The sequence below is a fragment of the Prinia subflava genome, chromosome 1 (genome assembly GCF_021018805.1).
Source record: "Prinia subflava isolate CZ2003 ecotype Zambia chromosome 1, Cam_Psub_1.2, whole genome shotgun sequence".
Classification (NCBI taxonomy): domain Eukaryota; kingdom Metazoa; phylum Chordata; class Aves; order Passeriformes; family Cisticolidae; genus Prinia; species Prinia subflava.
In genome coordinates this window covers 48,139,147-48,715,862 of record NC_086247.1, presented here as the reverse complement: position 1 = coordinate 48,715,862, position 576,716 = coordinate 48,139,147, and the positions used below count along the sequence as shown (strand labels likewise).

The 576,716-nt window shown below is 40.4% G+C and overlaps 9 protein-coding genes and 1 long non-coding RNA gene across 13 annotated transcripts; 5 read left to right on the top strand and 5 right to left on the bottom strand.

Annotated features, from left to right (window-relative positions):
• Positions 1-117,032: 117,032 nt before the first annotated feature.
• ADCYAP1 (adenylate cyclase activating polypeptide 1) lies at positions 117,033-125,394 on the bottom strand. Of its 2 annotated transcripts, none has more exons than XM_063395822.1 (5): positions 125,210-125,394; positions 123,767-123,874; positions 121,720-121,854; positions 121,133-121,228; positions 117,033-120,212 (listed from the first exon to the last, which is right to left on the bottom strand). In XM_063395822.1, exons 2-5 carry the CDS (start codon positions 123,865-123,867, stop codon positions 120,026-120,028), a joined length of 519 nt encoding a protein of 172 aa, XP_063251892.1. In that variant the 5' UTR covers positions 123,868-123,874; positions 125,210-125,394; the 3' UTR covers positions 117,033-120,025. The 2 variants fall into 2 exon arrangements, with proteins under 2 accessions (XP_063251892.1, XP_063251882.1); XM_063395812.1 differs by lacking the exon at positions 125,210-125,394 and adding an exon at positions 124,230-125,148.
• A 43,120-nt stretch (positions 125,395-168,514) lies between these two features.
• YES1 (YES proto-oncogene 1, Src family tyrosine kinase) lies at positions 168,515-218,472 on the top strand. Its single transcript, XM_063395798.1, has 12 exons — positions 168,515-168,647; positions 201,129-201,401; positions 205,541-205,640; positions 206,307-206,405; positions 209,394-209,497; positions 209,684-209,833; positions 210,057-210,212; positions 210,488-210,667; positions 212,896-212,972; positions 213,303-213,456; positions 213,995-214,126; positions 214,900-218,472. Exons 2-12 carry the CDS (start codon positions 201,137-201,139, stop codon positions 215,106-215,108), a joined length of 1,626 nt encoding a protein of 541 aa, XP_063251868.1. The 5' UTR covers positions 168,515-168,647; positions 201,129-201,136; the 3' UTR covers positions 215,109-218,472.
• An 8,627-nt stretch (positions 218,473-227,099) lies between these two features.
• On the top strand, positions 227,100-237,005 carry ENOSF1 (enolase superfamily member 1). The gene is made up of 8 exons (XM_063399361.1): positions 227,100-227,148; positions 227,377-227,413; positions 227,861-227,945; positions 229,255-229,307; positions 230,615-230,801; positions 235,483-235,602; positions 235,811-235,890; positions 236,987-237,005. Exons 1-8 carry the CDS (start codon positions 227,100-227,102, stop codon positions 237,003-237,005), a joined length of 630 nt encoding a protein of 209 aa, XP_063255431.1.
• Positions 237,006-238,342: 1,337 nt separating this feature from the next.
• Positions 238,343-246,913, bottom strand: TYMS (thymidylate synthetase). Its single transcript, XM_063419735.1, has 7 exons — positions 246,727-246,913; positions 246,327-246,400; positions 244,938-245,112; positions 242,735-242,836; positions 241,383-241,558; positions 239,982-240,053; positions 238,343-239,118 (listed from the first exon to the last, which is right to left on the bottom strand). Exons 1-7 carry the CDS (start codon positions 246,896-246,898, stop codon positions 238,981-238,983), a joined length of 909 nt encoding a protein of 302 aa, XP_063275805.1. The 5' UTR covers positions 246,899-246,913; the 3' UTR covers positions 238,343-238,980.
• A 4,134-nt stretch (positions 246,914-251,047) lies between these two features.
• Positions 251,048-263,125, bottom strand: CLUL1 (clusterin like 1). The gene is made up of 7 exons (XM_063419725.1): positions 263,023-263,125; positions 261,566-261,714; positions 259,737-259,904; positions 257,263-257,707; positions 255,900-256,037; positions 252,316-252,530; positions 251,048-251,215 (listed from the first exon to the last, which is right to left on the bottom strand). The coding sequence occupies exons 1-7, from the start codon at positions 263,123-263,125 to the stop codon at positions 251,048-251,050; spliced, it is 1,386 nt and encodes a 461-aa protein (XP_063275795.1).
• Positions 263,126-307,547: 44,422 nt separating this feature from the next.
• COLEC12 (collectin subfamily member 12) lies at positions 307,548-399,497 on the top strand. Its single transcript, XM_063395784.1, has 10 exons — positions 307,548-307,900; positions 319,290-319,340; positions 382,808-382,930; positions 389,018-389,116; positions 391,592-392,638; positions 394,046-394,534; positions 394,654-394,790; positions 395,385-395,494; positions 397,180-397,325; positions 398,505-399,497. Exons 1-10 carry the CDS (start codon positions 307,894-307,896, stop codon positions 398,522-398,524), a joined length of 2,229 nt encoding a protein of 742 aa, XP_063251854.1. The 5' UTR covers positions 307,548-307,893; the 3' UTR covers positions 398,525-399,497.
• Positions 399,498-418,331: 18,834 nt separating this feature from the next.
• Positions 418,332-437,530, top strand: THOC1 (THO complex subunit 1). 2 transcript variants are annotated; one of them, XM_063395752.1, is made up of 22 exons: positions 418,332-418,425; positions 419,492-419,565; positions 419,673-419,733; positions 420,637-420,703; positions 421,741-421,859; positions 422,643-422,691; positions 423,200-423,295; positions 423,563-423,645; positions 424,134-424,207; positions 424,804-424,912; positions 425,985-426,116; positions 426,495-426,595; positions 427,877-427,943; positions 428,106-428,156; positions 428,798-428,868; positions 429,724-429,747; positions 430,162-430,257; positions 430,533-430,598; positions 432,531-432,614; positions 432,879-433,026; positions 434,520-434,598; positions 436,527-437,530. In XM_063395752.1, exons 1-22 carry the CDS (start codon positions 418,378-418,380, stop codon positions 436,820-436,822), a joined length of 1,995 nt encoding a protein of 664 aa, XP_063251822.1. In that variant the 5' UTR covers positions 418,332-418,377; the 3' UTR covers positions 436,823-437,530. The 2 variants fall into 2 exon arrangements, with proteins under 2 accessions (XP_063251822.1, XP_063251830.1); XM_063395760.1 differs by lacking the exon at positions 429,724-429,747 and having other exon boundaries at positions 436,527-437,527.
• Positions 437,531-438,678: 1,148 nt separating this feature from the next.
• Positions 438,679-457,783, bottom strand: USP14 (ubiquitin specific peptidase 14). The gene is made up of 16 exons (XM_063395771.1): positions 457,625-457,783; positions 455,047-455,192; positions 454,497-454,529; positions 452,963-453,067; positions 451,224-451,327; positions 449,142-449,200; positions 447,183-447,313; positions 446,811-446,891; positions 446,007-446,086; positions 444,379-444,493; positions 442,987-443,052; positions 442,594-442,686; positions 441,501-441,629; positions 440,382-440,442; positions 439,627-439,734; positions 438,679-439,495 (listed from the first exon to the last, which is right to left on the bottom strand). Exons 1-16 carry the CDS (start codon positions 457,638-457,640, stop codon positions 439,344-439,346), a joined length of 1,479 nt encoding a protein of 492 aa, XP_063251841.1. The 5' UTR covers positions 457,641-457,783; the 3' UTR covers positions 438,679-439,343.
• Positions 457,784-457,855: 72 nt separating this feature from the next.
• On the top strand, positions 457,856-459,979 carry LOC134562339 (uncharacterized). Its single transcript, XR_010083141.1, has 2 exons — positions 457,856-459,748; positions 459,834-459,979. It is a non-coding gene; the product is annotated as an uncharacterized LOC134562339 (long non-coding RNA).
• A 2,733-nt stretch (positions 459,980-462,712) lies between these two features.
• Positions 462,713-546,935, bottom strand: ROCK1 (Rho associated coiled-coil containing protein kinase 1). Of its 2 annotated transcripts, none has more exons than XM_063395739.1 (33): positions 546,796-546,935; positions 516,274-516,355; positions 512,520-512,620; positions 511,574-511,711; positions 510,617-510,792; positions 507,695-507,779; positions 505,853-505,997; positions 505,427-505,565; positions 504,912-505,003; positions 504,571-504,730; positions 502,102-502,168; positions 498,622-498,710; positions 497,008-497,056; positions 496,299-496,434; positions 495,827-495,918; positions 495,456-495,702; positions 493,700-493,806; positions 492,463-492,613; positions 491,445-491,605; positions 490,400-490,584; positions 489,615-489,684; positions 488,100-488,194; positions 485,337-485,502; positions 483,752-483,845; positions 483,310-483,398; positions 482,805-482,993; positions 482,514-482,679; positions 476,104-476,174; positions 472,348-472,436; positions 471,146-471,224; positions 470,768-471,029; positions 469,804-470,011; positions 462,713-464,187 (listed from the first exon to the last, which is right to left on the bottom strand). In XM_063395739.1, the coding sequence occupies exons 1-33, from the start codon at positions 546,886-546,888 to the stop codon at positions 464,184-464,186; spliced, it is 4,077 nt and encodes a 1,358-aa protein (XP_063251809.1). In that variant the 5' UTR covers positions 546,889-546,935; the 3' UTR covers positions 462,713-464,183. The 2 variants fall into 2 exon arrangements, with proteins under 2 accessions (XP_063251809.1, XP_063251800.1); XM_063395730.1 differs by lacking the exon at positions 462,713-464,187 and adding an exon at positions 464,208-465,023.
• Between the last annotated feature and the right edge of the window lie 29,781 nt (positions 546,936-576,716).

Genomic DNA, 576,716 nt, shown 5'->3' with positions numbered 1-576,716 from the left:
AGAAAAGACTCAGTTTGTAACCATGCAGATAATTTTACCTGTGTAACACAAAAAAGTTATCAGTAAAGCAAGGAAGATTTGCCTTCTGAAAGAACGAGAAAATTACCTCCATACAAGAAAAAGTGCATGAGTATTGAGCAAATTATTGTCCCAGCTTTATACTGCAAATTACAGTTAAGAAAATAGGGAGGAGAAGGATCTGAACATCACTTTCATAGTCTGATGTCTTTCCAAATGCCTCTGGAATTGTACTTTTAAAGCACAAAAATAAATTTAAATCTTGTGTTGTATTCTTGTTTATTTGGCCAAATAAAACAAAGAAGGATGGAAAATTCAACTAACCACTGTAAAAAAACTTATCATCTCTAAGAGCTTTGAAATCTCATTTTGACAAGACAGTTATTCTGTGCAAACAAACAGCATATTGTGAAAAGAGGGAAAGCAAGGAAATGCAAAAGCTGTGTAATACCATTTCCCTTTGGTACTGGATATTTCTTGCTGTCAGCTTAGATTTCATCATGTTTTTCTAAATCTACTGTTTACAGTGAGAAACTATGTTGGCCATATTAAGACAAAAGTGCTGTGCACATTGATGTGTGTCCAGTTACTACAAGAATGTTTCACCCATTGAAACAAATACCTTTCTTTTTTGAATTTAGGAAAAGTAGCTGTTTCTCATGAGTATTGAGACAATTTTTAATTCTGATAACATTACATTCTGACTCCATAAATGTGTCTTAATTATAATGCAAAAAAACCAAATATTTGAATTATGAAACATTACTTATGCTACAGAAACTATACTATGAGAGTGTGTGTGGCTGGGTGTGCTGTTTTAGCTGATAATATATTTCTTGCTGATGTTGGCATTGAAGTACTCAATACAATTCATGTGGTGTTTTCTAAGACACGTACTGAAGAAGAAGCATGTCCTAGTGACTGCCATGGCAGCCTTGGTAGACCAGGTATGGTGTAAAAAGGACAGTCAGTGTTCCACATTACTTTGGAAGGCCATGCTTATTCTTCCAAACTAAAGAAAGTTACAATTTTCATGTCAGGCAAAGGCTGCCCTGGTGCCTAGAATCACATCATCCACTTTCCAAACCACACCACTCCACAAAAGCATTTCTGAACTATGACGGTTTGCAGCATACTGATTGCTTTAACATGGAAGTAACATAGATTTAAGTCTTGGCCACATCTGGGAAGTTTTTTTACTAAAGATTACTAAAACTATAAGGATCAAAATTGGAAAGACATATGGTATGGAAAAAAAAAAAGTTAAACCCCCCCAAAAAAACCCAAACCAAAACAAACAAACAAGCAAAAAACCCTCAAATGCTTCTATATTGGCTAAAACTTTTATTTTGAGCCCTCAGGATCACAGATTATATTAATTCCCAGGAAAGGATCCTCTTTAAACTGTCGTCAGCAGCTATTAGTCACGCTGTTTTTAAATGCCTCTGTTAATACAGATTTATGAGCCTCCCTCAGCAAATCTACTCCTAGACTTCACTGTACTTTCTGCCACACAGTACTTCCACATGTCCAAAAATTTTGGAGGCCTCAGACCTCTCACATTACTCCTGTCTGGGTTCTCTGCCACTTGTCCAGGCCTTGACTGACATGCATTCTCCTATAGAGTCTAAGTTAAAGCATTGTGAAAAGTTAAAGCATTTGAACTACATAAGATGAATTTTTCTGCCCATCAGTATAACACCTCTTATATTGTCCTAGAAGTTTTCCAACACTATATGGCATTGCAGGGAGCCACAAAGTCTTTTGGAAGCAAATTTCACAAACCTCTGTCAAAAATAAGCAAGGCAGCAGACACTACCCAAGTTAGGGGAAGAGAGTTGGATTACACATAAAACCTTGCACCTCCTTTTTCCCTAACCACATTCCAGATGTTGAAGATCTGCTGTTAATTACACCCCTGCCATTTAGAGTGCTTCTATTCTCCCCTCATTTCCCGCATAGTTAATATGAGTGCCCCTATTCCATTGCTTACACCACAGATGAAAATACTGCATACATCCACGACCAACCCCTGGTGAACCTCACAAAATCAGTTCTTTCAATTTGATCATAAGCTGCTGGTAACTACTGTGACTATATTTTTCCCAGCCAGTCACACCTTTACTTTGTATTACATACCTCCAGGCTGTGTTGGAGACTTCCACCTGAGGCAATATTAAAAGTTTTATTAAAGACACATTATTTAGAAGTGTCTCGCTTTTCTCTGTTCCGTGATGTTACAGGAGATAATCAGACCTACTTTGATGTGATTTATTCTATTCAAGGGACACTTGCTGGTCTTAAGAGGTGGGTTCAGAAGTTAAGTTGATTGTCCATTGATTTTCTGAGTCCTCATCCCCTCTTACTTCTCTGCTTCTTTGCTCTTTAAAAACCATGACTACAGGTGTCCTTCCATGCCTCCCAGAACCTCACCCACCCCCCATGCCATCTTGAAGCAATAGGGACAGCCTCAGTTGCCTCGTTAAGTATTCCAGGGTGAGTTTCATCAGGCCCTGCCAATTCATAAGCATCTCTAACCTGTTTTTTCTGATGCTAGTTAGAGCACTTACCCATCTGTCACCAAAGCTCATTGTGTTAGCCATCTGGCCACATTTATCCTGGTTAGTGAAACTGAAGCAAAAAGGCACTTAAACACTCCAGTTTTCCCAATATCCAATCATAGTTTTGTCTTTTCAGTGGGATTTGTTCAGCACTTCCTTTTTCTATCAGTGAGATTTTAAAATGCTTTTGGTCATCTTTATTTCTCATGTTCTTGTTGACTCTAGAAAGCCCTGGTATTTTCTGTTTTTTTCTGTATATAGGAAATATACATATTTGTGTGTGTATATATACATATACCTATACATATCTCTATATCATATATATGTCATTTATATAAGTATATAATTTTAAATATATATATAATGTAGTAATTCTTTGTGTGTAAGCAAAATAACCCAATCCTTCTGTATTAAATAATCATGTAAATGAAATCAAGAAAATAAAATAATTTTGGAAAGATATATGACCCCAAAACAATGTTTTTAGTAAAACAAGTTAAATAAATGGTGCGGGTTAAAATAAAATATTTTTGGGGGTAATTTGTTTGCTTTGCCAAAAAATAAACAAATAAACAAACAGAGAAGTACCAAGATTTCCCATGTTTTTTTACAATGAAGATAGACCATGAAACTGAGTTACAAGCTGTTTATCTACCTCCAGTGCTACAACTAATGCAACATTCACAGAACACAGAGGTTATTACTACAGGGAAAAAAAGTACATCTACAAAAAGAAGAAAACTGTATGCCAGTTTGTAAAAACTTCTCTTATGCAACCATGTCAGTTGCTGCTTACTTAGATATAAAGCAAAGAATCTTTTCTCTGCATTTGGGTTTTTTTCATTAACATTTGTAATTTTTAGCCTAGAGATCTTATTCAATGCCACAATATGAACAGATAAGCCTAATAAATGTCACTGAAGTAAGATTTTGCAACACTGTAGTTTTGACCATATACAGCTTGTCATAAAACAGCATGAGAAAGAAGTGTAATGCTTCCAAAAACAATAAATGAGACTTTACAGATAGTAATTAAGGATCAGTAATTAGTCAGCATTTGAAAGGACAGCAGGTTTATATACATAGACAGGAAGAACACAGGAAGAAGACCTTGTGCCCCCACTGTGAAAAGATAGGTGGACTAAAGGAAGAATCAGAGGATTAGGAAGATTCCTAAAGTTTGCTTAGTTTGTAAATTTATTTGATCTCAAAGCTTATCTTAGCACAATATTAAGTATTTGATGAAAAAGATTGTGTTTGCCTTTGCATCACAAGACTCCTGAAATCTTTGAATCATGAATGAACACCTCTGAAACATCTGGGGAGTTTTGCCCATGAGCTACTTTCTTGATACCAGTCATCCCCTGAACTGACATCAATCAACCTTTAAAACTATAGGTTCAAAATCCGTATTCCTTATTTTTTTTAAGTTTGTAATTCAAATGCCCTTTTGATGTGGGAACATACTCAAAGCAATGTGCTCATCAATGAAAACATACTTAGCAACAAACATGGAACAGCTTCTCTAATATTAATGAGGCTTGATTCAGAGGAAGTTCAGAGGCAAATTCATGCCTTCCTTCCAGGCTAATCATATTTTCCTTTCCATTGAATAACAGTGTACTTCCCTCACAGCTTTACAAGAATTATCCTTTGGGTCCTGCTGCATCTCCATCAGTGTGTCCCACCAAAAGTGTAGCAGGGAAGACCCACATTTACTTCTCCAAGGGTCTGGAGCCTGATCATAACACCATGTCCTTCCAAAGCCTTGGGGTTTGGCTGCCTTGGGTCAAGGCCAGTCCTCTCCTGGGGTCTCTACTTAGACTCAATTGCAGCCAGACCAGGTTCTGGCTGATCTGGACCACTGACTTGGCTATGTTACTCTTTCATTGCTAGGGACCCACTCATGGACCTCTTAAGTGGCCCTGGTCACCACATTTGGACCTGCTCTGCCCTTCTAGTCTGGGCAGTGTGTGATGGCTCGATTTCTCAGGGTGGTCGTGGCTCTGACTCCTTACTGTGATCCTTGGCTCCCAGGCTGCCTTTCCTCATGGAGCATCCTGCTTCCTGACATCAAGCAAAAGGAAATCATGAAAGCATTGTGTGAACTTTTTATGGTGAAACTTGATGATAATTAAAAAAAGGTCAGAAATTAAGCTGAATTTCTGGGACACTGGGAAAATAGGCAGACTTCTAGGGCAACAGAGCATGAGAAATATGCACACACCCCATGGAGTAGAGTTTCTTCTCTGTTAGCCTTAGCTAAAGAACTGCTGACAAATCCTCATACTCAGCAATTTTAGCTTTATCTTCTTGGGGAAAAGGCCTAAAAAACATTGGTGCACCTCCCTCTACGTAGAGATCATAGTTGGGAAGCTGGAGCGTGGCCACACATTTCCACTGGCCACACTTAATGGAATCTAAGTACAATGCAAATGTTGCTGAACAGTACAGCTGCAGAAAGAATGGTCACCCTGATCTTCAAGCTGCTTTCATCGGTTGACCTCCTTGCCTCTACAAGGATCTTCAACTATTTCTTTTTTTTTTTCTTATGTATCTATATATATGGGCTTATATCTTTTTGTTTCTCTGCAAAAGGAAACAAAACACATCCTTTCCACAACTACTTTCAGCTGTTTCTGAGACAGATCTGGTGAAGGATGATGGAATGGCATTGCATAACCTTCCCTGTCCTTTGGCTCCTTTCTCTCTTATTTATTCAGTGCCCTCTCTGCACACATACAAAGGAGAGATAAAACCAGGCCAAATCTCTTTTCACCATCTCCTGGGTTATGGAGCTACAAGGCGTTTTTCTCCCTTCCATAGACACACTGAGGCCAGAGAAAAGGAAAAGTCCCACAAAGGCTGTGATTTATTTTGCCTCTCACTTGTTTTCTGTCTCTCTAGGCACCATTTCTTACAAGAAGGCCCAAGACTTTCCAGGGTTGACTTGTTTTTCTCTGAAGTAACCTTCTGAAGTTTACGAAATAGCAATTCAACTCACTCCAGTCACTTCACTTCACTTCACAGGGAGAGATCACCAGCAAATTACTTAAGCTGAGAAAAAAATGAGGAAAGGAAATTATAGATTTACCCAATGTAAGATTAAATTTGTGGCAGTACAGCATAAAGGATGTACATCTCCCAGGCAAGGATATTTGCGCCTCCTTACAGATTTGTCTCTAAAACATGAGAGGACACAACAGATGTATGTTCCATTGAATAAGGAATACACATATTTAACTCATATCTCTTTGTGTGGTGCAGCAGGGAGAAGTCTCCTTTTCTCACTGGTAATTAGAAGGTGCAGCAGATGGTGAGGCTTACTGTACTTGGTAAGGTCCATTGAAGGAACTCAGGCTGCCAAGTGATTCTTCATTAAAACAGTCCTCTTAAGGTATACCAAGTAGCTTTTCCTAGGATGTATGAAACATCCTTTTGTACAGTAATATATTGCTAAAATAACAAATTTCATTCCTACTGAATGGTTTTCTTTCTGGCATCACGAACATTATTCTAATTATACCACCCAGAGGCACCAAATTATGGATACAGGGCCAGACACCATCTCTGTCACTACCCGAAAGATCGTGTAAGTCAAACAAAAGAAGGAGACATTATAATCATTGCTCATGTCAAAAAAGAGAAGGCAAAGAGGTCATATTTTGTTAACATGGCAACACAGAGCCATAGACAATCTGGGTCATAAATTCAGATCTCAGACTGCTTGAGACAAATACATAAAAATTTCTCAAGCAATAGCAACTTAGCCTTTTCAGCTTCAGCTCAAGCCATTGCACTTTGAAAAAATTACTTCTCAAATATGGTCATACCCTTCCCTGAGAAGGTTTTCCTTGTTTTCATTTTTTAATGTCACATGTTCTGGGAGATTATGAAGAGGTACACACAGAGATGTGAAATGAATGGTACTTACTTCCTGCCATGTTCATTTCTTGGGATAAATAAGCATTCATGTCACAGGGTGAAAAGTAATAATTTCCCTCTCTATGTGACTCACCCAATTTACTAGGGCCTGGCCATAAATGAAGAATTTTCAGTAATCCCTATGTAGCTGTCATATAAGTTCATAGTGTTTCTCAGGGGTGATGAACACTAGAAATCAACATTAATCTTTCTCTTTAATCTAGCCACCAGAGCACTCTGCTAATAGCTTTTCTCCCCATAATGGAAAAGGAAAAGCAATTCTACCCTCCCTTAAAGGGTATATGAAATACACCAAGCATAGCTACCACTCAGTGGGTTCAAGTCAGTAGTCCTTCATTTTGAACTAAACTTTACTTCAAAACACAAATTCCTACCTTGTCTTTGCTTCATCTTCCCCCCAGGTCATACATGCTCCTAGATAGCTATTGTATAGTGCTACTAACAAAGAGTAGGAAAAATCATTTCATAAGCCCAGAACCAGGTGTATTGGCACTTCTGGGCACTTTGCCAGGCTCAGCACCAAACCCTGGGGCACAAGAGTGGGCCCTTGTTTTTGCCACCTTCCCAGAAACAGAGCCAGTGCAGATGCATTTCTCAGGTGGCCTGTGTCAACTGAGTCCACACAGAATTACAGAACTGACATTTGTGGTGAGAGCGTTTCCTGCAAGGTGTCTGAACATGAACTTAACAGCCCACAGAAAGATGTGTGTGATTACTTGCAGGAGAACTACTGTAGACACATGTGCAAAATAAATAATGAACAGAATAATGCCCTTGGTACAATAACGCCAAATGTGTCATAGATTAACATGCCAAATACGTGATGACTATTTCAACTACATTGATACAGGACCCTACAGACATATAGGTGTGTCAAATGGTCACAAAGCACAAATAAAATGCAACAAAATTGAACAACCTATGGTAAGAAAGGATTTCTAAGCTGATTAATGTGAAGTCCTAGGTTCTGGGCAGTTATTGTTTGGTGAGGATCATGCCACTGTTAGATTGTTTTGCTGCCTGAATAAGGCTCATACATGAGAACTCTGAAACTGGGCTGGACTCTGCTGGAGGCCAAGAATACTTGACTACATGTTAATGCTTAAAGTAAAAGCCAAAATCTATTGAATGATTTTTCAAACTAAAGAAGTTGGAAAGTTTGTGATCTAAAATGTCTGAAAATGTAAATGCAGAATATACATCTAAATCACACGTATAGTAGCTTAAAACAATACTACACTGTCTGCTATCAATTTACTCTCTGGCATAATTCAGAAAGTATTCCTTGCAAAAGGAATTTCCTACTGGTTGGATTCAATTTTCAAAGATTCTGCTGATTTTAAGGCTCCTGTCTCTCCAAAACGACTGCCAAACATAGAGAGTAGGTGAATCTACACAGCACGCCAGAACCATGAAGGAACCCTAGCAAGCTCCTCGCTCACAAAAGCATCTTTGCAAAGGAGACCAACACACCAAAGAAGCAGATCCTGGTTCATAAAGAACTTGCACCCAAAGTTAAAGGAAAAAAAAAAGAGGTAAAATATGTGTTCTTTTTGGTTTGCCTCTCTGTACAAAGAAGGGATTAGTCATCTGCTTTGTGGGGATATTCCTACACAGTAACATGCTTCCATAAAAAGATTGCTACTTACTTTGCCAAAGTCAAGGTAGACTACAGGCTGTGTTGGAAGTTAAGATTTTGCAGACAGTGCCTGTGTCTGCTCTGAGCAGGACGCCCCAAGCCAGGAACTTTATGCTCAGTTCTTCAAGGTGCTTTATGTGACCTTAGGCAAACATCCAGCATCTCAGCCAGAGCAAGTGGGATATGCTGGGAGATCAGCATATCATTGGGGCACTAAAAACACAAGCAAAACCACAATGTCACATGAAAACAAGCCTGTGTACTTCCAGACAAGAGATAATGGGTGCATTTCCTCCCCTGGATTTTATGTTCATTGCTTTGCATTGAGTCTACACAGTGGGAAAAGATCTCTTAAAGACAGAGACATAGAGCAGGACATTTTTGTTTTCAATATTCTTGAGTTTGTACACTGAACAGTAAAGTTATAATGTAATGCTGGTGTAAAATGGTGGGGTCAAACATTGAGTGGCAACCAGGAAATCAGAATACTACAGATGCTCATTTTTGAACCTTTTGTGAATTTCTTCCCCATGGTTTTGAGCACACTATAACATTCAATGCATTGGGATTTAGAAATGAAGGGAGGATCTTAGGAAGGCTGAAGATTTTTAAATATGCCAAAGCAAAAATTTTGAAGGCAATTGCCACTCAAGTTGCAACCTCCTTAACATAAGACTATAAAAGTGGCTGTGCTTGGTAAGACCATAGGTTCATTTAGCCCACTGTGCTTTTTCCCACAAGTGCCATATAAGAGTACTTGTGGAGGGACCTAAGAACAAACTAAGTATTTCAAATTTTTCCCATCCAACCAATTTTTGCTCAGAAGGCTGCTGAGCTAGCTGGGGTTTCTGCAGTTGCAGCAATTCTCTATAGATTTCCATTTCACAAACATCTCAAATCTCCCTTGGGGCACCTGGGAGCCTCAAGTACCCTCACTAGCAACACAATTCTCCTGCCTTCCATGGGAGAAGCAAACTTGTGATATTTGTCTTCATTATGGCTCCAAGGGCCAGATCACAGCCTCTTGTTCCCAGTCTGGAAGAGATAATGAACAGCAGGTTCTTCTCTGCCCACTCTACACACTTCCATGTTCCACAGACCTTTGCCACAAGTGAGACACGGATTTATACTGAATGACTATAATAACATTCTCAATTTTAGTCACTGCTCCTTTCCTCATATTTGAGAAAATCTGAATTGCTTTTAGACCAATACCAATCGCTGAGTTCATGTTTGCACGGAAATATGAGTCATAACCTCAAGATTTCACTCCTGGGTGACGATGGGAGCTCAGAGCTCATCTTTTCATATTCAAACTTAGATTTGTTTTTCCCATATGCGTGACTTCATGTTTATCAATTTTCAGTTTCAGCAGCCTCATTTAATAAAAGTTCTGCTTTGTATGAGCTATCCATCGTCTTCCAGAATATTCTTGTTTACTACTGTAATTGTTTCTTTGTATTTAAAAGAAACATAATTTGTTTTTCAATAATAATTGTGCTAGCAGTTTCCACAATACATTATTAATTCAATTACAGAATAAGAAGCAACACTTTGAATTTCTAATTAAATATTTCATTTGCTGAGAAACAAAAACAACCTTAGAGCCAAGTTTCAACAGTTACAAAAATTCCTAATGTTGTCTTCACAATGAAAGATAACAAAATGCCATATACATTATGGTACTGCTTTTTAGTTTAGAAATTTTCTGAGATTCTCTTTAGGCCCAACTTCCTGGGAGAGGAACAAGATGTCAACCATACTCAGTTATCTGATACAGATCTAATTGACGTGTAATAAGCAGCTAATAAATGATAAATATGTAAAGGCATTAAATAACAATAATACTTACCTTATTGCGTTTTAGACTAAAGTTGAAAGTGAAAGTTTTCTTTTTGACTTGTTTCCACTCTAAAGATAAAAGAAAATTTCAACACAATAATATTTGTATTTAGAAGTTTACCAAATACAGTTATCTATAGGAAAATGAGACCGTTATTTTCTCTCCTTTGGTCATTTAATAATAAATATTTTCTTGGACCATACAAACTTAAAGGAAGTGAGAAAATAAGATAGAGAGTATTTAGACATAAAACAGAGTGGGTGAAATTTCAACTACCACCACAATAAGTATTGAGTTGTAGTTTTTTGAAAACTATATTTGTTAATTATCAATTAGAACTTCTAGTGCTAATACTCACATATATTCTAAATGTATTTAAACCAGATTTCACTATTCCAAGGCCTGATAGTCCTACCATCTCTGTATGTCATCTTCCAACACAACAATATAAAGTTAACCAGATATTTCTCCATTTATTTTAGCTGATCTACAATTCCACTTAAGACTGAAAAGCCTGGAAATTTAAATCTGCAGAAGCTGAGAAAGCTACTTTTTATTAAATACAAGTAAAACTGCAATTGTAAGAAATCTCTCTGTGTGGAGAGAACTCATGTCCTAGAAGTAGACTGCATCTGGCATTCCTGGTCAGAGAACCTCTCTCTGAAACTCCTTTTGACAAGGAAACCTTAGAAATGTATCTACATCTGTAATTGAGTCACAAGCATCCAGCTGCTGTATGGAAGGTGATGATAAATTCTGAAAGCCATCTTTGCAACCCTGTTTGTAAATGGGGAAGTAGAATAATAGCAGTACTATAAACAAGTATCTAACAAAAGAAAGAAAAAGGCATTTGGCTTCAAGAATCAGAGAAATCTATCTCCGCTCGATTAACCTGTTAGAATAAGCAGAAGGGGAGGTGTGGTTGTATATAAAACATAGATTATTATCTTTTTCTGAAGAGTTTGATGAAGGTGCTTTATTTAACACAGGTCTAACACATAGCTGAATTTCTGGGTAGTTTTGGAGGTAATTGATATCAAGCATTGTATCCTGGAATTTATACATACTTTCTATATGAAAGTTGTTTTAACAGGAAGCAAGATAATTTTCAAGAGATATTTATTTTGTTGAATATTAAACTGCAGAGTGGACTTCACTACTGTTAGCCTTCAAAAGAGATGTGAAGATCAGTCCTACTGAGTTGCTGTTGTTATCTCTAGAGTGGAAAAAGTGTTTATTTCTGGGGAAAAACCTGCTATGTGCTTTCTATAGGAAACAACTTTGGAATTCTTACTGAAGGAATCATACTCAGCCCTGAATAACATCTCTTTATCTGTGGTCAGGAAAACTAGAAATAAGAAGTTACAATAAAATTCTTAGGAGAAAACCCAGGAATAGCCTTTCATGCCTGTGTAACCAGATATGGGGCATCACACATCAATCCCTGTGCTTCTATAAGAGGGTGCTGCAGTGCTGAAGACAACCATTAAATAGAACTGGGAATGCTCTAAGAAATACTATGAGAGTCTGTCTACACAAGAAATTCTGGTAGATAGGATCTCATTCAGCCCACACTTTACTATGAAAACCATATTAACATGGACTCCAGCAGCAAAAAAGTGTCAATTCCTTAGCCAAAGAGCTGGAAAAGCATGGTCATAAGCATGTGCTTCTTTCTTTCTGAGCAGTGGCAAGAGGGACAGCCCCCTGCCAACACATATGTTGCATACAACATAACCATTCTTCCTGAAGCAGGACCCATTATTTCTAACACATTTGAATGGGGCACCAGAGGGACCTTGCTCTCTGCTGCCTCTGCATGCAAAAGTCTGCACCATGATCACCCAGACATGTCTGCAACACAGAGAGGACAAAGCAGAGGTGAGCCCTCCTCATGTGAAAGAGTGAGAGCATCTGCTTCCCAGACTTGCAGACAGCTCATACATGGATATGTCTTTGTTCTCAGGTGAAGCAAGTTAGTTCAGATTAGTGACTGACAAAAGGTTTTTATTCCTTTCTACATTTGCCATAGACACCTGACTGCCAATTGATCATGGAGCAAAGAGAACAGGATGGTAGGATGAGCTATTTTGTGATTGTAGTTTGTGAATTTGATTGTCAAACTCTGATAAAGCCATTTCATCCATGAAAAGAAAGAGAATTGGATCCACAAAGTCATACTGACAGAAACAGGCTCATAATCAAAAACTTCCTGCAAAGTCAAACACCTTGTTTGGCTTTATACGTGGCTTCATACTGTTCCCCAAAGTCAGTAAATAGATGCCAACAGACATTTAACTAAGATTTAGCGAGGGTAGATGATCAAAGTAGAGAGAGGGGAAATAGCAATTTGGGAAAATGCTCTCAAAGACCCTGTCAGGGCACTGCATGGGTCAAGGGCTCCCCAGGAGCCATGGGGATTTCCTTGGATCCATCCAGCGGCAGATCCTGGCAGCCAAAGCCCATCCCACTACCTCAGGCAGAAGCAGGGCAGACAGAGGGCACTGGGGCAGCCCCACTGCTGGGTATCCCCAGGATCAGTGGCAGGCTGGGTGCAAGCCTGCAGGTGGCCCTGGCTCAGGAGGCACAAGGCAGAGCAGGTCAGGGTTGTGAGGCCTTGGAAACCAGACCTGCTGAGACATCACTTGGGACAGGGGCTGACAGCCCCAGGGTCTGACATGGGCTCCTGAGCTGTGGGCAGAGTGGGGGGGCCCAGGGTGAAGAACTCAAACAGGCAGGGCTGACAGAGTTTCAGGAACACAGCAAACACAACATGCAAAGTCCTGGACAAGTGCCTGTCCTGGGTGCCCAGCTGGCCAGGCCAGAGACTCTTGAAGGATGGGGTGGCACCTGAATCTGGGGAGCCCCTTAGTTTCAGCCCCACATTTCAGCAGTGCCAATCTCACTGTCAATTATGTCCTGTGTCTTCAGTTCTTGTGGCAACTGCTTACACTCAGCTTGTCTATTTTGGGCTGGGTTCATTCTTTGCAATACACACTTCCTCAGCTCTGCCCTGATTCAGCCTATCCTTTTCCAAATGTCAATCATCCCTCTTCCAGCTCTGTAAGAGACATAAAGCCTGTTTCACCACATAAGGAAACATCTTCTGAAACTTCCAGCTTTATCCTGTTCCTGCTGCATACTGTCCTCCAGTATTACCTGTGTTTTTCATTATTGCTAGCTGAGTCATATGGAAGCATCCTAGATCACCTCCAGATGTTCTGCTTACTTTTAAGTAACAAAATGTTACATTTTCCCAGGGAGAGTTTATTTCTTCTCAGCTGAAGTCATTCCCTCTTTTGTTAGGCTCTAACTTTACATGCAAACTAGTTCATGGGGTTTTGTGCTTTTTAATGCACCATTTGGCCACCAGTGACAATCCTCAATTACCCACCTTGAACCAAAAGGGCTTCAGATAGTAACAACTCGCCCATTAAAAGTAATTTCTTACAATGAAGCTTTTCATTGTATCTTGTCCTACCAAAAGATGTTTAGGAATGTTTTCCTCTCTAGTTTATTAAAAAGGTAGATGCACAGAAAACCTTGCCTACGTAGGGCCAGATTCTGGAGTAGACAAGCATGGGGAGTCCACGGCTGGTCTCTGTAGCTGATGTGTGCAGAGGACTTCATCTTCTGGCCTGCTGGGACCCACCCTGCCAAAATCCACATGACAGGTGGAGCAGTAAAGCAGTGCTTCAGCAAAACAACAGCAGCGAGGCCGTGGCCTGTGTCAGGATCACTCATTTTTGCTTCAGCTCAGGAAAAGGGACATGTCTGCTGATCCTTAAACAAGAGGTACAAGCCTGGGAGTCTTCACCATCTATCTGGCCTACTTTCTTAAAAGAATTTCAGGGTCATTACACACAGTTCCTCTTTCAGCACAGTAAATCCCACACAGAACAGCAGATGACATTTTAAATACTCCAGAGCTGTAGCAGGCAAACTTTATGTGCATTATGAAATTTTACTTCCTTTCCTGAAGAACATTTTCCTGATGATGTGTTTGCAGTGCAGATATGGCTTTCTTTTACCAGGACAGTTGAGCCTGTATTTCCCAGTTATACACTACAACAAATGAAAGTCCCAACAGACCTCCCTTCTCCCCAGGTGCACTTTATAAATGATCTGTCACAGAGAATGGGTTGCAGTCCCTTGTCAGACATGGTCAGATGTTCCTTTATCTCTTTTCAAGACATGTTTCAAGAGCTGAGGAAAGCGTAATGAGGTTTGAGTCACATTAATAACCATGTGCTGTTCTTCAGCACACTATGCACAAAGTTCCATAAATAGGATGGGACTGGAAACTCTGGTCTCTTTACTGGCCTCCCACTATGGGAACAAAAACAAAGCTTTAAAAGGCTTGAAAAAGGTTTTTATTGCTTCCTTTAGAACATCGTTCTAAATTAAGAGCCTTTTAATTCAATTTTAATGCTGGAAAAACAAGGTCTGCCCTGGTCACATCTGCTCATTAAAGTAAATAAGAAAGTGTTCTGGGGGAAAGATGCAGGATGAGTGTCCTTCCTATGCCTTCAGTTCTTCTACTCATCCATTGCACACCTGCCAAAGTTGAGAGAGGCTCATGCAAGCAAGTACCAGCAGCAGTTCTTTCACTGTGCTCACTCACCACATACCTGCAGCACTGCCCCTGCAGGGACGTTGCAAATAATCAGGCTGTGAAAGACTCTAGCAGAGCACACACTTGAGCAAAGAGGGATCCTGCAATGTTCATTTCTGTAGCTTGGGAAACACCCCTCCCCATGGAAATGCAGTGCATGGATTCCTAGGCAGTGCTCAGCTGAGCCAGTGTTCCCATACTCACTGTAGCTAGCTTGCCCCCAAACATGGATGTCCTGCAAAGAAATTCAGACACCTCTGCCCCTGGGGTCTATTATTTTAAAAGTTAAATACCACTTCTTTTCTTCTGTCTGTTCTGTCTGTTCACTCTTCTTCATTTGCCTGCATAAAGAAAATATTTATTAGCAGTCGTTAAAGTTATCTGATTAAATCTGTCTTGGAAGGGCAGGAAAATCTCAGTAAGACAGCAAAAAATCTAGGGTTCAATGTCCATGTTCCTTACTCTGAATAAAGTCTTGGAAAAGACTTTTCAAATTACTTTTTTAAAACCTTTGCACCTAAAGTGTTGCAAATGCAAACTAAGCAGCATGCTAGAGAAGCTAGAGAAGCCAGAGACGGGTTTCGTGAATTTTCCCAGGGTTCACATGCATTTTGGATAAGATTTCTTTTTTCTGAAGTGCTGCACGTCCAATTGCATTTGTGTAGAGAAAAACCCCAGGAATAGGAACAAGGGTACTGAGTCAGCCAGACTCCTTTACCCTTTATCCTCCTGTCATAAGGATAGGCAATGTTTTCATCTTACTGACAGGAGGAAAGCAAGACTGCTGAATGATCATAACCACAACAGTGGTTTCTGCCTATCCCTTGCCCCCAGTTCATTGCCACACAAACTATGATTTTAGCCCTTTGCTCACGTAGTTACATACTCAGCTTTCCTCCCCTCACTTGTTGTGCTGTCGTGTGTATACGTCAGACTGATTCCTCACAAACCCACTGTGCTGTTCAACCAGGCAAGGAAGAGAAAATGCCAGAACTCTCTGGGGAGGTCTCGAGGATGGTGGAAAAAAGGTCTCAGGCATAGCAGAGGATCAGCAAAGAGCACAGGATCAGCATGGAATTCCTGCTGTCAGCCTGCAATCAGGTATTTTGTCTCAGCACTCATCATACATAAGGTCTCCTAAACCTAAGGCATCGCACTGAAAAGACAGGACAATCTGTGATTCTAAATATAACATAGCTGTGTCTTTTCTTTGATGTTGAAATAATATGTATTTATTGTCATCCTCATTTTATTTGCTTTATTCTCCACACTGGTGCTTGTGCAAAATCAATATTGAACTAAAAAGAATCAAAATTTTGAAAATTCCTTTGAAAATGAAAACATTATAAATGTTTAGAGGTATCTAATAAAAGCTCACTACAGCTAAAATGATTGACAAAAAGCTCTTCTGAGTTAAAGAAAATGAAGAGTCAATACATATTTCAATTACAAGTTTTTCAGTTCACATCTGATTTCGTATTTAAAGTGAAACATATGATTGTATATTGGTTTTATTCAAAATTTCTGGGGGGAAATAATTAGTAAAAATAATCAAAATTAATATCAATTTACTTTTTCTTTTTTTTTTCCAAGTATGATGCACCAAATGCATTAAAAACTGTTCTGTGGGTATGTATTTTTGGTTCAGAACAATGCGCTTTGCTATTTCTCTTACAGTAAATTCCTCTATGCCAAGTCATCAAACTATGTTTTGATGTATAAGAAAATGTATTAGTATGGAAGATTTACTTCAGGGATATATGAGAATAATAACTTCCACTTTAAAAAGATACAAAGCTCTCTTATATATCAGAGTAAACTGTAAAATAAAGTGTAATTCTGATATTAAGAGTACTAGGAATTTCTACTTAAATACACACTAGGTAAGAGAACATAGTGGTCTTACTTGATACTCAGAAAAGCCATGCACACCTGCTCTAATAACAGAAGTTGAAAAGAAATTGTAAACATTCACTTATGTAGCTATTTACTGGTTTTCAGCAGGAATACACAGACTTGAATGCCATCTTCTTTTTAAATTCTGCCATTAAAAAAAATGGAATAGGTGAAAGAGGATCAGTTCTAAATATGAGGGAAGCAATAGACGTAGAGTTGTGCACAAAGAGAGCAGACTTTGAGAGTAGAAGAAGAAGGAAATAGAATAGAAACATTTTCACACAAGTATTCGCCAATTCTGCCTTCCCAAGATGCTTGGAAGTCAAATTGCACCCTCAAAATGCCCATTTAGGATCTTGCTTATCCAATTTCTGTTTGATGTTTCTTCATTTAACTTCTTTAAATCAAAGCTATGGTTTCAGAAGTCTGACTCTTATAATGTCAATTAGCCCTTTTCGCATCTCCAAAAATGCAAGATTTTGCTGGAAGACCAACATTGCCCTTTGATAGTGATTCATTACAATATGCTGCAAAGTTCTACTGCAAGAATGTGCTACTAAAATGTGACCTTCTTCCTGTTAAAAAATGCCAAGACTTAAGTAATATGCTTGTTCACTTTTAAACTAATCAAATCCAAGCACGTTTTCCTAATTCTGGTATCATCTTATGAGAGAGAGAGAGTTCACATGGCCAAGAATTTTACCACAACTGTGCTCTGTGGCACATTGCAATACAGCCTCATTATTAGAGGACCAGGAGTAGAAACTTCCATGCCAAAATCTGATATAAAAAACCAAAATTTAGAATAAAATATCTGAAATCTTCTGTAAAGCAAATTCAACTTTTCCCTACAAGATAACAGATGACCCACCCCCCCACATATTTTTTCATATGACATTTTTCTAAGTTTTTTTTTCTTAAATATCATCAAATAGCACCAGCTCATGGCTATTCTCTGAAAGCTTTAAGCCTGAAAATCCTTTTTTCTGAAGTGATTTACCTGTACACTGTGCAGTTTCTTTGATATATGCCATCGGACATGAAATCTGAATCAGGAGTAGTCCAAGCAGTAACCTAGTTCCTGCAAATATGGCTTTTCCAAACCAGTGAGATAGCAGTCCAAATGCACAGTGAAAAAAAAATTAAAAATTAAATACAAAGTTGTTTGTTTGTTGAAAAAAGAAGTCATACTATGCAAAGTATAGCCTTCTAAATAGTTCCTCAGTTATGTAGAATCCTGAGAAAATACTTAACTTTACCAAAACATGGTTCTTTAGAGCTCTTAAATGACAAAATTCCAAACTGATCTTTCCACCTTGCTTTCTATAACCTATAGCTTCCCTTCAACTCCAGCAGCATTATTTTAAGAGCCAGGCTGTCTTCAGCAAGCCAAGTCCTAAACCAAAATGCAAAGTTAGCAGAAACACACTCCACTGCCATATCCATAGAATTAAGTCGAAATTTGCATTAACTAGGTCTTTATTTCTTTCATGTAGGAATATCAAAATACAGCTCACTGAAATTTTCTCAAGTTTACTTTCAAGTAAGATTTGAAAATTACCCCAACTGTGCACTGCCCTTCCAGGGATTCCATTCCTGATGCCTTCAGAACGTCTTACAGAAACAGATAACTCTTTTTCAAACTACTTCATGCACATTTCAACATATTCCACAGTACAATACCATTTCATCTTTCTACCAACAGAAAAGTATCATTTTTCACTTTTTTGTTCCTCTGGCATCTTCTTGAACAAACCAGCTCAGCGAGTGGTGCCTATGTGTTACTGCTCTGAGCACCAAAACAAGAGGGTTTGGGTAGAGAAGAGAAGGGTTCTTACCGCCAACTTTTTTATTTGGTTTTGCCTCCTGCTGAGTTTACACAGCACAGTGCTGGTTACATATGCATAAAAACACCATGCTGGAGAGCAAGAGCAATTAATTAACAGGTCTTTTGAAATAATGGAGAGTATTTGTAGCCTGCAGCAGAGGCCAATGTCAGGCAGAAGATTTTGATGTAGTTTTTGTACTTTTCAGTTCCCTGCCACATTTCCTCCTTGAGCCGAAAAATTCGCTGCAAAATCTTGGCACATTTTCTCTTTACCTAACATTTCTCAGGAGCAGGACAGGACTCCATCCATATTTTGACCATCAACACTTCTTTCCTCTGAGCACTTCCTCTAATTCAGAGGAAAAACAGTATACATTGCTGGCTATAACCCAAAATCTAATTAGTTCAACACATTCATTCATTATTTCACTCAGTTTTCTGTGGGATTGCATTTTATGGAAATGGTATGCTCTAGTTCACCCCTGGAAAATGTATAGTTTATCCCAAGTCTGTACACAGTATTGTGCATCTGTAACTCTATTGGCTGGAGAATGTTACCGTGCCCACCTTGAACCTCTGTGTTAAGAGTGCAAACGCAGAAGGCTCGCCCTCTTTGCCCCTCTTTCCCCTGGAGGTCTCCGGAGGCCCCCTTCTCCCTCTCCCCTTCCCCCTCTCCTCTTGCCTTCCCCCTCTTCTCAATGAATAAACCCTCATCCCATCAGCACCTCAGCAGCCGTCTGGAGTCTCTTTGCCTGCCAGCACGTGAACACCCACGACCCTAGAGCTCGGGGGGCTTCCGGGGAACCCTCCCCGGGACCCCCCCCAAAATTTAAACTACAACAGTTTTCTTTACATTTGCATTCACTAAGGAGTGTTCAAGTGATCCTGCACATATATAAAAGAGTATATCGTTGCAATGATGCTTGGCCAAGGCTGGGTGTGATGGCTCTAACAAACATCTTCACACTTCTGCTAAAATTAAAAGGTAGTGGACATAAGTAAGGTGTGAAAAATTAGTTCAGCTTCTGACATTTAAAATGTCAGTGTGCATGCTTTGCAAGAAAGACATTTGACTGCCCATTTAGGGAGAACTTTTTAGAGGTAATTATTCCACACATTCTGCCACATTATTCCTCCCTTAGGACTCTTCAAAACACAAGTGTTGTTCTTGATGCCAGCCCTAGGGGTTCAGGAGCTGTTCTCTCTACAAAAATGAGCTGTGGTTGGTATGCTGGTGTCTGTGAGTGGAAGGCCCATTAGTTTAGGGGAAAATTTCAGGATGCTGTTGTCATCAGCAAATGGAAAAACAGGATACTTTTTTGTTTGGGTGGTTTTTCAGCCTCTATCAAAGATAAGTGGAACTAATGCAAAATGATAAACTAATATTTACATTGAGAGAGCACAGTTAAGTGAATAATTTGCTTCAACTCCTTTGTAGTTCCTCAAAAAAGTGAATAGAAATGGCAAAGGCAGATTCTCTTCAGCAGCAGAAAAAAGAGCAAAAAAAAAAAGAGAAGCTTGAAAGCCCCAGAAGTTGGAGAAGAGAGATTGGATGGAGAGACAGAGAGAAGTCAGGCAGTGCCAAGATCTGCTCAGCAATGAGGAATATGGATGGAGGAGGGTGTTCAGCACAGGCTGCTGGCTGAGTTGGGCAGGGGGAAGACCTGAAGAAAAGGCAAACTGGAGCAATTACTACTCAGACAAATTACAATCCTGGGAAAGCCAATAGCAAAGGGCTACACCTAAATCCAGCTGGCGAAAAGATGGAGCAATATGCTAGTCACAGAAAACAGCACAGATGACAGACAGCAGGGAGAGGAAGAGGTGAAAACAGGAAAAACTACTGTTTTGCTGTGCAAGCAGAAGGAAGAGAGATACTGAAAACCTGTAGATTTGGATCATAATGAAGATCTGGAAATAAGTCAGCAGTGGGTTAAATCTGCCAGACACGTAACAGAAGCATTCTCCAAAGGACACTTGCACACCTTTGATGACTTGTGAGTAGTCAGGCTTGTTCCACCCTCAGCTCATAAGATGGATATTTTGAACTTGCAGTGTGAATAACTGACTAAGCATTTCCAGATTTGGTCATTAAAGCAGATCATGCTTCTTAGCTTTCTTGAATGCTATTACATTAAGTGGATTACTAGGGAAATAAATATGGAAGCCATAAGTACCTCTAAAATGTGGAGATGAGCTTGTGAAAAGTTTGCAATCTGCCTAATTCAAACTTGGAGTGTGATGCCATTGACACCACACATTCTAGGCAGTTCAAAAATAATACTGAAACAAAGGCAACATCAATATTATCCTCATCAATGCAAATCCTCAAAGGGACTAAGTTTTCCTGTACACTAATCCAGATGTTACTCAGTTTCTGGTTAAGCCAGCTGAGGTTTCATACAGGTTTGTGATAGCCTGTCTTTGTGTTGCCAGGGGAGCTTTTGATTACCATATGGTTGGCAAGTGTGTAGCAAACATTCATTAAACAAATACACTTTGTATTTAGTTAGCACACCTGCTGTCAACATGCAGGATACAGGTATGGCCTTTTCATTAGATTTTCTGGGACATATGTACCTCAACAACAGAAAAATCTTTGATCATTTTAGCTAGAAGAACAATGAGCAGTTTGTTACAGGAAATGTACATTCATGAACTCTACAGACAATCATCAGCAACTTCTCCAAGAAAGCACTAACAGCCCAAACCCTAGCTGAGCACCGACCCTGTAAGTGAAGACAGTAGCTCCACTGCTCAGCAGCAACAGTAGTTCTGAAACAACTAATACAAACAAATTTCTGTCTACTTCTGATTCCTGAAGCAACAAACTCTCCAGAAAAAAAAACCTCTATGTGTGCTATTGACAGACAAACACTAGCAAAGTTTGTCTGAAACAAATAAGGAAGAATGGGGAAAAAATGCCATTGTTTTCCTGATACCTTCCTTGTTTTTATGTGTCATTTCCCGAGGAAGAAGTGTATGCTATTTCAAACTTATTCTGTGTACTAGACAGACAGCAGGGAAATAAAATTGCAATAAGCAAACTCACTAAGAAAGTCATAATTGAAGCTTTTCAAAAGGATGAATAAAACAAAATTATAGCATTTTCTCTAACTGGAAACTGATGGAAGCTTATGAAACACAAGTTAAATTGGGGAAAGTCCTTGAGACTTGCTGCAAGCTTCATTTTCCCATTCCTTGTGCTACCATGGAAAGTGCTAAAGCTTTTTTCATCACAATGAGTACACGGAAGAACAAAGGATTTGGGGTCAATAACCAGATAGTTTGTTGTATTTTTGGGATTTGAGAGCATCTTTATTTCTAAAAAGGGTTTGTTCCATTGTTTAGTGTGCCCTGGAATACTGGTGGGAGAGCATTATTTTGTAAATTTCCATATGTTATTTAGTCTGCCCTTTTCAGGAATTCATTTGCTGCTTACATTCATTTATGTTTCAATCACTCATTCATGTACTATGGAGTGTTATCATTCTCTCCCCACCCTCAAAGGATTGCCTCGTATAGCTAATGCAATCAATACCTCAGTCTGAGGGGATAAACTCTATCTCAGACTTCCTATTGTTTTTTTGTTGATTAGATTTTATCTCAAACTACAGACATATCAAGCAATATTTTGTCTTCTGCTTGACAGGTCTATTGCTGGAATTTTTTCTTCTTCTTCATTATTTGGACTGGAACCACTATTTGTTTTCATTTCCCAATTAGCGTTCAGCTGACCCACAGTCATGTTATAGATGTGACAAGAGTTATATTTATTTTTTCCTCATCCAGACTGTAACTAATTTAAAGTGGTAATATTTCTGTCAGTCAAAGACACCATTGATAATATTTTAGTAATAAATATTCATCATTAACTTAGTGCATAAGCTGACTTCAGATGTAATTAAATTGGCTTAACTTTTCACATATGAATCAACCTATTTATACAGAATACTCATAGTCAGTTTTTAAGTGTCTAAAAGAGAGACAATCAGCAGAAGTGGAGCCTCACTAAAATTCTTCTGTATTAAAAATGGGGAACACTGCAACTAGTCACATAACTTTAAAAAAACCTATTTATTTTATTTTGAATCACATATTTTCTAAGAAAAAAGTCACTACGCTAAGTTATTGCTGGAGAATAAGGCTGCTCTTCTGAAGCACCTTAGGGGCAATGAGATGTAATTTCTTGCTCATAAGCACACACAGTCATTTGTATGCAGTATATCTGAGTTTTTCCTAACTTGGTGAAGAGAAAAAAATTGCAATAAGTCTAATTTTATTTCAGTATTGCTCAGTTCATTTTGACATGTTTGTGCCTTTTCTTGTCTCCTGTCTACAAGAGCAGTGTGCTGCAACTCTGCAATGAATTTAGGAGAACCTTCAGCCATTCAAGACAGAGGTATCACCCTATTCCAGATACTTTCTAAAGGCTATCAGGCTTAAATAGTCTAGGGGTTCACAGTAAGAGATGCTTTGACTCCAGATTTTTAGGACAGATTCTTTATTCTAAAATCCTGGAAAGAATAAACGTGCAGTTGAGGGAGTTCTTATTTGTCTGTGTTTGAAAAACACATGCAAACACATATTGTCATACACTGAGGAAAACAAGTCTTATTTGTTTGACTAAATAGATTTTCACAGGTTTTTTTTCAGATTTATTGTCAATAGTTCATCTTTATCACTCTCAATAATCAGACCTATCATGCAACTACAATAAATTCTCCTGGTCTTTACAATGAAATTATATATATATCCAAAACCATGAATAGATTTGCACCTCAAGAGGGGAGGAAAGATTGGAAAGGAAACATGTGACTTCTGAAAAATCAACATATTCCAATGACATTTCAGTTTTTACAGCAAAATATCTGTTTTCCATTGCAATTATTAGAAGTGATACCATAATAAATAAAGGAATCATTTTCTTTCAGGTCAAATAAGTCTGTCTAAAGGCAGACTTTCAAAATTACCTACCTGCATTTGCATTCATATTTTAATTGCAGAACCAAACAATTTATGGTTTCTGCCCACTATATATTTCACCTGCCCTAAGAATGAGTGACAAAAGATGAAGAGCTTTATCACTGTGCATCCAGATATATCTTGCCTGTATAACCTGAGATTTGCCTCCCTACTTAAATGAACCACTTTTATGTGTTTTTATGATCCAAAGGATTTTGAGAAAACATGGATGAAAGATTTATAGAAGAACTGGCTTAGCACAGAAATTCAGCCAAAAGTCAGGGCGGGTTACCTCTCCACTCACGCAAGGAGTATCACAGTGCAGCACAGGAGAGCACTGCCCGTGGATTTTGGCTAGTTTTCCTCCTTTGACATCTCATTCCTGGCCTGCATAACCTGCAGTTGAGGACTTTTCTGACTCCAGCATAGTTCTTCTCCAGGTGCAAGAAGTATGGTGCTGCCAGCTTTGATACATAGAGACCACTAAGAAAGAGGCCAGAGAAGAGTGGGAGTCTATTTTAAATCAATGCAATTTGAACTAGTGACAATAGATATCTAGGGTTAAGCATCTGGGCTACTTAGCTTGGTAGCCAAAATTCCAAAATCCATGTGGTCTGCAGCTTTAATACCCGTTCAGTCAGAATAGCAGAACATGAACCCATCTGAATACAGACTGTTGGAAATGCAGAACATATTTGGACCTTCAATATTAGGCCGGAATATACTATTTAAGGGGAAAAAAAATGCATCATTTGCTGTCAAAATTAAGGGACAAGCATGCAGCTGGAAATAAAAAGCAACATTACCTGGAGACCTAGGCTAAGCTTGTTTTGGTTTAAATTGCAGTAATAAAAATGTTGTAGGTGAGGGAGATAAAATTATTGTCCACACTTTGGAACAAAATCTGTTCAATCAAAGATTGGGGCATCTGTTCTTTTACTGCTATTTCCATGTTTGAACAATGCTGTCCCTTTGTAAATCAGCCAAAGCAGAAAAAAAATAGTAACATATTTTATTCTTTCTTTGTCAGAACCTGTTAGTTTTATGACTGTGTCAAATCCTGCCATTTAGTATCTGGGGTTTTAATATATATTTAGTACATGAGTTTGATGCTTTTGTGTGAAACTGTTTTCATTTTGTGCTGTCTAGTATAATATCTGGAGTCATGCTTCAGTTGTTGTTGTGAATAAAGATTTACTGAGGAATGCTCAAATAAGAAAAGGCTGTCATGTTGCAGTGTCAAATCTAATGTGTGAAACAATCTTCTCCCTGTAAAAATACAGATTTATGTAAATATAATATCTTTAATTACAGCAATTAAATTGAAAGCTATTTCAGGACAGCTGCTATCCAGAGAGCAGCTCTCTCATTTCATGAGAAAGATCATAATTTTATTTTAAAATAATCTTTTTCTTTTTAAATTTTTGTCTCAAATACACATGAATACGCACAGTCTGAGTCATATTCAGACAGATTAGTTTTTGCCTAATTTTCTCTGTCTTATTAACAAAGAAAACCAGATGTTCCTGATTATAAGTTTGAACAACTTTAGCCAAACCATGAAGAAACATAAAGATAGAGCTGACCAGCGTAAAAGTTGTCTAAAGAATGCCCAAAGGTGTGGTAAGTAGTTTTGGGTTTAGTTCAGTAGAAGTCTATCAGTTAACTCCTTTGGGGTCTAGAATAAATTTATAGGAACAATTCATTTACACCATAAACCAGCGTACCTGTTGCAGAAATTACCATTATTCTTTAGTGACTTACATAAGAAAGTATACTGATGTGTAGCAGTTTGAACATTCTCATGACATAAAAGTTGTGTGAGCTTTTTCTTTTTGAGATGACTTGTTAACAAAATTTAAATAGTTGGGCCGTATGTGCTGAACTGTAGGAATACTTGATTGCAGAGCTGGTCAAGACCTTCCATTTCAGAGCACAGACATCTGAAGTGTGTTGATCCACACGAGAATGCAACTGCACTAAACGTTGGTTGATGTTTCTTAGGAATTCATTTCTTTTCTGAAAAACATGAGAAATCTTTGCCTGGGGAATATATCTAGCAAGGGAAATACGCCAGAATAAAGACCTATCCACTGTAACCTACACTTTATCATCCACCAGCCTTGTCAGCCAATTTATTGGCTCTTGTTTATAGACGACAGTTTTCCCTCATAGAAGATTGTTTTTCCTCAGATGAGGAAGACAGCTCTTCAAGTGTTTGGCTCATCCTTGTGTCATATTTTCAGGATTTTTGTTTCCTTAAATGGTACATTTTAGCCTCCAGGTTGCACCCATTTTCATGTGTTCAATAAACTAAAACAATCTAAGTTAGAACTCTTGGATTACACCGTTTTGAGACCACAATGTTGTTACTGTGTCTCACCCTGGGAAATAATAGGACTTTTGTACATTTAGTGCAGCAAAAGGCAACTGTGTTCACAAGAGAGCTACACTTAAAATGCCACTGAAGGCTTTCAAGCTGCCGTTACTGCTCTGCTGGGTCTGAACCTTTGGAATCAAAACATATTTAGCAATGTCCAAATCTCATCGTGCAAAATACAAAAATGGAAAAACAGTATGTGCTGCACTCAGCCATGGTATGACTGCAAAAATCTCAGAAGACAGTAGATAGAAAAGAAATAAAAGAAAAAAATAAGAGGCAAAAATAACACCCTAAATAGGTTTTACTGGCCATTAAACTTGAGGTGAGCTGTTTAGACACACAGATTCTTGTGGGAGAGTGATATGCAGCTTCTCCACAGCCTGTGGCTAGAGCTGCTAATAGATACCCAGCACACCTCTAAATCTAAAAAGCTTTGCAGTAATCCCATGGGGATCCTTTACCTCTTGCCTCAGAAATTTTCTCCATCTCATGGTGCATTTTCTTTTGCTATATCTGTTTTAAAATCAAGCAACATTGTTTGTGTTTAAATGGATTGATACTCTGGGTAGCATATGTGAAATAAAGCACTGAGAACCTGGAATTATTTTAGCAACTTTATACAAGATAGCTGACCAAAAAAATAATCATAATAAATCAATAGATTAAGATGTACAATAAATTTAGCCTTCTGTCTCAATAGGGATAGAGTGATTCTAGTAGAACTAGTTAAGTGGCTCCACAGGGCTCATGGCAGATTATCTTGAAGACATCAGAGAGTAAAAGAGTAGGTTTAACAAGCACTACTGGAAAAATATTGACTACCTGCTAAGGCTCATTCCCTCTTGCTTATGCCTTGTTTGCTGGGTACAGTTTTCTTCTTGTGCAATAGAGTCAACAATCTTCATACAAACCAAATGAAGAAAAACTGGAATATCAACAGGCCTCCCAGATGAAAAGCAGCAGAAGGTGGATTTATATGTTCTGCTTCTGGGCTGGGCACTGACTTACTTTCTTACAGACCTACCCACCACCAAAACAACGCTGTGTATGAGTGACTGGTACCATTCTGTGCCTTCCTGTCCGTTGTCATTACCATCACTTTCTTTCTTCATTCTTCTTCCTACATGTGGCATAACACTTAAAATACAGAACATTTACGACTCCTTAGGACAGTTTCTGACTATTGACTTCCTTGCCTGACTCATTACTGCATCTTTCTATGCTGTGATCAACTTGATCTAAATCCACTGACTTTTGACAGGGAGAACATCTGACAACACATTTTTATATCTGGATTTTCAAGCTGATATTGAGAGAAATCTTAAAAACAGATAGAAGTGACGATTAAATATTTCAGACTAGAAGGAATAAAATATGTCATTCAGATGTAAATTTTCTCCCTTTTCTATGCCCTTGACTATATTTGTTGATTTCCTCTAATATATGTATAAAGAAATAAGTATAAAAATTTGGGATACCTAATTTTAATGAGTAGCAACAGTAAACATTAAAGCCCAAATGCCTTATTTGTCAGTCAGCTCTTTTTTCATTGTAGTTGGATGGAATTTTGTAACACCTGCAGTTTCATTTGCATTCTCATATCCTTTTTTACATAAAGAGAAAGGAATGAGATTTGCCATCAAGTGTCTCACACTGGGACTGTTATACATTTAATATTTATGGCACTTTTATCTGCCTTATAAAAATATCTAAAAAAGTCTTTCCAAACAAATGCAGAAGGTACTTTGTAAGGAAATAAAAAAAGTAGTGCTAAAAGGTCTGTCTGGGACAGGTGGTATAAATCAGAATAGTTTCACTAACTCCTACGTTGCTTCTGAGCCAGGAAGGAGGTTTTTACTGGTTTGAGTAAAAGAGTCAAATACTTTTAAAGCAGCAAACTTGAGCAGCAAGTTGAACAATTTCAGGTTTAAATGAGTTTGGGTACTCCTTCTCCACCTACTACATGTGGCCTGAGGGAAGGGGATGAAAAGCCATAAGACAGAGTACAGCAAATAAAACCAATAAAAGAAGCAGTATCTGTAGAATCGTATTACTCACATCTTTGGAGATCTGTAAAGCCCATGAACCACCGCAGCAGCTGGAAAGCAGCATTAAGCTGAGGCAGAGAAAGATGCCCTCTATGAAGAGAAGCCAAATAAGTTTTGATCGACAAGTTTATATGAAAAAAAATTAGTTTTACTGCCATGGGTGCCGTGAAATTGTCCAGTCTTTGTGTTTTTCAGCTTTTATGAGAGAGCTAGCCTATAAAATGTGTCATATGAAATCTTCATAAAAAACATCTTGACGTTTTATTAAAAGCTCCAGATCTGGCTTCAAAAGGAAATGTAGCATCCCCATTCACAAAAATTTCCTCCTGGTAGCACTTATTTTATATATACTCTTTGCCCTCTTACCACTTTTTTATCAACTCTCCACTTTTCCTGCAGAAAAATACAGTCCATATGCTCAACATTTTATCCACAAACATCTTGAGTGGGAATAAAAATCTCTGTCAATGTTTTTAATCAACACTTGACCACATGCATTCCTGCTTGGTCTTTAGCAGTCATGTTTGAAACACCTTACTAGGAAAACCCTTGACAGATTCAAGGGAGACAGGGAGGATAAGAGTTAAAAGTAATTTTATACATCTGAATGAAGGGTATATTGCAATGGTCAAGTGTCTGTTTTCTCCTTCTTTCCTTTCTCTTATTCTTCTCCCATTTTTGGGGCAAAATTATTTCAAAACTGACCGATATTTTTCCTTTCACCATCATAGCTCTGTTCCCATGGCATTAAGGAAGATTGATGTCAGCCAAAAAGAAAAAACCCCACTCATTAAGAGGTGAAAGGAGACCTGCATGGTGCCAGGCTGTACCGCATCTGCCTAGCACAAGGTTGCTGTACAATGCTCTGTAGCATCTGGCACTGGCCACTCTGAAAAAGGATGGTGGATTAGATGGATCATGGATGTAATTCACTTTGACAAGATCTATGTTCCTGCGACTCAAGGAACATAATCCAATTATTCAAAGGAGTGGGCACACCACATAGAAAAACACAGACTCTTGTGTTAAGTTTTCATTTGAGGCAATATAAATGCAATATGTGTTGTATTTAAAGACTGTGCTGATGAGACATGTTAGTTCAAATCTTATTTAAACATTTGTTTTAAGCATGAATTTGTGTGTGTTTCTGCTAGGATTTTTGCTAAAATGGTAGAACGGCTGAAATGTTACACCTGCCCCCCAGACATACATTGTAATGTTTGATGGGCCACAATTTTAATGACAAAGTTCTATTAAAGAGGAAAAAATGGAAGTAAAAATTAAATTTCTACATTACCCTGATATTTTTAAAGAAGTCTAGCCCTCTACACACCTAACTCTAAAGTACAGAAGAGAATCCTTTTTGTTACGTTAGATGTAGAAAAAATCCCTTTGTTTCACGTCCATTCAGTTTTTCCTTTATATATATATATATATATATATATATATATATATATATATATGTTTGTTTGGCAGCTTCATTTTTATTTTTGTGGGGTTTTCTTTTATGCATATATTTATTTAGATTGCAGTATGACCTTAGTTAATGAAGAAAAATCTTTGACCATTGAGTGGATTCTTTGTGATCTAGCAAAACATGCAGCCCAATTACAGCTTTTCATGCTGGAAACAGAGAGGAGAGTGTGTGGATTCCTGCCTGACTGCAAACTGCAGCCTCAAAGAAAGCAGTGAGAATCTCTGTTATCCTCAAACCTCAAGAAATATCCAACTAAATTATCAGATACCTGTGAAGTGGATAAACAAGTTGTTGGGAGGAGGTGGTGCGTAGTCAGGAAAAGGAATAAGGAAGGATAACAAACAATATGAGTGCATCCACTACTTTCCCTTAGAAAATGAAGTTAATAGTGAAGCTGTAACCACCATGGGTCATTAGATCATCAGCTAGTTTAATCCTTGCAATTTTTTTAAGCACTTTAACTCAGCTGTGAATTGGCCCTTGACTTTAGCATCACTGGCTTTTTTTCTCATGCTCTGTGAATGATTTGTGATTTTAGAGGCATAGAGTGGCAGACATAATTATGCCTGCATACAGCCCAAATTAATTTGTATATCTCTTTTCCACACATTAAAAAGCTCTCTACACAGCAGTCTGCTCGTTCTTCTGTGCTTTCCCATACACTGCTGCTCCGGTATTGCTTTCTCCATGTTCTTTGAAACAAAGGAACTCATCCTGTACATTGTCAAATCCCACCTTAAACCTCAGCCTTGTCAGAAAGTTGGTAAGCTGCTAGTCAAGAAATAACACTCGTAACAAAGGCTGATTTGAGACTTTCTAAGCATTTCAGCAGCAAAATATGCATGATTAAATACTGTGCTATTAAAAAGGATTTGACAACTAGGAATGGTGCATTTCTCACTTCTGAGGTGCCCATTTTGTGGTTATCACAAAGTAATCACAAAGAATTATATAACAGCACACTGAGAGAAAAAGATTTACTGTTATTAAAAAGGATCTATCATAAATTCCCCTCTGCACAGGGAAAAAATTTAACTTAGAGAGAAAACAACAACTTGTTTCTGAATATCCCACATGAGCCATTTACCTAGCCAGGTATACAGAGTTTATTACTGGCAGTCTCTGGGTCACAACTCTTGATTGCAGTCCCAGCAGTAATATCTAGCAATAGGCTGTTATTCAAATTTTTCTAATGAATAACTGAGAAGGAATCAAAACTCAATCTCATGAACTGCATTTCCTCCTGAAACATTCTGAACTCGTTTTAAGGCATCCTTACATTGCAAAGCATAATCTAAGATGCCTACCTAGCTAGCAGACAGACCTAACACTGTAAGGTTGTAGTGGGGTATTTCCTTCACATTTTAGACTGTTACTGCTTTCAACAGACACTGGTGTAAATCACTCAAAAATATCCCTGGCACTGACTGTTCACTGCCCTTGTTTTTAGGAGTAACACACAATTGGTACTGAAGTAACAGAAAGAGCTGAGCTGTATCTGATCCAGGCATCTTTTGCTACAGAAAATCACCTAACAAAACCAGTAATTCTACCTGCAAAGGCACTACCACAGTAATAACATCAACACTATTACAATTCCTGTTGCCCCTTCTGCTTGATGTCATTCTTATGTGCAGAACAGCAAACTGGAATATAAGAATATGATCCCTGAGTGTCAGAAAAGAAATTTGGAGTCTTCTATTAAATTCTAACCCAATCTCCCTCAAAACCCCTGGTACTTAGTGACTTTTCGAAGATACTGTTTATGCAAACTTTGCATTGATTTGCATCTCAAATTCATTCTCATTGATAAGGTTGCATGGATACCCATTGGTCAAAAAAGATTGTTAGCTTTGCAGTAAAGGTGTGAAAACTTGATTCATAGGAAACAAATCAAATGTAATGCAGTTAACTGATTCCTTTTTTCTCCCAGTCTCCTTTTGCAATTATCAGTTTTATCTGAACAAGTTGACTTTGTTCATACCTGCTGGATGCTCATCTTCTAGGAAAGCCTTGGCTTAGGAAGTAATAACCCTATTTCATCCTACATACTTCAGCCTCTATTCCTTTGCTTTTACACCTGTGTATATAATAGTAGAATTTATCTTCTTTCAGCCCTCAATCTCATGTTGATCTGTCCCTCACTACAGAAGTCAATTTTTCTTGACAGACACCTTCCATCATTTTGTATTGTCACCAGTAATTCTCTAGATATGATATATAACATAGGAGACACATGAAAAACTGAAAATGTATTATAAATTCTTTAGACTTCATGTAATCTATTCCTTTTTGCTAGCAATAAATTATTTTGATTACATTATAACATTGATAACTTAAATTTCATCATGATCAGTAAAATATGCTGGTGTAATGGGAGACATGCTAGACAGAAAAGAAGTCCCCTGCACATCTGCTGTGCTCATATCCACAGGTTTCCATTAAAAATGTTTGTGGGAACCCTTCTCATCAGGTTCATGCAGGGAAGCACAGATAGAAATACATGCCAGCTCACAGGTACACAGAAACAATAGCATTTGTTTAATATATTGCCACCTTAGATAATAGATAGATTATTAAAGGCACTTTAATATAAAAACTTATATAGAAACAGTTTTCCTGGTTTAGCATTCTGGAAAAGTCTCTAAGGGAACCCAGTCAGGAATAATCTTTGTTTTTTTGTTTTAAAAACCTCATTCAGTTTTCAAATCTAACTGCTAGAGGTATTCAAGGAGACTAGCCCATTATATTTCAAAATTATTATATTGTCATTATCCATTATCTTGTAATTGCTGCTTTGTTATTCAGATAATATTTATTATTCCTGCTGAAGAGCACTGAACCTTCAAGACAAAGCTAATGTTATGTTTACAGTCTGAGTGCAGAAACAACGAAACATTTCCTAATGTAGTTTCCCCTTCTCTTTCAGCATGATAAATAATTACACTGTGATAAATAATTACATCATGATAAAAAGGCTCTTCAGACAACAGTGTTTTTTACTTTTTTGTTGGAAAAGTTGTTCTCAATGCATTACATGAACACAACCTCAACAACTCAGAGTTTGATTCCTCACCCAGATTTCTACAAGCTCTACAGGCAATAACTTTTGCAAGAGGCAAGCTCTGCTACTCACTGCTGTATCTCAGGTGTACAAAAAAAACAGACTGGTAAGAAGTTCATTCAATGGGGAACTCATCATCAAGGGGGCAAAGGAAGTCAATATGGACACACGTGTTGCCCTTCTGAATGTGAGCTGTCCCTGATCCTGCACAATGCATGGCCCTCGTAACAAATCCCCCTGCTCATAGTTCTTATTCAGTTAATAACCACTCACACTTACAGAGCTCTAGAATGAACACCCATGGAGGCAGAAAGCAAAATGACTGGGAAAGAGAATTAAAACCCTAATTGTTAGAGATTGGCACTATCTGGCACTAATAAATGAGGCTGTCACTTGGATAAGAAGGCAAAACTACAAAGCAATTTTCCTGGGTATAATTCATAATTACAATGAATGAAAATGTAAACCAGTGAGACAATTCCCAGTAACTGCAGGGTGGATCATCATGGGTTTACGGATTCTATGGGTTACTCTTTTGATTTCCTGTGCCTTCTCCCTTCCCCCTTCCCTTTCTAAAGAGCTGAGATAACGGGGTTGTAAGAGAAAAGGAAAGCAATAGAATAAGTTAAAACAGTGTGACTAAATGAACTTGGCAGCAGTCCAGAAAAGCTGATATCAGAGTGGGGAGACAGGAGGCTCTGATGGCTGCAGGCTCTGGCAGCTAAGGTGGGTCATTTATCAGCAGAACAAGACAGTTTTAATGGATGGCACATGGAGAATTGACTGCCAAAACTTTGTGGGTGGGACAGGGAAATGCTTGTGGCACTAATGCTCTGTTGTGTCCTCTGTTGGGCTCAGCACCAGCAGCAGAGGGCTGGGGGCAGTCGCCAGCCAGGCGTGACTTTCCCTGAGGCTGCGGTCGGACACACTCATGTAATTGTCAGCAGATGAACGTGAAGAGCGGGACGCTCACAGAGTTTCCTCTTTGGTGCAGTTCCATTATTAAAGCTGGCAGTAAACATCCCTCTGGAGTCCAGACTAGTCCACCATGAAGATCTTGAGAGACCTGCTGGTCAGGCAAGCCCAGGCTGGGTTTTCGAAATTCAGCCAAGCCTCAGTAACAATCCCCACAAGGAAAAGGTGTGTCTGCCACAGAAACTTTTCGGCTCTCACAAGCACAGACTTACTTAAGCACATGTAATTTTGCAGTTTTGGGACTTGAAATAACTTTATGTATTGTCTTTTGTGCTTAGCAAAATGTATCAGCTGAATACATTCAAGTTTTAGTGAAGATATCATGCTGTATTAACTTTTTTCCTGTTTGGAAGATAAATATGGTTGTAGAAATGGCTGACATTTTGCTGACATTTTTATAGTAATATCTACCGAAAAAACTGTGTTGAGCAACTATTATTCCACAGTGACCTAACTTTTGAGTCAGTAACAATTTGTATTGATAGGAGGCACACTTTTCCTCCCTGTTTACAATATCTATAAACCTACTAGCACATCTCTGCCATACCAAATCTCAAATATATTTAGTTTTATAGGCTAGCTGCAGCCTTCTGAAGACAGGGAGCTAGCTCATTTATTGTCTTTTTCTCTCAACTATGGAAGAAGGATCATTTTACTCCTTAAACTGTTCTCCTAAAAGCTTATTTGCAGCAACAATCAGTTGTTTCTATGCTATATAATTTCCATAGCAACAGTGCTTTCCATGAGAAACCAAGTCCTAATTGACTGAACCATGCATGGTAATCTACAAACGTTAAAGAAAGAAAGTAATCTGTTGTGAGCAATTTTCTGAACCAATAAATGACTTCCACAACTCCTTTTAATATTTTGGGGAAGGGCATTGTCACATTGGAAATTTCCCTGTTTTTTACAGGAAACACAACCAATGAGACAGAATGGTTTTTCACACAGTGTAATTTACAAAATATTTCATTTTCAAAATGACTCCTTAGACAATGTATGTACTAATATAATCAACTTTTAAAAAACAACAGTTTGTGGAAACTAGGATTATTTCTTGCTAATTACTAGCTTGGAAAGAAAGCAATATTAATATTAATTTCTCAGAGCAAAACTTCAGTAAGTCTGAAGGGATTCATGAAATTTACATTATGTCTATATTAATTCAAGATGAAAAAAAGGACTTTTTACATCCCTAGGCTTCTTCTAATATTCTTATTGGGCATCCTGGCTTTCAACTCCCAAAGCATAGAGGAAAGATAATACGTGAGCAGGATCACCACAGTGCATGCTTTGTCCAGCTAGGAAATTAATTAACTAATTTCATAGTAAATCTATTCATTTCTGGGAATATCAGAAATAAAACATTCATTTCCACTTTCTCAGTAACTTCTATGGCTATTTTTCTTGCCTGAGAGTTCAGAGACTGCTTTTGCTCTTTATAAATGAGTAGGCTGGGCATTAGGGACTAAGGATGCAGCAGGAAGAATGTTGTTAATGGAGCCAGCTCAAAATACAGTGCAACTGAATCTGTAATGCTGTGATTATAGCTAAAATATGAAGTTGTCACTGTTTCCATCACTGAAATCACCAAACTTATAATTTATTTCCACCACTGCTGTTCAATCTGATGTTTTCGTGCCTTGCTTTGGGTTCCCAATGCATGATCTCTGCCCTGTGCTGAGATTTTTATGCTTCACAGCAGTCTCTTCTTTTCCATTTCTTTGTTTTTCCCTTATCCTTGATACCAGCCACTAACTTGCTTTCAGCTGCAATCTCAGAGGAAAGGGACCAGCTGCTCCTTTCTCCATCAATCCTCTGAGCTCCTCAAACCAGTGCCAGCAGATATAGGAAGAGACATGATGATCTCCTTCAGATGTCATGGGTTGCTCCTCTGGCCCCTGCGGGCCTGGGAGGAACAGACTGTTCCTGTATTACAAGAGGTGCACAGAGGAGGATAGGGGACTTCTCATCCCAACACATATCCCCACAGGGCAAAGGACAGCTCCCCTAAGCAAAGGTGACTCAGAAGGCATAATACATAGAAAATATTGTAGTTCATGCCATACAGCACCTGCAAAGGAATTATATTAATTCACTCTTCAGATTAGAGAGTCACATTCAAATTCATGGTGATATACTAGCAAAAGAAGCTTTTGCTTTTGATGACCTCCAGTGGAATCAAACATCTAAGAATAATTTGGTAGAGGGCAGAAGGGCCCCTTTTCCAAGCAGTCTGAAAGGTTTGTGCAGTGTGCTTCCCACATACTGAGACTGGGATATAGAGACTTAAGGTTTTGCACCCGAGAACCTTTCACACGGTCTCTCACAGTATTCGAATGAAAAAGCTCCTCACTGCCTAAATGAAAAGTAAATAGAACAAAATTTAAAGGAGCATTGGCTTTGATAGTTAAGATTTTAAAACTAATTTTAAGCCTCATGGGCTCCTCTCTTTTATTCACATTGAAAAAGCTGAATTATTTTGATTGATGTGCCTCCTGTTAAAATCCTTACCTCTAGGGCAGGGTTTATTCCTTAAACAAACTTTTGTGGGGGAAAAAAACCCCAAACATATATATACCAAATACCCATGAAAACTATATCCTAAAATACACAGATATCCTCTAAGGCAACCATTCACATCAGCTCCATTTTATTTACTTTTTTCTAAACTACTGCCACAACACATTTATTTTATGAACAGGGATGTTTGAGTAGTGTACATCCAGCCAATGCCTAGGTCAACAGCAAACTGTTTTCTCCAGACTCTGACATTTGGATTTCAAAATACCAAGACATTCAAAATTCAGTATTAATCTTCACAAACATCTGTCAGGTAACCCTTTATCCTGGTGACATATCTATCAGCCCTGTGGTAAGACTACCAGAGCACTCTATTCTCTCCTTATGTTTTTAGAAATCACTTTGATGTTTCAGTGCATCTGCAAAAGGCAATCTGGCTTTACCAAAAGTGCCTCCTTCCCTTGCTCTACCTCTAGCTCTCTGTGCTGCGAGGCTCCTGGTAGCTCCTTTTTCATGCTTGTGCACCTGCTTGTGTTTGAATGGGGTTCTTGACCACAAAGGTGTGAAAAAGAGTGCAGAGACTGTCATTTAGAGTGAGATAGTTGATCTCTGACAATCTTTTTCAGGGACAAGGTGAGGCCGGGTTCAGGCACAGAGCAAAGAGTGTGCAGGCTGCCAGGGAAGATAAGGACAAGGGGTGCAATATTTGTGGGGAGGACAGAACTACTGCCTGCCCAGCCTTTGTAGTTCACTGAGAAAACAGCAGGAGAGGCACAGGAACATCACTATGCCAAGACCCTCCTGAGCAGCTCTTCGATGGAGGGCTCTGCTGCAGTCAGCTCATAGAAGTTTTCAGCACAAGGAATAGCTAAATATTAGAAAATGATTAGGCAAAGAGAGGAGAAGAATGAAACAACACAGAGACAAAGCAGCTAAAATAATATTTGCTACATAATGTGAAAGAGTGCTTCTTTATTGATCTTCACAGAGAGAGAAGCCTGAGGAATAAAGACAGGAAAGACATCAAAGTACCTTCAACATTGTTTTTTTAACAAAATCTTCTCTTCCTCTTACCTACTGTACATTAAATGAGTTCCCTAAAGACCCAAGTAAAAAAGAATAAGGGATAACTTGTGGACAGCAAGTGGGCAGAACTATTATTGATATTTCATAAGGGCAAATGGAGACTCAAGAGTAAAGATCTTTTGTTTGTTGGTTTTCAGGGAAAGAAAAAACCAAACAGTCGGAGCCAGAAAAAGCTTTATATTATTTTGTTCTGCTTTGAGCAATGCCACCTCACTGGCTCTGTGAACTTCTAGGGGTTTCATCTCAGGAAAAGTGCAATCACTGTTTCTCCCATGCATGCATGTCTACATGTACATCCAGGGTACCCACAGGTGCCACCAGAGTGCTGTAACTGAACACACATAAAACCCTAAGGGTTTGCAACCTAAGTAGAGAAGATAAAGGATTAAGAGGATGAGATCTCCCTTGGCAAATTCACACAGCTGAAAGTAAAAGGAAGCTAGAAGCCCAGTAGGAAGAAGTATCTTGTATGCTTGACCTCTTTTTACTCTCCTGTAATTCACTGAGCTTTAAGGACAGGATGAAGAACACATGGACCTTTGGTTTGATCTACTACAGCCATTCCCTTCTAGTGTTTTAATTCCACTTTTTGTCTGTTTCTGAGACTGTGGCTGGCTCTTTACTGTTAAGTGGTAAAAACTACCAAATTAAAAATGCTGAAGCAGCCTGTCCTGTCTTAATGCTTTAGTTCAGGCACCTGCATTTGGAAATTTTGACCTCAATTGTTCATATTGGTAGACTGTTGGTTAGGATTCAGGTTCCCAGTACATAAAAGGCAGTATGGTTTATTGGCCAGCTGACACATCAGAAGCAGCATCCTATATGCACCTTGTAACACACTTCTTGCTGCTTTCCAGAGTCCAGCAGACCCTTCAGCTCAATACCAAAATCAGCATTAATATGTGATCTGAGGGTTGGTAGTAGCTGAGTTCTTAGAAGTAGCTGGAGAGTCAGGTTTTCTGAAATCAGTGTGGGTTGTCTGAGACAAGAGGAAACAGTCTCTGGCTGTGTCAGAGGAGTTTCAGATTGGACATAAGGAAGAATTTCTTCAGTGAAGGAGTTGTCAAAGATTGCAATGGTTATGGAGTCACCATCTCTAGGAGTACTCAAGAAACAACTGGACATGGTTCTTTGTGCTGTGGTCTAGGTCATATGGTGGTGTTTGGCTAAAAGTTGGACTCAGTGATCTTGGAGAGCTTTTCCAACCTTAATGATTTATGATTCTGAAGGCAGTTCTCCTACATACAAGTAACTGTTTCTTCACTTTGCAATGCATCTTTTTCCCCTCATTGTTGTGTGACTTAGTTGTTGTCTCACCCTTTAGTTTCTGCCAAAATTTCTTATCACAAGTTACAGATTTCAAATAACAAGTGACCTGAGAAGTGATAGTGAGATGTCAGCCTTCACTGTTCTTGTCCTCTGCTGCCTTTGATGCTGAGGAATGTTTTATCAAAGATAACAGTGGAGCACTTTGGTGCACTGCAGATGTAACTTCTGTCCTGAACAGGTCCCACCATTTTTTCCTCTGGTCCACCATTTTGTGGCTGGACTAACACATAATGCTTTTCATCTCAAACAATACTGTTTCAGAATAATAATAATACTGCCTTCACACTAACAGAAACCCCTCTGTTAAGCCAAAGAGAATATAGGTAACTGTGGGGTTTGGTGTGAGATTTTAATTTTTTTTTTCCAAAGATTTCTCATTGCTATTTTTTAATTTGTTTTCCAATGGAACTTTCTGGGGACAAACTTAGATGCAAGACAAGGTCTGGTGGATGAAGTACTAGAGGCAAGGCAGTGCAACTATCTACTCAATGCAAGATGAGCACAATATTAGGACAATAATGTTAAATAGTTTGTGTGAGTCAAATAACCTTTCCTCATTTGCAAGAAACAGCTTTGTTTCTGTGATTCAGTTGATTGCTCAGTAAAGGCTGTGAAGCTCATTTGCTGTGTTTTTTACACCAGAAATTAATAAATGTGGTCAGAGTGTTCTGAATCTACTTGGTGACCCACTGGTAAGCAATTTCAGCTACATGCCTACTATTTGAACGAAGGCTTGCGTGACTGAAGCCTTTCAGCAACATGGTAAGGAATGATACATAAAACCACTCAAGAGTGCCTATCAAGCCTTCAAACACCTTGTTCCACAGATAGTTGTGTGTCCCTCAGCACCTCCATCTTCTCAAAAAAACCCTGTATAGCAAGACACTGCTGAAGGATAGAGCTGACTTCTGCTGAGAGGTGGAGAGAGGCTTGTTGTTTTGGTTTGGTTTGTTTCATATATGAAACATGACTGCAAACAGGGAGAAAATGCACATATTAAACTCAGTATATGAATCCAATATGACTTATCTGAACAATACAACAAAAATTAGAAGGAAGAAAGTTTTTTAAACAAGATGCTGTCCTGTCTTCACTGTCTCCTCAGAACAGAGAAAATGACAAAACTTTTGGAAGCATGTCTTTTTTAGCCAGTTTTACCCAGAGATTTAACCAGCCTCCATGTTTATTTTCTAAGAGCCCTGGCTTCCTGAGTATTCAATCTATGGTGTCATTGCCCTCTGGCATATATGTTCAGGTGTTATTCACAAGGAAAGAAAGGAACATGGGAGATACAGACAGGTGCCCATACAGGTCTTTCCCCTGCAAAAAACCTGGGGTTCAATAGTCTTGATTCTCTCCCCTTGTTAGATGCAGCTATTTTTAGAGGACTGTGATGAAGAGAAGGGATTTGACCATGTCTGAGGAGGTTTGACAAGCTGTAATTGCTTTCTAATCTCTTAACAATACATGCTTGAAATTATGCATAGGCTTAAGTGATTGTCTGAACTTGGGCTACAGTGGAAAATCAAGCAAATGGTTTGGAAGGATGTCTTCACAAATGAAGATATTTAATATGTAAGGTTAGAATAATCAGGCAGTGATAGATGCCTCAAGTTCTAGTGCACATTTATCTCTATTTCTTACTGTTTCCCATTTATTTATCTTTTTTTAAAATCATAGTTTCAGGGTTCTTTTCCCCTAGACAGCTTCTCCTGTAAGTGATACCAGAAAACCCTACCACAAAATGCATATGCTACAATGATACAAATCTTTTGTTTTCCTTTCTCTGGGTTACCAGAAGGTCTTTTATTTTCAGAAATGCTGTAGGCTCTTTCAGATGACGATAATGTAAATTGATATATACCTTGAAAGGATAAATAAGGGTACTGACACAAAGCAGCTGATTGACAGGAACTGTTTAAGCGCTGTCATATGGCTGGCATGTCACCTAGTGATCAAATTCTTCTCCTGCCAGTAAAAATTACATTGATGCCTCCTGTGGACCTTAGCCTCTCTATAGCACCACAGCTCCATTCACAGAATTTACTGTGAATACCATGCATTCAAAGAGATTGGACAAAGAAATCTTCTGTACTAGTTTGACTCCTGCTCCATATTTGTGGCAGCTCTGCCTGCAGAATGATGCACACCTCTACTGGTCCATGGATACGTTCAGCAATTTATATGGAAAAATACAAAGTGTGAGGTCAGTTGGGGATGCCATAGCAGTACATGGGTCCTTCCAAATCTTTTATTGGCACAGGATACCCAGAAGATACCCTTGTAGGGACAATTTTTATAATTTAAAATCATGACTAAATACATAATCATGACATTATGCAATTAAGACATTAGTCTGCTAAAGGTATTTAGAGAAACTTCTGCACACTATCATCGTAGCTCAATCTGGAAGTTCAAGGAAGAAACAACTGCAATTTCATCTCTGTTAAAACAGCTTTCTAGAGCTCAAATTATTACAAATGCAATTAGGATGCTTTTGAATTAATTGAATTGTAAGACCATAGAATGGTCTGGATTGGAAGGGACCTTAAAGATCATCTACTTCTGATTCCCCTGCCATGGGCAGGGACATTTTCCACCACATCAGGTTGCTCAAAGCCCCACCCAATTTGGTCCTGAACACTACCAGAGATGGGGCATCCATGATCACTCTGGTCAACCTGTTCCACTGCCTCACCATCCTCATATTAAAGAATTTCTTCCTAAAATCTAAACCTACCCTCTTTCAGTTTAAAGTTATTACGCTTTGTGTATTTTTGCTTGGACCAAAACTGTGCCTTTTTCTGAAGAGTACTAAGTAGATGTTTTGCCTGAAATAATCCACACTCAAATCACTGCTATAAAAGGCTGATTTTAAACTGGCCTCCTGATGGTGACAAATATTTAACTACCAAGTGCATACACCCTCCGTCCAGATCATCACTTCCTTCATTTAATATTGCCACATTCTGTACTATAGGATGCTCTGTGAGTTGAACAAGCTGGGGCCATGAATGGAAGTTGTGCAAAGCTGCAGGCCAGTGCAGAAGAAAGGTGCCACCAACAAGAAGCAAGGAGCATTCCTGCTCCAAGGAATGCACACACCAACATGGACTTTGGCATGCCAGACCTGGGGAATTGTACCCTCCCTTCCTCTTCGTGCTCACATTATTTGTCAGAGGTGTCAGAGCCCAACAGTCACTGTGGGAAGGAGGGAAATACAGCAGCTAGACAAGAGAGAGAGAGGCATTTGTGCATGGCATGAGGCAGAGGAGGGCTGGTAGAGCTTGAAGACAGATCAGGTGTTCCCATTCCTAAACCAGTGGCATTGAGGCAAGAGAGGTGGAAAGCCAGTGCCACACAAGACAAACAGGCAGGGCTGTGGAAGGCAGCATTCTGAAGGTATTGGTGGAAGGAGGGAAGGCATGGATGTGGTGGCTCTACTTTGCATATGGGAAAAAGAAGGCAGCATTGATCAGCACACACAGTGCCATCAGCTTTGATGACACCAAAGGAAAAAACAGTACAGGAGAGAAAGGCACAAAGAATTTTAGCAATGGAAAGTAAGGCATCAGCATGTACGGCACAGACCGGAGGCAGATTAGCAGACAGCAGACTGCAGAACTGACATTTTATTACTGTCTATTTCTGCTCACTGTGGAAATACAATACAGTAATCAGCTAATTCTTAACCTTGTCTGCTTATTAACTTTCCATCTAATTACATGATACGAAACTTGAAATTAACAGAACATTTATGTATTACATATTTGTTTATTCAAGGTTCCCTACAGCAAGCTGCAAAGGAATTATTCAAAAATTTGAAGTGAAACATTGATTAAGAAATCCTTGGGAAATAAAGTCATTACTCAAGGGAACAAAACCTACTTCAAGGAAGCTCTGAAGATCTGGCAGTCATCAGATTTGTTAAAAATCTGACTTAAATTCAATAAAGTTTTCATGAAATGAACGCACCTGTTCTGGAGTAGCTGAATGCTCACAGGAAACCTTGAAAAACATACAGCTTAGAAGGAGTTTTGCCAAATGGCCTATATTTTATCTTTCTTCCATTTTGACACATTGATATAAAAAGCAATATCTTTGCTTCTCAGAAGTTCATCTGTCTCTGCTCACGATGATTAACCAGTTGAAGTCATACGCCTTGGGATGGCCGTCATTTCACTAGAACTACATTTGATGCTGCAAACAACGGGGAATTAATCACAGATGCTGATAGACTCTCAAGAAGCCAAGTGTTTTCATGGAGAGGCTCCCCTGTGATGAAACCATGACAATAAAAGATCCAAACCTACTGGCACACAGAACAATAATGACATAAACAAGAGAATTTTATGACGTTTTCCTGGAGGCATCCATTTTCTATCCTGTACGTCTTACATGATTCAAAAATAGACTACTCTGTTTCGAAAAGAATACAAAAGAAAACAGAAGAAAATGTGTTGCTAGGAAAAATCCACTTATAAAATCCTACTTTTGATAAAGTGCTTCAATGTATCAAATACATGAAAAATAAATAATAGAAGAAAATCAATAGCAAAATATTATTTTTCAGATAAAATAATTTGAACAAAATTTGCATAATTTGAACAAAACCAGAAAAAATGTGATCTGTTCTTTCAAAATGTGTTAAGAACACTTGCCCTGTTCTTAACAAAAGGTAGAGAATGAGATTAAAACCCTTGGACACCTGACTCTTAGGAAGACAACCTTTGGTGGTCAGCATCTTGGCATCCCTCCCCATCCCAGCTATTTGAGGATGATTTCCCTTCTTACCATGTAGGCCACCAGCCCATTGCCAATTCCTGTCCATTTTATCTGAGTCTTCCCCCACTTCAGAAATCAAGTGCAAAGCTAGTGTAGCCCACCAAACCAGCCAGCCTGCAAACACAGCCTGGTCCTCACTGCACACAAGTATCTTCTGCTTTCCTGGCAAAACAGCTGAGCAGTCTTCAAAAGAAAGGATTTCCTCCACTTTAGCCATGAGTATATGACTTTCTCCACATCCTCTTCCCCTGTCCAAGCTAATACTGCAGGTTTTCTCAGCACAGCCAGCCTGATACCAGGGCTCTTTCTTACTGCTGGGGTGATTTGTAACCCTGTGGTATCAGGAATCCTGCCCCCTCAAAATGCCACTCCTAATTACCTCTCTTCTCATCTAGTTCTACTTGAAGAAAAATTTTCTTCTGAAACACATTCCTCACAGGATAAAGGTCACACAGATCAGTCCAAAGCCACATGATCAGCAAAAAAGTGAGAAGTTTTTGCACAGCATCAGGGTTACAGTCCTTCTCAGAAACAATAATAACTACTTTACAGAGAAATAGATGTTCTCCTTCCCTAGTTGAGGTAGTAGATAATTTCTATTGAAGGCAAAGCAGTAAATGTGCTTTGAAATTCTGAGAAATACTTTCACAGCAATTTTCACAAATTGATCTCCTTTTTTAAAGCACTGCAGAGTGTTGACATCATTGCTGTTGAGCAGAAAGAGTTAAGTGTAGCAGCACTACAGAGGCCTCATTGTATGCTGACAATGATGTTTTGACTTCAGTGCTCTCTTCAGACTGTAGACAAATGCTGAGTTGTCTGCCTGTCTGCTCTCTGCTGAAAGTTCTTCTGAGGTTTGCAAATACAAAGGGTCTAAACCCACTCCAAGCAAAATCACCATTGACTTCCACAGGCAGAAGAGAAGCCTTAATAAAAAAGATCATATTGGAAGATATGAAAAGAAAGAGAAGACCCTCTTTATGAAATATCACTCATATTCTTGAAAGCTCTACAGTTATTTCATAATCCCAATATGTTTAACAACAGGAGTAAGATCTATCTTATCTTACAAAACAGCTCCTGTCTTCAATTTTTGAAGTGCAGAGCTAAGTACCAAGTGGTATCTCTGATGATAAATGACGAACCAAATCTGAATTTTGACCAGCAGGATGCACTTATTTTACAACTAGAGGCTTCTTTTGAACACACTGGTTCATCTGAACAGGTAGACATCATCCATCAGGAGCTAAACTTAGACCAGTAATTTCGTGTATGGCATGAAACAGAGATTGTTTCACCACTGGGGATGCGTGGGACTATTAGCACACTGATTGAATTATCCCAAATTTGTAGTCTTTATTAAATAGTTCCTAAATTCAGTCTGATACAGAAGAGTTCCCTTCCTTCAATGAGTATGCTGCAAAGTACTCCTGCCATATGCCCTGCTGACCCAGATGAAGTCAGGGATTTCCACACTCCCAATTCAGTGCAGCTCCTAGGTAGCATATAAGAGTCAGCTCTCTTGACTTGGAGACACTCCTGTGATGTGGAAATCCCTGTCCATCCAGGGATTTCCACATCCTTCAGTGCTGGGCCTCTTCATCCCTTTATGTGGTAAGCCTCAGAGGCCTCAAATTTGGCACATTACCCAGCAAGGACAGTGCTTTTGACATCATTTTAAGGTTCTGTACATGAAAGAACAAAATCTGTTCCTCATGTAAATGTGATAATAAGCAGCTTTTAAGAAGTATATCCAGGATGACTGGTAAAAGATGGAAATGAGCTTCTATAACCCCTCACCTGTTGTAACTGGCTTTACTTTACTATTGCTCTTTCTTTCTATAGTAGAAAAATCTCACTCTGAATTTTAGTTATCCCGCTATAGCCACTAGCAACAGGAGCATATTTGGTCTGGCAATTCATTTCTGAAGCTGCTGTGGGATAGCCATAGCCGGGATTTGTAAAGCTACTGTTTTGCCTGACCATGCTATAACAGAAATCAATTGTTTTTCTGACAGAAGAGGCCTCAGAGGAAAAATAATGCAAGATCTCAAGTGCATCCTAGTTAGTTTTTCTGCCTCTGTATCTTTAAGAGATGGCTGCAAAAGTGTAAATTCAGTTTAAACAAGGAGGAGGCCCACTACAGTCATCCACAGGTGGTTATGTTTTTATCCTATCCACCCCACAGGAACAGGGACACCACTGAATAATTCTTTAACCTGTCCTGACAGTATGGGAGGCAACTCAAAGGACTGAAATTGCACTGTGCCATCAAAGGACTGAAATTGCACTGTGCCAATAGATTGTGAGCCCAAGGAAGGTTTGTAATGAATTTTTTAACCCATTTTTGCTACATCAGAGTCCCCTTTGGGTTCTGGCAGTTGGATCTTGCAAGAAAATAGAAATGACAAGTTGTGAAAGATATTAGGAGGGAGCAGGGGCAACAAGGGGAAGTGAGGTAGAGCTTCCTATGTAGGGAGAGAAAGGGGACATGAGGATCATCTGAGCTGAATTAAATCACACCAGCAGATGTACTCATACCTGCTGCCAGCTCCACAGAGAAGATACAGACATAAAAGATAAACCCAAATTACCTTTTATCAGGTTATGTTGCAAAGTTGAGAGGTAGCATTAGGATGATTGGAGGCTTCTGAGAGCACCACAACCCAGTGATAAAGTAGAACATTGCAAATGCAGCAAGCAGAATCGTTCTCTCATCTGAATCTAATGAATTCACTAATCATGTTGCTGTAATTTTCTTTCAAGATCTTGGTAGAATAAGTGGGTACCTCGGGAGCCAGTACTGCTTGAGGAATCCAGATCTTCTGCTGTTTGTTTATTGGTGTGCGTGGGAAAGTGGGTTCCCTGGATGTATTTATATGCTGGCTTTAAATACTTATATTTACTTGGGGACTCTAAATACTGTTATAAGTGGTAAATTGTCATTAGGTCATCTTCCTGATGCATCCCAGATTAAAGCTAATGCCCTTCAGGTGGGCGCTATTAAATTAGCCTATCACCACCTGACAGGTATCCTCTAATCAAAACTGTATTGTCTTCTCTGTTTAGATCAACTTTAGTTCCTTCTGGGTAGAAAGATAGTCCCACGAGTAGTCCAAATGTTTTCAGATGTGTGGGGTTGTGCAGGCCAGAAACAAGCAGGAAATTACTTGTTCCCCTTAATTATAACTACAATTTGTATTTGAGTAGGACTTTTATTAGGTGGTAAAACTTTGCACTTTTTTTTGCATACACAAAATTTAAATTGCCAATTTAATGCTGCAACAGAGCAAGTGGTGTCAATTTTCTAGGCCTTTTGGGCGTTAAAATCCTTCTTTAGGGAAGCCAACAATTCTCATCATAAAATGGCTAAATTTCCTCCAACGCCCAAATAAGTGGCTGCTCAAGAAGGCCAGGGTGATTTAGGACTGGTTAAACTGGAACTCAGAGTCACAGATATTGCACTTACAGTTTACCACAATGAAAACTGAATTGGTTAGGAAAAAAACAGCTGGGTATAGGTTAATTTTTAATTTCTTTTGAATGGGTTCTGATATCTCTTTGTATTAGAAGAGACTGAAATGATGAAGTGCATTTTCTTTGCAAGCCATTTTGTGTGTGATGGGGCCCAAGAGTTTGTACAGAATAAAGGAGTGTCTGTATTTCCATTTCTGTTTGTGGGCAACAATAGTTTCTTGCCTCTGTATCTTAGACATATTACTGTCAAAGAGCAATTGCATTTTATTATATGAGGTATTGTCTTATCTGTAGTAAGCAGACAAATATTCTGACTTATTTTTCATAAGCATTGTCTAACCTAGGCAAGTCACATAGAAGTATTGTAGTATAAGACACTCTTCAGACAAAAGAAACAAGAATTTTGACAATTAGTAAGTTGACAGATGTCAATTTTAAACAAGATTATCACACTTTATGTATCACAAGAGACTGAAATTATTACAAAGAGACCATTCAGAACAGAGATGAGTTCTCTAAAGAAAAAGGAGTTAGAAGCAGCTGAAATGGAAATGGAGGATCCATGCAGGCAATCTAACCAGTCTTCCAACCTTTGAAACAGACCTGACATATCACTCCAGTACAACATTAGTAAAACCACCTAATACATCTTCTTTGGTCAAAGCCTTTCCTCCCCAAAAATACATGAAAATAAAAGAAATTTTGTAATTCCTTGAGCTGACACTAAGCTTTTCACAGCACCCATGGAAAATCTCCAACTGTATTGGAAAATTGGTGTTTTATTTTTTATACCTACTTGCACACACATATCCCTGCAACTGTTGACGGTCCAAGTGTGTGCACGTGCATGCGTAAAGCAGAAAATGAAATGATGCGCAAAGCAGAAAATGATGAAAACCTTTGACCTGTCAAATGTGTGAAGGATGTCCAGCCATCTTCCATACAAAGTGCTGATTTTCTAGACATTATTCCTGACAATTTATTTTAACTCAGAGAAAATCTTTTATTTAATGGAAACTGGAGGTTATTTTCATATAGTTTATTAGGGTCTATTCCATTACTAAGTTTTGCTTGATGCAGCCCCTCAAACTTTGCCATGTTCCATTTTTGGTAACCGTTACAACTACTTCTCTTGTTTTGTTGGAGTGATTAATAATAAAGTAACAGGGTTTATAAAACACCTGAAAATGATCTTCAGAAAACCTGAAAATAATGCCATTCCCAAACATGTAAGCAGGTAAGGAAAGCAATTAATAATGGAAGTAGTGAATGTTCAAAAGAGCCCTTTCAAGTCAAGTGAAAATGGAACATATTGCAGGAGTACTGCAAAAGATCATCCCATTTTTCCTATCCCTAGATGACACAGTCCTGAGATAAAAACACAGAAGCTTGGATTAAGGTAGCCCTCTTAAGGCCTGCAGTAGGATTTTATGTTGGGATTTCTGAAGTGAGATCTGTGGCACACAGTTACTACACAGCAGAGATTCTGCAAACTGAGCCAAGCTTCTTCCAAGCAGCATCCCAGTACTGTCCAGATTGCTGGCCTTCTCCTCCTCTGAATTTTTAGACTCTAGCACAGAGAAAAGACAAGCTGTTGATGGTATATTTGGAAATCTCTTTGACTGAAAGCAAAGACTTTTCCCCGTTCTTATTCTCCATTCAGATGGTTGGTAACAGGGAAATAGCTGTCTCATTTCTTCAGGGTCCCTCAGAAACTGGTCCAGCATGAAACAAAAGTGAATGGCCCCATTATGCTAAGGGATCATAATTTTAAAAATACCAGGGATGCTTTTCTTATCCAGTAATTGCAAATTCAATTTTAGTACACTGAATGTCAACAGGCTTCGAGGAGCAAGCACATTGCAAGCTGGAGTTTGCCAAGTTCAAGACAATCACAAATGCTCTTTATTTCTCTGGTCACTCAATAATATTAGACTTCATTAAAGTGGAAGGGTTGCACTGCAGAAACTGAGCCCCAGAGATAGCATCCACTTACAAATATACAGAAAAACTAAACCTGCAAACTACCATGGCAGAGTTCAAAAAGCCACTAAATACAGAAAACTTGGTACTCTCATTTATTACAGCCTTTCTATTGTGCTGTTTACAGACGTCAAACACAGAGAAAAAGAGTAAAATTAATAATCAAAAGAAGGTTTGTAAAATCAGAATTTGTAATAACATTTTGTTTATAGTTTCTAATCCATAAATCATAGAATTACTTGGGTTGAAGAGACATTAAAGGCCATCTAGTTCCAAGCACCCTGCCACAGGCAGGTGCACCTTCCACTAGCCCAGGTTGCTCAAAGCCTCATCCAACTTGTCCTTGAATACCTCCAGGGATGGGACATCCACAACTTCTCTGGGAAACCTGTTCCAGGGCCTCACCACCCTCATAGTAAAGATCTTCCTCCTAAAATCTTGCCCAAAGCTACCCACTGTCAGTTTAAAGAATTCTCCTCTGTCCTGTCCCTATGTGCCCTTGTAAAAAGGGCCCCTCCAACTCTCATAGGCCCCCTTTAGGACTACAAGGTGCTCCAAAGTCTTCCCAGAGCCTTCTCTTCTCCAGGCTGAACAACTCTAGTTCTCTCCATCTGTCTTCACAGGAGAGGTGCTGCTGCCCTCTGATCATCTTCATGGCCCTGCTTTAGACTCAACACAGCAGGTTCTTCTTGTGCTGGGAGCCCCAGAGCTGAAGGCCTGTATTTAAATGTTAAAAGAATAATATTAATTTTAATTTCATTTTGCAGAGGACTGAACCTTTTCACCTTAGCATCTCACAGGGAAACTCCACCCCATAGTAGTAGAAATGCTGCTATGAAATACCACTGGTATCAAGCACACCAACACCCTCTGGTAGAACTAAAATGGAAACAAACATGTAAAGAAAGCTCATAGCCCTGTGCTGCACCTGAGGTATCCTGTCACCCTGACAGCTCACAAAGAGCTGTGCCTGCCCCACCAGAGACATAAATACATCCACTGATCTCATATTTCTAAGCATGCATATTCATTTATGTCTGAAGCCCCCAGTAATGTGCAACCCATTTCCCCTTTTTCCCATCTTTAATTCTGAACGTGGAACAGTATTTCATACCTTTTTCTTTAAATGAAAAACTTGCCATTATTTTATAAAGAAATTTGGGGTCCACTGATTTTAGTGAAAGCAAAACAATGCACCTGGAATGGAGAAAACATCTAGACTAAAGATGATTAACTATTCATATTTGTCTCTGCCTTTTGAATAGACATTCTCTCTCCCAAGAGATCAGGGATCAAGCTCTACTTAGATATTTCATCCTTGCCTTTGGCATTAAAACCCTACCCCCTTCAAGCACTGTCTTAGTAATGTTCTTTCTATTCTAAGGAATAAAAATAACAATGAAATGAATGATTAGACATGTTATATATGGCATTCAGTGATGGGAAAGAATGAAATGGTAAAAAAGCTGCATTATATTTATACTGCTTCCTTATGCTTACTTTTTTGTTCCAAGAATAAGATGCTTTCTCTTTTACATTCTGATTGTGCTTTGTGGCAATCATTATTCAGGGAATGAAGCATTTTAATGACTTTAAAATTAATTTAGTAGTCTCAGCCTAGCTCCCAGTGAACACGTGTCCACATAAAAAAAAAAAAAAAGCCCACTAATTGGCAGTCTCATTGGCATTCACAGCACAGAAGCCAGGAACTCCATAGACTTTAAAGCCAGAAGTGACCATTGTGATCATCTAGTCTGACAGGTCATGGGACTTCCCTGAATTAATTACTGCTTCGAATCTCAATAGCTGTGATATACCTCAAGCCTGTTTTTTATTAAAACGTCCAATGTCAATTTTCAGGTTTCAAGTAATGGAAAATCCACTGCAATTCTCATTTAGGTTATTCTACAGGTTGATTTTCCTCCCTGTTACAAAGAAAAAAAGATAATTTTAAAGAAATCACACAGCAAATCTCAATTTTCCTTTGAATCTTTGTACTATAAGCTTTAAAGTTTGTGAGCATCTTACACCTTAGCTTGCTAAAGTGAAGTGTCCTACTTGCAAATTATTAGGGTGATATGAACATCAGAACTGGAGGATGCTTTAACACTGTTGTTTAATTGTTGGATCATTAGTCCAGGAAATTGGAAATCTATATTCAGAACATTCCTAAATCACAGGAACAGGGAACCCACAGTACCCATTTCCCACAGTGTTCCAATTTCTAGGCTAACCAATTGCTGGAAACTGAGACTGGACTCTGGAATACTGAGTAGTCGTCTTCTTGAAGATGGGTCGTTTTGTTGGTCAAGAAAACAGTGTTTCTGAGAGCAAAGAGAAGACACTGGGAAGTTTTGTATTTAGCCTGAAGTGAGAGGCCCTTAGTTAAGAGAGAGTATGTTATACTACAGCATATAGCATAAACATTATATAATACTAAACTTAATATTTGAATAGTGCAAGAACACGAAGAAGAAATTAAAACTCTGCACAGTCCTTTTTGTCCCCATCCTCTTTGCTTGCAGAGTGCCATGATATTTTTTGTTTATGATTCAGTCTATCTTCTTTATAATTTCACTCCTGTATTTCCTGTGCCATACCTATTTACTCACTGCTATTCACTGGATTTTACCTTACATATCAAGTAGTCCAAGTTATTGTATCACCAATTTTTTTGTTGTTGTTGAATTGCTAATGTTAGGTTGCTAATTCTTCAAAGTTAGAATATGACCAGCTAACTACTGGCACTATGATATTGGAAAGCAGCTCCATCTTTTCAAGGGACATAATTAGACACAGCTAGCACTGCATATGCCAGCAATAGAATAACTGGTTTTCCAACAGATTGAGTTAATAGGGATTCACCCTAATTAAAAGCTTGAAGTTTTAATGAAAATATACAGCCTTTCTTGGGAAAGATCTCCGCTTTGATTCACATTCAAGTCACAGTGGCAGCACAGTTCTTAAGAGACCACCAGCAGAAGTGAGGTTGTTGAACACTCCAGGAGCCCTCAAGAGGACCAAGGTATGAAGCTTATAATAAGAAGGCATAGTAGTGGGTCAAGGTCTCCCAGTGAACAAATGGTGCATTTGTGCACTAATTAAAGCACTGCTGTTTCTTTCTTTCTTCAGTTGTTAGAGTTTATGTGTACCTGCAATATGTTAGGGTAGAAACCCTGACCTCTAGTGCTGTTTAGAGAAGTTCAGTCTAAGTAGACTAAACGACATTTTATTCTATTTGCTCAACTGAAATTTAGGAGATTTTTTATTGTTTGGGAGCTTTTTATGCATAAGATCCTCTTCCCTACAAGTTTGAAGAGAAGAAAAAGAACATTGAACAGCTGGTTGCTAACACACACACTGCCTTGGTGTTAAGAAACTCTTTTTAATAGGTGCTGTAATTCCTTAATAGCCTGGAATAAAGTTATAACCTTTGGTTGCAGTTATGATTACTGACAACTAAAATATACAGCTCTGGCAGAGTAAGTCCCTCTCCAGAAAATAAAGCCTCTGCCTCTGATGCTACCCAACACTCCACTTAATTACGTTATCCTTCATTTAGATGGTGATTCTATTGCAACATCTAACAAGGAGAAGATATTGCACAGTAATGATGAGTGGCTAGGACAGCTCCTTGATCAGGGCATTTATTGAATTACACATACTGAGGGTGAGCTGGAGAGTGAAAACTGATGCTTCACTAGGTGATGAAATTCTGCTCTCTAGTCTTTTAATACAGCCTGCATCCAAGTAAAGATTAAAAGAAGAAATAAGGAGCATAATAGATTACATGCACTGTGACATTTCTACCCTGATATTTTTATTCATAACAATATTATCTCTCTTATTATCCTCACGACACCTTAGGATCACTTAGTTGGCCTGGCTACAGATCTACCAGTTGTCCCAATTAGGTGAAATCCCCAGTACAACAGATATTAAGTGGAGCTATTAAAATCTCCTGCTAAGCCATTACAAACTGAACACAAACCATACCAGAGCATGTGTAAATGCTAACCTTTTAAAGCCAAGTCCATTCCTCTCTCCAGCAGGAGAGCTGTAATCCAGGATTTCACAGGGAATATGGCCCTCTGGCAGTGCCTCTGCCGGGCAGGGCAGGGAGCTGGTTTGCTCTCCTGGCAGTAGAGCTGGGCTGAGGAGCTGGCAGCACCTGCTTTGGAGCAAGCACAGCAGGGCCATGCCCCATGGCTGCCCCGGGCTCCAGGGACAGCAGGGACAGCAGGGACAGCAGCCTGGCACCATCCCATGCATGGCATATGGACTGCCCACAAAGGGGCACCCCTGGGCCCAGCTGACTCAGCGTAGAGTGAGGATGGTCTTTGGGGTCCCACAGCAATTTCAGAAGGCCTTTAGGACTCCCTATTTTAATTAGAATATTAAGCCTGAATGGTCACTGAAGCCAAGGGATAATCCTGGATCAAAGCCAGGAAAGACAAGCTGGATCAACCCCAATACAGGCAATCAACACGATCAGCATTGTAATTATTTTAGAATAACATGGCTTAGCAAATAGAGGTGGATTTGAGTCAGGGACTCACATGTTCAGCCTCAGTAGCTATGTTAAGACCTTTCCTGCAGAACAGACCATGCTGTCCCACCTCTGGGTCTTTTTTCCCTCACCAGCCAAGACAGAATTTCCATGCCCTGATGTGCTTTACTGTCAGATAAATCCTCAAACATCCTGATCTCTGCTTGAAAAAGATCTCTGCAGAAAAGACCTCTCAAAAATTTTGGGGAGGAAGAAAGGAAAGGAAGAAGGAAAGAACATTAAATTTGATGATAAAATGGGAGAAAGTAATAAACAAACTCATGAGAGAGTAGTTGTACCTTCCTACCAAAACACTTCTCAATATTTGGTTTTGGTAGCAGTGACTTCGTTTTTAAACATTTGAAGGAAAATCTTTGCAAAATTTGAAGGAAAATCTGTGCAAAATCTTTAGAATAATGCAAGCAAGGATCAGCTGTTCTACAGGTTAAGGGCATTTGCCTTACTCTTGATTCAAGAAGGGAAGAAAAAATTTCTATTCATTTGGTACCTTTGTTCAGTTACACATTCACACACACACACAAAGGATCATCACCTCCAAAAGCTTTTAAATAAACTGCACAGCCTTCTGGAAGCCCCAGCTGATTACACAGGGAAAGACACATTGCAGGGTTTCTCTCAACATTCTTAGGACAAGCATTCAGATGTGACCACTGAATTTCACTCAGCACTTTACCTATGTAGTCCAAGGGCCAGTTAATTGACCAAATGAAGAAGTAAAGTCTAACCCCATAATTGTGCAGAAGAGGAGAATGTATGGAAGTCTAACTACAATTGCCAATATCTTACTTTGAGAGACATAAGGCAACCTAGCCCAGTTGCACGGTGACTACCAGAAAAATCGTGTTTCTGCTTTAAGCTCAGTTCCTGCTTCATCATTGTCCCTATCCCCATGTAGTCATTTACACCTGTGCAAAGCGAATGGAAAGCATTACCAAGTGAGAATGAGAACAATTTATCATTCCTTTCTACACCCACTGCAAAGAGGGAGAAGCAGGCACTGAAGTCATCAGGTTCAAAAGAGATTGAAAATTCAAACAAATGCTTTTGTACATTTTTTTTTACATAGGAAATTGTAGTATAATACCACATTATCATTTTGAATTTACCTTCAACCAGGAAATACATAATTATGCTACCCTTAGCAGCTATTGCATGACTACATTTTGCACATTGTGAATCCTATGAACTCCATTAGAGTTCAGTGAAGTAATACATAAACAAAATGAGCTTAAGTAGCAAGAAAATTTACATTTAAATGGCTTAAGTACCCTTTGTTTGAATTTACATATTTATGCACACAGATATATACACTATATGTATACATTCTTCATTAAAGTTAGCACAAAATATTAATTGCAAAGGAATAGCATTCAAATTACAGTTTCAGAGACATTAAAGTATTAGAGCAGTAAGATCAGAAAACACTGGCTTGCACATAAATTGTCACATATTCCATATTAATTCAACTGTTGCAGCAAGTTTTATTTTCAAAATCTTTCTGTGACCACCAGGCTAGCCTAAAGCTTAATTATCCCTGAATACAGTGATACAGAGCCTTGGTTTTTAAATTATTGTATAAATAATAAAAATAATCAGAACTTGGAAATCACATACTTTATGAAAACAAATTCGCATTTACATGAAGAGGTAATAACACTTCAAATACGGATGTTTCACATCAAGTATTTGAGTCTCTGTTTAAAATCATAAAGAAATGGGAATTTACAAGCTGCTAAGTACATTCACGTTGGATCTACAGACTGTTTCACAAATGCTCAGCTACATCAGGTCCAGGATAACTGGAAAAGAAGCATTATAATAATGGCATAATGCAGCTATTTACTTCAGGTATTAAATGCGCTTAGATTTATTTGCAGTTTTAATTAAGTTTTCACTTTCTGTGGAGCACTTTATACACATCAGAGAATGTATAATGGCAGACCTTGATTTTTTTTTTCTGAAGACACACCATTATTTGAGAACCAAAAAGAATGGCAATAATACAGCAGGATTTAAATCTGCCTTCCAGCTTTTTTTAAAAACAAAAGGAAAAACAGTAACCTTCTGCAAAACACTTTTTATGGATGACAGCCAATTTTTACTAATTAATTCAAATGGCCATCTCTGAGGCAGAAACATGTTTGGTAAAATTTAATGTAAAAGATCAGCTCCACACCTTTAATAAAATAAAATGTTTACTAGCATAAAATTTTCTGCACTTGTACATTATTCTGTTACGCGGATTTTTCAAATTTTGTTGTCTTGTTCTGTCAGATATTATGCATGAGTAATAAAAAGTTTGAGTTTCAAACAAGGAATAAATGTACTAAGAAAATAAGACCACCAAGCAGCTCTTAAACTATGCAAATTTATCCTGGAGTTTTTCCACTTACATGTCTTTAAAGAGTGTTCAGACTGAGCCAGTACTGACACAAAAAGATCTTTCTTTCATATTTATGTTACAGAAATTATTCAGCTACAAAAAATAATTTTCAGAAATGAAGTTTATTTCATATTAAGTCTAGCCCACTTACTGATTTGATCAACAGTGCCAGGAAATATCTTACTGAGAAAAAAAGCCAGTATCCACTCTGTCCCAAACAAAACAAGAGTTTTGTTTGACTCTTCCTAATTTTACTTTCAGAGTAAGATCTGCCTGTCTCCTCAAACTTCTACTAGAGACAGAGCATGATAGATGGTACTAGGGAAATAAAATTAGCCAGCTAGCCAGATTTGCCCCCCAAGACAAGGCAGCAGAGGGGAAGGTGGCAGCCTGGCATCCTAAAATTGTTGGAACGACTAAGAGATGTGCACACATTGAGCATTTCTGTCTCAGAGGGTGGTAAGGTCTGCTAGAAGGAAGAGGGGTGGATAGCTGGAGAAGAAGCCCAGGCTTAAGTCAATTTTTTGCAAAGTTGAACCTCTAAGTCCTAGGGCTGGCTGGCACCATGCAGCCACATGTCCAAGGAAAGGCTAACAGGATTAAACATATAGAGCTTTCTCCAAGACAGCTACACATTGCAATAAGTGAGAGTGGGAATTAATTATCTGGAGCATCAGTATGAACAACAGTCACGGAGCAGAATTGAAGGGATCTACCAGGAGGCAGAGCATAATGAATTTATTGGAAACTCCAGGTTTCATCAGACATTACAGTAGAAATTAAGAAGGACTCATGAAACTAAACTTTAACTAGCACTTTCACATAATTTTCAGTCTTTACAAATTAACATTTTATCATTACAATTTCAGTTAGGACTGAACAATTACGGATGTTCAACTACATTTAAAACACACACAGGAGGAAACAACCACGTAACAATCATCAGACTCTCAGTACCTTCTTAATGTGGAATCCCAAAAGTTAATGCTCTTCCAGACAATTATCAAAACTGCAGAATTCTTTCATGCAAATTCAGAACAACTTGTAATCAACCTATTCTTAAACTATGTCAAAAGTGCCTAAATTAGACACTTTGTGGATTATCATAAATACAAATCTGAAATATAACTAGTAAGGAAAACATTTCCAGTATGATTACCAGGCCTAAGACACCACAAAAGCCTGCCAAACAAATCAAAGTGACATGATTCTTCATACACAATGTGAAAAATAAGATTTTTCTTAGCCTTGGCTATTTGGGTTAGATTATATAACAATTTTCTTAGTAAAAATGCAGTACTAGATAAAACCAGAGCTTAGCAGAAAACAAAACCAAGAAAGTTCATAAAGAGAAGCTTACAAACTCTTTATACACATATGAGAGAACATATGAACATGTTTTAAAATTTTTAACTTAAAAACTAGCATGGTCTATCTGGATTCTTCTTCATCCATCTAAACTGCACTATTTGTCTATCAGATATATAAAGAATCCATGTACACACTCACAATTTGATCTCACAATTCTTCTACAAAGTAAGGAAGGATAATCCAATTTTACAGATCTCTGAGTTGCAGAGAAATGGTGCAAAATACTGAAGGTTGCAAAGGCTATATGTGGGGAAGTTAGAATGTCAACCAAAATACAGTTTTAGCAATCTCAGAACTCACAGAGGAGGGAAACAAAATTCCTTTTAATTTAATAATTTAACAATGCTCCAAGCACTTCAATTTTGTTAGTATATAACTATCTGTCTTCTGCTTTTGAAATTGCAAGGTGCTTCTGAATTGCACTTTTTATCTTCAAGGGCAGAGTTCAGAAACAATTTTGTTTTAAAAGCAAACCTGAGTGTACACTTTTTACTCAATATATGAATATTTGCTTTTTCAATTACAATTTCAGCAGTTGAGGCATTAAGAAATACACCAGCCATTATGATGAAGTCAGAATTTCAGAGATAATGGTGGCACTGCATCTCATACTTTTTCTTTATTTTATGTCTTAAAAATGTTTTCACACTTAGTTCTGAGCTATTTAAAGACCTACTTTCAATGACTGGTTTTGATACTATTCTTTATAGTGCAACCCTGCTTCATTTAAGAGTGTTATGCATGCCACCAGGAAATCCACAGGACTACACCTTAATTAGAGATAAAAACAATAATTTTTTTTTTCCTCCTGAAGCCTATAAAATGGAAAACTCTGGATCTTAGTAACCAGTTGCACAGAGGAAATAATTTCTTTGGATCTGTGCCAATCACTAATAGGTGCTATTCCATGAGAAGTTAACATATTTGAACTACTTTTCCTGGGTGAAGTTTAACACTTGGTAAACAAAAGGACATGTAGTCCTCTGAGTTTTACTGGAGAATCACCAGCCCAGCACCACTGCAGGCCACAGCAGGAGAAGCTTAGCTTCAAGAGTCTTCAAAAAGGGCCTGCAGAAACAGCCTCACCTCACACCAGGTGAAGATCTGAACCTCTCAAATACCTCTTTTGTTAGAAGGAACAAGAAGTTTTTTCCTGAAGCTGGGGAGTCCAAATAGCTGCAGGAGCAGGTATGCCTGTATATAAACGGTTGTGCGTGACCCTTTCATGGTCACTCCATCTCTTGCAACTACTTATCCTGTCCATCCATGGCATTTTGTCGAGATATAATGCTTAGATCTTAGAAATTGCACCTGTTTTTTTGTATTACAAGAAGAATTGCCATGGGATTTCAAACCCCTACGCATGCTACCTGTGCAAGCAACCTTTCACCTTAAACAACGACAGGCTTCTGTGCTTTAAGCGTAATTTGATGTGTGCAAGGGAACAGGTTTAGATCTCTTACCTTATTTCTAAACACTAGTTCATGCCCTGGGCAGATTTCAGTACATGTTGCAAGTTTCTTGTTCCACTGAGAAACAAAATACTGATTAGCTTTTCCTCCATACAGAACATATATCTGTCAGATACAACTCTTCAGTTGTGGATTATAAGGCTTATGTTTCCTCAACAAAAAAAAATTTTCTCTGATAAGGAGTATTCTCATGAAATCTCATTCTTTGGATATAAATGATATGTGGTCCTCTGCTGTGCATGTGCATAGAGTGGAGTGAGCTGGTCAGTGCATAAAGAAGACCACAGAGAGAACAGGAGAGACTGAAAAAAGAGAGGCATAAATGCAAACATGCTGTGGGGACATGAGTAATAGTTTTCCAAGATTTTTACCCCATTACATTTTTTTTTCTCTAAGATTTTGATCAATTCTTAAGAACATACAAGCAAAGTGTAACAAGAACCATTGAAATGGCTGATTGATATGAGCTGTTTCTAAAGTCTTTCAAAGTGAATCAGGAGCCTCATGGAACTGAAGAACAACTAAGTGTCAGAGGTTTGCCAATTTCTTTCCAGCTATGTCATATTACTTGTTTTAATAAACATATTCTTTCTTCTTACACTCTCTAACATATGGACAATATGGAAGACAACATAAAGTTTAAAAATATTGGAATATTGAGCAATCTTTCTCTTCAAAGTACCCTAATCACATGTAAAAATGAATAAGCATTCTCTCTTTTGCTTCTATGTGCAAATTATATGAAGACTTTTTTATTTGCAAAAATAATGGAACTTCAAACCAGAGAAATCCATGCTGGTTTTACAATTACTTCAGGTGAAAAATTCATTCATGTTACTGTGTGCTCCCAATCACCTGAATATTCCTGCTTAGAAATCAGAGACATTACAGAGTGGATTCCCAGGTTGTCACTGAACTGATAAAGACTGTGAGCAGAGAGCTGACTGGTGTTACAACTCTGTAGCAGTGGCACAGAGTAAACGAGCTCTCCAGACATGCAAATACATTCATTGGTATCAAACAGAGATTTATAAGTGGACAAAACTTCATAGAACCTTATTCTGGAGTCTGGCAAAAGGAATCATTTAACAGAGAATGTTTCTCTATCAAGGACATAGAAGGATGTGGTTTAAAATTAGTAATGTGTCTTCAGATGTTCCCCTTTTTAAGTAGAAGCAACAATGAATAAATTGCTATGCATATTTTCCACTATATTCCCCTTAATGACATTTTCATTACACTGTTTACTTTTTATTTTTATGCTGGTCACCACTGAACTGGCATAACAGCTTTTTGGGAAAACTGAAACTGTGTTTTCAATGAAAATTGAATAAATTGTTCAATTTCCTCTTCCTCATCATCTAGCATCTGCTCTGTAGCCAGCAATACCATGCCCATTCCCTCCAGCAGCTGGAGAGCCTCTCAGGATGCTGGAGTAGGGGCTGAAAAGGGAATGACACCTTACAAAGAGCTGGCAAACATTTATTTCTGATTTAAACTACATTTCTCATACACAGGGCATGTGTAGTACTGTCACAGTCTGGCAAAGAGAAAGGAAATAGTTCCCCTGGCTGAAATGGTTCAGCTTGCTACTCCAGAGAGTAGAGAGAAGGGGGAGCACTGAATAATGCTTGTCTTTAAAACCCACTAATATGCTTCCCACTAAAAGCTCAGGAAAGAGAGAGCCACATCCCTTCCTAATCCACCCAGGGCTCTATGTAATGTCTTGCAGGCATCACTCTTAGGAATTTTGCACAATTTTGACACGGTCAAAAATTATTCAAATTTCCTTTTAAAAGTAATCCGCACCACTATGATTATACAAGAGATTCTTTTTTTCATAGTTATAAATTATTGCCAGTGTCCCTATTACCGCCATTAGTACTACACTATATTGTACTTCCACTGAAAGTAGCAATGTATAATTATTGCTCTCTGTATTAATTTGATGAGATTCTTCTGTCTCAGACTCTTCAGATCTGGCTCCAGAGAAGAATTTTCTGACAATGAGGAAATGGCACATATTGTTGGTGTTTGCTAGCAAAACCAGTGAGGAGACCTAAGCAGGAATCTACCCAGACTGAACCCCACAGCTGCCTCTGAAACAGAGCAGGTTCTACAATACTGAGTCTGCATCCTGGATAAGCTGACAAGGTGATGATGCTTGTTACATCATAGTTAGTCATCTACAACACAACTGCTGTTACGTCTGCTTTGGACTGGGCCAAGCAGGGGACTGGACCTGGGAGTCTTGACCTGGGTGGATTTCGTGCAGACCCAGTTTCAGTGCATGGCATCTGCTAAACAGTGTAGAGGAAAACAAAAACCAGAAGTTTGCTTGTTCTCCAGCTCCTAGTTATGCTCCTTCAAAACACATTTTTTGCTTTTCTTTTGAAAAAGGGCCGGGCAACAAGAGAGAAATACAATAGTCAAAAGGGCAGGATTTAAGGAAATAATGTATGTTTAATTCTGAGAGTCATGCATAATGTTTATACTCGTTGATTTCCACACATCTTAGAAGGTATGAAATAAAATACCATGCATTTCCCCGCATAAAGAAGGCAAATTCAAATAGTCTTGTGATTTTTGCCATTAAATAAATGTTTGGAAAAACCAAAAGTTTTCCTCTGATTTTTTTCATCTTTCTTTGTTTGTTTTCCTCAATGAATGAACAAAAAGGAATGGATGACAAACTTGCAGGTCCCTGTTTTGCTGAGTTCTCTTTTGCATATTGCATAACATCTCCATGTAGATCCAGAAATAGTTTGATTAGAGGTTACAGTTTTCATTAATTTATAGTTTTAAAGGCCCATGGATCAGGTCCTGAGATAAAGATGTGATGTCCTCTTCCTACTACAGAATAAAAATGTTCCTTCATCTTATTCTCCTTTTATCTTTGTCTCCTCTTCCCTATACCTTTCAAAGTTCATAACCCTACAGAGGTCCTAACTACTTTTTTGTAGGTTTTTTGTGCCAATCTTGTAGTTTTCTTGTTCTGCAGCTAGTGGGAACAGGTTGTAGGCACAGGAAAGTCTGGACGACCACCCATTAGGATTCAGGCAACTTTGCTCTGCTCTTAAAAGGGTCGATTTCAGAAACATATTAAAGAAGAGTTCTTACATAAAAGTACATTTGCCAGACACATAAAATGGGTCAAATGGCTTCTTCTTCTTCTTCTTTCTTCTTCTATGAAGACGACATTCCCTCATTCAACTTACATTTTGTGTTTAAATGAAACATTGGAAATTTCCACTATTTGGTTATCTTTACTGATAAATGGGCACACAGAGTGCTGTACTGCTGAACTCATCCTTTTTTCATGGCATAAATTAAAAGTAACACTTTGCTTTAAAAAAACCTTGAAGATAAGATTTGGTCAGCTCTCTATTATTTAGGACAAACAGATTGTACACGAAGCCACTCAATGCAGTTTTTACCTTCCTCTCACACCCTTCAGCTCTGTTCCTGACATCACACAGAGTAAAGGAAGCTGTTTATAGCCCAAACTGCTGTTACAAAAGGCAGACACGGAGTATCTGGGATGCAATCTGCACGTGGGGGTGGAAGAGCTCCAAGCTGAATTTCAGCAGAGGAACTACGGCAGCAGCTGATCAGATACTTCCTGTGTGCTGCTTAGCAAGACACCCAGTAGTAGCAAGGCACACAACTGCACACGTGCAAGCAAGTCACCAGACACCTGCAATTAAACCCAAAGAGGGAGAAAGACCTGAGAGCCAAAACTCTATCCACAACTGCAGTCTCACTGTATTGCTGCATCCACAAAACAGATATGTGCAAGTTGGAGGGATCCATGTATGCCCCAGAGACACAAATAGATGCATTTAGACACCTCATGTAGACTGCTTTTAAAGTAATTATTTGCTCTGTAGAGACTTCTGTGTTTTTACTAATAGGAAAATGAGTGGCTGTACTATAAATGGGTTGTATAAAGACCATATTGTTCTAGATTCTTAAAAAAACGTGGACACCTCAATTGCAACCTTTCTTAAAAGGTAAGTAGACTTTGATGTGAAGGTTTAATCATGAACAGACTATAAACTACTCTGGGATCTACCCTGATGTAGTTGTTCAAAGTGTCAGAGCACTAACTAAACAATATTCATTAAATCCCAACTACAAGCAACGTCTGGAGAAAACTCGAGGGAAAACTAATGTCTATCACATGATGTATGAGCTGTATTGGCTCACTGCCCTGTAGAGTTTAATAATTTTCATCTATAAGGGCACTTATATGTATTTCTGCCCAGTGACTCTATAAATAGCATAAGAAAGCCTATCGGTTTTTTTAGTTTTCAAGCATGTACAGAAGAACGATTTAGATTTTTTATGAAGAGGGAGGAGGTGATTTTGGCTTCCTTATGTCATGCTTACTTATGTCAGCCAGAACACGTTATTGTTTTTCTTTCATTGATACTCATTAAAATTATTCCAATTCACAGATGTGTGCAGATAAAGTAGTTACGGATTTTGCTACAGGCTACATTTCTAGAAAACTTCTTGGGATGTTGGCACTGCCCAGAAAGTAGAAAACAAAAGATGAAGTCCCTGACTGGAGCCTCCTTTTTTCATTGCCCCTATATGTTGTCCCACCCTATTCACTGAAAGTAGTCATATTCCTTCAGATTTTAAAAGGGAAAGGTTGGTAAAGACACCCAGTTTAACATGTTTTCTTGGAAACACTTTTTTTGAGTGAAGTAATGAAATTAATTAATTAAAGAATTGGCTTTATTAATAGATGTTTCATAATTTCTGATCACATCCTTTTATCAGTATCTGTACTGACATTACTCTGTTCTCCATGGATTATGAGATGTAAGTGGGTACTTTTCAAAGGAAATTGTTCTCTAAAGGAAAATTCTGGAATATCAAAGAACACATATCTCTGACCAGGTAGACCTGCAAGATCCAGAGAAATCATGCTTATGTCCATAAAATGGACATATGGACTCATATGCACTGCCACAAGTCTGAAAAAAGGCATCTTGTGATGGAGGTGTAGGTCTCAAACAGAAAAACATTTTGTGAAAATGGATTGCCTGTGGAAAAAATTCCTGTTCATAGTTTTCAGCATTTAGAAATTGTCAGAATATTGGACAATGTTATGGAAATTCTGGTCTGAAGAAACTTTGTGAGATATTTTAATTCCATCACAACAACAAAGGGGGTGTCTTTTGAAAAGGCCAAGATTCAAAGGAAATATTTCAAAATTCTAAACTACTGAAAAGATTGTTTGTTTGTTTTTTTGTGGCAAGAATAGTTAATTTTGGTATTTGTTTTGAGTTTTTGCAGACTTCAGGTTTTGTCTCGTTAGATCTCCAGCTCTCATGACTGAAATGAATGAAATTGAAACCATGCTCTAAGTACAGAAAAGCTCCCTGGCATGTGTCAGGTTAGACCAGATATCTACAATTTTTCACCTAAAAATAGAAAGCAGAGCACTGAAATATTCATTATGGTGTAGGCATATGTCCAAAAAGCAAGGAGCTGCATTGAATAAAAATACTGTCAGTAGAAGTGTGCACTTTAAGCCACTGGCACACGATGCTGTTCCAGTTAAACACCGCACTTAAACACTGTGACTGCACAAGCCAATTAATTATCAATCACCTTGAGACCTCAGCAGCAACTTTCCATCATTGAATGAGGTGGAGAGTGGATTTATTGGTGGTCCTGTTCACCAAACATTGCCTCCAAGGTGATAATGTCTTCAGAATTTCTATCACCATGCAGAAAGGGATTTCAGAGTTAGACCCTCATTCGGAAACAGGAAGGCAGATAGTGGAACACAAGCTTGAAATAAATGCAGGTGAAAGAGAAACACTCAAACAGAGTTTCAGCTGTTTTTAGCAGGTCTATTTATACCTCACCATATCCTTTGAAAACATAAAATTCTAGTCCTAATTTATTAATGGAATGTGCCAGCACCAAGTTATTTTTAAATTTAGAATATAAATGGCCTTCATGAACTAGAGCAAGCAGGCAGCATCTGACATGAGTCTCAAAGCTAGTGTGAAATTTACTTTTAAATTGCTGCTGTCTTTCCAAAAATTATGCACCGTGAGCATGTGTCTTCACTCGTGTTAGCTTTTTCTTTAATTAGAAAGCAGAACCGCAGGAAGTGGCACATAGAAAGGATCTTGCCCTTTCTTGGATGTAAATAACCCTCTCAGCTTATTTCAGCTGTTTCTTCCCAGTTAAATTCAAATTGTCAGAGGACTGTGATCCTGAAAATAAAATCGGAAATTTCAAGCTATTTGTAAACATAAGAGGCAAAGGTTACTTTTATTTTATTTTATTTCCCAACCTTTTTCTTCTTTTGTGGCAAACAGAAAGTGGGGACTGAAGATAACTGAAACAAATAAATTAGAGAGGGTTTTAAACTCCTGAGGACTCTTATTCCCAATATTAAGTGCAACAAAAAAGGGTATTCTTCTGTAGAACTGTTCCTCAAAAGAACCTTGCAACTCAGTCTTCAGCCAGCTCAAATTATCTGCCCTTTCAGTTACACACTGTTGACTTTTTCCAACGTCTGTCCTCATCACAACTTTATAAGCCCATTAGAGGATGCATTTGAGTGTTTTAGGGAATGACTAGAGACAGCAAATGATTTCCTATAAATAATTTATTCAATGACTTCAAAATTCTCAGCATTCCTGTAAGGACTGCCTGTCACAGAGCAATGCTGGTAAGAAGCAGTAGCTTTCTTCCCCAGTTCCACCACCTCACACAAGGCCCCTTCTACAATTAACAGAAAAGCTGCTGAAATTTATCCTAGATTTTGTCCCACTGCCATCTGAGTTACAGGGAATTTTTCTAATAATTTTAGCAGAAACTGAATGAGTCCCAGGACCTTCCTGATCATCTTCACCTTCTGAGAACAAAATCTAAAACTGAATTGCTTTGCAAGGGAATGTCCTTGAGCATGAGTCAACTTTGGGAAAAATATGTGACAGCCAAGAGTCTGATCTCACAAGCTCCTCGAGAAAGGAATGATATTATAAAGAATAAAGTTTTACAAGACTAGAGCATTGAAGGGTTTGTAAAGGTTCAGTAAATCCTTTTCATATTGAGCTTTGCTCTGTGTTCATATTTCCAGAATCTAGTACACATAAAAGTGGTTTTAGAGTTGTTTTAGAATAGGTGAAAAGATTTATATCTATTTTCGTTAGTCTTGGGTTAAGAGAAGGCTGAACTTTAAATACTTGTTCATGTGAAAAATCAAAGGTGCTCCAAGAGGACAAGAGCAAATGGTCTCAAGTTGTACCATAGAACATCTAAATTAGATATTAGGAAAGATTTTTACAGTCGCCACTTTACATTTATAAATCATGGGAATGGATTTCCATCCCTGGAAGTGCTCAAAAGGAGTGTGGATATGGCAGCTGAGGACATGGTTTAATGGTGGATATGGTGGTGGTATTAGATGTAAGGTTGCACTTGATGGTCTTAAGGGTCTTTTCCAATCTTAACAATTCTATGGTTCTAAGAGAAGTTTTTGACTAGGGAAGAAGTTTGATACACGTTGATGATTTGATAAAAAAAACATGCATTTGAAACATTAATGCATATGGGCATATTTACTGCGAAGGTTCTTCATATATCAAACACATTGTGCTCCCATTCTGTAACCTCCAAAACAAAACATTCCTACTCTAATAGAACTCTTGTGCCTGTCAGTCAAGCTTCTGCAGAGTCCTTGAGTTGTTTTTGAGGTAAAAATTTCAAATAAGTCTTTCTCTTTACCTTTGTCACTGAAATTTAAAAGTAAGTTGAATTATTATTAAGTAAGATTAAATGTAGTAGCTGCATGTGAATACAGTGGCAATTCATCTATCAATTTTAGCATTTAGAATGTTTAAATTATCTCACCTCAGAGCCTGATAAACAATCAATGGACTTTATTTAATAGCTTCATCTCCAGTGCTAATTGTATCCATTTAAATTAAATTAATCTGATTGTTATTCCATGTATTTATTTGATGATATGAGACCTCTGAATAGATATTATTGATTTGGGACAACCAGATATTATCCATCACAGCTGTGAAGACAGGAATTAAATTTAAATAGTGGGCTATTATTTCCTGAATGTCTTTGTGGACAAATAGGGTAGCGGAAGCGGGATAATTAGGAACTTGCACTAATTTGTCTTGTTGATTTATAGGTATAAGATTCCTGAAAAGTAAATGAGGTCTACAAAGTAATCAAGAGAAGCTGGCAATAGGTAAAACCTTGTGACTCTTTTAGCAGGATGGACAAACAATTCATGTGCTACCAGTTCTTAAAAGGTATTTAGACAGCTAAAATAACTACTTTGCCTCCTGATGAGATTTACAGCAATGCCTAAAATTATTTTAGACTGTTAGATAGAAGCAGAGTAAGACACAAAAAAAAAAAAAAAAAAAGCTCTTTCATTGCCCCAAATTATAACTACCACACCAAAAAGAACCATACCCCAAAAAAATAAAATAAAATAAAAATCAATCCAAGATGTGTGACAAAGATAGCTCTCGTGCAATGTTCCTAAAGTAGTGGAGGTATAGAAACAACTACAGTTTTACAGAACATCTGAAGTTACGAGTAAGCTGAACAAAATCAATGAACCCATAAACCACTTTAGGCTGGATTCTAACTAACAGTTCTCATTTTTTGGATGTTCCCACGGTAGTTGACATATGAATGCAACCTTGTTTTGACCCCAGATGGCTAGAGAAAAATGGGGTAGCTGTAAGATTTAGACCTTACCCCTCCAAGGAGGATGCCTGTTGCAATCATGAATTGTGGTTCATGACAAATATATCCCTACACAGGCATTCACGCATTTCTCAAAGTGTCCTGTGTGCTTCTGAGTAGAGAAGCCACTTACATAGATGCAAAGGTACTTTCTATGCAGTAAAACAGTGTTTCAATGACTGTGTGATGGACCCTGGGAGATGAGTCTGAAACCCAACAAAGACATGTATAAGGAGTTGCTGGGATCTGTCCCACAATGCCAAGACAACAGAGTTCTCAGTGCAACTAGAGGTGAAATTCATATCAAGCACAGAAATATAATTTTGAAACAGAACAGTGATCTCTGGGAGCAACTTGGGTAGGTAACAGCTGATGGAAGTTTTGAGAAGATAAATTCCAGAGTGAGATCCTTTGTCATGGGTTAGCACTGGCCAGATGTTAATGCATGAATATATGTTTTTTCCCTAACAACTACTGTGGGATGTGATCAGGAACAGAGCAGAGCAGGCTTAAATCTTGAAAACAAAAAAAAACCCAAAACTTTATTACATTACATAAGAACAGAGACAGAAATAAAAACTTCTCAGAACATCTCTTCCCTCAGTTTCCACCTCCCCACACATTACTCTCCATAGACCAAACCTTTGGGTTTTAGATTAAACAATCACCACTCAAAAAAACCCAATCTTCAATTCAGCAAGGGAGAGAGGAGTCTCTCTCGCACAGACTGCTCCTCAGAAAACACGGGTCCACCCCTTATGTGTTTCCATGTCACCCATGGCACCGCCCGGAGAAGTCTGCCAGGGGACACTTCCTTTTTCCTATATCCAGCGCTCTCACCGCTGTCCATAGTCTAAAGCTGCATACAGGGCTCTTTTAAGGATACTTGCATGCCGAGCTCTCCCCTTTTCACCCAGGGGCCGGGGTTCCAGGAGCAGGTCTGCCCTGAGGGCAGAGGGCGCCACCTCACCCTCCCCCTCTCTTCTCTGCTCGCTCCACTCTTCAAGTGCCAGTCACTGTAGCAAAAGCAGGGGCAGCTGTATCCACCCAAAATGCAGTTTATGTTCAAAAGAGACTTAAGTTCAGTCCATGGCTAACATTATGCAAGAAAAGTCCAGCTCAGAAAGCTACTCCTCTCATTCTTTGCCCATCGGGTTCTTTCCAATCGTGCTTTATCATCTCGGTCCCAGGCCGCTTCCCTCTCTCCTCCGAAACTACCAGTCATGAGAATCAATGTCTAAGAAAAGTTTCTTTCTGCGAAGCAAGGGTTAACAGCTTCTATCTCCCAGCAGGGTGCAGGCTCAGGCACTCCCAGGCTCCGCAACCCCCACGTGGCTGAGCACCTTCTCCCGGAGTTTGGGGGGGGAGGGTGAGCACACACGGAAGGCACTTCCACAGTTTTCCACCCCTCCATCCTGGACGGGGCAGCTCAGTTCCAGTCCTGTCCACTCTCTTCTCCCCCCGGGCCCCAGCTTACTTTAGTTCCACCCCGTGGTTGTCCTGAGCCCGGCCACGTGGCTTCTCCCTCCCCCACTCAGCCCAGAGCTGAGCAGGAGAGAGGAGATGTTTCCACTGCTGAAACCCGAACCCAAAGAGGCCGAACCCCCCTGGAGTCCTGCTTTTAACCCTTTGTGTCCTCAGAGGCGTGTCCAAACCTCCGAGTGACCAATTCAGGTGCCAGCAGAAAACCTGATCACTGATTGGCCTGCCCACATCCCCCTGGAAAAATTGACCTCCCCCCGCAACCACGACATCCTTTCATGCATTTGCCATCATACAGATCATCAAGGCTTTGTTTATATCTCCATAAACCCACCTTCAAGGCCAGGCTCGTGGACCCTGGAGATAGCGAGCCTACAACCACAGGTCAGGCATAACTATGGTTTTGCATGGCTGTGCAAGCCTGGATATACAGTCTGACAATGAAGAAGGTTAATCTAGGCTGGCTGTTCATGGTTAGTGTGCAATCTGCCTATAAAGAGAGCACGTGGTGGAAAAGCAGGAGGAAGGCAGAACATGCCGTGTGCTTGCGGCATAGACACACACTACTGTGCGTCCACAGATGTGGACACACACTACATCTTTTAGAGCTTCATGAAAATCAAACCATTGCAAAGCTGTGACAAATGAAAAATCAGCTAAAACCTTCATTGTCAGTGCAAACTTTCTATATTTACAGTAATTAATCTCATGTGAACTATCTTTGGTTTTAATTGCAGTTAGACTGTCAACTAAAACACAAATATCTTATGAGATTCACTCGAGGTTTTAAAATTGAATTGATAAGGAATTTGACATTTGACATTAATCTACAGCTTTTCTCATAAAAATGAAGATAGTCTTAGTGTTAAAAACAATACCTATTAATTAGGATCATTTTACTAGAAACCAGATGCTAAAGATGTAAGTCTTCATATCATCAACCAAAAAGCAGAGCTACTGCTACACCACTGCAACACTAAATTAGTCCAAGAATGAAAAGATATAATTTCATTATTGTCTTTAGTTTAAATATAGCATATTTCCATTCTCAGATACCTTTCCAACTTATTCTAAAAAAGAAAAAAGAGGTTTCTAATCTGGCTTTCCTAACTGCAAATATTTTGATTTTTAGCAATAAAAAGTGCCTGGCTAAGATCAGTGAATGTTTATACAGAATCTGAAGGAGTACAAACAGAAGGCACAGTCCAGTTACTCTTTTGAAGGCAAAATTTTGTTCTTTATTTTGCAACTTGAGGCACAGGAAGACCTTCTGCAGAATAAAATAACAAAGTAACTATTATACAGTGGCTACTCACTGCATAAAACTTGCTCTGTTCAATGCCCAGTTCTGCTTCCCCTTGATGCTGATGTCATATTTTGGCATCAAATTACAAGAATCAAGATCAGCTTGATCTTGAGAGCATGCAAGGATGTCAGGAAAAATGCTACACACCATTTGAGTAGGAGAGAATGGGAACAGAGGATGGAAAGGAGCTGAAGCTTTATAGTTAGGGGTATTTACTACAAATCAAGCAGTAAAAATTATTTTCTGCTCTGTCATATGAGTAGATGCAGTTCTTAACCAGTGGAGCCAATATCATTCCACTAAGACAGGGAGCAGGGAGCATGAACTCCAACAGTGATATTTAGAGCAGAAAGACAAACTCCATGCTGGTATATTGCACAGTAAGGGGTTACAGGGGACCTTTGGATGAGGAGTGCTGAAATGAACCTATGGAGTTCAACCCAGGTGTTACTCTCTGAATGATGGACTAAGTAGAAAGTGAGATTCCCGGGGCAGGAAGGGCAATAAATGAAATAATTTTGGGATGTAGGAACAGGAAAAGAAAACAGCTCAGGTGCTCCAGAGGCAGAGATCTGCAGTCACTTACGGAACAGAAGATTCTCCTGCTGAAAACCAGAGACAGAAGAGCAACACAGAAAGCATGTACACATGAGAAGTGCATGTGCTAATAGCATTGACTGTCTATATGTGACTTCATTACAGCCTCTGAACTACTCCTGCAGGGCCCGGAGGAGAACAATCCATCCCAGAGCTCCTCAGTGCACAGCTGGTACTGAACTGGCAGAACTCACACCAAAGTTTCCACACAGAAGCCTGAGCACCAATTGGAACCAGCACGCATGTGTAATTATTCCAGCCAAAATTTGCATTTGGTATGGAAATTAAATACTAACCACTCTTCTCCTGGGCTGAGAGCTCTGCCAACCATCAGCCTAGTGAGGACTTTTATAGCAAAAATGTATTCATTTCTGTGAGCTGAAGTTTCACCATGTGTAGAATGAGTCACTCTTTACTAGTGCAGTAATACAGATCTGCGTTCTAATCACAGATTCCCATCTGTACCATCTATTTGGGAATTTATGTTAAAATATTAAGCCATTCCAGCCACAATTTGAGTTTTGTCCTGTCCTACCACTTTTTACCCTTGTTCCCTTCCTTCCTTTTTTTCCAACAAATTTTTTCCCCCCTTTTTGTCACCCACTCACACAACCTCTGCATTTTTCCTATATTCTAGTAGTATTTCAGCAGCAAACACAAGACTGAGTCTATGAGTTGTTGGGAAACCCAGACATATCTGCTTCCTTTAGCATTTAGTGTTGCCTATCCTAAATTTACTTTTCAGTAGCAAATGAAACCTAGCATATAATTTCATTGCTTCTGGACACTCAGAATAGGTCTGAATTAAGGAGAATCAACCAAGAATTTCCAAGAAAAATCAGAAAATAATCCCCATAAATCAGAAAACAATGTCCTGTTGTTTCTCTAGTGCAAACTTGGTTTGCAGATTTGAATTCTGAAACTTGGTTAGTTAGGGTCTAATAGGGACATTAATTTTATTCAAATTTTAATTTAAAAAATTACTATATAATCACATGGGTAACATTTTAAGCTAAACTAACCTCATGCTTACTCACTAATGATTTTTTGTAAAAGTGAAAACAGCATTATGGCAATCAAACACAAATGTTAGTATGCACTTTAGACTATAAATAAAATGTCATTTAGCCAAAAGTGCCATTTAGCCACTTATCTATGTAGTGCTGAGTTAGATCAGACTAATCCAGAAAAAAATAAGAGTTCTAGCAATACCAGTATTCATGGGTTTAAAGGTGTTTTTATAATTTTTAGAGTTTGAATGAGAACAAATGCAGCAGATGGATAAACAAACTCAAATGGATGGTGCTCTACAAACTATGAACCTCAGCCAGAGATAATGTCAAAATTTAGCTGACATTAAATATCTCATTCTACCAATACCACTGTCACTTGCTTCATGACCGGACAAGCTACCTACCTCTGTGACAAGGCAAAATAATTAAAGAGAAGCTATGAAGAAGACAGTGATGCAATTAAATCACTCCATTAGTGAGCAGTCAACATTCTAAGTAGTTAGATCATGCAAGGAAAGAAGCAGTCATTCAGTTTTACAGCAAAACACATAAATATTACCTTTGTTGTTGTTGTTGAGGCCATTTATTTCCACAGACTCACCAACAGCCCCACACACCAGTTTGAACATGGCATACATCACTAGCTGATAAAGCAGTGGGTTAACATACTTCTTATTCATCTCTATGAATAAGGGGGCTAAGAAAGGCTTAGGAAAGAAAAAAATTGATTATTCCCTTGCATAATTACTTGGTGTTTCATTATTACACAAAAATTATGTCAATTTTTGACAACAAAAATTGTACAATGGGAAAGCTCCCTAGCAATGGGGAAAGACAGCAGCCCCTCCTGCAAGGGTTCAATCCCACAGTGCCAAAACAAGGCAAGCAGAGGAGATCAAGTGGCAGTCTCTGGTTTAGCCCCTGGCTGTCATCAAGCACGTCCTCTGTGACAAGAGCATGTCCAAGGGAAAGCAAGAAAGCCAAGTCAATAAGGCCAAGCACAGCATTATCACAATTAAGTTTATGCAAAGGCTTCCTAGGCCAGTGGAGATCATGGGTCCTTAATTCAGACTGTGGCTCTTCATTCTGTCTTTCTGCTGATGGAGAAAAAGTGCACTCATCCATGAGGCACCATAGTCTGGGCATCTGTGCAGTCTTGGAGCTTATTAGGGAATAGACTGGTTTAGCTTTACATCCCACACCTGTGTTGATATAGTGACTAAATGATTTGTGATTCATTCTTGCTTTGTGCCGTTTGACCAAAGGATTAAAAAAGTTGCCAATATTTGGGCTTTCAAATATTGGCAACTTCCAAAATTGGAAAGAATATTTTTAAGTGATAAAATATGAACGAGGCAAAATGAAAAATGAAACATCAAAAGGTAAATGAGGAATTCTGATAGCTCACTTCCTTAAAAATAGAAAGGAAAATTAATAAAAATTTACCTTATAACCAAGATGGCCATCAGTTCTGTGAAACCACAGCAGTTGCAAAATGCATTCCCGTTTCTGTGCACGTCGTTGAACCAGTCAGAGCTCTTACTTACAGTGAGTTGAAAGATGCTACATTTGAGAATACAGCTGTTATTGTTTTCAAATTTATAGACATACCTAGAGGTAATTGTAAACTATTTGAATGACTGCCATAAGCTACCCTGAAATGACTGACAGCCTTTCACAGCAGTAACTCAGAAGGAAGTTATAATCCCAATACAAGCAGATGAACAATTATGGGAATACCAGGGATGTCTGGAACTGCTTTTTGTTTGAAATTTTTCTAGCAGATTTCATCTGAAATGTAGCCCTGGAATGGACCTCCTGAATTACTGAATGCAATTTCCTATTATCACTACTAGCAGAGTCAGAAACACCATGAATTTGGCAAGAGCTCAGTGATGGTAAACTGCCAGTCTCCCTGGCTTGGCATTCAGAGGGAAAAGCATAAGCAGGTAGCCAGTGGTGGCTGAATTTACTGAAAATTGCTACTGAAATGCAACAGTTTCTTGGACTGGCAGCGAACAGGATTTTGCAGGGTTCAGCACCAGGATAAGGGTGAGGGAGCCCTTCCATCAGGGGAGGGCTGAGAGTGGCTGGGTGCCCTAGGGCTTGGGAGTTAGAAGGTAAGAAGAACCTAAAGAGCTTCAGAACAGAGGCTTAAGGGATAAGAAATACCTATGCATAAATTATTCGTGCTCCTCCTTAAAACAAATGAATCAATGAAAAGAGCTCCTTGCAAAGCCTCAGCTGTGTAGCTTCCAAACCTTGAGGGCAGTTTCTGTCAATAGTCTGCTCCCCTGAGCCAGCATCACAAACTTCAACACTGCATTTTAGTCTCACATAGCTCGGAGCAAGACTAGGTTCAGCTGACTCTTGAATGAAAGACACGGTGTATTCTTTGGGTAAAAACCCAGTTGAACAACTTAGAGGACGGTAACCCATCCACACAAATTTAAATCAATATCTAAAAGTCTATAGCAAGAGGGAGCTCCTTCTGAAGTGCTGGACCTTAGGACTTGTCTCAGAGCTGTGGGGCAATGAAAACTCTCACACCCTCAAGAGGAGCTCCCCAAAAACAGTTGTGTTCCTTGACGTTCTTCCACTGCCAGGAAATCGGAAGGAGGGACTGTCATGTGTGTGGTCCTGAGAAGTCCAACTGGTGAGCCCATCAAAACTGAATAAACACTGCATTTTCCAGGCAGCAATATACTTGAAAAACTTCTGAACATGCTGGTAATGCTTTGTCTAACACCTCTTGGTAAGGCAAGTTTCCTTTCTGAGGATGTACATGACCATTTTATCACTCTTCCCCTCAGGGCATAAAGAGACTATCCTATAAGAAACATCCCTTGATGCCATCGCTCAGTACAGGCTGGATCCACATCCTGGGCTTGCTGCTCAGAGCCACGCTGGTGCTGTGAGAAAAGAGGCAGTTACTGAAACTGGATGAATGAGCATCTAGAATGAGTTTCTCTGTTGAGCACAGCGCACCTGGAGCAAACTAAGTAATCGCTGGGAGCAGAGCTGAATGCCAGCAGGCATCCAGGCAAGAGGCTGAGTCTCACTCTTGTATCCTGTCTACAATAAAAATAAAAAAAAAATGTTATTACACATTAGAAAACTCTTCAAAATGAAGAAAATGTGATCTTCTTTTGACACTGTCTGTCACTTCCCCCTCTGAACTGTCAGAGGAATTAAAATCTGATCTCCATGGTAGGACAAAGACCATCCCAAGGTAACTGGCAGATTTTATTTGATTAAAGGTAGAGTCTTCTCAGTTGTATTTTAATTAGCATTTCATTTTCTTCCAATGGAAAAAGAGGAAGTCTTATGTGTCCTGGAATGCAGAAAGTGTTTATAACCCCTTGAGATCTTCATTGATTAGTCTGTTTTCCTCGACTGGTGCCATAACCCTCTGTTTTCATATGGAAATATGCAGAAACATAAACATAAATGGACGTATTCCTTATGGACTCAGAAGGAAAAGAATAACAACAAAAATTATAGACCAAGCATTTAAGGACATTATTTTTTCTGCAGTATTGCTGCGCAAAGCAGTCTTGAAATCACAGCATAATCAGTGAAATATCATTTAGCATAATTTGTTCTGTGACTTCACTAAACATATTTGCTAAAAATTACGGATAAGTAATGCAAAAAGTCACATTTTGTAAATAATGTATTGATCTGCTGATGGACAACAATCATGTAATACATCATTAGATAATGTGTCAGCCAACCACATAATTGGTAGACTAATGAATATGATAGTTCATATATAATTTACTCAAAGAAATACACTTTATTTCCCAGATTTAAATAAATGATTCATCTAGATGTATTTGTTAGCTAATACAAATATCTTCTTAAGGTCCAAGTGAAAAAGATCTTCCCACTGCATTTGAAGACAGGCTCTTTAGAGAGTTTACAGCATATGTGCCAATGCCTTTTTACTGGAAAAATGATTGCAGATTACAAATGTACCTACACGCTTATATATTTCCATAAAATTCAAGTGTAAACCATCAGCTTGGGTTTTTTTCCCATCAAAAAGTCTCTGAAGAGTCAGCTCCATAACAAACTCCAATGTCTGCAGATAAGTGTCCTAATTTGAGTTCTTACAAATCTTTAGTTGAGCTCATTAGTATATTTGCACACAATTTCTCTATAAAATATTATCTCCACCTTTTGGCAAATGCATCCAATGCAAATGGAGACCAGAGCAGAATATATGGTTGTGTAAAACCAAACAGATCAATTGAGCAAGGTGGACACTAGAATTGAGTTTGCCAAGGAATATCAAGGACAACAAAAAGGGCTTTTAAAAGTACATCAGCAGCAAAAGGAAGATTAGAAAAAAAAGTGGGGCTGGTGCTGAATCAGAAGAGTGGCCTGGCAATGGAAGACACAAAGAAGGCAGAATTATTAAATGTCTTCTTTGCCTCAGTCTTTGCTGCTGAGGATGGTCTTCAGGATCTGGAGACCTCAGAAGTAAGAGAGGAAAGCTGGAGAAAGCAAGACTTCCTCTTGGTTGTAGAGAGCTGTACCAGAGACCAGCTAAGCAGACTTAACACCAATAAATCCACGAGCCCTGATGGAATGCACCCTTGGGTGCTGATGGAGCCAGCAGATGTTGTTGCTCTGCGACTCTCCATCATCTTTGAAAAATCACAGAGAACAGAGCTCCATGACTTGAGAAAAGCCAGTGTTACTCCCATCCTCAAAAATGGCAAAGGACACAGGAAACTACCAGCCAGTCAGCCTCACCTCCAGTCCCAGAACAGATCATTCTGGAGGTCATCACCAAGCATGTAAAAGGAAAGAAGGTTATTGGGAGTAGTCATCATGAATTCACCAAGGGGAAACCATGTTTGACCGATCTGGGAATTGGTCATACCATCTGTGATGGTGTACTAGGATGGGTAAATGAAGGAAGGGCAGTAGATGTTGTCTGCCTTGATTTCAGCAAGGGTTTTGACACTGTCTCCCATAATATCCTCCTAGGTAAGCTCAGGAAATGTGGGTTAGATGAATGAACGGTGAGGTAGATCAAGAACTGTCTGAATAGCAGAGCTCAGAGGGTTCTGATCAGTTGAGCACAATTCAGTTGGAGGTCTGTAGTCAGTGCATTCCCTGGGATCAATATTGGATCCAGCCTTATCCATCTTGTTTATCAATTACCTGGACAAAGAAATCAAACGCACACTCAGCAAGGCTGCTGATGATACAAATGTGGGAGCAGTGGCTGATACACCTGAAGGCTCTGCTGCCATGCAGTGGGACCTTGGTAGGCTGGAGAGTCGGGTGGAAAGAAACCTAATAAGGTTCAACAAGGGCAAGTGCTGGGTCCTGCACTTGGGGAAGAACAACCTCAAGTGTGAGCGTGGGCTGGAGGCCAAACCACTGGAGAGCAGAGCTATGGAGAAGGACCTGGGAGTCTTGGTGGATCACAAATTGACCCTAAACCAGCAGTGCCTTTGTGGCCAGAAGTGCCAATGGAATCCTGACACCCATTGTGGCAGTGAGCAAATTAAGTTTATTAAGTTTATTGTAATAGTTAGTTTTATATACCCTGTTCAGCCTCGTGGGCATTCCTTTGTCTCCCTCAGTTGTGTTAATGCATGCACCTGCTGCTGTTATGTAACGGACCGTTATTTGTCCATCATCTTTCCCGCTGTTGTGAAACTTATCCCAGTTATCCCTAGTTGGTCCAAATTGATTTTCCCGCCTGTGTAACTGGCCCAAAGACACTTTCCATTGGTTGCTGTACTTCACCACTCCCTTTCTCCTATCTGGATAAATACTGGGTCGCTGAGTTCTCCCGCTGGAATTGGGAGTCAGTGAACAGGTGCAATAAACCCTGTCACCACCTCAATGGTCTCCTTCCTCCCTGCCTCTGTCTGCGTCACTTTATCCATTGCTGCTGAGAAGATTCTCTTGGAAACCAAGAACCCCTACAGGAATCAGCCCAGCCCGCTCTGCTCGCTGGCTGATCTTCTGTCACTGTACGCCGTGTCTGGGCTGGCCGAGGTGCAGAGACACAGAGGTCTCGAGCAGCACAGTGACAGCGCATCAGGAAGAGTGTGGCCCAGCAGGTCAGGAGAATGGATCCTCCCCCTCTACTCTCCCTTCATGAGGTCACATCTGAAATGCTGTGTCCAATTCTGATCTCCACAGCTCAAGAAAGACAAGGACCTGTTGGAGAGGGTCCTACAGAGACCACAAAGATGATCAGGATTTTGGAACCTTTTTCTTATGAGGAGAGTTTGCAGGAGCTGGGACTGTTTAGTCCGGAAAAGAGAAGACTAAGAGGGGATGCCATTAATGCATATAAATCTCTCAAAGGCAGGTGCCAAGAGGATGGTGCTGAACTCTTTTCAGTGGTGCCCAGTGACAGGACAAGGAGTAATGGCCATAAAAAAAACCACAAGAAATTTCTTGTCAACATGAGGGAGAACTTCTGAACTGAGGGTGGCAGAGCAGTGGAACAGATGCCCAGAGAGGTCGTGAAGTGTCCCTCTCTGAAGATGCCCAAAATCCACCTGAACATATTTCTGTGTCATCTGCTTTAGGTGATCCTGCCTTGGCAGGAGGGTTGGACTGGATCATCTCCAGAGGTTCCTTCCAAACCTAAGAATTCTGTGGTACTGTGACACTGCAGTGACAGCTGGAAGATCTGACAGGACATGGGAAAGTGCAAGGTCTTCTCAAGCCAAGGCCTCTTGAATTGTCTGGAAGAAGTGTCTGCTTTGGTTAACTTCAGGTTTGCAGGTGTAAATGGTAGGACCAGGTCCAGATTCCATGTACTTTTATTACTTTCTCTTGCAGCTGCTCTTTTGCTTCTCCAGAGCTTTCTCAGGAAACCCCAGACATTTAAATGCAGGAGACTCTTTCTGTACTGTGGAGCCATGGGCTGCTTGAGAACCCCTCCTGAGCTTAGTGCAGAGGTACATGGTGCCTTCTGCTTCCTTTGCCTAAAGATGAGCTTGCTGTGAAGTACACAAATCTCATCAACCCCTCCTTGCCAAACCTCCAAACCTTGAAAACAGTGGAGATAATTTGTGGACCATAACTTTATATGCTAAGAAGCTTCAGCACATAACAAAGAACTTGTTATATATATTTCCTACAAAAACAAAATAAAAAACACCCAAGAGTTCCTGAAAGTATGATATTTTACTTGCAAACAGTGCTGATAAAATATTATCGCAATATATTGTGCTATCTTTTTAAAACTGGTTGAGCTCAAATGGGCTCAGACCTGTTCCTGCTGGAGGAGGTATGAAGCTAGAAAGGTGAATTAATCCCTGAAACTACTTATACGTATAATACAAAATCCATCCACATGATAGTTTCACACAAAATGTTATAGTAAGGAGAACTGGGGATTCATAGTCAGAGTTCTGGAAATCAGCATTATCTTTAACTTTAAAACAACATATTTAAAATTAAATCTGCTCTGTTCAATCTAATTTCTTATTTCCTTCATACATGAGTGGATGCTCAGGGAAATAGTAAAAGTCACTTGACAACAGGTGTATTCCTTTGGAAAAATCTACTGCTGCCTCACATCACAAAGGAGAAAATGTTTAAAACTTTAATTAAATTATTTATTCTCCTTCTCTGAATTCCTAAACCATTTTCAGTAACACTGTAAGACTTCAATCTGAAGCTATTATCTACCACGGAAAATTTTGTGTGAGTTGATATAACATGTGGCAAGGTTATTAGTAAATGAAATAAACTATAAATAGATTCACAGAAAAGCAGATTTTTTTTAAAAAACACCACCTTTAGAAGTGAAATTTCACTCTTTTTGCTACACTTTGTCTAAGGAAAAACATGTGCTACAACCCCAAAGCAGTGGTCATCGCAAATTGATTCACTTTTTAACTAGAACAAGACACTGGGTACCCATTAACTCCTTTTATTTTAATTTAGCAGTAAAAGCTTTCATTATAGCCATTAGACAAGAGAGAAACCTTTGGCATTAACGTAAGAGAGAAAGTGTATATATAGAAATAAAATAAAAATTTAATTTACAGCATGGGGTCTGACAAATATATATTAACACAACCTAAAAACTTAGTTCTAAATAATTTAATTGGATTAATACAAATGAGAAATATATCAAAAAAAAATAAAAATCCAGAGGGAATTCATTTTAGAGCTCTGCAGATGGAGGCAAACCCATGTTTAAATATACATTTTTCCAGTTATGGCTTGAGGAAATAAACTAATGTTGATTTCACAGCTCTTTGTATATATTTGTAGCTATTAAAATGTCTCACAATTTCTTGTCGACAAAAAGGGCAGATAAATGTAAATGTTTGCAGGCACAATAACCTGTTCTTTTCCTCAGTCTGTGAATACCTTTTTCCTTGTATTTCTCAAATCTTAGCTTTAAAAAAAGGGTAGTTTGGAACAAACCTGGCCATCCCCAGTTCCAGTTAGAAGAATCATGACTTTGTTACACTAGGTAATATTGGGGTGGGAGGAGGGAGGGGGACGGAAAGACAATTAAGCACCCAATCCACATTGGAATGGAAAAAAATTGCCTCTGAAGCCTAGGCCAGACCAATTTGGGGTTTGTTGTCTTAATGTGATTCTTCTCCTGGATGCTGTCTATAGCTTTAGCAGGAACAAGGCTTGGATAACAGGGCTTGGTAACAGTGTTGAGTGCTACATCTGATTTGCTTTTTGCATGGTTTCTGCCTGGCCTGGGAGATAGAGGAGAGACACGCCAAGAAACAAAAGTGTCTGTGTCTACATCACTCTTACATATCCAGCCCAAACACCATCCTGTGGGAAGTGGGGTACCAAGGCTCCCCAGAGGCTTCACACCATCCATGAGCCTGCAAGACTGTCCAAAGCCTGGGGATGCCAGTGCTTGCCCAGACTCCAGCACATACCCAAACACCAACATGTACCCAAACACCAGATGATGGAGTCAAATTCTGGTTCCATCTTTCTTACAGAAATGTGAGTTTTAGCCAACCAGAAGTCAGCCTCAGTATGGCTCTGAATTCTTGTTCCTGTGTCCACACAGTGCTATGTAGCATGTAAGGCTCCTGACCTATATGATCCAGGCTCCTCAGACAATATTTTTATTCTGCTCATAAAAATAGCACCCATAAAGACATAGTGAGCTCTGCTCATCTTACCAGTGTAAGCTTTGCCCATCAAACAGGACACACTTATGTTGTGATTCTGATATGGCAGAATCTGCTACGAAATTCATCCTTCCATCACATCCCTCCTTGAATTTCAGCTTACAATGTCAATATGTAGACAACACGTATTCTAGCTCTGCAGAGACTCCATTTTTAAAAGCATCAAATCCAATTCCCGTAGCAAGAAGTCTATTTGCATCCAAGTGGGATTTGAAGGCCATTTTCCAAGCAACTGGGGATTTGTGGTGATCCTGCTGTGAAGTTCTCAGTTTTGCTGTAGTCAACAAAGTCACCAGGACTCTGTGAAGCACAGAGGCCCACCTGCACACAACAGCTTGTGAGACTGGGGCCTGGGCACAAACAATAGCAGTTCTTTTGGCAAGCTTGAAAGACCTTCTTGTTGGCAGATTGAGGAAGCCCACGCTTCTCCTACTGCACTGCCATTGATCAGTACCAGAGAAGAGCATTAAACAAACAGGCACCATCATTATTTTTTCCAAATTGAGGTCTCAGGTCTGTGATAAGCACATCTCTTAACACAACATTACATAAACATTATGCAACCACACTTCAAAACTGCTGTGTAGAGAAATTTGAATGATAATGAGTGCTTTTGGGAAATGTTGCTCCATCTTGTCCCTGTCTAGGCAGGAAAGACTGATCATGGTCATGGTGCTACATGCTGCATCAGTTAATTCGTCTTTTTATCTGCTTTTGGCTCATACCTCACCTACAACTTTGTGAAAAATGACAGAGTGTGAACATCTTGCCATTAATGGGCCATGTGACAGACCCCGAGCACAGCAGGCCAGGGAGAAGCATCTGAGTCTTGCAAACTCTCCTCACTGCTAGCTTTGCTGATGGATGACAGAGCTCCATGGTGCTGACAAAGATGCTGAGATGCTGCTGACCTCACTTCCAAGAATGCTACATGGCTTGCAGCTTACAGCAGTGCATCCAGGACACAAGAGACAAGAACTAAGCATGTTTTTAGCAGGAGATGGGTTGATTTTTAAATACGGAATATGGTTCAGAAATGGTGAAATCTCCACAGAGAAATGTTGTTTTGGAAATATTTATGATCGACAGGAACAGCATATCTTTTTAAAATGTAAATCCATAGAATAGTAGACAAACCCTTCTTTTTCCCCACATACTACTTGTCTTCTGCTAGAAACTGTCTAATTAACCTTTTACAATGCCTAAACTGGCCAGTTCATAACAAATATTTGGAAAGAGGATGCTTTTGTAAAGGGAGCTTTGCCAGGGCAACAAAACACTTCTTACGACATTCCTTGCTATCTTCTGTTTTATTTTTTAACATTTTGTTTTCCTCCACACTTAACGAGCACACAACTTTTTCCAGGTTTTAAAAAGGGAATAAAAATTAAGATAGCATGTGCTTTCCTTTTCAGACTGCATTGTTTCTGGAAGCAAATAAATACAGTCTTCTTGCCTGCAAGGAAGAATATCAGAAAAGTAGGACACACAAAATAAAAGCATCTCTGAGTCATACCTACATACACAGCAAATCCAGAAGTTCCTTATGACAGCTTAGAGAAGTTGTTCATGTACAGCCCGTGGTACATTTGCATCAGCATTTTGGTTCAAGCTAAGAATTGCTCAAAGATCACTGCTCTCCACACAGTGACGCAGCAACAGAGCACATGAACCAGATTCCTCTGAGGTGAAGTCCCATCCCCAGAGACACTCTCCAGAACATCTAAAGTAACTCAGCCACAAATGAGCTTTCAATCCACAGGACCAGGCTAAAACCAGCCAAAAGGAAAACCCCTGAAAAGCCATCATGCTGGCATCATGTAGACAAGGGGCTCTCAGCACCATCTCTTACCACAGCTCCACTCCCAGCACTCCTTGCTGAATTAAACATAACCAATGAGTGCTGACAGGGCCAGGAGAAAGATTTGGGATGTGGGAAGCCACGGTCAGATCAGGCAAAACCTGCTTCCATTCTGCCCAGCTGTGAGATATGGTGATGGCCAATTAGGATTTATGGCTGTTCCAGCCAGGGAACTGAGACAAGGTTAAATCCTAAATCTCAAGACTGAGTAGCAGAGTTTGGAACCATATTAAACAAGCCGTGCCTTTGACATTAGCTCATTAACATTTAGGGACAGCCAATGAGACCCCCAAAAGCTAAATGTACAAATTATGCATTTTTGTAGTAAGAGAGATCCTGAGTCAGTACTGCAGCTGGCTCTCTGACCTGAAAAGCAGACAGAGAGAGGAGTTCTTCAGCTTGGGAAGAAGCCAGGAGAGCTGCAGGAGAAAGATCTGTAGACACAGAGATACTGAGAACACAGATATGTGGACTTACTGCCTCATGCAGATATTGATGCAGTACTGAAGAAGGAATGACTGTCTGGCCCAACAAAAATGAGCTCAGTAAAGAGCAGTGTCTCGCCTCTGCTCAAGTCCAGGGAAGACAAATTCCCACAGACATGCTGGATGCTCCATGGTGCTCACATGAAGAGTGTCCACTCAGGGACTGACTGCAAGGTTTCACCAGCCACAACACCAACCAGCTCCTCCACTGAAGAATGGGTGCAGGGTCCCTCTGCAGCTGAGTATCTGGAGCCAAGGGCAAGAAGGTTTTCATCATTATAACTCACATACCTTGGAGATGCATTTGACCTACTTAGATATTGTTGATGATTGTCTTCACAGTGACCTCATTGCTGCAGTAAATAAAAGGTGGGGTTCTATACCCCATAGAAGAGGTTTAGTCCTAGAAAAGCTTGAAAACATGTGTGTCCCAAACTGGAACAAAGATTTTCATTTTTTAGTGTTCCTCCTCTTTTTATTTCTGGGTGTATTTAAATAGCAAGTACTTCTCTGAATGATAGTCAGACACAAAGAAGATCTGTACATTCAGCTTTGCCAGAAAGTAATGATTCGAACTTTAAAATGAAAGGGGTGAAATCAAAATAAAGGAAGGTTAAATCAAATAAATTCTGGATCCTACATGTCCAAATGTGGTTGGTTAGTCTAGCCAGTAGCTAAATGCATGCTCAGTCACTCACTCCTTCTCCCTCCTTAGCAGAACATCAGGGAAAAAATAAGCTTTAAAAGCTTATGGGTCAAGAAAAAGATGAGCAGATAATTTAATATCATGGGCAAAACAGTCTCATCTTCGAGAGAATTAATATCTTTGGTTGCCAATTAAACAGACAATTATTAAAAAATGGCCCCAACATGCCACTATTTTGGTTGAGGGGCTCAGTTGTGCCCTGTGGTAAATTGATTGGAGCCATCTGAAACTGTGTATGACATGGGGCAGCCCAGCCTTTCATCCCACAGGTCACTGCTCCAAAGGCCACCCCTCCAGCCCCACTGCCAGCACCTACAACAAGCACACCACGTAAAATATTGCAGAACATGAAGACCCCCTTCCAACTGGTTGTAAACCGCATGCGGATAACCATGCAGGAGTTGCCAAAAGGGAACAGTTAGTGCCACAGCTTTCATTCCAGAATATGCAATTGCATATATCATTTCTTAATAACCTCCAACAACTGTAGGAACTCTACACAAATTATTATAGACACCTCTTTTATCTATATTCAAGAGTAGATCCTTTAAATGTGATGTTTCCAGATAAAGCTCTATTTTCCTCAAAGACGTAGTGTTGATTTTGCAGATTTCTTGCATATTAAATCTAAGTATCTTTATATTTTCCACCTGGATGCCAGAGCATTTCCATATTTCATAACACAAGATTTAGAAGTTTCATCAAAGCAAATTCACCAGCTCAGTGGTTGTGAGACTTCTGCTGTACACAAAGTGTTAGGATCAAAATACTTCTGAAAAAGCCAGGAGAATCCACAAGATATTTTCATTCAGTTCAGGCAGGAAAGAACCTAGTTTATGAATAAATATTCTTCAAATAACTCACAGCAAGAGATGCAAATCTAGAAAAAAATAAAGGAAATCAGAGACTTAAAAAAGAAACTTATTCTGCCTCAGAGAAAGAAAAGACCACTGAGGTCTGACTGAAGCAAAATCAAACTTCACATTAAGCAAATTGTTCCATTGATTTATCCCAAAGTCTTGACTTTTCCTGGTAAAAGAGCATGACAATAACCCAGTCTCATACATCTGTTAGACTGAGCCTTTCATGTAATGCATCAGAAGGTGTTTTTCAGCACATCCCATTCTGACAACATTAATCAGCAAAGCCCCTATCAAGCCAGAAAATTTACAGAACAGATTTGCAGGATTATTATTAGACCAGAGGCCCTGACACAGCAAGAGCCTACCTACGGGAACTAAGTGTATAACAAGCTATATAAGGTGTCTTACAGGGAGGCTGTGATTTTTTTCCAGTACAAATGAAACAAAGAAAGGATTTCTGAAGCATGGAAGGGTCAATCTCAGCTAAAATTGGAGTATTTCAAGCCAGAACTGGAGGCCCTCAAAATGCTATTTCACTATCATGGATTGTCAAGAAAGTGTGACTTGATGTCAGTGAACTGACATATCCTTATATTTGCTACTTTTAGGTAAATTGATATAACAATTTGGACTACCACAGGAAACTCTAGTCTTGTTAAGAGCAAGGCATCAGTTCTTGCCTGGTCAAATATTTCAATTTACCCAAAATGAAGTCAGTTCCTGCATATTGATTGCTCCTCGTAGCTGCAAATTATCACTGATTATTTTGAAGGCAGAAGTGTTGATAGCTTCCTGCTATTACTGACCTAACTGAAATTAGTTCTATAGTATAATTTTCTATTTATAGCAACTGTGACTGGAGTGCTTTAGTGTTTCAAATCTTACAAAATAATAAATCCCAATGTCAAAGATTCTTTTGGTCAGCGGTCTTTTATTGAGGCAAATAGACTTATTCAAAAGTAATTTCTGGAGGACTGATATTCCCTCAAAATATACATATAATTTGTCAGTGATCCTGATACAAAATGCTTAAGAATTCAGTGCTCCTCCACATATGAGTCTTAAGTACCTTCATATGGCATGGTGTGGTGAGAAGGAGGAGAAAGAGAAGGAGGATTTTGAAAAGATTCAGTGACAGTAGCTGGGGATCTATACTGAAGTACAAGCTCCCTGTCCTTGCTTGTCCAGAAAGGCTCAGTCCATGCAGTAACAGATCCAGGGTTCCTGGTCAAACTCACTACAACCATTTCCTTTTCTCAGCCACAAGATACAGGTCCCCTGTTGACCTGCTCCTCAGAGAAGCCAAATGCAGGAGATCAGACAAGCCAAGAACTGGTCTGGCACAAATCCTAACCAGTAGGGATTTTCCTAATAAGCAACTGGAGCATCTCAATGGGGTAAAGAGGGGGGAAATTGCACAGTCACAGCTTGTATTCAATTGACTGAATGAGTACAAGCTCACAGAGCTGTCAATCTGCTCTTTTTCACAAATCACTTTTTTCTGTCCTATGAATTCACATGTCCTTGCTAGACCAAATTGTAGTGTCTCTTCTTGAGTGAAATGGGACTGAATTCACAGTAAAGTCAACCAGAAACAGATTTTGTCACCCTTTTTGTTTGCTTTCAAATCTTGAGAAACAGAAATAGAGTCAAGAACAAATAGCTGAAAATCCAAACTCCCTCTGTGGGGACCTTCCCTCAGCAGCACCATTAAGTTTTAAGTCATATCACATCGGTAGCCTTTGGGACTCTGCTGAGCTTCAGCTGTAATCATAAACGGAGTTAACTGATTTGGATGGGTAGTGCTCAGTACTGTCAGTACAGCAGTGTTGCTGGAGGTTTATACCTCCTGGAGGTCTGGACCATTACTTGTTTGTCAGTGAGGGAGGTCTGGCTATAAAACAGGAACCGTTGACTGCAAAAAGATTATTGATAATAAGTACTCAGAGCAATGCTCATGGCCTAAAGCAGGAAAAACAGTAAGGTGAAGCAGAAAACATCCATCTGACCAGAATAAGCATTCAGCAAGACAAACTATTATCTATATCAATTTATTCTTGATACTGTTTTAAACTAAAATAACTCTTCAAAGTGCAAGGACCAGAAATACACATTAGAATTTTCTCTTTCAGGGAAACGTTTTTTTCCTCTGTTAGGTTTTTTACCTTCAAGAGGATGAATAAGTTGTGCCTGTGCCTGTTACATCCCTTAAAGGTTTAAGTAACACATCTTTTCTACCTGGAAAAAAAAGACAGTATTCTAATGCAGCACTTGCTTCTTTAGCCTAAATCTGTAGAAAATAAATACTCATCATAAGATACTTCCAAGGAAAAGCAATGAAAGATGTCCAATCTTGCCACAAAATTTGGAGCCAAAATCACTGGGAACCCTCCAGAAATTCCCACCTCTAACAGGACAGTTGAAAGAGCACAGTATGACACAGGAAAAAATGCTTTGATCAGTGCAGAATTAATTTTAATTAATGGAAAGTTCTTTTTTCCATTCAGTATTGGTTTTTCATGGCCTGGTTTTTGGTAGCAGGGGGGCCACAGAGGTGGCTTCTGTGAGAAGCTGCTGGAAGCTTCCACCATGTCCAGCAGAGCCAGTCCCTGATGGCTCTGGAGATGGACAAACTGCTGGCCAAAACTGGGCCAATGAGAGAGGCTGGTAATGCCTCTGTGATAACAGATGTAAGAAGAAAATCAAAGCAACATCACAGAGTTTTCTTCTTCTTGTCAGAGAGAAGGAGGTGAGAACATGTGAGGGAAACAACATGGAGACACCAAGGTCAGTGGAGAAGGAGCAGGAGGTGCTCCAGATGCCAGAGCTGAGGTTCCTCTGCAGGCCATGGTGAGACCATGGTGAGGCTGTGCCCCTGCAGTCCGTGGGGATCCATGGGGGATGCAGAGATCCACCCACAGCCTGTGGGGATCCATGGGGGATGCAGAGATCCACCCACAGCCCGTGGGGATCCATGGGGGATGCAGAGATCCACCCACAGCCCGTGGGGATCCAGGGGGATACAGAGATCCCCCCACAGCCCATGGGGATCCAGGGGGATGCAGAGATCCCCCCACAGCCCATGGGGATCCAGGGGGATGCAGAGATCCCCCCACAGCCCATAGGGAGGTGCCCGTGCCGGAGCAGTGGGTGCCTGGAGGAGGCTGTGATCCTGTGGGATCCTGTGGAGAGAGGGGCCCTGCTCCCAGGCTGGAGCAGCCTGTCCCTGCAGGACTGCACTCCGTGGAAGAGTGTCCCAGGTCACAGCAGTTTTGGGAGGGCTGTGTGCCCGTGGGAGGGCTCACGTTGCAGCAGGTGCGGTTTGGCTGCTGCTGGTGAGAGTGGACCCACCCCAGAGAAGTTCACGGAGATCTGTCTGCCCTCAGAGGGTCCCCACGGCCTCACAGGGGAAGGACTCTTCTTCTGGAGCAGCAGAAGAAAATCTCGGTGATGAACAGACCCAAAAAACACAGCCCTGTCCCCTGAGCTGTGGGTGGGAAGGAGGGAGAGGCTGGGGGAGTGAACGTGTTTTAAGGGCTTATTTTACATCTCATTATCCTCCTCTGGATTTATAATTAATAAATTCAATTTGCGACTTCAGGTTGAGCCCTGGAAGTGATTTCTCCCAGTCCTTATCTCATGAACCCTTTGTTATTTTTTTTCCTCCCCTCTACCCAGCTGTGGCAGGGGAAGGTGAGCGAGCGACTCTCGTGGATGCCTGGCATTGGGCCAGTGTCAAACCACAACACTCTTACAGTCAGAACGCAAATATAAAATCATACCACCAGCAACTTTCATTTGTGCACTTTCTGTGGCTGAGTTTGAGCATGTTTGTCTTCTAACCAAAGTGAGAACTACAGCTGAGATAACCCCCAAGACATTTAAACTAATTAAGGTCTGCACTCCTGTTAGACAGCAGCATGACGTGAATTTCTACATTCTCCAGGTAACTCAAAAAATCCCATTAGATTCTCTTGACTATACCACAGCAGTGCTGGAGCCTTGGAAGAAGACATCTCTTGATGGTCACCCATCATTTAGCACAGAGACTGGACATATGCTTCCATTGTCTGTGCCTGGCCCAGCTGCTCCTTCTTCAGGGCTGATCTTCTGCAGCAAAGGGGGAAAATGCCTGTAGTGAGACCAGATTTCTGAAGCTGGGTAGCATCTACATTACACAGACAGTAGATTGCCTTGGAGACCTTCACAGGAATTCTTGTCACAGACAAGGCAGGAATCTTGTCACTTGCTCTCAGACTGCTTCACTGTGCACCTGGCATTTCAAAACAAGTCCAGTGCTCAGGTTCAGCAGACTGGATCCCACACACTGTTTCTTTCATTTGGTTATTTTCTTTTCCTTTTATTTTGGGCAGTGTTGCAGAGAACCCTCTTTGGAGACCAAGTTTCCGAAGTTAGGCATGATTTCAATCATGCGATTCCCAGGGCTCAATAAAATAAAACAAACAGATGTTTCAAGTTTTGAAAGGAGTGTAACAGCATAAATAAGAGAGTGATAATAGTGACAAAATCTAGCTTAATCTAAATATTAGTAGTCAACTTTTTATACTACACATTATCAAATCATTTTTCTCAAAGTCTAGTTGAATATCTAATTCTCAAATTTACCTGATTTACTTGTTAGATCTGATATCTTTAGGGCACATCTTTATTTATGCTTTTACTCAAAACTGACTCTTTACCTTGCACAGCACACATGCCAGTTTAGGTCATAAGGTTGAAGAGTAAGATCCTTCCTTTTACTTTTCCTCCATTCGATGCCCAACAAAATTATCAGTTATTTGTAGGTATTTCTTAAGAGCCAGTATTTAGGTAAAGAAGACTCAGGGCTTGAAGATAGCAGCTAACCTAAACATTCATTTTGGCATTTATTCTAATTGTATTGTTGACCTTGGAGGCCATACATTTGGGTGTTTAGGCACCTCTAACACCTCCAAGGCTTGTGTGAAGGAAGCCCTTGGAGCCCACCAGTGACCAAGGGCTCTGTCTTTGTCAGTCCAACCAGGTACAAGACATAATACTAGTGAAAAGTACTTGGCATAGGTTTATTATTACACAAATACCATCAAATTTGGAAAAGAGAATAATATATACTTGGGAAAGCCTTCATTTGCATATGTATTTGAATGCTCAGTGGAGCTTGCAAAGTCTCCATTTTGAGTGATGGACCCTTGGAACAGCAGTAATGAAAACACTTCTGTATTTCCTGTGTGTACTTTAATTTCATTTATGAAAATGAAGGCTTGATTGTGTATCTTCCTCTGCCATTTGGTAGTTTGCCATCAAAACTCTAAGTGACATGACACACAATAGGTTTATGCACCATGAAGCAGACACAGTAGGGGTCTGGAGTATTTGTGTTTTATTTCCAGTTAAACAATACACAGGAGGCTGTCACACTAACAAGGTATATAATGATTGACTTGCTCAGCCACTCTGAGAGCTTTGCTCTGACACAACTGAAATCTCAATAAACAGGAAATTTATATTTGCACAGCTGTTTATTTTGAAATGCTGTGCTCTAGCCTCTTCATTTTCTGAACAGTACATACGGTTCATTCCTATTTAATTTTAAAAAAATCATTTGTTGAAATTGTCATAGTTGTTCAAATTAAAGCTTTTAAAAGTGAGATTTTGCTTTGTTCTTTTCACACTTCTTTTTATCATGTCATTTGCCCTTTGATATTCACAGTTTGCAGACAAGCCTTAGCAATGGAACCCTGAACTCTGTAATGTTGCAACTGTCTTTTATTGGAGGCATCACAATATAAAAACATGAATATGGTCATCCCGCTGTCAAAAATCCACAGAATAATTTATCAATCACATTATTTTATGCCACAGTAAACCTCAGGCTCACAACCCCAAAATGGTATCTATGGTCCTCTATCTGACACAAGAACCATGAGAGGAGAAAGTCTCTGCAATGGTCAACCCTGGAGCTTCGTTGTATGAGTTTCAGGTGCTGCAATGCCGCCTGCAGCCCTCTCCAGACTGCTCTAGAACAGACTGAGGGATGTGCAAGCTCAGGCTCTCCCACTCTTTTGTGCTTTGTGCTGCATAAACAATCAGTAAAAATTAGAAATAAGCAATTATACATTTAAAGTAAAGCAACAATTTCATCTTTTAGCTGCGAGAAAGGTTTGATCCAGCTAAATAATTTTTATACTTAAATTCTGAGGTATAAAGTCTTCTTTTGCAAGTATTGTTTTTCATGCAATACAATTTTAATTCCTTAGACAGTAGGGGTAGGCTTCTTGCTACTGGATCATGCCACAGTTTGGCCAAGTTTGGAAGGCACCAAATGTTTGTTCTGTATTGAGGGCTTTGATGAATCTTAAAGTTGATGTCCTGGGCTAGAAATGATGAAGGATATCCATTGTCAAAGCTACCATGATCTTCTTGGAAAAGGCATCTTACACAACTTCAGCCCATAGAACAGGACCCAGTGTCCACACCACAAAAGATTTAACTCCATCTGTACATGCAGTCTTTGCAATTTCAGTAAATATAGTGGGCTTTAAAACTTGAAAATTCTGTCATATTACTGTGCCGACACATTTTAGCCGAACAAGACTGTGAAAAATGACTACTCAACTAAGCATTTGGCAAGTGAGGAGGCACACGGCAAAATCCTCAGCCAAGATAAATCTTTGATTTATATCAGCTGAAGCTCTGGTAGACCAGTCTCCAAATAAAGCTGCCACACTAGATAAAGTGTGAGATATTTGCCACTCTTGCATCATGAAATGAGGCCCAGCATTCAGCTTCTCATCTAAAATTCTTTGAATCCAAACAGGCTCCTGGACAAAGAGTTCAGATTTGCTTGTCCCTCAGCAGTGATCTTTGTCTTGTATCTTTGAATTGACATTAGAATACACGGGTAATAAATCATTTCTGTCATGTGAGATGCACAACATTCATTGAAATTCACTGGCAGCAATTGAAAGAATTTACCTGCAACAGGCAACTGGACTAGGCCTTTTGGGTGAGCTCTCCTGAGTATAAACATGTAGGTCTGTATCACCCAACACACAGCAGGAAAAGATAGACCACTGTCTGGTTCTATACCAATAAAAACTGGAGAGAGGGAGGCATGAATAAAATTGGAAAAGGTAAAACTGGATACATAAACTTTCCTTTTTTGAATCTGCCAGAGCTTTAGCCCATTGATCTTTGTGCTAGTAGTGGATGTTTCTATTAAAAGGGGGACACTCAGCACAGAATATAAAACTCCTCTAACAGCAGGTCATTTTACCTTGGATGGCACTGACCACGCCTGTAAGCTGTTTTTTGTTTACTTAACTATTTGTCTTAGCATAACTTTGTTTACATTTTACATTGATACAAAATGTAAGGGTTTTTTTAAAGGTAGTGCTTGATATCTTCTCTATATCAGCCACATAACACATCCAGTTCTTCAGACAGGCTGCAGATAAACAAGGTGTTTTTCCTTAAACACAGTTCGCCACACATGAGCAATATACAGGCAACCTGTGACAGTTGTGCACTAGCAGCAGAAATCCCCTCATATTTTGTTGGGAGGACAACCTTATCTTCACTAACTTTTTTGCTCTTGTTTTGTTTTAACGTATCTCTGTCTTTCAAGGTGGCCAGTGGAGGGAGTTGGCAGCACATTCCCCCTTTCTGTGATCAAGCTGCCCTTTCGATGCTCCCAGTCCATAACAGATTTTGTAATATTCAGCACCATTCTGCACGGGCAGCTTTGCTGCCTGAGGGACAAAATTGGGTTTGTCTTGCAGTAAAGCATGCATTAGTGATCCACAATTCACCCCAAAGGCCATAGTCAAACTAGCAGCAGCAGATTCAGGAGCTGACATGATTAAATCACTCCCAAAGACAAAAGATACCAGAAACAAGCTTCTTGCTTGCTGAAGGAGCAACAAGAAGTAAGTAGCTGTAGATTGGAATGGTCCTGAGGTCTCTGTGTCTGTATCAGTACTGGTAAATAAAACTGTGACCGAGTTTGCCTACACTTGCGCCCTTTGCCTACACTTCATTTCCCTCAAACAAGACAGCCTCAGAGAGGTGCATCTTCCTCCCGTGCTCTTGCCCATCTCTCCCTTGGCACCTGCAACTGCCCTGCTCTCAGCTCTGCAGCCCTCCTGAGCCTGTGCCTGTGGTCCCCACACCTCCTTGTGGGGCTGGGAGGGAGTGGGGACCCCTCTTACCTCTTAGAGAGTGAGAGCAGTGGGATGCTCAGCACACAGCCCTTACATTTCTAGGGGCATCACAAGGAGAATGGCTTGATAATGCAAAGCCTCAAGGTATGGAAAACACAGCTGTGCTGTATTTTATAGGTGTGCTGAAAGATTTAGCCCACTGAGAGAGACCCTTAAAGATTCTCCTTTACTTTTCCTGTTATCTACACAAAAAGCAAAAAAAGAGCTATTTTCTTTAGTTTATCACCTGAGTATCAGGGGACAAAAAATAGCCTGGAATCCTGTACTCAGGTTTGTCAGATGAATGAAGTATTTGCTCTCACCAAAACTCAGGAGTACTCATCCTCACCTCCCTGTAAGCCCCCATCTTAAAACTAGAAAAAACACCTTCCAGATTTCTTCCCACAGATGTGGGGGAGGAAGGAGCTTTTCTTTTTTTCTTTTTTTTCCTGTATTTGCATTACCAAAGCTAACGTCAAGGAAAATCATTTTATGTGTTTGCAATTTCTTTGGACAGATATATGAAGTCTGACTTGCCTGACTTGCCTTTGAGATCTGAACAAATTGTTCCCTATGTCACTTTCCATTATGAATATCTTGGGATGTTTGTTTGGTTTCTCCCTGGCATGAAAATTTAAAAAAATACACTATTAAAAATAATATAAAGGAAAAGCATACTTGTCCAAGCTGTCCTTTAATCAACACCACACAAAAATTGCTTCCCTAAGTAATTTAAATAGCAGTGCTGCAATTCTTATGCACCTTTAGATACTGAATTTAATCAAATAAAATCTAGTTAGCATGGAAAACTACCTCCAAAATAGTCTTTAATGACTGGGGACTTACCAGAATATCTTTGGGAATGCACAAATGCAACAAAGCACATTATTTCAAGAAACACAGTCTTAGGAGAGCCACCCAAACTCAGAGCCTGTTCAAATACTAAGATAACAGTCTTGTCATCTTCAGGGAAAATCAGCCTTCAGGTCCTGCTCTGAGTAACACCCCTGTTTCAGTAGGGTGCAGGCACACATGCTCAGATCCCACTGAAGTCAATAGCACTCAAATGATGCTGGCCTGTGGGTATGTGACTCAGTGCTTTCCTGAACAGGTGTGAGTTTCATTTGTGTTTAAAAGCATTGCCTGAGAGAGGGTTTAAATGAACACTGTCAGCTCAGTCAGCAGCCACTGAGAACCAAACTGCAGCATCAGTTTGTGAGAATTCCCTGTTCATGTATACTCCTCATAAATGTTAAGGTGTAAAGAAGTGGTGTTTAACTCTGCTGATATAAAGCCTTCACCTTTATGTTATACTCTGGGAAAGTATAAAATATATCCTCCATCCAAGGCCTCAATTGATTCCCCTTTAAAATTTCTCAGTTCTATAGTTATTAGTTTTCCTTGTTACTTTTATATTTGTGCCCTGTTGAATTCCAAATGTCTGAATCAATACCTTTTTATCTTTCAACCACAGCAGACATGTAATGGAGCAAACGTCCTGCAACTAAAACTTGTCTCTGCATGTCAAGGTAACTGCTCGAATCTTGCATTACTGGTCCAGTGGCTAAAATGTTTCTAGCTATCAAACTAATTCAGACATCTTTGAACTGTCCCTATTCAGTACTTAAGTATTATTATGCTACTTTACAAATGGGAAGTGAAGGCCAAGGATCCCATTCAATGCACTGGATGTCTCAGTGATTTACCCCAGCCTTCAAAGAAAAACAGTACAGAGCAGGGACTTAGGGTCCTATTTCTGGCATGAGTCTAACCTCTTCACATCAGCTGCTCAGGGAAGTGGGCAGTATATTTATATTTAGTCCACACTAATCTAAATTTGCCTCACAGTCTCTGAACACTGGGACTCTACATATAGTTTAAGTGTCTGTCACAAAGGTTATCTGAAACCTCTTTCACTTTTTCATAGATAAAATTCTCCTAGCAGATGCGGCTTTGACATAAAGCAGGCAAGAATTTCAGATATGCTTTCCCAAGTGTTAGTAAAAGATGCTTGAAACTTTGCTACCAGAAGCAAGACAGGCTTGCAATAGCTTCAGAGTTGCAAATCAGGAGCAATGTCATTACCCCTGATGTCATTGTTCTCATTCCTAGCAGTGGGGTGACAGAGGTACAAAATCAATGTGAGTCCAGACACAGACCCATCCTTTTTTCTAGTAACCCTCAAAAATGGAACGCAATGCAGTTGCAGATGAACTCTCCTGTGATGCAGTACATAAAAAAGTATAAAGTAAACAAGCTTTATGGGTTGGAAGAATTACAAGAAGGCTGAGGTTCTCAAATGATAATATTCTGTCCAGATTGAGACTTGTCCAGAGCTCCAGAGAATGATGAGCTCCTCTCTTATGAGTAAAAACACCTATATCAAAATTCACGGAAGATCCCAAAGTCAAATCCCAATGTCTATGTCACAATATAACTTCTTGCTCTGTTCTCTCCTTAAGCCTGAGAAATGTATCTATTTTTGTGAACGTGTACGGACAGATTTGTGTTTGGATATAATGCCCAATTCTGCTCACTCTAGTCAGCATACACCAAGTAATAATTGCATCAGAACAGTTAGAACAGCCTTGCCCTTTGTTTAGAAATGCTTTTGCTTGTGTACTTAGACAGTTGGCCCCTTTGCTTCAAGTCACTTCCTGAGGGTCTTTTTTATACCATGAGACTCTTGATCAATGCAGTGATGGTATTGGCCATGCTAAAGCACTTAGCAGGGAGCATCATGCAAAAGTTCCTTTCTTCCAACCTATTCAGACAGAAGAAAAACTAAATATAAACTGAACTTTTTAAGGCTCCATTGAATGTTTGTTCAAGTGTAAGGAGGAAACAGGTCAATTCACCTATTCCTCAAGCACTCCTTGGAGTTCATTGAAATTGAGAAAAAAAAAAAAAAAAAGAAAAAAAGAAATCTGATAGATATAACCATCACATAGAAAGGACAAAAATGTCCTTATAAGAATAAGACTGTAATACTTCACATAGGAAATCACAGACTCCCTGCTTTTATAAGCTTGTTTCCTAGAGATGCCTAGCCATAGGAAATAAATAGAAAAAAATGGCATTAATCTGTTGTTATATTTTATCCACTGTGTTGGTTTGTTCAAATTTATTGTGTTGATGCATTGTTGTAAGTTCTGTATCACCCTATCTCTCCTAAGTTAATGGTTTGTCCCAAAAGCTATGCCCTCCCTTCAGCTGTCAGTTCAGCCTGACCCTGCCCACCTTTCCTGAATATTCCGTGCCAATCTTCCCTTGGACCAAACCCCTTGCCAAGTACTCCACCTACCTGAATGTCAATCCTTGTTTGTCCCTGCCTTTAGTTCTAGAAAGTTCTACATTGCAGAGGCCTCCCCTTATGTCCTCTCATAGGTTTTTGTTTTATAAGCCACGCCTTATGATCCTCCCACTCTCTTTCTGTATTGGTTGAGCCCTGTTTCCCACCCCTTGGACCTTCCCAATTTATAAGGAAGTTACAGACTGTATCCTGGGTTTCTCTGTTCCTGTCCCTCCAAGCAAGCTCTGTGGGTTATACAAACAAAGGAACCTCCCCGTTCTTGTCTCCAGCCTGCCCTTGCTAAAATTCCTAGTGCCGTAGAGCAGTAGCTCCAAGCCACGGCTCCCATCGTCCGCTTGGGAGTGCCTGGGTCGGGATGGCAGAGCTATCCCGTCGACTCCGGCACAGCGTCAACCCACACGCCTATTTACTGTAATATTTTCTTACTGCGGGAGCTGTAAAACGAAGAAGTTTATGGCTTGTATGAAGCTCCATAAGAATGGTGATTCATCTCTAGAACAAATATTTGGACATTAAAAAAAAGAAAAAGGACGATTCAAGAAATTATGCCTGCATCAATATAGATCCTTTTGTGAAGAGTACTGTCACTCTCCATCAGTGACTGACTCAGCTCACCTCTTTACTCTGAGCAATCAAGAGACCACTGGCTCCTTTTCCAAATTTTCCTCACACGTGTAATATATAATGTTGTCACTTCAATTAGTTAAATTTTTCTTAGTCTATAGTCTGGTACTGAGACCTACAGACATGGACTAGCCCTGTCTGTGCTTTTAAACTCTCCTAGTCTCCAAGAGGCCAAACTGCCTTTGGGGAGTTAGTAGCTCCTGAATCACTCTGACTTGGCTGCGAGCTCTTATTTTCTGTGGGTCACAAGGGTGCAATTTGTGGGCTGTTGCAAAAGTAACAGTATGGACAACCAGGTGCCTGTGCCCTGGGGCCTTTCCTGTCACCACTTAATTTCCTGGCGCAGATGTAGCCGTTTGCTCAGCCTAGCATTGCCCGAGTTCATCATATTTCCATACCTCTGAAAATTAGTTTTCCATCATCTAACTCTGTACTGTATAGTGGCTCAGCCTCTTTTGTTTCTGCTGACATTCCCTACGTTTAAAAGTTACTGAGGATTTTTTGAATAAGAAAAACACTGAAAAAGAGACATCCCAGCTCACAGATCTGACACTATGCTTCTGGTTTACACAGCTTTCTGCCCATGAAGAAGAGGCTAGCAGTGCTTTACATGGGATTTATTTCTCAGTTGCAGTAATACTGCATTATCAAACAATTCCTCCATAAATAAGGATCACACCCGTAAGAAGTTGTAACAACTGTTGTGAGAAAACTGGAAGAGTAAACATCAAAATAAGACACATTATTTAAACCTCCAATAAAGCTGAAAAGCAGTTTTGGAAAGAAATGGCTAGGTTATGAGAAAGCATTAGATGACTAAGGGTATCCTTTCCAATGGAAGTGAAATCTCATGCTTTTAATGGAGGAAAAAACTTCTTTTAATTAGAAAATGACAATGACACTCATCATAAATAAAGTGCCTGGCTTAGCAAGTGATTTGCTGCTTCCGCATCATCAGATCAATAAAAATTCAAAACAAAAATGTGCTTCAGGCTCTGCAGGATCACAGCAAAAATTTCTAGAAAATTTCTGAGAAATCGTAACTCCTAACTAGGTAAATTTGAGATGGTTGCATATAGATAGGTATAGATAGAGATATAAAGATATAGAGATAGATTATATGGATGTAGAGAGATATACATATACATATACAAATACATATGCATATACATATACACATACACATACACATACATGTAGATAGATATAAATATCGATATGGATGGTATAGATGTGTGTGTATCTGAGGTGCTATATATTTATTCTGCTATATCTTCTACATGCAGCTCTACAATAAAAATTTGTACATATATATATATATACACACACCTGGTTCAGTGTTGATCATCATTATTGCTCTGGCATTCATAAGAACTCAATTCAGAGTTTTCTTCAGTACACATTTTTCTATTAATTCACAGCACCTATTGGTTTAGGAAGCATTTCATAATTTCTTACTCATTGACTCACTATTTAAGTTAATACATTGGTTTTCAAGCTTACTATTTTTAAGTTCTAAAAAACTTCTAGAATGTATTATGAATGTATTATAGGCTCTGAACTAAGGAGATGGCATTCCAGGAAAAATATTAAAGGGGCCCACAGAAACTAACTCTAATGTATTGTGACTGGACTATTTGAATTTTGAAAGAAAACACAAAAAAATTAGTAACATTGAGCCTAACATTAAAAAGCAAGCCTTAGTGATCAAGCATTATAGTGGGAACAGCACTATCAGAAGTTACAACTTTATTACAAAACCCCATGCCAGTTACAAGTGTTCCAAATTAAAAACTTTTCCATTCTTTCTAACAATTTTGATCTCACATCTCTCTATTTCCAGCTGTCATAGAATCATAGAATATTTTCCTTCACCTATGCTCTGTATCTTGGAATATAGTGTTAATAGCACACCTAATTCCTTTTGCCATAAATCAGCTTTGCATTTCCATTCGATTTTCAGGCCAGCTTTGAAAATTTATCTCTCTGTCTTGACAAATGACCATCAATCATCTGTCTCCTCACTTTACCTTGTTCCTATGTCCAGATCACAAGCACAGATACCCCCTTCTGCTCTTTGGTGTCTCCTGCTCCATCTTTCTCTCTCCTCTCTTATCATATACTCATTAAGTCCTCCAGACATTGTGTCTCCCTGCTCACACTTATTTTTTCTCAGCTTCCCACAGCAATGTTTGTCCCCCTCCTGTTTTCCTCTCTTCCTCTTCTCCCCATCCTGTGCAACACTCTCCACTCTGAATTCCTTCCCTTCTCTCTTTTTCCTTCAGTTCTTCAGTTCTGCTACGTCACTACTAAAAAATCCTGTTTCTATACTTGAATGCCATGTTTTCTGAGCTGACGTCTTACTACCACCCTTGACTAGTCCTTCAGTCATCTTTTCCTTTTCCTTTTCCTTTTCCTTTTCCTTTTCCTTTTCCTTTTCCTTTTCCTTTTCCTTTTCCTTTTCCTTTTCCTTTTCCTTTTCCTTTTCCTTTTCCTTTTCCTTTTCCTTTTCCTTTTCCTTTTCCTTTTCCTTTTCCTTTTCCCAACCATACATTTCTCCTTGTCAAGAGAATTGTCAGGTTTTTCAAATCTCCTTCCCTTCTGCAGAACATGCAGAACAGAGAGATTCCACAATACTCATTCTGAGCAGACAAGCATCTTATCTGCTTCTTTCAAGCTTCTCTTTTAATCTCACTGGCATTCTTCCACTCCCTCTTTAGTATCTCTATTTCTCAATTTCCTCAAGATGCTCCACCTCACAATATAAATGTACTTTTAAAAATAAACCATCTCTGACTCCACTCTCTACCAACCATCCCGCCCACCTTTTTTGTCTGCAAATATATTCTGGAGCTCTTCCAATTAAGCTCAGTCATAAGCCTTCTCTCTCTCTCTCTTTTTTTTTTTTTTTTTTCTTTTTTTTTTTTTTTTTTTCCCCTAACTTCTTCCCTTTGCCCTCCAGTGAAGAACACACATTTTCACCAAAGTTCCTCACAAATCATTCCTCCAAAACCCAGAACTGACACCGCTTGTCACGCTCTCCAATCTGCCTGCAAGGCTCTCCTTCTTGTAAAGCTGCTCTCCATGGACTTTGACTCATCTATGTCTTGATTCTCCTCTTTTCCCCCTAACCACGCTCCAATATACATTTCAGAGGATTTTTCTCATTCTTCCCTCCAGTTTTCCACAGAAGCCTTCTACACCTGGGCTCTGTCTCTGTTTCTTTTCATGTTGTCTCCAGATAATTCATTTACAGATAATTATGCAAATAATCAAATTCCAGATAATCTCATCTGCAAAATAAATAAATAATGTACCTGCTCCATGTTTCAGCCAGCTGCTTAAGAGTGGCACAGTCAGAGTAGGGGTCTTCATCTTTCCTTCTGTAATGTTCTGCTTTTCCTGCTACTATGGAAATATCACTACCTTGCCTCAGGTCCATGGCCTTGGCACAGCCTTTAGCTGAATTCCCAATTGATTCTTACTCCATCTTTTTACTTTACAGTTATATGTTATACACTTTTATTCCCATTCATAACATAAAACACTCCTCCTGGCTCTCACCGTCTCCCGTCTCAGCTAACATCATCTTCTACAATTTTTCAAATATAACATTGCTACCTATTTCCATTCATAACATTACAGTGAAGAAAAGTTTCCTAGCCTTTTGCTCCGAGCATGTGATTTCACTTTTCACAATCTTCCCCCTCTTCATTCACACCAAACATCAGCTTCTTGTCTCCATTCTTCACAGCTTGTCTCCACAGTATTTATCATCTTTCATATACTAAAAGTGACAGTAACATTTAACACACATTCCCACAGCACACTTGGCAGGAACAGGCATTCAGGGCCAAAAGCAGAGGAGAGGTGAATTCACATCCTTTGCATGAAGCCAGCGGGATGTGCCCAAGTGCCAACAGAGCCACTTATTCTGTTTTTTCTGGTAAGGAAGGGAATTTGCTCGTCTGTAACCTGGGGAGCAAAAGAAAGTTTAATTCACGCAGGATAAAGCAGGAAGAGGCTACCCTTCTGAATTAGCCCTGCAGAAGGCAGTAGTGAATGGTGAAGACTGAGTTCAGGAGCAGAGGCAAAGGGCCCCTAGGCTGACTTTGGCAACCTTGTTCTGTGCCCAGTCATAAAATATGCATCAGAAGAATCCCTAAAAAGCTAAAGATGGATATGACTGCAGCTCAAAGATGTGTTTGTAGCAGAGAGCTCAAATGCAGGGCTGAGTCTATGGCAGACTACGCCAAACAAAATCCAAATATTTGAACCCATCACCTCTGTACAGCTAGCAGGCAATTTTTATCCAGAGTCAGAGCTGAGTCAATGCCTACAACAGGAAAATTTTTCCAAAAAATATTCTCCAAAGCAGTTAGTGTGTGAGCCTCCTAGTCTTTCTTTCGAACTGTCCTCTTAAAAGTATTCACAACAGGCAGCCACCATGCATGAGGCAGCTGAAAAAGGCTCTTTACATCCCAAACCATTAGAGCCAAACTGTGCTGTGCACACAGCCTATCCATTGATTCATCCTCCTTTCTCAGATCAGTGCTGTTCACCTGCATGGGCTTCAGTCTCTGCTGCACATCTGGGGAAACTTCAGGGTCCAGTTTCGAGAGCACCTTTACCTCATCTGAACATGAACCTTTTATACCAACAAATGACAGCATTTGAGACATAAGCTACTTAATCTGTGGATGCATGCAGATACAAAAAATTATGAGAGTTAAATAGTATCATTTGACCTTGAACATTTTCTAGCATCAATTCTGAATTGGTTTACCATTCATTTGCCCATTAGTAGCAAATTGTCCAGACATTGGCTTAAAAAGCCTTATACTCAGAAACAGGCATTTTGTCCAAATAGGGACTGAGTACACCTCGAAGGTTTGCCCTGCTTCAACTGTGATGGAAATGGTTTCCATTAAATTCATTTCTTTCTACTGTGTATAATTTTTCCATATGAGAGAATGGATAAAAACTAAGATTGCCCTTATGGCATCCAAAATGCCATGCTTTTCAAGCCACTCTGCTCCTGTAAGCCCTATGTCCAATCAGACAGTCAGATCGAGATGCTTAAAAATTCATCCTTGTCGAAAAGAAGTGAATAAATATCACTGACTTTGCCTTCACAGAAAGCTTAGGCCCCTTTCTAGCTTCAAAAGGTGCTCCCTGTTGGGGTGCAGCCTGTGGCTCTGGCCAGCTGTGCCCATGAACAAAGCCAGGCTCCAGGCACCACGGCTCCCATGGAATGGGTGAGACCAGACCCTGCCTCCCCGTTTGTGCCGCATGATAAGTGAGGCCACCTGCACTTCACGCCAGCTGAATCCCCCTTCTGCAACAATATCACACACAATCCTGCCTTCTGCAGTCTTGCTGGTTGGAAACACTGCGGTTTTCATTCTCTCTTCTACTTTACAGGATGACCAGGAGGATTTATCAGCAGTTTACTACAGAGAGGAAAAAGGGCGGGAGCAGTGGACTGTCAACGTTAGACAAGAGCACATCCCCCCACCAGCATAGTGCCTTCAGAAATAAAAAAGATCCTCCCTGCAAAGATCCCTACAGCAATTTAGTCTGCAGGAATATGCCTCCCTCAGGACTCTTCTTATGGCTGCCAGAGTTATGAGGGCCACATGCTGCTGCATGATTTGTACAGTGTGTTTAATTAGCACATACATGTTTGTGTTCTTTCTTTTGAAATAATCCAAAACTACATGCATTGTGCAAACTCCCTGCATTAAAATGATGTAATAAATCATGTCTTCTTTCAGGCAGCAATTTGTGAGAGTAACATGTTGCAGAAGTAAAGGTCAAGAACAAGAAAGAGAGAAAAATAAATAGGAAACTAAAATAAACAGATACTAAAGAAGGGAAATAGTTAATGGAAGTCTTTACAGGGCACAAAAGATTAAAGGAAGATTTCAAGGCATTTACAGGGCTAATATTTCTGGAATGTAAAATAGTATTTGTATTACACAGTTGAATACCATGCCAGGAATCAATACACTCTGAAATGTAGTGGAATTTAAGAAGGTCATTGTTTTGTATAATCATGGTCCTTTCGGTGGTGTCCCAATTGGGATTCGTAGGGTGATAGTTTCTTATGGAAGACTGACAACTTTTCTTCTTAATGAACAAGCAGATTTCATCAGGGCAATGGCAAGATAATGTGAAAGGAATATTTCCAGGTCCCAGGTTCATTAAAGCCTGAATCCTGAACCAAAGAGTTTTGCATAGCTTTCCTCACGTGAGGAGATTGTGCTCAGATGGATCAACAGAGATGTTCCCAGTAGCCATCCACACAGTAAATGCAGAGATGCTGCAGCATCAGGTCCTTAGTTGGCCCTCCCTTCTCAGCTTGATAGAGCCTGAATTTATTTCCTTAAGGGCATGGGTCAAGGTTTGCTGATAATGCCAGCATCTCTCTGAGGAGTTCTAGCAGACAGCCAAGTTATCACTGAGGGTCTGATTGTGGTTTTATAAATCCTTTATATTGGAACTTGCTTTACATCTTTTGTCTGCAGCTGCATACGTGACCACAGAGACCTTTTAAAATTAAGAACACCTTATTAATGAGAGTGTGAGCTCCTCATTTGTTTTTCCTGTTCGTGCAGTTCCTATCAAAGTGGGGGGTTTGACTGTGGCTTAGATCCTAGTTGCTATGGCAATACAAGTAATAAATAAACAGTAAAAATAATTCATTGGAATAAAATATTCGAATTTTGTAAGCATGATCCCCAGAATTATAATAACTGTACTTACTTACAATTTAGCATTTCTGAACAACGTTTCTGAGCAACTAGGGTGCCCCTAAACATTTGTTAACCATCATGCCTTGTACATGCCAGAAAACTGATGAAGTGGTTCTACCATATAATGCTGCAGCACTTTGGCAGTGCTGGTCATGACTTTGCATGTTGCCAGAGATGTGCCTGGGGGCAGATGTGTGTGTGTGGACACGTGAGTGCACATGCCAGAGCCAGGCATGTCCAAACCCGTGAGTTTGCACATATGAAAAACACCAGTAACTTCATGGGCTTCTCTTTCTCTACAATACCATGACATGGCCACTCTCATTCAGATGAGAATATTTTACACTTCTCCAGCTGTGCAAAAAAAGCCACTAAATACTGTAATTCACATTTATACTCCCATTAGAAAGTATTTTTATTTATTATATAACAGTAATTAAGCTCATGTGTCCAAGATGCAACATGAAGCTGTAGATCGAGACATAGCTGAAAGAACTGCAGAACTGATGATTCCTGAATAATCTCCAAATTATAAGATTCTTCAATGTCTTTTTTTTGTTTGTTTTTTGAATGTATAATAACATGGATTTCCATTGGAGATGGATATCAGTTTTAAAATCAAAGCCGTGCAGAAAAATAGCTGCTTTTCCTCCTGTTTTGCAGGGGAAACTAGCAAATACTGGTAGAATCTGAAGCCTGCAGATTTGGATTTTTATTGAAACAAAATTATATTTAATCCTATAAGAATGATACATTATGTTCAAAAAGGGATAAATAGCTATATTCATATGCATGTGTATTGATTACACACAAACTCCTGCTAGGTGTATTTAGAAAATAAGGGAGTATAAACCTTCATTATTGCAGTGACAGACATATCTTGTAATATGCAGTAGCTCCACTGGTCATTGAAATGTTCAAGTACATTTTTGCCTGTTGACACATTTCTAAAATAGATGAAAAATTAAATGTTAAAAATAGAACATGTAAACTTTGCTGGCTTGCAAATAGAGAAGAAAGTTAAATCTACAATGCTCAGAGATAGTCTAAAGACCTGATGACATTGTGCAGATATAAAAGAAGCTCATGTTTCTAAAGACAAAACTTGAAAAATTAAGTTAATTCATTGCATCTTCCTTGCAACATATGGCACTACATAGGACTAAGGACCAGCAGTAACATAGACATATGGGAATTGCAGTGGCTTGCTACTGCCATTTTTTTTTAAAAAAGTGACTTATTTTGAAATAGTTATTAGTTACAGAAAACATTTTTGAAGAATTAAAGTTACAGCAGTAACAATTTATTTTCTCATAACAGGCCTCAGCAGGGAAGCATGGGAAATTTAAAAAAAAAAATCCTACCTTTTCCCAAATCCTCTGGTTACAGAAAACACTCCTCCAATTCATATCTTCTTAACAGCAGCACAGCAGAGAGTAATATGGCTTTATATCACAACGAACATTCTTTGAAAGGAGACATTACTTGTGAGAAAAGTTAAATTGCAGTTCTACCACACTGAAAATGACATTCTGCACTTTTGAAGGTGGCAGGCTATGAAAGATCACTCTGACTTTGCCATGGGAAAAAAAGTGGCCAAAGATGCAACGGGGGAGAGCAATAGGATATGACCCCTGCTTCTCCAGCTCACAGCTTAGTCACTGGCTTCTGTATGATTCTGTACCCTGTGGGGGTGACATCCCTCACAAGCACACCTAACAGCCAACACCCTGAACAGTAAGTAGGGGAAGTAACATCTGGTTTATGGATCCTGCCAAACAGCCCAACATTTGTTCATGTCGGGACATGAGGCAACCAAGTGGAAATGTCTGCCCACAGAAAACGTCTGCACATTGAAAATGTCTGCCCACAGAAAACTGATGTGTGTTGCCAGGACAAGGAGATACACCAGCAAACTTCAAACATCTGTACAGCTGGGTGGGAGGTACATCAACACAGTGCTCTCTCAGGCACCAGGCCATCTCTTCCTCCTGATGTCTCCGGCCCTCAATGTCAAACCCTAGAGTATGTCTACCAACAAAGAAAGTAAATTTATCATGACAAGCACAATGATCCAGGAGCATCCAGTCCGTGCTTTACTGCGGATCAAAGAGACAAGCTGCTTGTTAGCAGCAGTAATCTGATGCACACTTTTAGTGCCAACCTTTGCCCAAAATAGTCTTTCTGTGTATTGAAAATCCAAAGTCAAGGAGGGAAAATACAGTCAAGGAAGGCATACAGTGTGGTAAAAGAGAAGTCGAATACATCTTTTCCATACTTTTATCCTCCTAAAGCTGCAAAAACATTCAGTGCTGCTGGTTAGGGAGTCAAATTTTGAGTGGATAAGTAGCAGCAAACTTAATGTTCAAACCTGTGTCATTTAAACATTTAAACCTAAAAAAATAAGATTTGAAATAGGATCTACACAGTCTATTCAGAGTTAGAATAATCAATATAAGTGGGTTCCTGCATCAGCCTTACGTAGAGAATAACCCAAATTGTCAGGCTAAGCTGGGTTACTCTTAATCTTTCTGGTTGAGCAGAGTACGGCTTACCAAAGGGCCACCCACCACCCTCTACGCCTTTGACAAAGGCATTGGGGCCACCCCTGCAGAACTGATCCACCAAGAACATTTCCAGGTTTCCCTGTTGAGACTTTATTAAAGAGAATAGCGTTTGTGTTCAATATCATTCTACATCAATGTCCACATTAAATCACTGTCTGCAAGTGTTCATCTGCTGCATTTGCAAGTGGCTACCAGCCCCCTCCAGGCAGCAGCACGAGAGGGAAGCCTCACTGAGCTCCACTCCTCCTTCTACTGACCATGAACGTTAAGCTGTGCAAAAAAAGAGAGTTTGTGAAAAAAAATTGTTGAAGCTTTACCGCAACTGGAAAGATTTCTGTCGCAGACTCTTCCATGTGCAGAGTGAGGAAAGCAAAGGGTCTGGCTGCTCCAAGTCTGATGGAAGCATACAAGGAACTGTGGGCACTGTGGAAAGGTATGTGATTTGGAGCTCACAGTCATTACCACAATTACTTCTAGCAGAACTGGAACTCATAACTCTTCTCGCTACTAAAACTCTTGAGAAAATACTCCTTAAAAAACAATCTGATGACTTTCTGCTGGCTTGGAAACATAACAAAACCCCAGCACCCAACCGAACCTTGATGTATATGTTGCTTTTGAATCATCTGATATTAATTGCACTTTCTTTTCCACTGAGATGAAACACTCACTACAGAATGACAACCACCATCTGATCAGCTTGGCTTTTCGCATGTGATTGGCATAAGTGACTCAACAAAGTGATGGATCTATCAACACAGGACAATTTACTATGTGTGCAACCCTGTCAGATTGGACACCAGTGCTGAAGCTCAGCTCCTTGCCAATAGAAGCTATTACCTGAAGTTTTCCCTGTTCGTTTTGTCTTTGTTGCTGGCACCAAGGAGCTTTGCTGGTTGAGTTGAGTCCTCTTTCCTGTAGGTATCTTCTTATTCTGCAGCACTGTTCCCCTTCTGAGCTACATACAGATCTCCTGCTGAATTCATGGAGTCGCACTTGCCTCTGCTCATGACTGGGAGAGGCTCTTTGCTGTACAGCCTGCCCTGGTGGCAGCAGAGGTGATATGTTGTGGAAGCGTCGCCAACATGGAATTATTTGTTGTCATGGGGGTAAAGAACAGAGTCTGCTATTTTTGTCTTTATAAACCCATCTGGACGTCTTCAGCTCACCAGATTTTTTTTCTGATTAAAGCAACCAGATTCTAACAAAGTCCTGCTGGCTTATGTCTTTCACTGTGATGCAGAGTATCTGAATTCCAAGTGGTCAGAGAAAGGCAGCAGCATTTCCTACCCCTTTTGTATTCCCATAGCAATGAGCCTGGGCTGATTTCTCTGCATGCAGAAAGTCATTGAAAGCCAGAGGGAATCTGTACTTGAAAGGGTTTCAGCCATGAAATGTAGCAAACTCCAGCAGTATGTCTTTGTGAGATTCAAAGGAATGTGTCATTGTTTGGGTATTGTGAATCTTGACAGGTGTGTTAGGGGTATTTCTTTTTGCCTGCATGGCTACACTATAGTCTCTGTACAATTGGGTGTGTATATGTATGAAAAAGATAAAATTTCAAAAGAAAAGCAATTCCAATTTTTGACCAAGCTGGTGAAAGTCTCAGATTGGGCAAAAAAAATATGTGATTTCTTCAATGTTTCATTGTAATCACTATGAGTTGTTGGCAAGATATAGAAATACCCGAATCTGGTGCTCAAATGTGTGGCTTTGTATTACAAAAGTATACTGAAGCACTTGGTGGTGGTGGGTTTACTTGTGGTTTAGTGGCAAAACTTCACTCTTAGATTTCAACCTCGAGCTTTGGAGCTATATGAAAAGCATAACAAAGCTACCATACAGTGCTTTCTCATGGTGTTCATTCTAAAGGCATTGTTAGAGAAACAGAAGTCAGAAAGCTCCTGAGACACAAAAAGCTGTACTGCGTATAAACACAAAGTTTATAAATAGCTTGAAAGTCATAGCAAGAAATTTTAAAAATCTCTAAATTGTAAACAAGGTAGGAAGAATGGACAGAAAATAATAATTGAGATAAGATTTTAATGGGCCGTGATTTTTTCCATCATCTCCAACAGCTGGCATGCATCCTGTCTTGGAATATACAAGTAATGATATTTTAACTATATACTCAGAGATGTCTTCAGAGGGTGGTTATGCATGTAACAATCTAATTTATCAAAACACAAGAATGTATAATGCCTAATTAAAATGGGATTGCTAACACTGCTAAAATAAAGGGTTTTTTTTAAATTACTTTAAAAGGTAGTCACTAAATCAATGGATTTCCACCTGGCCTGTTAAACAGTCATATATAGGCAGCTTATGGGTAACAAATACTTAATTTACTGATGACCAGATGCTCAGTTTGGCAAAGATGGCCCTTCTGCATGCCCAGATTCAGAGACATTTCTTAAACTGTTGGTGACCATCAGAAACAGACTGCTGGGCTAGCCTTTGGCCTGGTCCATATGTGTCTTGGGTTGAAAAAATGTAACCAAAAATGTGTATTCTATTTTCATCTGTTGAAACCAGTTGGGAGATATTGTTCTTTATCTCTTCTAACTCTAGGGGGAGAAGAGAGTCGGTGCCTTCTGTTAATGGGGCAACTGATAACACCAGATATGGCACTGCCTTCTTATCTCTTCCTCCACCCATCCTCCTCCGAGGGACATCCCCTGTGAATGGGCCATTGAAGGCCTCTCACATGACTGATAACATCACCTCATTCCAGTGTGAGATGCTCCACCCAGTGGGAGGAGCCAAAGCCTTTTCACCAGGATGAAACCAGCAATCCCAAACACCAAGGGAGCCTGTTTCCACTGGATTCCCAGAGGATGACTGGACCCTTTCTTGAGGATCATCTCTACTCCAAGGAAGCCACATCTGTCAGTCAAATAGGGAGGACTTATTTCGGGCTGCTTCCAACACCCTGACTAGCAGGATGTAAGGTTTGCGTTTGGACTCTGTCAGTGGTCCTTTGTACTGTTGAATTTATCTTATTTTATTTTTACCTTTTTTTGTTGTTTCTTCTTTCTCTATTAAATTGTATTTCTGACTTGGAGTCTCACTGGTTTTGCTTTCAAACCAGTACAATATGGGAGCTCTTATGATCTTGCTAGTAGAGCAGAGCAGGAAAGCAGTCAGTTCCTATTTCTCACAATTCAAAGGTGGAGGAGCAAAGTTCTTGTTTGGTGCCCTCTCAAGGCCTCTGCACACAGATGCAGCAGAGCCTTTGGACACCCCCCGCTCCTGCCTCATACTCCCAGCTTGTGCCTGCCTGTCCCCAGGCACAGACATGGTATTCACTGCCATTTAAAAACTACTTTTCCACCTGTCATCTACGTAGAGCAGAGGAATCTAACAAACTCCTACTGGCTTTTGTCTTCACTGTGTGTGCATCCTAATTCCAGGCAGAAGCATTTCACTGAGGAGTCAGAGGACGCATTATCCCTCTTTTATCAGTACACAACCCCAGTCATAATGTATGCCCACAGGAAGAAACGTTTCCCATGCAGAGAATGACTCAGACTAGGTCAAAGCAGAGATATGAGGAGTATGGAGAAAAGTGAACAGTAACTGCAGCTTATAAAAGGTAGCATTTATCTTAACAGAGTAACAGCTGCTCACTGTAAAGTTACAAGGGAGTATTGTGATTTTCTAACTCTGAAGCCCACCCTTTAGGAACCACTGATCTGGAATATGAAAAGACTGCACATGCTGAAAAAGTCTTTTTTAATGGGACAGGCTTAGATTGTGATGAAGCTCACTCAGGTTGAGTGTGCAGGCACTTTCCTTCTTGTTCTGACATTAATGTTAATGACATTAACACTATCATTGTTAGTAAAATAAAGCTGAATACTATGCAAATGCAACTGTTATCCTGTTGTGTACTAATAATTGATAATTAATAGATTTCAATAGATTCAATAGATGCAATGTTTATTCTTTTTTTCTGAGTGACCAGCTCTACTGGGAAGTAACAACAGTATGGGGTTGCCCTGCTAGGACTCTTATCACGAAGTGAGGTGCAATAACTATCAGGCATGAAATTGATTCTTTGTTTATAAGATTAAGCAATGACTAAGCATTAAAAAATGCATAAACAGTGGTGTAATAAGGCTGTCATTGAAGTATAAAGAATAAAATGAAACTGGTAAAAAACATAACTACATTTTATTATAGCAAGTGAAACACAATCAGAAAACTGCTTCCTTTCAGTCTAATTGTTCCACCTGCCTGCATACAGCATGCTACACAAAGTCCTGGGCTTAATCTTACCTCTTGGCTGTGTCATGGCTCTTTCCTAATGCAAAACACAGCAACGCACCAAATCAACTAGAGACACTAGAAATTATTAAGCATGCATAATCTTAAAGAGTCAGGCCAGCTTTCCTTAGTTTTTGTGTATTTGTTGGCCCAGGGAAAAAAAAAATAGATAAAATCTAGAGAAATTGTACAAAAGTAGATTAACCATTTGATTTGTATCAAAGATGAGTTGTGCTTTGTAGTATCTATCAGTTGGGCTGTGCTGGAGACAATGACAAAAGACTGGCGGGGAACCCATGAAGCTCTAACCCATGTGGCACAAGCAGTGTGCCTCCTGGGTCTGACACAGAGGAAAAAGACTCATAACCTAGGAGCAGCCTGGCTGCAGCTCATTTATGGAGACAATGCTCTGGTCTTCCCTTGTTCTGGCCGTGAGTCTGGTTTCAGAGGTGTCTCTCAGAGGACAAATGAACTGAATTTCTCAGGCTATCGTGTGCCATAACCTGTATGATACCCTTGGGCTGGCAGGAAACTCATTAGCCCACAGAAAGCCTTGGGAGGAAAGAGGGTTGAAGAAAGTGACTGTGTGTAGTTTCATATCGGGCAGATATGCGCAGAGGTTGTGCTGAGTACGCTGGGTTGGACTGACTTTGCTCAGCTCCATCTGTCTTGTTTTTCCTTGGGACTGGGGAACGCTGCTCAGGTATCACCTGAACAGACCTCACGTTTTTCATTTATGCTTTTTAATCTCAGCACTTCTGAAAGAGAAATGCCTCAAGGTACTATTTGCAAGGTCATCAGCTAACCGGACTTTAAAAACTTGGATAGCTCATTAAACAAGCTCTCTGATTTACTATAAAAGACTAGAGAATCAAGGATGCATTAAAAAATCAAGTAAGAAAAGAACAGAAATTGAGAAGGAAGTTTCCCTTTTTTAAGCACTGAGAACAAGAAAAGCAGAGATGTAAAGGGACAAACTTAGAGCCAGAAGATCCAAACTTCCCCTTGATTCTAAACTTAGCTCAGCCACTGGCCCACCGTGCAGATGACTCAGTGCACTTCCTTGAACTTAAATCATTCCTCTTACAAAACTTGTTAAAGAAAGACGTCAGTGTAAATTAGATGTTGTGTCTAAGTTTAGCTATGGCCAATACATAAATATCTGAACTTTGATGTGTTCTCATTCTTGTCTGCTTAAGAAAGATGTGTATATACATGCACATATTCATATATATACATAGCAAGGGAGAGAAAGACTTCTTTGTGCTATTTTTACAGTTTCATTTACATATATTGTTATTTTGCTGGTGACATAAGAGCTCACAGCTGATTAGAAGTTTAACCATTTTCAGAACAGCCTGATTGCCACAACGCCCAAGCACTCTTCACTCTCTCAAACTGTCAGGAAAGTTTCAATCCCATCCAAGAAGTGGGAGCTCAGAGTACACATTCGGCATATAACATACATGATGGCTGATTTCTTGTGACACTAATCTTCACTCCTGGGGGAAAGGCAGTCATTTATTCATAACTCTACCGTTCAAAAGTAACCATTCTTTTCACCATGGAGATAAATGTCAAAACAGAGACCATCCATAGGCTGAGTCTAATCTAATCTGTCCAAAATGAATATATATTTAGATCTGTTGTCAAATCCTGAATAGCAAACCCTTTAGCCTGGGTAACTATTTCCTCATTCTGCACTCTCCATCTATAAATATGCATATCAGAATGCATATATGCTATCAGAGAAGCATATTAATCCTGCTAACATGGACAGGATATGATGCTGACCAATCTTTCTGATACAAGCAAAGAGTCAAAAAACAAAGCACAAGACTTCCAGAAATGTGTAACAGAGAGGGAAAAAATATATTCCTTTTTTTGTTAAAATATCTCTATCATTCAACACGTGCATGAAATCAGCAGGGCCTCCACTCCCAAGTGGCTGGTCCAACAAATGAGAAAAGGTCCTACCTTGATGTCTGCGGAAGATGGCAATGGAAATTTCCTTTCTCATAAAACTGTTAATTCTCATTTTCCCTTTCCTTTCTCCAGTTCACATTTTTATTTTGGGGATGTCAGCTGGGAGGTGTTTACTTATGCTCCATCCTTTCCCATCAAATTGTACCTACGGAGTTCCTCATAACCTCTTGAAAATGGTTGTCACAATTTTCAAGAATGAGAAGGATGACCCCAGAAACTACAGGCCTGTCAGTCTCTCTTTGGTGCCCAGCAAAATAATGGAAAATGTTATTCTGGAAGCACAGCTTCGTGAGGGGAAAGTCCTGCTTGTCAAATCTGATTTCCCACTATGACAGGGAAACCCACCAAGATGATCTAGGAAAGCCAGTAGACGTAATCTTTTTGGACCTCAGCAAAGATTTTTATATTGTCTGACACAGAATTCTTCTGGATAAAATGTCCAGCACACAGTTGGATAACCATGTTACGTGATGGCTGAGTAACTGGCTCACAGGTTGGGCACAAAGGGTTAGTGACTGGGGGGATATCAGACTGGCAACCTGCCACGAGTGGAGTTCTGCAGGGCTCCATCCTTGCCTCTGTGCTCCTCAACATCTTCATAAATGACTTGGAAGCAGGACTAGAAGGAATACTAAGTAAGTTTGCCAACACCACTATACTGGGAAGAATTATTGACTCCACTGAAGGCAGGGAGGCCCTGCAGAGAGACATCAACAAATTAGAGACTTGGGCAGTCACCAAATGTGTGAAGATGAACAAGGAAAAGTACCAGATTCTGCACCTGGGATGGGCAACCCTGGTTGTGTTGTATAGATGGTGAATAAGAGGCTGGAAAGAAGCACCATGGGAAGGGACCTGGGAGTCCTGGTTGATGGCAAGCTGAATCAGAGTCAGCAGTGCCCTGGAAGCCAGGAGGGCCAACCTTGTCCTGGGGGGCATCAGGCACAGCACGGCCAGCTGGGCAAGGGAGGGGATTGTCCTGCTCTGCTCTGAGCTGGGGCAGCCTCACCTCGGGTGCTGGGGGCAGTTTCAGGCACTACAAGATAAAAATAACATTATTTTTAGAGAGTGTCCAAAGGAGGGTCACAGGGATGGTGAAGGATTTGGAGAAAAAACCATACAGGGAGTAGTTTAGGTCACTTTGCTTGTCTAGCCTGGAGAGGAGGAGACTGAAGGGAGACCTCATTGTAGTCTTCAACATCCTTTCAAGTGGAAGTGGAGGGGCAGGTATTGATCTCCTCCCTCTGGTGACCAGTTTCAGGACACAAGGAAATGTCATGAAGAAGAGTCAGGAGAGATTTAGGTTGGATATCAAGAAAAGGTTCTTTACCTAGAGTGGTCAGGCACTGGAACAGGTTCCCCAGGAAAGTGGTCACAGCACCAACCCTGAGAGAGTTCAAGAAGTGTATGGAAAATGCTCTCAGGCACATGGTGTGATTTTTGAGGCATCCTGCACAAGGCCAGCAGCTGGACTCAATGGTCCTGATGGGTCCCTTCCAACACAGTTTACTCTATGATTCTCTGACTCTGACATTCTGTGATATCCTGGAACTGAGACACTGGATGACACCATAGAAGAACCAGAAGAGATTGTCATTTTTGTGTCCTATTCCTCTATTTCATACTACCATGAATCTCCATGAAGTTCTTTTGGAAGCAGAATGTCTGAAACTCATCTCAGAGCCTAAAGAGAAAGAAGTCTTCTCACTGTGGTCTTCACAAAGGAATTATGCTGTTTCAGAGAACCATACCTTTATCTCTTGCAGATATTTCATTATTCAAGTTGTACAACACTATTGCATAAATGGTAAATGTAGTTTACACTGCTTGTAAATGGTCCTGTTTCTGGTGCTTAAATATCCTTGTTCAAAACTAAATTCCATTTTTACATTTGGATTAATCTTATCAGCAGCCAATTAACTTACTATTTCAAAAGATGAATTAGGTTTTACACTTATTCTACCTCAGCAGTTCAACCACATTACCCTTAATGCTTCATGAACTACTTTTCTTGTCTGTGTATTCCAGGTGAGTAACTGAGCCATGGCCGTATCAAAAAGCACTTTCAGATGTCCCACATAGGTTTAGAGTGACTGGGACCTCAGCTATGCCAGTATGGGATTGCCTCTAGGAACCCAAGTGCAAAAGGAGATCTGGCCAGCAACCTGCTATGAGTCACTCTGACTTGCTCTGTCACAGGATTTGCACTTACAACTGGGTCAAATCTGGAATAGTGAGACAGATCTGCACTGCAGCAGGATTGAGCCCATGTATCACAATGCACAAATACACAGGCAGCATTGCTAGAAAGGGTCTACTATCTAAAAATGGCAGAAATGAATGCCAGGTGACAGCTGAGGTGGCGCAAAAATGGTCTTTGTGCGGGAAAAAAAAATGAATGTTTTTCAAAGTAATAGCTCAGTAAGGAAATATAACTGGGTGGTGGGAAATGTTTTAACACAACGTAAAATAATAGTACAAAATAGGAATCAAGAACCATGGTGTCACTTCCAGGCCATGGCTTCTGTGAGTGTGAAGTAATCATCTGGAAAAGAAGCTAGCTGTGGGAGAGGATTATGGACAGGTTGTGATCTCACAGCATGAGAAAATGGCCAAGAGAGCAAATGCAACTCTGTTAGCGATGAGCAGCACCTGCAGAAGGAGGAGTTAAAGCAGAAGTTGCTACTTTTTGTCACATCCTCAAGGTGGTCATTGCTAGCTATTGTAACCATTTCTCAATAGTCTCAACACTTTAGCAAGGATGTTAATAAATACAAATGGTTCAGAGGTAGCACCACCTGAGGAAAATCTCCCTCATGCTGAGCACTTAAAGATCAACCTCACTACCTCAAAGAAAGGGCACAGAGGAGAGCAAATCACTGCCTAAGACTACCTATGTGGAGAGGGAAATCTACAGGCATTAGAGATTCTTCAGCAGGCTACAAATCTCTTGGACTCAAAAATGAGACAAAGAACAGAGTGCTAAACTGCCACATTTGGAACAGCTTATCCAGTAAATTTGCCATCCCTGCTAGCCTTGCAATCAATAACTGCTATCATACAGAATAGCTCGTTCAGAAATGAAATGCTGAATGAAAGAGTCCAAGAAATCCTATGCCCTGTATTATCTAAACAGAGTAGATGATCATAGGAGTCCACTAGGGTCTTAAAAAATCCATGAGTGTAGTTCAGATGGCATGTAGTTCTAGAGGCAAAGTATGAGGTCCTTACATTTTTCAGGATAAGTTTTCCCTGAAGGTTTTTCCTAAAGACTAAATTATTTATCCTATAACTGTAAAGGTAAGGTAAAGGTAAGCTGTAAAGGTATGAATTAGCAAGCCCCCAAAAGATCAAATTTCCTCCTGTTTTCCTATTTTCCCTAATTTTAGGTGAAAATTTGTAGAGACAATAGAAAAACTTTGTGTTTTGAGGAAGACTGAAACATTCTGAAGGTGCGTGGGGAGGAGGTCGGCACCCTTACAAACAAATCTTGTGAAAGACAGATACCAGCTGTGTCTGGGTTTACAACAGGGCTCTATCGAAATTGGCTTTTCTGGTTTTGATGACCTGTGTAGCTCTATGTGACAGATGTGGTGTTGTACCACATTTCCAAGGGATGGAATCTACAGCAGCCTCCTTTACTACCTTACTGTGTTTTAGCACTTTGACTGAATGTCAGGAGGTTTTTCCAATGTGAGGTTCCAAAACCATGTCTTGCCTAGTCATTCTTGTTTCCTCAGCCAGTTTTATCCACTTCTGCTCCTAGCTGTATAGCAGCATACAGAACTCCAGTAATCCCCACAAAACTCATACTGTAAGATTCAGTATTGCACATTTTCCAAGAGTATCATTTAGGATGGCACTTTAAATCACTGGGAACTGAGCTGAACTTTTCAATGAAATTGTATTTGATTTGATAAAGAGGAATTTCAGTAGAGTGAGGCTAGGACTATCTCTATGGGATTTACAGAGAATTTCCATCTTTTGCACATCTTCAACACATACCAGGACTTGAAGACCTTACTTTTCAGGTGGACCAATCCTAAGTTTCATCCTCTAGTTATGAATACAAAGAAGGTATTCAGCACTGTTGTCTTAATCACATTTTCAGTTTTGATGGGCAGGAAATGTAGTGTAGTTATACGTGTGAGCCCTGAATAAGCTTAAGAACAGGTATTTGCTGCATTCTGGTTTTGGGAAACAGTGGCTGGATTTTGTTATGCTGTAAGTCTGGGAAATCACTCACATCTTCCCATCCCCTCAACAGGTATGTTTTGGGGGCCATGGGGGGTTGGTACTTCTCTGACTTGGTCTGCATTTAATCAACACTTTTATCTAACTTTGCAGTAACTCCTAACCTGTACCACTGACATCATCAGCTAAGTTCCCTCAGTGTTTTCCAGTTTGTCAGTAAAATGCTGTTGTTGAAACCACTTTAGAAGGTGAATTCATGGCAAAGAGGATATGACCAGCCTGTCTTAAATCCTGGACTTGGAGTTTTGAAAAATAAATTGCTAGGAAATTGTCATTTGAATTCTTGTGCTTTGTTTTTAATTGTACGATCTTAGAAAGAAATAGAGGTTAGTTTAAACTAAATTGCTGTCACTTTTCAACATACTTGAGTGACGTCCCCGAGCTACAATTAAAATAATTAACATAAGCAGCTTTTGCTATGCTAAAGTGAAGATTTAAGTTCTGACCTCCACTTTGTGCCAACAAAGTACCCTGTGCTTTTTCACTGTAGCCACGTACTACCCTGAAAAAACTCAAGGAACACTTTGTCGTGTTGCAGTGTAATTTTTTTTAGGACAGCTAGTACATCTTTAATCCGAAGAAAGATGCTGCCGTTGCCCAAGCCGGGTGACACTTGGAAGCACATTATCGCATACAGAATGTTCATTAAAAGCGGATTAGGAAAAGATCTCATCAAACATACCAATTCCGCTTGAAATAAACGGCTTCTAAGCACAGGAATTGTTAGAGAAATGGACCATAGGCGCCGACTAGTCTGATTTGCATATTTTAGACAGTGTTTTGAGCTGGTGTTTGTGGGACTAGGCTCTTTACTCGGGCAGTTCTGTTTAGTTTACTCGAACAGAGTAGAGGTGATAAAATGTGGAAACTTACTGAAAAGATAGCCCGGGCATGAAACAGAATAATTCTGCTTAATAATGAACTGTTTTTAAAAAATTAAATGAAATGCAGCTTTCATTGGTAGGTTCTAGATTTCTCTCCCGCAAACATTAGACGAAATTGCATTGTTTACAAAAATTTATTAATACAAACTTTACACACTTTGTATAACAGTTATCAAAGTCCTAGTTATAGATATCATGTGTGTAATAATACTTTGTTTAAGTTCTTTTTATATTCATTTGCACACAAAATAAGTTCTCCAAGACTAACATCTACCTACTATGACTGTATCTCAAATCTGCTCAAATTTTGGTAAGGCTGTTGGCGTTTCTGAAAAAAAAAAAAAAAAGAAAGAAAGAAAAATCGTACAGAGGATAATAACCTAGGTGATCACTTCATAATGCTTGCGACTAGCCACTGAACTCTAACTGATAAGGTCATAAACAAAACGTCAAGAGAGCCCTATGTCATTATACCACAGCCGACACGAACACAGCGCACTCTGCCCATGGCCAAAGAACAGAAGGACGACTAAAACGCAAGCCGATGTGTTGCAGCATCGTAGGGCCACTAAATAGCCATCCGTGAACTCGTGGCGATTTACAAGGTGAAGAGAAGGCACGAAAGCTGCACACTGCGCCCCGCGTCCCTGCGGCCCGGGCGCGCTCCCGGCGGGGCGGCCGGGGCAGCGCGGGGACGCGCACGGGCAGCGCCCGCCCGCCCCGACGGGCCCGGCCTGGCCCGGCCCGGCCCGCTCCTCCTGGCCCGGGAAGGAAGGTTTTTACCCGCCAGGGTTTGTAGGGGGGTTGGGGGGTTGCTTTCCGACGTCTTGAATGCGGGGCTCGTTTTGTGTCTTTGGAAAGACTCCTGTAAGGTTTGTGTGGTGAGCTGGAAGGAAGCGGGTACCTACGTGTCCTCCTCCGCTCCCGGCCCGGGCGGGGACCGGACCAGCCCCCGGGCAGACGCTAAGATAGGAGTCCGTACATAGAGAGATGAGGTGAAAATGGTTTATCTCGTTAGAAACCGGACCACAGGTGAACACTACACATTCTTTTATGACAAAAGTTTGTTTTATGAAATAAATTTTACTAAGCAATAAGCCAGAATGTAGAAAAATACATTTTACCTCCAAACTCAATAAACAAGGAACAAAAACTTTCGTAGTAGTGCATAATTCTTTAGTGGTAGCTACAACAGGGGTTCCTAAACTTGTACAATAAGTGCTTGCATAAAACAGAACAAAGGAGTGAGAGAGCGTTCACAATCTTTTTTTTTTTTTTTTCTTTTTTTTTCTTTTTTCCAAAAAGAACATAACCCAAAAAGGTGTCTCAGGTGGGTTAAACAGAGCTCGGAAAAGTTCGAAGAGAGGATGAGAGGCGGGAGGTCCTACAAGAAAAAGCAATCAAAGAAAAGAGCAACTCCGACCGAAAAAATGCAAAGGCGAGAACCCTGCTCATTATTACACATGATGAGAAGCATGGACAGCACTGGAGAGTAACACATTGTACTTTGCATCCAGGTCCAGTACCGAGCTGCCCGGGGCAGTTGGGTAGCGGATCGGAGGTGGGATCGCCTCGTCTTACCTCGACCCTACGGCGCCGGCTCCGGTAGCGGCTCCGGCCCCGGGGCGCGCCGGGGGCCGCCCCCGCTCACATCTCCACTCTTTCCAAACGGGTCCTGTCTCTGCTTTGGCTTTGTTCTGCAACTCTGCCCAGACAGCCAGAAGAGCAGTGCACGGGGCTTAGTACGTACTACCCTTGCTGCTGGTTCGGGATTTGGGGGTTGGGGTTTTGAGTTTAGCTATTTTTGGTTTTATTTTGAATTTTTTTTGTTGTTATTATTATTTTAGTTTTGGTTTTTCAACTATTTCTCCCTCCAATAGGCAACAGAGATGCACAATTTGGATCGAGCTGTTGTTTTCACAAGATAATTATCCTCTAAGCTCATTTTTTGAGGATACACTAATAGAGATACAACTGGAATCAAAGAAAGCAGGAGAGAAAAAAAAATAATCGAAATCTAGAAGAAAGGGGACGCTGCCCCTTCAGAGAGGCTAGTGGCAAAGGAGCCTGCCTTGAGACTCACCAGGGGAAGAATCTGCTTCACCAATTCTCCCAAATCAATTTCCACATAATCCCCCTGGGAGCAGGTCATCCTTGTCTATGTACAGTAGCAAATGGTGAAAATTAATGTCTTCGACCCTGTCGCGGATAAAAATACTATCCTTTTAATTTCTGTTACAAAAATAGGAGTAATATTCAAAACAATGATTGTCTCTTTTTTTCTATTTATTTTATATAAAAACATAAACAGCTCAGGCGAATTCTTGTTCTTGTGCAGGCTTTTCATGTAGAATTGTTCTTTACTATTCTTAGTATTTATATATATATATTTATATATTATATATAACTTAATGATTGGTCCACAAAGTAGATCTGTGCGTTTCTCTAGTGCTTTTTGTACAAAAGAAAAACAATATTATTATCAAAATATTCATTTAATGGCTTTACTTCATACATAAATACATGTTTAGATAACACAGGAGCGGTGATTGTTCAGTCAGTTTGGAAATGACTTTTGTTTTTGTTTAGATTTTGTTGTTGTTGTTGTTGGGTTTATCTCTCTCTCTTTCTCTCTCTCTCTCTCTCTCTCTCTCTTAGGACTTTGTATACACAGGAGTGGCTGGTTACTCACATCGCTACAAATACGCTACTCGGCGTCCTTTGTTTTTAACTCTTTGTTTATACCTTTTCCCCAGGACGGCTGCTAAGTATTTCTTGACAGCCATTTGTTTCCGGTAGCGGCTGTAGCTGTCCGTGAAGATGCCGTCTATGTGCCGCTTGGTCAGCGGTTCCGCATCGTCCCCCAGGCCGCCGCTGGCACCGCTGCAAGCACCGAGAAGCACAGCTGCATCAGGCGGGGCCGCTCCGCCCCCTCCGCGCCCCTCCGCGCCCCTCCGCGCCCTCCGCGCCCTCCGCGCCGCCGCCGCCCCCGGCGCAACACGTTGCGCGGGAGATGCGCGGGGAGACAAAGGCCGGCATCCGCTCCCGGCGCTGTGCGCGCAAGCGGCGGCGGCGGGAGAGACAATATCTCCTCGCCATGAATTATTCATTGCGGCCGCGAGAGCTGCTCTCCCTGGGGCTTCATTAACGTGTTACCTTCTGCCGAGGGGCAGCGGGTGGCACCGGGCTCGCCCCTGCCCCGCCGGCGGCGGGGAGCCCCGGGGAGCCCCGCCCGGCGGCTGGGGGAGCGCAGGGCTGCAACCGAGCCTCCGCCGCTGCAGCTGAGCCCTCGATCATCGCTCTCCGTAAGCTGCTCCCCCCAGCAAACCTAGGGCTGTCCAACTTGCTAATTTTAAATCGCTTGGTTATAAAAATTTATAGAGACATGTAGGGATATAGATATAGATATAGATATAGATATAGATATAGATATAGATATAGATATAGATATAGATATAGATATAGATATAGATATAGATATAGATATAGATGTAGATATAGATACATGGATAGATGCACATGCATGTGTGTATGTATATCTATATATATATCTATGCCAGAGAGCAGTAACCCAAACAAACCTCTGCGAACAGCCGCGCTGACAACCACGCTCACGCTGCGCCGGGAGCGGCCAGGGGAGGACGATGCCCGGGGAGCCGGACTCCACCAGACTCATCACGGGCGCAACACACCCCCGACCCCGGCCGGGGCAGCTTTGTTCCCCCCCAGCCGCGGCCCTTCCCGCGTCTCCGCTCCAGCACCAACAACGCCCACCGCGGAAAAGAACGAGCAGAGAGTCTTACCCGACCCGCTTGGCCATCAGGGAGTGCAGATATTTCCTGGCAGATAGCTGGCCCAGGAGTTTCCTGTAGGCTTTGTTGAAGATCCCATCGGCGTGCCTGGGCAGAGGGAAGAGCCCGCGGGTGAGCGGCGAGGCCCGCGAGCCGGCTGCGGCGGGCTGCGGGAGCCCGGGCGGTAGCGGTGACCATTCCTCTCCGCCGGAGAGCGGAGGGCGGCATCTCCCCGCGTCCCCCGGGACCCCCCGTCCCCACCCAGATCCCTCCCCGCCGCGCTCTCTCGGTTCCGCGCCGGCTGGGCATTTCTGCTTCGGTTGCGGGAGCATCGCTGCCCTCCTCGGCGCGGGCGGCTCCCCCGCTCCCTCCCCCGCGCTGCTGGAGGTAAGGAGGCTTCTCCATTTCTTCTGAGCTTTACACTGGGCACCGGGACCTGGGCAGTATTGTCGTTTGTTTGGGTTCGGAATTTTTATTTTGATGTTTTTGCTGTTTGCTTGTTAGGTATCGTTACTATTTTTTTCCCCAATCGGTTGTGGCAGACTCGTTTTACTCCCTACTCCAAATTCACGCCTAACACCCCCGCGAGTTGCAGTCACCTCTTTTCCGGTGGGTAATACAAGGTGTACATCTCGCCGATCATGGAGGACGGATTCGCTATACCGAGGGGCTCGTGGTCGTAGGCGAAGTCCTGCAGTGTGTTCCCGTCCTCGTCGTAGACTTCATCCTCCAGCCTGGCAACGAGAGCAGCAAGGAGAAGGAGTCAGCCGGGCTCCGCGGGGCGCTCCGCTCCACTCCGCGCTGCCGGCTTCCGGCTGCCTCGGTGGCCACCCCTCGGCGGAGCCGACCCGGGAGCCCCGGGAGCCCCGTCCGACTGCCCCATCCCCTCCCTGCACCCGCCCGCTCCCCATCCCCGCCCTCTCCTCTGCGGGGCAGGACCGCGGAGGAGGGAACACACTCGCCGTCAGACGTGCTCCAAGAACCCCCCAAACGTGCCCCCCTCCCCCCGCCCTCCGCGGCCCACGCCCCGGCCCGAGAAGCATCCCCTCTCCGCCACAGCCCCGGCTGGTGCCTCCCAAGCGGGGCGCACGCCCAGGCGCGCAGGCTGCCGCGCACACGCGGTTCGTGTGCCGGGGGCTGGGCTGCAGCCGAGCAGCCTCCGCGACGCAGACGGGGCGGTGAAGGGCAGCCCCGCCGCGGGGCCGGGACCGCGCCCCGCTCCTCCCAGCAGCGCCCGCCGGGACGGGGGGGCTTCGCCTGTTGTTTTTCGTTGAACGGTGCCTCTGCCCTTTGGGATCTCGCCAGTTTTGTGTGTGTCCCAGCCCCCCCAGCCCCCGCTCTCTGCCTCCCTCTCTGCAGTACGATGTAGGTCATTGCACGTTACAGGCAGCTATTTTTGTCTGTGAGCTTTAGCGGAGGTATTAATAATAGATGCCGCTAAAGTGTTTCACTCCTGCTAATTCAGGCGCTTGAATGAAGAAAGCCGGCTTGCTGCCGGCTAATGGCCCCTCAGGCCACCGAGCCCGCTGCCCCCTAGCCGCACTGCCCACGAAGATGAAGGGAGCTGCTCCGAGCCAGCGCCGACGGGCTCCCGGTGACTGCAAGGACACCTCGGAGCCCCGAAAAGGACACCCACCTCGGACAACCTTGCGCTCCCGGTATCACGCCCCCCACCTTCATCTCCGCTCACCGCACGGCAGTGACCCCCGCAGGGCACCCCGGAACAGAGCCAGGCGCCGGTGGAGCAGGACGACAGCACCGAGCCCCAAAACTCCCCCCAAGCCAAGCAGCACCGGTCGCCCGACCAGGCGACAACCAGGGTGAGAACAGGCTGCCATCGGCAGTCCCCGGGCTAGGTGCCCTGAGCCCCCAGCCGCAGACCAGCGTAGGAAACTCCCTCGTGCTGGTGCCTCTGGGTGTTCTCCACTCCTGCCCCAAACACAGAGGGATTCAAACGCCCACGGCTCCCAGCTGGAAAGGGACAGCACAGGCATCAGCCCTGCGCTGGAGCCCAGCAAGACAACTCCGAACACAGGAAACCAAACAACCTTGTGCCAGCCCCTTTCCCTCTTGAGAAGGGCTGTCATACACAGACAGGTAAACAGGGGAAGAGATTGAATCCCCACCAGCTCCAATGCCGCTACACGAACCATGACAGCTCCCACATGCTTGCAGACAACGGCGCACCCATCCCCACGCCCCGCTCCCCGTGAGCCGGACGGGCGATGCTCAGCGCTCGCTCTGGGCGACCTGCGGGCAAGCGGAGGCTGCCCAGAGCCCCGCAGGACAGAGGGCAGACGGGAGAGGAGCTTTTGGGCCCCATAGACATGCAGCGGGACCTCGGCCCGCTCCCGCCGACACGCAGAAGAGCAGATCCCCCACTCCCGGGGACTCCACCGGGGGTCACAGTACCGAGGTCCCGAGGAGCGGACCTGGGCGATGCCAGCGTTGCAGCCGGAGGGGGTCCTATGCTGCGGTGGAGGGGGTGGGCACACAGCCCAAGTGGAGAGGATTTCTTTGGTGACTCTACTCCACAATCCCCTCTCATTTTCCTCCCCGGTAAGATTCCACTGCCCTTAGCTAAGCTGGGGCTGAGGGGGGTCTGAAGTGGTCCCGACGGAGCTCCCGGACAGCTGGCGGACCTACCTGAGCGCCGGGTACTGAAGTCCGGCCGCAGGTGAGCAATAGACGCTGCAGTGCATTATTATGCCATAGACCAGGAGTGCTAGGATCGCTTTGCTACACATTGCCACTCTGTGCGGGAGGGAAAGGAAACGGCTGTCAAAAAAAAAAAAAAAAAAAAAAAAAAAAAAAAAAAAAAGAGACACCACCGAAAACAGACAAAAAAAATTCACTAAAAAAATCCCAAGGAAACTACCCCATGGCTCACCAACCCCCTGGCCTCGCCTGCCGGAAAATGAGGCAGCGCGGCCCCGGGGGACAAGCGCCCTGGGCAGCTGAGTGCCCGCGCTAAGCGGCACGGAGAGGAGCAGAGCGGTGCCTGGCGCAGAGAGCTGCGGCCGCCGCCCGCCCCGTCGGTGCCCGTCCGCCCGCCCGCCCGCCCCGGGAGCGCTGCGGGAAGGCCCAGCGAGCCACCTCGTGTCCTTACCATTAAACTCTAGACACCCGGCACTGAGAGCGTTTGGCTGCGAAACTTAAAAGGCAGGTCTTGGGGGAGAAAAAAATAAAGACCCAAAATGGGGAGGGAGAGAAATCGAGCTCTCTCCCAAGCTGAGTCCAAAAGGAGTTAAAACCCTCGTGACATTGCCTCTCCGATGGGTGAAGGACCGGCGGGATGCAGAAGATGCAGAAGCGGCAGTAGTTAGTTGTTTGCTGGTTTTAGAGCAATCCACTCCAAAAAGAAAAAGAGAGACAGGAGGGGGGAAAAAAGATAAAGGAAAAAAGTTTGCAGGTAGCAGCACAGATCTGGAGTGGAGTCTACAAGGGAATGGAGAAAGAGGGATGGAGTGAGATGTCGCCGGAGAACCGAGCGCTGGGGAAGAGCGAAGAGAGCGAGTGAGTCCGGGAGGGAGCGGAGGCGGGAGCCGCGGGCTGGCTGCGTGCGATGTTGTCTTCCCCAGAACTCTCCCCTCACTGAGCGCCTTCAGCCTTCTCTTCTTCTCCTGCTCGGTGGCTCCAAACTTGACCAGCCTTCCACAGCCTTCCGTCTGATACGCAATTAGCAAGAAAATCTTTGCAAACACTCCGCTTCAGCAAGAGCCCTCTTCGTAAACATTGCCTGCTTGTTACCTTAGAGGACGGGCAATATTGTTTGTTGCCCCCGTAGTGGTGTCCGGATTTTTATTCATGAATCAAATGCCTTTTTTTTTTTTTTTCTCAGTCACGTAATAATCGGGTATCAGAAAAGACGTCACCACCCCAATTCCTCAAGGAACACAGTTCTGTGTCGTCCTCAAAGATGAGCTTATCAGGAGTCATAAAGCTTCTCATAAACACCAACTCACACTTCCCCCCACCCCCCCCAAAAAAAAAAAAAAAAAGAAAAAGAAAACCTAACAATCAAACAGACACGCAGGAAAAATCCCATCGCACAAACCTAAAACAATGTTCGCCACAGCAAAGTTTTACCTGACGTGGGAAGGGAAGCGGAGGAGAGCAGTTAGGGGTGGGGTGGGGGTCCCCGGGCTTGTTGGGCTCCCCCACGGCTTTGCTTCCGCGGGGCCAGCTCACCCCACACGCAGCCGGGGCCGCCGCTGGGCGCAGGCCCCCGCGGAGCCGCCCGGCTCTGAGCGCGCAGGCGGAGCAGCCCCGGCGCGGAACCCCCCCCACTTCCGCGGAGATTTAACAATATAAGTGCCCTTTTTTTTTTTTTTTTCCCAAGCCCCCCTTTTATTTTTTTCTTTTCTCTTTTTTCTTTTCTTTTCTTTTCTTTTCTTTTTTTTTTTTTTTAAGGACTGTTAATATTGTTCCCATTACACAAGGCTCCCCCCCCGGGGAAACCAGCAGCAGCGCCGTGACCGCTTTGCGTGTATTGAAGCCGCGGGGCGTAGGGGCCAAGCCCCACGGCCACGCCGCAAGGATGGTCCCACGCTCGGCCGGCTCTGCCCGGGGAGGAGGGGGCGGCTTTTCCCCCCACTCCCCTAGCCCGACCCTCTCGTCTCTCCGCCTTGTGCAGAGACAGATGTGTGGCTCGCAGCACTTGGCAGAGAGGGAGGGAAGAGCATCACTTCCATGAGGGAAAAAAAAAAAAAAAAAAAAAAAAAAAAAAAAAAAAAAAAAAAAAGTTGATTTGCTGGAGGGACCGGGAAGGAAATCCCTTCTCTGGGGACTTCCCCGCCGCCGGAATAATTTTCCCCCGAAGTGATGCGCCGGGCGCGGGCCACCGGCGGGCTCCCAGCCGCTGCAATTGCTGCTCGTCTCCGCACTCCCCTCCCTCCGCGACCGAAAATGTGCCCTTCATTTCCGAGAATTACCCAAAGAAATCCAGGCTGCAGGAGCCATTACTAGACATTTTAATTATTTGGATCATAAGCAGAGCGTTCAGGAAGCAGCAATAATATAGTTCTCCTGTTTCCTATTTGAATGGGTTTGGTGTAACGTGCTTGGATGAGTTATTTGAGCCCAAATCGATTTCTCAAAAACAACAACAACAAAAAACACACCATACAATTACATTCCTATTACGGTCATTTAAGGTTTCAATATTTTCCGGAGATAAAGGAAATTTGACATGAATGAATGATTCCCGTAGAAACAGCCAACGGCGTGATCCCGGGCGGGGATGCAGCACTAGGGACGGAGCGGGACGCTGTCCCCTTTGTCATCGGTGCCGGGCATTTCGGGCCGGGAAGGACCGCCGACAGGAGAGGGAGCGGGGCAGGGCAGGGCGCCGGGCAGGGCTGCCGGGGAAGCGGTCACCCCGCCGCTCCCGCTGGGGAAAGGGTCACCCACTGCTCCTGGTGGGAAAAGGGTCACCCACCGTTCCTGGTAGGAAAAGGGCCACCCTATGGCTCCCTCTGAAGCAGGGTCACCCCTCTGTTCCCCCTGGAGCAGGGTCACCCCTCTGTTCCCCCTGGAGCAGGGTCACCCCGCTGTTCCCTCTGGAGCAGGGTCACCCCGCTGTTCCCCTGGAGCAGGGTCACCCCTCTGTTCCCCCTGGGTCAGGGTCACCCCACTGTTCCCTCTGGAGCAGGGTCACCCCGCTGTTCCCCTGGAGCAGGGTAACCCCGCTGTTCCCCTGGAGCAGGGGCACGCCTCTCTTCCCCTGGAGCAGGGTCACCCCTCTGTTCCCTCTGGAGCAGGGGCACCCCTCTGTTCCTCTGGAGCAGGGGCACCCCTCTGTTCCCGCTGAAGCAGGGTCACCCCTCTGCTCCCCCTGGAGCAGGGTCACTCCGCGGTTCCCTCTCCAGCCGGGCCCTCCGCCCGCCGGGGCTTCCCCGCCGCTCCCCGCGGTCCGTGAGCGGCGGGCGCCACCGCGCGGGCAGCCGCGCACCGCGGCCGCCGTCGGGCGGGCCGGGGCTGCCCCGTGCCCCGGCCGGGCCGGGCTGCGGAGGAACCCCCGCGGTCCCGCCGGGCTCCCGGGCCCGACTGTGAGAGAGGCCCGCGGGAAAGGGCTGCCCGCTGCTCCCCTTCACCGCGCCGTGGGCCGGCGGGGTTTGCGGTGGGTTTTTTTGGATTCCTTTGTCATGACTCGGCCGTAGCAGGTGTAAAACACGGGCTTTTCTAGAAACCCGTGTGGCAAGGATTCTGTGAATCGTGTCAGTATGAAAGCTTGGACGCACAATCCGCCTAAAGAACAGGAAAAAAACATTTCTTCTCTCCGAAGAGACGAGACACACAGGTAATACACTTTAAAGCTGTGGCTGTTTTCACTTTAGAAAAGCTACTTGCAGCTGCTTTCGATAGATTTTGTCTCCTCCATCCCCACTCCCCCAAATCCTTACAGCAAGTATGAGAATAACAGGCATCAGCAGCACAGAGATACCCACAAAACAAACGTGAAGCTACAGACCCCACACAGAGACCCCATGCCACCCTGGTGGTACTGTGCATGCAGCAGCAACGTCAGGATGGTTTGCAAAAATATGCGTCTTCTAAGCTCTCATTTATGGTGAGTAACTCACACACGGTTTGTGCCAATAAAAGTTTCATAGCATCTCACCCTACGTCACAGGTTTGTGTGTGCAAAGTGAGTATGATTATGACATGACTGTGGTTTAGGCTGAGGAAGTAAAGGTCTTAATCTGGTCTCTGTGTACAAGTAAGTTTCTCAATAACTGTCATTTCTAGGCTGGGAGGGATTTAAGGTATATAATACTTGCCTCTAGGGCAAATTCCTAAGGCAGCATCTGAGTAAAAGCAGGGGTTTTTTTATTGGCAGAATTTCTTTCATCTTTCCTCTACCAGCTTAAATTAGACCTTTTAATTTATCTGACTATTCTATTTTAAATATCTATTTTATTAACTAGAGCATTATAATTCTGTAGAAGTTTCTAGGGGAGCTTACATCCTGTGAGCCTTTTCAAGCCTGACTGCAGCTGATTGCTGTAAACCTTGCTGCTATAGTTCTAATTCAAATGAACATATTTCATCATGTACCATTGATGGGTACCTTTTTAACTCCTCAGAACCCCCCTTTTTATATTCATGAATATTTAATAAAATATACTGTAAGTAATTTATCAAACTGTCAGGAAACTCTATGGGTCCATAAAGCCAGATATCTTACACATACTGGCTGGATGTCCAGCCACTATATTCATATTTCCCCAATATGTCCCGATTCAGCTGCACTGCATATTTTAAAAAGAACCTGGAAGAATTGATGTACCTGAAATATATGATTTTATTGTGAAAAGACACATGTATTTCTGCCAATATAGAGAAGGATAAGTTCTCCTTTCTCAAAAGCAAGCAATCCTGCCAAACCAGCTGTCTCTCTTTCTCACACACATTAAGGGTTTATCATCTATCTTGTAACCATCTCTGCCAGGCGTCCTTTCTTACTAGGGTGGCTTGGGGAACCCATTACCAACCAATATCCCAATGAATACTTGTCTGCATCAGTTTCACAAACAAAACACCAGCCTTCACCTTTTCTTGGCTTTTGTGACTCCTCCTCCTCCCCAAGGGCCAGCTCCTCGGAAGGATGAACTTGTCAGAGGGGAGATAACCCATCCCTGAAATCATGCAGCTGTAGCTGTGGTCATCTGAAAAAGGCTAATTAGGGATAGCCTGGCAGCAGAACAGGAGGTATTATAGCTCAAGCATGGCTTGGCAGACATTTCAGCACTTCCAGCTGAGACGTGGAACCTGCAGCAGAGGTGGGAAAGCCCCACTCTCCTCCTGTAGGCTAGATATCAATCCACTCAGGGACAGAAATGTCTGAAGTGTTTCATTCATAGAGTTGCTTTTATTCTATTATATCATTCCCTCTCATGCTTTCTTCAGGTAAAAGCAGCAAAATGCTTAGGCACACTGTAGGAAGCACAAACATCTCTGTGCTTTCTGGGCAGAGTGTACATGCTACAAAAAAAAAAAAAAAAAAAAAAAGAAAAAAAAAAAAAAACCACAATATTGGGACTACAAATCTCTCACAAGATGATAGAGGCAAATCCTCACCTGGTGATCAGAACCCTTGCCAGCCTCTTTGCATGAGACCACCAAGCATTAGCAAAGTCTCTGTGAGAATCTTCCAGATAATTCCCTGCTACGTTTATAACCTTACTTTCAAGCAAGCAGTCAAAAAGAGAAGGGGCTTATTTGTTTGTTTGTTTGTTCTTTCCTTCTCTGAAGTGAGGAGGCAGAACAGTACTTGCCAGGGCAGCAGTGTAGTAGCAGCAGCAGTCCAGTCACTCTGCTCTTGCTGCTGCGTACAACTCACAGTGAGAGACAAGGCCAGTGGGTTGCCTGTGTCTTGCATGATCGCCCACACAGAAGCTCAGTGCTCGATCTTACCCCGTGAGTGTCCTCCTCCCCCTGTTCAGTAAATGAAGGCAGATGACTACGACAATACAGAGGCAAAGGAAGAGTCATTCCCATCCAAACATAAAGGCAGGAAAATCACTTTCTAGATAAACGAATGACCAAACAGTGGACTCAGTTTCACAAGGAGGTATCACCATGCTATGCCTGTGACAGAAAATTTCCTTAGATGACCAATAGATTTATTTATAATCTCTCATGTTTCACCCAAATAAATTCGTGTTCTGCAAGAGAAGAAAATAATTGTCCTTGATGCTTTCTGACAGTGGTTCTTTGATCAATCACATATACTTGAAAACTAGAAAAATAAATTACGAAAGGCAAAAAACAAAAACAAATAAAGGACATCTTTTAAGACTTAATATTCCAAAGGCCTATTCTACACTAAAGCTAGCAACCTATAAAATGCTACTAAAGACCTCACTAGTCCACAGGGCAGAATAAAAGGCTTTAGCACTGGCACCGGATCTATCCCCACTCTCATTTCCATTTGGTCCAGTGTTCAGGGGGAGGGTAAACCTTTAAGCAGATTGAATATAGAAAGTTTCACAAGTAGTGCCAAGACACAATAATTTATACTGGACAAATAACAGCCACAATGTTTTTGTGTTCCAGGTTCCTTTCAATGCAGCTGTAGCCCAAGGTGAATTACAAGTTCTGGTTTTGTACCCAAATGTGACAGAATTTTGGGTACACCTTTAGAAACAGTGGGACTGCCATGTGCCTGTGTCCAGAAACAAAAATCCATCTGTAGTTCTGAGGTATTGCTAATGGCATAGCTAAAGTTATTCATAGTTTACATTTACCAGAAATAGTTGGAACAAATTAATAATGAATTAGAACATTTCTTATCATCGCAGGGAGTGAGAGGGAATAAATAGAACCATCCATATTTCCTTTTTACAAAACAGTGTGCAGCCTATTACCAAACACTAATTTAGTGTTGCTTGTGCTGCAAAACTGTTGAAGGGTCTCTGGCTCCTGACCGTGCAGCTTAATTCAGTCTGACGGGAGCAAGGCTGCACAGAAGCAGTCCAGGGCGGGCAGGTGAGGACCATCCCAACAGGGATGAATCCCAGCCTGCCAGGGCCGGGCGCCGCTCGATAATTCCAATTAAACACGCTAAAGATGACAGAGACGGGTCACACAGAGCCCAGTAAATATCAATCAGATCCACATATTTTGATGAGAGAATAACAAAGTCTTTCTCATTAAGGAAAAAAGACATTTGGTTGGGTGTGGGAGCCTGTCTTTGGTGGCTTGTGCAGCCTGCAGTGCAGCCTCTGCCTTGTGGGGCTGCAGGCCAGTCTGGCCACAGCCAAAATTGCCCTGAGCATGGGAGCCCTTCACGTGGCTTAGCTCCCTGTTTTGTGCATAGTGAGCAACAAGGAGAGCTCCCACATCCCTTAGCAGCACAGGAGGGCCTGTGCTCCACCAGATGCACAGCTCCAGAAATGTGGAGTGGGGTGTGGGGTGAGACTGGGCAGCTCGGGTTTCTCTCAGTGGCCTCTGTGCCACGAGTTGGCTGGACAGCAGATACTGGGGCCACCAGCCAGACATAGGGGCCAGGAAACAGCACATAATCTTTGTCTGCTGTCATAACTTAAATAAAGTACTCAAGTCTACTTAGCCTAGAGGAAAATGTGTGGTTCTTAGTTTTTATATTTAAAGATAGCACAAAGAATTTCTTGTGCATGGCCTTATGGTCCGATCCATCTCTATCTTCTAATAAAATGCATTTCTGTAACAGCCAAGGCAATTAATCACTTAAACAGAATTGGATTACAATCTCCATTACTAGAAAATCTTTAAAGTCAGTCTTGCTATCTTTCTAAAAGATCTCAAGCTATCGAGCCATTCTTTGTCCTGCTTGATGCAAAGGTCAGACTGGATGTTCCTAATGGCCTCTTCTAATGTCAAAAATTGGTCTCTGACCCTTGTAATGCCACTCACTGATTTCAGACAGAGCTACACTGGATTTATTGACCCCTCTCATTAGGAACGAAGATTGTCTGCAGAGACTCCTATGTGATTTCATAACTCCAGGTACATGTCTATTGAGCTCATTATGTAAATGCTGATGTCTTTAGTTGGTTTTGAATTTCATAGGAGTTTGCAGAGCACAGCACAAACCAGAAATTGCTAAGACATTGCAAGACTAAACTCTCTCTTTTGATCCCCAAATCTGCGTTCAGTCTCCAGAGGTGACTGCATATGTTGATAGTAACAACATAATGATAAACTATGATACTCTGTAGGTATGTTTTAAATCCTGAAACTTAAATATGGCATTTTTCTCTGTAGTGAAAATCCATTTCCTGGGGATTTCTTGCTTCCAAGTGCAAGTATATTATTGACCTTTATATGTGTCTTCAGAAAAAAAAAAAAAACCACAAGTTATTTGCATATAATTTGGGGTGTTTCTTTGACATATTTTACTCTATATCAAATGCAATTTTTCTCTAAATCTCAGTAACACTTGAGATTGCTCTAAAATCTATGTTGATTTTAACTATCTGTAAAGAATGTTTTACCATTGCATAAATAACTTAGTTTCCCTGATGAAATATCTGAGTGTCACATGAATTTCCTCTGAAACACAATAAACAACAAGTTTGAGCAAGGAAATGCAAAATGACATCATCTAATGCTAACATCTAAAGGTGTTTTGGCTTTTGAGTTTGGTTCTGGTTTGATTTTTTTAGTAAGGGCTCCACAAGGAGATACCTTTCTGGGATAAAAAAAATTACCACAGTCAGAAGAAAGTCATTGTCAAGAACATTATTTATTCGAACATCCTTTCTATGGAAAGTAAATAACTGGTTTTAATACAGCTCCTGACCCTTATCTCCTCAGATCAGTTCTACCAGTTCTGTTCTGAGACAGGGATTGCTTCTGATGTACTGTTCATTTCCATGAACGACATGTCTGTCGTTCTTTCTTCTCATTCCTAATGTAGAATATTTTTGTATAATTATCACAGAGATACAAGGTAAACCTTGTTTACTACAAGATAAATACTGGAATAGGAGGAAAAGTTATGTTTATGTAAGGGGAAAACACTTGTTCAGTACTAAGAACATTATACTGAAACCGCCATGTCACACATTTAGAAAATAATATCTTTTATTTCAGATGAAAGATGAGCTGCATGTGGTCTGGGTATGTGCCCATACTTAATGTGTGTTCTTCATACTTATATGCTAAAATTATGCAATAAGTTTCATCTGAATGCACTACCACTAATCTCACAATATTCTTATAAATCATATAATTCTTGTAAGAATTATAAATCATAATTTTTTTAAGTCCTAAGCATATTACATGTTTTATCCAGTTAAGTATGAAATACAGCACTCAGTGAGTTTCTTGGGAGCACATGGCTAAAAAACATGAATAGTTCTAGAACAAATACCTGACTCCATTGATGTCAAAGGCAAAGATCTAATTAGTGGGGTCAGACGACACTTTTGGTAATTTGACTCCCAATTTTTGCCAGTGTTGGAGGTTTGCCACTCAGGAATAATACCTCTTTTGCCTCCAAAAACTCAGTGCCACTAATCTACAAAGTAACTATCTCATGGATTTGAGGGAGATCAGTATTTAGCACCTATGAAGAGTGATTTTAGTTGAAGAAATTCCTGTCCCAGCCCCACAGACTTGTAGTCACTAGGTGGTGGTCTCCACCAGTGCATGTGGAAATCAGCAACACTTAGATGGCAAAGAAAATGTCTCCAAGAAAAAGAAAATGTACAGTAAATGACATGAAACACTAGAGAATTCATGTACTTGTTGCAAGTTTGAAGATGATTAATAACCTTGAACTAAAGTAAAAAGATTTAAAACAACATTACTCATCCTCTGAGAACAAGGTAGTCAAAGGAGACTTTGCAACTGAGTAAAAGCTGTCCTTCAAAAGAAATCTTTCCCCATCTTCCAGTGCTGATTAGTGAATAATAGTGCTAGTCATTACACTCAATAGAGTTGGTGTTCTTCCTTGATTTTAGTGGGGGAAGAAGAGGCAGTAAGGAGAGCTGAATCACAAGTTTTCCTCATATTTTTTCTTAATGAGAATGGTGCACACAGCTGTTCTGGAAACCAGCGACAGGTAAAGTCAGCACAATCACTGAAGTGCATTAGAAAGATGGCAAAAGCATTGACTCACAAATAGAAAGTATAAACTTGGTATTAGGATGTGAAGAAAAGTGTAATGCCCAATGATTCCTCTTGTTTTCAACATCTGCATTTAGCTTAAGTAGCTAAACCTATAGTAAATCCTGTTTTAGGATCGCTCCTCACCATTTGTGTATATTCCACAGGATAGGAGACAAGCCACCCTTGAATACATGATCCATGGTTATAAAATTCAGGGATGTTAACTGGGAAAAGTGTTGCAAAACATTACATCCTGGAGGTATTTCATTTCCTGCAACAAAAGGGAAGCTGCACTTGAAGAAGGAAACATTTTCTCTGCTCCCATTTGGTAATAAAAAACTGAAAGGCCACAGAGATATTAAAATCCATTTTTTTAAAAGTAGTAAGAAATGGAGAACAGGTGAGGGGGCAGTGGGGTTCTCAATTCAAATGGTTTTTTGGAAGAAGCAAGGTGGACTGAAGTCAGGTACAGCTTTTTCATTCCCCAGAAGTCTGTGAGCAGAGCACTTCCAGTTGCTTTAGGTCACAGTTGCTGCCTTACTTCTGCTAGCAGTGCATACTTGCAACTCTCAGTGAATTATTACATGTCACTAATATCCTTACATGGCTTGGAGTCCTATTTATAAAAGCAGCAAGTTTTAAATATATGAACACAACGAATAGGAGCTCTGAATGTTTGCCTTCCTTGGGACTGGACTTTTAATGGCACCTGCATAATACTGGCTGTAGGAACTGTTTATTTCACAGTATCTGAAACCTTTAGATTATCTTCCAGGTAAAATGTTAAAGCAGGGTAAAAGGGAAAATTTTAAGGATGACATGTTCACACTATTTTCCCAATGGGACCAGCAGAAGCTGTACTTCTGATAGAAACTTCTTAAACATTTTTTATACAAAGCATCGAAGTAATTTATAAGGAAAACTCTGTCTGTGAATGGAGCCGTATTGCAGAGAAATCAGTGAAGTTCACACAGAGATATTGCAAAGAAAATCTCTAGTGCACCTTTTAATAACTCAGCACCAAGTTCTCTCTCTTTCTATCCATCCTCATCACTCAGTTTTGCCTTGGCAAAAGCTACAGCACTATGAGATACATCCATCCATCCATCCTGTCATGTCCTGTCCTGTCCTGTCCACCCCCAGAAAGCCGTAAGCATCACAGATGCATCCTATACAACAAAGATATCACAAATATAGCAATGAGAGGTTCATCTGTAAGAGAAATCCCAATTTTATTCCCACCACAGCATCACCGAGGTGCCAGTGCAGAAGATTGTGGCAGACTCCTTTGCAGGTGATTTTTTCATTTTCCTGGCTGTTAGATCTGTTACAGATGTGGCTGAGGGCAGCAGGACTAGAAGAGTGGAATTGGGACTATCTGCTGTTTGTTTATCTCTCACGGCCCAGTTGCATAAGACCTGTTGTAGCCACATGAGTGCTGTGGTCATGGGGGACACTTGTCCCCGCAGACACTTGGGGGTCTGGCCATCCTAGCCAAGGGCTTGACCTTTCACACTTCACAGAGGCATCTTCCGATGCCACGGACCACATAAGACAAAAAGCGATGGCTGTCCTGGGGGGATCTGAGAGACAACAGGAAGGGAAGATTTGCGCAGGAGTAGGAACAGGTTTTCATTTAGCCAGACTGAGAAACAGCGGCCTCAAGGACGCAGCAACCCCGGCTTGTGCACACTGTACCGCTCCGAGGCTGTCCCGGGAGCAGCTCTGCGGGCGGGGGCAGCGCGAATGCCCCGAGCCGCCTTGTGCTGCCGCTGCCGCCGCTCCTGCCGCCCGCAACAAAAGCACTTTCGCCTCCCGCAAGCTGTGGGGACGTCAGTGTCTGGCTTTGGGCGGGTGTGAGCCCTCTGCCCGAGTGTCTCCTGCGGGCGCATTAAGGAGCCTGAGTCATCCCGAGGTGCGCTGGGAAGCAGCAGCAGTCTCCGAGGCGGGCAGGGCAGCGTGAGTGCCGATCCCAGCGGCCGTGCCCGCCAGCCCGGAGGAAAATCGCTCCCGGCTCGGGTACGCGATGTTCTAAGTGCGCTCTGTCACTGGCCGTGGTGAGAAAAATGTTTTCTTGTTCTCTCCCGGTGCATTACGAAAACCCACTAAAAGGTGCTTTTCGCACCACAAAACCTTTTAAAAGGATTCTGTCAACACAAAAGCAACATTGACAGCAGTTGCCTTTAAAAGTACTTGAGTCTTCAAACTCTGACATATGCTTTTTTTCTTTTTTTTTTTCTTTTTTTTTTTCTTTTTTTTTTTTTTCCCAGACCTTGGTCTACTACAGGGCTTCAGAGAAATGTTTTCTGCAATCGCATTAGAGTAAGAAAATGCATTGTGAGATTAATGCACATAACTGTTATTAAAACAATTTGTAAATGTATTCTCCACAAAATGGATATTAAAACGCACAGATCTTTGCCTCAGTAACAAAATACAATTGTTGTAGGGGAAACTCATCGGACATATTGAGAGGACTACAAGACCAGTTTGCATGTCGTGCACATGGCCCAGGTCATGTCACCAAGTGGTCACAGTTTTCTGCTGTATTTTTTTCTCTTCTCCTTTCATGTGCATCACCATCCTGGCACCCCTTCATTCATCTGTAGCACCATCCTGGCACTGGATGACAGGATGCACAAATCTGGTTTTTGCTAGCAGATATTTTCCTCTGCCTCTGATGATATTGAGACAAATCACCACACAGAAAGCAACATGCCCATCTCCCATACTTCAAATACACTGCTGCCATTGCTGTCTCTGGGAAAACATATGGATGGACCACCACTTTCACCCCTTCCTTTCTCAGCAATTAGAGAAGCAATTTTTGATCAAATAGGACTTCTGTCTCCTGCAACTTCTTCTTTGGCTTTCATTCTGATCATCTCATTACTATAAAACTTGTGTAAATGCTTCCTATAGAGAAATTTCAGCACAGAAATTTGCAAGTGAAATCAGTCAGTTTATAAATTATGAGTCTTCTGTATTTTTGGAAACACATACAGTTCTGGCCATTGCAGCATGCAGTTAAGGAAGAAAAAACTAGAAAGTTTTAGTGTTGGTATGATTGAGAAGGAATTGTGTGCTGCAGTCACCTTTTGTGCTGAGAGAAACAAGTGTTACAGTAAGGAAGCATTCACTGTTTTGGAATAATACCAAACAGCAGCCTATTTTTTATTTTAAAGGGTTTTTATTTGTTCATTCAATAGGAAGCATCAAAGATGCTAACAGCTAAAAAATAATCACTCTGCACAGAAATATCCAGCTTCCAGAAAAAATCATGCAAGTGATAAAACCACTGGTCATCTGTTGCTTTGGAAAAATTTTCAATTTCTAAGAAGATGGCAATCTACAGCTTACATCAATGCCTTGGCCAGCAGAGATTAGCCAGCCTCATTGGACAGCTAGTAAAAATGAAATTTCAGCTATTCAGAACCAATTCATCCCCTGAAGACTGTGGAGCTCAGGTTGCCTGCCAACCCTGACATCTGCTAGTAAGAGTTACCTTGCAGTGCTATGCAGTAACAGATCCTAAAAGAGCTTCAATATTTTGACCTTTTATCAGGAACTAAGAGGCAGTCACTGGAGAATATCCTTCAGGAAGGATAATTTATTATTATAAAAATGTAAAATCCATAATACAAAATTCAACTGTGGTGATTTCTTGTTTGGTTTTTCCCCCCCCTTTTTTTTTTTAGGATGAAAACAACATATCCAAAGAATAAACAAAAACAACCTCACTTATGTCAATACTGAAGACCCATACAAAGACTAATGTACTAAGCTTTGAAGACTGCAAAAGATCCATATGGAACATTCTGCATCTATGGAACATTAATTCTGGTTCCTGTAGAAAGGTCTAAAAGATGCAGGTGACTAATCTGGCCTCTTCAATGACTAGAAAAAGAAAAAAAAAAAGGGAAAATAACCACCTTCCAGGCCTCACTTCATGCAGTGACCTGGAAAAGAAACCCTACTGGCACCAGCAATCAAGCTTTCCTGTATTATCTTCCCAGGGGGTTGATTACACTGTCCTAAATATTGGGTGAGTGCCCGGGGCCCAGAATTCTTTACACTGAAGTTATTCTTCAGGAATCCAAACACAATTAGAAAAGCAGGAACATACAGTGGTAGTCAGTATCAGTGTACTGTAATGTACACATTACAGTAACAACAGTTCAGAATTACCAGTCAGGAGGGGTAGCAAAACAGAGATATAGCATGCCAGCTGCTGACTTTATGATTTTAAAGACACCTTTCACAACAGGAGCAAAAACATAGTTCAGAAAACTGGAAAGCATGGCAGTATCACATCTGGTTTTCCAAAAGTGACAATTTTTGTAGTTAAATGAAAAAAAAATCAAAGAATCATAGCCTCGTAGAATTTGGAAAAGACCACTAAGGTCATTGAATCTAGCTCTGAACGCAGCCCTGTCAATTGCACCAATAAACCACATCCCCAAGTGCAATATCCATACCCCTTTTGAACACTTCAAGGATGGTGTTTCCACCACTTCCCTGAGCAGCTTTTTCCAATGCCTAATTGTGTTTTCAGTGAATATTTTTTTTCCTAGTATCTTTTCTAAGCCTCCCTTAGAACAACTTGAGGCCATTTCCTCTCACCCTGGCACTTCGCAGGACCTGGCACTTTGCCTTGTTGAATCTCTCACAATTGGCTTCAGGTACCATTCCCCAGAACCCATTCTCTTCTAATCTACTTTTAAGAAAAAGCTCTAGTTTTATCTGGCACACATGATTTAATCAAAGGATGCTTGAAAAGTAAACTTCTGAAGCCAGCAAAAGCCTATAAACATTCTAAGTGATGTGGTTGTTTTACTCACATTTCTAACTTACATTAAACCAAACAATGAACAGAAAATGCTTTTGCATTACCTTATTACACTGATAGTGAGCTCCTCCATGTTCCCTTCATATTTTTGTTCCTACTATGGTCAAATCACAATGTGCTGGTTAGTACAGGCAGTGCACTGTGTCAGGCACTGTAGGAACTTGTTGGAAATGGTTTTTACCCAGAGGCTTCACAATTGAAAAAGAGAGGACAGGCATGAATCAGAAACTGTGAGCACAAGAGAGACTGCTTCCCTATGATTATACAGGAAAAGGGGTCTCAAAGTGGGAAATAAACTCCACATCTGCTCTTCTCTTTCAGCACATTACTTAGAAGTACACAACTAGGTTTTTTCCTCTTTCTTTTCTTTCACGGTTTGGGCATTAATAAACCTTGTTCTCACTGGCAAATTCCAGGTAAAGATCACAGGGAATGTGTTCTGTTAAATGCAAGTCTCTGGCTAAATTTGTGCCTGTTACCTAATCCTCAATATTACTGTGCTGATAACTTCTTCTCTTGTGGTGTTCACACTTGAAAGATAGGTCAAATTATATAGACAATTTTTTGTCTTCAATGTGATAAGCAAGTATGCCTGCTGCTTGGACTCCTGCAGAGAATTCACATCCAGCGCTATAATTTCCAGTTCCTTAGCCCAAGTACTGTTGATGTTTCATTTCATAGCAGGGAGAAGAGCATGAAGTGGGGTTTTTTTGTTCTGTTTTGTTTTTGTTGTTTGGTTGGTTTGGGGTTTGGTTTTTTTTTTCTCTCAGAGGCTATAAGGAGGAAAAAAATTATGAAATGTAAGGAAAAAAGCATAAAATTCACATGACAGTTGCATACCCCCTTATTGCATCACCCATACACTGCAGTGGAGATCAGCTGGTACTAAGAATGGCATATCCTTAGTCTTATTTGTTTTAAATGCTTTATATGCTAATTGCACACACTTGTTTATAATAAGGTCAGGAAAAAATACCCTTCTGTAACAAATTAATCTCAATCACATAATTTTAGTTAGAAATTGTTCTCTAGAAACTTTGCTCAAAGTGTTTTAAAGATGGAACTTACACCTTTTATTGGATAAATGTTATTATAGGATAAACCTGAAGTGGACATTTCTTCTGTTGAACTAGAATCTGAATAGAGAAGCTTTTTAGAAGCAGAGGTTTTACTTCTACTGAATGTTTCAGCCCTGAGGTGATAAAATCACCCTGAATGCCACATGGAGAGAATACCATTCAGTAAGCAGTGATCTAGCTGAAAAGATCAAGAAAGTAATTTGTGGCCTTTTACATCTTTAATGCAGCACAGAGTTTAGTCATTTTGGACAGAGACAGATTAGATGTGTCTGGGTGAGTAACCTGAGGGCAATTCATTAATTAGGGAGAACATGCAGCTGCATAAGGGCAAAATTAGGAAGGAAACACATTTACAGATGCATGAATGGCAGTATGAAAAATTCCTTCTCAGTTTTCTTGTTTAAACTGTCATAAAAACTTGATTTTATTCTGAAAATTCATCACTTCTTTTTGGAGATTGTAGAGGTGCCTGGGTACGTTCAGGTGGATGAAGTCCATACAACTGAAATCCTGTTTCAAATTGCCTTGATCCAGCTCCTCAGGGTTCGTTTCAGACCTGCAGTGTCTGGTGTTTTGACAAAGTCAAATACTATGTTTAACTGACACATGAAACTGGATTTGGGAGCTGAGTGGCTGAATGGTGATAAGCAAAATAAAAGATCAGACCCAGCAGTGAAAGAGAGGACATGAAATGAAACAAATTTTTGAAACTGTAAATGTCTGGTGCAGTCTTTCAAATTGCAAATTTCTGATGAATAAGAATGCATACCAAAATCCCTTTTAACCAATACTGCCAAAATAATGAACATCATTTTACTTGTTAGCATTTTCCTATTCTCCTGGGAAAATTATTATTTAGAGACTACAGGTTAAGGTAGTTTGAAATCAGATGTCCTTGAACATGAAGAAGAGAGGAAGAATTGATAGTACTTTCTCATTTAAAAGAACATTTTCCTCTATACATTGTACTTAAAAGATCAGACATATCACTTTCATTTGCATTTAATTTCATTACTGATAGAAGATACTGAGGGAGGAGAAAAACAGCTAAGCAAGCAGAATTGCAGAATTCTCTTAGCACAAGAAATGAGCATTCAACATTTTCTTCCACACACTCTATAAAGGAAGAGGTCCCAGTTCTCACATTTAGACCACCTGAAATCTGCTTTGATGTTCTAAAGTAATAAAAATAAAATATTTTAATATGCTGAATTTTCTATTCATATTTTATTACTTGAAATTTTAGCCGAAGTGTATGAATTAAAAAGAATAAAGTCCTCAGACATCAAGTGCAACAATTAAAGTAGGCAAAGAAAGGAATATAGCTTTGGATTACTATTCCCTAAAGTAACCATGAGTACCTCTAGTTGAGATACTTCTTCAATGCCCCACCAGCTAAATTCAATTCCCATTCCTCCTCAACCAAAAATGCTTGCAAGGAGATGGACGATGAAATTTAGAAATTTACAAAATAGTGGGATTGGTGAGAAAGGAGTCACAGCTGAAGGCTGGGTGTTGTGAAGGTCAGGCTCAGATGTGTTGACAGGGTGGGAGTTGATGCAATAGACTGCATCAACTGCATCTGCCCTGTCTGGTGAAAGGTTAGTGCTACTAACTCCTGTATCAGAAATGAGTCAGATATTATACAGGCTTAGACTGTCAGAGATTTAGGTGATTTCCATGCATGGCAACTGATTTTTTTAATGGAACCCAGGACTTATTTTGACTACGTTTAATAACATTGCCAGTCAACTTTCTTTCAGGACTATACATTGTATTTTAGGAGCCTGATGTCAAAGAAAAGGTGCATGTGAATAGACTCTCAGAAACACCCATCTCTCACTTGGGCATCAGAAGAGGTTTCAGATGTTCACACACTTGGAAGTGGGTTCTGGGTTCATTTGAATATCTGGACTAAAAGTACTGCAAAGGTGAGTGTTTAAGGGCTTGACAATCATTGTCCCTTTGCAGGTGGGTGCTGAGTTCTCTTTGATAATCTGTCTCCTAGTAATTAGTTGAAAATTAATATGTTCAAAATGGTATACCAGGAAAGATAAAAAATAACACATTGCTAGATAAATAATTTGACATGGCCATGCACTAAAAGCATCTATAACTCTCTTAAGCTTCTGAATTTTCAGGGGTTAGCATTCCTATTTTTTTTACTGTTTTATCTTGATTGCATCATAAAAGCCTGAAAGACATCACAGCAGTGTCAGTTATCAAATATATACATAATATTATATATATTTATATATATAAAAATATTATATAAAATATATAAGGAGTCACATAAATAAATAAATAAAATGAAAATTATAATATGAAATATATTATATAAAATATATTATATATCTAAAATATATATAAGGAGTCACAAAACAGAAATACTTAAGACTAAATGAGACACTATTAACAAATGTCTTCTGTCTGTGTCTGATGAGAAAGGGCACAAGAGAATGAATTATGTAAGTTGTGCACATACTTACAGGAAAACAGGTGCTTACAAACTTTAAACCAGAAAATTGTGTATAACATCCTTCAGCTACCATAGTTACTTTGGTGCAGTTTGGATGGACTTCAAGTTACTAGTTTTGAATGTGTCAGAGTGATAAATAAAATCCCTGGCAGAATGTAAAACTGTGATAGTTTAAAAGAGGAATTCTTTGAGGAAAAATGTGAGAGGCAGAACAGATGTTCCACATTCCAGATAAGATGTCTTCAGCAAACCCATGTATCCACTGTAGTTTAATTGAAGAGTTGTCCATCCTACATTTTCACAAGGTGAAGGAGACACTTGTTTACTGATGGAAGGGAGTTAACAGTTACTTCTTCTTTTTCAATAAATATTTCATTAGGTAACTACAAAGAGAGACAAATAAAACCTCCAAACACCAGCTAATAGGTCCAAAGCTTAATGGTTCTTTGCAAGGCAAAGGACACATGACAGTTCTTTCCCACATTTTCGTAAAATGATTAAGCACCACCATTCCGAGAAAAAAAGAAAAATTATTCTGGTAAATTACTTCTGTGACATCAGGAAAAAATAGACTTCTTTGCAGACATATAATAGTCTCTAATGGCAAGACATTTATTTACAAGTAAATATAAACAGTGAGTTTGGGGTTTAGTCCATTCATACTTCATTTCAAAAAAAAAAGCCAGAGAGGAGAGAAAAAAAAATGTCATTGTCAGATGATAGCATATCATGTCTAACCTTCATCCGAGACTTCAGAAATTTAAGAACTGGGTTTTGAGAGAGGCTCTGCTTTCACCCAGGTGGCTGCATGTCTGTAGTCACAAGTGGATTTCTTCACCCTGCATTTTATTTGGGAATGAAGGACTGTGACACACCCACAGCAGTGAGCAGAAGGAGCTGTGGCTCTGCTTTTGGCAGTTCTGATCCATGTTTTTAAACTTTTTTTTGTTTCACATCAGAGGAGAAAATTCATTTGTTTGGTTTTATTTATTCAGTATCATTTAGCTAATATTGAACCAAATAACCTTTGAGTTGACCAAACCTCATTTTGGCCAAAGAAACAGATGCAGTTCTGAGTTTGGTTTGAAGATATGCAGGAACATAAACTTGTCTCATCATCACAGCTTGTCCCAAAGATCCTGGCAAAACCTTGAAGGAAGTCTGACACAACCTAAAACTTATCCAGGCAATAGAGAGAAACATGATGGAATTCACTCCTTACTACCTGAAGAACTCCTCATTTGACATCAGTTTCAGCAGTTCTTAATGCAGGGACATGGAGAGGTGACAACATCAGAGTAGCACACAGAAAACTTAGAGAAGAAGGCAAGTGTGAACTCTTCAGGTGTGCACAGAACTTATGCTGCCCATCCCTCTCAGCTGCTGCTGGGGCACTTTGCATGCTGCTGGAACATGGCCTATTTCCGACAAAACGTGCTTGTAAAGATATTTTATCAGCATAATATTTTCAACTTTACATATCTTGTGACACTTGGAAAGAACTTTTGAACAAGTTACCCTCATGTTTTTCATAGCTGGATTGATTCATTGGTAACTCTGCCCTGAGAAGGACAGGGTCTCTCTCTCTATGGAAATCAACTCTGCCTTGCAAAACACAGATAAAAAACAATGCACTAGTCATGGCACTCATGCCAAAGGATTGTATCAAACTGGTTAGTCACAAAAGACTTATCAGCACCTCATATCTCCCAGATTTGTGCCTTAAGTGCAACTGGTTGAGAAGGATGGCAAGGAGGACAATCTTGAAAATTCAGGTAGTGTCATATTCCTGAGGCACTGCCAGCCCTGCCTGTCTCTCTCCACCCCTCCAGGGTTCCCCCTACCCTGCCCACAGCCCAGAACTTTATGTCAGCTTGCCATGGCCATCAGCCCTCCGCCCCAAAATCACAGCAGGGCCATCTCCAGCTCCCAACTGCGCTGCTTCAACCCACAGGTCCACATCTTGGCCTGTCCCCAGCCCATGGAGGTGCCCAGTGCTCCTGGATGTGGTGTGGGATGAGCCCCAGCTGCCAGAACCTGCCCTGACAGACCCAGCAGAGAGCTCTCACAGTCCCCAGGGAGCCCCCAGGGAGCCCCTGGCCCTGGCAGTGCCCTGATGGGATGGGAGATAAATTTTACAGCTCCAGTCAGATGAGCTGGATTTTCCAATAGTTTTCCCTGAAGGAAGCTGCAATACAACTGTAGATATATGCTTTTGAGGCGTCCCTGTGCTGCTGCTTCAACAGTGTGCCCCAGCAGCAGCACATCTGCTGCAGCTGGAGCCCCTCCAAGCCCAGTCCTGCCTCTTGCACCCTTTCAGATCCTCTGGAACAAGATAATTTTGAGTTTTTCCTGGATTTTTTTGCAAGTCTTCTTGAGCAGTCTGTTTGATTAAAACACATAGGGATCTTGAGGCTGCATCAGGATTGAGAAGCAGCAGTGCAGTTCAGGGAGTTTCTCTGGTCCCCAGAGGTGCTTCTGAAGTGTGTCCTAGGTGGAAAACCCTTCATGGTGCTGGTGGCACCAGGGCAGTGTCAGTGTGCTCCTGTGAGGTGACTGCAGAGCCTTATTTCAGGCTTTATTGAAAAGGATGGAACACCTCTCCTATGAGGAAAGTCTGAGAGAATTAGAATTGTTCCACTTGGAGAAGAGAAGGCTCTGGAGAGACCTTATTGTGACCTTTCAATAGGAACTACAAGAGAGCTGGGGAGGGACTATTTACAAGGCCATGTAGTAATAGGACAAGGAAGAATGGCTTTAAACTGAAAAGGGGTATGTTTGGATTTAGATATTAGAAAGAAATTCTTTACTGTGAGGGTGGTGAGGCACAGGAACAAGTTGCCCAGAGAAAATGGGGATGCCCCACCCCTGGAAGTGTTCAAGGCCAGGTTGGATGGGGCTTAGAGCAACCTGGGATAGTAGAAGACAATCCTGGGCATGGCAGGGGTTTGGAATTAGATGATTTTTAAAGTCCCTTTCAAACCAAACCATTCTATGATTTGCAAGAGGATTGTGGGGCAAGCTGTGAGCTGCTGTTCAGTGAAATAGGAATGCTGTTGACCAGCTGGAAGAAGATCAAAAAGAAATAATTTTGTTTTTCAGCGAAGATTAACTATGTTAGATATGTGGTGGATTTTCTCATTGTAAAGACAATGAGTCTCAGAACCAAGGGGTAGAGAAATTCGGAGTAACCTCCTTCGTTCAAGGCATTCATGAATTATTTGACAAACATCTTTGTCAGTGGCCTAGATACACTTGATGCTTTTCAGCAGAAAATTGGATTAGAATATTTATTGAAATCCTTTCCACAGTAGATTTCTATGATTCCTATTTTCCTATTTCTACTACTGCTAAGAGCAAGGTATTTTTGCACTATAGAGTTAAGAACAGTATCTTATCCATATTTCTAACATAACATCTAACCACGTGTCTTTTTCAGCATGAGACTCTGGTAGTCCAAAAACTAGGGGAAAAAAAAAAAAAAAAAAGGAACAAAACCATGTTTTGCTCCTGCCTCGTCTAAAAAAAGATTGTTTTCAATACCTTTGCATTAAAACCAAATTGTGGAAAGCAGGAGGTTTTGTCAGTGGTTACCTGCAGGAAAATAAAAACAAAATAAAATCCAGAATGAGAATTTGACTTATTTTTCCATTTAAAAAGAAAGCTAAAAGGAAGAAGGAATCATCTCTTCTAAAAGTACTAATCCCAGAAGCATTTTAATAGCTGAAAAATATCTTCTTCACATTCTCTATGCAAATAATCTTTATCCACTTTTAGATAATGACACTGGGGTAGAGACGAATAGATTTCCTTTGGGAACACTTTTATGTCATGTGGCATTCAGTTCCTGAAAACAGCAATTGATCTGTGGGGGTCAAATATACTTAAGATATGATTAATATTACCAGAAATTAGTCCCTCAACAGTCTCTTTTTCAGACACAATACCAATAATCAGCTGGCTTCTTTTCCGTGCACACGTAACACATACCATATTGCTGTTACTTTGCAGAGTTTTGTATTTAGCATTTATCCCGTTTTTGGACTCACTCTTTTGTTGGTATTATTAGACATAAGCCCATAAAACAAATTTTCACCAGCATCAGTACAATCTACATGGCCCAAGGCCTACAGTTTTAGCAATATTTTTGCTATATTAGCAATGGGTCTCTTGTGAGAAAACTGCTGTGCAGAAATTTTACTGTGCTCATGTGGCAGCTGTTCACCATGTGTTTGAAAGAAACTATCAGGTGTGTTTCTAATTAAAGTGTCTAAGGAATCATCAACAGAAAATGACAGCTGACTAAATCTGGGCTTTCCACTACTCTAAGCCAAAGTTTTGGTGAGAGGAATTTTTTTGCAGAAACAATAGCAGACATTAATAGCAGATTGCTGAGACGTAAGTTTGATACCCTGCTCTCATTTTCTAGGAGCGCTCTGGCATTTCCTCATACAGACACAGGAGGAAATACACAGGACCTTATAGATGCTATAACTTTCTGTGTGGTTTTGGTTTTTTCTTTTATGAAAACTTTTCTGCTTAGAACACTTGTGTGAAAAAGCATACAGCTCCACATTTGAGGTGTCTTTTTTCAATGTCTCTGGGACTGCAGGACCTAAGAGTTGTGGTGAGCAGAGCTGGAGATGTAAAAACATAAAAATTGTTGTATTGTCCCAGACCAGTGGTCCATCAAAACTGCTTGCCTACCTCCAACAGCATCTGCTAACAGATGCTCAGGAAAGAGGACAAGAACAGCACATGCCTACATTGACACTTTCCCCCCAAGCACTTACAGCTTCTGGCTGTGCGTGGCTTAAGAAATTATTGAGATATTAAGTGCATTAACATCATCCTGATGTTCTGTCCTTGTTTGACTTTTCCCTATGAATGTGTCTAATTGTATTTTCAACAGTTTTATACCTTTGACTTGCATCAGCTACGTGAAACAAGTTTCACAGCTAATTAGGAGTTGTGCTAAATCAAGTGTCTATTCTGGGCTGGACTTAAAGGTTTGTGTCTCCACCTGTCCCCACCGCCCTGCTGAAATCCTGCTTCAAAAGTGACTAGAATTCCAAAGTTCAACACTTAATAAAAGAGACCTGCCCATTCCTTCCCTTTGCTGTGACACTCTGATATACTGGGCAATTTGAAATTGCACTCTGTGGATGACAGCTATGTGCTTCATCTACATATTAATGACTCGTCCCTCAAACATAACCAGAGGCCACAGTGAAGTTTGGAGACTGGGTACTGCAAAAGCTGGGTACTGCTAAAGGGTACCTGCAGGAACCTGAAGACAAACATGCTCAGAACTTATTGCCAAGCAGGTTTAACCTAAACTGCAGCTTTGCAAGTGAGGCAGATGTGAAATACCAGAGCATGGTGTGTCCAAGCATTCCACACTGATCGTAGCTACACTCACCTTATCAGGCAAGAGGAAGAGATAAGCTAATTTTCTGATCAGACTTAGCATTCTCAGACAATACTGTGTCAGCAATGCCTGTTTATAAGCAAAATTAATTCAATATTGTAGATTATAATGTTAGTTCTGGATTAGCCAGCTATGCAAATGGCAAAGAACTGCATCTCAGTGTTCACATTAGAGCTATATATGGTGCTGCTCTATGCTGACAAGTCTGGCACCCTGGAGCACATGCAGGCATCTCTGAGACACAGGAATTCCCCACCTGCAATTTAAAAAGAGTCCTTGGAAAGCCCAGAGTTGATGTGAATCCACCGACTGTTGTGCAGGTAACAATGAGGGTTGAATAACATTTTTCAGATGTATTAGACCATCCATTTCAATGTCAGTGCCGGCTAGAAAGAAAATCATGGCCAAGAGGCACATGGAATGAAACTAGTGAAAAGCCCTCAGGCCATATATCATCCTCTCCAGGAGACCCTAGCACAAGGAACATTTCAAAGACACAGATTTTGGTTTGTACAGGTCTTTTTCTTATGCCAACCATACCCAGATATTTCAGCACCCTAGAAAGGAATAGGCAGCAGAGATTTAAAATTACTAAAGAGCCCAGAACAGGTTAGGATCCGAGTGGCTGGGGAGCAGCCTTCCTGAAGGTTCTGGTGCACCACAGAAGTTGAACATGAGTCAGCAGAGCACGGCTGCAGCAACAAAGTCAAACTGGATCCTGGGCTGCAGCCACAGGGGCATTACTGGCACTGATGGACATGGGATAATTCCAGTCAGGGTTGGTCAGGTTGCATCTGAACTGCTGTGTCCAATTCTGGTTACTACACTTCAAGAAAGACAGAATTGGACTGGAGATGGTTCAAATGAAGGCTGCAAAGAAGATCAAAGGGCTGGAGGACCTGCCCTGTGAGGGAAGGCTGAAGGAGTTAGATCTTTCATCCACGGAGAAGACTTATGGAAATTTCATCACAGTATTCCAGTACTTAGAGGACAGATACAAAGAAGACTGAAGCTTCTTCTTCACAAGGAGACACACGGAAAAGACAAGAGGCAATGGATACAAGTTCTCATAGGAGACATTTCATCTTGATATCAGAAAGAACTTTTTTACAGGGAGAATAATGTTTTACAGTGGAACAACCTTACCAGGAAAATGGTCCCCATCACAGAAGGTTTTCAATTTGAGACTAGTCAGGTTGCTAGACAACCTCATTGAGGCTCCCTTTCCCAAGAAAACTTGGGTCAGATTAACTTTTGAAGTCCCTTCCAATCTGGGCTGTTCCATGCTTCTGTGATTCTATGATTTAAATGAGGGCAGGTGTACACTGCACAAAGGGCCACTGCAAGCTCCAAGGAGATTAGAAGGACCAGACTGTGTTAGTGCCATTTCCCCAGTCTTGCTCCAAGAAGACACCTTGCCCAAGATACACTGGCCCCCACATTTGTAGCTGGGATTTGATTGCAGAAGTGCTGCTGTATTTTGAGACAGTGTGTGCAGAGCTGTTACAGCTGGGCCAATCATTAACTGTACAAAATTTTCAAGGCAGGGAACAAAATTTACTTCTGAAAGACAAGTGAAATAGTTAATTGAACTTGTTGGAAAAACAGTGTCAGAACAGAGAATTCACTTTCCTTATCACTGACACATTCGCAAAATAGCATAATTTTCTCAGTAATTTCATTCAACCAAGGGAGAAGGGAGAGGAGTTGTCAAAATTTTGCAAAATGTTCTTTTGCCACTTGTAGAAACATTCTGAAGTGTTTTTTTCTATTTCTTTTATTTTTCTTCCCCAAAAGAACTGTTCATTTAATTTTATATATTATTATAACATATTAAATTCCCACATCTCAAAATGAAGTATCCAGGTCAACCTGACACTAATCCTTTATGAAATACCATTTTGCATAGAACTTGTGCAGTTACTGGTGCCATAGCTAACGAGGATGAGTGGGCAGTCTTTTGCCAAATAGAATTTCCATCTTCTGCAAGCCTCTGCTAATAAACTGTGACTCCATGGGGTCTGGAAGACCATGTTCTTTTTCATTGCACACTTGCAAGAATCATTTCCTCACCGTGGATAACAGCAGCTTGGGGACAAATGATTGCTATGCGGCCTCAATTCCAGATTGCTTGGCCTGACACAACTTCTACTGAATGATTTCTGAGTTAGTTTCCAGGAGTTACCTTTTGCTGCTAGTGTTGTCCCCAGCTCACATAGCATGGGTACTCATTACTTCTCTGCTCTCTCACAAGGTTTTTAATAGCACAATACGGTATGGTGGTAAGTTTAGAACTGTACCCATCTTTTTATTACTGGTAGGTATCAGGTCTTCCATCATCGTTTCACAATCCACTTATTTTTCTCCTTCATCTGCTCTAGCTTGTCTCGTAGCTGATGCTCTCTTTGAGGCATGTACTGTCATTTTCCAAATGTATGGGCATGGCACCAACCACAGTGAAAGTCCAGGCCAGCCGAGAAATGCTGTTACATAATTGCCCAATCACTGTAATTATCATCGATGACAGATGCCTGTTACTAATCATAAAAACATCTAGCCTTCTCTTTCTGCTTCCCTGTTGTATTCTTATTTTCCTTCTTGCTTTTCTTTGAACCTTTTCTAATCCACTTTTTTTTTTTTCTTTTTTTTATTTCCCTGAACAGACACCTTCAAATAACAGGCTCCCTCAGTGGAACTCTCCCTCTGCATTAATCTGGTAAGAATACTGACAGCATCCTAATTCCACAGACTGTCATGCGCGAGGTTTAGGTGGCTGGCTGAATGATGTCCATTTCCACAGTGTCACAGAAACATGACTGTGCTGAAGTTAAATACAAATGTGCTCTCGTTTGTTGTGCTTTTCCTCATTTCCCGTGCTCTCTGGCAAACTGCATCAGCGTTCCTTCCTGGGGAGAGGTGGCTGCAAGCAAGGAGACGCAGTGCTAGCAAGGCCTCAGCTAAGAAACCTCTGCAGCAGATTCCAGAGGTCACTCGCATACAAGGCTTGACCATGTCCCACATGTCACCTCCACAGCCTCAAATCTTCTTCGTTCTGTCCCTGCTCAGCCAGGCTGCCCTCGTTCAAAAGGCTCCTGCAGACAGATGGATGGCTCCTACTTCCCTTCTTCCCCGCCAGTGAAAGGAAAACTAAACACTTGGGAGACAGCAGGAGTCTATCCCTCCTCAGCCCTCGCAGAGTTCACTCCGCATGCTCTGTGATTTTGCTTCATGACCACAAGATGTCTCCTGTAATCCATGGAAATAGCAAAAGGCTGGCAGACAGGCTAAGGAGGCGGACACGAAACAAAAAGGGAGCAACCTCCAGGAAAGGCCTGAGAGTTTCCCCAGGCATGTCTCATCTCCCACCCAAGAGAAGAGCATCCCGGAGAAAAATGATCCGCTTTGAAAACGGAAGGAAAATCTGATTTAACTTCTCCTTGAGCCTACAGACTAACTGGATCAACCTGAAAACATTCACGGTTTGTAAGCACCCTATGCACAAGGGGAGACCAAAAGACTGACGAAGTGCTGAGAGATGGATGTGACATACAACGTGCACAGAAACAAGAGCTGCCTTGAACCGCACCGTTTCCAGGTTAGAAGCTAGAAAAACCAATATGAATTTATTTGGGCAAACAGAGCAGGTCTCAGGCTTTACTTTTCACAGATTTATTTTTCAGGCTTGTCCAATGTTGGTTACTGCCTCAGTCCACAGCCTGCAGTCATTGGCTCCCTTCATTTCCAGGCAGGCTTGCAGCAGGTAGCAGGTTTTCGTAAATGCATTTCTTCATCCATACTTGTTAGAAATGAGATGCTTGACATGGCCAATATATCAAGCAGCAATTCAATTTAATAATTAATTAATTAGCGTGGTAAAGTGTGAGCAAAGACAGCACGCTGGGTACAGTGGTAGGGGTTTTCCCTTCCGACTGCACACCAATTGCTGGACTTGCTGGGATTTTATTTGCTATATTCATATATATTCATAAGCTTTTCTCAGCAGTTTCCATTTCTAGTTTTAATGTCACAATTCAATACTTAACAGTCATAAATCCATAGTTGGTCCTGTATAATTCTATAGGCCATTGTGATATATTTCGATATTTCAATATTCCAGGATGTACATCCAGGATATGTATTCCAGGTGGTGGGGTCCAGCTTCCAGATGTGGGGTCCAGCTTCTATTTTCTAGGTCTATCAGTCTTTGATAGTGATGTTCAGTTTTCCTTTTTCAGGAACCATAAATCAGTGAGCTGAAGTCTTATCTTCTGTATCCAGGATGTGTTTTTTTACCAGTCTGCGAGAAAGCCTTTTTACATTCTAAAACTACAGTTTAAAATTCTTTAATACAAAACAAGCTTCTAAATTTATAATTCAAAGACACTTATTACAGAATTACTTGAGATTTATAATAGGAAATTGCAAGCAAAGTTTGTTCAAAAACCTTCTTCCATGCTTTCCTCAGTTGTTTATTAGAACTCATCTTTATAACTGTTCCATGGCCGTGTTCTACAATTACAATTACACAGATTCTTTTTATTTCCCTGACATGAAACACAACTTTGTATTTCACATACTCTAATGTCTCACTAAAGAGCAGACTTGCCCTTGCACTGCTCTGCTTCTAGTTTTGGTTCTCCTTTCAGGAATATAATTGCCTGTAACATGTAATGTAACTGGATTTTCCACTTGGAAGTTAGAGCTAGTCAGGATGCTTGACAATATATATTTCAAAAACTTTCCATTAAAAAGGGGAAAAAAACAGTCCTGTATTTAGAAATCCAGCTCACTGTTAAAAAGACCCCAGAAAACCCAAACCACCCAACATTTTCCCTATCAATAGGTTTTCAGCTTGAAGTTTGGGGAATTTTTAAAAGAAACTAGAAACAAATCTTTAGGAATCTCCTGACAAATATCTTTGCCCTCATCAATTATCATTTGCTGGAAGAAACTCGTACTGAAATGAGTGCTTATAATTGAAAGTATCTGTCATATTAAATGATACACTCTTGTAAATATGTCATTTAATTTATAATTTCTAATTGCAACTTGTAAGGCACAAAGGCATGCAAAACAAAATTAAGTAATATTAATTGCTTTATTCAGACTGACAGGAGAATTCCCATGACTTAAGCAAACCACAGAAATGGATTTGGAAACCCTGCTCTGGGGATTACCAGCAGTTTAGAAGACCAATAGACCTGCACAGGCTTCTGAATCAGATTTCCAACCTGAAATCAGTGTCAGGGTAGTTGTCATGGTACTTCCTCAAGCGTCAAGCTTTGCAGGAAAGGAGCATTAAGGAATAAACAGATGTTATAGGAATGGTGGCCTGCAGTCTAGCTCCCCAAAGCTGTGCTTAAAAACAGAGCCACTACAGACAGGCAGGAGGCTAACTTGTTACCCCTCCTTCTAGGCCTTGGAACCCAGTATTAGAGCACCCAGCCCAGCAACTGGCTTTTTTTTTTTACTCCACATTTACAGATGCCAAAGGCCTCCTCTCTTTCATGCACTTGTCTGCTCTGTAGCTCTTATAGAAGAAACACATGTGATACATGTAATGATTTATTCAAAGCCAAAAGTGTCTGTTGAGAAGGGTGTAATGAGAAGGGTGCAATGAGAAGGGTGTAATTTAACCTCAGTGCTTTTTCCATGTTCATTTTATAAAGGGGTATTCTCTTCCCAACAGCATTTTCTGTCATGAGCAGCTCCACTGGTCAGTGGAGGATTTACCTCTTGATGAATATAACCAAAAAGACAAGTAGAAAATCCTCCTGGCTTTTGAAAAAGGTTTTATAAGAGGTCTCAATGATACCAGAGGCTGTTCTGAGGCATAATGCATAAACTGACTTGTGGTTTTCATGTGAAATTGAATAAATACCTCCAAAGTATATTATTAAATATTCTAGTATGAAAGGTCTCCCTGCACTCTGAGCACTTTTGTAAATTTCTATTCTTGAAATATTGATTCAACAATTTTGAAGAACCGCTATAGTTTTCTATAAATACCAAACCAAACTATCACAAAATTTGTTGTATGAGTGCATAAGCTACTGCATTCCTCTGTGCAATGTGCATTATGCAATTTATTATTGATTTATGTTGCTCCTTATCCATCATGAATAATCTGAGATGAGCTCAGTTGAGTAGAGCATGGTGCTAATAAATATCAAGGGCGCATATTTGATCCCCATATGGGCCGTTCACTTGGTCTAGGGGATCCTTGTGGGTCCCTTCCAACTCAGAATATTCTGTGATTGTTAAAAAGAGATGTAACTAAAAATATTTTTTAAAATGGGCAAATTATTTACTTTCAAATTAACTGTAGAAAAGGTATAAATAAATTGGAATTACTTCTGTCTGAGTTCTAGCATGGTAACTTAATGAAAATTAAAGTTCTCCTTTGGACTTCATGAGAATTTAAGTGATAGCCACTGTCTTTGGTAAAATTGGTAACTAGGCCTTGAGCTGAAGTGTTCTGTTTTTCTGAAATCTTCTCACAGAAATCTTCTCTATCCCTCAGTTTTCTTAGAGCCTATACATTTAACCACATGTGTGTGTGTGTGTGTGTGTGTGTATGTATTTATGCATTTCCTGTATGGGACACTGAGAGCACCAGTTAATGTTTGATTTGTACATACACTTTTTATGTAGGTGTGTTTGTTTTCCTGCTGGTCTTAGCCAGCATACCTGACACTTGAGTAGAACCTTTGAACTCTCAAGTGTCATTTATTGGTGCAGTCAAACGATGTTTACTCAGCACTAGCTCTAACTTTAAACTTATCAAAATTGGCTTTGTCCAACATAATCTATCCTATTCTTACCTAAAAATACAATAGCTGAACTTACATTAGGAGGCCCTTGCCTCCTTTGCCAGGGTCAATATAGCCAGAAGCAAGCACTAACCAAAACAATCCTGAACTAGCCTAATACTTCACCCCATCTTAGCATCTACACTTACCAGGTTTATCCAGAAACTAAACCTCATCATAATCCCACCGGTCTTAAAAGTTCCTGCATTTTCCTGAATTCTTCAGATTCTTGTGAACCAAACTCTAACATTAACCGAGCCACAGAGTTGACATATATCCTACCATATATCCTATCCACCAGCCCAAACACTGAGCTAATTTCCCCTACTGGGGTCAGGCAGCCTGACTCAACGCATCTCTTCAATCCAGCTGTCATTTGACTCTTCAGCCCTCTTAAACCCTGGATTAGGGTCAAACTCTAACCCTAGTTTTAATAAGAACTCAGAGTTTAATCTGCAGTTGTGACTAGCATCTTTATCCCTTGCTACCTCTCTGGATCAGCCCTTCCTATCTGAACCTGTAGCTGCAACTCCAGCCTTCACTGAAAAGACCCACATCCTGTCCTGCCGGGTTACCCTGACCTGTCCCCTACCAGCCCTAGTCCCCATTCTGACTTTAATGTTCTCATGGGAATACACAATAAACACAGATTTCTTCAAGCTTTCTTTTGCAAAATACAAATCTTTACCCCAATCTCAACACTAGGCTCAGAACTGAACCTTCTCAGTTCCTCCCTGCCACCTCCAGCCACGTCCCATTTGTGTGACAGCAAGGAATGAAGAAATTCAACAATATCCTGCAGCATCCATGTGAAGAAATGCTGAGCTTACTGTAGGAAAGAAGAGTGTTTAGGTGTAAGGAGTCAGTGATTTGGGGCCCATGATGCACGGCACGATTACTGTTAGAGCTGAGATTCACCAGCAATGCTGAGACTAATGAAGAACATACATTTCTAGCCCCTGCAAAGTGCATGGTGTTAGGTAAGAGCTTCTGCTGTCAGGAATGAGTGATGCCTGCAAGATTTGGTAGGCTGCATCTAGCAGAGAATGTTTAATATTCAAGTTAGTGTTTCAGAAGGAATGAGCTGAGGGGGATTTTGCTGATTGTTGAGATTTGCAAAGCCTAATTCTAGGAGCACCCAATTATCTTAACTGGATGTGGTGGTTGAACACCAGCTGGCAACTAAGTGCCACACAGCTGCTCATTCACTTCCCCCTAGTGGGCTGGGGGAGAGAACTGGAAGAATAAAAGTGAGCAAACTCATAAGTTGAGGAAAAAAGACAGTTTCATAGGTAAAGCAAAAGTCTTGCACACAAGCAAAGCAAGTCATTCACCATTCCCCACGGATAGGGAGGTGTCCAGCCAGCTCCAACAAAGCCAGGCTCTATCACACTTGACAGTGGCTTGGGAACACAAACTCCATCACTCTGAATGTTCATCATCAATGTCCATCACCCTTCTTCTTCCTTCTTCTTCCCCCAGCTCTACATGCTGAGCATGATGCCATATGACATACAATATTCCTCTGGGTATGTGGGGTAACCTGTACCAGCTGTGTCCCCTTCCAGCTCCTTGTGTACTCCCAGCCTGCTCACTGGTGGGATGTGAGGAGCAGAAAATGTCTTGACTCTGATTTAAGCACTGCTCAGCAACAGCTAAGATACCTCTGTGTTACCAACACTGTTTCCAGTACAACTGAAGTGTGGGATAAGGGGCCAATGCCAGGGATGTGGGGTTGTATCTGTTACAGATGCTCAGGATTATAAAGTGGAGGATCAATACTAGGAGCTGGAAATGGCTTTATATTATTCACTAGACACGTAGGAACTGTTTTCGGTAGTACTTCATAATGTAGGTCGTAGATCCTTGGTTTTCAGCAGTGGGTCTCTTTTTAAATGAGGCTGAATATACTCCTTTCCCCAAGGGAAACTGGGAAATCAGCTGAAGTCATGTAGAGACATGAGGCATGGCTACAGCAGTGAACTCTGGGTACGTGAGCTTGAAAGAAACTTGGATGACAGAGCACTAGGTGATGTGCCAGGATTTCAGCAGGGAGGCAACCTCCGTGGCAGGCACCCAGGGAAACAGGCAGGCTGGTTCAAGAGCACGGCACTGCAGTGTGGGATCATAGCTGAAGTGCTCAGAGTGAGATAATTAACTTGAAAGGGGGATACAGCTGCATAAACTTCACATCCATACTTGCTCCAGAGAAGGAGCAAGTTCCTGTGGTTGAAGTGTGCTGAGAGGATTCTTTGTGAGTTTGGCAGTACAAAGTGTGCACACAGAGGTCCAAAAAGCAGCTTTTTCACATGTGAGGATGCTTGTTAATTCTTCTTCTCACGTGCCTGTGTGTACTTCCATGGCCTGTGGAAAGATGCAACAAAATTATAATGCCAACAATCATGAGGGTACTTGGCCAGTGTCTTTCCCTTTGTGATAGCCCACGGAGACACAGGCTAAGGCTGTGTGAGCTACTCCCTCTGGAGACCAGCGACCACAGCTGCTCCTCCTGGGTCAGCTGGCACAGTGTCAGGCTTACCACTGCCAGAAATACACAACCAGACACCCAACAGAGAGAGGAAAACGAGGCTTTACCCTCCTCTGGGGTAAGGTACGGTGTTACTGACTGCAGAAACATGTACCATCCCAGGATGGCAAAGGGTCCTTTAAAACACAGCAGGAGTGCAGTGGAGAAACAAATGCAGAAATACAAACTTTAGACACTGTGGAACTTCAAAAAGTGCGGAAGTTCTGTCGCAGGTAAGACAGTGTTAGCATCAGACCAGGACTTCTGAAACTCAGCTTCAGACCATCATCTTGAATTGGGTTACCCCGCCCAGAGGTGCCTATTTCACTGCTCATTGAGACATGCTGGCAGTGCAAGAACATGTTCAGACATAAAAATGCAAATCAACTCACCTCATTAAATTATACATAGGGGATATAGCCATACATGCTACATGACAGTTGCTTTCTTTCTTTTTTTGTGTGTGTTTTTTTTGAGTTTGTTGTTGCTGTTTGGTTTTTTGGTGGGTTTTTTGTTTGTTTTGGTTTTTGGTTTTTTGGGGTTTTTTTTAACTAGCCATTTGCAGAGAGCAAGACAAATTCTTTCATCTTTCTAACTGACCCCAAAGCAGACTATGGTTAAGTTCTTTGCTCTGAGAAAGAGTAGCTGCACTGTGGCCCATAAAAACCAGTGCTGCTTACATCAGACTCTAATGCATTTGAATACCCTGTGTATTAGAAACTACATTTAAAAAAATCAGTATCATTTCCTTAAAAATTACTCATGGAAAGTGATAACTTCAGAAATACCTTGTAACTTTTGGGGTGTTTTTACTCTTTTGTCAGTGAGTGTCTCTGCTTATGAAGCATACTATGAAGGATATTTTTTTAAACCATTTTTCCTCCATTTTATCTTAGTCAGAAAGTCCTTGTGTCCACACTAACAGCGAAAAACAAAACAAAAGGTTTGAGGATGTTTTTATTTCCTTTAAACATTTTTCTTTTTTATAACTAAGGTAAATACTGTATGATACTCTGTGCAAGCCATATAATGCAGAGTAGGAGGTGGGTATGCCAATCTACTTGCTTCAGCAGTTAAAGGAGTTCTGGTTTTCCCTGCCCCTACTCCTCATAGACCAGAGTACAAATGCATTCATGAGTGTAAAGGCATTTCTTTTATCCAAAGCGTTCGCAGGAGCTGCATGAAAAAAATGACATGTTCTTTGTGCAACCTAACCTACTCCCTTCACAAGAGTACTTGCCTTCAAAAACATGCACTATTTCCATTAGCACATACAGAGGGATTGACATCTGTATTTATGGATTTGTACAAATAGAGAAAGAATATAAACTATTTTTCAGGTCCGTGCTGGATACTTATATTTAATTATTGTCCTTAGACTTACTTTTAAATGTACAATTTCTATGCATGTAGGCATACCAACTGTTTCTCTTGAAAAATTTGTTATGACAGAAATTCCCACAAAAGCCACGGGCGGGAAGGTCTCCCAGGGTGCCTTTGAAGGTCTTCCCCACAGAAGTTTGTCTTCAAAGGTTCTCCGAGTTCAGACATTCCAAAGTTGCAGCTTATTCTTTTGAAGATCTCCAGGAAGCTTTGTTGCTGTGTGGCCTTAGGACACTTCTGCTATTTGTTTTCTTTTGACTGGTCCAGAAAAAAATCAACCAGGTGGTACCAGGAGACCAAAGCAATCTACTTAGCAGCTTCCACAAGAGGGTGCAGTTGCATTTTGCTAAATCCAGAGCCAACCACAGTTAATAAACGGATTGCAGCAACAGCTGCCAGGCTGCCTACAGGAATGACTAATGAAACAATTATAAAAAAGAAAACATCAAATGTGGCGAAAGATGAGAAAATTTATATTGAAACACACTGAGTGTATTAATAAACAGCATTGTCAGGTGATGTTGAATAAAAAACCCTAGCCTTTCAAAAGTCTGTAGGATCCATTTGTAATTTGTTTTCTTTGAGCCAATGAAGAGCCACAAGCATTCCAAGGAGAAGCCCCCAGCCATGAAATCCACTCTTCCATTTTAATTTGACTTCCCAGACATTCCCAGAAACATCATGAAGCAAATAGAGCATTTACTGATCTTACCAGGATAAATCTGCAATGATCCTGGGCCCTTCAATAGCTCACCCCAAATTCACTGCAGTGTGGTGAAGCTCAGAGTTGTCAGTGGCCATGTTGCATGTTGGATTAGCAAAGGTTGTTTATTTTATATACTTTTTTTTTATTATGAATGCCCCTAACAGACCTGCTGTAAGAACCAGCATCTCATTGTGAAAACTGCACACACAAAGAATACAAAAAATTACACACTCCTGCCAGAACCAGGTGAAAGTTCACATAACTTCACTGACCAAATGATCCATGTGCCAACAGGCATTGATGCCAGCAATCATCTTCAAATGCCCATTAGGCGTCATTTGTTGCTGTGCTCTCCTTGCTTGTTGGTCCCTTAAGCCTGTTCTGCCCAAAGCTCTGCAATCCCCATCTCCAAGAGCCTTCTATCCCTATGGGACACTTCAGCCTGGCACAAGAGATGGGGTCCAAGTGTGGGTGAAATTTGAGAAGTGGGGATATATATTGAGAGTGCGTGACACTGGGTGGTCTCTTGGTCACTTCTGCTCTTAAACTTGGTGAATCACCTGTTTATACTCAGAAAAGCATGTGATTAACTTGGGTAACAGGGAATAACAGGCTCTGTCTCCTACCCACTCTTGACAAGATGAAGCTTGCCCTGATGTAGAAGAAGTCAGCACACAGTTTGCCACATTTAAAGCACAGGTTCCCTTGACAAATAAGCATTGAGATAGCCATCAGTTCTAGCAAGTCAGCGACTCATGGCAACTTTTACAAGGACATAAAATGTCCTGGCAGGTTATCCCAACTACCTGTATCCTAAAAATTTAGTAAGAGTATGGCAACCCTTATCTTTCCTGAAAATACTTTGCTGTCATTAAAAAGAGGTTTGTGCCCATTTTTTAAAAACAAATGTAAGAGTATGTCTCTAAATATTACATAATGATGAATTTAGCTACATGTTTTTAAAGCTAAAATTATGTGTTTAAATATACAAATTTTTGCTTGGTGGACTGAGATTTTTTTTTTTTTAGTAGAAGTGTTCCATTTTTTAAAAGTGCTCAGTCCTAGCAAAACAGTTGTGGAATCTCAGATGTGATTTTTCATGTCAAAGGCCCAAGCCTTCCACCAGAGCTCTTTCAGATTTTTACAGTTCTCAAGCGACTCTCTGAAACATCATATTTCAAATGTGTTGAAACACACCAAGTTTTGCTACATGGATTTCATCAAGTCATGTTTGTTGTCTAGGAAATACACTTACCTTCAAAAAAAAATTCTTATTACTAGGTTGGAGCACTCATAAGATTCTCCTGAGAGGACATTTTCAAATGCACTTGGTTTTGGCTTGACTACCACCCTCTATTGCTGCTCCAGAATTTTCTGTTCACAGTTTTTAACAGAAAAAAGGTTTCTGTAATACTTTTTCCACAGGAAAAAGTTGGTTGTGTCAAAACAATGTAATGTCACTTTGGGAAAGTAAAAAAATAATTCCAAATATTTTGAACTGTCCAAGCAAATCTGAATGTTTGGCTCCAAGATGGTTTATCATTACTCATCATGAGTTTGTCATGGTTTAGGTCTGTCATTTCCCCCCCATCATCCGGGGTTCCTGAATGGATTGCATTTTCCATCAAGAACAATAATGTCCCTTCTAGCTGTCATGATGATGCATCAAAGATGTCCCAGCCCATACTTTAAACCCAAAATACTTTGGAACTTTCTGTGTTTTGTTTTTCTTCCCAATTAGAAAACAAAAGCAAAAATGTGGGCCAATTTTGTGAACAGTTTGATATTCAATAGGCTCCATTTGAAGGAAAGAGGACTAGGAAATTCTTGTGCTTTGGAAAATCTTGCTTTAACCAAAAGTGAAAGGAAAAATAAGCAGAAGGAAGAAGCATGTGAGCCATACAAATATAATCCTTAATGTCAGATATTTTGCTTGGTATTTTTCTTCTTTCATTTAGCTACACTTTTCTGCACATTATTAACTATTGTACATTATGAGAATTATAAATGTATGTTTTTATCCCATCATTTACAACTTGTTCCATGAGAAATGAAATACCAACACACAGTGGTATCTGGCTTCAACAAACTGTTTAATGAAATGTATGAAACAAAACTAAATAGTGGAATATGACATTACTTTGAAAAAAAGGCAAATATTTTAACATTCCCTCCAAAGTTTTACAGTTATCTGAAACAACAGGATCCATTACTTGCATATTAAAAGAAGTGTGGGGGGGAAAGGACTATTTGCCAGCTGCCTTTCTTAGAATAACTCAAAATTTGTGTAAATGTATGTTGGTAAAACTTCTCCATTCTAAATAAACTTGTTATTTTTATAGCTTGCCGTTCTGGATTCATGGCATATACTTAGTTATTCTGAACCTTTATAGCCATCTTTTCTTTTTTCTTTTGAAGAATATGAACAAAAGTTCTGGGCAGCTGTGATATACCATCACCAGCTTCAGCAGTCATGAAAGCAGGCTCAGGTTTGGTTCTGTTCTGCTCCTTTTTTTCCTCCTGAAAGCTAGATGCCCAAGAAGCACAGTGATAAAACATCAGGACAAATCAGGAGTCTGCAGAACAAAGAGAAGAGTAACTCAAAAGTAGTTTTCCTTCTTTATTAATTCCTGTACATTTTTTTCTTTTTGAGCTAGGGGTGCAGAAGGTTAGAGCTGCTAATATTTTTCCACAATAGTTATTGCATGGTGGGAGGTCTGTTTCAGCTCTGTGTTCCCACCAAATTGCAAAGAAATGCTGGCTTGGCCTTTGAAGCCTTGGAACAGAGCATCTCCAACCTCCTCAGCTTGTGAGAAGAAATGCAGATAGAGTTTTTAGAGAACTCACCTTAGATCTACCAAGCCTCTGCACGAGAAGTGAGACTGTGCAGAGGCTTACTTGCCTTCGGGTCAGGTATGGATGTACTATTAACACCTACTGCAAAATGCAATATCCCTGACATCTGCATGGGAAACTTCAGGCATTTCAAATGGCTGTGTCCACTTTGGAAGCAGAGGTGCTGATCTACAACTTGGCTGGCAAAGTTCCTTCCTTCTAACATGAGAAAGCAGCAGATTTTCACTTTACAAATGTCAGAGCAGTGAGGCAGGCAATTGCCAAGAACAATCTTTGCCTAGAAAAAGTGGAAGCTGGGTGATTATAGGCAACTGAAAACTCTCACACTCAATAATAGCAATTAACAACAAGGAAACTGTACAAGCTCTGCTTTTAATAAACCCAGGCTTCTTCCATCTCTTCATGTCATTTTCAGATATCAAGAATTAAGCTTTTTACAATTGCTGCCCCTTGAGTAGTTGTTATCTCAGCTGGCTCCATGACTCCATCATTCAACCCCAACACAAATTCTCAGGGAAGAATGGAAAAGACTGTGCCTGCTTCACAGGAACAAAGCACAGTGATAAGCAAACGAAAGGGTTTTTACCTGGAGTGAGGTGGGACCTGAAAAACTCAATGCAGAACCATGTAATAGTTAAACATCAGGAAAACAGAGCCACCTAGTCTTCCCTATTCCCCACCACCACTGCTCTCTCCTCATCTATTAATACAATCACATTGGATTTTCCTAAATTCTGACATTTCAGAAAATTCAGACTGTTCTGGCTGTAGGTGGGCTAAGAACTCACTGCTGTCCCTGTGTTGCTACCTTTTTTCCTCACGCCAGTGAGCACAACAATGTGTATCATTGTATCATATCATTCCCTTGCAAAACTGCATCAACATGTCCTTGGTTTATAGAAAACTATTAGGAGACGTAAACTAAGATCATGTTGGCAAAGCTGAAGAACTATAGGAAAAAACTACAGTTGTAATCACACCAGCAGACCTAAAGGGACTGTAACCTTCAGCTGAAGGAATGGTGAAGAGAAAACTAAAGTCATGAGGAAAATAACAGAAATAGAGGGCATGCTGAGAAAACAAGACCACATATCTGACAGATGTCCTGTTTTCTCAGATCTCTAAATGGTACACAGCAGTTATGTCCACCTCTAATGAACAGTCCCATCCTGATCCAAGCTCCATTCTAAGGAATTGTTGACATCACAAATTGAGGGGACGATTTTACTTCTGGAACTATTCCTAAAGTAATAAATTTCATCACATTCATCTCTAAATTAGGAGGAAGGCTTTACGATCCTCAGGGTTGTGACCAACAATTATCCTCAAAACATTAGGACAGAAAAAACAACCTGTCACAGAAAATCGAAAAGATCTGTTAAGCATCAAAGTATAATACAGGGCAATAACATAGCCTGAGGAATTTATTCATCTTTAGGCAAAGTGGTAGCTGAGAGGAAAAGACCATACAGAGTCCCAAGTAAGGTTTAAACACTAATGATAGGAGAATAAGATTTCTTCTTTTTTTAAATTCTATTTCACTTGTCTTTGTTCTATGAAGTCATGCATAAAAGCACCACAACAGCATCTGTGTCCAACAGTAAAAATTCAGGATGCCCTGGAAAAGAGGACCTTTTGATACAGAATCCCCTTCCAGTGCTCCATAAATGCCATATTAACTTGGATTTTGCAGCTACTAACATTATTAAGCATTACTCCCACACCAATGTCTTAGGTAGTCAGTACAAGAAAAATAAAATAAATATAACCATTATGTACATGTGCAAGTCTCCCAAAGTCAGCAGAAATTGCTTCTTTATACTGGCTATCAAATGAGGTCAGAAGTCTCTTAAAGGCCATGAATGACTCTGGCAGTGATGTCAAAACCAACCCCAGTTCAGGTCAGCTTTACTGCACAAACTTCTTTTCCTCCTACTCATTGTCCCTTTCCACTCTCCCTAAGAGTACACGACCTGCTTTGTGAGGAGGAAGGCATACATTCCAAACCTCTCAGAAGAGAACAGTGGCACAAGTAAATGTATCTTTTTCCTTTCCAAACGTGTATGATTTCACAGGTTTCATATTTTTCAAATATGAAATTTAAATGAAAAATTAAAAAAAAAGAATGTGTGCAAGTCTCCCATTTAAATCATGCAAGAACCAGACACAGGATGTGAAGTTGCTGCCAAAGCAGGGTTGAGTGTTAAGTGTTCATCATATATAGCACTGCCCTTGAAACAAAAGCAGTTGTTATTTTAAGTAACCATAAGCAATACTCATGTGCAATTCAAAGGAGATCGGATATAAAGAGATAAAGATTAGAGTACAGCAATACGGCTTTCATTATACAATGTAATCCAGCGTGTCTGATGTAACTGGATGTGACACAAATGTAAATAGCAACAGGTTTGGGAATACGGGCTTTTCAAAGTCTAACACACTTTTAAGCATAACTTTTAGTAAGTTCAAAAACGATCTTTGAAACAATGTTTTTCAAAGAGAACCCTCCACATACTTGCTAGAAGTATAATATGCATAAATAATTAGCCATGTTATGCAAGATCAAACAGAAGTGCTATTTGAAAAAGAACAGAATATTTAAGCACAGAAATAGATGCGGGCACCAAACACAAAGATCTTGGCCTTTTAGAGATGCAGATGCATTTTAAGGCAAAATGGGACATCTAAAAATTTTTAAGTTTAACATGAGGCTTAAATAGGATACTTGCTTCAGAAAAGGAAATAATTACAAATCTACCACACAGTGACTTAGCACTTCATTTCCTTACTGAACTACTATACTGGTATGTAATTTGCATTATATCCAAGGAAGACGTTTCACTTTCAAACATCAATGATTTTATTAATAGCTTCTGGAATATTAAATACAAATTAACATGACAAAAACTACCCACTTATTCGACTAATGCTTAGAATATTCAGATTCAAAAGAAATGTATTGGGGATTAAAAAGAAATACCTATGGTTTGCTAAACACCATGTTCTTAAAATATTGATCCAAGAGCTTCCAAGTAAGCAAGTGAATAATTCCAAGAAGATTAACTGCTTTTTTGTAATATGATCATACAGTACAATGAGCAATGGGAACTTTGCACATGCATTTTAGGAGGTGCTGCTATAAAATACCATTGTTTTCCACACTTTCAGAGAGCAATAGCTAGGATGAGGCCTTGACTACCTCAGTTATTTCTCAAAAGGAAGGAATTAATTTAGGTCCAGAAATATTTTTTATTTCTTTTAAAAGAAGAAAAAAATGTCCATGAACTACTATAATGTTTTTCTATTTATTCTGAATTCTTAGAAAGCAATCCCACCAAGTCTTTTCAAGAATGTCTCAATGTTTTTAGGTTACCACCATAAGTCCCATAGATCAACTTTTGGCATGTACTGTTAAAGCTCTTCAGAGAATAAATCTTTCCATCTCCTTCAGTATCTCAGGATGCAAGTCCCATATGCTCCAATTACAAACTACTAAACCCATAAGAGTGTTTGAAATATCTCAGTCTGCCTTTCTCCATCTCTACTCCTCTTTTCCTCCTTCTTTCTTTCTGCTCTTATACCTGTATTCCCCTATATCACCCTAAAAATACTTTATTTGGCATAACATGTACCTGAGCCTATCACACATTCTTGGGGATTTTGTCAAATTATTAAAACACATTAAGGATTGCATAAGCATAAATGATTACTTACTTTAGAAAGTAATTCAAATATACCAGAATTTTCAAAGATAGTAGTACATGGAGAATGCCTTCCCAAATTTAGGCTATTTGCACAAATATTCAAGATTAAGTTAATGCCAACTAACCATGCAACACAGATGAGGAGCTATGAATGCTGAGCCTGTCTGAAGGGCTATTTGGGAAACTGTGTCCAGCAAATGGCAGCAATGAAGCCCTGCATCAGTAGCTTCTTACACTATATTCCAGTCATGCTACAGCATTCGAGGGTTGCTCCTCCCTCCTACTTCCTGAGCCAAGGTCAAAAATATTAATTTAAAGCAAAATTATAAAAGAGAGAGGGGAAATTCCTGGAAGCAGGCACTGGCCTTGCCTAACTAGCAGCTGATTCACTCAGTCTCCTGAGTGAACACCCAGCGCTGTCGGTGCCCCTGCACTGCAGCACACTTGAGAGCCCACCCAGGAACGGCCGCGGTAAGGGAGCTTTACCCAGGTATCGTGTGGCAGACAGCTTGGAGGTGCCTGGCTGGCAGGGAAAAGGTGGCATGACACCCCGAGTCCCATCCTGTGCAGGATTAACCAGGCTGAATCACCGACAGTTAATTTGTTTTAAGTCACCTGTTCAACATTGCTTTATAAAAGGCACAGTCTTAAGAACACTCAAACTATCAGTGACAAGTGTATGACAATTTAAGACGCAGCCAATTTTTCCACTGCAATGAAAGCATGTCTAGCCTCCAAGACTCCCGACTCAAACCCCCATCTATTCTTTCACACCCATATGGTGTGAGTCTGAGCTTGCTCTCAGCTATGGGACTGTTCAGCTCGTCTTCTCCCCAACTGCTCTGCTATTTTAATCACACTGGGCTTGAAATTAAGCGTGACAGTCTCTCCACTACCGACCGAGTCAATCACTGGTGCAGCCCGAGTACTGTCTGTGGCAGCCAATAGCACACATACACGTAAGACAGCAAGAAGAGGACACAGCTAATAGCTCAGCCTTTCAGAAACCCACCAAATCATTCCTTACATTGGTCTTTAGGAGAGAAAGCAACAGGAGAGGTGTGATGAACTGAGAAGCCAAACAAACATTTCAGTACCACACAGGCATTGCCAGGTGCCGTGAGAAAGGACTACTGTATAATCCCATCCATCACCACCGAACCCGAAACCCAGAAGTCAAATTACATCAACAGCTGGCAAGAGCCACTATGTCTCTAACTATGAAGCTTTAGCCCAATGCTGAAAAATTTCTTAAATGAGTCAATTTGAAACATAATGAAGATGATAACACAACTAGGTCTCGTGCTTTTCAGATATGCACGTTTTACCTTTGTGCTGTAAAACTGACCAGTCAGCAACACTTGCCTGTCTATACAAAACCCCACAAATGATACTGGCATTCAAACCTTGTTCTCAGTCAAGACTACCATAAGCCCATTGGAGTTGTGATGCCATGGCAGACCTAGAGCTTCAACCAGTCTGCAAACTGTTAAGTAATTCATTGCCCAGGTAAATTTGTAAAACACAGCATTGCTTTTGAAATTAAAAAGCAATTCTGCATAATGCGAGTTAGGTTTCTGACTGAACAGGAAATGACAAACTCCACCACTCTAAGCGGGTTACATGAGAAAAATTTATGGTATTGAGTCTCCAAATCTAAAACACTTTTGGGTTTTTGTATTTTGTTAACAGTTTAAGTGTATCTATGGTCTTCTAAAAGCAAATACATGTATTCGCTTTATCTTAAATTCAAAAATACAAATATCTTTCCTCTGCAGCATTTCCTGCAAAATAAACTGGTCATCCTGACTCGATTATTTTTCCTAAGAATAAACTATATTAGGCTATCATTAGTGATCAATACAATTCCTGTTTTATTATCAGACTTTAAAGAAAATAAAGAAGGCAGATATGTAAATTTGACTACTAGAGAGCTGGAAACAATAAAACATAATGCTGAATGAGAACCACCGTTTTGCCCATGTAAGCTTCATTAACTTTGGCTCTCTAGGTTCATTTTTTTTCTGTTCTTTCGCTCCTTCCTGCAGTCTGCAGTTCTGAAGGCTAGATGCATTTGAACCACCTTTTTCCAAGAAGCCCACCTTGACACAAATCCGATTTGTTTATTTCTCAAAACACGAAACATTGACTTATGGAACCGCGATTAGTGGGAAACCCGCAACGTAGCCTTCCCCGAAGTTAGGGGTCCGTAATTTTCAGGCTCGCTCTCTGCTCGCTGTTTGGCGACAGGTCTGTTCCGTGCCGTCGCCCCGGGCACTCCCGAGCGGCGGGCGCTGCTCCCCGCCGGCCGCCGCAGCGCCCGCACTGCCGCAGGGCCATCTTGCTTCTGTCTGACCCACAGGAAATTAAATGTACCGAGCCTAAGCCGTGGCCCACCTGAAGATGCCTAGGCGAGGAGTTTTAAAAGTTATTTTTGTTCGCTTTTCACGCTCCACGCCGAAGGGCTCCGCTGCCGGAATCTTTCACGTTCAGCTTCTCTGGCAAGAGAGGCTCACACCAGCCCGGCACGGCGGGAAGAGCCGCTCCGCCGGATCTACCCCGAGCAGGGTCGCCGCGACCCAAGGCCGGGAGTAGGCGGCCGCCGCGGGCGAGCGGCGGGCAGGGCGAGCCCCGGCTCCGTCCCCGCCGCCCCCGCGCCGCCCGCACGCCTCCACCATGTTGTTTCGGTGCGCAGCGGCGCGGAGGAGGGACCGCCGCCGCCAGCCCGGCTCCGCGGGGGCCGCCCGGCTCCTCCCCGCGGCCTCCGGTTCGGGCGCGGAGGCGCTGTCCCGGCCGGGAGGCGCGGCGATCCCGGCCCGGAGCGCATGGAGGGAAACACGGTGCGGAGGAGGGGCCGCGGTGCCCACCGGAGATCCCGGCCATAGGGGCGGGGAGTCTCCTCCTCCTCCTCCTCCTCCCGCAGCGAGGCTCCAGCTCCCCGCACGCACCGGAGCGCTCGGCTCCCTCCTCCTCGTCCCTCCTCCCTTCCCCTCCTCCCCGCTTCCCTCCCCGGGTCGCCGCGGCTCCGGGAGGAGCGGGGGGGCCCCCGCTTCCTTCCCTCCCCCCCTCCTTCTCCCACCCGCCACGCCGAGGAGAGGCAGGTGAGGCCCCGGCCGCGTCCCCGCTCCGCCGCCCCACGGGAGCGGCGGCCGCGATGGCGGCGGCGATGGAGGCGCTAGGCCCCGGCCGCCCGCCCCCGGCCTCGCCCCGCCGCCGCGCCCCGGGGGCGGGGGGCGTCCCGCACCCCCGGCCCCTTCTCCTCTGCAGAAACTTTCTCGGCAACTTTCTCCCGGGCCCGAGCCCCTGCCCGCGGGGCCGAGGGGTCGGGCGGGCGGCAGCCGGGCTGGGCGGGCTGCGCGGGGCGGGCTGCGGGCGGTAAGTTTGTGGGGGAGGGCCCTGACCCCCGCTTGGCCCGGTTCCCCCGGCCCCTGCCCGCCGGGCTGCGCGGGGCGGCCGCTCGTCCCCCGGAGGAGGCGGCGTTCGCCGCCCGGGCTGGTGCTCGGCGTGAGCCGCTCCCGGCTCCGCTCCCGGCGCGGGGCCGGAGGATGTAAAGGGGCAAAAATCAGGAGTCGCCTGTAGGTTGGTCTGCGTGGTGTTATCTTCTATTAATTTTTCTTCCCCTCGCCCTGCTGTTCTGGTTTATATCCCATTACAGAGCCTGGGACACGACCGCTTTACTTTTCTGAGTCATTAATTTAAATGTTCAATCATCACACTTCGTCAAGGTTCCATGTCTTCCTTACAGTTAAAAAAAAAAAAATGTGCTGGGCACACACAAGCCCCTGTTCCTGTGGAGTCTACACATAACTTTCTGCTCTGTGTGGACTCGCAGGCTTGATGTGCTTAAAGTTATGCGTTCAGGCCAAGGGCTAGCATGATTCCTTCTCCAATATTCAGTGTTACAAATATGTGAAGTTTATGATATGGTTATTATAGTATATTACTATATGGTGTTCTAGGTGTCTTGTGTGCTTTTGGTTATGGCACTGGGAAAACTAGGACAGAAATGTTTCTGAAGCTCATGTTGTTAAGGTGGGTTCAGGTATACCTGCTGGATTTAACCCTAGGCGGAGACTGGTCATTAATTAAAAATTAGATGTTTGGGTTTACGTAAAGTGGCAGAATGTTCCAAAACCAGTTTTGAAACTTGGAGTGTGTTGATAAAGAAAATGTATTGGTTTTACTTAATAATTCATAGACAGCTGAATGATATTTCAGGTAAATTTTGCAAGTGAAATGGATCTTTAGTCAGGGGAGCCAGATATGAAAGTTTACTTCAGAGTCTTTTTCTTTCCTGTTTGGAAACTAAGCCCTTGAAGAGGGACAAAATTGCCTTATCAGAAGTACCTTTGCAGTACCTCTGTTGGTAGGTAGTACAGTTCAGTCATAACTGTGTTTTTGTAGGGTTCACAGAAGTTAAGAGCATTTCCTTTCCAAACAACAAAACCTTGCATTTCCCTCATATTTCTGATGTATATCTGTAAATTTAGTTATAGGAGGTTCCCACTGAGCATAAGCATAGAGTGGAGACTGTGTGTTTTGCACAGCCAGGGTGTTGTGGTTAATTTTGGGACAAGGTAACGTCTGTGATGGCAACAGAGACAGCATGGGCACTGTGCTTCTGCTGAATTTCAAAGAAAAAGATCAAAGATCCAGTGGTACCAGGTGTGACAGTAGTTAGTAGCAGCAATTGTTAGTAATTAATTATTCCACGTGCTTTGTTAGCTTTCTTTCTTTAACAGGTGCAGCTCAAATAGAACTATAATCTCTGTGTGCCTTCAGTCCCTGTGATAGCTCTTCTGGCTCTTAGAACATTTCGAATAAATTTGGTAGCAGAGGTCCTCCAGGTGAGCAGTTTCTACAAAATTTCTGGAGGTGAGGAAGCGAGGTAGAATGGAGCTTTTAGCCTGCACACCAGAGAGTTCATGGCAGCGCTTACCTCAGGCTGGAAATTCATGAAGGAAATTTGGCCTCCCTGGTTTTGCTGCTTGAAGAGCTGCTCATCCAGTTTTCAATAGTTATTTAATACCTGGACCCCAGTAACATTCTATCTGGAATGAGACTGCTGAGCCCAAGGTAGCTTTAATCTGTGTTTTGTATTATAAAGAGAGATTTTCAAGGAAATATTTGTTACTCAACAACAGTTCTCTGGCTGTAAAACAAATGAGTGGAATGGAAAGTATACTTAAGATGCAGCACTATTTTGAAATAGCTGGAAAAATACTCAATACATTTTTGGTGTGCTGCATACTGTGTAATGGAATTATTAAAAAACTTCACAATTTAGGAGTTTCTATCAATATTCATTCAACGGAGCAAAGAACTATTCTTCTGCACCAAATAAATGCTCTTTATTTTGAGCTTTGCAAACTTCTGCAGCTCCTGAAGAATGAAATCGTCACTCTGTTCGGTCTGATAAATCATGGGTGTCATGTGACAGTGATGTGAAAGTCCTCGGTATGGCACATGTCAGATTATGTGGTCAAAGTTTACTTTATGAACAAACTGGCTGCATAGTTTTGCTTTTCCATATGCGCTACCTGTGGACAAAAGCTATATATTTTCAATAGTTCCTTGTGTTCGAAACATTAGTTAAAAGAAATGTATTCTTTCATCCATGTTCTCTACTTGCAGCCAACTGTTTTGCTGTCTAGTTTGACCACAGTTTAAGTAAGATACCTTGATGTTAATATAAAAATTGGTGTCAGTACTAACACAAAAACGACTTTAGGAGCGTGTTCTTATTCTGCTGTGTCACATCAAGCAGCCGTTTTCAGGTAGGACACCTTCTGTGCATATGTACACAGCCTGTGGTTTCTGTGAAGTCCTGAAAGGTTTCAGGCTTCTAGTACTGAAATTCATGTGCCTGTTGATGGAACAGTTTGATCCATAAGAGAGATCTGCAGTTTCTCCAACTGCTGTAACAAAATGGGTTAGTTTTTGTCTTGGCGGAACCACCTCCAAATACAAGTAGATAACTCCGTTTCAGGATTTATTTTATTTCATTTCTGTTCTCCTTGAGAGTGCCAGTAGGAGGCTGTTTTATAGTCATGGATTTTATAATGTGGCAACCACTATTTTTTATAATTTTTTAAAATACAAACTGCTTTACAATTGCCATATGGGAACTACTTTCAATCACTACAGTCCCTGCCTGCATGGATTCACACCAATGATTAGAGCTGTAGGGCTCCAGTTTGTATCACCAATTGCCAGGTTTTGAAGGTAAACCTGGACAACTTCCCACATGTATGCTGGGTTTAGTAGGGGAAAAGTAATATTGGAAAAATGCTGTCAACTAATTATAGGACAAGTTTAATTTCAGGTTATAAGAGGTCATTCTTGCTGCCTTTTGCACTGCCGGGGGTTTATTCTTGATGGTGCCAGGGCATCAAAACAGAAACTGGCACCAAAGTAAGTTACTGAAATGAGTGGGACTGCACCCTTAGGTAAAGTTAACATGCATGGCTGATTGTAGGAGAGATCAAGATGATAGTAACTTTAATGCTAGAAATTGAGTAAGCAAACACTCTTATTTATGCATGAGTTTTGTTCCCTTTAGATTTAAACACATATTCTTTGAAAATGTAAAGGGCAGCTGGAAATAGGATAGGAAGCGCTCTCTGTTGTCGTTTTGGATAGGCACTGCGTAGAGCACTGGGTTTCCTGCTGTGTCCCGTAAATCAGTGGACCAAAGCCATGCACAGCTGAAATCAAGCCCTTGAGCTGGACTTGTAGCTCGCCCTGGCTTGTATCCGAGCCCCACGGCTCAGTGGGATACTGCTGTAGAGATCATCACTCACTGCATTTAAGGCTGTGTTGACTGTTGTGGCCAAGACTGGGGTTTTGTTTCGATTTTTCTTGAGTGTAGCATTAGGTAATGTTATAGAGGATGGGTTGGGGAATGTTGAGGAAATAAAACCTCAGACTGGAATAATTTCTGGTTTAGCCTTTTGAACATTGTTAGTTGACGAGTAGGGAATTGGATAACTTTTTTTGCTAACCTGGCTGTATTGTATTTTTGGAAGGCAAGGGATTTTATGGTAGTGTGACATGAGACTTTAATAAGTATCAGTATTGACTGCACCTATATCTTAAATGTTTATGCAAATTTTGAATTCTGATGGTGCTACTGAACATCAAATAATTTGTCTTTCGACTTGTCACTTCAGGGAGATGAAAAACTTCTATGGCTTAAGATGTTTCTGTGGATTTCTTCACACTACAAGTCTAGAGAAGTCTGGGAAAAATAAATGTTCTTTAGAAGCGATGAACCCTTTTAGTTGAAATTTTAGGATTATCTAGACCAGGCTTACAAGAGTGAATAACTTTATTTCATTCCATTGGCAGTGAAGTTGAGTAAACACACCCACATAAGTAAATGTTTGTAAATCAGGGCTTTTAACTTTGTTTTGGAGAAACTTTCAGGAGAATTTTGTGGCATGAATTACACATTTAAACTCAGTCTTTGTATTGGAGGAGTTTGATTTAGTTGGGTTAAGTTCCTCTGCACATGCCCGAAGCACTCTAGTGTTGCAAAACTGAGGCAGTAGTAGTGTTTTATTCATGATGTGACTTATGGAGTATAAATGCAGTCAGGCCTTGGGTATGCTTCCCAGGACTGACTGCTCTGTAGAAAAGAAGGGTCACAGTGGAGGATGGTGTTCATGTTCCAAATGTTTGCCCATAGTTCAGGCAAACATTTTGATGGTGCATGCAAACTTAAGAAATAAAATAAAGTATCTGGGCTAAAGGTTTTGAAGTTTTCAACCCTATCTAATGGCCCCACAATTGTAAGAAAAGACAGTGCTTGTGCGACGTATTTAAAGAGTAATTAGAGGGTGCTATGGATCTCTTGTGTATTGCAATTGTATAGCATTATAACTATTACGGCAGTCAGCCAGGAAAGGGAGACTTAAAACAAATTAATAGTGAAGAATCCAGTTTTAATAAGTTACTTTAAGTATGGTTAGATAACAACATTAATATTTATGCTTAAAGTGTGACAAGGAAAAAACAGATCTCAGTTGTTGCTTTTCAAGAACATTTTATTGGAAACTAAAATCATGGCTGACACTGGTAACCACAGAAGAGTAGAAGAAAAACCCTCCAAAGTCTTTCTTTACATGCTCTTCCTGTTTCTGGTTGATTTTTACCAGCTCAGCCTGTTCAACATAAGTACTTTATTTTGCCGGTAATGGTACCCCAAAGTCCCGAAGCTGCACCAAGGACAGCATGGCCACAGACTTTCCTAATTCTTGGGCTGCCTTCCTGAGCATCCAGTATTGCCCAGCATGTCAGATGGTGGGGGCTCATGGTGAACCTCTCGTCTGACTCAGAGATGTTTGGGCTTGATGGACTTCTGGTCTAGTTCATAAAAACTGGCGTCTCATATGCTTAACATATGCCTCACAGATGAACAACGCTTTTAAGGTTTTGGTCTAAGTATGCGCCACTGAAAAAGGAATATAGAATTAATATCTAAAATATTCTTGTTTTTGAAGCGCACGTTTATCTGAAACTAGCGTTTGTTTGCCAAACTTAGGAAAGAAAACATTATCAAAGCTGAATTTGAGGGAAGAAATTTAAAAATAAATACAAAAGTTCTGTATTTCATTGTAAAGTGTTTCAAACAAATCACCAAGATTAGTCATACATCTTTTTAGTGCTCTTGTATCTGCTTTCTTTGCCTTGATTTTGATCTGTTTTTCTGGAGGTCTGCAGTTTGAGATGAAGACCTTACATTACTCATTCCCAAACCAAGGTCTTCAGAAGAATATTAACTGAAAAAATATGTAGTGGTTCAGTTAGAAGTTGATCAGACTTATTCTGTGAGAAACACAGAGTTAAGTGTGACATTTAGGTCTGAAATTTGTGTAAAACAGGGGGGCTCCAAACATCTTAAAAATTACAGACCCACACCAAACCTAGTAGCAAAGTTTGTGTTTTAAAAATCTGTAAAGACATGGTATTTATATTCATGTGGAGACTAAGCAAGGGTGAGATAAAATGGGAGGAAAACTTATGATGATAAAAGCAAGTGGTTTGTGTCCTTCTTCCTTTCTTGAGCTGAAAACAGAACATGCCAGGAGAACATTTTGCAACTTCTAGAGTTTTGGTGATACCTAGGATTTAATGTTTGTGACAAGCTCTGATTGCAGTAGTTCAGTTGAAATACTCCCCATTTCCTTAGAAATGTGAACTTGTAGTGATGATCTGATGAAACTGTGAACGTACTTGGTAATGCATCTTATGAGCTCATAGGTTATCTCTCCTAATAGAAAATCCTGCAATACTTCAGTGACAGGTGAATATGAAAATATGGATTTTTGTCTTCTTTTCCTAATGCAAATTTATGCAAGGCTTAAATAAGTTCTGTAAGGGAAAGACCATTCTCTGCTCTGTGATTGGTAGCCCAGGTGAGTTGTGTATCATTCTTAAAAGAAGACTGTCCCTTACTGAATGGGGACAAAAGACTTGCCGCTTTCTTGATTGTTTGGGGGTTTTTATCCTAAATCTTGATGGAGCTCTCTTTGATGCACATGTTCTTTAACTGAAGCCTACTGAAACAGCAGTTGTTATAAATCTGACCAGAAGTCTTATCTAGGCAAATACCTGTTGTCTTGATTTTTTTTTTCAATCCACTCCATTCAGGATAAATTCTTAATGTCTCCAGTAAAAGTTCTTGAAAGTTTAGTTAGAGGCTAATTTTCAGTGTGGGTTCTTTGAGCAACAGATGGCACTTCTCATTCTGCCTGTTCTAAATAAAAAGTATTCAGGTTTTTTCCAGCAGCAATGTCTTAAAATTTAAGTGTGCTCTCTGGCTTCTGAGACACATGATATTTGGGATTTTTACCAAAGTATGTTCTTTGGTTTTGGGGTTTTTTTGAGATTTCCCTGCCATATATTTTAGAATAGAAGTTGCATTATAGAATGACAAAGCCCTTAAAGCAAAGAGAGGATGAGTTTGTTTAGCCGATACTGGTGTTAAATATTTGTTTAATGGACGATTAAAGGCTATAATAGCATTGGCCACATCAGCTCATCCATACCTAACTGAAAAACATTCGCTGGGGAGAGAAAAAGAGTAGATTGGTCTCACCGTAAACAGCCACAGAGAAATCTGTTTTTATAGTAAAGTTTAATATTCTATTCAGGAACACTTAGAGCACAGAGCAAAATGCTATTCCTTTTGAAAACAATTACTGGTGAAGAAAAGAGAAGGGAAAACAAGGATAATTCCTGCCGATGTTACTGCTAGTCAGTTGGGGAAATTTTCTTGAGTAACATCTGTTTTCTCAAGCCTGAGAAGTAGATATTGTATTAACATTCTGTAGTTGGTGGGGAAAAAAAGGGTTATGTGTTTTTGTTTGGTTTTAAGGGTTTGCTTTGTTGTTGTTGTTTTTTGTGGTTTTAAGTGAAAGAGCAAAATACAAGTACAAAATTTTCAGCTTCAGAACACACAAAATTTAAATACGAATTGTATATGGCTTTAGAGGCTAGGATGCAATAGTAATATGAGTATCTTTTTTTTAACTTTCAAGTACAATACTGTATTTTAAGTACAGCTACACACTTAAAACACAATTCATAAATCACAGTGATTGAGTCTATATAAAGTGATAAGCTTTCAAAATATCTTGCTGAATAATTGCACATTATATAATTTGCTAAAAATATCAATCTTTTTCATTTTAAGAATTATTTCTTAGCTTGTACACTGTAGAAACCGTAAAACTGATTGATTCAGGCTATCATGATGTACGTAAAATGAGACAAGTGTTAGTTTATAGATGAAAAATTATTTCCCTGGAAACGTTTGACTTGTTCATGCATAGTAGGTGTATTTAAATATTCTGGAATTAATTTGCATTGCTTATTAAATCTGGTGCTCTTTGATTACCTACCCTTCCCTTTTGCTTAGGTCTGACATATGATCAGAATACTATTTAAATCTGGTGCATACATGGTGAAATCCTAGCCAAATTAATGCATGACTTACATTAACAAGCATGACACCTTTATTTTATAGTTATCTTAAATTACTATTTTACTTCAGATTTACACTTGGGCTTCTTTGTTCTTTTCCCAAAGAAAGAGGTTGAGCCTTACTAGTTGGTAAAATATATTCACTCTACATATTAGGTTTACACTAATCCTGTTAGCTTTTTGCCAGGGGCATGGATTTTCTATGTGTATATTTAATGTAATAATAAAGTGTCTTAATAATTCTCTTAAGCTATATACATAATTTTTTAAGCAATGAAAGTGCAATTTCTGTGCAAGACATTATTTCTTCCTAGTTTGTGTTCAGTGGCATTTGAATGGAAATTCTGATTGAAATTCATATAAATGATCAGTGTTACATTTTAAAGTACGAGTTAATATGTTGCTTCCTAGATAAGAATATAGAGGGCAATAATTCTAGTGCACACCACATTTTGCTTTAAATCTAAAAGATTTGTTTATAAAAGGGAATATTAGCATTCGTTTGAGAATAAGTTTTAGTCACCACAACCTCTAAGGGATTAGAATGGATAGATCCCATACTTCCAAGATTTTGTTTTCTTTGAAAATAGAAACAAAAAATCTCTCCTCTGTCATTTAATGTTGTCTTTCCTAAAAGTTTCTAAAATTCTAATGAACCGGTATCTAAATAACATTGAGGGGTGGAATATTCTTTACTCTTGCAACAGCTTATGTTACTTTAGATATTTGGGTATTCAAATTCTGATTTCAGGTGGTTATGAATTAGCTCTGCCAGTTTGGTGATTTAAATTTGTTTGAAGTTTTGGTGGCTAACAGCATAGTTTGAATATTTTTTAAAATTCAGTATAGGTTATCCTAAAAGTAAATCTGTGTCTTTGTAGAAATTTCAGTTTAAAAAATTTCCTTCTCCACTTTAATATTTAAAGAAATGTCATCAGAAGGGTAACTTACTATTATAACTATATATGACATGTGGTCAGTCAGCATATGACTTATTTTGGCTTCATAGGTCTGTTGTACTCTATTTTTGCTGTCATACATATAGTTAGAAGTAAGCATTGTTTACTGCTTTATGTGCAGTACACTGTAGCCAGGTAACCTCGTAATTCTTGTGATGGAATCAAATCATATTTAGGCCGAGTAACCTGCAAAAATTTCAGATCTTGTCAATTTATCACGGCTTAAGAAGTTCATGAGGAAACCTTGATTGCTCTGATAGGAAATCGAGAAGTTTGCAAGTGCTACTGCTGCAGGATTTCTACAGCTTGGAAACCACGTCATTAAACTGTTGCTTCTCTTAAAATATTTCCTAGATTTGATGGATTTTTACTTTTCCCTCAAGTTCCCCTGAAACTGAAAGCTAAAGCAGATGCAGATAGTACAGTTTTACAGTCAGAATATCTGAATGGGATCATTCTGTTTAAAAACATTGCCATGTAAAATAACTTCTCACATGCTTTAAACTGAAATGGAAAATAGACTTTTTTTCGTTTTCAAAAGTGTTTTTCAGGGTAGTTTGTTTGTCTGGGGCATTTCTTGCCTAATTAGGAACTAGAAAATCTGAACCTGCTTTTATTCACAGATATTTTAGCGCTGCTATTCTAAGATGTGATCCTTTTTCACACTGAAGTCAAGTGCAGAATTCCCCTTGACTTCAGGGAGAGCTGGATTAGCCTACCACAAAAGGACTAAATCGTCCTCTGGGATAAGTGGAGGCAATTCTATTGAAGTAGACTTCATTAGAGTATAAAATGAAGACAAAAAAATGTTGCCTGCCTTAACAGGCAGTGAAATTGGATCTGCTAGCTCAAACAGCTAGGTTAATTTAGCAGTTGAATCAAAGATTTTTGCCCTTTTTCAATTAGATTGCAGTTATATTAATTCACTGCATTGAGCAGTGAATAACGTGTCACTTAACCTTGACTACAAATATTTTACAGAAACTAGAAACTCTTTTTGAACCTCATTATGGTGTATAAGAATTACCACTAGAAAACAAACACTTGGTAAATGTTAAGCAAACTTTTGAGGAGTTCATCCTTAAATAGACGAAAGAAATTTGTTTAAATTGCTGTTTAAATCTAGGCTTTATATGACAAGTTGTATGAGGTTTGGGGAGCCTTGCTTGTATTTTTAGCCTCAGCTGGCATCCTGAGTGGCTTTGTGTAGTCTTGCTGAGGTGAGAAGTGGGTAATTCATTCAGACTGAAAATTGAACTGGATGTTATCCTCTGTGTTTGCTGGTGGTATCTGGAGTAATTCATTGAGTTCCTCAGTAGACAGTAGAGCCTTTGGCATCTTCCACTAATGCTTTACACAACGGTATCTATTTTGTGTACACAAAGGATGACAAAATAATATTTGACAAATGAACTCAAATGTAGTGATTACTTATGTAATACTCTGCTATACTTCTTGTAAAATGTATCATTTGCAGTCTTGCATATCAAGTTTTTCTTCCAGTGCTTCCGGTATCTTTTGGAATCATGAATTAATTCAGCTGTCTGTGTGATTATTATCACCTAAGCACTTTCTGTATGGGTTTCTTGTCCTTCCTCTTTGAAATTTCACAAGGGGAAGGGGGATGGAAGTATTGTAATCTTCTTAGAATAATTTGAGAACGAGCCCTTAAATGCTGCCCCACATTTCTTTATTAACGTTTCAGAGGTGAAATAAAATCCGCTCCCTAGGAAGCTTCACAGAGCTCTTAGCTGTTTAGCATGCATAGCTCTGGAAAAAACCCTCCACAAATAACTTGCTGCAATATTTAGCTAGTGTTAAGGGGTTAAGTAGTAAACTGAAATTCTCTGAAACACTTGAGATGCTAAATTTACAAAACAAGACACGAGAACTGCTTTAAGATTAGTCATAGTTAGGAAGCTTATTGAAGCACCGGCATCTTCCTGGATACATCCTGTACTTTTGTGTCTCTGCCTGCTTCATCTATTCACCGTCCTAACTGCTTTTTGGTTTTTACAAACTCTTGCTGCAACTTCTTTGTGACTAAGGCACGCTGTCAATCAGTCCAGTCCTCCCCATGCCAGCCAACTGCCCCCTTAATGCAGCAATTCACTTGATGAATAGTGCCCATACTTTAAGGAGACAATTGTCTACCAGAGAGAGTGCCAAGTTGATTTAACTTTGTACGGGTGTGAAAGAGTTTTTAAATGGGTGCTGTCAGCTAGCATTGGCCCAGAGCATCAGCTGCTTTAAAATTGTTATAATCTGATTGGGATTACGTCAAAATTTGTTCAAAATATTTTAGTCAGTCGCTGGGCTGCAGAGAGCATTAGTACCCAAGAAGTGGTTGTCAGACAATTATCCGTGGTCTGTCGGAACTGTAGCGGACGTGTCCTGGCTGCATGTACAACACGGCTTTTAAAATGGACTCCTTTTTGCAGTACATCACTAAATTGGTGGGAGAATACAGGATTGATGTGGTAATCTGCTCTTCCAGTTCCATTTAATGCCACAGCGTGTGTTTGAAACACTTAGTTGGATGTATAACACAATGTAAAACCACAACTGTAGCCTGTCATTACTGAAGTGGCTGCAGAGCTGAGCTACCGTTTAGCCAAGCCAGCTACTTGGATTATCCATTACCTGGAATTGTTTAAAAGTGGACAGAATTTAGGAAAATTGCATCACTTCTTGGCTGACCAAGATTTTTTGATGCATTTTTAGTTTTAGCGGAGGTTGAAAGGATGCTTACCTTCTAGGTACACCATCACTTGAGTGCAGAGGGTTTAGTGCTGTGCTTTCTTCCATTCTTGATAGTGTAAGAATGGGCCTTTCCTAAGCAAAATTTAGGCCCTGATATTCCTTCACCACACTTCTGAAGGGAAGAGAGAGGGTGAAAAAAATTAAGAAAAAAACATGCAGAGAAGATGCTCCCTGAAATTTCTCATGTTTCTTTTTCAGGGAGGCCAGGAAATCTGAGAAAATAAGTTATTTCTGTCAAGAGCCTGACAAAATATGGTTATTATCCTAAATGTGTAGAAAGGAAGCTGTTAACAAAACACTCAGTTTAAAGGAGAGAAAATTTCTTACAGGCACGGTAGTAAGTAGTGAGTATATTTGGGGGCAGGGAGGAGGGTGTTTTCTTTGTTTCTCTGAGGTCATTAGGCCATTACAGCTGCAACAACATTGCTACTAGCTTACATACATTTTGGAGAAAAAAAGAAGCATTGTTATTTCAGTGCCCGGCTGGAATAAGTAGTTTGTTAAACAGTGTTGTGAGATTGTTAGTTGTTTCAGGGACATCTCCATTGGTCGATGTGCAACTATTAGTAAGTGAATTGTAGACATCAAAAGAAAAAAATCAAAACAAAAGCTTAGATTGGAGAAGATTAAGAAAAAGATTAAGAATAACTTTCAAATATGAAAGACAAGATGTTGATTTGGATCTGTCAGCATAGTATGGCGAAGAAATCATGTTTAACCACCTTGCGTGATGAGATTGAGGCTGGGTAGATGAGAGGAGCAGCAAGCATTGTTTATCTTGACTTCAGTGAGGCTTTCGGCATGGTCTCCCATAGCATCCTTATAAACAAACAGATGAAGTGCATGCCAGGTGGGTGAACAGTGAAAACGACTGGAAACTGTCTGACCTGGTGGGCTCAGAGGGTTGGCATCAGTGGCACGTCGTCACAAGTGGCTCAAAAGCTGGTGGCCAGTCACTAGCAGTGCACCCTGGGACTCAATGCCAGGGACAGTCCTGTTTAACACCTTTGTTACTGACCTGGGGGCCACACAAGCTTGCAGGAGGAGCTGCTATCCAGAGGGACATTGTCACAGGAATTGTCTGATGGGAATCTCCAGCAATTCAGTAAAGGGAAATTCAGTGATCCTGGGGAGGAATAACTCTAGGCTGCAGTATATTGTAGGTAGGGTCCAATCAGCTGAAAAGAAAGTGCAGAAAAGGACCTGGGGGGTCCTAGTGGGAAAGATGTATGTGAGTCATAAATGTGCACTTGCAACAAAGGTGGCCAGAAGTGTTCTGGATGCATTAGGAAAAGTTACCAGCAGATCAAAGTGGTGATCCTGTCCCCCTGCTCACCACTGGTAAGGCCGTGCTTCGAGTGCTGTGTGCTTCTGGGCTCCCCAGTACAACACAGGCATGGACATACTGGCGTGAGTCCAACAAAGGGCCACTAAGATGACTAAGGGTCTGAAGAATTTCTCTTATGAGGAGAAGCTGAGAAAGCTAGGATTGCTCAGCCTGGAGAAAAGAATGCTTGGGGGCACCCTATGTATGCAAATGACCTAATGAGGTGGAATAAATAGGATAGAGTCAGGCTGCTCTCGATAGCATGAAGTAATGGGCACAAGTTGTAATACAGGACATTCCATTTAAACATCAGAAAAAAGAGAGGTTTTTTTATGTTAAGGGTGATAGATCGCTGGAACAGGTGGTCCAAAAAATGTTGTGGATTCTCCATCCTTGGCAATAACTCAAAAACCAGCTGGACACAGCCCTGAGCAACTTGCTGTCATTGACATGCTTTGAGCAGGGGGGTTGGGGTAGGCATCCTCCAGATGTCCCTTCCAGATTCAGCTGTTCTGTGATTTTCATTAAATTATTTACGAAGGACAAACCAATAATGGCAGTTGAAAAGAAACAAAATACAGGTGTTGAAAGGCAGAATATTTTTGTTTTTATTCACGGACAAGTTTGTTTGTTTTATTCCTCCCAGCTTTCTTATGACAGCTTGGGAAGAGGGGAGGGAACTCTGAACTGCATTGTTCTCTTGAGTGTCTTAGCTCTCTGCTATTAATATCAAGGCTGTGTATGGCTTTATTGTCAGCTGTGTCCTCTCATTCCTGCAGAAGCAGCAGTGAGGATACTGTTAACTTTCCTGCTGCCCAGAAGACTGAGCAGCACCAGAGGCTTTGAGACAAGGAAAAGTTTTCATCTCATATTTGGAAAGATGTTTTTTCAACATCTGTAATTAGGGTAATTTTTTTTTTCTTCTTAATGCTGTAAAAACTTAGGATGTGAACACTATACTTACTCCAATGGTGTTTTTACCAATCTTGATAGTGTTGGTTTTTATTTTCTCCATTCGTTTGATTTAAACACACTGAATTGATGAATCCATGCTGCTCTTCTGTTGGTATTAGTACTACAAGCTTCTGTTAGACTGATGCAAAATACGGAGGTGAAAAAAGGAGCTGAAACAGTTGCATATGGATTTAAACACACTGTTATGTGTAACTGTAACATCCTACCAGTAGATATACGGTCACAATGAACCTAGCATTTAAGCTTGCACCACAGAAAAGCACTTGATCAGTTTGTAAGACTGATTTTCAATGTTTTGTCTTTTCATATGTGAGTTAAAAGAGATGAAAGTTGTCACTAGAAGAGAAATTACGTGAATTTCAACCTGAAACTTAGATGACACTTGAAAACTTTGTGTTGTAAACTTCAGCTTCACGTTGGTGAGCCTTAAAATACTTGTCTACGTTGTTTTAGTGGTTATCTCAAGTTGCCTGTTTGTTGGTTGTAATTTCCACAAAAGTTCTCAATTCCGGAAAGATGTTAAAAATTTTACTTCTCTTTGAATGCTGTCTCATTTGCAAATGAATAACTATGTCTTTACAAGCTCATTTGTGTTTTCTGGTAATTAGGACAGCTATTACATAGTTGAATGGCTACTGCTATGCAGGAGCATATATTTATGGAACTATTATTTACAAACTGGAAAGATAAGAGAGACTTTGTGATGCAAATAAATGTTTGTAGTATTACTGTTACATACATTTTTATCATGTACTGATCTTCCTAAAGATAATGCTTAAACCTGTGGAAATAATGAAAACCACTTTCGAGATGCCTGCTTTGCACTTTAGAAGTACAGCTTTCCAAACATCAAGCAAGCAAAGATCATTGTACTGGAGACAGTAAGCAACAAATACAACACCTAGCCAAGATATAAATTAGTGTGCGTGTGATCTATAGTGCCCTAATCTGTATGTGACACTATTTTTAAAAAAAGCCTTCAGGACAGATCTGGGGAACTACAGATTACTAAGCCTGACATCTGTTCCAAGTAAATCAGTCAAAATAATAATAATGAAAATAACACGGGTAAACATGATGTATTGAAGAAGAGTTAGAAGCCTGCTGTGAGGGGTTGTCATGTTTTGCAAACTCACTGGAGGCTTTTTGAAGGCATGTACATGGATAAGCAAGATCTGACGGAAGCAGTTTCCTTGGATGTCCAGCAAGCATTTGACAAGGACCATCACCAAAGAATTTTGAAGAAACCAAGGACAGCTGGAAAGGATTTTATGTGGTTCAATTAATGACTAAAATATAAGAGGAAGAGTTGGAGTAAATAGAGAGGGGCTCCAGGTAACAATTCTCCAGGGTTATGTGAACAGAACATGTTCAAGTTAATAAGGTGTGTAGAAGAAAAGTGAGCTCACAGACTGATGGGTGGCAGATGCAAAGGCAGACCCTAGCATTACACAGGAACCTGACATTGCTCAGCAACCAGACAACATTAAAATGGCAGCTGGAATTTCCAATAGATTGCTTCATCTGTTGTATTTGGAGGTGTGGAAGAACAAGCTTGCCTTCTCATCTAAAAAGATTATTTCAAAGCTGACTATTGCCACTAGAAATGGTTAGGAAAGAAACAGAGAATAATGGTTATGACTTCTAAGAAATTTATTCATCTTACGTAGTTTTGCCCTGTTTACACCTATCCCTGTCATTGCTGTAAAAAGAACATAGTTGAAGTTTTAAGAAAGAAAAAATCTGAAATATGGAACAATTTCTGTAAGAGGAGCAGCGTGAATTTGTTAAGGTAGAAAAGGTGAGCAAAAACTGGTGTGACAGCATCCTGTTAAGTGTTCAGCAACCAATGGGACAAAAATAGGGAGTGTTTATTCACTGTCTTTTTTTAGTGCATGCACACTAAGAGGTATCTAATGAAAATAGCAGCTGATGAATTGAAAACAGACAAAAGGGGGTGGTTCCCAGCAGAATGTGTAATTAAGCTATAGAATTTCTTGCCTCAGGAATTTAAGGAGTCTAAACATTACATCAGTGTAGAGGGAAACTGCTGTTTCATGGAAGAATCATCAAATACCTACCTATTCTTATTCAGGAAATCCTGCTTCTGCAAACTGTTGGGGGATCAAGGGATATTCTTGGGAAACATTGCTGTGTATTGATTGTATTGTTGCATGCTCCACTTTTGGCTGCTGTTAGTGAGAGGATATTTGAATGGATATGGACCTCTGGATCTTGCTTAGTAAAGCCATTATTTTGTTTCAAAGCCTGCCCCTTTTATATTTTTATTTCTCTGTTACTAGTTTTCCAGAATCCTTTCTCCAACAGTGGCATTCAAACTTTGGACCATATTGGGGTGCTAAGATATTTGAGGGGGGTTTTTGGGCCACTGGTTCCATACTCTTTATGAAACCTTGTGTGTGCCACCAAAATATAAAATCTGATCATGTTCAGATCAGGGGTAGGACTGCAGGTACGTGTCAGTCAATGGCTTAATTTCATAAGATGTTATCCTCTTACTGGTGCATAGAACATTTTGGTCATGTACTGGATGTTCTGAGGAAGAGGTGGTTTTGAGTGTGTATAGGTCGAACAAATGCATGGCCTGGGCTGACTATAAGCAGATGATTTCTCGTCTCCCTTCTGACTCCTTTGCAGTGATTTTTGTATTGCACTTCCTCTTCCAGACATGCTTATTGATAAAAATACACTTCTCCGTGTCTCTAATGACTTTTGAAATAACCAAGAGATCTCACTGCTTGTAAATTAAGAAGTAATGCTGTGTTGGATGGAAATATTCCATTTGAGAAGCTTCACACTATTCGGAACAAGAGACTGCTATTAAGTATAGCTGCCCTGTTCCTTTTGTGAAGGTGGTAGCTCTGCAAATAACAGATTTTAACTATTTGGTTCAATCATAATAGATTATTTTGATATAGTAGTATACTTTACTCTGTAACTGATTATTAAGTCCTTAGTTCCTGCTTTTTGTAGAAACATTTTTGAAGTTTAGGCTGAGGTTGAGGAATTAGTAGACTTCATAAAATACTTTCATCCAGTTACACATCATTTTCTGAAGATATGGACTTCCTGATAGCTTTCCTTATATAGTTGCCTTATTTTAAAATAATTATTTCATATTCAACAGATATCAAGATTTTTACAAAGATGTCAGGACAATGTGTAATTTTATTTGAAAGGTGTGTTTATTTTTCCAACAAACATCTATTTGTTGTGCAGGGGGGAAATAGTGGGTGCTAATACTTACATAGAACTTAAGCTAATTCCAGTTGCTAATTTGTGGCAGTGCTGCTTCTCACCCTGTTGAAGGGCAACTTTTCTAGCCTAATTTTTTTTTGAGTCAGTGGAAGGAGATGATCATTAGGCATGCCATGCCACTTAAACTTGTGCATTATCTGTCAGGAGACAGGTTGGTTAATGCCAGCCTTGGCTGCCTATACATGAGCTGGTTCTGTAGGCTCCCGTTATAGTCAGTGAAGAGAAATAAGCACTTTCGCTGCATGATTCATCTCACCCCCAGATGGATGTCTAAATTTGGTAGATGAATTCCACCTGAAGTCCATTACCAAATATAAATGTCATTAGTTTAAACTAGGGAATTATTTTTAAAGGACACTAGCTTGACTGGCACAGCAATTGAGTAGAATTATTTTGTGTTTCAGAGGTTTAAAATCAGTACTCTGTAGCCTGTTTCATATTTTGTGTTGTTTGGAGCTGCTCTGCCTTTACAGCAGGTTTGAAAGTTACAAGTCAGATATATTCACATTGCCTAATTTCTGAGTATCTAACTCTGCCAAGCTATCTGACTCTTCCTGACAACTGGTTTGATTGCTAGAGTAAGGGTTATGTGCCCTGCTCTTCTCATTATGCTAGTCCTTATTGTCAGAAACATCTCTTTCTGCTCGGAACTTTCTTCTAAATGTTAGGAATTGAAAAAAAAAAAAATCAGTGTCCTTAAAATCATTGCTCCTCTACAGCAGCCTATGTCTCTACAGTGGTTATACACAAAATCTGTGTGAGGTGATCCAGCCTTTAAATTTCAGGTACAAAAGGGAGGCAGTGCAAATACCATTTTTGTTTCTGTTTGTCCGGAACAGACACTTGGAATGACTGGTATCCTTTTAAAGTACTTTTCATGCTGTGCCATGCTCACACACACACAGCCCCCTCCCCCCGCCCCTTTTCATTTTTCCTGTTTATGCATCTTGATTCCTGACACAGATAAACTCATTTTCTTTTTCTTTCCTTTCCAAAACTCTGCTTCTTATGTCATGATTTGTGGCAACTTTTTCCTCATGATTACACTGATCAAGTCCTGCCACTAGATTCTATCGTACTGCTTGAATCAAAAATTATTCCAATCCCATTGCTATTGTGCCACTTTTATTTTTGTATACCATTTATTATACTTATGTCCAGTCATATGTCGAGGATGGTAGAGTTCTGTCATATCTGTTGGCTTTGGGGGTTTTTTGCTTGAAATGAGCATTTTTTGGTTCCTACATCAGCCTGAGCATTCTAAAAAAGTAGTCTAGGATTAAAAAATAAATCACAAGAACATCTTGTGGTTACGTATACAATAGAAAACTGTATTCTTTGAACATTTTACCCACCAGATACAACCATGGTGGGGAGAGTAGTTCTTCACTAGGAACTATGGGGAAATCAGTAGCTGGAAGCTTGGACCCAAAAGCTTATTGGGGTTCCTAACTGGGAGAACTGGATGTTGTACAGATACTGTATGGACTCCTTATGTGTACTGACAAGGATGTAAAGCAATTCTCAACTCTGTAAACAAAAACAGCAAAAGTCAGAAGTAATAGCTATGTCAAGCTATGGAAAGAGATGAAGGCAGGTAGAACACATCACCAGCTCTTAGCACTAGCAGAGAATTTATCAAGTAGAAATTACCAGGCACTTTTAGATAAAAATATCTTCCCTCGAAGAGGGGACATAAAAAAACCCATTAGTCTCTACCAGTTGGGAGTGGCTGGGTAATTCTCCCCATTCCTAGCCTGGCAGTTTAATGCTGGGTGTTGTATAAGCAGAAAATGCAAACCTGTCAGTTTGTGTGATAAGGAGCAATTGCTGAGCTCTCCATTTCATGTTGAATAGGACTTTGCTTCGGGACAATATCCCTTCTTCCTGTTGACTTACAGCCAGTGCTTGGTAGAATCTGCTTCCCTGTAGACAGTTCTAAAGGGGTCACTCCCTTCTGTGTATTTCTCCTTTCTTCTTACTATGTATTTGGGGTTTAGTGTTGTATTGTGCAGATCTTACTGTAGGCCAGTCACCAGTGAAATGTGCCACTCCTTTGGTGGCTGCAGGTACAGGTATTTACCTCTAATTCAGCTCAGGGTTATCCTGAGCTTAGTGCTCCTCTTTGTGAATAGCAGTAGATTCTGGTGAGCAGTCCACAGATTGCACTAAACAGCTGAACCTGTTTTTCAGCAGATTCATTTTGTGTTTAGTCCAAAAGACAGTGTTTAAAAATATGCAAAATTGATTCTTAAAGCTAACCTGTGGAATGATAGTATTGCATTGCTTCCTGCTGGAAAGATGACATTTAGAAGTATTAAGTTTATAAAGCTAGTAAGGACTTAAGGAATTTTGGAAGTTTAGGAGCTTAGCAAAGAAATCTCATTTCTGCTGGAGAGGGATGACATGTAACTTTCTCTCACATCTTCCTATTTCAACTTACAAGAAGAGAGAAATAAAAGTTTTTATATATCTGTAAACCATCAGTATAAGAAGAACCAAAACACTGAAATGAGTAAGAAAACTATGTAAAAGGACTTAAAATACATCTCCCCCACCTTCCAGGAGAGACACAGAACAATGACAAGACTTTTTACTTCTTGTTTTATAGTGACATGATAAATGACATTATTTTAAATGCTTGTATTTTTTATTTTGTTTTCAATAAATATTTGGGTTTATTGAAATTTTCAGAGACTGTCAAATGTGCAGCAAGGTGCTTTTACTTTAAGCTGTTTTAATCATGCTGCTTATTTTTGAAGATCAACTGTTCTGTCATTGAAATATCTCTATCAGGCAACATTAGTTGTCTTTGAATAGTGTAAATTTGTTGTTTCCTTGTTACTCATGACTGAAATCTTTCTGACCTTGGACCAAAATTTTAAAAACTCATGCAGGTTTCTGAGGAGTAAGTTGTTTGCTGTGCATGCTTCCACTAAATCCCTAACATCTTCCCCCCACCCTTCAATTTAACATTTAATTGAAATGGAAATTGTCCTTCCTTCTGGCAGGACTTGTGGAGTCAAAAGAATATCGTTAAAAGCCCTGCTTACTGGTTAGGAACAAGAAAATTTGTTACTAAACAGCAGTTACTTAGCCTGAAGAGGATTCTTGAACGTACATTGTGCACCCCTGAAAACAAGGTACCTGAGTGATTGAGAACACAAAATGGCCAAGGCTTTTACTTACCATTTAAAAGAGCATTGCCTGAACTGGTCAATAAAAAGTGAAGGGTATCTTTGTGCTGTGGTGTACCTTTTTGGAAATTAGTGATATTTACTTACACTAAATGTGTCAAAACTATTTCCTGTTGCTCTTTGATTATTAGTGCTTTGTTTCTCTTTTAAGGAAAACTTTCAAACCTCTAGTTGTTCCAGAATCTCTTATTACTATCTATTACTGTTTTATTCGGTATCCTGTACCACGGCTGAAGCTTACTAAAGTTATCTGTAGTGTTCACTTTGCTCATGTTCAGGAGTAGTGACTGGTGATGTGTGTTACATGTTGTTGGCCAGTTCACACTTGGAACATGCTAAATTAGAGGGAAGGGCCATTGACTAATATGGAAAACCTTTTAATAAGAGAAACAGAAAACTGATGTAATTTCTAAAATATCATTAGAAGACTTCAGCATTGTCTTTGAGCTGTATGGTGATAAACTTCCCCATCACAGGAAATACTAAGATGGCTTCCCTCTGTTTCACTCCGTCAAATAAGAACAACCTCAGGAAAAGTTGGTCATTGACATCTTTTGCAGAAATGCTTTTATGGACTGCATTTAAAGCCCTTTCAGTGATTTTACGTGGTAGAGTGAAAATCAGCAGAAGGTGAGTCAAAATGAAAGCAAACAGAGAATGTGAAACAAGCATCATTGCAGACTTGGTACACTTGGTACAAGATTCTCTAATTGCTAGTCTGGAGCTGGAAAGGGTTGAATGTTTTAATCCCTTAAACAAATGAAACAATATGAATGTAAGGGAAGGTAGTATCCTAGCTTTGGAAAGCAATGAATGAATTTTTTTTTTTTAGTAGCAAGTTAATGAAATCACTAGTGAAATGCCCACATTTGGAACAAAACTCTTCTGCTGGAGACAGAGGATACACCTACTTTGCAGGAACCAGCCCTTGTTTAGTGGCCATAACCTACAAATAAGCCAGTCCTGCTTACAAAGACAGTAAGAATGTGAGTGCTTTCCTGTGGTGATGTGCTTGCTGAGGTGCAGTAGCAATGTCTTTGTCCTGCAGAAGCAGATGAACTCAGAAGGTAGAATTGCTGCATGGCTGAGATCCATGCCCATTGCAAAACAAGTGCCAGATGCTTGCAGGGCAGATGATGAGCAAGACAATGGAGTATTGGAGATAATCATAAAAAAGGCTAGGTAGGGTAATGGTGAGACTCCTACTGTGTCCTAGTGTCTCTACTTTCAGATGAGTGATAGACTTTTGAATTTTTTTTTTCCAAATTTGTCTCACAGCTCCAGGGTTAGAGTTATCTGAATTATGATAACTGAGACTCATGCCTGTTTAATACAGAAAAATTATTATAGTACATTTAGCAAGAAGGACATGCACCATGCTTTCAGGATGTGGAAATTTCTGTTCAAGAAAAAGACCTAAGAATCATAAGGCTGCTGTCAAAATAAAGATCTCAACTGGTCCCAGGGAACCATGATTTTCCACAAGGTGAAGTGCAAGGTCCTGCTCCTGGATCGGGGAAATCCCCAGCAGCAGTACAAACTCCAGGCAGAATTAATTGAGAGCATCCTTGCAAAGAAGCATGTAGATACTGTGAATGAAAAATTGGGCGTGAGATGACCGTATCCTGGGCAGCATCAGAACAAGTGTGGCCAGTAGGTCAGGGGAGGTGCTTCTGCCCCTCTGCTCTACTCTGGTGAGACCCCATGTGGAGTGTTGCATCCAGCTCTGGGGCCTCAAAAAAAGAACAGTGTAGAAGTGTTGGACCACATCCAGAGGAGGCCACAAAGATACCAGAGGGCTGGGGCAACTCTCCTGTGAGGACAGGCTAAGAGAGTTTGGATTGTTCAGTCTGGAGAGGAAGTGGCTCCAGGAAGAGTTATTGTAGACTTTCAGTATGTAAATGGAGTGTGTTAGAAGCAGGGAGAGAGACTTTAACCAGAGCCTCTAGTGACACATCAAGGGGTAGCAGTTTTAAACTGAAAGACTTTAGCTTGGTATCAGATACAAATAAGAGGTATTTCAGGATGAGGGCAGTGAGACACTGTAACAAATTACTCAGAGTTGTTGTGGATGCCCCAGTCAGGTTCGCATGGAGCCCTGCACAACCTGAAAGATATCCCTGCTCAGGGTCGTGTGGGCTGGAGCTAGATGATCTTTGAAGATCTTTCCCAATCCAAACCATTCTGTCATTATATGAAATGACAGAAGGATTATATGATATGGCATGAAAGATGGATTAAGGAATGTCCCCTACCTTGAATACCATGTCTTTTCCTAGTGATCACTGGTATTGGGAGTTTTTGAAAAACCTGAGGGATCTTGGAGAAAATGAGGTGATTGAGTGACTGAAGAGCCACTTGATAGACTGGAGTCTAGTGGGACTGCATGAGTCTTATCAGAGGGAAGGTTTAAGCAAGCTGTGATCTTTCTCACACAGGAAACAGGAAGAGGGTGGTGGTAGGGCTCCAAGGCAAAGGTGTTTTCTGGATGTTTGCATTAAATTCAGATGGGATGTGAGGCATGTACTTTTAGTGGTTACTGTGTTCAAAATTTACGACTTGTCCACACTGTGGGTGAGCCTTCTGTAACAGTCATTTCAAATGAGTTTGAGCATGTGTGTACTTTCAAGACTGTAAAAGAAAAGATTTAGGGCAGCCCTATGGCCTCTATTGTGCAAGATGCCTGACAAGCTAATTAAGATAATTTCTCCTGGTCTTCTTGCCTATGAACACTATTATATCTATCAGTAGAGAAACAATAGAACAGCACTAATGATAGCTATTAGGATAATAATTCTTGTTTAGTTAAATTATCATCCAGCTCTTTCCTTTTCATAAGGGTGTTATTTAGCAAGTGTCATCTTGTTTGTTTGTTTGTTTCATTTTGAATTCCTTTACAGTTTAATTGTACTTTTCACTTTTTTATGTATAAAGGAAAAACACAAGCTATTGATTAATGAAGAACAGTGTACATGTGTTTGCAATTGTTTATACATACTTTCACTTGTTTTAGTCCAAAGGTTGATATTTTCCCCCTGTCTTCTTGAAATCCTGTTGTTCAGCAAAGAGCTAATTGTTGAAAGAGGTCTGAGTATATGGTCCTTGAATAAAGGACCTGCAACATTTTGCCAGTAATTGGACTTAAACACTTTAATTACTGATTTTTCTAACATGGTAATCATGCCAAGTGTATTGGGATAAAACAGCACTGAGAATAAAGGAGAATTTGCTTTCAGCTTAGATTGATGTTTGGCGAAGAATAGATGGGAAATTCATGTCTACAAAGCAGGAATGGCAAATGTAAAGTACACTGTATCAAACACAGTAAATAAACAATGTCTTAAGTTCCATGAGATTTCTTATCAGTGACTGTGCTGTAATTTGAGTGGATATAACATTACAGGGTCTTTCCTTGATTTATCTCTTGAAGTTGCTGCAACTGTTCCTTTCCTTTCTATTTCTAAGTTGACTAATGAAGTTGCAAGGGGATTCTTGCTGATACTGAATTCCTGTGTCATCTTAAAGTATGCCCAGCTGACAAGATGAAAATGATTCATAAGAATTTCAATATCTCTGAGTTTCTGGGAGCTTGCAAATGTTGTAGTCCATTTTTCATATGTAGTTCATAGTTGAACATTGAAAGAAATTGCTTCTTAAATTCTTTTCAGAACAAAAGTGCAATTTGTTCTTCTGCCATGTAAGTTTTATGTTGCTTTTTCTGTAAGGCGCAAAGGATGCAAAGATGTCCCTTGAGAAAGTGTTTTGCATGCTTTATGCTGTGAGACCCAGAAAGAAATGTTAGTTTACTTTAGTAAACAAAATTTAGAAGTGGCTTTTAAAATAACTTTTCGATACTTTTTTTTAATATACTTAAATAGATGTCTGAAAACTGGTTGTATGAAAATGGTCTATGATACCAGGCATAGGTTTGTTGTTTTCCAAATAAAATTCAATGAAAACAAAATATTTCTATTTATAAATTGATTCCTATATCCTGTCTAAAATATCCTGGATATCTTTGACAGGGTATGACATGCCTTAGAATTTGAAGCAATCTTTTAGTGAGGCTTCTTAAACATACCAAACTTTTAGCTTATAAGATACTTGTAATTATTTGTAAGTTAATAAAATAGCCATTACACAATTAGAAAAAAAAAGGCAGAATTTTCTTTTTTTGCATTTATTTATTGACTATGTTAAATGTTTATTAACTATACTTAAATGTTTAAGACAATAGAGCGGCAGTAATACTATCTAGACAATATATTGGTTGTTTTGTCTGTGGTATCATCTGTTGTCAGAGGAAAAGTCTTTGTGTGTGGTAAGGGCTTGAAATTCTGTGGCTAGACAGTGTAACTCTAAATTTTAAAAATGGTCTCATGTATATGTATTCTATATTTTATCACATAAAACTGCTTTTGCAATTGTTATTGTAGTTAATCTCTCCCTTGAGATCTTGACTGCTAGAATAAAGAAAATTAATCCACCACTGTTAAGTATTTTGCATTGTCTGCCTTTTTACCCTTTCTGAAAGTGAAAAATGTGTTGACTTCACTCAAAATCCAGTACACATCCTTAAAACAAACTTTCTTTATGTAGAAGCTCTATTTGGCAATTGATGGGGTTTAAAAAATTAATTTTAACTATTTGAGTTTGCCATACTTGCTCTGCTTTGGAAGTTAGAAACACTCCCTCTGGATGTCAGTCAGGTACTCCCAGCTAGGCTCTGTGCCTGCTGCAGGTGGGTTTGGAGTGTTAGGTATTTTTTTGTTTGCTTGTGTTTTTTTCCCAGTAAAGAACTTCTTTCTTTTATGTTTTCCATTGTCTTGCACACAAGGTAGGCAGCTTCCAGCTGAAGTGGAGATTGCTCCTGTGAGCAGCTGGAAGACAAGGAGGCTGATGGTGGGAATGTGCTTTTTCAGATGCTTGAGCCGTTTAGATGAGGCAGCCTTGTGCCGGTGTATCAGACTAAAAGGCCACTCAAGTTGCATTTGCAAGATCTTAGGCCTGGCCTTGGCTGTGATACTCATCCCCTATGGGTTTTCCTAATCCTTGTCCAGAGTGGAATGTTTCTCATGTTTAGGTCAATGTCATTGTAGTCATAACTAATTCTATTTTCTTGGATAAGTTTATTCTGACTTAAACCAGTAAACATAAAACAATTGAAGTGAAGACATACTAGAATGGAAATCCTGTGCCAATGTTGCATCAACATAAGTACATTAGTTTAAATTCATAAACTGGGACATACCTGTTGGAGATTTCTTCGGGTAGCTGAGTCCTTAGTCTTTGAGTGGAATTTCTGAGCTACAGGTTGGTGGAGGTCAGAGCAGTCTGCACTCATCCTGCTTGTCTCATGTTCCAAGGCAACTCCTGCTAATGGCTCTTTATAAAAAGAGCCTCATTTTTTGTCACAGTCCAGATCCATGGTTAAGGTAGAAGTCCTGGTTAGAGGTGAAGGCCACTATTGAAGACAGAATAATAAACTAGATCTTCTTTAACTAAAAGCATGTTCAAAATTACTGTAGGCTTGCTTTCTTCTACCCCTAGTCTGTCATTCTTTGCCATTTCCTAGTCTGATTGGAAGAGCCACCTTTTCTTGCATATAACATCTGGTCAAAGAAAACCTACTCCCCTAGATAGTGAAACTCTCAACTATAAATACGCACAAATTTATGAGCATGTATGTTTTGCAGAGCCAGCCTCATAGCATCCATGACATGGTCATTGTCTCCAGTATGCTCTTGGAGCCTTTGCCTGTCTCTAAAGTGAAAGACACTTTAGAGGTACAAAAATCTGTACCTCTACAGATTTAGCTGTCCAGGTATAGAGTGAGTGGGAGGATATCCTACATGTTTGGCCCAGATAAACGGAGGAGTGTAACTGAGATGAAAAACAGTGTTCACATCTCTCCTAACTTTGCCTCGCTGATAACCCCTAATTCTACTTTTGTTTTTAGAACTTTTTGTTGCCGTAGTCAATTTTTCTTTCAACTTTGCAACCTAGCATCCAATAGGACCTTGCAGTTGGATTGCTAGGGCCTGTTGTGTGGTGGTATGAGGGTTGTACCACCTGCTGGGGCAGTTCCATCTCCTACCTGTTAGTTCCAACAAGGACAATAGGTGTTTCTTCGGTAGTGGAGCCTTTGTCTGGGACAATCTAAATTGGAGAACTGTAAATCCTTACACTCCTGCATAGGTACAATGTTCAAAGTCTGATGCATCTGGGCAAATTTCCCATGTGTAAGTCATTCAAACCTCAGTGGAAACAAACTTCCATTCAATTTTTTCCATTCCAAAAAAAAAGTCAGGAAATCAGGGAAGGACATGAAGGATTGAAGGCCTTGTTATTTTAGCAATTTCTGCTTATTCTTGTTTTTCAGGTAGCATTTTGGAATCTGGTATTCCTTCAGAGTACAGTTGTTGTGGTCTTGTAAGCCAGTTAACTGGTTTCTCCAGTAGAAGGATCAGTATCAATCATTAATTTAAAACAAATTCAAAATTCTGAATCCTTTTACAAAATTCTGAGATTTGTAAAAAACACCATCCACAATAGAAATATGTAATATTTCCAATATCTTTTAACTTTAAAATGCGAAGTGTCCACCTAAAAAACATTTTTATACTCACTGTTTTTTCTCTATACAAAATCCTGTTTGTTACAATGCGTTTGCTAGCTGTACCTTTATTAGAAAACAATCTGGGGTTTGTTCTGCTGCTGTGAAATCAAAATCATTACCACAGCGACATATTTAATATGTTTGTATAGTCATGATCAAAGAAGGACTAGGTCTGTACAACCATTAGGATTCAAAAGTTCAGGTTGCCTTGGTAATAAAGAGAATGGTTTAAAATATCTATTTTAGTGTATGGGCAAGCTGAGGTCTAATAGTAGGGGTTTATAGTTATTTTTTGGTGTAGAACTACACAAAGATGTGTGCTAAACCTTGAGAGTCAAGTAACATAAATGCTTGCTTCAGTGGGGATTTTTTGAAAGCTTCTTCCTTTACCTTCATGTTTTACTCCTTATTATATTGTTAATTGCAAGGTCATGTCAGTGGCACTTTAAATGCATAGTAATGCAGACTCTCTAAGGCCTCATTACACTAATGTTGCAGCTAATTATAAAACTGAATACAGTGGAACATCTTTCTTTGAAATGTCATGGGTTGTTCATGGTAAAATAAGCAAACCCTGCAATTTATGACAGCTCTTAAAAGATAAATTATATCCCATGATAAAAACCACATGATTTTAAAAAATTGCCTGTACTCTGCAAAGAACACAGGGCAGTTTTTTAGTTTACTGTCCTTTATAAACAAGGTAGGTTGTTTTGTAGACAAGAAAGCCCACTCTTGTTTTCGTATCAAAGCGGTGACCTGTTAAAGATGGACTGAATTAGCAGGATGATATAGTATTGGCTGAAAACTTGTTAGCCTTTTTGCTAGGGGTTTTCATGTTTTTTCAGTCTGTGTCACATCTAATAAATGATTTTTCAATACCACCAGCTGAAACCAGCTGTTTGGCACATGCTCTGTGCTGCTTGCCCAGTGTACAAAAAGCCAGTATAGGCTCTGTGTCTCCGGTGACGTGTGGAATCAGCTCTACACTTGTTTGAGCAAACAGACAGCTGCCAGCTAATGGATCCATTAGCAAACTTCCCACAGAATATCCTGTCTTTATCACCGCATGAAATTTTAAAAACTTTAAATCATTACTTTCGATGAAAGTTAAGAAGACCTTTTTGGAAGACCTTTTTGGAAGTCATTTGTTTCACAGAAGTGAAGGCATGTCTTTTCTTGACAGAAACAATTTATTTTTTTATGCTAATACTGAGAAATGAAGCTGCAGTAGCAGTGGAAATCTTCATCTTTTTATTAGCTACTAATAAAATTAACCTCAAATTAAATTATTTTTCTGTCTTAGGAGTTACTTTTTAGTTGGAGGATTTTTTGTATGTTTTAGGTGGGAAAAGATTTGCAGTCTTGCTTTATCCTTCTGGAAGGAGACTTTATGTGCTTGTTCTTCTAACTTGACTTACTCTTCGTAGTGAAAAATCACTTCTGTGCTCTTTTTTAGCTGTATGAACAATTTCAGAAATCAAAAGTAATGAAATCAAAATGTTGCAAACTGCCCTTCCCTTAGTGATTTTCCTTTGAAATCACCTCTTTCACTGAAAACTTTATCTAATCTTCCTTCATGCCAGTGGACTTTCCTTGAAGCAGTCCTGACAATCCTGTGTCCCAAGGAAAGAAGGAGTAACTTCTGTAACTACCAGCTGGAAGGAGCAAAGACACATTGGATAAATCAGTGGTTTCCTTGTGACACCCACCTTTCTGGGCTGGATGGACAAGGCTGCAGACACCCTGAGGGAATTTGTCAGTATGCTAAGATACAATGGCTTTAGAAACAAAAAACTTGTTTTTCTTGGTAGCTCATCCTTAAAGGAAAGCAGAAAAAAGCCAACACAAAGACTTTACTCGCCACACTTTTAAATTGTTGAATAAAACTTTCCTCGTGATCTGGCACTCTGTTATAAAAAGGGAGTTGGGAAGATAAGAGAGCAGCCCTGACTTTCTTGGAGCTCTCATCTTATCGGAGTGTTTATTAAGTGTCTTCTTCATTGTCTGAGATGTTTGTAGAGTATTGAATGACAATTAATTATTACCCTTTATATGACTTCTCCAAAAAGTGCAAATCCAGTGAGATGCTAAAATCTCTTTTGATTTCTGCTTCCTGGAGTACTCTCATTCTTCTGTTGATTTCTGTGAGCATGCTATTAAGCTTCAACTGTCCTTAGCAGTGATCCTTTTAGCTTCTGTTTCTACTTGAAAACATTTTAACATAGGTTTGTTTTCAACTAGAAGGCAGAAGAAGACAGCTGGGCTTCTAGGCCATGCCTTTCTGAACATGGTTTCCTGACAGACCTCCAGCAAGCTGACTGCCACCCCCTCCCACCCAAAGCACGTGGGCACAGTGCTCAGAATCAATAGGTGAACGTTTGTTTCAAAGAAAGAACAAGATGCTGAAGTTACTCAAGTAGATTGCCTCAGACACCGATCTGGTGTGAAATAATGATCTAACTAGTGGGAAGTCTGTGGCTTGTGAATAAGGTACCTTGGGCCAGCATTTCTTTAAATAGATGGACTTCTGCAGTGCAAACAGGAATTTCCATCTGAATCTATTTCTAAGGAGTTCGGTGTGTCAAAAAGAGAGCTGTTAGCTTTTTATGACAAAAATGCATTCCTTAATATGTTCTTGCTGGCCAGGCAAGGGTTGATATAAATAGTTGTGGTTATTTCAGTTACATACATTTTTGATAACAAATGCAGTACCAGAATAATCAAATCCAACATTGCACACCAGCTGCTTAGGGATTTTTTGTTCTTTATCCAGTAATTTATTAAAAGACTAAACAGTACTAAGTTGTTGAGGGGTCCCCCCCCGCAGGATAGGCAGTCAGGGTTTTTTTTACTACTCGATCTTGGTTTATGTCATCTTCCCTCCCGTCATGGCTCTAATTCCTCCTCACAAATGCAGTTCACACCTGTAGTTTTTGCTTTCAAAAGCTAAGGAGTTTGCTTGCTCAACTTTGTTTTGTGGGTATGCAATTATAAAAGTAGTTTACGTTTTTGTCTGCTTATTTCTGAATGTCCTTTTCTTTGAAGTGCTGATTGAATCTCTGCTGTTAATCTCTTTAACCCCTGAAAGAAGATTACCTTAACAGTGAAGTGCCTAGGGAGGGGAGAAGCAAAGGAGAGGCTGATTCTATTTTTCTAGAATGAATTCAGATCTTCAGTAAGGGCTTTCCTTTGTGTCACTCAAGCATACCAAAGTACGGGTGATAGTAGTTACCAGCCATTTGATCAAATCAGCAATTCCTTGGGCAGAATCCAGCAGTTTTGGTAAATTGTTTACTATCTATTTTTTTATTACTTTTATTTATTTATTTATTTAATCTTGAGGTCTTATCAGCCTGCTAGAAGTCAGGCAAATGCCAGGAGGAAGGAAAAATATTTGTGATGGACATTTGGACAGATGTCTGTGTACTTCCCTTTTAATCTACTTGATTAACATCAGTAGTGTGCTGGACTTTTGAATTGTGTGCTCAACTTCTAGCCAAAGGCAAGGAATCAGTGCTACTAGAAAAGACATTTTTGTAAAGGTGATTGGGTATTTATTCAATGCTAACAGAAAACATGTATTCAAATTTTGTAAAAATAGTCAAGTAGGCCTCAGAGGAAGACAAGAATGCACAATAGGCAGCCACATGGCCAAAAGAAAGTATTTTGGATTAGTGTCTATTTGCAGTGGCAGAGAAATTAAAAGGATGTGATTCTGGGTGTTTGACTTCTATTGTGACTTAATAGCTGACTCTTCTACTGTAGACAGTAAGGTGGTTTTTTGTGAAGTATTTAGGCACATTGCATTCCTATGCACATATTTCAGCCTTGTTCTGTTAACATTTGTTCATAGTTAATAAGTTAGCAATAGTAGTGTGAGAAGTAAAAATAATTGAAAAGGTGTGCTTTGTGATGATTCACTATTCTGTGAAAAACCTTAAATGTGATTTGTAAAAGGCCAGTTATTTGACTTTGCTGTTGCTGCTTGTTTCTGCATCAGTGATTGTATTACACTGCAGTCTTAGGAGATGAAATGACAGGGTGAATATACTTAATCTTTTTGAGCATTAAATTTTATAGGGTGTTTCGCTGTATGTGGACCTTGTTCTTACCAGGAATTCTAATTTGTGGTTCTTGACAAAATTACAGTATCTTTATTATTGTAACAGTTAGTCATACAGAGGGTATTATTTTCTCTCAGGGTGACTATATTAAGGCAGTATTTGTTTAGTAAAATTTACTTTGTTCTGTATTTCTATGTTTGATAGTTAACAAGGTAAGAAGGAATTGAGAAGGAAAAAAAGAATTAGACACACATTGGGAAATACTGTGTTTCCCTAATTGTTAGTTAGAGCCCATGAAATTGTTGTTGTACTTATCAAAATGTGTGGGTTTCATGCTTTCAGACTCCTGCTGTATATTTTTTTAATTGATTCATTAAAGAATGTGGAGCAGTTGATTTCCTGTGTCTGTAGAGGTTTTACTTTTGAGGTTAGAGTAGATTTTTAAACCCCCTCCTGCGAATAACGCAGGAATTTTAATGCCAGACTAGTGCTGCATCTAATAGACACTGCTGTTTTCTTCCTGATTTGTTGCCCAGCTGGGGTAAGCCAGGAAAAGCCTGCTGCCAGTTGTCACCACCTGATAAATGGCAGGTGGTGACTTCTTAAGGCTCAGTCGGTGTTAATTGCTGGCGACAGGTCTCCTCTCTGATTCCTTCAGCAGCAGGTAATAGGTGCCCCATGGTAAACAGCTCTGGCACTGCCTGCCTGTAGTGGGAGCTGGTGGCAGTCCTGGGCCATCAGGGATAGAAATTGTCACCTGTCCAGGCACAGTTCAATTTCTAATTCCCTTAGGATATTGTAGTTACTCCTGGGTTTTTTTGCAGTGTTGGTTACTCTAGAGCTTAACCCTATCCTGTGGCGGTGAATATCTGAGGTTTGTTTGTGAGGTGTATTTGGGGGGCTGGCAATGGATGGAAACTTCTTTGTCTTTAAAGATGTCACCAGTTGGGCAAGACTTCATTGCACAGATGCTTAAAAGAGAAAGCAGGAATGCCCCAGTCGTTTTCTTTGTATAATTGCTTTGGATTTGCTTCATGTAAATTAGTATTTGTCACATCTGTTCTCCCTCCACCCTGCAGAAGACTGCAGTGTCTTTTCTTCATCTGATGCCTGATTTCCCCTTTTTTTCTTTGTTACCATTTACAGCCCATCAAGTAACCAGAATGAAGAATAATCTAAATGTGCTGTTATTGTGTTAAGTTGTAAGGGAAAATAATTAAGGTTTCCCTGGTCTTGTAATTGTTTAGATTTTATTCCAGAGCACTTTTTAATCAGAGTTTACTCTCTGCATGCAGTTTAACAGTAATAAATTAGCATTTGGGTTAACTTTTTGGGAATGTTCTGTGTTATCTGTCAAAAGACACAACATGAAGTTGGACTCTTTCTTTTTACCTCTCATTCTCACAGAAGCAGCCATGGGGTGCATTAAAAGCAAAGAAGGTAAAGGCCCAGCCATGAAATACAGAACTGAAAATGCTCCAGAACCTGTTATTTCCCATGTTAGTCATTATGGATCAGATTCCAGCCAAGCAACGCAGTCGCCGTCAATAAAGGGATCAGCAGTTAATTTTAATAGTCATTCCATGACTCCTTTCGGAGGGCCTTCAGGAATGACACCCTTTGGAGGAGCATCATCTTCATTTTCAGCTGTGCCAAGTACATATCCTAGTACTTTAACAGGTGAGTGTTACATAAAATAATGGTATTATTAGTTATTATTGTAGCTGCTTGACAGTCATAGTCAAAAAAATACTATGACACCTTGCCACAGAGAAATAAATTACAATTTTAAAATAAATTGCTTTTTAGAGATTCCTGATTTTCAGTATCTTTACTGCTCAAATGAATAATTCAGCCTGTATTCACTAGTGATTGGGGCATGAAATTTGGGTGTTTAGGCTCTTATTTTTGTGGAGACAATTAGGGTCACAGCAGAGAGAAATTTAAGACTTACTAAAGACAATAATGGGAATAGTTGATAAAATTACATTAGAAGTTTTAAGCAGTTGAAAGGATGCATATGGGATAATGGCTTTAACATTGGAGAGATGTACAAAATTAAAAACTTCAGATTCAGGAAATTGATATTTTAAACTGGTTTCAAGTCTGATTACTTTCAAGTTATATCAATACAACATTGAGTCAATTTATAAAGCTGAACAAGATTTGCATTATATTCTGTGTACTTTACTGTGGGAACAATATGTGTGAAATGAAAGAGCAGAATTCCCGTTGTTGATGGTCATACTAAAACCAAAATGGAAAGTGTAAAAATAGAATTTGCAACACACAGAGATCTTTTGGCTGAGGTATAGAAGATACAGCATTTTTAAGCAATGTGCATATTTGATGTTATAAACTCACTTTTATATCAAAATGTTACAACTCACAAAAATGCTGGTTTTTTCCACATAGCTAATTTCATCGTTATTGTGGATATTTTTGAGAGGAAGCTGTGATTTATTCTTTTTTTTTTGAGAGACACTAAAAAGACCAATTTATTCTAGAAGCTCTGTACAGACACTTCGCAGAACAGAGTAAATAATTTCTTATTAGTCTATTTCTAGTTTTCCCACAAACCTCAAATGTTGGTACAATCACAGTGCTTCAGCATTTACATTATTCCAGTGGCATTTAAAGTCTTTTAGACACAAGAAATTTGAGATCCATGAAAACATATTCTGACCTTGGCATTAAGCAATTCAGGAAACCAAATAGGATTTGTCAAGTAATGATCACCTCGTAGTCCTTTTCTTGGGAATACATTACAAATCAAATAATAAAATGAACATCTAGTCTGTATCATTTATGAGTCAGCTCTGAGTCCCCATTTTGGATGAACATATGCAGAAATTAAGTAAGGACAGCATTTATTTATTTTCATTAGCTCTGCTGAGGAAAGTTTATTGTATTTCGTCTTCCCCAAGAACCTTGGCATATTTCTTCTTACAAGATCTGGTTCTTTGGTCATGCAGGAATCTCCAGCAGCGCATGCAGGCGCTCCTGGGCATAACCAGACATCAGGGATGTAGCCCCACACCAGGTACCACAAATCCTTTGCTGCAGAGACCAGAAGGGATGTTCTCTTGCCTGTTCCTGCTGATTATTAAGCATGTTATGTCTTGAACCAGAGTCAAAAAGAGAGATTTCTCGTGAAAAGAGAGTCTGATATCTCATCAGTGTGAAATCAGTTATCAGCAGGGAGGCTGATTTGTGTGAATGCTCTCATTGTTTTGCAGTTTAAAATGATACTGCATATGAAATTATTTCTCCTCATTCTGTAAAACTAAGCCATCCACAAAAAAACCCACGCATTTAAATAAATACATACATTTATAAATAAAATTACACTAACAGTTATTTGATACATTCAGAACTGCTTTTCAGATCAATCAAAATTGGGTGTTTTTGTGAGTGAGTGAGATGACAGTTTTCATCTGCTGTAAGCTTTTTGTATTTGTGACCAGTAAAACCCTGGATCACATTCTGTCACCCTTTGCTTCACAAGAGAGGAGAATAGATGGGCTTGTCAAACAGGATGTAAGTGTCAGTAGTACTTATCCAGTTGATCAGTGATCTGTGACAAGAGGATGATATGGTTGTCATCATGGTCTGTAGTGAGGCTGAAAAGAGTTGAGCCATCTTTTATTCCTCTAGAGCAGAAAAGGAGAAGAAATCTGAGTTAGTCACACTGCACCTGCATTACACACTGTCTTCAGATACTTTGAATTCATAGAATATTGCTGAAAATCAAAACAGAAAAAAGGACTGCTGTTCTTGACTTCCATGAAGCTGTGCTAGTGCTCTGCAGTCCCCATGCTGAAGAAGAAGGTAAAAATCTTCTCTCCAAAACCAGTTATAGATGAGAGGATAGAATTCTGACCTAATAAAAGGAAAAGGTTTAAGGGAAGTCTTGTGGTTGCAGATAGCTTGAGCAGCTAAACTGAATCACCTCGCAGAGGTTCACAAAGAATACAGCTGCAACAAACATGAAATATCATTTGACAGTATCTGTGTTTAAATCAGTGTGTGCTGATGCTGTTCTCTTCAAGTATTTTATTCTTTGCTGTGAAAAAATAATGCTTGTGACTGAGAATAAAAAGAGGTTTTGTGTTAGCTGAAGTTTTTCAAGTTTCTTTATTCGCATTAAAAACTTTTGTGATACCGTGACTTGAGAGTATTGATTGTTTTAATCTGCTGAGGAACTCTCTGTGGATGGTTTCTTTCCATAATACTTGCTTTCTGTTTGTGTCAATATGGTTGTATCCTCACTATTTTCTTGCTCCACATATCATTTTGTGTCATCAAAATAATGTAGTAATAAGAAAAAAATGGTAGAACTGTTTTGATTTTTAACTTAATTTAGGAGCTGCTAACTTCTAAGGAACATTTTCATTCATTTTCAGTTCATAAATCAGACTTTAAAAAAACCCCTCAATTACTCTAACCTCCTGTGGGGATTTTGTTCTGTTTTTCCTAGCGGAACTGTAAATTCATTTCCAGCTGAGGCCTGCTGAGAGACTGTAACCACAGGAAGACTCCAAATCAAATTAAAATATTTAGGTGATTAGGAGCTCTTATGTGAGAAAGTGTACATTGCAAAAGAATATTTTCTGTAGATTGTCCCCATTGCATTATGTATTCATCCTTTCTGATCACTGTCATGCAAATTGTAAGATCTAAAATTAGATGCAATGTGTTTCTCTTGGTGTACTTTCATGTAAATCCTGGTATGTATAAGTGCATGTTAGAGATGTAGTATACATTTAAAAATATGTTATTGCTTGGATGATCATTGGGGTTCTTAAATGTTCATTAGACTAGCATTTCTAGAGCTTAAAAAGTCTTTCTGAATAGTCTATTTGCAATTTTCTGTTTTAACTTTCTCATAGTTATGGTACATGGTTCTTTATTTTTGCTAGTAACTTGTAGAACCCAAACAGCCTGTTCTCTTTTCCCTCTTCTTCCTCTTCTCAGTTTTATAGATTAGTTGTTTGAAGTATAGAAAAAGGTTTCCTGCTGGTAAATGTAGAAGCCTTCCTACCATCCACCTCTCTCACATCTGTCCTACTTGGGGGACATGTTCAACAGCGTGCCCCATACCAGAAGTGGGATGGGCAAGCAGATTCCATAGGGTTGGTTGAGTGCAGCTGTTCCTCATGTGACCTGTCTTGGTCTTTGTTCTCTGGAGTAATGCACTGATGGATCATCCTCAGCGAGGGTCTGCTTCACAGGTGGGGAGACTTGGTGGAATCAAAGAAATCATCAGTGCTAAAGCAGAGCAATGTCTTTGTCCTCAAGAGAATGCTTTTATTTCTGGTTCAGTTCCTTGGGTAGGTCTTGATGTGTAACCTCAAAAAGTTTGGAATGCATCAGTTATTTATAGCTAAGTGCAACAGGAACTTTTACTTCTGTGAGAATTAGCGGCTGATGGGTCACCATTGTGGTGGTGTAGATCCTTCCAGAATTGCATTTCTTAACAAGAAGCAAGCTTAACAAAGAAGCGATGGGTTTGGAGTTTTTTTACTGATGATGCGTCATGCAGGTTTCTGTATATAGGTGCTGTAATTATTAATGTAGTTCCAGTGATGTGCCTAGTGGCCTTTTGTGGTGTGGAAGCATATTTTCAGAATGTCTGTTTATAGGCATTGCTCTCTCCTAAGAAATTAGCAGGTTATTGATCTGTCTTCCAAAAAGAGATCCAACCCGGAGTATTTAGTTGCTTCGAAATCAAAACTGATCGTTTCATGGACAAGACTTAAATCAAATGTTGCAACATTACTGCTATGTCATACGGGATATTTTTTCTTTTTCCTAAGGTGGTGTTACTGTATTTGTGGCCTTATATGATTATGAAGCTAGAACTACAGATGACCTTTCATTTAAGAAAGGTGAACGGTTCCAGATAATAAATAACACGTAAGTGTTCTCATTCACAGACCTCACTGGGTTGTTTGGAATAATTAGGTCCTTAATTCTTTTGGAAATCTGTGTATCCTATTTCAGTAAAGGGTAGATTTTTTTTTTAAATACATTCAATATTCAACAAGCTTGTATTAAAATATATAATACTGCTAAGGCAGTAACTTTTCAGGTTGAGATCAGGGTTTGGGTGCAGATGTAGAACTGTAGCAGCTGTGGTAGCCCCAAGCCTCTTCTTGGTTGCATGACTTCCTCTCTCTCCCTGCCCCAGCAAGGGACAGCTACCCCCTCTGGGGCAGCAAAAGTGGGGACAGGTGCTGCTCCATCCCAGACTGCACCTGGAGTTACTCTCTGATCTGGAGAGGCAGATGAAGACTAAACAACTCAGAAGTTTATTTACACATCTCTGCCATAAAGCATTTTGGTTTTATATTAAAAAAAAAAAAAACCAAATCTTTAAAATATGACATTCCACTGAGGCATTTGTGTTGCTCACAGCACAATGAGATGTATGTAGATACAGCACAAACTGTTTTAGATGCCCTTATAATTAAAATAACATGTTACCTAAATTTCCCAGCCTTTCACATGTGAGTACGTTACAAGTGCTACAGAATTGTGTGTTGTTTATATGTGGAAGAGGTAATTGATGTTTCATTGCAGGGAAGGAGACTGGTGGGAAGCAAGATCTATTGCTACAGGGAAGACAGGCTACATCCCAAGCAATTATGTAGCTCCTGCAGACTCCATTCAAGCAGAAGAGTAAGACACTGTATCTTGACAATGTTACACACTTTGTACTCTGTGGTGATACTGGTTTTTAAATTCATTTAAGAGTAAAGTAGAATACTGTTAATGAAGGGATAGCAATGCTACTTGGATTATGACAAAGGTATTAGTAAGCATGAGGTAGACATGCATGCAGATGTTTTATGACTGCTTGCTACATGCAGGGCTAAAGGAGAAAGGATGGGAGAATTCAATAATGATAGAAATTGGAGGACACACCTTGTGTATGATATAAAGCAAAAATGGATGGGTTTCAGCTGAAGAGTGCACACACCTTCAACTCTAGGTTTTTATCCTTATTTTTGCTTGCTAAACCCTGAGTCAAGATCAACTACTTGGTATGACCTAACTTAATATTCTAAAAAAGCATTTGTGTGCACAGTTATTGCTAATCTATTAATCTGTAATAACTTTTTGGTGACAAAATTGCTTGGTATGCTAAGGACTGCTACGAATTTGGAAAATTATTCTGCTTTGTGTGCCAGTACTCCCTATGTTTATTTACTAACATCCTGGAGTGCTTAGACAATCACATACAATGACTGTGGAACGCGTAGGTTGGAGGGTTGGAGTAGAGTTTTAGGTTATGCTTGTTCCAAGGGATTGTGTTTGTTGTACTAGAAGTATAAAGTTGCACAGCTCTTGTTTCAGTGTAGGGGCATGGTACTGCCAATTAGCAGATTCCCTGATATGTGATCTGTGCACTTAGCTCTGTTTGCTACTGCATGTCTGGGAAAAGTGCCTGATTTTCAAGATGTTTCCTGAATCTCAAGCTGAGACTTCAACATGTTGCTGCTGCTGCTCTCACTTGGCTCTTTGCTATTAAAAAATTATTGCATCAAAGATCCTCTGTTATTTTCCACCCTTGAGTTTCATCTGATTTTAAAATTATTAACTTTTGTTTATTTTAGGGGAAAAAAAGTCAAAGATTTCTCTTTTTTTTTAACTATGCAATAGAAGCTTATGTCATTACAACTGCAGTGGTGGTAAAATGGAAATGGTAGCCCTTTACAAAGAAAGTATGGTTCCTAAACACTGGCCAGAACCGAGTGGTGGGATTTGTCATAGGTTTATATGATGACTGGAGGTAAGAGTGAAGGGTGAAGATAGAGGAAGCTTTTAAAAACTGTTTATTTTAAAGAACCAGTGCTAATTTTATGATATATCGCCACAGCATCTGGAATAAAGTTAATTTGCTTTAGAGTTTGTTAGCCCTGTGCTTTGATAGTGTGTAGATTATGTGTTGTGACTACAATTAGAGTTAGAAGTGCAAATACAATACAGACCCCCTATTTGCTAAGATTTTGTCGCTGGCTTTTTCTAAGCCTGGAGGCATTTATAGCAGAAACTGCTTGTGACAGGATCCAAATTATTTGTGTACTTTTTTTAATGACACCATAATATAAATCTTTTATTGTCTCTAAAAAAAATAAAGCAATTCAACCTTTCTATAGATAGTGAAATCAAACAGCCCTTTCAAATATAGTTTGTAAATTGTTGTTGTAGTCCAGGGAAGAGGCATTTTCATGTGAAGTTATGAACTGGGATTCAAGTTGCCTTCTGTAAGATTGTAGGTTAGATCTAAATTGTCTCCTGTGTGTATGCTCTCGTATACATTTCTAATTTTGCATATCTCCTTCAACACTCAAACTGCAAATACAACAAAATGTAAGAATAAGATTCAAATTCCTGTGTGATTGCACAGGCCATTTTGTTCATGACCAACAAAGTGACCCCTCTTTATATACGTTTTTTTCCCCAGGAAATGTTTCACCCACAGAGGCATTGTTTTGCAGCAGTTTCCAATACTACTTTTCCCATCACTCGTGAAGCCAAATTAGATTGACAGTGAGCTAGTGATAGACAAAAATGTTTGAAATGTACACTTACATTGCTTTGTAACTTCTGAGGCATTTAATAAAAATAAAATGTAGTTAGAAATAAGTCTTATTCCAAAGTCTGGGGGTTCTTATGATGATGGACCTTAAAATTATTACTGGCACTGTGTGCAGGCTGTTCATCAGGATGAGTATGCTGTCGGAGTGTAGAAGAAAAATCTTTTGTTGAAGAGCTGAAGGCAAGAAAAAATGCAAGTCTTTTAAAACATCGGTGTTCTTTTTGGTATCAGAATGATACAGCAGTTTAGAGTGTTATTCACAGAGAAGTGAATGACACCTATCATAGGGTTGTTCCTAAATGATCAGCAGAAAAAAGGGCTCTGTCTGCTGAGGTGGAGAAAGATGGGAGGTAACAGAAACTGAAACCGGAGAGTTTCCAGCTGCATATAAGAAACTTTTTTATCCTGAGGACAGCCAGGAAGGGGCACAGGTTGCCCAGGTTGGTGCTCTGTCCTTCAAGGTTTTCAAGCCTGAAGTAGACTACAATCCTGAGCAACTAGGAGTGATGTCACTGCTGACCCCGCCTGCAGCAGGAGGCTGGACCAGAGAACTCCAAGGGTCCTTCCAACCTGAATGAACCTGTCATCCAATGATATTTATGCACACTCACTTTGCATTAAATATTGTTTTCTAACATAAAGCCAGAACTTTTTAAAGAAGGGAGTTTCAGCTGCTGCAGTGTTGAGTGTGCTACCAAAGTGTGTCATCTTGGCCCATAAGCTTAGCCTGAGGAGGGTGTTAAGAACTGTTAAGAACAGTTGATGTCCATTGTTAAACCAGCAGAAAGCCACAGTATTTGCAGATACAGGGCTCTTTATATGTATTTTGTAAATAATATAAATAAGAGTCATATAGAAATAGGTCGTTGTAATGTTTTGATGGTATGGATGTCATTGCTTTTCTTGATCTGTATCTGCTGTGGTACTTGCTTATCCACACAACCCAGCAACTGTTCTGGAATATTAGTAGTCCAGTCAGTGGTTGAGATCTCTAAGTCTTTTGCCTATATGAGTACCAAAGCATAGGAAGCTTTTGTTTACACATTTCCTTTTAAATTTTCTAGGTGGTATTTTGGTAAGATGGGCAGGAAGGATGCAGAAAGGCTGCTTTTAAATCCTGGGAACCAGCGTGGTATTTTCTTAGTAAGAGAGAGTGAAACCACTAAAGGTATGTATGTGTCTGTGTATCTCTTTCCCATTTCCTGCTCTCCCCACCAGCAAGGTGAACATTTTTATGCCTATCCCATGATACACAGGAATGTGCACACCGTGTATGTGTGCAATGGCAGTTGAGGAGAGACATTAAATACCTTTTTGTATTTCAGTGAAGAACCAGATGTGACTTTTTTCCTAGGTGCTTATTCCCTTTCTATACGTGACTGGGATGAGGTCAGAGGTGATAATGTAAAACACTACAAAATCAGGAAACTTGACAATGGTGGATACTATATCACAACCAGAGCACAATTTGAATCTCTGCAGAAGTTGGTGAAACACTACAGAGGTAAGCCCAAGTTCCAGTGTCCCAGTTTTACCCTGTGCCTACTGTGAGGAAGAAGGATTGCATACAGAGCTTATTGTTAAAATTCACAACTATAAAATTTCTTTCTCATTTCAGCAAAAAGTAAACAGACTAGTTCTTTTTCATCAACATTAAGATGCTACTTTTGTTACAGTCTTACCCCTGCTTAACTGTGAAGCTGTTAACTATTTTTTGTGTTTTCCAGAACATGCTGATGGGCTATGTCATAAGCTAACAACTGTGTGTCCTACTGTGAAACCACAAACACAGGGACTAGCAAAAGATGCCTGGGAAATTCCTAGAGAATCTTTGAGGCTGGAAGTTAAGTTGGGCCAAGGATGTTTTGGTGAAGTATGGATGGGTAAGAGCTTAATGTGACACATTTCAGATGTTCCTGTGAGTGTTTTAGTAGTATTTTAAGTAAACCAGTATTGGGATCTAAAAAGATAATATCATAGAGAAATGAAGGGGAAAAGTACCAGTTAAGATCATGCATGTAGTAGTGAAATTAATACTCAATATAGTTCTAGTTTATGATTATTCTGTTAGCTAAGAAAACAGAAGCAAAAAAAAAAGTTTCAGCAGAAAATCTCTTCACTATTACAGTGGGGAATAAAACCTGATCTGTTTCTCTAGGAACATGGAACGGCACCACAAAAGTAGCAATCAAGACACTAAAACCTGGTACAATGATGCCAGAAGCTTTCCTGCAGGAGGCTCAGATCATGAAGAAACTGCGACACGACAAGCTCGTTCCGCTGTACGCAGTCGTTTCTGAGGAACCCATCTACATTGTCACTGAATTCATGACAAAAGGTGCGGGACAGAATAGTTAGAAATACTACATTTAAAAGGTTATTTAAGATCTCAGCAATAAATCAAATGTTTAATTAATGTTAGGTATAAGCTAACTGGAGTATAAGTGTTAATTTTGATTAAATTAAAATGAGCAACGCTTGACCTACTTGGAGCTGTTCTGATTTAGATTATGGACAGAGGCATGATTTTTTTGCACATCTGTGTCACCCTTGCTAATCTTTCAAGTATAAGATTGAGGGGTTTTTTCTCCTTGTTTTTAGCATGTACTGTCCATCACATTTAAATGGAACAGTATTGCTGGGAATATTATTATGAGATTATGGCTGCCTGTAGACAGGTCATGCTAACAACAAAACATCAACATTGAGCTTTGGATTCTTTAGTGTTTCCTTCCCAGCAGTGTAATAGTAAATTTTTAAAAGGTTGAGCATTTTTTTCCCCAGACTGCCTCCTTTATCCCCTTGTTTTCAGTCTTTGATCCTTCTTCCTTTGCTCTATACCATTTCCCCCTCCCCCTGCTGCTGAAACAGAGATTTAGAGATTTAGGCAGAATGTAGAAATAAACATCATAAGCATATTAGTGTTAAGAAGCAGATTTCCAAGCCAGTTATTCCAATTTTTTATAAAATGCAGACTTCTGCTCAACTCATAGAGAAATTTTGCTATCCTCGTAAGATACAGAGGCAAGTGAGTAGCTAGTTGTGTTCAGTACTGCACCACAAATCTATGGGTTTGCATTTTTCCTGTTTGGATGAGGTTTTTAAAGGGTTGTATAAATTTAAAAGTTAAAAAGGAACAGAAAATGTTAAAAGTTCCTTCTGCAGTTTTGCTCCTAAATAACACAAGACAGCCATGCAAAATCAGTTTTCATTGTTCAAAATCAGGTTTCAGCAAGGCAGTAAGGAAAAAACTATTTATAACTGTCTAAAGAAAAGCAAAGTTTACTACCAGAACTGGTTACCTTGCAAAAGCAGAAGTAAAGAAATGTAATTTGTCTAATTTATAGATTCAAAATGCTGTTGGAAGATTCTTTTTATAGCTTTCCTTTGACAAACTTCTCACATTTTACAAAGAAAACACAGAACTTCTTTGTTCTGAGCTAGTAAAACAATTTACTTTTATTTCTCCTGTTACAAGGAAAAGAAACAGGTACAAACTGCAAAGTATCCAGATGTTTTTGCCTTGTGGACAGGTTACTAGAGATCAGTGTAAAATCTTTGCTCCTCTTCAGTCCTTTGATCTCATGAACCAAGGTCAGAAAAAGTCTGTGCAAACACACACAGCAAACACCAGCAGCAGTGTGGGTCTGGCCTGCCACATTTTTACTTTCACTGTGCAAAAAACACAGCAAGTCACTAAAGTTATGTTGGAAAATCTAATTCAGAGTTACTGCTATGAATCCACTTCAGGATATGCAGTCAAATGGTTTCTTTCCCCACTATGGCCACACTTGTAATTTTGTTACTGTAATTTTGACTGTGACAAGAGTGATTAGTTACCAAGTTTCACCAGTTTCTTTGGGAAGAGGTTCTCTTCTTACCTCCTGTGACAAAATGCCACCTGTAGGGAAACTGTTATGTAGAGACAAAGCTTTACTGCACAAGTAGAGGTTGTTGCCTTAACAGAAGCACGGGTCCTTGGAACTGATTTCAGATACTGCTCATGTAATGTTCTGGGTATGACTGCATTCTATAAATGGGAGAAAATAAGGTATCGTAAAGAATGGAAGGTCATTTTCCCTGTAAGAAAGAAAAAGCAACAAAATAAAAGCAACAATGTCAGAATAATTTCTCTAATATATGATTTGGCCTGGCAGAAAAATGTAAGTAAAAGATAGAGGGATTTTTTTGTTCTGTGTTTATAAATCTCACTGTGGAAGAAAGTCCAGCTAGGAGGAGCACTGATACCAACAACATGGGAAAAAATTTAATGTATTGTCAAAAACAGCAGTCTGTTTTATTAGTGTTTAGTTATTAGCATGATTGAAGTGGATTCCAAACCACTTGAATAGAATTGCACTAACTAGTTACCAGTGCAGAGGTAACTATGGGTGTGATCATTGGGTCACATATTCTGGTAAATTACGGATTTTCAAATACAGATTTCATGAGATAAATATGTCAATCATAATGTCTAAGAAAAAAATCTCATTTATGTTTTCAGGTCAAATTAATGTATTTGTTTTTTTCCTTTTCTTTTCCTCCAAAATTTGTCGTGTTTTACAGGCAGCTTACTAGACTTCCTTAAAGAAGGAGAAGGGAAATACTTAAAACTCCCACAGCTGGTGGACATGGCTGCTCAGGTACCAAAACCACTATATTTTGTACTTAGAGAAGAGGTATCAGATATCAACTAAACATAAATATTGAATGCTCTGGCTATTGTATGCTGCTGTGCCTTACACCTTGTGTTGTGGGTTTGTAATTTGTCAGAAAGGAGACAGTCTGGTTTGCAGTCAGCAGATACTGCATAGCCAGACACACTAATCAGTGCCAATCTCTTGGTCACTATGCTGTAATTCCTATACTTATACAATGGGAGTGGAGCTGAAATAAGGGAGTGCAGCTTAATGCTTGGGAGAAATGTATATAGTCATGAAAAAATAACCTTTTATAACGCTTTTGTTTTTGAGATTGCGGATGGCATGGCTTACATTGAAAGAATGAACTACATCCACAGGGACCTCCGGGCAGCTAACATTCTTGTAGGAGACAATCTTGTGTGTAAAATAGCAGATTTTGGTTTAGCAAGGTTAATAGAGGACAATGAGTACACTGCAAGACAAGGTAAGGCCAGTAAATTTATTGAATTAATAAGACCGGTTGCCTTTCAATTGCTTAGAGCTATTACATTTAGCAGAACTTGCCTTTGTATTCTGTGTTCATGGATAAAGATCATGCATGTAAGTGTGCTTTCACAGCTGTGTTTAGGTGAGCCCCTCGCCTAAGTGTAATCCTAGTAAACTTCCTTTCTTCAAAGTTGTGGCAGTTTGTGTTTTCAAAAAGCATTTTTAATTTTTTGGGGAGATAAAACATGCTACAGTTCAAAGAGAGATGAGATTACAGAGAAGTTGTTAATCAGGTTCACTTTTTCAAAAATATTTAAGCAAGATTCTTAGATGTCTTTAGTACCTGCAGATATTGTAGCCAATAGTTGCTGTCCTAGTTTGAGAAAAGTTGAAATACTATACCACCTTGAATTTTATCAATAAAGTAAAGTATAAAAATGTTTTTAGTGCATTATTCTTTTCAAAATATTTTCAAGTGTAAGCAAATTGTGGATTAGCAAGGGTAAATTGAGACTCTGTCTTTCCAATGTTTGCAGGAGCTAAATTTCCAATTAAATGGACCGCTCCAGAAGCAGCGTTGTATGGTCGGTTTACAATCAAGTCGGATGTGTGGTCGTTTGGAATTTTACTGACAGAGCTGGTAACTAAGGGGAGAGTGCCATATCCAGGTAACAGGAAGATTTAATAGATTTTTCTTGTCTTTGTTGTATTCTGTGCCTCTGAAGTTATCTTTTGTACTTTTTCCCTTCATTCAGAGCCCACAGTTGACAAGCAGAGACAAAAACTTAGTCACACCTCACTGGTTCCTTTGTTCACAGAGATACTTTGGTTTATTTTCAGGTTAAATATTGCATATTTTGAAGGGTTTTAAGATAATAGCACTTCTAAATGTGACTGGCAGTTTATTTCAGATTAGTGGGTATCCTTATGTTTCCTATCTGCTTGTTCCTGCTATTTCTACTTTTGACATTTTCCCGGCTACAGAGAGCATCAGGACACTGAACTTGCTGAGCCAGTTTTTGAAGCTAAACATTTTTCATTAGATACTTTGCTGGATCTGGAATTTCTAAGACAATTCTGTTAGGGATATATAAAGCTTTTTTCTTGGCTTGATTTCAAATTAAGTGGTCCTTGAGTGGAACCTAAGGCAGGGAGAAGCTATTTGTGCTTGAGTCTCCTTTCTGAAAGGACAGGTCCAAGGCAGTGGGAGAGGGAGAAAGGGGAACGGGCCAGGTGTTGAGGAATTACCAGTGTACTGAAACAACTTGCAGAAAATATGTATTTAATGCAAAATGCTTTATAGTGAATGAGTTTTTTACATGTTCATGAAAGGTTCTGTTCTGGTAGAACCACATGCATTGCAGCTGCAGAGGTTCTTGAAAAACTTTGGGAAACTGTTCTTTGTATAATGTCATTCAGAGCTGATGTGCTTTCCTTTTAGGAATGGTGAATCGAGAAGTTCTGGAACAAGTGGAACGTGGGTACAGGATGCCTTGTCCACAAGGCTGCCCAGAGTCTCTCCATGAGTTAATGAAACTGTGTTGGAAGAAGGACCCTGATGAGAGACCAACATTTGAGTATATACAGTCTTTCTTGGAGGACTACTTTACTGCTACAGAACCACAGTACCAGCCTGGAGACAATTTATAAGCCAACAGTCTATATAACATGCACAAATCTGCCAAATGTAAAAGACTTGCAAAGAATTCCTGGAGTCTCTAAGGAATCACAGGAAAGAAAACCTTTGCTACTTTGCATGCTCTTAATGGCAAACTGGAATTTCATAATGCAGTTGCACAAAACCACTTTTAAAGTGTTATACTCTGATTTACCAATGACATGTTTTTATTTTTTCCTCTTTCCCAACTTATTTTCAGGGTCCAAAGGAAGCTTACTGAAAATATGGGGCAGAAAAAAATGAGTGTTGGTGTGAACAATAGCAGAAAAACCAATGTTTCAAATCCTTTATTGTCCCAGTATTTGCTGATCATTCTACTAATGAGGGAATTGTCTGGAATTAGTGATCTTGGGGTAAGGCCTTTTTAAAGTAGAAGAACTCTGTGGGACCAAGCAATTCTATTCCAGTTCAGTAAAACTCCCTGTGTTTAAATTAACTACATGTGTGTGTGTGCTCCCCACCCCCGCAAAACAAAAGATGGTACAACTGTATTTGATTTATAGTCTCAGTCTTTAAGCTTCCACTTTCATGGACTTAATTAGGGTAGGCAGGTAAAAAGAGAAATTGGAACAGTGAACGAGAAACTTGATCTAAATGGTAGACCTCAGTAGTGAGATTAGAGAGCATAATGCACTGTGTTAATACTTGTATTGATATAACTGGAAAGTAGCATGAGAGATTTTTCCTTTTTTCTTTCTGCATAGCTAATTAAGAATAATGAAGGTAACTAGAAAATGAGGTAATATTTTATAAAATTGTGTTGATAAAGTATGGTGATATTTGAACTTGAAGCTATGTAATACAATCACGGGGGGAAAGCCTCTAATCTTTTAAGCTCCAATGGAACAGCAAACTTGTATGGGAAGACTACCTGAACAAGTTCACCAGGAAAGCAAGACTGAAGCTGGTAAAGGGCCACCTTTTAGTGCTTTTTCAGAGACAGGTTTGGTACTGTTGTATATGGCTTGTGAGTGTTAGCGAGGGCGGGTGCCACAAGTGCTATCTGTCACTAGGTCAGGGATTTGATTGCACTTTTGCTTTTCTTGGCTATTAAGACACACACGCAATTGCTCTTCCCACTTCTGCCCTTCTTACAGAATTATTTAACTAAAAATAAATGAAAGAAAATGTGAAAATTTAAAAAGTAAAGGGATAAAATATATTTAATATTATCCAAGTAATGAAACTTGCTGGCATTCAGCCAAACTGACACTACATCTAGATTTATTTTCTTTGGCTACTGACATATCAAGCAATAACGTCATGTCTTTTACTCAACAATTTGCATGAGGCTCCTGAATTTCTGATCAAGTTTATGTACTTTAATTTTGAAGCACTCTTACTCCATTACCAGCTTGGAATTCATATTATCATTGTAAAGCTATCCAACAAATGAATTCAGAAAGGCTGGTAATATAGTTCTGGTACTAAACTTAACATTCATGGGTTTACACTACATTGATTCCAACTACCAAACAGATCTGTGTAGGAACAGTGCCATCATTTTTCATATTCCCTCATCATTGCTCATCAACTGTACATCTGTGGTTATAAAATTTTAAAAGGGCTTTCTGTAAGAAAAAAAAAAAAAAAAACACACACACAAAATACTCAAAAAACCCAAAAAATGATAAAATTTTAATTTTTCTAAATATTTTAAAATTAATAACACAATCATATGAGTTTATGTATTAATACAGTCATAACAAAAAATGCCAAAAATGACACTGGCATTGTATGGATTTTTAATTACTGAATGGAACAGTTCATTGTAATAACACTTGTATAGTAAAGGAATAAAACACTAACTTAATGAACATGTTCATTGTAAATGGTTGTGTATTATAAAACTTCTCCAAAAGAGTTTGTATGTTTATGAAAATTTATTTGTGTCACTTGAAGACCTTGATTTGGTTCTTACCCTAACAGAGTTTAAAATTCACATTCACACTTTTTATATAAATAGTAATAAGTTTAATTATGTAACTAAGTATTTTTATAAAGTATGGCATTGTTGAACTGTTTTGCAGAATTGGTTCAAAATAAATTTCACCTTGATTGCATCTGCTTATTTGAGGTGGAGGAGGGGGGAAGGTGGGAGAGGGACAAAAGCAGAGTAGCCTTCACATTGAGGGGGAGAAGGCTGGGAATAAAGCATTCATGAGCTTTTTTTTTATCCTCTGTAAATTGTATTTCCATACAGGATTGTGAGTTCATTGTGCATTTTTGCTGTTAAAACAGAGATGTTTTCTAGGTCCTTGGCAGGAATGGGTAAGAACAATTCTGCCTGGGCTTAAAACAAACCCCTGTGGTGGACAGACGGATGGACTTGGGATTCTTATGAGAGCAAGTCCAACTTAAACTCTCAGCTGGCAGTCAGTGCCATGCTGTAAGGCAAGCACATACCCTCTCTCTTGCTTTCTCTGGGATTAGCAGCCACTGTTCACTTCTATCTAATTTTTCAGGGAATTTTATACATCTGTTCTTGTGATAGCCAATGTTTTATCTCAACCTCACTGAATGTTACCTGTCTCAACGACCAGTACAACTCAAAGTGCAGATCCTGGCATGTACATACAGTGCCATTGTAGGTCAAGAAGCTAATACTGTTTGAGTTTCAGTAATAACTAACACAGCACTAAAAGCATTCTCCTTACAGAACCTACAAATGGCAAAGTTTACTGTATTTTTAGTACTTCCTGTAATGTAATTAATGTTTTACTATTTTTAATGAGAACAGACATGTAATTTCTGGTAATCTGTACTACTCCCTGTTGTCCATCTGAACCTTGTGGTTCCCATTCTGCATGCAAGGAGGCCTGCAGACTATTTCTGCCATGCGTTGTTTCAAGCTGTAGTTTAAGAATATTTTCATAGTATTTTTGAGTAAACTTCCAAACATAAATGTGTACGATCCTACTGTTTAGACAAAGTACATTCCTACTTTAGCATAAAGCATTATGAAAAGAACCTTATGTGTTCTTATCCTTGCAAGTACTGAATTGTCATTTCACCAGGCTTGTGAGCAGCCCTTACAACTGAAAAGTAGCCTTGGAAAGGTTTGGAGGGATTTTTGTTGGGTTTGATGGGTTATTTTGGTTGGTTGCAGGGGGTTGTTTGTTGGTTTTTTGTTTAAAGAAAGACTTCTAGACTTTGCTGATGGGCAGAAACAAGGCAAAATGCTGTCTCACCAACAGTCATCTATTAATACTGGTTATTCTAAAACACATTTTCTGCAGCTGGAGTGAGTATAAGTGAATATAAAGTAAATTTAGTGAGCCCCCACTTTTGTTATTTATTTTCAACTGTTCAATAAACTTCTTGGTTTTTAAGTTTTCCGTGGAGATGCTGTAGATGTTTGTGCCAATGTTCCCCTACACAACTTCACCTAGAACTGCACAGTAATGTTGGGTTTAAACACAGGAGCACTCAGCATAAGCTGAGCAGTACATTGCAAGCAGGAGACTCAAATCCTCACAGCTGGCATAAGGAATTTAGGGCTAGATTGGAGCAACTGATCTGGGCACCAGAAGCATGTCTGGGGGGAAAACTGGCTAAGTCCAGAATTGTGATTCACCCAGTAACTATTGTCTTGTGCAGTAGGTACTTGGCCTCTGCAAATGTCTGAAAGTGTACGTGCCTTCACAGACACGCTTCTTCCTCCCACTTCAGCCTCATTGTGGTACAGCACAAAACTGCCTTTGACCTTCCAGGCACTGCAGGAGAGTGCCTGTCAGTGTGGGGCTGGGAGCATCCCCCCAGATACACATCTCTGCCAGACACCTTTCCAGGATAGGGTGGGAAGTGTCAGGAGACGGAAATGAGGTGGTTGTATCTATTTTTGATGTAACAGCCTTGAGTGTAAAACCTGGGTTCTGATCAAGAATCCCGGCTAGCTGGGTGTCAGCTGTGACAAACTTAGGAGGTTGTTGAGAGTTGGAAGCAGAACCCACTGCAGAACTTCACCCTCAGCTGCAGACTTTAACATTTCCTCAAGGACCAGATTATTTTCTTGGCACTTTTCCCTTGTGACACTGAGACAGTGTTAGCTACAGAAACAGCAAGAGCTTCCCTGCTTCCTTCTCCCTTAGCATGGGGGAGGAAAAGGGGGAGAGTGAGATAGAAGGATGGAGGCAAGCACCTGATGTACCACACTTCACTGGGGAGAGGGAAGCAGGCTGAGGGGAGTGGCATGGCAGATGTCATATGTTCTTGACTCTGTCATATTTTGAAATGGAGGTAGAAATGCAGGGGAACTTAGGAGCATCTGTTCCCTTGTGCACAGTGGAAATGGAGCAAGGCTAATGCCAAGTTCTGCTTCTGTTCTCTCTGGTGGTTCTGGGCAGCTCATCCTGACTGGTTTCTAGCAGACCTGCTTCATGTTAGCATATTGGGGAGTCCCAAGCATTGCTTGGCTCTCAGAAATTTCTAAGAATGAACCCTGACCAGCTCTCAGAAACACTTTTTTTTTTTTTTTTTTTTTTTTTTTTTAAGTTACTGAGAGCCTGACCAGAGAGTTACTGGCCCCTGGATCCCAAATAGACAGCATATCAGCCTCTGGGAGGTAGCTTAGTATTTCTTTCCAAGTGAATGTATGTGGATGTAGGATTTTGTGTCAGGTTTCCCTCCTTTCCATGTATGGCTATGGTGTGCCTAGGAACTTCACAGAGTTCAGACATTACCCATGGGACCCATGTTCTTCTCTGGTCCTTCTCTATGAGCTTATTTTCCTTGTTAGTTCTTCATTCAAATGTGCTTTTTATAGGTAGCACATTGATTATATTTTTTAACATTCTCTTTAAAGGCAGTTTTTGTCAAATTGTAACAACCACTGTTGTTGGAGTATCAAAGTATTTATAGCACTGTCTATTTTTACAGAACACTGTCCATCCATATTTATTTTACTGTCGGCAAGGAGAAATATGTTGGCTATTGTGTTGTTTTTGTTTTGTTCCTAAAGAAGACAGGACAGATACCTAGTTAAACTCAGCAGGGTCTGAGAAACAGACTGGAAATCTAAAAGGGAAACCTGAATACAAGCAGTCTTGATTAATTAGTCATGTACCAACTGGAAAGCTGACTGCTGTGAAAGCATTCCTTTCTTTAATCAAAAAGTGCCAGTAGGAGCACTTCCTTTGTGCCCTGCTGGTAGGTCATTGAGGCTTTAGCTAAGGCTGCTGGTAAGTACGTACTGGGAAATGGATAGATCTGTGCATTTTACCTTTGCCGCTGAAAATCCATCCCAGGCATGCTAACAAGTCACTTTTCCTGCACCTCCACAGGTGCCAGCTGCTGGATTCATCATTCATTCAATACTCCCCCCTCTCTCCCTCCATTTATTCACGTTTGGGGCAGCATCCAGGGGCTAAATGGCTCCTGATCCTTCTCTTGGCTTCAGTGTTTGGCAGTGTCAGGGATGTATTTGCTGAGTAAGGAAGGTTAAGGAAGCATTTCTGTTCTTTCAGAAAAAACCAAAATATGATAAATCTCAGTTCAGTATGACTCCTGTGATAAAAGTACCATGCATGAAGACAACATCTAATCATTTGAGTGCTTCATCATGAGAACAGTGAGGACTTTTCTCTCCAGCAAGTGTAGAAAATGCTACTCAGAGAGATGCTCATGGTGTGCCGTGGAACAGGGAATGACCATGCTAAATTGAAGTCCCTGTTCAGTCCTGCCAAGGAAGCCAAGTCAATGTTTCTGTCCTTCTGGAGAGTTCCCAGGAAAAGGCAAGAGTGTTGGTTCACACTCCTAAGAGTGAAAGCTGGTGACTAGATGACTCTAGGTTCCTTACATGCCTCCATGAATTTTCCTCTCTTCTCAGGTCTAGCTGGAGTGTTGACAACAAATCAGCTTTTATTTCTCCATCGTGGCTGTGCAGTGATAGCATGGACACATGAGAATTCACAGGCTGGTGTTTTCTTTTTTTTACATGGAGGATGCCTGGCAAATAATTTAGCTTTATATGAGCAAGGTCAGATCTATATCCCTTTCACTGGAGTTTTGATTTTGTCCTATATTACCCTCTTCACTTCTGGGATGACTGTCTTTCAAAGTGGCTTATGATCACCATAAACATATATTATTTCCATTGTGCTAAAAGACTAGAAGTACAATAGAAACATTTTCCATATTTACATTTTAGTCTAGTGTTACTTGTTAAAGTGACTGCATCAAAATCTGTTTCTTTCATTTTCTTGACAACTTTATCAAAGAACTGCTGTTTGAAAGGAGAGGATTTTTTTTCCACATGGAACTGAAGTTCAATCAATTGCTTCAGTGAGTTAAAGGTTATAATGAGCAGATTACAAGTAGGCTAAATATGAGCTCTGGCGCCACTGTCATTAGAATGGCCCCAGCCTTTTCAGACTCCTACTAAGTGTTCTGAAGAGCAAGTGTGTGTATATTTAGCAATAAATGTGACCCTCTTTTCAATTGATCAGTAAAGTAGGAAGGAATTACTCTTTTTGCAACCTGGGGATGACAAAGCATTCCGGAGAGAGGCATCCACTATGACAGGTCAGCCTATCTTGTGGAAATTCTCTTGATCTATTGATGAAACAGCCTGGGCTTCATTTGTTCTTTGTTCCAAGACAGATACTGCTGTGCCAGGCAATAAACAGAAATCTATTGATTTCATTTGGCAGCATTTCTCCCAGGGGCTTCTAAGGCATTTACCATCTTGCCCAACAACCCTTATTGCCCAATACATAGCATTTCTCACACACTCTCAAACAAATGAGATGAGTGTCATTATCTCTGTCATTACCCTTTATCAAGGGGAGAAGGGGTGTTTTGACTCACCCAGGGTCAAGTTGAAGACCATGATCAAGCAGCATTTGGTCAATTCAACATTTCCTTTCAGATGGACGACTTTTAGCATCACCCACCAACCTTGACCCGTGGTCTTGAACTTGGAGAAGAAAAGCTGAGTAATTTCTCATTATTGCTCACAATGGACACCTAAGCTACTCAAAAAAAAAAAAAATTAAAAAAAAAAAAAAAAAATCCCAAACTTGTATGAAACCTGTGGGCCCTGCACGGCAATTTGGCTGCCACAAAGGCAGTGTACCATTTATATCATACAGACATCACGGTGCATGGATGTCTAGCCTGATGCAGCTAGCCACCTTTCAGACAGCCCACATGCAGGTGAGTGCTGGACCTTGGCCTCTGAGAGCAGCAGTGACTGTCAAAGGCATCTGCCTTCCCAGGTCACTGAGCTGCCACATCTCAGACACACGGCCGGGGGGCAGGAGGCTTTTGTTAGGCAGTTTGGACAGGACACAGCCTCTGTGACTGTTCCACAAGCACTGCCCAGTGAGCACATTGATGAGTTCCCATATGGTTCTCATTGCTCCCTTCTTGTACCTCGGTGTAGGTTCCAGACATCACTGATTTGCAGCAGTGCCTTTCTAGACCGTAGAATGAGCACTTCCTTCTGTGCCATTCCAGTCTGTTTCACTGACACTGTGAATATGTCAAAACCCTCTAAGCACTCAGCTGAACACCCACAAAACCTCTGACTTGATGATATCATGCCTTTTCCTCCTTCGACCTACCTTTGCAATTTTTTCTCACAGAAATGTCTCATTTGGGTTGTTTTTTTTATTCACTTAGAATCTGGCAAGTACGTACTCAGTTATTTTAAGCTTCTTCAGGAACATACCATTATCTTTTTATGCCTAAGATCGGAGTCTGTGTATTACCTGGTTTGTTACAAGATTCTGAAAACCCTCCCTTGTCTCCATGGGTGAAATGTGCGTAGTACAACCTGCCTAGATACAAAAATGCCCTCAGGCACTGTAGTACATGATTCATCACCTCCAAGTAAAGTGGGAAGGGACGTTGTTCCCACAATGCAGGTGGGAACAGCAGAGGAACTGAGACACAGGCAAGGAAAAACGTCCTAGCCAGAATCATGCAAAGGAGTTCTCACAAAACAGCTCACAACTTTCAGACATTGGTTACTAGTGTCTCAAGCAAATACCCTAAGCAGGGGAGAACTCACAGAACTGGAATCACTGTCTCCTAACTCTCAAGACTTTATTCCATGCTGCTGAAGAAAATTATGGTTGGCACAAGGCTTATGCTCTGTCCTTTCTCTGACACTCTGCAGTTTGCTGAAGAAGACTGATACGTGGTTTACTCTGGCAAAAACCTTTGCTTGGAATAAATGTTGGCATTGAATAGTGGTATGTGGGACTGGAGAAAACAGTTCTGGTGCAGCCCTGAGTCTTGGGGGCTTGGAACAGCTGGAGCACAATTGCCATAACCTCACTGCCAGAAACAGAATGCCTTATGAAGAAATGAGAACTTGAACGTGGCTGCAAGTACCAAAACAACTCAGGGAGAAGCAGCAGCGGCTGGAAAGAGATGGTATGTAAATGCTGTCTAATTTGGAGAAATGCTGTTTTCCTCTCAAGATAATGGGATCTGATGGCCTCTGTCCCCTTAACAATGTTTTGGACTGCCAGTCCAGAGTGGCTGTTTTCTTCCTCTGTGGAGTGGGAGGTGATACAGAATAACTTTCATATTGAAAGCCCTTTGTGACTGTTAATTATCTTGAGCAAGGGGTAAGCATCTGGAAATGGGAAGTATGAGAGGAAACATGGCCACTCAACTAAACTGACAGTGGCCACCCAGGTCTGGGCGCAAAGTGAATGGTTCCATGCTGGTATTGCAAATTCACAGACTGTCTGAAAAGGTTAATTCTCAAAGTACCAGCGGAGGAAAGGGCCCACAGTCCTTCTGTTATAGGCATTTGGATGTAATGAGGCAGTAAATTCGGCTATGCTTGACAGTCATATTTGCTGTCAAGGCTTTCTTTATTCGTGTGGTCAACAGAGACATGGGAGAAATTGTCAACAACTTTGAAGGCTTCTCCAGAGAGCTTACCAGCAACAGGCAGCTCTGCTGTAAGATCTGTTTTAGGGTGCTGTAGTGAAAAGGATAGTAACAAACATGTAAGTTGTGAATTTTCACAAAACAGTTCCATTTGCATTCTTAGAAACTGGGAACACACGTGGTTCTCAGGCAAGCCAGTGTGAAAGTGACCAGCAGAATTCCAGAGGGGTATTTGATGCAAGTTGCACATTTCTGCACCTTCTCTTTTTTTGAAATTTTTAATCAATATGAATTGTTCTTCTGATTTTTCCCCCCAGTATCAGTGACTTTTCCCCTTGCTGTGTTATCAACAGTGCAGTCTTCTAAACCATGGGGAACAAAATATCATTTGACAGAAACTGAGACATTGGTGAGTATCAAACCACTGTGGATGACACTGAGGGATCTACATTTTTTTGCTCAGTAGGTTGGACCAGAGAAGGGAACTGTCCACTTGGCTATAGCTGCTGTCCTGAAAGCTCTGTGGGCCAAACAAGAGGGAAAGGTGACCCCCATGGGACTTCAGTGGAAGAATTCTCATTAACTCAGAGAGATTCTCTGCTCTATACATATGATTTGCTTTAAAATATCAAATAAAGTACAGTCAATGCTGAGTTCTTGGAGACTCTGTCCGCGCTTAATTTTTGCAGGATGGAAAAGTGTAGCCACTGCACAGGGCTTAGTGGTGGAATTGGTCAGAACGTTACAGAGAAATTTTGTGGAACTCTGGCATTTCTGAAAGAAAATATTTTTGCCAAGTCTTACTTCTTCATATACCCTTCTCTTGATTTCACCTTTCTCAATCTCACATTTTAACCTGAGATTTTCACCTTTTAGCTGCTTCCCTACTGAATATGCTGTGGTTCTGGGAGCCAAATCTTGCATACCTAATATGTTACTGTTTATTAATAATAGCTGTTTTAGGCACTGATGTGAGGAGCCATAAAAACAGCCTGATTAGAAAGGAAAATTACTGAACAAAAGATAATGTCTGCTCAAAAAAAAAAAAAAAAGGCATAGAAAGGGCTGCCTGGAACTGCAAGCCTGTGGACCAGCTCTGTGAACTACAGAAAAACATCCTTGAAAAGGGCAGCTGGCCTCTTTGAAGTGCAGCTGAGGTACCTAGAAAAACCAGAAACATACAGATATCACTGATAAGCACCAAACAAGGAGCCTATAACAACAATTTGTCATGTGAAGGTGGAAAACAGTCTGAAAAAAAGAAAAAAGAAGCTTTTTTAGCCAGAGACACTTGGCTAAAAAAAAAGGGTCTCTGATATGGATCACTTTGGAAATGTGACTCTTACTGTCTAGGTCTGTCCTCTTTTCTTTCAGGAAGGGTTGGTCCCCCAGGTTGTTCCCACCTTTTGAGATGGTTTTGCAGCTTTTGAAATCTGGCTATTTCACTTCATAGCAATAGCATAAATATTATTATAAGTAATTGTAAAAATATCTGCTGTTATGTCATTGATAAAATTGCAGCATTCACGATAAACAGTCATTTAAAATAGTATATAACTACCTGGCTGCTGCTGTCATTGGTTGTACCACAATACTGACTCATTAATTGATACTATGCTGTTGTATGAAAATATATATTATTGATGGCAGATACTAATTTGTAATAACTTGATATATACCCATTCATATTCATTTTATTAACCATAGCTTTGTTTTCTAAAGGCAGTTTTTGTGGTATTTGTGGTAATCTGTAATAAATGAAAGAAATTTAGCAGGCAAAGCTTTCACGTCCTCATGTGCTACAGATTCCCACAAACCCACAGTCATTATCTCTCTCACACCTTTTTTAATAATCACTCTACCAATACTGCTTCCACAATGAAACCAGGTTAAAAAGGATGTTCAATCCTTAATGATTTTCTGGAGAAAGTGTCAAATGTTCTTGCTCAGTGTTGAGAACCACTTTGCTTTGGTGTCAGGAATCAATTTTGCGTGCCAAATGTAAATGTTACTCACATTTTGTGACATTTCATCATAAAGAAAAAAGCATCTGTGTGTTACAGCATCACTGTGGTTCCAGTTATTTAATTTATTTTGTTTTCTAGTTTATGTGAAAGTTACAGGTTGATATGATCAGAGAGACTGAAGGAACTGTGCCCTATTAGAAGAGTACATGCTTTAGCTGGTGTCCAAACTAGAATGGTCTTACAGCTCGTTTCAGACAGAAGCTGTGTCAAGGAGTGTTCCTTTCTGCCCAGGGAAGTCCTTCCCTCCCAATATACCCTCTTCCAGTGTCTGCTCTCAAGCAGAGATGCAAACTAGCCCCTCTCTGGGGGAAGCTCTACAGCTTGTCTTTGCCCTCTCTCGTGTCACAGCTGGCACTGGGACTGATGTCTACAGCTATAGGAAGCTGTGTACCTAAAGAGGGTGCCTTAATCTGTAGGTCTTTTTTTAGGGTTTGGACAAGAAGCTGCTTTTCGTTAAGTCTGGACAATTGGGAGTTTGTTTTAGTTTTTTAAATGGCTGGCAGCTTTTTCACAAAAAGAACTCCTTATTGAAAACTACAAACTTGGTAATTTAATTGCCTGTGCTACCCTTGTCTGCTGATAAATGCTCGGCCTTCATGAGTTGATCTGTTCGATGAAGTGGTCAGTCATTTGGGGGGGAATTCCCTTCAGTATTAAGATCTAAAATATCCTGTTCTAAAATAACTTGGTCTTTCCTTTTGTGATGAGAATAGGGGTGCTTCTCTGTTAATTTGACAGCTAAAATAATGTGACTTGGCTTTCCTGTTTAATCTTTTACCCCTGCTTGGATAGAGTTTAAAAAGAAGTTGAAAATGGCTTATTATCAACTACTCACAGCCATGAAATTAGGCAAACACACATCTGGCAGTGCAACACAAGCTGATGAAGGAGGGGGGTGAGAAAGTTTAGAATATCTGCTGTTCCAACTCTCTGCTTTCTTCATAAAAATGGGGAAAAGATTGACAACCATTCCTCAACTGACTAGCATTACTTAATGTTTTTTCATCATACTGTTTTATTATGCTATGGGTTTTTTTAGTTTATATGTCATGCTTGAAGCAGGCTGCCAAGCATTTGTTATTCTGCATGGAATACAGATATATTACTGGTGTGCTACCAGAAGAGAAAGCTCGTGGTAAGTTTTTTCTTTCACCTTACTTTCGAAGCTGGAGTTTTGGTACCCTCCATTTTCCTAATCCTGGACTTGTCTCATCAGTTTTGATGGGAATAACTCTGTCAGGAGCACACCATCAGCCTGTGAGACTGCCAGGCTGGAGGAACAATGGTAATGATGAAATCTGGAGTGTGAGGAGGATTTGATCCAGTTCAGTGTAATTTGATATTCGTTCTTGTTCCCCTACAGAAATACTCCAAAATGGTCTGCCTGGGAAAAAAGGAAGGTTTGAGCTTAAATACATCTGTACCTGATGAAAACAGTTACTTTGCATCTCCTAGAGAGTGGGAAAGGGACTGTGGGAGGTGAACACTGTTATTTGCTGGCATCTTCTTGTTTGTCCCAGGAGTGCCATGCCAAACATCAGGCTTCTGCCACACTGGTAATGTTTTGAACTCTTTGCATTGGGTTAGCAAGGAGCTTGTGCTGATCTCTACTTCTTCCAACTGTTTTGCACTTCTCTTGCAATAAAATAGTTAGGGAGAAAAGGGAAGGGCTTGTTTGGCCAAATTGATCTATTTGATCAAAATTCCAGGTTTTTGGAAAAATAAAGAAGTAAAAACATCTCCAATTCTTCAGTTTTCCCAAATAATGTTATTTGATGCATTATTTAGCAAAATAATACACTGTTGACTAAAACACAGCCTGACTTGTAATTATTCTTATCTGCTTCAGAACAGAAAATGTTAGAGTACAGATATCTGGCTTATTCAGGATCCTGTTCCTGGCTGGGCTACTCAGACCAGCAGCTAAAACAGGTTTGAAGGTTCAATTTTATAGCCATAAGATTTTAAATAGTATGTGAAGTGAGAAATGCTAACAGATGACGACCAATTCTCACTGCTTGCTCCTAAACACTTAGAAGTTTTGCTGGACTGATTGAAAATGTATCATTGCAGGTCCATTTGAGGAGGTAAAAAAGTGGGCTTAATACCATTTCAGTGATTTTCCCAGTTAGGTATACTGTTTATGAATGAAGATATATCCATGGAACTAACACAGAAATGGAAATTTCTTTGTTGGTAGATTGTGTGTAACAGTGAGTTTGCATGGGTACAGCTCTTGTTGGTTTATGCAAGGGGCTTATGCAAGTAGGGACTCTCAGGGGAGTGTTATGAATTAACCAAAAGTATGATCATTAGGAGTGTTAATGAAAGTACATAAAATCTGTGCTTGGGTAGATATGTTGAGAAGCACAGTACCCTTAATGTTTGGTAACTTTGTAGATGAGAAATGGGGATGTCTTCTTCAGAGTCAACACGTACCTCAAAATTTGATAAATGCTGGTTTAATCTAGAAATTCTGGTTGCCTATCTACAAAGAGTATCCTTGAGAGAAACTCTGGAACTGTCAGTAGCAGAGGGCCCTTGGCTTCCTTCATAAACAGCATCCCTGTTGCCAGAGGCAGCTGCATGTGTTGACTTTCTGTCTCTTTATTGGTGTCACATCAAATTAATACAGCTGGTGTTTTTCTTTCGGAAAAGACACCTTGGTATACCTAAAAATACTGTTGCCAAGTTATGGGATGTTCATACCTGGATTAGAAAAATTTATTATTTCTTATAGTTAGCTGGGCTGAGGAGTTTGGTTCAGCTGTATGTTACTGATATATACCTGATCTCATTTGCTGATGGTTTCCTCTAGCTACTTATGAGGAAGAAATAAAAAGCTTATTCTAGTTACATGTAAATTAATATTATTCTAGATGCAGTGTGGTGGAGTTATTTGGAGATGTATAATTAATTGATCTAACTTTGCTTGCAGTTGCACACACAGGCCTTGAGAGAAGGCTGGATAATGTACAGTAAATGCTTGACCTGAGTGTTACATTTCTGTGTTTTATGCTTTGAAAGGACAAACTGGGCCTTGCCCAACTCTTGCAGGTCCGTGCTATGGGCAGTGATGATTTTACTTCTGTATCTCTCCCAGACACTCCCCCCTTCCACTACTGCATAATGCTGCATTGCAGGAAAACAGGAACGGTGTGGGAAAGCTGAGGGCTGATCACAAGTGAAGATCAACGTGTTTCCGTTGACTTATGAAACGCCATCGCTGTTTTATTTTCAGAGTAGGATGAAGCTTACTCACAAGGGAGCAAAAGTAACAAGGAAGATCTTTCTGTAAGACAGTGATGCTAAAATTGTAAAATCTAGTTTATGGATTCCAGTTTATGGCTCCATTAATCATTCAGAAGTGATCTATTTCATATTCCAAGTATGCATATAAGTTCAAAGTAAAAGTGGGTGCTTATCTACAGGATGATATGCACAGATAAAGATCTATAGAAACGATATGTACAGATAAAGATCTATAGAAATGATTGGCCAGACAAAATAACTGTGAATATCACTTTTTGCTACTACATTATTTTCTGTTTAAAACAACTAGATGAAATATCTCTTATATGCATTTATTGACAAATATTGGTTTTTTCCTTCTTCAAATCCTAAATAATGATATCAACAAATGTTAATATATTTCAATGAACAGCAGTATTGGATATGACCGAAGTACATGTATTACTAAGAATTTTATCCTGTATTTCTGTGCCAGAAATTCGAGTCTGCAGGGGAACCCCACTACCAGGATTGTCCTTTAGAAGAATTAAACTGACTTTTATATCCAGGGAGACTTCCAGAGTAAAGCCTGTTAATAATTTTTAAGGGATATTTGGCCAAAAATAAGCTGGAAAAGAAGTTATTAAAAATAATATATTCGAGAGAAAATGAAAAAGTACATGGAAGTCACTCATTTTTATTTTGAAACATTACTCTGTTGACTGCTATGGGTCAGATTCTTTGTCCCATATGTTCACTGACACACCACAGCTGCTGACCTATTCTGGGTGCTTCAGTGCAGCACAAAGCTTTCATGGGATGCCATAAATCATGGAATGCTGAACCAGGAATTCTGTCAATATAGGATGGCAAGGACCTGAAGAGCCTGCAGAGGAATTATGATGTAATTTTCAGATGATTCATTTTTTATAGAAAGAAAAATTCTCTCCTGTGTGGGAGAGAAATGCTGCTTCGAAAACCCATCTTATTTAAACTACTGCACATTTTTTTTGTCAAGAAGCTTTTCTGCTGAAAATTTCAGGCAGCCATGTCCCTGTTTTAGGGTGCTTTACTTAAATATGCACTGCCAAAGATATACTCATTCCCACAGAAGACTGCTCTACTTCCTACAGGTCCTGATCTGCTTAGTTTGAACCTAGTCTGGATATTGACATAGTCATTGCAACTCTGCATAAGTACAGCCAAAGTACAACATGGACAGAACAGCAATTCCAACTTTCATTTGCTTTCTGTTTCCTGAATTTCTACCACTTCATAAAAATTCTGCAGCCTGACAGGAAAAATAACTCTCTAGAAACCTTCACTATATTTAATTCTTATTTTTCTTATCCCAGATGCTGAATGCAAAGCAAAAACTGGGAAATAGAGGAAGCAATAGAGTGGGTCACTGAACCAGCTGAGTTTAAACCCTCATGTATTAAGCAGCCAACTTTTCCAGATGAGGATATGCATATCCAGATGGAACATGCAACTGTTCCAAAGCTTGGAGGTTTAGTATTTTATTTCAGTAATACTACAGTGACTCCAGTCATTGATGTAATGTTGATACTGTTCCTTCACATATTCAATCTGAACTACGATTCAGAATACTATTAAATATATTTAATATTTAGGATCTTGATACATATTCTGCACCTGTATTCCCTTAGGTTTAAATAAATAGTTTCTTTCTTAAAAAAAATATGTAAAAGGACTGCAATGCTTGCATAAGGAAGGCAGCCAACATTTAGTATGAAACAGGAATGGACTCTTTTTAATGTGTGGCTTCCAGTGAAATAGGAAGTTTGGTTCAGAATTTGTGTTGCCAACATGCTATACTTAGCAGCACTGTTAAAACCCCAGATGTACTGTATGTGCATTTCTTTACTGCTCCACACACCCTGTTACATAACTCTTTACATTGCTTGTGGACAAGAGAAAGCAGAAAAAAAATCAATAAAAAGATTTATAACGTGTGTTACATTTTCTATAAAACACATAGAAAAGAGTGTGCTGTTACTCCATCCTTTGTGCTACTGAGTAACTCCACTGGGAATTCAGAAAACCAGAAGCAAGTCCTGAATGTTTGTTATTTCCTTGCAGGCCTTAACAGTGCTAGAAATTGGTGCAGCAACCAGAGAACATGTGAGTATATGTATAAATGCTTTGAGCTTTTTCCTAATTACTGTTTGTTTAATGAATCTACTGCATAACCTTTGGAGCAGGGGCCAAAATTCCTTTACGTGAAATTAAACACTAAAGCTGAAATTACTTGGTGTGTATTTCAGCTGTTCCCTACCAAGGTTGCCTGTCGGCCCCTAATCTCCTTGGTTCGTTCTTTCCACATGCAATTTCTGTGAACAACCTGGAAATATCTGATTTTTCACTATTATTATGAAAGTAATTGCTAAAATTTCATATTCCTGCATCAGTGAGAAATATGAAAGAGTGCATCCTGTGATGTGACTGCCCATATTAAGGGTAGAGAAGCAAGACACAAAGATGAAGTCCATGCTGCTCTGTGGAGCTCACTGCAGGTCCATGAGACATGGATAACATCTGTGCAGAACAGTGCAGGCTGGACAACGTGGTCTGTAGAGCACTGAAGGGCTGATGAGGCTGATATCCCCTGTAGCCCAAGGATGATTATCCAGCTCCCATTTTCATTTTGCTCTGCGGGTTTGGTGCTTCAGCCAGTGTTTCGTGCATGTGTAGACATGACCCTGCAGTGGCTGTATGAAGGAGGGGGGTTTAGAGGGGAGAGGTTCCAGGCTCCTCTAGTTGTACCAACTCTATCAGTGCTGCCCTAACTCAGTAAATATCAAAATTCCAGGAAATTGTGCTGTTTGCAAGCTGCAAGTCATCCTGTCAGTGGCACCACTGGCACTGCCAGGGGTGCAGGCAGGCTGGAGCATGGCTGGCAGGGCAGGTGTGAGGGGACAGCCAGAACTGAGAAGGCTACCAGACAAGGTTAGGGTGCTGAGACAGCCGTGAGGGCAAGGTGTGTCCCAGTGACAGGGACCAGGGTCAGACAGGCCGGGGACTGCCAGCCTGTCCGTGGTGATGGAGTCAGGCCCAGGCCAAGCAGGGCACAGCCTGTGGTTCAGGGTCTGGATCCGTGAGGGCCGTGGCTCTGCACGGCTGCGCTCACTCCTGGGGGAGCACAGGAGGGGCTGGGGCCATGTCCTGAGCTGAGATGGCTCCGTGGGCAGGGTTGATGGGGGAGGGGTCCTGGTGAGGTTGGGCAGGGCCAGCAGGGCTGCTCCTGCCCTCAGTGCCCTGCCCGGAGCTGTCCCCAAGACGGAGGTGTCCTCTCACCATACAGAGATGTGGGCTCCAATGGGATTTGCTGAAGGAGGCCTTGGTTGCTGTGGGGTGTAGGGGACATTACAGGGGACACACAACCAGGGCAGGGACACAGAAATGGGAAAGGGACAGGGATTGTTTGAGCCTGGTGGAGGGCTCAGGCAGACCCTGTGTAGCCTCAGAGCCCTGGCAGGCCAATGGGTGGGGGTCAAAGTGGGGATTGTCAGATGGCCCCTGACAAATCAAGCCCCCCTTGGGGGGGTTTGGCCAGACTCAGCGTTTGGGCAGGGCCAGTGCTGTGGGAGCTTGTGCTGGTTTTGGCTGGGGTAGAGCTCATTTTTTCACAGTGGCTAGGAAAGGGATATGTTTTAGATTTGTGCTGAACACAGGGTTGATAAAATAGAAATGTATTTGTTAATGCTGAGCAGGGTTAGCTAAAGCCAAGGTCTTTTCTGCTTTTCATACTACCATGCTGGCCAGGAAGTTGGGAGTGCCTGGGAGGCTGGGAGGAGACACAGCTGGGACAGGTGACCCAAACCAACTAAAGGGACATTCCACGGGTGCCGTGCTCAGTGTATAAAGTGGGGAGAAGAAGGAGGAAGGGGAATATTTGGAGTGGTGGCAATTGTCTTTTCGAGTAATCATTATGTGTGATGGGGCCCTGCTCTCCAGGAGATGCCTGATGGCCTGCCCATGGGAAGCAGTGAATTAATTCCTTGTTTTGCTTCATTTGTGTACACAGCTTTTGCTTTCTCCTTTAAACTGTCTATATCTCAAACTGTGAATTTTCCAGCTTTTCCCTTTCCAATTCCACATGAGTCCTGATGGTGGGAGAAGAGTGATCTGCTGCTTGGGGCTGGGGTGCTGGCTGGGGTTAAACCACGACAGAGGGTCAGAGCCCAGAGCCAGGTTTGTAGGGTAAGGTCTTGTGCAGCTACAGGCCTGGCTCTGCACTGCTGGCCTGGGGCTTGAGGCAGCCTGAGACCCCTGGCCGGAAGGATGCCATGGGGGCCTGCTGCTCCCAAGGACTGGGAGCTGTTGGGGAGCCCCACGGGGGCAGCAGGGCAGAGCCCTCCCAGCCTGGCTTGTCCCACCTCCATTCGGGAGCAGCGAGGTGGCCCCAGCCTCGAGCACTGGGCACTGGGGATGAGCAGAGGCCAGGAGTGAAGAGAACCACGGTCAGACATGGCCCAGGGTGTGTCCAGCCAGGATGGGGTGTTGTTCCATGGCCAGACATGTCCACAGCTGTAGCACAGCTGGAGGCACGTACACCTGCAATGCAACCCAGGCAGAAACCAAGGCCCATGGGCAGAAACGTGAGCCCCAGGTGAGACTGGTCATGCTGAGGTCTGTCAGTGCACTCAGTGCCCTGTCTGGCCTTGGGAGGAATTTGTCTGGTACATTTGCAGCTATTTTTAAAGGGTGAAAGAAACCTGTCCTTTCCCCCAAGGAAACTCATTGCTAGCATTAGTAGTCACTACCATCAGCAATAGTTAAATACCTTTTGCATTAAATATTTTTAACAAGTTCAAAGACCAGAACTAACTCCCAGATACGTCATAAATGGTGAGGTGTCAGCAGACAGGCTAATACTTTTTAGAATACCAGTCTCCAGATTAAAGTTAATTGGTTTTCATTGCACCCATCTTTTTGCCAAGTACTGACGCCAAATCTACAGAGCCAAACAATGTGAATTAACAAATTCTCAATTCTCTGCAGCAACTGGAAACAACAGTGATGACATTAGCATAATTTCTCTGTTGCCAGTTTCTCATGCCAAGCCCTGCTATAAACATTTAATTATACTTCTCACTCTCAGCTGTTGTCTACCAGTAGATAGAACACTTTATTTACAGAGCGGGGTGTTTTATTATGACTATTTAGTAGGATAAGTTTGAATTACCCATTAGTATAGCCTTGCTTCACAAATTAAAGGCCAGTCCTGAATTTTGGCTTTACCAGATGTTTTATATAACCTTTCTCTTCTTTTCACCATAGCATCTGAGAACCACATAAACATTTAATGTATTTATCCACAGAATTCACATGTGAATAAGGGGAATACAATTATCTGTACTAGAAACATAGGAAATTAATATGAGGCCTGAACTAACAACTTAGTCAAGCTCCATACAGGAAATCTGTAGCACAGCTAGAAACTGAATCCTGACTCTTAGCCAAGTGTATCAGCTACAAGGCCATCTCTCATCTGGCTGGACTGGTATCCAGGAGGAAGAATGATTTCCTACAGCAGAATCACTGCTATTTTCACTTTAGCTGCCTCAAAATGGGAGTAGCTGCTCATTCACATAGGCAAGCACATCCCAAAGCTGTGCATGCTGAATCCTGTCCCCAGAGTGCCCCTAGTTCCTGCATGTGGACACAGTTAGGTGATCAGAGGGTGTGAGTTGGCTCCCAAAGGAGCCTAAGCGCTGAAAAGATTTTGAGGGCACATGTGAGGCAATTATGTGGCAGAGCTGCCCAATCAGTTTGTGTGAACATTACAGAATAGGCTCACTACAAAGTCGGCGTGCCTTTGTGCACATTAAATCCATGTCCTGGAATGGAGCAGCCGTTTTCACTTGGCATTTTCACTTCACTTTCACTTATGAGATTCAACATCCTGTTAAATGGCAGTAATTTCCAAACTCAACCCACTATGCCCTCTGGCACACATTGATTTTTATTCAGTGGTACCTCAGTTCATTGTGTCAGGTGTTCTTGGCATTACAAGTATAAGCTGATTTTTAATACTGACAGTATCCTTGAAGTCCATCCAAATTCTCATGTGATCTCTCATTTAAATTTAAATAATTTGGATTTACAGAGACATACACAGGAGAGACACCACAAATTCTTTTGTATGAGTTGCCAGCAGCTCTTATAATGTGTTAATTTGGGAGTCTCCAGGTCATAACTTTCCATTCTCTCCCTTAACCGCCACAACAGAGTGATATTTAAACATCTTCTACAAGCCAAGGCCTTGAGTTATCTCCAAATTGACAGCTGCAGGCTGGAAAGTGTGAATGAAAGCTTGTCTGTACTGCTGATGGCCGGAAATTTCCAGAGAAAGGCTCTGCAAAATGCAGCAACAATGAGAAAATCTTTCTCTCCCTATCCTTCAGGGCAGTCTGATTAGTTTCCTCAGCTGTAACGATTGTCATTTCTGAGCATAAGCTTGCATGCACTGCTTTAATTTTTGTTGTTTCATGTCATGCACCAAAAGGGTTTGGATGTCTTAGTGTGGCAATCATCTCCAGTATGAATTTGGGGGCCTCTGTCAATTAATCCAGCACTTGATAATGTTTGATATCCAAGTACGTGAAATGCTTGAAAACAGGTTAGTTATATATAAAAAAAAATTCTGGTAACAACTGACTGTGGCGATTGCCCTTTTTTTCCCCTAAATAACATGGTGGTCACAGCATGTATTTGTGTTGTTACCCCACAAGCTCACCTTCCTGTGGGCTGCAGAGGGAAGTTGGAAGGGTGGGTTAAACTTCAAGCAGGTGAATGTGAACCGTTTGTGGTTTTAATAAAGGCACTTGAAACCTGGGCTGCATTCCATATTCAGACACTTCACAGGTGCCAGTCACTATGGTGACAAACTCACCAAGTTAGGCTCATTAGAAGATTTGATTTTGATGGCTGATCAGATGAATGTTTGTCTCAAAAATTCAGCAGCTCTTTCTCTGCTGACTCTTCATCTACCATAATCAGATAACTAATATTCTTTGTAGTACTGCAGTAAGGCAAATTTTGCAACATACCATAACACATCAGAAATAGTATGGGTTACAAAACTCATCTAAGTAGGTGGAATGTAGAAGTTAATATTTGACCAAAGCGGTAAGAAATTTCATTGCTATCTCCAAGTTGTTGAATGGCCCTTGGGAAGTGGAGAAATGATACGAGGCATCTTCTGAAAGTATCAAGCAATGTCCCATATTTTATCTAAAATACTGCTCTGAATATGGCCTGCAGTCACAGTAGTCATCTTTGCAGTATGAACAATGTTCATATTTTGCAAATCAAAATTCCTTGAGCACCTCCTGCTAGCTTTATATATTAAAATTCTTCAAATATTCATATTTTCGCATGAAAGCTCTTAGAAGTCTCATACCTACAAATTTTAAAATGTATTTTTACTTTTACTCACAATAGTGTGCTGTTGAAATCCTTTTCACATCTTTCTGATCTTTTGAGCAACATAAACCTTCTTGGTCTTCAAGGCACAAGCTTCACTTCAAGTGCTATCCATAGTAAATTGTGCTGATAAAGGGAAACAGTGAAGTTGTAACTAATGCTTATACTAAAATCTAGGAGCTCTTCCAGAGCTAGAGAGACTGCTTATGTATGCTATGTATCTATGTATGCTATCTCCTCTGTAATTTATGAAGTAAATGATTTCCATTCTGAATTCTTCTCTTGGCCAGGTATTCCTGTCCTGGATAACCACTGTGACTGCTAATTCCCACTAGTAAAGCTGAGGCCAACTTTATTTCACATCCTCTCTGGCTACACTTGCTAAAATGTCCTGCAGGATCCACCTTATCTGCAGTGTTACATAAAGTGGTTTCCAGCAAAAGGAACTTTACTTGCTAAGTGTAGGCAGAACTGTTAAGTGAATGTGCAGCTTAATCTGTTTCCTTGTACTTTAGAGGACTGCAGGAACACTCAAGAAACTTCAGCTTACAAAAGTATGCACATGGTAAGAAGTGGCTGCCAACCTGCAGCTGGGACATGCCATTAATGAACAGGTAACACCTGGACCATCTGAACTGGTTGACTCCAGAACATCAGACTAGTAGAGCTGAGGTGAAGTTTATTAGGAAGAGCAAGTGACAAAGCTCTCAGGTGTGGGAACAAGAACCGTGCTGCTACCTGTGAGTTCAGTAATTTGAGAGAAGACCCAAGTGGGTTCAGCTACAGGCTGGCTACTGCGTGTCTGTATAATGCAGCCTCAGAAAAGGATGAGGTTTGACCATTCTAAGCTTCTCACAGGATCTAAGCTGAAACAGCACGTAGTCTGATCATCTCTCCAAGAATGATGCACTATATTAAGAACCTTTCTAATAAGAAGTGATCTCTTTACATCTGGTGTGCTTACAACAGGCAGAATTTTTTTTTGGTGCAATCTTGTGTTGGGCTAAATGTCAGGGAAAAAACCCCAACTTTTTGTGCTACAAAAAAATTAGTCTGAATATCAGTGATCATATAAGGAAAATCAGCATAATGACATATGCAAATAATTTTTATACAAAGTATGCTTTTCAAAGTTATGATCAGTTTGATTGAAGAAAGGTTCAATGGTCCTCTTATGCAGGACACTGAATGAAAGCACACTGATTATTAAATTCTTAAATTATCTGAAATTGTACACTTTTCCAATATTTACCAGTTTATTGACTTTAAAATTTAATTTTAAAAATTACTATGTATTTTTTCCACATGTTCAAATATGTATTGCATATCCTATGTCTGAATATTAACCACACATCTACTCACAATTAAATTCCTGAAGAGGAATTTTGTAAGTTACTGCAGAAGGAGACTTGAAAGCTGAATTCAGGACTTGAAATTTAATTAAGGACCTCCATTCCTAAAAATATTATGGTCTCTAGGATTTACTGCTCCAGGCTGCAAAATTAGTCCATATGTTTGTGGGTTTTAAATGGTGACAGACAGCTGATTGCTAATATTATCTGGTAACCTCTGTTTAACTGCAACTCTCTTTGATTTGTATCAAATTAGTGATTCATGCAGAGCTGGGGAATAAAAAAAAATTGCTGCTACAGGGACATTATGCAGAGATTGCATTTCCAGCAAAGTTACATTAAAATATTTAGCCTTCCTGATGTTCATCTGTGAAGACCATGGAAAGTTTGTTTTTCCTTGCCAGATGTTACCCTCCAAGACACTTTGCTTTTCAACCCTTTTTTACTAACTATTAAAAAAAAAAAAAACCCAAAATTAAATATGCATCATGCCTTCCAGAAGATGTTTTTTAAAAAAGCTTTATTAAACATACACTCTTCAGAATATATTTAACGATTTCTGCTGCCTTGAAGGAATCCTCTGTCACACATACAAGTTCTTAGTTTCAGTAAATAACCAAATCAAGCACATAACCCCGTGCTACTCACACACAGTAAATGAATGGTAACAGAAATGGCCAGTGGTAACTGAAACAAAGTGTAGAAAAGCAGCTCTCTAACAACTTAAAACTGGGTTAACATCTGCATGGCATATCAGGAATAATCATCTGTCCTGTACAACTACAGGGAAGCAGCACTGAAGGCAAATCTGGTCTGTGACTATTTAACAAAAAAGTAAATACCTTTTGAAGTACATAAAAGCCCCGCCACTTTAGAGAAACTAAGTAGCTTAGGTACATTTCCACATTAATATTTAAGGCTGGTTTATACCATTAGACAGCCATCTCCATTTTAATAGGTGGATGAGGATTATAATCTTCAATCTGGAAATCTTCTGCCTTGAAGTCGCTGATGTCTTTAACTTCACAAAGAATTCTGAGCTTGGGGAAAGGTCTTGGCTCCCTCTGAAGCTGAAATAAAAGCAAGATTACTGTAACACTTGAAAGCAGAGACTTTGTGTTCTTAATCTCAAATTAGATTACAATATGTAGGCTTTCCCTTCCCACCAAGAAGACTTATACCAAGAAAAAAAATTGAAGAAAATTCCAATACAGTTGGGTAGAATCTACCTTAGTATTTACACAGAGAGCAGTAGCATAATTTTCAGGTGAATTCCCTGATCATCCAAACGCACTGCAAATACTTTCATTTAGCAAATCAGTTCTGGTGATTACAGATTATATTCCTTCCAGGTGGAAATTGAATTGGAAAATCTGACCCAAACATACATCAAACATTCTACAGCTTCTCACTTCTCATTGTTCAGGTCTGAGTCAATAACTACTTCTCTGGATGGTTTTGAACCATACTAATAATGAGGACATTCAGTCCAAGCTTAGTCTAATCAAATCAAACACTGATTTTATCCTACTGCAACAAATTACTTCCTGAAGAAAATGTAGCCTTTCTCAGCCAAACAGTATTACTGATTAACTGTGAATTTTAACCTATCCTTTTCTGATATATTACAAAGACATTTTATTTTGTGTTAGTGGGATTAGGTGGAATTTTTAAAGTTAAAAGTACAGATTCTGGATTTTTAACTTGCTTCTAGAGTAGTACACAGATGTACACTTCTATCACGCTTGTATTGTATTTCTGTTTGCAACCAAAACTGAACAGATGTTAAGATACTACAGTTATTAGGATAGAAATGAGAAAAAAAAGCCACACAAATTAATATCTGAAAAAGGATATTTAAAATATCAAGGTAATTTTGCATTGAATGAGCACTATAGAAGATAAAAGGACAGAGTACAGAATAAGTACTTACCTGGACTTTCAGAGGTTCCACATGGTTCAGATATATGTGAGCATCCCCTAAGGTGTGTATGAACTCTCCAGGCTGAAAAGAATGAAGAATACCTGTGGTTTTCAAATAGTCAGGTCCCAAGAAAGCAAAGCATTACAATGTTTACAGTATTGATTTTCAGCATCTGGCTAGTGTGGAATTGCAGCTTCTGTACTGGATTGTATCCTTGAAAGCTGTGAAGGGCACAAGCTCCTCTGACTAATGCATAATTAATGGAAAATATAATGAAATTTCCACTAGCTTACCAAAAAATTTATCTTTCAAATCCTGCTATGACAGTAGCTTTGGTAAACAAATGGAGCCATACTGATCTGCTCAGTGAGACAGAAACAGGTGCAGCAGTGACATCCAGCTTTTCCACTCCACTTGTAGTAAGTACAACTCGCCAAAGCTGGCTTCAGAGCAGTTGCCTCAGCCACAGCTGAACAGCAGTGGAGGTGTCAGGCACAGGCAAGCACCCAGATGGGGTTTGCAAGCTTGCATGTTCTGTGACTTAGCAGCCTCTGAGCAATTGAATTTAACATGGGGAAGTTTCATCAGCTCTTTTACCAGCCTCTAAGCCCTCAGATATGCTACACTGAAAACCACCAAAGCCATGGAAGGAAGTGGCTGAAAGGCAACAGCTGGACATAACTTCAAACTTCACTTTTTTTAGTACCTTAGACGAATTTCTGCAGTTGCTGTGAAGACTGAGTCTTCCCTATTGCCGTGTTTTAAGAAGTTCCCCTTCATGTTGCTGGTGGCAGGAGGATTAGGTGCAGAAGGCCTTTCTAGTAAAATTTTTGACATGCCCTAAAGGGGTTTTCTCTTGAACAAGACTGCCATGCATTTAAATTTCTCTGCCAAATTACAAAACACAGTTCTGAAGTCAGGGCAGGAGCTATTTGAGCACATACTACCACTTGACATAATCATCTACAGTAGGGAATCAAAGAAATACACAGCTAAAATTATAGCTGGAAGTTAGGGTGGGCAGAATATCCAAATTAAAACCTTGAGCTACTGTTCACTTCAAATAAACACATGCTACAAAATCTAATCACTTGTATATTACTATTCCATGAGGACAAGCACTCAGTTCAGATTTCTAAGACTAAGGAACAGGTCAGTCTTGACACAGTCAAGACCTGAAAGGATCTTCTGCTTGACCTGAATTTAAAAATTCTCACATTGCTGTTTCTAACTGCCTATACAAACCAGAGGCAATTCACATCAAATTCACAGGGCCCTTATTTACACATATTTCAGCAAGATTTCAAACAGTACGTTCATTCCAGTTCTTCTTGGATATGACATGAAGAGCTTTATGTTTTAGTCTCTCATTTGTCAGACAAGACTAAATAAAATGATTAAATAGCTTACCTTCAGCCCTGTGACATGGGCAATCATGTATGTGAGCAGGGAATAGCTGGCAATATTGAAAGGCACTCCTAGTCCCATGTCTCCAGACCTCTGATAGAGTTGGCAAGACAATTCACCATTTAGAACATAGAACTGGCAAAGGGCGTGGCACGGAGGCAAAGCCATCAGGGAAATATCTAGGAATTGAGGTACAGAAGGTGAGGGGGAGAAAACAGTAACAGCATTAGTGTGTTATGAATGTAGAAGATGCAAAACCTAAACAGGTATGTAATGAGATACAGTGGGGAGCCAACTGCACTGTCATTTTGTTGCTTTTTCTCTTGTTTATAAGCACCTGCTGCCCAAGCAATTAAGTCCAGGTCATGACAAACTGTCTCCTGGGCTGTATGACCAGAAAGTCATAAACAGATATTCCACAGAGCAGATTTATGCCATAATGTTGCACAGCCATTTATTTCTACTCACCTTGGTGAGACAGTTGAATTCCCCAAAGGAAGACATTAGGAGTAAAATGAAGCATGTACCCTAAAGCGAATTCCAACTTCATTTCACTCTCTTCCCATTGCAATGTGCTTGTTGAGATATAAAAGCAACGATCATTTAAAAAAAAGTAAATCAGAAACCAGAAGATCTTTTGAGTGTTTCTCTATGCTTAAGAAGTGCTGAAAGTAAAATTACAGCTTGGCAAGGAAAACTTTCACCAGTTATCTTCTGAGAATGTTTAACCTTGAAAATAACAGCAATAGCATGTGGCAGACACCAGCTGGAAAATGCTGTGTGATTTTTTTGGAGCACAGATCTGTCACTGGTGAAGTTAAACATTCTCTTGCAGTAGCTCTTGTTCGGAAGTTGCCCTACAGAGTGAACGGGTATCTGTGTATAAAAAGACCTTATCATTCCTATGATACAAGTTCATCATAGGAACCCATGTTCAAGGAGAAGATTACAACACAAATCTCTAGTTTTAAGGGCTAAGTTTACAATAGGCTACATGGCTAAAAGCCAGACACATTGCTTTAACATACTTTTTATGGTTTGGTGTTTTTTACCTTTTTGAAGTAAGAGTTACTGTCTTTGAATAGACTGTATGTCAAAGACACTGGTGTATCCCTCACTTTAACCTGGAGAGGAACCCTCTGAAGAAAAGGTTCAATATTTTTGAGGTCTGAACAAAAGGATTAAGTAGAGAGAGAAATCAAGATTATAACCCCTGGCCATTTTTACTGCACTCTTGGTAGTTTTATAAAGAATGAACAAGGACACTGAATGGAACTGGCTGTTGACACAGGAATAGAACATAATTTAGCAATGTAATGTGCAACTGCATTCACTTTACACCAGCTGTTCAATACCTTTGGGATTCCAAGCACACATAATGATTCTTCTGTCATCTGGATTGGTTTTGATCGTTTCAATCACTTTTTGCAACTGATCAACTCCTTGGTTGGAGTAATCTGAAGAAATATAACAAAGAAGATCTCAACCAGACAGATTCAAGCAATGGTATTTTTTTAACGCCCAGCCCAGTCCCACTGAAAAGTGATACCCAAATGACAACCTCTGAAGATTTTATTGCAATTTTGCAACAGATTAATAAGTTGGCACCATCACACAGGTTGTTCTTGGGCTTTCTTACGATGTTCCAGAGCCTGTAAAATTTTCATCAAGATATTTTCATATGTCCCCCCAACTCTTTTGTGTGCTTTGAGTACCTTTAGCACCCACTGAAATAGGACCATTTCTATTTATTCAATTTTCAACAACCTGACTTTTTCTAAGACCCACTAGAAAGTCTGTATGATCACTAAACCCCAAGAAACAAAAGCTGCAATACAAAAGAACTAGTAGGACAAAGCGTGATATTTTATCACTCACCATGACTTGTTACCTAAATAGGACAAGAGCTGTACTCGAATGGACAAGATATCACCTAGTCACAGTATTTAGACTGATTTGCTTATTGCATTTCTGGATTAAAATGCCTTTCTAGACATTCAATTTGCATGCTACAGTGCTCCTTCTTATATATTAAAAAAAATAAAATTATGCCCAGACCAGTGTGCCAGGTGCCAGCATTCTTTACACACTCAAAAGTCGAAAGTTTTTGACAGATGAATAAATGCATCCATCTAGCACTCTCAAGGTCATGTATGAAAACTAAATTTCGATAGCATTTAGTTCCAGAAAAGAACTTTAATCATCTGTAGCACAGGTTATTACATTTCACCAAATGATACAGGCTGAATTTTAGGCTCAATAGAAGTTATGTAAGAAATTTTCTGAAACTAACTGACCATTAGAATGGATTTCGGAATAAAAAAGTCATTAGTTGTTAATCATTGTTCTGACTCATGCCAGCATGGCTGGTAACCTACTTTATTCTAACAACCCTTATTGCAGCAACACCAAATTATGGTTACAGGGCTGGCAACCAAGGTAGTAATACGTAATTAGCATCTAAGGGAACTCTTCTGCCAGCAATACCATGCCAGAAGCCTTCTGAAATGGTTATGTTAGTTCCTGAAGCTAATTACCTATCCATTAGTAATGCAACTTAAGGAAATCTATTTGTAAGGAAAATGATGGGGATTTATCTTGTTCTTTTTTTCCATGCTATGTTATGCCCTAGACCTTTTAAGATGAGAAACTCTAAGTTTTCAGATGTGTCAGTTGACAATTTGCATCATTGGTGTCACCATAAAACTACATTCTGCTAGTAGCCAACTTGCTAATACTAATATCAGTAATTAATGTGAGCTTCAATTTGAGCCTGCACTGAAAACAAAGAACAGAAAACCCAGTCACGAAACCCCACCTAGATACTAGCCATATTGTTAATCAAAGTTAAAAAGTCACACCAGATAGTGACAATCTGGTTTTTGACCTCTTTTTATTAATGGCAGTCCTCTAAACATTTCCTACAATCCTCTCCTTCAGTGACTTGGAAAAGAGAAATCAATATATTTGAGAGTCAGTTTAATAAACCATTTGCACTGAAAATACCAGCAGGTACTGCATCCCATCACAGCTTGTCACAGCTCTTCTGTCCACAGCATCACCAGCTGTGGAAACATCCTACTTTGTTCCCAATGCAGAATGCAAAAAAGCTTTCTCTTCCACCGCCTCCAGTGAATGCAGTGCCCTGATGCCAGTTCTTTCCAGCACAACTATCTCATGGACCCTGCACTGGTATACGGAGATGGCAGCCTGTGTTCCACTGTTATCAAATGGAGCTAGCTCAGGTTTCTGGACTGCAGCACACACGTCCTTCCAGCTATCCAACCACATCTGCTCTAGGTGAAAGAGTAACAGTGTGTGCCTTATGACTCACCTGTTCCACAAACACCAAACTAGAGTATACAAAGCTACATCTTTCAGGACAATTAAGATGGAGTAAGGAAAAAAAAGAGTTAAATTAACTCTCTCAAACACTCTTTATTCTGGCTATCAGTTTGCTGTGAATGGCTCTTAAGGAACAGCCCACAGCAGACTTCTGGAAGTGATATGTCACAGCTGTCTCACTGAGAATTCAAGACTGTATTTGGATGTGATTACCTGTGTGCATATCTTTGTACTCTGCTCCAAAATGCCTCCACTGGAAACCATACACTGGTCCCAAATCACCCTCCTCTCTGGTGCTGAAACCCTGCTTATCCAGGAACTCACGAGACCCATTAGCATCCCAAATCTTCACACCTTTTGCAGAGAGCTCTTTGGCATTTGTAGAACCCTACAAAACACAGTGAGAAGTCTGGATCCTAGTTCCAACACAGAGGACGTGACTCAAAACGGTTGTCTCAAGCTTTGCTAGTCCACAGTATTTCTCCACTCATAACAGATGAACAGTAATTAATGTAATGGATGAGGAGGTTCTTGCACAAGGACAGAACAAAACTTTTGAGCAACATCCTGGGATGGAGTTTGAAGTGCCACACTGCTGTTGTTAACTCAGGATTTTCACACTTTGTGAATGCACAAACAGCCTCAAGGTCAACTGTGGAATGTCATTGTATGTTTGCAGAAAACAAGACTCTTCAGATTGGTGAAAACAGACTAACAAAAAATGTGCGGCCTAGGCAGGGTCTTTGCCAAGCCACCTATAAGCTTAAGGTCTTAAAAATCCTTTTGTTAGAATGACAAAAATCAGAAAATAAGCCTGAAAAATGTCACTGAATTCTGCAAGAGGTCCAAATCAGGACACTCAAAAATCCAACACAGAAGTATGCTGTTTTGGGAAGTGTCTAGTCTTTTACAATTGAAAAAAAAAAACAACCAACAAAACAAGACAAACCCAAAAGCTTTTAAGAAATGAATGTATATTCAGTCCTGCTACCTGGCAAATGGTTATGTAGACTTTCCTATAACTGCACAATATCACAACATATAAAGGAACACTTACATTGTAATGAACTGCCTATTGTTGAACTTTATTACACTAGGCACAGCTATTAGCTCTGTCAGATCTCATTTTTTTGCAACTAAAAAGTCTAGCATTTACATCAGTCTTACTTCACCTGTGGTTTCACACTACTTGTTTCTGTTCAAATCGAGCTATCTCAATATTAAAAAGCAGATCATTAAATTGCCTGCCATCTATCTCATATTATTATTTCTGATTAAAACACCAAGAAAAGAGGCTGCATTAGGCTTTATGGTCCAAGCCCTCAGTATTTCAAATTTTCTCCCTTAAAAAGAAATAGAAGAGAAACTGTTCTAATTGCACTGGTAGCAATAGTCTGCACTAAAATGCAGAATGTCTTGAAGATAATGGCCTTCCACGTGTGGGCACAGTTTTAGGGGCCTGCATTTCCGTCACAGGAACAGAAGCATCCGCAAATGTTACCCAAAAAAAGTTACCCAAATGTCTTAATCCAGTGCCCACCAGTTCATTCTGTTTATGCCACTCTCGGGCCCACCACCCACAGAGACCCCCAAATACCGAACCTTGATGAACCACAGCAACTCCTCCAGCACTCCCTTCCAGAACACCCTCTTCGTTGTGAGCAGTGGAAACTGATCTGGAAAAGAGTTCCAGAAATGTCAGCGGGGACCAGCCATTCGCCAGGATGAACAGACTTGGCTGTTCCCCGCAGAGAGGGCAATGCCTCCAGCTGACACTGTGAGGCTGGGATATGAAGTAAGGAGTTGCGAGAGGATGTGTGACTCCCATGTTCACATCCCTGAGGTGAGACGGAACGGGAGAGCCCCGGCGAGTGAGACCCCCACACTCAGCCCGTCTCAGGGCGCTGCCGCTGGAGCCGCGGCGGGCAGGGGCAGGGGCAGGGGCAGGGGCAGGGGCAGGGGCAGAGGGAGGGAGCGAGCGCAGGGTCCCGGCGGAGCCCACCTCTCAGGCTGTACCGCGCCTGCATGCCGAACACGGAGATGGTGCCGGTGCCGGTGCGATCCTCCCGCCGGTGGCCGTGCTGCAGGATGTGCCGTACCTGCTGCAGGTACTGCTGCTCGCCGGGCTCCGGGCGGGCGGCGGCGGAGCTCAGCAGCTCTCTGTCGGCGGGCATGGCTGGCGAGCGGCTTTGAGGCCGCGCTTGGCCCCGGCTGCGCGCTGGGCTCCGGCTGCGCAGCTCTCCCGAGCCCGCCAAAGCCCGGATTTCCCGCCAAAGCTCGGCTTTCCCGCCAAACGGCGCCGAGGGGCAGGCGGGGCGGAGCGGCCGCACCACCGCCACCTCCTCCTTCGCTCGTCCCCTTCCCCTTCCCCCTTCCACTCTCAGGAGCCGGGGATGCTCTTAGCACCGCTGCCTCGGCAGCCGCCCGCGGCGGTGCCGCACGGGGCTCTGCCCCCTGAGGGAGGGCTGGCCCGAGGCAGTGCCCCGAGCCAGGGCCCCGAGCCAGGCCGGCTCGTTTAGGCTGGCTGTTAGGAAGAGTTTCTTCACAGAAAGGTTGATCACGTATCGGAATGGGCTGCCCAGGGTGGTGGTGGCCACCGTCCCTGGAGGTGTTTGAGGAAAGACAAGGTGGCTTGTACTGCCATGGTCTGGTTGACATGGTGGTGTTCCGTCAAAGTTGGACCCAATGAGCTCAGAGGCCTTTTCGTCCTTGATTGATTGATTGTGTGATTGTGTGACTTCGTTTTGATTGTGTGATTCTGTGACTTCGTTTTGCTCTAGCAGCACCATAAGCCCTCTCCAGGCTCATCCAGTGCTGGAAAGTGCTGTTAGCATTTGTCATCCTTCTCTCTCTCTGGAGCTTCAGGCATCCCATTTCGGAGCTGAACAAGACCAAAGCCTTCAGCCGGGCCTGGCAGGCCACATGCATCTGGCACTGGATCCCTCCAGCCAGGATATCGTGAGCTGGCTAGAGCCCCTGTGCCAGCCTCCCATATCTCCCCTGGCATGGTGCCCCTGCAGTGCCATGCCCCGTGCACAGCTCACCTTCCATGTCCAGCAGTGTCACCCTGACCTGCACTTCTAAAGCCAGGCTCCTTTCATGCCATGCTATGTCATCAGCTTCCTGCTTCATATTTTATTGGCACATTTGCTGCTCACCACAGATAGTAGTCATCACTTGGGTTTATTGGGTCTCAGCATGTTGATCTCAGCTTCTCCCTTGTCCCTGTGTCATTTTGCATCCCAACCCGTGTGTGCTTGCAACTGTTCCCAACATGATGTCCTATGAAATTTTTCTAGGTATAATCTCTGCTAGAGAGAAGAAACTGATTCTTTGCTGAATATTCTTCATTGGTATCTCTTGGAAGACAAGAATTTTGTAAGAGTCACTTATCTCTGAGATAAAGCCCAGCTTTCTGACAAGTGATGTGTTTACAGGTGATAAGACTGATAATCTCTCGTGATTAGGATCCTGAAACACAGGTATATAGGTGGAAATTAAGGACCACAGAGGACTGTGGATTTAGAATACCACCTTTCTTTGCTGCAGGCAGAAAATCACCTTTTCCACTAATTAAAAGAGTGAAATGGCCTTTTTTTCTCATATAAGTTTGTATACTTAACGTGCATGTATAGAAGTAAAGGAAAACATGAAGTGTAAGTAGGGTGTGCATATTTTTCTCTGCTCATATCTAATACAGACGTTTTTGTACACTTTGAAATTAGCATGATTTATTTAGCAGAGCTACAGGTGGAAATGGTGCATATACCAGTGTGCAAAAAATGCTTAGAAATGCTGTGCATGGCAAATGATACCAAATCACCTAGAGCTCTGCTTCTCGCTGAGAGATATGTCAGTTCTTAACCCGTATTATAATTTACAAATATCATTGAAAGCTGATGTGTATAATTTAGGGAGAAAAAATAGCTTCTTTACTGATGAAGGCTTTCGATTAATTAAGAAATAAAATCCAGAGGCAAACTACTGTTTGTAAGAAATGCCAGAGGCAGAAGGCTTACTCATTAGTGCATATTCAGATAAGTCATTTATTGTACACAATAAGCATCAAAAGCAACTGGAAGAAGAAATGGAATATTTTCATTGCAAAATAATATGCTACATGCAGATGGAAATCTGGTTGATTCAGACTCAGCTGAATGTGCAACATCTGTAGGGATCAGTCTTGAAAAAGCTTAAGAATGTGCTTGAATGTAAGTATGCAAATAGAAATTACTTATGTTTACAGCTGATTATGTCCTTAAATCTTCACATAACCATAGCCATAGCATGTTATCAAAGATTACCTTACTGTCAACATAAATAACATTTTATTTAAATAAACTAATATTGAAATTGATTTTGTTTGGGGTTTCAAGAGTTTAAAGATTTTTGCAGTCTTTGGTTGATAGCTTGTATGTCACAGTATTTACCAAGCAATATTTTATTTATATGCAACTATTTTAACCATAGAGATTTAACAGTTGGCTATGTCGAGCATAGGGTAGTTCAACTAAGAAGCATATATTTTATTTCAGGAAGAAAGAATTCACACTTCTTCTTTCCTAGGAGGAAAAAAAGAGAAAGATTATACACTTTGGTTTTGAATAGAGAAAAATAAGTATATGTGGAATGTACCAGTGTCCTTCTACAAAAATATGCATAACATAAAAACCAGACAGAAATTTTTTTTCCTTCTCCCTTTCTGTTCTTATAGATCTGTCCAGTTTTCTTGTCGAGTTTTAACTCTTTTTATCCATTACATTTTCATGAACTCTAAGCCTTGTGCAAACTGAATGTAAAATGGTGGTGTGATTTTGAAATCAACACTGCTTACTTTTCTCAGGTATGAAATGGCTACACAAGATATGTCCACAGGAAAATCAGACTAAGATTCAGGCTAAAAATCATCATCAAACTACAGAAATAATTAATGCCATCATTAGGCCCTGAAGATTAGTATTCCATGATCTGAAGGATTATTTATCATTTCTATTTATAACTGCATATAAATTACACAGAATTTTGAAGGAAAGTCGTAGAGAAAACGTTGGAGCATTTTATTTCATGTGTTTATAAATATTAAAATGTAAATTCACCAACATTTACCTAAGCAAAGTACCTCAGCCTCTCTGGTGGGAGTGATTTCTTTCATCAGCTCAAAAATTGTGCCTCTGACCTCAAAAGAATAAGCAAGTTTAATACAAAATGCTGAAATCTTCTTCATCTACTTTGTTAATGTTGAATGCTCTTTTCCTGTCTCCTGAGACTTCTCTTTGTGAGCAGGTCACGCTTCAATTGCTCAGCTGAGGAAATCAGCTACAACCTAAAGAGAAACAATGGCCAAATCTGGTCCTTCTTAGAAGATCTGAGGACGCTGCAGTGATTTGCCTGAAAGTCTCATGTGTCTTGTGGCTCTATTCCCCCAGAAGAGAAAACTCTGAGAGTCGGAGGCTGCTAAAGCTGTGCATCCCTGAGTCCCCTGGGCAGGGAAACACGGGGAAGGGTGTTTTACATGTTCCACAGCAGTGTGATGCCACCTAAAACCATTCCATCTCTCCTGGAAATTCCCTGTGGGATTAGCAAATATGAAGCATTTTTCCTGCATGTCTCTCTGCCTGGTTCTTCCTTCCTCTTCCTGAAATGTCTTAAACAAGGAGAGAGGCTTCTTGTGTGTCCTTTCTACAAAAATGGTTGAAGCCCATGAGCAGGATCTTTCTCTGTAGAATCCTGCAAGTTGAACTGCAGCCTCTGTTAATAAACACTGTTAATCTGAGCAGTGTGCTGCTAATGCAGAAATGTTATGACAAGAGCTTTTCCAAGTCCTGGTGGTGATTCTCACATTGCACTCCTTTATCATCAAAAATAGTATGAGCATGCTCTCAAACACTACTGAAAATTTAAAAAACCAGCATAGTGAATAGTGGTAATTCCAGTCCATTCATGATGAATGAACACAAAGACATGGTTTTTGATGCCAAGACACTGGACTGTGGCTGTGAGGCAATTCTTTTCTGAAGAAATATTTATCATCACATTACCTCATCCCAGCTGTTACTAAAAGATTGAGGGTTTCACAGTTAAATAAGTCAAATCATTTAATATCATAGTGTCTGTGTTTTGCAGGCTAGAACATTGAGTGTTTGTGTTTTCCATAATGCTTGTGTTTTTCTCAATGTGTCCTTTCTGAGAAGGCAGTCTTGTATACACCAGGACTGAATCTTGTTCCAACTTTATTTACAACAACTTGTTCTAAGTTTATTACAGTAAACACCTCTTATGAAGAAGTGTGTTCCCTGTGAAAGCAGAAAGAATGAACTTACCACTTAAAAATTCTGCTTATACAATTGGAGTGCTTTCCCAGCTATGTATTCAATGAACTCAGGACTCTTGGGATCTAAGGTGGGAGGAACTTTAATGGTGAAAGTAGGAGAAGTCAGAATGTTCACATCTACCACAGTTTCATCTTTACTGGAGGGATCCCCAGGTACCACCTAAAAGAGATAAGTACTTTAGACACTACAAACTGCTGTGTGCTTTCAGTTTTGTTTATACCCACTGTGCCCACTCCCTTTAATAGGGGAAAATTAAATAGGGGAATGTTTTAGACTTGTCTACTTTCTTTAAAGTGCTTTCTTCTGAAAAGACAGTGGGTGTCTGAATTTATGTAGGTAGTGGAAAGAGCTGACATGGCACTGCCAAGACCATATTAAAGAACTGCATGTTAATATTTATACCATGAGCTATATCTATAAAGAGCTTCTGTTCTCCTAATGAAAACTTCTGAGCTGTCCCACTAAGTTCAATACAACATTTGTGTGATTGAATTTATTCATTCCTGTGTGCTTTTCTAAATCAGACACAGTTCTGTAGCTTTATTTTCCTAGAACAGAGATCTCAGACTCAGGAAAGTGTGCCTGGCTCCTGTTCCTGTTTTGTGTTTTTTTCTGGTAGATTGTACCATCATTTTGTATAAAGTTCTGGTAGTAATAGTAGTAATTCTCTATATATGAGTGGATTTTTGAGTTAGAAGAGAGAATAAGATTTGTCCCTTGCCCAGGAAAATGAATTGAATTTACCTTGGATGTCTCCTTGTGTGTGAGACACAATTAATCATTACGTATTTACTGAAATATTGACTGATGCTGTCAAGCATGTGCACCTTCCACTGCAAAAATCTGTATAACATTTGTCTTCTTTTAACTTTGGAATATATAAGTACAGACATAGATAGCTAGACATTCATTGATCCAATATGGATGTGTTAGTGCTGGTGCAGTGCAGTTTATCTGTGAAGGTAATCTGAGGCCAGTCAAAGCTGCTAGTGTCAATTTACTCTTATCAGTCAGTGATTCAGGTTAGCCTGTCAGCCATCTATCAGGCTAAAAGGATTGAGAGGAAAATAGATTCTAATCTCAGGAGTTTCAGCTCATCGAGGGATTACCTAGCATACACAAATTCAGGATGAGTGGGAACATCGTGTTGTAAACCCAAACATTACACATGTATAAACATCCACAACCCCCAGGAGCGTAAGCATGAGCAAAATGCAGGTTAAAGGCAGCAATAGCTCCCTTCAGAAGACAACCCTTACCTTAACTATGTTGAAAATGTTTTCTGGTCCAATGGTCATGTTGGATAACTCAGACACCCACCCAAATCTTTCTTTCATTTTGTTCAACAAGTAGGAAGTGTCCTCCGTGTGATGCCGAACCACCTGGAGAATCTGCTCGTACTGCTCCCCTGAGACATTAACCAGCTTAAAGGCTTCATCAAACTTTATGTGTAGCTCAGGAACATTTGGGCAATCTGATAGAAAAGACAGTGTTATGTCTTGTACTTCATCTTTTCTGTCTGAAGAAATGAAAACTGTAAAAAGGTCTAGCAAGGGGGCATGGTTTGGATGGGTCTTTAAATAATGCTGAAGAAAGGACAATAATTTTTGCTGACTTATTATGGTAGATTTAGTTTAGACTCAATGACTAAATGAATGCATTATCCTGTTTGTTTTATTAAAGTGATTTACCAAGTTTCTATCATAGAGTTTAAGGTTTGTATTATATTTCATGGTGATATATTTTCTGTTAATGCTAAATAAGACCTGGTAAATTCTACTTATAGCAATTTCATAGTCTTCTTATACATTATGGGGGTTTTTAAATCGGCTCATATTCCATCATGAATCTATCCCAGGTATATAGACTTCAAGGCAGGGGCTGAGAGAGCAAAGTTGCTTCTGCTGTAAGAGAACATGACTTTTGAGACCTGATAATTCCAGAGGGAATTGGCTGATGTAGCCACTCTCCATGATATTTGAGAAGTCATGGAAGAGAAGTCCCTGGTGACTGGGAAAATGGAAATATTTCACTGATTTTTAAAAAAGGGTTGTAAGAAGGACCCTGAGGACTACCACCCTGTCAGCCTCAGTTCTGTGCCTGGAAAGATCATGGAACAGATCCTCCAAGAAGCTCTGCTCAGGCACATGGAAGATAGGGAGGCGATTGGGGACAGCCAGCAGAGCTTCACCAAGTCCAAGTCCTGCCTGACCAACCCAGTGGCCTCCTGTGATGGAGAGATTCCATCAGTGGAGAAGTAAAGGGTTAGAGAAGTCATTTAGCTGTACTTCTGTAACACCACTGACACAGTCCCCCACAACATCCTTCTCCCTAAACTGAAGAGATACAGATTTGGTGGGTGGAATGTTTGGATGAGGAATTGTGTGGTTGGTCACATCCAGAGGGAAGTGGTCAATGGTTTCATCCCCAGACAGACATCACAGACAAGTGGTGTCCCTCAGGAGTTCATACTGGGACCAGTACTGTTTAATGTCTTCATCAATGACATGGACAGGGGGATCGAGTGCACCCTTGGCGGGTTCACAGAAGACACCAAGCTGAGTGGGTGGTTGACACACCCAGGGATGGGATGCCATGCAGAGGGATCTGGACAAGCTCAGGAAGTGGGCCTCATGAGGTTCAGCAAGGCCAAGTGCAAGGTGCTGCACCTGGATTGTGGCAACTCCTGCTATCAACACAGGCTGGAAGATGAAGATTGAGAGCAGCCCTGCCAAGAAGGACTTGGGGGTGCTGGTGGATGAAAAGCTGGACATGAACTGGCCATGTGTGCTCACGGCCCAGAAAACCAAACACATCCTGGGCTACATCAAAAGAATCATGGCCAGCATGTTGAGGGAGGTGATTTTGCCCCCTGCTCTTCTAAGACTCCTGAAGTACTTCTTCCAGGTCTGTACTCCTGTATTGGTTTGGCACTCCTTCGTTTTAGGTAGCAGGGAGGCCACAAAGACAGCTCCTGTGAGAAGCTGCTGGATCTTCCCACCATGTCCAGCAGAGCCAATCCCTGATGGCTCTGAAGATGGACAAGCTGCTGGCCAAAACTGGGCCAATGAGAGAGGCTGGTGATGGCTCTGTGATGACACATGTAAGAAGAAAATCCAAAGTCACTGGATTTTGCTTCTTGTCAGAGTAAAGGAGGAGGTGAGAACATGTGAGGGAAACAACATGGAGACACCAAGGTCAGTGGACCTGGCATTGGGCCAGTGTCAAACCACGACAACTCCTCAGCACAGAAAGGCATGGACCTGGTGAAGCATGTCCAGAGGAGGGCCACAAAAACTCTTAGAGGGTGGGAGCACCTCTCCTATTTATTAAGACAGGCTGAGAGAGATGGGGTTATTGAGCCTGGAGAAGACTGGAGACGCTTATTGTGGCCTTTGCATATAATTTGTGACCATCAGCAGCTGAAGGGTACCTGTAAGAATGATAGGGACAAGCTTTTAATCAGGCCATGGGGACAAGAGGTAATGATTTTAAATTGAAAGAGAGTGGATTTCGACTATATGTAAGCAAGAAGTTTCTTAAAATAAGGGTGGTTAAACACTGAAATGAGTTGCCCTCAGAACAGGTAGATGTCTCATCACTGGAAACATTCAAGATCAGGTCCTGTGGGGCTCATCTACATGGTGTAGATGAAGATGTCCCTGCTGATTTCTGGGGGATTGGTCTAGATGACTTGTAAAGGTCCCTTTAACCTCAAAGTATTCTATGATTCTGTGACAGAGGTTATTACAAGAAAGTCTGTATTCCTGTTGAGTATTAAGACCTAATATTTATCTTAAAATAGTTAGACAGTAGAATGAGACTACTACCATCTGCTGCAAATTCAGAACTGAAGATTGCTGGTTTTTTCTTTACTAAAATATAAGTTTTAAACAAGAAAAATTTCTGTACAATAATTGCTCTGTAAAAATTCAATTTCTGTCAAATTGGATTATCAAGGGGCACCTTCAAGCTGATGGTACAGTAACAAGCTGGCAATACATGGGTGTAGATAACAAGATAAGTAGTCAGATAATTCTTTTAAAAGTGTTTCATTGCTCATTCATGTTTGCCACTCTGGAGATATTCTGAAGACATTTAGATTTAAGCATATTCGTTGGACTTTGAGATCTAAATAATTCTGGAAAGACAGGTATGTTATGCTGCAGTGGGAGTCTTGACAACAGTTCTAGGTGATCAGTCTGAAGGTTTTTCAGGTGCCTATGGATGATGCTGACAGAGCTCTGCCATCTTCTTATATACTGACATTAAATCCCGTTTTTGTCCTTCATGTCAGTTCTGTTTGTAGACAGGGTTCAACAAAAAGTAATTACAGGCTCTTCAGCACTTGCTTTCCTTGCGAGGCACTGAATGATACCTGAGCTTACACCTGGTGTCAGCAGGAGAAGCGACTGTCAGGAGTTTGAGCTTCTCCTCACTTTCTGCTCAGCACTGCTGCACCCAGGCAGGATCGACTGCTGCCTGACATCTTACTCCTCTGCAGGACGGCAGCTCTTACAAAAGGCCCATATATTTTGTAATAGGCTGTGGGACGTCTCTTTTGGGCGCCAGCGGTATGTTAACAACTGAGCTATACTGACACTCTGTGGAGACAGTGGGGAAAGCTAATTGAAATCATCTGGAATGAGGAATGGTTATTGTAGCCATAGTTACAGTAAAAATTCGGGGACTAAATTTGAATTCCAGTAGAAAATTAAAACCTCAAAATCTATAAACCAGTGATCAATGCATTACTGAAAAAAAACCAAAAGCCAAAAAACAAACAAACAAAAAAACCCCAAAAAACAAACCCCCCAAAAACCCCATGAAAATACTTATTTACCATGCAAAAGATTGTCTTGACATTTCTGGCATCTCTCATGAAACTGTGGGCATCCAGAGGAGTTCTCCCGAAGCTCCCTGCACTGAAGTCTCTGGCGTCCTGACACAATTTTTGAAAACATGCCACTTCTGTCAGGATCTAGAATGAAGTCATAGTATTTTTAGACTGCTGTTAGAGTCTTTATAAGTATGCATTCATTACTGAGCCTGAGTGCTAAAATATAATTTCTTTCCCTAATCCAAAGTATTTTGCATAAATTCCCTCCCAACCCCTCCACTTCCTCTCCCCTCACAAAAATAAAAGGAATAAATTATTAAAAAGTAGAAGTCAGAAGGAGAAGATTCAAATCATGTTTTCTTTCAAGGAATTCATGCTGCTGTAATATATTCCCTTATAAAGATTTAGGAGTGTATTCCCCAGACATAACCAAACAATTGTTAATATTATTACACATTTTTTCTACAACATGTGGGTTCTGCTGAGATCTTTTTGACTTGTAGAAGTCAAGGTGTTTCATAATCACATACAATTAGATTGAAGCACAGAACCAAAGCCTATTTCCGTGGTCATATGGCTTATGATATAGAAAAAGAAATTAATAACACTATTCAAGAGTCATGTCACTTTGTACTTCCTGATGATGTTTATGTCACCTGCCACTCAGAGTTAAGGCATGTGCTTACTGTGATTTGCTTGGCAATGACCAGCATGTATTTGTCCTATTTACAATAGTCAAATATGAGGCTTATTTGTATTCTAAAAGTTGGCCATGGTCCTTTTCCTTCACTGAGTGTCATCGCCAATGGTATACCCAGAATTTTCTGGTCACTGGAAAACCTGATGGCTGGTCTTTGGCTGGTATTGGATTGTCAAATTACATTGCTGCTGTAGCCTGGAACAGGACTTGCAGCTGTCAAGCTGAATTTAGCATCATTTAGCAAGGGCAGGGATATGCCTTGACATCTCACAGAATTACCCTAATTTTTTTAAATTGGTGACCATGTCAATAAGAGATGATACAAATCATATCCTGACAAATGCTGAGATTCAATCTGCCAGTCAGCCTTATGAAAAACTGCATCCACCCTGAATTTAAGTGCTCCTGAGGAGCTCCTGCAAATGCTTTGAGAATTGCCATGAAATCAGGCTATGTAGGACCCCTAACTCCCCCTGCAACATTTCTCTGAGATTTCTAGGTGACTTCTATTTATTCATTTAACTCTTAGTTATCCTTGACCCTCCAGAGCTTCCTTACGTATCTCACACTCACATACTGGAAACTGAGTAATTCACTGTAGTTTAGCCATCCCAAGAGGGTTGATGTCATTGTCAGTGCAGTCAATTTTCATCTTCTAACACTTGCCTTTGGTTTGTTCTGGCACGTCTCTCCTGTAATCCCTGTATTCATCGAACACGTCGGTGATCACCTCAGTGACACCCTCGAATACCGTCCTGCTGAAATCAAAAACTATCTGTAAGAAGCCAGGCATGCCCCAGCCTCTCTGGGGGCCCTCAGTTCTGGTGGTGACCTCAGGTAAGGCTGGCATACTGGGGGCCTCACTCAAGTCCAGGTCAGACATGAAATATGTCTGGAAAGACTGGTCAAATTCTTTTTGCATGTGCTTGAAAAAAATGAAACTTCTGTCAAATATTGAGCCCACATCTGATAACAGCTGGCTAAATAAGTCTTCCATCTTTACTAGCTGGGTATCCTCCTTCTCAGGCTTTTCATTAGACTGGATGTCTTTTCCTTGGTCCTCATGAAAAGTAAATATGAGTGGGGGTATTTTCCTCAAAAAATCTTCAACCTGTGTATAAGAAGGAGACAGATTAGGAGACAGACAAGTTATCAGTTTCTCACCTCTTAAGTAAGTGTCTCTAATTTTTCTCTTTCAAATACTCATAGGAACAATGTCCTCTTAATAATTGCCAACAGAGCATATTCTCTGAAATAATTTAAGACACTAGATCCCAAAGAGAGGAAGTGCATTCAATCTAAATCATTAGTTCCAAACCAGATCTGGAGTAAAAAGTCTGCCAGTTGCCCTTTAATCTTTGGGGGCTCAAAGGTATTATCAGCATTTGGATTTCTTCCAACAGACAGCTTGGACTTTATGTTGTAAAAATGTGAGATGCATTTTTGTCTGCTTATGCACAGTGTAGAGAGCAGAATATGATTGTTCTCATCTTGATTTGTAAAAAGCTTGCTCTGTCACCACTGGGCTAATCCTCCTGTCCTTGTGCGAATGGAAACCAGCAAAATCAATAAAGCAGTGGCTCTGAGTCCATGGTTGTACCATGTAAGAGACCAAATGTCAATTCTGCTGTTACAGAGTTCCAGTTTCTTGGTCTCGGCCACTCGTTCCCTGCTCCTGATTTAAGGCACTACTTCAGCCTGAGCCAATGGAGTGGTTTTTTAAGCCGCACTCCATGGCATTAGAAAACAGGTAAGGGTTGAGAAGCACCCTGCTAAAACACACACATATTGATATAAACAGATATAGACAGATATACATATAGATAAAGATATATTAATTAAAAAAATAAATTAAAAAATCATCAGCTTGATCTGACCACTAGTGCAGCTTAGAGGAAAGGTGAAGTGTGAAACAGCACTGAGAAACAGCCTAAGCCAGTATTGCTCCTGCTGTCTGTGTGTCCTCAGCCACAGCTATCATCTTTGTCTTATTTTGGTGGGGTTTTTTTGGTTGTTTTTTGTTTGTTTGTTTGTTTGTTTGTTTGGTTTTTGTTTTGTTTTGTTTTTTTGTTTGTTTTTTTTAATGACTTAGGTCACAACACAATTCTTATTTTAAATGCTTAAAATAAACCAAATAACTCATGGAGGAAGTTACCAAGAGGGTCAAAGACAATGCAGCATATAACTTTTACTGCAGAACTGCAGCATCCACAGACTCTTGATTCAAATCTGAAACATATATATGAGCTACCCATGGGCGGTAGCTAAAAAGCTAAAAGTATCACAAACAGTCTTAAATTTAATATCTCCCACATTTTAACCTGAATTATTTTAAGAATATGCACAAATATTAAACATCTTTTCTCTAAACCCTGCCTGAAACACACCACATTTAATGTTTAAGTTATTGTATTTTTCAGTACATGGGAGGGGTGAAAGCTAGGGAATCTGCCTAACATTTTAGTAGCAACAGGTTTGCTTCAGAAGTTTGTTGGGCTTAAAGCATGTGCCCAAACAAAAAAATGTGATTACAATTGTTAAATTTTGTAGTAATAATGGGCTAGTCAGGAAACCATATTTTCTTTCTAGTAGAATTAGGGGACTCTCCTTTGCTGAGAGGTTCCTTTATTATAAGAGGTTAAGCATTTTAAAGCTTTGTTTGTTACTTAAAGTATTTATTTAAGATAAATATAGGAAAGAATGACGTAATAAGTAGGTGACTTTTTTCCCCCGTGTAATTTTGGTAACGACATCTACACTTTTAACTTTGCTGATTTTCAGATGGACCGTAAAGAATCTATGAAGTATTTTTCACAAACAATTATTGAGCATCTTAGTGCAAGTCCCACTGTGAGGGAAAACATTGTATATCTGGAATGAGTCTCTTGGAGTTAGGGGACTCATCAGTTTCCATGGAATCTTGCCAGGATGCAACTGAACTCATTTTGGCTCAGCATTCCATGACCATAATCACATGTAATCTCTATCATATAACTTCATATTTCCAGACCCTCCAAATCAAATTAATTTTAGTAAACTGATATAACTGGCAGACCTAGGTATTGAGAAAATAAGATGTACTGTCTCTAAAACTTTGGGTGAACTCAAGAGTATTCTCCAGACACAAAATTTCTTCCTACCTTTCTCTTAAAGGTTGACACACCATGTTTGCAAGTTGTATAATATCTCATGCAGGTACTTTCTAAACAAGATTCACATTCATCCCATAGATTTTTCAAGGATATTTGACATTGTCTTTCCTCTTCTTCCAGTCTTGCCTTTACTTCATCCATAAGTTGCAAGGCTTGCTAAGGAAAAAGATTCAGTTGAGGGCAATTTTCAGATTATACCCCAGTGTTGATCACTCATTTTGGCTATTTATGGCTCCCTTTTTTGCTAATCCCTGACCACTAGGGTAGGTTGCCTTCTCAGCTGCAGTCACATATGGAGGGAACTGAAAATTGAAAACCTTTGCCTTACAGGATTTTTCTGATGTTATTCTCTAAAGGGGCACAGCCTACAGAAACAAGTGGATCTCTACAGTCTACCAGGATTTTTGATGTTACGAGAAAAACTCACACATCATTCTGTGTAAGAATTCAGCCTCCCACATGGTCATGTGTTCAACTTGTGTTATTTTTTCTCCATATCATCTGAGCAGTATTCATCTGTCCCACAAATAGTCCTTTTCTGTTGCTTTTCTTTACCTTTAAGGGATTATATTTCACCAGGGTAGGTCCTTGCCATAAAGTCTTTCTAAAGCAGACATATATAAATATATAGCATCTCAGCTGTGCGAGTATACTAATCAAAACGCTCTAGTAAGGGGACTTTTTTCTGCTCCTGTGGAAGTGTGAGCAGTCCTTCCATGCTGAAGGGCAAACAAGATGCATTTTACAATGCTGCTTCTATTTTCTTCATCAGTTAGGGCACAAAGCTGAGCAGATCAGAAGCAGCATTTTTGGAATAGACTTGACAATGGAAAGAGAAAAGTTCTATTAAAGTAGATTGCACATCATCAATTTCTCTCTCCAGTTGCAACATATTTTAATAGTTTTGTTTTCCAAACAATGTTCCAAGTTATCTCTAAGTATGACAGAAACCTTTTAATTGGTGGGGCTTATTTGTTTTTGTCAGCATTCCAATTGGGAAGAGACTCATACAAAAGAAAACTTCTGTCAGAATGTGCTTGATGGAGACAGTAACTGCAGTTTTCATAATCTATGTTTAGTTATTTTCTGATCTTTCTAATACATTTATTCAGTGTTTTATGAACTCTTACTGTGGATGTAAGTCCTGTCTAAATGAAATCATGCAGTAAGATCTAACAAGAGTGTTGATTGTGGGAGTGCACTGGTGTTCCCTAAGATGTTAGAAAGTTATCAGGTACTTTTTGGCTTGTTAATATCAGTAGTTTAACTACCAGATGTTGGGCCAGGAGGGAATTTTCCTTCAACTTCGTTCAAACAAAGTTAGGATATTTGTATTTTTTTAAATGTACAGTAAACCTCTGTTTCTTCAGATCATCTGAGCACATGGTTCTGAGCCTAGGCATTGCACTAAGGCATTGGAAATTTCCCTGATTCACTGTACTTTCTTTAGAGCACATTATCATTTGTGGCTTTGATATTCTCCTGCAGGTCTGAAGCAAAAGCAAGGCAAGCTGGAAAACATCTTGTGACCCCAGGAGTATGGAGACATGGAGGGCAGAGCTGCTGGACCTTCTGCACAAAACACTTCTGCAGTGGCCTGCAGTTGCCTTGGTGTGAATTCAGTGAAGCAGGGGTTTTTAGAAACAAGCAGTATGTGCAATTTTCCTCTGCTAGTGAGACAAAGGGGCAGAAGCAGACTTTCTCTCAATCCTGTGACTGCGTGAAAAGATGTACACTGCTTGTTTTGTACATACAATTTGGTTTACATTCTTCCCAGAATAAACAGAAAAAAAAAAGCAGAGATGCATTTATGTTACCTGTTTTTCTTCACTGCTCTTCTTCAAGGTTTTCATCAGATCTATGTGCTTATCTTCGTTTCTTTCCATCATAATTTTCATCTGCTTAATACCAATCAAAGCTTTCTTTACCTCTTCATCTACATACTTCTCTCCAACTTCAGATAATTCTAAAAACAGCCAAATTATACAGTGACTTAATCAGATTTTAACACTATTGCAAATTGTCATGCACTGATGATGCAGGAGAATGAAATAGCTCTATGTTTCCCTAGAGTGGCAGAGCCAAATCTGAGACAGCAAATGCTGAATAGCACTGAGACAAGACGATTTCCATCAGATAAGAATCTGATGGAAAAGCCCAGAGCTTTTGCAAGGATCAGTTGTATGTAACTCAAAATACATATTCAGCTGTCCCACTGCTGAATACTGAATCCCAGAACAATTGAGGCTGGTACCTTTGGAGATCATTGAGTCTGCCCCCCACCCCCCCCACTCAAAGCAGGGTCAACCACATCAGATTACACAGGACATCATCCTAGGTTTTGGATATCTACAAAGATCACTCATCAGTTTTCAAATTACGTAACTCTTATATTTATCTTTGATCTGGTAGAAGCTTGTGACAGCTTCCCTCTACATTATGAAAATGTAGATTACAAGTACCTTCAACCTGTTTTCATAAAAATTCAATTTCTAGAGTTCCTGTGAATAATGACCATAGAGTTTTGGTGAAAACCTGGGCTGGCCCATGCTTTGCACCTTCAAGCTCTGCATGATTGCCTATCCTTTATCTGTATTCGTTTTCTTTGTGGAAATGCCATGACTATCACTGGAACTATAGAAAACAAACCATATCACCTTGGGACTGCCAAAACCACAGTGATCACTTCTTCCTTTATATCTTTCTTCCCCATCCCTAACTTTTTTGTTTGTTTATTATAGAAATCTTGTCAACATAGACTGAAGCACAGGACTGTTGAATGGCTAATCCTCTTTCTATCCACAAAATAAAGCCATGCTTAGAGGCATGTGTATGTGTGCAGAATAGCTGTTATTTTCTAAATTAGGTAATTTTATTTCAGTTGTTTGTAAAAGCCATCTTTTTCAGTGAAGTATGGAAGTGTAGAGGAAACATTTTCAAAGATTATTTGAACAAACAAAATAATTCAAAATCTGTTGAATTGAATTTTGGGTTTGATTTATGTTGTGATGATCTACAAGGAACCAAAAAACCTATAAAAATCCTGTAAATACTTTCTTTTTTGGCAGGTGATGCTTCTCTGTTAATCTCTTTTTTGTCCTGCTTGTTCTTATCTTCCTATTGTGTGTGTGTGTGTGTAGGCATGCAATCAGCTTTATTATGGTTTCTAAGCTCCACACATGCAAGGGGAACTTGTGGAAGTCAAAATGCACTGCCCAGCTGGAGCCCTGGGCCCAGGGGCTTCCAGCACACCCTGCAGGAAGAGCGTACGTACGCTTGAGGTTGTCCCGGAGGTTCATTTCCTCCTGCTTCGTCGGCGCGCACCGGTGGCCCCTCAAACACAGCACATGTAGTATAAATATCCAAGAGGGCCTCATGTTCTTTCTGTTTGAGAAAAACAGTTCAGTGCAGTTACATCCAGACATTAACAGAAAGCTCAGATGTCTAGGTATACTAAGTAAATATTCATACTAACTATAATACTAATTATCTAACAAGACCCCCTTAATTTTGTCTTTAACTATGGTTTCTGCAATGTGTAGCATGCACCTAAATGCTACTCTTGGTGAAAATACATGAGTAAGCAGCTTGACCTCATTTGTAATTATCTATTTAAATTAATTAGATGAATTCCACTGAGTTTGCACAGCAGTTAACAGAATCAGGACATGTATATATAAAATCAAAAGCTTATGCTGCTCTGTCTGTCCCTTTTCTACTTTGTGAAACACACTAATTACTGATCTCATATTGTGTCCTTAGTTCATATTATAAATACATCCATGCTAAACACTGTTGCCAGTTTTAAAGAGGGAAGCTTCTGAAATGTTATTCCCTTTCTTGTGTCCAAACACGCAATCCCTTTCAGTGTCCTTCAGAATAAGGCTTAATATGAGAGATGCAACAATAGGTATGCCAAGAAATCAACAATTAGATCAGTTTTATAAACAAACAGATCAGCAAATGAAAGAAATCCCTGCAAAATAAGGGAAAGAAATGCCATTTGTTCTATTTCCCTCCTAAGAGCAAGGAAAAAAGTTTATTTTTCAGAAACCTGCAACTGCACTTTATGGTTCTCATCTGATTAAGTGATCACAGTATTCAGGTGCCTTGTAGTTAGCCAGCATAGCCTTCTTGGAGATGCAATTATCAGCCACAAGAGCATATGGAAATTAAAAGCCTGGATTTGTTTATAGCCTGGATCTACTTCTATAGCTACTTGCATATTGTACCTTTACCTTTACAGCAAAAGACCAATTAACTTTGCAAAGAAATACAAACACACAACCAAAGAAAATAAAAAAAACCAAGTATATTTACCATTAATATCTTGTACCTCTTCTGCAAAATTGCTGCCTGCGTCAGGAAGGGGCTGGGCTGTGTTCTGATCTAATTTCTGGGAGTGTCAGGGATTTTGCCATGTTCTACTTATCTGATGAGAAGGTACTTGATCCTATTAACAGGACGTTTAGTCATTAGGCTGGAGGATTTTGCATGTATGCGACTTCATGCCCATCTCTGCGGGCAAAACCACCAGGGGGAGTGTTGGGCAGAATTGCCTGATTTAATGCAATTTGGAACTGCAACTTTTCTGTAGTCGGTAGCTTTTTGTCATGTTAGGTCTTCCATCGTCTTACTTTTTACTTTAGGAGACACCTGCAGCTTATGTTATTAGGGAAATTGATACCATTAGTTTGGCTAAAAATAGCTTTCAACATTTAATCTCTTAAGTATAGTTTTAGCTTGCTATAAAAACCACGGCATTATATAAGGGCCTTCTTTGTACACTTTCTGAAGGTACAGGAGTTGAAAAAAAATCAGGAACTCAGATGCAGGCTGACATATGAGCAGATTCTGGAATGAGATAAGCAAATTTTGCCATTTTGTATGTCATTTTACTTGCCAGTGTTTTGGGGGCTTGCCCACTTAATGCTATTTCCTTCAGTTTCTCCGTGTCTTTGAAATGTGTCTGAGGTCTATCTTCTATGAAGTTTTGGATACTTTGAAATGGGATATTTAAATACTTACAGGTGCTTGATGTGAAATATGGACAGGTATTATCAGCAAATCATATCCCACCTTGTGATATTCAGCAATATTACTCCCTCGTAGTCAAAGAGGAGATGGGGAGAGTGGGTGTCTGTAGCGCACAGGCTGTAACAGCAACTTTAAGAAGTTCTATTCTATTTTGTTTACCTAATCATTAATAAAAGCCAATCAATGATTGATGGCTAAGATCTAGCATGATTAATTCTGCTTAGGTAAGAAATTTGATGGGTTTAGTTTTAAACACGTTATCAGAAAGAGTGAAGAATCTATTAGCTGTAATGGGAACTGCAAGTCCCCAGGTTGCATTAAAAATTAAGATAACTCCACACTTCTTTTCTGTAAATGATGGAATGGAATGGAATGGAATGGAATGGAATGGAATGGAATGGAATGGAATGGAATGGAATGGAATGGAATGGAATAGTTAATTTGCTGTAATCTATATGAATTGCCATCACTCACTGAGCTGCTGCTTACTCCTTGACCAAGACACATCACTACCCAAAACATTCCAATTTCTCTTCTGTGGAAATACCAAACAGGTACCCTTGCAGATCTTGAAATCCCCTGGCCAGACTTGTTAAAGATCCCTGGATGCTGGGCTGAAGCAGATGGACAGTCTCTCCCTCCCCCTCTGAACCTCACACTTGGCTGAGGAGAGAGTGAAAATGGAAAATACATTTGCACAAAGGAAGACAATCTATTACAGATGCTTGTGAAACGTGTGCTATTAGCCTACAAGTTAATGAATCCTAAGACTTTAATCTTTCAGGCAAGGGTTTGTCCACTCATTTTTCACATTTCTCTGTGTTAATATTCATTTACTAGCAGCTGGTCAACTCAATTGCTGGTCTTTCTGAACCTGACTCTGTATAGAGAAATCTGGAGTAAAAAGGGTGGTTTCAACACATCACTCATAGTTCACAGGGGTTTGTGAGAAAGCAGGCAGCCCCAGCCCTGTGGGGAGGAAGAACAGCACTCTTGCCCCAGGGAAAGAGGCTGAAGAATGCCTCTGGCACAGATCCCACCACTGACTTTCAGAATTGTCTGCTTTCTGCAGGTCTCCTTGGGAGTCTCTGGTCAAGCACCCACTTGCACGTTGCAAAGCCAGTCCTTAAGCTGATGCTGAGACACAGAGTCCTGGTGTGTGTTGAGCTCCTGTTCTCAATTCAGTTGATTTTGAACATTCCAAAGTGTCTTGCATCATCTTAGATGTTACTCCTCGTACCTATTATAACCATTATGTAACCACGTGGAAACAGACACTACTGTATGTATCTATTTCTTTTTACAAAACCACAAAATCCTGGCTCTTTGCTCTGATGTTACTCTAATGGCTGAAAGAGGTGGTGTAAGGAACCCAAGGACAAAACTGATAGAGCTAGTATGTCTGTTAAATTTAATCCTAAACTTAAGCCTAGAAGTGCATTTAAGAACCCAACACACTGTTCCTGAAAGGCAGCTGTTTATTGTGTTTACTCTGAAAAGCTTTTCCTCTCTCATTTCTGTTTCAAATTTAATTAAACAAAAATCTCATCAATAATACCTTCAGGTTTCATGTGAAATATCCACTCTCTTTTCTTTTAACATTCTGAATCTGATTTGCAGTGACTTATTATGGAGATCTCCATTTTTTTATCTCAGCTGCCCTGTTCAACAGTTTCCTCTTATTATTTTATTTTCTTCTGTATTTGAGTGCTTTGATTAGCTATACTGTAGCATGTCATGTCATGACATTGTGCTGACATTTTCAATTTTTCCCACTCTTATACAAGCAGATGACTCAGTGCTTTTTCATGCTGTTGCAATTAATAAAGTACTCTTCTAATATTAAATCATTGTAGAGACAGTCCGAAGAAGATTTTGGGAGCTAATTGTAGAAAGTGTCTTTTTCCCTATCCCAATTTCCTACCCTGTTATTCCATTGCTGGTCTATTTTAATTGAAATAATATTTATCTATTGGAAAAAAATAGGAAAATTGCTTGAAAAGGAATTTCAGTTAAAATGGATTTTTTGCAAGATGCTGATAAATTCAAAAGCAAATAATTGTAACAAGATATATAGGCATTGAGCTTGAACCAAGCTGAACTTGAGCAGTGAGAGTTGTAGCTGCTTTGTGGATTTTGCTTGGGTCCCATTGGATGACCTCCACAAATGTGTAACATTTTTTCACCATGTACTGCGACTTCTCCCTTTCTGTTGATCCATTCCACCTGGCGGGATTAAGCATCAAGAAATATGTTGAAATGGAATTTCCTGTGTTGTACATCAGCTATAGAATTTTGTTCCAGTTAGATATTTACACAACTATTTTCTGTTTGTAAGAGTTGTTTCCTGCTATGCTACACATTTCCTATGCATTTCTTTCTGAGCTAGGCCGGGCATATAATGATCAGGCTGAAAATACCTGTACATATTTATAGACTCAATGAGTCATGGAAAGTGCTATATACTGACATTAAGTCTCTTGGTATTTGTATGAAATTATCCTTTGTTCTACGAAATCTTAATTAGCTTTGTTTGTAAGCAGCTTTATTTGTAAGCACACTATTAGTTCTACTGCTTTCAATTGAAATTAAATCCTTGTGGGGGGTTGTGGTGTAATTACATGGCTAATCTAAAGCATGCACAAAGCTTTGCTAAAAGTTAGTACGGGTTTTAAGGGTGTAGAATTGAACTTTTGTGCTGTAAAAGTTTGGGGTTTGTTTTGTTTTGTTTTAATGCTTCCCAATGTTTCAGGAGCCCCTGAGTGGCTTCTGCTTTTTCCTGTATTTGGAAGGCTCTCGAAGGCCCCCTGAAGTTCTGTATTCAGTCTTTGAGCTCTACCTGGTTACCTAAAGTTAGGAAACAAAGCTCCTTCTCTAGCCCAGAGGGAGAGGCATGTTCCTGAGGTGCTCTCAGTCATGCTGGAAGGCCTCAGACAGAGGGGCTGAGGCTGCCTGAAGCTGAATAGCTACGGTCAGTCTAAGCTACACATCTTGCAAAAATACCAGCTCAGGCCCCCAGTGTAGCACAGCTGTGTTAGCATGACAGGATCCCAAAGTTCACAAGCCCTGAAGCTCAGAGTCAGGCTGACACAATTACCCTGTCTGGAGGAGGCTCAGACCATGCCAGGTCAGGACTCTGCTCTGTTCTGAAACCAGCAGAAGGCAGAAATCAGCCTGCAAAACTTAGAGCATCACACTGAGATGTTAATGTGGCTTTAGCTGGAATACTAAGCTACAGCTTTTGGGGTCAGCAAGACCACCCTCACTTGGCATGCTTTAAAATGCATGAGCCTTTTCTGATTTCCTTTTGCTCGTCTATCCATGGATGATAAGGATAACAATTCAGTGTAGAAAAAACATCTTCCACTTCACTGCTGAAATTTTTTGTTTTCCAAGCCCTTCAGGGCTTTGACACAAAGTTCTAAAAACGAGTCCCAAGAGTAACATGACAACTGTTGTTCACAGGGCCATGCATTTTTTCCCAGCTTATCTGGAGGCATTGCAGAAGGGACCTATGGTGAAGACTATGGGAACACAAAACTATAGCAAAAATTTACTTCACTTTAGGGAGCAAGAAATTTAAACCTTAGAGTTGAATGAGAGACAATATGAAGCTGAAACCTAAAAGTTATGCAGTTGTCTTCAGAATCTGTGCTTAGGATACCAGTTAACTATTAAACTTGGAGAAGCACTATTGCTGACGTTATGTTATCAGCAGGAGATATCAAAGTCAGTGCAAGGATAACAAAATGAGCTAGAAACAATTTATTAGAAAGCTATGAAGCAAACCTGCATGGTACAGTTACACAAACAGATTTCAGGAAGCATTTAATATTAAAATGCTGAAGTTTTGAACCAGATGTTTTTCAAGGGTTTAGTTTCAAGCTTCCCTAGGAACATTAAAACAAAAAAGTTTTATTGCATGCAGACATGTAATAGATCGGCTTTCAGCCTGCAACAGAAAGGAACAGGGTTCCTTCTGTGTATTCATCTGGTTTGCTTAAGCATGTCTTTGTCATTCAGCTTGAATCACCTAGTTAAAAGAGTGACTGATTATTGAAAACAACTTCAGAGTTTATTGAAATTGAGAGGACTGGGTTGCGAGTTTGTGAGGTGCAGGACAAGTCCTGAAGACGGTAGCTGCTCTAACCTGCTGGAAAGGGATTGAAGGATAGGACCATGATAATATTCAGTGAAGAAACTGGAAATTGCTTTGTTGGGGAATAATCCTCTGCCTGGTAGCTTGTTTCTGCTGCATTTAAAGTAGCCTGTGCTCCAGTGCCTGTGCGACAGCAAGCCCAAAGAAGGATGTCTGAATATAAAGCTTCCTCAATGTATTTGCTAATTGGACACACACAAACCCCTTGCTTGCAGTAGCATAGAGGTGGAGCAAACAAAGCTGGAATGCTGCCTGAGACTTACATTTCCTCCATTTCAAATATTAAGGACAATTTCTAAGAAGACCCTGACTGCAATTACAATTTATGACTGCATGCTTCTGAGAGTTCTTGCTTAATTGCCATTGCACATGTTTTTACAGCTGTCCTTTTATATAACTGGTACCCTGCCCCGTGCATCTGCCTCAATATTCAAAGCTTTTTAAAGCACTGTGAAAAAACAACATTAGTTACAGAGAACTGACAAATGGGAGGAGAATAAAAAGAAAAAAAAAGAAGAAAAATTGAGTTCAGAGCAAATGAGAATTAAGAATTAATGAAAAAAGGCAGAAAGGAAAAGGAAGGTGAAATAGTGAAACCAAGTACAGAATATCAGGGGAGACACAGACAAGAACAATGTTTCCATGTGGAAATATATGAATTCATATCCATATCCCCTACCAACAGCCACATCGTTGTTGCAAGCAAAATATAATGTAGGAAGCCCATGAAGATGCTCATGTGGCAGAACAGGCCAACTATATAACTCTTGAAATCTTTTATTGTTCTTCATATTTCCTTTGGCTGTAGTATGAAGCCATTTAGGGAAAGATGGGGGGATTTGCCCACACTTCAATATATTTTCGGGTACTGTGAAATGCAAAACACTAAGAAAAGAATTGTGGAATTCACCAGTCCAGATCTGAGTGTGCATAGTGAGTGTGTGCACCTCAGCTGGCAGGAAGCAACTTGGTCTATAGGAAGATGTCCCCTACCTGTGACAGAGAGGTTCAATTAGATGATTTTTTTGGGTCTCTTCCAATCCAAATCATTCTATGATTCTGTGATTCTGGAACATGTATGATACAGGCCAAAATGGGAGACTTGGGTAACCTGCTGAATATGGATTTGTGCAACATCTGTCATGCGTGGAAGCTGGCAGGGTCTAATCATTCATACTTAAAACACAAATATAGCACAACAAATATAGAAATTACTTCAAGTTGTAAAAAATCCTGTCTGCCATTTGCTAGCACAACTGGCAGTCAGCTGAGATGGCAGCTACCACGTTTAAATCATCATCTTTTTAAAAACTTAAAACAAAGTGTTAAACTCATAAAAGATAAAGGCAAACTCCCACAGAGCACAATAATATGCTTAGCATTAGGCTCTTAACACTTCAAAGTCATGCTATGTTTTATTTAGGTTTTGGTCAGCTACATTATAGTGTCCAGCACAGTATCACACATTCTACTTTGTGGACAGTGGTTTGTAGGGATTTCTTATTCCTTATTCCTTATTCCTTATTCCTTATTCCTTATTCCTTATTCCTTATTCCTTATTCCTTATTCCTTATTCCTCATTCCTCATTCCTCATTCCTCATTCCTTATTCCTTACATTTTTTATATGGTTCCTGCAGACAAAGTATGTTTTTAAAAATCCTAGACGATAGGGTCACTATGACTATTTTGCACAATGGACAAAATGCTCTCTCCAAATGTAGAAATCCTTGAAATTTCACCTGCTGGAATGATATTTGGGGTATGCAAATCTGGAGTGTTGGGGTAGTACTGTATTTTATGGAATCTCTATATATTCTCAGCACCTTCCAGAAGGGGTTTGGCTCTCCATCTTGTCAACAGACCAGATATAGAAATCTTCAGAAAATAATCAAAACCATGAGTTGGGTAATACTTAACTTCCAAGCCTGACAGATTTGAAATGACTCCTTCACATTGTTTGCAAAAGCAGCCAGGATGGCTGGTCACATGTATGTAGGGCACAAGAATGGTCAGTGACTAGTACTGAAAATTCATCAATAATGCAGATGCATTTGAAACACCTTAGGTGCTAGAAAACTTTCAAATGTCTGTGATACAGGCATAATTATGTTGCAAATATTATTCAGAAGTATTTTGCTATTGGTGCTGGGGGACAATACCACATTATGCATTTCCATACCTGAACTCAGGAATTCATGAACTTTCATTTCAGCCTTTGCCCTTGTGCCTCCAATATTGTATCTCATCCCAAGAGCAGATGGTTGAAGACCTGTTCCTCTGCCTGGGTCTTACATATATAACTGCATACATAGACACATTTATATATTAAAACAGTAGACAACAGGTCAGATAGTTAGCTGATATAAATAAGCAAAGCTCCCTTGTCTCTGCAAGATAGCTCTGATTCATACCAGCTGAAGACCAGTACATTTTCTCTAGGTCTGGATTCAGTAAACCACACACACACAGAGTGCAAAGCAGCCTATTGTTTGAAGGAAACCTTTCTTGTTTAGGGCACTGCTGAACAAATAAACTAGGCAGCAGAGGGAATTAGCAGGAATGAAGAGCATTAGGTCCTCAGAGAAAATAACATCAAAAAAAGCCCTTGGTATCCATCAGTCAGAATTCCTTCAGTGCTAGACAAAAGCTGCTATGGAAATTGCTGTGCTGTAACCTATGTGATCCCATACTGAATAATTTACTTGAAACCCTGCGCTTCCAACACTGTGCAAATCAAGTATCATGAGCAAGGAAAGAAAGTAAAGGAGAAATTAGAAAGAACTTAAATACTATTCAAGCAAAGCACTTAACCATGCATTTAACTTTTAACCTGAGAGCAGTCCCATGGAAGTCAGTGGGATTACTTACATACTTAAGCAAATCATGCGATTAAATGGTCTAGTGGACCAGGATTTTAAAAATCTGCATGGTTGTTACTTAAAAATGGATACAGAACAAGGGAAGGAAAGGAGAAAAATCTCTTTTCCATCCTCCATTTCAAGTGTACTGACAAAGGCATGATAAGATCTAGCACTAGGAAGTTAGAGCTGGAAAAATCCAGCCTTGAAATAAGACATTTCCTTGTAGCTGTGAGGAAAATATTGAGCCAACTTACGAGAAGAGAGTGGATTTACCCTCGCACAGAGTTTTTATGATGGTGCTAAACATATTAAAAGAAAACAATTCTGAAAGTAAACTCAAGGAGTAAAAAAAAAATAAAATGGTGCAGTTCCTGGAGAAGAGATACCTCCACCAGTTTATTGCAGCATACTGGTCCACATCCAACCTTCAGCTCAAAAGATTCCTAAACCACTGATTATGAGACATGATTTTATATTACCCTGCTTTTTGTATTTCCTGTAAGCATCTGCTGCTTTTGGAAGTACTACTTGGCTGGACATATTTCTGACTTAACCTAGTACAACCACATTTCTTTTCAATACTGTACTATACAAACACACACATCATGAGAGGATTAAGCTGGCTGGTATTTGCAGTCTTTTCTGGCCCTAAAGTATGACAGCCTGACTTGCTTACCCCCTTTGTTCATGAGTTTGATAGGAAACGGCATTGATTAAATTTCCTGGCACTGTTTGACAATCCTGAGCTTCCTTCAGGATCTGGGAAGGAAGGGAGTACTGCACTGCACAGTCTGTGACTCAGTGGCTGTCAGTGGAGCTGGAGTCATCCGGGAGCTTCTCTTCTGAGCAAGTGCCAGCAGCTGGGGTGCCACACTGTGACAGAGGGACTTCCATTCCTCCTCTCCATGGCACACGCTTTCTAATCTCCTAAGGCAAAAAAAAATGTTATTTCAATACTGTCATATCTGGATAAAACTTGCATATCCTGCGGTTAACTAGAGACCAGACCAGATGACCTCACTCAGTTTTTTCTGGCTCCAAATGCTGTAAACTCTTGTCCTGGGCTAGAGCCCATCAAAGCCCAACTGAGGCCCTGGAAGTATTTGTATTGACTTCACTCTGCATGAACAAGACTTCAACTCAATGTACAGACTGTGTCCAAGTCAATGGGGGTCCAAAAAGAATGTGGCTCAGCTTGCAGTAAATACATATACCTAAATGACCACAAGCAGAGCTATTCAGAAAGTACTAGTAACAGCACCCTCACAGAAATGTGATGCATGAAAGCTCAATTAGCTATAGAAATCAGCAGGAGATGTTCTTCTCAGCTTTCTGTATGAAAGGTCTACTGAAGTTAAAAGTTATTTAGTTGTAGTTATAGTTACTTATGGGGGAAAAATTTAGGACAGGCTATAGGACCCTACAGGATTCAGCCACTGAAGAAAAGCTGGTCCACCACAGTTTGTCCATTTCCCAAAACAAAACTGACATCAGCCCCCATGGTATAAAGGGTTCTAAATGAGAAAAGACTCGTGCTTTAGGCCAGAATCACATCTGGTATAGCCCTAAGGATCTAGTTCATAGCAGTAATATTTTTCTGCAGTTTTAAGCCAGAGCTTCTGCAAGTTTCAGTATGAAGGCTCTTAGCTTTAGACCTAAGACATGGCAGAGTCTGGAAGCAATTAGCTTTTACCCTAATACCAAAGTTTAGTATGCCTACTTCTCTCATGGCAGAGAGGTGATCTCAGTTTAAATGCTGGGCTTTTTGTTAAATACTGAATTGTGGTTTTCCTATTCTTTATGCAGTGACAGAGAACCATTGAGAGATAGATGCATCTTTGCGTATAAATGGAATTCATCATTGTCATAAGAGAGGTGTTTATAAAGCAGTTATGTGTGTGCCATTAAAATAACCCCATTTATATAATAGGATGTTTAGGAATGATAGTTGGGAAATAAGGAATATTTCACTTTGTACAACTTACAATAACACACCTCTTCAGCTTGGCATTATTATTTTTATGTATAGTCACAGTAAGGGAAATTTGCATATGGTGGGTTTATGTCTTTGGGGGTAGATTTGCCTTCTACACCTTCCATCTGTGGAATATAAAAGCTCAGGACTCTATGAAGCAAAGGTAACTTGAGACATAACCCTGTTCTACTTGGCAATTCAAAATTCCCACATGAGGCCAAAACTTTTAAACAGTATAAAGATTAGGGTCTGTTTTCTCAAAGTGGGTATATTAAATTAGGGAGGTAGATGGTTAGCCAGGCATGATCACAAAGACCCCTTGCAGAGCACAAGTGAGAGCCCAAGGTCTGGCTCAGCCTTAAGCACTGTCAAGCAGAGGAGACTACATTCCTGGACACTGGGTGTGATAGAGAAGTGTTAGAAAACATGAAGCACTAATTATGTACATGTGAGCAAAAAATGTGGTAGCTGGTCAGATAGCTGGACTGTGTGTGTCTGAGAGAGATGACTAACCTGGAAAATTTACTTGTGGCTGATAAAATAACCTGTTTTCATAAGACAGGGATTTTTTTCCTCTGTTTATTTGTGAGTGGTGCTTTGTTTGCATTTGTTTTTAATTATAATATTTGTGTTTGTTGCATTTTCCTGAAATGTTATAGCTTTGGCACATACAGTTGAAAACCAGTTTTCATCTATGCAAGAGGCATGCACTCAAGACAATTAAAAGTGATGTGTTTGCTTGTTAATAAGAAATTAGCTGTCACAGAAAATTATCTTGGCAAAAATTCCAGTGAAGGCTGCCTTTGCTATATGATATATTTTAGAAATGTCTTCGAATTCTCTAAACTGCAAAAATGCTGCCTGTCATTTCATAACACTCTGGGGAAAGACAGCTGAATCCTACTTTTAATTGTGAAATGATAAGCACGGTTTCATGCATTTGGAGGAATGTAAAATATTTCCATTATCATTTCTTGCTTTTCTGCTTATCCCTGCCTATTCTGTCTCTCCTTTCCCCCTCACCACTCAAAATAACATTTGGGAGGGGAGAGACATTTATCAGGAATACACAAGCTTTCCCACGGAGTTTCATAGAAAATAGATATAGATTAGAGGACAGGGGGTACAACCTTCTTCAAGGACATGCTTAGCAGGGGAAATTGAGCATTTGATACAGGAGTGTGGAGAGAAATGCTGGACCATCGCCGTAGGGGCTGGCAGTTGAGGAGAGAGCAGAACAGTGTGGGGTAGCACAAAGAAGTCAAAATAACAAAAAAAAAAATAGCCTAAATATAATATCCTGGCACTGTTGGACTGGAATAGAGTCCAAAGGGCAAGGTTGGTGTTTGAAGACAGGGACTGGACATAGGACCTGAAATGCTTCCTGGGCAAGAACACTGAACTGACAGAGAGATGGATGCATGTCCATCAGCTCAAATACCATAACCAGAGACACAGGATTGGTCATGAGCTAGAAGGTTCCACAAGGTGATCCCACGAGGCTGCAGCACTCACACTGCCTGTTACAAATCCCCTGTGAAGAAGCAGGGTACCCAAGAAAGCTGTTTAGCACATGGACAGAAAGTTGGGAGACCTAACTTCCATGTATCTCAATGCCACATCCTCCCTGGTTGTCTTATTTGCTCAGATGCTGAGTTTCCTCTGGAGACAGTTAGTTCCAGGGAGGCATCTCAATTATGTAGATCAGCAAATCACAGCTGTTTCTCAATCCAGATGTTAGAAGCTACCTCCAGCAAGCTTCTCCCAGTAGCTGTGTTCCCTGTGGGTAATTGCAGACATCTCGTCCTCTGCCCTCCTCCCTGTACCACCAGACCTGGGAGCTGGTCAGTGCCACCCCCTGCTCCCCTGTGCCACCCCACAGGGCTGGTTGTGATTACAACCCAGGACAGGTAAGATTGAGTCTGACAGTTCAGAGGTGTGGCTGAAAGAGAACTGGATCATTAAGGAGCCGTGTGTCTCTCGGACTCACAAGTAATGATTTCATTGCAGACGAGGATGCTTGGGCAATGTGTAAGTTATCAGAGCTGTCTTCACTTACAGTTTCTGGGTCCAGGCTGTGCTCTCTTTCCAGATTGATGTTGGGCACTGGTGTGCATCAGCCAGCCATCTCCCCTGTCCACCCAACCTGACATGCCTGCACAACCTACACAGCCAACACAGCCGAGGTGCTGGCTCTGAGGATCCATGCTTAGGTGCAACCTCAAACACACATGGGGAAGCACGACTTGATGATGTATCTTTCACTAATTGGGTGATGAGACCAAGAGAGATGAAGAACAGCTGTAGGAGCTATACAGAAACTCATCTGCAGCTTTTTAAGAGCCATAGCTCGGGGGGAACTGTTGTTCTGCCAGCCACTGTTACACATTACCAAATAAAAGGGCCCCTGTCCTCTCCTGCATCAGTGACATTCCTCCAGTAAGGGCTTAATTGTCTCCTTAGCTGTCACTGTCTGAGGGAGGGGGATATAGCAGAGTAAGAGTCATAGGAAAACTGGTGGGAAACAAAGTATCTAGCCAGTACATTTAATTCAGTAAGTAAATTCAGTAGGGTTGGATTTCTTAAACGTCTTCTGTGCATCTGACCTGGGCTAACACTTAGACTTTAAATTTCTTCAAGATCAGCTTAATTGAATTTACTATCTAGAATTTAAATAAGCTTACTATATAGAGCTGCAACTCATAGTTTCCTGGTAGTAATGCAGCTTCTTCCATTAAACTGCAATTTTAAGACTAAATAACACCCATCTTTTTACCTAAAAATGTTTAAAATAGTATTTCTTGCTCAATTGCACCAAAGAATTTCATGCTGGATTGTGTCCTGTTATTAAATGGGTTGAATATTTTCACTACATCTGAGGAAACAAACCAGACAGGGGTCACCTGCTTTGCAAAGTATACTTAAAAATGTTTATTTTGCACCTATGAACTATTTATTTCTTTTCACTGCCATTACAGAAAAATATGGGTTTATACTTAATAAACATCAGTGAGAAGCTTTCTATGCTTGTTTAAACAGAAGTAAACTCAAAGACCTTGTCAAAACAAGTAGTTTAAGCTTGACTAATCAGCTGAACTCATTCCATTAATAACCAAGGTGTCATCATTATTCCATTAAGTTTTGTCTGGAATATTTGGGGCAGGTACATATATCCATACAGAAGACATTAAATCAGATGAATCTTTCCAAACTGAAAATACAGTAATGGTCATTTACTCTTTATTTCTCCAGTCTGGGAAGGAGTATTGTGCCTGGTTAAAAAAAGTGAGGACCAATGAAATTGAGACTTTTTCAGAAAACTTCACTATGGTTTGATTAGGTGGAGTTTGTACTGATGTTGGCATTCTCATGGAATAAGACCTCAGTTGCAGTTAAACTTTGTGCCAGTGGAGACATTAAATGCAATCTGATGCAATTAAGATTACTAGGAAATACAGAAGCACTTTTGATTTCTGTCAGTCCTATGGTAGAATGATATAAAATTGCAAGAGAGGTAAAATCAGGTGTTACATTTTCAGGTTAACTAAATGCAAACTTATCAGCCTCATCCAAACCATGACTGATGGGAACACACACTTTGCCATTACTCTCCATTTCCTTCAGCCATAACATGAGTCTCTTAATCTTACAGTGCCTTGTGTAAAGAAGCTAAGTCCACTTAAGGCATCCCCTGTCTGCATTTGCATATATTTTACTTTTCTGTGATTCCTCTCCAGCTCCAATGGATAAGTGTTTGTCTCCCAAGAAGGAGTCAAAGTTTAGATATTTCTACACATATTTTGTCTAGATGATAATCAGCAGTACTGAAAAATCCAGGCACTTGCTCATGAAAACTTCCCTAGCAGCAGTTTCTTCCTCTGAGGTCTCCTAAGAAAATGTTTCCATCTCTGAATCTTTAGCCCAACAAACACAAATGCAACAAAATCTTTACCTAAGAGAAAAAGCCTGACACTAATTTTAGACATTGCTTTTAGCCACCAGCCAAGGCAACAAACTGCAACTGAAAGCTGCTATCTGTATCCTGCTGGAACCATGCAGATAAGCAAGTGGGAGAACCATTCCCAAGGTCACAAGTATCTGGATTTTAGATAACAGCTGTGTGGGCCACCCAGAGTACAAGGGTCTAAGAGAAAACCCTGTATTTTAGCCTGCAAACCTCTGAAATACTAACAATATCACCGGAACATTTTTCTTATGTTAGGAATGTGGAAGCAGCAAATGGGCAAATGATCCCTATTTCCTCAAGAACTGTCATAATACTGTGGAGCTATAGAGCACTCAGATCTCACTGTTTAATAAAATCTTTTAATAGAATTGCCACAGTCCTTTGTTGCCATCTCATGGCATCTCTACTTTCCCATTCGTAGCATAATTATTTATTGAAATGATTTCTTACAGGTGTAAATAGCCATGTCTTCAGACCTGGAAGAAATCAAATCTGTCCCATAATTTATGGGGGCATTAATGAGAAAAAAAAATACACTACAATTCCCCATCTGCCTGAAATGTGTGTGTTGAAAGAGCTGCATGTGAAAGGGCACGGTAGATTGATAAGATGCTCTCATGTAAGTAAGTAGCAGGGGCTCTCTACTTTTCTTACAGGTCATTGTGTTAACAAAGGGCTTACACTGCTGAAATCACAGCTAATCTCTGTTCTCACCACACATGACAAGGATTGTGGTGTCTGAGTCAGGCTTCAGTTCTCACATAGGCAAACAGATTTAGGACCTTTAGTTGCTTGAGAAGTGCACACACCCCATGTAGTTCAGAATGGAACAGCTTCCAAAGAAGTTATAATAAAAAGTCTTGTTCTCTGACACAGCAGCATTAGAAAATAGTGGTAGTTTTAATTGTCAGTTTATGTCCAAAACCATCTTCCAGTTTTCTTGAAGAACAGAACTGGGTTTGGAAATGAAAGATATGTACTTAATTTTGCTGATAGCTAGTGTCTTCATTCACTCCTTGTAATTTTATATGGGGAAGTTCTCTTTCCATCCTTTCAGCTCAAGGAAGAGTTTCCTTCCTGTTCTAGCTTCTGAGCTAATACATGATATTTCTTTTTTTGTTCAGAGAAATGAGTATAGACACATTTCAACAGAAACTTCTTCAATGAAATGCTTTCACTTCTGCTCAGAGGAACCAATATGAGTTTTTGTCAGAATCTTCACATGCATAACCCCATCAGAAGCACCCTCTTCTGGCAATCCAGCAAACATTATCAAGGACTGAAATAGCCATGCAAAGTGCTCTCTTATACCTCATATATCTCGACTTACACCTGTTGTCAGAGCAGGAAGCAATTTAGGGAATAAAGCCTTATGATCTACTTATTTCAACACTGGTCAGTATTAAAGAGAAACGTATAGAAACAGTCTTCCAAGTGGGAGCAACTTCCAAGCAGTTGTATTCACTCTGTTCTGTGCACTTAAGGCAGTTGCTCTTTGCAAACAAAGAAAAGCAGTATACTTCACTTGCCCAAACAAACAAAGCAGTATACTTCACTCAAAGTTTGTATTGTTTGCTTGTGGTTAAAGAGCATTTGCTATCCTTGGTGTTTGGACTTAATGCAGAAATAGAAGAAGGATTTTTCATGTCCTGGATAAAACAGAAAAAATGAATTTTGTCAACAGCTCACAAATTTATTCGAATCATGTGAAAAGTCCACTTAAATGTGGACATTTGCCAGAAATACCAAGTCTATATCCTTAGCACATAATTTTTCCATTTTTTACTTTGTAACTAGGTCCTCCAAGGTCTTTCTCTTCCATTTCGCATTCATTGTGTTCCAAGAAGCCGAGAAACTGATGGTAAAATGAAAGAGATTTATTGCCAGATGCCTCCCAGTTTGGGATTATATAAAAACCCTATTTGCCTATGCAGCTGGGGGCATTTATATTAGGAACCCAGTTATGTGGCTGCTTTTTTTCACTCCAGATTTTCCAAGATATCCCCAGAGCTTCTCCAATCAAAAGCTCTTTACAAAGGTTTTCTATAAATCATCTTGCAGTTTCACTGGCAGGATTATTCACTCCAAGAGCAGCAGCTAACCCCTCCATGCCAGAGGAAGCTGAGCTGACCCTGTCTGTATGGCAAAGATGGGACTGTCCAGGGAGGAACACTTCCCTGGGGAAATCCTAGGGCTGGGAGCAGTGCTCCTGGGTTCTGCTACCTTCCCTATCCCTTATGGAATGCTTTGAGTCAAGGTGGTATTGAGCAGCATTGGGCTGCAATAGCGACATCACCCACTGCTGAGAGACTGTGCTGTGCTCCCACCCGTGAAGGAGCACTCTGTCTTGACACAGGGTGAAGAGTTTTGACCACATGCAATTATGTAGGTAAATCTGTCCCTCTTGCCTAGCTCTTTCGGCTTCTTTCACAAAACAGTTTTGTTCACCATCCTGTTTCTAAATGCTGATAGCAAACTGCAGTCAATGTCTGCATATTGCCAATCACAATAAGGTAGATGCTTCTAATTCCATGAGAGGACGTGATATATGGTGCATTATCTTGCATTTTAATTTTGTTTAATTCTACATCATCAAAACAACAAATCTGAGAAAGGACTAGGGGAATTTACCCCACTAGCAAGTGCCTATTCTGAGCAAATGCCTTCTCCTGTCTGATGATGTACCAAGCCTAAACTGGAGAGGAACAGAGACATTCATTGTGTTCTCTAGTTTCTTCTTCAAGTTACCCAGCATATCTGCAGAGATGAGGCCTGCTCTGCTTTGCCTGGGGTATTGGCTCTAACACAGCAATAGCTATTTAGTATACCCAGCACACACTTAATTTGAGCTTCTTCCCAGTTAGTCAGGACAGGAAGATTGACATTGCATAACATGCCAGCAATAAAGGTATTTCTATTCACTGTCACATTTTTCATAACTCCAAGTCTAAGGCCACCTGCTTCACTGCTTTTCTCATCATATTTTCTGAATGTGGTTTCTTTCTATCTATTTCAGTCATGGAGGTAATAAATGTTTTCTGAAAGCCTTTGGGCTGCTTTTCCAAAAACTAGGATCTGCTTTTCCATTTTTTCAGTGTATGTCTCATTAACTGGAGCAACCTCTTAGGGAAGTCTAAGGGACTTTAATCCTAGTGCCTCTGTAACCAGTTGTACAAAAGGGAGTATTTAGAGATGAAAAGTATGTGTTCTCCAGGCTCAGGCTTTGATTTCAATACACTGAGCAAAGAACGTTATTAGTTCAGTGTCTGGGGAATCTCCTGATGGGGATTTCTGTGGGAATCATCTGAAACCATAGAGTTGCACAAAAGTAGCCCTGCTGTAAAAGGGCAGGTGTTTGCAGAGTGGTGGCTTGCCTGCTGACAGATAGCCTGCTTTGCTAGGGGAGATAGATAGTCCTTCTGCCCACTGAAGGATCCTAGGAAAAATCAGAGGTGGTAAGTTCAGTCTGTTTTTTGATTATTTGGGTGGTATTTCCACTGAGGAAAGCAAACAGTCTGACAAGCCTTGGGGAGAAAACTTGGCTTGCAAAGTATATCCTGTAGGAGCACCTGATCCCAGGCAGTGGCCTCCCAAAGAAACCTGAGATGCTGCCTTTGGTTTGGTAACAAACTAAGTGGTGTTTTTCTTGGATAACTTTGCTCCTTTTTTATTTTTTTTTTAATCTCTTCCTGAGAATTTTGTACGATTTTGCTAATTCCTTGTTATTCACCAAACAATTGTCAAGATTTCTTGGTGTCCCTTTTGTTCTGTGTGTGGAGATGGAAGTGAACAGGATTGCTTTGCTGCTGTCCCAAGCACTCCTTGCAAAAACAGCCACTGTGATGTCAAAAGAAACAGTAAATCTCTGGCATACCAAAAGAGAATCAAAGTGACTTACAAAGAAATGTTAAAGCAGCGTTTTTTTCCCCAACACACACACCCCACAGTATTGTAGAAAATTCCTTAAGCAACAGAAGTGGAAAGAGAAACAAAGTTTAGCATTTCAGTGTCTTACTCAGCAAAGTTTTCTGAGGAAAACAGATCAGTTGAAATAGAAACCTTTGTTAGTTTTTCCATATACTTTATTAAAATAAAGATATGCGAGCTACATGTGTTCCTGTTTAATCCAAAGACTTTATTCTGAATGCCTTGGATGTACATTAACTTGGTATTTTTATTTATTAGTCATTGGAAAGAGTGGCACACAGGGATAATGTTGAATGTGCTGTAAATCAGTATAGTATTTAGCTTGTAGAGATTTAATCAGAAAAGTTAGATTTGTAGTGGGAGAAATTATCTTTTATTAGCCTAGCTGCTAGAGTGGGGAAAAAAGGACAGAAATCTAAAAACCGTGCCCATTTTTCTAATTAGGTCCTTCAGTCTAATAAAAAAAATGGTATCCTTAAACCACAAAAGTTACAGCAACACCAGTATGATGATGAATCATTTGCGCAGACATGGCCACAAACCTCTCTAACCTCACTGTCCACATCCTCCCTTCTGCCCAAATATAAAATATGGTTATCACACTCAGAGCTGATGATTTTGTTGCAAAAATCATTATTGCATAAGGAAAATGAGTTTAGGCAGATAAGAGTAGCCTGTCACAGGCCATGGAGCAGGCAGGAGGATGGTTTGTGCAGGACAGCTGCAGTGTAACACAGACTTACAACCAGGAGCAAAGTCTCCATTTCAAACCCTGAGCACTTGCAACAAAACCAAAATAAAGCCCAGCTCTGTGATCCTTGTTTGAGTATTGCTCAGGCTCATCAAAAGATGCAGGATTGAGTTTGAGTGACAAGTTTAGCCTCCTTTTAGGGCAAAGGTTTGAAATTCCTTTACCTAATGAGTAATTGTATCATACAGCGCCTGCTGAGCTGCTAATGGCAAATGAGAGACATTTTGGGAGAGAAGGAAGCTAGGAGTCCTTTCTAATTAAGTGTGCCCCTTTCTGAGTCTCTAGATAAATTCCACAATAGTTTTCAGTCCATGCTTGCATGCTACACCTTTTCTTTCCCTGTTTTTCCTGCATTCTCTGTCCACTGCTCTGCAGGCAGAAAATTCCTCTTGAATTCCTTTTGTGTCTGGTCATTCCATAGATTAAATCTGAGTCCCTTGGTTTATTATAAGGAATGCAACCCCCACTGCTATCAACATGTCTCTGGACCCTTCCTATGACTATTTCCAATCTGAAGGTTCCTTTGGGTCCATTGTTTTATCAAAAGTCCTGTTTCCTAAATATTCTTGAACTATGATCTGTGAATTTATGCATCATCTGGTTTATCACCCGTGCACTGTTCAGGCCAAAAAATACACAAAATGTCAAAAAACATGCTCAGTTCTGCTCTGGAGGTATTCCCACTTGTCTCACACTTGAGCTGGATGTGTGCCAGGTCGTGCTGAGTCCAGGAGCCATGGAATGGCTGAGGTTCTCTGCAGGGAGCCTCACCTCAGATTTGCACTCTCTGGAAATGCCTCACCTCAGATTTGCACCCCATAGCCTCTATGCCTCTTGGCGAATCACCTCAATTCCTCTTTGTGTCTCCACGAACAGGCTGTTCTGCCCCATGCTTTCCATTCCCACACATCTCACGTGCTTCCACCACTGCAATATGGATACTCTCTCCAGCATGTTCCAGTGTCCCTAAATCTTCTGGGCAGCAGAAGTTGTGGCTGGCTGTGGCATGCCTGCATGCCAGCTAGCCAGCCTAATGTGCACGTGGGCATGGGTTGGATGGCCACTTCCAGACTGAACAAAGGCTGGGCTCTGTCTGCATTCCCACCAGGAACAGATGCTCCTCTGCCTCTTGTTTTCCTGTGTGGACAAATGGTTCAATCAAATGTTTGGGAGCTGAGCGACTTTGAGCCCTGTGTCTTTCTGCTAAATGTGATTGAAATGGGTGAATTGCAGGGCAAAGGTCTAAGAAAAGATGACACACTGGTCTTGAGAGTTGACACACAGATTCTTGTACAAACAGGCTGCAAAAGTCACGTAGGACTCGTTTTCTTAAGAAATAAGGCTAACAATGTAATAGCCTGGGTGGAGAATGATATCAGGGAAGCTGGATTTGGCTTCCTGATTCTGAGACTCAGCCTGTGCATCCCCATAAATAATGTTGCTGACAGGCAGTTTTAAATTGCACAACAAATGGACCAGGGCAGGGCTGCATGATGGAGCAAAGCAGAACACATCCCCTGCTCTTTCCTGCTTTTCTGCTCCTTACAGCCCGCTGCCTCCTTCTCCCCTTTCCCTTACACAACCAAGCGTAAAGAAGAGGTCTGCACTAGCAGGTCTCTCCTTTCCTGAAGGGAAAATAAGTCCTGATGGTCCACTCCGGATCTCCTCATGTGAAATAGAGCCAGCTTGTGTGAGTGGATGTCAGGCAGCAGTGTTGAACTTCTCCCATCTAAAGCCAGCTCTGGTGCTGATCTGGGTCTGGTTCTAGTGTGTGTTTTGGTTCTGGTGCATGGACCTGAAATTTCACATGCTCAAGGTGGTAGACAATGTCTACTTGCACATTCTGAAGAGCAGATAATAAAGTACTGGAGGCACAGATTGTGTAAATGGGGAAGACTAGAAAGGGAGAGGGTATGCTGGTGAAGCAAAGTTCATAGAACATGGGCTCTTTGCAAAAAGCTTAACAGAAACCAGGAGAAATTCTCTTAGGCCTTGGTTATATTCATCTTCCTGTAACCTCCTCCGTGATGTGAAATGAAGCTGGTTTGGCACTGGAATTTTGTCACTCTTCAGATATTCTAATTATCTGTCCTAACAGGAGCCTGGTTTCCTAGTTCACTGTTTCTTTTTCCTCCCTTGAGACTATTTCTGGCATGCATTTCCACATCATTATGCAAACACCGAGCGCAAAAAATGTCTTTAATGTTTCAGCAAGACTGTACCTAGATTATCAAGTGAATACAAATGTGTAAATCTGTAAGAAAATCTGCTGTCTTTTTCACTGACCCTTTTACCCTTCAGGATCAACTTGAAAAGCACTTTGTAATGTACATGAAAAAATTCCTCTCGCTTTCGTGCTTGCTTACCTGACACACCTGATGTGAAACATTGCTGTCTGGTACATTTATCTGCTCTCCTCCATTTGGAGCCAAGTCCTCACTGACTGTCATGGATATAGAAAGGGAGGGAATCTGTTTCCTCACAGAATTCATCACTAAGAGGTAAACAAGAAATACTGAAGTTACCTTGAAGTCAGATTTAAGTGTCAGGCAAATTTTGAAAAGACCAAGTAAAACTTATTGGGATATTGTAATCAGACTTGGGGGATTTCAAGGACTATTTTCAATTCAGCTGAAAAATAGTGGCAATGCCCAGAATGTTGCTTATATATGGAGCCTCTCATACAACAAATACAGGCTCCTGACTGCAGAGAAAATTAAAGAATGGTAGTATGGGAATATAAGCAGAGGCCCTGAGGGATTTGCAAGGTGGTCACAAAATAAAGAGGCAGGGATGGTCTCAAAGGGGAGGCAGGAGAAGCAGGGTTGCTGTGCGGAGCAAGAGGACAGCAGAGCAGAGGCAGGCAGGGACAAAGGTCTCACCAGGGATCTCTGGGAGGGTTGGCCCTGCCAAAACTGCTGCTCTGAAGGCTGTAGCAGAAACAGCAGACATTCTGTGTGTCCCGAGGAGTGACCAGGCAAGGGAGGCACCCAGGCCACTGTCATTTTCCCATGCAGATGCTCCAGGAGCTCTCCATTTGCTGTCTGCTGCTCTCCCTGGCACTGGAAAAGAGCTCTCCATGCGTTAGTTCTCAGTTGGGTGTGCTAAATCAAAAGCCAACCCCTCAATGTGTGTGTAAAAGATGTCCAAACACCCATTTTTAAACTCCCAAGTGGGCTTTGCAGCTTCTCTGCTGTCCCTGCCCTTCTTTGCAAGTATGTGCTGAACTACACTGTGTCCACAAAGACGAACATGCCAGTTTAGCAAAGAAGATAATTAAAATTTTATTGAAAACATACCCCAGGAAGAATGTCTGCTTAAAAGCTGCCTCCCTGCACATAACTATAGGCTCTACCTTTTGTTTCCAGCTCAGGAATGAGCAAACCACACAACTAGGATTTACAAGGAATGCTTATTATGAAAAAGCAGTTTCAAAGAAGAGTCTGAACTGCAAGATACAAAATTACTAGTGGTGACATGAAGCAGGTTGGAGCTGCAAACAGACTGTCCTTTCGTGTTCAGTAATTTCACTCCTGGCAGCTGCTGAGCTACAGCTGATTCCCTGTTCTGCCCTGCCCTGCCCAAGAGCTCTGTATACATACACATTTATCAAAGGGAAAAAAAAGAAGGATGGAAAATACTTTGTTCTTAATGGGAAAATGTCCATCTCACAAAGTTTCAAATGGAGAGCTTTTTTCCATTTCACAAAATGGAAACACTTTAAAATGTAGGTATGTGTAAAATAGCGTCCCCCAAACAACTTGGAAGAACAAATTAGCTGGTTCCGTGGCATCTCACCAGGCTGTGGAATTTATGAAAACCACATTCCTTGGATTCTAAAACACTGGCCATCCCGCTGCTCTTTCAAATAATGTTGATTTTGCTGACTAGTCTCTCTGAGAGCCAGCACAGTTGTCTAATTGTAAGTAAATAATCTCGGAACAAATCCATGTTTGACATACTGTCATACTAGCATTTACTGTTTTGCAAAAGGGATTTACTTCAAGGATATTGAAAAATTCCATCGGTGTTTAAGGGGAGCAGCAACTGTGACCCTCTATAAATTAAAATGCTTGACCCTGCTATATGATATAGAAGACCCAAAGTATTTCACAAGTTCAGGTCAGTGTGGGCAGAAAACAAGCCCTGCCTCTGAAGGTGCGGTATTATGTTCACACAAACATCCGCAAGGACCGTGAAGGTTTACAAGGGTGAGATATTTAAAGCTTGGGCTCTTAGGCTCATGTGCAGCCCCCCATATCTTCTTTATGTATAAGGCTGATTATGAAGGTCTACCCTTACAGATTGTGTTGCTAGGAAAGGACATGCTGGCCACATCCAGAGCTGCTGTAAAGTGCTTTAGAGAGACACTGGTGCCGCTGGGATGTCAAAGTTCAAGAGCCTCATGAGTCCTGCAGACCACCTACAACCTGAGGCTGCCAAATCCTAGGATCTTCTATATTCAAGGGAACATGAAGCCATGAAATCTAGTCTAAAAACCTGGAATGGGCAGCATGAGCATGGCCCACCACTGCTTTTCTGAGACCCTTTCAGGGCAGGCTGGGATAACACAGGGACTCGAGCACATTACATCCACTGCTCTTGGATGTAATGCCATAGCTGTGGTGGTGACTCTAAGACAATTGCCTGTAGAGAGGGGTTTTCTGACACGTCACAACTCTCTTTCTCTGGCCATACAAGCCAGGACCTAGCAACCTGGCATACAAGCAAGCTCTGAAGAGCTCATCATGGTCTCAGACGATGGCACCACAGCAGCAACATGGGCACAGCAGAGTGCATGGCCTGTGGTGCCTGAGAGCCCAACCCTGCAGAGCCTTACCCAGGAAGTACAAACATCCAGGACAAGGTGGATGATGGGGGGAATCTGCAGTGCAGGATCACCCCCAGGAATTACATACCCACACACATATGTTGAATATTGTGACCAGAAATGAGAAGGATGATGGACTCAACTTCCATCTTTCATTCTTTGCTTGAACATAAGAAGCTTCATGGTATGTAAGGGGGTTTTCCACTACCAGCATGAAGATAGAGATCTATACCTCACTTTGTGGAATTCTTTAAGAGCTGATATTTATGATGTCATCATTGCAGTTGCTGTTTTCATTTGCATCAGCACTGCTTATTGTAGCTCTTGTTTGATATAGCCAAGGGAAGAATGCATCCTTTTGTAGCATGGCCACTGTAATATCACAGTCACTGTATAACCTACTTGAAAAGGGATGCAGAGCTCCTTCCAAGTTCCAATGATTCCACAGTTACCCCAGCACAATACCCCATTAAACCCATGAGCCTTATTGAGGCCCAAACCAAATTCTGAGTGTGATGCAGAATTCCCAAAGATGTGTGCTTTGGTTTGTCAGATGAAGGCTGATGTTTGAGGTTTTTTAAGAAGAATCCTTTCTAGGTTCTCCCAGTCTGTCACAGTGCTGAATTCAATGTGCCTTGTACCATTAAGTGTTATAAGACAAAAAGGTGACAGATCAAAAACAATCAGGCTTTTGTATCCTATTTTTACATGGCTGAGTACTTCTTTTTACTGTGTGTTTGGTGTACATGGAGTGAAGAGTTTCAGCCTGTGACATATTTTAGTTCTAACCCCTGTAATATTCCCATTCTAATGAAGAGACAAAACTGGCCTATTGTGAACAAATTTAATAGAAATATTCATAAGAAACAACAAAGATGTTCTGTGACTAATGAAAGCATTCAAATTAACTATTCAGATGTCTAAAAGGTCCTGATAATAACAAGTTTGTATTTGTCTAAAAAGTTAAACTGTTGAAGTACAGTCAGTGTGATGGAAGTGTACAAAGTTTTGTAAAAATTCTTGGCTCCTACAGAGAAAACTGTCTGTTTGGATTTGTGTACATCTGTTTCTATCTGAAACTAAAATCCAAAGAAACAGGAGCTGGAACAGTTTTTTGGTGTTGATTCAAGTGGTGCATGAGAATTCAGGTCAGTTTTTTTACTGGATCAGTACCAATTTCACTATTTCCAGTCAAAGTTATGATGCTTGTTCTTAAAATGTTCTTGAATGGGACTGCATAAAAAACTCCAGCATGTCAAGCCAGTCCTTCTGGACTTGTGTTCTGCTCATGGAGAGATCACTCATAAGTGCTGCTAACAAATTTGCCCTTTGTGACCTCATGCTGTGAAGTTACTTCAATAATTAAGAGTTCCTATATCACATAACAAAGCCCCTTTTTTGACAGTGGAATGTGTAATGTTTGTAGATTTTCCTCTCCAGTAAGCTGTCAACATTTTCAAAGGAAAACAGGAAGACGTCTAGTGGGGAGATCACAAGGTAGGGAGCCAGGAGGTCTAGGTTTATTTCTGTCCTTGCCACCATCACATTACATGATGCACAGCTCCTCTCTGCTTCATTTTCATTATTTCCACATAACAGCTCTGTTCCTGATGGACTCTGGGCTGTGCTCTGTGTGCTGGGGACCATTGGGAAAGCTCTGCTAGCAGAAGATGATCACAGTCATCCAGAACTCCTGGGCACATACAGCAGTGTGAACTTTCAGAAAACATGGACTGCCTCTGAAAAAAAAAAGTACATTTTTTTGCCTCTCTGAAAAGTTCAGCAGCTTTGCAGGGAATATTAACCACTTTCCCATGAATACATGTACTGGCCACGAAGGTGCCATTATAATAGTTGTCATTTAATCCAATGTTTCTCTTAAGCAATAAATTTTCAGCAACAATCCAATAATATTTCCCTAGGATCCCAAATGGCTTCTTTCTTTTTTCTTTTCTTCTTTTTGAGGCTGAATTAACAGTTACGTAATATAAAAAGGGTGGGTTTTTTTGCTTTTGCTTCATAAATGATTTTTTGTTAGGCACAGTGGAAAAAGAACACCATATAACAATTCCAAATAAAGCCATCTGGCTTTGTGTCCATCTAACAATGTTAACAAATAACCCCACATCTAAAAGAAACACTAAGCACTATTTCTGTGCCATGTTCATTTGAAGTAAGTAACACAAAGATGCATTTATTAAATGAAGTGCATTCTTCTTCCTTTTTCTTTCCCATGGCACTTCGTTACTTGTTTGCCTGTGTTTCAGTGATCCTGCCTCCACTGTGGTGCACCTTAAAAAGTCAGAAAAAATTCTCAAAGCCATGCTCCTGCTGTTCCACTTGGTGTGGGCTCCTACATTTCAGCCCAGCAGAAGGCAGGTTGTCCAGATGTGACTGCAGATAACTGCTCCACGTGAAGGGAAAAGAGAAGGCAACTGCAGTTATCACCAAGAAGCAGCCCTTAAGACACTTTAGAGTAACTCACCGGCTTGTTCCATATCCTAATGGGTTTATGCTTCCAGCATGTGAGTGCATTGGATGATGCAAGATAAATACAAAAAATGAAAATATTAAAAACGTCTCCCTGCCTGTTGGCATTTTGATATTGCTTGTGGGAAGAAAAAAAAAAGAGCAGAAGGGATTTCAAGCTTAGATTCTTGCTACTAGGAAAGTTACAATTAGTCTACACCCAGCCTTCCTTAATGTGTGGTCTCCAAGACATCAGAAGGGAGACTGTGAAATGATTGTGAAAAAAAATTAGAAAACACACACACGCACACATATTCCCACAGATGCAAACAAGCAAGCAGGCAAAGCAGGAGAAAACAAAACTAAAAATATGGAACTAAATAAAAATCCTGTATGGAGTCTAGCCTTAGTATTTGACCGCAGTGAAAACTATCTTGGCAAGGTGATCTTGGTTTTCTTTTTTCCCCCCAACCCATTAGGTGGTGCTTCAGTAAGGAGGAGCGATAACACTGGCAAACACCTTTAGTTAAGACACAAATTTAACCTATGAATGGAGTTTGTGCTCACACAGTAAAAGGACTTCACCGAAAAACATCACAAATAGACGCAGCGTGTGTGTGGACAAACCTGTCACTTTGGGAGTGGTTATTTTAATGCTCCTTTCTTTAAAGCCAAAGGCCAACACAACGACTCTGGCCCTTCCACCATAAGAAGGTAGGACAGATTTGATGAAATAGCTCTGCTTGGAAGTGAAGGTGGGCATTTCTATATATTGCAACTTATTTTGGTTAGGAGGGAATTGCATCTCTCTTGGATTCTCCTTCAGAAGCTGGTGCCTGTCTGGTATATTATACAATGAACTGTCCCTCTTGAGGACACAGAAAAGACTTGGTAGTGGCCAAGGACTTGTGTTCCTGCAGGTCTCTTCGTCCCTCCTCTCCCACCACGGAAGGAAACTGCAGGTGCCAGATAGAAGAAAATTCAAGGAGCCCCTGCAGGGCAGCTGTTTTGATCTCTGCACCTCTTCAGGCCCAGGAACACCTCTTCAGTTGCACACGTGCAACTGAGTAAGACAATCCATAGGATGGCCAAGCTTTGAGTGAGATAAATAAATAAATTAGTTAATTGCATGTTGATATAATGAACTCCTGATTTATATCTAGCACCCACAAATTATCATTTGAGCCTCTCAAAAGATGAAAACAGTTTGACATGTTCATTAGAAATTGCATTATGCTGGTCCTGTTTTTAAAATAAAAGAAGTCCAGGGAGCCTCTTGCCCAGTGGTGGGACTCCAGCAGATGTGAATGGGCTCTGTACCAGGGTATGGGCTCTTTTCCTGGAAATCCTGATGTTTGCATGCACACACACACATGCTCAGCTAATGCAACTCTGCTGATACTATCAACAGTTTTTCTTCTTTTTCATGACCATCTGTGGTTTTGACTCATTTATTCCAAAACTGTGCAGCTAAGTCTGCCCAGCTATGTAAAATTAAAGATCTTAGCTCACTTTTCCTTTTTTTCTTTTTTTTCCTTTCTTTTTTTAATGTGGTTTCATTACAATCTGTCCTCCTTTCTGCTGTTGTGACTGAAAGGAGCTCATTTAGGTGTCCTAAGACAGGGGAGAAGAGTTCAAAAATCCTGTGTGGTGTCATCTTCATGTAGGGGAACGTGTCTAGAGAGCATTTAAATCTTCTGTGTCCATGCTGAAGACTTTCTCTTTTTCCTGGTGACACAAGTGTTTTCTTTGCCATTAGCTCACCATGTGGGAGTCGGTGTGTTAACATGCATAACAGCGCAGCAAAAGTTTAGAATATGCTACAAAGCTTAATGACAAAAATATGTGTAGAAACAAATAAATCAAAATCTTTTGGACTGCGTTCTGTGGGTGGAAGGTTGTTCTTATATTTCATTTTAAAGCTTTCATTCATTCCTGCAATAGAATGCTATCTGGTTTGGTTTTAATTTGGTCAACTTCACACAGTTTTTCACATGCAACTGTCTATGGAAAGCAAAAGCTGCACTTACCATTAGACAACAGATTTAAAATAACTCTTTACTGTCTTGTTTCTTTATTCAATATATTTTTTTAAAGTATGTGATGTTTACAGTCTGACAAAAAGTAATGCCTTTTACTCAGAGGGCTTAGCACCAGGGGCCTCATCAAATGGGTGTCTCTTAATCACAAAGCCAAGCATTTAGCTCAAAGAGATGATTCTTTTTTAGCATAAACTCACAAAAATATGTCTTGTTGAGACCTCTCAATATGATGTAATATAAAAATATACATAAACATAGGAATTATTCAGAGAGGTTTTGCAATCCTGACAAATGACCCATTAAAAGATGGATCTTTTCCCTGAGAGGGAAAGTTATTCTTAGCATCAGAACAGAGCCACTTTTGAAGTAAAGTAAGTGAAAAGGGGTTGTATTTGTTCACAAGTAGTTCAATTTTGCATAGATCTTGAAAAAATCACAAACAAACAAACAAAAAAAGTCTGTTGAATTTTGCATCAACTTGCAGAGAACTGCAGTAGAAACCTTAGGAGTGTTACAAGTGGAGCAGTAGTGGAAAAGTTAGGGTGGGAGAAAGAAGCAGCAGGGGGAGGTTTATGAGTGCAATATCTGCTGACAATACCTGGATTAGTGGCACATGAAGAACCCAGATGGAATACCTGGATTGGTGGCACATGAAGAACCCAGGTGATTTGTGTGCAGCTCCCCGGGACACCCAGACTGCGAGACAAGGAGGTGGGCCAGGCTGAATAACTGATGACTTAATTTCTAGATGGTATGAAAGAGACACATACAAACCCACATCACTGTCACCATTCTAAGAAGAAACCAGGACATGTGGGGAGGACTTTATAGGTGGCATCCTTTGTTCTGCCTGTCAAGGAGTCCCAGGCAGACTACCTGGGTACTCATATCTGGATTTCTGAATGCCCTAATTTCGGTATATACCCCTAATGGTGCTCGTCAGCATCTGCATATGGGCACAAGAGAGTGATTTACTCCATTTTACCAATAAAATCACTTTCTCCTCTCTAAAGTGATCTCCGATAGATCACTGGTAGAGTTGCAACTTTATTTCTTACAGAAGTATGGAGAATTCTGGCTTTCAGAGGACTTTGTGTGTTGCCATGAATCAGCGATCGCTCTGCTTCCTGCTTGCAGCAAGCACAATTCCAGGTGCCAGCACAATTTGCCTCTAATAGCATAAAATAGGAGTTACACATCCAAACCCATCAGATGTTTGTTTAACTGGATTGGATTTGCACGGCTTTCCTTTCTGCCAATGAAATAAAAATAAAAAAGTAATCTTCTCAACATGCAGTGAAATCCTGACTCTGCTGAAGCCAGTGGCACATATCCCACTGATTTCAGGAAGGCCAAGCTTCCAGCGACAGCTCCTGGTCTTCCAAGCTGTTGAATGTGAAAGCTGAAAGCAAAGGGTATTTGTAGAGGTACCTCCTTACCAGGCTTTCTAGAGTTAGCACCATCAGAAGGAGCAAAAGCAGTAAGACCACTCCAAAAAGAGCAAATTAAATGCTTATTCAAAGTTCAAGGAAATATTAAATAAAGAACTAAGCAATACCCACTCCTATATGAGATGAAAAGTAAATAGCATATTTCCCATTAAGGTTAATGGCAGCCCAGTCCATCCCTCCGGAAACAAGCAGCAATATTTACATCCATGTCTGCACATGTCCTTGAAATGTATTCATTTCCTTCCTATGCAGGTTTTAATAAACTGCCATCCTGTCTTAGAACAGTACCTAAAACGCAGGCTGACTTTTTCATCAAAATATTTGCCAATGCAGTAGTGCTCTTTTCATCAAAATTTGAAACATTTAGAAGTATGTTGATACAAATCAACTCCACACCCTGTCTTTCAGCACAAATGTTTCAAGAAAAGCACTATTTCAAGAAAACAGATCCCAGCATACATTACGAAACTTCATCTCAGCATTATGAAATTGTGTTTCTATTTGTCTTGTATTAATTTTAAATAAATTTTATAACTTATGGTAATTTATACAATACTGCAGTTAGCAGATGACAACATAGCACAATGCAATAAAAACTATCATCACAGCTGAAATATTTTATTCCCTTGCTGGGTTTTACTATCTTTTAAAATCATTACTGTGTGCTGCTTTCTATCACTGAATGAAACCTCTTTCCTTGATCACAGTGTCTCCTGTTTTTTGCAAAGATCTGGTATGTCACTCCCATCCAAGTATTTCCTGTTTGTTTTGGAGCTGAAGAGTCTGATAAATTCTTTCAGCACAACAGAAATTGGAGACAGCTACACTGAGAAGATAAAATGCTTTAATGTGTAATAAACAGAAGCCAGACTTAAGGATTATTTAAAGTAATATAATAAAATATAGCTGCTCTGAAGTCATAAACTGATTTCAAAGCAGTGAAAGTGGTGTAAAGTAATATCAAAATGTAAAAAACATGAAATAATAAATACAGCAAACACAGCATGAAATAATAAATACAGCAAAAAAATTAAAAATTAAAATTTAAAAAAATTTAATCTAGAATTTCAAACTCCAACTCGTAACTTACAGTCTTCTAAGTAGATAATTTTTTTTTTCACTGTGGAGTGTAGGATAAATAGGTTCAAATGTAATTTCTCCTTTAATTCAGAATAAAAACAAATTTTCAACAGCAAAATTTCCTGAACACATACATCTCATGTTTTGATCAGGACTGATATTTAGACAAATAGGTTAAAAGAAAATTCCTCTTTCCAAAAAGTGCCACATGTAGAACAGCATGAGCCCGAGCAAGCATTTAATCAACACTGTTTAAATTCAGAGTGGTATTAATAAACCATGAAGGAATGCAGTCATTGTTCCAATATCAATCCATATATCATCGCCACGTACAGTGTAAGAGTATATATAGATTTCTCATTAGCCAAAAATGCTCCCCATGCATAATCAGGAAGCACAAGTCCAAGTAAAGCTGTGTAATTATATACAAACCATTTCAGCTCACCCTTGCCAAGAGAAAACACCAACTCAAGTGTTGTCTGCATGACCAATTAATTCCTGCAGGAGGCTGAGAGCATCAGACCATGCACGAGGCTCCTCCCCTGCAATATTCAGTAATACAGGGGTCTACAACTAAATGAACACACGTGAGTGTATCATTTGTAACAGTGTTTTGCCTGACCAGAATGAACTTGCCATAAAATGAACAACAGAGCCTTTAATGTATAATTTAGAATTCACTTTTATAAAGAATCATTTAGGCTGGAAAAGACATCCAAAATCATTGAGTCCAGCCATTAACCCAGCACTGCCAAGTTCACCATTACCCATGCCCCCAAGAGCCACATCTAGACATCTTCTAAATACATTCAGAGATGGTGATTCCACCAATTCCCTGGGTTTAAAATGTCACAAAACAATCCACTCAATAGGGCTCACTTGGACACGTACAAGTTATGAACTTTCAGCTTTCTTGTTCATTCTTGGCAATTATAAGTTGCAGTCTTATTTCACAAGACTCTTACAATTCAAAGTTTTGGTAAAAGCAATCCATTACAAGAACTGCCACCACCCTGAAAAAAGCTTCCAGTGGTATCAAATGCCTACTTAGTTAATAGAGCAGACCATGTCCCAAGGTTTCCTTCTTCACATTTCAACCCCACCATAAAAGAAATCCATTTCAAGATTTCCTCTCTGGTGACCAGATGCCCACATAGCTATGGCAGTGGATGAATTCATCTCCTGCATTATCACCTTCTACAGCAATAGTTTTTCTGGGGCAACCACCAAAATCAGCAAAAAAGCTCCAAAGTGCAGCAAGTGAAGGGCTCACGGAAGCACTCTGCTTCTAACTGGATGAAGGAAGCTTGATCATGGCCATGCCATTTAACACAGGACTATGTATTGTACCTCCTATCAGTGTGGGGGACTTTCATATTTCACGGATTCAAAGTTGAATTGGGACTGGAATACATTTTGAGGAGACATAGTGAGGATTATAGACTCTGTATTTTCCCAGATAACTCATGTAAAATTCATGTTTGTGATTTAGCTTAGCCCCAGTAATTCATCACAGGTGTTAGAGGAGGGTGATAAAGAAGACCACAGAGCTGGAGCATCTCTCCTATGAAGACAGGCTGAGCTGGGGTTGTTCAGCCTGGAGAACAGAAGGCTCTGGGAAGACCTTATAGCAGCCTTCCAGTGCCTAAACAGGGCTACAGGAGAGATGGACAGGGACTTTTACACGCTCATGAAGTGATAGGACAAAGGGGAATGGTTTTAAATTGACAGAGGGTAAGTTTGTATTAGATATTAGAAATAAATGCTTTACTGTGAGGGTGGTGAGGCTCTGGAGCAGGTTGCCCAGAGAAGCTGTGGATGTCCCATCCCTGGAAGTGTTGAAGGCCAGGCTGGATGGGGCTTTGAGCAGCCTGGTGTAGTGGAAGGTGTCCCTGCCCATGGCAGTGGGTTTGAACTGGATGATCTTTAATGACTCTTCCAGCCCAGACTGTTCTGTGATTCCATGATTCTATGTTGATCACGTTTTCTGAAATTGGAGGCTGCACTTTCACGTCCCTTTTCCTCACCCCAACGCAGCAAAAAGGTCGTGAAGAGTTACCAGAAAACACTCCTAGTCACAAGGAGCTCGTTCCCTGTAGGAGGGGGAAGTCAGAGGTGGCTGCAGTTACGGCCAAGGCTCTGCTAGCTGAGTGTGTTTGCTGGCAGCAGCTCACTCAGTCCCTCTCAGGCAAGGTAACGCTTGTTCCTGCAGCCAGCAAATGCAGCCAGTTCTCACCCTCGTCCCGCGAGGCACCGGGCTGCTGCCGAATCGGGGTTACAGAGACGAACGAGCCCAGCGGGAAAGGGCAGGGAAATGGAGACAGCTCACACTCATAAAATGAGAAACACAGAGTCAGAAGAATTACAGAGACTATAAAAACCCTCTGCACTTTGGAAGGTCCTTCTACCACCAAAGCCTGGGAAGTCCTTTCCCCACAGTAATTCCTCTTCTATGTCATCCAAACCTCAAATTCCTCTCTGGAAATGAATGTGGATGGGACTATATTTCCCTGTGGTTGTTGCTGAATGACTCAAAACTTTTCCCTCCCTTTTCCTGTGAGACCGAGGGGCCACATCAACCACCAGCAAAATTTTGCACTCTGCATTTTAGTTCTGTGAAAGAAGTAGCATCTGGGGCAAGAGAACAGGAAAACTGGTTACAAGTTCCAGCTTTCTTTAACTGCAAACACAAATATTATCAATATGTAAAATAAAGGATAATAACATACAGTTAGGCTGCTTGGCTGGGTTGATGGCAGCTTGCAGGGGTGGACAGCGAGTGTCTCCATGGCAAATGTCCTGCCTTTAGGACAGCATGCAGTACTGCTCCTTTGAGCTGGGCCAAGGCAAACTGCCTCAAAGCATCCTTGTTTGCCACAAATACCCCACTCCTAATGTACATTAACCTGGCCATATCTCCAGCAGGTTCTTCTTGGGGCTTGTCTGGAAAGGTCAAGGCAGAGAAGACCACTGCCAGGAGCAGTTTGTACTCTCCAAGCTGGACCCACTGCTGAATGTAGCAGCTGCGAGGCTGAGCAGTGGCTTCTTTGCCTTGGTTGTCAGCAACAAGGTGTCTCAGACCTTATGCCTAAAAGTGATGGTCAGGGAGAGAGAAAATAAAAAAAAGAGAAAGAACTGAGTCAGAGGTTCCTTGGGAAACTTTGATCTATGTCGATGGAACTAGTCAGCATTTGTCCAAGGGTTCCAAACTGTTCAAAGGATAGTGGTTAATGATTCCTGTCACCTTGTCTGGTGACTACTTACAAGCAAGATCTGTCCTATCTTGTACCTGATCTGAAGGAGGGGATGGGGTGCACTTTAATTAAGTCTGCAGATGAAACAAAACTGGGGAGTGCATTCACTGGGCTTGGAAGCAGTCCTGGATCTAAGCAGGCTGGAGGACTGGGCCAACAGAAATGTTTTGAAATTCAAGAGCAAGTACAATTTTCTGTCCCTGGGAGGGACCAGCTTACTGGAATAGGACAGGCTGGGGACTGGGAGCATGGGGAGCAGCTCCACAGGAAGGGCTGTGGGTGCTGTGGAGGACAGCAAGCTGAGCATGAACCAGAGGTGCACCCCAGCAGGTGACAGCAGCTTCCTGCTGGGAGGCTGGGGAGAAGATGGGATGGAACTGGGCTCTGCACCGTGCTCCACACTGGGAGCACAAGAGACAACAAGCACGAGCAGAAACAAGGGAGGTTCAGACAAGATAGAAGAAGAAACTTTTTTCAGGCTGAGTGATCAGCCCAAGTCACACCCAGGCAGAGGTGCAGGTTGCTCAGAGAGGCTGTGCACTCTGTGCCTTTGGAGCTTTCAAGATCCAAATGGGAAAAGCACTGAGCAACCTGGTCTGGTCTCACAGCTGACCCTACTTGGAACAGGAGGCCGGACCAGAGACTTCCTCAGGTTCCTTCCAACATAAATGACTCTGTGTTGTGATTTTGCTATCCTAGTGGGTTTTCTGATACTTCTGCATATATGTGGATATTTGTTTCTTTGCAAGTCCCTTGGCTATGTTCATTTAATAAATAAAAAAAATGGAATTTATTACACAGGCAAGTATCTCAAGGGGAAAAAAGGAACATTATGACCACACCAGCTGCCTGTTACCAGTTTTGAAGTATATTTTCTGAAATCTAATAGAAAGCAAAACCAGTAACACTCCAAACCTAAGAAAAATACACGGTAACAGAAGAAGCAAACTCATCCATACTTAAACTTATAAACATCCCCCAGGAACAATGGTCAGATGGTGCCTCTGGTGCCTTCTTTCACTTTGATTCCCTATGAAAATGTGTTTTGCTTGTATTGCATGTGGCACAGGGACTTAACCCAGTGCTGTTCCATGCTTCACAGTTCTCCCTGCCCTTCCAGTTACCCATTGCCCAAGAAATCCCAGACATCTCCATAAGGGAAAAGTTTGAACAAACAGGTGTATGAATATACTTTTTCTGTAGTTCATGCTGATGTTGACAGATTTGGACCAAAAACTGTGCTGTCAACAGGCATGCCTGGTCTCTTTCCATGAAGAAAAAAGCATTACAAATGACAGCATGAAAACTCTGCACTTCAAAGGGTTATTTTATAAATGTGTGACAGAATTCTTTCCTCTCCGTCCCAAGTGTCCCTGCAGGAACAACAAAGCTGGTGAATAATGCGGAGCTTTGCTCTTGATCTCTGTGCTGTTCCCTTTCTGGGAGGCAGAGCTGGAGACCTCACTGAGCTCTGTCAGCCACAGCAGATGTGCTTCTGCTAGAGCAGGAGGGAGGTTCTTTTCAATCTCAGTACTCTGCTCTAGCACCTGCACAGAAACGGGCTAATAACAGCAATTATTTGAACTTCAAACTGAAATGTTTGGAATAACCTTCACACAAGACTCTGGAAGCCAGCTGCATTCTGAGCAGTCATCTTTAAAGTAGAGAGAAGAGGTCTGTACTCTCCCTGGGGATGTCTGAGTGGGTGATGCTGAGCCTGGAAGCTGAAGGCTGTAACTCATTGCTCAGCTGGGCTTGTAGGTAGTTTTATGTGGATCTGAAAGAGGTATGGATGCATGTGTTTCATTCCTCACAAATATCTCAAGTAGACAAATTGACTTTTCTATTGTGGGAGAAAGCTCTGTAGAGCTTTCAAAAGACCTGACAGCCCGAAGTAACAGAAGAAAGATCAAAATCAGCTTGTTCCCCTGTGTCCTCTCCAGAGATATCTCCAAACACATTTTGGGTTGTCTTCCCATTACAGGGTTGCACGATAGATGAAAGATTAAAATCACTGGCCACCATGGTCATTCTTTCTTCATTTCTGAACTGGTTTTGGCCTTTCCTTAAAGTTACCCAATACTTTCCATTATAAGGAGCTTACAGTCTTGCCAAAATTCAGTCATTCTAGCTGTAATTTCTCCTGCTGGCTGGATGCCTCTGGCTGATTTTGTTTGGACTTCTTTTGATAATTTTTTTTGGAAAATTTTCAGTCATTTCCAAGAAAGAACCTAGGGGAAAATGTATATATTGTTGTCTATGTCAAAAGCCTGTAGATGTTTTCCTTTAAAAACTCTCATTTCCCAGGCTTTGCATCACAATCCTGAAATCTGGTGTGTAGGTGATCTTTGTGCCTGGAATAACATTTTCTCTTTCCCAGGGGGAGTCTGCACAGCATAGAAGCAAGATATCAACCCCAGATTTGTACAGTGAAGAAAACTTTAAGTCTTTTAAGAGTTGTACCTCACTTATTGGAAAGGTCAGAGAAGAGGCAGGGAAAAAGGAATTTCTGATTTTCAAAGCTGAAGCTAGAGAACAAGACTCTGACTGCCAGGCAGTGCCCATGTGGTGGGAGCAACTACACTGGGTCTGGTTGGGGTGGAGGTGACTTCCTTCATGTAGCCTGCACAGTGCTGTGGTTTAGTTTTGTGACCAAAACAGTGCAGGTAACACATCCACGTTTTTGCTGTTGCTGAGCAGTGCTTTCAGAGCACCAAGGCCTTCTCTGTTTCTAGCTCTCTCTGCTGCCCCATGAGTAGGCTGGGAGTAGGCAAGAGTCTGGGAGGGGACAGCTGACCCAAACTGCCCAGGGATATTTCACACCATATACATCATGCTCATCAATAAAACAGGGACTTTTTGTGCTTAGCTGCTGCTTGAAGACTGACTGGGCATAGGACTGCTGGTGGGAGGTGATGAGTGATTGCCTTTGCATCAGTTGGGATCCTTTTTCCCCATTCACTTATTAAACTGCCTTCATCTTGACCCATGAGTTTTTCTCACTTTTGGCTTTCCAGCTCTCTCCCCCGTCTCTCTGGGGGAAAGTGAGTGAGCAACTGGGTGGAGGCTGAGCTGCCACCAGCTGGCCTCGACCCATCCCAGCAGCTCACCAATGTCCAGCTCATCCTAGTCTGTGACTACCCATGTTTTTCTCAACAATCCTGACAGGAACCCTCTGGCTTCCTTTGCAGAAGGGCTGAGCACTGCCTCCTGACATGGAAGTCAATGGGATGTAGCCTTCAAGCTTGTGCATGACTGTAGCTGGATTGTTGGTCTCCAATCAGCAGCACGTCCTCATGTCCCAATCACCCACACATGGGGTTTCACCCAGAGCCTGCCAGGGTTGCTATTTGTAGGTTTCACATGCATGGCAAGTTGGGACAGAAAGGTCAGAGGCAGCACTGTGTTTAGCTGAGCCTTGTGGTGTTGTCCCTAGGACTTTTAGTCAGGTTTGGAAAGTGGGAAGTGGAAGGTGCCCTCAGGTGTATAGTGTAAACATCGACAACATTGGGTACCTCGAGAAATCATTGCACTGCAAGTGACTCACTTCTTAGGAGAGAATAAATTTAATCTTACTCTGGCTCAGTCCTATAAAATGGAGGTATTAATACTCCTTATTGCTTGCAATGTTTAAGATTTGTGAAATGCTATCCTGATGACAGACACAGAGGAAATCAATAACTTTATTTTCAGAGAAGAGCAGTGGATGGGCCTATAGGAACAATGAAGGAAAGAAAAAATTTGAATGGCTGTTCCCTAAATGAGTTCAGTCCCTCCTCTGTACCAAATAAATTACCAGAGAAAAAAATTAATACCCCATTATAAACTAGTATCCATATTGATACCTTTTGTCAGTAGGAATATATGTCTTGTCAGTAATTCCAAACACAGACAAGTAAATTGAAGTCCCATGGGAAATCTTTCTCCTGGCATTTCCTATCTTGTGAGTGCTCGATTTCACCAGTAATGTTTTTTGATCACAACTGTTTCTGCGTGCCTGACAAAATGAAAAAGCCATAGTATCTCTTCATAGCCTTCATTGGTATTTCCAGTGAATATCTCACGCTCTGTAATCTACCTAAAAGAAGACAGAAACAGAACATCAGTTGCATCAGAAGCAACTGTTGCTAATATGGTCTCAGAAGCAATGTACAAGGAACTATTTATTACTACCTATCTTTTGGTACATTTGTTCTTTTTGAAGTCCATTTGCTGTAAAAAAAAAAGATCCATGTAAACCTGGCAAATGCTACTAAAAATACTAATCAGAGTGGCCATCTTTTATTTTCAGTACGTCCCAAAAAGCAAAACTTCAAAGGTTCAAAATTCTCCATAAATATTAATTCACATAATTTACAGATGTGTTCTACATAGTGTGCAAAATACTTTACAATTGCAGTCATGATGTTCCCTGATTTTCAAAAGGGGTTTTTTTGTACTTTTTGGGCCAAAGTCAGAGCTGAAGAGTTGTAATTTAATATTCCCCTGGACCTACTTACACCCACTTGTTGAAGCGTCAGGGAGTCCTAATGGGTGGAACTCACGGGCCGAGGAGCCAAAATACATTGCAATAATGTTAACTTAATATAGGGAGGATTCACTGTATTTTTATTTGCTTTTCTTGCTATGATCCTCTCCTGGGACCAAGCAATATACAAGCTACACTCAGTCCCTGTTTGACTCTGAGGTCTGCACTGCCAGGCATACACATGTGGTATTCCAGTACTTGAAGGGACCCTACGAGAAAGATGGAGAGGGACTTTTTACAGGAGCACACAGTGACAGGGCTAGGAGGAATGGGTTCTAACTGAAAGACAATAGGTTAGATTACATATTAGGAAATAATTCTTTACTGTGAGGGTGATGAGGTGCTGCAACAGATTTCCCAGAGATATTGTGGATATCCCATCCCTGGAAGTGTTTAAGGCAATGTTTAATGGAGCTCTGAGCAACCTGGTCCAGTGGAAGATGTCCTTGTCCACAGCAGGGGAGTGGAACTAGATGATCTGGAAGTTCCTTCCAACCCAGGCCTTTCTATGAATGTATGATTGTATCCTGCAATTGGACTTACCATGTGAGTCTCTACTGACATAACCAGCGAATGTGGGGAGTGGACACAGCTGAACCACGCTGTGTTGGTGTCTGTAAGTTGTTTGCACCAGCTTCCCCTCCCTCTAGGGCCAGGTGCCCTTACAGAGACAGCTCCATGCACCACTTTACCTCTGGGAGAAGTTGCACAGCCAGGCTGGAGCATGCAGAACACACCCAGCTGAACCCCAGATGTGCGGCATGTAAGGACAGCAGACTGATCCTCCTCTGGGCTGACACAGCCCAGTTCTGGGTTCCTGCTGGCTTGCTCCCACCAACGATAGCCATAAGCTGAATGTCACTGGCATTTGAACAGTCTCAAAACATGGAGAGATCTTTGGTGCTTTCTGTCAACATACATCAAACTCTGGCCAGTACCATTTTGATCCACTCCAGCTGAAGAGCTGACCTAGTTAGACCTCAGGCTATAAGAATCTATTCTTGAGGCAATTAGAATTATTTTTCTGTGTGTTGAAAGAAACACATACTATGAGCACAAGTAAAGTAAAATGTCATAAGTAATGTATAAAAATCTGCTTCTGCAAGGATTCTAATAAAATTGGCACTAATTATTTGGTCTTGGTTTTACTGTCTTCAACATTTAAGCACTCTAGCAGTAATGGAATTACTTTTCATTATGGAAATTTTGGAGTACAAATGTCAAATATTTCACTGGTTTAGATATTCAGCAGATACAACAGCTACAATTGTTTTAGGCAATTTTGACAAAAAAAATTGTGCAAGGAAATCAGTCTGTAAATTGCCGGAATAAAATTTCACAAACTTTCTGAACTGCAAACAATCTGTCTTCATTCAAAATATGAAAAAGACCACAATGATGTGTTTTACCAAATATCAAAAACATGAAACTATGGTCCCTCAATCTCATCAGCAGATGATCGTATTAGCTGTACTTTTACTTGCATTCCAGCATTTTGCTTTTATTTAAATTTAGTGGAGTGTGACTGTCCAGTCTATTCTAGAGCTGTCTTCCTTTTTTCCTTCCAAGATAAAAAGGTCACAGCAACTGAAAGACGAGAGAACTGGCACATGAGCCTTTGCATGGTCAACATCCAAACCGTGGCTAGAACAAGTCTGTGTCTCTGAGTAATTCTGGCATACTGAAAAGACAACCAGGTGTTTTGCTGCTTTCAGAATCCCCCTCAGTCTCACAGTTGATTGGAAAATAGGAAAGGAAAAACAAAACCCAACCTCACTTGCCAGGGATAAGTCTAGATAACTAAATACTTTCAAATTATGATGCTAATTACCCAGATTAAGAAAAGGCTCATCTGCAGATTTAATAAAATTATTAGCAAATAACTTCACCATTTGTTCAGGATCATTTACAAACTCATTACCCAGATCCAAGGATAATGTCTTCACTCTGGGCACTGCTCCAAAATGGTCATTAACAACAATATGAAATTGTTGTGCAGAAAAAGATTTATCATTAAAATATGTTATAATACTCAACTCTTACTTTTCAATTGCACATTTTGTATGGAACCCAAATGGTACTTACTTCAGACAAATGATCTTCCACATATGGTTCCCGTGTCACATGCAGTTCTCCTCAGTGATGCAATTATTTTTTTCAGACATTTTTAAATTTACTTTCTGCCCTTTGTATTTCAAGGGGGTTCAGGCTATGGAAAAGCTGCCAATCAAAAGAGAACACCACACATGCCTCCATGTGCAAGGACCAAGGCTTGTAGGAGATACTCCAAGACTTCCAAATAGAACAAAATTTGTAGGTTAGACTCTGGGAATGAGCCAAGTGAGAGTAATGGTCCATTATGAAGTGGAAACAAGGTGAGCAAGAACTGAGCACATTACCTTGGGTTTAAATAGATTTAGCACAGCCTGCACATAAACACTGACATCCTTCTTTTTTGGATTACTGCTGAATTTGAACACATTTTGCAGAGTAAAAGTGAGTGAGACCCATTATAAACAAACATCCTTGATATTCAAGAGGAGACTGTAGCAAGGAAAAAATAAAAAACACACATGTGGTTGGTAAGTGTTTAAAGTCACACCATGCCACAGCAACTGCAAAGCACACACTTGGGTACCTTATTCCAGCATTTGATGAATAAATTGCAATAGTTCCATATAAACAAGCCATGTTAAGGCAATATGCAACATTTCCAAAGAAGGATGGTTTGTTTAGATCCTTTAGTCCTTTTCTGAGTCTGAATCTGGTTGCAACATGGGATCGCTTTGTGACAGGCAGCCCGTTGTGGTAGTAAGCTGCTATTATATAATTATTGTTGGATGAAAAAACAGGCCTCATAATTTATGTCCTGAACTAGCGTAACAAAGAAGCCCCTAAAATGAAACATTTCTGTGAAATTAGTTTCCCTAGAATGTGGTCTAAAGTTTCCTAAAAATAAAAGAATATGAAAATATACTTGAAACTTTTTCTGAGAAGATCTGTGGTTTTCTGCAGAAAGGCCAAGTCACTATGTTTGGCAGATTTCACCATAGATTTAAATTAAACTTGAAAACTATGGAAGAGTGTATAAAAAGCTATGGTTTGTGAAGGCCTGTGACTGGGCAACACAGTATTATGTTTCTTAGATAATACAAACCTGTATTATGTAGTATACTGCACCCTAAATATGTGGGCATTCAGCTGAACATATACAAAAATGTGTATGCTCCATAATGTCAATTACCACTGATACTCGTTAAGTGTGCTTGATCAATTACCCCATCTCCATGATCCACCAACAATCTGTCTTGCCCTTCGATAATCCCAGGATTGCTAAGGGTGTCGATGGTGTCTAACACCTACACCTTCCTCTGGTGGACAGACATGGACTGGTGGGAAGGAAAGAAGAATGCTCCCTTCAAAAACTAAAACATAAAATACTTGGGTTTAAATGCAAAATTTGACATATGAAACAATTCACGAGATTCCTGCATTTCTTTATTAACACAAGATTTTTTATAGCAATATTAGCAGAAGCTCATCAGCCATTTAAATTAACATATTTTTACATATACTTTCTTACACATTCCTAACATATGTATAAGAATTCCAGTGTGGAATGCAACTTACATGATTAAAAGCCAATATAGAAGCTTACTCTAGAAATATGAAGTATCCTACCGTGTTCACAAATTAATAAATATTTTCAAGTCACAAGAATGAAGGTAGACCCCAGGCCTAATGAATCAATCATAAGTTTTATATGAATTCAAAATACTAACGATTTTTCTTTCAATTAATAAGAAACATATTTTCCTCAGATGCAGTAATTCACTCATCAGGCTCTGCAATTTTGGTGGCTATCCTGCAGTTGATTAAGGTTACTGTAAAAAAATTAGAAAAGTGTGATCATTTACTGCTTTTGAGGAATTTTCTGAATTCCTGCACAGTCCTGCTCTTCGCACATCACCTGATGACACAGGTTTAAGGCGATATTCTTCTTCCCTCATCTTTTTTTAAAGCCTTCTTTCTACATTGTGTTTCCAAACAGAAGTACCTTCCTTTGGAGAAACATACTCATGGGCTTTGGATCAGAGTTTCGATGGCTTCTCATTTTGAAACAGAATTTTATTTATTCTTTAAAATAAAATTTTTAAATTAACTTAGGAGCCTGCCACCATCAAGTGAGCATGAGTGTGTCTCAAAAACACTGTGGTCCCAATCCAACACAACACTTTAGGGACCCCGTAATTACTTGATGACTGTATTCAGATTTAAGTGTTGTACTCATGATTTTCCAGTCAACTGCTAGAGTGTAAACTAAAAGCTGAGTCAAGTCTCTCTGATATCTGAGCCCTGCTTTAAATCACCAAATGGCTACTGCAGCTGGTATTCCAATATTTTTATCAGTCCCAGACTAAAGGTACTGCCTCCAAGGCAGTGAAACATGCTCAAGCTGATGTCAACTCAAGAAATCAGACCAACTGAAGGAATTCAGATTTCTGAATCTGTTCTTTCATTTTTCCTGTAGAATGATAAATTTCCATGGATTTAATCCTCCATTTCTTGCTGATATGAGGTCATACTTGATAGGTTTGCAATGCTTTTTGACCTAGTGTTAAATTAATGCTGTGAGCCTGAGCTTTCTGGTACTGTGGTCCTTAATGGAGCTACAGACCCTCTGAAAAGACCATGTAATACAGTTTCTTTGGGCATCCCTATATTCAACAGGCTGTGATACCTCTAACTGCAAAGGCAAAATTGTGTGCATCTTCACACTGCATCAAGAAGGAATCTGGTGCCTCCACTACTGTGCTCATCCCCAGAAAGAACTGGTGCACATTGCACCTGCCCTGCCTCATCAGCACTGATGTTAACACTCAAAGCTGGATCATAAACATTTATCGCCGTCTTCAATTGCCTAAAACTTGGTAGCTTTGCAGAAAAACAAACCATGCCTTTCATGGAAACAAGAGCCTGGAAACGATCCCTTACTCCTGGCAACATCCAGAACTAGAAAAATAAAAGATGGCGGGCCTGTATATTCCTAATCCCACAAATATTTACACACGCTCTCCAGTGCCTGTAGTGCACGCAGTCCCAATGAATCCAACAGGACTACTCGTGGCCCTTCGTTCAGCACGGGGGTGAATGTCACACATCCCGCAGCCTCTTCCCAGCAGACAGCTGTGCCAGGATCCCTCCATCGGCGTGTCAGGCACGCTGCTGTGGGGAGCCTGGAGCGCTCACACCCACGAGGAGATCCCCGGCTCTGCTCGGGCGTGGGGAGCGCAGAGTCACTGCCGGGATCACCACGTCCCGCTTGAGCTCCGCGGTCACTGACCATCCCGGGCTGCTGCCCACGGACAGCCCCCGCCGCCCACGGCCCCGCAACCGGGAACCCCGCGGTCCCGCGGGACGCGGCGGGACGGGGTGCGACACCCACGGGGTGTGACACTCACGGGGTGCGACACCCACGGGGTGCGACACCCCCAGCCCCATCCGCCGGCGGGACCCCGAGCCCGCCCCCGCCTCCCGGCCCCGGCCGCGGCCCCTTCCCCGGGGCGGAGGGAGGGAGGCGGGGCCGAGCCGCGGCTCCGCGGGGCCGGGCCGGGCTCCGCGGGGCTGGCGGCGAAGGCTGGGTGCCGCCGGCGGCCGAGGAGCGAGGGCGAGCGGCAGCGGCCGGGGCTGCGCGGAGGGCCCGCGGCGGGGGCATGGCCCGGCAGTAGGCAGGAGCGCTCCGCCGCCCGCCGCTCCCGGCGGCAGCCCCGCCGCGCCCCGTCCGTCCTATGCGACCCGCCCCGGCGCCAAGATGAAAGGTAGGGACGGGAGCGGCGCCCGCTCCGCCGCCCGGTGCACACGTGCGCCGGGCACGGCGGCGGGAGCGCGGGCACGGCGGCGAGGGGACACGGCAGCGAGGGGACACTGCGGGGCGAGGGGAGGGTACCCGCGGGGCGAGCCGCAGCCAGCGGGGTGCTGGCGGGACACGGTGCGGGCAGGTGGCGGGCAGGGCAGGGCAGGGCGCTGCGGGCAGGGCAGGGCACGGGCAGGCGGTGCCGGGGAGCAGAGCGGGGTCTCACCGTGACCCGGGTGCGGGGTGTGCTCCGCCGCCGCGGCTCGGCGGGTGCCGGTCAGCCCCGGTCCGGGAGCGGGCTGTCCCTGCCTGAGTGAGTGTGTGAGTGTGTCCCGGCATGCGTGTTCCCCCCAGCACGGCTTCCCTCGGCACCCAACTTTTATCTTCCACCTCGCCGGTGCCCGAGAAGAATTGTGTTTCTCCCTGGTTGATTTGTTTATTTTTTGCCAGCGTTTTGCGATGTTCTTGGTGTTGCTTCTAAACATCTGGCAGTGATTAGGTGCCAGTAGAAGCTTAACTGGCTTGTGAAATGTATTTGGCGTATTTCTCTTCTACATCCACCGACTGGAAAATTTTTGGTCTTTGCTTTGCATCTGTTCGAACTGAAACTTTGTTTCTTTTCCCTTTTCTCTCTCCCTTCCTTCTCTTTTTGTTTTAAATGGGTGGAACATTTGACCCTGTCCTACATAGCTGTGAGTGAGAGGTATGGCAAGCTTTAAAATGAAATAAAGAAGCAGATTGCCAAATTGCTACTCTGTAACCTAGTAAAGATGTATGGAGGGGTGCAAGAAAGTCTTCTGTTTATGAAAATTGATAGCCTTACAGCAAAAGGCAGAGGCTTTACACACTGGGGAATACTTACAATGAAAACATCAAAGGACATTATGGAGAGTTTAGGAGTTAGCTGGGACTTTGTGAGAGTTGAATCCGTTTTTTCTTCAGAGGCAAAAATAAGCTTAAGGAAAAGACATACATATATGAAAATTGCTTTTGGGCACCACTGTGCCTGTTCTTGGACTGCAGAGTTTTATTCCAGATGCCAGGAGGGCAGTAAACATCATGATAGTTACACTGAGTTTCCAGAGTCTAGGACACCAAATGATGTGATTATTTATTCACTTGCCAGAGTAGCTGCCTGAAGGAAGGAAAAACTTTGGGGGGGGGGGGGGGGGGCTCTATTTTGAAAGCCCACACACACACCTATTTAAGTTACTTCTGGCACTGTGGCATGGTGTCTCTCCAGGGCCACACAACATATTAAAAATAATGTATTTACAACGTTCTTTATTTATAGGCTACTCATGCCAAAAATTTTGTCGTCAGCTTGTCATTATCAGCATAAGTGTCAGGGCAGGAACAAACCAAAGCAATGGGGATCTGGTAGTAGGTAGAACCTTACCTGAAATCCAGTGAACCTTACCACTGAAATCCCTACACTGTTCTTCGGAGTTTTGGAGAGAGGTGGGATGCAAAGGACCAAGGATGGGAATAACATATGACTTGTGTCTCTTTCCATGCTGCTTCCACTGCTCTTTGCAAAGCAGAGCAGTGGCATTCAAAGGGAAGATGTAATTCCTGCTCCTGGGAGCACTCACCGGTGCCCCACACTCCATCAAGAGGGAGTGCTAGTCCTTACCATTTGGCTTCTCGAGAGTGATCACAGCCATCTTATTTCTTTCCCCTAGAGAGTTACAGAAATCAGTAATGAAACATGCAAAGAAGAACACTTGAATGACTGTGCTAATAGCAAAAGAAAAGCATCAAACAAATCATCACATCAAGTGCTTTTGCCAGTGTTAGAGAAGTCAGAGAGTCAAACCAAATTTTGACTTGGTGATTTCCTTTTCTGGGTATGGACTTGGCTTTTCTTAATTTCTCTTTAAACTTGATGGTAGTGATAATTGTAGAACTGTAGAACTTGGTATAGTTACACAGTTTTCTCAATAAAAACAAAAAGATTTGTTGATTGCAGCTGTCTCTGTATCTACCCTCTCTAGAGAATTGAGGAATATCTAAATAATTACATCACTAAATATGTGTAAGGAATAAATTATATTTCCCATTGCTGCTATTTGTAATGTGTTATGTTTTAAATCAGTAAAACAAATTGAAGTTTATGTTCAATATGCTGGCAGTTTTATTTCCAGCAAACAACACTGAGCGCACAAACGTTGTCATATTTTAAAGTAATAATTCATGTGATTTATATAGGGATTTGACTGCTTTAGGGTCAGATTTATCTTTATCAAATGATACTTCTAAGTTATATTATTTATTGGGGTATGAAGGAGCACTTGTTGCCTGGGAAACAAATAAAAACAGCTTCCTCATAGTCAAACACCACCACATGTTCGAAAACATTGGCCCTAATTTAAGACAGGGACAAGCATCGTTAAAACTGAGAACTTCTTCCCATATAGCTGCAATCTATTTTGTAATTACTACTTCAAGGTGATCACTACTGTCATGGCAGTGCTGGTGATAAGTATTTTCCTCTGAAATATGGATACTGTTTGGATAATCACTTAATAATAATGCCCAAATCAGGCAATGACAAAGTCAAGGTGGTCATTTCAGGACTGTTGCTCCAGGATGACAGAGAAGCTTTTAATTACTGATGCTCAAAGTAGCTTAGCTGCTTCTTTTCCTTCCTCTTCCACTGCCTCCTCCTTCTCCTCCTCCCTCTCTGCCATCACAAGCATCTTGCTATGTACCACTTGCACAGCAATGGTGCTGGAGGACAAATCATCCGGGATCCTGTGCTTGAGAGCTGGAATGCGACCAAATATTCTGTCTTGTGCCGTTCCTCTCCTTTGATACAAAAAGATGCATGGGGCAGAAGCAGGTGTGTCCTTGGCTGTGTTCCACTGGAGCAGGGAAGCCTCAGTGCCTGGAGCAGCCTGGCCTGAGCGCCTCCACTCTTAGCCTCGACCCCTTTGCCTCAAAGGCGGCTCAGTGCGCTCTGCTCGCAGGAGATGGGAGTGCTCCGAGCTCTCACAGGACATGCCAGTTCAGTTCACCCCGAGTTTGCCTTACACAGTGAACACTTCATCAGACAATTAATTAACACATCAGCCTGTATTGCTGAAATTGTCCCTTCTGTGGGACTTAGAGCCTGGGTGTAATTTGCAAATAACCTACAATAGCAAAAGCTGACTGTGCATGCAAGTTCAGTTTTTCTTTCTTGACTACCTTGAAAAGTCTTAAATAATCTATTTATATGATGTTTACCTTCTTGACAGGTTTTGTGTTTCTCTCTGTTTTGATGTCACTGCTAGTTTTAAAAAATAAAGGAATAAAAGTTATAATTTTGTAACACTGCAGAAAAGTCTGTCTCTCTCCTTCTCTCTCTCTCTCTGTCCTTTGTGTGCACAAAATCAAATGAACAGTCATCTGCAAATAGGTCTTTCCTGGATAGAAACTTCAAACCAAGAATTTCAAAAAAATCCTGTTCAGAGCACTTTGCAGAAGCCAGAAAGCATCTGAAAACCAAGGATTAGAAGTGGAGTGATCCAGTAACCTTTCCTTAGTCCATTTATAAAAGAGGTTATATGAATATAGTGACATAAACATGAAACATATGCAGGAGGTCTGAGTGGTGTGTGTTGGACATGTCACAGGACCCTACAGCAGAAGTTCAAAGGCACGAGCAGTTATAATAAATGTGTGATAAAACACAGAACAAATCCTGAGCAATGCTACTATACAGTCAGTGTGTCCTGAATTGATTGGTAGCACAGAGGATTTTAAACATATGGATGAGAAAGATGCAAGTGTGTTTCAAGGCATGTTCTTATTAACAATACAGAGGAAAACAGCAATGAAATTATAAGAGAAGTCTGTTATTGTACAGATAGAAATATTACTATACAGTCACAAAGGATATTGAGCAGAATTAGCATATAAGCTATTTATGACAGGAGTATTTTCAGTAAGAAATTGTAATTGTTTGTTATTGCTTCAATTCTACTTTTCCCAGCCACATAGGACTAAGAATAGCATAGACAAACCTATCCCTATGAAGAAGGGAATTGTTTAAAATCTCCCGTGACTCCTTCTCCTACTTTGGGTAATGTAGATTCATTTTAGACTGATTTTGCTACAGCTCAGGGCTGAACAGAGCCCTTTTTTTGTCACAATCACTAAACAGTTTACTTAGATCCACGCTGAAAGACTGTTGTGCCCGGAGGTTCAGACACTTCTGCCTGCTAGGATAAGGAGGGAAAGGTAATCTTGCAGAGAGATAGAGCTGATCAGGCCTTGCAGAGATAAAACAGAGTAAAATAAAGAGAGCCAAGAGAAATGTCAAGCATGAAAGCAGCTCAGTACTGCTAAGGATGCATACCCAGTTATCTTCAGCTTCACAAAACCTTCCTTATCCTGAGGTTCTGTATGTCAGAACAGAGAATCTCTCCTTCCAGCCCTCCCCCTTGGAAAGCAAAATAAAGACGCTTTTTACAAGGCATGGAAAGTAAACCTGATCCTCCTCATAATGTCAGTGTGGTCTGTGCGAGTGAGGGAGCAACCTAAGATTAATTTGTCTTTGGAGTTTGACCACTTCCACCTAAAACTGCAATCCCTTTTGGTGCATAAATTTGAGGTGCAGACTGAGACATCACTGGGGAGCAAAGTGAATGAGTTATGGGAGGTAATAGAGATGTGTTGTTAGGAATGTGGATGCCATTTTAACACTGCTGTTAATTGCCTCTCCTGACATACAGACAGGGAGGCACAATTTTTCAGTGCACTAATGAGAGCATATCTGTTTGCTCTTAAATCATTACTCTGAAATATGATATGATTTAAACTTTTAACTTCTAAGGTTGATCCTCCACACCATGCAGCTGCTCCTGACCCCGGTGTGGTAATGATGTTCTGTGGCACTTATGGGCTAACAAGTTTTGTTCAAAACCCCCTATTTACTGTCTTCATCTTGTGCCCAAAAAGCAAAACCAGAGTGATTCCTGTTATACTTCTAAATTTCACAATCTTCTGTCTTTTTTTGTGGTTTTTTTGTGTAAGTGCTCACATTTTTTGGGCACAGCAGTAGGGGAATAGATGAAGACCAAGATATTAAAGTGCACCCATTTGTCATGATTATTGGTTTTGTTTGTTTTATGCATGTGTTAGGTGATGGGAGACACCATCCAGGTTATAGGATAGTACCAAGGGAGGATCTCTGATCTAGGACATTGCCTCTTTCAGTCGCTAAGATAAGCAGACAAATTCCCGAATCAACAGTCCCAATTGGACAGAGCTGAGGAAAGGCCTCAGTTTTGTTGCCAGAATCCAAGCTCAAACAACATCCCAAAGGATGCTTTAGGATGCAGGGAGGTGGGCTCTCTTCCAAGACTGCCTCAGCTGAACCTCTGCCACGGCTGCCTTAAACACCAGGTACTCTGCATGTGCATAATCCGTGTAATCCCTGTCCAAAGGAGTTTGCTGCGTGACAAGCCAGACAAAAGAAGGGGTGGATAATATGGGCACAACACAGCCAGCAACAGGGACTGCTAGTGTGACATGTCAGCTTGGGATTCCATCAATCAGGAAGCGCTTTCAGTGTGGGGTAGGATTGTGTGAGGAAGGGCTTATCAAAATAGAGGCAGAGAGAAGAACTTGACTATGAAAAGGGCCTATAAGGAGAAAGTAGTGGAGAAAGGCAGAACAAGAGGAAAAGTGAAATAAAGCATCTGTGAAGAGAGAGGGGAATGGCCCATTAGCCCAAGCAGGAGACTGTCCAGAATAAAAGCTATGAAAACCAATGGAAACCAATTAGACTGATGAAGTCATCAACATCTGAAGGCCACAGCTGCTTGCTGTGCTTCTGCTGGCTCCATTTCACCTCTAGGTCAGCAGTTTGAATGTAGACCCAGTTAATAGTGAGCAGAAATGCATATAAATCTGGTGGCAGCTCAGAAAGCTTTTGAAATGTGATATGAGAAAGATATTGGTGTTGCTGTTCTTGTCTGCCTGAACAGTTGTTAATATTACAGAAACCTCACAAGTGGACGAGTTTTGCCTTTCAGTGAAGGTGCTGAGATGGAGAGAACAGGCAGAAGCAGCTTTCTGACACTGCAGGCAGTCTCTCAAGAGGGAGATGCACTTGTTACACAGTTCTGAGCAGAGTTCTTCATCCCTGCTGATTCATGGGTTATAAAGTGGAATATTGTGGTTTTCAACTAAGGAGCACAGCTTCTTTCCAAGTGGTACAAGTAAAAATCGCTCCTTGATAATATTAGAATTATTTTTACAGAGTTACTCTGGTATATAGCTCTATAGTTCCCATTAAGTCAGTAGGAAAGACAGGGCTCTCACCATTAAAAGCCCTTTGAGAGAGAGATTTGTTTTAGAGGAACCTCTTACACTGGATGTCATTTTTACAACAAATTAATCTTACAGTCTGAGTTCCCAGCCTGGTACTTAGGGGTAAGTTCTAATGTATTTGAGTTTTCAGGGAGTTATAAAGGAAATTCTAAAATCTGAGCTGAAACTTGGCATGACAATTTTCAGCCCAGATGCCTCATTCTCTCCTGGAATAGATTTTCCCAGAGTTTGAAATGCAGTGTAGAATATTGGTTTGTTTTCTTTGAGACTTCAGACAAGGTCTTTAAACAAGGACTTTGTATCTACATTTGCAGCACACAAGTGTTCTTGAAATTATCGGATACCATGTGTCTGCAGCCACCATGTGACCCAGCATCTCTAATGGTTCTGAGGTCTTGTTTGCCTCCTTAGTTAATTAGGTTTAAATGGCTGAGCAAGGTGTACTGTTAAAAGGAGACAGCTGGACATGTACATTAGCAGCTTTCTTTAACACCTTCCATATGCCAACAATGACACCCGTGAAAGGAAAGGGCTAAAATGGAAACAACTTCCCTAAAATCACCTTGCACCAAAGGCTCCTCTGATCTGCTGCCGTGGTTTTATGCCCTGTATTGTCTCAGGGGCAGATTTAGCATCCATTTTGGCTCCAGGCCAGCTCTTTCTTACTTGACCTCAGAATGACTCATAAGTGATCCATGATTAATTTATTTAAGATTTAAGAACAAGAAATTAAACAGTTCTACTCCACAGATTTGCTTTGCCACTAGCAAATTAATCAAATGAGAGTCTAATTTGTTTTACATTAAATGAATTCCCTCTGTTCTCTGCGTTAATCCCAGCTGAACTGCCTTTTCATGATTCCCACTCCCTTGAAGCATTGTACTGTAACTTATTTAACTCTACAACTGTATTTACAAGAGGTGTTGCAGTAATAGCTTATAACTGGAGGGCAAGTGGAATTTGGCATTGGTATTCAATGGGGCATGGATATTGCCAAAGTATCTCAAAGCTTTTTTTTTTTTTTTTTTTAACTTTTTTGGACCAGAGCTCTTGCTTTGCACTGACTCCATAAAGTACTTGATGTATTGCTGCTCAGCCACAGTGAGACAGTGATGTGTAGCAGTTTGCTGTAAGCTCCCATGACAATCTGTTCTAGCATCCAAGGAGACTCTTGTAAACCAAATAAAACAGGACATCTCCAGTGGCCCTTCCCTTACAATAACACAATTAAATACAGTTAAATAATTAATTTAAATACAATTGGTTGCTCACATATGTTTCTGTTCTGCCCAAAGTTCACCTTTTTTATGGACCTTCCTGCTGCCAGAGTTCTGTATAAGTCAGTGGAATAACAGACCAGCTTTTCATGTTTCTTCATCTTTCTTGTTCTGGATCCCCTAATTTTTGGTTCACAGCTGAGAGCTCAGTTGAGTGTCTTATAACTGAGTTGGGGCTGGTCTTTCCTGTACAAAAGAGTTAATTCTTGTGACCAGGACATAACAACAAATTCCCCTTGACTGTCTGCTTCAAAGAGAAATCTGCTCTTCATATTTTTCACCCATGAAAATAAGCCTTGCCTGCATATTAATGCATGTGTATGTAACTGAAATACTGCGTTTATTTCAGGCCTCTTTGTAACTGAGAAGGACTGGAATTAAACTAAAGAAAAATATTTCTAACTTAAGGCTTTCACAATGTCAAACAAACCCCCCCACACCAGTTTCAGCCTCATTCAAGTATGGGCACCACTGATGTGAAAATGCAGAATTTCCATTTCAAAGATCAGTCACTGGTGCTCAAAACTCACGAATTTCTGCCACAATGATTTCTGATACTGCCTTTAAGAGCATAAGTCATTAAAACATACTGGAGGTGTTCACAGTATTTGCCTTCTTACTTGGTGTATATTTTTTTAACCTCTGTAATTCATAACAGATCACATTTTCATAGTTTGCACTAGAAAAGCTGTTACCTTTGCAATGAAACTTAGGTTCTCCTGTATTTTGCTGATTTGAAGATATCAGGAAGCTTTGAGATTTTTGTAGAACTTGTGACAAAATTTTAATATTTCCAGCACTGGAACAGGGAGATGAGGATCAAGTTTCTGCTGCCTCCAGTGAGGACATTATTGCCCAACAGGCATGGGAGGACCAGTCTGGGCACAGGGCTTTGCCTTGAGGCTTAAATTTATAGACTTGTTTGTCAACTTAATTTTTAATATTTCAAACATAGACTTCTTCTGAGGTAGAACTTTCAACCCATCTTTGTTTTTTTTCCAAAGTGCTGTAATTTCTGAATGTTTATTCTAAGCTTGCTTTATTAATTTCTTCCATCTTTATTTTCCTTAAACTTGTTACATTACAGTCAATATTGTAAAGTACTATATTTGCACATGATTTCAGCAAAGTTGCAGTTGTGACTGAAAGAACATTGAGCTTTGTCTGTTAAATAATTTTTATAGACTTCCCCTATAATTACATTGACTGCCCCTTGCAAGATCAACTCACAGAGATGATGTTTGAGATTTGAGTGATCAGGGAGATGGGTCACCACTTGACATAACTGTCCTTGCCCACCTCCACTTCTTGGTTTCAAATATCACAAGTGCTCTTCAAAACTAGAAGATGAATGAGTAATTATAATGTATTCAAAGCTTAAGGAAAAAACCCATCCCTAGAATGAATAACATGCAGCATTGCAAATACTGAGAAGCATATATATGTATTTAAAAGTATATGTGTGTATAGAAATGTATAAAAGGTACATATATAAATATGTTGCATATACCAAAATGGACAAAGAAACAAAAATATGAATGAAGTTCTAAAAGCCAATGCTGTTGGTCTAAGCATGAAAAACAAGAAAAGTAGGGAAGGGGCTGTCAGCCTGAGAGGAAGGTCTTGGAGATGTGGTGTGGGATGAAGCTGCAGGATTTAAAGGTGGCCTGGCTGCATACATCAGATATGGATCAGATAAGCCAGGTTACACTCCTGAGAAACAAAGGAGGCAATTGTGTTGCAGCCTGATAGCAGGAGAGGGCAGGAAGCTAAGGTCTCTAGAGCTGTTATCTTATTTTGTGCAGCATTTTATCTTTTGTGCAACAGGGGAAGATCTTCCTGAGTAGCTCACTGCTGGGATGAGAAGTTGGTCATTGACTCTTTATGGTTTATTAGTATTTGTTGTGTTTAGTTGGGGGGCTTCGTCTTCAGATAACATTTGGGACAATTGTGAGGGTTTGTTTGGTTTGGTTTTTTAAAAGGTTTCTTTCTGTCTTCAAAACCAGGATGTGTTTGTTTTGCCTAAGGAGCATCCACTGGCTCTTCCACTTCTTAAATGCACATCTGAATTGGGGGTCTAACTAAAAATATGACAGGAGCGCTTCTGGCAGTAACCAAAATATCTTACCTGGTGAAGAATATGTTTTTAGCTATTTAATCAATAGTGCTGTCTGAGTAAAGGGTGATGTTCTGCAAAATGATGCATTTCATGGACTCTGCTGCTGGTTCAGGCAAAGTCTCCCTCAGACTCGTGCATGTGGCACCTCACAGGTCAGAAGGAAACACAAGTCAGATCCTGCTGGAGACATGCACACAAATGGCTCAGGCTTTGTTGGGCCTGGATGCAGACTGTATCCTTACCTTTGAATTCATCCCCCCAAGGCTCTGTGCTGTCCCAAGTAGGCTGTGGCACCAGTTTGCCCAGTTTCATGATGCAGAGCAGCCCAATCATGTGCAGTAAGTATGTGGGCAAAAAAGGTCCAAGTAAACAGACTTCTCACTCCAGCACGTGTTTATCTGCTTTGAGCTTGCTTTTCCTCCACCAGTCATTAAATGTTCCCTCTGGGAAATACAGAAGAGGGAAGAGAACAGCCTGGGCTGTGCTGCCCTCCCAGCAGAGGCTGGTGCTGGTGACGAGGCAGAGCTTTTGCCTTTCCTGACTCAGCAGAACGAGGGGTTGCCTTGGTGGAAGGAGGCTGAATACATGAATGCAAACATATTCTTCTTTTCCCTTTTTTTTAAGTCATGAGTGTATTTTTTTTTGCTGATGCCAGCCTTTTCCTTTGCTGACGGAAGGAAATGGAGAGAAATTCAGCTTCTGACAGAATAACCTTGTGATTATTAGCATATTACTGCTTGCTTCCTGTGAAGATGGGAACAAAAGGCATGATGGAATCATCAAATGATATCCTGAATATCCTGAGTTGGAAGGGACCCTCAAGGATCCTCAACTCCTGTCCCTGCACAGACCAGCTCCAAGAAGCACACCATGTTCTGAGCGCATTGTCCTAATGCTTCTTGAACTCAGGCAGGCTGGTGCTGTGACCACTTCCCTGGAGAGCCTGATATTGTCCTAACAGCCAACCTAAACCTGCCCACAGCTTCCATTCCCTCGGGTCCTATCATCAGTGTCTGCCCCTCCACTTCCCCTCATGAGGAAGTTGTAGACTGTCATGAGGTGTCCCCCCGTCTCCTTTTCTCCAGGCTGACCAAAACAACCGACCTCTGCTGCTCCTCATACAGCTTCCCCTCTAGACCTTTCACAATCTTCACCATCTCGGTTTTTATTTTTCTCAACAGTTTATCAGTTCTGTTTCCCACATGTTTTTGGATCTGACATTTTCAGGCCAAGCTAGGTGCATGGGAGGTGGTGGATGGATGGACGGACAACCATCCCCTCTGATTCCTGTGGTCTGGGCAAGCTTGACCTAGTGGCACACGGATGACAATTGAGCTGTCATTGTGATGAGGGACATTTCTGCTCCAGTCTGGAGCAAGCAGGCCTCAGGATGGTGTCAGGTGATAAAACTGCACAGTTTGTAATCCAGAGTTCTCACTGGGAGAAAGGCTCTGAACTGCCTTCTGCATTTGGAGACAGAGGTGGGATAGGAGCAGCAGAGGGGAAGAGCAGTAGCATGCCAAACAAACCAAGTGAACTTACATTAATTCATGAACATGCATCTGTAATAGCTTCTTCTCAACTTTTTCCTGTGGTAGTAGTAATAATATGCTGCTGTGTCTTTCTTTCTCCAGACGACTTTGCAGAGGAGGAGGAGGTGCAGTCCTTCGGCTACAAGAGGTTTGGTAAGTGACAGCAGCTTGCTTTTACATAGTGTTTGGGGTAAATCAAACACTTGCTATGAAAAACTTTCTTGCTGGCAGCATCAAAACATACAGGTACAGTCCCATCATCCACACCCAATGTTCTCCCAGAGGAAGGTGTGATGTTTAGACTTGGTTTATTTTTTTGGCAAACATAAGGCTTCCAAAATAGTTCTTTCATGAGGAAATTGAAGCCTACACCTGAAGAGAAATGAATGTGCTGGCTGGGAAAATAAGGGGCCATGCCTCTTACATATCCTCTGCCCAGCTGGGCATTGCTTCAGCCCCTAGACTGATGGGGAGTTTCATGGGATCTCGTGTAGACTTGCAGATGTTGTACCAGCAGCTGAGCCACAATATAGGCTGTGCACACCTCTTAAAGGAAAAGTAAAAGTATATGGTATGAATGCGTTCTGGTGTCAAAAATTATTAAAATGAGATCACTCACTTTCCTCTTCTTTTTATGTTTGTTCACCCAAAATGGCCTTCTCATGTGAGGTGCCACACATAGTGCCATGCACAGGGGTTAGCAGCCTTCAAGGCCCCTGTTTGCAAGGCTCTTGTGATCTCTTTCTGTTGGGAAAACATTTCAGTCTCTGCAGTCAATAGTTTTGCCCAGGGCAGGAGAATGCCTGTCCCTGTGGCAAGGGGAAGGTGACATGGTGGCCTCTGAGCTCCCACAGTGCCAGCTCTGTCTTGGAGCAGCCAAAGGGGCTCATCATCAAAGCTGCTGCTGCCTATAAGCCATCAGAATAATAATTCACCTCATTTTTTCTGTCCTGGGAAAGTGGCTGCAGCAAGAGTCACTTTAAATGACCCCAGCTGGCAAGTGGATAGGAGAGGCAGGCTGAAAACAAAAATAAAAAATAAGTCAAAAATTCCTTCCATCCCAAAAGGAGCAGGGGCAGGCAGCGTACAGAGATGTGGAGTTTGGGAGGTGAGGATCACATTCGCATGACCTTTTCTACCCCCTGAACTACTCCACTGCTCCCTGCTGTTGAGCTTTATTTTGGATAGATCAGCCAACCACAGAGCCAGCATCTGTGGCTTGGAAAGTCCTCCATAAGGCTGCACACAGGGTTTTCTCCTTTTTTGGTTTTTTTTTTTGTTTGTTTGTTTTTTGTTTTTTTTGTTTTTTTTTTCCTTTTGTTTGTTTCCTTTGTTGTTGTTGTTGTTGTTCTGGATTAAGCCCTGGAACAGCAAAAAAACAAAACAAATCTTGAGAAATAGGAAGAAATGCTAAGTGTTCATTTCTGTCACCTCCAAATAAGTAAAAAATATTAGTATTCACTGACAGCTATAAAAATAGGTTCCCTTGGTGTTATCCTCTAGCTGGCCATCCCTGGTCAGCACCCTCTTGCAGTGGGCAAGGTTTCAACGAGGAGTGGGTGCTCCATTATCCTTACTGCCCCAACAGTAAGTGCGCTGTTGTGTCATGATGGGATTTTTGCCTACTAACTTGCTGTCATTTCTTTCTTTCTCCTGAGTATTGTGATGCTACCAAGGTGAGTTATTTCTCCCCTTAGAAATACAAGGCCATCTCCAGAAATGCTTGTGCTGTGGAGGGAAGAGAGGACTGGCAGCCTGAAAGTGGTAGGAGATTTCACCACAAGAGGAGGAGTCAGGGTAGTTCCACCCCTAGGAACCAACCATAACTGCCTTCTGCCTCAAGAAAACAGCACTGCTGTAGTTGGGGAGGTATCCCAAGTATCTGCAGTATAAAAGAGCCTTGACTAAAGGGGCACTGGGATCATGGAGCCGTAGCATTGGCACAAGTGAGAGTTGTGTGATTCAGTAGGGTACCAATCCAAGGAGCCTTCTTTGTCTATACTGTTTTGGAGACCATACTTCCTCCCGTACCATCATCATCTTTCCCAGCATCATGGGGCAGCTCAGGGAGGAGCTAGGCTGGCCTGGTTTCCACACATCCCTGCACCATGTTGTTGACTGTAGGCTCTCATGCATTTGTGTCCACTTGGCAGGCAAGACCTTGACCAAGCTACTTTCCTAGAGTTTAGCTGAGGAGTTTATTATTAGCTGCCTTGCAGCCAGTGCCTGTAGTTTGGTTCAAGGAAGGAAGAGACCAGCAGAAGGAGGAAAGGAGAGGGGTGTTCTCCAGCAGTTCTCATTTTGGGGAAGAATTTTTTGAAAAGAGGACTGAATATGCACTGTCTTGCACCACTTCCCCTTTTGCTGAATCATGCTGTCCTTCCTTCTCAAATAAGTTAATTTCTGACAATTTGTCAAACTACTGTATTTTTTAGTCACTAGAACATTAACTGGTCAGAGTAAGCCAAACATACTAAGCACAACACACTAACATATTAAAGAACAACGGATACAGATGCAGACTAGTCCTAGGAAAATACACATCAGAATTTTTCTCCTTTGAGCTTGGGACAGATTTGCTGCTGGGAGTCAGTAAGGAAAACAGTCTTTCCAGCTCACTGATGCTGTTTACTTCTTTTCAATGGATGCTACAGATGTGCAGGGATGCTGCCAGAAGTTGCTCAGCTGCAATGCCTCCAGATTGCTGCACTGAAATAGAGAGGAAGCGTGTTTCTCATCCCAGTTTTTTCATCTTCAACCCCATTTCTCAGGCTGTTTTAAAGTTATCTGCTCCAGATGGCAAGCTAAGCCTCTCCACTGGTTTTCTTCTACCAGATTGCCACCAACATTAACTCTTTCAATGTCACTGGTTTGTACCACCTCATGCACAACTCACTTTGGAAAGAATGAATGAGGAAAGGGCAAAACTTCCTTTCCAATATGATACACTTTGGGGATGCTAAATCTCAGGCATGAGAGCTAAGATTAGTTTTTAGATGGTAGACAGAAGGATGAGATCTCTTTCTAGCAGGCTTTCACCCTTTCCTCTGAGATTTGGGCTCTGGGCATCTCCACAGGCAAAGGCATTGAAGGGATCAAACGAACTCCAAGGCAGAAGATCTGATCTTCCTAACTCATGGCATTCTGACATAAAAGATGTAGAATTCATAGTGCATTTTGTTTCCTTATGTTCATGTTTAAGAACTTAAGATCTGCGCTTTAATAAATAGAGTCTTTTAAGTAGAAATTTCCTGTTAAATTACTGATTGCATAATTCAAAACTACAGTACAATATGGAATTGCTGAAAGCAGAGAAGATGGTCTTTGAACTGTTGTGAAGCACATTTGTAGTGTTTTAGAAAACAGACTTCAAAGAAATGAGCTGAAAGCCTTGCTGATGAAGATGAGCTTCTCAAGGAATCAGAAGATAGGGCCAGTACACTATAGATAAGTGGAAGACTAAACAGCTTGTGTAAGATAATTACCCTTTGCCCTTGGCAAACAGAGGCAGAAATGCAGACTGTGAGTCTGTTCTCCACAGAAACACCCATCTTGGTCACGTCCATGCTCTAGACAGTGAATCAGGATACTCCTCACCGTCACCTCCCCTCTTCCCTGGTGAGCTGTCAGTAGGGGACAGTCTCTCATGTCCCCAGGGAGGTCCAGTGCACACCAAGGCACTGATCCTCCAGCCTTCCCCACACCCCTTAGGTCAAGAGCTGACAGGGAAGGAGGGACATAAGTTACCAGGGGCCCTCTCAAGGAAGTCAGATGTTTCTTCAGGTATCTTTTGTAGGGTATATGAGATATGACTGGGTCAGGATACCTCTTCCATGCAGTTACAACAATCTAGCTCCTAAGCATGATTGTAAGAATCAAGTCTAGGAATTTGTGGACCAGGAATGAATGAATCATCCTGCCATGCCATGCAGTAATGAAATCTCCTATATTAAAAAAAGGTGGCAGGGGGGGAAACTGGTTTTAAAATATATTAATAAAATTGGGGCTTTTTTTCCCTGATGAGTGGCTTGGGAACAGCTTAACAAGATCCATTTAACTGTTTTCTCATCATGCACTTTTTATAGTATTTTGTACAGCAAGAAGTTATATATTTCTTTACATTTGATAAAATATAACTAGAGAGTTTTAAGAGTACAGCTGATAAAAGCATTGTGAACGGGTTACAGCGAAAATGAAAACTTCAAGATACAAAGCCTTTTCTGGTAAGAGTTTTTAAAAATACTGGGGGGGTTGTGCCTATAAACTGTTCAAACAAGATCAAAATTCATGCCTCAGACTTTTGCAATAGTTCAGGAATAGCATTTATTCATTAACACTGCACAGATGGAATAATTTTAGTCCTTGCCTCTGAATCAGTCCAGTCCATTGTTCATATCTCTAATAACAAGCACCAAAAAATGTCTGGCATCAGCCTGGTGCTGTGCTGTATCCACACAAACCTTAAGCCCCTATGGAAAAAAAAAATCTAAGCTTTAGGAATTTGTCAACTTTTCTTTATGGTTTGTAAATGACCAGTGAGGGATTTCAGGTGCCACAACCACATACCTCCCTGGGCATTCTTTCATTTGTATGCCTGCAGTGTGTAATCATATGGCTTAATAAAAAGTCACAGGGTCACTCACACTCACAAAGCCAGAGGAAAGGCAGGCACGTTGCTTCCAGTTCACTGCTCTGGCCATATTTGGCAGATGAGGATTTTGCCTGCGTGTGTCCCAGGGTATGAAATCCCCACTGAAAGGCGGTGCACGTGTGGTTGATCATTTCAGGCCAAGAAATTTCATTTGAAATGACCCTTTTAATTGCCATGGCCAGTAAGTTGGAAGGGGGCTGAGCCTGCCCTCTCCTAGGGTGAGCTCTGAGCAGCTGAGAGAGTCCAGCACCCTCAGGGCTCCTGGGTTTGTGTTGAGGCTTCAATCTCAGCATCACGGGCTGCACGGGGAGGGACTACCTATGTATGGTTTCTTTGTCTTTCTTTTCTTTTCCAGCACATATTCCCAGTACCGGAGCAGTTGGCAGGGAACTGAGGTCTCAATAAATAAAGAAAAAATGCTGACATGTATACAGTATTGCCATTGCAGAGGAATGTGCTCAGGAGCTGTCAAGGTGCTCCTGTGCCACCAGTGTGTCCTTCCTCTGTCAGTACCTTCTGCCTCCTGCAATGTAATGGCACATGGGATAGATGGAATGTCCAAACAACAAATTTGAAACCACCTCTCTTCGTAGAGATAGAGAATAGTTGGTGGACCCTGAGAAATCCATCAGTGTCAGGCAGAAACAGCAAGATCCTAGAAGTTATCTGGTCTGTGTGTCCTGTGCTAACTTAGTCAGGAGCTGAAAGAGCTGAGACATTCAGGTCTCTGGGTTTGAGGCTGCCCCTCTCCAACCTGTCCTGCTGTGCCTGGCTAAAGGCACTTCTAATCCAAGCCCATAAAGAGGCCTCTTAGCAGTGCCATGGGGACTAAAGTCATTCCAGCTGTGTGTTGTTATGTAGGCAATCTATTTTCTCTTAGTTACGGGTTTTTCCTATTTAGTACAATTAAAATTCTTGGCATGCTTCTTCATATATTGCATTCTCATACATGCAGCGATACCTGTTTGATCAATCTCTGTCTTTTACAGGGGTGAATTGAAAGGCAGTGTGGTCACCATGATGTGTGAATTTTGCTCTGTCTTTTTCATTATAGCTATAAAATAGGTGTGTGGGCTGAACAGCACGTTGTATTTACGAGAGGAATGAAAAACATTGGCTACACTGTAAGCGACACCTGGGGATTTTGTTTTTATTTCCCTGTAAACTAGCTGGACGAATAATGATGTTTGGTAACATCAGCTTGCTGCCAGAACACCTAGGCTGCATTCTGGACTGTTCATCTTCGTAGCAAAATTACCTGTGAAATTATTGTCTTGGAAGGAAACTGAACACTTCGTTTTCAGCGCTCAGTACCATTATGCTCCCATGCAAAGGAGTAGCACAGGAAAACTGTGGCAGAAATGAAAACTTCAGATATGAGAAAATACACGTTAGTGGACTCCCTCAGCACTGCCATGGAATAGTAGAACGCATCAGAATTATTCTTGAGCTCCTCTTAAGCTTTATTCCAAATACAAATCTGCATTTGTAGCCAGCTGCTACTATACTTTACTCGTTACTGCATGCTGTTAACTCTACACTTGCAAGTGCTCAGATGTGTCCAACTGATCTTTGGCTTTTCTGTATCTTTTTCATAATGATTTCCCATCAGAAAGTGACATAGGCACACTGGTCTTTCCATAAGAAAGGGGGTGCTGTTTAGTAGGCTAAAAATAGGCTAAAGGCTAAAAATAGCCTTGAGGCTATTTTTTTGGATGAACCTAACAGCACACACAAATTAAACACATACCTGTCATGTGCTGCTTACTTTGATATCCTGGATTCTTTTTATTTCTTAGGAATTTCCTCAACCTGTACGGTAGCTCTGAGTGTGGTTGGTGCCTGGTTTCCCATGCTCCTGGGGGAGCCACTGCAAGGAAGGTGTGAAACTTAACCAGATTCACCCAGACCTGAATGTGGGACCTGGACCTAGACCCAGACCCAAATATCCCTGCTGTCTTCTACCATCACACTCAGCAGCCCTGAGCCTGGCCAGTGTCCTGGCAAGGTAGCACTGAATGCAACTACATCATGTTGTTGTATTTGACAAATTTCTTGATAATTTTCAGAGAGAAAATCTTCTGTCTGAAGATTGACTTCCATATGAAATCTGAATATAGGACTTAGGGTAGGAGTCATATCAGCTACTTTTAGGGCTCTGAGGCAACTACCTCTTTAAATAAAGATACCTCTCCTTAAAATAACAACAGCAAGGAGAGGCCAATGCTGCAGGAAGAGACTTCCATGCTGAGCAAGAGCATCACTGTTCTGAGTTCTGATCATTTTGAGTTACCACATAGATGATATTGTCAACTCCAGATCTCTGCAACATGTCTTATATAAAAGCTGTGGAAAGCCTATAAAAGCTTAAAGAAGCCTATGAGAGAGAATGGTATAAGGGATAGCACAAATGAAGAATGGGGTGTTTTAGGATGATTTGTCCCATTGCAAACACTAGCAAGGAAACAGTGTGCTGCTTTGCTAAGTGAAAACCAAGTCAAACTCTACTGTGCTGAACTACAAAAGATTAGCCAAAATAAAGCTTAGATTAAAATTTTACCCAGTCTCAATTACCCTCCTATATGGGTAAATAGGTGAAGCAGGCAAGAGCCAAGAAATTTCCATTTGTCCTGTTCCAGCCTGGGTTAAGTGAGTGGGCTGAGACTCTGGAAAGTGGAGAGAGGTCGGGAAAGAGGAGTGAGTGGGAAGGAGCCTTGCTCAGTGCCTGGAGCTGGCACAGACAAGAGTTGTGCAGTGGGTGTGTGGAGAGGTTTGTGTCCTGCAGACACTTTTCAGCTTGGTCAGGAATGCATCTGGAAAATCCACCCACTCAGCCAGAGGGAGAGATTGATGCCTTAAATAAATAAGATGTGAATGTGTTTTTGTGGTTCAGCTTGCGACTCTTAATGGAGGCAGCTGAAGTTTCTGTAGTAGGTGGAGTGCGAGACCCAGAGATCCACTTTGCTCCAGCCCAACTGAGGCTTGTAAGGAGATTTTGTGATTAAAGTTATGAGCAGACATTCAGACCTAGCAGGACTTTGTGTCTTCTCTGGCAGCTGTTTCATAATGCCACAAAGAAGCAAAGCAGAATTGTTTTCCTTTAAGGATATCTGGACATGAGGATCTGCTTAACAGGGCTTCACTGCATATTTTTCAAAACCTGAAATTTTAAACATTTGGAAAATGCTTATTGATTTGCATTATGTAATGTGTCTGTGTGCTTGTTTTCATGGTCTTGGTTAGGGAAGATAGAAAATTCTACCAAATTTTATATTTTGAGTCAGTCCAGGAATGGACATGGAAGCTTTTACTTGCCAGGCTTATTGTAATCAATACACCCTACATTTAGTAATGCTCAATGACAGACAGAAACCTTGCCTTTTGTGTTTAGTTAGTGAGTGAAGGTATGACTGCAGACCATCTGTCTATGTAGTGACAACCATTGACTGAAATATTCATTACATATATTTCTGCTTTATCACATGATAGAGGACAGCCTGGTTACAAAAAAATAATAATATATGGAGCCAAAAGATATTTTTCTTCCTTGTTCCTTTGTTTCTAGAAGTTAATTGCTTCAGGTGGGAATATGGTGTATAATGCCCCATATAACTGGTGATTTCATTTTAAAACTGACCTGTAAGTCTCAAGTTTGGAGTGGGAGAGATCTTGTCTTTAATTAAGGCTGCACAGTTTGAAGCCAGATTAATCCAAACACACACTGTCCAGGTTTCAGCACAGCATCTGTGCACAGCTAAATTCACTTGTCCCCAGAAGTTACTATACATTCCTACTTGCATGCACAGATGTTTATATTTAAACCTCTGGGCTTTGTGTGAATACATCCAAACTGGATTTGGCTCAGTGTGTAGGACTACCTAACAGCACAACTTCAAAAGCAGACCTGAAGGACTAGATTGCATGTAGGTTCCATCTGGAAATTTGTGCTCCAAACATTGTTTCCTAGGTCTGGAAAGCCAAAAATCTGAGATGTTCTCATGCTCATTGTATTCCAAGGCCCCAGTCATAAGTCTTCTGGCTGCCTCAAACAAAGTAACTTGTCTCCTTAAGAAAACAGGTTTCTTCTTGTTTAATGATACTACATGTTTAACCTCTTTCACAAATTTATAAAAATAACCATGTACAGATTTCAGTGTTATACAAAATTTCTTTACTCTAGGTGCCTTGGAGAAAGCAGCAGCATAGCTCGGTTTTAAGGGGAGGCAGATAAACCAACATAACATTCTTCTGTCATTACACAGGAGCTGAAAAAACTTTCCAGAATATTGACAATTTTAATACTGATACCTGTTTAAATAGTTAATCAAGGTTAGCTAAAATTAGGAGAAAACTTGGGGGGCTCAAAGTAATGAGTTTGGTATGTGTGAGGGTCTGAATCAGATTAAATACTGCAGGAGGAAGAAGAAGAATAAACATGTCTTCATTGTCTTTCTCTTGCCTTATTAAAGAGAACCAAAGTAAAGGTCTTTTTTCAGAGACCTGTCATTCAACCCTCCTTTGCTCCATCTCTGCTGGTCTCAGATCAGAACCATCCTTTGGATCCTTGGAACCACGTCCAAACTAGCACATGAAGCTGCATCTGTGAAAGATCTCTGGGCTTTTTGTGGTGTTCACAGCTCAAGTTCATTAAGGGTCAGAAAACTGCAGGCTCCGTGGAGATGCTGGTTTGTGGTACCATGGTCTGCTTTTGCTTTTTAAGAGGTAATAGGAGCAAGGCTGAGATGGTTCTTGTCCTTTCCCTGTTTAGATTTAAGTCTGTCCATTATTCCCCCTGCCCATGGGTTAGGTCTGGAGTAGCCCAGCAGAAGGTAGAAAGCTCATTTCAGTACTGAGCCCATCGAGAGGATGCAGGAGGGAAATTTGGCAGCTGCAGGAAATGCCTGCCCTTGTCAGAGGGCGATTGGTACCCCATAAACCCCATAAACTTCACAGCTCGCCTCTTGCTTCAGCAGGCCTGGACTCTGGGCCAGGAGCAGATGAGGACACAGCAGGAGTTTGAACCCCTTTGCCCAGCATGTGACCACCATGCCTGCTGACCCACAGGACAGGAGGGTGCTGGCTGGGGCCCACCTCCGCAGCAAGAGCCACATCTGCTCCTCTGCTGCAGCTCTGACTCCTGAGAAACTCGTGTTCTTGGCAAGCTGCTGTGTGAAATACAGCATGGTGAAACTGTTTTTATTCTCAGTTGTCTTGCAAAAGGTTACTGTGAGTAGTTCTGTGCTTAAATAAAAAGAAGTAGAGCTGTGTTCTTCAGAACAAGCCCTTTTTATTACAGCTGGTTTGAATAGCGATTGGCCTCTACTGGTGTCTCCAATGGAAAGAAGACCCCTTATGAAAGCCTTTCATTGACTACAGAGAATGAACTTTCCCATGCATGAAACCAGATTACCAAAACAAACCCACAAAATAAGCAAAAGAGCTACAAATTTGTATATGTTCAGTGGGTATTCAAGGTGACTTAGAAGACATTAAGTGGAAGTGTCTTTGTAAAAGGAAGCAGAACAGCTGACTGTGAAATTAAAAAGCATCTTACGTCAAAGGAATACTTAGATCACTGTAGCCTTGTTCATTTTGAGCTTGGTGATTGTGCTGATGTGGCACTATAATAATTTACTTTATTTTTCTCCCTTCTGGGAGGTTTCTAAAACAATATTTTAAAAAGAAAAATAAATAATGTCTAATGTCTTTTCAGTTGTTCTTCTGGGAAGTCTTGTGGTGAGTTAAAAGAAAATACTTGGTGAAGCTGTGAATGGTGAAGACATTTCCAGGGTGGGTGTGTTTTGAGGTTTGTTTGGGTTTTTGTAATACTCAACCCCTATGTCTTTTTTTTTTTTTTTAATAGTTTTCATAAGTTTTTAGTACAGGGGAAACTAAATTAAGAAACTCTTCTTTATTCCAGCAGTTATGGGAGCTTTGCAGGATGATGTGCTATGGGACTATTACCCCCTTTGCAGTCCTGATGGAGGGAAGCCATGATACCACCCTAGTCCTGCAACCTTCATTCAGGCAAATTCCCAGCAGGGGTTTTTGGTAGTCACTTCTCTGGGCTTTTGCTATGACATTTGTATATGAAAAGGATTCGTAGCCTCCAGGTGACCATGTTTCACCTTTCAAGATTGCTGTTTACACAACATCCAAGATTCCAAAGGGAACCAAAGGTAGTGCTGTGGTCATTATGATCTCATGAGAAATGTCTTCTTTTCCCCCAAACACTTCCGTTTGGAGATTGCTTGTTCCCCTGCTCCTCCACACTGAGCAACACTTCACATCACAGGTAGGACTTGTTCCTAAGCATCCTGCTGCAAAGTGAAAAAAACCCACCACCTCAAATCAAATCACTACTTGAGCAAATCAGTAATATTTAATATTCATCATAATGTTAATAATATTTCCTTTGAGCTTTTTAAAATAAAATATACTCCTGCAGAGTTGACTGGTTTTATGAAAGACATCCTTTTCCCGATGTGCACATTACATCAACTCAGCCACCAAAACTAAGCAGTTGAGGGCACAACTATTTTTTTGGTACTGGAGGTTCTAAAGCTGCATGAAGTCGGATGGGGTTTTCCTCCTGTCTTGTGCTGGAAGTGCAGTGATGAGGGCAAAAGCAGGAGAGCCGGGCTCAAGGTGACAGAGATGCTCTGCAGCTGTGGGGAGGCAAAGCCACACAGAGCTGGCAGGGAACAATAGGGAGGGGGTCATCCCAAAACTCTGCCAGGAGACTCCGTTGTTGCAGTCTGGTTACTCTGATTTGACCACTGCTAAGCAGGGTTCATATTTCTGTGGCCATTCATAGAAAGCGATGTAAAACCCTTTGGACATCTCTGACCGGTGCCTGTTGGGGCCATTCCTCTGCTGCCTTGATTTGCTTTTATGTACCAGGCTTGACTTCACCAGAGCAGAGCATGCTACATAGACACATTTCAGGACAGGGTTAAAACCATCTGCAGTCTGCAGACCGGCAGGGTCCCCGGAGAGGGAGTTAAACGCAGGGAGTGCTGCTCTGCTTCCTGCCTTTGTTATGATTTCTGCCATGTAACCCAATCTCGCCCACCAGCCAGCCTGAGGAGCCCGGCCAGCTGAGTCAGCAGGGCAGGGACTACTGCCGCTCACCTCACCTCACTGCGGGCCTCCAAAATCCCCAGCTGATGTTCAGGTTAATGCTGCCCCAAAATCCGTGGGTGCTCGCCACCTTCAGCCCCAAGCACTGGAGAACAGAGCAGAGAGGAGGGGGCAGGGTGAAGGGGGTGCTCCCCGGTCAGCTGCCCCTGTGTGCCTGTCTGGAAGGGATACACGGGGCTCTCAACTCAACTCACTGCTTTTTATATGGGTCCCAACACAGCCCTTAAGGAAAATCCTATAGAAAATTAATATGGCATTTAATACTCTTGGGTGGGGACTCTTCTTCCATGTCAACCTCCAAAATGTTTAAAAGACTGCATGTTCTTAAAGAAAATAGAGCATTATCTGCACTTTTTTAGCCCAGCACAGTCTGTGTACTCTTGCAGATGCAAACAGATAAAATGGGACATAGTGTAGCGAGGGCAGGGAAGGAGAGTGGTGCCATGACCTGCTCACAAATCCAGGGGGTTTCACCTCCCACTCCCAGAGACAGCCAGGCCCCGTGTGGGCATCCTCTGAGCAGGGCTGCCCTCACCATGAACCCTACTGCTGCTCAGTGTCAAGTCAAACCAGCTCTCAGGCTTCCTTGCCTTCTCCAGGACCGCCAGCCCGATGAGGAGGAGCACTGGGAGGAAAGTCTTGGTGCTGCCAGAATAAAGGCTGGTCAGTTCTGTTGGGGTGGGCGGTGGTGGACAGCACGATCCCACACTGCGGGTCCAGGTCCATGGCAGAGATGTTGTGCTGTGCCCAGGAGCTTTTGTGTGCAGATGGGGAACGTAGAATGATGCATGGCAAGAAAAACTCATCTTCTCACTTTGTTTTTTCCTCTTTCTTGCAAGGCTGACATGAGCTGGCGCTGACATCTGATCCGCTTTTGATCTTTTTCTAGCACGGGCTGTATGTTTTTAAAGCATTTCCCTGCCAAAGCTGACCACTACTAAGAGAGAAAAAGCAGTCAGCAAACATCCCCATTCAAAACTGTGTTGGTTTTAAAGCTTTGCAGATTACTTTGCTTGTTTTTCAGCCAACACATAAAATGTTGCCAGCAGATTTCCAGTAAATTAGACATTTAAGTCAAAGTGGCTTATTTGAACAGTGGCATGGGGAAAGCTTAGGTTTAGACAGAGTTGGGAGGAGGATGATCTGTAATTTGTCTGCAGCTCTGCCTGGTGCAGATGAGATACCCAGAGCAGGCCATTATTCTCGTCAGGTTATGGTTTGTTACGAGGGTATGGGATTATCTGCACTGATTTCACAGGCCTTAAAATTCTGATTATGCATTTCAGCTGTAGTACAGTAAGCAAAACATTGTGCATTTTTTTCTGGGATTCCTTGCTTCAGTATCTTTTTGAAACTCATGGAAGCTATCTGTAACATAATTTTCTCATCATAATTTTAAATGTCTTTTAGAAATCTGAGGAGAATGGACAATTTTGTGACTGCCTGTCAGGAGTTACATTCCTAGCTCACAGATAATTCTGTTGTAAATAGGTATAGCTCCATTGATTAAAGTAGTGTTGAAGTATGAAATGATTTGGGTAGGTTTGTGTCATCCTGCTGCTAGAAGGCAGAGAGTTAAACAATACTTGTGCAGGCACCTGAAAGGCCTAAATAAGTATGTTGCTTTAAATCGCAATAAGAGCCATCATTTATTTTCATTGTATTTAGTGAATTACAGCCAGGATCTCAGTGAGCAAGACTAGTTTCCTCTGTAGTTGCATGCACCATGCAGTCCTTTAACACTTGTCAGAGGAGCATAAGAAAGTTTAGCATCAAAGAATTATTGCTCTCACTGTGAAGTTTTTAAAGTTTTGCAGCCCTAAAGTTAGTCCTGCCATGAAGTTTTGCATCAAGTTGGTATGGTATTTATAAAGACAATATTTTGTTCAGTACTGGGTGTCCTCACTGGTTGATAGTATTAAGAGACTCTTAGTTTCCTGCTACTTAACTAATAAGTAGGTCTTTACTACAGTCTGATTTGAGATGGACATTCCAACATTCTTATTGCTGTATTCTTAACTTTTAGTGAACAACAGAGACGTTGAATGTGGTCCTAGATGACTGGGTGATCAAAACAGCTAATAGTTAAATTCATGAAGTAAAACTTCATTTTATGATAATTTATGTTCTAAAACCACATCCATGTCCTCCATATATGGAATATATATTATCCCAGTATGTATGTTTGTGATATTTTTTTATCTTTAATGGGGAAAACCTTGTCAGAAGCAGACAGAAAACTCAGAGTTTACCACCTTGCACCTCTGTTTTCCAACTATTTTTATGTGTCAGGGAACCCTGTTAGTTACTTGTTGTCATGCCCCAACTGTCTCGCAGATTTATGCGAAAGGAGAAATAGCAAGGATCAGGAATAAGCAACATCTTACTTCCCCTGTTTTGTTCAAAAAAGCTTCAGTGTTCTCTCAGCTCCCTTGAGGCAGTCCTCTGTCCTCATCTTGATTCTGGAAAAGCGTTTCTTGCTGTTTTTATGTATCTGGCCCATTGCTCTGTGGATGAGCTGCCACAGCCGCGTTCAGCCTCCCATCCAAGCTGTAGCACCCCTCTTGTTCTGCAAGGTGGAGTTTCATTCATGAGATTACTTGGAACACTGCCCAAAACATAGACACACACACACACACACACAAAAAAAAAAAAAAAAAAAAAAAAAAAAAAAAAAAAAAAAAAAAAGACAGTTGAGCAAAATACGAGGGCCAAACCTTCCTTTTAACAAGAAATGTTGTCACCAGGCTCTGTGAAGGGTGAGCTCGCACTCATTCCCTCAATGGCATTTCCACTTCAGGCAGAGGGAGCGACCAGGAAGAGACAGAGCACCTGCTTTGTGTCCTGTGCTGGTTGCTGCGGGATCACCGTGGCCCGGGCTAATCAGGATGGACAGCAATTAAGAGTAATTGAGGTAGTCTTTCTAGCCCAGTGCTTTCCCTGTAGCTTTTAATAAGGAGAAATCAGAAGGGAAGACAAATGCTGTTGTTCACTGAGCTCTCACGAGCAGTTTCTGATTGTCTCAGGATTCAACAACTCATTAGATGGAGAATTGGCAGCGCCTGGTTTTACTAACACCAGTTTTCTGCATGTCTGTGTGCTGACATTGTTTACATTCTTGAAACATGTGGAATGTTAATTTTTCTGTTGCGTTTTTCTTGTTTCCCCCCCACGCCCCTCTTGGGTTCTTGGGTTATTGGGTAATTTTGAACCTGAGCTTGTTTTCCTCTATTATGTAAGAAGTCAAGAATATAGGAAGTGTGATGTACTTTCCTCTAGTGACATTGCAATTAAAGAAACTATGAAGACAGGACTGGCCAAATAGGATCTTTATCACAGGCCTTTGGTCACAATAAATCATTAGGTTTGGAAAATGTAATCATAATAATAATAGTATGATTTTGTTTGGTTTTTTTGTAATGTTGCCTGTGTTTGGTGAGATGAGGACAAGTACCAAACAGATTGCAAAAGAGAAACATGCTTGTACTGTTAACAGCCCTGGCTAAAGCAGCTGCCTCACCTGCAGCCTCTCTGCTGGGCAGTCTCTGCTGGGACCATGTCTGACATACCAAACCTGTGAGCAGTGTCCAGTGCCTGCCAATGAAAAGAGAAAATGTCTAGAGAAATTTTATCTTCCTTATCCCCCATCCCAAAATGTGGACTACTTTTTTTTCTCCCCATTTGTTTTGGCCTAAATTCAGGACCCCAGAGCAAGAACTGCAAGTGATTGGTGAGAATGGGCAAAGAAGATTCCGTGTCAACTGCTCATCCTGCTGTCTACATAGCAGAGAGCCCCTCATGCCCACTGCTCTGTGGGTGCCCCTGCCACACCATACCTGTGGGAAGACACCTCCATATTCATGCATGCCTACAAGTTGGGGTCCTCAAAAGCCTCTATTCATGACATGCAACTAAAATGGTGACTCCTCTACCGAGTTCTTCTCATAAAAACACATTTTTTACAATCAGGCCATTCGAGCATAACTTGGGGCCAGTGAACTGTGGTAGAGAGCACTGTAACAAATGGGAAGATTGTGCTTGTAAATGCATAAGCTTTTCAGAGGCAACTGCTGATAAATTCTTTCAGTTTACCACAGTTTCTCCAAGGAGATTTGCATTTTTCATTTTCTTGACATCAGGGCTTCACAAATAAAGGCATATAGGCTGATGTCTTCATCACACACCCATCAGGCAACTGAGGTCATGTTTGGGGGGGTCTATATGCTCTCAGTCTATTTGTAAACCAAACAGATATATTTATGACATGTTGTAGAGAAAGCAAACAGAATCAGAGGTCTTTACTTCTGATTAGGTACTACTTTGAAAACACTTTCACAAAATGCAATTCTGTTTTTCCAAAGCCTGACTAAAGCAATCTTGTAGCTCCCTGTAAAGCTGGGAAAATCAGAGATTCTTCTTGACTGACCGACCTGAAGAAAACTGTAAATGGACAGTAATTGATGGTTTGAAGGAGGATTGCACCCAAAAGCTAAATCTGCAGCCATGACAGCACAAAACATCCAAGTAATGAAAATCCCTCTGGATCCTTACTCTTTCAGTGCTTGGATTCCTTTTGAGGTGTTTAAAATCATAGAAACATAGAATAAATAATGGTTTGGGTTGGAAGGTATGTTAAAAGTCATCTAGTTCAACCCACATGCCCTGGGCAGGGACATTTTTCACTAGAGCAGTTTGCTCAAAGCCTGGTCCAACCTGACTTTTGAACACATCCCATAATGAGAAATCTATGTGGTCTCTAGGCAACATCTCCCAGTGTCTCACCACCCTTATCATAATTTTGTTTTCCTGGTAGCCAATCTAAATCTACCCTCTGACAGTTTAAAACTGTTTCCCCTTGTCCTGTCACTTTAGGCCCTGCTAAAATGTCTCTCTCTGTCTTTCTTATAAGCCCTCTGTAAGAAGTGGAATGCTTCTATAATGTGTCCCCAGGGTCTTCTCTTCAGGCTGAACAACTCCAGCTCTCTCAGCCTGTCTTCATAGGGGAGATTCTCCAGTCCTCTGACCACTCTTTTAGCCCATCTCTGGACCTGCTCCAACAGGACCATGTCTTTTTGTACTTTGTGGAAACTGAATGGATGTACATGACTGGATACAGTATTCCAGATGGGGTTTCACAAGAGAGGAGTAGTTGGGAGAACCATCCCCCCTCAACCTCCTGGCAATGTTTCTGTAAAGCAGCGCAGAGTGTGGTTCTTGCTGGCTTGTGCCCAATTTTTCATGCACCAATATCCCCAAATCCTTTTCTGCAGGGCTGCTCTCATATCCATTCCCCTCCCAGTCTGTACTGATATTGGGCATTGCCCAGACCTGTGTGCAGGACCTTGCACTTGGTCTTACTGAAGTTCATGAAGTTCATGTGGCTCTGCTCCCTAGTCTTTGTCAAGGTCCCTCTGGATGGCATCCCTTCCCTGTGGTGGGGGACCACCAATGCAGTCATTCCATCATAGAATTTCACTAGATTACTCAGGCATGATTTGCCCTTGGTGAAGACATGCTGGTTGTCTTTAGTCACCTCCTTCTCTTCCATATGTTTCAACATAACTTCCAGGTTGGTCAGTTCTGTGATCTTACCAGGGATGGAGGTGAGGCTGACTGGTTGGTAATCACTTCTAGCAGTGAATTAGGAATTTATTGAAGGACTGGGCAGAAAAGATATTTTCTTCTGTCTGTTTTCACCATGATTCATGGTCCATCTATTTGTTATATGGAAGTTTCAAAACATCAAATGCTTCTTTCATTTAGATTTCGTATGTGGGATTACATACTGCAAATAGGACTGCACTGCACAAGGCTGAATTTGGTGTTAAATTCCAAGTATATAAGTTTGTTTTTATACGGAAATACCGCTGTTCAGAATTAGTGCAATGCTGGTGTGTTGCTCTAATACTAGAGCTTGTCAAAAACTTTTGACTCTTTTGTCCCAGAAAAAAATGCTGGCATTTCATCTTTTGTTTTGTTGCTCTGAATAAAAGCACCATATGATTCCCACCCACCTTCCCCCAGCAACAAGGGACAGTTGCAGAAAGGATCATCTTGGAAAATCTTATACAGCATTATTTTGAGGTCTTCAGCTGAAGAGTAGCTTCTGAATTCCTGAGTGACTAAACTATTCTTCTTTATTCTGGTGTGATTTTAAATTTTGTTTCTTTATATTATTGGAAAAACAGGTTAGATAAATTAGCCTCAGTTTTCACTGAGAGGCTGAGCTCCCGAGCCAGAAATGCATGGGGTATCACAGTGGTTTATTTAGGAATCCTGTCCAGTGTTTCCTTTTTGCTACCTCAAAATAAACACATTTCAACTGAATAGTGCAATTTTTCACTTTTGCAGAATGTTTTGGTGCTTGTTCATTATGCCTTATCCAGAATCTAAACATTACCCACAGCTTATTTTAGCTTTTGTTAAAGAAAAATCTGAAAGTGTTTGTAAATATTCAAGCTTTCAAATGGAACTGCCTTATTCCATAGACCCATTATTCTACTAAAAACTTCCACCGGGTTTAATTTCCAAAAAAAAAAAGTGTTACATTTTTCACTGTGCTCTCATCACCAATGTCCTGCTCAAAAATATATTGCAGACTGCCCCTCCATTTATAGAAACTATGTATTTAACATCTGTGGAAAACCTGAGAAGACCTGACTGAAACGTTGCATGCTTGCAGAGAACAACTGTTCCCCTTCCAGTGACTAAATGATGGGCTGCTGCTGTTATTCGTGGTGCTTATTTCATAGTGTCTGAAATTCATCAACAAAAAATTCATACTAAGAATCTTGTGCAAGATCTTGTGGTCTCAGCAGGTGAGATGAGCAAAGAGTGGGTAATAACCTGCAGGCCAAGGGAAGGATGTGACAGCAGGAATTCACACATCTGCTCTGTTGGATTCTAGGCTTGAGATCCAGAGAGTAAAAATAATAGACAGTAGTAGCATTTTAGGAGCATCCATGAATCCAGGAGAGCCTTCCCCAGTGGATGACTAAGTCCTCAAGTCTTTATGAGCAATAAATAAATTAGTTCATCTGTTAGCTGTCTTATAAAAGCATATTTTCATCTATATTGCCTGCCTCAGAAATTATTGAGAACAGGCAAGGGCTTCTAGCCCTTTTTGTTACCAGCTAGTAAACATGAGCCTGAACTATTCTCCAATTCATAAATGCTTTTTTAAACTTGTTTAAGTTGTTTCATCTTAACACTGAATCTTTTGGTGCAGGGCAGGGAGGTCTTTATGTGTCAATTATCTTTATCTCATTAAAACTTCTTAATCTGGAACTACCACAGGGACATTTTACTAGGAGATTTCCAGTTACTTTTTTTTCCACTTTGAGTATCAGAATGCAATGTGAGTTTAATGAACACAGTTTAAAATATCACCAAGAGAATATGTAGTAAAGCTCAAATTATGATTTCTAGATGCATCCAAATTATGCTTTAGAGGATAAAAACCTCTCTAAAACTTGCAGAATAGGGCTCAAGGATGGAGGATTGGGCAGGATGTAACACTCCCATTTCTTCTGCTCAGTTCAGCAGAGGTTTATCATCAAGTGATGTGTTGTGGCTATAAAACTGCTCAGTGTCCCACACAGATCAGGGTTGTATTTGCCTGGAGTGTTCTATGCTGAAAAAGGACTTGTTGATGGAGTCTTTGCTGCAGCAACATCACGGAAGGTATTACAGCTAATTCAACATGTCTCTGGCAGGAGTTAGGCAAGTTTGAGGCTTCTGTGGTATCACTGTGCTTCCACATCAGCATTTGTGAGAGTTAACTCAGCTCCTTATAAGCAAATATAAACAGACCAGGTTGTACAAATTCCAGGGGTGGAACCAGTGCTCACAGCTGTGACAAAACAGGAGTGTGACCTGTCCAGAACAGAGGGATACTGTTTCTTCCTGAAACGCTCTAAGGGGAAAGAAGGAAAAGATGGAATCTGCTGAAAAAATATTTTTAATGAAAAACGACCTTGAAGTTATGGTGTTTTCTGATACTTATTCTGTTTGTCATCTGAAATGATGGCACAGGCCATTTTTTATTGCTGTAGTATGTTTACCAGGTCTCATGTAATTAGACGGTTTTTAGCAGAAATAAGCAAACTGAAGGAGCAAGTGAGGTTTTCCTGACAGAAGTCCATGATAAGCAGTTAAATCTTTGTCTTGTCACTGTGGAGAAAGGCAAGGTGCCCACTGAATCTGATGTAAGTTTTCCCTTGGATTATTCAGGCAGCTGAGTCCATCAGCTCTGCCTAGTCTGGGGTTTTTTTTGTCTGAGTTAGGTTGGATGTGATGTGGAGGGATGTAAGAAAGCCCACTGGAAAGGTCATGCTTCTGTATGATGCAGAATTTTTCATACTGTTATTCAGAAGGTTTTTTGAGAGTTGCAGCCCACCCTGCTGGGTGTTTTCAGATGGAACTTCCAGCATTGAGGGCTCCACATTACAGGATGGTCCAGGAATTGGCTGCAAATCGTCTATGAGCTGCAGTGTTCTGGCTGAGGTGGTGAGCGACTCCCAAAACATGTGATGTAAACAGGATGAGTGTTTTGCTTTTTCAAGCATGGAAGGAGTCTGGCTGACCTGTTGTGTTTCTCTCCAAAATCTTTTGGATGACTTAGAGGAGCTATAGAATCACCAAAGGGATCAGGGGTTGAATTAGAAGGAGGGATAGTAGAGTTTAGTGTGTGCTCACTGCTGAGCACTGATGAAGCAAAGCTGTCCTTGGCTGTGCATGCTGAGGGGAGATAGTGAGTTATGTGGCCCAGGGTCCAATTCTGTGTAAATTAAACCCTTGTTGACACCTCATGGGTTTGGGTGGGTGGCATGCACCATTTCCTTTTCTATCCAGAGTGGTTTTGGGGTGGTCGTAGTACTTCAGAGAATTGCACAGTGCATACTTCAGGCATCCTGACTTATGGTCTACCATCTTCTGCTCAGGACAGCGTGATGACAGGGTGGGCAGCAGATTCACTGCCTCCCTCCCAAGCCTGGGTTCAACAGCAGGGGTCTTGAAGCCATGCTTTTGGAGCTGCCCCCACATTTGACCCCAGCTCTGTCAAACTGGGGAATTTTCACTTGATCCATCTCACCAGTCTAAAAGGTATCATGCTTTTTATGCCTGTTGATGACTTCTGTCATGGCTAACCAAACTAAGTAGGTGTTGATAAAAGAGAATTTGGTGTCCTGGATCTATCATTAACTATTACTTAAGATTGACTGTGAGCTGCAAGCTTCTTCCAGTCTTCTCCAGTTTTCACAAGGATAAATGCATGATTAGGTTAAATAATCTTCCTCAGGATGCAGTAAACAGTGTGAAAGAAACAGTCATTTGGAAAGAAGGATAAAGCAGCTTGGTGGACTCTGAGAGAAACTCTGGATTCTTGAAAATGTTTTGCAGGGGCTATCCCAAAGTCCATGTAGTTTCAGTAATCCAGTGATCTGTTCCAGCTGTTATCATGAGCTCCTCAGCATAATAATCACCTCCGCGGGCATTAGTCATTCTCCATTTTATGGTATGTCTCAGTACTTATTAGATCATTGACAGGAGGAACAAGCCATCCATTGAAGGAGACCTGGATGTAATTAAGCATTGTTCAACTGAATCCTATTAGTGTTAAATAACAAAAGATGTTACACATAATCTGAATTAGTAAACTACATGGAGGAGTACAGCAGAGTCACGAAGGCAAGGACTGATTCTCAGCAGAGACTGCTGCTCTGGGAGATTGTCTTGGTGACATATTAGCCATGATGCCTGTTAGCCATGTGTCATTAATTCTGGCTTAACATTCTCCAGATATGAGGGGGAAATACTGAGGTTTTGCAGGCATTGACTAATGACAAATAAAACCTGGCCTGGCACAGAAGAACAGGAGAGTTTTGTAATCTATAGTGAGCACATGCCCAAAATAAGAGAAGACAAAATATTTTAGGGTGGTGCTTCTGCTTTGTCACAGGAATGGATGCGAAGTCCTGGGGAATCCTCTGACCCTGTGTAACAAAACAATAGGAGCCAGACAGACCACTATTTGCAAGACCCCAGCAGGAACTCCTCATCCTGCAGGTGGCTGACACTGCACTCACAAGTCTGCTTGTGTAACTGTGGTGCAGTGCAGGGACACACGAACACACAGTAAAAAATGATAGAGATGCTCAGTTTCTGCAGCACAGCCCAAAGCAGGCTGGGAAATCCCCAACCCTACCAAGCACCAAGCCCATTTTCTGACTGACTTGCATCCAGTGTGTGGCTTGCACTCTGGCTCAGATTGCTAATAACTCAGTCCACTGAGGTGCTCTAATAAGGGATCAGTTTTTAGACTCTAGCTAGGTGCAAGTCTTGCCAATGTAACCAATGCTCAAGTACTCAATTTTGGACAGATTTCCTCTTTGCACCTGGAAACCTATAAATGTGTAAGTTGAAAGACAGGGAGAGAAAATCCCTCAGAAGCTAAGCACTACATTTGGCACTTCATGTTCTTGATATCATTGCTGGGTCAGATGTAGCAGTTTTATTCCACCATAAAAATGATGAAAAAGACACAGTTTTCAGGTTTCTTTCAGTCAATTGTGCAAGCTTTCCTTGTTGATATGGTTGTTAAAAGAAGCTTCCTGTTCTTTTTAGTAAGTGTTGTGGCTTAACCCCTGGTAGCAGCTAAGCCCCACACAGGCGCGCATTCACATCTCCACTAGCAGGATCACGTAGAGAATCAGAAAAGTAAAAGTGAAAACTTGTGGGTGGAGATTAAGACAGTTTAATAGGAAAACAGAAGCTGTGCACAAGCAAAGCAAAACAAGGAATTCATTCTCCACCTGATAGTAGCTCATTAGGCTAGAGCATGGTGCTGGTAACACCAGTGTCACATGTTTGATCACTGTACAGGCTATTCACTTGAGAGCTGGACTCAATCCTTGCAGGTGCCTTCCAACTCAGAATATTCTGTGAAATATGTGGGAGATCATTTATTTCTCCTGGTCAGGCAAGCATTCAACCATCTCCAGAAAAGGGAGCCCACCTCTACATGTGGGTCCATCACATGTAACAGTGACTTGGGATGACAAACACCCTCGCTCTAAATGCCCCCATCTTCCCCCAGCTCCATATGCTGAGCACGATGCCATAAGTTATGGAATGCCCCAGTGGGCAGTTGGGATCAGCTCTCCTGGCAGTGTTCTCCTCCAGCTCCTTGTGTCCCCCCAGCCTTCTCACTGGTGGGGTGGTGTGAGGAGCAGAAAAGGCCTCGGCTCTGCATAAGCAATAATAAAAATGTCCCTGTGCTATCAACACTGTCCCCAGCACAAATCCACACCACAGCCCCGTATCAGCTACTAGGAAGAAAATTAACTCTACCTCATCACAAACCAGCACAATAAGCAAGAAACAGCTGTGGACTTTAGTTTACACCTCATGATTTCCAGCTCAGTGAAATGTTGTAGGAATTAAGGCCAACAGGCACAAGCACTGAATGCAATGATGATGGAAATTATACTGGTAGAATTAGGGAAGTATACAGATTACTGTTATTATTGTTGTTACTGTTTCATCAGAGGCCATTATCATACAATTTTTCTTTCAGAACCAGATTTCAAAACTGATTAAGGAATTTTCTTTATCCAACCATATTTCAGAAAGTTCTCACCAGAGGAAGATGCTCGGTTACATCTTGTAGATCCATTTGACTTAATAAAGACATCTGAAGCCGAAGAAAAATTTTGCTAGTCACTCCTCTTTCTTATTAGAAAAAGAGAAATCACAGCATCTTCAGGTTTCTTGTGTGTCATGTCATGGATAAGCTGCATATTCATCAACAAAGTGAGGAGAGATGAAGAGTTTTTATAAAAATATTTTCCTTAACAACAGTAGGAATTCACTGATCATTTCTCAGTCATCACTGATCTTTTCACCAAGGGAAATGTGTGTCATCATCCTTTTGGTGCAGGAGATGAGAATGAAACCAAGGCAAGAAATTTGCTTGTGGTCATGGCAGATCAGTGTTTCTGAGGAACATGTAGAGCAATTAGCAATCAATTTGTGCTCTGATACGAGACAGGAGAAAAGTCCTGATGGTCTTCCAGCTCTAGTGCAAATGCCTATGTTGTGCTGGAAAATTCATGTCATTCCCATTTGAAAAAGTAAGAAGGAGAAAACACACTTTACAGATTGTGTGGTTCTTTGCCTCTGAGAACAGCAGACCACAAACATCAGGAGAAAGTGAGGGAGCTGGAGACAAAGCAAGGCTGGTGGGGGGCACACAGGTAACTCTACCCAGCCCAAAGATCCATGATCCCAGCATGGAAATAAAATGCAAAACACATTGAACGAGTGATTTATAACTGAAGAGGTAAGTGCCAAAAAAATTTTGGACACTTATTAAAAGTTTAATGTTACCATGGGAGATTCTTAAATTGCAGCAATGGTAGGAAATGTCACTGTTAGGAAAATTAATAGACATTTCTAGAGCATGTAAAATTATTGGATAAAAAGTAGCAAGCCCATGCAAACTCAATTCCTAGTGCAAATTATCAGCCATGTAAGCTGTCTTTCCATGTGTAGGTGTAAGGGATAAGAGAACTAACTATGTGGCCACGTTGTGCTGTGGCTAAGAAACTTGACATAACTAAACATATCATACAGGCTTTCCCAGTAGAAGAATTCCACATTTAAGAGGAGCAGATGCCAGTTGTTATCAATGCTGGAGATGAGTTACATCCAGCCAGAACCAGTAGGAGTGCAAGCTCCAATGTATTTCAGGAAAGAAAGACAAGAACTCAATTTTAGGTCAAACTATCTGGTCTTGGTTCTCAAGTGGTTTCATATCTGGGAGAAATCTATGGTTTGTAAAAAGTTAACAACTTAAAATGCTCATTGGTCAAGAGGTTTCTGCCATTCAAAGTAAATGACCATATTTTTTTGCATGTAAATAAGAACCCAGTTTATTTGTCACAAAGGTCTCCAGTCTTCTCTGGTAGCTGTGTGAGCTGCTCTGAGGTGAAGGAAATTTTCAACTGGAGGAAGTAAGTGTAGCTGAGTCTTCTTTTGCTTTTTGGGTTTTTTTAATGAAACTGCAGAACAACTAAATACAAATGCTGTACCAACTAAAGAAGCCAGTCTGATAGAAGACAGTTAAATCTATCATGTAAGCCCACAGATTTGTCCTGTATCTGTGTGGTGCTTTACTTGGGCATTGAGACTAGTAGTGGTTCACAAACAGCTCCTGTTTTGTTTCAAAGCCACATGGTAGTAGGCAAGTGTTCATGCAAACTGAGTTAGGAGCAGCTTTCAGCTGGTATGAGTACCTGCTGACAGGCAGAAAATTGCATTTGCAAATGTTTTATCAACAATACTTTATGCACAACCTTTTGTAATGAAAACAGTAATGTATCTTCTTGTTTACTGCCATGCTGAGGTTTCGGTGCATCACTCTCCCTCCTAACCATCCCACAATTCATGGGTTTGGAGAGGCTGAGGAGTTCACGTGGGCCAGGAAAGCTATTTTGAACCATGCTCTTGGTGAGGCAGAAATAATGCCTGGTAACCCACCTCTCTCTCATATTGCTAGTTTGTGCTGATCCCCAGTCCCTTCCCAGGGCTGCTGAGACTGCCATATCAGTAGGATGGGAGTAGTGTAGCACGTGGTCTCCAGATCAGTGAAACCACCTGCCAACCAGGTATATACAGGACTCAGGACTGAAAAGCCATAGCTTCAGACAGCAAGGGAAGAGCAACTCTTCTGGCCCTGGTTGCTGAGAGAATGAAGAGTAAAATCTGTCTTTAAACTGGTAATGGTGAGATCCAAGCTCCTTGCCTTCTCTTTAAGAGGGGTACTCTCCCTATTTGTTGGTGTTCACAACTCTCCTTCGCCTTAGAGAAGGAGAGAAACTTTGAAGGAGTGTTTAATCTGACAAAATGTTTGCTTGCTGAGCTGGCTGAGAGACATTTCTTGCTTGTTAAGCTCAAGATACATCTTAGCACTTCATGAACTGCTGAAAAAAATCCCATACTGATTCTCAGCCAAGGTGGCCATGGAAAAGCAGCATGGCTTAAAAGGGCTGTAGTAATTCCTAAAATTGCTTTAAACGCCCTGCGCTACTGTGGGAGAAGTAACTTTTGAAACAATGCGAGTCCCTCATGGTCACATAACCTAGGGAGTCTGTGCTGCAAAATGCTTTGGAGGCTGCATTTGTGCTGGAGAGGACCCTGTGGTCTGCCAGGGCTTGGCACTGCTGTTGGCTGAAGGGGAATGTCGCTGCTTGTGATGCCAGCGGAGAGCCCAAGGGCTCGTTCTCCTCTTTGAACTGAGGACCCCAGAGCAGAGTTCCTTGGTTACACAATAAAATAATAAAAATGCTAGTTTAAATTTTGAATTAGTAAAGAACTATTTTTGGCTTTCTCAGAGACAGCATCTGTAAATAATCAGGCAGAAGCCTTTCCATAAAACAACACAGAAAAACCTCAAAGAGCATTTAGATTCTGCAACATTTAAACAAGATTTTTAACTCATGGGGAAGCCAACATCAACACAATGCTTCCTGCACATAAAAGCATGGAATTTCTTAGCAGTGTGGGGGCAATAAATGACTATCACATTTCCCTCCTTTCTAAAACCTAAATATTTTTCAATGGAAATAGTAATATTGATGGAAAAAGAAAAGAGGACCTTGAGTTATGTAAGAATTCATTTAAGCTCTGAACCTCCATACACTGCAGACTGGAGGCTAATTAAAGAAAATCTTCAGCTGTTCAGTTTTGCTCTAATTGTCCTCCAAACTATCTGAGATCCTTCTTGTAATCATTCACATTCATGACCCAAGTTTTGAGTTCATTCGTGCTGCTCTCAGCCAGGTCCATCCAAAATTCAAACAAAAGGAGTGAATGATATACTCTTAATTTTGTCTTCTACAGAGGCAGGAGGACGTGATGACAAACAGCTATACACATTTGTGCTCCTAGCAACCTCTGACCACAGGGTTTGCCCACAGTGTTTGTGAAATCAGAAATTCATAGCCAAGTACATATGCATGGGTTATTTGTTAGGGAAAATGTAAACATTTACCAGTGTAAAAAAATTAATACTTTATTCAAGATGCAGTTACCTTGATTTCTTTGCTCTTTTAGGAGGTGTGCTGTTGGCTCAAGGGGCTGCCTAGTCAGGCTCTTGTGCATTTGAATGGGAAATTGTTTATGAGCAATTGAATGGCTACCTTTCTGATCATTAGACCTGACTGAAACCTATGGATCTCCAAGCTGTGGATGAATGAGCCCGCACACAGCAAGTTTCTGGGAGGGATGACTATTGCAGACAAACAAAACTGGGAAGTGTTATGATTTAACGTGGCTCCACAAGCAAGCTGTGTGGTTTCACAAACCACCCCTGGTTTGTGAACTGCTGCTAGGGAAGGGCTGAATTAAGCATTTACTTCATCTGTGTGAATCTCTGGGTAAAGAAGCAAAAATCAGGCTTGCAATTCCTGTTTACCAGTCTGGTTAGCTTTTAGCTATAGTTTGTAAGCTGTCATTTAGAGTGTCTAATTATCTAGCTTCCCACAAACAACAGATTTGTGACTTTTCCCAGATGAGGCACAGTTATGAAAACTTATACAGTAGAGGAGTCAAGATGATGGTATGCAAAATTGTGCCTAGATCTGTTTTTCTCTGCTAAATGGTTTACTCATTTTGATAATCTGACAAATGCCAAAGCGATTTCCCAAAAAAGCTAATGTTTGCTTCATCAGCAGCTTTCAGAGAAAACAAAGTGTTGTGGTTTCGACATGGGGAAAGATGATCACAGAGATACTGAGCTTACCAAAGTGCATCCATTATGAGTTCTCAGAACCCTCAGAAAGAGATCAGTCAGCGTTGGTGGCACCTGGGAGCCTGGCACAATTGTAGCTCCTGGCTGAACCGTGTCTCCTGGCCACCTCCTGCTTTGTGGCTGCCCCCAGCAGGTAGTGCTGGAGCACAGGCACATAAGCACTGCCCAGACTGTGCAGGGTCTCTCTGCAGCTCAGCACTGACCTTTTGACACGGACAAAGGACACCTAAGCTGGTTTGCAGCTTTGAAAATCCCAGTTGGGTCTACCGCCACATGAAAATGCTTTGATGAAAGTAACACCTGAATGAAGAGAGATTCCATCCTCTGGAAAGATTTTAAACTCTTTCCCACTGTAATACTTTCTTTGGGTTTTTGTTTGTTTGTTTGTTGGGGTTTTTGTTTGTGTTGTTTTGTTTTGTTCCATTCTGTTTTGGTTTTTTACTTAAATTTGGGAACAGAGCAGAGATTGGCACTTCTGCTATGGAACCATGAGAAAACCAAAGGTTTGTTCTGTAATTGCTTTTTCAGTGTAGCTTTTTTTCCACAGAATCACAGGATGGGTAAGGTTGGAAAGGATCACATCTGGTCCAACCTCCCTGCTCAAGCAGGGCCATCCTAGAGCACATGGCACAGGATTGTATCCACGCAATTTTTGAATATTTCCAGTCAGGGGGACTCCACAACCTTTCTAGGCAACCTGTTCCAGTGTGTGGTCACTCCAAAACCAATCTAAGCTGCTATCAGGAGAACAAAGGGCTGGTGTGGGGTTTGTTACCAGCAGACTGACAGACCTGCAGTGATGAAAGTGAGTGTCAGCCCTTATGTGTTGTTTGCTCATTAGTTTGTTTGCTTTTTAATGTGACCTATGGCTTTAAACATTTTTTCTTTCACTACAGCACTTACAATTTAAGAAAGATACTCTGGGAGTTTCTCCTGAGAAAGATACCCTTAAGAAAAGTTTTTCTGTAAGCAAGAAGGATGCTGAGTGGGGGAACTCACACAGCAGATAACTGTCAAAGTATGGCAATCCTGCAACTCTTCAAAGCAGAGCAAGAAAGTGTTACTTAGCTACAATTTGGCTGACAAAAAGGTTTATTAACTTGGTTATCACATCTCTTCAATTTACAATTTTTCAGGTAGTGTAAACTGATGACAATAGACTTTTAGTACTTAAATTGAAGAAAAAAAAGCAGGTGTTTTTCCTTGTTACTTGACCTTATGTGTCTCATGCTGCTGCATTTTCATACAGGTACTCCATTTTTTCACATTATATCTAGTACCCGTGCAACTCATAACTTCTCATGGTACTTTCCAGGAGTGCAGAAAGTAAAGGCAGGAACAGGGATGATGTAGTTTCACAGATCAAAAAAACAATGGACAAGATTGTGCTTTTCAGGTATTGTGAAACATTTTCTGTTGTCGTAGTTCAATAGGTAATGAATGCAGCATGATAAGCACCAACACAGAAGTAGTCAATGTGTTTTTGAACTTTTTGCTCCTATCTTTCCCATTCACTCTTTTCATGCCATGTGGGTAGCTAACAGATGTGTTACATTATACTGCATTAAATCCTGGAGAGGCAATAGTCTTAAGTGCTGTGTCAAATATTTATAATGTGGAATTATTTTAGGACAGGAGCCAAGTGCAATATGGCATCCTTCATAGTGTCTCACTTGTTTTTGTATGAAGTGGAAGCTCAGCTACTTACAATTACCATTTTACTTCTTTAATCTTCAACAATGCTTTTCATTTGCCACCATTTGAAAACGTTTTAATTGTGACCATACATTAGAGCCACTGTTGCTGTCTTTATTAGCTCTCTTATTTAAGCTGGGAAGGGCCAAGTTTTCAGGATTCCCATTCTAGCCCTGCTGCTCATGTGGCTGGGTGAGACCCATCTTCCTTGGGCCCCTGAGGCTCAGCACACGTGCAGGAAGCACGTGCTGACTCTGTACCTGCAGCAAGCCCATGGCTGCAGACCGGGTGCTGGGAAGGGCCAGCCTGGGAGTCATCAGTGCAAGGCTGGGTGCGAGGTGATGCCACCATGAGGGGCCCAGGGTTTGGCTTATTGGTGCTTCTGGCCTGTGCGGGAGGATGTGGGGTGTGGAGGCCAGAGGGGGAAATAAGCTTGGCACATCCTGCCTGCTGTTTTGCACCTTCTGCATTGCAGGGAGATTATGCTTTTTACGATTATATTCTTCTTGGTGTTCAAGACACTAATAGTTTCAATGGCAAGAGGCCTTTTCACTCCTAAATCTGCTTTATCTGCATAATGCTGTGTTTATAGACAATGTCTTGCCTTTTTTTTTTTTTTTTACTTTGCAAAAATGAAGACCCTAAACATAGGAGCCTGTCCTGAAAATATTTAAAATACTTGCAGCTATTTTTTCTTTAGAAAACCACCATGTTAAGGGAGTTTGTTGTTCATCTAAGGCCACGTGGTGTCTTCCATTTATGAGTATGCTTAAATGCCAAACTTCTGTGTCCTGCTTTTACTTCCTTTGACTTCCAAGCTTATCCAAGTCACTTTTTAAATGGAATTAATTTACAGGTTAAGTTAGTCATTAGACATTATTTACTCAGAAATTTTGACAGTATTTTTATGCCTTATTCAGAATTTTTTCTCTCTGAATGCATTTGTTACTCAACCAGCTGTATGACTGACTGCATAATGGCCTCTGCTTGAGACCAGAGTCTGTTTCAGTGCCTGAGTTTGTTTGTCCATTAGCCTTTGGGCATGGCTAATGTAGCATGGAGAATGCCCAGGTATTTCCCTGTCAGTCTCACCTAGTGACACATAAACAGGACTTTGCCATCACTCTGTCCCGTGAAGTGAGGCTTTACACTGATCAGCATTGGTACGGCTGTAGCTGAAATACAAGGAAAGATGCATGAGATGAGATTGAGATGAGATGAGATGAGATGAGATGAGATGAGATGAGATGAGATGAGATGAGATGAGATGAGATGAGATGAGATGAGATGAGATGAGATGAGATGAGATGAGATGAGATGAAATGAGATGATGAGATGGAGGGAGCGCAGAGCTGACTGGTGAGATATTTTGTACAACAAATGTGTGTCCTTGGCCAGACATTTTCTGAGCGGTGCCAGTCCTTACCTCTGCACAAGTGGTATGCATTCATTTCAGTGCTAGCACTCTTACTGGAAATTTTCTCCACATTTAGGAATTTAGAGAATATATTCAATTACATCTTCTTGATATTTTATCAGTATTTGCTTGATTTCCAAGCTAAAACCAACAGCTTCTCTATTCTAGTCATTATTGTATTATGAAGAGGGGCAACTATGAACAGTGTGCAGCAGGAAAAATGAGGGTAGGCCCCAAGCTTCTCTGTAAGGGCCTTCTTTTAATACTTTCAATCCCAAATCCTAGTGTAAAAGTAACATAATTTTTATCAGAGTATCTTGACAACTTTAATCTTCTCTGCTGGCACAGGCTGTAACTCACTCTTCAGACTCTTTCTCCTGTTTGCAACTGGCCCCAAGGAAAATGGAAACTATCTGCTGTTCCATTAAAAAGGCAATTGAAACAAACATAAAGATCTTGGCACAGAAGTCCAAGTCAATCTTAGTTTCTCAACTCAGTGCGGCATTTTCTCATTCCATAAGAAAGGAACACTGTCTGAGGTTTTCAGCTGCTCTGGGTGGGCTCACAAGCCAGCAAAATGAAGGGGTGGTTTCTACCAAACTTGGCTCAGGTCTTGTGTAGCAGCTCATAAACACCACGATTTGCATAACCTCTCCAGCATCTGCGTGAAAGAGACTGTCAGTCAACACTTCTGGCATGCCAGGGTCATTCTTAGCACATCAGATGTGAAAGGGCACTGACAGGGTGAACTTAATATCCTTCCACTGATGCGACCCACATACCATGCAAGACAGGGAAGGATGTTTTCAATCAGATCAGAATGAAGAGGACTGAAAGTTGGAACCATTCAGTCTCTGAGCCATTTATCAATCAAACTTCATATGTGATGTTCTTGAAACTGTCTAAATTTTCAGGTCTCATTGAGACATAAAATGGCCAGACTGTCAGTCTGGTTTTCATTTGTGCTCCTTCCAGCTCAGCTGTAATTAAGAGCAGCCTCATGCAGACTATCTATAGCTTCCATATACCTCATTTTCTGTGTTCTTCCTGCTTTCACACAGGGTCCATTAGAGAAGCAACAAGAGAGAAATTTGGGGAAAAATGAAGAAAATGTACTGAATACATTTTGCTTTGACAGACTATCTGACTACAGGGCCCTGAAGAAATTTTGCATTTTTAATTCATGCTTGCTTTCAAGGTCACAGGGTGGTAGGTTTTGTTTGCCCTTTAGTCCCTCTTTGATTTCAGCAAGATTTAGTTGCTAAGGCACTATTTGAAGTCACAGGAGGTTTGCAACTGCATCTTTGAATAATAATAGTGCCCTAAAGTAGCCTGTGCCTGCATGACTTGATCTGAGCCTGTAGTAAAAGCCAATGAAAGGATATTGTCCATTCCAAGCCAACATCCTGGGCTCTTTTTCCTTGACTATGTCAAAGGAAATAAGTAAGGTACAAGAGGGCAATGGGAAAACTTAAATTAAACTTGTTATGAAAAAAATTAATGAGGCAAATGACTTGTGAAAATAGTCACACCTGGGTCTCAATCCTTCCTTAAGCCACCCAATGTTTCTTAGGGCATTTAAGAATCATTGCAGCCCCTGACAAACTGAAATTCCTGTCTTCATACTGAGCATGTTCCTAAGTGCAAACCCCTTCCTTCAGCAGGCTTGAAGGAAGGAATTCTTTCAGTCAAGCCTTCTAAGGGTTTACCCACTGGCCTATCCAATGTCTGTTATGGCAAACGAATTAGCTTCATTCTTTACATATTTCCTCACCATTTACCTGTCATTGTTCTTTAGGGGCTTTTTCTAGTTCACTCAAGACATAACCAGTTGTTGGATGCTCTGGTATATCTTGTTATATATTACCTTTGAAATCCATTTAGTGCCTCGTATTTTTTTTTGGAAGCTTTTTTTATAATCACTCAGAGTCTGTCTATGATTTTGTTAGATTTCCCTCTCTCACATCCACACATGATGACAAAATTAATGTCTGAGTTGGATATTTGTACTTTGGTCTTTTAGTAATAGATGTTTACTGACCAAATATTATTTAAGATGGTAAATGTGGATGTTGCCCTGTCAGTTGATATTCTGTCAAAGAAGTTGGCCTCATCTCCTTTTCTGCATCTCAAGGGGGATAATACATCATTTCCAAGGTATGGAAATTATTTAATACCTGGTATTCATGCTTATTTCCAAGTAGTATTTGCACTAAGATGTTACTGAGGATACCATTACTGAGCTGGGGTTTTTTTATAACAGACTATTAATCCTTTGGTTTTGTGAAGCTGAATGCTTCATTTGCATTTTGGCTGGGCTGTCACTGAGAAGAGCAGGGCTATCAGCAAACTGAGCTTAATTGTTGATAAACTTTGTGGTAACTTTATGGTAGACCACCACATTTCTCTTTCCTCAAATCTGAGTACAAGTCAACAAATGGTGGTGGATATGAGGCTTTTGCTCTAGAAAGACCAAAGGATCTGGGTTTTAGGGGGGCTAAGGAGTGTGTGCACCATCAATGGAGTGTGCCATGTGTGTGCTTTATCATGACTTTTTTGGGGAAACAATGTTGTCCCAAAACATTTAGTATGATCTGTTATATACATTGGAAAGGGTGTTAGAAGGGTGTGCTTGTAAAATTAAAGCCAGGTCCAGCTTTGAATCACTCTGTGATAACGCCTGCCTTTTTCAGGCTTGCTTGTATTAATCAGTTTTAAAAGAGACTGAAACACTGTGATGATGAACATCATTTGGAGAGAAACAAATTGAAGTAGAAGGGAGTTCAAATGCACATCCTTCCTCTTCATTTTAAAGAACTTCTTATGCATTAGTTCCAAATGACACAATCAATCAGATTAGTTTGCTGGTGCATTTTGTCAATTGATTTTACTTCTTTTTGACAGCTGCATCCTTTTGCAAATGTAAAATCTAAGCTCCCCACTGAGCCCTGAGTTTGGTATAATTCAAACCTCATTGGCAACTTTTTCCCAGTTTCAGTACTGCCATTCTGTGTGTATGTGTATGTATGTGTATATGAAGTTCAAGCCTTCTTCTTACATGAAAATGTTTAAAAGAAATGTTTTTTCGCTGAAGACTGCTTGAATAATGTTTAGTGTATTTAATTGCAAATGATCAGTTCCATGTGTGATTATAAAATGCTTTTCTTTGCAAAACAATGTGGGCATCTCTTCATTACAGTTGTATAATGCCAGTACCTTTCTCTCTCCTAGGTTTTGAAAACTGTATGCATCTAGTAAGAGTACTAAGAAAGGTCCATTTATACAATATATGTGTGTGTGTACATACACATAAAACATGCATGGGTGTTACACATGCTTATGTTAGGGAGTATCCTGTGGATTTCTAGGTACATCATTTACCACAGATATGTTGTTTAAGGTGATGGTAGGTTTTCAATCTTACTTTGCTTTGTCACACTGAGAAACAATGAGAGCTTTCCAAAATAGTTTAGATGCCATATAATTATTTTAGCAGCTGTGGTTTCAGTTACATTTAATTAGTTCCCCCTGCAGCTCTAAATAAAGAGAGACTTCTGTTAAATGCAGTTATTTTCTTCTGCAGATGGCATGATGAAGTGTGCCTACTCATAAAAGGAGACTACTGAACACCACATGGCAAAGTTGAGGATCTAAAGAAATGTAATTATGAGTTAAGGACGTGGATTTCTCCATGGATTATTCATGATTTCCAGTCACTATATTAGAATGGTCAGCCCTAAATTTTTTGTCAGCTGGCATTGCTGAAAAAGTTGGCTTAGATGCTTGAGAGCTGGTGAGATAACCCTCCACCATAATGAAATGCTGTTTTGACATTATCCTGTATTTTCCCCATATCATTTACTTAGTTCAGTGGCCCCAACCCTCCTAGAAAGTGTGGCTCGATCTCTGTGAACATCTGTTAAACAGATGAAAAAGAAGAAAATTTCCTTCTCTTATGTATAGGACAGATTTTCAGGTTTTAAACATTCCAGTTGGAAACTGTAGGGCTGCATTCTGTTTCCACAGGACTCAGTGGTATGTGCCCTGCTGCCATCTGCAGCAGCAAGCAAATGCACTACTTCTCCTCAATTAGGATTTCATATAATAATTTAGTACAGAATTCTTCAGATATTTCAAGTTCATCAACTTTGTGATTCTTCATCTGTATAAACAAAAGCCACATGACGCAAAGAAAGAGTTCACAACAACACAACTTGAATTTTAAGGGGTAATTTTAATTTTTTTTTTTTTTTAGAGGTAAAAACAAATATATATAAAGAAAGATGTTTGACTTGTATTGCTGCTGACTGACAAGGAGGGATGTATCAGAGTCATGACTTCGTTCCCTGAGAGTGAACTTCAGCCTGGAAGGCGATGTAAGACCTGGTGTTGCAGGTCCCAGCAGGCAGGAGAGCCCTGCTGGCTTCCTTCTGCAACTGCTGGATTGTTTAATTAATTAAAAAATTGTTTCTGTTGCAATCGCAAATGTTCCAGTTTGCAGTGTTACCCAAGGTCAGGGCTCACCTGACCTCCCTGGCAGAGGAAGAGAAGGGTAAGGAAATCAGGAAAAAAGAGAGTAAGCAAATCACTCTAAGGAAGCCTTGTTTCCTTTACCCCAAACCCAGCAGAGCAAAAAAGGCTGAATTGAAAGGGAAAAGGGCTAAGACTGAGATTGATTAAGAGAGGTCCAACCCGAAGAAAAAGCAAAGAACAAAACAACTAAGACAGAGAAAAATAAACTACAGTGAGATTGAGCTCGGATGCAGCGGTCGGCCGCTGGCCAGGAGGGAGCAGCTGCAGCAGGAAGGCCCGGGTCCCATTGAAACAGAAAAGGGGCCATCTTTGTGCTGGAATGAAAGGGAAACAAAAAATAATTCACCTTTCAAGGCACAGAAATGGGGATTCACGGCTAGGGGAAGGGCAGAGAGGAATAAGAATTTGTGAGTTATCTTTTTTCTAAGAACAAGGCAATGGCTGTTAAAATCCTCCCAGAGAGCTGTGTGATAGAGCAGATTAATCGGACTGGCCAGAACGGGCGGGCCACTCCGAGCAGCTTCGTGTTGCATTCAGACTCTTGAATGAAGGCTTGAAAATCAAGCAAATTTTCTCATATTTACCAGGGGAGATGAGGCAGATGACATACTATACTGATGACATCATGCTTTGCTCCAGATGTGAACAGAGAGGAAAGAAAGTGTAAGATGGATATTTCACCACAAGCCAGTGAAATCCTCAATGCTGAGGGGGAACACAAAGCTGCGAATCTCAACACACTGAGGTTCCACAAAATAAAGGGCAAAAGGAGGCAAGGCAAAACCCTGTGCAATTCTGAGTTAAAATTCCAGGTTCAGGCAACAGAGAACAGATATCGTAAATTAAATATTCATGCCTTGTAGAAAACACACCATGCACACTAAGTTAATGTCCTCAGTGTCACAGCAAAAAGTTGTCTGCGCTGTGTAAATACAGAATTTAGGCTGGAGGGGGTCAAAGAGTATGGAGAGAGCACCTCCACCTGAAAGAATTCCAAAGGAGGTTATTTAGAAAGATCTTATGGTTTGGTATGTCTCAGAGCACTTACCTGCTGTTAAAAGAAACATGTCTCACTTCAAGAACTGATCCAGTTTCGTAGTACCAGAATTGTACATTTTAGGACCCTGCATCAGAAGGCAAGGAGAAATGTATGTACCTAGTGACTGTAGAAGCAAAATATCCTCTTCAGATTCTGCAGGACTGGAGTTCCTGACTCTCACAGAGCTCCTCAAGCTCTCCATTCCTAAACTATCCTACTGATTCTTGCTAAATGAGATGCCAGACCTTTGCTTTTTCAAGTGAACAGGCCTAGTGCCAACCAAACAGTGAAAAGGCTGAGATTCTTTAGCTTGATGCATCAGTAGGCCTGACAAATCCTGGGAAAAGGGACACTTTTGGGATACATATACTAAAGCATGAGAAATATAACATATAGACTCAGCTCAGGACATTTTCAGAAAACCCGTTTTTGCCGGAGAATAGAAGGGGACGTAATGCTGCTCTAAGTCCTTCTGATGCAAATACTATGCGGAGACATAACAGGAGGATGGTGTCACATCCTTTTTTTTTTAAATTTTATTTTCAGAATTGTTTTTACAGATTTTTGATGATGGTAGATGTTAAATAATTGTGAACTTGTTTGTAACTCTTGGGACTGTTTCCATCATCTTTGAGTATGTGATTTATCTTGTGTGTCTGCAAAAACTTACAGCTGTACCAGAAGTAGCTGTTTCTCAGCACTGCATAAATTGTCCCCAGATTTATACTGACAAACTATGCAAAGACGTGCTGGGGTTTTGCAATAATATAATGCATGTTGAAGTCCTCCTATAAACTATAAACATTAAGTTAAAGAATGATTGCCATGTTTGCTATTTGAAACTTTTGCAACATTTTCCCAAACTTCGGAGTACTGTTGTAAACAAACAAACAAAGCCACAGGAATGACTACAATTAAGCAGTATAAACAGGCTGTGTCCTGATCAAAACAAGGGCTAGCTAAATTCAAACAGTAATGGTTGCATTCTTATGCAGAAGAGCTTGGTTTGTAGTCTGAATGGCCCTACCGCTGCGTAGCTCTGCCAGGCTTTCCATTATGGTGTTTACTGTTAGGGGCTGCAGTTAAGGTGAACTGGAGGTTAGAGCACAGCCCGTGGCTCAGCTTTGGCTCTCTGCTTCTGGCACAACACCTTACAGATAACCCCATCCCACCTCTTGAGGTGGTAACTGAATACCTGAAACACTGCTCAGCCCAGTGCCTCCTCCGAGCTGTATCCCGATTTCCCAAGGTGGGTAACGCACACACAGCCCGAGGTACAGGTTGCCGGCTCCTGCTCAGTCCGACGAGGCACGGCAGCAAGCACAGCACTGCGCAGACGGCCAGCTCTGCAGGGGCATTCGCTTGTGTGTCATCCTGGGGCAAGGCAGAGGGGTACCACAGGAGCTTGCTGATGAGGTCAGTGCAGGAGGTGACACCAAGATGATCCTGGGTAAAGAACCAGCAAAGGACAAGACAAAAGCAGTGAGGCCCATCTTTAAAAGGCTTGGAAATACATTGGGCCCAAAAGTGCCTAATCTCTGTGTGAACCAAGCCCTTGGTTTTCCAGCCTCAGCAAGCTAGCACAGCAGTGCCCGCTTCCCTATGTCTCTCCTAATCCAGATGAATGCAACTTTGAACATGAGAAATGCAAATCTGTACAGCGTGTTGAAAGAGTTGTTGTGACATGACGCCTGTGGTGAGCAATTCCTAGCAAGTTGAGAAGCCACACTGTGTGGCAGCTGCCGCCTCTGACTGATCTTCAAGGGTAGCTCCAAGCCTGAGTGTATTGCAGTAATTACATCTTGAAGAAAAATTAAATAGAAGAGGAAAGCTTTGGCTAACTGTGCCAGGACCTTGGCCTGGACAAAAGGCTCTAAAGCCTTCAGCGAAGCAAATACTGTGTTGGGACCTAGACAGGAGGTTAGTGTCACCTCAAAATCATGAGCTTCTTACAAGAGAAGAGAATGGCAGTCTTCAACAACAGCAGAAACAACCCCTTCAGTGCATCACTGTATTTCCCTCCTCTGTGCCAGTGATGTAGACATCTGGAGTTGAATCCCAAGTCAAGCTACGCTTCAGCAAAAAGAGCTAGTCCAGTCCAAATGTGAGCCAGAAACTGGAGAAGCAGAGGAAACTGAACTGCACTGCTTAAATGAAGGTAGATTTGAAATACACATTTCACCTCTGAGTAACGTAGCAGGCTCCTCATGCTTAATGAACTGGACCTATGGCACTAGGGTGTGCAAAATAAATGGCATACATATTTTTCATTTCTGATTTGATTTCTTCAAAGACTCTGTCAAACCACTGTGAAATGTTAACTAAGCTTTTAATATCTATTTACAGGGCAGAACAGATATTTTGTATACACTTACAGCCTCTAGATTTTTTTCCCAACATCACATTGCCTTGCAGTTGTAGCGCTTTTTTTTTCCAGCCAATCCCAAGTTTCCATGGTTTTCTCAAGATAAAGCCACAAATGTTAAGTCTAGTCAAATTTTATACTACTTTGGTAATGGGAACGCAAGGAATTGTGGCATAGTTAGGTTAGACCTAGCTTTGGTTTGGACCTGGCTGTAGCCAAGTGCTTTCTCTTTAAATTTTCCCAGTTCTGTATATTGTGTTATTAAAGAACATAATGCCTGTGAGTGGATATATAAACATCCCCCCAACAGCGTGGAACAAGGCAGCCTGCAGAACGTGCGGTTGAAGTTGTCAGCTGCAGATACTTACCCACATGCAGGAATGGAAATGCTGGTGACATTCAGCTGCTTTTGGTCTGCTGGAGTATTTTTGTTTGGGGTTGGGGTTTTCTATTATTGTTTTTGGATTTAGTTTAATTAAGAAGATGACAGACACCTCACAACTTCTGCATGGAATTTATAGCGGATGGCTCTGTCTGTACTTAGTACTTCACACAGATATGCCACAGCAAGTAGCTTCAGGTGAGTTTTCACATGTCAGACTTGGAGTTTGGCATTGTAGGTCACTTCTCTGTATATCCCCTCACAGAGACATTCTCTGAAAGCAGCCAAAGCTGCAACACCCCTGTCTGATGTTGTTACCTTTCCAGAAGATTCTTTAGCTAAATGAGATGAGGAGGCTGTCTTTGGATTCTTCTGCTTCTGAAGTGCTGCTAAGGCTTTAGAATGAACTTTTTTTAACTTGTTGAAAATGTTCTAGCCAAAAAAAAAAAAAAAAAAAAAAATTGGCTCACTGCTGAAATTACTCAATGAAAAGCAAAAAAACATAGGGCTCTGTTTTGATTCAAAATCGTGAAAAATGACATGTGGTATTAGCCCTGCACAGATTTTCAAGAGGGTTAAGAAGAACTATATGAAGAAATTTCTGCTCTTTGCACAAGAAGGAACCAATATGCTTAGCCTTTTGTTCCAGAGTGTCAAAGGTCTGGGTTTGATGTTGCCGGTTTTCCCTGTGGTGTAGTAAGGAGCACTTGCAAACTGGACACTGGATCAGACCTTTAAATGGTTTTCTTGAATATTGAAAATGCTGAGCAAAACTGCTGACTCTGAACAGTCAGGGGAAGTGCAGAATCTTCATGTCCCACAAAAAAGTTTGTTTGTTTTGAGTGTCTTGTAGTGACATAGTTATTTATCCTTGTGCTAAGACAAGAGTAAGGTTTGCCTGGCCATCTAAGCAGAAAGGCTCTGGAGAGGTTTGTGTGCACAATATCTTGGGAGAAGCTTATTTGGTCTCAGAAGGATATATCATTCTTCCACATTAGTAAAAAATCAATGTTTTCATTTTTAGATTTAAATTCATTTGTCCAAGACTGTTGGCATCCCTTCCTAGCCCCTCATTGCTTTTAACTACACACTACAATTGTAAAATGGTGCAGCTTTGAACTTCTCTGCACAGGAAAGTGAAAGCCTTTTTATTCTTCTGACTAAGAGTAACCACATGAGGACTTAACGTGCTTTAAGTCACAGGCAACATGCTTCATATGTCTAATTGATTTATCTTAGCTTTCCCACATGTCCTCACGCAGGCATGCCTCAATGAAGCTTGAAAGGAGGGAGTGCAGCCTCCTGGCTGAAAGCTGATGATAAGTAATTAAACCTAGCAGCAGTGAGAACCCCTGAGACAAAATCTTTGGCAGTTTTCTACACCATGTAGTGAGCTTGGGTCACCAAGGGCCTGTAAATAGCATCATAATGACTAGTTCCTCAGCAGGGATAAACATGTGCTTTGAGTTTTCTAAATGATTCAGAGGCATGCTGTGAGATAACTACTGATAACAAGCAGATGTGAAGTTTGCTTTTCAAGACAGGGAGGCTGAGGGGGAAAGTCAAGTAGACTTTGGCTTATGGTCCTCAGAAGGCCTGATATTTGAAGATCATTAAAGCCTATATTTTTTTCCTCAGAGGAGGAACTCAGTTGCATCTGATGAAGGTGATGCTGTTTTAAACCAGTTCTTGTCAGGGCTGATGGGATAACTGTAGACAAAGTTTTCTCTGAGTTGAAAACATAAGACAAAAGTGGCACCTCACTTTTTAGGATTGGGAATCTTGTATAATTTCAAAATCCATTTTACATATTGGCAGTGCCTTTCTCAAAAGTTGCATATGGATAAGTAATTTTTTTCTTTCTTTCTTTTTTTTTTTTTTTTTTTTTTTTTTTTTTTTTTTTTTTCTGGGGTGTGCCTAAGTGTTGAAGAATGTATTTCATCATACCAGGCAGCAGGACACAAAACAAAGGTGATGATGTGCCTGTTCTCAGCAGGACAGGTGCAGTAATGCTGTGGAGCTGGAGTGCAGGGAGAGGCTCAGTGCTGACTTGGGCTCCCAGCCCTGCATTTCACATTATGAGCAGCGATACACGAGCAGTAGGATGATTTGCCAGGCATCAAAGGAAATCTGTCAGTCTCCCCAGTCAGCTTCTCCATTCTTTCTCAGGAAGGTTTGGAGTTTTGCTAATACTGCACATGTGGAGTAATATAAAGAAACGGCATCTCTTGGTGTTATTTAAAAAGTCAAAGACCACGTCAGTATTTTTTCCTTAATTACGAGGGTTCACAGCAAACTAACTGAAAGGTGAGAAGAAAGCTGTTTCAGTGTTCAAGGAGAGAGTGAACTATGTAGTGAGAAAAGTGTTTGCAGACATCATTAATCCACAGTGACTTCTTTGAAATATGTTGGAATAGTTGTGGCGATGGATTTTTTTAAAAACAGATTTTCTGTATGTTTAGGAGGTTCCTTTTAATGGCTCATTCTTATGCCTCACAATACTTTAAAACTCCTTTTTTTTCCTGAAACAGCTGTAGAAGAGGAAAAGTTTCTCCCCACCCTTCCTTGAGGGGCCAGAGAGGGAGAGAAATGAAAAGAAATCACCAAAGCATACTCATCAGTTGCCGTATGTGTCTAGCTCGTGGCATCCCCAGGGTGCACCTTCAGCTTGGGAGCTCACATCACAGGAGCAACAAGTGCATTTCTGTTGCTCAGTGTGTGTGGATGCAAAAAGAGCATATACTATTCCAGTGCCACCACCAGACACAGTTATACCACATCTCTAATTTTGCTTACAGACTTAGCCACTGCATTTTCTCTCTTCTCATTTACTGTCTCCTCAGTTACAGGGTTTCCTACTGTCAGGCTCTGGTGGTTACCCACTCTGCCTTCCCTGCTTGCTAAAACACAGTCACCTATCCCTCCTAAGTGACGGGGCTGTTGCCATTTATATTTAGTTGGCAATATTTTAAAAGAAGATGGTATTGGATGAGCAAAGCCAATTGCCTCACAATTGCTTTGTAGTTCTGACTCCTCTGTGTTTTCCAAAGTTTGTGTCTTCTGGTGGGGTTTTCAGCCATGATCCACAGACTGGTGAACCCACCACAACTGCCAGATACTTTATGCTGTACAGACACATTCTCCATATCTTTATGCATCTTTTTGAAGATTATATTTCCATTTGCAAGGATGTGGTGCTGAATATGGGCTTCATGTCAGGCTGTTTCTGGCTCGCTGTGTCTTTGATGTGTCCTCATTCAATAGCCAGGTGGGCTTACAGTCTATACAAAACTTCTGACAACTGCAGCCTTCAGATAACAAGTGTATCAGCATGGTAGTAACCTCCTTTTGATATACAGTCAACGTCTGTTTCTGTCACAGCCTCCTTACATTACACAATATTATGTGAGGAAGGCAGATACTCCTCTGAACCTTAGTTGAAGTGGTATTGCCATGAAAATGAATGGATTAACTCTATCTCCTGCTTTTTCAGGGATTGAGAGAGGAGGAATTTTAGAGGGGTGGGTTTTTAGCAAACTTTGTTCTGTAGTGTTTCGAAAGCCCTCAGAGCCAGATGCTAGGTGAACTAGCTATAAGTACTGTACTCACCAAGTCATTTGTAATGCATTTTAGGTCACACCATTCAAACAGTAACATATTCAGTGCAGTCCCTGTCCAGAATGTCTTCCAGGTTAAAGACAAGGTGTATGTGACATGAGCTGATCCAGGAGGCAACCAGGTGGCAGAGTCATGTGCAATGCAGCCACTGAACCTTGAGGCCACTGGGGATTTCACAGGGGAGTCAGAAGGAGAAGAATGTGATGCAGCAGGTCTGGGGCTCTTTGCACAAGGACCAGGTGCTGCTTGAGGAATTGAGAGATTCCCTTGTGCATGAGAAGTTTTACAAGTGAGAGGAGGGAGGGGAAGGCCAGGGTGTGAAAAGAGAGATGTTAAGGGAGGATGACTCCACAGGACATCTGGAGTTACTGACAGACCCACGTGTGTGTTATGGAGATGAGGCAGTGGGACACAGCAGAGGGATGCAGGAATATGGAGTCACATGGCGAAAGGGAGGTAGTAGCTGCATTGGAGCTCTTCTGGAAGAGGTTAAAAAAAAATGTAAGGAATCCAGTGGCAAAAGGATTTTAATCACTGAGTCTAGGGGTGGCCAACATCGGGTCCAAAATTTCAGGAGTAAAAATATGGAGAAAGCTAACTGCAGAAACTCCTAAAGGAAGAACCTGTGCAACTTAAAGACAGCTTCAGTCTGAGTTACGGATGTGAGATGTATTTATAAACCAGCAAGGAATGAACCATTGATATGCATCCCTTTGAAACAACACCCCTTTGCTGTAAGTGCCCATAGGAAGGCTTTCTGGCAGTTTCAACTTCACATTCCACAAGTTTTCACAGGGACAGCCAGAACTGCTGAGCAGGTGGGATACCAACAGGAACTGTGTAATCTCTAGCTGTTCATCCAGGGGAACTTTGGTGTTTGATAGGCACAGCAGGTAAAGTGTCAGAGACCTGCGAAGTTCTCAAGGTGTTTGTGAGAGGGGAGATAGGGACGTGTGGAGAAGATGAGAGAACTGAATAGTGAGTTAGTGCACAGCACGTGAGTCGCACGGTTTTTACCTCATCTGGATAAAATTCAAATTGGTTTCACAGGGCTGATTTATCCCAGCCTGGTTCCTAAGTGTCTAATGTCTACCAAGCTGACTAGCTGAATTAGAAGAGAGGCCTGGGACAGGAGAAGCAGGGAAGCTAAGTCAGGATGGAAGCATGTGAACCAGAATCCCATTGTTCTTCAACCTCGCTTGGGTAAATGATGTAGTGTTAATTATAAGATGCATCTGCATCTGAATGCAGGTGACTTTCTAAAACTGTTAAATGAGCTTTCAGATTTCCTCATATATCACTTTCATAAAGCAGGAATTTTATGTACAGGAGGTATTCCAATTGTGCATGTTGAATTTGCAAAAAGACACTCTTTGGCATTAATTTCTCATAATGATATTATTCCCTGCAGCCCAGGCTTTATACTGATGTTTTCAGAGTTTTCAAGGATGTTCCTGGAAGCACTGCCTTGACAGGGAAGCAGGAAGGGCTATGGAAAGACTGGATCCTGGGAAGATATTAGCTGATTTTTAACACAGTTCTTGTTCTGATTTGGTGACTCCTTTTTTGCAGTACTTTTGAATATCCCATAAAACATATTAAGGCAACAAAAACAGAAATTTTGGACATGGCTTCTGCAGTCTATTTCAATAGTAATGTTTTAACTGCAGTATCATATTCTAGTGCTGTCTGTTTTCACTTGTACTAATTTAGAGCTAAAGTTACTAACACTGAACTTATCCTGGATTCACAATGATGTAAGAGTTGAAATTTTGGTTCAGAAATGAAAAAAAATTGCTCAGGAAGGCAGCAAATTCCATGGCAAATCTGTAATTAGGACTTTGTTCAGTGTATCTCAGCACTGGAGGGACCACACATTTCAAACTATTACCTGATGGGAGTCAAATTTTGTTTATGTGCTATTTGAGGTGGACATCATGACTGGCAATCTGTATTTAAGGACAAAGGTGTTAATACAAAATAGTGTAGTCAAAATCTCACCATCAGGCTTAACAGAATGGCCAGTGTGGCATATTTTAGGGCTGAAAATTGGATTATCCTAAAAATCTAAACCTGAGGAAAAAATTATTGTGAATAAAGAATTTTCAGTTGGGAAAGAATGTCATAATTATAGAAAAAAACCCTTCTGCTTTCTGTGGTCGCTGAATCACAGAATTTATTTTCTTGTGAGTTCTATGTTCATACTAGACATGTAGGGGACAAACTTCTTTTCCTAGAGCTTTTGGTTTTATTCTGTCTGGTCAGCCAAAATCAGGATCTCAGCCACTTTTTGATTGACAAAAATAAGTAAGTAAGTGGGATAAGTCTAGAGTCTTCAAAACAGAGACCTTGACTATATAGTAATAATAGACCAAATTTCAGAAGAGCTGAACCACCAGCAACTTCACTTAACCTCTTACCCAGGTATTTAATTTGAAGCTCTCTCTTTGATGAATGGTCCCAATTTCAGCAGGAGTTCCCAGGTAACTTTGAAATGTAGGCTCTTTGTTTAGTAACTCCCCTGGACCTGGAAGTGCCTTACATTCCTGTGGGCAAAACCAACTCTTTTCCATATTCAGCATAGAGTTGAATGGTGTGTCAATACTGAAGAAATGCTATCCTGCTGACCAGCACGTTGGAGGCAGAGGAACATATATTTGACAAACTGCAATACAGGCAGAACTAGGAAAACCCTTTAATTTCCACTGTCTCCTCATTTTTACCAGCAGTGGTGTTTTGGACTAGATATCCTGAAATTCTGTATTAGAAAACATATTCCTGTAATCTGTTTGTTTGCAAGTCAAAATATATTCATTTTGTCATCAAACAATTGCAGATTTAGGGACTAATTCTGCTGCTTTCTGAGTGCCTACAGCTGCAGGTTGAGTTGGCACATCTGTGCCGCCATATGAATACCAGACTTGATTTATGAGGTGAATTTCCACTACAGAAAATTGTCTTAATTCATGGTAATAATCCTTTGGAGCTGAATTTTAGTCCATAATAGCTGCTAAGCAAATTCAATCTGTTAAAATAAATGTACATTCACCAAAGAGTGTCAATCAAGCTAAGTTAAAAATATAACTTTTGGAACTTGTGTCTTTGCTGGTTTTCACACACAGCTGAAGGATGGGCAGTTATCTTTCCTTTGATAAAGGGTGGAAAACCAGGGAATTGTCATCAGTCAGCACACCACATTTGGGGCTGAGTTTTATCTCTGTGATGACATTAACTCTGTGAGGCTCTACCGCAGTGGGTACAAAGGTAATTTGGCCTCACTGCTGTATGAAAGTAAAATAGATTAGTCTGCAACTTATCTTGAAGACAGGATGAGTCAATGAGAACTGGCACTGAATCCCAACACTGAGCCTTAATGAAAATTCAAGGCAATGGGGTTTTTTCCACTTGTAAGATTGCCAGGTACTGTTCAAATGAATTAAGAAGACACAGGCCCTCAGTCTTCCTTTTTGCAATACATTATGCATCCTTGTTGAAATGTAACAGTGTTCATTTCAGAAGAACCCTCAGTATTACAGTGGCATTTTCTCTGTTAATAAGTGTCAGACTGGATAATATATCTGGGTGCTCAGCCTTCCACAGTTCACTGCCTACTGGAAGAAGGTGCTAAAACAGTAGCACACCTACAGGCTGCAGAAGAACTCGGTGTGAATATGAACATCCCTCAGCAGTGCCCTGAAGCAAAGGTGGCCACACATTCTCTGCTGTGACTGTCCCCCTTCCATGCCGGGGTCGCTGCAGATTCCCAAAAGCGCCCTTACCCCTTACCCCTTACCCCACAAGGCGCCCCTAGCTAAGACTAACATGGGGATTGATTCAACTTACAGCTCACAGGGAGGCAGTTTTCTTGGCTGCAAAAGGCTGATGTGTTGATTTCCCATTCTACCATGAAAAGCTGACAAAAGCCCCCCATTTCTGTCTCTGTTCCCATGCAAGTTCCAGGAACCTTCCCAGCACATGTGGATAAAGGAAAGTTTGCATGAAAACAAGTTTTACTGCTTAAGCTTTTGTGCACAGTTGTCCAGTACTTCTAGCAATCTTCCAGTGTTTGATTTATTGTATCATCATTATCCTTTTTTGGTTGTAACTAAGTTTCCCAAAATGCAGCATTTAATTTATTTCTAGAAGTAATGGTGCAAATACAGCAAATACTGCAAATACAGTTGGGATGCTCAGGATAGGGACTGCAGGGACTAGCTGAATCTCAGAAGTTTTCTGTGAATGTGAAATGAGCTTCATCTTAAGTAGTACTTCAGTAAACAGCTTCTACAAGCCTGTCCAAGTTAGCCCTTTTCAGTTTTCTAGATAATGCTTCTGTTTCATATCCTGGTCCTAAATCCTTACTTTCCATACTGTGTTTTTTTAGTAGTCGCTAGCATTATCAGCAAATTTTCATAGGTTAGAATAGTAAATTATGCTAGCAAAAGTAGTAAAACTTTAGTATGATTATGTTTTCCAAGGCTGTTTTAATTGACTGAAATATTGTTCCTCCCTTGTACTTTTCCATACTTGCTATACTCTTCAAGGAAAAAGTTGCACTTCAGCAAAAAGCGTTTTCCTCCAGAATTTGGCTGAGAGCTCTGAAGAAAGTCCAGCAGACTGGAAGAACCAGCTTTAAAGAAAAAAAAAAAGAAAAAAAGAAAAAAAAGAAAAAAAAAAGAAAAAAGAAAAAAAAAGAAAAAAAAAATCAAGATGAGAAATGTGTCTTTTCACCCCTATGTAAGAGACATATACTTGACTTGGCTGTTGCCTCCCAAGGCAGATATCTGTGCCCACTCTGGGGTAAAGCAACAACACAATAGGTTTGTTTAACACACCAGGTCAAAGATAACTCAGCAAAGGTCTTAGCATTTTCTGGCAGTATTAGAGTGCCATGATTCAACATAATGAACTATCCCTGGGCAGTTTTTCCCTCTGTCTTAATAGAAGTAGGCTTTTAATTAGCTTCCAGCCTTTATTCCTTTGGATGAATTTATTTTGGTTCTTGAACAGGCTTACTACCTGCTTTATAAGAAAAATAAAAAACCTCTTGTGTTCCAGCATACACTGAACCTTATCATCTGCTGTCTCCATCCAGTGCCATAAGAAATCTGGGAGGGTTATCTCTTTTAATTCTGAGCTCAGCTGAATCTGAAAGACACATCCCCCTTGGGGCAGTGAGGCATCTTGTCATCACCACGAACTTCCCCTAGAGACATATATATATTTTCTGTGCAGCAGGCCAGAGCAGAGCCACACATATTTCCATCTGTGGGGATTGGAGCCAAGGCACTTAACTACTCTGACCTCTTGTGTGTGATAGGCTGTGCAATTTTATCCAGTTACTCCTGTACAAAGTCCAATGACTTTGTTTTTGGCTAAAGCGTATCTTTTAAATGAGGAGTCGGGCTTGATCTAAAGGCATTAAAGTACAGGGAATCCCCTGTGATGGTAATTTGTTCCAGTTGTAATCACCCCCACTGCTTCAATTTTTGCTTTATTTCCAAGAAGAGTCTCTACCTCCAACTTGTAGCCAGGAATGTATGTTACTCCTACCTCTTCATAAGAGTGCCCTTTAGTGACAGTGCTTCATTAAAGCACCCAAGTTTGCAGCCAAGTCTTCTGGTTTTCTTTTAATTACTGTTCTCTTCCAAGTATGAAAAGCATCTGGCTCAATTTAAGCCTCTCACTGTAAACCCCAGACTCCTGGTAAGACTCACAGTGCTGGAAACACCTGGTGTGACTTGCAGCCTCCCCCCAAGGGACATTAGGGTCATTAGCGCAATAGCAGCCCCCTCCTGTATGTGCTGCCTTGGAGCCAGTGGCCCCCCAGGCTCCTGACCCCATCAGGAGCTGCCTTTGGTCACCAGCTCCAGGAGACCCTTTCTCTCAGTCTCTGAACGACTGCCCTGGCCCTGAGCAGCAGAGCTGGTCCAAGGCTGTCCAGCCTCCAAGCACTGTCTCAGTGTGAGAGGCTGGAAGCCACAGCAGTGAGCTGGGCTTTTCCAGGCTCTGTGCTGAGCTGCGTTCTCACCAGTGCTGCGATGCTCGAGGCTGGTCCAGCTGCTAGCTCACTGCAGCAAGCCAAGAAGCTGGCTCTGCCCTTTTGTCTTTAACATCATGGTGGGAATGCTTTGGTAGCCTCCTTGTCATCTCACTCGTTAGCTTTTCTGGAGCCACTGCTGTCTGTGCACAGCACACAGATTTGTGATTTTGTTTCCACCATACTCCTAGACACCCTGATATTCACTTTCCTGTATGTGGTCCTGGTTTATCCTGTGACTCAGCTTGCTTGAGTGGCTGCCCTGTACTCATCGTTGTGTTTAGTTATGCACTAAGTTTTGTGCTCCCTTGGGAAACCTATAAGGTTTGTGTCTGTGACTGAGAGAGGCCAAAGAAGGATTTCCTGCAAAGCTGTATGCCATTTTCAGACAATCCAAAATATTATGGAGCAGCTAAGCAGTTTATTAACTAATGAAATAATGATTAAAAATTAAGTGGGCTTCTGGCTTCTGTCCATGGACAGTAAAATTTTGACCTGAATTTGCTCATGCACCTTGGCAGAACACTTAGAGGAAATTTCTGTAAGTGCATTTGAATTTTTTTAACAAAGCACTCAGCAAAACACGGAGTGGAAGAGGGAAGAACCTGTGTAACAAATTACAGTACCCAGTTTCTACAGGAGTGTAACAGTTTTTGCTGGGCATATCCTCTCTAGTCCTTAGTTACAAAAACTACCAGGACATTTATCCAGCAGTTTAAGCTATTTTAGGATCATGTGCACAACTCTGCAACACAGTTCATCTAAAAATTTACAGACATTGATCTCACCAGTAAAAAATAGTATGCATATAGTAGGATATGAAGAAACTGAATACATTAATTGTCCTTAAAAATATTTTTGAAACTCTTAGTTTTCACAGCTTTAAAGTCTTGTCAAAGCTATTTAAATATTGTGATGCAATGTTCAAATGAGCGAACAAGATGCCATCTTTTCTTGTGGATCAGAAAAGAAGTGCAGAACAAGAGGAACATGAAAAGTAGTGAAAACTCTGAATCTCTTAAGTGAAAAGGCTACAGCAACTGTGTTCAAATAATTCTTCCTTTTGGAGACTGGAGTAAGATTCAAAGTATGAGGAGGTTTGAAGTGTGCTTGACAAACAGAGTATATATTTCATTGAAAAAGAAGGTTCTGCTCACACTGAGAGTTCTGCTTTTTGTGATGTGTGCCTTTAGCTATAGTTTATGGTTTTCAACATTTCCAGCTCTGCTTTTCAGGAGGATATAGTTCAGCCACGGAAAAATTTGTACTGGATTGAAACTTACTATACAAGGAACTAGCCAAGAAATAAATGTACTAAGTCAAATAAAACTGCTGAGAAACAGAATTTTTAGAAAATATTTTTACTCTTAATATGTGAAAATTATTTTTCAGCCTATTACATATAAACCTCAGAGCACTACAGGGACTAAGGGCCTGTGGATTCCAAGGACACAAGGAAGAGTTATTTCGTATTTTATTGAATTTTCCCTAAATAGGTTATAGTACCATGTGTTAATTTTTTAATACAAAGTTTCCACTGAGCTGCCAGTTTGGCTGCTTCAGCTGCTCTTCTGTTTCATGCTTTTAGCTTGACGTGGAACAAAAAACATTTTCCAGCTCCCTGTCTGAGGGATACACCTGCACTGATGTAAATTGCATGCAAGTCTATGAAAGACAGAGAGGCTGCACTTGTGTAACTGAAGCTGTGATAAGGAACAAGAGTGTTTAGTGCTAAAAACATTTGACACTTGCTTTGAACAAATAAATTACAGTGTCTCCACACTTAGTTGGAAAGGCTGTGGGTCAAGGGTGTGATGTATTTCTCTGCTGGAGTTCAAAAGAGCAGCTGCAGAGTATGGCATAAATAACAGCAGATATTGGCCTCTTTGAGAGTGAGAATGCAAGATGTATTGACCCTGAAGTCAAATATTGACCTCAGATTTGTTTCAGTCTTTTTTTTTCCCTTCAAGGACCAATTAATCTTGGTATTTGGGGAAAAAAAAAAAAGGGAATGCAAATTCAGGTTTGACACATACAGTCAATTCTATTCGCTTTCTAATTTCTTGCCACCTTTTACAGAAAGTACAGGAAGCAACTATTTTCTTTGTATTTTTAGTGGTATATCATATCAAAACGAGGAAACTGATTGTTACAACCATTATTTGAGAACTTCAACATCCCTCAGAGAGTTAAGAGTGTGATAAAGTTACAAGTGTAGAAGAACATCGGAAACCAGCAAAAAAGTTCTAAAGCAGATATGTAGGTTCGTAGTCCAAAAGTCTTTGGCATTAACCTCAGGCAGAATAATTTTTCAAAATTAGTTTAGACATCTTGACTGTTTGAGTTCACTCAGTTTCCTTCTTCCCTCTTCCCTGAGTAGTTGTCCTCCAAATTTTCAGTTACCTTGGGATTGCTTTCACTGAAACACAAGCTAATATTTGGGTTTGGGTTTTTTTATTGCATAGGGTTGTACCTTTCACAAGAATTTTAATAACATATTTATGCATCAACTAGGGGGAAAAAACCCCCAAGGTCTCCTTTACAATTTTTTGTCTGAATTAAAATTTACAAATTCCCACTTGTAACTCTAGATTTATACTATGCTTTCTGCCTCTTAATTAAAATGCCCTGGGATTTTCTCTCTCTTAAAGCACATACATTTTACAGTGAAAAGTTCTAAGTTTTTTGTTTAGTCTTCTGGGTAAGAAAATTATTTTGTTCAATTTAAGCTTTTCACTGTCAGCCTCAATCCCCTGAAAAACTTGTAGCAATGAGCCTGAAATGCATGGTAAGATATGTCTTACCAGACTAAAGACTAGTATGTTGTACTTAAGTCAGACTTTAAATCAAATTTAAAAGACTTGTAAATCCTGTGAGGCATGGCTGAGGGAGCTGGGACCATTTAGCCTGAAGAAAAGAAGGCTCAGGGGTGACCTTATTGCTCTCTACAACCACCTGAAAGGAGGCTGTGCCCATCCCAAAGGAGGATGTCTCCCATCTGGGGGTTGGCCTCTTCTCCAGCAAGTGACAGGACAAGAGGACACAGCCTCAGGCTGTGTCCCCTGCCAAGGAAGGTTCAGGCTGGACATCAGGAGGAATTTCTTCACTGAAAGGGTTGTCAAGTACTGGAATGGGCTGCCAAGGGAGGCGGTGGAGTCACCATCCCTGGGAGTCCTCAAGAAACAACTGGATGTGGCACTCAGTGCCATGGTGTAGATGACAAAGTGGAGATGGGTCAAAGGCTGGACTCAGGGATCTTGGGGGGTCTTTTCCAACCAAAATGATACTGTGATTCTGAGATTCTTAGTCCTCTGTCTGCAGATGTGGTATCTCAGGATCCCTGGCCTCATGGCAACTGCCTTCCCCTTGTACTGCTCTGAACACAGAGACGCTAAAACTGCCAGGCTCTGTTAAAAAATATTTTGCAAAGACTTGGTTTTCCATGATTTCATAAGCTATCAGGAAAAGGATTATAGCAAGGGATGTGTGTTTCAAGAAGATCATTGTTTTTGCAGGCATTATTATTACTGTTGTGGTTGCTGCTGCTGGAACTGTAGCAAATGTTTTCACATTTAATGGATTTGTCAGCTTCTGTATTTTTGTGATTGCAGTGGAGTTTTGACCTACTTAACACAGTGATTGCACTGACATTAGGAAGGCAGTGAGGTAGGTGCTATGTAGGCAGGTAATGTTTGTTGTCTAATTAATTGTTGGCTAATTTCTTTGTGACTGCAGTGCTCTGGATGTACTTCTGCATGGCTTTTCCTCACTTGTAACAAGCAGATTTAATTCATCATTTCCCAGCACTTGTCAAGATAGTGCAGATTTGCTTATTGTTTTATTAGGAGGGAAATCATGAATTATGTTCACCAGCCACAGTCCCACCTCTGTACAGGAAACTTCTGGTAGTAGTTTACAGAATAAAATTTTCCTCTCTAGATAACAGAAAATATTAACCAGGGAAAAATCCCAGAAATTGTGATGGTATTAGGTGGAAAAAATCCATTTATCAGGGCTATTTGCTCCTTGACATTGCACAGTCATTACACATTGGCACAAGCTTTTGAAAAAACAAAAAGTTCTGGTTGCCTGAGGAATTCATTCTAAGTCTGCTTTTTATCCAGGAAATTGGATGCTAGTGAGGTGTGAATGAGCCAGGGTTAGGGAGACCTCAGGGATCAGAGATGCTACAGGACACCAGGAGACTGGAGAAGGGAAATAGGGAAGAACAGAATGAGAAAACTGAAAGATAGGAGCTGCACTGGATCATAATCATTCCTTAGCCTAGAGATCCAGCTTCACAGAGGAAAATTTCCACTTTGAAAAGATGAGATTCTGGAAAAGGAGGCAAAGGGGGAGATTGGTTGCGTTGGAGGGTGGAAACAGGATTTATTGTATCTGCCACCAAGCCTGCAATATTTCTGTGGAAAAAGCCCTGCCTTTAGAGAGTGGTTTTAGAAGGGCAGTGAGGTGAAAAATAAATCCAGGCTCTGACAGCTCCTCTCCTTTGGAGGTGATTTAGTGCTGAGTCTCAATTCAGCTGAGGGGAGTAAGGCAGCACACTTGCAGAGGAACAGCGCTTATACCTAGACATAATTTCTCTCCTATAGTTGAACATGTAGCCTCAGGAGATTAGGAATGAATTTACAGCCAGTGGATTTGTGACCATGAACTATGTTCAGTGCAGTGCCTGTGGGGATCCTTTCTTCTCAGTTCAGTATTGGTATCTCAGCCAAGCATTCTTGATATCACAGGGAAAAGGCTCATCAGAAGTTGCAATTTGCATAATTAAAAGAGTAGAGCAGGCTTCTTTTTACCTACTGTTTTCTGAACTCAATTTTTTTGAGGTCCTACTGCATTTTTCCTAGTGGCCCCCTTCATTATTGGGGTCACCTTCCAAATAAGAGGTCTGTGTAACTGCTAAGTACCCAGCATGGATAGAAACACTTTCACCTCTTCTCTTTTCATGCACATTAATCTTCTAAATTCCAAATAATGTCCTCAGAGAAATTTTTCTGTTGGAAGAGGTAATTTTTATATTAGAGTGGTTCTTAATGAAGGCAACAGGAGCATTACCACTAAATCCAGAAAAGGGTGTATAAAGGTCTATATATTACTTTGCGGCATCAAATCTTGATTAATTTTTTTCAATTCTGTTAAAGCCAGCATTTATTTCAGCATTTCAGCTGGAACGTACCAAAACCTGTAGTTACATATACATCTGCAGGTTTGATTTTTTGCATTAAGTTGGGTATAGTTGTTCAGTCTCAGACAACTATTTTTCCCACTGAAAACCTCATTAAAAATATCTCTGTATTTTTCCATTAAAAAAGAAAAAAAGAAAAGAAAAGAAAAAAGTAGAAGTAAATATCGGTTTTATGCTGTCAAATATGGTTTAAACTCTATTTTGTTCCATTTTCCACTGGGTAGAGGAGAAGAAATCCTGATGAGAATGGCATGCTGGTTGTGCTTCTGATTACTGAGTGAAAATTGGTTTAGAGTCATATGAGCTACAAGAGTTTAGAAGCACACTTTTCTGTGACACATGGTATTTTACAGTGCTCTTAAATGAATTACCTGCTTCAGCCATGTCAGGGGTGCATGTGTGCACAGAAACCTCCACAGAACAGATGGCTGCCAAATACTTCCACTTAACTTGTGAAGGCACATAAAAAATTTAATTTCTGCAGTTAAATGGAATAGCATTTTTGGCACCATCAGTATGTACAGAAATGTTGCTTTGTTGTGCATGGCTGGAGTTCCTTTGTTTGGTGTTCCTTAAAACAGGATGTTTTTAGAATTGCCCTTAAATGTAAAAGTTGCAGAACCTGCTATAAGAACAGGTGAAAGCTTCCTGTGAAGGGCATCATTTTTGCACCTGTGCTCTGGACGACTTCATCATGTCCTTGCAGCACAGGTGACACTGCCGTGGGTTTGGCACCTGCCACATTCACAGCCATGGAGGGGATCCTGTTGCCCTACTCAAGAAATGGACCTCAAAAGCCACAAAGCACGGAGTTAACCACTTTTTCTGCCTGCCATTACTAGGGTCACTAACACCTAAATACTGTGTTATAAAATTAGAGAATCTTAGGGAAAATAGACACTTTGGGTGTGTTACCTTTTTCCATCCTTTCAGTAGACTGTAAATTAAATTAAGTTGGAAAATCATGTACATTAGCCATCAAATTATATAATCTTAACTAGGATCTATGTTTCATGAGGCAGCATATTTATTTCAGAATGGAAAGCCTGGACTTTGACAAAAATGGTATTACTTTGCCACCCGGCACAACTCTGAAGGACAGATGTCTTCCGTGACTTTGCAAATGCTTTCTTACCTCTGGTTTTATTTAAATCATTGAATGGAGTATCTTCAGGCTGTCTTAGGAAGCTGTTTCACAAACCAAGAATCTGGCTTTGATCTCACTATAGATCTGGCTATATTTCTTCTTGCAAATCCATCTAAATTCTTCTATATTGAGACAGAGTTTGAGAGAGGTTCTTTATTGTCATGTATCGTGGCTGTCTTGCCTGTCATTGAACAGGTCTTTAATTCATACATAGTTTCTGTCTTCTTTTAACTGTTCTAGTTTTTCTCTCATGTTTTGAAGAGCCTAATTAGATTTCTGGGTTTAGTTCCAGAGACATGCGCTGAGTGATTCCTCACTTGATTTTCAGTAACTGAGGACAAACACATCTCTCATATTCCAGACACTTATTTAAAAGCACCAGCACTTTCGGAGGTTTGTTCTGGTTTGAGTTTGTCTTTAAATCTAATAGCCTATGGGATACTGGACCCTCTGCTGGTGTGATAATCTTACCACATTGTTATGGCTGGACCTTAAGCTATTGCAAATCCGTGATTTTTCATAAAATTTACCACACTGGTTCTTCAGCTCTGTTTGTAATATTTGCCTTACATACAGTTCAGATACTCAGCAGTCTTTGCTTACCCTGTGTTGTGGTTGGGCTTTTTGTATCCTTTCAATTAAAATATTTAGTGTTTAATCACAGTAGGGCATTGTTTGGTAATACTATATAATTAAATGGTGGTGGTTGTTGAAGTGTATAATTAGGATTTCTGACAATTCATTGTGATTCTCTGGACTGCTGCAAAAAAGAACAAAGCCAGAGAGAAAATGCTGCCTGGGTTATATAAATAAGTGAGAGATGATGGTCAGGCTGAAAATGAGGGTTCTCCCCTCCTTTAATGAAAGGGTTTGTGTACATTACATAGAATAAAGTATTCCTTACGCTGAAAGCTTTCCAGAGATAATAGTGTTGGCCCTCTGAGGCTCTTTATTATGTCAAATGTGGGATTCTGATTTATGGGAAGTGGCTGCTGCCTCCAACAGACTCAGTCTGGTGTGTGGAGGAGAATTTGCTTGATGGCCTCTGTGTGCAGAGCTTTGGGCTGCAGTGTGCAGATCATCAAGGGCTGGGCTTTCCCATGGTGTCCAAGAGAAGGAAATCCCTCATGTTTAGTGAGATACCCTGGACTTTTGATACAAAGTGCACCCCTTCCACTTCAGGGGATGAGGGACAGGGTGAGTGAGCCCTGCCAGCCCCAGCCCCAGCATTGCCCCCTCAGTGTTGAGAGTTGGAATTATGAAAGTCCTGGTAGTGTCTTTGATTTTCTTAAGCCTCAAGGAACAACTCCTCCCCGCTTCTATTTTTCAGGAGTCTAGGAATCTCTTGTTCTCCTAGAATGCAAGGTGAAAGTCTCACATAATTACATAGCTGCAAGAATCATAGAACAGTTTGGGTTGCAAGGGTCCCTTAGTCATCTAGTCCAAATGCTCTTCAGTGATCAAGGACATCTTCATCAAGACCAGTTTGCTCAGAGCCCTGTTCACCCTGACCTTGAATGTTTCCAGGGATGGGATATCTACCACCTCTCTGAGCAACCTGTTCCTGTTTCACCACACTCATTGTAAAAGTCTTCCTTTTGTCCAGTCTTCTTTTGGTTTAAAGCCATTTCCTCTTGTGCTATCACAAGGGGCCCTGCTAAAAAATTTGTCCCCATCTTTCTTATCAGCCCCTTTTAAGTACTGAAAGGCCACAATAAATTTCCTTTGAAGCCTTCTCTTCTCCAGGCTGAACAGTCCCAACCCTCCCATCCTGTCTTCATAGAAGAGGTGCTCCAGCCCTTCTGATCATCTTCATGTCCCTCCTCTGGACCTACTCCAACTGGTCCATGTCTTTCCTGTGCTGGAAACGCCAGAACTGTACACAGAGGGGGTCTCACCAGAGCAGAATAGAGGGATGGAGCACAATCACCTCCCTGCACTGCTGGCCACACTGCTTTTGATTCTACCCAGGATGTGTTTGGCTTTCTGGGCTGCAAGAGCACATTGCCAGCCCATGTCCAGCTTTTGTACACCAGCAACCCCAAGTCCTTCTTGTCAGGGCTGCTCTTGATCTGTTCATGCCCCAGCCTATATTGATACCAGGGATTGCCCCAACCTTGAACTTGGAAAGAAAGGGGCAGCAGGTGAATAAGAAATGTTGAATGTGAAGTTCAAGGTAAAATCACAGGAATTGGTACCACTGGTCCTGGCAGGGGTTGTACAGCCTCACAAGGCACAAATTCTCAGACTGGGCTTTTGAGGTGTGTTTTCTTCTCTCCAGAGGTTATTTGCACAAGCTGCCAGCTGTGTAGCAGGGCAATCAGATCATGCTGAACACTGTAGAAACCTGTGGAGATGGAGTGGTTTGGGTTGGGTCCATTTATTTATTAATTTTGTAAGAAAGAAGCTCTGTGTCTTGCAGTGTTTACTTGAAATATAGAGTGGCTGTTTCAGCCTGCCATGCTGCATGATTTTCCACCTGGCATAGGAAAACTGGCATGAGTTGGGTGAGTACATACCCACTGCTTAGATTTCAAGTTTAGCTGCTTTAATTGCTTCCTAATAAATAACCAGAAACTTTTTTCAAAGCAAGCATAGCTTGCATTTGTCCCTATTTGATTATGAAACCAGAAGCAAAACCAGAAAATTCCAGAACAAATGACAGCATGTTTGTGCTAAATATTTTTTCCAACAGCATTGTAAAAATCTGGCGATTAAGTTAAGCAGGCTGTTGCAATCCACCTGCCCACAAGCCAGCACTTCACTATTTGGGTGAGCAGGACCATTGCCATTGTGGAGACAGGGCTTGCCAAAACTGTGGCATGGGAGGAGGTGTGGACCTTTACGCATTAGCTAGGAAATATGTAGGGCATCTATTTGGGTGTCATTCAAATTACAGCTTTTACAGTGTGAGAATAGACTCTAAACTGAAGAAATTCGTTTTGTTTCAAAACAATAATTAAAAAAAGCATGGAGCAGTTTCAATTTTTGCCATTTGTGACCATTATAAAGAAGAATTGCTTTCCGAAGTAGGCCAGCATATGGAACCATCAAATAATCAGTTTTGCTCACTGCAACAAAACCTGTCCCATGATTCCTGAAGGATCATGAGAATTGTTTTCATGAGGGGTAGGTTAATAACCTGTGACACAATACAAAAGAGAAGACAAAAATCTCACTGTGAATTTTGTGTCTGGCTGGATCCAGACCTGATTTCAAACCTATAAAAAGTTATTGTTGTCAAAGATGCTGTTGGCTGCTTTGTCTTAGTGTGCTGATATAATATGCTGGAGTTCTGTCATTACCACAGCTTCTCTGTAAAAAACATACACACAAACATATTTTTCCATATATTTGAACATAAATGTGTTCGTGTGTATGTATATATGAAAACACTTACCTGCTTGGACTTTAAAATAATCTCTGTCCTATGAGACAAACTTACTTTCGTTATTGCCAGTCATGCATATTAGTAAATATCAACCATTTTACACTTGGGTGCCTCAATTTAAGCACTTACAGCCAGGTTTTTCAAAACATTTTGATATTTAAACCTAGAGATGGATTTCTCATGGGATCACCTATTTTTGCTTGTGAGATAGACACCACTGGGACCTTGTTGCAACTCTGCAATGTTAATTACCTCTCAGTATTTCACTCCTAGTTACCCGTCGAATCACCAAATGGTTCAGGTTGGAAGGGAACTCAAAGATCCCATAGTTTCTTCCTCCCTGCCATGGGCAGGGGCACCTTCTGGGGTGGGAGGCCTGAATTAGATGTATATCATTTGCTCATGTCTCTTTAAATATAGATATTAGATCCACTGCTGTTTTGAAGACATTAGTTTTGAGAAAACACTCATTTGAAGACTGCAAACTAGGCTTGCAACCTTCCTTCCAAAATTCAGGGATGTTATCTCTTTTCAGTGAATCACACTGGGGAAAACCCCTCCAAACTACTGTATTTTTGCTTCCTGCACTACATTTCTTTATCTTATCGTTATTGTTCTTGCTCTTATTTCTTGTCAGGGTTATGAAGGAAACCTTGCATGTTTGTCAAAATTGATTTGCTAGCAGAAATATTATGAGGCCACCTATGATCCTGCAGCCAGAGGCATGAAAAGAACAGAGAGGCAAATACTTGTAAGAGAATTATTCAGAAAAAAAAGTGTGTGCATGTCATATTCCAGCGTTTAAAGATCTGCTCCTGACATGTAATATGGCTGAGGAGTCAGGCATTTTGTAAGGTGGTTACAAAGAGCAAAGATATTTAGTCTCCCATTAAAACCATGGAACAAAACAGCAACAACAACAAAAAAAAATCCCCCAAACAAATAAAACCCAAAAAAAACCTAGCTCCTCCTTCAGCAAAACCTCTTCTTGCAGCCCAAAAGGAATCTGCAGATGTGTACCCCCTGCGTGAGAACAAAGTCTTCAGTCACTGGAATGCAATGCTATAAAAACAAATACTACAAAGCCTGGTAACAGGGGGATGTCTCACTTGCATATTTTTTGTGAGCATTTTGGTTTGCAGAGAAGGGGGTCCCCAAAGCATGTGAGCCAGCAGGATCTCTTTGTACTAGGTTGCTGTCTGTTTGGCCAGATGTCTTCCCAACAGTGAGGCAGAAAAACCAGAGGTCTTATTAAAATAAGTCAGGGAAAGGAATGGTAAAAAGCATATGTCCAGTGAGATGAGGCACATTGTGTCCCATCTGATATTTATTAAACATTGATCAAATCGTCAGTGAGAAATGCACGTCATGCGGAAGTGACCCCGGCTCCCTGGGTTTGGAAGTCAGTGACAAATGTCTGGGAGCAGACCAACATTGAAAACACGTGTACAGGACACAGAGAGGAGTGTGCTGCACTAGGAGCATCATTAACAAATGGAGAAGAGCTGACTTCAGCCAAGAATGCCCTTTTGCAGGTTTTACATTTGTTCTGTCAGTGGGATGTGTGTGTGGGCTCTTTCCCTTTCCATTTAGTCTGCAGCTTTCTAGATGAGATGTGATACATCTCCTGAAGGAATTCTGCATTTTATGTCAGTCGTAACAGCAAGCAGTCTAGTGGATAAAGCTGGGGAAGTTCTGCCAAATTAAAGCCCGAGCATGGCCTCCTTCAAGCCTCAACTCACAGCTTTTGTGGTAAACCTGCATGATTTTATGCCAGCCCTCTGTGCTTTGTGTAATCACAGTAAGCATTTTTAATTGTCTCCCATTTGTTGTTGCTTAATATTTTGGTTATCATATCTTTTCAGAACAACCTTTGAATATAAATGTGTCCTATAAATGGACTAAATGCATCTTCTATATCAGAACAATCTTATTTGGGCATGGTCCTTAAGCGAGGTAGTGAGGAAGAATAATAGGGCAAGCAGAAGTCAGGGTCTGTGTTGGGGAGCCCTGATTATACTGCAGTTCATCCCTGTACAGAGAGGGTTGCATTCCTGGCTTTTGCCTTTGCATATAGCCTCATATATTTAATTGTTCAGAAGACATCAGAATGAGTCTTCCAAATCTTTTCTTCAAGGGGTACCTATATCCTTTGTATTTTTGTAGTGGCTTTTATACGTTTAGTAAACTATAAAATCGCGTGTTACTAGCAGCAGAGTCAAGCACTACATGTTTGCAATAAAGAGCAAATGTAATTGCTCTGAAAGACTTTATTGCATCCTAGGTAAAAGAAAACAAAGGAGCCTGTTAGAGTTCCCTGGCTTTTCACTGCAGCCCTGGACCTGGGTCATGTTAGATGAGGGTAGCAGGGGTTCATTGGCAATCAGATGCAGTTTTAGGCTGACAGGCAGAAAGCCCCAGCGAGGAATGTAATACACAGTTCCAGGCCAGTTAGCTAATGGAATCACTCCAGCCTGTATGATCGTTTTAGTACGATGTGCCTGTGTTATTGATACCAACCGTGCTGGACTGCTAAAGGATGGAAAGGTCTGGCTTTTGTTGGGGTGCTGTTCTGATGTCAGTTTGAAATACACTGAAACTAAAAGTTCTGAAAGGCCAAAGTGCTGTTTTATTGAACCAGAGGTAGAGAGGGTTGAGACAAGTGAAACTAGATCCCTGTGAAGCACTGGAACATACATGATGCTTGATGCTGAACTGCAATACATCCAGTGACATTGGTGAAGTTTCAGCTCGTTACACTACCCAGGAAGCCGGAGTACAGTAACAGAACGCAGGTCATGTCATAAAATGAGTAATCTTAGTACGAGACAGTTATCAAGTGAAACTTTTCACTGTGCAATTGCTGCCAAAAGCTTTGTTTTTACTTCTGCCTTTCTCTGTGTTTTGTACCTCTGCAGTCCATCATTCTTCCCAGATAAGGATCTAGGCCTACTTCAATTAACATTAAAATAAGAAGGATCAAGCGTTCTGTTTATCTATGTATTTGGAAAGTGAATATGATGTGAGTTTTGCCCCCAGCTTGTTTTTGGATATGTGGGGCTTTCAAAGACAGCCAAATTGGAATCTGAACTTTAAACCCTTCAGTGAGGGAACCTTGCATTTAGGACATAGGGGCTCAATGTGCCCATTAGTAGCAGCTAAGACCAACAAAGTGGTGCTCCAGACACCACCAGGTTCCCACTGAGAAACCATTTCAGTCTCAGAATACCTATTGCAAACCTTTAGAAAGCTGCACTTTCCCTAACCTGCTTTTTCAGCAATTAGAGCTTCCTCACCAGCAAACTCCTTGTGACTGTAAACCAAAGGAAGCAAGCCAGCCCTAAGCAAACCTGACAACTGAATTATGGACTCTTCACCTTTTCTTTTGTGGTGCAGGAGTTACCACCCTTTCAAATCCAAGTCACCAGTAAATGAGCTATGCAACTGCCTGTCTCTGTGCCAGCTCCCTCCCTTCCCACCTCACAGAAGGCAGAAGAGAAGCCTTTACTCTCTGGAATTTCTGTTCTTGAGTTTATGCTTACAAGCCTTTGTCTCATTTCCCCATAATGTTCTTGAAAAAAGAACCAATGCTCCCAGCTGGTCTTATGCCTAAACCACAAGGAACACAAATCTATGACATCACTTTCATCACATGGCAACAGAATGTGATGTCACCCTGAAAATTAAAAAAAAAAAAAAAAAAAGTGATGATGTAATGTGGAAAATACCTGCAAAAGATTCATTTCTGCATTAGCCACAGTGAGTATATGTACAAAGAGGATCGAAGAAAATGCCTTGTCAGATAAACTTTGTATAAATCCTCTTCCTCAGTTGTTCCAATACGGTAATCCTTCCTTCTTCAAGTACCTTAGGTTTGAAGGAAGTCATTGGAAAATGTCATTGGAGAGAGAAATGCAGTTGACTTAACTCATTATGTTGGTCAGCCATCCTCCATGAACCCAGGGGAAGTAGCCTGTGCTTTTCTCTTAAAAAAAAAAAAAAGAGAAAAATAAAAAACCACTCTGCAGAAGGTCATGAGTTTGGAAAAGTAAAATCATCTGTGCATTAGGCCTCGGGGGAAATATAAGTTACTCATAAAAAGCTACAAAGCAAGTTTTGATTAGTTAAGTAATCTGGTACATAGAATTTATTAGAGCTTAAAGCTTTCCTGTGGGACTCCCCTAATAGTACACAAATAGAGTGAAATATCAAAGAAATGCATTTTCTGACAGACACAGAAAGTTACATTAATCCTGGCCTGCTTAACGCACCTTGGAAAGACGGATAAATCCCACCTATTTCTTCCAGCACATTGGTCCAGTTTTCAGGTTTTTACACATTTGTGCTTCTGATTAATAGTCCACACTTGCAATGCTCTTGAGCTATTCCCAAGGAGCACAAAAAAGGAAAATTGTTTCCCTAATAGACTCAAAGATATCAAGTCATTCTGCAAAAAAATTTAAATATAGAATAATAAAGTTCTGTTTTCTTTCATCAATTTGAGGCCATTTTTCTTAGGCTTGTCCACAAAGAGAAATTCACCAGCATTTTTTCTGTGGATGAATGGATGGCTGTATAAGTAAAGCACCCCTTCTTTTCTGGGGAAATAATGTTCTCCAAAACCCCCCCCAAAAATATGGAAAAAGCCTCTCTTGTTGTGGAAGGAAGTGTTTGCATGGTAACTATCTGTGGTGACTGTTACAAAGCAGAACTACTCCTACTAGGTTTTCACAATGGGTTTTTATTTCTGTGGTTTTTTTCTGCCAGAACATTTGTTGTGTCCTATTGCTCCCACAGGGATACCAAATGCTAAAAAAGCTGCTGCAGTGTGATGCTTGACAGAGGAGATGCTAATAAAGGTTTTATTTCCAAAGCTCACCATAGTCTTATTAGCATAATCAGAAAATAGCCACCTCTCAGGAAAGCCAGAGGTTTTCCAGTGAAGCAGAACCTACTTCTCTAAACTAAGATCCCAAAGTGATTGTTTCACTGAGCAGATGTTTTACCCACCATGATGTTTTATCCTGGCAGTATAGGCAAATAGGCACCCCATATGTAAACATCATCTGCTTCGATAAATAATTTGCTCTTTAGAAAACAGAGGAAAGGAAACGAGGAGACAAACCCAGCAATGTGTTCTTTGCCATTGTTTTAAATTTCTTTAAATCTTCTGTTGCAGGTATTCAGGAGGGGAGCCAATGTACCAAGTGTAAAAATAACTGGGCACTGAAGTTCTCCATCATCTTATTGTACATTTTATGTGCCCTCTTAACAATCACAGTAGCCATTCTGGGATACAAAGGTATGTATGCATTGAAACCAACATTTCACTTTCAGACAATATTCCAAATACATCATCACTTATTAGCTAGCCAGGCAATTTGTCACATTTTAGCCTAAATATCAGTACTTGGGCAATGTTGGCTTTTTGTACATACATAACAACAAACTGCAACCTTAGAATTTCACTTTCAAATAATTATGAAATTTTGGAACTAGATTAGACATTTGAAAGGAAAGTTAAAACAAAATGATCATTTCTCCACCAAGAAGGAGTACTGGAAGACACAAAGCTGTGTAATGTGCAACAGCCAGGAATACCTTACAAATGTAATATTTATCATAGGAACAAAATGTAGTATCAATATTGCTTTGAAGTGCCTGGAAAAAGAAAAATTATACCAGGAGATGCCAGTGTATTGACTATCCACAATAATTGTGATGAACAAAGACACTTAGATGATTTTAACAGCAATTTCAAAGATTCTGGTTGTTGAGCAACCCAGTAATGGAGAGAATTTCATTTGTTGAAGTCACTGGTTGGGCACATTAGGAAACATGGCTTAAAATTCCCATAAATCCTTATCACTAATTAACTGTAGCCACTTAGGCATTTATAGAAATGTTTTGATGTAAAGACCTGCTTATTGTGCAGTTACAGCTATAGTAAGTTAAATAAATAAGATGTGAATTCATAGTATGAAAAGGAAAGTGAACAGCATCGTTGTGAGCATTATAGCCGGGTATCACAGCTTGTTGCAGAGAAAACCAAACTAGTGTAAACTACCTGTCTGAGTATGGCTCTGAGAGTAGTTTCAAAACCCCTCCAAGGAGCTGGGTAAATATTCATGTGATTAGCATGCAGTGCATCCTGTGCTGCCAACAGCTGCACTCGCAGCACAGCTGACATCACCTCTGGTCCTTTGCCAGGAAAAGAAAAGGAAATTGTAGAAATAGAAAGGATAAATAATTATTGAAGAGGATTTGGCACAGTTTTGAGTGGGAGAAAATTAAAACTATTTGGTTTAGATAGAAGATTTATCCATGGAAAAGGGAGACTATGATGAACAGATAGACTTAGGTAATCCTGTTTCATGGTAAAGCAGACAGAAGGTGGCAAATTTACATCAAAGGAAAAAAAAATGCAGTACATCTATGTGAATACAACTCCTGAAGTAACTGAAGAAAGTCAGATTTTGAGGGACAAAAAACCTTCCAGGATTCAAAAACTTATTCTTGGTCTATGAATATAAGATCATTTGGTCACATGGATTTGGGGAGGCCTTTTGCAGATATAAATCTGCAGAGACCTGCTTGCATCAGATGAGAATGGGATCTTTCCAGACTTAACCCAGCCACTAAATGACTGGGATTTAGCAGAATTTCCCTCAAGAATTTTATATAAGGCTGTCAGTTCTGGGGCTTCCCAGAAGACTCAGCCCTCACTCAGCATCAGATGCAAGTTTGAGATGAAGATCACTTTGGAGAGACTACTGCTCTTTATCTTGCTTTGGCAAATGATTGCATGTGTGGAGGAAGCAGTAGTAGTAAGGAAACTGTCCAGAAGACTTTGGGAGAAGGAGTTTTTCTTCCTCATTTCAATCTTGTTTTCAAGCTTCTTTCTCTATGGGGGCCCCTAGCACCATCTTTTCCCCAGGCTTTGCTCTCTTCTTGAGGCTCAAACTTTGCTTCACTCATTTCTAAACTTCCTTCTTTGAATGAGCAGTCACTCACCAGGGATGAGTCCTTCTGTCATAGCAGTACCAAAACACTTGAGTTATCCAAGACAAGGACAAAAGAATCCCCTCTTCCACAAATAAATGTAAAAGGGATCATAGGAAGGTGGATAATGCATATCTTGCTCAGAGACCCTAGGACATTTTGGTGACCACTGCTCCACTATTCACCAACTTGGTGACTATAACATTTGAATGCCAAGGAAAAGAGCCAAAAGAGACAGAAGTCTTGTTGAATCCAAGAATTCCTTCTGTAACACCAACCAGCAAATGGCCATATGTCAGGCATTACTTCTGCCTTTTGTACCTGCTGTTTAAGAGCTTTGTCTACATGCTAATTTGCAGGAAGAACATAAGTTAAATAAAACCCCAGCTGACAGTACATATTCAAATGAATTACTGGAATAGTTTTGATTGTTGAGAAGGGATAAGACCTTAAAGGAAGAACAAAACTCAGAATACAAGTATAGAGTTCTTGAACTCTCCTCTCTGTATCAGAATTTACTGCAGTATTACACGGAAAGAAGGAATTCTGCTGGCATTAGGGATTCTTTCAGTCTCTTAGCTAAGTTTCCATTAAATTTGCCTCCCACGTTTATAAAGCCCAAAACTACTTTTAAAACTTTCATTTCCTACATCGCATTTAAATATCCTTTGTGATTTAAAACGTTAAAACTACTAATCAGTGGATTAAATATGACAAGCAAAAAAGTAACTTAATGGGAGGCAAAGTCAACACAGAACAAACCTCCAAACTGGTGGTAAAAATTACATAGTATGTTGGAGAAATCTGAAACCAAAACATGAATGAATAACAAGGAAACAAAACATCAAGGAATAATGAGGCAAGTTTAGTATTCTTCTGCTCTGAGAAGACAAATTATTGTTTAAAACACTAATAAAGCAATCTGTAATTTTTGCACATACTTTATTAAATTAAATTAAAAATACAAATTTATAATTTTTCTGGTACCACCCAGTGTCAGATTAGTCTATTGAAGATGAATGATATTCCTGTGACTCGTTCCAGTAAGGGAATGCTTGCAACTTGAATTTCTGGTAGATTTTATTCTCTAGTCAGTCCTTGTTTTAAGTTTCTGGAGTAATGCCCACCATTACTGTCATCTACCTCTTTTATCTGTCTCCCAGACAAAGTTTGCCTGCCATTACCTGGGCCAACACATCCATGTGAGATGGCACATTTTGTCATAGTGGCTTAGATGCAGACAGTCCTCACTGTTCTGGTCAACACCTACTTGAAATTTTGGCTTCCTTTAGAGGATCTTCACCCCATTTTCCACTGTGATCTTGTCAGAAATTGAGATGGCAATGCAGAGAGATCAAGCTGTGAATTCAGGTGAAGTTAACCAAAAGCAAGTTAAGACATACACAACTTTGCCTTTTTCAGAACAGGCAGATTGTAGCAGAACAGGCAGGGAGTAACAGAGTGGCCTTTTGTGTGGGATATTACAGCTGATCTGCCTGTTTGCCTTTTTCTGGAGAAGGTGGAAAGTGGCTGTTCAAGTCCAGAGCAGTCGCTAGAGGCTGGCTTTCACTTCTGAGAGTGTTCCATATGCTCACCTACCACTGAAGGCTCCACCCAGAGATGGTGGTGGGATGATGGTGGTGGTGTCTTACCAGGGAAGGAAAGACATTCCCAGTAACAGGACATTGGTCCATATGACCTCTGACATCAAGAAAAACAAAACCCAACATTGGCCTCTTGCTACTCATTCTCTCCTAAATTCATCCTTTCCACTTGCAGGGTAATAGCAAGAAAAGCAAATAAGCTACAAGTTGCTTTGGGAAGGAGTTTGGGCAGGGATCAAGTTCCCCAAACCCATTATTTGTTTGACCATGGAGGCTAAGATCTCACCCCAGTATAAAGCAAATACAGGCACTGGTTTATCTATGGGATGGTACCTTAGCCCTGGAGCTAACCCTGCAGTCACGTTTGCAGAGACCTCTTCTGTTTCTGCTGCTACAGTTGGGTGGTTTGGGATTTTTTTTTCACTTTGAACAATGAAAATACCATATGCTGTTGTATAATTACTTCTATTCAGTCTCATTTAACTGCCAGACAACTATTTATTGATAGGATTATTACTGTTTTCATTTGCTTTAGACTCTTCAGGGTTATATTTTAACTCAAGATTTCAGTGCTAGATTTCATTCAATCATGAAAACATACTTGTTAAATGATAGTTTAGTTTTATAAACTTCAGATCTGAAGTACAAACTGACTTTCATTTGGACAGCAAAAGGAAAAAATTACATTTTCATTTAATTACTAATAATATATATTCATTTGCCAACTCCAAGGGGGGGAAATGGTTGAATATTACACTAAATCTGAATTAACAAGAGCCATAGGTGATGTGACATTGCTAGTCAAGGCACAGGTTCAGCAGAAACACTAGAATTAGGCTTGCTTTTTAAATACAGATGATTTCATAAGGACCCTCTAAGTGCCCAGAATGAGCCGTGCCCTGGCAGTGACTATCTGTAGACGAAGGAGAACACCACAGTGAACAAGGAGCTGCCTAGAGCCAGAAGGAAAAGCCAAGTCCTCACTCTCACTGCATGTGGATACATGCATCAGTGGAGTGTCATTAGAAGCTGAAGGACCTTTGCTCATCTGGGCTCCAGCCTGGAAGACAGCAGGGCAGGACAAACAGAATCAACTCTGGCTCTATTTAGGAAAATTGACATTTAGCATTTTGACAACTTTAATGGGCAGAAGAACCAGTGAAAAATTAGTGCTATAATGGTGAGAAAATGCTTTCTAAAGGAGAAGGTATTAAGCAACTGTCCCTCTGAAAAAGCAAGGCCATTATTGTAGCCTGGCTCTGGTATTTAGCAAGCAATTTGTCATCATCTCAAATATAAAAAGCCACACTCTGACTGACTGCACACACAGTAGAGTCTCTGTTTTACTGGCTTGTTAGCAGCCTAGAAAGGAGCAGGCAGGTAATTCACCAAAGGTTGCATGGTCTCTCTGAAAACCCTGAGACTTTTTCTCTGTGCTGTTGCATCAGATAATCTTAGTCTGGTTTTCTCATGTTGGTTTTTGGGAAGCAGTAAAAGCTTCCTGTGTAATTGTGGTACCCAGAATCAGAAAAACAAATGCAAAAGGTTAATAAAGAAGGATCATCTGATGGACTACACTTTAAAGGTCTGGGATTCATGTGGTCACTCAGGAGCAGCAAAAGATCCTTAAATTTCATTTCTCGTGAAAACCCAAATCTTTAAATAGCAACAATTTTTATGAGACTCTTTTCCTAGCTGCAGATCATTTCACAGACAGAAAGAGTTAGTGGTACCCCTCCCCCACACAGGTTTACAGAACCTCAAAACATGGGAAACGTTTTCTTTCTTCTGTTTGAAAGAAAGAGCTGGCACAATAATGCCTGTAGCCTCTCCCAGGGTTGTGATAGACACATTCTGCTCCCAATGTAGCAAAAGGACTAAATAATTTCATGATGAGAAGCAATTTCTACCCATGATTGCGGCTTGAATGCAAAAGGCTATGAGACAAAGTTTGGTATGAAAGTTGTAGGCTACCTCTAACCTTGCAAGCATTTCACGTTTTTGCAACTGGAAGCCACCCCGGGCTGTTTATTTTTTGCTCTGCTTTTTCCATTCCCATATTAATTTCATCAAATAATTGAATGTCTCAGTGACAAGAAAATACTCAGGCATTACAAAATAAAGGACTCATCAGTCATAAATCTGCACTTCCTGAATGACCATCCTTTCAATCTTAATGAGGCAGATTTTTTTCAAGACTGTTTTGAGTGATCTGTACCATTATCAATATGTTTAAACCCCCTTCAAACATTTAGTAGTTACTGTCTCAGTCCTAAGTTTGCTATCCAGGTGGCAACTTTTAATGATGAAAAGGCACAAGAAAAAATAAATTTTCTTTTTAAGGAGAAGTGGTTCATAGCAAAATTAAAGGAAGTCTTCTTTCACACATATAAGCCTTTAGCAATCAGTTTTCCTTTGCCACACAGCACTGTGCTTGAAGCATGGAAATACTGTTAAAAGAAAAGGACTTTTTGAGGAAAACCCACAAAGAGGGATTTCCTCATTCAGGAGAGAGATTGCTCATGGGCAAGAAAAAAAAAAGTTTAGGGACTGCTGGCAGACTGAAGAAGAATTCTGGGTCCACCAGCAAATAGGAGCTCATCCTTCCAACATTTCACAGAGCAACAGCAGAGTGTAATGGCAAGCAAGGCAATTTTAAGGCATTTTCTTTTTTTGCTGTTTGGTGGTAGTGGTGTGGAGGGTTGTTTGATTTATTGTTTACTAGTCTTTTTTCATAATTTCACTTTTCTTCTTTCCATAACATAATGTTCTCTCTCCCCTAGTTGTAGAAAAAATGGACAATGTGACAGGTGGCCTGGAAACATCCCACAGAAGATACACAGAAAAGCTCACTGAAGTGGAGAGTGACCTTAAGAAATTAGGTAATCTACACACAAGCAAAGCCCCTTTGTTTTATGGACCTGGGGTGTTCTCCTGGCAGATGAGGCAGGAAATTTTTCTGAAAATTCCCTGCCTGTGACAAGATACAGCATTTCCATTCCAGTTTCTTGAGTACTTGGGAAAGTTCTTAAAAATAGTACAGATCAGCTCTAGTTAGAGGAGCATTTTAAGAATACTTCAAAATGTACAGTTCCTACTGAAGTCACTCTGAAAGTACATATATTTAAATAAACAAACACTTAAGTGTTATCCTCAGGAGAGAATATTCTCTGAGGTAGAGATGTAGAATACAGCAGAAGCTGTTCTACAGCACAAAAAATTCTACGTAAAATGAGCACCTGTCACCCAGTCATCCTGATGTTGTTTTAGTAATTAAGATTCAAAACTGAAGGCCATTTTACAAGGTATACAAATAATCAGCTATTCCAAATTTTTATGTCTGAGGCAAGCCTATTACTCCCATAAATTGTTTCTTGATCATCCCAGGGAATACAGGACATAAGATTGTTATCTGTTTGAGTGTCCCAAGTGCTATCAAAGTTGTCAATTTCCAGGAAAATGTAAAAAAAATCATTGATAACAATTCTACTCTCTAAGTGTACATTTTTACTTTTCTTCCTACACATAGACATACAGTTTTTATTGTAGAAGTATTAATATACACATACATGCATGTGATTCTTGAAATAAATTTTGTCTAGTTTTGTAAACCATATATTGAGACATGTATTTCTAGGAAATCTTCCTTGCTTGCAGCTTGAGTATAACTTTTTACAACTTTTTTTCCCTCAGAAAGGAGCTGGCTTCTAAAGTATTTGCACACTGCATTTAGTTCAAAGACGTGGGGTAATTCAGTGACATCTACAGAAGTAAATGTTACATGTTAAAGCTTGTGCAACTTTTTGGATTCTGTTTGGGTTATTATATTATGCAGATTAAATTTTCATGACTTGGAGCACCTTTGCTTCTTTCTTGCACACACATTTTTACACACTCCTGGATGGATGCTCAGTAAGACACTCAGGATCATCAGTTCCCATTTAAGTGGAGTTGCCATGGAGGAAGTTAGGAAAGTTCTGGAGCAGTCTGAGTAGGGGACATGAAAGTTAGAGAAGTGCTGTAGGGCCAGAAGGATAAAAGCGTGTGGTGAGTGGAAGACAGGCCTTTAGGGATTAGCTGTATGTGGACCTGGCAGTTGTCAGAGCTGTGTGAGGAACACAGTATAATATGAGCTAGAGCCAAGAGGTAAACATAAAGTCAGAGCTGAGAAGACCTGGGAGCGAGAGAAGTGGCAGGGAAAGGAACTGTGCTCAGGAAAATGTCCATCCGCAAAAGACTCCGTAAACACTTCAGGCTGAAGCCTCACAAGCCATCATCTGACGTTTGCCATCATGACTCATTCAATCACACCAGACAAAAGCACCATACACAGCTGTATTCACTGTAATTTATGAAAATCATACTGCTCTCTCTTGGCATCATCTGAAATTATGGACTTCAGACTGTCTAATTCATAAATATAGCTACACTTAGATGAGGACAAAAATATATGGACTGTGAGCAGGATGGTGAAGTGAATGAGGTCAAGCAAGGGAGTCTTTTCTGAAAGCAAGCGTTGACTGCTTATTTCCTTGGTTTCTCTGTTCTGGATGATAGGCTGTGCAATCTCAAATGCTTTATCATACTTGGACAAGCTTCCAGAAGTATTCCATAGGGCAATGTAAGCACAAGCAGAGATGTTCCTCAAAGATTAAAGGTTTTGCCTTCCTCAAACTCAGAACATGAGGAAACAATAATGGCAAAATAAATGTCATTAAAAGGAATAGTAATATATTAGAGAGAAAACCAGAAATATATCTTATCCTGACATGTCTGAAGTACCCTGCTGGCAAAGCTTTTGTCTCTAACTCAGATTGCTTTAAAATAAGTATAAAAACTTACTTAAAACTAAACCCAAGATTTTAAAAATTGGAACTATATGTACTAATTCGCAGTGAAAGTGTTCTACTTGCAGTGAAAAGAAAGAAGAAAACATGAACAGATGAAATAAACTTCTGAGCTTTCAGCAAATTCCAGTTGTAACTTCAAAACCTACACTTGCTGATACCTCTTTAATGTTTTGAATTCTGTTTCCCATTCAGTTTTCATTCAGAACACGGCATTCTTGACTGCATATACTCTCAGTTTCTAAACATAGTTCTTCCCATTTGTGATGATAGAATCACCATTTTGTTCTCCTCAGCAAAACACAAGGTCTCCATCAATTCATCTTTGCTTTTTTTCTCTGTCTAGAGGCAGAACTTTGTTTAGTGGTTTCTCTTTACTGGAAAAGATAATGTAAAAGTTCTACTGAACTGTTTGACAACTTGACTGTTCTTAAAATAGACTGTGCTGTTTTATACTGTGTTTAAAAAAAAACCCTAAAGCCTTTCCAATTTTTTATTCCTGTTCAACAGATGACCAAGCTGGACAAAAAGCCTTGAATACTAACACTGAACTGTCCAGCTTCAGATCTGACATTCTGGCTCTTCGTCAGCAGCTTCATGACATTGCAGAGAAAACTACCAGAAACAAAGACACACTGGAGAAGCTGCAAGAGTCTGGAAATGTATTAGATGATAGACAGAACCAAATGAAAAGTGCCTTAGATAGTAACTCTTTCATGATCATCAGTGTCAATAAGACTCTTCAGGCATATACTGGCTATATCAACAATCTTCAACAAGACACAAGTAATATACAAACAAACCTGCAAAGCCAAGAGCATTCTCATAATGTGGTCATGATGAGCCTGAACAACTTAAACCTGACTCAAATACAGCAAAGAAATCTTATCAGTGCCTTACAGAAATCAATGGAAGATACAGGCTCGGCTATTGTAAGAATCAAGAATGACTTTCAAAATCTGCAGCAGGTTGTTATTCAGGCCCGGAAGGACACTGACTGGCTTAAGGAGAAAGTACACAATTTACAGGCTTTGGCTGCCAACAACTCAGCAATGGCAAAAGCCAACAATGACACGCTTGAAGACATGAACAATCAGCTCAGCTCCTTCAGTGGGCAGATGGAGAACATCACCACAATTGCCCAAGCCAACGAACAAAGTCTAAAGGATCTCCAGGAACAGCATAAAGGAGATGAAAACAGAACCGCTGCCAAATTCAGCCATCTGGAAGAAAGGTTCCAAGTCTTTGAAACTGATATAGTCAATATCATCAGCAACATCAGCTACACCGCTCATCACCTACGGACACTGACGAGCAATCTCAATGAGGTCAGGACAACTTGTACAGACACCTTAAGTAAACACTCAGATGAGCTGATTTTTATGAACAGCACGCTAGCCAATATTCGCATAGACTCTGCATCTCTCAAGGTGCAACAGGATTTGATGAGGTCAAGGTTAGATGTTGAAGTTGCCAATTTGTCAGTAATTATGGAAGAAATGAAGCTGGTGGATTCCAAACATGGCCAGCTCATCAAAAACTTCACTATCCTACAAGGTATGCAGCTTCCCTGATGATGTGTGTGTGCTGAATTCCTGCTTGCATGACTTCTTTAGTTCTATGGAAGTTAGTGCATGCTACAGGTACAGAATCCTGGGGTTTTCCATTATCTAATCCTAAACTTTAAAAAGGTTGGTGTAGTTTGAATTTTCCATACTAATTTTTCTATGCCTTTTTTACATAGATAAAATGGGGATGTTATGGAAGAAGGTTCTGACTTAGCAAAATTTTATTCTGTCTGACTGACTGACTGGATCTGCTTTTGATTTAGTTTCTAAAATAAGCGAGTGAAGGTGTGGAACGTCAAGAAACCAATCTCCAGTAAGAAGGAAATGGCTAAAAAATATATGTTGGACTATTCCCAGAAAGGTCCACCCTTACTGAAAAACAAGTTGCTATTTCACTTCAAGCCAGTTGTTAGTCTGCCAGAAAACATCCTACTTTGCTTAGTTTTTAATCCAGGGATGCTTTATTTTCTCCAGAAATAAATAGCATCAGATTTAGGAGGTTTCTCCCAGCCAAATATTATCCCAAATGAAAAGAACACTCATATTTCCAATCAGATGTGAACCAGTACAAAACTCTAATCACAAATATAAATCCATTGCTCCAAATAAACTAAGGCTGCATTAGAGCAAAGATTACATGTCAGTAACCTTAACCATTCTCATTTCAACCAGACCTAAATGATTCCAGCTTGGAAATATGTCTCTGGAGGAGTTTGAATTATGTAGATTGGTGCTGGGGGTGGGAAGGTATTGTCAAGGGATTTGCTCATCCATGAACAGAATCCCAAATTGTTTTGTTGTTTATTGCTGTCATGGTATTACCATTTCCTGTCATGGATTATTGTTCCCTGTCTTGTTGGGGCTGGCCAATTTGCAACTTCTGGTCTTTCCCACAGTTGGCCTTTTGCTCACTATCCGTCGTTTTCTCTTTTTGACACCCCACTATTGACAGACCAACAAACAGGATAAGGAGAAAAGGTCCTGGGTCTAAGAGCAGAGAGATGAGACTAGAAGGAGAAGGGAGCATGGCAAAGTGAGGGAACATGACCACCAACACACAGGACTAATGATATAGACTAGTGCACAAAGTTTTGCAGAGACCTTGGCTGGCCACCTGGAGCACAGTATCACCATCCAGTTCATATATATGTACAAAATGCAGAGTATTTTCTGTATCCTGTATTTTGTGGAGGTCAGGGAAAGAACAACAGTATATAGGACCTGGGAAGCAGCTGTGCTACTACAAGCACTGATGAAAGCAGCTGTTAGCCCAGTTTCTGTGTTGTTAAACATCCAGTGGCGCTGCTCTGAGATGTACTAAACAAGCCCACCCCACATGGGCTTTTTGTTTCATTTTCTGTGCATATCCCTACTTTGCATGCTTACATTGTTTCAGGCCCTCCTGGTCCAAGGGGACCTAAAGGTGACAGAGGCCCTCAAGGTCCTCTTGGGCCTGCTGGCCTAAAAGGACAAAAAGGAGAGAAAGGAGAGCCCGGACCACCAGGACCTGCGGGAGAGAAGGGCCCACCTGGGCCAGCCGGGCCCCCAGGAGAGAAAGGAGGCAAAGGTTCAAGAGGATCGCCTGGCTCCAAAGGTCAGAGAGGTTCTCCTGGCAAGACAGGTCTGCCTGGACCAAATGGAGACCCAGGGCCACCAGGGCCCCCAGGCAAGGATGGTCCCCCAGGGCCTCAAGGCCCACCAGGATTTCAAGGCCTGCAAGGAACGGTGGGAAGCCCAGGGCTCCCGGGACCACGAGGACTAACTGGACTGCCTGGAGTCCCTGGGCTGCCTGGTCCGAAGGGCCCACCCGGCCCACCGGGGCCGCCAGGTCCGGCCATGCTAATGGCACTGCAGAGTGAGCCTACGCCCGTGCCCGAGGCCAATGGTAAGCCAGCGACACCCTGCGCGCTGCGGATGGGGAGGGGCTCCTCCACTGTTACTGGCCCTGTTACTGCTCCGATGAGTTACCACAACAGGCTTAACACAAAAAAATTCACATCACAGGTTGTGCTCCCCATTGGAAGAACTATACGGAAAAGTGCTACTACTTTTCAGTTGAAAGAGAAATTTTTGAAGGGGCAAAGTTATTCTGTGAAGAGAGAGCATCACACTTGGTTATCATCAACAACAAAGAGGAACAGGTAATTACCTTCTCTTGCTGTTTTTCAAGGAGGGGGTTTGAAGTTGTTTAACATGTAGAAACCACAAGATAGTGGGAAGCTGAGACTACCATGAATTCACAGAAGTAAATATTGATTAACTCATTGCGAATTGTAGAAGTCTTGAACTTTTAAAGATGGAATTTGTAATTCCTTGTGTACTAGCAAAGTATTTTTTGCAGCAGTGAATATAATTTAATTTTAAATTATCTGACTAGTATGACCCAAAAATATCTTTAATCTAACTATATTTTTAATGCTATTCAACATGGCAGTGGGGATGTCAAGATACAATTCCTTACTCTTTGGGTTTTTTTCAATTTGTATCTATAAGATATTAGCTGTGACTTTATGTCAACCTAATTTTCATGCCTAGTTCTCTGCCTCATTGCAAACACTGAAACGGATTCTAGTCTGGGCAAGGGGTCCCAAGGCCAACTCCTGAAATATATCTTCAGCTTAGAAAAATTTCTCTGGCCCTCCCTATCCTAATAACAAGAGGCTTATGAAACCAGTGTTGTTTATTGGCTCCAAAGACCACTGTGCTTGTTATGGACTAAGATCTTTCTTTCACAGCAATGGATAAAAAGGCAGATTTTTGGGAAAGGCAGCTTCTGGATTGGACTAACAGATTCAGAGAAGGAAAATGAATGGAGATGGTTGGATGGATCCTTACCAGTTTACACGTACGTAAATAAAAAGCAATGCTATCACTCTTGCTGACACGTCTAAAAGCAGCATCTAGAAATTATCTAATGGATCCAGATGGTTGTAGATGCCAGTAATTTAATTTGTTACTGAGGGTGCTGGGGTTCTTTCTCTCTTCCTTCTCCATGCACAATGATCCCTTTCCTTGCCAGGAATAAAACTGTGAATGTTGAATGAAAGAATCACATAACTACGCAGTGCAGTGTTTCTTGCCAAAATTTTTGCTTCTGACTTTTATTACAAAGTTGAGATGGAAAGCACAGTTTTACTGTTTGGGTTTGAATTTTCCTTATTTGCATTACAACCGGCTATAAATAGAGTACTTATTCTGATAAAAAATGACCAGCCTTTAGATAAAGCCCAAATCCAAGTAGAAAGCATTCAACATAAGGAAAATGCATGAAATGAGGGCATCTATAATTTGGCCAGCTGAGAACTGAATTGGCAGCTTTCCAGGAATCCTAGGGCTACACCTAATTTGTCCTAAATGGAACAGATTGCAGCCACCCAAATTTTTAATACTGAGGAGTAGACTAAAGAGTTTATAGATCTGAACATGCTGTGCTTCAGAAAAACAGGCTACATAGCCAGTCAGATGTTACGAAATGATTAGCTGTGATCTCACTGGTGTTCATTTAGATGAAAAACATGGAAAAAGTCAGATTCATTTCAAATGAGCCGTAATATTTTCCCCTTTTTCTCCTTTCCCGATTTCATCTTTCTTCCTCTTCATGGCAGCACTGTGACTGACCCTACTTAAGGTGCTGCTTTTAGTAGATTTCCACTACACCATGGTTTTAGGTGCTCTGTCATAACCTCAGAGCTGTTGGTTACAGATTTTTGGAGTATTTCATTACTTCTGGAAAGCTGTGTGTCCTCCCAGGTGCCTGGTTGGACACACTGTGTCAGGCAGGCATGTTTTTAAGCTGAACATTGACTGTGTCAGCCAGCAATCACAAGCTCCCTTCAACAACCTGTTTCTTCAGGAAAATGGAGCTTTTAAGTCCTGAGTTTGGAAGCATTTCTCACTCATTAAAGAAAAACAGGATGAGGAAACGCTGCAAGATTTTTTACTTGCTACGTTCAATTTCGCCATCCAAACTAATGATCTCAAAAGATGTGTGTAAATATACTATGTGCATTCCTCAAAAGTCAATAGAATTCCCTTCCCATCTGAGCACGTGTCCCTAAAACACAAGGACCTTGTGTTCCTCCCAAGATGCCCACCTTTGGTGCAGTCAGAAGGCTGAGTGCCTTTGCAGTGAGCAAGGACAAGCTGTTGCCATTTTGGCAGTACCTCTGAGCCCGTGGGTTCTTCTCAGTCCCATCTGCCAGCGGGAGTGCGGTGTGCAGGTTTTGCAGGCTTGGAGCAATGCACATGGAGCATGCAGCACTCCCACTGTGTGTGCATGTACACTCAGAAACTAAAATAAAGTTCACTGGTCTAAATTTAGGTCTCCGAGTTTTGGCAGCCTGAGGCCAAATAGATTCCCTTCTCTGTAATACATCTGTTTTCCATTTTCAGCAAGAGTTATGTATTGTTTGTTTCAATGTGTATTTCCCGTTCAGAACGATCTCATGATGTTTTTGTTAATTTCTTGTGGTGAAAACCTGCCATGTGTGCTGTGTTGTGCAATCATATCTCTTGCTTTTTTGTGGAAAGAAACTGGAAAACTGGGCAGCCTGATAACTGGAGTCATGGGCACGGGCCAGGGGAAGACTGCGCTGGGTTGATCTATGCTGGGCTCTGGAATGACTTCTACTGTGAAGATGTTAACAATTTCATTTGTGAAAAAGACATGGACAAAGGTAAGTAAGGCCCTTGATTTGATTATTTTATCTTGCCTATAGTAAATGTCCCACAGCTGGAGGTGAGATCTTGGCTAAATGCTACAGCAGTGCCGTGTTGAGGAAGAGGGGGAATCACGTGTGGAACACTTCTACTCAGATCCAGATGCAAGTGCTGGATTAATTGCACTTGGAAAAAGCAGCCTCGAGGCTGGCTATAGCCATGGCATGCTCAGCATCTTGACCATTTCCTGTAGGCTTTACACATGCCTAAAATTTGGGAACAAAATTTTGATGATAATGATGATTTGGCACATACTCCAGATCTTACCCACACTGGAAGCTGTTTTTATAGGGTCAGTGGCCACACAACAGGGAAAGCTGGCCTTAGGGTGGCTCAGGAACACGCCTTTAAAAATTAAAAAGACTTTGTTTTGAAAGCCTGTGCAATAGGAAGCACTTGGTGACTGCTGAGGAGATCTTAAAATTCCCATCGCTGCCAGGAGATGTCCCACAGGACTGAGAAGCTGGGTCCATAGGCCATAAGCTTCTCATCTGTTGCAGCTGGAGTGAAGGACTCATAAACTGCCAGTGTGGTCTAGCAGTCAGCCAGGTGTTTGCCACAGGGCATCTCTTTCTGTTGACACAGGCATTTCTGCAGGAGCAGAGGGCAGGTGGTTCCCATGGCTGCGCAGAGCCCGGCCCCATTGTCACAGAACACGGTCAAAGCTGGTGTTTGTGTTCGTGGTGGGGCTCTGCCTGAAATGTTATCTCCTCCATGCAACCTGTTTAAACATTGCTTTGCCAAGGGTGCCTGGCTCCTCCACTTGGGAGCTTGTCAGTTGAATTTCAGTGAAGGTAGACATAAATGTCAGCTAGAGCCAAAATTACATCCCATCCATAGCCCCTAATGAAGTGCTGAACAAGCTTCGTGTGTATAATTCTCTTTGGATGTACAGAGGGAAGGACCAACGTTTAAGTAACAATATTATTTACCCTGGTTTTCCTATATACATTTGTTATTTTAAGAAAACTTCGAGGTTTACAAATATTTATCCTCCAGGACTTACAGGATCTGAACATGAGTCTGCTCAATTTTTTTACGTACCTTGATCTCTGTAAGTTTTCTTTTTGGAAATTTGTTTAATTTTTACAGGATTTTTTTTCTCTTTGTTTTTCTTGTTTTCTCTTATATTGTAGGGCAAGTTCTTGGAGTGTAATAGGCTGTGACTTTACAGATACCTTCATATTAAGGAAATTTATGTAAAGAAGAAAATCCTGGGAAAGAGCAACACTGACTTCCAAAATTGGAAAAAAAATGAAAAAAGAAAAAAGCAAGCACTGAAAACTGATTTAAAAGCATCGAGGAATTCAGCAATAACTCTTCTCCAGCATCCTGTAATTATTTAAGGCCTTTCAACCCTCAGCATCAGGAAATATTGTTGGATTAATTCTGTTTTAGATTTTCTTCCCAACCAGTAACCACATCCATAAGCAGTTTGTGTCTTCTGAGAAAAGACATTCTATAAATCTGAGTAAGACTGTTGGTCACTCATATAGAAAAACATATAAAGCAACTGTGTAAACAGTTGCTTCATTTGCTAAAATCCCAAATGTAGGAAAATTATACAGATACACAAATATATAGATTTTATATAAATATATATATATAGTCCAACTCTTATCAATAATATGGAATATACTTTTAAGAGCTTTTAAAACTTTGTATTTTTGTACAAAATATTTGCTTTTTACAATTGTTCTCTTTTTTACTGACTTTTTTTACAATATAGTGCACAGGGGCCAAAGAAAACAATAAAGGTACTAATAATTCATTAAGGTTTGCTGTCAGGCCTAGCTCAGCTATAGAGAAATATTTTTCCAGTTAGAAATATTTTTACTTTCCCAGATGATTTGTTCTGGTTAAATAACTTTTAAAGCAGATTTTAGATAGTGTTTTCCTTACTGTGTGCAGTCTAATCTGCATGTGTAACAATTAAGTTGACTAAGGACTAGATACTCATTATAGCTCTGATCACAGCCAGTGTTTCATCAGGGTACTATGGAAAGACCATTTTAATAAAAGCTTTTCCTTCCTTCCTTCCTTCCTTCCTTCCTTCCTTCCTTCCTTCCTTCCTTCCTTCCTTCCTTCCTTCCTTCCTTCCTTCCTTCCTTCCTTCCTTCCTTCCTTCCTTCCTTCCTTCCTTCCTTCCTTCCTTCCTTCCTTCCTTCCTTCCTTCCTTCCTTCCTTCCTTCCTTCCTTCCTTCCTTCCTTCCTTCCTTCCTTCCTTCCTTCCTTCCTTCCTTCCTTCCTTCCTTCCTTCCTTCCTTCCTTCCTTCCTTCCTTCCTTCCTTCCTTCCTTCCTTCCTTCCTTCCTTCCTTCCTTCCTTCCTTCCTGCCTTCCTTCCTTCCTGCCTTCCTTCCTTCCTGCCTTCCTTCCTTCCTTCCTTCCTTCCTTCCTTCCTTCCTTCCTTCCTTCCTTCCCTGCCTTCCTGCCTTCCTTCCTTCCTTCCTTCCTTCCTTCCTGCCTTCCTGCCTTCCTGCCTTCCTGCCTTCCTGCCTTCCTGCCTTCCTTCCTGCCTTCCTTCCTGCCTTCCCTGCCTTCCTGCCTTCTTCTGCCTGCCTACATTCCTTCTAGTCAGGAGAAAATTCCATGGAAGTAAATCTCCAATTTTTAAATAATCATTTTGAAATGTTTTCATTCCTTCTCCATTCTCGTAAGGAATTCTACCCCTGTAGGTGCCAAACATACTGCAGGTCAAGCCCAGGTGAGAGACTTTATGCAAAGAGAAACAAAGAAGCTGCACGCACTGAAATGTTTGTTTTTAAGACAGATTTCAAGATTTGGTGAGAAAAACATGCCATACTCAAAAAAGTCTAATAAACTTGCATTTCTCCAAAGTGCTTTGTAAATCAATCTCTCTGTTTTCTTGGACCAATACTTCTCTCCCAAACAAAGTAGAAAATAAAATATGCTGCAAAGCAGAAAGAGATTATATCATTACCCAGCCAGTTTCCTCCACAGTCCCATGAGCCGTGTCTAGGCAGTGATATTGCTTATCAGGAATTCAAAAAATTAGCGAGTTTTCATATAGCAGAAAACTTGGTATTTGTTTCCAGTTTTTATACCCTTCTCGTGGCCACATGGTCTACAATGAAGGAAGTTGTTTTGGCTTCTTGGCTAGGAGAGCTGTTTTTCCATTGCCTCCTCACCTACCATTTACCTTGGCTGAATGCAGATAAGTTTGTTGAAATACTCCAGCTCTGTTGGAAAGAGACAAGATTTTGTCAGATTTTCAAATATTGCTCCTAAGATCAACCAATTAAAGACTGCTGTTTCCCTACATCTCACACTCCTTCCAATGTTTTAAATTCCAATTATCATTTTTTTTCAAAATACACAAAATGTAACGTTTGGAAATCTGTCCTGTGGGTTCCAATTAGATATGAGACAGGAACAACATGAAAATTGCATCTGCTTAGTTAAAAAGGAAAGGTTTATGTGATACAGCTGCAGAAACCCTGTGTCACCATCATGGAGGCAGGGCTTGTCTTCAGACAGTCTGGATTTCATGAGCATTTTCTCTTGGCTTTTTTGTAAGTTTTTGAGTACAACTTGATTCTGCCATGCACTGTCATGCCGTACTGAGGAGTTGTGTGTGGATACATGCTGTAGTGTTTACATATATATTTACACATTGTTTGTGGAGATAATGTTAAACTGCTATTTTTGGATAATGAGGTACAAAAGTAGGATTTTGTATGCCCAGAGAGCCTCACAAACTCTGGTCAGTGGAGCCTTGAAGAGCCACACTGAAGTGGAAGCACTGCTACCTTTGTTTTGAATGTTGGTTTATTTAGGTGAAATAAGCCTGTTTGGAGCATCTACCACATCAAATTACATTCTTCATACCTTTTACTGATGTCACAGACTTCTGTCACCAAAAGAAGTGAATGAGAAACCTCTGTTTGAGCCCAAGATGTATCACTTCCTTGCCCAGATTTCATCCTTCTCTTCCTTCAGCAACAGCAGTGATGGTTCGCACATACACAGGATTAGATTATCCAGGAGTTATCGAGTGTCCTCCAGTCAGAGGAATGACAAGATGAGGACACTGAGAAATGAGATATGACTGGGCTCACACCCTCTGTTCACACACTTGAATCAAACACTGCAGTTGTTACACAAAACTGGATTAAGAGGGATGCTGCAGTTGCGTGCCTGACGTGCCCAGTCATCCTTAAAATATGGCCTGAGCAGCCAGGCGTGCTGAGACAGACCATCCTTTTGACCTCGTATTCCTGCAGGAAGGAAACAGAGGTGTCCAATGGCAACAAGGATTGAAATCACTGAGAGGACCAAGAGAGTGTTAAGACAGCTCAGGAACATGTCACAGAATGGACAGATTGGCAGGAGTGCAAGCAGGACACCAGAATGGGCCAAGAAATTGTCATGAAAGTCAGCCCTGCCACTCCTTAATGGGAAAACATACCCATCAAATCTTTCTGTGTGGTTTGAGTAATAATGCAGGTTGTATGTAAAGTTTTAATTGATAGCAAATTATTTTGTCCCAGCTTGAGGTTTTGCTTCTTATGCACGAGTATTGTAACTTGTCATATTAAGCACACATTCTCATCATCCTTCTTGTTTCACGTAAAATTAAATGCAAGTTCATATACCCTGGCAAGCACTGAGACTGTTGGATGAAAAAGAGGGAAAGGCAGAGAAGGTACAAAGTCGTTGTGATTTACATTAAGTTCTGGATTTCTTAATGTCATTTCTGACTTGTTTCATTAATTTATTTGGAAATGCCTTCAGCCGATTAGAGCTTGTAAATCTCAACTCTCGTTTTCTTTGTTGTCTATAATTAATACTTGCAAATGTTCCAATAAAGGAATCACTAAGCGGAGACATGGAAATGAATGTTGTTAACTCTGTGCACGTGTGTGTAACCACAAGGGATATGGAGGTCAGAGAGAAGCAGAGCCATAACATTCATAGGTATTAAAAATCAAACTGATGAAGCTTTTGTCCATTAAAGCCTTCCTTTTCACTTATACCTTCCTGGTTCAGAGCATGACTGGGGCTATCTTATCCTGTAATTGCAGGTTTAGTGCCTTGTTCTTGCAGCACATAGGGGCTAGAAACATGGTTTTGAAGGTCTGATCTGAACAAGACCTTTGAGAACGGCTGAAGCCCTTTGGTGCTTACTGTCCTAGCACACCAAATACCTCAGATGGTCCTCCAGGTGAGGGATGTCCTGAACTAAGTTGCATCAGTCCCCACATTAGCCTTTATGATGGCTTAAATCATCTGTTTATAAAGGCTAATGTGGTCTTGCTATGCCTCTCTCTCTCAGATGGCTGACCTCCTCTTTTAATTTTCTGTTCCTGGCAAGTAGCTACTCTGCTTTTAGCAAGTAGCAGGAGCTGGTGTCTGACCACTGGCAAGGTGAGGAGCTGGTCGGAGAGCAGCCACTGGCTGTGGGAAGACACTGATCTGCACAGAGTAGGGGAAAGGTGGCCGAGTCGATTCACATGTGAGAAAACAAAACCACTTTTGCCCCAGTGCAGGCTCCTTGCAGCTCACACATCTGTAGCATCCAAAGGGAACAAGAACTCTCCAGCCCCAGCCTCCAGACTTGCTTTGTTTTTCCCCCCTCACTTCTGTCTGCACCCCGGAGATGTTGGCTCCTCCATGAGCGCCTGGCTGTCCCCAGCTGTCCCCACATTGTGCAGGTGTCGGGGCTCACCCAGGTGAGAGGCAAGCAGTGGGACAGCTGCCCAGGCCTGGTACTCTCCCCAGCTGGGACACCCCGGGCTCCCAAGGCTTGGGTAGGAGGCAGAGGAGGAAGTTCCCAGTGCCTACCCACACTCAGAGATACCTTGGGCATCTATGAATGGGATAGTAAAATGCCTTACAGACAAACCCCTTGCTCCCCAGAAACCAGGCCTTCCTAAAACCAGAGCCTATTTGTTCATTCACCATCTCCACCTCATTTTTTCCATGCTGTTTAGTGGGAAAAAAAAATCTTGGCTAAAAAAACTTTTTGAAAGTTCTCATCTGTTTTCTTTCATATGGTGGAATACGTTTGTTTTTTCTTCCCATCTGGCTCAGAGATGAAAAAAACATTCTTTGATTTCATTTTCAAAATAAACTCAGTGTAACACTACAAAGTTTGTGTGGAGATGTTTTGGGGTTTTTTTAGACCAAAACAATAAAAGCAAATTACTATGCAAATAATGCCCTTTTGGGAGAAGATCTTGCATGCCATTTCTTACCCAGAGAACTTCCCAGAGGCATGTAAGTATTGCCAGTCCCTTTTTGTGACTGGAAGAAAAAGGAGATTTTCAAGAATGTGATTCATTTTGATGTCTTGTTTTAGAGGTTTTGTTTTTGTTTATCGGGGAGGTGATTTTTAGAAGTGACTTTTTCTAGTGAAACCAACATTGGCATAGAGCCAATTATTTTTCATACACCTTAGTTAGGGGAGTGGGCTTTTCAATGCTAAATTAAACAGAATGGTGTCCTTCCCCTATCACCCTGCATATGGGAGGCAGCCACTTCTGCTGCTGTTTTGGAGAGCAGAGCTCAGTGTGATCGCAGCAGAGGAACACCAGCAGAGTAGAGCAATGTCCTGTGTGGGTAAGAATTTTAACACCTGACACCAAATTACCAAGACACCCCTTTGATCAGAAACATGAAGGTTACAGGACTGCTGAGACCTTTGACTCCTCTGCAGCTCGACTTCAACAAGAAACACCCCCAAAACATCCTAACTTACACATTAAAAATAATTAAATTGTCCCTTTGATCATTTTGGCTTCTCTTCAAAACTTCATTAGGAATCTTCTTTTAATAACCAGTGTGAATGCAATTATGTCCAGAGTTTAGACACATTTGCTCTGGTTCCAGTGCTGTCCTTTAGCTTAAACAGCATCTCTCCTGGGACTGTCAAGTAATTGTAGTGGTCAGTGTGGAGCCATTCATCTTGAGACACAGTAAGGAGTGGTTGGGAACAAACACATCCCTTTGACCAGCTGGGGAGCCCTGATGACAGAGTCTGGCTCCGACCCCACCGTCCAGCCCCACAAGGGATTATCTGAGGACACTCTGGGCATCTTGATGAATGGTGGAAGTTTCCATACTCTTTTTTGTTAGTCTTGCAAGAGAACAGAGAGCAACAAAAAGGGTATAAAGGGTGGTTTCCCACTGAATTAGAGTAGGCTACAAGTGCCTGGCTTTTTATAAGGCAGTAACATATTTAATAAGGCATTTGAAAAATCAGTCGGTATAACTGAGCTTAAGCACACTTACTTTTGGGTTTACACCAGAGCAGAATCTAAGTTCAGGTTATATTAAGTCTTTGATCTTCAAGAGACTAAAATCTCCAATTCAGAGATTAGTGTGTGATTTCTACTTTTTCTATCTGTCCTGCCAAGGGACAAATCCACAGCTCAGGCATCACTGTCATTCCAGGGCCTAAGGATTGCTTCCAAACTCCCCATATTTGCAGTCATGCTCTTGCCAGCCCTGCCAGAGGTCCCACTGATGGAAGCTTCAAGTCTGAAATGTGACTTTGGAAGAACTTTGTTTAGGAATTTCTCTCATTCAGAAGTCTGGGCACATTGCAAAGATGACATTTCTTTAATTCCATCTCAATTACCTCACTCATTTAAAACAGATGATGAATTATTTTTCTGAATGGCAACAACGTATTTTTGTCCACTTTGGTTTTTTATGTCAAAATAGAAGCCTGGAATTGGAAATCAGACAAAGCCTCCTTGGCATTGCAGTATCCCACTGTAGCAGGCAAATAATGTTCCTGGATTATTGCCTGTGAGAACAGCATGAACTGATATCTGAACAACAGACAGCTTCATGCTATCTGCTTGTAGAAGCAAACTTATCTACAGGCACAGCCTTGTCACTGGTCCATCATCTGACAGACTGGGCAGCTCTTCTTTCCTGCTGTGTTTCAAAGAACCTGTAGGAGATAAGAAGGAGAAAAAGTAAAGTGAGAAGGGCTGATGACAGAAGAGAAACAGAGAAAGAGAGAAAGGGACAGCCCAGGGTTTAGAAAAAATTACAGAGAATGATTGAGGAGCATAATAAACCCCAATGTCCTCATTGTGGTTTCTAGTAAGATCAACCACAGAGGAGCTCTCTTCTCAGAAACAGCATAACAGGGGCAGTGTCGTGGTTCTCGTAATTCCCATTCTCAGCTGTGAAAAGTACACATCCCTGACTTGCAAGAAAGGCATGTCATTCAGTGGGTGCCTGAAGTCATGTAATACTTTCCCAGCACAAACAAAAATTCCTGGTGGCTCCAGGTCTTCTGGGAGATGGGTTGAGGCTTTTGTTTTGGTTGTTGGTTGGTTTTTCCTACATATCCTTTTCCTCCTACACAAGTTTTGAAACACAGAATATTTTCTAGTTCTCCATCTGTATTACAAGTACAAAACTCAGCTTTGGAAGAAAGAACAAAAGCAAGAACATACAGTAGGTCTCCAAGCAACAAAACACTGTGTTCAGTGGAAAATATATCCACAGCAGTATTTGGACTTGCAGCTCCAGTTTCTGTACTAAATTCTCATTGGTATCGACATTTGAACAGGTGCACTTTATGAAGTCAAACATGGATCTTTAACAAACTTTAATAAAGAAAAGCTGCAGAAATGTATACATGCTAAAAAAGGGGATACAAAAAGGAAATACCTTTGTTTTTAAAAACAGACAGTTGTTGAACGCTAGAGAGGCTTCAATTCCAAATACCCTTGAATTTGTTTTAATGGTAGCATTTTTAAATGGCCAACCACTGGTTGTCCCCAATTTTTAACTTTAAGATGGAAAAGCTGGGGACACTCAGCAGTCACCTGGTGATTTCATGGAAAAAAACTAATTTCAAAGGCACATTAGATCTCTGCATACCATTTTATCCAGATTAGCCAAGTTAGGAGTGGGAAGGTGGTCAAAAGTCCAGGTCAGGACCCTTCACTAGTTGAATTAACTCTCTTTGTGGAGAAGGAGAACACTTCATTTATTTCAGACATCACCACGAGGTCTCCCAGTCTGTGTCCATCTTGTGGCATCTTACATATGTGAAAATTCTAAAAATAAAATGAGGCAAGAAAAACCACAGGCAGAACAGCTGTTGTTCTACCCAGACAAAGCTTTGAATGAAAGCCATTACGATGGACCAGACCCTGCAATTGAAAAGCCATTTACATTTTCAAGTCTGATTCCAACTGTAAATTTTCAGTTATATATATGACAGATTAAAAGATTTTGGCCTCACTGCACTTCTCCCTGGCAAGAGAAAAACCATCTGTACAGCATCACTTGTGGTTGCTTCAACTCTGTAGGTACAAATTTTTAAAGGACATGGTGATGTATTTTTTCATTTCCCTTCCCTTTATTTTAGCATGCAGCAAAATCACGTGCATGGCATTTTTCCCAACCCTGTGGTCGTTGGGACTCTGGCTTAGGAGACTGATGTGTTTTGATTTGCTCTTTTCCCTTAATTTGAGGGGCTACTGCACTATTTCCTTTGTGATCATACCTGCCAGGGTAAAAACCTTGTATGAATATATATGGCCGTGAAACCAGGAAAAAGAGCCAGGAATACTGCTCTCTTTCCAAGCACAGAGAGACAGCAAAAATGAGTGTACACCATGTAACAGACTGCTCAAACCCATCTGGAACTGACTCCCACAGCACTCTGGCTGTGCTCTGGGCTACTCATGCCATGGGTATGGGATTAGGAATGACAGTCCTTCCACATGGAGCGCCAAGAACAAGGTTCCTGGAGCCCAGGCAAGCCTTGTTTTGACAGTTTAGTCACCGTTGGAGAAGTACCTGGCTCTTGCACCACAGTTATTGGAGGCAGGTCTAGCCCTCCACTGCTGATGCTGCAGCCAGAGGTGTTCCCATGCCCAAAGACCCCAGATAAGACAGGGGTCAGTTCTTTTCCAATGTACATGCAGCACCTTGCAAGGTTCAGCCCTAATTTTTGAACATTTTGAAAAAGAAGTGGAAGAAATCAGGTGAAGAATCTGAAGTTCTGGGAAAATGAAAACAAACATAGAAACTACACCAAACCTAGAACAGGTAAATTCTTTGATCATTAGCTAAAATATGTGATAAGTGGAGCTTAGGGAAAATAAACTATTTGTTGTAATTTATTGTCAGTGTGACCAGGGCTGTCAGGCACTGGGAGGGAATGCACACCACATGCTTCTCCTTCACATGAGATGGCACATCTGAGAAGACACAAAGTATAGTAACTGTGGAAGGACAGAATCAGGCCCATTGCTGCTGTTCAAAGGAGACTGCTGCCTGAGAATGAAAAAGTAAGAGAGAGAGATTTATTCAGGCATTTACTCCTTGGTGCTTTCCTGCTCAGGGCTATTTTCTCCCACTGCCAAGGGTATGGCTGCTAGCTGTGTCAGATATGCCACACTGTGTGAACATCTCAGCCACCCCACAGAACCCAGCACCTGTGGCACCATTAGGTGAGAGCAAAGAGTGCTCACCAAACACACCACTAACACCACCCAGCACCACACACAGCCTGCGCCTAATTTAGTGTGGTTCATATAATAACGACTATAATGGCATAAACACTAAATTCTAGAGCATGAAGAGTGTGCACTTGAAAAATATATAAATTGAAACATCAGCTAAAGCACTTATGAGTTGCCTTCTAATCCTGCAATTAACACATCAGAGCAAATCATGTCATTTACATGCCAACCAGAGAGAGAACAAAAAAGACTTAGAGATCATTGTGATGAGTATAACACTTAACTTCAGCATTTGAATTTAATGGAGCAGCAGTTTTTTTCTAATAGTGCTCATACCATGATTGTGAGTTTTAAAATAGACTGTCCCATGCCCCTAACTGAATGCCATTGTAGTTTAGGCAACAGAAGTTAGAAGTATCTCAATGTTTTTCCAGGAAATCAGGTGAATTTTGCCTTGTGTTTTAAAAAATCTATAGCCTGACAACAGAGGATTTACCCAGCAGATGTCCATCCCTCTATTCACAGATTCTCTACAAACACGCCCAGTCTATAGAGTCCTTTCTCTAGGGGAGTCATTCAGATTAAGTCCTGACACTGTCCCACAAGATTTCTATGTGTAGCAGTCTGTCAAAAATCAGTTCATTTTTCTTCCAAGCTTATCAGATTTTTTTTTTAGTAAATAAAACAATAGTTTGCTATAAAATTTAAAGTCTGAGGCTGGCAGAGCCGTAGGAGAGACGGGTACTACCATCAATTTTCTTGATGATATTTGGCAAAGATCTAAAGGCTTAGTGTGGTAAATCACTTAAATTTTTGCTTGGACTTTAGACAGATCATTGGTCCCATTGATCAATGTCTAAAAGACTCTTCACCCCAGTTTCTCTCACTACTCACTACAGCTGTTGATGAATTTTTGTCAACCAAAGAACAGTTTTGTGAGTATTCCCACAGAAACACATGCAAAATATTTAAGAAAGCTGGCTGAAAGATGAAGTAGAAATATAAACACAGAAAAAAAGCACTAGTTCACAGGGTATTTGTAACTGACTAAGGAAAACCACCCTTTGCCTCACTTACAAAACAGACAGCAGCCGAGCAAAATAATTACTACTTCTCCTTACATGAGGCAATGAATGAAAGGCCTACACTGAGTAGGCAGACAGAATTTAGGGGGTAGGATTTAAGAACAGGACTCTTTGAGGTTGACTCTATACCTCCTTTTGTAAAAGCAGCAAAAATATTGTGCTATATCTGTACAGAAAAACATGAACTTGCATTGTTGCCATATATACTGCAGAACTAAGGTCTACCAGCCCCTGCCTGTGAAAAAAGGGGCACAGAAGTAGTGAGATATGGCAACACTGACTGGCTGCAAACAGCATCACCACTTCTCCAGGAAGATTGATCCCACCACCAGCACCTCCCAATTTCCCCTTTGCCAAATGCTCCCAGCTCAAGAAGCCGGGATAAGATTTGTATGTACCGTGTGCTGTGCTTCAGATGGCATCATTTGCAACACCTCTTCCTCTGATTTACACTTTTCTCATGTGAAGAAGCCACAAGGGTGGCGAAGAAGGTTTTAAAACACGTTTGGGTCCAGAGCTTCACCAAGAAAATGGCACTGCTGTCTGCTGCTGAAACAGAAATTACTTTTTCAGCCCTGGATTTTAAAGGAAGGCTCCATGTAGCTATATTTAGTCTCTCTAGAGTCTAATAGATACCTGAATAATCTTAGGAACCTTCAGGTGAATACTTTGGAAAATTACTACTCTCTTGGGTAACCCAGGGAAGTCATTTATATGTGAAACATAAGTAGGTGAGTTATATATAACAAGAAACAATGTGATTGATAGAAACCTGTAGTCAAGTGTTATATTTTGTCATTTGGGTATTTTATCTTCAGGTTAGAAACCACACTGTTACATGAGCATCCCTACTGCTGTGAAGTACAGGGGCACCTCAGATTACTAATCCTACTCTAAAAAATTCAGGGGGAAATATATTTTGTTTGATGGACTGACTTTGTGTGTTAGGCAAATCTTTGCACATATTTCTCCATGCAATGAAGTCTCCTTTTTTTTTTTCAATTGCTCTGAAGGAGTGTAAAACAACTTGAAAACAAGGAGAAAATGTACCACAGTGTCACTTAAATTGGCACTTGGAGTCAAGGGAAGGTAAAGAAAGTGAAACTGCTTCCAGTGTGTCATTCAACTTCTTCCCCAAGAGCCAGGGGAACTTTCTTGGATGGTAGTGAATGCTCTCCTTCAGCAGTCTGTCCAGATCCCAGGGTTCAGCAAAGCAAAGGAACTTGTCTAGGAATTTTTCTTTGGATCTACCTACATGCTTCAAATATATGCTAGCAGACTATACTATTAACAATGGTCTAGTGAAAGCTTGTTCCTGAATTGTTTTTACAAATCTGTTGCTGTCACAGCTCCGAGCACGAGCTCCAACTGGTTTAAAATCCAAAATCATGGCTCAGGGGTTCAGAGTTTCTTGTGCTGCCATACAAATACTCTTGTTTTAATTACATAATTGTGAAATTCCTCAACAATAAAAAGCCCAGTGGCCAGTAACTATGCCAAAGTATTAGAATAGTTAGAGAATTTAAGTCTCATTATGAAGAATTCAATACCAAGTGTTGTGAAGAAACTGAAACTGTTAATATAATGATTGTGAATATGCAAAGAATCCAGACTTGTGAGAGTCTGAGGAACCGGCTAACTAAGGAGAGTAATCACAGTGACATTGCAGGTACTACAGTGTTAGATATATCTCTGTATACATGCAGTTTGCAGTCAGGTTTCATGGTTCTTTGTCTCAGGACCACAACCAAGTCCAGAAAAAGTGAAAAGGTTGATCAAATTTTTCTTCAGTTTTGTAAGAAGCATCTAAAGTCAGCAGTCATCTGGAAAAGCAACAGATCTGAGATTAGCTTGAGCAAGGCAATTTAGCCATTACTCCTAGGCTGCAGCCCGCTGAAGGGTGTGTGTGTGCAAGCATCCTGCCAGTATGTTGGTCTGCTCCACCTGCCAGGACACAGCAAAAGAGAAGTAGGGGAGATTATTAAGTCATTTCTGTCATTGGGATCCATCCCACCTAATTAATGGTACTCAACTGAGTGCCTAAGAGATGCTTGTCCTAGGCTCTCTGTACGGGCGACAGACCACCACAGTGTCACTTTCTCACCTAAATCCTGAATCACCCCTTTATTTTATCAGAAGATGTGTTTATGAAGGCTGGGCTACTCACTGAGTTTCACACAGGACTGGAATCTGGGCCTTACTGAAGGAACAGAGAGATTTATGAGATCTAAAATTAAATACAAATTAGTAGGTCTTTTACTCCTCACCTTTCATCTCAAACCATCCCAGCCTGCCATTCTCACATCTTTTGTAGGAGTGATGTTCAAGAGCTTAGCTTCAAGGCTCTTCATCTAGGAGGGACCCAAGAAGAAAAGAACCTTACCACCCTGCCCAGTGAAGACTAGGGACATCTTCTGAGCAGTCTCAGAGCCTAAGAGGGCTCTGCTATCAACTAAAGCCATTTTGCCATGGTGGGTATTAGCGTTCTCTTTGTTTGTTTTCACTTAGCCTGATTGTCCTGCTGGGAGACTAGAGGGGACTCTCCAGGAGAGAGTCTCAGCAACCTGCTTGCCACATGTTATGGTCACATAGGATGTGAGGAGCCCTTGGAAAGGAGTTTGCTTGCATCACCATAGTAGGTTGCACCATGGTAATAACACTTTATCTTCTGGACCTGCACTGTCTTCTTTCACCTAGAGAAAAAGCTCACTTTGGCAAAGGTGTGGATGAAAGTGCATGTGAGAGTGAGGGTAAACAGCTTTAGGTTTGCTACAAATTGCAATGTTGTAGGACACTGGATCTCTTCATGAGCTTTCTCCAGCACTGTATGACAAGCAAGGCTGCCTGTAAAAAGCTTCCAATAGCAGTGAGCACTCGGAGATAACTGACAAAAATGTAAACACTCCGCTGATTCCCAGTCTGTTCAGATGTTTTGATTGAACAAGCTATATTTCCAAATGCCTTTTCATACTTCAGTAGGTGAAGTGTGTTTTAGTATTTAGATAGTTGCACTAAGGAAATGTTCAAAACAAGAAAAGCTCTGGGGCATTTGTATCATGGGGAGGCATATTGATGTGGCAGGGATTTTAAAGTGATTGGTTTCTCTAAAGCAATGAGAGTGACTAATTTCCCTTTCAACGAATCCACATATGCTCAGTTCTCAGGTTTTAAAAGGCAGCCAAAGCGACATTCTTTCAGGCTTTAAGTTGATATAAATAAAGTATAACAGAGAGCCCCAATAGCAAAGTTTATCAATACACATGCCTTAGAATTTACACACAGACATGGCTGGATTTTTCCACTTTGTCTTAAGATGGCTCTTAAGGAATGTCATCAGTTGCCATAAGCTAGCAGTTTCCAGCCACAATCCATCTGAGAGGGGGACACAAAACCCCCCTGCATGGACAACCTAGAATGACATTTGGAGAGCAGCAGGCTGATGTGAAACACAAAGAGCAAGGTACCTTACAAAGGTCCATTTGGGTAGGGAGAACTTAGGGGTTTTGCAGTGTTGAAAAAAACACAACTAAAAAAACCCCCAAACACAGATTTAGTAAAAAGGAACACATTCATAAAGTGAGCTGGGAGATGTGACATGTACAGTTTGCTGATGGTCCTCCCTACGTTTTTTTTTCACATATCTTAATAAAATTGTTAGCTACAGGCCTTACATATTTTAAAATACTATACTGAATTTCACTACAGTTTTTGAAATATTTTCCCATTCTTTCTTCACTCTTTGTTTAGGAGAACCAACATGTGAGAACAGCACATAGTGATCATGCAGCAGCTGTACTAGAGGATCTCCTCTTGTAAATTATGCCCTGTGCTGAAGTACAGATGAGTTACAGCAGCAGACAGTGCAACAACTTCTGATATAAAAACTTCACCCAGATAGTTTGCCTTGTTTGGGGAGATTTTTGGATGAACTCCTTCTACACAGCCTCAGCAGGGCTTTTCCTGATTGCATCTCTGTAGCTTGAACTGCAAGAGTTATTTCCCCCTTTTCCTCTTGCCTATGCATGTCAAAGGTTATTTGGACTGGACTCAACACTGGGGGGGACCATTTCCTCATTAACCAAGCCCCACACAGAGAGCTATTAGGCACCCAAACTAAAACATTTGCAGCATGGTGGATTTCTTCCAAAGCAGGCTGAACATTTGAGTTAAGATGGGCTCTCCCTGCTTTAGCTTCTTTTATTCCTCTAAGGGTTCCTTCTCTCCCTCTCCGCTGATACCAAGCTCACCCTCCAGTCTCATGACTCTGCCCCCTTCTTACCCCTTACTCCCACTTCCTTCCCCTTAAGAGCAGGTCATCACACTCCCTCTATCCACCTATGTCTATCTGGGATTCTCCCCCTCTTGTCTTCTTATTCCCACTTTCTTGACTTCTTCCATATTACCCCAAGCCTGGATTGCTGGGTATCATTGCTCTCACATTTCAAGTTTACAGTCAAAGAAAAGTGCATTTTCAAAAGCTTATGATCAGAATTAGTTGCCTACATCTTCCACTGGCTTTTGTATGTTTTCTTTATGTTTGAAGTTCTTTGGGGAGAGATGTACTTTTCCTGAATATTGACAAGGAAGGTCAAAAAGATGACAAGGAAGAAGGAATGAGCTTCAGTAGCGCAATCCACAGGAACTGAATTTGCAAAAACGGTATCATTTTTCAGTAGTATAATCAGAAAACAACAACACACTTCCGAATCAGACTTCAGAATTCAGAATTCATTTGGCAGACGTGAAAGTAACCCCAGGCACTTGTGGTATAGAAGCATAGGTATCTGGTCCAGAAGATGCCTTCCTGCATTCTTTAATAACCAAGTCTGACATTATAATGCAATCAGGAATTAAAGGGGTTCCATGTCAGCATATGCTCAAAATGAGAGGTACATTGTAAAAAATGTCCAACTAATCCAAGTTCCCTGCTGAAATCAGAGTAGTATTGTTAGGTTAGAATCCAAAAAATATTGCTACATGAGGGGAAGAGCTGTTGATAGCATGGTTTTCATGAATAGCAGCCAGATGTGTGACACCTTGTTTCTGAAAAAAGCCAGATTTCCACAGTATTAGTAGCACACAGATATGAATTTTAATAAATTCTTTTGGGAAAAAAAACACACACACACAAACACACATTAAAAAAAACCCACAAAAAAACCCCAAAAAAAACCCCAAAAAAACCAAAACAAAACACAAAAAACCCCAACATATTCTCTACACTGGGATAAAACAAACAATGGTAAACACTTTGGCAAGGTTTTGACTCTAAGGTCAAATCCCTGGTCTTGGTCATTTCAGTCCTTAGGGGTCATTTGACCATTGCTGTTTGTGACCATATTTCTATTGTCTGCAGATATAAATTGATATAAATAAAGTATAACACCTGGCAGTATTCCAGGTGTTCTATGCCAGCAAGTCCCATGTGCCAGATAAAAGATGAAGAATAAAAAAATCAGTCATTCTCAGATTCACATGTGAAGCCATCTTCTAGATGAATCCAGCTAAATGAACCCTTTCCAGGCACTCTTACCAAATTACTTGAAAAATGCCACCAAAATACAAAATATATCAGTAAAACATTTCTGCTGTAAATGGAGAGAATTGGATCATGTGGTATATATTCCCCAACAATTTAGTCAATAAATCAAGAGAAAACCCTGAAAGTATTAAATGCATCAGAACATCATGAGATTTAACTAACATAAAAGTTATATGTATGTTCTGGTGAGAAATGTAATACACTAATAAAATGCAGAAAGATTCTCTATCATGCACTTCATAAAAATGTTATTTAAGTTTTCCTGAGGGGCTATTTTTTGTTAATCTAGCTTCTTCTTCATCAGTCCACACATTATTAATTGTATCTCACAGTCAGTAAGAAGCTGCAGTGGCTGGCAGGATGCCACCTTAAAATTAAGTGCCTAAGGTAGGACACCTTGTATTCATCAATGTTTAAAAGATAAAACTGCCTTGTGCAACTTCCCATGACTGGTTTGGAAATAAAAGGTAAGCTATTTAAACCAGGGTCCTAAGGCAATTTATCCACCTTTCATGCCTGTACTTCTACACTGGAGGGTGTGCAAGGTGGTGGGGAAGGAAGTGGGTTGGGAAGAAAAACACTTAAGCATGAACGCTGGCAACAAAGGAAGGAGAATAAAGCACTAAGCCCTAGTGCCATCAGTGATGGGAGGCTTTGGAGTCTCCAGACATGCCCCTCTGCAGGAATGGTAACAGAAATTAAAATGGAAACTCAAATTGGTCTGGGAACAGGATTTTACTCCAAAAGACAGCATCTGGGTGAAGTTTTTTGTAATTTCAGCAACACAGCCTCTTGACATAAAATGATAGAACATCTGTTCTATCAACTGACCTCTGAGTACAGAGGTGTCCTGAGATACTGTTGCTGATGATTGCTTTCATCCATCTGAGCTTTCAGCTGGTGATAGTTTTAAATCTGGGCTGAAAAATTATTTTGCTTACAGTACTTTTACAGAAAGCAATATTTACTACTTTTTCCCTCCTCAGCTTCCCACCTAGCACATATTAGAAGACACAGCATTTTCTAATATACTGCTGCCTAATTTATAATTAGCTATATTAATAATATTACTGACTCCTCTTTATATCCAGAATAATTGTGGCATTTTAATTTACAGGTACGCAGCACTACTCCTCTGATTGACCTTCTGATCCCCGGCACCAGTTTTTTGTCGGCCAGCCCAGAGCACAGTTTGGCACCTCTGTTAAGGAGGTGAGAGGATGGCTTTAAGCGATGCTGTCAGAGGCTGCACGGTGACACCACCACGTGGCAAGCAGAAGTGGCACGCTGTTGACAGAGGAGCGGTCTCTGCCCGGGGTGCACAGCAGCTGCTGGGGTCAGAACTTCTTCAGGCACTGCAGCAGCCTCATTAGTCCACAACCCAACACGAGCACTGAGAGCCCAGTGTTCACCCCTCCTCTGCATGAGATCCGTGAGAAAGGAACAAACACCGTTCCAAACAGGAAAAAATCGGTCTAGAACAAGAGGTGGCTATAAATCATTATTAAATCACAGTGCTAACATTTTTCTTCCTCTTTATCTGTTCCTCCCCCAAGAGAAAAAGCTCCTCAGTCATGTACTCATTAACAAATATACGGCGCTGCTTTCTTCAGTATGTTGGCAGTTCTCTCTGTTCACCCAAAACATTAGTCTTGGCTTAAGGAATATTTGTAGTCAAAAAAGACTCCATTTCCTTTAGCAGTATCTCCTTAGAAGGCTTCTACTTTCACTTTCTACTATATTTTTAAAGTTTGAAGCTTTTTAAAAGAACCAATTCAGAGAATTCTTTTTTGTTTCTCTTTCTTACAGCAAGAGATGGGAAGTAGAATAATATCAAATTATTCATTTAGAATGGCCCTTTATTCAGGTGATAATATGATTTCATTTATTAAAGTAAGAGGCGCGAAATGGGGGGGAAGGTGGAAGACAGCTTTCTCCCAAGCCTGAACGAACAACATTCAGCAGGTCTCACAGCACACGCAGGTGACTCATTCAAAAACACAGATCATGTGGAGCCTATTTTCAATGTTATGAAGCCCCTTTCCCCACGGTTTGAAATGAATTGGCGTGGCTCTGGCGTAACCCACATTTTTTAGGCAGTGTCAAACAATGGTTTCAGTAATAGATGAGGTGACAAACTCCGGGCTGGCAGGGTGCCCCCACCTCCCCATTAGCGGAGCAGCCTGGAAGCGGCCACCCAAGCCCGGGTCAAGCTGCCCCTCCCGCTGCATCTTCCTTTCCTGGGCAAACACTTCCCTCTCTCGGTACAAAATCTAACTACAGCCACACCACACCATTAAAAAAAAACCAAACCAAACCAAACCAGAAAAAACCAACACATATTCCCATCTAGCCTTTCATGCGTTATTTTAAATATTTGCATTTAATAATGACAATAAATGTAATATTAATCCTCTTCCCATATGAAGGGGATATTGGATGTTTGAGCTTTTTCCCACCTATGAATAAGAGTTTGGCAATACCTGAGCTTTTGGCCAGACATCAAGGTCCCTTCTAACCCCAACAATTCCATGATTCTGATTCTACGACCATGAGAAATGTAATTTCTGCGTCGCTCAGGAGCTATCTGTAGGATATTGCTCAATCCGTAAATAGCCAGCACTGAAGTGATTTTACTGATGATATAAAAGTCCCTAATCATTTTTACTTCAGTGATACTTTGAAAATGGGCAGACTGTTATCTAGGGGAGTTTATTAAAACAACAACAACAACAACAACAAACCACAACAAACCAACAGCTACATCTGTAGAGTCCTTTCCGCTTTGGCAATAGTGAAATGTGAAAGCTCTGGGCACAAGTCTGATGAGGAGAGGCTGAGGGTGCTGGGGTTGCTTAGCCTGGAGAAAAGGAGACAGGTTGTTGTTCAAAATAGGTTCTTTCGCCCGATATTCAAGAAGTCAATCCACAAACTGAGTTGAGGTATTTTATTTATTTGCAGTCCTGAGCAGAGAAGGGGGCTGTGTGGCAAATCCACAAAGCAGCACACCGACTACCAAAGTGTTTCACTATTTATACATTTTAGCAAACAAAGGCATTAATATTCACTGGCTACAAGTTACATAGTTCTCTTATTAATTTGTTTTCTATCTTCTGTTGGTTAAACAATTCCCTCATTTCTCATGCTAATTAGTCTGTATGGTCAGGCCTTCTCCTGAGTGGGTGGTCGCAATCTCCCTGTCAGAATTAACTTTTACCCGGCTCCAGCCGATTTCAGCACAGCTGCTGACTTGGCTTTGTTAATTCCATCCTTATCCCGGGAGTTCTGCCAAACCTTCTGGTGGCCTGTAAATTCTGAATTCTTTTGTGTCCACTCTCAGCGGCACATCCTTCTCCCCAGGCTTTGTTAACCTCCGCACGTCCGAGGTGATTGAAACATGTCAAACACTAACAGGGCAATTCTACCCACACGTAATTCATCCTTCTAGCACGTGGACACAAAGGGAAGCCCTCCTCACCCTCTGCAACACCTGAGAGGAGGCCGTGGCCAGCTGGGGTTCGGCCTCTTCTCCCAGGCAACAAGTGACAGGACAAGAGCGAATGGCCTCAAGCTGTGCCCGGGGAGGTTTGGGTTGGCTACCAGGAACAATCGCCCCACCGAAAGGGTGCCAAGCGCTGGACCAGGCTGTCCAGGGAAGCGGTGCAGTCACCATCCCTGGAAGCGTTCAAAAAGCGTGCGCATGTGGCCCTTGGGGACGCGGCTTGCTGGTGTGCCTGGCAGCGCTGGGTAAACGCCCGGACGCCGCCACCCGGCGGTGTTTCCCTCTCCAAACCCGCTCCACGACCCGCTCTTCCCGCCCGCCGCCACAGCCGCTGCGGCCCGGCTCCTCCCTCTTCCCGCCGGGCGGGCGGGGCATGGCGTCATCGGCGCGCGCCCGCAGCGCCGCCGCCCGGGAACATGTCGCCGCCGCTCTTCAGCCTGCCCGAGGCGCGGCTCCGCTTCACGGTGAGCCCCCCCCGCCTCCCCCCAGCCTTCCCTCCGTCCCTCCAGCCTTCCCTCCGTCCCTGACGCTCGGGCGGCGGCCGGGCGGGCGGGAAGCTGCGGGGCCGGGCTGTGCCTGCGGGCCCGCGGCCCGGCCGGGGCTGCAGCCGGGAGCGGCCCGGGCGCTCCTTCACGGAGCGCTCAGCGCGGCCGAGGTGCGGCGGTGTAAGGGTGAGGGCGGGCTGCACGCCGGCTCGGCCAAGGGGAGGATCACTCGTCAGGTTAGCGAAAATTAATGTAAAGACAGTGAAAGTGTGACATGCCCCCCGCAGCAAAACGTCCGGGCGTATTGCACTTGCTCCCTCTGTGCCTCTGCTGAAGGATGCTTTTCCTTCCCCAGAGCTGGGGGCTGCCTGTGTCCCCAGGCCTGCGGATCCCGGTGGTGTCAGACTAGAGGAGGGGGTTTGCACAGAGGTGCTCGAGGCACAAGCACTCGATCCATTAGATTGATTCTGTAACAGGCAATAGAAATTTTTAGACAATCTTCTTAGCGGGAGTCGTGTGCTTTTCAACATCTTCATAAACGCAGGACTTGCAAGTTTGTAGGTGATGGAAAATTGGTAGGAGCTGTTAAGTCCCGTGAAGACAGAGAGGCTCTCAGGCCATGATGTGATCCCTGGGGCTGTCCGTGCAGGGCCAGGAGCTGGGCTCGGTTACCCGTGTGGGTCCCTTCCCACTCAGAGTATTCTGTGATTCATGTCCCAAACCACCATGACCACCTGAAGTGTGAGTGTGGCACATGAAACAGTGACAGATACAGTGTTGGTCACAAGAGCGTGATGCTCTGTGTGTTGTTTAGAAATGCCGTTTTCACCATGCTGTTAGCCCAGCTTTGAGGTGTGATGCTCTACTAGCTCACATGTCTAATTCCCTATGAGCTTGTTGTTTGCTTCTTGTTACAAAGTTCTCTCTGTAAGCTAACACATGGTGTGTGGCAGAAAGATTCTTTAGTATTTCTGTCCACTGTCAGAGGAAGATCCTTTTAGTTTTGTACTGGTGTTGTAGCTTTTCTTTCTTTGCATTTTGGTAGACATCCACCAGAGAAGCTCTGATTAACAAAAGCATCAAGCCGTTGTTGAATGCATTTAACCAGGTTCCTGGAAGGTAAGTAAAGGTCACTTGACTTTTTTAAAAGTGCCTATTTAGATAACTTCTAGTAATCTTGTACCTGAGGGTTGTTACTAACTAAGGTGGAATGTTTGCATTTGCAGTGAAAATGAAAAGAAATGTACCTTGGATCAAGCTTTTAGAGTTGTTGTAGAAGAAGAAATAGTAAGTATTTTAAACTGCTGAAGCTTATCTCTTGTTGAACCTCAAATTTCTATTAGCAGGCTAGTATATTAATATAACAGCAACTTACTTTAGTGTAAGAAAACATTTTATTAAAAACAGGAACTATGTAATGGTGAGGTAATCAAGATTAAATACAGATGATTCAAGAGGGTTGGTAGAATCTTGTATTTTACAGACATCACACTATGATGAGAGCTGTTGTCTGAGCCTTTTCTAGCAGTTCTTTGTAGTGCTTATGAAAGCCTACTAAATCTTAAAATTCTGATTCATAAACATGCATAGTTCAATAACTGTACTTTAGGAGTGCATGGAAAGGGTGGGGTTGGAGTAGATGTCAGAAAGAAATTCTTCACTCTGGGGGTGGAGAGGCACTGGAACAGGTTGTCCCAAGATGTTGTAGATGCCCCATCCCTGGAAGGAGTCAAGGTCAGGTTGGATGGGGCTTTCAGCAACCTGGTCTAGTGAAAGATGTCTCTGCCCATGGCAGGGGAGTTTGAACAATGAGATCTTTTGGCCTACTCAAATCAAAACTATTTTGTGGTTTGTTACTAATATGTAACAAAGCTGCCTTCTCAGCTGAAAAGAATGATGAAAGGAGTCAAATAATTTATGATCAAATAATACTTGAATGAAGTCTAAATGTGGGATATTAACTTTCAGAAGTAAATGACTGTGCGTGTAGGTCTTTAATGCAGTCAGGAAAGGTTTCGTACTCAATAAAACCTTACTACAGTTAACTGATAGGTCAGATTTTGGAGATTGTTTTGAAAAGTTGAATGTCAGTATTAGTTTCAAATATGCCTACTTTCAAACAACAATTTTAGTTTTGTTAGATACCTTATGGTCAGACTAGAGAATTTCAACACTGTTTTCTTTGTTTAGATAAACAAAGCTCCATGTGAGAATCTCCTGGCAATTATTTCTCTTGCTATTAATGGAGTCACAGAGGGTAAGCATTTCTCTTTCAAATCTATTGGCAGTTTTAGGGACCATTTAGGGAAATTTTAAAATCTTGATTTCTATAAGTCATCTACTGCAGTTACCTTTGGTGATGTATGGCTCTTATGCTAGTGGTTAGTAAGCTTTGGTTTGTTTCAGAAGAGAAATTAAGTATAATATAATTAAATTAGGTTATATATGTGACATTTGTGTTGGAATCTTTTTTTGGTTTTATTAGTGAAGAAAGGTGAATGGGTTTGGTTGCAGCATGATCAGCAGTTTCTTTGTCCAGCACTCTAAAATGATTAGAATTTTCCCATCATAATTTCAGAGATGAGACCACTGAGGCAGAGAGGTAAAATGACTTGGCAGAGGCAGAAATAACATCTGGATATCTGTGCTCATCTCCTGTCAGTATATGGCTGTTTCTCAGATACTTGAATCTGTTTCAATAACAGATTGTGTCAGAAATCAGTGTGCTCATCTCTTCTGAAGTGGCTCTTGCTCTCTTTTGTTTATTTGTTCACATTATTCATCAAAAATTGTTTGTTTTAGTAAGCATAGGTCAGCTACATGTATGTTTTATAAGCTGTAGAGTAACAAGGACTGTGCTGTGAGGAATGCAGGCACTGCCTACAGAGCATGGGTGGATGGACTCAGAACACTGTTTCAGGGGTGCTTGAGAAGGCTCTCAGGCTTCATGGATGTGTGTAGTGGGACTAACTGTGGATTTAGAAGCCTGAAAGAGTTCACCTGCAGTCTACAAAAGGATGTGACATTGTATTGAGACTCTGAGGTCATTAGAACAGTGATTTTTTAAATATTTATATTAGTGCAAAGCTCTTGTAAATCTCATTTGAGTATGTGTAGAAATAGTTTTAATGTAAGTTCAAATTTTAGCCCAAGTTTTCTGTTAGGATTTGTAGGAACTCGGAAGAACTTCTTTCTTCTAGTTATTAAAATAAAATATCCCTCAAGTGTAATGCATCTCTTTGTTTTGTATTTCAGTTCAAATTTGTTGAATAAAAGATTTCCTGTTCCTCGTAGGTATCTGCACTGCATCAACTCCTTTTGTGCTTTTGGGTGATGTTCTGGATTGCCTCCCTTTGGATCAGTGTGACAAAATTTTCACTTTCGTGGAGAAAAATGTTGCTACATGGAAATCAGTAGGTGTTTTTGCAAAATGTTACATAGTTTGGCCAAAGCTTTTGTCTACATTTTAATGAACAGAATTTAACTGACTTTGTAGCTGACACATAAGTGTCAGGAACTCTGGAGACAGCACCTGAAAACCATTCTACTGTCTCATGCTGTCTCAGTGTTTTCCTGACCTGGATTTTCTAACTAGAACCTCCTCCCATAGTCATTCAGGCTGGTTTGTTTCAGATAACATCATGGCCCCTGATATATTCACAAACTATTGTTTATTGTTAATTCAAGTATCTACTAATTTCTCCTTCCAGACCACCAGTATTCTCAACACTTTAAATCTTTTGTGTGTGCTCTTTGCTTATTTGTATTGGTTTAGGGCAAATTTGGGAGGAAACTTCCAAACGGGTCCCTCTAGAAAGCAGATTCAAGCTGCCTCTCCACCTACTGGTTTGAGAAAAGATTTCCTTCCAAATTTGCCCTCAGTCATACAAGGAGTAATAATGGAAATGAGTGTAAAAATTAGTGCATTCCAAGGGCAAAAAAGTGGATGGTGTTCTTACAGTTCATTGTCACGCAGGTTTTTCTTTATGACGGCTGGATGTAAATGTGTTTTATGCTTTCCTGGAATTTGTGGGACTTTCCTTTCTGTGAAACCTGCCTGTTATGTAAGGGAAGACTCAAATTTGGAGTTACCTGTAGGAGTGACTCGTACTTACTCATATCTTGTGATTGGATTAAATCTGCTCAAGAAGGTTTTGTGATCTCCTAGTGTTCTAAATACCTTTATTCTGTTTCAGAACACATTCTACTCTGCAGGGAAAAATTACTTGCTGCGCATGTGCAATGGTGAGTGGTAGATTTTTTGGGGGAGGGGGAAGCCGTATTAAAGAACTTCCTGTATCAACGAATGAAAATTAGCTTAATAATTTAATTTGATTTAAATTCGGATGTGTTCAGTAAGTAATAAAGTTAAAAGGTGCATCACTCAATAGATACGCATTCTTGCTTATTAATGTAAAGGTCATTCAGAACCTCAGGGAACTCTCTTCATCACTGGAGATCATTACAGAAGAATACAATCCCTCAGCAATGACAAGGCCTCTATCCAAGGCTGTATTTGAATAGATTCATTCAAACTTATTTGTTATTGGTGTTGAAGATGTTAGGAGAATTGGCAGAATGCATTTGGAAGAAATATGTGTGGTCAGAGGGAGTCACTGGCATTTGAATTTACAAATATGAGCTTCCTTTCATTAGCTCTGTAGGTCATGTAATTAGCAACCCTTGAATTATGTTACATGAGAAATGAAAAGAGGGATAAATACTAATGTTTTTTACTTTTTACAACATTTAGACCTCCTAAGAAGATTATCTAAGTCACAAAACACAGTCTTTTGTGGAAGAATTCAACTGTTCTTGGCTAGGTTATTTCCGCTTTCGGAAAAGTCAGGTGAGATTTTTTGCATTTTGTCACACTTTACATTGAGACTAAATAAGTTGAACCTTTTAAGTTTATGATGGTTGCAGACCAAATCCAGTTGGACCAAATCACTTTGCACTTGTGTCCTAGTTCCTGTGTCTGTCCTTGATGTTGTGACTTCTACTTGCTTTGATTTCAAATGTAAGTTTTGAATGCTCTGAGAATTGAGTTATCAGTATTTCATAAACAGACTTGGGAACTTCACAGCTTTTAAAACTTACTCTTTGTTTTTCACAGGGCTTAACCTCCAGAGTCAGTTTAACCTGGAAAATGTCACTGTTTTCAATACCAATGAACATGAGAGCACCCTGGGACAGAAGGTGAAAATTCCTATGTCATTTTTCACTGATTCTGCAGTAAACATAGAAGATTGCTTGCACAAAAAGTGTTTGTGGCTGTAGGTTTGTCATTTGGTTGTCCCTATGCCAGACCAAGGTGATGTTTTGGGAACAGGCATGTTACCTGGAACATTAAACTGTGCACTCTGAGGGGAAAAAGATGGCTTTGATTGATAGTAGGAATGAGCAGTGTCACTTACTGTCCCCACAGTATGCAGAGGACAGAGTTGTCTCTTCAGCATTTTTCAGAAGTGAGGCTAGCATTGCATTAAGACAGGAATTTGTTGCACATATTGCAGTAATAATACTTCAGAGATACATTGAGTTACCAGGTTAAGCTTTCTGATTTAATATATAATTGTAAATTGTAAAAAATTGTACTGTAAATATGTTTACAGTAACAAGACCGAGAACTCCCGGCAAACTGTAGTGGTGTTTTTATAAATCCTAAATATTTTTTTCATATTTAGCACACCGAGGAGAGGGAAGAAGGAATGGACGTGGAAGAAGGTGAAATGGGAGATGACGAAGCACCAACAAGTTGGTGAGCTGACAGAAATTTAAAAGCTGAAGCAGAGCTTTATAAAGTGAAAGGAAAAAAGCTGTTTGGAAATTTTCTTTAAATGTGGTCCAAATTCTCCTCATCTCCTGCCCTCTGAAGATTGGATGTATCTCATCAGTGAAGATTCCTGGTGATGTCTTAAATGGTTGAAGTTGCCTGGAAGACAGAAATGTACAGATTTGAAAAAGTTGTATACCCTGGCTGAGAATCACTCTGGTTTCAACAGTTTTCCAAATTCCCTTCACAGAATTTGTTGTGATAAGATGTATTCAGGGATTTTGAATATATGCTTAAGGAGAAAAAGCTGTGTTCCCATTCATGCCACAGATAGTGAAAAAGTCCTAGGATCCCTTTTGTGTGCTATTTTTGCTTTTATGGCAAGACAATAACAATAGACTGCCTGGAAAACTCTTACAAGGACAAATTCTGAGTTACAGTTTTCTCTGTGATGGTTCACCACTGATTCACTAATTTACTTCCAAAGTGAATGATATTTTCTGGGGTTGTACATTCCTGAGTGAATTTGAATATCATATATTGCTTTTCAGTATGGTTTTCTTTCATTATTTTTTCCACAGTTCCATTCCTATAGATTATAACCTGTATAGAAAATTCTGGTCACTTCAAGATTATTTTAGAAATCCTGTGCAGTGCTATGAGAAGGTGTCATGGAAAACATTTCTTAAGGTAATCTGAGTTCATGCTTTCAACCATTCAGCCTCAGTAAAGATCATATTTTACCCGAGCAGCAGTGACTACACAAGAGTGGAATAGTTCAAAGGCTCAGGCCACTGGAAAATGATAGTGCATGAGGAAATGCATTTTGCTATTCTTTAAAGTGAGCCTTCTTCAGTAGATGAATATGTTGTGTTAAAATGTACAGTAAACCCCTTAATGCATGTCACTATCAGAGATACTTCATATGTTGCAATACTGCCAAAGTACCTTTTTTATGGTTTATCAGCTGCCAAAAGCATAACTTGTAGGTCTGGGTGGGTTTTTTTACCCCGAGAAGAGAGATAGCTCTGTCTAGTCCTAGCTCTTATTTTTGAGTAGTCATACTGATGCCAGTGGGATCCTAAAGATTACTGGTCTCTAACAAAGCAAATCTCTTTGTAGAAGCAATGACTTGAATGTCCCCTTCAGCCAGTTGTTTCAGTTTTGCTTAGTATGAATATTGTTGAGGATTTATTGCTAAGGTACTGTTTCTTCACAGTTTGTCACTCAGTATTTATTTAATTCAAAGAAGCTTAGTTTTTTTTTTTAATCTTCATTCTGTGTCTTCTGGTAATAAGAGGTGACAGATGTTCAGACATCCTAATATAAATCTAGTTAATGACATCTACTAATGGGATTAAAAAAAGAAAAATACCCACAAAAAACCACCACAGGTGCGTTCAAAAACTGATCAAGGCCAGGCTTAAGTCTTTCAGATGAAATTTTTTAATGTAGCACTGTCATCATGTGAACCTTTATTCTTGATGATGTCTAAACAACAAAGCACTGTTCACAACCCAAAATGTTGTTTTTCTTAGCATACTTTAAGTATTCTATATGATTGAATGTTCTGACATGATAACACTTTCACTTCATTTGTGGTGTTCAGAGAAGTCCTACACATCAGTACTAAGTGGTTTGTTTCAATGGGCTGATAGCAAATTTACAAATCATTTTACTTGCTCAGCTTTAAGTCTAGTGTTGTTCTCTGACTACAAAGGTTCAGTATTGTTTTCATGTGGTAAATAACTCTGTTTTACAGTACTCAGAAGAAGTTTTGGCTGTTTTCAAAAGTTACAAATTGGACGACACTCAGGCTTCCCGAAAAAAGTTGGAGGAACTAAAAACAGGAGGAGAACATGTATATTTTGCAAAGTTCCTAACTAGTGAAAAGGTACGTGGCTTCCCTTCCAGAATCCCAGGCTAATTGAGGTTGGAAGGAACCTATGTCTGGTTCAGCCTCCCTGCTCAAAGCTCTCAGCTCAAGCAGTTGATCAGCACTATGTCCAGTTGAGACTCCACAGTTTCTCTGGGTGTCCCATTACATTGTTTGACCACTTTATTTAGACAGATTTATTTTATTCCTTTTTCTATTTTGCTCTTTGTGGCTTGCCTCTGTTAATTAATGACTCGGGGTGCTTCTATTCCTGGAATAAGAATTTTTAGTAAAGCTGCCATTTGTTTATTGGATTTCATTTCTAATGTCGTTTTTCTAAAGATAAGTTAAAAGAGAGTAAATATTTAAATCTGTTGTTTTTTTGTTGTTGTTTAGCTGATGGATTTACAGCTGAGTGACAGTAACTTCCGTCGTCACATCTTGTTGCAGTACCTAATACTATTTCAATATCTAAAGGGACAAGTCAAATTTAAAAGGTAATGTGAAAATATTTTGTGTTTGGGGATGGGGAACTAGGAACTTGGAGATAAATCAAAATATTTTAAAATAGTTTGCCTGCTTAGTGTGAGATTGTGGAACTTGGAACCTTGGATTGATAAATTCAGGGTGTGGCTGAAGTTATTTTACAGCAGGAAAGCAGAGCATCATCTCATAGTCTTCTCTGTTCCTCTGCCTGATTCTTTGCCCTCCCATGCTCTAGTGTTCACTGGACTTACTCAAACTTGTTCCATTTACTGTACAGGCAAAAACCCAGTCTGCTTATTTTTGCAGAGTAAATTTTTTGCCAAGTTGCTGAGTTGTGGGGTCTCAGAGAAGCAGAGGCCATTGACACTTGCTTACAGTGAGTTCCAGCCATGAGAGGGAAGGAGACTCTCTTTGGCAGCACCAAGCTGTTAGACCAAGCAGTCCAAGCTGCTTGTGTGTGGCATCATTTTGAATCTGTACTGACTCTGCAATGTGGCATTGGTTGCTGATTTGTTTTTCTTAGTATACTGCAGAACTCTGTCTAAAATGGCAAGAAATAACAATGGTGATTGTTGCTTTTATAAATCAGTGGGATAGAGCCAAACTCCATCTGTTCCTAGTCTCTAATGTTATGCTGAAGAAAATCCCATCTCTCTCTTCATTTCCTGTACCCTGGGCCATATGTGCATGTAATAATTAACATCCTTAACAAGGCAGCTGTCTCCCACCTGCTTTATACTGGTTTTTATTAACAGCTCTCAAAGAACTTTGTCAGCTAGGTTAGGATCATTATCCTAATTCTACAGATTATTTATCAAGTCAGTCTAGTGGCTGAGAAGGAATGGAACTCGCGTCTTCTGAATTCCAGTTCGGTCCTTTTGAGGTGACATCATTTCAATGTCAATGCATTAAAATGTTCATTATAAGCAGTCATTTACTGATTGTCAAGGATGGCAGGAGGTACAAATGGTGTAGTGTAACACTTGGTGAATGTTTTTGAGGTAAATCTTTTCATTGTGCCCGTTTGCTGTGTTTTGGGTCCAGCATCAGGGTGTGATCTTGAATCACTCAAATGGGCTTCCTATGGTTGAATCTGCACCTTGAAAGTATAGTCCCCAAGCAGATCTAATTAATTCCACAAACTAATAAATGATCAGTCCCTGGGACCAGAGCAGATCACGTTCAAAGCACTTCCTTCAGATCCCCTCTAACACCTCTCAGAAGGTATGTGGTGTAAGTGATGTGTCCTCAGCACATTTTCTGATGTTTTTTGTTTTGTTTTTCAATTCCAGTTCAAACTACGTTCTAACAGATGAACAGTCTCTTTGGATTGAAGATACTACAAAAGCAGTTTACCAGGTTGGTACAGTGTCTACTTTCATATTACATGGAAGAATATTAAGCATGTAATATTATATCAACCACCTTTGAAGCAGTAACCACCATTTTCTCTGGAGTTCTTTTCCTACATATTCTGCTACAGATGTGATGTGAAAAGTTCACATTTTCTCCCATTCACAGCTTCTTTCAGAAAATCCTCCAGATGGGGAAAGATTCTCAAAAATGGTGGAGGTGAGTATTTTGATGCCTGCCTGAACAAAGTCGGTAGAGTGCATAAAAAAGGAGTTTCAGCTTAAACTAGCTTTTGGAACACAGCTATTATATCTGAGAAAACTTTAACCTCATCCCAAAAAAAAAGGTCTTACAATGTCTTTTTATTTTGTAGTCATATTTTATCCCATGTTTTCATTAATACTCTTGTTCTTCCTTCTCCGGGGGAGAGATGGAAATAAGCCTGCATGTGCATGTGTAGGATGATAGACTATTGGACAGCAAAAAATATTCAAAAGTTTTTGCAGATAGGAGTCCTGTGCCAAAAAACATGGAAATAAAATACAAGTGAAGTTCATAAAAACCCAAGAAGTTGTCTTTTTGCTTTCCTTTTTTCATTTACTTTGATTACATCTATTTTCTTGTATGTAGACCAGGGGAAATAAAGCCTTTCCCACAATTTTTGAAGAGAGGAATTACACTATTTTTGAGTCAGTTAAACCAGTTAAGATGATACTGATGATCTTCAAGACAGTGACTGAAACACACAACTTAGAATAAAGTTTTTCCCTTCATTTTAATATCTCAGTTTAAAACTTTAGGGTCAGCTCGGAAAGTGCTTGCGACCTTAACAATGTGCAATACTTTCTGTGTTTCTACAGCATATATTAAATACTGAAGAAAACTGGAACTCATGGAAAAATGAGGGTTGCCCAAGCTTTGTGAAAGAAAGGTAACTGTGTTATGAAACAGAAACTTTCTGCTGCCTGTTTGAATTGTGGTTACACTTCAGAATATCGTACTACCCATGGTGCATGTGAGCATTAACCACTCACAACTTGGAGATCTGTACAGTTGCTTGTGCCTTCAGTGAGTGCAGAAGGCTCTTAGATTTCTGCCAAAAGTCTTAAAGCTTGCAGCAATGGGTGTGTGGGCTCTCAGGAGAGCATTCCTCATTGTCTCAGGGCAACATTTTGTGGTCCCGAGGATCCAGTGGTCCAGGAGACTGGAGCAGGTTTTGTCCCCTCCTGCTTTCAGCAGACCCTAGGTTGAGGTGGTTGGTGCCTGACTTTCCCATGTATCCCTTTGGATTGCCTCTAATGAGGCCTTTGGCATTATGGCCCTGGCAGGGCAGCATACCTGGAGTTTGTGCAACAGTTCTCTTATGCAATTTATTCATTAGTTTGCCACTTGATGGTGATATCTCACCTTAAGGGAAATGACAGTTAGATGTCTTTCACCACTGAAAGTTGTCTGTGTTATTAGTTACTAACTAGTGGCAAAATTGGAACTTTGATTCCATGTGTCTACTTGACTATCTTGAGGGGATGACCAAACATTTGTCTTCCACCCTCCATCACTGTACACACAGACTGTGGCCTCTTTGTGCTGAGGAGCATCTGGGTCATTACCTCTTTGGAGATTTCCTTTTACTGGAGAGATGAGGTGCAGCCACCTCTTCATAACTTAAGCTGTTTGCAAAAAAAAGGGAGCAGGGCTGTTAGAAGAGAGCAATTACTGTTGCAGGGGGATTGTGGGCAAGTAAAATTATGAAATTTGACTTTTGCAAATACTCTGTCTCCTTTAGATCTCATCCAGAGTTTCAGCTTGGGTAGGTTGCCCTAACCTCAGTGCTCTGGGATCACCATTCTCTGATCCCATGAAATCAGGTGCAGCTGGGGAAAGAGACCTTGCAATCATAGAGCAGATGATCCCAGCAGCAGGGTAGATAATGTGCTGCTGGCACAAATATGATTTCCTTCCTTCTCTTTATTGGGACTCTGGTAGGCCTTTACATTTTTGAGTGGACTAATTTTGGTGTCTGGCAGTATCCTTTCCTTATCTCTGCTTTGCCTTCTCTCTCCTCCACTGCCTCCTTCCACTCTTAGACTCCCTGTCCTTCAGTCCTTCCATTATAATTTAACTTGGCACCATCTCAAGGTGAAAGGTGAAGGTGAAATAGCTTTTTTTAATTTTGAGATATTACTGCTTTGATACTAAAGAGCATCTTTTTTTTTTTCTTTAGACCTCCTGATTCTAAGCCAATGAGGCCTGTGAGGAAGAGGCCAGCTCCAGAGGACTTCTTAGGAAAAGGATCAAACAAAAAGATCCTTATGGGGAAGTATGTTGAGTTCTCTTTCCTTTACAGAATTTCTGGGTTTGGGTTGGTTATTTGTTTTGGGGGGTTTGGTGTTTGCGTTTTTTTCCCTCACTGTTTTTTCTGTACAACAATTTTCAATCATCCTTACTTCAGAAGTGCCAAAGGATACATCATTCTTTTAAAACTTGCAGTAGGCTTTCTTCCCTTATAACCATCTTTTACAGGCCCCTTTAAAACAGGCCATAAGTGTGGAATGGTAGAATAAAGAACATAAACAATGTGTGTTTGTTTTTCAGTGAGGAACTGACCCGCCTTTGGAACTTATGTCCTGATAACATGGAAGCCTGTAAATCTGAGAGCAGGTAGGTAAAAACCAGGTGTGTCATTGTCTAAAGCTAGCTAATTAGCATGCTAATTAGAGAATTGCAAAGTTGGCATAAGGGAGATGTACAAGGTGATCTTAGGAGGTGTGCATTTCATATCTTCTTGAAAGAAGATGGTTGGATGAACCTTTGCCTTGAAATTTCCTTACAGTTGTCCTCACTTCTTCGAGTGTTTATGCTGTCAGTAATTTTCGTTGCTTAGTAAAGTAAAATCTAAAGTGAAAACCAGATGAAAACTCTCCTTTTGTAGAGCATGCTTGTATAATTAATTACCTTATATAATGAAGGAAGATTGCCAAGTCTGGCTCTGATGAAGTTAGCAGGCTACTTGGCTATGATTTTTGAGCAGGCCTGTGCCTTAAACAAAGCTAGATAAAAGGAAATTGGCTACCAGGCATTGTTCCAGCACATACCAGCTCTACTCGTGGAGCAGATACAGAAAAATGCAATTATGGGTTGTCCCTTGTGCTTGCACAATTGTAGGAAATACTGAAAATGTGCTCTGCTACACAACTTTCTTTGTTACAGATACCAAAGTCTCTTTTACTGTGCAGACGTAACAGAGTGAGAAAATTCGGAGAAGGAATGGGTAGTAGTGGCTGCTAGTAGTGGCTGTTCAGTCTGGTTGCCTGGGGAGAGATGCTGGCTGTGCAGATATCCTGAGTGGAGGAATTGCCTTTCTAGAGGTTCAGAGCTTTTCAGGGGAAATGCCTTCCTTTCTTGTGGGGCTGGGATGTACAGGAAGGCCTTTGACAGGATACTTGCCTTTACTAGGCCAAGGGATGAAGGTGGAGTTGTGTTTGGGACCAAAGCTTTTGTATTGTGCTGCAATGTCTTTAAATAAAAATAAATAAACAAAGCCCTTAACAAATGGAGATAAACAAAGAAAATGCATGCTGTGGTAAACAGGAAATAGATCCCATGGCATCTGGATTCCGTTCCAAGTTTTTATTATGGGCTTTGTCACTGTACATGGTCAAGTGAGTGTAGCTTTTTGCTTTCGTTCTTCACATCTCCATTCAAATGGGGTAATACTTTCTTAGCTGTCCCTTTTTTAGATGGTTGTTCTGGGGATAATATGGCAGGACTCAGGTGGGTTTTCAAGGTTCTGGCATTGATTCCAATAGTCAGTGATGATCCATGGGGCACTGCTGTCCTGGGCAAAATGCCTTTTACAAAACAAAATTGAAGCCAATTTATAAACCAGTGTGCTTCACCCCTGCTCCAGCCCCTTCCTAGACTCACCTGTAGAAGCAGGTGTGTCCCTGCCAGCATTAGGTAGGAGAAATGCAGATCATTACGAGCTTGCTTTGCACCACTGAGAGTCTTGGCTCTCAGTAACCTGCAGCACTTTTGCAATCTGTGTTTCTTGGTTAGAGTCTTCTCAGCAGCAAGCCGTCTGATGGTGTGAAATTTCATTTCTGTTCTGTTTTTAGGTCAGGGTTCCTTTGGTGCTGCTTTCAGTACCTGTCAGAACCAACCACAAGCAGTTCCCCGAGCAGATGGAACTGAGGTGGGGGGTGGCAGGGACAGCCATGTTTTGCTGATGCTGCCAAAATGGTACAAAAGTAGCAACCATTTTAGACTCCTGAGCGCTTGTGAGCTCTGCAAATGCAGCTGACAGATGTTCATGTCACCCTTGGTATGGCAGGAGGTTTAAATGTATATAATAGGCAGTGCTAGCAACTGCTGGCACACTCTAGTGGTTATGCAGTAAATAATTTATATCAGCATGTATCAGACAATTTCTTTGCTTATTTAAAATGGTTAAATTTGAGTGGATTGGTTTGGGGTTTGTTTTTTTCTCTTCGATGGATGAGCCTGAGATGTGTCTGAAGGAACAAAGACTGTCTATTTTATAGAAGTTTGTGAAGCATATTAAGCTCCTTATTTGATTTTTTTTTTTTTTAGGGAATATATGCCAACACTGGAGGAATTTTTTGAGGAAGCTATTGAACAAGCAGACCCTGAAAACATGGTTGAAAATAAGTATAAGTATGTCCATCTCTGCTGTGTTGCACTTGATTTTAATCTCTTTCATGTTTGGATTGTTAAAGAAAACAGACTGTTCTCAGCTTTACTAGTATCTGTATCTACTGTCTACATTTTGTACATTCCTGGAGTCCTATCTACTAGGACTCCAGAAATGTACAAAAACTGTTTAAATTTGAACAGAATTATATTTCTAAATGGCTCAGATCTTTCTCTGTCCTTTCACAGATGCCAGACTTCACTAATCAAACTTGTGTTTTATTGTAGGGCCGTGAACAATTCTAACTATGGCTGGAGAGCACTGAGACTTCTGGCACGGAGGAGTCCCCACTTCTTCCAGCCAACAAACCAACAATTCAAGAGTTTACCTGAATATCTAGAAAACATGGTAATCAAGTTAGCCAAGGAGCTGCCTGTAAGTAATATTATCCTATAATAATAAATGCTGAAATTATTCACTTTCTGCTTGTCCCTCTGCAGTCCATTTGGTACATGGGAACAGAGGGGGCAGAAAAAAAAAGCCAGGAAAAAAAAGTTTGTACACTAAAGTAAAAATGACAAATAAAATTAGTCTAATCTCTGAAGATCCCAGTAACAATAAACTGAGTAACATTGATTAACCTAGCAACTGTTGAGCCCTGCCTTGTACTCCGAAAAAAAAAAAAGCTGTGACAATCCTGTTGGTAGGCAGTGTATATATATATATATATATATATACACATGTATTTTTATATGTATGTGTGTGTGAATATATAGACATATATATTAGCCCAGCTGCTTGGGTTCCATGTTGCAGTGCATACCAATTTTATGGAGAGTATAAGCCAGAATCATGGCTTGTGAATATACTGGGATGGGAAAGAGGCAGCGTGTGCAGCTGGAGGTGCTGTGCTGAGTGTTACCAAAGCTTTACAGCAAGGTTTGCCAGGGTTCTGTCAGCTCCCTGACTTCTAAAATATGCAAACAAGAATAAACCTTGTGAAGCTGTAAAATTAAGGAATTAAGCCTTAGCTTGGTGAGCAGTACAAATTTGAGTCCAGGGAGGGGCCTTTCAGATGGCTTTATGCACAGTGATGAGAGAGGCTGCCACTGGGCAAGGGGCACTTTCTACACCTCTGAATTAGAGCACAACCCAGCAATGTCCTGCTTCTCTACTGAGAAACACTCTTCTTCCTTCTGTGTAATGTGAGGTCTAAATGTGTTAGATTTTAGTATATGGCTGTTTTGTTTGTCCAACCATCAGAGTTAACTGTATGCTAATAGCAAGTGTAGAAAGAAATGTGGGGATTTTAATTTGTTGAATATATTAAGGTATGGCTGGATGCAATATTCCTGATGGTACTGCTGTCATGTATCAAATGCAAGAAACATGACATGTGCAAGACACAACTGTACCTAAGGCCTGTGGCTGAAATATAGAAAAAGATGAAAACTTTTGGCTGATCAGTAGCTAAAAGCAGGAGTGAAAAGTTTGTTGTTTGTGTATTGGTTTGCCACCTTCCAGAATTCTGAAAGTACAGAAGCTTTGGGGAATTCCCAAGTGTGGAATAAAATTAGTGAATAACAATAATAATGAATTTTTTAAAAAAATGTCGATCAGTAGTGATCTTAGCTTTGGTTGGCTGGGGATTTTTTTAAGCAAGTGATAAAGCTCACTATGAAGTGCTTAGTTGTTGTTGCTATGAAAAGGAAGAATCCTGTCAAGTCAGTGGATGCTTTTATGAGGTTTTTTTAGTTAGTGATATTAGAATTTAGTGGTGTTTAGGAGAGTCTGGGGGATTTTTAATTCTCATATGGGATCGTGTCAGGCTTTCCATTGTAAGATACATTCCAGAGATAAGTACAGAGCTGCAGAATTTCTCTTTGAACACAAAATTCATCCAGTGATGTTTAGTTCTTTCATTGTAGCCTCCTTCTGAAGAAATAAAAACAGGTGAAGACGAAGATGAGGAAGATAATGATGCTTTATTAAAGGAAAACAATGAAAGTAAGATTTGCATATTCTCAGTCTTTTCAGTTTTTCTCTTGATGTGTATTGCAGAACTTATGTTTTAACGTAGTTTCCACTGAGGGCCATCAGTGATCAGTGCATTCAAAGAGCAGAGCCTTTTTGGGACACGGGGCACCAGGAGCAGCCTCCCTGTGTCCTGGCTGCAATGCTGAAAGCATCCAGCCTGTTGGAGTAGCACTTTCACTGGGGAGCCTCTTTCACCTTTTCTGCCATGTGGTGTTATCAGCATCACTGGGTGTTCATGGCTGGAATGTCAGCTGTGTAAAAGCCTGTGTGAGTGCTCCTCACCCACTCTCCTGTTCTCTCTGCCCTTTAGTCACTGGGTAAGCACTTTGCCCGGGCCCCTCCTGGGATGGTAGTTTTGGGACTTTCAAAAATGGATATATTCCAACTCTGAGATCTTTACTTCCTCTTCATTTCATATACCTTAAAGGTTCTCTGGGAGAGGAGCAACCTTCCTGACAAACATCATCTCGCTCATTTTTCTCCCCAGTCCATTCCTGTTTGTCTCTTGGCTTTAATCCTGGCATGTCCTGCTCCTAGGTATCCTTCCCCATCTCCTTGTCTGTGAGTCTGCCCTCCTCCTTCCTCATCCATGCCTTCATCTCACAGCACCTCCCTCGTGTGCCAGCTCCTGGATCAGGCATGGGCAGAGGGGATGTGCAGGCCACGGAAGCCAAACACTGGGCACCTCTGGCAGCTTGGTTGCAAGCTTTTTTCTGTCAGTGGAAAGCCACCTGTGGGCCCCTGTGAATCTCTCTCATGTTGCCCTTTTCCATCCAGCACTTGACCTTCTCCACAGTCTCCTTTCCAACAGTAGAGTTCTTTTCCTCTTCAGGTTAATGCTAGTTCACACAGCCTTTGTGGTATCACTCTGTGGGATTTATGTCTTTCTTTAAATCTTGATTTAAAGCAAGGATGGCAGAGCCATGGTCTTCTGTGCTTAGATGTAAGGGAAGTGATCTGAGGGCTTTTGTTGTTTCCTTGTTCTGCATCTTTTGTCCTTTGCCCTCGACGTGACTTTAGTTCAGGTAAATGAGTGTGACTGATAAGCACTGGAGGCTTGAAACTTCTACTCCATGCCAACTGTCTCTTCAGGTGGCGTGAGAAGAGACTGATTTTTATTAAGAGATTAATTTTTAACAAAACTTCTATATTTTGTTAAAGATTAGGAATATTATTAATTTCTCTATGTAATTCAATCTTTGGTGTTTCTTTCTTTAAAATTGTGAAATAAACAGGGGCGGTAAGCCATAAATTGTAGGCCATGGTAAGCTATGAATGTGCAAATCCATCTGTAATCCCTACAGCACTTGGCTTCTCAGCAGAGCCTAGTGTTCCATGGTTTTTATCTCAATGCCAGAATGACAGAAAATTCCTTAAAGTACTGACTACACATGAAATTTACTGTCACAGCCCTGTTGCCAATAGGAACATGAGGAAAAAAAAGGGAATGAAGCTGTGTTAGTTTGGTTGGGTTTTTTTTTACCTGGTTTGACTTTGAGTAAGGTGACTAAAAAATTCCAAAACACAGCTAAATGTTAAAGATCACTTTGTATTTTAATGTTATAATTGACTCGTGTTGAAGACCGTAGTCTGCCTGTCAAAATCCTTGTTTTCATTAGGAGGAGGTAGTTCTGATGTTTTTAAGACTTTAGCACTTCTCTCTCAATGTAATAGGAGATAACATGAAAAGTGAGATTTTCCTTCTTATGACCTTTAAGGGACATTGCTCTTGAAACCCAGGTGAACACCTGTGAAAATCTGCTCTCATAGCTCAGGTAAAAAGCTACAGGAAAGGTGCAGGTCAGTTTGTCAGTAAATAAACAGATTTAAAATGGGGCAGGTTCATTTGCAGTGTCTGGAGATGTTCCCTGTGTCTCACTGGTTCCTGTTTTCCCCAGGTCCAGAGGTGCAACGGGACAAAGCCATGACGGGCGAGCAGATCGAGTCCTTTGCGGGCAGGCTGGGGGAGCAGTGGAAGGCCTTGGCCCCCTACCTGGAGATGAAGGAATCCGACATCCGGCAGATCGAGCTGGACAGCGAGGATGTGAAGATGAGGGCCAAGCAGCTGCTGGTGGCCTGGCAGGACCAGGAGGGCGCTCACGCCACGCCCGAGAACCTGATGGTGGCGCTGAGCAAGGCCGGGCTGGCCGAGCTGGCCGAGAGCCTCACCAACGACACCGAGGGCAGCAGCTAACCCGCCTCGGGTGCCACGGACTGACCAGGGCTGGGGCTGGGGCTGGGGGGATTGGGACTCTGCCGGTGCTTGCCATTGATAATTGTTACTTCTGGCGCTAGGTAACGGATTTTTGATAGGTATTTTATGTTCAGTAAATGATATAAAGCTTTTTAATAATACTGTTGGATCGTCCAGATTGTGTGAGAAAAGGATTAGTCACCCTGGCCTGGCACGAGGAAGCCTCATCTTTGGTGGTAGAATGTAAAGGGGAGGATGGAGAGTCCTGGCAGATTTTGGGGCAGGCTGTGGGATGGTTTGGCACCAGCAGAACTCGGGTTGCTCTTGCTGGACAGCAAATAGGCAGGCTTGTTCCTTACAGCAGGTAAGGACTGTGTGTGAGGGACTTCAGAGTCACCTTTGGGGTGATGGGAGCTGGGGACTCTCAAAACCTACCTGGTAGAGGTAGAGTAATAGGCTTGTGATGGCACTCCAAGGCACAGCACTGACTTTCAGGGAAGAAAACTGTCCTGCTCTCCCACTGAAGCACTGGCTCAGTCAGTGACCATGGGATTTCCATGCTGGTTTTTATTAGTGATTGTTTCTAGCTTCTCATTCTTTGGCTATGTAGGAATGCCCCTGAGTCCTGGTAACAATTTTTTTTGTCACAGGTTACTGTGAGGGTTTCATTTTAAGGCCATGGTTGTCTGTAGATGGGTACAAGCTGTTTTCCCTCAAAATGAGAGATTTTTGTGGTGTTAAGTGGCAGCTGGCTACAACTGGTTCTGTGGCTAATTTGTGTAGTGTTTCTGTCATTCAGCAAGATCTCTCTAATGGGTCAGTGTTTGAAAAATAGCTTCCACTGAACTCTGCTCTGTATTTCTTCAGCTGTTCATTCAAAGCTGTGAATTTAGCGTGATTAGCCACCACCTCAGAGTTCCTGCCTGCAGAACCATTGATAAGAGTTTTGTGCCTGCTGCCCCATTTTGGACTTAAATGTGATCAGGAATTTGATTAGGGTGCTTCACTGAGGGTTGGTAGGGGCAGAGATGCAGGAAAATTATTGGAAATAAAGCCTTTTTATTTAGGTCTTAGTTCATGCTGCAGGTAGGGGTTGGTAGAAGGTATGAACCTCAAGTTTCAACTGATTAAGGGACTTGAGCATACCGTGAGTGGAGGTGTGCAGGTGTGACTGAGGGCTTCAGTGCTGGGAAGGCTGAGGATGACAGGGGGAGGATGTATTTCCACAAAGCAGCAAGCAGGCACAGGCACCATCCTCCTTCCCCTGTAACAGGATGCAGAACAAGACCTAACCTTAGAGGAGCCGTAGTGTTTCTGTGGGGCCTGCAGGAACAGAGCCACTACTGTCGGGGAGGGCTTTCTCAATGAGCAGGACTTGCCTTTAAGCATTGTGCTACTTAAAACGCAGCCCCAGGCCTTTGGTATGCTCCCAGGGGAAGCTGTGCAGGGATGGTGGCACTGGAGTAACAATGGCAAGGCAGAGCTGAGTGTGACAGCCACAGCTGCTGCCAGCATGCCCAGAGAAGGGTAAAAGAAGGAGCCTTTCCCATCGGTGAGGCACGGGCAAACTCACCCCCCTGCCAACAGAAGTGAAAGTATTTCATGTGAATACGGACAGCTCTTCCAGAAGGCACTGGGACACACCAGCACCGGGAACCTGTACATGGAGGGGTGAGGGGCTTGATGACCTTGATGGAGCTTTTTAGGCTGTAGCCAGCGCTGAAAGGCTTTTTTTACTGCAGTCACACACCTCCAGTTACTGCAGAACGTCCTGTAAGTAAGCAGGGCCCAATTTTGCAGCCAACACACTGGACTTGGCTACTGAGTAAAGAGTAACAGGACAGGAGACACGTCCCTACAGCTTAAAAAAAAAGTGACTTTATTCCATGACTGCTTTGAGACATTCATCAGTGGTGGCCCAAGAAGTGGAAACACACACATACTGCCTACAGTACCAGGACAGGAGCTGTTTTTAATGGAGACACATTGTTGATCACAATTTATTTTGAAATCATGAGATGCCAGCAACAGAAGAGACTGAATCAGCAGGTCAGGCTGGACAAATACTTGATTGTAGCCACAGCTGTTGTTTAGGGGCAGCAGCACTGAATTACACAACAAGGCAACAGTTTCTCTTCTACCTTCCTAACAGAACTGCCAGGTAAGGCAAAGGATGGACAGCTACTGAACTGTGGTATAAACCATGCAAGAGTAACAAATGTCAGAGTAGGTGTGTAATAAATACTTGATGACATTAGAGAAGAAGGAGGAGAAGAGGCTCATTTAAAAAAAATTATCTTCTGCAAGATATTAAAGCTATTTTAAGTATTGTCACCACCACAGTGGGCAGTCCAGTCCAATAGAGACTAATTGGTAGATGGATCAGTTTTTAAACAATATCCCTCTGCATATGAGAAGGTTTGGACAAATTATTTATCCTCTTGCTAAAGCTCTGGGGTTAAAGAAGAGATCAGTAATCAACATTTATTTCACACCTAGGCAGAATGGCTAAAACGGAAGACTATTGTTCAGCTTCTTCTTCAGTGACCTCAATCCTGCGCGGCCCATAGAGTAGAACATAAGCTATATGCCAGTCTCCACCCCCAGATAACCTCAAAATGTCTTCAGGTGTAACAATGCTGACTTTGTCGTCGTCAAATTTAATCCATTCATCTGCAAGGAAAACAAGAGGATCATTTGTAAGTGAGGTACATGAAATGTAAGCTTGCTTAACAGCCCCTTTGCTGAAAGGAGCTGTGAAGAGTTGTTTGCAGGGCTGCAAATTGTTTAACTTTTTTTTTTACCTTGTTTCCTTTTAACCCAAGACACATAATGCCCAGAGGAACTTGATCTGCCTTGATGAGTTAGCACTGCCTGCAGGTCGTAATAGCCGCAGTTGTTAGAACCAATATCTGCAGGGGAAAGAAAAGGTCACGTTGAGTGAGTCCTACCTGAACAGCTGCAGGATTTTTAACAGCCCGCAGACCAAAGGATGCCTCAGCCAGGTCACAGCACTAGAACTGTGTGTGTAAAACCCCAGCTACGGCACGGTACAAAACCATTGTGAACTAAAAGCAGCAGCTCTCAGCCAGCAGTCTCAGGAAACAGACAATGCTGTTTCATACTTATGAAATAAACGTGTACCCATAAATATTCCTCACGTAATGCACAGGGTCAGTGCTCCAGACCCCTCCAAAACTGAGGCAACACCAGCACCACCACAGCACTTTTTAAAGTCCAGTTTAAGGTTTTGTTTTGATTTCAGCCTTCCACCACCCACTGACAAAGCAGCCTGCAAAACACTTGCACATTACATGCAAATGTCTTTTGATGTGCCTGTGTTCTATTATCACCAGCTTGTCAGATGGATGGCAATTACGCCTTTCACTAGCTCAATGTTTTGGTTTACCTAAATCTTTCCATTCCTGTCAGTCTTTGAAGATTAATTTTCAAAAGCATTAAAGAGACAGGGTTCCCAAAATATTCCTACCATCAGGCACACTTAAACACAAGTAAATAGGAAGTTACTTTAAAAATAGATTTGCTTCCCTGTACTCACCATCAGGAAAGGAAAATGGTTCATATTTAACTTCCTTCTGTGCACCATCACTTTTACTAGACTAAAAAAGAAAGTTGAATGAATGTGGAACAATTTAATAAAAGCTCTAGCACAATCACATCAAATCCCAAGTCTTCATTCATTTAAATACATTTCTAAGTGTAAACATTTTTGTTTAACTTGAAAGAAGTTCATTACTGTCGTTCTTAGGTGGACATAAAAAGCCTTATCTGAAGAAGACCAGTTTTAAAGCAAATACATAACCATTCTAGCACCTACTGCCTGCAGTGTTCACCCCCTGATTTATGGGTTTGTTTATGAAACAATTCTGCAACTGAAGATTTATTCCTTGGTGGGGGCTTGCTAGCAGCAGAAGTGGCAATCAGAAAATACCACAGACAGACTCTCAGTGCCAATACATTCTGTTCATAAATAGCACTCTTGCCTTGCTCCTGTCTGTGTAAGAGGGGATGCAAGCCTTATCCAAATGTTTAAAAGAATTTGCCAGGAATTAAGCCAGGAAAAATACCAGCAAACTTGAAAACAAATGGCTAAAACACTACAGTTTTAGCTCATTTACTTTTGTCTTCATTGAAGACAGGGAAGTCAGTGTCAGAATTACATAGACAGGGTAAGACATGAAACCCTTTTGCAAGTTCTTACAGATCTGATTTTAAGCTCACCACTACATATACTCTAATTTTTACCAGTCAAGCACGTAGCAGTGCCTTGTACAACCCTTTCCAACTGCTGAGCAGGGAACAGCTTCCTACACTCTGCTGCAGAAGGGAGCATACAGCAAATAATAATATTTGAAGAGAACAATTTTGTGTAACTTACCGAAAACCTTTAGTCATAGCACTGGTAAACAGAAGCACTACATTTTAATATATTTAATACATGCTGTCCTACTACAGCATTTAACATTTCTCATCAAGCAAACACACCCAAGCAGATACTGTATTTTCATGAAAATACAGGACAAAAAGATCTACAGCTCAATACCAAGCAGTTTGCTATGAAAAAAAATAATATATTTAAGGACATCAAGTTTTCTCTAGTCCTTCTCAGTACCCCAGTTTCAGAGGTATGAATTAGTGAAAGTGTCAGGAGACTTACATTCTTTGGTTGTTGATTTACTTTTTTGTCTTCTAGATCTTTGAATTTTGATCGATAAGAAACCATTTTTTCCTGCAGGTCTGGCGTACACAGCTCATACACATCCAACATAAGAGGAAATTTGACATCCTAGGAAGTAAAAAGCCAAGCTTTATTAGTGTGATTTGGTACTCCACGTTAAGCATTCTCCCATGGGAAAGCAACACCATCAAATTAAATGCAACCCTCTTCAAATTGATGGCAACCTGACCTACTGGGATTCTGGTGACAGTATTTACCAAAAGGGCTACAATGCCTTCCCAGAAGAATGTCTAATTCAGTATAAACAAACCACTATAAATTATTACATTTAGCACAGACTAATAATTCATAAATCAGATTCTTTATTGTTAGCTGTCACACTTTTACACTAGAGATACCTATACAGGCCTAAGGGGAAAGAAAAAAGAGGCAGGCATGTAGATGGACTACCCAGGCAAAAATGTCAGTTTGTGCTATCCAAATTATCTTCTGAAATAGTTAACATGTACCCGCAATCTTTATTCCTTTTATTCCTCTTGTAAGGAAGGACCATCTGTCATGGTGCTCCCTGGGCAGCCTACAAGGTGTAAAACCAGAACATTCAGCTGTTTGCAGCTGGTTCCTGTATGTGTCCATCAGAAAGCCAGACAATTTAAATAACTAACACAGGAAGTGTGTGACAGCACAAACATCTCCCATCAACATTAGAACACTGTTCAGAGTTTGAATGCATGGCTCTCTCCTTAGGTTAAACATTCTTCTCAGAACCACTGGTGAGAAAAGACCAAAAACCATCTTGTTTATTGTTATCCTGTAATATTAGCAGTACTGGAGCAAATTCACTCCTGCCCCTCACCTCCTTCCCTCAGTCTATTCTGGGTAGTGGAGTTTGCCACACAATCACAACTGGCAACAAATCTACTCTGTACTTGAGCAAAGAAACTGTTCATGTTTTTCAATGCAATTTAAAAGGGAACAATTTAGTAAGTCTTCAAGTCCTCGTTGTCTACCTTTAATAAAAACTCACAGAATACATAAAGAGGAATTAAACTTCAATATGCAGAAAACTTACCTTAAGAACCTTTGCATTCACAGATTCTTTCTCTTTGTAAAAAAATCTAACCATCTGAATAGTCAGGTACGCTGGCAAGCGGCTAATTTTGGACTATAAAAGAGCAAATTAGAAAAAGCTATTACTTTAAATATTCACAGAATTTATTTTACCCTAAACACTGGTCATCCTAAACATTACATGGTCATCCCTCCATTACAGTCTGTTCTGGGAATGTATTTGTACACAAACCCAAGGTCTCCTTCTTTGAAGCTCGTTCTTAAATTTCTTGGTAGTGGATACTCAGATGCTTTATAAACATAAATCGCATGGTGTTGCAACAATAATTTTGTGGTTTGGAACAAAAACCTGCCAATTAAAAGAATCATAAAGAGCAACTAAAGTACCACTCACAGATTTGATATAGAGTGCATTTCTCTGCAGCGTTGGAGAGAGTTTGGTGATTTCCTCCTGAAGACGCTGTAACAAGAAGTAACACATGTTCAGCATAAAACACAGCTTAGAGAAAAGCACAACAGGGGTAAACAAACCATAAACTAAATCTTGTTCTGCCAGTCTCTTCTGTTGCTGTCAGCCATTACAACACACCACATTTTGAAACTCCTTGGCAGAAAGGGCCATGCCCATTCATTCCTTCAGCTCCAGGCTAATTCCTGAGCCCTGACAACACTGAGCCTTCTCTCTGCAGAAAATTTTGCTCCACAGGAGTAGAACTCACAATTGGATTTTATTATGAATCATATCTGGACTTGGTTACAAATCATATCATGCTTGGAACATAACTGAAGAAAACCTGAAGTTTCCTGTGAGATGAGTATTTGCACATTTCTCAGCTCTCAGTGTCAAGCAGCCAGAGCTGCATCTAAAGTGACAGCTGTTGTCTCCTAACAAAATTCCAGGAAAGACCAGCTTGGTTCTTAGTGTTGCAATTCTCTTGCTCCAGGCAATCCAGCATAAGGATTGTAGATTTTTTTTGGCCTGAAAGTGAAGATTCTTTTTTTATAGTTTTTTCATTTGTGAGCATTAGCTATTTTATCCTACTTTTCCTTCTAAATTCTGTTAGGGAAAAAAAAAAAAAAAAAGAAGACAAAGATACAAAGATTATCTGAGAATCATGCAACTTGGTTTTAGTCCTGTACAAACCAGATCACGGCCCTAGTCTTACACAATTACTGCAAAGGTTTTGCTGTAGCTCCTCTCCTCCTATCCTTTCTACTTCAGACTCCCCAAAAAGCCCTTACAATTTCAAAATATATACATATATATGAAACACAGACTACCTTAAGGAGTTCTACTTTTAAAAAGTTTGAGAATTATGTTTTCTGACAGAAAATAACACCCTCTTCAAAATCTGCAAATCCAAATTTTGCTATTACATCATCAGGGGGTTTAATTAGGAACCAAAATGCCATCCTACTTTCACGTTGACTTTTGGACTTTTTGGGAACTGACTGCTGCATAAATCATGATACTGCTCAGTCTGGAGTGAAACCCAGCTGCACAGACAAGTAGCAAACTGCCTTGCACTTGGTGCAAGGGGAAGAGCGTGTCAGGGTCAAGAAAACACTGCTGAGGACTGTGACACTAACATGCAATTCCCTTTCCCAGCCATCTTCCCAAGGATCACCAAAAAGATTCCTGAAACTTTGTAAAGCTTGCACAGCAGATACCAATTTCAAGTCACAGATTAAATACACTGAGAATTAAGTGTATTTAGGTCACTTAGAATTTCAACTGAAAAATACGCAGGCCATTTAGAATTCAATAAAAGTTGCAATAACTTACCAATTTTAGTCCTGTAAACAGATATTTCACTTCTTGATTGATAAAGCAGCTAAGCTGAAGGAGATTCTCCTTTCCTTTAGTTACTTCTTCTTCTTCGGCCTCTGTACATTTCATGCTTCACAAAATTAAGGAAAACCATCATGCACCAAGAGCTGAACTACTGCTCTAGTGAAAAGAGCATGCCAAGCAGCACAGTAATTTAGGAAACTCTGTGCTTGTGCAGACAGCACTTTTACTTCTCATAAAACAAAAAAGATTGGAAGGAGCCCTTCCTTCAGACCAATCTGTTCCTTTGTGGCTAAGGAGAAGGGGCAGCAGGGGCAGACAGCACACCAAAAAAGTAAAGTAAGTCTTTGATCACTATTTAAGCTGAGGCCTGCTTTTACTTTCTTCTCCCTCATCATCACCCAGCCCCCAGGACACAGAATACATGAACTGGCTGCTAATGCCCAGTTACAAAGCCCTCCTGCAACATTACACTCCATTGTTGTTTATGATTAATAAAGTTCTTCTATTGCTGCTGCTGGCCAGACTTCCTGTTTCTTTCACAGAGCCTCCTTTCTCTCCCTTGTATCTGTGCTCTTCACTAGAATGAAGTAATTTCCTTCATTATTTTCTACACATTCTTCTTAATTGTTCTGTCTGTCCTCTCCTCTTTTCATAGTTCTACCCCAATGCTTTTCTCTCATCCACCTCCTTCCACCCAGGTATTTTTCTGACTGCAGCTATTCTATAAATGCTGCTGCAATCACACTTTGAAAGCCTGCAACTCTTCTAACAAGCCTTCCTGCTGATACTGGCCTATGGTCTATGGCCTATTCCTCTTAGCTACACATTCCAAGACTCCCAACTATTTTAAAGATAACAAAGGTTACAGTAGAGGGAGAGATGCATGATTCTTACCTTAGAAAAGGCCTTCATTCCTCATCACTACCAAGCTATGAGATACAGTACCTCCTCTAAGGGAATGATTTTTTATTTCAGACAAGCAAAATGCAAGGTGTATAATTCTTTCTAAAAGTGGTGCTCAGTTTGATGACAGCCAAGATTTCGGGGTGGAGAAACGGGAAAAGAATAATACTTGCCATGAGATGTGTGCCCCATGTGGTCATATCCTCTTTTTCTTGCTATAAAGAACCTACTAGAAAGTTGTCAGCTGCATTTGTTTCTTACTCATACAACAGTGGACACCTAATTTATTTCTTAAACCAATCAAGCTACCTTTTGTGCACCTTTAGTACATCAGGTACGTCAGCAACACACCCTTACAAACTAAAAAAGCCTATTTGGGACAACAATTACTTTTAGTTGGATAAAGCATCTCAGCATCCTTGAAACTGTTCAGTACCAATCTTTTCTGGGGAGGAAATCTGCTAATGAAATTCAAAAAGGGGTTTTTTTTCTGTAAATTTCCATTACCATTGTTTCTCCCTACATCATTCTCTCTCAAAGCATATCCAATCTTAACTTCAAGTTCTGTGTGCTCCTGCACAACATCATGACCCTCTTCCCCAGCCTACACCTTCATTTTCCATACTATTCTGAGCAATGTGTTTCATCCTCCCTGAACTCCGCTGCTGAGGTGTGAAATCATCGTTGTTTATGTCTTGCCTTAGTCTTTAGGATACGCTGTTTCAAATTCAATGCTGAAGAATTGATCAATTAAACTCTTCTTTTTAGAGGATGCTGCTGTAGCTCCAGAGTCTGTCTGTAAAACAAAATCTCTTATGATGTAACTTTAAATTGAATGTAAATACAGTCTCCTCTACAGACAAGCTAACCCCATTTATTTAGATTCTTTAAAGCCTATTCCTTCCTCTTTCTGTAGGTGCATTTTCTCCTAGTAAGTCAATCTTTTTACACAGTATAAAACTTTCAAAACAAATACGCTTATAACATGCTGTTGAAACCAACCTGAAGCACATTAACAAGCAAAATCAAAATCTCACAAATCCCTGCTACCCCAACTTAAATCTATCTTAAGTTTCAGGACAGTCTTCCAAGGCTCTGCCAAGACTCTCCAGAAAACAGTTTACAGGGAACAGAGAAAGCTGTTCTGGTAAAATCTCAAAAAAACCACTCAGCAATTTCTTGTATCAGGTTGATTTGGTTAGCTGTCTGTTTGAAAGAGTTCAAGTTAAAACCGTAGCACACTCTTTTCAGAAAAAAAAAGTTCTTATATGCTGAATTCACAGGGTATCAGGGCCAGCTGCCACACGTGTGAGTGGGTGTCACCACCAGTGACACAGTGTTGGTCCAACACTTCCCAGAGGGAAGGGTTTCCTCTCACACTCCACAGCATCACTGACAGGACCACGGCAGCAATTATGCTGATCAGACACATGTTAAACCACTCACAAAAGACAACACTTAACAAAACATATGTGAAATGCTATCATTCCTTATTCTGGTTAGAGTAAGACTACAATTACCTCCATAACTGTATCACCTTCTATGCCTTCCAGCTTCTGCTGTAGTACCCTCATCATCTGCACCCAGCACTCATTGGCATCCTAGGAAGGGAACACAACATTAAATCTGATACTAGCATTTAGTAACATCAAACCAAACAACTACAAAGCCAAATGTGAGGATTCCTTAACTAAGAATTTCTCCCAGTTCCACCATGCATTCTCAAAACTAGGACTCGATATTACATTCAACTTCTACACAACTTTTCTACAGAATAACCACCCCACTTTACAGAGAGTAATTATTTTCACAAGAGAAGGGAAGTCTTAAAATGTTCTCAACTTCCAACACACTACAGAATTTTAAACAATAAGCTAATAACTGGTCTTTACCTGTTGAAGGTACTGGCCTTGATCACCTTTCTCTGCAAACTGTGGGAAGGCCATATGTAAAAACTGCAGGAGAATGATAGGTGGGATACTGGAGGAAGTTTTATCCATGGAATCAAACAAGTCTCTAAGAGCTTGAAGAAAAAGTAAGTGAACGCTTTGAGAAGTGCAAAAACAATTGAAACATGGCAGGAAGTGTAAAAAGAATTGTAAAACAGCAGCAACATTTAAAGACTGATCATTTAACAGTGTCCAATTTGATCTTTCCAAAGCAGGACCAAATTTTCCAGGTGACATAACAGGTGCACCTAAGATCTCCTTGTGAACACGACTTTGAAAGCGTAAGGATGGCAATTCTGAGAATTTGGCTCATAATGCCTTGCCTTTCCTGGCTGCTAACAGGAAAAAAAAAATTGAGCAATTAAGATTTCATTTGGAACACATCTGAGGAACAACGTCTTCACAAGAGAAACCAGAAGGCATTCACAATCTATCTTCTAGAGCAATTTCAGATTCACCAGCTACTAGGAAAAAAAAACTTTAATAAAATATCTAGGCAGTACCCATGCTTAAGACCCAGGAGAACAAGTATGTTTATGCATATGTGCAGAGAGCTCATAACTATGTGCAATCCAGTGAATGATACTGACTGCATGACAACACACATGGCCTTCTTTTTTGTTCCACACTCCAGCATATGTCTTAACTACCGAAGTTACAGCATTTGAAATCCACAGATCACTTCAAAGGCACCTGCTAATCCTCACAAGAACCCTGTGAGGTAGGCAACAATCTGCATGGTCGCTAATTTACAAGTGAAGAGACTAATGAATTGTTCTCTGAAGTGAACATAGGCAAGATTTACAGGGATCCAAGAGTTGCTTCCTCTTTCAGAAATGTCTTCACTGACCTTGATAAGAGGTGCAACTGATATGACACAGCAATTAAAAAAAATGCCATAAGTGTCATGCAGGAGTTCCTGAACAGCTCAGCACCCAAGAATTAACTACAAATTACTTAAACTATTAAAATTCCTAAGAAGCAGAGCTGTCACCTTAAAAAGAAAACAAGGGACACAAAGTAAAGGCAGTGAAAAGGGGAGGGGCAGGCATGGCTGTATAGAGTAACCATTGAACTTACCACCCCAAAATTCGATCAGCAGGCATACCCACAAACTGGACCTTTCCTTCCTTATATTGTTTTGTTTTTCCTTAAATGGACTGGTAGAAATCCCAGTGTCCTGGCCCAGCATCTTAGTGGGGCAATGAAATAGAGTAAAAAAAGAAAAAGCGGACAAGTAGTACCCTTGTTCAAGTGTAAGGGGTCTAACTAGAACTCTAGTTAGAGCTTGAAGAAGCAGGGCCACCGTGAGCTCCCACAGGGTGAGCACCCACACCACCACAATTCTGAAGACCCTCCTTTCCATTCCAGTAATGAAATCTGGATCTTTAGGGCAAAGGCTAAGACCACTGATGAAGCATCAGTGTCCATTGTAAGAATAATGCTCAGCCAATAAACAGTATTAAAAAATAGCAATGAAATACATATCCCAGGAGTATGGTGTTAGCCTACCACTACATGAAACACAGAACTGAAATATTTCTACACAAAGTGATCAAATCAACAGATGGATGGATGGAATCTGCTTTAGGAAGTTCCAATTATTTCATGCCTACATGTAAAACATTCAAGAGATACAAATTGTTTCTATCTAAGCCTAGATCATACTTAGGTATCTTTTCCCTAGCCTGCAGCCCTATAATGTGCAGAAATAAACACTTTGCAGGCAGGGGCAGAATAACCTTTAAAGACAAAATGAATCCTCCAGCGCCAGCAGATCTGACATTCCTAAGGCATATGCACCAAAGAACAATACACGGAGTTTAAACTGCAAATTTCATCTGCAGTTAGCAGGAAATCACACACTTGTCTAAGCCCCTGTTTTCTACTCTAAACACCAACCTGCAGTAATGTATTGAGCAGAGGCCATTTCTCCTGAAGCTCTTAAGGCACCACCATACCTAAAAGGGAAGAAAAATAATTTGCATGCAATTAAACACAAACGGGAAGGACAGTGGGTCTTTGAAGCAGACAGCAGCTAGATTAATTTAAAGGAAATCTATCACCAAGCCAGAAGTAATCAAAGGTAAGATTCACTCACATTTACCTCAAAGTTTCAGCTATTTTGCAAGCACAGAAGCAAAGGAAAACTGGCATCTTTCATACAGTAAGTAAAGGCAGACCAAGAAGTCTAGCTACATCATTGCTGCTTTCCTAATCAAGATTCGTTTTATTTTTAAAGAAATTGAGAAAGTCTGAACAAAAGCTACCCCACTTCTGGAACATTTCCCATGGCTTCTTCAGATAGATGGGAAACAAAACTACCTTCAAGGACAGATGGCAGATAAAATGCATAGAGATGGAGGGCTGGCTTGCTTCCTCCCTCCACAGCAGAAGCACAAGAGTGAGAGGTGAGATGTTTTCTTGGGAAAGCATTTCCTACACTGAAAAGGTGTGGGAGTTCACCTATACGACAAGAATCTACCACTCTTCTTTGAATTCTTAATTTAGCAGCTAGATGAAGGACAGATGGACTCCCCAGAGCCTTCAAGCAAAAGGAGGTGTCACACATTCCCTAATCTCAGACTAAACTTTTGAACTTCTGACCATTGCTAGATGACGAGCAGGAAACTTTCCCCTGACAGGCTACAGAACAGGAGGAGCTCCTTGGGGAGACCAGCAGAGCAGGCCCAGAGGAGAGAAGCTGTAACAGCTTTCCCAAGTGAGTCCTTTCACACCTCTCCCTATAGACTTCCATGCTGTCATCAAGCAGGGAAGACCAAAAAAAGGCTAAATCTCCAGGGAAAAACAGAGCTTGGATCCGAGTGTGAATCTGACTTCCCACAGACAACACAGCCACATCTTGTGCTGCAGTCTGCCAGCTTCACAGGCTACATTTTGCCTCTTAGTATGTTAAATTTGTCAAATATTCTGATTCAGTGCAGTAACTCAAGAGTCTTTCACATGGAAATAGAGACTTTCCAAAAATGACAACACAGAGTCAATAAAACCCTGAAACCAAATTTCTGTACTTCACAGATAGTTCTCAGTGCTTAACAATTAAGGTTCACCTGCTAACAGAATGAAAAACTATTTATAACTACTTAACTAACAAGTGATTACAGTAATACAGAATATCCATCTGGGTACCACTGAATCAAGAAAGCAGTGTATTTTAAAGGAATTAAATTAACCCCAAGATGGGTTAATCATAATAAAGAGCAATCATGCTCTAATTCTCACTTTTTAAAATACTCATTGTTTTCTCATTACAATTCATCTGGAGGACAAATTCAGGCCACACTGGCAGGTATTCTTTTTGCCTTCAATATTGGTAACTTTCAAGTTTTTTATGTATTCCTTAACAAAAAAAAAAAACAACCAACCAACCAAAACCACTGGCTATTTTCACATTTCCGTCTAGAATAACAAAAAAAAAATCAGAAAAGTTATCCTACAATCAGAAGAAATTAGCAAACAAAACAAAATTCCATGAAGGCATGTCCTAGAACTTCCTGCTGTATCTCCAGGTAGCCTATATCAGAATTTCACAGCTGGAAATCCTGTGCAATAGAGCCATTGTCAGAAATATTCCTCAAAGAAAAAGGACTCCCATATGATTCTTTTATGCAGAACGGGACCATAAAAACTAACAGCAAAAAAACAGGGTTAAGAGTTCAGTAGCTTGTTTTAGGATTTAAACTGACCTTGATAGGACCTATACTTTCTAGCTAAGCAAAACACATCCTCTCTATTAAAAGCCAATTCCAAGAAACACAAAGCCTTAACTTCTTCATTAGAGTACAGACTAACACAGCCATAGGATAAACTTAAATTGATCATTATGTCAATCTTGAACAGACCTCAGGAGTAACAGATTGTCATGATAATCCATACCAGTATTAGGATGACCATTCTGCAAACTATCTGCTTCATAAACTAAAGAAAACACTTCACTCCCGGTATTTTTGTCCTGAATCCTACCTTTTAAGGGCCTCTTTCACTTCTGGCACTGAGCGAATACACTGAACCGTAGCATTCATGTAGCAAGTGTTGCCAAGGTTTGTCAATCCACAGGGCAATTCCATCTACCAAAAAAATTCACAAGGGTGCTTGAAGGTCAGAGAGATGTGGCAACCGGTTTTGTACAAGTGCTGTAATGTGACATCAACTTCTAACCAAATGAATTATGCATAAAACCTGGAATATTCCATCTAACTTTATGAGGTTTTCCAGATCCACTTTATGATTATATTTATCATTACAACATTTGATACTTTCAGGGACAATTCAGGAATGCTTTGGAGGTTTTTCTGTGCATGTTTAGTTTAATGAACATATTCTTCAAGCATGCAGTCATTCAGAAAGTTCAATTATAATCCCATTCAAGTTTTGACCTTAAAATTCTATTTCCGTGCAATTTCCGCATGAATGCATTTGTACAAAACACTGATGTTTTAATTAAAATCAGTTTTCAGTAAAACCCTGAAAATGATGGAGTTCAGAGCTGGAAACAAAGGCATTGTTTAAACTCCTCTCCAGAAATTTGCAACAGATCATTAACTTGATCTTTTCAGACAACTTGTGAATTTCTAAAGTTTTGACCAATGTGAAGGCCAGCTAACAGTCAGCTAACCAGGTTCAGAAATAACTACAAATCACCACATAATAGAATTTTTTTTGGTTTTTTTTTTAATCCTGAATACTTAAGTATTTGTCAGGGAAAAACACATAGTTTAATGAAGCTGAAGTAGTACTGCACACCAATACCAGTAGATTATTTTAGGAAGAGAGAACTCATTTAGAATATCTCACAAGTGAACTCATTTAGAATATCACACTGCAGACAATTGAATTTTGATGTATAACAAAATTTCCATGTGACCAATATTTTCGAAATACTATCTGACAGTGAATCATCTCAAAGTCTGTGTATGAGGTTACTCCAAAATACATAAATATCCTTCACCTGCAGGTGGCCTGAAAAGAAAGAACCAAATCCTGAATCACAAACCCAGTGCTAAACCACAGATCCTTTTTCATACAGACATGCACTAAAGTATTCCTGCTCTGCATGCACAGTTGATAACAATTGTGCAACTGTTAAGTATGACAAAGCCTGCAGTTCAAATGACTGGTGAGAAAACGAAGCCTTTCAAGTTGTAAAAACGAAACTTGGGAGTTACTTCATGAAGAAAATAACATATTAATTATGTTCTTTCAGACTTTACTTCCACAAAGCAAAACACATGTGTCAAACTTAATTTCATTTTTTGAAAAGTTGACCTAATAGTAGTAACATGGACAAACAAAATCCCAAATATACCCCACCTCAAAACAAGCCCTAGTCTCTCCTCACAGATACGAAAGAGGCAGGAAATAATTTTTCATATCTAATAGGCCTTGTTTGGACAAAGTACAGCACACTGATGCAACAAGGGTAATACAACTTCATCTTTAAAAACACCAGCAATGCTATTTTTAGAAAATCTACTGAGCTGCCTGCTCAAAGGAAAAACAGCAGTAATTGTTTGACTTCTAAATTAAATCCAAGACTTCTTTTCACTGCTCCCAGTTTGGTCATCAATGTAAATTTGTGATTCTTGGTGAAGACGCTAAACAGACAATCCATTTTCAAACCCCACTTTTAAGCACCTGCAAGTATTTAAAAACTTGCCATTCCTTGAAGATTTACAAGAGAGCAAGGTTGGAAACATGCTTACAGCTGAAGCCAACTGCTCCTCTGTCATGTCCTCCACGAAGACGGGTCGAGCAACGGGCTCCTCTGGAAGCGCGTCTGCGGAGCCCATCATTAGTAAGGTCATCCCCTTGAAACACAGGAAAACCAGCCATGAATACCTAAGGACACCTAAATCCATCAAGCCCTTAAGCCCCTAACATACTTCAGCTATTTCCCCAAAAATAAACAGTCTTTCTCTTAGCTTAACAGAATCAATACTGCGCTACTGTGACACCAGGGCACACCTCAGTTCCTCATACCAAGGAAGTACCTATGGAGAACAACTCCACAGAATTACTCATGCCAGATGTTTCCACTGAAACATCTGGTGAGGCTGGTGAGCTTGCCTGCCAAGTTCTGGGTTAAATAGTTGAAAAGTGAAAAAAACCTAAACTACCACATCAGTTTAGACATGAGAACTAACGTTTAAGGGGTAAATAAAAAAAAGCCAATCTAGTTTCCATGCTTGCTGAACTAGCATAATATAAAAAGGAGTCTTTCAGCATTCAACAGGAACACAGCTACACAGTAAGAGCTGTCAAAGGAGGAGAAAATTACTATCTGGAGCCTTGAAACATACAGTGCTAAGGAAAAGGATGAACAACAAACATACTGAAGAGAAGCTGCTTTGACAGTGTAAATAAATCCCTAGAACTTGTATCTAACCTTATTAAAATGAATAAAGGTAGCTATTAGCATTGCCTTAGTTTTTTGCTGAGTAACTCTGCTACAACAGTTGCAGCTACAGCCTGCTAACCCATGCTTGCAAACTAGTTACAAGGGTAAGAGCAATGCTACCTAATTCAACCTGCCCATGAAGAACTGGAGTGAAACCTGTAACAGCTGTTACAAGATGTTACAAGTACAGTAATGAAAATGACACCAAAAACAAACAACAAAAACCTGTGGGATCCCTAATGCAATATTATATAGGCAAGCAACACAAGCACATTTGCTTTCAGTTTTCTTTTTGAACTAGCCAAAGGTATGAATTACCATTGCCAATGGGTTTGTTTAAAAACAGCAGCTATTTGACCCAGGAGAGCACATTTCAGCAGGTTGGTAAAAAAGGACATAAGCAGAGGTGTAGCTTCAGCATCACCAACACATTTGTCCATGCTGGGGATGTGCAAGGACAGAGGTCTGCAGACAGTGCCCAGGTTCACAAGCTCTCTCTAAATAACATCACTTATTTTTGTGGTCACAGATAAGACAACACTGCTCTGACCCAGAACATTTCTTGTACGAAATGAATAAATATAGGCACCCAAGTACTCCAGAGAACATGGCATCATTTCCCTACTGATGCAAAAATAAAGAAGTTTTTTTATAAATCAATGGTGAGACTTTTCTAAGCATGCTTACATAAGAGATCTATAAAATTATTTTCATTAAGGTATGACTTTTTAAGAAAGCACTGCCCATTCAAACAAAACCAGCAAGCACTTTCAAGTCTTTCTTTAAATGCCAAAATAAAAAATCAGAATAGTAAAATTTAGTTATTGCTCAGAACTTACATTCTTTATTTTTAGGTTCCCCCAGTCATCATCCTGTGAAATAAAAGATGAGTTAATAACTTGTAGCAAGATACTTGTAGCAAGTATTTTCATTAATATTAACCACATTTCTAAATACATAATTGCATTGCATCCATGATTACACAATATTAACTATTTACATGTTATCAAGTCTTATCTGACTAAAATAAAAAGCAGTCAGGTTGTGTTTTCAATAAGGTTCCTCATGTGTTGTTCAACACCGCTTAAATGTAAACAACTTTTTGCAGCAAAATTGCCTGTATCTCATCACACCAGTAAGGTTCCAGCAGAGAAGCACCAGAGAAAATTCTCATAAACAAGCTAGAAAGAAAAAACTTGCATTCAGATTCTGAACATTAAAAAGTAACAAAAAACTCCCACTAAGCTGTGCTTTGTATAAATGAGTAAAGAAATGTAGTCAGTTTAACACATACAACCAAAGATCTTCTGAATGAACACCCAGAAACATGGTCATTGGTCATGTTAACACATAACAAAGTCAGACATAATACAAAGAGTTGATTTCTACCTTCAGAGTTCCTCCTTTAACCATAACCTTCTGTCTAGCTGGCTGAACTCCGGTCAGTGCAAATAACTGGGCTTTGAAGACCATTGGGGGTTCGTCGGTGTTCAGCTCCACGCCATCGAATTTCTCTTTTCCCCATTTCACATTAACTGCAAACAAAATGTTTTGAAACTTGATTATTTCCTAATACCCAAGAATGCAATTACCAAGATAACCAAGACTTCATACTGTCTCAAAACATTCTGGTTTTGACTCTTAAAATTGTCAATAATGAAGCTAGGGAACCTTTACTACAGGGCACCTCATCCATCAGAACATACCACTTCCAACAGGTCTAAAAATATCCTACAAAACCATTGAAGTAACATATATACAGAGGAACTCTGAAAGCAACAAGTGTGTCTAACAGCATCAGAAACCCTTAGGCAGGTCTTCACAAAAGCAGTTTGGAACTAACTCTCCCATTCTCTTGGCACTGCTTGTTGCAAACAACTGAACTTTCTGAAGGAAGCTCAGAGGTGCGATTCCAGCTCAGCATCCGTAGCATTTCCGTTCTCCTTCAGAGGAAAACAATGCAGTGTTCTTTAAAAGCAAGGCTATTGACCCCAGTAAAGGTGCAGGACTGGAATTAAGAAGCAAAGGGAAATTTGGTCACAAAACATGTAAAACTTTGATGCTGGAAATGGGATCACCAGCACAAACACGAGGCAGAATGGCACAGTGGAATGTTAACTTCACTTTGGTGAGGTTAGTAATGACCAAGAGCAGACAAAAAATGCCTGGAATAAGCTGTGTTCCTCTACAGAACAGTGACACACCTTTGGCCACTTGCAAGAACTAAGGTAAGTACAGAAGGCTTCCTTAGCAAACTGAGATTTTACTGTAAAATACAGCACACAGCAATATCCTACATGCACAGTGAGTGGCTGAAACACCAGACTTTAGAAAAGCCAAGTCCTCCTACTTGTGCTTTGGTTTTACATAAATATATTACAGCACCCATACCTCTTCAAAACACAAAACTCTTAGAAGTCATAATTTTGAAAACTCTTCCAAAAAGATTCAGATTTCAGATGTATACTATGCTTGCGATGCGTAATATCATGAAATAATCAAAAGTCTAAATGAGTTAGACTAAATTAGTCTACAAAGGAACTTAAATGACTGACTTTTCAGTATTTCTAATAGAAAGCATCTTCTATTCTGCCCAACATTCTGATTTTTTTAAAAAAACCACATTTATTATTTTGCATATTTAAGACCTATGAAGCACAAGGCTTTTCCCATTTTCCAGGAAGACAACCCACTCAGTCACTGAACAAGTCAGCTGCACAGACTTTTGGGTTTTGAATTTTTGAACAGTCATGCAACCACTGCTAAATATGCAGAGGAGTTAGCAATTATTAATCTGTAGTGTCGCTGGTTTTGACAACGCAGCACTCAAGAGAAAGAATGGAAGAGCATGAGTGTCTTCTCTTCAGAGACTGTAACCAAGACTTTGTGCAAAATAAAAGAGAAACTTGTTAATTTGAAAACAATGAAAAAGGAAGGACGTATTTTCCCTGCTGATCAGAAAACACAGCGCATACACTTCACGGAACGGGTTAGGTTGGAAGGGACCACAGAAAGTCATCTTGTCCAAGCTGGCTGCTCAAGTAGGGCACAAGCCACAGGACTGTGCACAGACCATTCCTGAATATCTCCAGTGAGGGAGACACCACTAGATTTGGATGAGTTCAGAAAAAATCCTATTGTACTGACACGGGATCCCAGTTTGCTAACCACAGCCAAAATAGTGTATTAACTGTGTACTGAGGCTGCATACAACCTAAAAAACCGAAGAGCCCAAACAGGCCGGCTCTGTGAGATATTATCAAGGCAGTAACTGGGCCCAGAAGCATCACTGGAGGTCTTATTCTTGAAGCCTTCCACGGAAACCTTTCCTCACAGCAAGAAGGGCCAGCAGGACGAGGTATGACTTAAGAAAGCTTTAACTTTAGGTTTAGGCTAGACATTAGGAAGAATTTCTTCTCGGAAAGGGTGATGAGACACTGAAAGGGGCTGCCCAGGGAGGCGGTGGAGTCGCCATGCCTGGCGGTGTTCAGGAAAGGACTGGATGAGGCACTCACCGCCCTGGTCTGGTTGACATGGTAGTGATTGGTCAAAGGTTGGACCAACCCAATGGAGTCTGTAGGACATAATGGATTTGAAGGAGGGAGACAGACACACCTGGAAGGCGCAGATGCAGAGCTCTAGCTCACCAGAGGGACAGCACCACTTCTCTTTCAGCAGAAAGCCAGAGCAAACCGAGACAGGGCAGTGCCGAGGCTCGGCGGCCCGCGACTGACACCCGCCATCCCAGCAGCAGGGCCAGGCCAACACTGCCTCCCCGCTCCCCTTCCTTCCCTCCCTCCCTCCCTCCCTCGCCGCCCGGGCCGCGCCTCCCGGGGCGCTGCCGCCGCCGGCCCGGCCGGGATGGGCGCGCACGTGCGAGGCGCCTCCCGCTCCCGCTCCCGCTCCCGCTCCCGCCGGGCGCCGCCCGCCCGCTCCGGCCCGGGCCCGGCGGCGGGGCCGCGCTCACCTGAGAAGAGCGGCATGGCGGAGCGGCGTGTGCCGGGCGCAGGGCGGCGGGCGCGGCGCTGGCGGGGCGGGCGGGCGCGGGCGGGCGGCGGCGGCGGGTCCCGGCCCCGCTCGGGGTCTCATTCAAACCGGCCCCCGGGATGACGCTGCAAGCGCGGCCGCTCGGCGGAAGCGGGGCGGGAGCGCTGCGCGCGCACCGCCGGAACGGGCGGGCCCGGGGAGCGCGGGGAGAGCGGGGCCCGGGGAGAGCGGGGCCCGGGGAGAGCGGGGAGCGGGGCCCGGGGAGCGATAATCCTGCGAGCCGTGGGCAGGGCCGCCGCAGGAGTCCGGGTTGGAACGGGCCCGACCCCCAGAATGAGGTGCAGGCGGGGCTGGGAATGTCGGTGTGGAGGGCGCAGGGCTGGAGCGAGATTGTGTCCGGTTCTGGGATCGCCAGAGACAGGGAGCTCCTGGAGCGGGTCTAGATAAGGGCAGCGAAAATGATGAAGGGACTGGATCGTCTCTGTCACGACAATATGCTGAGAGCTGGGCCTGTTCACCCTCGGGAAGAGGTGACTGAGAGGGGAGCTCTTCAATGTGTGTAAATATCTAAAGAGAGCATAAGGAAGAACTTCTTTATTGTGCAGGTAACTGTGGAACAGATAGTCCAGAGAGGATTGTGGATTCCCCCTGACCGGAGATAGTCAAGAACCATCTGCATGCAGTCCTGAGCCGTGTGCCCTAGGACAGCCCTGCTTGAGCAGGGAGGTTGGACTGCACAACCCACTGTGCTCCCTCCCAGCATGACCCATCCTGTGATTCTGTGAGAGCTCTGCTGGGCTTTTGCACCCCCAGGGCTCTGCCCAAGAGCTGTGATTGCACAGGGCAGGGGAAGGGAGGCAGAAAAAAAAAAGGCTCTTGTGGATAAAATAGGTTTGGTTTATAGGAAAGGGTGAAGTAGGAGCTAAAATTATCAACAGAAGAACTTTATTGGGAGTAGAGGAGATGAGCAATCAACCAGCAATGATTTTTAGGCTCAATGATAGATAAGGAGCACTGAAGGATGTGAGTGATGGCAACAGCCAGGAGCCTTCAGCATGATAAACCCCAAGGTGTAAACAAAACCAGTAGCTGTGGAGACCTGAATCTCAACTGCTTGTACAAAAACTCTTGGTATTAGGATGTGATTAAAGAAACCAAAGCAGTGCTTTAACGTACAAGAGAGAGAATGAGATAAGAGAGAAATATCCCTTCCTTGGACCCCTCCTAGCTCCCACCTCTAGAAACCCAATGCTCCTCTGCTGCTTACAGGTGCAGCTGTGAAGAGCTTCTGCCACAGCTTATACCACTGTCTGGTTGTTGGCATGTGCACTTCCGGCCATGGTTTTGCAAGGAGTTGATATCCTAAACAAGAAGGATCTTTTCCTTGCTGTTCTCCAAATGTGGTTTTTCAGTTCCAAACAGTAGAAGAATGGAATATAAAATGGCCAAAAAAGTAATCCAGGGTTTGAACGTAAGCCTTGAGGTGGAAGGCTTAGAAATTTCTGTCTTTTCAGTTTGTCATTGGGAAGAAGAGCAAAAGTTGATTTTATTGTCCAGTGTAGGCTCCTAGATGGAACAGGGAGGTTTGAGAAGCTTCAAAAGGTGTTATGCTGAAATTTTGCTGGATTACGCTGGATCTTGAATTAAGATGGAGTTTACAATTACTGAAGCAATTTAAGTGTTAAAATTGACAGCAAAAGTGATGGATTTCTTTTTACTTGGAGATGCTGAAAGAAGCTTTCTAGAAAAAAAATTGATCCACTTCTAGCGTGAGATCCTGTAGGCCGTCTATTCAAGAGAGAGCAGATCCCACCTACCTGCCTGTGAATTTACATGTGGGATATCTCCAGTCAAATGTTTTGTGCTTTAAACCAAAAGTGACATACGTAGAGTCACGTTTTCTTGTGCCAGCTAAATGGAAGTGAAATGCTCTATGTTCTGAAGCTGCACTGAATCCTTCCCTTTAGAGAAACCCTTAGCTGATCAAGGCTCAGGCATCAGACCATGCATTTCCAGGATTTGGGAAAGGCACTAGAGGGTGCTGTGCTGAAAGAGAAGAACTGGGATCTGTATCTGCAGGAGAAACCATCCGGACCTCTGCAAGGTGAAGAACCACTATCTCCCTCATTTTCCTCCAAGACCATGTAGGCCTCCTCCTGCATTAACAGCCACATGCCTTCTTCCTAAAGGAGGGGATCAATAGATGCTGCTTTTCCTGAATCTTACACGAAGTGACATAAGGACTGTTGACATCAGGGGACAAGGGGTGCAACCTGTGTATAGATCTAAACTTGAGGACATTAAAATTGTAGAAGATTGGTTGAACATTATTAAATGCATCTTTTTTCCTTAGTAAAGACAGGCCCCAGGGGAACCTTGGCTGGGGACATGGGACACTGGAAGTGCTTGCCCTGGCTCTCTGTGGCCTGTGACAGGGCCATCTGAGCAGGACTCCTTCCCATCCTGAGGTGGTTGGATACAGGCCAGCTTGGATCCAAAAGCTGGTGCTGTATCATCACCACCATAGAGCACGTAGGCCAACAGGCCTGGCAGGGTTTATGAGAGCTGGAGGATGGCTCAGAGCAAGTCCAGGTCTGTTTAGAAAAGGCTTTTAATGCTGTGAAAGCTCCCAGCTCCGAGGAGCACAAGTGGGAGGTGAACCCTCGGTACAGGCTGCAGTACAGCAGAAGGTGGGGGAAGGAAACCAAACCCCCTTGCAAGGCATGCTTTAGGCACCTGTGTGATGCCTGGGATAGAACAAAGATTCACTTTAAATAACAGAGACTCGGGACTTAAAATACTGCATGTACATTTCTTGTTTCTTTAAAAGTCAAGATGAGTAACCCTCATTCAATATGCAGGTGTATTTATTAATGTGTGTTTTATTTTCTGTGGGGAACTTAATGTTCTTGGGAACCTGTCTATCTCAGAATGGTTTGGGTTGGCAGGGACCATGGGCAGGGATGCCATTTACTAGATCAGGTTGCCCAGGGCCCCATCCAGCCTGGCCTTAACACAAGGGGGATGAGGCATCCACACTGCAGTGTATCTTCAGTAAGGAAAATGTAGCAAACCAGGAGATGTTTAAAGTACCACCACCCTCTCTTGTGTTACCTCTTCCATTTGCGCAGTTTTCAAACATTTTACATTCTGGATCACAAATATAAGTCCGGTGAAGGAACAGGAACAAAACTCTACCCGCATTCTTTTTATGTTTCAAATTAGTGTAGTTTAAAAATCCCAGCAGAGTTCACCAGCTCAGAGGGAAGCTCAGCTGCTGCCCCCTCCTCTTGCTGCACAATTCCCAATTTGCTTTTGGCTACAGCCTCAGGGGGTACTGTAGGAAAATTCCACCTGCAAAGGAGGCCGTATCCTTTTCTTACCAAGGAGTTTTGCCATAGTTAGCTACTCTTTCCATTTTCTTTCCTGTTACCTTCAGCAGGAGTAGGGAGTCTTGAAGAGAGAATCAGATTTTTCACATTCTACCAATGTCAGTGAACCTAATAGAGTCATAAAAAAATGAAAAGGTGGAGGCAACAAAAAAAAGATCATGTAAGAATCTGAACTTTTTGATTTCTCAGGCAGCTTGTAAAATTACAGCTTCACCAGCATAAAGGCAGGCAGGGTGATTTATGCTGGCTCTTCACTGCTTGAACCTTTCGTATCTCTTGATGACTTTCAGTTGAGATTGTAAGCATTACTCTTCCTAACAGTTTGTTAGCCAAACAGAAATGTTTGGCTGCTTTTTTTTATTCAAAGTGTAGCTATTCCTGTAGATAGAACCTTGCTTACAGTAAACAAGTGCCAACATCAGTGTACCAGAACACACAAACTGTAATTTGCACGTCTAGACTTTATTATTACAGCATTTATCCCAGACACACAAGTCAATGTCATTTTACAGTTCATTATGTCTGCTGTTGCTTTCCCAAGCAAAATCAGCATTTTAAAAAAACCTGCAGAACTTCAGTATTACTAAAAAACTCCAGAAATGACAGTAGGTGCCAATCTGTAGAGCAAAAACCATTTTTCCACAATCCCTCTTCCCACTGGTCATTAGCTATTCATAACAGAGCTTATGCTGTTTTTCAGATTCATAAAATATGAAATTACAAGATATTACTTTTTTTTTAATTAAATAAATTACTCAAGGGAAAGAAAAGTTTTGAGAAGTAGCCAGTTACACATAAAGGCAAGCAGAAAAGCAATCCACAAGGTTATCTGAGTCTGGAGAGACCACAGGCCTTTCCAACTGCTCCAAATTTCCTGTTATAATGTACATATTTAAGTAAGAGATGTTTGTTTAATCATCTTACAGTATTTTTCCCTTCCCAGTATGTGACAGAAGATTAACATTGCTCCACAAGCTCACAGTCAATGTGACTGGTGATCTGGAAGGTTGTCTTCAGTGTGCTCCAGCCACACCTTTGACATTGCTGACATTTCAGACACAGCAAGCTCAACACAGAGGAACCTGTTGAAGTTACCTCAAAGGCTTCATTTATCTGTACTTCCCAGCTCTGTGACCTTCAAAGGACATACAATCATTCACACGTAATTTGGCCTTACTGCTCTATTGTTCTGCAGGCCTTGGTGGATCACCCAGGGAGATTTATGGACAGCTAGCTTCATGGGATGTACAGGCTGTTCCAAAAAAGCCCAAACAAGCCAAATCCCAAAACCCCCTACCAACAAAACTGCTTTGTCTTTTGGGCAGTGTTCCCTCCCACAAGTAAGTGGAATTTCTGAAACTCCAAACCTGCACCATGAAAGATGAAGCAATCACACGGCCAGCTCAGGGTGGTGGTTGAATAATAAATATAAATTAGGTTACTACAGCAGGCCATAAGAATAAGGAAATGAAAACATTATTTAATATGGTATTTACTTATTCATGTGGAATAGTAAAATTAAAAAAACCCAGCCAAACAAAAAAATATTTCAGACTGCCCTGGGCATTATGTTGCAAATGTACCTTGTACTTGGAAACTGTTGCAATGTCTAAATGCTTAGACCTATGTATAAGCTGCAGTCAGGAGAAAACACCATGCCAGTCATTTTCAAAAGGGTCTTTACATAAATTACTTTATTTCTCATTAAATGAGCCCAGACTCATTACCATATTAATAACAGATATGTTTATTATTACATATCCATCAGTGCGGCTTTCAATACCACTTGAAACATGCAAATCGTCCCAAGGACGATCAGTTTTCCAGTGCTTTTTATTTAATACTCAACTGCAAAGCCATTATAAATTACTGAGGAGGTATTTGGTTAAGAAATAAAATAAAATAAAACCATACTGCCCATACCATGAATGCATTCCTGCTACAAAGCAAGAGTCTGACAACATTTACTGAAATTCTGGAATTACCCAGAGCTTTTGTGTCTTGTTTGTTTGTTTGCATTGCCTACACATCTCCTGGCTTATGAACAAGAATCAGTCTTTCTTTGTAAGAGGAATTCTCACTCAAAGATTGTACTTAATTTAGAAATGCATCTAGCATCTACAATACTTCAACCAATTAAAATTCAGTAAAAACTACTGATATGCAATAGTTTTTTAGAGGTTTCTTTTGCTTAGTTTTAGGTTTCTACATTTATCAACATGGCAATAATACAATTATCTCAAATTAAGGCACTAAAAGAACAATGTAAAACCAAGTAAAAGTATTCTAAGAATAATTTACAGTTCAAACAGTGCATATATTTCTTAAATGTTTGTTAACTTTATGTATGTTATCACTTAAAATTGTAAGGCAATACATTATACAGTAATAGAAATGATGTACCCCAAAATATGCTTCCAAACTCGGTGGTTCTTTTTACTGTTAGTTTCTAGTGCCTATAACAATAAAATAATTCAGTATGGCTTGGCAACAATGCATAGATTAAAGGCAATTACGTGTTTTCCCCCCTTTACAAACATGCTGCATCAGTATTTTGTAAAGCATAATGCAAAATATTTAACTCTTGGATCCATTCCATAGTGGGTAATTAGCATTAAGGTTGTAAAGAACTCTGCAGTGAAGGCACTGAAGTTCAAGTGGTGATAAGGCTTCATTTTAAGCTAGTTCTGCAGTCTTCAAGAGCACAACTTAAGAGTCTTGAAAGCAATTGCTCAGTGAGAAAAACCTTCCTCTTCTACTCAGTTTCATATGCTCATCTTGACATAAATATCCCCTTCACAAGGGTTAACAGTCCTTTTCTTTCACTGGTATGAAGAAAGTTGGCTTTTTAAAAAAAAAATCCAAAAAGGTGGCACCTTTTTTATATACCTAGCTAAGCTTTATTTGCTTGAACTTGCATTACATAGTAATAATTAATCTAATCTACCTTGAGGCAAACCCGCAATTAGACACCCTCAGCGTGCTTTTGTGCCAAAGCAAGGAGGAGACAGTAATAGCAATCTGAACCCTGAAGCCGGTGATAGTTATGTTGAAAGGAACAACAGCCTGTCTGCACTGCTCTCTGTGGTTAAGAAAAGCCCTGTTTCTCTGCATCCCATGAGGTTCCATGAAGCACTGTACATGTGGTTAGCTGGAACAAAGAAGAAAACAGACAATTAATAACAAATATAAAAATCAGCTTCGTAACACTAGAGTGCGTTTGCCAAGAACCTCAATGAAGAAAATAACAGAATTTTTTTTCAACTGACAAGTAATACTACTAACATCATACCTACATCATCTTCCACAAACTTCTCAGTTTCTAACAACATTAAGCAAACACAGAGATCAGACAGATGATAGTATTACTGCAGCTTTACAAGTAAGCAATTAAGAATCAACAGTCATGGGTGTATTCATGGCAAATGCAAGGTGACCCCCTTTCACTTGCAGGACAAGAAAAGGCTCTCTAGGCTAAGAGCACGCACATGCAGTTGCAGAGCTCGTCTGATGCACAGGAATTTTGTCTGGTTGGTTGTTTTGCTCTTTAAACATGCATTAACTTGACCAAGTGCCCACGTCCAGCCATATGAAAACAAAAGACCTCAGCTGTGCTAATACAACGTGAATAAATCAGCAGACTGTAAGCCATGAAGTGTAGATTCCGATCTCAAAGCAGTACTGCAAATGCCAGCAAGTTCATCATGAAGTTCTGATTTATAGTTGTTACTGATAAGTTATGAAAATGAGGAATAGAACTTAGGATGAACTTTTATATGTGAAGCTCCTTTCAACGGGTCTGAGACACCTCTCCATGAAGTCAGGGAAGCACTGCCTACCAACTGCAAAGAAAGGTGGGTCAGACCCTGAATCAAATGTACTGAAATGTCTTCAAGCACGTGTTCAAGTCTGTATCCATTCAACAAACAGTTAATGCCTGCTTACATGGTAGGACTCCATCAGCGAGAGCAAGTTCTGCTATACTGTCTGACAAGAGAACAATTTGCAGATACTTAGTAAAAGCTAGACATGTATAGCCCTTAAAAATCATTGCTGCTTCTCTTATTCTGACACTTAGGTAAAGTGGTGAGGGAGAACTGCAGGATGCAGCATCTTGAGTTCAGAGAGGCTGATCCAACAATTAACTCTCCTATGAGGAAAAGAGCCGGCTGTTCCTCTGCTTTATCACCTTCCTGAGCCCAGGAGAGCATCCTCCTACTTACCTGTCCTCAGCTTTGGCTATCACTGCACTTAGTGCACTGACCCACTCACTAGCTTGGCACAGTTAGTCTACATTCTTTTTGACAGTCAGGAAACTGAACTGTGGACCTTCATGGAAGAGTCCAAACTGGATCATTTCCAGCACTTATCTAGGATCCATGGACAGAAACGAAGGAAAAGGAGATGGAGAGGGAAAATTCTCCCCTTTAAGTAGCAGCAGGCTGTCAAATGAGCTCAGCTGCTGTGCTGAGCTACCAGTTAAGTGTTCAGTACATAAGCTACGCTATGCATTTATTTAATAAGTTAAATTTAAACATTGGTACATTAGAAGCGAGTTTTCCTAAAATAAATCCACTGCCTCTTCTTTTTAAACACACAAGGCAGAATCAGGGCACTGGCTGGGCACAGTCCATCACAGCAGTACTTGTCTAGTTCATAGATACCACTCACAAAAAATTTGTCTGAGAAAGCCACAGAAATATCCACAGTATAACTGCCAGAATGAGGAGTTCCAACCTGGCCTTTTTCTAAAGCTTCCTTGCTCAGGGAACTCTGAATCTTTTCACTGTTTGCTCGCACTGCTCTGCAGGTGCCATGCAGACCCCACTACACTCCAGTCAGCCCAGTGTCAGCTGTCTGATGGGGACAGCGTGTCACAAAGACACACAGGGAGCTCCTCGAGCATTAGGGAGGTGCAAGGGCCCTCACCTGCCTCTTGCAGATATTTTCAGGCAACATGACAGGCAGGAGCACACACATACCCAGCACTCCTGCTGCTCAAGTGCTGTGCCTCTAAATGGCTTATGCTCAGTAAGGCTCTTTCTCCACAATCAGTGACTACAATATGCAGCATTAAAACAGAGTTTCTTATAATTAATTACATGTTCTAAGAAGCTCTGTCAGTATGTGACATCATCAAGAAACAAGATATCAGTTACATCATCAAGTTCACTGATGGATTTGTGGTCAGTCTAGAAGAGTAATGTAGATGTTAACTGATCCACGTCACAGATAAATTCAAGAAGCTAAAGAGTTAAGATATCATGAAGATATTAGCTTCTGAATTGACAGAAAACCTAAGAGCTTTATGTCTTCACAAAAACTTGGAAGATCTTGGGTGATGGAAAAAGGTGTGAGCAGAGGTTGTCCACCCGGGCAAATGGAGAAAACGCAAGGCTGCAGTATTTGAAACAGCTGTCTGACCTGACATTCACTCGGGCAAGACCTTCAGCATCACCCTTCCTCCTTTTGTTCCTGAGACTCTTCCGCAAACCACTGCAACTTCTGAACCCAACAGAAAATCCCAAGCTTTTCTTCTGTGGAGCTAGGGTTGGATTGTTTTTTGTTGTCCTGCTTGAGGTTTTTTTGCTTTCCTTTAGGCAAAACATTCCTGGATTAATTTTCTGCTGAAAATAGATCAGTTCACTCTGGTAATCTGTGAAGCATGAACTGACACAAAATAAAGCTCAGGAATGTGCAGCTGTCCTCCTTCTGGTGCTGGTGAGCTATTAAACTAATTCCATCTTTAGGCTCTTAAAAACAGAGCTTTAATAATTGTGTTTCTAATCTTTTATGGAAGTTCCATTCCCTACTTGTGTATTTCTGTGATTCTGTAACACTCTTAATAGGACAATGCCAATAGCATTAATAACAGCAATAGTCTGGGTAACTGGTGTCCTCCAAAAAAACCATTTCTTTAAGAGTTACTGTAAACTTTGAAATATCCCAATCTTTCCTTCTATAACAGATTGGTTGCACAATTGTCCTTGCTAAAGGCAACTCCAAACGAGCACTTCTATTAAGACAGAGTGACAAAGAATCAATTCATTGATTTAAGAAAATGGATTTTTCTCCCAAAAGAGTATGCATGAAATCTGGTTATTACAGCTACCAGAGGCCTTCGCAAGGATAAATGGAGAGCATACTCAGAATGCAATGCAGAGAGTCTTTTGGAAGTGAAAGTCTACAACTCCAAACAGCTAAATGTGAAATAAAGAAGCATCCACTATCCTTACCAAGGCAAGGATCAGCAGGGAGAAAAGAATCTGTACACTCAAGAAAAGAGGATGATTTTTTAAATGTATATCTTTCAAGATCAGTATCAATCAAGATCAAGATATCGATATCTTTCAAGCATTGTTTTAGATTATCCAATGACCATATCTTAAAGATATAAGTAAATGACACATTAAGATAATTATTTCCAACCCCACTGGTTAGTTGGTTGGTTTAGGAGGAATCAGTTGTTCTGCTGGGTTTTTGTTTTACTGTCCAAGAGCATTCCCTCTTCAAAAGATCCTTAATTTAACACCTCTTTTGGTGAGTACATTGACTAACATTATGCAGTGTCACATTTTTAAAATGGTATTAATGACTTTTACATCGTCAGTTCTGAAGGTTTTTCTACCAAATCCTCTTAAGCAGCAGCATGATAAGCTTTTTCTTTCAGTCTTAAGTGGTCCAAGATTCACTGAAAAATCTTAGTAATCTGTCCCAGGTCTCTTTAACCAGTTCTGGTATCCTTGTCTGCCTTTAGTAACTGTTTTTTAAAACCCTGATTATCATTGATATAAATGTATCATACAACACATGTACACACAAACACTTCGTATTTTTTTAAGCTACAAAACAGGAGTAGTTCTTCAACAGTCCTACTGTAAATAAAGATGATGTTAAAGAACAGATCTCAATTATGTATATTTTACATTTAGCAGGTGTCATTTTTTTCTAAATGTCTTCGAGAATCTGGGTAAGCCTATGGAGGGGTCTAACATTTTTCAGTCAATCTTGGAAAATTTCCTTGGACTGAAGGAAAAATTAAGTTTGAAAACACCACGAAGCTTTATAAAACCTTCTGGAAGTTGGAAGAAGTGGACATTTTTTAGACAAGACAAATAATCTGACAAGATTTTGGCGAGCAAGTACACACCATGTAAGTACATAACAAACACAGCTGAAGTCTCCCTGAAAATAACAATTACCAATTTGTCTTTATTTGGTACAATGCTGAAGATGCTACTATTTAGTAAGAAATCCCTGATTTTATAGTCTTTTTAACTCAGGTTTAACTCTGTGTGCTTTTCCACTGCACTCACCCTTGTTTTTTTGAAGACTGCTGTAAAGAGAAACTGCCCTCTTCCCAGGAAATCTCCCCACAAATCAGAAGTGTTTCTGTATTTCAGAAGTTTAGCTCGATTAAGTGCTGGTGTTGAAAAATGTAAAATTACACCACAATTCTGCTGCATTCCTACCATTTGAACTGTAACTGGCAAATTGAGACTTTGTTCAATGATTGTGACAATGGCTTCTCTTCCAAAGACTCTGTCTCAGTTACAAGTCCTCCACTGCTGGTCACAGTTTTCTCTTTATGTCCTTCTCATGCTGTTGCATGATCTCTACCCAAACTGCCCACAACACCACTGATTTTTACATTGACAGCTTGGTATTTGAGGCCAAAAGTAATTTTCCTGTATGGGATTATCTTGAAAGCCTTCACTAAATATATTACTATCTCAAAACTATGATCCCTGGGAGTGTTCAAGGCCAGGCTGGATAGGGCCCTGAGCAACCTGACCCACCCCTGGCAGAGTGGGTTGGAACTAGATGACCTTTAAGAGGTCCCTTCCAACTCAAACCATTCTATGATCACTTATGTTTTAGGATGGAAGTCTTGGGGACAAGAAAACCAACAGCCTTTTTGTCCTTCATATTTTTTCCTCTTCTGTTCCCTTCAAGGAGGATGCTTCATGATATACCTTCATGTCTTCTTATATGCAAAAGTCTGCTTTTATTGCATTTCATGCCAGGAATGTTTGGTAGCCTTGCTAATCTGGGAAGACTCTTTCCTTACTGAGACATTAGTTTCCACTCCATACTGTCAATTCAATTGGTTATTTGGTGAGAAAACAACACACATACTATATCAGGAAGCTAATAAAGGTTAAAATCAGATTACAGTAACCTAAGCACTAAAAAAGTGTATTTCACATCATGCCTTGGTTCATGCATAGGGTCACAAATAGTTTACAAAAACAACTGCTAGGATAGAAGACAACCAGGAACGAGTAAGCAGGGAGGAAGAACAGAATTAAAACTTAACTGGCATCACAACAAAAGAATTGGCCTAACAACACAGAATCTGTAAGTTTCTCATTCCAGCCCCATTCACAGAAGAATTCAGGGCGTAAGCAGGCTCTGAGTCAATCCATGGATAGGATGACCATGGACCACTCTTGCTGCTAAATGCCATTACTGACATATTCACTGACCTTGCCTTTAAACAGGAAAAAAAGGCAACCAGCTCCCTCCCAATCACTGGGAGGCCAGGTACCGCCTCCATGGTACCTTTCCAAATGTGAAGAACTGATAAATTTACCATAGTAACAGAAGAATTCTGCTCCTTCCTTTGGGATTTGAGCAAAAATTTAGATTAACAGTTCAACAGCCATAACTATGGAATTATTTCGCAATTTCACATGAAATAGGACTTATAAATAGAGGGGGTTTTAGCCAAGAAGATCTGTAGTTTTTGTAGCTTATTTCTCACCTAGCTTTTCCAGAAGTATTTTTAACAGCTTTTCGGAATGACTGGTTTGCTGAGGATCTTGTAGACAAAGTTCTAGGAGAAGCACGAACAAAAGTAGATGGTGGTGTCTTAGGGATCTTCTTTACTAAATGTGTCACCCATTTCTTCTGTTCATCTTGACAGGACGCCAACAAGAGCATATCTCTTGCTGAAGTTACATCATAACTCACTACAAGGAAAAAGGAGGAAGATGATTCAGTGAAAACCAGGGCTCCTTATCAAAGTAAGAGTTATGACAACCAACTGTGCCACTGAAAGGAACAATGGCACCTATATACATTCTTGTATGGAATTTCTTTATATATTTTTGGAAGACAACAAACAGCAGGAAAGATTATGAATATAATGTTTTTCATGGTTTGTCATTCTGCATTAAGATTCTTGAGTCTACCACGAATATTTGAGAAATGAGAAAGTTACACTAATTAAAATTTTAATAAGCCACCAAGTTGTGTGGGCGCCTTATGGCCAAGTTCCAGAGTGCATACCCTGAATGCTCCACTTCACAGCAGCAGAGAAGAAACTTCTACACCTGAAGAACAACTCCGCAAGGTCTCAGCACAGCTTGCTGAGGCAGCCACTGCAACTGTCCCTAGCATGGGTGAGGTGTAAGTGCAGAGGGAATGGTGTGGGCACCAAGGAGCTGCCCAGTACTTGGGCACAAACCTCTAGGGAGCCTCGTGCTCTCAGGGCCCTCAGCAGAGCTCCATCACTTACACCACCACAGGCCTCCCTACAGAGGTTTGCCACAGCTGCCTGTTCACAAGCAGTGTACCAGCCTATTGCTTTAACAGCAACTTTCACATCTAAAATCATGGAACTTTAATTTTAGGTTTGACTTTAAAATGCTTTTATTCACCTCCAGTAGTTTAGCAGTTTGGCTTACCACAAAGAGAACACAGAACAGATAAAAACATGAGTATACCTTTGCATGGTGCAATTAATTCCTCCTTTTTATCCAAGTGGTCTCTGTGGCACTTCACATGGCATCTTCGACATTCTAGGGCAGCAGGGGGTTTAAAGACATGCCAGAGAGGTTTGGCACAGGCCTCACAGTTGGCTGGGAAGTGGTATAACGTGGGAATAAATTCATGGCCTTTGTGATTTAGAAAATTCGTCTTCTCTGACGGCTGTACTGGTTCTACCTCCAAATCCTTCCTGCATTCCCCCTCATTAGCATAGAGAATCTGAAAAAGAACACTGCTGTGTTATTGTTGAAGCACTGAGTACTTTTATACCCTCTTCACAGAAGCCACCACTTTTTCAAGAGAGTTAAATAGAAGGAGTATATAACCCTTTTTACCTGGAATATTTTAGGAATTTCTTCAGTTTCAGCTCTATATACATCTCCTTGAGTTACAGGCCGGACATGAAACAGCTTACTAGATTATAAGAAACACGAAACAGAAAATGCTAAAAGGTTATGTATGGTTTAGAACAATTATCAAACTGCTTTGAAGTTCTTAGAAATTATGCAAGCACGACCTACTTCAATACTGCAATATGACTTTACACACTAATTCATAAACCATATAGATTTGGTCTACTCACATAAGACCAAAATATTTCACAGCATGGAAAGAGGGTTCTCTTACAATGGATTCAAGAGCCATCATGGTAAATTTACTTAAGATAAAAGTTTCCAAATACTTCCTCAAAACACTAGAAAGTCTAACATTATTGCTAGAAAAGCTTAGTGAAAACCTGGATGGAAGTAACCATATTAAGTAGAATACTATCCAGTAGTTTTTTACTAAATCATGTCATGGCTTGATGAACAATCTATGCCAAAACATCACAAAAGGAAATCTGGGGCACATGCTGTTGAAAATACTATTTAAACTGAACAAACATCTTCTTATATTGGGTCAAGACTCCAAGTCCATCTCTCCTAACATCCTGTTTTCAACAGTAGCTGTAGCAGATGTTTATGAAAAGAGAATACAAAACAGTTCAAAGAGAAAATAACTCTTTTCCTGGTTATGGCAATTGGCAGCTTAAGCACTTCCTGAGTTTGATATTCCTTCCAGACCACTGTATTTGTTAGCCCCTGATACATCTATTCAGGAATTCTAAAACCTTTTTTCAATTACTATTCTGTAAGATCCCATAATGTCAATCAGCTGTTCAAACATCACAGTCATGTACCAGAGAGGGGCTTCAGTATTATTTGACAACCATTTTCCTGATGTATACCCAATGTAAAGGAATCACAATTAATATATTTTATCACTTTAAACAGAAAACAGCTGGAAAAGTTCGAAATGCTCTGGACTAGAACAGCAATCATTCACTTTTAGCAATCATAGGACACAGAAAAAGTACTGTCAAAGTTCTGTTAATGGTATACTGAAATACAGATAGACAGACATTTGCCAACTAGTATGGGAAATTAAAAATTATTTATGGAATTTTTATTTCAAGCTCCTGGATTTGCTATCTGCTATTTCACACACAATACTCTTTTGTCAATTTGTATCCAAAATTAGCAATATTTTTACTTACTCTATATCTAGTACCATAGATGGATTAGACTGGTCCTTGTCTTTTTCATCATTGTAGAACAGTATCTTTTTACTGCTCACCACAACATACTGTCGAAAGAAAGGGTAAAACAGTTGAAATAGCATTTTACAAGGTTTCAAATCAACATCAGGAGACATTTAAATCGTCCTGAAGGCAGCTACACTATGGACAGCTCTGGAATGCTACAGTTGCAGTGACTGCATTGTCACTGGATCACTCTAAAATGCTTGAGATGACTCTGCAAGTCCATCTACACAAATTCACAAATTTCAGTTGTTGCTGGCAGGTTACTATGAAATTTACTGTATCACCGGGAGTAACACAATGCAAAAAATATCGCTTATGGATAAAGTTGTAAAAAAACTTCTCTAGTTCTACAGGCCTGCAGCACTCACTGGTACTTCACACCAAACTGCTGGTAGTCTAAAAACAGAGACCCAAGTGTATTTCCTACAGTTCCAATTTAATTGACTGGTAAAATAAAGAGCCAGAATGAATCAGCAGAAACAGAGGTCTGGAACATAAAAATACACTGAGATAGTTAAGATCAAGCACCTCTAACCTAAGCACTTCCCAGTAAGTTCAAGACTGGAATTCACTGCCTGCTGCTCTTCACTGGGAGTTGCTATTCCAACATCTTTGCTGAAACTGTTCACAAGCATAAGCTCAGTGACAGCTGTGGTTGTTCCCTCCCCTGCAGTTTCAAATCTTTTAGAAGGAACTCAAAGATATGAGGCACTGAAGAGATTAAAAGGAGGTAAACTGACAGCTCTGTCTATACTGATCTCTTCACATATAATATAACCCAGAAGGAGGGGAAAGGACAGAAAAACATGAGAGTGAATGCACTAAGAGCTCATCTTGAATTCCAGGTACTGGCAGGTAACTGGATGGGTTTCTGCACAATGCAGATACTGAGAATTTCAATAAATATCTACTTCTTCTACAAGGGGAGGTTTCAACCTCATTTTACATAGGACTTGAAGCTGACCTCAAAACCTGAGTATGAAAGTCACCTTAAGTTTATACAACAGCATTTTTAAAACGTGCTGTGCAAGGTGTGGGCTACACTAATTGTAAAACTCAATTACTGAAATGCATCTAAAAAAGCCGTGAAAGGGCATTTTGTCACAATTCATTACTAGAAAGCCTGATCAGCTTGACTAAGTACTAAGCTGTGTGTAAACCTCCTGTGATTTTTCTCATTGAAGAAAAAAACTGTACTTCGATTCCTTTATTCACTCCAAGAGAAACCTAATGCCTTTTTTATCTTTGAAGTGTGCATATTTGCCTTTCAGAGATAAGAGCAAGCCCTTAAATGACAACTAGCACGAAAGCAAATTCTGACTGTACAGGAATTCAATTATCACACTATATATAAGCCTTGGTGAAAAAACAACTTAACTTTAGAAAAAGAAGTTATGTACAACAGCATCAATATCCTGTTGTGAACATATAAAACAATCTTCTGACAGTAGTTCTCTTCTACAGTGGTTTTTGAGGGATATTTTATCATCTTCACTTGGAATGAAATGAAGCTCCAGACAAAAACAAGGGCAACCCATTTCACTGTTAGCTTTAGGTATAACTGAAGTGTTTATTCTCAAGTAAGTTTTCCACACTCACTCCTTTCTAACTTAACCTAAATAAAGCAGAGGGCATGGGGCTAAAACATCAGTACTATTGACATTTGAGTCAGAAATGCAGCTCAAGTTATAACAACTCAGGCATCAATCCAGTTACACTCCTAATGTAATTTTGCTTTCCCTTTAAATTAATCTGGGCATGCCCATATTTGTGGTTGCATATACCTCCCACCTTCACAAAAGTGAAACTGCAGGAGAACTTGGAGGACAAGCATCTGAGGAGGCTGACTACCCGCCAGCTTGTTTCAGCTACAGTACACTTCAGCCAAGAGAATGCACATGTGAGTGAACACAGTCCCTCACTGCTGTGTCTCACTGATATGAACCTCAGCTAGTTAATGAACCTTATCAGTACAATTTATTTCACGACTGAGCCATCCATCTGCAGTTCAAATTCCTCCAAAGTGTGAGTGCATTCAAACTAGGAAAGTGTGAAAGGATTAACTGCCTAAAATATCTTGAGGCAAGTAAATCTGCCTGTAACTGGCCATGCCTGAAGAAATTCTGATAGTCTTTTACTGGAGAAGCTGCTTTTATCAGGAGTTTAAAATTTCAGTTGTCAGAGAATGCAAAAGTAATCTCAATTTTTACAAAACAACCATAAAAGGGTGCTAGAAGCACTAACAGAAAAATGACACAGTATTTTATATAACCCAGAACAGAACAAAGCTACCTGATTCATGCCAGGCACAGTCAATTCTATAACAAGATGATTCAAGCAGCCTTAGCTATCAAACAGATCTACAGGAAGCATTCACCATTTGGTTTTGCTTCTGGTGGTGAACATCTTTTCCGTGGGTGAAGCACCTTCTCTTTCTGCATACTTTTGCTATTAATATTGCTGGTTTTATTGTGCTTGTCTTAGTCTTGCTTTGTGCTTTCAGTAAATTGTTAACTCAATCCATAAATTCTGCTTTTGTTTCTCCCCTACCTGAAGGGGCGGGGGAAGGTAACTGGCCATTTGTTGAAATAGGGCTTAGAAATAGAACTTATCACTCACTCCCAGCAAGCCAGAATAGGTGGTGGTTTTAACTTACAGACAAATCACCAAGGTCTGATATTGATGTAAAAATAGGAATGTGTATGAGTGTATGAAGAAGGCCATGGAAGCCCAATGAAAATAGCAGTACTTCAAAAGAGGAGTACAGCAGCCAAAGGCCCAATACAAACACTCAAACGCTTCTTTGACAGGAACGAATCCCTTTTCCTTTAAATGTTATAGGAATCACTTCCAGTTGTTGTAGAATGTGAATGTAAATAGGAGCATTTGATAAATACCATTCAACAGGAATCAGAAAGTTACTTCGAAAGGGTCATGAATAACTCAGTAATTTCCAGTAGCAGTCTTTGAATATAAGGAACATGAAGGAAAATAAACTGTTTTATACAATTAGCTTTTAAAATTTTAAAAAATCTAGAGACCATGTTCATTTTTGTATTTAGTTGTACTAAAAGGTGTTCAAAGAGGGGAACTGAAAAGCCAGAAAAGGTAATCAGAAACTGATTCTAAGTATCTCAATTTGAACATCAGATGTGTCAAAGAACCAGATCATAACCTTTGCAGAGGCAAAACAAGACTGCTTTGTTTGGAGTGGGAATTCCAGCACAGAGATCCTGTTTCTGAGAGTAAATCAGTTCTTTTCAAGAGAAACCGATCATTTGAAAGGTAAGGGAGACAGAAACATGCTTGGAAATCATGTGTGGCAAGTTACTGTGTGAGGCACTCTTCCATGACCTTCAGAACATTTAAGTGTGCTATTCTCTACTCTGTGCTGCCAAGTTGCACAAAGAGGTTCTTTTTCAGCAACAGAATTATAAAGACACTTACTCAAAGAAGAAATCTGATTTTTAATGGTTCCAAGATGCTCACTGTAAAAGCATTTTTCTCCCCTGTTGTAAATTTGCACAATATCATTACTAACGATTTCATACTGAACTTGAATTTTCTTGGGCTTTTTTCTTCAATAATGTACTAAATTACTCTTAATTATTTTGTTTGTTTCTTAAATATGGGTTGTAAAACCAATTCACCACATGCCTAGAAACCTTTCCAAAGAAATTGAGGAAGAAAGCAAAAAGGCATTTGTACCTGTTTCTTCCAGCCATGCCGCCTTATATTTCCTTTGTTTGGTACTGAAAGCCAACCTTCAAGTCTTGATTCTGGTTTAAAAAAATGCATGTTTAATAATTTTGTGTAATTATAATAATAAAGCAGAATAGCACAAAAGCAAACTACTACTAGAAAGGACGATGTACTACATGCAGTAATGGGCAATCACCTAATCAGCAAAGCAGAATAAAAAGCACAGCTAAATCAAATGAAGATATAAGCATTTAATTCATGCTCATCACAAGCCAACATCTGATTACACAGTTACTGCACAGTAAAAGTAAAGCTGTTTTCCTTGATGCCAACATCTAACACTGTACGTAAATAGTTTGCAAAGAGCCAGGCAGGAAAGACTTTGCTTTGAAAATATATTACAGTTTAAACTACGAGATTTTCAATGTAAACATAATTTAGCATTCAGAGGGGCTGTATGAAAATACTCAGCAGGAAGATGCAGGAAGTAAAACAAATCAGATCCACATTTTCCACAGGAAACAAAAAAAGGAGAGAGAGCACAAGAGCAAGCAAAGCTACATGGGTGTCCCATTACTCACAGAAGATAAGCATAGGAGATAATTAAATAAGGAATGCAGGAAGAATCAACTAGATATAAAGAATAAGAGACAAGTGTTTTACTCAAATTTTCAGTGAAAAATTCTCCAAAGAGAAATGTAATATCGTATTTTCCCACCATTAAACTACTGAAGTAATTTAGCATGATTAAAAAAAAGGCCCACAAGAAAATTAGCATTCTGCCTAATGTGGACTGTTGATTTAAAGAGCCCTTCCAGGTAACTGAGAATGGTTTCTAAAATGAAAAATTATGAAGCCAGGTAATAGTAGCACTGAAAACTTCAAAAGCATTAAGTTAAATTTTTCTGAAACATTCTCTACAACTATTTATGTCCTGAAGAGCTACTGGTCGTTTTGTCCTTCAGGAATATGTATCCCAGTAAGCTCCGAAATGCATTTGAATGTATAAAAGTTTTTATACATATCCTTTGCCATGTAGAACTACAATAGGACTGACAGTCTAGCCAGGCATTATAATCAGGCATTCCCACATCAGCCTTACAGCAGACAATATTTAGAAATGGATTACCCTCAGGAATATGGGATCATTTCCTATCATTACTCCACAAAAAATAGCTTCAAAATACTGGAGGACCACTGAACTACTGATATTAACTGGAAGAAAAGGTGTTAGCAGAACTCATTCCAGTAAGAAAACTTCCCAGAAATTGAAGGAAATTTGTACCTCCCTGCCTTCTCCCATCTGCATAAGAACTATGGGGACTGGAGGGTAGGGGCTCCCACATCCCCCAACCCTACCCCCTCTGCTATCCCAGACTCTCCCCAATTACTGATACTCAGTAGCTTTGGAAAAGAAAACCTGTTTCTTTCATATCTACATAATGCTTACCTTGTTTTGAACACTTTGATTAGTTTTTACATTAAGAGAAGATTCTTCCACTTTTAGAAATTATAGAAACATCCTAAAACTCAGGTTTCCATTCCAAAACAAAGTGATGAATTGCTAATAAAGAACAAAGTATGGGTGACTGCCATTCAAAAGGAATATAGGAAGGATGACTTGTTGAAAAAAAAGAAAAAAGCATCTGTTGAAATTGTGGCATAGGAAAATCTGGAAAGATCCAAGGATGATGAATTTTAAAAGATGCTTATAGGGACAGTAGAAGTTTTTCTAGGTTCCTTTCTATTTCAGCATGTTCTGAAAACAATTTCAAAACAAGTAGGAAGTAAATGAGGTAATTCAAATGAATCCAATGACATTCTTTTTCTGTGTACTACAAATCTATTTTAGGAAGTAAATTCTATTTGAGAGAGAGATGATTCCTGAGCTGTGAATAACATCTTGCAGTTGAAAGTAACAGTTTCCAAACATACTCCTTTTCAACAAAGCTAAAATTCATCTGGAACCAAATGTACTCGTGAAAGGGGAGATGAGCTCTTTCATTCCAACCTTGCCACAAATGTTGCTCTCAAGTAGTATTTATATTTTCATTTCTCTTGACGGACTTAGCACAACTGCAAATGCTCATCTGGCCATTTCACAAATATTTGATCCAAATATTTATGAGTGTTCTGATTAAGTAATTAAGAAAATATGGGCTATCTAGACTATGAAAAAGAATCTTCCATTCCTTTCTTTAAAAATAGGCTCAAAACTATTGCCTAACAACTTCCCTGTATTTTGGAAAGAATACCAGAATTGACAACTCATAATTGCAATCCAGAAAGTGCAAGATATGCTTCAAAAATATCTGATGCTTAGCTGGATCTGAATAGCATATGAAGAATTACATAAAGGCTACAGATGTTATAGTTATCTCTGAATATATTTTAAATGTGGATTTGCATTCTAAACATCTTCATGGCTAGTATCCAGACTACCAAGATTCATAGGGATTCAGTATGATGAGAGTTCCAACAGTAAGACTTCAATAAAATTGCACAGGACAACCATGACTGTACTGCTTTACAAGACCTTTTGTTCTGGAGCTAAGTAATGTGGGTGCTTTCATGAACAGCAGAGCATGTCTTTCCAATGTTCAAGAATTCCTACTCCTAACAGTCTTCCACAGCAACCAAAAACCTGGAGATACCATCTTACTAATTCTTTCCATTCTTCCAATTTGGATTTTTCTTTCTGCAGACTGTCTTACTACAATTTCACGTGGATTTCACCAAGGATTTCTGACTGGATCTTGCTTTGGGGTTTACTCAAGTTTATTCAGATTACTTGCAAGTACTTCAGGAAGTCCTGTCTGAGTGCAATAAAACTGCTGTCTTTGCGCAAAACGTGATTTACAACACATGCTGTAAAATATTATGTGCTGCAGTTAAACCTGTAGGATAGCTCAATTGCTTAAATGATCTTGCCAATCAGATGAAAAGAAGCAATTCACATCAGGTTAAGTGCCCTGTAACTGTTAGGAGAAAAAACCCTCACGCTCCTGATTATGTTCCATCCAGGCAAAGAGGAATTCTGTTTACAATCATGCAAGTATAAAGATTCCCCAAGTCCAGCCAGGAGGAAGAGGCATTCCAAAGGCATCATTTAAAAGCAAATTCCTCACTGTTTCAGAGAGGATTCTGTTAACATTGGGGACACCAACTGAGATATGAGCTGCTATCTGAATCAATAATCAGGAGTGAGTGTTACAAAACGTGCCTAGAATTGAATAAAAGGAAAAACCTTCATCCACATAATGATCTTTCCTGTGTAAGTAAGCAAAAGCCTGAGAATAGCCTGGATTGTCTAAAGGGACCAATCCCCACCTTGGGAGAGTGTAAGCTGTCCTAGGAGCTACCAGAATTTGAGGGAGTATTTAGGCCAGTGACAGACAGAAAACACCTCCAAGTGAAAAGCAGTTGTGAAGTATGCTACCATTTGATTTCTCTGTGTCTATTTCTAAATAAAGAATTTTTTTTCCTGAAAATTTTATAATTTTTTTTCTCAATTAAACCAGAGACTGCCCATTGCCAGAATTGTGACCATGGAATCTTTTATACATGCTTATATTATTTCGTATCTTTATTTTTTTCCCTGGTGATGTTTTTACTGTGATAGGAAAATTAATAAATCATATTATAATTACTTATTGTAAAATTCAACTATTTCTTTGCCTAAATTTTTTTTAAGGAGAGTCTTTGCCTTTAGAACTAGTGCACCAGCTAGAGAATCCTATTGACTACTCATCACATCCAGCTCTTAAACAAGATGCTGATAAAGGTGCTCTGAAGGAATGGCCATTGCTGGGCTATGGGAGCAATGGGAACTTGGCTCACAGTTGAAGACAATCAACATCATACAACAAAACTGTAGCAAAGGAGCTGCTGTAATATGTCACCTTCTGTTTTGTAGACTAATTACTTGGTTTGCAGGAAAATAACTATGTGCTGGATAATTTCCTCTTTCTGTGGCATGGGCTATTTCTGTTCTGAAGTCTAGCTTTTTTTTGTTTCATCTTTATAATGCTACTGCACTCCTTTTTTGTCCTCTGTTTGGCTCTTTGACAAGTGTGTGAAATTTGACTGCACTAATGCCACTTAATCTCTTTTAATTACCAAATTGCTTCTTATTCAGATTCTGATCAACCCAGAAAGAAACTCGCTTACTCAAAAAAAAAGAAAAAAAGGCAGCATGTAGGGACATGATCTAAATCTAGAGAAGTCCTAATAATATCTATTAAAGGTCCTACCTGTATCACACAGTAAAACCAGCAGGAGAACTGCAGTAAAAATAAGAGGCATGTATAGAAAAAGGGCAAAAAAGAGAAGAGAAATGAAAGGCTAGCAAAAAAAGAAATAGTTGAGGGCTAACAAATAAACACCTCACCCAAGAACACCAGAACTTCCAATAACTGATGTTCTAATTAACAATGGAAATTAACAGCTGACTTTAAAAGATCTTGTACAGACTGAAATTTCTGCCTCAAAATGGAAGTGACACGTTATGCAGCCAAAAGCCTGACTACACACATCTCCATAGGTAAAACTGCAGATCACCCTCCTTAATGAGGCAGACAAAGAAAGTGCTTTTTCCTATACTCAGTCCAAGATCTGTGACACAATGGCGTCATACTGACACTCCATTGCCCTTAAGAAAAAAATAGGGAAGGTATCTATGGCCAGACAGAAGCATTCATGTTTTCCACGTAATACAAAACAGCCATCAAATGAAAATGGCTGAGAAGAGAAGTGAGGAAGTTCAAAACTACTCTTTTGAGTAGAATAAATCAGGTCTGTTTTGTTGTGGAAAAAACCCCTAAAGATCTCAATTTAAAAGAGTTCAGAAAATTTCTACTAAAATTACAAACTACAATCCTCTTCAATTATGAGACACTTAAAAACAGTGAGGCTTGATACCGATTTGTAATTTGAGTAGAAGAAAAAAACGTTTTAATAAGCAAAACCCCTCTGATTTATTTTTTATCCCTGTTAAACAGAATATCCTGAAAATGAGTAAGAGAAAAATGCCTGAGAAGTGCTGATACTTCAGAAATACCATAAGGGATTCCTAGCAGGTGACAGCTATGAAAACAAATGTTCCTTAACCAAACTAATAATTCTAAGAAATTCCAGTGGGAGTGGGCCTTGAAGATGTTGTCAAAAGACAAAATCTTTAGAAGACAGCAATTTACAGATCAGACTTCAGAGTGCAAAACACTTCTTGAACCAAATGGAAGTTGTGAAGGAAAAGACTATACTATTATCTGAACAAAAATCTATTCTAAAATTAAATTCATTACAGTATTAACTAAAAATAAAGATCTAAAAATACACTAGGGGAAGATAGGAAACAAAAACAGACACAGAAAGGAGTAACTACATCAAAACATGTACTAAGACTGATAACCTACCTGAAATTTCAATCACTCTAAGACTCCTGGAAAAACTCTAGAATGTGGCAATTTGAGCAGCATGAAGTGCATTAACAGGAAAAGACACATCTAAAATTATTCTATTTACTTTGACTACTCATCCACTGAAGTCATAAAATACTCAAAATAGTGTTCTGGTTTTGTATGTCTAAAAATATTTTTCTACAATGAAATTCTGACTTACCAAAAATATATTAAAAATTTCACAATGAATTCTGAAAATTACTTAACCATATAAAAAAAGATATACCTACTATGATGTATGGAAATTGTCAAGCACACCTGATTACACTAAACACTTTTTTCCTGTATTGAGAGATTCAGAAGTGAAAGCACTAACTGATTACACTTTTCAAACACTGGGGAAGGGGAGAGGTAAATATCTAATCAGTCTAACACTGAGTCTCAAAGAACAGTGTCTGGTCCTGATACATGGAAATGGCTACACTGTATTACATGTTCTTATTTTAATCTGCTAAATCACAGTACCATGTAACCATAAATTTATTATGGAAATTCCTCCGATTATTTTTCATATCAGCAATTATTGCCAGTTGTCACAGAGGTGCTACATGACTAAGAGATAAGATCAAGACAATTTTGCGTTCAAGCTATAAAACACAATCATGATGTTGTAGAAGTGTTGGCCCTGCCTTCTATTCACCAAATACTGCATGATGTAATCACTGTACTTGAAGAACAAGAGATGTAAAGATATTCCTTCCTCAAAAGTGCATATAAACAGTGCTAATGCCAAGCCATGGAGTGGGAAGTGTGATGTGAGAAAAACTAAGACTTAAATATAAGCAACTTAAGTATGAAATTAAAAAGAAACGAAACAAAGGAAGAAAGGAAGTGGAGATGTGATACAGAATTAGACAGCCAGGAGACTTTAGGAAGCAGTAACTTCTTTGGAACAATACCTTTCAAAACTATGTGTATGCAACAGGACCAAGTAGTTCAAATCTGCTTTTCTCATACCTGAAAGATTTCCATCCGTTTCATCTGTCGGAAGACTGGCAACACTGGTAGAATCCATTCCTTGCTGGAGGTCCATGATTTTCCTTCGCAGTTGCTCTATGTCACTCTCTTTACTATCCAGCTGCATCTGGAGCTCATTCCTGTACGTAGATTCTTCTGCTAGTTGCTGTATTTATATATATACATGCATAGTTACTGTGTTACCAAAAACATGGCAGCCAAGTATTCTGAAAACAAAACTCATATATATCTATATTTATATTCCACATTGTGATAAAAAAATTAAATTACCGCTTGCATTTCATTAAGCTCCTTTTGGTATTTCACTACCATCTGATTGAATTTCTCTTTTTCTTGATTAAGTTCTAATTGGAGCTTTCGGTTTTCCTTCTCCTTCTTCCTCAAATCTTGCATATTAGCTTTCTTTCTGTCTATTTTAAAATCTTTCCGATTCATTATCTCAGCCAGTTTGTTGACAGCCTGTTAAGACAAAGGAGAACCAGTAAAAAAAATTATAAATGTGGCATGTTTCATAAAAAACTTCTCAGTTCCTCTAGTTCTGGGATCTGATTTTAAAAACCCTTCACAACACAAATGGCCCTAACTTGAATACTGAAAAGTATACAGCATCAAAACGTTTTCTTTCAAATGTAATTTCAACAATGCATATTGCACATCATGGTTAATATAAACTTAATTTCAAGGAAAGTAAGAGTTAGTTCAAAAAACAAAACACCTGAAATACTTCTGCTAATGCAAAGTAATTATCGCTATTAAATTGCATAAAAAGTTGTACCTGTTCCTTCAGAGTTTTTTCAGTGTGTATACTCTTCTCATAATGCATTCTAATATTATTGATTTCCTCCTCTTTTTTCATTTTGTAATCTGTTAAAATAATATTCAGTTTTGAGGTATTTTAGTACAAAGTAATTATTTTCAACTTAATTACTTATTTAAGTGCATCTTTTTTTCCATTCTGTTTTCCTGTTGCTTCCCTTTCTGAGAAAAGTATAATTTGCAAGAACGAAGACTACCAGTTTAACACTACTGCAATGACAGAAAATTACCAGAAGGATATATCAGAAAGGCACAAAGATGAAATACTAAAGGCAACATCAAGCCCAAAATAATATAGAAGATAAATAGCAATGTCTTCTTCCACTTCCCATTTCTCCACATATGCTTCAAATTCAATTGTGCTTCAGAACAGATCAATTAGAACTCCATACATGACATACCTTCCTCTTGTTTCTTGAATTTTTCGCTGATCTCTGTGTTTTCCTTCGTTATTAAATCAACATCTTTGGTTAAAGTGTTATTTGTTTCTTCCAGCTACATGAAAAGAAACACATTTTAGAATAAAGAACTTGACATCAATTCTAAAAATATCTATAATACTACTACTTTAAATACCTTTAATTCTATAACAACCATTCACTTAGAACACCTGCTTATGTGAACTTTAAAAAAATGCTACTATTCTGTGCTGTTTTGATTTACGAGAAGGCTCAAAATACACATGTCCCAGAAAAAAAATTAACATTGCAGAACTGACAACACTGTAGTATGAAATCAAAAATCAACTTAGGCAAAATTAGATTGTCAGCTATGGAATGTGGCAGCTTTCAATTAATTTGCTGTACTTTGGAAAAACTAATATGTAGAGGCCTGATACCTTGAATCCAGACAGAAAAGTAGCTGACTGATACTGCAACTCCAGCATTAAAGTCTAGAGTAGATACAAGGCATTTACTGCTAGACAATAGTCATATATCATGAAAATCAGGATTTAAAAAAAAAAACCCAAATTTGGTCTAAGACGAAGTAGACATAGGTAAATAAGTACAGAGCTTGGAAAAAAAGGAAAGAAGTTAGAAAGGAAAACCATGAAAATTTTGAATATGTATGTTCACTGCCATAGCCAGGATCACTCAACAAATATGTATGAAAAGCCAGACATAATTGTATTCCTAAAAAAAGGTTTTGTTTGAAGGCTATACAAATGGTTGTGTATCAAGCTGACAAAATCATCAGAATACTTGAAACCAAAAATATATTGGCAAGAAGGTATTCCTTTGATGCCACAGAAATAGTCTTCTACTTGCTGCTTAAGAAATAGTTATATTCTGGAGATCTCGACCTTAAAAAAGCAAATTCATGAAACAAACACTATTTGCACTGTTTTCACAGAGATGGAATATTCATGGTAGCATTAACAGAAAGCTTTCAGCAATCGAGCCAAGTTCAGTTACATCTGGAGTTTTACACCCCCAGGACTTTTAAGAAATCATGCTAAACAGGAAAAAGCAACAATGACAAAGTAACTATGATACATAAGGCTTGCTGCTTAAGCCTTCTCAGTTAGAGACATTTATCAAGCTCATACTAACATCCAAAAGCTATGCTATAAAATGTCTTCAAATATTACATTTTGGGGTTTGGGCTGTGAAACTCAAGACTCTCAAGTGGATTTTTTTTAAAGACTACGTTACTTTGCAATGAGAGTCTCTGATACACATAGCTCCACAAATTTAAAAGATTTAAATAATACACTTGGCAATGACAAGAAGTAAATACAAAAGGCTTAATAACTGAATTACAGACATTCACTTAATTTTAATTCTGGCTTCATCTCAAATTAATAAATTTTGTTGTATAGGGAGGTCACATGATGAAATTTAAATGTTTAAGGTTCCAAGTGAGCCCAAAACTTAAGATACTTAGTTACCACTTATGGTCACAACAAGACTTCATTAATTAAAACTATGAATTTTGGTTTCCAGTTGGAAGATATTTATACAGGTATGATAACAGTTAATTTACCCTTCTTATGATGATATCCTTATCAGTCAATTCTTGTCTGTGCCTTGAAGCAGCTTTTTTGCTTTCCTGATTCAGTTCATAATACTGTTCCTCAGCGAGTGCCCGTGCCAACCGCTCCGACTCAGCTTTGGTTTCAGCTAAATCCAACTGGGTAGCGAGTGTTTCTCTGTAAAAAGGACATTAAGACTTCCTTTTCCTGTGCAAACATTCCAAATATTCAGGAAGACTATCAAACCCAAATTATACCACTCAGCTAATGGTCATTATCTTAATTTCTTAAGAAATGCAAGAGTTACAAAACTGCATTCTGTACACTTCTATCTTTTGATGGTCCACAGGAACGACAACAGCAAGCTTACTATGATATCATTAACGTGTCAATCATCCATGAAACACCAAGATGTATTCTCCTGCCTTTGAGGAACAGAAAATAAAATTAAATTGTATGCACAGAGTGGTCCATCAAAAGATACTTAACCCACATTTGCCCATTATCACAATTCCCACAGTTATATCCAAGTGAGAAACATTTATGATGAACATAAGATTGTAGAGAATAGTGAGGGAATAGAATACAAAGAATTTATAAATAGAAGAAAGGAAATAAATTACCCCAAACAGAATAAGAAGAACAAGGGAAGTCTTGCCTACCTTCTCCTCCCTCCCCATTTCTTTATGTTGGCTACCACTCATGAACTTTGCAGAGACATGTATTTTCCACCTACACTGTATTTATTAGCACAGTATCTTTTCTTTTTCCCTTTCATAGCCTACCAAAATGCCGTACAAAATAAACACTGTACACAACCTTTGCCCTTCAGACTGTTGGCTGAATGCTGATGGCTCAAGCAGAACAAGACATACAGACTTTAAAAGAAATTCTGCTTCATGCCTAAGGCTACAGTCTTCTTCTTCAGAACATGAAATGTCTCGGTTTGAGGGGGAGGTGAATTTTCCAGGGGGATGTGGGCAAACCAATCAGTGGTCAGGTTTTATGCTGGCACCTGGAGTAGCCACTGGGAGGTTTGGACACGCCTCTGAGAACACAAGGGGTTAAAAGCAAGGACTCCCAGAGGGTCTGCCTCTTTTGGGTTCCGGTTTCAGCAGGGAAACATCTCCTCTCCCCTGCCCAGTTACTAGGCTGGGTGGGGGAGGGGAACCACGTGGCCGGGCTGAGGTGAGCTGGAGCCCCGGGTGGGGGAAGAGAGTGAACTGGAGGACTGGAGCTGAGCTGGCCCCATCCAGGATGGAGGGGTGGAAAACTGTGGAGGTGCCTTCCGTCCCTGTCCCCACCCCCTCCGGGAGAAGGTGCCCAGCTGCGAGTGGGAGCTGCTGAGGCAGGGAGTGCCTGAGCCTGCAGCCCTGCTGGGAGCCAGGAACTGTTAACTCCTTCTGAGGCAGAAGGAAACTTTTCCCAGACATTGATTCTCATGGCTAGTGGTTTCAGAAGAGAGAGAGAGACAGCCTGGGACTGAGATGATAAAGGAAGATGAAAAGAACCCCAGATGGGCAGAGATGAAGAAGAGTGGCTGTTAGGCTGGACTTCTCTTGCATAATGTTAGCCATAGACTGAACTTGAGTATCTTTTGAACATAAACTGCATTTTGGGTGGATTTAGCCGGCTTGACTTGCTGCAGTGGAGCGAACAGAGAAGAGAAGAAGAGGGTGTGGTGGCACCCTCTGCCTGCAGAGAAGAAACCCTCGGCCCCAGGGGAAAGATGGGGAGAGCTCGGCAGGCAAGCATCCTTAAAAGAGCCCTGTATGCAGCTCTAGCCCATGGACAGTGGTGAGAGCACTGGACATGGAAAAGAGAAAGTGTCCCCTGGCAGACTTCTCCGGGTGGTGCCACGGGTGACATGGAAACACATAAAGGGTGGACCTGTGTTTTCTGAGGAGCAGTCTGTGGTGCAAGAGAGACTCTTCTCTCCCTTGCTGAATTGAAGATTAGTTTTTTTGAGTGGTGATTGTTTGATTTAAAACCCAAGGTTTTGGTCTATAGAGGGTTACGTGTAAGGGGTGGAAATTGGGGGAGGAGAAGAAATGTTCTGGGAAGTTTTCATTTCTGGTTTTTTTTTTTCTTCTTTTCTATTTCTGTTCTTATGTAATGTAATAAAGTTTTGTTTTCTGTTTTCAAGTTTTGCACCTGCTCTGCTCTGTTCCTCATCACATCTCACAGTAGTTGTTAGGGAAAAAACATATATTCATGCATTAACATCTGGCCAATGCTAACCCATGACAGAAATAAAATAAGAAATTGGAAAAACAAGCTTAAAATTTTTTCTTGTTTGATAGCTTAGAAAATAGTACACCTCAATTAATGGTTGTTAATAATAACTAGTTTTGCTGTAATCAAAAGTATACTAAATTTGAAAGACCTTTCGTTACCTTTTCCTCAATTTACTGACTATAGGAATAAGTAATTATCAGGATAATGTAATCAAATTTTAAAAGTTGGTAAGTGAGATGATTGCCACAAACTAAAATGTTTTTTAAAATTTTTGAATCTTACTCAATTCTCAGAGAAATCATTATTCTTCTTGCAGACATGATAATGTCCAAAGCAAATCTGAATAACCATATTTGGCTCTGTGAATCAGTATAGCTAACATCCTATGTATTTGTCACTTACAAGGTGTTACAGAACACTTTTGAGGCCTTTTTCCAAAGGAATTAAAACATCTTAGATCTGATTCAAAGTATTCATGAGTGAGACAGTATTACATGGAAAAACTTAGGTGTATGTGAGAAACATAATGGGCATACTTTTCATTTTGCAACTCCTGCATTTTTCTTTGCGTTTCTTTATTTCTTTCATCAATTTCTTCTTTCAGTTCCTTAACCTGAGTTTTGTAGAGTGTCTGTAAAAGAAAGCATAAAAAAAGAATTATTATTTAAATTCCACACTGAAATTCTTCCTCATTTTCAGATTACTTAGTTTGAATTTGTCAAACCCCAACATATGCCAATACTATCATTAATGACATTTCCTCCTTCCTTCCTCTCCCAGATGCTTCTTTCCAGTTTCTGTTGGGTAAGGAACTGATATGACCAAACCAGTTTTCAATTTTCTAGTGTGTTTTCCTACACAGCCGCACAAATACACATGCTGCAAAAGAGAAGGAAGACACTGTGACACAGATGAACAGGTCTCCTGGACACAACTGGCCAAAACTGCATCCTCTTGAAGCATCACTTGTCTCAAAATGTTCGTCCAAAAAGCCTAACAGCATTCTGTGCTTTCACCTGTTACATTCTCCTTGGGTCCATGTACTTTTTCTCTTAGAATCTTAGGTTTTTTCAGTACAAACTTAGGAAGTGAATCAGCTGAGGTCTGATTTATGCAAATTACTTCTGTGAATTACTTCTGATTTTTATTACTATATTGTTATTATTAACACTACCTGTAATTCTGAAAGTTAAAATTTTATCTTCTACAGTAAACTACTTTTGCTAAATATTCAGACTGAATTATGAATGTCTTATTTAAACTAAGTTAGTGAAAAAAGAAGAAACTGAGAAACACAATGCTCTGCATCTTCATATTAGTAGTATGTCATTGAGAAATGCACAAAGATTCTGTAGAAGATAATGAAATGACAATCATATACAGTTTAGTAAATACAAAAATTTTTATTGCCTTTCCCAGGAAAAAACAAATTTAGAAGTATTTCCCAAAGTGAAAGGAGTCTGTCCAAATTCACAAATGTATCTGAAGTTCAGGTGTTACAGAAAATTTTATGCTATTGTTTCCTTCACAGAGACGAAACAGATCAAACTGAATCTACAAAATACACATTTTGGCTTCCTAGAGTACCCAATAAGGTTCTTCAGAGATTCAGGTGCAGAGAAGGTAGCTTGTCATAATAAGGAATACATGCAGAATGCTACCGAGTCTATGGTTCTTAAATGTATGTATGGTAGATCAATAGCATGAATTTTTTCCAGTAAGTTTGGAGATTTTGAGCTCTCTACGAAGTTTGAAATGGTATCAGAAAAATATCTCCTTTCCAACCTCAGGATAGGAACAACTCTTACGAATAATTCAGGTAAGAGTTCCTCGATGTAATGTCAGTTTTGACAAACAACAAAGCAACATTTTAGATACAACCATCTAATGTTCCCTAATATTTTGTTCCTTGTTTGTATTTCAAGCAGAATGTTCTGAATAGCTAATTTATGTTGGGCTGTTACTTACATTAAAACAATTTTAGTTTCAACTATTCATTGTTAAATGATTTATGTCAAAATGTGGCACACACAATTCCTTACAAGTCTTACCGAAAAATACTGCTCAGCTTCAAGCTGATCCTGAAGCTCACGCATCTGACCTTCATTTCCTCTGTACTGTCTTTGAAGGAATAAAAAAGGGGAAAATATTTAAAAAGTCAGCTACTAACAAAAGACAATTTCTAACCAGAACAGCATCCTACAATGATCTACCATTTGCATATATATTACTTCACAAAGAGGAACAGTTTGCTGTATCCCAGAATGCTGATTTAGTACAGTTCTTATTCTAAAACAATAATTGTTTCAGTATGTAATTTAGAAGCCAAGAAGTACTCTGAATGGAGAAACATTAAACCAGCTGAAAGAATATATGATAGAAGTCTAATTGATGAAAAATGTCTTAATTTCAAGTTGGTTTAGAGAACTATTAAGAAAATGAATCAGGCAATTAAAGGGAACTATTGACTCCCATGTACTGAAAGTCCCATATGATTTAGTAAGTAGCATGAGAGTCAATCCATAAAGAAGTCATTCAAATAAGAGAGGAATATATATACATATATATATGTATATGTGTGTGTGCCTCAACATGGAATGGTGAGCCAAGAACTGTTCTGAATCATAGCTCATAACAAAAATATTCCGACACTGAAGGCTACATAGAAATCATAACATGGAGCTACATAGGAATCATAACATGCAGCTAAAAATACTCTTTTAGTTTAGGAAAAAATGCCTATGCACTAGAGAACTTTATTGACTAGCAGGAACAAGCAAAATAGCACATGTATAATTAAGCAGTTTTTTCCATTTTACTTCAGCTTCTTACTTACTTTGCAAGTTGAGCCAACTCAAATTCCAGTAATCTCTTTGCTTCCAACAAGGTATTGATTTCCTGTTTCAGCTGCTTCTCAGAACCCTTCAAGTTATCAGCTTCAAACGCTTGTGCTTTTAATTCATTCTGTGCCATTATTCGCTTATTCGTCTCTTGTTCTAGCTTAAGTGTCAGATTCCTTACCTAAATGAGAGATATTTCCATTTAGGAGCCTTTGCTAAATAACTGATTGCATGTGGCTGAAGAGGTTTCACACATGGATTATTTTATATTAAACACCACTGACTAAATGCTACACTGTGTACCATATGTCAAAATATTCCTGAATCTCCAAACACTTCAGTGCAATAATCTCACACAAAGCTGCTGCCCTTAGAACCTAGGGCCATGATGCTGCAAAACGATAAAGCTTTCCCATTTTTAGTTTATTTCCAAGTCCCCAATTTAACTTATCTGAAAGACAACAACTGAACAACCGCAAATTTTCGGCGAACCTCTCCATGGATTTCAGATCTTAAAAACATCTTACCCTAGAAAAAAAATGCATCTTACCAACTACATAAAAACTAATTTACTTGAGTTGTGACCCCTAAGAAAGGTGTTATAAACTTAATTCCCACTGGCCTGTAAAGAAAATGTAAGGATGAAGCTATTATTCTTAGTACCTTATTTTCACACTCAGTATTCTAACTGCATTTCCTTGAACAAAAGGAAAGAATGCAAACTCACAGACTCAGATCTGTAAATCGCCCACATCAATCAGACTGCACAGTCAAATTTACAAGCAAATTTTTTCTTTAGAAAAGTAGAAAACACAAAAAAGCACGTTATATTGAATTGAGCTTCAAATATGCAAGACATGCTAGAATTAAGAAACAAGTGGAAATTACCCAAGCCTACTTAGACCAACAACTATCCTCAATTGCACTGAGAGTGGTATTATGTAAGGAGCTCAGTATAAGTGAATTTAATTTTCTATTTCCCAGTCTGACTCTAATTTCCTATTCATACAGAAAATTATTAGTGAAGAACCTTTCACTTACTTCATCTTCCAGTCTCTCTTTTTGCTGAAGAAGATGTTCCAGTTTCTGCTGAGATTGCTTCAGGTCAAAGTCCAACATGGAACACTGTTTTTCAGCTTGAACTATTCGATTTTCTGCTTTTTCTCTTGCTGCCCGCTCTTCCCTTATCTTTTTTTCCATTTCTAAAAAAGATTAAGGAAAGAAAACCAACAAAAATTAGTATGAAGTATCTGCAGGCATGCTTTTGTAAAAACAGTCATAAATATCCTAATATCATTCAGACCATTTATTCAGCTATCTAAGCTTTTCTGCTTCAGCTTTTTGATGGATTGATTACTAAGCAAAAGGATACGGGCATTATTAAAAGAACACTAAAAAAGAAATATAATTCCAATCTGCATTCAAAGCACTGGAATACTATCATGAGAACTGAAAGATAAATAGGCAAAGAAATAAAAAACGCAGATTCTTGAAGCAGTCATTCTGAAGTAAGGCAAACTTTCATTTCCATGAATGGATAGTAGGACAAGAAAAAAATGCTACCCTTATTGTTAACTCTAAAAACCACATTTAGGAACTGATGACCCTCACAAAGAAAACCTGACATATTCAATTACAAGATCAAGACACACCTTTGATTCATGGATACTCATCTATAAAAGAAACTTTCTCACTTCAGACAAGCCTAATACAACAATTAAAGGTAGCCTTTAATGTTGTTATAAAGGAATGAACGCTCTAAGACATCTCTCTCGATAATGCATTCTTTCAGTTCTGTTTCGCATTAGACAACTTCAGGATTCAACAGCATTTTAGAAGCCAAGGAAAGCTTTGAAGTAAGGTATGCAAAACATTAAGAAACAATACAGTTTTATGAAATAGCATGTTGTGGAAAATAATTTAAAATACGCAGCTGTCATGTTTTAGGATTTTAATATGCATTTTCTTTATACAAGGGATCAAATACTTGTGCAAGAGTACTACATTGTAAGACTATGTATATTAAAATATCATCATCAGAACACGTTTTATTACTTACCACACATTGCCACTGATCTTGCCTCCTCTATTGACTGATGTTTGTCAGTTAACCGTGCTTTAGTCACCTTGTGCTCGTTGACCTCCTGTTCTAACCGGTCTTGTAAGGATTTCAGCTTGTAGTTCAAATCTATCTCTAAATTATTCTTTTCCTAAAGATAAGGAAAAAGTTATCAGATTTCTATAATACCTGAGGGAATCACATTTTTATTCCCTTTTTTAGTATTAAATTTCTGTTATCAAGAGATTATCAATGTTATTTTCCACACTTAGTAAATAACAGCAACAGACCAAAACTGTACTCAGTGCTCTGGAAAAAATTTCATTAACTTTTTTTCAGTAGTCTATAAATTTGTAAGAAAACGGAAACTTCTCCGTTTATATAATCAGCAGTCACCTAAACTGAAAACATACAACCAATGAACTGACATCCTAGAGCGCAGAGGAATCTGAATTATTGTTACCTGGATGGATTTGGGTTATTTCACTGCTAGGATTGCCCGGCATTAACAGTAATTCACCAAACAAGCACTGGGGATGTGCTTTGAGAGACAAGGACTTGCCTTTGAATGGCTGCTTCACATAACAGCAACTTAGAATGGCTTGCCCCTTCCCTCACACGCTGTCGTATCTCTGGTTTATTTGCATAGACCACACAGCACAGCAAATCTTTACTTGACCTCATTAGACAGAGTTAACTCTGCACTCTGTCTGGAGAAAGGGTGCAAGATTTCCTTTTAACTTGTTTTGCCATCATATGGAGGGGATCAGAGATGTTAGGGGAACATTCTGCTACCATTCAGAAGGAAGGATAGAAAAAAAGATCCACACCAAAGTTGATCAAAAGGCCTGCCTGGCACTGATCCAGTCAAATTAAAATCCAGTAAAGGCAAAAAAAGAAAAAAATCTGATTTTTAAAAAGTTCATCAATTTTTAGAGGCAAGTCTTTGCAGTCATACTTAGCCAGGCAGAAAAAAATTCCTTGCCACTGGCAGTAGGATCCTTGAATCAGTGATAATGAATGACAAATACAATTTTTATGCCCAATGCTACAAGTAAGAACTACCTGGGACTTGGGAGACCATCCTGATGAGATTGTAAATTAGCAGTACTTAGTTAATAATTTAAATGCAAGATTGATTTAGAGAAATAACACTGGACTTGGAAACATCAATAATATTTGAAAATATAGTCAAAAGCTGACAAAGAGCATCAGCCTCAACATCAGTTCATCATACCTTTTCTGAATGATTAAGCATGTCCTGTGCTTGTTTTCTTTCTGCTTCCACTCTTTCAAGATTGTTTTTAATGTTTTTTACTTCTTCCTGTAAAGTTGTAATCCGAACTGCCACAAAAAATTAAACACCACTCAATATTAGTTACTTTACTTAGATCAATTGTCTTTGCAACTTTTCCTGATTTCTGGGCCCATAAAATATTTCAAATACTTCAAATTTTTCAGACATGCAAAGGCCATACATTGTAGAGGAAATTGACCTTTTTAGACACCCTTTATGCACGTCATCGGTAACAATCCACAAAAAACTAATCATGCAGAAATGGTTCCTGCCTTCCATCAGATACTTCCGTTATCTAATATTCAAAATTTCTTTCATTAACCCAAGTTCTTCTGTGCTATGGAACAAACACTTATAAGTGATGCTAACTTCATTAATGGGTAGATAAGGCACATTACACAGAATGCCAGTCTCAAACGGATTTTTGGGTCCTAACAAAATATGTATTCATCTAAGTGTGACTCAAATCATGGAGAAGTCAGGCACTGAAACAGGCTCCCCATGGAAGGTGTGGAATCACCACCCCTGAAAGTGTTCAAAAGATGAGTAAATGTGGCACTTAGGTTTAGTGGTGGATTTGGCAGTTCTGGGTTAATAGTTGGCCTCAAAGATCTTAGAGATCTTTTCCCACCAAAACCATGCTATGATTTTAAGTACTATGACATGGAGAAAGGAACTATTCCTCAAACCCCACAGCATCTACCCTGTGTGGCTCAGGAGTTTATACAAAATACTAAGTAGAATCACATGGTTTGGAAGAGACCTCTGAAAACCATCTAGTCTAATCTCCCTCTCACATGCAGGGACAACTCTCACTAGACCATGTTGCTCAAAGCCCCATCCAACCTAGCCTGAAACACTTCCAGGGACAAGGCAACAACAGTTTCTCTGGGCAACTTGTCACAGGGTCCCACCACCCTTACTGTAAAAATATTTCTCCCTATATCTAATGTAAATATATTCTCTTTCAATTTAAAGCCATTGCCCCTTCTCCCGTCACTACAGGCCCTAGTAAAAAGTCTTGATCCTACAAGCTGCCTTTTAGTAGGGAAAGGAGAGTCCTCATCAAAAGCCTGCACCTCATGGAAACTCCATACTGCAGACAGATGGTTCAAAATGGCAAGTTAAGAGTCAAGGTCCACTAGCACAGGCACAGTCAGGAACTAATGCATCTGAATAATTCCTAGTATGAAGAATCAATACAAATAGCAGAAAGTTTCAAGCATCCTGAAAAAGGCGATTCTGCACCTGCACCCCTTATTGTGCTCTTAACCTTGCTTATAAAATAATGTAGAATCATCACAAAAGAAAACAAATGCATTTTAACAAAATTACAGCCTTCCTCACAAATGACAGAAGAGAAAGTGCAGGACATACTAACTTGGCTACTGCACAAGGCAGTAAGACAGTGTTGCATCTTCTCTAGCACTGTATCAGTTCTCCATATTTTTGCACCACTGGACTCACTTTTAGTCAGTGCAGCCCCAGACTCACAATGAGTGTTTGACACTCTTTAATTTTGATATTCTCTCTCCCTCCTAAGAGCTGCTCAACATGATCAGGAAGTCAGATCCAATCTTCAGGAATTGTTCAGTCGCAATTTGTTTGCAGGTTGGCTTTCCTCCCGTTATCAAACTCCACTTAAGTAGGGTTACCACAACTTTTTTTTAATAAAATATAAATTCAGAATAATTACCCTGTAGTTCTCCAATCATTTCAGATCCATGACTCCTGTCCCTTCGTTCTGACTCCAAAGCTGCTTGTAGTTGGTAATAATCTTTCTCCACCTGCAGTTTTGTGCTTTCCAGAACTCTGCATCTTTCCTGCAGTTCTCTATTCAGTGATTCTACCTGACTTAATGACTTGCTCATTTCTGTGTTACCCTTTCTCAGTCTTGCAGCTGTGTCAGATTCTGTCCTCAGCAAATCATTTGCTTCTTCTAGCTGTTAAAATAAACCAGACAAGATTCTCAAATATAAAGATTATGGAATTGTTACGGAATAGTTTTGCTACATTTGAAGGATCAAATCTAAGAAATAATGAAGAAAAGGAACACAAACAACCTACTTGTTTTTGTAACTGTGTTATCTTCTCATTTGAAATTTGTGAATGCTGGCTGACTCTTTTCAAGTCTTCCATCTGATCTTTCAGTGTGGACACTAAAGAGAAATTGCACCATTAATACAGCATACTAAAAAACCCTTAGGGTTTTATTCTTGGTTTTTTACACAAATATGCTCCAAAATATTGTTTTGCATTGACAGGTCTTTTGTTGACTTTTTGCTTCTTATATATATTTTTTATGTCAGATCTTGTGCTTGCAGACTAACAACACAGCACAGTGTTGCAGAGAATTTGAAAATAAGAACAAAAAAACTGTGATCAAATAAAAATGGATTCAAAATCTAGGTTCATTATTTGAAAAGATCTCTCTTCAAACTTTAAATTTGCATCGCATTTAAGATACTCCAGTTCTAAATTATTCCCCAAAACACATCCTATACCTCCTCAGAGTCAACATTTGGACCATATTGCCTACCTTCATTTTCCACATTACGTCTTTTTTCATTCTCTTGTTCCAATTTTCTTTGGTACTCGTTTATCTTATGCTGTAATACCATCTTTTCCTTCTCAATCTGAGACACTGTTGTTTCCAAGTTCTTTCTTTGGTTTCCCTAAAATTCAAAGAACTGGTATTTTATACTTATATTTTAAGGAATCATCGCTAAACCAGTATCTCTGCAACTAAGTAAACAAGGAAACTGATGCATTGTTTCAAATAAATGAATTTCTGGCTTCCTTGGAAAGGTTTACAGAAAAGACAGATTTTTAAATTTCTACATGACAAATTTATACAATCACTAGAATAACTGTTGTTACTATGATTATATCTAAAGTAACTACTAAAATTATTATCAAGAGACAAGAGAAGGACTCAGTAGAAAACCACCTGTATTTTTGTAGCAATTGACTTTGATAAACTCCAGAAAATTTGCAATAAGCAAGACCAAGTAAAATATTTAGCAAACAGAAATCAGTATGACTTACAGAAAGAAAAGTTTTTGAAAATGTGTACAAGTAAAAGTGTAATCTCCCAGTGCTATGTATTGAAACATGATCGTTAGGCTTCAAACTTGAACACAGCACAATATTTTAGTCACAGAAAAAATATCTTAGAATCATGAAAGTACTATTCCTGACTCCACTCTTCACCCAAGTAAGGCATCTTCAGTGAGGAAAAAAATTACCTCTTCATCCAGTTCCTTCATGATCTTGTCTAGTTTTATGTTCGAAGATCTAAAAATAAAACAAGATCATTTAATAGATACATTATACATACTGTTTTTCTAGGGAAATGATTTGTGACCATTACTAAAGCAAACACTATATTCTGACTAATGTTATTTTGTAATGAACATTTAAAGCTGAAGAAGACAATCAATCATTGCAAATAACTTGTAAAATATATCACTAAGTATTTATCAGCTTTGTTACAGAATTAAATATGCAAAACTTTAGGTGCCAGATTTTATCTCTTCATCTGCAAAAAACGGTGTATGTACACAACAGGTTATCCTTAAGATTAGAATACCCTGGTAAGCTGCTGAAACTTCCTTTAGTTGTGACCTCCAAATATCTGAAATAGTTTATTAATTCCACAGTAGATGGCTCCTTACTACAGATAAAGGTATATGAATAATATTATTTGAAAGTCTCTCTGTTGAAGCAGTGTATTAGAAGACTGGACTACAGAGAGAGTGCAGCGAAACGCACAGGAAAACCTTATTTAACTGTCAATAACGTTGATACAGCCATTGCATTTCTGTAGGCAGCTATCCCTCTTCAAAGAGGCAACAAAGAGGACCCAGGCAAGGCTTCCTGGCAGGTACAAAAGGAGGCAGTTACAGTAATTAGCAATCCCATCTACTCCTATCTACTAACTCTGCAGTGAATGGCATGACATACCAGAAGACACAGTTGTGCTCTGATAACTTCAGTAGTACTGCAGGAAGACAGTTACTGAATATCCTCCAAGAACGTACATTCTGCTTGTGGAGAGCAACCAGAACGTGCCAACAGTGATCTTGTGTTTAAGTAAGGAGCAGTGTCACACAGCCTAAATTCCCACCAGACCATTTCGGTTACCAGTTTACACCTAAGGAGCTTGTACAGCTACACACTATGGTTCTAATTCACAAGTCTAAATCCTTCCTGTACCACACACCTACTGTTGCCTCCTGGGATTATTTAATCCTTCAGAAAAGACTTCAAAAGGAGAAGCTAACTGAAGAAGAATTTAGTTTTCCTGACTCTGAGTAAAAATGTTTGATTATCAGAAAAGAAGAATCTGTTTGTTCTGTTTGTTCCTAAGTGTGACTGCAAGAAAAATGCCAATTCTCACATAGCTACTACTTCAGCATGGTAGAAACAGAACTTTAGAAAGCAAATAGTTGTTCTTATATGTCAGTCACAGAAAAAAACCCGTGGTTTTCCAACAAGTACCTGTATTTAGAAAACAGCTAATTAATTTTAATAATCCAATATATGCCATATACAAGGAATCTCACATTTAAAAAAAAATCAGCATGGTGAATGAGTACCTCAGTCCAACAAAACATCTGAATACAGAGATATCAGGTAAACTCAAACACTCAAGTGTTCAGAAAGAACATGTATTACGTGGTTGTCAATGAAAAAAAAAATTTCCTTCATACCATACTCAAGAAAATTGTGCCTGCAACTCCCTTGGAGAACTACAGCACCATTCTTAGTGTTGTCCTGGTAATCCCTAAAGCAGTAACACAGAACTGAAGTATTAGATATATTTAAATTATGTAAACAATTGAAGTTCAAAGTCTTACCTGCACTTTTGCTCCATTTCATCTTTCAACTGCATTTCATTATGTAGCTGCTCTTCTAACTCATAGATCATCTTCTGCATATTTTCCAGCTTTAAGTATGTATTTGTACATGAACAAAATGCATTAAATTTAGAAACTTTAAAAAAGTGTTTAATAATATTCAGTGCTGCTTACATTGTATCACAGCTTACTTTCTTCTACCAAAATAAGACATTTTACCTTATTAAAAAATTATGCTTGTCCCTTCCTCCCTCCCTCCCATAATTTGCTTATAAGAAGTAAGAGTTTTTTTCATTTGCATGCACATGGAATTTTAGGGTAACTTCAAAATTCACAGGACTAAGCTAAATCAAATCCTCCTCGTTTTACATATCTACAGTATCTGACTAAAGATATTACAGCAAAGATATAGGAAAGCACTTTATTTAGTCTCAAAATTTCTTCTAGCATGAACCACCACATGTATTTTGCAATGCTTCTTCAAGCTCCTAACAAGTTCAGGAAGCAGAACAAGGCCAGCCAGGTATTGGCAATAGGGAGAAAGTGCTCTCACACCACCTCTTAAGTCAGAGATCATTTTTACAGCTAGAAATGTACCAAGGTTTGAAAGATGGTAACAAACTTCAGATGTTAATACAGCACATTACTGCATAAACTGTACTGTTTGCCAGCAAGATAAACTCAGAAATTCATTTCTTTCAGGTAGTCTCCAAGTATCTACTTTCTACCAAATACCTAGGCACAATAATCCCATTCCAACATCAAAATCCTCAGTTAACATGATGGTGTCGGCTTTAAAGGAGCTCATCAGGTCAACCTTGTGTTGATTCATTATCAGCTTTTCCACTGAAATTGTAAGGATTTCAGCCTATTTAATTTTTACACATTTCCCTCAATGCTCTTGGAACTGCACAGAGAAGCACTAGATTCTTAATCTAGACTCTCTTCATAGCAACATATGGTTGTGGTTCTGATGCTTTGCTTTCCTGTGTCCTATTTTAACTCCAAAATCTCAAAAATTTTCCAAACATTAGACATTTCAGCACTTAACAGAGCAGCTCTGGAAAATAAATTACTGGTGTGACACAGAACACAACATTATGTGGATCAGACAATGCGTGTAGTTAAAAACAAGGGATGGCTTCTAAATCTAAACTTTGAGGAAAAAGGAAGGACCAGTAAACAATGCATTTATCTTCTTGGTATGAGCCACTGAGGAATAAAGCAAGAAGCAAGACTATTTAAAGGCTCTTTAATAAGAAAGAACCACAGTAAACGCCCCAAAACAGAAGATAACAAAGGTTCAGTGTGACTGCTCCCCCATTTCTTTTCACTCATGTTATAGCCCTTCCAGACAGGGTACACAGAAGAACTAAATGCTAAATGGGATAGATGAGAAACAGGTCTAAAAAGACATCTGGCAAGTGAGGCATTTCTGTAGTGACTCCCACTAGCTCGGACTGCTATCGCATCCTCTCGCGTCTCTCTGTCTCTGCGTGTTCTCACATCAGGCTGTACCCCAGGGGACCCATCGAGCAGTCTAATTATATCAGTGGAGACAACAGGCTTCCGGACAACGCTCTGCACACTCTGCTATCAATAGACTAAAGAATACCTCAAGAAAATCCTGAGTTACAGTTAGCTCAGGAGAAAAGCACTCCTTTAAGTTTTAGTTTGTTCTCAGTTTCCATTTTGAGTAGGAAGCAGGGGAGGAAAGGACTACAGAAATGCCTGTCTGCAACAGAGAAGTAAAGAAAAATCCCTCTGGAAGTGGCATACTTTTTTCTTTTTTCTTACTCACTACAGCAAATTGAGTCTGGTTCTGTACCCTGAGCCATGAAGAAACCTAAGATCCAGTGCAATAGAATCTTTTAATCTCATTTTTCTTAAAATTGAAACCATTTACAGGTGGTTATGGCAGCACTAAACCAAAGTAACCAATCAGATCTTCAAAGAGGTTTGATATTCAGCAAAACGACATTGAATTCTATTTTTGCACAACATCATGGCCTAATTCTGTTAAGTTTTACACACTTGCAAAACAATTAATTTATTCGAAATTTGTGGCACTTATGTTTCTCCCCAAAGACATTCAAAAGGCAGACGTTAAAGTGCAGAAAGATCAGGTAACATCTTGTGTTATATTTCCAGAAGTAATTAATTTGCTAACCATGTGTCAACATTACCGTTTTAATTGCAGCATGTAATGAAAGAAAAACAGCTGAGAAAGAACTGCAGGGGAAAAATAGCTTGTAGTAAAGACTTAACATTGACTTAAACCTTCCTATGTCACCCAAATTCTTCCAGACCTTCACTTCCCAAAACTGCTAAAATCACAAGACATTTGAATATGTCTGACAATATGGACAGGATTACTGAGGATTCTTAAACTACACACTGGGTAGTATTCCACCGAGTACGCCAAGTCCATTCAGTAACTCTCTTCAAAGTCAACCAAAAGCCAGTGCACATTTTTAAGTACTTTCAAATATTGGAAAGTCTGGCTTTGTCTTTAAATTTTACTGTATCAACAGTCAAATGCTTATAAGGAAAAGAAAGTATATCAAACACATCAATATTCATAAAAAATCAAGACATTCCAATGATTAAATTCAGTTGCCCAGTAGAGGACATAATCAGTTCCCCTGCCCTGTACAAGTTTTCTCTGGTAGTGCCATGTGTCATTAAACCTTTTTATTGCTAGTTTAAGAGAAAAGAGAACACAGATCAATATCTTTTCTACTCTCAACAGAAAACAAAACAAAATACTAACAAAGTAAATCACAGTCAAAGCCAAGATTTCTTTTAGAGTTAATTACCAATTTTTGAAGATGTTTTCTTCTGGAAAGAATGGGATTTGTAAAATATCAAACCATTCTCAGGGAATAGCTTGATTTACATCAGAATTTACATAGAATCCAAGCACTCAACCAAGTCTCAAACACCTTAGCATATCTTCCTGGAAACCTGACTGACAAGATGCTTAGGAATAAGTAACTGAAGGAACTCCTGAGCATTTCTTGCTAGGTGAACTGCTCTAGAAATGCAGATCACCAGTGCCCCAACTCCTAACAGCCTGTGGGAAAAGCTTCTGAAGGAGCAGAATGCCCAAGCTTGGTACATTGTCTTCCACCTCCCACTGAGTTCACTGAAGTCCAGACTCCATGGTTGTCAAAAAACTACCCAGGATCACTAAGGCACTCTAAAAACGCTGCACAAGCACTTGGATACTTCTAAAGATAAAAACTGTGAATCCTTTTCCACAAAAACTTTTGGCTATTTTCTTCAATTCAGGGAAATCAACGTTATATTAAGAAGTGAAATTCTGCTTTAGGAAGGCCATACGAAAGAGCTAAAAATTATGTGTTGATTTCTCATATCCCAAACACTAAGGTAATTTGAGACATTTCTAACTCAAACAGTTTATGCCTATATATGCAGTAGACTCTTTATTACGATACAATAAAGATGAAGACGTACCACACTTTTGTCCATACTAGAGCCTGTTCTGTTGTCATTGGAATTTTCTGCAGGGACACCTAAATACCTGCAAAAACATTTTTGAAGTTATATTTGAACAGTTGTTTAAAGGCAAGATTATGAAAAAAAGATTAAGATAATACAGACATCCTAAAATATAACTCCCAGGTTTATTGCTCCAATCTGGATAATCAAATAGTAACATAATTAGATTTAAGGACACTTAATTGAAAAATTCAATTTATTGCAAAGGTTAAAGTAGAAAGCTGCAATAGAAGGCCCCAGAAAAAAAGGATTTCTGCCAAATACTAAAACAACCACTTCTTTTTTTTTTTTTAATAACCATTAAAAAAAATCTTTGCTTTCCTTAGTTACAACACTCTCATTGGCTTCCATCCCATAAATATTTACTCAGGCACTTATGCAGCAAGTAGCACTAATGAAGCAAAGTCTGCAGAGATTGTGTAACTTTCAACAAAGCTACTAAGAGTTCCACACACAAGAAGTTTGCCCTGAAGCCAGTGTTCTAATTTTATGTAAATGTTTTCTAAAAATACCATAAATTTCTAGTTGTGATGATTCTGGAGAGTCAGGTAAATAAATACAAATTATTGTTTTCAAATTCCTTTGGTATTTGATGTGATATTCTTGGCCTGATAACTGATCTAAAGATACATAAAGCATCTGCTAAATGCATCAGATTATGTGAGAAATAACTCTCCAAGACATGAACTGAGAAAGATGGACGCATCCTTTTTGTTTCACATGGATATTTTCAGATATTAAAAAAAACTCTCCAAAAGATAAGGGTAAAATCAGAGGTATCTCCAAACCACGGTCAAATGAAACATCAAGCCGGCTTTCAGACAATCAAATAACGAAGTGGAAATTAAACCGTTTCCTATGGAAACAAGCTTGCTGTTTGGAGTACAAGAAGCCACCATATTTTACACACCAGGGTTGTTGAGCAGTAAGAATGTGATACTTAGACAGGTACAGCACCAGCTCCATCAAATCTGGAAGAGAACTCACAAGCCAGATATGGCTACAAAGTGTTCTCAGCTGATATTTCAAAATATGTGTTAAAATGTCCAAATACAGATTTATTTTTCTTTCAATGCTTGAACTATTTTTAGTACAAAAAGAAAACAAAAGTTAGGATTACAGGTTTAGTAAGCATGAATAGTCATCTCAGATTTTTTAAGACAATCATACCAGCAGAATATTACAAGACAAAACTCAATTCTAGGACAGCACCATAGTTCTAGTAAGTCTACAAAGTTATGATAGTAGCAGAGAGCAGTAGAGCTCTTCAATGACAGCAAGAACACAGCCACTTAGTTCTCTGAATTCTTGATACTGTCCCCCAAAAAAGAAGATGGGGAAGGAAGAAGTTCTGTTAACAAGTTCTTAATATGCTACTTCTTGACAATACATTCCATCATATTCCTGCAAGGCAAAAATCAAAACTTTTCCAAGTTACAAACTAAAGTGGGAACAATAGGTGAAATTGTTGAACTGCTGAACTCACCCCAAGTGTACGGAAAGCCTTCAAGTCCTGCTATGCCTTACCATGGCAAAAAGTAACAACAAATCCATCTCTTTGCAGAGATGGAAAGAATTTCACCACAGGCTTGGAAAATCGTTTCCTCTTCTATGCAAGGACGAAAACCAGATTTATTTCCTTTAAGATTTTCCTATCCAGAAATGCTATTAAAACTAACAGTCTCTATCTGACAGTTCTACTAGAAGTTTTAGACCATTTTAAGCCTGACTGACACCACAATTAAAAGCAGCTTTCCAAGCATTAAAAAGTTATTGAGATTTTTTAATGTAGATATAACTATCTATAGGGCCTACAGTAACAAAGACTGTTAAAAGCCTGAATTAACACAGCTTTAACTGATGTAATTTAAAAGTCTTTTAGGCAATAGTGAAAGCCGTAAAGCATCATGATCTCGCTGTCAGTGGATGTGCACTTAAAAAAAGAAAAATTATGAAGCAGAAAGCAGGTAAGTAGGAAATATTTTTAGTAAGCCAAGATTTAACTTACCACACACTAAAACACTGATTTAAAGTATGGAAATTTCATATTCAGCTCAGGGACAGTAATATGCAGTAAAGCAAATGGACTTTCAAACCCTGATTCATGACTCTACAAACAATTCAGTGATCTACAGGCAGCTCTGTCTGGTAGTGGCAACAATGGATTTTTCTTGATTAGCTTCTGCAGAGTCACTATAAACTCTTCTCGATGCAGAATAGGACCCTCAACAACTCAATGTGATATTTTAAGGTAATGATGCCTAGCAGTACTGATTATCATTGTTGAAGTATTAAAATAGTGTAATTTTTAGTATTCTGAAAGACCAGTAAGTGTCTGAATAGACTTAAACCAAAATTGGTTGGTAGGAGTCAGAAACAGTGCCAACAAAGAATACACCACTAATTTGCTTTCTGCATACATACCGCCGGTTGCTGTAGTATGTAAATCCTACAAAAGGAAGCTGGTTGCCCACAAATGCTTTTGGTATAGGAAATGTTTCCTCCTCTCCTTTGTCTTCTTCCAGATCATCAAAATTACTAGTGTCAATGTCACTACTTAAGTCAGGCACAACTGGCGCTACAGCTAGAAAAAATATAAAATAGTATAATAATAATCAGTATATTACTCAAGTCACTAAGAAAATTTTGCTTGGTACAGAGTAAATGAAACTTTAAATTCCTTTAAACAAAATACACCAATCCTTTTGCTAACATGATACATAGGTAAGCCAGACCACTATTTCTGAGAAAAGCACTATACTTACTGTCTCTGAGTGTTTCCCAAGCCCACTGATCATTTTTGAAGAAAAGGTGCCGTTTAATTTCTTCTACACCATTTCGTCCTAGCCTCACTTCCCTGTTAAAGAGCGTTTCGGTTAAACATGTGAGATTCCATAGATTATTCTGAAGGAAAGACTCATTTTAAAGCATAATCTAACAACGAAGACAATAAAATACCTCTCAAGATACACTGAAATGTAGACATAACTCGAAAGCTTTCCTAAGAAGCTAAGATCTCTATATGAGCACAGCAGCTGTATTTCAGAACACAGCCTGGTTTTAACTGGTTATAAGAAGCTCTGCTGCTTCTGTTTCCACCATCATGGACAGCTAAGGCAATTGCCAAGTTGTTGCACTGTGCTCATGCCCAGGCACTAAGAATTTCACTTCTCTTGAGCAGTTTAAAAATGCACACAAAACAAATACTTTTTTTTTCAACATGACAAGAAATACTCTTAATGAAGGCTTATTTTCATTATGAACAAAATATAAACCTTACCTATCAGTTAAAAAGGCACAAATGAGGTTTTTTGCCTCTTTAGAAATGTCACTGTCATCAGGGAAAGTAAGGGAGTTCTTATGGTTCATAATCTTACTGTAGGTTCCAACCAAAGAATCTGCATAAAAAGGTGTATCGCCTGAAAAAGCAAAACCACAAACATTAAAAAGCAGATCAAAATTATTGTGGACCTGATTTGCAATATTTGAATTACATCTACAACAATGCATGCAACCAAGTGAATGAGAGGCAAGGACAAAAATGTCTGAGAATTCTGCCAGAATTTTTCTAAAACACATTCTGTAAATAGCAGGATCTGTAAACCACAGCTCATGCCAGAAGAGCAATAATGTTAAAAACAAGAGTGATTTTAACATGGGAGCCTAGATAAGTAGTGCAGTCAATTCTGATGATCCTACCACTCACCTACGAGCATCTCATACAAGAAGACTCCAACTGACCACCAGTCACATTCCCGCCCATAGTAACCGTCCCCTCCCTGGGACTTCAACACTTCAGGAGAGATGTAGTCTGGTGTTCCCACAGCCGTGTCACATCGTACCATTCCTTCCTGCAAAGGACAGGACAACAGCCAGGCCCAAATATAAGATCCAAAATTGCCAATGAGCTCCACAAGCTTATGCAACATCAACAGATCCACATCAAATTTTATCAACAAACATTCTTTTTAAAATGTTCTTTTATATTTTTGAAGTCTAAGCTGCTAAAGCCAGAACAAAGCACTACATCTGTCAAACACAATGGAAGTCACTTTAAAACCTCAGTTAGTATTCAAGAAATAATCAGGATTGCATCAAGGCCCTGCACACACCACACAGCCACTCATGCTAGCACAGATGTGTCATTTGCTGACAGGATGTACTGTAAACAGTGAAAGCTCCTCTGTTAGCATAAATGGATCAACATCAGGGATTTTGATAACAGGAACAGCTGAACTGCAAGTTTTTGACCTCTGACCCAACATACTGAATGCTAGGAAGACTAAAGGTAGATAAGGCTTTGAAAACCTATGTAGAGAGACTTCAAAACAGGTAACAGGTGAGAAGCACGCTTGATGTTCCTCACACCCCTGAGAATGGGCTGGCAGAACTGAGGTCAGTCACACTGGAGCTGTCATCCAGGATGCTGAAGGTGTAACCCCACAACCTTTTCCAGTGCCATTAAGGCACTTCTGAAATAATCCCTATGCCATTCCTAGAAATGGATCAGTGGAAAAATTCAATAAAAATATATAACTAAGCAAACAAAATAAATATTAATTTAGTGCCGCATATGCAGCAAATCCTAAATTAAACTCCTATACTGAGCAGTTTTTCTTCTAGAGAGTAACCTTTTTCAAAAGACTAGAGGAACCAAGACTAGACTCAAGACTACTTGGATTTTTACACATAACCTGCGCTTGGTTGTCTTTGGTGCTTTTATTCAGCAGCTATGTACAGTAATTTATTCAAATCTCCTGAACACTACACTGTGAAGCAGATGCATGAGGAAATATTACAGAATACATTCAAATGTACAAGTAAAAACTTGACTTACCAACTGAACCTGAATATGATGAGAACATATTGTACATATTACACCAACTCTACTAAGTACCATGTATTTCAGATTTCCACAATGTGTCTTCCCCAAATATATGCACAGGCTGACACAAACCAGTCAGTTTTGTTTAGGGAACAACAGTGCTACACAGTACATGAATACTGTTCCAAAACTTTTTTTTATGACCTCAGAATACATTTTTCAAAAGTAAATAATTCCATGAACCCTGTTTCCTTCAGATTTGTCCTCATGCTATGTCAGTAATGGCTAATAAGTACAACCGGTATTTAGCAACTGGCATGTCAGTTTTGATTCTTTAATTTCTGGCACACTATGTAATATCATCTAATTTCTTTGCACTAACTTTTCATACCAAAAGACTTAAAGAAATAACCCTGAGCATCTAGAGACAATCAAAGACTTGATTTCAGAAAGTTTCTCTAGAAAACAGTACTTGAAGAACCATTTCTGCACTTTCCATTGTCACTGCATAAGACACATGCATCACAGAATTACAGAATGATTTAGGTTAGAAGGGATTGTAAAGATCATCTAGTTCCTTTCACTAGGCCATGAAGAACAGTAAGGGAACTGAGTGGAACTTTACACTCTTCTCATCTACCTTACAACTTTTCTGTATCTTTTGACTTTTAAGTATGTTTCCTTTTCACAAACAGAAAAGTGAAATTACAAACATATGTTTACCTTGTTCATCTTCATACAAGTACCAAAATCTGCTAATTTTAAATGACCAGCTTTATCTAGCAGCATATTATCAGGCTTCACATCTCTGAAAGAAGAAAAAAATACATATTTTAAAAAGTAAAAATTCCATTTCATCAATTTAACATATGAAAACAATGGAAGTCAACTGCTTTTCAGATGCAACACTGCACAAAAAACCAGCAACATTAAAGCATCACTATTGCCACAATTCTTTTCTGCTTTCTCCAAGTATCACAACCAACACAAACAACATTTTTAAAAAGCAGAGCACATGTGAGAATATAGCCTTAAGTGACCAAATTTAATAGATCTGGACACTCATCTTGAACCTCAAGTTTTCTAAAAAGCCATCACTGGTTATGCCAAACAGGCACTGAAAACACAGCTTCTTTTCTGTACCACTTCTATTTCAAGGGAACAACTGGATGCCATTTCCAAAATTCTACTTCTGTGAACAAGTATTTTCCCATGACTCACGAGGAGTATTAACTTATACCACCCTCCACCAAATACTTTCACTATAGTTTTCATAAAGTAACTGGTAGAGTGCAGCATGTTGACATCATTGAACATACAGAAGCAGAACAGCAGTAAGAAACAATTACCAAGATAGCATAACACAAATTTCAGGAGAATAGATATTTCAGAGACCTCAAAGGAGAACTCTGGCCATAACTGTCAGATGAAATGTAGTGCAAATGTACCAGTACATTCACAGAATAACTTTGGTTGGGAGGGATTACAATAATAATATAACAATATATAACAGTAATTTGTTTGGTTGGGATTTCTGTAAGAGTCAGTTAGCTGCCTGATCGAAGTATAGCTACCAAGTCAGATTCAACTTCAAAGTTACATTAGGTTACTCAGGGTCAAATCCAGGCAAGTTTTCTTTTTTTGAGGATGAAGAATCCATAACCTTTCTCTTGCACTGTTTGACCTCCCTTATAGTGGAAAGAAAAGGTCCTAATGAATAGCTAGATTTTCCCCTGCTGGAACTTGTTTCATCCATTGCCTTTCATCTTTTCACCATGCAACTTCAAGCCTGGTCCATCTTTTTTTATGAAGTCCTGCTGGGCAGCTGGTGACTAATGCCTTCTGTCCTGCCTGAACACTGTTCATGTTGTGAACAGTGACAGTGCTGATCCTGGTATCAAACCTCTGGGGAACCACTGGTAGCCGACTGTTGCTGGACAGCACAACCTACTCAAAGAGTACCTAGACAGTTCCACCCGTTCAAACTGTACCTTTCTAACCCAGCTACAGCTACAACATTGCCAAAGTCAAGACAAATTCTGCCTCGTCAGTGAAGCCCATCACCTCAACACAGAAGGTAATTGGTTTGGGAAGGCATGCATTACCCTTCATAAATCCATGCAGGTTGTTCACAATCATCTTCCCATCCACATGCTTGGAAAAGCTTTCCTGACAATTTAAGCCAACTGCCCTTAGGCTAGCTAGCCTTCAGCTCCCCTGATTCTCTTCTCCCAGCTCTTCTTGGGGCAAGACAGGTGTGCCATTTGTTTCCTTCCAGTCATCAGGCATCTCCTAATTCCCATACACCTTCCCAGGTGACAGCCAGCAGTACCATAAGGCTACTAGGCAGCTCCCTCACCACCCATGGCATGTCCTGTGTGCCCTGGACATGTGCATATCCAGTTTGCACAAATGGGACTCAGCTTCATCTTCCTCTGCCAGAGCAATGCTTTCCTCTCCCAAGCTCTGCCACTGGGCAGGACCCGAGAGGCTTGAAAGCAGAGCTCACCAATGAAGGCTGGGGCAAAGGCAGCAGCCTCAACCATTCCCATGTCCTTTGTCACTGATCGGTCCCTGACCCATTAAGCAGTAGGCCCATATTTTCATAAGTTCCTCTTCATTCATCAGAGTTGAATAGATTAACTACAGGGGAAAAAAAATTCCAAAAAATCTCCTGGTGTCAAAATAATCTAAATTTTCACCAAAAAAACCCTCTCAGTGCTGCTGGCATCTTCTAACGCCTGCTTTCTAAAGCTTGCAATACACATGTACAAATGGTTCATTCAGCCAGATAATTTACCCATTAGATGCAGCATAGCTACATAATTAATGATGCTCTAGATCCTACTCAAGCAATGAATTCGTAGTTTATTTTGCTTTTTGTTTGCATTTTTTGCAAAAGCTTAGATGTTAACACTGATCTTGTGACCAAATTAGAAACTGAAAATGTATATACTATATGTATACTACACACTACTCAAATTCTTCCTGTATTTTCTGTTGAAAATATTATTGTTCTGCTCCTAGTTAAGATAATTACAAGCTAGAAACAGATACAAGTTCAAATATCAGAAAGAAAACTTCTCAACCTATCCTAGAAATGACTACATTTAACTTTAGGGCAAGTATATAATATGAAACAAATCCAAGTCCCTTTGCTCTGCATCTCAATTTTCCATCTTGCCCCTCACAAGAAAACATATGGCCGGGAGACTTTCCTCACATTGTTCACAGATTCTTGTTTAATGGGTCACTGAGGCTTCAAATGCCTAGCAGAGAATTAAGTCCTAACAGTGGATACTACTGTGATCAAATTCCCTAAACAGCTTTTTATAATCAAAAGAAAAGAACCATTTTGGGGCCAACATGCTCATACCATTTGTTATTGTTCTTATTGTCTCTTGGTAAAGTGGGACAATTTTATTGCTCCCCAAACTGAGGAACATGAGCCCACTGAAAACCTCTACTTTGACTATATCACCTCAGAATCACAGTTTCTGATGGCAACAACTTTTCAATTTGTAAGATGGAATAATTATGGAATAACAATAAAGAAGTAATGTCTTGAATTTTAAAACTGCCTAAACTGAAGCAATTCTGGCAGCATCAGGAAATAAGCCTATATAACATCTTTTTGTTTCTCACCTGTGTATAAAACCCATTGAGTGAATTGCATCTAATGCAAGTACAACTTCAGCAGTATAAAATCTTGCCCATTTCTCCGGAACATCGTAGTTACTCATTAAATTCACAAGGTCCCCACCAGGCATGTATTCCATCACCATGTAAAGGTAACGGTCATCTTGGAATGCGTAAAATAACTGCAAAAAAGCAAAACCAAAAAATAAGCCACTTAATGTTCCAGTTATCTTTAATATTATTTAATATATCTATAATAATTTGCTTGTTGGCAAATCAAAGGCATTTCTGTGCAAGCTGACTTCCAGAGTAAGAGAATTGCTATAATAATTGCAGCAAATTCCTAAATTTTATTCTGAACAATCACACCCACACAGTAAAACAGTTACCCATTTGACTTGGGTCAATCTTGAATGAGTCTGTGTAATTCCAACCTAACAGAAGAATTTATGTGCTCAAGGGTAACAACAGTGTAAATTAACAAGCTGACATGTGCACACACAATGCTCCATGATTGGTTCAGGCATGCTCCTTAGAACTTCAAAGGCAGCAGCGCCTCCCAAAAAGCTGTCAGTGACAACACTGAAATGGGGAAAAAGAACCAGAGCAGGCATAATTTGCAGAGATACACAAAGAAATTAGAATATACAGAAGCTCTGTCTTAAGTACGTCTTTATGGTATGCTGGATGATTCGAATAACTAGTACAGAGAGATGCACCAATATAGATCTGACAAAGAGTTTTAAAAATACACAGAATAGTTTATTTTGTAAATGTGACAAAATACAGTTTGAAGCAAGTGTGATACCTGCTTTTTTGTATAGCATGCCTTATCTTAGTCATGTACTCCCTAGCAGACCACAAAAACAAAAAAGGGACTTTGAAACATGTAATTTCAAGTCATGCAGTGTTGCAATCAAACTATTCTATAATGCTAATATTTTAAAAGTAGTATCACTTTACCTGAACAACCCAGGGACTATTAGCAAAAGCCATAATATCCCTTTCTTCCCAGAAGAATGCAGAATCGGATCTTTTTATCATCTCAAATTTGCTCAGAAGTTTCATAGCATACACTCTCCTTGAGGATTTATGCCTTACCTATCAAGACAAATGTGACATATGGAACATATCGGTTTGCCATACTAACACATAAAGAACATCACTGAAAATACACTTTTCTTGCTTTACCGTTTAACATGTTCTATCAGACTCCTCACATTACTATAAAGGATTATATACTGTACATCCACAAAATAATTACATCTGACAGTGCACTACTTTTAAAATACTTGCTAGAACTTTTCAACACAGAAGTCCATAGGTATAGGAGTCACATAATTTGCATGTATGTGCCTTTAAAAGGACAAATATTGGCTGTTAGTGTTGTTAAATACCATGAAGTAAAAACTATAAGCATTTTCCAGAGTTCATTAGCAGATGTGTGTACTTGCTGCTGTATTTCCAGTTTCTCCTACCAGCACTTGATTAAATAAAGCAGGATTAACAAGCCTGGCTGCTAACCTATCACAAACAACACACATCTCTAATCTGTGAGAATGTATCCACAAAAATCTGGTGTAGTCCCTGAGCTGGCAGAAACTCTTCTAGCCCTTAAGAATTCAAGTGTCCATATAAACAGTGATAAAGGCCAATTTTCTTAATTATGAGGAATACACGTCCATTTTGGGAGAGAAGATTACAACGCAAAACAAGTACTCGTACACTCAGACAGGACTGAAATATGACATTTTCAAAAACATTTCCATAAAATGTAAAGGAATAAAATTTCACTGAGCCAAAGGCTTAAATATTTCAGACTGCATCTTCTAAACACTTCACTGAGAAGCAGATGCATGAGGAAATACTACAGAATACATTCAAATGTACAAGTAGAAACTTAACTTACCAACTGCACCTCCCCAAATGCCCCTCTACCGATCACCTTCACCACTTCATAATCTTCAGCTTTCATGCGCAGATCTCTCATTTTATTTACTGTGTCTTTATCTACATAGAACAAAATTCGTATTTCATATGTAGTCAACTTAAAGCCACCTGTCTAATTTCAATTTTTCATACTTTTTAGAAGAAGTGCTGCTCAAAGCAACTATCTTCCCACTGAAAAATTCTTTGCAAGAATGCATGACCTTATTCTCATGACCATAGCTACCAAAACCTGATATAACCTAATGCAATGACTCTACTGCAAAATTCTATTGCAGAAGATCTTAATTTAGGAATTTCGTTAAAAAGAATTACCTGCAAAAAAAATAGCTATGCAAAAACTTCATATCCAGCATGACCTTTCTGGCAAGCTGATCAGTATAAAAAGATTATTTCTGAATAAATATGCAACACAGCTGGGAAAGTGTATAAGAAAAAACACTGTAGTGTATTGACACTTGAAAAACTATTTTTTTAAAAAAAAAGTTTCATTTTTCTGCACTTTCATGATTCCTAATACTCAAAAAAGTAGATTTTAATTTAAAACATGCAGTGGGAATCATTGCAATTATTTATATAAACCTGTCATTCTATAAACTAGAATAATTTACAAACTCCCAGTGGGCAGATACCCTAATTCCAAATTTGGTAAAAGATTAAAACAGTCTATTTTAATCCATGTGGGTCAACACTGGCATGAGACTACGTAGAAAAGCTTCATGCTTCAGTTTTTCTAAAAGCCAGGAAGTTCTACTAAAACAGATATGCTTTTAATAAAAAAAATTATGCAATGGTACTTTATTTTCAAAAATAATATTCTAGGCCTAAAAGCAAAGTTTAGAGAGAAGTAAGGACAGGAGATGAAAAAGGAGGAGAAATATAATATTATAAGTTCATATGTTAAAAACAGAAGGAGTTGACAGAAAATTGTCACTGGACTTCTACCTACACAGACCACAATCTAAAACAAAAGCAGTCTGTCTACAATAAAAATTCAGTATGATTTTATTACCTCAAGAGGAACAGACATAGTTCTGTTTGAATAAGTACTCTGCAGCATTACTATCTAATGTAAAGCAACCATTTACAATGCAGCATAACACAGACTGATTCTGGTCAATTATAGTAAAATTCTAAATCCTGACAAATTCTTTCACATAGCGATCAAAATATTCAGTAGTTCCAACAAATAATGCATTGCCTTATTTGCCCTGGTGACAATGGCTTAGAGAAGAGGAGGAGCAAGACTGCACAGAACTAAAATGCAGCAATTTTCTAGCTATTGTTAACTTCATGCTTAGTGATCTCACAACAGGAGGTTCACCTCTTCTGAACAAAAAAGCCTAAGCACAATCACAAGCCTTGCCTATGAATAAAGCAGAATTAAGGAAAATATATCTGAAGAGAACCTAAGCTAAGGATTTTAAAATCATGTAAGCCAAGCTTATGATCAGTTGCAAATTGAAATTTATGCCTGAGATACACAGTAACACTCAGTTATCTTCAGACAACATGTTACACTAACAACAGGGTTGGAAATTCGACCTCCATATTCTAAGATCTGTTAAACAAGATTTATCAGGCTGCAATATATTTCAACAGGCAGTTCCTTATCTCCCAGGACCAGTGGAGGACGTGGCCAGCCTGTGCTGTATGAACAGCTGGGGTGGCTCCCATGGCAAAATTCACCCTCTCCACCTTGCTTCTGCATACAACTTTCTGTTTACAGCTTTGGTTATAGGCTGCTTTGGAATAAACTGAGTCACCACTGCAAAGTAGGGTTCTCAGTTACCTCTAATACTCATCTCCTTATTCTTTTAATTCTGTATGGTAGAGAAACAATAAGGTTTACATTTGCAAAAATCATCCTCACAACCCCAGCTGGCAGAGGCAGATTTTGGAGGCTCCACAAATGCAAAATGTAAATTAGGAGAGGTAAAGAGGGGATAAGTTAGGGCAATCAGTCTATAAAATAAAGAAGGCAAACTCCCATTTTACTTGCCATCTAGAAATTTATTTAAAATTTCTGCAAAAAATGTTGCAAACCAGGCAGCTAATACTGCAAAAAGATATTTTAAACAGTCTTCTAACAAAATTAAACATGAAAATATCTTTTTAATTTTTTTTAATAGAAATTCAAAGCAAAAAAGCAAACTAGACTTCACAGTTGCCTCTAAGGCCACTACTCACACATCCACAGTTTGCTTTCATACTTCAGCAAACACTGCAAGTTAATGTTTTAAAGGTAGTTTGAAGGAAACTAATGTGTTCTGTTCTCCACCTTCAGATTACTTCAGGTCACATCTTACACAGTATATAATTTATACCTAAAACATATTAATTATCAGGCTGCAAATGTAAAAGTTTTCTTTCACTCAGCCACAATTGCAGAAGCAAAGCTTTTTGAGACTCAGTAATGATTTCACTACTCATAAAAATTACATTCAAATTATCTGTTGCAATGAGTATTTCCTTTGCCTGATACAACTTCTCTTTTCTCCATGAGTTTCACCACACCTTCTCTGTAAATAACTGAGTATACAAAATGTGCATGTAACTCAGCATATGGTATCAATACAGTTTAAACTGTGAAAAGTAAAACAGAACATTTGAGCTTAGGCTTTCAGTAACCAGCTTATGTGCAAGTGAGCCATCAACTAGATCTAATGGACTCAAATATTCACACAAATGGAGAGTAATGTAAAAAAACTCCACAAATTCACTATCACAGGCTACAGTTGCACAAAATAAACCATTTGAAAATACTGTGGAAACAAAAAAAATCACCCCACATAAATTTCAAAACAAAGACAAAAACTAATTTAGTCAAATTACTTTATATTTACCACAAACAACGTTTACTACAGAATTCAACTGAATTGCTTAAGCCTGTAAAAATCCAATAGTATTAGCTTAATTTCAAGTTTTGCCCATTTAGTGTACAGGCAGAAGCAAGTCTTCAATCAGCAAACATTTCTGCCATGATCTTCAGAATTTGTCAGTTTGGCAGCCTTCAGAAAAGTTTTGATGCATAAATGCCTTTTTAGGGTTTTCTTTGCTTGTGTTTTGGTTTTTCTAATTATGAAAATTATGAAACTATCATTTCTATTTAAATATCAAATTTTTTACTTTAAAATGTTATAGAGTATAATGTGCAGGAAATCTCGTTGTGGAAAAATACAGAGCAAATGCAGAGAACTCCACAGACACATCAGCTGCACACACAAGTAAATGCATCAGCTATGCAGTGTAAGATCTTCATGAAAAGAGAACTTTAATACTAAAAAGCCCAAAAGCTTACAAAATACATGCTACAGTCTGTTAGTGAACAAATATTTAATACAATTTCATTGTATACATCACTATGTCATTTTACTGTTAATTGCTTATGATATCTTAGTACATGAAGTTAGAAAACAAGTTATGGGAATCCAGGGAGTTGCCCTAACAAAGACAAGAAGCCTTTCTCTTAAAAGGCTTTGTGCCACTGCAGACAAGGCCATTTACAGGGGCAACAGATTGGACATTCAATTGCTGGGGATGAGATCTGCATAGGCAGCTGTCACTTCTCAGAGGAAAAGAAACAAATAAGATTCTTGCACCCAAAACTCAATGCACCCCAAATCCCTAGGTGCCTTTCAAAGAGCTAGTACAGGTGTTTTCTTTTTGATATTGCAGACTGCTGTTACTGAGTAAATGAAACATTAAATACTTACACCTGTTTAAGAAGTTATCAATGTTCTTGTTTTTTCTCAAGGCAGGAAAATCCAAGTCATATACCAAAGCATCTAATCCATCCTGAAAAAAACCAAACAAAACAAGTAAAATTAAGTATTTGGAAAAATAATTACACATGCTGCTAACTGAAGAGCCAAGATAAGAAAACAGTTGTCCCTATCAATCTTACAAAGGAAATCTTTCACATTTATGTAATGACAGCAGTTAGATGAAACAGCTGCTACTCCTTCCCTTCTATGGGACTAATCAAATTTTGATTCCATATGCTTCTATGTATTATTAATTATCTTAATGAGCTCCATACGTACATGAAAATAATTGCCTTTTCCAAAAACAAAAATAACAAATAGCAGTTCCAATCAAGTTCAGTAATATTAAAAAGTCACAGTGCATCACACAGTAGGCACTTGAACATGAAATGGCAACTGGCAAATAGGACAATGATGGTTAATTTAATTCTCAGAATCAAACCCCTGCATTTTATCCACTGAATTCAGTGTGAATTCTCATGAACAAGATGCTGGCTTTATCCATTCCAACTTAAATCTAGAAACAAACAACCACAAGCCCATCTGGCACTACTACCACAGCATACATTCCTATAACAAAAGCAAACCAAACAGCATCAAAAAGCCCAACAGGAAAATACAACATAGGAGATAGTTTCAAGGTCTCATTAAGTGCTGTGAACTTGGTGACTAAAAGCTTAAGCCTGTGTTTGCCACTAGGTATAAATGACTCCTCAATGGGTAGGCATCTTCTTGGAGAGAAAGTAAACCCAGTTTTTTGGCTGAAAACCACAGACACGGCTTCCACTGAAAAATGATCAAGTATTCTAGGGAATTACGTAACAAAGAATCAAAGTGCATAAGGGATTCCTCTCTCTCAGGTAAGTATTGTGTAAGAGACAACTGCAAAAATAAAGACACAGGTCTTAAAATACAAATTAATGGATGTTACCAAAGCATGCCAGAGATGCACTGCAATTTACTCGTCCATTCATAGCCAGGTGTTTGTGTTACCTATTTTTAACCTGCTTGGAGGGAGATATTGGACTGGACATACCTTTGATCTGATCAGTTCAGATCTGACTAGACCTAATTTAATTGCTTTCAGCTTTTAAAAGGATTTTTCTGTCCTTTTTTCAGGACTGAAAACTGAACCATCAGTCTTTGCTAAGTACATCAAGTAACTACACCTGAACAAAAGCTAGAGCATAAGCTTTTTAAAAGCTTATTTTCCAGGAATATATAGTTGAAAACACATTTGATTTAGACTGAAATATTAGTCTTTGATCTTTCATTTCAAATTCAAACCAGTCTTTAGGACTGACTTTTAACTATAAAATAAATCCCAAGTGCTATCAAAATCAAAATTATTTCTTGGCTTGCAGTCCTCACTTTTAAAGTATGTGAGATAGAAATTATTCACTTCAGATATAATAAGAATAAGCATTAAAATCATGCTAGAATTTGAAAACAGGTAGCTGCAAGGCTAATCAAAATTACTTTAAAGGCCGGATATTATAAAACTGTTGATTTCATAAAAACATTCCTTTTTTAAGCTACCTCTGCATACAGTGGCTCATTTTGAACTAAGAAATGTTAAAAATAAAATTATACAAATCAAGAAAAGCATCACAGTATTTCACTTCTCTAAAATAGTCAGGTTTTGCATCTTGTGCGCATCTTGTGCTTTAAAGGAACTTTTTTTGGACTGACTGATGATGAAAAGGGAAAGCAAACAGCAAAGAAACAACATTTAATGAATCAGTAGTAGAAATAAGAGAGCAAGGGGCCAACTACAATTTGGACTCAAGACAGATGCAGAAATAAAGCCATGCAGGCAGGGTAACTGAAACCTAGTGAGAAATACTTCGCAAACTACTAAAAGACATCTTTTCCAAAGATACATAGTAAATATTCAGGAAATACAGGAAAAAAATTCAGTTATTTGGTTCTGTTGAATAAATTAAACAGAGAACCATGATAACTGTTTGCACAGCAGTACAAAGTCCACCAGTAGCTTCTGTGAATTTATCTTCACGCTGTGTGAAGCAGTAGGAAAACATCAACTAGGAGGCTGCTGGGTCCCATCCAGTGACTTTTAAAAGCAAATTAAAGATGGCAATGAACTGTCAAAATTTTGGTTTCAATCTGTCATGAAGCCCTCAAATCTGTAGAGTCAATTGATTTGTCCAAGTTTGGAGCTAACATAAAATTTCCACACACCAAGCAGAAGCACAAAATTCTCAAATCCTGGTTGGCTCTGGGGTTATGCAATTATCTGTTTCAATTCAGGGCTTGCTTCAAAAGCCAAACTTCAGTCTTTTTCTTTATAGGAAGGAAGGTTTTAAACACTGAATACAAAACTATATAAAAAATGGGAATATGTTTAAATTCATAACATCAATCTTACTTTTGTATCGTACTTCTTCCTTCAAAATACTAAAATATAAGCCTATGCCAAAAGAAGCATAAAGTATAGAAAATGTCATGGTTTCCTTGGTGTCTCAGGCATGATAGGTATTTTGTTGTGCTATTTTTAAAAGTTTTAAGTTAAAGATGGGAAAAAAGGATACAGATTCCCTTTTAACATGCAAAAGCAGATTTCGATTCTGTTTAACTCAGAATTCACCATGCACAATGTTTCCCGTTCTGTTCTTCACCTTCCAGTTCTTAGATATGAACTCTATCAATTCAAATACTTAACTAAAAAACTCTGAAATACAGACTCAAGCTACTGATCTCCCATTCATCTCAAATCATATTTCAAGATCATGCAAACAATATCTAAGGAAGTTACATGCCAAGAATTGCTTATTTAAAAGCCTCTTCCAAAAATCAGCTCCCCTTCACTACAGTATCCAGAGAATAAACCATCCTGGTTCAAAACTTCCATTAAAAAAAGGTAAGGATGGGTGGTATTCTATAATTAAGAGACTTGCAAATCCTTAACACTCAAAATAATTATTTTCTTCAACTGAATAAAGTTTCTGAAGAAAAAAACAGCTTGGCACTACTTTAGTGTCAGACTGCAAATGCAAGACTAAGCTTGAAGTAATTCTATGGAATCATAATTAATGGAAATAAAATATTTGGGATGCATAGTGTATAACATAAAACACAAAACACCTTATATTAGGTAAAGCAGAAGAACTTGCAAACACTACAAGCTGTCCAGCACAACAGGAAGCACAGAAGCACAGCTATTTTGAAGACGTATCACTAGTGACAAACAGGGAGAGGTACACAAGCTCAAAGTGAGCGTTGGTTCAAAGTGGTGTGGGTCAGAGAGATGGGAATATACTACGGAGTGGCAGAAATGATGGCTTGCAGAAAAAGGGTAAAGGTCAAATGAGACATGATCATTATTGCCAGAGGCTGCAGATAGCTCATCTCTCAGCTTTCTCATTTCATCTTGCTCAATCTTTCAATATGTTGTCTGAGTTTTTTGCCAATACAGAAAGGAAGGGATGTCATCTTTCCATCAAACTACAGTAGCCATACTCTTCTCCTCTAAAGGATGACAAGATGTCATTAGAGTAGGCAACCATACCTCCAACAGTTCCAGGCACTGTATTAAAATAAGGCAGCCTCATTTTTATGATGGATTTTTCCTCCACTTGGACAGGTTCCATGTATTTTTAGTATGTATCTCATTTAAATACAGCACATTCCATACTTCTTGGAAACATATATTGTGGCTTAGAGGTATTTTCAGCTAACACTAAGTTCTACTTTATTTTGTAACTACAGAGCAATTTTCATGTTTAACTTTCAGGTCTACACAGATATTTTCCTTTTAATAGTTAAATTAGATTACTAAAATAAATTGGTTTATACCTCCACTGACATGGTAACAGTATTTCAGAGGTGATTAAAAAAGAAGGGGAAAAACTTCATTTCTAATGTTCGTCAGTCAGTTTCATGGTCCAATGCAGCCTTTTCTACATCACATTCATTCAATAAAATCATCAAGAGTTTCATTATCTATATAAAAGACCTCATTTTATCCTTCAATTTTTTGAAAGGGCACACCAGGGAGTCATTACAACATGCAGAGTTCTTCCTTACAAAACCAACAATTCCACATATTCTGTTGGTTTAATTTCATTCATTACTACACCATACTTAAAAATGTAAAAGGTAGGGTTATATGGAGTAAAATCAAAGGTCGGTCTAGATGCATAGACTGGCTCTGGAGATGACAGTAAGAGCGTCCAGGAAAGAGAATACAATCAAGTACTACTCAGGTGTATGTGTGAGCCAGAAATGGCACTGCCATAATTAACTAGGATAAAAATTTTCTAGGCAACATTTTCTTTGGTGATTTTTGTCTAAATGTTTTCTTTGTTTTAGTTTCTTACATTTACAGAATTGTACAGATACGAATTCCACCACCTACAGGCTATATGAAAGTGTACCTGATTTCCAGCTTATCACTCTTTAGCCAAAAAAGGGACAATGACTCTTTACCCACCTCCCCCAAGACACAATTTACACACTCGTGGCATTTCACCACTGGCCAACTCTCTTCCAGTTATCCTTGTATGAAAGCGATTTCAACTCCCACCACCAGCACCACCTGGTAATTTGTTATTTCCACCATGTACTTTTTAACTGGGGCAGGGGAACTTGTGGAGGAACTCCACGTTGTATTTATGTTGTGAGCACACTGTAAGTACACAATGCTTTACAACAGTTCCTGTTCTGTGTTTCATTATACTTTCAGTTATTCACCAAAATAGCTGGTTAATTTTTATAGTCACTGTGTATTAGATTGATTCTTCCACAAAATTAGGCATTACAAATCAAAGCTAGTTCAACATAACGTAAGTACATGAAGATAAGAGGTTTTTGTCCCAAGCACTCACCCAACACTCAATGATGAATTTTACCTACCACTTTTAATCAGCTGGGCACCACAAAGTATTAATTTCTTCTTTGATTTGCTAGATCTTTAGTTTTTAGTGCTCTTTTATCATTAATTGATCATTATTCACCATTTTAGATCCCTTATGACTGTGAAATACCATACACCTGTTAAACTCCATGACCAATTTGTTTTGAATAGACTGATCACCAGCTTTCCATTCATTCACCTACTCATACAACTAACCATGCCAAAAGCTTTTGCCATTACTTTCCCTTCAGTTTTTCTAAAAATACAAAATCCTGAACCATAAAACTTGCCACTAACGCATACATTAACTACACAGTCTATTACCACTGAACTTCTTGGGTTGTTACACCAACTTCTTTTCAGTAGATTCATCTAAAATGGACTGGTTTCCTCAAGCTTGTCTTAAGAAGTCTCAGATTAATTGGATTTTTTCCCCGAGTTTTGGTTTATACCTACTTCCAAAGTTTTAATGCATCAAACTGCCAGTACTACTATGACTATAGTCAACTTCTTCACTCTGTAACTACATTCCCTAATCTCAAAACTCACTACAATGCAATGCAATGATGGTTTTATTCAAATGTATGAATTAATACAATTTTATAGGGATATTTGAAAATACACACCATCAAGCAATTCCAATTTAGCAAAACATATCTCATGATTCATAACTGATGCAAAGTAGAAAATGCAGTATATGATCTACATTACCAGGGTACAATTACAGCATTTTTATATTTTGAAAATTTATTTCATACACATTTCATTATGATGCAGTATCATCTAGCACATAATAAATAAAAATACATGAAATTCAGTTGAAATGTTGTTATTGAGAGATTTGATTATTTTACCATTTATTTAGCATTCAAAGCACTAAAAAAAATACTTAATGGGTATTACCTGCATACAAAATTTGCATTCCTTGGACAGACTGGCAGTTACTCAAGCTTAAACTCTTTATCCCTTTTCTTATTTTCAAGAGACAAAAGTAAGTCTTAGGATCTACAACCCTTAACTGTCCATATTTCAGTTCCTTGTATAGTAGGCATTTTATTATCTCTATGGTACCATGCGCCTCCCCTGTACTCTCAAATCAACAAACCTGACCTTGATTTGCACACGTTCATCATAATTCATAATAGCGTTGTGTCATACGTAAGTGAATTCTCTGGTCAGCTATGCCAATAGAGCTACATTTATCTATCTCTAATCAAGTACACAAAAGATCCCATTAAGTTTTAAGTTAATCATGCTCATTAATTGCGCTGTCCAAATAAAAGAAAACCGCAATTTAACACTTCAGCTTTAAAGTCGACAAGACAATGAAGACAGAGTCAAGGCACTTCACTTAAGAATTTTCATTAAATTGTTGGAGCAGGCAAAGTACACAAACTGTCACATGAGCCTGAGTAAAAGGCCCTTGATTCGTCGCCCAGCACTACACAACTCTACAGAGCTCCTTGCTTCCTAGTATCCTGCAATACTCTTAGGAGTTCTTGCAAATTTGCCTAAACAGATATTTCAGAGAGAAATATTGCGGGAGTTGGGGTGTTAACTTGATAAAGAGCTAAGAGTTTGACTCAGTGAAGATTTAACACCTGAATAAGGAGACCTTGAAACTTCAAGGCAGCAATATTGAAAGCAGTACAATTATTGCTTTCATTTTGGCCTTTATAAAGGGTTATTCCAAACGTAGTTGCAAACTTCACCCACATTCTGTGTAGTTCCGTGTATAAGTACATGTACTCACCTTCTGTTCAAACAGTAGTTGTTCAAAACTTGCACTGGCAAATTCCTAAAATATACATTTCCTACTTGACTCACTAGATTATAAACATGTACACAAATGTGTACATCAAAATACCCACTGAAACTAACAGCAGAGCCAAAAGACCTCTCAACATTGTTACATCCATATTAGCACTTTAGGAAACCTCAGGTGCAGGTCTACAGACAGTAGACACATACGAGTAGTAATGTTTTTTCACATGCACTTCTGGGTGTTGCTTTTCCTTCACTCCAGCAATGAAGCATCACCACCTGAAGCATCTCCTAAAATAAACTAAAACAGAACGTAGTGCAAAACTGCAAATATCAACTTACATAGAGTAAGCTTGCAGGAGTACTGCCAGCACCCACTACACACCTCAGTCTTTCACTGAAACAGAAGACAAGTCATAGATCCTTCACACCAGAGCCCCTCTCTGTCCACTGACTAGGTGGAGAAATCTTGAATAACTAGATCTGCTCTGAATGACACCTACTTGTGGGACTATTTTACACCTAAAATTATGGAAAACTGACATTGTTTGAAGATGTTTTCCAGAAAATGTATTTCAATGTTTGTTTCCCCTCCAAATCCAAACAGTATTTTACAACATTAATTTTACTACACTAGCATAATTTCTTGTGGTCAATAATCTTTACATCCAAACTTCAATTGATTACATTACTGCTTTATTATTTCAATTTGTCATCAGAATTAATTCCACTTAGTATTGCATCTTTAGGAACAACTATCAGATAAAAGAGCTGTGTCTTCAAGGATGATGAAGAATGTAGGCCAATATAGCACCAAGAACATATTTCAGTAAAATCTAGGCAGAAAACAGGTACCATATAATTTAAAAACAGTTCAGGAAGATGTGAAACAGGAGTAAAAGCTGACTGCCATTAAGTCAAATTATACTGATTCATTTCACAGCAAGTGAGATCACTGGATCCTCGCAGTTTCATTTCCTTAAAAAAGGTTCACTTGCATTGGTTAATATGCTCTGTGGGCAAGTTTTACAAACTTCAAAGCTCCTATACCACATGTGGCACGTTCTACCACAGAAAGAATACTTTACATTAAAAGACTATAGCAATTGTAGAACTATCTGGAAAGCTACAGAGATTCTTTATATTTTAATGTGTAGAAAATAAGAAAATAGATAGCCTGCTTTAAGCTTAAATGATTTATAAAACCATGTTTGACTAACACGAGAATAAATAAACTGTAAGTACGGCTTGCTAAAACTGCCCTTTTCAAGAAAACTGTACTAAATGTGATTAACACAAGTGCCTAACACCTAAAACATATATATTTCAGTAGTGTTAGAAGAAGTAGGAGTACTGGTAGTTAAAGAACTTACTGATGTTTATCACCATAGAAGCAACATTCCACAGCCACTGCAGCGCTTGGCATTAGGAAATGCCTCACAGGTCTAGAGTTCCCAGCTACTTTAACAACTGCAACTAGAGATGAGCAGACAACCTGACACACTATCCACAGAAATACCTCGTGGTGGAAAAAAGTCACTTCACATCCTTTCCACTTCTCAAAGTTATGGTATTAACCAAAAATACAAGGCAAGCCCTGTTCTCCCAACTAAGATATAAAATAACTACTTCATTTTTTTTTTAAGCCAAATATCACTTGTAAATGGCATCAGCAAATGCTCTTTGAAGTCCCTACAGCTTTCTTGGTTATCCTGTGAGGGCAGATTCTTCCACAGGCAGCACAGAGATCTGCCATTGTGATTTGGGAGTCCCAACACTTTCTTTTGAAACACAAACACTTAAACTACCAATTTAGATCAATGGGAGTCAACACTCTAAGGAATGCTCATTAGAAAGCAAAAGTAACATGGATAAAAATTAACACTATGGATGCAAATAGCGGTACATAGCTTCCCTTCAACAGAAAGGGAATATGGTATAAAGACAGATCAGAGATAGGAAAGAATGAAGACAAACTGGTCCAGTCCCAGCTCAAAAGGCTAAGGCTTCTTTTGCAGCAACCTGCAAGGATTCGAGTAAAGACTTCAACAAAAGCAAAGAAACTGCATGACTCCATTAAGAAATAGTGGTATTTACCAAAGGAAACAGAACCCCCTCCACATCTGTTGCCTAGGAAATTGCTGTCTGCCTCCCACATCTTTTTCCAGGCAGGTATCCATGAAACCTGACTTCTGAAGTAAGCCTTAGTCACTTGGACAAGACGTGAATTAGCAAGACACTGACATGTTCATAGGAGTTACCACAAACAACATAAATAAAAGTGCTCTGGCTCTTGTCAAAGCTGTCAAATATGTAAAGCAACTTTAGATCTCTTAGCTTTACATTATAGTAAAAGCAGCCTAAGTTCTCCCATCAAAAGCTTAAATTGCTGCTTCTAGCTCTCCTACCATGCTTTTGTCTGAAAAGTGATACCTCTGCTATGAAAAAAGAAAAATATTACCATCAAAGGATGAAATATACTAAGTCACTGGAAAGGATACTGATTTTTCTGTAAAGCAACAATACCTCAGCAGCCGTACTGAACCTGTTGTCACCTGACCTGGATTATGTTTGCTGCAAACATAACTATAAGTGCTAACTATAGATATAAACAATAAACTACACAACAATAAAAATGCAAGTTCTCTCTTTAGCTTTGACAACTTGATCTCTGGAGATTGTATTAGTTCAATAATTATGCTTTAGAAAATACTCTAAAAAGGTGTATGAAGGAAAAAAAAAAAAACCTCTGCTAGTGACAATATCCACCCCACAGAAAAATAACCTGAGGACTGGAAACAGAGGCTGAGAACAAAAGTACATAATTTTTTAAACAGAGCATAGACAATTCATTGAATGGCTTTTCAAGAAAGAGTGTGAACATTTTTTGCAAGTAATTTTTCCAGCAGCCGGAAACACTGCACAAAATCTCCCCTTTCTCACCACCAAAGGGAAATTCTTCCCCAAAACTCTACAAGTCAAAACACTTCTTGCCAATGAGAGAAGTCCAGAAATGAAGATTATGAAAGAATTATACTAAAAAAACTCTGTAGAAGCTGAAATAATGATTTTTAAAGCAATGTGCCTTTCCTTAGTGTCACATGCCAAACAGTCTGCAAAATGAAAAATATGGGAAGTTGAGCACAACTGAAGCAAGGAATCAACTCTGAGGAACTTTTCTGATTGCGCAATCTCTTGTCAGAGCTCTCGCTCCATTTCTGCAATAAACATTCCAGCACAAGCAATCACACGTCAAGCAGATATTTGAAATATGTGACTAAACAAGAACTTAACACTATTTAAGAATTTGTGCATCATTAGACAGTTTTGTATCACAAACCCTAGTGAAGCCCATAGACTTTTTCGTGCACTGATTTGATTAAAAGAAAAACTTCACTTTCAATAAAAAAGATGTGTGTATGCATAAACCGATGTTTTTCTCTATTTGTTCTTTTTTCCAGGATGTATACACCCACAAAAATGACTTTCCAGTAATGTTATTTTTTTAAAAGGTTATAAAAACTCCATGAGAATTATTTTAGATATAGACAAGTCATTTCTACTCCCAAACACTAAGACTAATCAGAATTAACAGGATTTTGTAACTAACAGGAACAAAACAGCAAGTTTTTCACATATTTGGGAGATTTTCGCTGCTAACGGAGAACAAAAACAGTTCTGCTAACAGATCATTTCCAGAGTCCAGAAATCAAAAAATTAAATTTACAAATTTATAAATATATAAAACATGCTTTTACCCATTACCTTTATGCAATTTTTTAAAAATGTATGAAGAGACAAGTTCTCTTTCAAAACCTACCTGAAAAAAAAAATGCTAACATGCACAGACAGTGCCACTAGTAACACCATTTTAATTAATATTGGATGTTTAAATATATATTCAAGTCACCAATAGTGACTACTTTCAGGTCAAAAAATACTGCCCCAATAGATGCTTTCAGAGAAGTTGTGGATGTCCCATTCCCAAAAGTCTTCAAGGCCGAGTTGGACAGGGCTTTGAGCAACCTGGTCCAGCAGAAAGTGTCTGTCCATAGCAAGGGGGTTGGAACTAGGTGATCTTTAAGGTCCTTTCCAACCCAAATAATTCTACAGTTCTCTGATTTAAATCAAATCTCCTCTAAGTACTCTTCTTACCCTTTTTGACACTGCAGTAGAATAATGACAAAAGTCCTGAATGCTTTGGACTGCATGTGAAAAAAGAAAGGTGTAACTATAAAATCAAAAACCTACATGAACGCATGGTTTCACATTCACACTATTGAAATGACAACAGAACCAAAGCTGTCCATGAAAACTTAAGGGTGGCTTTCTACAAACTGCAAGTCTCTCTCACTATAATCAGTAAGGATTTTACCATATATAATACTGCAACAATATAAGCTGGTTTATCTGGGATTTTCAAGCAGAGTTATTTCAAGACTAGAGGAGGAAAGGAAGTAGAAATCCATTAGAGGATCCAACACTTTTATATTCAAGAAAATCCAAAGATGTCATGATTTATCACGCTTACAAGCTTATTAGGGACATGCAAATAAATTTTTCTTTCCTCTTTTTCAAGCTTTGAGACTAAAATTTGAGGAAAACTAAAGCCACTGACTCCATACACCAAGAAAGAAGTTTTCCCCCAACATTTCCGTTGCTCAAGCAAGAGACAAAAAGAGCAGAACTTCATAGAACAGTGGTATTCAACTTCTACAACACTGGGTATTTTCACCAAGCTCATATAGTGCAATCAGAAGGATGAAAAATACTAAAATGCTAAGAAATAATTGTACAAGCAACTCTTCTACCAACTTCTCCAGCTACATCAAAAGAGTAAGTCAACTCCTTCCTGAAATCATTCTTCCTACGTAGCACTCTAGAACCTGAGAAAACCATTCCACCCACCCAAAGAGGATACAGTAGACTGATACATATACTCCAAAGGCATGATTTTCTTTTGGATTTAGAACATGGAAGAAAACAAATCTTAACCCAAAAGGAAAGAGAGCCAGGGCTGTCTGGACCATTGCCACAACCATGGAATCTTGTCAAAGTCTCTCTTGCCTGTCCTTACAAGGGAGCAAGACTGAGCTTGGGCTGATTAACTTAATCTCTACAGGAGACGAGGGCAGGCAATATTTTTGTCACGCCATAAAAGCCTGCCATGAGACAAATCAGAGCACACCAAGATGACTTTTTCTCTTCTTCCATCCCACAGACCAGTTTGAGTAGCTGTCATTTAATTTCTCATTAAGCAGAGAGCAAAACTGATAAAAATGTGTTTTCTACAAAATAAACCAAAAGGGAATGAAAGGCTAGTTTTCACTGGCATCCAATTCTATATGACTTTTACCACAGGATTTGCTTTATGAAAACATTTTTCCAGTATCTAGGTTTTTTTAAAAGTCATTTAAAAAGCACTGCTTTCTTGGAAATCTACATGAATAAGAGACTAAAGATGCTTGGTATGTATGTATAAAAATTTTAAAAACCAAGTAATTCAAAAGCCATGTCAAATGAGGTCAGACAGTATCTGTTACTTCCCATTCATATAAATTCTGTGTTTGTAAAACACTGAGGAAAGCAGGTTTCCAATTTTTAAATACTACAAAATATCAACATGAAATATTCTGGAATGTAACTGAAGAGCAGCAGTATCAGTTCAAGAATTTAGAGTAACACTTTTGTCAGACATCCTGTGCTTCACTTTCCTGAAGTCTGCTGGACCACAGAGCCAATTTCTGAAGAACTACATAAAACACAGATGGAAACAGTAATTTTGGAAACAGATGCTTGTTACCAATCATGGTCATTTTATAAATGAACATATCTAGCTTCAAAGCTTTCAAAAGGAAATGAAAAAGTTATATCTTTCATGATATTCAAACAAAATGCACTGGCACTGGCATTGAGGTAAGCTATCACCGAATTTAACTGAACTCTGAACTACAGATAAACAATTTGACTTAGAAAGGGAAAAACCTTTTCTAACCATCTAACATTAGGAAACGTCTAACACCAGGAAGTGTGTGTGTGCATACATCCTCTATACACAGATTTATACATCGCAAAATACCAAACATTTTAAATAATAATTTTTTTAAAAGTGACCTACCACTTCCATTCAGATTCACATTTTACAAACTTGGCAAGAGAAATCAAAAGTACCAAAAACTTCCACGGAAACACAAACTCCTTAGCACCTGCAAAATTACAGGCAGTTCATGATGCAAAGCTCTAAATGCTTAAGGTAGTCTTCAGAGAAGACAAGGAATGAAGCATTTCATCTAATACTGTCATGTAAAGCACATTCAAAATCCCCCTTACTTGCCTCAGTCAAGATAACACATTGTGTAACTTGGAGCAAACAGAAAAGAACTGAATTTCCTCTTTTCTGAACCGCTGTAGATCAACTCTAAGGTCATGTCACATTCACGTATTCACAGCCCTTTCTTTCCTTCCAATAAAGAATTAAGGGTCAAGTATGAGAACTGGTTGTTTCTTATCATTTTGTCCCTTTACCTATTGAACTAAGACATGACAAATTTCCAATTTATTTAACCTTACCTCATTGAAAAATCTCTTAATCTGCTTATTCTCTGAAGATGACACTTAGTCCAGTTCAATAGATTCAGTTAATAGCCAATTCTTATAAATAAGAATACAGGTAGAGATAATACCTCTTTGGGTACATATTGCTGTAAAGAATTAAGAGAAGAGCAGAGAACCAGTATAATAGATAAGCAATTCCTTCTGAAAACCAATAAAAAAGTCTATGCCTGTCCAGAGGACGAGCAAGAAAATTCAGAAAAAAGCTGAGTGGAATAGTTCTAAATTCTCACATACTATTTCTACACAGAAGTCAATCTTAACAGCAGAAAATCTTCTGAATATCCTACAGCCTGATTTGCTCTGTTTCCAAAGGCTGTTCAATGTCATGAGCATGCCAAAAACATATTTTGACTTTTCATTACCAAGTTTTTAATTTTTTTTAATTTCTAGCAGTATGATGTTAAAAATTACATAACCAAATTAAGATAATATAGTTTCTTACATTCCTTATCAATCCTCAATATTCTACTTTCTGTAAAAAGGGAGAAGTATACCTTTGACTGTCTTAACAGGTCAGTGTGGCTTAGATCTTCTATCAAGAGCCAACTACCAACACACTGAATTATTCTGAACTAGCAGAAACGTAACAAGAACCTCATGGTAAAGGGATGACTCAAAGGCATCCTGGTTTAACCTCTTTTCCTTGCAACACCACAGTGACAGTGAATGAATTTGCCTGTTTGGCACCACAGATGTTGGAGCATCTCATTTCCTCAAAAGCACATGGAATGCCAACAGCCTCACATAACTGCAGCTGGGAAGAGACCATAAGCAATAGCTGGAATTTCATTTGCTCTTTCCACTGAGTTCTTTTGATGAATTCTTATTTCATCTAACACACCTTTTGCTATGGACCACAGTAGCTATCCTCCTGCCCCACAACCCAAAACATAAGAAGGAGGTAAAATCTAAAAGGCTTGTGGCTAAATACTACAGGCTACTGAATGTAGCACAAGGGCAGTAGCTGTATTAGATGCTGGCTTACAAAACAGAGACAAGAGGCTGTTGTAGAAAGATTGTGGCCTCACTCTTGATGAACTGGCCTGAGAATTGTTGCTACAGAACCCTCTAATACCACTCTCATTGTACAAGTGGAATTCTAAAACAAATCCCTAGCACTTCTAAGTTTTATTACAGAAAAATAATCTGCTAAGAAATAAAATGCACTTGAAATTTAGAGGATAGTCTTTTCTTTATAATTCTTCATGCTCCATCAGAAATACAGATTCAACCAACTACTTCACTTGTTTTTTTAAAGTGTACCTGAAGTCTTGATTTTATGCCCAAATAAACTACATAGCTTCATCTAGTATAAGTTAACTGTTGCTTGGCTATATCTGACTGTATATGGTAACAACCTTTCATATCCAAATTACCTGTATTACTTCCACACTCACAAAGAATTGCATTCTATTTATTGAAAGCTTAATTCCATGCTAATTCTTAATTTGGAGACATACACTAATCAAGCATCTTCTCACTTGAAACCATCATAAGACAAAACCCCTACTAGCTCCTGATAATTTTGCAAGTTTGTATTAGCTTAGCAGAGGTATCTTTCCAATCTAAATGGATAATTTGAACTTGCTGGTTTAAATCCTCAGAATATTCTTTCCCTCCTTCCAGACAGAGTTCATCTTAATTTCTAGAGTATTAAATGTCACAGAGACAAAAATTAACTCTGTGGGAGCTGCTTTTCCTGTTGCTTTCTTTTTTAAATTCAGATACTATTGCTATTTAGTTACCATTTAGAGTGAAAAATATTCAAGAAAATAATAGTGGTTTATATTTTTGTCCACTTAGATTTGTTAAGCATGTATTCTATGGTTGAGTTTCTTCCATGTCTTCAGGCCACTACCTTTAAAGGTTTTTCTCTTTAAGTCTCGCTCTCCTGAGACTAGATCTGCTGTTAAGAGAGAAATTAACATTTTGGTGCTCAGCACAGATATCGTATCCTGTACAGTGTCACCTCAGAAAACAGGACCTTGACAGCTGAGAAAATAATTTGTACATATAGTACATACCATTACTTTGTGCTTAACTAGCACTGCTGCAAAAAAGTTGTTGCAGTGATTTACAAGATTCACTGAGGCTCTGAAACAGCTAGGAAAAGGCAAAGGGAAAACCAACCAGTGAAACAAGGTAGAGGTGTTTTCTCCAAAGACAGATGACCACAGAATCACAGAACAGTCTAGATTTGGTGGTACCTCAAAAGTTCACCTGATCCAACTGTTCATGAGACTGCCCAGCACCCTGCTGAGTTTTGAAAATCACCACCAACGGGGACTCTACCACATCCCTGAGGACATTGTTCCAATGACTATTGTCATAGTAAAAAATTTCTTCCGTACATAAACATCGCCCAGTGCAACACGTACATGCTGGCTCTTGTTTTCTCCTTCTGAAAAGACAGCTTTCATCTTCTTTGTAGCTGTCCTTTTAGTACTAGAACACTATGATGAGGCCCCCTCAAGCCTTCTTTCGGGAAACACCTTCACTTTTCCCTCACAAACCAAGTTCTCCAGCCCTTTTACCACCATTGCGACCTCTTTAGAACTGTCCTTGAATTGCAGGAACAAGAACTGAACACTTCCCTACACATGTGGCCTTACCAGCACTGAGAGAATGTGAATGATCTGGTGATGTGAATGATCACATCACCAGCTCTGCTACTGACCCCTCTGTAGATGCAGCCCAGGATCCAGTTTGCCTTTGTTGCTGAATCCGTGCTCTGCTGCCTCACATCCACCTTGTTGTCCAACAGGCCCCCACGCTGCTCCCAACCTCACAGATCCCAGCCTGTACCGGGCTCTTTGGTTGTGTCATCCCAGATGCAACACACTGCACTTAACTTTGTTAAACTTCATACTGTTCTTGCTTGCCCCCTCTTCCAGCCTGTCCAGGTCTCTCTGTAAGATGTCTCTTCCTTCCAAAGAGTGCCCTCACTACTCAGTTCAGGGCCATCAGCAAATTTCCGGAGGGTATGTTCAATGCCACCATCCAGCTCATGCAGAAAGACGATGGACAGCATTAAACCCAGCATCCACCCCTGAAGACCTCACTTGGGACAGGCTCCAAGCCTGAGTGAAACCCACTGACCACCACAAGTTCTGACATATTTTTCAGGACATACTTGATGTCTCACCAAAATTAATTTAACTCTACATTAGAAAACTTTAGGTAAATTATTCCTTGTAATTTGGTGTCACAATTCAGTATCCAGAAATATTCTCATCACAGTTTCCTTCTGACAAAATCTAGAGTAGAAAATTATAATTGCACAGCACTGAGAACAAAACTCCTATCAACTTTTCTGAAGCTTAGAGTACTTCAAGTGAATTTGCAGATTTTTTTATTTTAAAGGAAAAGGAATGTCATGGCTTCACATTTTTCATCACATATAGTGTGTATATATGTGTATAAAAGTTTGTGAAGGTATTGAGCATAAATTTCTTTATGTCCAATTCATTTATTTAATTATGATCCTGAGTGATTAATGAAGCTTTTCACAGAAAGGCTTTCCTGGCAATCTGTTAAACATGCCTTCAGATTTAAAAAGCAAGCAACAGTTGCATTTGAATTCATTAAGGTACTAAACCACTACCTACTCAGTATATAAGGTTAACAAGAAGGAGAATTATTTCAGAGAACTAATAAACTTTATTTATTACAACCCTCAAACTGCTTAGGTCAATGGAACATTTCAGTGATCTTCCCCCTTTCCTCCAGTGATTACACCACTGGAAACTCTGGCAAACAGGAACAGTCTCCTGTTATACTACTGAGCATTATCAGCTGAGCATTCGACACCGCAAGTAAAGTGCAACTTAAAATACATACATCTTCATTTTAACAGCTTCATACACATAAGCAACACAGTTCAAACAGTACTGACATTTTTCCATTGAAAGCATCAAATTTCCTTAAGCTCCTCTTTGTATATAATTTTCCCCCTAAAAATACAGTAATTCTCCACCAAACGTTCAATACAAAGAGAGTGATGAACATTATGAATATGCTACTAATAAAGCTAACGTACAGTAAAATTTACTTATTATATTGAAGCGCAGTAATTTTCAGGTTCATGTACTAATATGCATTAGCATGCAGAGAAACTAATTTTCTTTTAAAAACAGTATTTTGCAGTCATAAATCCATGTCCACGTAAATCAGTTTTCCCCACTTGTCCGTGGGAACATTTGAAACTTAAGAAAAATACAGCTCTAATACAAAAGGATAACCCTCTTTATGATTTTTTAATGATTTTGGGAATCCAGAGATGTTCCAGCTGAATGGAAGCTGGTAAACATTGTCCCAGTTTAACAAGGGTAAAAAGGATGACGATCCTGGAAACTATAGACCTGTCAATGTCACTTCAATGACTATTACAGAAAAGCTTATTTGGGGAGGTATTGAAAAACACCTGAAGGACAATGCAGTCTTCACAATCAGTACAGGTTTCTGAGGGGAAAGTCCTGTTCAACAAACTTAATCCCCTCTTATGACAAGGTAACACACCTAGGTATCAAGGGAAGCCAGCTGATCTAATCTTTTGGGATTTCAGTAAAGCTTTCAGCATTGCCTCACAGCATCCTACTGGAACACACGTCTAGCATTCAGATGGATAAACACACCATGGGGTGGGTGAGCAGCTGGCTCACAGGTCAGGTGCAAAGGGCTGTAGCAAATGGGGTGACATCAGACTGTGACCTGCCACTAGAAGGGTTCTGCAGGGCTCTCTCCTTCCACAGGGCCCTGTGCTCAACAACATCTTCCTAAATTACCTGGATGCAGGACTAGAAGCAATACTCAGTTTGCCAGTGATATTAAACTGGGAGGAGCTGTTGACTCCCTCAAAGGCAGGGAGGCCCTGCAGAGAGACATCAACAAATTTAAGGGCTGGGCAACCACCAACCATATGAAGTTTAACAAGAGACAAGTGCTGGATTCTGCACCTGGGATGGGGCAACCCTGGATGTACAAACAGATTACAACAAGAGGCTGGAAAGCAGCGCCGTGGGAAGGGACCTGGGGGTCCTGATCGATGGCAAGTTGACTCTGAGTCAGCAGTGCCCCAGCAGCCAGGAGGGGCAGCTGTGTCCTGGGGGGCATCAGGCACAGCACAGCCAGCTGGGCAAGAGAGTGGATTGTCCTGCTCTGCTCTGAGCTGGGGCAGCCTCATCTCGAGTGCTGGGGGCAGTTCTGGGTGCTACAAAATTAGAAAGATAAAAAGCTTTTAGAGAGTGTCCAAAGGAGGGCCACAAAGGTGGTTCAGCACTTTACAGGGAGCAGCTGAGATCACCTGGGTTGCTCAGCCTGGAGGAGACTGAGGGGAGACCTCACTGCAGCCTACAACATCCTCACGAGGGGAAGTGGAGGGGAAGACACTGATCTCTTCTCTCTGGTGATCAGAGACAGGACCCAAGAGAATGGCACGAAGCTGTGTCAGGGGAAGTGTAAGTTAGATACCGGGAAAAGGTTCTTCACCCAGAGGGTGGTTAGGCACTGGAGCAGGCTCCCCAGGGAACTAGCCACACCACCAACCCTGACAGAGTTCAAGAAGTATTCTGACAACGCCCTAAGGCACAGGGTGTGATCTCTGGGGTTTGTAAAATGTGCAAGGTCAGGATGATCCTCGTGGGTCCATCCTGATTCTATTTCCGTGATTCTACGAAACAATTAAAAATTTGAAAGCAATGGATTATATTAATATTTGTATGAAGATTTTTGTTGGCCATTCATGTTTGACATGTCCTTGTAGCTTGATGTCTGCTTTTTGAATACCTAATGGTACTACCAGTGAAATTTCTCTACCCCTTTAAAAGGAGTACAAAAGGTACTTTACCTCCACATCACTGAACCCACAAATCATGGGGGTTGGGGGAAGTACTTCCTTATTTTAGATACAGGAAACAAAAATACAGAACAGTCTCACAAAAAGACTGAAGAAATCAGGAAACCCTAACTTGAGGCACGTTAGGCCAAACAAACAATTCCAACACCAAAACCATCTTTAATTATCATCTTACTAATTTCTCTACCTGTTTTCCAAACCTCATATTTCTATAATTATCTTTCAGACAGACAAGACGTCCTTCTCCACAAAGGGCATTTTTTTGTTCTTGTACCCTACCCCTGCCACACCATAAACATAATCTGTTGTGTTCTGCAGTTAAAAATACTCAAAAGTAAGGACGGATGTATCACAATTTCAAGGATACTGCACTGATGCTTCCTACTTGTAGGCAAGAGGATAACATGGCACACCAATTTTCATTTCACCTCCCGTCTTTTCAAGAGATATTTGACTGGTACTCAAACAAAAGGAAGTATTTAAATTGAATTACTGACTTTCCACAACCTCAACATCAAAAGGATAAAGTTATAAAAAATTACTGCCAAGAATTAAGTAATTTATGGTAGGCAATAACCATTGCACTAGTTTAAGAATTAACTCGAGATTATAAATTGACATGACTAGCATTACTGACAAAATCATTTTCGTTGATTGCCCCATTAGCTGCTTCTCCTTTTCCTATCAGAACATGATTACTGGTTTTACTTCTACTGCAAAAGTGAAACAGAAATTATCTGAAGACTGAAGAACATAAATTCATGACAACAGACTCCACCCTTCTGGATTTAAAAAATTAGGTGATTCTTGTATTTTGCAGAAATGAGGACAAGGGTGTCTTGCCCAACTTAAGCAGATGCTCTTGCAGGTAACACTGCTTCCACCTTCTTCTGGATGTAGAAAGGAAGCTTAACAAATAATGCACTTTATTATACCTGAAAGACATCTGTTTATCACAATGAAATTCAAGGGAAGCCAGATCAACAGAGAATTATCTAATCTGAAGCATAAGATTTAGCTCTAAGTTGCAAGTTACTTGTTAAAGATTGTGTCTTTTTCCATTGTTACAAAGGAGGCTATGTTGATTCTAACTCCTCTGAAAAAATCCTTTATTTTGTAAACATCATATTAATTGTTAAGGTAATTCTTCAAAAACTCATGCCTCTATTTCTCTTTCCCCCCACTTTTGTTATCCCATCAGCTCAGAAGACTTTTTCTTAAATTACATGTAAGGGCCTATAAGAGGAATTATCAGTCAGAAGAAAGCTTACGATTTCAGCTTGTTCCTACAATACACCTTTGCAGAACACTTATTTTCTCCCACAAAATATGAGTAATGAAGCACCACTGTAAGGTGAGTTTTTTCATGTTGAAACATACAAGAAAGAAAGCAAAAGATGTCCTGCTTTGGTAGAGTTAGTCAGCCTCTCACAAAATAGCCAAATTTGAACAAAAACCTTCAGCTGCCTATCCTGGTTGAATCTTACACTGAAAAATTAGGCTTCTAAATACTGCAAATAAATGGTTTTGATCAACCTTTTCTTTTATTCCTAACCATATCTATGAGACTGTCAAACTCCAATGAAATAGGGTATATAAGAAGAAAAAAAAATCTGTTTTACTCTCCCCTGGAATTTATGGTTCTCAGACCCTTCTTTCCCATGAACTTACCAAGAACTTCTTTATATGAAGGTGACGTTAATGTGACTCCTTTCTTTTTCAGGAGCTCAAAGACGTGATCAAAGAACAATGCAGCCATCCCAACTATTCCCTGATGCCAGGCAAAATCAACTGTACAGAAGGCAGAAAATCACAGAGGAGTTGTCTACAGTCACTGCAGTCCCGGACCCAAAGCAGCTCCTGCAGCACCAGCATCTAACACCCCAATTTTACCTCTAAATGCTATCTGCTTAAATATGAAGTCCAGGCTACTAATGATAATAGTGTAATCTATGCACTGCATTCAGAAGGACAAAAGCTTTCTTATTCAAGCTGGAAGGCATGTGAAGACAGAAAAGAAACAAAAGGAAAACACTTCAAAGAGTCCTCGGACCTTACACTCATCAAGAATTAGAGCAAGAGAGACTTTTAGTCCTTTCCTTACTCCAATCCAATCTGCCATGCAGAATCAATGAACAGCTCTGAGCTTGCAAGCTATGTGATACAAGACCTTCTTTGTGTTACAACTTTACTCTTTAAGACAGGCAACCCAGAATTCTCCTAAATATGATTTTCCTAACCAGAGTCTTCATAGCTTGATTCGAAATCACACTGTGACTAGCTCTGATGATTTCCCTGACCACCCTATTTTCAAGTCAAAACTATCTCCAAACCCTTTTAGGTCATGCTACTTCCAAAAACCATATGCACAAAACAGTTTGTGGAGTACAAAAAAGGCTAAAAATAGCCATGGGCATTTTAGTAAAAGACAGAAGAAAAAAGCTCTTCCAGGAAACCTAATGATTTATTTGCTACAGAGAAAGCCTAGCTCTTTAATGACAAGTCCAATTATAAATTCGGTGTATTGAAAAAGAAAAACCAAAACAACCAACCAACAAACCCATTGCTCAAACAAAAAGCAACCCAATAAAATACACAATCACTTCAATAGTTCAGCTTTCACTCATGGGTCTTCATGGGCATTTTTTTTATTTACGTCACCATCTTTGCTCCACAAATGTTGGCAAAAACAGTCCCTCCTTCAAAAGCCACAGTGATTGTTGCCAATACTAGCAGAGCAAAAACTTCAATTCCTATTGAGTCTACCACTTGGCTGGCACCACTTTTGGCCTTGAATTTCCACAAAAGAGGATATATAGCATTAAACACCAGGTTTGAATGATCCCAAGATCACCAAAAATTATCATTGTTATGCTGGCAATTGTTTGTTTAATTGCCAGTGAACTTAGGAGTAAATTAATTTGAAGGAGGAGGACAGCTACCCACAGAAGATGTATTAGAGCAATAAACAAACCATCACTGATGCAGCAGAACCACCTCCCCTCTTCAAATGGGGAGAATAAATTCTCTCAGCTCAATAATGACAGGATTCTTTGCATGCCTACAATCAAAGCTACTTTCTAAGAAGAGATTAGTATAAAAACACATTTGTATAATCAGATTTCATAACAAAGAAGGGAATTCTATGATTCCACCTCTAACACTGACAGCAGTGCAGAGTATCAACACAAAGTTGTAAGACATCAGTATAATCTCTATTTTCAATCACAGCTTCACATGCTGCCTGGTATTATTCACACAACCTAGCATCTGCAAAAAGCACAAGCCAAGTAAAACTAGCTCTCACTCACTGATTGTCCTACCCTCATCTCACTCCTCCCTGCTGAAGAATCTTCCCCACCCACTCCTACTTGGTTACCCTTGGCTGGAGAGGCTGGAGAGGACTCCGCTCTTAAGTACTTAACAGAGTGACTGCACACTTGTAGCCAAATGAGCTCCCAGATCTAAACGGTGGAATTAACATGCTGGACTGTCATCCATGCTCTAAGAAGATGGTGCTTGTTGTACTGGCACCTTACACTTTAGTTTCTCTGGAGTCAAAGTTCGAAGACGGAAAACTCCACAGACAGTTTCTCTCCTCTTCATCAGTCTCTCTGGGACAGGTTCCTGCCACATCAGTATCAAAAAGTCTTCCACATTTCCAGGCCATTAAGGAAGTTCCAGCCAGCATCCCTCACTGCCTGTCAGGAGGAAAATGATCTGTGTACACAGATACAGAAAACACAAGGCTACATAATCATGAAAAACTGAAGTGACACTCGTGAAGTGCAAACTGGAGATCACAGCAAAGCATTCACTCTCTTTTTAGTTCCAACACAAAAATCCTACAACTGTTTCAACCACAGTCACAAATTAAACATCAGCTTATGAATTCAAATCAACTGACCGCTCAGATTCAGATCTTTATGCTTAAAATATCCAAATCTACAAGTGTCTCCATGGAGAAAGTTCTTCCGGTCTTCTGTGGCAAATATCTTTCAAAAAATGATTTGTGTTAGAAATATATTTACTGAACAAGAAGACCAGAACTCTGCAAATAAATGCCAAATGAGTATTGGTGACCTTTCTATTTAGTTTTTGTGAATTTTATTTTTTGCTGTGTGAAGTGTCAACAGAGAAAATAATCTTCTGAGAAGTGAAAACTTACAGGTTGCCCAGAGAAGTTGTAGAGTTGTCAAAACCCTTCCTGGGCAACCTGCTCCAGGCCATTCTATCGGAGCAGGGGGATGAGGGACCCCCAGAGGTTTCTTACAACCTCAATCACTCTGTGAAAAAACCATCATTTGTACTCAACAACATACTACTTTCCCACAATACATGGTAATAAAAATTAAGAAGGCGGACTTCCAAATCATCAAAGTAACTGATTTAGACAAAAGAAACAAATGATCAAACAGCAGCCAGTTGGAGATGAATGCCCGAACCATTGTTCCCTCACACTTTCCCAATGGAAATAACCATTATGGCTATAATACAAGTTTCACTAACCATCTGCTTAAAAACGTAACATCTACAACCACAAAACAGGAAAAAATTTCCTAGCTGAAATCTCCAGATGTCAAGAGAAGCTTCTGGCTTCCTCTTCTTTGAAAAGCACATTCCAGATGACATATTTAGTTTTGTGTAGTCAGGGGTTTTTGTGGCCGTTAATTATTTGCTAAAATCTAAGCTCAGCCTCCAAAGCAGCAGTATTTTCACAGCAGTGACTACACAGGAAAATAGCCATCTTCTATTAATGCATTTTCTACATAGACTTCTCACATCAGTTTTCCTCTGAATATATTCATTTTAATACATTTAATACATCTGAATACAGTGCAGTGCTGAGTACTATGCTGCTTTTAAGAGAAATATAAAAACACAATTAGTCAATATTTACATAACTATTAAAATTCGAGGATTTTTTCCTAAGTGAATATTATGACTCATGAAGATCTGTAAGAAAAAACAAGGACATGTTCCACTTGTGTTTCCAGTTCATTTATAAGCTTCACAGCCCAGACACATTCAGGCCAGAAACACTTTTAGGTAATTCCAATCTAGAGTCCAAAATAAAGCTTTAGTGTGTGCAGTGTTTCCTACAGAGGTTTCCAAGCATTAGGTCTTTGCATCATCTCAGACCATGCAACTGACAAAAACCAAAAAAATTTCACATATTTCTGAGATCTATGATAGAAACAGAAAAAATGAATGCATATAAGAAACATAGAGAAACTAATATAAAGAAATCTGCAGTTGGATTTCAGTTAGGATCTTCTAATAAAGAGATCTTACATACTGTCCCCATGACAGTTTTTACTGTATAAATATTGACAGGGAGTGGCAACCTTTCAGTCAGTGAAAGCCAATCCTTTACAAGATTTTGAGTATCAGACTAGACTTTGACCCGTGCTCCAGTCAGAAGCTGGTGCTGATTCTGTGCTGGTTCTCCCTCAGCAAGATGGGCAGGCAAGCAGCCCCTGCTCCTCTAGACAGTCTCCAGACAGCTGTAACTCAAGATGCACCACTGCACCTTACACCCTGCTGATGCTGAGCACGCTGCAGAGACACTTCTACCCTGCTATTGGAGACTTCAGCACAGGCAATCCCAGCATCTCAGCACAGCAAAACAACATGGGCCAGAGAAGCTCGAAACCACTTTTCTCAGAGATCCTGTTTCAGCACTTGTTCAACCACTGTTCACAGACTCATTTAGGTTAGAAAAGACCTGTAAGGTCATTGATTTCAACCATTTCCCCAGCACTGCCAAGAACAACCACTAAACCATGTCCCCATGTGCCACATTTACACGTCCCTTCCAGGGACAGGGACTCCATCCCTGCCCTGGGCAGCCTGTTCCAATGCCCATGTTCCAGTGTCACAGTTTTTCTGCTGCACGTGGCTCCCACTCCTCCTGTCTGCTGTCCATGCTGTGTGCCTTGGCATTAACTCGAGTGTTAATTTCAGCAGATAGCTGAGCAAGTCAAAAGATGATGTTATTTGCATCTGCTTTCACTGAGCTACAACTGGGTGCTGCCTGCATAGTGCCTGCAGTTTTACCAATATTGTCTCATCATCCCTCTGGCTTTATTGCTGCTGGAATGACTGGACAAATTAAGGCAAACACAGAAAAGTTTTCAGCCATTCTCCAATTTTGTTCTCAGAGAAATAAATTCAGTTTTTCAGTATTTCCATTTGGAACTGCCATTTCTTGTCGACAAAGGAGTTTTGATAAATAAAATCAAGCAACATCCACCAAAAAAAGATTTTAATTACATGGTTTGGGACCTCTTAGATTCAAAATAAACATCCTGTATCAAGACAAACATCTCAGTGTTTTTTGGTAAGAGAACTTAAAAGCTTTTTACTTATATATAGTACTAAAGTATGACCTAGGGAATTCTGCTAAGAGCAACTGTGAGGCTCACAGGGCTTCTCAGCATTTATTAAGTTCTTTGTGAGTGGCTCCTGAAGTTATCACTGTCCTCAAAGATTTACAGACCAACAGGTTGAGTTTCAATTTGACCAACAAACAAATTCCAGGTGTTTCCCTCTTCCTCCCCTCAAGCAACAAAAAAACTACTCTATAGTTGCCAGGGAAAAGGACATTGTTTACAAATATTTTTACTTTGTAAGAGCATTTATAGCTTAGTTGGGTGTTTTATTCCTCTTGTTGAAACGTGTCTTAACATCAACTTCGTATTATCATGCCTCATTAAAACTTTTAACAGGAAAATAAATAATTACATTCCTACACAGCCTCTAGTTTTATAAGCAGAAGAATTGGCTTAGTTAACTATTAATTCCTCTATAAAATCTACCATACACCATGAAACAAATGCTAACATTTTGACAGTTCCACATCTCTATTGTTAAATTTCTGAAGGCTAACGTAATACTAAAAAATTCTTAAGAGATGCAACCTGAAATAAGAACCCATCAAGTTAACTGTATTCTCAAAGCCAACTTAGAGTTGCATTTTACCTTTGACTAACATATCAAGATATATATTTTATCATTAACTTAACATCAATCTTTATATTTCACAATCTGCAGTGATGAGAAATTAATATTAACATTAACGCTAAACAGCATTATTATTGATATTAATTAACATTAATAATTAACAATAATTATTTTTGCATATAAAGTTCTGATGTGGTAATTGAAGACATGGAACTGTATTTCTAGGTCAGCCAGATGTCATATTTTGAATCTAACTACCAAATCACAGAATGGTTTGGGTTTGAAGGGACCTTTAAGGATCATCTAGTACCAACTCCCTGCCATGGGCAAAGACACGTTCCTGTAGCCCAGGTCACTCAGAGCCCCATCCAATCTGGCCTTGAACACTTCCATGGATGCTGTATCCACAGCTTCTCTAGACAAGCTGTTCCAGTCCCTCACCACCCTCCCAACAAAAAACTTCTTCCTCATGTCCAATCTAAATCTGCACATCTCAGTTTAAAGCCCTTGCCCAAACACTAACAGCCCCTGCCAAAAAGGTCATTCTCTGACAGATGAGCCAGAAATTCAGACAAAACTCCCAAGTCCTTCTCCCCAGGGCTGCTCTCAAACCATTCAACACCCAGTCTACAGTGATATTGGTGATTGCCACACCACAACTGCAGATGTTCCACTTGGAGCTACAGAATGGTAGAAACATGTCCAAGGAGATTTTGTCAGTCACAACACTTTGCCTTACTTGGAACTATCTTCATTCAACTTACAGAATTCTGCAGCTGACAATCAGCAAATGTTCATGAAGTTCTGCCTCTTGAATATACATAGACATATATACAAGAAGCTTCATTAGCAAACAAGGAAGCTTCTCACACACCACATTTTTTTAGCATTTAATCACTCAGACTTTAGGAGCAGAGTTAGTGTGGTTTCAGTCAATGTGATTTCAACAGCTATCTTGAAAGACGCCTCTAAAGTAAAGGTACTTTCAGTTATTTACTTTTTATTTATTACTTTTTAAAAATTTATTACCCAAATCCCTAATCATAAAGTCTTCAGACGTGCTTTCCAACACATTTAACAGAAGGGAAATATGTCTAGTAGGAGATACATATAGAACTCCAAATCCCAAAGATGAGGAGATCATCTTTCCATTTCCTATGCAAGACAGATGAATATGAATTAATCTAGCTGATGAAACAGGCCTAGGAAAAACAGGTGAATCAAGCTCTGTAGCTATGTATTTTTGGTGCAACAAAAAATGGAACCCTCTTCAGAGTAGATACAACAAGTTTGTGATATGCACTGTTTACTGCTGTCAGTTAATTGAAGACAAACTGCTCAACAAATGAAATATTTGACATATTTGAAGATTAGGACCACCAAAAATGTGAAGTTTTTAAAATCAGCTACGGAAGTAATTGACTAAATACCTGAATAATTATAATATTATATTAATAAATCTATGATTCCCCTGCCTAGTACTAAATCAAGTGCATGGAAGGCCCAAAGAAACAAACTTAGTTGTAACTTAAATTCATTTTCTTACTCTGTTTTTATTACAGTTGCATAAGAGAAAACAGAAAAAATAAACACCTCTCTCCCGTGCACTTCAGCTTTATGAATTTCCTTCCTGCAGCATGTAAATTGAAGTTACAAGGCCTCGGTGTGCCTTTTCTGCCTGCTCTGCCTGTTGTCAGCACGCTTCTCCCACACCTTCCTGAAACGGTAACACATCTTCCTTTGTATCAGGCCCCACCCCCATCTTCTTAGAGGGCTCATACTACACATATAAATTTAGAATCTTTCTAGCATACATAGCTTAGGACATTTACAATCCCCAAAATGGCTACAAAGCTGATTTGAAGGTTATTTCACATCTTGCCTGGTAGTCTACAAATGGTACAAACTGATGGGGAAAAAAGAACAGAAGAAAAATGAAGCAAAGTTAGAGGATAAAACCACCCTCAGGGAAGCCAAGAGCATTGCCGAGACATTTCATCATACAGCCAAAAAAATGTTTCCTGAACCTAAATGAACCCCAGCATTTTAAACTTACACATATAGAATATCAGATGCTGAAGTGTATCAGCTATTCATGCATTTCCACTCAGATAAGCACAGTAAGCTATCACTTTTGCTTAGGAAAAGTCAAAGTAGTTATAAGGAACATCAATGTACAACCTTAATCACAGGTAAAAAATAATTTAGATTTTTAAAGTTTTATTAGAATGAATTTTTGTATGTAGTCTGATCAGAAAAATATGATTTTACTTTCTTTCTAAGTGTATCACACCTAAAGTCTGTCAAATTTCCCTCTTTCACTGAGACTTGCAGGGAGGGGAATGGGGAGTTAATTTCAGAAGGTATTTAAATGCAGATCAATTACACGTACACCTAAGCATTTCTTCCTTAAAAGCATATCCATCCAGATTTTAATGGATTTGATATGTAAGTAGTACTCTGGGCCAAGAATGATGCTTGTAGTGTGAATGAACACATTAAGAACAGGTGTAAAATATTTAAGCCGTTTAGAAAATGTTAGGATACCTGAATTCTTCTATAGAAAAGATCTTGAGTGAAACAAAGTGTTAAGTCCAGCCAGCGGGAAGATTGATATATTGACCAAACACATACAAAGTTAACTTGTCAAGTGATTTCCTCAGAAGCAGCATTTTCTTTTTTAACTGGTAATAGTTTAAAAGAAATTTCCTAAAAAACTGTCACTTCAAAACACCTTAAAACCTGCGATGCAAGCACACGTTCTAAAACTTTCAACAAGCATGACAGGAAGCATCCCAGCAAGTTCATTCCCAAACTGACTACAGCTTAGCTCCTAATCACAATTAAGATAACTGAAATGGGGCAAATCCTTAAACTGATTATAAGATTAAGGAATACAGTTAAAGATACTACCAACTGCATGTCTGATACCTGCCAATTCCTTCCTACCACTGCAGGAAGGCCCCCATAGAATGGCCAGCACTTAAGCACATACCAGCAAACTGAGCCGTGGTTAATGTAAACTCTGGACTCTTAGCTGACTCTGTACTCTTAGCATTTATCAAAGAACTGGCTGTAAAAGTGTCTGATTAGTCTCGAGGTACCAAAATTGACACACTATATCCTAAGAACCATTAGCTGTGGTTCCTCATTAGCTGTGGTTCTAAGATGACAGATAGGTAAAGCATATCAAGAGAAGCAAGTTAACTAGAAGATGCAGTGCTATTTTCCTTTGTGACAGCGACATCCACAAGGCTCTGCTTTTATCTAGGGATGTAGGTTTGACCTGCCAACACTTCAGAAGCTCACAAACCTGTAATAAGCTAAAGAGAGTAAACAATATTGTGAACTTGTACAGATTCTTGCATTATTCTTTTAATCTCTCCACTGCCCTTATGCTCAAGCAAGCTTTCTGCCAAGAACCATGCAGCAGAAAATGAAGAATAACTATTAAGAACTATCTCCACCCCCACACCTCCCTTCCCTTCCAACCCCAAATGTCAGAGTTCATACGAGGAACAAATTCAATTTATTTGTTCCTCTCTCTGACAACAGAAAGCCAGGGAAAAAAACACACTAAAGAACTTCCATCACTTGCTCCAAAGAAAATAAGCCCTCTACTTCAGCGTGAAAGCACAAATTACACTTTGGTACTATTTAAGGACATCTCCAGGCATATCTAAGGACCCAGATGCATCGCAAACAAATTAGCTGGATTTGGCATGCAGTTTACTGAGGTAGTATGAGAATTAAATTTGAATTATAAGATCACCCAATTCTGTCAATTAGCTACCAAATGACGTTGGTTGATTTTATATCAAGAACTGTTATGGTTTGCTTTCCTGTGATGCAGTTGTAATAGTGACAGCACTGTTGATCAGTTAGGGAAACAACGAGCAGCCCTCTACCCCAGGCCTAGCACAACCACCAGTTTAAAATGCATTTAAACCCCTGCCCCTACCTGTAAAGGGCTTATTAATCGTGTTGTATGCGACTGTCAGCGCTGCAGTGCTTAACCGCAGCATAAGGGGACGTCAGTCTTTAAAACAGTTGCTGGAGACAGAACTGGTATCAAAGCTATTTGAAGTCCTGTGCTCCCACAGAGGAGCGGCGCTCACGATTCCCGCCCTTGTGGAACGGCTCCACCGCCCTGTGACAGCCGGAGAGCACGGAGCAGTGCGCGGAGCGAGAGATGACAAGCGTGAGGCAGGGCTGGGCATGAGCCGCTCTCCGGCACACGGGCACATTCCCGCACCCTCAGCCCGGCGCCGAGTAAACAAAGCACCAGTGCGGAGCTGAGCAGGGCGGTGACTCAGCCAGGAGAGCGAGATTCGGTCCCACAGGGTAAGGAATTCGGGGAGACGTGACCGGGGGCCCATGGGCGCTCCCTACTCACCAGCAAACAGTCCACGTTCACTTCGGATTTGGGGTCCTTCAAAGTCACGTCGATTTTCTCAAACCGAGACTCAAAACTTTCTCCCGTCGACATGTTTCCGGAGATAAAAAGTTTCCCTTATTCCAGAGTAAAGTAAGGTTAAAAAAAAATAATGAAAAAGTAAAAAAACGCCACGAACAGGCGAGCACAAAAGAGAAACCACAGCCTGCACCAGGCTGAGGAAGCGCCTCCTGCGAGATCCCTTCAATCACAGAAGTCTCTGGGGCAAGTCCCCGACAACGGGACAGAGAATCCAAGGGGAGCCCCCAGCAGGCGCAGGACGAGGCTGCTTTCTCCCTCTGCTCCTCCAGGCACGCACGCAGCTTCTCGGGATGCTCACAGCTCCGCAGCAGCAGGTTTCCTCTCCCTCCCTCCTCTGCTCGGGCCCCACCGTCTCAGCATTCCCATTTTCCCAGCCGGGGAAGCCGTCCTGGGATCCAGCGTAGCGGTCCCTCCTCCTGGCCCTGCTGCTGCAGCGCCGGCGGGTCGGTGCCAGGTTCCGGAGCGCGGCTTTCTTTCCGGCGAACCACAAGAAACAACAGAAGAGGGAAAAAAAAAAAAAAAAAAAGACGCACACGAAAAAGAAAAAAAAGAAAAAAAAAGGAAAGAAAAAAAAGACAAAAGCTTGCAGGCACACCAACAAGACAAAAATGGATGGAAAAATAAAACTTAAGGGAATCCTCTCGACGGCGTGTCTCAGCGCCGTGGGTTCGGTCCGTCCGTGGGCACGGGGCAAGCAAGCGAGGAAGGCACCGAGCGAGTGCCCCCGCGGGCGGCGGACAAGTCACCTCACCGGCGGAACGGCCGCAGCAGCATCTTTCTTCCTCTCTCCTCCTCCTCCTCGCCGCCTCCCGCAGCTGCCAACACCGGTTCAGTCCTCCCCTCTCCGCTCCTCCGCCTCACGGACGGGAGGGCAGCCCAGACCGCCTCAGGACCGACCCGAGGTTGCGGCGTGCGGGGAGAGGAGGGAAGGAGGCGGCTTAGGGGGAGGGGAGAGCGTGAGGTCCGGCGGCTGCAAGGGAACCTGCGAAAGGCACCAACATGTCCGCCTTCCTGTTTAAACAGTCGGGCCGGGGCGCATGCGCGGGGGGAACGGCCCCGTGCGGGCGGTGACGGGACGGGACGGCCGCAGGAGGTGCGCGCGCCTGGGAAGGAATCAGAGTCACAGACTCGATTAGATTGGAAAAGACCTCTGAGAACATCCAGGACAACCTGTGACCGAACACCACCGCGTCAACTAGACCAGGGCACTGAGTGCCACATCCAGTCTTTCCTTAAACACCTCCAGGGACCGTGACTCCACCACCTCCCTGGGCAGTCTATTCCAGTGTCTAATCACCCTTTCTGGGGAGAAAGTCTTACTAATGTCCAACCTAAACCTCCCCTGGCGCAGCTTAAGGCTTGTTCTCCGGTCCTGTCACTTGCTGCCTGGAGAAGAGGCCGAGTCCCAGCAGGCTACAGCCTTCTTTCAGGTGGTTGTGGAGAGCGATAAGGTCACCCCTGAGCCTCCTTTTCTCCAGGCTAAACACCCCTTCAAGCCGCTCTTCATGGGACGTGCGCTCCAGACCCTTCACCAGCCTCGCTGCGCTGGTGAAGGGAAAAGCTGGTGAGGGAGAGCGGGCGGGAGGCAGCGCCTTGTGCTCGGCCCCAGACCGGGCGGGCGGGGCGGGTGTGACAGCCCGCGATCCCTCTTCCGGGACAGCTGTCTTTGTGTGCCCGCCCCCGCCCGGCGGTTCCGGCGGGAACTGCGCGGAGCCGAGGGGCAGCGCCCTGCTGGGGCAGGGCCCCTTCCCGCCGGCTCCCCGTGCCGTGGGGGGATGTTGCTGCCGTGTGTCCGCCCCGGCTCCCCGGAGGCGCCTCAGCGCTGGTGGCTCCCGCCGCCTTGGCACGGCACAGGCACGGGCACGGGGGGACAGGTGGCAGCGAGGATCGCCCCTAGAGCTGCTGTGGGCTCCATCCTTGCGGGTCTTCAAAAGCCAGGCCCTGGGCAGCTTAGGTGGTCCGTAGGTGATCCCTCACTGGAGATATTCCAGAGATAATGGGCGCAATCCTGTGCCATGTGTTCTGGGATGATCATGCTCGAACAAGGAGATTGGACGTGATTACCCACTATAGTACCTTTCCAACCTGACCCCTTCTGTGATTCTGCAGTTCTGTACTGTCTGATCAGGGGGACTGGAGAAGTTGGCCTCCAGAGATCCATTTCACTGGTCACTCTGCCATCCTGTGTATCCAAGGAAGGAGAGGCCAGCTTCCACAGTGTCAGAACTGCAAAGCATTCCGGTTTATATCCAGAAAACAGCCATGTGTAATAGGACACCAAACACAGAAAGGATACCAGCACTTGATCATGTGCAGCCTGTGTTGGTGTTTCCAATTCAAACCTTACCCTCAGACCACAGCAGGGACCTTTTCCTCAAATAAAGAAACAATCACAGACTCCCTTAGGTTGGAAAAACCTCTGAGATCATTTAGGCTAACCTCTAATCAAACACCACCATGTGAAGTAGAACATGGCAGTAAGTGCTACATCCAGTCTTTTCCAGAACACCTTTAGGAATAGTGATTCCACCATCTCCCTGGGCACTCCATTCCAATGTTTAACATGCCTTTCTGTGAAGAAATTCCTCCTAATGTCCAACCTGACCCTCCTGGGCTCAGCTTGAGACTCGACCAAAGTAATGACTTTAAATATTACTGGACAGAGGCCACTGTACTGGTTTTGTTCTTTTACTTTGGCTGCAGTTCCATAAATGGCAATGGCATTTTTACAAAGATCTCTATAAATTGCATAGAGATTGTCAAGTCATTAATCTCTGGTCACTGAACAGTTGCCAGTAGCAAACCTGAATCATTAACATTATGAGTTATTTTCCATGTCATGGTTAGGAAACGAATTCATAGCCAAGTGTTAGAGCATTTGAGCTATTCAGTCTTGGATGTCAGTACTTGGTGTCTTGCTTTATTCAGGAAAAAAAAAAAAGAAATGGCATTCTATATTTTGCTTTTTCTTATACACAGCTGCCTGCATCTTTGTTTTTGTTTTCTGCTGAGAAATATGTACAGTTAAAGCAAAAATACAGGCTACAGCAACATTTTTGCTCTCTTGTTTTGTGCTGGCTACTACCACAGCCCTTTGATTCTGAGGGTTTGGTTGCTCTTGGAAAAGGCAGATGTTCCATTTCAGCAACCACAATCCAAAGAGAACATTTCCGCAAGGTACGGGGTTGGGATCATTTCATATGTGATGCAGTAAGTAATTGCTAAAATACACAGAAAATGCTTCTTGCAATCTTCATCTAAAGCAAGATGAAAATCATTATGAGTGATACAGAGCCTAATTCGCTGTGCTTTTGGGCACCTGATTTAGGCATAAGGGATGATGCCAGGCCTCAGCAGTGTGATTTGAGGCAGCTAGCTGGAAACAACACAAAATTCATGAGCCTGTAATAGAGTACGGAAGAGGAAGCCTGAATCTGCAGCTCAGTGGGCAGGATCACCACTGTCATCAGCAGGTGCCACCTATGTATTTATTCCATGTCTATGGGAAAACTTACAGGTACCCTTGGAAATGCAAAACACCTTGCATCCTCTCTATATCTCCCTGCAATGAAGCTACATGGGTCTTGCTTCCTCTTGCTCTTTGCTTCTTTGCATTTTTTTTTCCACAGTGGTCCAGATTCAGCACAGAAAGTGGAGAGAAGCACCATCCTGTTTGGAAAATTCACAGAGATGAAAGCTGGGCATCGGACAGGCCCAGCCTTCCATGTTTATTTGCCAGTGAAGGATCTTGCCTCTGGAGCAATACACCTGAGAAATTCTACCAGTGTTTGTGGTGAGCAAAGCTGCTGTGTTTGTGTTCATCTGCCTGCAAACTCTGTGTTTCAAACATGTCTGTCAGACTGGGCTTTTCTCACGACTGTGGTGGACTGAAAGTGCTTGTCTGTCTGTCTCCAATAGAATAGAATTTGTGTGGGAGGTACTCATGCAGCTGCCTAGGAAATTCTGCTTCAAAACTGTAAAAGGGAGGCTTTGGCTACCCGCATAAAAAAGGATAATAGATCCTAATTTTTAAAAGCAGGTATGGGTTAAGTGTCTGGTGTGATAAAGCACTCATGTTGTAACTTGGGAGTGTAATGTAATAGTTTTTAATCCAGAGAACACTCATTCACATACTGGGATCTTAAAGCCCATTTTCACAAACTTCAGTCAGTCTATTTGTATCTATATGATTAGGAACTTGCATATTTCTAGCATTGGCCCCTTAGAAATTTTATGAATCCCTATCCTACACAACAAACTAGTGCATTGAACTAATCATCATTGAATTGTTTTCTTTTATCTTCTTTCTTCTATAAATAAACTAAAAATGAGTAATTTCTTCTTGTTGCATTTGTTGTGTCACATATTTTGGAATCAAACTAGGTTTTGTTAAGCAAGATAGGAATTACTCAGCATATACATGACCTGATAACAGTGAGCTGATAAGGCATGCAAACCAAAAAGATCATTTTTCTTTCTTCAAAAGCATATAGTCTCTAATCCTTGAAGTGTCTCTAAGTAAGCTGATGTCCATACAAAGTAAACAAACAAACTGATAATTCTAATAAAACCAAAACCATGGTCCCCATATCCATTTTCTTGCCTGTTTCATATTTAATTTTTTCTGCTTTTTGTGTGATACAAATTGACACTGACTTAAGAGCCGATTGTGTGGCAGAGATTGAAATTTCTTATTAAATACAGAATATCAGTAAACTGTAGAATGACTACATTGGCTTCCTCTAAACCATAATAAAATACTTATAGAAAGTACAAGTATTACTGTTTATTGTGCAAATAACATTCTTGTGCATGAGAGTAATAAAACTGTGCATGGAAGAGGTTTCAGTAGTGCTCATTTCAGGAATATTCAGCAAACAGTAAGAACACAAGAGCAGTGGAATACTCAAAGTATTGGCTCAGCCCTCTCTGAGTGGGTACTGTTACTCCCATCCTCTTGTGAAAAAGCTAAGAAAAAATTAAGCAAAAGAGCTTTTAATAATAAAGTGGAAGGCAATTTACATTTTTCGGGTCACTGAGCGTCTTAAAAGGCATGCACTGTCAGAATTAGAGAACAGGCTGGGACACCCGTGTTTCTGAAGTAGCTACTGACTTCAGAAGAGTTGCACAAGAGAGAAATGAGACTATGTCCTGTTCACCATATTAGGCCAAGTTAGTAATGCATGAGGTCCCCTCACAATCAGCTTCCTATTTAGTCAGCATGAAACCTTCAGCAGTTAAAGAAAATCATGTTAAGCCTGCCTTTGGTCCACCACCCTCTCTCCTTTGCCCTGCCAAACTGGCTTGGTTTAGCCTCTGCTCTAGTCCTAGGGACAGTTAATAGCACAGGGCAGTGTGGCTTGAAGCCCTGGGATGAAAACTGATCAGCAAATCCAGTCCTTGGGCAAAATATTTTATCATTGCTAAAGCACATCTGTGCAACAAGCTATTTGCAGGAGCTTCCTGCTTCAGGCAAGGGGTGATGGATGCTCAAGCAGACATATCTGAACTGACTTTGGGTAATGATAAAGTCCCACTAGCACTGATCTCCAATCTCTTCAGGTGTGCTTGTAAAACCTGAAAAATAAAGGCTGCATTAGGGAGTGAATGCTGCTGGCTGTTGTCACGGTGACCACACTGCAGCCCCCGCACCTCCCTCGGGGACTCACCTATGCACCAAAAAGATTCCTCAAGGAATTACAGACTGAAACCTGGAGGTGCAAAGTGAACATATTAAAATGCTCTATGAATACGAGAGAGAAAGTAAAAAAAAATGATAGAGATATTAGTCATAATTTAGCATGCTGAGAAAACTCATCTTGGCCCTTGATGAGGCAAAACATAGGACCTATAACAGAAAGGGGAAGGGAGGGGAGGGGAGGGGAGGGGAGGGGAGGGGAGGGGAGGGGAGGGGAGGGGAGGGGAGGGGAGGGGAGGGGAGGGGAGGGGAGGGGAGGGGAGGGGAGGGGAGGGGAGGGGAGGAGAGGAGAGGAGAGGAGAGGAGAGGAGAGGAGAGGAGAGGAGAGGAGAGGAGAGGAGAGGAGAGGAGAGGAGAGGAGAGGAGAGGAGAGGAGAGGAGAGGAGAGGAGAGGAGAGGAGAGGAGAGGAGAGGAGAGGAGAGGAGAGGAGAGGAGAGGAGAGGAGAGGAGAGGAGAGGAGAGGAGAGGAGAGGAGAGGAGAGGAGAGGAGAGGAGAGGAGAGGAGAGGAGAGGAGAGGAGAGGAGAGGAGAGGAGAGGAGAGGAGAGGAGAGGAGAGGAGAGGAGAGGAGAGGAGAGGAGAGGAGAGGAGAGGAGAGGAGAGGAGAGGAGAGGAGAGGAGAGGAGAGGAGAGGCAATAAGAACTGATAGATCAAAAGATAATTTCCTATGGGTAGACTCAACAAAAATTGTATCTTTCAAACATCTGTTTGACAAACATGCTTGACATTGAAACAGTACAACATACACCTATACATATATAAATATGTTTTTCCTGCATGTCACCAGATTTAATAAAGGTGTGAGGCCCCAGGCATATGGCCTTGCCCGTCCCAATGCATCCCAGCTTTCCAATAGAGGGTAGTTGCTGCTGTTCCCTATTACAGTGCATTTTCATGCACTTGTGCTGCAACCCTGAGGAGAACCTGCTCCCACTGCCTGCGAGTAGTGAGTGATGAGTATGCAATGGGGCACCCAAATCTGAATCTTTGCTGAATCTTTGTTGCATTATGAGTATACAATGGGGCACCCAATTCTGAATCTTTGTTGCATGTTCTTGAACAAGCTAGAAATAGTGGGGGAAATCACCTTTGGAACTTAATGGCTCAGTTTGATGGAGAGGATCCAGTCTGAAAACAAACTGCTGCAAGGGAGGAAGTAAACTGGATGGCATTGTCTGTTCCAGCACAAACACGGATGTGTTTGCTGCCAGCAGACAAGGGCATCGTTGTATAAACAGCATAGACACTCCCAAAGTAACTTCTGTTGTATCTGGAAAGGAGGGGAGCTGTGAGCCCAGAGATAGATAGCAGCTCCCATATCTGGTCACCTAATGGCTCAGGCCAACATCAGCCACAGCTGCGTATACAGCACAAGCTACCTCTGCTTTTATGCTTTAAAAGTGCAGAAAAAAATCCTTTAACCAATGTATGTCAAAAGTTCACAAAATTATTTGAAATCAAATCAAAATTCCACTGGAATGCTGAAAGCTTCATACCTCAGTAAGGACCATTTCCATGGCAAATACTATTTCCCGTTAAAGCCACTTGATGGGTACAGAAAGTGTCAAGATGCCAGAAATTCTTCTTTTACCTCAGGAAAAAGCATTTTTATTTTCACTATCCTAGGGCTTAAAAATGGCCCAAGTACTTCTTGTTGGAAATCTTTAAACAACCAAGCAAATTCAACTCTAAGTCAAAGAAAAACCGTGGGGAAAAAAATGCCTGAAAAAACAAAGGTTTCAGAAATGTAGTTGTATATTAAAGCAGGAACTAAAAAATAATCTCCTGATGATCTCATCCACCAGGATATAAACAGAAATAATAAATCTTTTGTGTCTATATATTTATATTGTATAAGTGGAAATATAAGTAAATATGTATTTCCATTAAAAGTAGAGTGATTATCATCATTGTAGACCTCTTAAAAGCTATCATGAATCCAATTTTCTGCATTGCTATTATCTTGTCAAATGTGAATCACCAATGAGATTAAGACGTTTTCTTCTTATTTCTCCAGTTCATAACCCTAAGTGCTCTCTTCTAGAGCAAATTTCTCCCACCCCACCTTACTCCTACTTCCCTGACATACACAATATCACATATCCTGTGGCTGGATTAGTTTTGCAGTCCTTGTTCAAATAGTTCTTCTGAAGACAAAAGTTAAAAGTAAACTGGGCTGAGTTGAAAAGTAAACCAGCTTTGATTCCCCCGGCTTTGTTTTTATGTATGCTGTCCTAAATATCTACACTCCTTGTGTAGATATTTAGGACAGCATACATAAAAGCTTGCTCTGATGAAGACTACGACAAATCCATAAAAAGCCGTGCTTTTTAATCTTGGGCCTGGGAAATATTTAACAGTTTCAGCCCTTTACAGATAATTAACTTCTAAATCCCACATCTCATAACTTTGCTGGTATGAACAGAGGGCTCAGTATGATCCTTTTGGGGACAGAACGGCAGACGTTGCAATTCCTGACACTCACAGTGTGAAGATTCACAACACAAGTTACAGACAATTGCTTTTATACCATGAAGCTTCATGATATTCTACGTGTGTTGTCTTAAATTAAATACACTCAAATGCCATTAAATATGCAGTTTTAAAAAATGCATGTGTTTCATATGACTATCTTCTGGATATTAAAAAAAAAAAAAAGTTTATTTACTGAGAAAGAATTCAAATTCACTGCAACTTCAGGAATTAAAAAGGAGTCAAGTTAGTAATTTTTTGTCAATTTTCATAACTAAATCCCAGAAGCTGATTTTGTTCACCATTGGGATATTTTCAAATTCTTTTTTTAATCTCATGCCACTAGGCAATTGGTTAACCATTATTTTATACCAGTATTTTATACCACTGTTGTTTTCCTGTAGAGCTCTGCTACTGTTAGAACACATCTGTAAGGCTTGAGAGAGTCTAGTCTTAGACAAAAGAGATGATTTATATATTGACTTTTTATTATAATTCTGTCTTTATTTGGCTATAACAACCCAAACCCCAGAAAAGAAAATTTTATAGGTGTGATCATAGACAGAAAAGTGTGAGCAAGCTCTTTCTCATCAAAGAGTTAATCTTTTTCTTCTTATTCTTCTCTTCCTCCCCTCTTGAAGATGAAGACACCAAACTTCCTACTTCCTGTGGTAAAATGCTATGCAAGTCTGTTGGGTAATTCAAGTCCTGATACTCAGAAGATGGGAATTTTATATAATTTTTACCTAATTATTTTGCTTTATTATTATTATTATTATGGTTACTTCAGATCCTCAGAACTGCCTTGTTTGAAATGGAGAAGGGAGATACGGCAAGAACAAATGGCCTCAAGTTGCAGGAGGGAGGGTTTAGATTGGATATTAGGAAAAAGTTCTTCCTTGACAAACCAAAAGGATTGTAAAGTATTGAAACAGGCTGCCCAGGGAAGTGGTTGAGACACCAGGCTTGGATGTATTTAAAAGATGTGCAGATGTTGTACTAGGGGACACGGTTTAGTGGTGGGCTTGGTAGTGCTAAGTTAATGGTTGGATTTAATGGTCTTACAGGTCTTTTCCAACAGAAACCATTCTATGATTCTGTAGACTCCTAATTTGATGATAGCAAAAATAATCTGACGAAGGGACAAGCTAACAGCCAGGAACAGGCCATTTCAAACGTGTAGTAGATGCAAAGTAATGCCTTCTGGATGGAGAGATTTTAGGCAGAGGGGAAAAAAGAGCCAACTCAATTTGCTTTTTCCAGATATAAAGCAATAAAGCCAATCCACCAGGACTAGAGAATGTCAGCATTGTCCTAAGCTGCCTCCACACCACAGGAATAGATGAGGCTGCTCTACAAAGCACTGGATTAAAAAAAGTACAAGGTGATTGACTCATTCATGGCCCATAGCCATATTAATACTTGCAAAATTGCCTCCGGCTGATGTTCTAGAACCTTTACCATAGAAACAAAAGGTACTGTGGCAAACAAAGCTGTCCCTCATACAATGAAAACAAAGCTGGGAACATGCATATGCAAAGCAGTATTTGTAAAGAGTTACATCATTACACCTTTGCAGTCACTCCTTTTTTTGTGCCTAACTTTGCTGAAGTTATGGAATAACTCAGAACTAGGGTGAGTTCTTTTTAGCAGATTATTGAAACTATAAGTACTATGTCCAAATTATTATGGAGTTTGAGTTTGTTTTAATGAAAATGTATTTTGTTTACCTGATTGCATGGAGTTCCCAGAACTCCTTGGTGGTGGCCATGCCATCATTTTATATTATTATGAAAGTAGAAATGTTATCTTGCCTGCACTGTAAAATATCCACAGCAACTTAGACCACATCCACAGCGTGTTGAGAGACATGGTTGTATAATCCAGCTGGCTGAAGTCAAAGCAGGTAACATGAGTTACCTGCTAGCCCCAGGTCTTACGACCAGAAGTTTATCCCTTTGCTTGTCAATGTGCATGCAGAAAGGGACATACAACTCTGCAGCTCCAGATTTACCTGAGCTAGTTTCTAGCCAGCTAGCTGAGGCTCCCACAGTGACACAATCAGCCTCCACAGACCATCATGTTACTTGCCCAGGCCTCAAACCCCATGTTGCTGCAGCTTCATGCAGCTGTTCCTCAGTCAGCTGGATTACACCATCACATCTGCTGAGCACGGTGTGGACACTGTCTGAATCCCTACGGGCATTTCATGGTGCTGGGAGCATGATGCTGCAACCATCACATGTGTAGAAAATGATGGCACCATCACCACAGGGGCCTGCTGGGAACGACATCAAGCTGGTTAAACACAAGACCTTTTCACAGAAGGAAACCTGAACTCAGCTATAATTTGAATATGGTACTTGTAGTTTCAGTAATTTGAATATAGGAATCTGTCCAATTTTTAAAAATCATGTAGTTATAACAGTCAGTGGTCAGTGATGTTATCTGCACTGTGGGTAACTATGGTAAGAATTTATTGTGGCCAGTATTTCTACGATTTGATGACCACATGATTTTTTTTTGGTTAGTTGTTACTATTTCCTTCTTGACTCACTCCTAAAAGGCACTGAAACATCACAGACTTATCACTCACACAGCAATAACTGCAACTGCCTTTAAATCAGTTTTGCAAACCTGCATCCAGAGCATCCTCTACCAGAAGGGTGTGTTCTCTGCATCTTGTTAAGTTGAAGACCCTATCTTTGTTTTGATGTGAGCCATGAGATCTAGCCTTTCATTTGGGCTTATTTAAACTGGATTGAGTCTGAGGGCAAGTGCCTGCAGAGTACTGGAGGTAATGCCATACCATGGCAAAATGAGGAAAGAATTGTATGGAGAAAATCAGCTCTTTGCCACCATTCTTCTCAGCTGGGTGCACGTTTTAATCCCCCCACCTCACCCTGGGCAGCCAACAGATCATTTGACAGCAGTCATCTTTATAGCATCTATGTGAGGCATGGTGGGTTGCCTTGTACTTCTGAACACACATTTCGTTAAGGTCTCACTTCGTGTCCTGATCAGACTATTGCAAAACCCTGCACAGTCTCCCCAGAATGAGTCATGTCTGCAGGCAGGAATGCCTGCAAGATGTCTCTGCACAGAGGTGCAGAGCTGTGCAGGAAGCGTGGGAGAAGATCACCCTGGCACAGCACAAAAGCTTATTTATTAGAGAGAATGCCTTAGTGGAGCAGAGAGGGCCTAGCAGGTCTACCGCAGGGGGCAATCCATTAGCTTCCAGGTAAAAGTGTTGTGGGTTCATTGTGATCTCCAAAGTCTGACTGCCATGGGAGCTGCCTCTCTATGAAATAGTCTCCCCTTGCATCTGCAGAGAATTGAAGATTTGGTCTGGAAAGGTAATCCCCCAGTGGGACTTCGGACACTGGAACATGATCTGCTCTGCACCTCTGGGTCCCCAACATTTCCATTCTTGTGACATCTTCTGATTCGTCTGGTTTTATACCCACCATCCATGAGACTTTTCCTCTACATCAGATCTGACACTGGGAGAAGGAGCTATATTACTCATACATAATTTCAAAATTGTGGGCAAACTGGATGGTTTCTTACTCCCATAGACATATGACTTCATCATGTCTATCTTGCCAATTCATGCACTAATACTCTTTGCTTCACAGGCCTTATCACCAGCTGAAAAAGAATTCCTTCCTCATCACCTGTTAAGCTGAAGGATCAGTTGGGGCAGCCATGTGCCATCTCTTGTTTTCTGTCTACCAGTAAGTTAGCTGCATTCAATTTCAATAACATGGCTTTTCTTAATATGTTAATTCCTTTCTTGTCATTTAAATGAGAAAAAAAATAAGCTGGCATGGCAAAATTCAGACCCTCTAAAGCATAGCAGATTAATACAATAATGCCTTGATATTGAACAAGTGACAGATATTTTTGCCTTTGGCTCCAAAGCTTTCCACAGCACAGTTACCTGAGCAATTTCCTCTGGTTATTCATGAATAAGTTGTGATTAGCAGTATGCTATTAATTGTATGCTCTAATAGTATACTCTGGTTTGCTGCTATTGTCCAGAAAGGATTAAAAAACACTTAGGCAGCTCAGTCCGTTTCCAGCCTTACAATTTAAACTCACAAAATTACTAGGCCAAATCTATATTCACAAATCGTTCCATCCTACTGTATATGCTTTCTCACTGTTTCCTCTCATCTTTTTCCAAGCATGTATTGGACAACTCCTATGCAGAAAATAACATCTATAAGACTTACCTTTATTTTAAAAAAATATTTATTCTCTTGTCAATCAAAACAAACAGAAACTTCCCAACCAAACAAAATTTTAAAAAATGAAATTACAAAGCTAAGTGCAAACTGATACAGAGAAATGGTAATGCAAATTTACCCATCTTTCACACTCAATAGCTGATTCTAGTACTCTGTCTTTGTCCTTAGGATTTAATTAAATCTCTCACTGAAAACAGAATTTGCTAGTACTTGACCTTTGTTTTCAGAGCCCTGAAACACAAAAGGCATTTAGAATCAATGACAAGGCACAAAACACAACGCACTCCATTTAGCGCTCAGGGCAACACAATGCTCATCCTTTATATGGAGAGACCCTGGGTTCAAAAAGGATTTAAATTAAGCCACAGTATTCTTCTCTAGGTTGTCTCCTGAAGAATCACAACTGCTGCTTCAAGCTGATTATATGTTATGCAGTCCACCAGCACATGATGCCCAATGCTACCTCTAATCTTTTTTTCACTACACAAACTATATCTCCACCCTTTATTTGCCTTAACCGGCTTCTTTCCTGTCTTAATTCCTCACTGCAAGCTCCTCACCCTTTGCCTGAAGACCAAACACAAGCTGCCTGCTCCCATTTCTGGTCCCACTTCCCCTTCCTCCCATCTGGGCCGCCTACAGCCGTCTTTGCTCCAGCAGCTTTTCTGCTTTTGTTTCCCAGCTGCTCTCTCCTGCATCTCTTCAGCTGCTCTTAACGCCACTGACATCCCTTTCCTACATGGTTTTTTGCAGAGATTCTTCACACTTTCTCTTCCTTTTCTCTCACTGATTTCTTGCTGGATTTTTTTTTCTTCACTTTGGCGTTAATGGCAGAGAAATGGTGGATTTATGATAAATAGTGAGTAAAATTTTAGTTCTTCTTCAGAACTCATTGAAGCAAATCCAAAAATTAATGCTCAGCTAAAACAAAAACTAGTAGAAAGCTAATTAAGGGAAAGCATGATGTTCAATTGCCTTGAACTATGTAGAAAAAGGCCACTGAATGAGAAGCTACAGAGAATAATTTTGCTTCTGGTCATGTTAACAAGGGAGAGTAAGCCACACATTAATTATATTCCTCAAATTAGAAAGAGTTTTGAGGGTGAAACTCTCCTTAGCCCTTGCAGGGTGGCTCACAGTAGGAGAAAGGTGTGTTCTGCCTGTCCCACCAGCCAGCCAGGCCCATAACATTTTCTTCTGTTGATCTCTTACTCATTTACCATCCCACAAGCTGCAAGGAACCCCGTTCACAGCCTCTTTCCCACCCAGTGGCAGGCTACACCTCTGCCTGCTATTCATGCAGCTGGCAAAAGTTTGTCTGCCTCCCTGAGCTAAAAAGTGTCATTCTTGTGTCTGTTAAAACATTGTTGCTCAGCACAGTTTAGAGTCCCAGGGTTTACAGCTGGCTTTTAGCTTAACTGGAACCAGGGCATGTTTGGTTTGGGTTTTTGAGGACTTTTTTTTTAATGTGGGAGTAGAAGAAGCAAATACAATATATTTGAAAGAAATAATTGAAATAATTTATCAATAACAATAATAAAAATTATATTGTAAATTATAAATTATAAAATTATATTGTAACTCAAGTTATTGCCACCAGTATCCTGCTGAAGGATCACCAGGTTTGCTTTGGCATTTTCAACCCTCCCATAATGTTGCTCACTGCAATTTATACTGCTGAGGGCCTCTTACCTCCTGGGATGCCTTCAGGGATACCTGGTTCTGGCCCATACGGTACAAATCACATATTTTAAGCCTTCTGCAGGAAAAGCAAAAGGTGTCCAAAATGTATGAAAACAAAGAAGACTGGGAGAGATGCATTGGCATTGGTCCCATTTCCATCTTCCCTGTTGTTTAAGCACTATTATAACCAACGACTTTTTTTTTTTTTTTTAAGAATAAATTATTCTGTAGGTCATTTAAACAAATGCCCATAATCTATACAAAATCTGAGGACTTTTAAAAGTCTCTTCCAACCCAAACACACACATACACACACACAGAGGAATCCACCTCTCCTTCTTGCTGGGCCTCTCCAGCAACTCTGTTGGCAGGAGCTGCTTGGAGGATGTGTGAATCACTGAGGGGTTCCCAGTTCCTGCAGGCTGTTTTACCAGGTGCCAGGCCAGTTGCAAGGCTACAACCCCCAGCCGGAGGGACCCTCATGGCCCTCTGCCGGGCTGTGCACAAGCAGGGGCCTGATTCTGCAGACAGATGAAGGAGGGAAAGGCAGATGCTCTCCCGAAGGGAAAAAAAAGCATGAACTGGAGACACATCCTGTACCACGACTGCACATGAGTACAGAAAATGCTCCACGTTACTCTGCTACAGAAGCTGCGTCTTCAGGATTTGCATTTCCTTTGATTTTCCTATGACCAGAAACAGCAAATAACAAATTGGGAATCAAACCCAATACCCACCCCTGAAACCCTGTACGTTTAACAGAAACCAGCTGCTTTTCTGCAGCATTTTTACAGTAATCTATTAGGCTATTTTCAGACTGCTTGAACCAAGAATAGCAGTGAATGTCAAGTCCTTCTGTGCAAGGCTGTACCCTTCATTTTTCTGCAAGATGCATTTCCAGGCAAGCATCAGGCCTCGACAACTATATCAAACGTTCAGATCAGGAAATCTTGTGTCCAAGAGGTAGATAATTTCCCCCCCTGCTGTGGCCAGAAACACACAATATTCTACAACCCAGCTCCTCTGTTTCTTCCCATCACATATGCCAGTCACCACTGTTTTCCTTATTCTGTCTTTGTCCAGAGTTTTGACCTCTGATTGACTTTGAAGTTTACATATGAGGAAAAACAGTCAGGCAGCTGCTAAAACAAGCGCGGAGAGATCAAACGGTTCTGAAAGAATTAAAAACAAACAACTTTTATCTTTTTCTTTTGTGTTTACCAATACATTAACAGATCCAGATAGATGGGGAGATAAACAAATGTGCATACCTATATATTTAAATGGTAACATTAAAAAATTACATTAAAAGAATGCTGTTTAGATTAGTGCAGCTGAATATTGAAGGATAAGGAAATTAGGAAAATTAGGAAATACCAGATTAAGATTGCTATGCTAATTTCTTTCTGCCACTGGGTGTGATTATCCTGTGTTGTACAGAATAAGGCATGCATCCTGTGGGAAAGTCTAAAATCTGACTGTGTCATGGAAGGGTTTGTAAGAAAACATATGCACATGGGGAGGGATAAAAAAAGATTGCCCAGAGAGTCTTAAATCTGCCATTTTCTAATGTATCAGGAACTGAACTGTAGCTTAAACGACACTATTTAATGACTGGAGCATAGGGAACTGGATGTTCTAGCTTGTTTTCAAGAAACAAGGAGGAAAAAACTAGTGAAGGGAAGTCCCCTGTGACATGTATAGAGAAACACAGACTCTTGTCCTTTATTGAGTCATTGCAGACATTTAATTAATTGGGTTTGGAGTGTCAGGCATAAGTAGGAGTTATTTGGTCTAGGCCCTGGAGCTGGAAGACTACTTAGTAGAAACCAAGTTTTGTTTCCTCTACTGTACGAAACCTTTCTAAGCTTCATCTCTATTAAATTGACTCCAGAAATTTCATTCTGCTTTTGCTGTACAATTTCTCCTAGTGCTTCATCTCCTCTTACTGCTTCAGCAAGAACTCCTGTCTTTAAAACAGTGATGTTGCCCAATAACTATCCTGGCAGAATGCCTTGACCTTTCCTGGAGAAACCAACAAGAGAAAAGCAGTGGTGGTTCCCAACAGTTTCCATCTCAATGACTCTCACATAGAAATTCACAGAACACAGGAAAAATGTTGTCTCTGAGATGAATGACTTTGAATTTCAAAGGTCTGCTGAAAGTAATAAAGACGTTAAACTTTCCAAAAGATGTCAAATTTCACAAATACCTAAAAAATATTTCTGCAGATACACCATGTAAGTATGAATAATAATCTAAACCAGAATGTTTTAATTGACAATAAAGTTCTATTTGCTTCATGAGAAGTTTCCTTTTTTTTTTTTTTTTATAAGATTACTCTGGCCCATATAATATGAACTTTGTAGTGCTCTGTAACTTGTGGCAGAGGCAAACCAGTCTGTGCATTCTCCTGCCTCTTGATATTGCTAGTACATGTAAGATAATTTCCATAGTCAGTTAATTCAAATCTTCTTTCTTAAATGTTTAAAAAGCATTAAGTTATAGGATGAAAATTCTACCAAATCATAACTCTGTGTCCTTCTGTCTTTCTGCCACAGATAAGCCATTGTCTCTTATATAGGCTACAACAGACTGCAAAAGGACCAGTTTGGATAAATAGAAATACATTTTCCTGTGTTTGTTTTTTTTTAATGCTGGATTTCACAGATTGTTAAGATAATTTTTGTAGAGAAAAACAGCAGTATAAACAGAAGTTAAATTATCTTTTCAGTATTAGTTTCAGAACTGAAGTGGTTTGTGTACAGTTATCTTTTCCATCTATCCCTTGGGCATAGAGGCAGTGAAAGAATTCCTAAAGAGGGGAAGGAAATTGCGTGGGTCAAGATCAAATTGCAAGCATGCATAATTTGATGTACTGATGACTGTCCACCAGATATCACAGCAGGAGACTTGCCAAGATGTTAATTGTCCCAAGGACTGGAGTTTGATGCTTAACAGACATCTCAGTTTCATTGTGGAATGAAAGGTATGACAGCTCCAAAGACTCCTTGTCTTAGTTGCATGGGCAGTAGTGAGTAACACTGAGAGAAATCCTGATTTTAGATGAAAATGTCCTCTGCTTGCAAATAGTAGTTATTGGTAGGGTTACTAGAGAGAGAGAGGAAGTGTAACTTCATAGCTTCAGTATGTGGAGTCAGTACAAAACTCCAGTCCAGGGTTGATTTTGTGGCTTCAAATCAACTCAGACACTAGGGGAACATGTAATTTTGTGTAGCTCTTTCCACTTTTGAGAATGTCAGGTTGTATCTTAGAGACAGTCCCACAGTGAAGTCCTTGTATAAAACAACTCAAACCTCTATTTCACAATCTTTGCATAGAAGTCTGCAGGTTGCAAACCTGACATATTGCAAGTTGGAAGATGTCATTTGTCACCTCTCATGTCTAGATATATGAGCCAACAAAAAAAGAAGCTACTTTGTTTACTGTGTTTTGAAGCAAAGAGGTCAGTTAACAGCCCACTAAAAAGACTTATGGTGAATAAAATATTTCTAAATACAGAAGACTCCCCTAATCTGACTTCTGTTAAGAAAACCTGCTATTCATCACCCCAGTCCTGAGCAGTGTACATAATAAGAAGAAATACTCCTCCATTTAGGACAGAAATTTTTCTCACTTTGATAGCTAGGATTTCATCCCAGATATTAAGAAAACTCTGACTGCACTAATTGTAGATCTGCTGGTCATGCTGGGAGCATTAGCCTCCTACCAGCCAAGTAATTGTCCAGCTGGAGAATGATATGGCCTTTCTCTCTGATATTTCCCCTTACTACCAGATGGAGAAGAATCCTTCAACACAAATGTTACCATGTCTGATTTGTTGTAGCTGTTACTGTGGAAATTGTACGCATGGGCTTGGATTCTGGTTTTGGCTGAAGCAGATTAAACTGCAGAGAGAATAATTGGAATTAACCAAGAGCTATCACACATATGCTGGATTATTGAAGCATGTAGGTGATCAGCATTTCCCACAGGCAATAGTAAGAAAAAGTCAAGTCCTTTTTCTGCAATAATCCCAATTTAATCTCAATATTCTTCTGAAAAATGTGGTAGTTATGTTTATCCACAGCATATATCCATGATCGTTTCAATTTCCTCTCTATGCAAACTACACAGAAAAAAATGATCCAGGGTGGAACACATTAATGACTTTATTTGCTGATGGAACTGGTTTCTTTGCTGTAGTATTCCTAGACAGAATTGTTGGAAACAAATGTAAGGGCAAATATCAATAAATAATGTTGAGAAAAATAATGATATCAAAACAGAATAATTACTGGACTGTAGTGACTGAAAGCTGAATCTTCATCAGGAATACATCCAGATACCTAAAAATAGTGTGTACTTCAAAGATCTGGACATCCATATTGATGATGAGAAGTAACAGCCATATTATGGCAATTCCATAATCGCTACTGGTTCCTGAAATGTTTGTCTATCTGCTGCTGTCCAGCAATCTCAGTTGATCAAACTGTTAAGTATTTTCTTCCAAAGCAAAAGAACTTAGCATCAGCCTGGAGCTCAACCTGGAGTAGGCAGGAGGAATTGTGAGCTGGGTAGAGCAGCTGTTGATCCTGTTTTTGTTTCGACTGCTGCTTGCAAGGACTTATTTACCCTGCTACACTTGACAGGCTGCTCCAATTTGCCATAAGGCTTTTCTTTCTTTCTGCAGCATTTAAAAGAGGCAGGTCTGTAAATTGCCCTCTCTGACTACTCTGAGTCACATTAGCCTGCTCTTTTTTGTAAGCATACCCCATAGTGATAACAGAATTCAATCAAGCAGGCAAGGTTACTGTGCCTGCTCTTCCCCATGTGCACACACATTCCCAAGTTCACCACCTCTTGGGGAACTCATACCAGGGAGCAGCTTTACCCCCAGCACCAGGGCAGCTCTTGGGGCTCTCCTGCTGCAGGTGCAGGGAGGAAAACCCCACTCACCTGCCCTCTGTGGAATGCATAGCCTGTGAGAAACCTACACAGCAGGGAGGTCATCCTCTAAGAGAAAAATCACCTTGGACAGTTTTGTTTCTAACTGACAGGGAAGATACTGACATTTATCTGACACTAGTGCCAAGTTACATTTAGGCTTGCTCATGCTCAGTAACTTTTTGGCTTGGAGAAAGAAGAAAAGAAAAGCAGTTAGGCCACAGGGCTCTTCACTGCCTTTCATTTTGTCCCTCTGGGCTGCTGTCTTCTTCCTTACTCCATAGCTATTCTCATGGGAAGGGAAAGAAGTGGCTGTGGCAGAAAAGCACAACAGAAACTGGAAGCAGGAACCTGCATATTAGGGCATGGTGACCAGCAAATCTGCCAGGAGCTGGCGATAATACCCAGGGCACAGTAACCTACACTAACAGCTAGGAAAATTACTTCATGTGCTTCCAAGTTTGCTGGCCTGTTTGTGCTCTTACACCTTCCTGGGGAAAGTATGGAGTTGCTGCTTGGTGCTGCCGGGCATCTCAAAAGAATTTTTCCATGTGCTGAATACTTGCCTCTGGGAGGTTAAGAATTTTGGTTTGCATAAATAGTTCATATTTTATTACTATAACTTACCCAATCATAAATTTAATTCATTATTTAGTTTATTATTATAATGTGTTATGTATTTATGTAAATATATTTGCTTTTCTAACTCCAATTTGGACTGCTGGCTTTATTTTCCCAGGAAGGAAGAACCCCTGTTTTGCGAGAGTGTGTATTCACCCTCTGAGGAATCGCCTCAGAGGTTCCAAAAGGCTTGGAACCTAGGTTTCTCCTGCACTATACAAAGTCAGGAAAATGCCATTGGTGATTATTACCTTGGGCAGAACTGGGGATAAGCAAGAAAATCTGAGGAACACAGTCTGAAAACGGGTGAATTTGTTGCTTTCCCATCGTGGTCTCCTCTTCCCTCTCACAGAAAGATGTTGGCCTGGATCAGTTTCTGTTTTTCTGAAGGGACCTTGCCCCGGGACACTGGGGTAGCTGAGAACAACTGCTGAGCAAGGACATTCCCCACTTCAGTTTGAGCAAAATACTGTTTACTCCATTCTCACTCATTTGCCTCTCCCATTTCCCTGTTTCTCACTGGAGGCAAAGGCTGCCTGAGGCATGGGAGTAACAGCAGATCCCTCAGCTGCAACGGCTGTCAGACCAGGAAGGGCACACCGAGCCCCACAGAGTGTACCCAGCACCCTTGGAAATCTGCTCTTTGCCACATGGTCCTGGTGCCATGCCCAAAGCCCCCTACACCCAGGGAGATTCCACTGCTTGGTCTGACATTCTGCATACACATACCACACACTGACTAGGGCACTCTGGCATTTACTTCCAGGTGCCACTGCACAGCATGGTTATGCACAGCTGGCCATGATCCTCTTCTTCCCACCACCCTGTCACTGCTTCGAGATACAGAGGATCCCTATGGATATGAAGAGGGATGTCTCTAATTGTGGTTTCTGGTCCCAGATTGTGTCCTGGCACCGTGCTGGTGCCAGAACAAGTGTCCCTCATTCATGGGAAAGCACAGAAGAAAGAGTCTCAGCAGCTAGACCTGTAGCTGCCTGAAAGCAGAAAGTCTCAGGGTCTCAACTGTTGACACTCAGACTTGGCTTCCTTGGTGTGTCTGGCCCCCTAACACTCGCCTACAGTTCTTTTCAGTCCTGCCTGTCTTCTTTGCAGGAGAGACCAAGAGGCTCAGGCAAATGACTTCTGCTTACACTTGGGGACATGGATTGAGTGCTGGTTCATCAGGACTTGTTTCTGTGTATCTGTAAGGTTACTTACTCATCACAGACACCATCACCCATGGTGAAAGCCCAGGTTCTCACACTGAACCATGAAGGAAAGTACAGCTTGCCACTGCCCAGGCCAGATTTGTCAGTGGAACACTTGATGGCAACAAGAACAGGAAAGCTCAGGAGGGGGAGCCCAGCTGAACAGCCCTGGGCATGACACACGTGTGAAGGTAACTCTGACCTGCCTGCACAAACCATCCTGGCTTCCCATACTTGTGCTTTTTGAGCCCTCCCACTTTTTAATCTGACTTACAAGATTTGCTGCACCTGTCTATGCCAGCTACATAGTGTGCACACGGTGGATCCAATCCTCATATCAGCAAACTTGCTGGGCACTGGCAGCTGCTGTTGGGGCTTGCCTTTCCAATTGAGAGACAGATGCTTTTGTCTGTGCACTTGTGCCTTCACATGGCATTGGAGCCAATGTGCTGAGGATTAGTTTCTATAACATGAAGAAATTTGTCGTGGAGCCACTTTTCCCTGGAGCTGGTTACAATACTGTTTCCTCAGATGGTGCAGAAGCCAAACATCAGGAGGTTGTGCCTTTGTCTGTCCTTACCAGCTCCTGCCACACAGAGCTCAGCTAAAGAGGCTCTTGATTTCAATTTCCCTCAGAGACATTCTCTGGTTTCTCCCTGGACCACAGGATCAAATAATCTTTTGTTCCTTTGTTTCACAGATTCTCCCACATTTTCTGTTTTTTTCTTTCATATATTTCCAACGTGCACTGAATGTTGGCCACAGTTGGTTATTCTCTCTCACATGTCTTGTATGTCTGCTCTGCTACAGGCATTGACTTGCTCCCATGTTTGGGATAGAGATTACTATTGTTTGTATGGTCTAGCTACATGGAGATCCCCTATGGAACTATCTTAAAAAAGAGATGATAGTTAATCAAATACAAAGCCATGTAAAGTTTAAAAAGGCAAGTTATTTTAAAACTGGGGGAATGAGAGGCTGGAAAGTAGCGCTGTGGGAAGGGACCTGGGGGTCCTGATCGATGGCAAGTTGACTCTGAGTCAGCAGTGCCCCAGCAGCCGGGAGGGGCAGCTGTGTCCTGGGGGGCATCAGGCACAGCACGGCCAGCTGGGCAAGGGAGGGGATTGTCCTGCTCTGCTCTGAGCTGGGGGCTGGGGTGCTCATCTCGAGTGCTGGGGGCAGTTCTGGGTGCAGTACAAGGAGTGTCTGAGGTCATTTGATTTGTTCAGCTTGGAGAAGAGGAGACAGAGGGAAGACCTCATCACAGTCTTCAATATCCTTATGAGGGGAAGTGAAGGAGCCAGTACTGATCTGTTTTCTCTGGTGACCAGTGACAGGACCTAAGGGAATGGCATGAAGCTGTGTCAGGGGAGGTTTAGGTTGGATGTTGGGAAAAGGTTTTTCACCCAGAGGGTGGCTGAGCACTGGAACCGGCTCCTCAGGGAAGTGGTCACAGCACCAAGACTCCTAGAGTTTAAGAAATGTTTGGACAACACCCTAAAGTACGTGGTGTGATTTCTTGGGCTTGCCCAGTGCAGAACTAGGAGTTGGACTCGAAGATCCTTGTGAATCCCTTCCAACTCAGCACATTCTATGATTATATGTTTCTAAATGTTCACTTACAATTGTCCCAGACTGCTCACTCAAAGTTAAAAGGAACTTTTTGCTTTGATCCCCATGTTCTGCTTCACATATAGGGATAATAATCCTCCTCTTCACTAGAATAGAAAGATGAAGAAATATATGTGAATCTCCCAGATATTATAATAGAAGCATAGAAAAGCCTAGGAAGAAGCTGATGGTTTTTCCTCTGATAATGGGACTTGGGTTAGGCAAACACTGATGAAGAAAAACTCAGTTCTACCATGATTTTGTTCTTTCTTTTCCTGCCTAACATTCAGCCCATCTCCTGATTCTGTGAGACACGGAGGAATGGTTATGGTAGAAGGAATCACACCACCTCCACCACATTACAGCAGAAGAGATGCCCTATTCACCAGGGAGAATCTACTGTGGGAATCTCCAGTCAGTTTAAGTTCATGCTCTGCATGCATAAACAGAGCAAACTTGGCAGGATGAACAGTCTGTCCCTTGGGAATATTGACAGATGAATATAAACTCAATTACCTTGCTTTTTCATTCCAGTTGAGTTACTTGCGCTGTGTAACTAAGTACATCAGTATCTGGACTCACTCTGAACAACAAAAGAAAACATTTTCTGGTGTTGAAACTAGAATTCTGTACAGCATTTATAACTTGCAATAAGTCAGGAGGCTGGCTGTGCTTTGTTTCCCACCATCGTGAAAAGACCAAACAAACCAAAACCAAGGTAGAAGGGTCACCATATCCAAGGGCTGGGGCTTCTTATTTTGGTATACCTAAAAGGCTGATAGCCATTTTGCCTATGAACTGAAAGATGTAAAACCAGCTCCTGAATTTTCCTTACCATTCTCCCCACCACCACCATCTTCACTATCCATCAACCTGTCTCATTGCTGAACGCTGAAAACACAAAAGTAAACATTAGTTAACAAGGTTTGCACCTGGGGGTGGTAAACAAAACTCTCTCCATGCCTGTGAGCTCTCAAAGGGAAACTCTGCTGCAGGAAAGCAAATCTCATCACAGTGAGAACAGGTCTGCCTGGGGTAGGGGGTGTGTGCAGAGAACGAGAAGAATATTTTCATTTTTCTGATTACACAATTAGGGAATGATGAGGTATAAAATCTTTCCGAAATGTACCTCCAGTTAGAAAATACGTATTTGCCTTATCTTTGCTTTCATTGTAGCTAGAAGCAGAAGCTGATGCTAATCTGATTCCTTACTCCTCTGTAGTTTGGGACATTTCAAATACATATTTTTTGTCCTGAGATTTTGTCTCAAATGGAGACAATTGAGACTTTGTCTTGGACTAAGAGAATCAAGACTTTGTCTAAAATGCAATAATATGGCGCATGCTAAACAAAACAAGTCTTTGTGTATCATTGTTATTAAAACATTGTAGCAGCAGGAAATAGCTAGGCATGGACTTTCCTTTGCTAGTTAACTGCTACTATAGATCTGTTAAAGTTCAACTCATTATACATTTAAATCCTATTACAGTAGCTGAATGCTTTGACAAAGAAAGAAACAGCCTGTAAGACAGTTCCTTGCCAAATAGTAGTGCATATATTAAATCAGTATGTTCTCACCTTACCGTGTCCTTCATTCACTCCACACTTCTCTGAACGTGACTTTCACTCCTTCAGCCAGGCGTGACTTCCTCCCACCTGCCCAGTGGAGCATCACCAGCGAGCAGGCAGGACCCCCCGGCAATCTGCCCCCCTCGGGAGCAGGGTCAGGTCCACCCCCTCGGCATCGGCCACCAGAGCCGGGCTCAGTCCCAGTCTTTCGGGAGCTGCTCGGGAGTCGCTGGTCTGAAGAATCCCCGCACAATTTGATGCCCGTGGCAGGGTCTGCTCTCTCGTTCGGTGCTGCCCTCTCCGCAGGGCTATGGTCTGAAACAAAAGCAAGCTCTATAAAAGCAGATCTCCCTAGTCGTACATCCAGGGATGGACTTTTTCCTCTTCTTCTGGTGCTCAAATCAGGGAGAGGACTAGTTCCTCTGAAGGTAATGCAGCAGACCAACACAAGTCAAAGGAGAACCAGTCTGCAGCTCTCAGAAACACCTATTCCTATTACTTCCTAAGTTTTTGTTGGTGGGTTTTTTTCCCTGCAAATATATAAATCTTTGTATTAGCTGACTTCAAAGATCATAAAACCCTAATTGTATGTGCATCCTACTAATGCAGTGTGCTGGTGATGCATAAAACATGCGTAGATAGTACACAAATACACTCAGGCTGGGCTTAAATTTAGCTTCAACCACACAAAAGATATCTTTATAACTAAGAATGATGGGAAGAAAGATCTCATTCCAGACCAGATGAACAACTCATTTTTTCACTAATCCTGGATTTGGCTGACCTGACTTAAATGTGTCCTAAGACATTTCTTAGTGCTTTGGAAATTACATCAGCATACTTGGGTTGGAGAAACCAGAGACAGAAAAAAACGGGGGGGATTCTATTTTTAAAATTCTGCTGTTCATTTTAAAAACAGATCAGTGAAGCATAACTTTTCCTATAGCTGTAATTTTTCAGGCTAAGCAAACTTCAGTAATTTCAAAAGCAGTGGGAACAAGGGGTCACTTGGGGCCAGCCAGAAATAAAAATTAACTCTTTGCTCTTTTCCAGCACAAGTTTTTGTCATGTTATTATTGTTGAAAACAGTCTGCTTATAAATGAAAAGGTAAGCTTTTCCTTGCAAGAAAACACAAACTGAAAAATGCAGCAATATGTGATTTCAGAGCTGTGGAAGAACATTAATGAGGGAAGAAAAACAACAAGGGAAGTTCAGCTGTGCATTTTCTCAGCACTGATCACTAGAGCTGGACTAGATTTTGCTAAATGACGTCTGTCACTGACAGCTGCTGTCATCAGGAGACTGCCAGGAGCCACAAACACCTTTCAGCAGCAGGAGGCTATCAGCCATGGCAGTGTACAAGTTTTTCATGACATTGCCTTCAGTGGTTAGAGCTCCAAAGCCTTTCCCTAATAATGTTGGTGAAAGTCTTCAGTTTAGAAGGGAAGAAAGCCACGTTTCAGCAGCAAGACCCGACTCTCTTGAAAACTTAACATGAATAGTATAGATCCTTGTTTCATGATTGTTTTGTATTGGACAGCTAGAATTTCATGAGCTGGTGTTTTAGGTGATTTTTAGATTTTACATTTTATGCAATATACAAATAAGCTCAAAACGTTGAAAATCCCAAGCACAGGTAGATAGGTTGTCCTTGCCATTAAGGTGTGTTTAGCAAAAGGATGGACTTCCCCCTGCCTGAATTCACACCTTTGAGCTCCGGCCATCTCACAGATAAAATCCCATGGAGTAAAACTCAATCTTTATTTTACTTAACCTTCCAGTAGTAGCTCAAGTTTGCTGATTTAAATTGGGGCTCCACACACATTTATATAGAATTTGCTATCCTCCTGGCAAGTCATGTGGTAGATGTTTCTTTTCCTCCATCATTTTTCAAGTATGGGAATGGGAGCTAAAAAACTTCCTGGTTTCCCAAGTGGCTTTCAGTGGGGTATGGCACTGGAAAGGCTTGGCCTCTAGTTTGAGAAACAAACTGGGGAAGCTAGGATAGATGTTCAAACTTTGAAAATACCAGCTATCTTCAGTTTGTTCATGTCTACATTTGCATTGGGATAAAGAGTTCTCAGCAGAAGAAAGTGCAAATTGGTTAAGTATTTCAGCCAAAGAACAGCAATTATAAAAATAAGGCACTGCTTTCCCTACCCTCACAGCATCTGCTAGTGTCAATAGCTAGCTTTTCTTTGTCCCAGTGACTAGGGAATAGTCACACTGTGATGATGTCACATGCAATGATGTTGTAGACTCCTTGAGAAATGAGCTGCTTCAGGCTGTAACTGCAGAGTGTGATCAGTGGATAGACAGGACATCAATGAATCTTTAGTCACAAGCCATCCATGAAGTTCAGTGACATCCTCTGAAGCATCCACAGCACCTCATTTGTCAGGAATTGTGTTGCCGTAGTAAATTACATCAAAAATCTTTAATGGTATTTTAACAGCACTGAGCATGCATTGTTTCTAGGAAAAAAACCCCAAAACCTCAAAAAACAGATGTAAGTATTTGAAGTAAAAAAAACTTGGTGATCTAAAAGTGTATGCCATGAAGGAAAACCCTGTAGCTACAATTCACAGTAACTTCTGATGTTGATATTGACAAAACAAAAAGGGAGGCTTTGCCAATGTAAAAAAGATTTCTGTGAGTTCATCAGAACATACAGAACTCTTTGACCAAAAGTCTCTTTTATATAAAAAAATGTCTACCATATATAAGCAAATTCTAAAGGTTTAATCAAATATAAATGTCTTTCATGAAAGATAAATTTCTGCTTATAAAGAATTTTCATAAAATTTCTTAATAAGCAGAGACTGAAAATTGTTATATAAAGGTTAATTGTTTGTTTTGTGTCTGTTACTGAAAAAGTTCTCCTGCTAAGAGAATAAAACAAATGCCTTCATTGTTTTTTCTTCCTTTTTCTTTTCAAGTTTTCTATATTTTCATTTTTGCATTTTGTTTCTAAAAAGCAGCTTAAATATTGGGCCAAAATTACACTCGAAAATGACCCGTATAGGTGCAACCAAGTGGCTCAGTGCAGACTGCTGTGTTCAAAGACAGCAGATGGATCCTACACTAAACACTTCCCTGAAAATCTTGTCACCTCAGGCAATGGCTATTTTGAATCTTATAACCTAAATAGTGCCAGACCACCAGTCAGATGAGAAATATGCAAAGAAAAAACTGAAGTTATTTTAAGGAGCTGTAGTGTGGGGACACAATAAATTTGGGTTTAGGACTTCCAGTGTCAGATCAGAAGTTGGCAGTTGCATACTGTAAAATATTTTGGAAAAAAACCTTCATGCTTTTAGTTGAATTCTGTTTGAAACAATCTTAACTCTGTGCAGGTGGCACTTGGGCTTATATTGATACTGTCAAAACAAACGTCACAAGCCAGACCTCAGCTTCTTGTTATTTTGTCATCTGCAGGTTGGTGTTGCCAGTCAGTATCCTTTAATTTCAGATTAAAGTCAGAATCTAATAATATTTGTATTACAGCCATTTACATAATTTACCACAGGTATCTTGCATGTTCTTTTGACCTCTGCTTTTGCATCCACGCTTTGCCTCCTTCTTCATACACTGAAGGAAGTGGAGAAATTCAGGATGATCTAAGGGACAGACACGGGTTTCTATCAGTAAAGAGGCACATTACAAGTCATGAGCACTGTTTGTATTTCCCTAGCCCTGTCTGCCAAAATTCAGCCTGGTTCCAGGTTGTCAGCATACATCACAATAAAGTTTACAATGCCATTTCTATGTGCATATCACAGGATAGACACCAAAGAGAAATGGAGCAGTGCAAGGACAGAGTTTTGAAGTGTGACTACAAGAAAGGAACAGATGACTTGATGCAATAGGGTGCTGCTGGTTCCTGAGTTGACCACCTCATCCAAAGAGAGTGGGTACAATGGGAACTTGAGGGCAGATTTCAAACTGAAACTGTGAGCCTAAATGCTCTCTTAGCAGAAAAAAAAGGGTTCAAGGATAGAGGTGACTGTCCTAGGGGTGGCAGACAAAGGGTACATGGGTAGATGGACAGTACTTTCTCTGTCCTTGGTTGTTGTTTACAGGAGAATGTCCAAAAAAACCCAACAAAACAAAACATAAAACCCCCCACAAAAAAACCCTGCCTCTGGCCCAAGTAAAGAAGCCACTATGAGAGCTCTCTTCTGCTTTCAGTTTTTTGTTTGTTTGCTTTATTTCTTTTATGGGGTGCTACGGTTTTCTGGGCACGTCTCCAGGGGTGTGCTTTGCCAAGTGGCAGCTTCACATTCTCAGGCAGGCAACATCCTGGTTCCACCCTATCCTGAATGGGGTGTGTTCACACACCCTCATCCACCGTCAAGAACACTTTATTTCAGACAGATGTCTGGTGAAGGGAAGTTAGACTAAATCTGCCTTTCTCCTATGAACTGGTCTTATTTAATGTACCGGTATCTATAAATATGAGCTGTAGCTTGACACAGCAGTGTTGTATCCTTTGGAGAGATCCCAGAAGAAGATGTACTCCCCGAGCTGTGCACAGGCTTTTTCCACAGTCAGGTTCACAATGTCTCCTCAGGCATCATTTGCTGGTGGTGCATTGTGGCATAGTTTGACTTGAGTGACAAGAGACTTCAGCTGATTAGAAACTACATGGCTGACTGTCACATTCTCCAGCAGGGCAGAGATTTCACCTGTGGACCATCGCCCACAGACATTTACTGTCTCCAGGGCTGGCCCAGACAGGGAAGGAAAAAACAGAGATGCAGTTTCTAAACAGAAAGGAAAATAGTTACTTATCTGTGCAATAGAGGAGAGATGCTTTAATTTTACAATACTGCACCGGAACAGGGATGTGTAATTCAAGGGAAAGATGATAAATCCACACGTGGAAAAAGCCAGGGAGCCGGAGAAGGTGGCTGGGGCCACAAGGGGAGGGTTCAGCTCAGCAAGCATGCACCCCGTCCCCGGTGCAGAACTCGGTTCCCGGGCAGCCATGGGCAGCCCCCCCTCCCAAGGAGGGGAGAGAACAACCAGCTTGTTCAGGGGAACTCCGATGAGTGCCGCGAACCCCTCATTCCCGGCCCCGGGCACTCAGGGCGGCCGGCGGGCCGGGCCGGCTCCCCGCGCTCTCTGGGCCGCTGGGCGGCGCTGCGGCAGCGCGGGCGGCCCGCCGTGAGGGGAATGGTTTGTTCGCGAGGCACTGGCGCTTGCGGGAGGCTGGGAAAATTATATGTGTGTGTATATATGTATATAAAAAAGCCACAAACAACAACCAACCAAACAAACCGATAACCCCCCCGCCGCAGTGATTAAAAAATTGGTTTAGGCGCAGAGGGGAGGTTCCGTGGGAGGATGACGTCCGTGGCGCTTCTTGCGTACGGCAGCGAGCCCCGGTGGCCCTGTCCTTTCTTCCCCCGGGAGCCCGGGCCCTGCATCCCCCGGCTCCCGAGGGTATCCCCCGCAGCTCTGGAACTCCGTTCTCGTGTGTCCCCCACACTGAGGCAGTGCCGATACTGGAGGGTTTGTCGGGATTTCCACGGGAAGGACAGAGTGACAGGCGGCACGCAGCCAGGAGAGGCGGCTGCCGTGTAGCCCCACAGAAAGGCAAGGACGCCGCAGAGATGAAGAGCGGCATAAATACAGATAATAAACATTCCAGAAGAAGGTTTCTCTAAAATGATAGTAACAAAGGAATTTTAATAATGTATTAATTGCTATATGGGGACAGTGTATAAGTGACATAGGAAGGAGTGAAGCTTCAACCAACATAACTGTGCTC

What these genes read in the sequence shown, in the direction of transcription:
- ADCYAP1 (XM_063395822.1), bottom strand. Translation starts at nt 123,867, where the DNA reads ATGTGTAGCAAAGCGATCCTAGCACTCCTGGTCTATGGCATAATAATG. An exon ending in TATTACCCACCGGAAAAGAG is followed by an intron (nt 121,229 to 121,719) that starts GTGACTGCAACT and finishes CCCTCTGCCCAG; the next exon opens with GCACGCCGATGGGATCTTCA. An exon ending in CTGATGGCCAAGCGGGTCGG is followed by an intron (nt 120,213 to 121,132) that starts GTAAGACTCTCT and finishes CGGTGCTTGCAG; the next exon opens with CGGTGCCAGCGGCGGCCTGG.
- YES1 (XM_063395798.1), top strand. Translation starts at nt 201,137, where the DNA reads ATGGGGTGCATTAAAAGCAAAGAAGGTAAAGGCCCAGCCATGAAATAC. An exon ending in ATATCCTAGTACTTTAACAG is followed by an intron (nt 201,402 to 205,540) that starts GTGAGTGTTACA and finishes CTTTTTCCTAAG; the next exon opens with GTGGTGTTACTGTATTTGTG. An exon ending in GGGGAGAGTGCCATATCCAG is followed by an intron (nt 214,127 to 214,899) that starts GTAACAGGAAGA and finishes CTTTCCTTTTAG; the next exon opens with GAATGGTGAATCGAGAAGTT.
- ENOSF1 (XM_063399361.1), top strand. Translation starts at nt 227,100, where the DNA reads ATGGAATACAGATATATTACTGGTGTGCTACCAGAAGAGAAAGCTCGT. An exon ending in GTAACAAGGAAGATCTTTCT is followed by an intron (nt 229,308 to 230,614) that starts GTAAGACAGTGA and finishes CTGAATGCAAAG; the next exon opens with CAAAAACTGGGAAATAGAGG. An exon ending in GCTTGTCTGTACTGCTGATG is followed by an intron (nt 235,603 to 235,810) that starts GCCGGAAATTTC and finishes AATCATCTCCAG; the next exon opens with TATGAATTTGGGGGCCTCTG.
- TYMS (XM_063419735.1), bottom strand. Translation starts at nt 246,898, where the DNA reads ATGCCCGCCGACAGAGAGCTGCTGAGCTCCGCCGCCGCCCGCCCGGAG. An exon ending in GGCGCGGTACAGCCTGAGAG is followed by an intron (nt 246,401 to 246,726) that starts GTGGGCTCCGCC and finishes ACTCTTTTCCAG; the next exon opens with ATCAGTTTCCACTGCTCACA. An exon ending in CCCATGTCACAGGGCTGAAG is followed by an intron (nt 240,054 to 241,382) that starts GTAAGCTATTTA and finishes CATTCTTTTCAG; the next exon opens with CCTGGAGAGTTCATACACAC.
- CLUL1 (XM_063419725.1), bottom strand. Translation starts at nt 263,125, where the DNA reads ATGAGGCCCTCTTGGATATTTATACTACATGTGCTGTGTTTGAGGGGC. An exon ending in AGAGCAGTGAAGAAAAACAG is followed by an intron (nt 259,905 to 261,565) that starts GTAACATAAATG and finishes CTTTTTCCTTAG; the next exon opens with CAAGCCTTGCAACTTATGGA. An exon ending in TCAAGACAATCTTTTGCATG is followed by an intron (nt 252,531 to 255,899) that starts GTAAATAAGTAT and finishes CTTTTCTATCAG; the next exon opens with ATTGCCCAAATGTTCCTGAG.
- COLEC12 (XM_063395784.1), top strand. An exon ending in GAGTGACCTTAAGAAATTAG is followed by an intron (nt 389,117 to 391,591) that starts GTAATCTACACA and finishes CCTGTTCAACAG; the next exon opens with ATGACCAAGCTGGACAAAAA. An exon ending in TGAAAAAGACATGGACAAAG is followed by an intron (nt 397,326 to 398,504) that starts GTAAGTAAGGCC and finishes CTTATATTGTAG; the next exon opens with GGCAAGTTCTTGGAGTGTAA.
- THOC1 (XM_063395752.1), top strand. Translation starts at nt 418,378, where the DNA reads ATGTCGCCGCCGCTCTTCAGCCTGCCCGAGGCGCGGCTCCGCTTCACG. An exon ending in CTACAAAAGCAGTTTACCAG is followed by an intron (nt 427,944 to 428,105) that starts GTTGGTACAGTG and finishes TCCCATTCACAG; the next exon opens with CTTCTTTCAGAAAATCCTCC. An exon ending in ATTAAAGGAAAACAATGAAA is followed by an intron (nt 434,599 to 436,526) that starts GTAAGATTTGCA and finishes TGTTTTCCCCAG; the next exon opens with GTCCAGAGGTGCAACGGGAC.
- USP14 (XM_063395771.1), bottom strand. An exon ending in GGAACCTAAAAATAAAGAAT is followed by an intron (nt 453,068 to 454,496) that starts GTAAGTTCTGAG and finishes CTGTGTTTCAAG; the next exon opens with GGGATGACCTTACTAATGAT. An exon ending in AAGGTGATACAGTTATGGAG is followed by an intron (nt 446,087 to 446,810) that starts GTAATTGTAGTC and finishes TTTGTTTTACAG; the next exon opens with ACAGACTCTGGAGCTACAGC.
- ROCK1 (XM_063395730.1), bottom strand. Translation starts at nt 546,888, where the DNA reads ATGTCGACGGGAGAAAGTTTTGAGTCTCGGTTTGAGAAAATCGACGTG. An exon ending in TGAACGTGGACTGTTTGCTG is followed by an intron (nt 516,356 to 546,795) that starts GTGAGTAGGGAG and finishes GGTTTTTTTCAG; the next exon opens with GATGGATTAGATGCTTTGGT. An exon ending in AAGAGAGACTGGAAGATGAA is followed by an intron (nt 490,585 to 491,444) that starts GTAAGTGAAAGG and finishes TCTCTCATTTAG; the next exon opens with GTAAGGAATCTGACACTTAA.